This window comes from Micropterus salmoides, unplaced genomic scaffold (assembly GCF_014851395.1).
Source record: "Micropterus salmoides isolate LMB-PRFRI ecotype aquatic unplaced genomic scaffold, ASM1485139v1 Ms_hic_scaffold_6, whole genome shotgun sequence".
NCBI lineage: Eukaryota > Metazoa > Chordata > Actinopteri > Centrarchiformes > Centrarchidae > Micropterus > Micropterus salmoides.
Genome location: NW_024044348.1, coordinates 17329929 through 17906644, shown reverse-complemented (window position 1 = coordinate 17906644; position 576716 = coordinate 17329929). Strand labels below are relative to the sequence as shown.

Genomic DNA, 576716 nt, shown 5'->3' with positions numbered 1-576716 from the left:
CCCTTTCTGCTGTTGATGTGATTCACTGCCTGCAGGTACCACTGGTTGAGAGAGCATGGGCTGGTTTCTCTTAGCTAGTGCCTGATTTTACAAGATTTTGCCAAATTTTAAGGTCCATGGCAACCAAAGCTAAACAGTTAGACTACAAACAGTCATCTTTTCTTTTAGCTTGATTGTAACAATTTGCTGGTTCACTTAATTGTCTCTCCGCTGCGGCCTATTTGGCCAGTGTGTGTGTTTGTGGAGACAACACAGAGAGCAGGGCACAGGCTGCAGTGTGATAATAAATACTACAGTCTTTAGCCTTGTTGCCCTTTTAATACAGGGTTTTGGTACTCATCCTAAATAAGGTTTTCTTATTCATAACATTTCCTCCAGAATTTTGTAAGATTATGAGATTTATGCAGACTAAAGAGGAAGATGTAGGCAGAAGAACTAACTTTGGCTAACAGTTGGCATTGTTAGTTTGAGTGTGTGTGTGTGTGTGTGTGTGTTTGTGTGTGTGTGTGTTAGTTAGAGTGTGAGGGGGGGTTTTCTAGTGTGTTAGTGTGTGTAGTGAGGTAGTGAGTGGCCTTGGTATACCCATTTTTCTAACCCTCCTGCTGCTTTATGAGTCATGAGATGACTCCTCTCCCTCCTGGTATGCTGTCACTTATGTCATTACTTAGGCTTAAGATGTATTCACCAAGCCAGCTCATTAGCTGCCGCATTTGTTTGATGAACAGCATGATATTAGCATTTAGATATGCAGAGAGCCTCACCTGCTGCTGTCATTGTTGGGCTGTGCAGACAAATTCACATCTGGTAAATTTCTTTTCTCACCAGTGAGAGGTTGCTGCTATTCAAATAAACCATGTCTATAGATACAGAGGTACATGTATTTCCATACGAAATGCAGCATGCTGTTGCTATTCAAGCATGACGAATGTGGATTGGGCTGAATCTTGAATCACTTTGGAGTACCAGCCTCTGGGCTGTTATTTCTATAGCCAGACATGTTTGTTGAGTGACAGCACAGATGATTGTTCATCATCTCTGTGATAAAGCTGATGGAGAACAAGTAGATGCCTGTTTTATCTACAGTGTGAGAATGTTCAGGAAGGAACTGCAGAAGAGGGGACCACGCAGATAAAAAAAAATAAAAGTTGCAAGAACAAATGGAAGAGAGAGAGAGAAAGAGAAAAAAATAAGTAGTGTTAGTAGTAGTTCTATACTTTTCACTTAAACAATTGTGGCAGATATTGGTTAGAGGTATTTTCAGAATACTTGATCCTTAGAGATGATGATTCTCTGATTGTTTTGATTGTGTTCCAGTCAAGCTTAGTTTCATTTAAATAGTTTTGAAAGTTGCAAACACATTGAATTAATCCACCTGAATGCTACAGGTGGTTGTTGCAAGTTGCACTTGTTTTTTAATTTGTTTTAAGAGCAATGGCAATCACTTTTCATTTGATGCAAATGCATTAGCAGTAACCTTCTGACTGGAGGAGGGGTGGTAAGGTCGTCTGAGGAGACAGCCAGTCAGGCGGAGACTGATGTGTGGACATTCATCCATGCTGCTTTGCTGTTGTGTGCTGGTGAAGGTTGAGATAAAAAAGGTACCACAGAACCACAGTAACACATCAAAGACCAGACTCAGCAGGTGCCTTTATATCTGACCCAAACCTTCCTCTTTGTCTGTGGTGTTGTTAAGTAGGCACACTTTTATTTTAAATGTACTGCTATATACACAAAAGTGCAATAGCACGTAGTTTGCAAACACTTTAAACAAATAAGGTTTACCAGCAGTATTCCCTTTACACACTAGCAATGAAATATTTTTCGTAAATCTCAACTTAAACACTAATGTAATCAAATTAAACATAAAACCAAAGTTATTAGACACTGCCAGGGCATTACCTTTTATCTAGCTTGTTAAAACAAGTTACCAGAGCCACATCATGATCATAATATCATAACAGGCACCTTCTGAGCAACCGTTTAAATAAGTCTGTATTCTTGTATTGTTTTTTTTTTTGAAAAGGTGTCAGCAGAAACATTTTTCTTTTATCAGGGAGCAGCATAAACAGTCTATGTTCAGTAGGAAGTGTCCCTGTTAGAGTGACGTGAAGTGGTCCCCTCACGCACATGCACGCCCGCTACCGAAGTTGAATTTAACTTTTGTATGCGACGCGGAGCACAAATCATTGGAAGAGAGACTGATCCTCGCTGAGTTTCCAGAATCTATTACTGTTTACTAAATAGGTCATCAACAGGAGGGAATTCGCATGGCAGAGCCGCAAAACTAGATGACGGCCTATTATGTAAAATTATGTAGCCTATAATTTTAACTTAAGTTAAATAGGCTAGAGCTGTGTAGTGCACAGAAGCTGTTGCCATGGTTACTATCCATAGAGTGCCTGCCATTTACTTGCGGAGCGCTGTCTCCCTTTCTGATCACCGGAGCAAAGAGCAACCTCATGAGGCCAAGCCACTACGTTGTGATTTTAAGAATGTTCCAAAGACCGACATCTTCCCCAATACAGCGTGCAGTGTGTCCACTTCGCTATGGCATTTGATTGCTTGTCTTGCTTTGTTTATCTACTTCTCCCACACGCGGCATCCAGCGTAGTCTGCCGAAGCCTCCCTCCACTGCTTGTTTGGGTGGGTGATTTGCAGGCTGATCAACATCTCACTCCTCCTGTGACCCATTGTTTGACTGTATGTGTATTCAGAGCCAGTGAGCAACGGACTTTCAAAATAATAATAATAAAAACTGCGTTAACATGCGATAAAATAATTTTCAGTGTTAATTAATTAATGCGTTAGCGCGATGATGACGCGTTAACGTGTCCAGCCCTAATAATAATGAACCACATTAGCACCATCAACAAGCAGCTAATAAGGATGAGCCCTCTCTAGTATTTGTGTGCCCATTCTGGTCTTTGCTGGTCTATGGATACAAGGTCAAATGTAGATGATTACAAGTAGGACTGGGTGAAATGGCCAAAAATGTTTTCACAATAAAAACATTTCATATCATTCAATATCGATAATTATCACGATAAATGTCAAATCATGATTTGGTTGGTTGGTTAATTATGTGGTTAAACTTTTCTTTATGATCAGAACATGGCAAACAAATCTGAGGTAGAACATTCAAAACAATTATGATGAAATCTTTTTTAACAAATATGATTAGTAAATCTTTTTTCAGTCTCTTTTCCTCAACAAAATAAATATGTTAGTAGAAAGATTTATTGACGATATATTGAACATTTGTTATATTGTTATTGAGGAAAATTATATTGAGATAATTTTAATTATTGTTTTATTGCCCAGCCCTAATGACAGTACATCAGCATATTTGTAGGGTATTATGTCTACAAAATATATGATAGCATCTGATAGTATAGTATCTGAGGGTGAAATTAAAACTACGAAAATACTAAGTTTACAGTATACTGTCAAAAAGTGTTCATCTATTCCATCTATTCTATTCCATCCTTAACTTATTTAATTAATTGATGGGAAACACAAAATTATTTTATTTTGTTGTTGTTGCTATGTTGTTGTTAATGAGTTATTTTCATATATGATGTTTTCCCAGAATGCACTGCAATTTTTGCAAAGTTTGTGTCTAGGTGGCTGTGGTAATTGTTTTAATGATTGTCTTGTCAAAATCCAGTAAATACTGGACACTTGAGTATGTTGGACATGTAAACATTCAATGTGCACAGTGGATCAGTGCTTTGAAACCCTGATGAAATACCTGGGATTTGCTGACTTGTGGGTACGGAGGGATACATTTATTGTATTTGGTTTGTTGTTGTTTAATACTGAAGAGTTTATTTTAAATGTTGCATTTATTTCTTTACACACAAATATCAATACCCAATAATATATAGCAAAATGCAAACTCCTAATAAGACGTCAGTCGCTGATATAATCCTGGCTGTTATCTGTTGTCCTTTGTGCATGCTAATGTGCTCAATAACAGGAAAGACATCCAGAGCGGTATATTGGAGAACTGTGAGCTTTTACAAATGGCTTTCAGTTTTCTGAGAGATAAACAGCTAATGATGAATATAAAGTCAGTAGACAATAAATATGGTGGTGTCGCATCTTAAATGCAGCACTGCAGACTTAAAAGATACACTCCCTTATAGAGATGACACACCCACACAGGGTCAAAACAGTGCTGAATAATGCTTACATCAGTGAGAAGGTGGAAGTGAAGGAAAGTCAGTCAATCTTCTGTTTTATTGTTGTGGGGTCAACCTGGTATTTACGTTTTATATCAGGGATGTGGTCTTTTAGAGCTTACTCTAAATAGCAGAGCATACCAAATGCCACCTGTTTTGTTGTCCTTCGCAACATAAACACACTTAATTCACACTAAATAAGTTACATTTTGAGGAGCTTAAAAGCGACATAGATGTTGATGTTACAATGTTTTTGTAATTTAGGGAACATTTTATGAATACTTTACTAATTACATCTCTTAATGTTACGTTTAACAACCAAACAAAAGTATGCATTTTCTGTGTCCCTAGACACATAAAGAGACAACACTGAACATCTTGTACACTGCACTAAACTAATTAGCGAAGCACTGCATCAAAGACTTTCTCGTAACTTCTGATTTCGGTTCAGGAGGCATTTCAAAGGTCAGAAGTGAGGTTCCACGCCTCAGCAATAAGCTCAAAAACATTCTGTTGATTTGGTCCTACATGCTGAAAGTTGAGCCGTCAGTGCTGACCTCTCAGATTCGGGTGAGTTGAGGCTAGCTGGAGAATTATAATGAGAGAATTAATAGAGGTGGGTTTGAACTGAATAGATAATGAATTTCAAAATAACAACATGATTTCTCGTGTCAGTGTTCACGGTACTACGTTATCATTACCCTGCCTTGATGTTATGGAAAATATTATGCACCATCTTCTTTGATAAAGCTTGAGTAGGATCACTGGAATTATGCGTATGTTTGATGTGTTTCCTCTGAACACTGACTGCTAAACAGCAGAGAGTAAAGCTGCAGGTCAGGACATCCATATTGGCCTGCTTGTAGCCAGTGGCTTGTTTATCTCTTCTGTGCCTTAGAGCCCTCTCATTTCATCTGTTCCATCTTTAGGTGCCTTCGGTCAGAAAAGAGAGCTTAGTTATTGCTCTGCGAGAGGAGGTCATGACAACATGCCAGGGAGCAACCTTGTAAAATGTTGACGGGGTGTAAAATGCCAGGGAACAGCTTATGCAAGGTTTTAAAGTGAACAGGGTACTGTAAGCCTTTGCCTGTCATGGCAGAGGAGGGAGGGAGGATGGGAATCAATGTGGATAGATTTCCTGCTGGAACTGTGCATAGAAGTGGGTTGTGCATCTTTCAGCTTCTGTATTTGACCATTGTGCACACATGTATGTATAGTATTGAGGTCTGTGGACTATTCTCATTAACATGCCTTCTCTGTATCAGGTTCATAAAAAAACAAAAACATTTTAAGATGTGAATTCATCATCGTATCACATCAAATTTCCCCCTGAGACTGTCTTACATGTTTTAAAACATTACAACATATAAACACTAGAAAGGCACTCAGGAAGCGCAGACCTCCACCAAGGCCAATAGTCCAGTCTTTTATGAAATGCAAATCTGCAAGTGCACCCACTATTTGGATATATTTCCAAAACTATTAGAAATACGGTATGAAATATAGAAGTACCTGAAGACTCAAAATCTCAGCACTGCATCTATTAAGTGCTTCTAAGATGCAAATATTATAACACACACATAATATAACATACATTAACATGTATATGTACAAATATCAATTGCTTTGACTGAAATAAAATCATGAAAATGGCAGCTTCTTATCAAATACAGAAAAACTGTGCAATGTGGTTGTAACAACAACAACAACACATGCGGACAAAGCAGGTGGAAATATGTGTTTTCTGCTGTTTCAGATTTTTTACTGGAGTTGTTGGAGTGAAATGTTGTCTTCACTTCACCTGGTTCAGTGTGTCCACTGTGGCTTCTCTGCTCTGCTGTCCGCTCTGGCTAATCCAAACTTGAGCAAAGTCAGGCCTCTTTGCTTGTGTTGTCATGAAGGGGGGAAATAGCTATAGAGACCAAAACTGTTTCTGTACCACGATATAAATATGTTCATTTCTGCTGCAAAGTTGGGCATTTTAACATGGAGGTTTGTGGGGATTGACTCGCTCAAGTGGCCATTTACTGAACTGTATTTGGCACTTTCAAGTTGGCTTCATTTTTCAGCCCCGGGGGTTGCCGCTTGGTTCTTGGCCCATGCTACACCCTTCCACCAAGTTTCATGAAAATTGGGCCAGCAGTTTTTCCATAATCCAGCCGACCGGCCCCCAAAACATAACTTTCTTAGCAAAAGTAAAAATCTGCTTTGAATAAGATTTTTTGTCTGATACAATATCGGTTTTCAAAATTACTTAAATTATTCAAAAATCCATGATCTATATGCAAATGTGTTCGACACAAGATGTCTCCTACTTCACTGAAAAGTCCATTATCAGTGTGTGTCTGTGTCTGTGTCTGTGTCTGTGTCTGTGTCCGTGTGTGTCTGTGTGTGACCTGCAGGTTTCAAGTTTCCATATCACACTCACAGAGAGAAGGAGCAAAGTGTCAAACTGAAATTTGGACATATTCACAACTTCTCTGCCACAGCATGAACAATCAATGTCAGCAACAGACGGAGGGTCTGTCGTTTTTCTGATTCATTCAGTCTGATTATTTTTTCCGCTGACAGCAGAGAAACACTACATGGAAGTATACAGTCGGGAGAAGCAGCAGAAGTTTTTTTTTTTACTTCTTTACTTTTTTTTACTGCTGATACACAGAGTGTGGATTTTCAGTTTTGATGCTCATGCAGCAATAAATATGAGAGGACACTAAACTAGATGCACATTTACACTCAGCATCATTCCTAATCATCTGTCCTGCATTGCTTGCGCAATGGGCAATATGGGACGCTGTTGGCAGAAATCAAAAGTACTAGAACTGTGTCGTCATTTAAACTAATACTTTTTTTTGTTAGTGTGACCCTGTTGGATAGTTTTTAGAATATTTGGTATGTTTGATAACCTACATGGTGTTGTAGGTAGTACTTTTTAGTGCTAAGGACAAATAAATTTTTTTTACATGGTTTGTAACTACTTTTTGATTTGGGCCTTTGCAAAAACAAATGATGCCCTTTTTAATTGCAGATAATTGTGCTATTATTAAACCTATTATCATCATCTTTTAAGAGTTCTTGTGTGGGACAATTTTCATTTTTGTAATGTGTCATGAGGCTGAAATAGGTACTGGGGGTGTCTCATAATCTGTCCATGGACCCACAAATTGCTCAGTTTTCTCTGTAAAATATCTATTTGTATTCAGTCACATGCTCATGTGCACTCTGGCTCGCCTGTCTATTTTATGGGTTGAATGCTTACAGCCAATACTGGGATTAGTCAGGAATGATCTATGGCATTGGCATGGAAATGAAAGAAAGCAGAAACAAAGGCACAGTACTAGCAGTTACTAATGAAAAAATGTGATTTATGTATCTAGATTTAAGCTAATACAGAAACTGTGAAACAAATGTGCCGTGCGTGCTAAGATAACATGGTGCAGCTGGGAATGAGGCTACACAAGAGCCCAAGATCGCTAGATTGCAGCTGACTTGAGTATCTCCTTTTTATAAATGTTTTTTTCCTTTGGGTTGGTCGTAAATGTGATCTGCTGAGTGTTTTGTCTGAAACACTGTAGGCTACAGCTGCAGTGTGCTGCAGTGTGAGTTGGTCCTGTGGGACCAATACAAGCCTCAGGGCTGTATGCAAGTACACTCTGTGTTATGTATTTTTCACCTTGTGGGGACAAAAATCTGTTCACACCATCTGAAAACAAAAATTTGGTCCCCACAATAACTATTTGTTAATTTAAGGACTAAGACTTAAGTGTTTTAAGGTTAGAGTTATGCTTAGAATAAGTTTAGGGTAAGTGTTGGAGTCAAGCATGTAGTCATGGTTTAAGTTGGTGTAAGACTTCACGGAGTTGTGGAAAGTCAAAGCAATGTCCTCGCAAGTACAATACAAATGTGTGTGTGTGTGTTGCCATTGAAAATTAATTGAATGTGTTTTTAGTTTTTGAGAACAAATGGCTGATGAAGCGGCCACTTAAAAATTTCTCTGTTCCATTCTATAGCTGCTTTTATCTTTATACTATGCTCAGGCGTTGGTTGTCTTATCTCCTATCTACCAAACTTCAGATTCCTCTGGGAACTGAGTCAGCAAGTGTTGATCACTTGCAATTTAAAACCATTTTGCTCTTCTTTTGATTCCCCCTCTCCAACATTTGGCCAGACAAACCAATACAGCTCTGCTGACCGCCCAACAGCATACACATTGTATTCAGTCCTTTTTTTTTTTAAAGAACAGCTGTTCAGGAATTATTGCACACTAGCCAAGTGGAAATGTCTTGGTATGATTTTCTGTCATTTAGGAATTATGGCAAATTAACTATTCTGTTATTTGGCACAAAGCTGCCACTGTTGCTGTCTTCACAACATCTTATACTTGCCTAGTTTTTTAACCCCATCTGACCCGATCACTTCACTCACCAAAACCCTCGCTGGTTGTTGTAGATGATCAGACCGCCACATAAAAGGTGTAAGGCTACTGGTGTGTTTCCTGGTTAACTGAACTGCTGAGTGGGGACAGCAACTTGAGGCTGTCACAAGGGGACTGTGAGGGTGAGTTGTGACATGTGGCCTTGCCTTAGTGGCAGATGGTGAAGCCCTGTTTGGGAGAGTACAGCTGAGCTAATGTTGCTGAGCGACTGGGTTTGCTGTAACTGCTGCCCTGAAATCTTGTTACTGACCAGCCAGTCTACAGTCATGTAGAAAAGTTCCTGTTACTTGAAAATAATAATAATAAAAAAACAGAAGTTTGCTGTTTTGGTATTGGTTACTGTTGTTTGGATTAGGTTAATTTGTTTGTTTTTATTTGTTTTGTATGTTTGACCTTATAATTACAAATTACTGTGTATATATTCAGTACATAATGTTCAAGTATTGCAATGATATCTTCTTTCTAAACTATTACTAGACATTAAGAATTACCATAGCCAATCCTACTTTAAATTTCAACATCATTTCACTTCGCTTAACATTCCTTTATTTATTTGTATTATAATAATAATATGATTTCTGTGCAGAAATGAGTGTCAGTGTGGATCTCTGTCAGGAACGTTTGTACAGGATTTAGACAACCTACTTTTATCCCCAGCATGATGCAATTGAAAAACTTGTGTAATAAATTTGGTACCTTATTTCAGAGTCGAATGGCAGCTGCCCACAGTGTCACTTTATTTTTTTAGTTGAAGCCAATTCGAAAGTGCCTTTTTTTGTGTCCTCTTACCACTATGACCCTACAATTGCATTTTTCATCATCAGCCCCTCTTACTTTCTGCACATCCAGACAGGAGAAAGAGCTTAAAGCTCAATCTTCATGCTGAACAGTGTGTCTTTCTTGTGGGTTTTCAGTTTGATGCTCAGTTTGACGCATTCTCTCCTTTTGTGTTTTAGGTCATCGCCTGGAGCAAACAGTAGGGCTGCTCTGCCTACCTACAGACACCAGTAAGTCAGCTTTACTGTGCCTTGGCAGCTCATTACAATGTAATAGTATACTGAAGTGTGTGGGAGGAATTCTTAGAGTGTCGCATGAAAAGTTGTCAAGTTATCCCAAATTGTGGAGACAGTTTAGACTTGGCAAATGTGCACACGAATAATGATAGAGTGACCACTGTTCGAAGTTGTGTGTTTCTGTGTTGTGTGTTTCTGTGTATCAGCACACTCTTGGGGTGGGACTTGAATCGACAGACATTGCAACCTCTGGGCCCTAGGGAGCTCCTTAACTTGCCTGGCTCTCCACTGAGTGATGCCCTCCTAAACAAACAGAGAAGGGAGAAGCCAAGCAGAGGCAATAAGGACTAAAAGGATCTAAAACAGTATGGATTGAGATGGTTGAGCAATTTTGTTGTGTTGAGTTTTTTTTTTTTTTTTAAATAAGGTGACAAGGTGACTTTTCGTAGTGTTTAAGGCTGCATTAAAGCTTGCATCTTAAGTATATCCAACTGTATGGTGGAGCACTGAAAAAACAGAAGTCCTCTACTGTTACATTAATGCTGATTAGCTTGTGAGCTTATACCAGTCCATGTTAAGCAAGAAAAAAAAACGCGGTTCCAGACAAGACAACTCACACGCTTCACACTGTTAGTGTTTTTACGCATCAGAGACAAAACCCATTAATTGATATCCGTAGCTGGTACAGTTTTAATGTTTTGCAATGGCTGATTGAAAAACAGTTAGCTACAAAAAAAACTTTCATAACAGTTAAGTAATATTTTATATTACATAGTTGCAGCTGCTTACTATGTATGTATTTTTTGTGTGGCTATTGAATTTAGTGGCTGTTCTAGCTAAGCAGAATGGGCCTGATTAGATATCATACAATATTACTAATGATAGTTAAAATGATCTGTGCAAATAATAAAAAAGTACAGCCACATTATTGATGTGTACTTTTTTAGTCAAAATTTTGTGATAGGTCTATGTCCACGTCACCCAGCTCTTCGTAGGCACAAGTACAGGGTGAGACGTCAGGAACAAAATAGAGAGAGAGGAGATGGAGAGGAAGCAGGCAGCTTGTGTGCTGATGGAGGAGGGAGAGCATCATGGGAGCATCCAACTGAAGACATATTGTAGAGGGGTGGGAGGAAAAGGATGCAAAAACAACAGTTGAGCAATCCAAAGTGTTGTGAGCCTCTCAACACTGCCGCCCCTCATCATTTATTAATATTCTGCTAGAATATTCATCCACCCCGATACAGAGAGAGATAAATTAATAGAGCCCTGTATCATCCTGACACTTGACAGTGTATCACAGCTTTTGTTATTGGAGTCACTTGAATATCAACCATCATCAACCGGCTCCCTCCATCCCTTCCACTTGCGTGCTTATTTCATGTTTACTTTTGATTTTGACCCCATCCCTTTCTGTAAAGGGATTAAAGAGAGATAGGGCAGGGCTGTTTGTTCTGGGTTTTTGACTATGAGCCGTGACGTGGTCTGAAAGGAGCTGTGACTCCAGAACCAGATCACTGACACCAGCCTCACAAGCACACTCACACTTGAGTAGGTCCGTAATCAGCCTTAAAATAGGTCTCCATCCATCTGCATGCCACTGATATGGGAAATCCATGGCTGTTAGGTTAAGTTTTGGGGATGGCTGCATTTGGAATTTGAGTCATCCAGTGCAGTGGTGTGTGCTCAGTCTGCCAGCTCCTATGCTTCACTTATTCTGGTGAAATCCTTTGAAGATGAAGGGAAGGACAAAGAATCTGGCATTCCTGTAATTTATTTATAAATCATCAAAAGCAAGAGCGGCGCCATTAATGTGTACACTGGTTCTGCGATACCACACTGAATGTACTGATAACTAACCTCTAAGTCATGGTGGAATTCGATGCCACGCTATGAAGTCGGCCACATCTGTCATCACATATGCTGTTAACTGTGCGAGGAATCATCTGTACTTTCCCTCTCTTCTTCTTTCTTCTGCTTTTCTTAGGGATTGCAATTATCTGGAAACTTCAAAGAATCCACACTCAGTATTTTGTGTATATGCACTGTATGTATGTGGGCCCGTGTCTGCGTCATAACAGAGCATGAAAACTGTTCTGCTTATTAACCTTTTGTCAAATTTTGCTGCCCTGATGTGGGAATTTTGACTCACAAAAGTGTTTTCACAAATGGCTTCTTATTTAATTTAAAATTACTTTTAAATTGCTGCTGAATTACCAATTTTCTAGAAATGTCTGGTTGCCATCGTGCATTTCCAACGAGAATAGGTTGCCCAAATCATTGTAAAAATCACACTAGAAAAATAATGTATTGTAACACAATAAACTGTGTGGTTTAAGTTCTAGTATTTCCTACAAAATGGTTTGAGTTGTAGCTTAATAAAAATGTATGTTATCCTAAAAATAAACACGTGTCAAAAGCATGAGTTAAACTAATTTATAGAGAATTCACCAATCTAGATATATCTAATCAACAATTGGTAATAAATGGAGGAAGTGGATTATTTTTGCAGTAATAAGAAGGGTTACCTAATGTACCAAGTCAAACCTCATCATTTCAACCCGAACCGAAGACTTTCTGTGAAAACGTAAAACCTATGAGGGGAAAATATGAATTGAAGTAAGTATGTTTATATAGGGCCTTTCAAGAGCAGGGGTCACTAAGTAACCACAATAAAAAACAAAACAAATAAAGACAGAGCACCAGACATGGAATATAGACATCAAGCTAAAAACATACAAAGAATAAGATTTAATAAGACATTAAAACTAAACAAAAGAAAGTCAATAAAATATGACTATTTGGTATCTTCAATAAGGACGGGGTGCAGTATTTGCCAAGATAAAACCATAAAATGTACATTAATGTGGACAGTGGCAGTGAGGTTGGATCTAATGTATTAACAAAGCAGAGTTCGTTTTCAGATATTAGCTAACAAAGGAATAATAATCTGCTCCCTTCCAATGTCAGAACAGACATTAACTAGAGACAAACTGCATAAGTGAACGATCAAATTACTTCAGCAATGCAATTATATGCTTACAAGTCCTTATAATGGTGCGATTATAATGTCACCACTTCATTCACTTCTGTAGGTCAGTAAGAGAAGGTCAGACTGCAGGGTCAAATACAGAATACTGAATCAGGACCTCTGATGGTTCAGTGTCAAGATCAGAGAAACCTCAGTAGGTGAACCTCCAGGCTTTTTATTCACAAGGCCACTACACTGCCTGTTAATACTACAGGGACTAAATGGGGGAAAGGTCCATGGTTTAGTTTTAGAGCGAGTAGAGAGACCAGATACAGAGTGATATGATGTAAGGGGATTCAAATGAGAGATGCAATAATCCAGATTTTTCTCGTCGTGGGATCAGTGCTGCTGTTGGGCCTGTTTGGTTAGCCAGCCAGGCCTGCTGAGCCCTGTCAGACCTTCTCTGTCCTTGCTGTCTCTTATGATCCCTGGCACATCCCAAGGGACAGTGAAATTAGTACTCAGCACGTAACAGCGAAATGACTGAGGCAATGTATCTACAAGCTGTCATCTTTGGCATTGATTTATTTCTCCTCAGATCTGACCTTTCATCAGATAAATACACATGACAGTTTTCTGAATGAGCCATTTCTACATACTGGTGGAACATAAACATCATCAGTGAAAACATAATCCTACACTTACGCTGAAAGTCAAAACGCACTTGCTTTTTTTTAGATAACATTTAGGATAAAACTATATCTTTACTGCAGTCATAGTACACGGCAATTTTTGTGTCGCATCAATAAAATGTCCTTTCGACTCAAGTCAGTTTTGTGTATATAGACAGGGATTTGCTGTCTGTACAACATAAATCACCCTCTGTCTTTAGACCCTCGGTACCAATAAGGAAAAAACGTTGTGCTCTCTTATACATTTAAGCAAAACAAGGCTGCTTTAACAGGAAAACATGGTAGAAACCATAGGAAGAGCAACAAAAGAGGGCTCCAGGGCATAATGAGAGATGCAAAGTAGATGAAAGAATATTATCTCCAACCGTACTAAGTGTCAACAGTTTTGGTTTGCACTTAGTTTAATTACTCATGAGCTTTTGCTGCATATTGTCTCATCTATTTCATAAACTTGAGAGCACAAAAGCATTAATGCCTCATTGCTACAGCCAAGAAGCCATCAAAATCTGCAGGCAAATGGGCGGTGCGTTTTTGTGCATTTAGGCTTCGTAACTGTTAAACTTTCTAAATTTTTATCCCCTGAAGTCACTTAGTGGTTTTCCTTAATGTTGTGTGGTACTGCAGATTTCTGGGTTTTTTCTGGGATCTCTGTTTCTTTAATCTGTATAGTCTGCAGTCTACTTTTACATAAGTTGTTTTATATTTTCTGCCCTATTTTTATTGAAGATCCTGCTTATATTTATTTGCCAGTAGTTTTATATTTCAGTCCGCTTTGGTTTATGCATTTGCTGATTTAATGTTTTTATTTATTATATACATTTTTACAATACATTACAATACAACTATCACTGTAGACCAGTAACTTCAGTGAAACATACGATTCATTAATTGTTTTAATTGTGTAATATTGGTCTATATTAATTTGCACATACAACAAAATTCAGTTTTCTGGCATGTGCAGCATTGCTACAGCATTTATTTCAGCTCTGACTCCTTTTTCTTTCCCACCAAACATTTATCACACCTGCAGTTCTCAATGTAGCCTTTCCTCTCTTTTTCACTCCTAAAATCCTGTGCATTCCTTATACATAAGGAGAACAAGACTAGACAGAATGCTGTTCTGTTCTACATAAAAATTTAATTGCTGGAAATGTTGTATGGAGATGGCAAGAGTTGGATGTCAGTATGAATTACAAAAGATTCTTTGCAACAACAAAAATGGCAGACCATGCCCTCCCACTGGATATTACTAAACCCATATGGTGTATATCACTGCCTACCAGTGATATATTTGGTATATTTGACAATATATTTATTTTAACAATTATTACATTAAGCTAAATGTAACTGACAGATTAATCAATAGTCAAAGTACAGGTTATTTGCACCCAGAGCTGCAACAATTAGTCGATTGATCAATTAGGTGATCAGCAGCTATTTTGATAATCGATCATTTAGTTCACTTTTCAACCAAAAGTGCGAAACAATTTTTGGTTCCAGTTTTTCATTTGTGAGGATTTTCTACTTTTTTCTGTTTTAGGTGAACTTAAACTGAATTTCTTTAGGTTTTGGACTCTATGTTAGACAAAACAAGACATTTGAAGACTTCTACATTTTACACTACAATTCTACACAATCTACAATTTACAATTTATCACTATTTTCACTATTTTCAGACATTTTATAGATATTAAAGAATTAATCAGATAAAATAAATGGCAGACTAATCTAAAATAAAAATAATCTTTAGCCCTAGATGCAACCCTGGACAGCATCTTACATACTTGCACCTGTCATAAAGATTGAAAACCATTTTCGCCCCAATAGCAGTCTATCAACATTAATACAACCTCAGCTCAATTTTATTTTGTTCCCTTTCTTTTGTTTTAGTTTGACTTATATTCACAATACAATCCCAAATACTAATCATCATCATATTTGATCTGAATGTGAGTCTTGATAAGTAATCATATATTCAAATGAAAGTCTTCTTAACTGCTTACTTGATCTTGATTTGTTATCCAGTTTGTTATCTTTTGACTCATTGGGGATTTACACTGTGATAGAAAAGAAAGAGATCAGGTATACTCTTGGATGCCTGCTGTCAAATAGGTTGAGATCCCAACGCTCTTGCTATCAGGTCGCAAAGAAGAAAACTGGAGCCTTTCTCCCTTTAGTAACAACAGTGAGTGAGAAAAGGGAAGTGCAACATCCTTCCATCTGCAAAACACAGAGCTTAACAATGATATAAGCAATATATTGAATAATGATTAAAAGAAAGAGATTTGGTATTAAACATAATATGATCAGGATATCTCATTGATATTGAAGATTAATAAATTGAATTGATCTTCCGATTGTAAAATACAATCTATACAAAATAAAAAAAAAATACAAAGCTATGTGACAGTAGTCACGTAGACAGAAAGAGGGTGGTGGCTGATTTGACAAAGAAACTCAGCTACGGAGTAGGATATATAAAGAGGAGTCAGAGAGAGATCGGGGTTATTCCTCAGCAGATCTCAAGAGGCATCGGACTCGGAGCAAGACCATCACCGCACCGGACCAAGAGCCCAAGACAAGAGATGGGGATTTGAACAGCAAACAACTAGAGAACACTTCAGAGATTCTTCAGGGGACTTCAAGAGATCGAGCCACAGAGGGTAACCACAACGACCAAACCAACTGAAGAATCATTGGACTCTGAAGATTTTCTCTCACTCATGATGCAATGAAGACTGAAGACTTTTGAAGACAATTTGAGGGCTTCGGACAAAGCCTCAAGTTTCCACCAGGGTCATCAGCCCAGCAGCGGAGGAAGGATTTCACCGGCCGGGACAGCTCCTTCCCGTCCCTTTCTCTCCAAAAAGAAGACATCAAAAAATACTCAAGCTCAGCTATCACAATCAGCTTTTGAATTTTAGAGATTTTATCAGTTTACTCAAGTTTTAATCAGTTTAAGTGCCCTTGCCCTTGCTTAATTTTGCAATAAAATATATAATCACTGCATTTAAAGTACAAGTAGTAGACATTGAACTTATTTCTTCACTAAGGTAGTAATTCATTAGGTAAAGTGTGTTTAACATCTTTAAGGTTCTTATAGGTTGCTCTAGCCAACGAAATTAACTTATCCTTGGGGCCTATTTTCCTGGCCACTAAACACAATCCTAGCAACTATACCAAGTGCACTGATCAATGAGAAGAGAGCTGTCGTTAACGGGCGTGGCTGGGGTGGTATTTGGCTCTAGGGCTATTCAGTCAGGTGCCATTTCAGAGTAAGCAGGGTAGGCGTTCGGAAGAAGACAGTGAGAAGCTAGGCGAATCTCTTCGACACCAGCTTAAACAGTCCTCAGTTATACCTAATAGGGTAATACCCATAGCCCTAGAGGATCGGACCCTTTACGACGGAGAGCTGGTCCAGTACCTCCTGAACAGGGGTAACTCGGGATCTAACACTGCATAGTGTTGCCTTGGCATTCACTATTTTGAAGCAGTGCACACAGAACAGACACAATGTAATGACGCCAAATCTCAACAGATACATGTTCTCCCACTTTGTCTAGGTATAACGCTGAGCCGGAGTCAGCCTCATTGCCAAACCCAGGCACTGACTGCGTTCCTGCTTGGCACAGTTTCCACTGAGCAATGTGATTTCCCCAAAGAAATCTAGGTTTAGCGATCCGCAATCTTAAAATAGCTTTGAATCATACATTATTACATAGCAGGCCTTCCTCCTCTCTCAAACTGCACTTGCTGCTGTGATTATTGTCTCCTTGTTTTCTCCAACCTTCAACATCTGAAAAGATTCCCCAATCTCATTAGCATAGCTTTATAGTTGATATGAAGAGACACAGAGATGGCTTTTCTGTCTCTCAAAAGTAAATGCACTTAAAAAGAAAAAAATCCATTGTAGATTATACAAAACAAATGAATAGCTATTCTCACGTTTTTTGACGTTTGAATGTGTGAAAGAACAGTTGCTGGGGAATACGGAAAACATACAGCGCTGCTTTTGGGACATAAGGGAATGTATTATGTGTTTGTGTGAGAGTGGAGTGGTGGGCAGATTTCAATCTTCCAGCCTGACTCAGTGTGTTTCCCTTGGGTTCAGTAAAGCATAAAGCATGCTGGGAGGTGTGACACCTCCTCCTGAACCTGCCACTGCTTCAGGAGGATTGATGTGACAATTTCTCACACAAACACACACGCACACACCACACTCAGATGCAAGTCAGATTCAACAAACTAGAGCCACGGTGTCAACTGTTAGCACACACTCTCATACAGGTCCAGAAACACATATACACCCACACATTCGTACACACACAGATGTCAGTGCAACATGGGACTGGACTGATAATCAAAATCCAGCCTCTTTGTGTCTCTCTGTCTTTTGTTCTTGTCAGGAGCGGCGCTGGTCCTCTGTGTGACCGAGCAGGCGCTGTCTGCATGATTAATCCTCAGCCGGTCAGCTGGCCAGCAGTGATACTGAAACCAAACAAAAACTCACACAGAGCTTAGCAGCGTGCACGCTCTCATGGTCCGTTTCAGGATGTGCAGAGGCGTGCAGGTTGGGCTCAAAAATCGCATCACTGCAAAGCAAAGAAGAGAACATTCTGCCATGTTGTTTTTTTCAGGGGCAAACATTGACACATGGGAAACCTGAGCACCAGGCATGCTTTGTTTTCCATTTACAGCTAATTGCAGTCAACACTTTGGTGGGTTGTTTTCAAAGCATTTCCAGAAGGAAATACATGTATCCTGAGCATGTCTGTATAGATGTGGAAAAAGGCAGGCTAGGGCTGATGGTGTGAGCACTACAGTGTGTGTGTGTGTTTGTGTATTTGCTGTGTGTATTCACGTAAGTGATGTGAAACCTGATGAATATTTTCCACTAGTTTTCCCCGAGGGGTTGTGTGATTGACCGAACCTAGAAGTTATTTCATGTGCCTGCCACCAAACCGCATTAGCGGGCCCGACCGTTTCCGCTCAGCCTGTCTGTCTCTCAACAAGATAAGGGGATATTTTCCAGTCCAGTATTGCTTGCTCTGTTCTGTGCTGTCACTGAATACAATGACCATCACCACATTCAATGAATATTATTAGCATTTTTCTAAGGATTCTGTCAATATGGAAGACAGCTCTGTGGGAGTAGAAGTGCTTGCTGTTTTTCCTGCAGTCTGTTATCTGAGCTGAGTTTTGGAGAATAAAGTTGATACTGCCGTGTAGTGACCAGTCTAAATACAATTATGAGGCAGCTGTTGAACGTCCACTGTCACCAGTCATTAACAAGAAGTCACTTGGCTCAGCAGTTTTGAGCTGCTGCCGTCGTTTCAGTTTAAAAGCACCTGACAGAGGTAAAGAGAGTGAAGGCCACTGAGAAATAACTGCTGTTGATTAAAAGTTGACAAGGAATGAGGATTATAGGCCGAAGGAGAGGGTTGTTTGTGGAGAGGGGTCAATAAGAAGCAATGTGAAAGACCTCTAACTGAGGGATCATATGGACCATTGTGTCAGCCAGGGAGCAATTCTCACCTTCATCTCTCCAGACTTTAAGTGACAATTCAGGAGGAATGACAGGTCAGTGTTGCAAACCAGTTGGTTAGTATTATTTTCCATTCTGCTTCAAGCTTTGCAAAGGATGATATTTGCAACTGGTCAGCGTTAGCCGGCAAGCTAACGTTATCTAACTTGAACCAACTAAAACACAAAATCACAATATATTTCATGTGATTTGCAGTAATGTTAGTTTACCTGTCCAATAGGATGAAAGCCAACTCTGGGTCGTTTTTTATATCCAAAACAAAACGGAGGCCTTTCGAAGTTAGATGTTTTTGCCCTACCTTGATCTCATCGTCTCGCTTTGCCTGCTGTGGTGTTGTTGTTCAGAATTAGTAGGCAGGAGGCTCGGATCATGCATGAACGAAACAGCCTATGTAAACCAATGGATTTTGCAGAAAATTTGACCAGATTTCTTCACATAGGAAGCAGCATAGTGGCTGTACCAAGCAACCGAGAAAGCAGGCGAATGGTTTATTTTTTTATGTGAGTTACAACCCGTTCACAATGTGGGAACATAAAAATTTGATTATTTGCCTTAAAAAACTAAATATAGCGCCTTTACGAAAAAAAATTAAATCCAAAATGATGATATTGTATTGTATATTGAGTATTTTAACAGTTTCAAAATTTGCCCCAAGGGTGATAATGTATGTAAAATGTGTATTTCATATATTTACACATTTCTAGAAGAACATCCCCACTGACTGGACTGTGACAAAACTTGACTATTGACTGACTGCCATGTTCAAATTGACACAGATTGTTCCAAATGATTTGCTACAGTTACAAGAAGGGCTAGGTTAAAATATACTAGCAGTGTTTCCCCCAGGATGCAGATGTAGCAGCAGAGGTGAAGTGAACTTTTTTTTTGTGTGCTTGCAAAGCACAGCAATTTGGTGGGGGGGTTTGGGGTTTTTCCACCAAGAACATTTAATGTTTTCCAATAAAACAATATCCCATTTCACATTTCTCATTTTGGACCATTGTTATTACCAAATCTCTGTACAAAAAGTTGGAAACGCTAGAGCAGTAGTTGGCAATAGGTGGCCCATAATATCTGTCCAGCGGCCAGATTGCTTTGATAGCAGAAAAATAATAAATTTATAACAGCTGGTGCTGAATTAGATCTCAGTCATGACAGCTACAGTTATGCAAACAATCACTTCCTCTTAAGAGATTGCGCCTCTAAAATAAAAGCGTGAGAACATCTTTTGCAGCAAAGCTTTATGTCGAGTTTATTAAGAGCTTTTACTTTGAAGAGTTCTGAAAGACACTCAAAAGTCTCTGGCTTGCTTGACACACCTCTGAAAAAGCCAGTAAAGTCAGTAAACGTGTGATTGGATTCCTCTGAATTTCCTCAGGGAAATGAAAATAAGTATCCATAGGTTTATGAATGTGGATCAAACGCCGGAACGCACACACACTGCAGCACATGCTTTATGTGAGCATGTGCAAAAGTGTCCTTTTATTCAATTTGTTTAACAAGGGAGAAAAAAATACCCGCAGTAAATTGGAATTGACCTTGCAACCCACCTAACGGGAGTCCCGCACAGTACTGACTGAGCTAAACTTGCACATGAGCTGAAAATGTTTGGCTTTGTGCTGGCCCGCCATATAACGGCTTGAAAAAAAATTAGGCCCGATGCCAGACTTATTTGCCGACCCATGCGCTAGAGCATTTTATGAATAAACAACACCCAAAAAGCTTGACTAAACTTGCTAAAGAAGGCTACTGGGGAGGAATTACAATCATTAGATCTGGGAAAAGTCATTTAGTTAGGTTTGATGCTCTCCACAATGATTTTATATTCATGACGCAGCACCCAAACCTCCCTATCTAAGCCTTATAATGGCAGGGTCACATTGGTAGGATTAGTCATGTTTGCCTTTTGTGTCTTAATTTACCTATTCTACAGCTTTTGACATTTACCTGTAGGAATTAATTTATTCACTCCCTTCTGTGTAATTACCAAGCATTTTATTCGTATATAAAAATCCAAAAAAACATCTCCTGATTAGCTTAAAAGGTGACTAGTTTGCATCCCTAATTTGCTTTACTAACCTCAGCTCCTCCATGGCCACCACCGTCCTTTCTTCTCCCAACCAACCAGTTTTTCAGACTCATCTGAAAACAGAAATATAATTTAACTAGAAGGATTTACAGTTTGTGTACAGGACATAGTCATTACTACCTACTTGTCCATTAGGAAAAGGTTAGACTAAACTACTGTCAGATAATTAATGTTACTCCCTTTAAATGTAGCTAATGTAACATAGCATCCAAAAGACATACTGTTAGCTTTCCTGCTCAGCTTCCAGACCGCAGTCTGAAGCACATGGGAGATGTTTGCTAGCACTAACCGTCTTCACTTTTCCAGCAGTTTGGAAACATCAGACTTTTATTAACGGACACACTGTAACCTACACTGTACTTTACTGCCAGACTGGCAACTTATTGCTAATCTTTGTCTCTCGCTCACTTTCACCATCACTTTCTACCGCTCAGTCTCCTTCACTCAACCCTTTTTATGTACAGTGTATGGCTCATAGTATGAGTTTTTCCACTAAGGTATAATGAACCTACGCTGTTTAGTCACAAATTACTAATGATAGTACAGTAAGTATAAAAACTCCATAAATGTTTATTATATAAATTACCAATGAGAAAGGTTTATAAAAAAATGTCAGTATCACTTCTCATTTCCTGAGATTTATGAACCCCCTCCTGTTTCTTTCAGGACTTGGACAAAAAAAAATCAAATAAAAACAACTTATGGACCTTTTTTTGTCCTGCATATTCTCACTCCACATTTCATCAGCAGACAGAACAAACAACCACAGGTTTTAATTAGCAGCATCTCCATAATATTTATTATCTCCCTCTTTTTTTTATTTGGCTATCGGATTAATACCCATTTATTTTGTTGTCAGATTTCAGCCTGGTTCGGAGAGAGTGGTGTGGAAGGATTTCTCATTAAATCCCAAACAAAAATGTTTTCCCTACTGCTAACATGTGTGCAGTGGTGGGAGTCCCAACAATGAATGGGTATTAGTGTGACGATGAGCCTGATGCCCCCCCCCCCCCCCCCCAAGTTCATAATTTTATATATTAAAATAACTCAAGTCACTTTTTAAGTGTCTAGCTCTCTCTCGCTCATTCCCTCTCATCAGTAACCAAACCCAGTTGACAGCTTCAATTAAACCCTGTGAAATCGCCTCAGTATCTATCTCCCTCTGGGGCTATTTAGCTGTGTTTAGCTCCCTGCAAGCTGGGCTTGTCGCCAGGCAAACGTTAGAGACTGTTTCATGTTCCTTCTTATAATGTAGGCCAACCTAGCCCCATGTGCCACCTGGCCAGCCTCAGAGCACACAGACTGAAGTATGTGTTCACACTGTCTGTCATAGTCTGCTCTCAGTTCCCCTCGGCCCCTTTCTCCAGCCCCTGCTCGCTTCTCCCAGGCCATGCACTTTCCTGCAACTCTCCAGACCTGCCATCCTCTAGCTGTCCACCGGGTGTCCTTGGACTTTCCCTTCTTTCCTCATCACCTGACTGCCCCACCCATCCACACATCTGTTCCTATTTCTTATCAGCCCTTCATTGACCTGAGCTCCCCCACTCACCTTCCCACCTGCACCTAATTTCAGAATCACTCTCCAGGACATTTGCCGTGTTCCAGACCAGTCGGAACTGGGAAATTTCCAAGTTGAAATGTCCTACTTCCGACCTCAAAGCATTTCAGTTGCATGTACATGACGCCAAATATAAACAATAAACATGGCTGACCGTGAAGAATGTTTCTTTGGCAAATTTATGCACAGTTAAACCCTCAGCAGTGCACGTTGTGTTAATTAAAATGATGGCCATTTTATTAAAAACAAGTGAATATACGTTACTCGTTAACTGTTTATCCGTTTAGCTACATCATGTGGTAATCCTCAGAAGTCAGCAAAAGTTGTAGGCTATATTTTCAAATGTTTTCACATTTCTGGGCATTTTTTAACATTTTCTGGATAAATTTTGGGTAGAGAAGAGAACTTTCAGAGATCGTATACTGTAATCAGCTACCTAATAACATTGAGAGAATATTTCTACATCAATTTACATGCAGAACAAGTTTTACTACTTGATACTAGTATGTATTATTTTAATTTAATACTTTACTTTGCCTTTTAGTTTATGGTTTACCATTTACAATGTGTGCTTTCATGGGAGCTGCCATTGTTGTGTGACGTCATTCGGCTGCTACTCGTGAAGTCGGGGTACATATTTTTTCTCTGAGTTCACAAGTAGGAAATCTGACTTCAAGTGGCATTCCAGGGTACTTTTTGTAGTTGGAGGTTGGAAACTTCTGAGTTGTGAGTTGCCTGGAACGCAGCAATAGCCTACACAAATTCACATCCTTTGTTCCTGGCCAGATTATTACGTCATATTACTGACTTAGTTGCCTTTTTCTTGCCTTTTGGACCATACCTGTTTATTGGACGCTTTATTCTTGGCTGTTCCTTTTTGGATTTGTTTGCCTGTTTGGACTGCTTTCTCTTGTTTTGACCTGTGCCTGGTTCACCATCTTGTAAGCCTTTGTACCTCATTGTGCGAATAAAATCACTGAACTGTATCAGCTGTGCCTCAGGCGTCTGCATTTGGGTCCCATCCCGTGTGTTCTTGTTACCCTGCTAGTACCAGCTGTGACAAAGTCAGTTAACCTTGGTGATAAGTTTGCTCTGGTTGCATTTAGTGGTCACATGCAGCATGTGTACAAAAAAGAAAGAAGGTAAAATGTGTATTGTTCTCCTGCTGGTAAATATTAGAATACTTTATTTAGCTGATAAGTTAACATTTATGTTGACTCAAAGGCCAACTGATCAAAAACATTGCATCTCTTTGCATCTTGTTTAAAGTTGAAGTTGAAGACATACCACAGTCTATACTTAATGTGAGGACAAAATAACATCAACCAGATAAAACAAAGCATACCATTTTCTAGTTTTCTCAGTTTAAAGAATTTTACTAAAGAATATGAAACAAGATTAAGATTTTTGAGCTCGGCTGGCGCACCAGTGGCGCACTTGGATTCAGGGTTAGTTCAGAAAGACTACAATGTCATGCATATAGGCTGTGACATCATGTCTAAACACATTTGTTATTTTCATCCCCTTTAAACACAGCACTCATGACCCACTGACAGTTTGGGGTTCCTGTAGTTTAACTTTTTGTCTGGGACATGCAGCATTTTCAATATGAATACAGCCGACATATCCCACTGAGAGCAGATGATTAAAATAAATTCACGTTTTTGAACATGTTGAAGGTCCAATGTGAATGTTTCTGTGCATAATAGTGCACAATTATTTGTCATTACAGTGAGGCATACAACAACCGTCTGCAGTTAAATTACACTGTAGTGCAGTAAATACAATGAAAGCATTAGAATTTAAAATGTGGTCTAGTTTTTTACCTTTAAAGTTTATCATGCAAATATTGACAATCTGGGAACAAGAGTTTCCTGTTTACTCTTCATATTGCGACATGAATGTGGTCCTGGTAATAATTCACAAAAAATTTGTTTGTGGGAAGACCCATCATTAATTTAACCCCAACAGTCTCTATCACATCATGTTGGTCATCACAGCCACACGTCTACCTGTACAGTAATTTAAAAAAACCCATAAAACTGTAAAGTTTAACCTGCGGATATGCCACGTGTAATTGTGTCCAATTAGAGACTACAGATGGGACAGATAGTTGCTGCCCTCAGATGGCTTTGAAGAGAGTCACCGGAATAATAAGCTACTAACTGTTTTAATGATCACTCATTAATTTTTATTCAGTCTGGCTGGAATTAATATCATAATCGGTATAAAACTTTTTGTTTGTGATTCTATGTCAGCTGGTTGAATAACAGAATAAGGGCGGATTCACTAGCCTCGTTTAGTCCATTTGAACCAAACTCTGGAGCGTTTACCATGTTGGTACGGTTCATTTGGTGTGAACGCCAGACTGTTACTCTGGTGCGGATCAAACAGCCACTCTCTGGTCCAAGGGGTGGTCTCATACTGCTATCAAGTGAACTCTGGAGCGGGTAATTTTTGGTGTGAACACCATTTGAACCAATAATAGGAAGCATACTTTTGTGTGTGTCATTTCAGTGGTTAAAAATGTTTCTCTTCCTGTTTTGGTGTATTTGCTACCAAAATGTAGACTAGTAGGGGAAATATCTGCACGCACAACAATATGAGATGCCTCCTGAATATTTGGGCTGAAGAGAACGTTTCTCAGTTACTAGAGAAAGTGCATAAGAACACTGAGGTCGTAGAACAGATTCCAGAAAGTTAAAAAAACTGCATCAACAGATAATTAAGCACTGTAGTAGGCTATGCTTTTGTTTACAGTTTCTGGACCATTTGAGTTTTTGCCTTTGTGAATGCAAAGTGGACCAGTTGGTTTGATTCAGGACCTTTATGTTTCTTTCCCCTCTTTTTGGGGGAAGGTCTCCCCCAGTCTTGTCTACTGTTTACCATTTTGCACAACTTTGAATCTGTATGGGGGCTTGCTGCTTGTGTTCCTGAAGCTAAAAAAATGTGGTCCTTTGATGCTGGGCCACCCAAAAAGAAAAATGTCCATCTGGCAGATTAATTCAGCCTTCATTTGCTGTGAGTGGGCACATTTAGCCTACTCATCGCAGATGATGACAAATGTATTGCTGTTATCTTTCCAGAACTGTAGAAAATGGCTGTATTTGCACAGTAGCATTGTTTCAATAATGTGCACATGCATGTGTGTGTTGTTCTGTGAAAGGGGTTGTTTGATGATTGGCTGAGACAGTCCTCCTCTGAGAGACTGCGCTGGAAAAAAACAAAGAGTTGCCATGGTAACAGTCAAGGGTGAAGGAGGAGGGTGTGTCTGTGGTGTGCTTCAAGTGGCGAGATGGACATTGGCAGGCAGAAAGGCAGGGGAGCAAGGGATACCGTTCTGTGGTCCTGTGCCATTCCTGCTGCTCACCAAGTCTCTGCTTTCCTTCGATTCCTGTCTCCCGCTTGCTCTCTTGTTGTCGTCCTGGAGTGAGTGGGAGGCTGTAACGAGAACAAACGCTGAATGTCAATGAGACAGCTAAGAGGAAACTCATTTTCTCGCTCTGTCTCTCTCTGATAGTGCCTTATTCTTTATTTACAAGCAGCACAGTGAGGTTATTGCACAGTGCGCCAACACATGTTTAATGATGTGGAAGTGTTGGGAGGGTGATTTAATGGTATACAGTTAAATGTTTGCGAGATCACATGATCAGAGCTGACCCTAATAACGATGATGGATGGCAGCTGCGTGAAGGGCAACAGATTGTTTCATGGATCAAGAAATTAAAAGTTTGACAAACTTAGGGCCAGATTTACTAAAGGTTTGCATGAGTAAAAACATGTGCAAACTTGATATCACCAGCAAATAAAAATACGTAAGCTGATCTACTAACGGTGTGCACGGAGAATGACGTCTTTCTAAAGTGCAAGATAGCACCTGTTGTTCATTTAGTACTTTTGCCTTAATGAATATGCAATTTGGGGCGTTTCAATTATATTGTGCAAAGTAATGGGAGGTAACATGCAAATACATTTATTTACTACACGCAATGTGATCTAAGCCTAAACGCGATTTCATGTGAGTGCAACAGCATCTGTATTCAATATGTTTGAAAGGAAGGTCGGCAAGTGTTGCGCAGAGATGACCGCTGTTATCGTTGCAAGGAGACACAGCCGTAATGAAAGAAGACGTAGAGAAATTAGATAATATTAGATAATATTATTCTATATCCAATATATAGAAATAAAATTATTTTATTTATTCATTTACCTGACACTTTGTGAAGTACTGCACTATAAGGTCTAGTATAATAACTAACTATAAGGGCAAAAGACACTTTTTAGGGAGGAGTTTGATGGCCACAGGCAGGAATTACTTCCTGTGGTGCTCTGTGGTGCATTTTGTGGGGATGAGTCTTGCACTGAAAGTGCTCCAGCACCTTTGACCTGGATACCTTGTCCAAGATGACATGTAGCTTGGACAGGATCCTCCTATCTGATACCAATGACAGAGAGTCCAGCTCCATACCCACAACTTCACTGGCCTTGCGGATCAGTTTGTTGAGTCTGTTAGCGGTGGTACTCTAGGAAGCTGGTATACTGCAGTTATGATTCTACTTGTCGAAGAAAAGGTAGGATGGCCACAGTGGTTAATAAGTGATCCTCAGTTAAAAGGGCCGAGTCTTGCTTCTTTACCTCTTTGGCCTTATCTAGTGCCCCTTGGATATGTTGTCAGTTACTCATTTCTAGGGCTGCAACTAATGGTTATTTTCACAGTTGATTTGTCTGTTTATTCACTTCTCAATTAATTGATTAGTTGTTTGGTCAATAAAATGTCAAGTTTGTTTAAGTTAAACAAAACAAATACCACAAATACACATAGAACGTAAACTATCAAACAAGAATGAATCAGATATACCGGTAACATGCCCTGCAGCGAACACGAAGTGCAACAGTTTGCTGAGTCATTCGCTGTCCCTCAGGTTGTGACACAGGGACACATACTTCGCGGCAAGGTTTGCCGTTTGTCCTTCTCCTAGGATTATTCTTAATTCATTGTTATCTTGAAGTTTTTTAAAATCTGGTATTAATAGATGGAATTTCGCAAAATATTGCTCAATTATGCTTCTATATATATCACAAATACATCCCTGGGACATCTGGAACACACATGTATTTATGTGGGCATTTGTGTGCAAATTTAGTGTGTGTGTGTGTGTGTGTCTGTGAGAAGAGAGAGCACCAAGCAGAAAGCACACTTCAATTGAAACAGTAATTTCATCTGTGCTGAGAGCAGGTAGACAGGTCTCCATCTTTTATAGAAATGAAATAAAGAAAATTATTTTTCTCCATTGTTATCACTTTCTCTCTGGAAACTCTCAGTGAACTCCTCCATATTCCATCCCTTGTCTGCTTATAAATTGGGCATGTTTCATCTTTTCCTTTCATTGTGAAAAATGAGCCGCAATCAGTGGTAAGATTTAACCCCAAAGACACAGATTGACAATTAATTATGTAATCATTTAAACAACAATATGTGAACATGAAGACACACAAATATAGCAGAATATATTTAATGTTAAATAGTTTGTTTTTAATGTGTTTTATTTTCAAGTGTATCTAGAATTTTGCATGTAGTTTGTACTTATTTGGTTTGAAAATATTTGCAATCAAGGATGCAAAATACTGACATGATTTGGCCCTTGATTCTATCAAAGCAGCAAGCAGCATAATCACTTGGCCTTCGGTCAGTCTACAAAGATACAAAAAGTGTAAAATACTGTAATTAGCTCTATAGACTAAGGACTTAAACATTGTAGTGGTTCAACTTATTTATGATACGCTTCTTAAGTCTACCACAGCACAATTAAAAATATAGCCGTGAGCGGCAATTGTTAAAAATGCATCATTTGACAGTTTCACAAGAGAAGAAGAAGACGCAGATGACTTAAGAGATTAAAGTGATGAAAGAATTTGGACTTTGAGATAATTGCGGAAATGCAAACTTGATTTTTACAGCATCACCTTGAGATCAGAGAGTGTCATTATATGACCACTGGGTGACTTGTTCAACCCACCTGCAACATTTTGTGTTTCAAAGTTTTAAAGTTTGAGCTGCAAAAAGACTTTTATGCAGTGAAAAAGAAGTCTGACTTGGTCACCTGGGGATTTGAATCCTGGAACTTCAGATCTTTAGAGTTGGTGACTTACTCACTGAGCCATTGTTAACAGGCTGTTTCCTCACACCTTCTCACAAAATGAGGTAGTGACGTTACTGACGTCACATGTGCCAGACCTTGTTTTGTCAGGTTAAACTTAACGCTTACAACAGTCAAGATGTTGGTGAGAAAAATCACAGATCATTCTGCCCATTTTTGGTGTGTTGTCTATTATTTTGGAGGCATTGTAACCAAAACTGAGCAAAAAAGAAAATGTTGTGCACACTGTACAAGTTAAAGCAAGATACTGAATATCACTGCAGACTCACTGTTTGACCGATCTAAAAATGTTTTGAAACACTCGGCCATCGGCCATCTAGAGAACGACCATATCAATTTTGGTAGTTGACTTGTGACTTGACAGACTTGTGGAGATATAGATGTTAATTGAATTAGCATATTCTGAAAAATATAGAGTGACTGACTTCTGAATTGACCATAGGTTGCAGTGAGGCAAACATTTGTCACATATCAGTGGATGTGCTGAAAACATTTCAACTCTCTAGGACGGGTGATTTTCGTAGATTTGGAAAGTTTGGAATGAGAAATGTCTAGAAATACATTTCTTGTAAAAAGTCACGCCCACTCTGAGCAATCATTAACAAATTTAATGCTTCAACTGAGTAGTGACCCTAGATCGTACAAATCAACAAATTTGCAAGTGTAGTGCCCCCTATCGGAAGAATATCCCAGGACTGCTCAGCGAAGCTTGGACCGAAGTTTGGTTACAATAGCTTAAGCCAGTTTTGATTTACGGGCATTTATGTAAAATTGTACATGAAGACATCCATCCATCCATCGTCAACCGCTTATTCTGCGTACAGGGTCGCGGAGGGCTGGAGCCAATCCCAGCTGACATCGGACGAAAGGCGGGGTACTACATGAAGAATGCATGAAAATTTTTAGCGGACATTTTTAGCAGAGAAAAAGAAAGAAAGATTGGGTTACAATTTAAAGAAAACATTAAAAGATGTGTTTACAAAAAAACTGTTAAACCTTATTTAACTTTTTTAAGACAACTGTTTGTTTAGGACTGGATGTTACATTCTTGGTAACAGGTATTATCTGTCTAGATCTGGGACAAAAAAGATTTTTTTTTTAAAGACACAAAGGGATGTGGGCGAGACAATATCAAAGTTATGATGCAGCAAAACTGAGGTGTTCTGCAGAATACACAGATAGTTATGCATAAAGATCATTAGAATCAATACAGAAAAGTGTTTACCACTGTGTTTACTGCTGCCTGATGCTTAGAGGATGCATCAGTGTTGAAATGAACCTGGAATAAGAGAGAACATGATGCTCCACTTCTCCAACAAGCCACTGCCATCACTCTCACTCCTATGTTTTAGGTTTGCAAAACAGTGGTGAAGGTAGAGTGGGGCTAAATGGTGGAAATTAATATCATAATTTTGATAACTTTTCTGATATTAATCTATCACAATATGCAAATGTAAGCAAGAAATTTGTCAATAATCAAATTGATTTTTATTGCTGATAACTCTGTTCCACTGTTTTGCATTACATCAGACAAAACTCTTTGTACGTGTAAAATAGTAACTTAAACAGGAACTTAACAGCTCATAAAAATCTTGTTTCATCCAGTGATTTAACCTACCTGGCACCTATTTCTAGGAAAAATGCCTAAAATAACATATCCAAAATAAATCAGTAATATCTTCTCAACCATTAGGCCTAGATGCATAATTCTGGTCTCCTTTGAAAGGTCAGAAGCTAAGGAATGTAAATCCATTGTAGATTAACATATTTATTTTACCATTACAGACTACATGGATATGAAATACAGAAAAAATATAATATTTTCATCCTCGCCTGGTAAAAAAAGCTTTATTATGATGCAATAAACCATCAAAACCATCCTAAGGTAGATTATAATGCACCTGAATATCTTCTCATACACATAGATAGACATATACAACTGTAACTGTAAATTTGGTGAAAAGAAACTGATATACAACAGTTATTACACAATCTTTCAAAAATATACCAGGCGAATGTCCATGTTTTGGCCATATTTACTGTTTATATTTTCACTTTTATTGGTAGTTATCTTCAAAACATTATTTCTGTCCATACAACCACGTTCCAAATAACATAAAGCTTCCAAAACATTGAAATATTAAAGACTGCAGCCGACCTCACCAAGATGGCGGCCCGCCAGACGATCTCTGTGGACACAAACGCCGCAGTTTTTGGACGGAAAACAGCTAGAACAGCGAAAATCGATTACGTACCCGGTACCGGGTCAGTCCGTTCCCATTGCGTTAACATCACGCCTCGCTGCAGTGATGTAGGAGTGTACATCAGTGTATGGCAGTACTTAATGACATCAGTAATTGTGGGTATGGTCAAAGGTGCAGAGTAGTAAAATGCTTTGTGATCAGGGGTTTAGTTACCTTTTAAATAATTTTCTTAGTTAGTAATTTGTGCGAACTACAGAATTCACATTTAATTATTGTCCAGCCCTGGAAGAAAACACTGTTTAGCTGGAAAACAATAAAAAGTTGGGGTGTGAGAGATTGGTCATTGCTGTGTCATGTTTCCACCTCTTCACGTACCTGAATGTTAGAGACCTCTCTTACTTTCCCACACCCTAGGAGGACTTGTTCATTCATATGCTAATGAAATCAATAGATATTCTTATTGTTGTCTTATTGCATTCAAAGAATACTTGTAACTGTTTAGCTGATCATCTTCTTTTCATAGTTCTTTCACACTCTGCAGGGAAGCAAAGCTCATCTGTTCCGTCTTGCCTCTTCCCTGTTGAAGCCTGACTGTCTAATTCGCTGGTGTGAACAGAGGTCATAACTTAGAATTCAAGGCAGAGAGACATTAGTATTCCCATGGTTCACACTGACCGAGCCATCTGCTGCTTTCATACTGCTTCTCTCGCCCTCTGTCTTCTCCTCAGCCCTGCTTTTAGGAGCACACACACACACACACACACACACACACACACACACACACACACATACACACACTTTTAATACATGTGTCTGCAAAACAAGGGGAGTGTCTGAGGGTGATTCAAAGCTTTATCTTACTGTAGATAAAGTAGTAAGTCTGCATTTTGTGGTCGACATGAATAGGCCTGTCGTGTAGCAGCTCTGTGCAAGTGGTCCCCAGCTGCAGCTCAACAACAGACAACTGGGATATTGCAGGCCGGCGGGCTGGAATGCTGCTGGTAGTAATAATGCTGGAGTGTGTACGTTGTGTGCTTGTCAGGCCTTTTTTTCATAGTGATAAAGGTAACCGCTTGAATCAGTGCCTACATTTCAGCGCACTTATGTGGGAGACCGATACTTTTCTTGTGTGTGTGTGTGCGCAGGTGGGATATAGAAATAAGTGTACAGTGATGGAGGCGGCTGGATCCCGATTTCTTTTTGCACCAATCATCGATTCATTTTCTTTAGCCACTCCATTTCTATTCAGGTTCCCATGGGGCTGAAGCATATCCCTGCATACATTAAACAGAAGGCAGGGAAAACAACCTGTCCAGGAGAGACTAAATCGTTTACAAAATCTTTTAAACAGGTGCAGCTATGGGCAATTTAGAGATCTTGTAGGAGGAAGCCAGAACAATATAAGAACATACCAACTTCACAACGGACTTATTTTGACACGTTAGAGTTGTGAAAGAAGAAGCATCCTGGTGGCCTAGGGTTGTTGAACATGTGACACGTTGTCTCTAGTTTGAGTCTAACCGAGGTTGTGCCAGCTATCAAAAACACTTAAATATCTTTAAGAAAAGATTTGTGAAACAAGAACAAACAAGTTATGCAGCTTGTCAATAGCACATGGTGGATGGAGAAGAAGGAAGAATAATATAAACAATATCAATTAGTGATGACAAAGGCCAACTGTGTTGTTTCACGTCACCTAACAATGCTTAACACCACAAAGTCTTCAGCCGAGAGCTAGCTGACCGCGGATATTCACATGGATTATGGCCTACAAGAAAATAGCTGGTCAGTAGTCTGAATTTAACTCCAGGTAAGCCAGCATGAATCCAATTCATCTCAGAACATATTTCGTATACGTCAGAAAAAATAATTGCAAATGGCACTGTAAAGTTTTTGCCTTGACTTTGTGACTTTGTGGTATTTTAAGTGAAAAAAAATCCAGAGAAACTGCACTGCATTAGGGGACTTCAGAGAATTTGTGAGGAAGGTCCCCCTCGTCGACTGCCTCCTATAATTCATCAGCAGCAGCCGCCACTGTCTTAAGCTGACTGGAGCCACCTGTGCTGCCACACATGGCCCAACAGTCTTTCTCAAGCTCGGGTCATCTACCAGAGGCCTGGGAGTTTGAGGGTTCTGCGCAGAATCTTAGCTGTTGCAAGGACTGCACTCTTTTGGACAGAAACCTCAGATATTATACCTGGAATCTTCTGGAGCCGCTAACCTAGTTTAGGGGTCACAGCCACTGGGGCCACTTTGGCCTTCACTTTCCACATCTATCTATTTCCTTCAGCCCCTGATACTTATCAAACTTCTCATGCTCCTTCTTTCTGATGTTACTGTCAGCTGGGATTCCCACAATCGATCCCAAAATAAATAAATAAATATATATCTTCCCTTTAATCAATAAGTCCCTAAACTAGGTAGAGAAATATGTTTGTTGGCCATGAAACAAAGGAAACTGACAAGTGTCCATGAGCAAAGCAGCGAGCTTCCAGTCAGTTGTTAAAGGTCTTCAGCACCTGTGAATGTACAAGGCAGCTGTATGTGTGTAAACCTTCACCTGCTATAGCTGCTATAAAACATATTCCCCTGATCTACTTGCCAAGTAAAATTAAGAATGCTTTGTTAAGCAGAATGCAGCACTTAATTACAATTCTGCGTGTTGTGTTTTGCCAAGTGACAAATAGGTTTTGGGCCCAAACGCATGACACTAAAACGGTAGTGGACAGCCATCCAACGAAGGTTGAGGTCAAGAACAACTGGACTTGGTTGAAGATACTAGAAAACGTTTCGTCCCTCATCCAAGGGACTTCTTCAGTTCTGACTGACTTGTGGGGAAACTCAGCTATTTAACCTCTGGGATGGTTCGTGTGATGGACGACCGTCACTACAGTTGAGTATGCGTTGCGGTCAAGTTGCATGTTTGGTACCCGTAGACCCGGGTTCAAATCCTGATTACTGTTCTTGCCTTTCCGTCACATATGGTGTCAGAAGTGGGATGGCTTGCTGTGAAATTGTTGGAGGCGTACCCAGTGTGTGATGCGTACGAAGGACCCCCAGGGTTGGTGGACCCTTGTGTGTGTGTGAGGGACCCCAGAGAAGCACTAGTGGGTGGGGTCACCCTGAGATGGGAGAACTACAATTGGCAGGAGTTGTGATGGACGCCTGTATGCGTGAAGCGCAATGGGGCGTCGAAGGGGAAGGCAGTGTGACGGAGCACCGTCACTACGGTTGAGTATGCGCTGTGACTGTATTGCCAACAAGCCTGGCTCTTTGGCGTCGCGGTCAAGTTGCATGTTTTGGTACCCTGTAGACCCAGGTTCAAATCCAGGTGGGGTTACTGCTTTTGCCTTTCCGTCACAGTTAGCTAGGATTGTCGATACTGCTGGTTCGTTGGTGCTTCTGGCTGTGGTAACGACAGTCGTCATGGTCGTTAGAGCCACCTGTGGCCAAGTCTGATCGTTGGCATCTTCACCTGAGGCCAAGAGGAAATGCTAGTTTCGTGGACAATGTCCAAGGAAATCTCAGAAAGCGGTTTCCAACTAAAGTAATTTCCCAACAAGGCAAGGGCAAAAAACTCCAAAGTCATGAGACAAAAGAAAAGCAATTATCCAAGGGCAGGTGAGAATCAAAATCTAAACTTCTCATGGAACAAACACAGAGATATAGATTGGCAGGCAGATTTTTAACATTTAGCAACATGAACTAACAATCCAACAAGAACAAAGGGAACAAACAAACTTATACAGAGAAACAGAGGGGTCAGTTATTGAACATAGACCACATGAGTGCAGGTGCAAACAGTTAATCACAGGACATGAAGCAAAAGTCACATGAGAAACACCAGGAGGGATAACTACTAAATAAAACAGGAACTCACAAGACTTTAACAATTACACTTGACAACAAATTGACAACAATTTAATGACAAATGTAGTGGAGCTCATGTAGACATGTATTAGTATTTTGGAGAGGATGGTTGTGCTCATACATTTAGAGTGGGAGTTGTGAATTGGCAGACAACAAATAGATAAACAGTAAATAAATGTGAAATATACCTGGGAAAAATACGGCAACCGTCAGGCAACACCACACAAGAAAAAGAGGTCTTGTGGATCTACAAAGCCAACAAAGAGGAGGTCAAAGGGTATCAGTCCCCTGTGGATGCAGTTACCCATAGTTACCAGTCCTTACCATCAGCTCTAGGGAATTGGACAAGGCAGGGTTTGATCTCTACAGGAGGATGCTGGTATATACTGTGGAGGAAGAAGGGGGTGGAGTCAGGGGAGGTGCATGCTGTGTAGCAGCTGGTGGGGGGAAGGGAGGAGCAAAGAGAGATGGGAGGGAAGGAAGGAAGGAGGGAGAATACCATGCCGTTGTTACAGCAGAACCCAGTGTTATTGTATACCACACCCCAGCTCAGGACCTCAGGTAAGAGATAAAATCAATGCAATGTTTCCTATGTTATGTTAACAAGCTGAAGGTATTGTTAAATCATTCGCAGTGAAAACCTTTTCATGAACCGTTTTACATCATGAACAGAAAAGCTTCATTAGATGTACATGTTGCTATTTTTCATCCAGTGTACAGACCATGTGTGTCCATTTATCTGTGTGTGCATTTACAAAGACTGCATGATCAGTAACCTCCATGGAAATGCTCTTATTTATTTATACAATGCCTGTGCTATACAGCAGCAAGTGAGCAAATCAGCCCAGAACATGTGAGGGTCTAAGTTTGCATTGGGGCTGGGCAATAAAACAATAATGATAAATATCGCCATATAATTTTGTTTGTTTGATTTAATTCATTTGAATCACAAACAAATTAGTACTTAATTCTATTAAGATATTTATTTTATCGTAATTGTTTTCAATATTCTACCTCAGATATGTAAAGTGATCCACTGTTTGGCAAGTGGTTGTCATGTTCTGGCCATAAAGAATAGTTTAAAATCACAATTAACCATCTGGTTTCTTCAACTTTCACTCAGGAGCAAAAATCTGCCTTTAAACTTGAAAGAAATAATGATTTGACATTTATCTTGATAATTATCGATATTGAATTATAAAATTATTATAAAATTTATATAATTATAAAAACAGCTTTTTCTACGCGCTTCCCTAGACAATCGTTCATAAATAAATTAAAAAATATTGTTCTGTTTGTGCTACATTATTATGCAAGTGCTCTTATTAATAAATGTATTCTTTGATTTTGAAACCATAGCCTTAGGGCTGGTGAGTGGGCGGTGGGTTGTTGTGTCCTTATCAATGTTGAGGCTAAACCTACGCCCTTGAGTACATGTGCTTTGTGTGCACATGTAATCTTGGTCCCATGACATGGCTACCTGTGGAACAACCAACTGTGTGCATGTGTGTCTGCTCCTCTCTCTATTTGTGCGTTTGTGTTTGAGAGGGGATGTGTTTGTGCCGGGTTGTGCAGAGCTAATTAACCAGTGTAATCACTGGTGGTGGAAAATGTAATTACGGTGAAGGAAAATAGGGGAAACAGCAACAATACCCCTCTGAGGGCAGTTGTTCATGGCAACTGGATGGCAACTAAATGGATGACAGGGCACAGAGGGCGAGCTTGACAGAAAGAAAAATACAGAACACAAACTCACATGCATACTTGTTAAAATGCAGTACAACTAATAGTAATGTGCTCTGGCTATAATCCTGTTTGTGTGTGTTGATGCTGGTTTACATGTCAGTAGATTCATTCATGATTGATAGGATACCTTATTCTTGTTTGGGTATCTTTTTTTAAAAATTACATCCATTTTTGTATTGTATTTAGTATGTTTAATACATTATAGCTATTGGTTCCTCACACAGTTGCACAGCCTGCTCTCGGTTGATCTGAATGTTAATGAAACCAATGCTAGAATACCTTATTGTCGATCTACCTAGGCTATGTGGTTGTAGAAAGACTGGCCATGCTTTCGACAGTATAGTTGATGTTTGATGGTAAAATTAAGTGTTTGTTTCCAAGAGTTTCATCACAGTAATCACAACACATTCAAGGAAAGCATGTAGAGTAGCAGCTTCATTATGGTTGGTTAGAGGTTATTATTTTACATGGGAACAAAACATATACATTTACATTTTAGCACATGCTATCCGGCGACTTGCTCACCACAGCAAGAAACATTTCGCTGTCTTCTCACCTGCACTACTTAAGGTTGACCGTTGTCAGCCAGCAAGCTACTGAAGGATCAATACAAATCTCAGCAAACATCTGCAAGCCCAGTAGTATCACGGCACGTGTGCAGCACCTATATGGAGATGACCTTGATTTAACTATTGATTCTTTCTCTGGCAGTGTCCCATTAGATTTATGTGAAGGCAGTATGCTTAGAAAGGCCCTGCTCTTTGTGTCTATTGTTCTGAAGCTGAGCCTGAGTGATATATCGAGCCCACTCACTGCAAAAGTTGTGCGAAGTAAGCACAATAGTGTTGCACTGAATGTGGATAAAGTAAACCAGACTGTTGAGCTCAATTACAGGTAATAGATTGATAGATGCAATAGATTGGTTTGTCAGGCACTGAAAATATGTTGCACCTGTATGCAAAGTGCAGAAAAATAATGAGAGAGATAAATGGAGGACTGTTTTTGTAAGGATGTGCTATATATGTATGTGTGTTTGCTATAGGGAATATATTGTGTACAGAAACCCGCAGTTGCACAAACCTTGAAAACCTTACCAGCTTTAGCTTTAAATGTTTTATTTTTATTAAATTCTATTGTTGTACTTGCACGGGTGAATTCACAGTTGTATTTGATGTTACTCTTGTGTCCATCTGTCTCCTAGGCTCAGACTAATAACAATGCATGGCCTGTAAGCAGCCGATCATGGCTCATAGGAAGAGGCCGGGGACCAGCGGAGGAAACAGTATGGCTGCTCCAGGCCCCGCCTCCTGCCCCACCCCTCATCCTACAGAGTCATGTGATCTGAAGGCCCTCCCTCCTCAGCAACGCCCAGTCCGCTACCCCAAGGAGTCACGTGATCCGAAACCCCTCCCTCGTTCCTGTAAGCCCCAATATTCTTCCCCAAAGTCTCAAGACGTGAGTCGCCACCGTCCAGAAGTGGACGTAAATACAAAGGTTGAAGTGAAGCGGTACAACAACCAAGCAGATGCACAAGTGGGGGATCAGCGGCCAGCAACACCCTCCACGCCAGAACATGAACATGACAAAGAGGACTTCCACGCTGGAGCTGACAGCCTGGATGATGACTCAAGCTCTGACTACATTAACAACACCTCAGATGACGAGGAAGACTATGATGACGGTGAGTATGATGATAACCATGTGGATAGTCAATATTTGATTATTGTCACGGATTGAGATTTTATACTTGCCCCTCCATTATCCAATCTTCCATTATAAATCCGTCATTTATTCAGAACTCTTCAATAATTAGTTTGATAAAATCTTAAAGAGGAGAAAAAGAGTACACTTAAGGAGTAATTACTCCTGGTGTTGCCACTGCTGCTTGAAAATCTTTGGTTTTTTTGTGAATTTGAGCAAGGGTGCATTTTCCACATTGAAATAAACGTTGAAACCTTGTATCCCAGTGTTAAGTAGCTATCTGCAATTGAGGCGTGAGTGAGATAAATTGATAGTGACAAATGTCAAGATTCTTTACAAATGTGGAACCAGTTTTAAATGGGAACTTATTATTGATAAGCACAATACAAGTTCCACATAGAGATTTTAAATAATTGAACTGCCAGTGGTAATAATACAAATATCAATAAAAATAATAATATAATAAAAGTAAAAATAATGATAGCAATGATATTGATAATAATAACAGGACTAATAATAACTGTAGCAGCGGGTGTCTAGCAGGTAATTCATTGCTTATTGTCATTTTAATAAAGAAGCCTGAGGTAATAAGATCCATATCTGTTTGTGTTCATAAATCCCTGCAGGGCTGGCAGAGGAGGATGAAGGTGTGACGTACTACATCCGCTACTGCCCAGAGGACGACAGCTACCTGGAAGGTATGGACTGCAGCAGCCAGGGGGACTGCAACCATAGCCACAGCCAGGGGGACTGCACCAGCACCATGCAGCCGGGCGGAGCCCACACTGACGAATGCCAGGAGGCTGTGGAAGGGTGGGCCGAGGAGGGAGAGGTTGAGGGGGAGGTGAGAGAGGAAGAATGGGTGGAAGATGAGGGGGGGGAGGGGGCAGTGAGGGGAGAAGAGTGGAGAGAAGAGGAGGAGGAGGTGAGGGAAGAGTGGAGAGAGGGAGATGAGGCAGCGAGGGAGGAGTGGCGAGAGGAGAATCAGGTCAGGCAGGAGCAGTGGGCGGGGCGAGAGAGGCACAGGGTGGAGGAGTGGGCTGATGGAGAGGGGGAGGTTCGCTGTGAGGTGGTGGAGCAAGATCCGGATGAACAGATATACAATGGAAGACCGGAACCCATCCTGGACCATCACCATCAGCATCATCTTCACCACCAACCCCCCCTGCAAGACACCCTGCACACCGGTGAGGAAGAGGAGGAAGCGGAAAGCGAGGAGTACTGTCCTAATGAGGAAGAAGATGAGGAGGGTGATGAGGAGGAGAGTCATGGGAGGGCCTACACTGGAGACTACTATGCCCCAGAGGACAATGGGAACTCAGTGCGAGTCTCTCCGTATCGTAGCCGTAAGGTGCTGGTTGTAGAGGGGGAGACGGGGGAGGAGGCGGAGGAGGACATTGACCAAATTGTTGCGGAGATCAAGATGAGTATGAGCATGGGGAGTCTAAGCAGTGGCACTGACCAAAGCCCAGAAGAGCTGGCGCAGGACCCACCAAGTGATTACCCTCACCCCAAGCCTGACACAGCCCCCTACCCACCAGCTCACCATCGCCACGACAGCAGGCCCAAGTCGCTGAACCTGCCCTCCATGCACCACAACAACCCTGACCTCCAGAGGGGCATCAAGGCACATCCACGCTCTCCTGAAGACAGACAGAGATGGACACAGGAGCAGGTGAGCTGTTTTTGAGAGGTTACAGCTGTGAACCTTGCTATGTCGCCGGTCTAGGGGAAACCGTGACGTAACATGAAGTGTGACTCCCCACTCTTCCCAGTCTCAAGAAAGGCCAGCTGCACAGTATAACTTAACATTCAAAATAGCAGTTTATCTCAGAGCTGAGCTGAGCATTGCCCAAAACAACAAATAGAAGTACCCTTATCAAACCCTAAACCCTTGCCTGACAAGCCTGGCAAGTCCCTAACTTAAGCTCTTAAACCGAAAGTTAAAAACGGCTTCTCATTTCAAGCAAACTGCTAATGTATTACAGTGTACTTTTTACAACAAATAATTTTCAAATAAGCAGAATTGTATTTATTTATTTTATTTAACCTTTATTTAACCAGGAAGTCCCTTGAGATTGAAATCTCTTTTCCGAGGGAGACCTGGATTTACATGTTAACATGAGTCTTAACAAAGTTACAAACACAAAAACAAAATATACTCAAATGTGCCAATTCCAGGTCAGAATACTTGACTTATTGTTGGAAGTGGCAGAAGTGTGGGCGAGCCCTTCAAATGGACCAATCACAGGGCACCTACTGCTTCTCATCACCCTTACACACATGCACACTCACATAGCAAAAGGGGGAGGAGAGAGAGATCTGTTGCATAAAAAAAACATCAAACCAAATATGACCCAGGGTCATAACAACATTGTTATTTTTCCACTGTGTCTGCATTTACAGCACCAACTTACACTGTCAGCATCCCTGTTGAATTTTTTTCAACATAACACAATTAGACTAAATGATTTGGTAAAATATCTAATTTAGATTAGTAGATTGTTGCTCTCCCTTTCTAAAAAAAGGCAAAACTTAAAATTAATAAGCCTTTTTCAAAGCATAATCTGGTCAAGTGTACTGGATATTCATGCTATTTTAATGCTCAGTGGCAGAGGCTCTTGCCACCGTATGGGATTGAAAGTGCTTTGTGGTGAGGTGCTAGAAATGAGTTACAGGTTGACATGTTGCTCATCGCCATCCAGGGAATAGCTGGAGTCTTTCCCTTCCCCCATCTTACCTTGAGATGTCCCTCTCCTCATCTCTCTTCCTCTGTACAGACACATCAATAGACTCAAACACATCATGCAGAGCTCCCCCATATTTTATAAGTCAGGTTGTAAAAGGAAAACAGATAGAATCTCCTGTGGGAAGCATGCTGACACACACCTGCTCCACAGTGTGCACATGTGCTTGTACATTCACTGTGAAGCTCATTTGTAGCCCAGAACTGGGTCAGACAGTGTAACTAGATTAAATTGGAAGAATGTACAGTACCCTGCAGATCTAGATGACTCCCAGACTCACTGAGTTTCGGCCGTTTCATCCTTTGCTATCGAATGAAATGTTCTCTGTTCTGTACACTTCAGCACGACTTTTGAATGAACCAGGACAACTAGCTTTGTGAGATTGATTGAAGATTATGAGGGAGATCATCTATAAGGTACAAGGTTGTTTATTAGTCATTATACAGCACAAGGCTGCATAACCACATGAAATTTGTAGTTCCTTCATGCTACAAACACAACACATAATTAAGTGTAGGTCTAAAATATGGTAACATATAAAATAAAACAATATATACAGTTATTTATATACATATATCGAATAACGCCCCTTAACTGTGATATAATAAGCGTATACCACGGCCTGTCTCTTGCTTAAATATACATACACGTATACACCCCAACATTCTACAGTGCATTTTTTGAATTTGCAGCTGAGGTGAATGTAAACAGCAGCAACCAGAATATGATATGAAAGTTTAATTTTCACAATAAACAGTCTGACAGAGTGAGTCCATCTTGACTGCGTTTGTACACCAAGCAAAATCCACCTCCTCTCATCTTGCCGGAGTCTTGTGCTGACAACTCGGAACATGGACCACCTGCAGAGTGCTTGATCTGGGATGAGGTCTATGTAACAAAGTGGGCACAACAGTCTCTTCCGTGGTCAATAGAAGTCCCATTTTGTCCAAACCGGCTCTTTAGGAGCAGAATTAAGCCCAAGCCAGGCCAGCATGGCTTCTCTCCTGGCTCTCTTCCCTCTCCTCTGAGCGATCACCGCACCTGCCGTGGCACCTGGTTCGGTTGTTTGGGCCGGGTGGATCGTGGTATTTATGTCAGAGATAATGCATGTTGTGGCAATAAAGCAGGGGGGAAAAAGATCATAAAACTAAAGTATAGTGAAGTTTGAAGGAGCAACTGGCTGCTGCTTCTACAAGCCCTGTCGGTTGCCATAGCAACATTCTGTTGGTGTGATGTATTTGAGGAAGGCAAAGTATATAAGTATTGTAACCTTATTTTAAGGATATGGCATGGCTTATGGCATGTTAATATTATCACAGGCGAGACAATTGTTGAGTGCTTTTGCAGACAAGTTCAGCCAAATTGTTTTCCTTTTTACTGACTTTGAGTTTGTTTTGGTTGTAATGAAAACGTCATTCTACCATAAATTAATCCAGCTCATTTCTAGGGCTTTCCTCAGTGACATAAAGTGTTGGTCCACTAAAAGTAACCATTTTGATATTTATAGTGTATGCAATTCTAGTTTAATTTCACCAGTTTCTTAAACAGGTTCACTTTGTCCATCAATGTTAAAAGTCTATATGTATGTAGCATTAGAATAGCCTCTATTAAAAATTTCTTCCATGAACCAAAAAGTCTGTTATAAACCACTGACAATCTGGTAAAAGCCTGAGTGTACCCTTAATTATGATTCTGATATGTTTTGCCTAAAAAGCTAAACATGTATATCCATCAGATAGACATATGTACATAAACACCATACCTGCTAACATTTAGGTTTCAAAATACAAGAGTTTTGTAATCGTTAATTTAGCTGGCCTGACTGCGTGTGTGCGGAAAGCCGCTGCACACACTCCCCTTGGATCGGGTTGTGGGTTGCCAGATTGCGGTGACAGAGGGGTTGAAATTGTATGTAGTGTGTGGATTGTGTTGTTTCATGGACGATCTGACAACTTGGGTGGCAATTTGCTGTGCATATTATAGGAGTTTCCCTATAATATGCAATAAAATGGGAGGGTGCCGGGAGACGGCCTTGAAATGCAGGAGAAACTCGGGAAAAACGAGTGTTGGCTGATAAATACGGATATGTTTAACTATAATAAAAGATTACTCCTTGAAATCTAATGCTTATCATTTGCAATATTTTTCAGTTTTTTATTTGTATTTTGTTATGTATTTAAGTTAGATAATCTGTGGAGTATTCACAGCATGATGAAAATAATGTAATGCTGTGGTTCTCAGTATTGCCCAGTAGTAACCAGCTGCTGTGTTGGATGGGTCTGGTGGCTCCAGTGTTGCCTTAGTAAATATATGGACATGTAGCAAAAGTAGTGCAATATCAGACTCTCAATGACCAAAACAATCCTGCTAAATCTGTCCTGTTGTGTACACGTTGGCAGAAGGTGGTCATATGAATGTTGATTATGCTAATATCTTATAACTGATGTGTGTTTATTTATTGACAATGAAGTTCTATATTTGGAGCCTCTTTATGATTTTGTTATTACAGGTGAAGGCTCGTACACGGTTGGACTGGATTCACTTGGGATTCTTTACATGAATTTAGCTTCGTATAACATCACAGTTTAGCTTGCCATCCCACCAAACAGCAACGTGGATCTCATTAATTTCATGGTTGTTTTGCACAAGTGAGTTGGGCAGCATGATGAATACTGATCAGGACTTTACGTTTAGCTCTCTTTTTGCAAACGGGGCCACTAATGTCACGTTTGTGGTAATTAATTTCAGTCCCAGACACACAACAGCATTGGCTGTTTTTCTGAATTTCACTTCTTCACTGCCACACCAAGGAGGGAGAGGTTTTATTGCCATGATCATTTAATTTCACGATTGAATGTTAATGAGCAGTCGTGGACTATAAGATGAATATCCAGGGGAATTAATGTAATACTCCCTCTGTGTGATTATATACTGGGTGTATACCGTAAATGTCCATATATGTGATTGGAGATGAGACAAAAGAAAGAGCTAGAGGGAGGACAAAGAGAACTTAACCATGTGGCAGTTTACAGCGGTGTGAACCCAGACTGCTTGTGTTCTTCACTCTTAATATGTTTTTGTTTAGATTTATTTGTAGATTTCCTTGTTATTATTAGTCCAAGTGGCTTATGTGGTGGGAGACACAGACACAAACACACTAACACACATACATTATTTATGGGAAATTTATATTAATATTAATTACAGAAACAGAAATCATATGTTTTCCATGTGTTTGACTTAGCTTATACAATCGCACCTGTTCTTCTGTGTTGAACTGCCAGGTGAGCAATGGTGCAGAGCAACCTAGAAAACAGCAACGCTCCGACCTGAACGTTCCCCTGGAGAACAACAATGTACCAGAGGTAAGATGTTGCAGTGTTTCCTTCATCATCCTTTAGATCTGTTGCAAGGTCAATTTCCCTTTAGACAGAGGATTTTGTTGTTTGTGTCTGTGCCTGTGTGCGCACGTGTGTGTGTGTTTTGTGTGTCTGAGCAAATTAGTAATTGTGTAATTACAACCACCGCTCATGTCCTCTGCTTATGCTGTGATAGCATCCTGGTAATTGAGCAGCTTGTGCACTTGCGGTTTTATGAGAGACGTTTTTCACTGAGGTGTCTGCACTGGATACTTCATGTACGGGCTCCAACCACACCTCCCTGTCCTTGAGCAGAGTAAACCTTCTAAATGTGTAGGGAGCAGGTTAGAGGATCCAATGGATCGAGAGGGATGAGTGTGAGTCAAATTAATCGCTTCAAAATCCTCAGCTATCTCTGTGGCCATGCTCCATCACCTCCCTTTACATCCTCTCTCCCACCTCCCACAGCAATGTGAATGTGTGAAGTGGGTGAGTAACGCTTTTCACTGTCTCCACACCCGCTTTTGCCGTGCCCTTGAGCAAGGCACATACAGTATGTCCAGTTTCTGCAGCAGGAGTAATACCAAGGTTTGAATGCATGTAATTGTGTGAATGTAAGGAAGGGCATTGCTGAAAAAAAAAATAGAAATGTCTGAGTAATTATGATGCCTATTCTAAGTAAAAGCACCAAAGGGAATTTCTCCACAAGCATCAAGAGTGCCAGATTATTTGTTTTTTATGGGGTGCCTGCCTTGTGTGTAGTTGACCTTTAACATGTTTAGTCTTCCTTTTGTTCATACGTAACTACATTGTGTAACGTCAAAGGCTGTAAATGACACAAAATAGCCTTGGTGAGGGGGTATGTTGTTTTGTTTCCATAGAAAAGTCATGAAAACAAAACAGTTATTGTAGTAGCAGGGCGACTTCTTAAACCGCTTTCCTAACGTCTCATGTAAAATGACAGTGTCAGCAAGTCACTCATACTGTTCACACAGGATCTTTTTGTCACGGCAGTTTGTGAAAATCAACTACCAGCGAAATAGCAGAAGGGCATCATATCTCGCGTGATAGGATGGTCAGCTTGCATGTTTGTAGAAGGTCAAGAGACAAATCTGAATCACTGTTTTTCAAACATGGACATGAAATGTGACATCTTAGCCGAGTGTAACACCTGACAACATTCACAAACAGTTCACAAATGTTTTGTTTGGTTTATTTGAGACTGGAGAGAAATGCTTAAGTGATCGTTAACCTATTCATTCATTGTCTTCCAGCCAACAAAGAAGGTTGCATCATTCCCCAGCTTTGTCGATGGTAAGTTAATCTGTCTGCACACCTGTTTGGTGATGAAATCAAAATAATGGAATTGCATGGAACCATTCCAAGTGTTACTTTGCCTTCAGTCTGTCATATCACAGGCCTGGTATAACTCATCCAGTGCTCTTTCACTGCCTCTGGGCAGATGCTTGGCTTAATAATATGTGAGGGGCTTAGCTGCCTGGCTACTCCTTTAGATGATGACTGCGCATTGTGCCCCTGAGTGGGTGTCTGAGAGTCCACATCTACATATCACAGACGCAGATTAATCTTGGTCCAGCCTCCCACCAGCACTGCGCCTCCATCAGCTCACAGCCAGTGGCCATCTCAATGTTCACTTGCAACCAGCCTGTTATCACCATCTCTTCATCTCCAGAGCAACTGTGTTTGGCTCTGTTTTAGACGCAGCACGTTGACTGCCGTGATTAGAACACTCTCTCCACCACACACCCAACCCTTTTCCTCTGTCCTTCCCCATGTCTCCCCGTTAATAACCACCATATCTACTTCTCCCTGGCCCAGTCCCAGGACCGTGCGAACCAGAAGATCTGATTGATGGAATTATCTTTGCTGCTAACTACCTGGGCTCCACTCAGCTGCTGTCTGAGAGGAACCCCTCCAAGAACATCCGCATGATGCAGGCGCAGGAGGCTGTCAGCAGGGTCAAGGTACTCAAAAACACACCCAGCCACACTGACTCACACATGCAAACACGCACATTGTGTTTATTTTTTGGCCTGAAGATATTCATATCCATACTTCTACTCAGTCAGCGCGCTGTGTTTTTTGTTGTTGTTGTTTTCATCATTTAAACAAGGATGCTTTGCCCTTTTTGACCAAAACGTCCCAGGAACTAGTTTTAATGAACTTTACCTGCATTTTTTACCAGAAGTACCAGAAACTAAATTTACTTTCTGGGCAGTAGGTTGGTTCCTCTGTAAAAAGAGTCCCTGCTCCTGGGGTAGTTCTTTCTGATGGTTCAGGGACTATCTGGGTGGTTTTAAGGAGTTGTAGCAGCCTTGAGGTTTGTGTTTAACCCATCTCTGATACAGTAAAGTACAAAAAACTCTACCCCAGTAGTTCCTGAGTCATTGGAACACACTACCACCAGAGTTGGGACATTTCAAGGGCCAGAAAATACATTTAGATTGTAGTTCCTGAGTACCTAGAAAGATTCCTTGTTTCCTTGGGAGGTTTGTGCAGTGGGAAACAGCTATTTGAAAGCCTATTCCCCTCTAACTTATTCCAGGCTCATAGTGTTGCGAAGATGTGTTTGATCACACCCCAGGAGACAGCATCCGATCAGTGCGGATGGTTTGCTGTCCCACTCTGAAAGAGAATTTTATATGACGGCAGTTCTCTCTCTTCTCCCCAGAGGTGCCAGCATAATGTTACATTGGTCTTGTTGTTATTTAAGCTGCATTGGTAACACTGTGTCGAAATACACAGAAGCCCCTCAGAAAATAAGTCCAGCGGCTTGACATGGCTAATACGGCATGTTTGATTGCATTTGTCATACAGTATTGGAATTTATTTCTCACATTACTGTACATATCTGGAAGGGAAAATGCATGCAATTTTACAAGCTCAGGCGACAAAGTTAAACTTACAATATACAGTATTAATACAGTATTTTGTATAAATGTATTATCATTTGTACTTAATGGTTATGACAAGTTAAGCCTGGTCCATTTTGCTCCTGATGAAATGTACATGGACTTCAGTGCTGTTTGCATCTATAGCAACATTGTAGTCATATATTAGACATGAGTGGTCTTTTAGGGCATCTAAAGAACTTGGCCAGATTGGGCCGCGGGGCATGTATTTGACACAGCTGGCCGGATAATGGGACTGCTGGCATGTGAACCTTATATTTCTCTTGTTGACACTCGCTCCCTGCTGTTCACTAATGTTGTTGTGATGATGATGATATTCCAGTGCAGTTTCCGAGAAATGCTGTGGGTGGTACCAGTGCAGCATAGCGGAGTTCGACTTGTTCTAGTTTTGATTGCTCTCTTCATCACTGCCACTGTGGCCAAAGTGCGTGACTTTCAGCTTTTGTACGTTTGTCACATTTCCAAATTGTGGACTCAGGGTCCTTATTCCAGGTGACTTGTGTGATCAAAGCAAAGACTGTTTCGTGACATGCTGACAAAAAGCAGCACTGAAATTTTTTGCTGCGCAGTTGCTACCCAGACACCAGTCTCTTTTATCTACCTCTCATGTGAACACAAGCTTGGCTGATTTTCTAAATATTAAATGACCTCCAATGTAATAGTCTACTTTTAGAAAGTTACATGCTGTAATGAGACTGAGATGGATACATAAGCATGTAGTTGTCCAGTGGGATACGACAGGAATTAAGAGTAGAGAAAGAGAGGCAGAGAAACGTATTGTAGTGGATGTGTATTCACACAAACATGCACACATATTGCATACTAAAATAATTACCAATGTGCTCTCTTTCTCCCTACTCATTCGCTCTATCAAATTCCCACTTTAAAAACATTTGAAATATTAAGTCAAGTTTCATGATCAGGTTCCAGGTAACAGCAAACATCAGAATGGCGCGAAAAAGTAAATAGCAGCTGTTTTTTTGCATTGTCTCTATGTTAGCCACATTCTGCAGGTTCCTCAAGTCTTGGTAAGTAAATAAACATATAGTTTGGACCTTTAATTCAGTGACAGACATACAAGATTCAGGCCTTTAATAGCCCTACCACTCAGCCCTATCCTTTAATTTTACATGCTTTAGTGTAGTGTAATCTGTCCCACCTCTACTTAGCATTGAGAGTCAGTGGTCCTCATGCAGACACAAAAATGAGTCTAAATGTATATCAAATTGTGGCTGGCGGTGAGTGGAAATGGCTTCTGTTGCCTGCAAGTGTTTATATAACTATGCAAAAAAGTGTAAATGTAAAACCTTTTAGAATATGATGGTTTAATGGGCAATAGTCTAGATCAGTACAATACCAGAATTGTGCTACAGACACCAAAACAATAATTTTATTCCATATTTTGAGAAATATAAACGATGTTTGACGTAAAATTTTAGTCAAACTTTGTCAAATGTTAAATGTTGTCACGCACATTTCCTGATGAAATATAGTCTTAAAACTGGCAACATTATTAAATCAAATATCTGGTCAAAGAATAGGTAAACAAAACTCTCTGTCATGCACAATCACCTTCCCTGCAAAATGTCTTGCAGGGATGAAACCAGCTATCACACCTTTACTGCTTTCCCTGCTTGGAACAGGTCCATTATGTCCTTGATTTGTCCCTCGTGGACAAATGAGTAGCTGTACAGCAAACGACATTTAACCTTTGACATTAGAATGGACACTGCCGACTGCGCTCAAACTCAACCACGTGTGCTGTAATGTGCTGCCATACTTTTTAATCTTTGCTCCAGATCAAGCTGAACAAGCTCACATTTAGCGTATACAAGCACAGGAACGCACTAGACCCTGAATTACTGAACTGAGCAATAAAGAAGTATGCCAGGTAAATTGTAGCAAGGTGTATAGGTTATTTATGCAGATCTTTTTGGCATGATGTTCACTCTGTTTGATGTAATATTTATGCAGCTTCACCCCCCGACTCACTCTTTGGTGCTGTCTATCTCCTCCCTGCTCTGCTCCTCCTCAGCAGAGCAGTAGATGTTGCTGAAAGCCTCAGATGTCTGTTTTGCGTGAGAGCTGATGACGGAGGAGAAAACTTTAAAAAACGAAAACCCGAAAGAGACTCTCCCCTTTGGGCTGTTTTCCATGCTCTTTATTTGTTTATTTATTTATTTTAAACTATTACTGCCTGAGCGGTTACAGTTCTGCGCTGTGGCTCGGGCAAACATCCAGCCTCACACTCAGAATGTAATAAGGGTCAAGATCATTTCCTCTGGTCGATGGCAGATGGAGAGAGGGACTGTGGCTCAGCTTGAACTTCACACAGAAGGGTTGATTTTGAAAGATTGCAAAGTACTCCAAAATATTATCAGTTTAGTACTTAACAACTGTAGGTCCCACACCAAGGCCAGAATAACTAATGAACTAATGAAACACATTACAGCCATGATCTAAGCTGTTTTAATTCCCAACATAGTGACTTTTTTAATGCAGCCCAGAGAACAAACCCCAAGTGCACAGTTTAAATCCTTGCCAGGGCCTTTGTCCCCTCCCCTGCCTCTGTAAGTGCTGATTGTTTTCCAGCATGTCTTGTAATAGCGTTTAGACTGTGACATCTACATGTGAGGTAGTAGGAGTGTCCATTCGTAGTTTTTACTTGATGTCACATTCCAATGAAACTCTCCCTTGGAGGGCAAAAAAGACGTTATTTTCAGGAAAATAACGTCTTTTGTGATACACTTTTACTTTGAGTTGCTGGAAATGCTGGATTGTTGTTGCACTTTCAGATGCACTAATCGAGGAGAAGACAAGCCTTGGCTGTAAGTGAGGGATTCCCCGCAGTCGAGCGTCAGCAGGGACCTGGTGGTTTTTAATAGTAGAAATGCAGCAGCGGATGCTGTAACGTTATATGGATCGGATATGCCCAACACTTGCAGTTCGTGTTCATATCTTTCTTTTTGAGTTGAATGTTGATCCAAATAAAATTTGACTGCTTTTACGGTATCTCTATGGGGGAGTGTGAGCCGCTATGTTGGTCTGTTGTTTAGCCCTCAAGGTCACCGCGCATGTCAAGTGACTGAAAACTATGAATACACACAACCTGATGTATAGACTTTGTTGTCTTTATCATCTGTCTTTCTGTTGATAAATGTAAGAAGAAATTAACAACATCCAAAAAAACCCTAACCCTTACTGAGCAGGAACGGTTTCAGTTCACATCAGCGTGCTTTTGATTTGCTGTGTTTAAAGAGAAAAAGCAATTATTACCCTCTCTAATTGCTGTTTTGATTTGTATCTGATAACCAACACGGCTGTACAAAACGCTATCTCCACAAACACACACACACTTTTCTCTGTCTCCTGTCTGTCACTCTCTCTCAGCACACCTGCCGTTTGGTTTGGGGCTTTACTGTCTTACCTTCTTTTATTTACCTTCTTTATTTCCTCCTCCTCTTCCTCCTGTTTTTTGTGCTCCCGTATCCGCTGACCTTGTCCCGTCCCAACGCCTGCCTGCCTGCCCGCCTGCCAGAGGGTACAGAAGGCTGCCAAAATCAAGAAAAAGGCGGTGTGTAATAAACAGAGCAAAAGGAAGACCCTTTGGCCACTTTCCCTCCACTCTCACCTTTTGGTTTTCATTTCGTTCGTGCCTGTCTGTTTCTGTGTATCCTCTCCCATCTGTGTCACATTTGTCGTGTTCATTAATTTAGGTTTTCCAGAACTAAGACAAAATGTCTAGTTGATACATCATAAAATGTTTTTGTACAAGGACCTTTAGTTAGTTAGTTATAGTTGAAGATGTGTTTTAAGGATCAATGCTGAAGCCACATTTAATAACAGCACACTGACATGAATTTAAATGCAATCCCTGTGACCACAAGGTAACAGAAACATGTCAGCAGGACAGTTTGGGTGGAAGCTCCAGGCTGTGTTATGTATTGGGTTTCTTTTCATACCGTGCCATTGTTACTGAGTGTTAACCTGTGCAGTACAACACTGTGTACTTGTTTCATGAGATCGTAAATATATGTTTAGGAGTGTAATGACATGTAAGTACAAGACATATTTAGGTATTTAAATATGTAAAATAACCACCCAAGCTTTAGTATATTAGTTGTGTCTGCCGTATAATTGATTCCTACTTTTTCACTGTCTGAGCGCCAGAAACATTTTTAAGTGACACATGTGCTATTAATAATGCTCCAAAGTCAAATTAAGTTTCTTACCTTTAACAGAAGAATCAGAAGCTTTGGAGGATTTTTGTAGTTTAGTGATGGAGGACTTTGAGCCAGTAAAAATGTCTAACAACCCGTTTGCACAGTTTCCTCTCCTTATGAATATACCAAGATAACTCGCAAATGACAGGAGAAAATGGAAATTAAAATGTCTAGTTTAGGTTTTGCTGACAACGAAAGCACAGTATACTGAACATAATAACCTTTTTGCTCAGGGCCAAAGGAATACAGCTTCATTGTAGCAAGAGAGAGAGAACAGCGGGAAACATCACTTCACCCAACGCCCATAGCTCATGTCATCAGCTGCAACTCTAATTTGTGTTACTAGTATTTTTTCATATTTTGTACTTAAATTGGGAGATTGTAATTCTGCGCATGCCTAATTTTTGTGTGATTAACAGTTTTCATCAGCGGAAGCAGAAAAAAATTATCACTGGAATTCTCAGTTCACATCTTGCTTATTTGCCCTGATGATCCTGAGATACAGTGGACAGAAGGACTGTCTGTAAACAACCTCAGCTATGGCTGCATGTATTTAGGCTTAATGTTATGAGTAACCAAGGAGAGCTTAAAAGAAAATGATTTGCTTTTATATTATTTGCTTAATCTAATCTTTAACTTTTTATAACTTGACATCACAGTTTAGCTTTAATCAAATATTTCAGGTGCAACATACCATTTTGCACTACATCAACCATACAGGCAGAGGTTCGCCATAGAAGAGGCCGTTACTCATTTCCCCTGTAACAACAGCCTCCGCAGACCATCATGCATTAAATCCACAAGACAAGTTGGATTTTCAAACGAGAGCATAGCTGCAATCATACATGCTCACCAGTGTTCACAAATTAGCGAGCTTTGCCCATATGCTGAGCTGATTGAAAACGACACTGCTTTTCTTTGGGGACAGGCACAAGGCATGAAAATGAAAATAGACAAGGGAAAGGAGTTACACCCCCAAAAGAATTATTCTTACACCTCATCATATTTGGTAAGTTTCCGAGCATCTTCAGACACTTGCTAGGGATAAAAATGAAAAGTACTACTGAATGTTACAAGCCAAAGCCTCAAAAAAATGGGACCATTTCTTACATTAAATATTAAATTACAGCTAGATGTGTTTTATTCATATTTTCAGCACTATTGCCTTATCTCAAAATGCATCAGGCAATTTTAATTAAGCAAAATCAAATACAATTTTATTAGTCTGCAGTACACAGCGATTAGAGGGGAAATCTGTGCAGGCTTGTTCTGTGCCGAAGCTGCGTTGCTCTCACTGGCAGAACCGCCAGCTGGTAAGGGTTTAGTGTTGAGCCGTTTCTTGTTTCCGTGCCAGCTTGCCGTGCTCGTGCCAGGACAGTTGATGTAAAGTAACACAACTGCCAAACCCTTTCTTTTCCTGCCTTCTCCACCTCACCTTTAGACTCAACAACCTGTCCATCTAACAAGCATTTCCCTTGCCGGGCCCTAAACTATTCATGCATGCAGTTTGGTTGTCTAAACTAATGCCTTCCTACATATAACACAGACACCATTCAGAGCAGTTGTAAATAACTGTTTACCATGAACAGTCAATTTCGACACAAAGATCTTGAGCAATAAAAAGTCAAAGGAGACACTCTGACCAGCTCTTCTGTTTCTTTTTTTTTTTATTGCGCTGCAGAGTGCAGATGGGGATGCTCAAACCCTCACTGAGGTTGATCTGTTCATCTCCACCCAGAGGATCAAAGTCCTGAACGCAGACTCACAGGTGAGTACCAGCAACTACCAACATGCGTCATGTTTCTTTCCGAAGTGTCTTTTCTCATCCGTGAAAATTAAAAGCTGTTTAACCTGACAGGACCTCGGCCATTCACTGAGTTATACAGGGCTACACATCAGGGGAGTGTTGTTGTGTCAGAGCTGACATAACGGCAGCTTAACCGTTGACTTATACTGCTTCTTATGAAACCCTGCCAATGATTGTTATTTATTTATTTAATCTCATGATTTATTTAATGTCAGAATTCTCTTTAACTGAGGATAATTATAAACTCGGCAAAGGCGGAGAGAGCATGTACATTGCAAGCTGTTTGAATTTAGCACAATCTGCACTCTCTGGTTTCAGTATAAGAATGTTTCTTTATAGTTGTACATTTGTATAGATATCCAAAAAATGACTACATATGTTCTCAATTAGTCCTTTGTTAAAAGGCTATCGAAGCATGGACTGTATGGTGTTTACTGCAATTTTTTTACACACAGTAAAAAAAATCCAAAAATCATATTCAAATTTGACTTTATTGAAGTTTTTCTGAATGAAAAATCACATTTATCTGTCAGTTGTTTTCTGTCAAAGCTTCTCTCCACTCCTGCAGCTTTGTCAAAGTTTTCTTGCCTTTTAGCTTTACAACACGCAGCTGTGCAGGAGCAGCAGTACAAGTCTTCACAGGAGGAGGTGCAGTCCCTGATACAAGCAGAAATGCTTCTGAGAGCTTTGCAGTTCTTGGGATCATAAATAGAGCTTTGTGCTCACAGTAACACGTTAAAAGTATATGTGGTAGATGATTCATTTGCAGTATTTCACTTTGAGCTGCTGTCTGGCCATCTGAGCAGAGTGTCAGAATGTATATGTGTGTGTGTGTGTGGGCAGCCTCCTGGCAGAACCTAAACGACGTGCTGCAATGCAGTAGCTTTCTTGCTCCCTTTTCCATCTAGTTGCCACTGGCCTGGCACTCTTGAGAGAGAGAGATTCTGAGTAAAACGCCTTCGTTTTGCAATTAAGAAGCTTGCATGGGGTTTCTGACATTGATTCATAATAAGAACATCTCCAAAGGTGGGCTGGAACAACAACACTAATTAGGAAAATGGAATAAAACCACCAGACACAGTTAATGAAGGGAAGTTAACTAAACTGAAATGAAATTTAGCATAGTATCATAAAACATGAACAAATACAAGTTCTTGTCTGCAAAGCCACAGATTCAAAGGCCACCTCGTCTCTAAATTGCAGAGACCATAGCTGTGTTCAGAAACAATACCTCATAAAATCTACATTATGACACAAGACAATTATTTGGCTGAGTGAACAAACATGATTACACAGTTTTAATCACTTTGTTTCATCAACACAAACACTCCGATATCCAAACCAAAGTTTTTAACGCACCTGTTCATTATTTTCGAATGAACACATACTCAAGATCTAATTTATCGCGGAGTTATTGGGCTATAATCAGATTATACACTAGCTTTGAGTTCAGTCAAAAGCAGGCCTGCATGTTTTGTATCCACTGTACTTTCATCTCCCTCTCCGCTCTAAAAAGAAGCATGCAGTTTGGCAAAGGAAGGAAACAAATATGTTGCACAATGGTACTTTAATTCTCCAAAATTACTGATCAAAAGGTGTCAGACACTGGGTGATTACCAGCAGCAGTTACAGAACATTTCTCAAAACTATGGTAGTATCAGAGGAACATTTACACGGCATTAAAGTCAACATTTACAATAATAAACCCAGTCATCTCCATTAACTGGAAATCAGTGAATGAAGACCTGCGTTGATGACATCACCAGCTTTTTGGAAGTTTGTCCGGAGACACTGAATCATTAAATGTCTCTGGGTTCATATTTATTTTTTGTTTCAGATATTAGGTCCAGGAGGATTTTTATTTGATTTCAGGGCTCACAACTGTGAATCAAAAAAATGTCTTCATATCCCATGTAAAATGAACATGGGTGCTATCATACAGTTACAGGGGTCGTTCTATGGAGCAGCATTATATCCAAACGACACCATCATCACAGTCTGTTCCTCTACCGTTCATCTTATAAATCCACAAATTGACACTTGTGCTTAGCTGCAGCGTGCTAAAAAAAAACATAGGGTTGACGTTTAAAGGTTGATTTTGCCTTTGACGTATGTGATTTTGGCTGATATGCCTACAGGAGACGATGATGGACAACGCACTCCGTACTATATCCTACATTGCCGATATTGGGAACATTGTGGTCCTGATGGCAAGACGCCGGATGCCACGCACAGCCTCACAGGACTGTATTGAAACTACGCCCGGGGCACCCGAGGCAAAGAAGCAGTACAAGATGATATGCCATGTCTTTGAGTCTGAAGATGTAAGTGCTTCGTGTGTTTTCAAGTTCACAAACCTGCTGTGTCTGTTAATGTGTCTATAGAGAGTCACGTTGTTGTTCTGTTATTATGTAAAATCATATAGTAGATGAATCCTCCAACATCTAAAGATAACATAAAGAGAGATGATACTTGTTTTTGCTTTGTGTTACTTAATTGTCGCCCTTGCCTCAGCTATAACATATATTAATGCTTTTCTTCCATTTGTCTCCAAGACACAGTTCTATTTGTTTATCCAGAATTTTTTTTATTATTATCACATTAGAGGTGACAGAGTGGATTTCCACCCCTGTCCCTTCCCACTCTCACAAAAACACGCCTGTGCCATCCCATCCCCTTCCCAATTAAAACAAATCAGAAAATAGCATTTATTCATATTAGAACTGCATATTTATATATTAAAACTGATCTATGATTTCCGTCTCGCCTGCCCCTGTGATGATTAGCAAAATTGACTCCCATCCCACGGGAATCCCACAGAAATCCCGTGACCCCACAGGATTTACAAAGAAATGTCAGCCTCTACTCCACATTGTCACAAATGTTGAATTCAAAAAACATGTTGTTGTGCGACCTTTAATAACCGATTAAAGCAACTCACTGACATGAAATTATGTAGATTGGCTGGGCATTTTATATTTATTTTTCAACAAAGAGAGCTGCTGCTCGTCTTGTTGAAGCAGATTCAGCAAGACTTGGCAACGTGAACAATGTGGAGGATGAGGAGCCAGCAACTCAGTGTCTGTTGCCAGTCAGTATAAAGGACTGGAGTCCAATCTGTCCTGTCTTCATCTAATCTTGCTGCCAGGTTTTAAAAGGCCGGCCAGAGTTATAATAGAATCATCCAGCCGCTCATCCATCAACTTATAAACTGTTTCTGTTATTGTGGCTGCACTGGCTGGATGCAGTGTTAGCCTATTTTTGCCTCTACTTATTTTTTGTTTTGCAAAATAAATTCAGTCTAATGATTTTGAGAGGTTTGGCCATTTATGTCTGCAAATACTGCAAGAAATTTATATGCAAATATCAAAATTAATTAAGTAGGAAAAAATTATAAATACGGCTGACAAAATTACATGTAATGTACCCTCTCTTAATTTTTTTTTACACATGACTCATGTTGTACTAATTTCACTTTTCCCAACTTTTCCCTTCCTCTGTGGCAAATGTCTTTTGGGTCAACATGGAGGCTGCATCAAAGAAGTGGCCCCCAGTTTCTTTTGTCCTGTGTAGCCCTACTAGATGAGCTCAAGTGCCCCTTCATCACCTGTCATGTTGTAAAAGTGTTTATTTTAACTGATTTTAAACTGACTGGATACTGTTAATTATATATAAGTGAATATTGTCAGCTGCACGTGACAACCATTTTTACTTCCATTTTACCAATCTTCGTTTGAATGTCTGCTCGCTTGTTAACTAGTGTGTGCATTCTCACTCACAGCATGTGGTGTTCAGGCGTGTCCTGTGCAGTCAGCCTGTTGTAGCTGATAGCTTATTGGTTATTGTGCCAAAAGATATATTAAAGTTCAACCTTGTTTTTTTTCCAATGTACTCCCTGCCAAATGTCATATACGGCTGACTTTTGATAAGCTGAAATTGTATATCATTCCATCACTCTAGTAAAGACAGAGAATTAACTTGGTGTAGATTTTTATTGTCTGCCCATTGTCTTCATTAACCTTCATTCCTTCTCATTGAAACTTGAGCATGAAAATAAATGTGTGTTTTTCTATTCTCCTCTCACAACAGGAACAAGTTGCTTATGATAGTGAAAATCAATTTATATTGGGCCTTAACATATTCTTGGCACTCAGTGCCACGATTGTTTGTTGCCCCCCCCCACTGTATTGTTATTGTTATACGACTCAGTGAAGATTAGCTTCTGTCGATCTAACAAAACAAGATCACAAACACATTTGTGATTCCTGCTTTTTTCTGCCTGCAGGCGCAGCTTATCGCTCAGTCCATCGGCCAGGCATTCAGCGTAGCTTACCAGGAGTTCCTGAGAGCCAATGGCATTAACCCCGAAGACCTGAGCCAGAAGGAGTACAGTGACATCATCAACACCCAGGAGATGTACAATGATGACCTCATTCACTTTTCCAACTCTGAAAACTGCAAAGAGGTTGGTGTATATAAATTGTGTAAGATCTGCAAGATTCTTTCTTACAAGTTGACAATACACACTGTGAGACATAACATGTGTAGCACAAATCACGCTCATGCTGCAGGGCCATTGCAGAAACTCACAGTGTACATATACAGGAGCGGTTAACTAATTAGACCGATTAAGGGGCAGATGGTACAGTAAAATCTACTCGGAGCATGTTATCTCTAGCTCCTTTTCTTTTTGCTGTAGCATCTTCTCTTTAGCTAACACTCAAGCATTACTGGAGGCTGTTTTGGAGAATTAGAAGCCGTGAAACAGTTTCTGCTATATGAGCAGTGAGGCTGCATGGGCACCACCACACAGCTGCTAATTCAGAGGCACATGGGTAATTTTTAGTGATGGGGAAACTGGGCTGTCTTGAAGCACTACAGCTTGCTAACCAACTGTGTTGAGAATAAGTTAATTTCTCAAGGCTTCATGTGTACGCGAGTCGCACCTGCTGGTCGAAAGAGCAGGAAAATGGATTCTGCATTAAGGCAGAGTTGAGATGTGCACAATTCTTGGATCTGTAAAGGACTGTGAATTTTAAATGCTGATGTAATGAATTATTAAAAGAAATCACAAGTAATGGTTTAGTATTTATGTATAACATAAATATAAATATAAATATACTGATCTAGACATTTTCCCCATGTGAGACAATCAGGGAAAAATAAACAAGACTGACAAGGTTACTAAGAAAATGTCCCTCTGATAGCAGTATTGCCGTAATGCAGTTCTGCTCATTGATTTGCAATATTGCCTCCAATAGTCTAATGCAACCACAGATAATAAAGGGATAGATACCTCAATATAAACAGTATGGCACAGACTGTGTATATCGTGATATTTCCCAGCCCTACCCTCTGAGCTCCAGGGCTGCTGTTGAACCATAGACTTCTGCTCTCATCCAAGGAAGGTAGCAAGAAAACGGTACAGAAAAGGAAATCCTACCATTTTAAGTGGAAACGCATTCTCCATGTGTTGCTGAATCAATTGCTCCTTAGATCAACTGCAGCAATTTTTTGTGGGAAAATGAGACTGAAGCTTGCTAATGCAAACACATTTTTTGACACAGTAGCATTAATGTTAGCGTATTTGCAGTATTATCGGCTTAAACCAATCATTGTGCTCCAGTCATATTGTTTGAATTCTGGTATTATGGTCAGTACATGAAGCTCCTCCTCCTCCACAGCTGCAGCTGGAGAAGAGTAAAGGGGAGATCCTGGGTGTGGTGATTGTGGAGTCCGGCTGGGGCTCCATTCTGCCCACAGTTATCTTAGCCAACATGATGAATGGCGGGCCGGCGGCTCGCTCTGGCAAGCTCAGCATCGGAGACCAGATCATGTCCATCAACAACACCAGCCTAGTGGGGCTGCCACTCGCCACCTGTCAGGGAATCATTAAGGTACAGAGACACTGAGGATGTACATACGAGTGTGGCTGAAAGAGGCTGCGATATAAATAGTAATTAAACATTAAACCACGTAAATTTTGTGAAGCTTGTTATGTTTGTGTGTTTCTCTGTGTTAAAGGGCTTGAAGAACCAGGTTCAGGTGAAAATGAACATCGTCAGTTGCCCTCCTGTTACCACCGTCCTCATCAAGAGACCAGATCTGAAGTATCAGCTGGGCTTCAGTGTCCAGAATGGCATTGTAAGTTTAAGTCTGCCTTCTTTTAACAAGGAGCATACTGGTTAGTTTGATATTAGTAATATCAGTGAATAATATCAATACAAATTTGTGGTATTTTCTTTTCATGTCACTTTCTACTTCTACTCCTCTACATTTCAGAGGGAAATATTGCACTTTTTACTTACTACTACATTTATCCAACAGCTTTAGTTACAATATATGAATATGTGAATTTACAGCTGATATGATTTTTCAATTAGCCGTTTTTCATGCAAAAAGATTTTCTGCTTTTCTTTTTAATTATTTTAATTTATTACTGTAAGTTGAACAAAACAAGCACTGCGATGGTGTCACTATGGGCTTTGAGTAATCTGGAAGGCATTTCTCACCATTTTCAGAATTTTCACAAACCAAACGATCAATCTGTTAATGGAGGAAATAATCATCAGTTTAGTAGCAGTTCAGAATGAGCTTCAACTCAACCAGCTACAGCAGTAAATTCCTGCTTTTACATTAATGCATGAGTAATAATAATCTAACGAATTAACAATCTCAAGGACCAATACTTTTAACTACATTTAAGTAGTATTTTTACAGTATGGTATTATTACTTTTACTGAGTAATATCACTTATTACAAGTAATATATCACTGAGTAATATTAACAGAATGTCATTTTTCAAAACATTACCATTTACTGCTTTTTTAATGGACAAAATGTTAACTCTTTTGTTTGGTATATTTTGTATCTGTATCGTACAGCATGTATATGTTTCACATTGCTGTCTCTGTTTAGATTTATGTGCTCATTTTATTTTCTCTGTATTGGATACACTGAAGAAAAACTGTCATTTGCAGTGTCGTGATAAATTGCTGTTTTGCCTTGAATGATATTTATACACCGAATACAATCCCTTCTCCAAAAGTCCCATTAACTTTAGCAAGGATGTAATGTGCAGTTTAAACTATTTCTCATGGCCTTACAGCTCCAATTTCAGATGTCATCACCCTATCACTGCAGACATTTTACCCTTCTAGTGGCATGCATTTAATTCATTCACATTTTGTTTTGTGTGTGTTGTGCCCGTCAGATATGCAGTCTGATGCGTGGAGGCATTGCTGAGCGAGGTGGCGTCCGTGTGGGTCACAGGATCATAGAGATCAATGGGCAGAGTGTGGTGGCCACAGCACATGAGAAGATTGTCCAGGCCCTCTCGAACTCTGTTGGCGAGGTTAAACTCATGCACACACACAGGACAGTAACATACAAATGTACACATTTGCAAATATTTAGAATTATTATCACTATTTACTTATAATGGTAAGGGAATTACAAAGTATAGAAATGTAATATTATTTAATATATATGGCTGTAGAGACAACACATTTTTAACAGAAATCCTACATTACAAACTGGGGCTTTGAGTTTGAAAGACTTTAGCTTTTAACATGCAGAGGAAGACTAACAAAAGATACAGTTTAGTACATAAACATGAAAATACTACTAATGTTGGGCCTTTTAATTGAGATTGTTCTGTTTCTGTCTTTCTCTCGCTGGCAGATTCACATGAAGACCATGCCGGCAGCCATGTTCAGACTCCTAACAGGACAGGAGACACCTATGTACATATAAACAATGGCCACAGGACGAGCTGTCAGCTGTGATTGGTTATCGTACGGGGCAAACCAAGCTGACCAGAGAAGGGGGTGTGGGGGATCGCGTCTCCCTGTCGATTCATTTCTCTTAGTTTTTTTTTCCTTTGAGCTGATTACTTCAGTTCTTTATTATCTCTCGTTTGTCTGTGCTTAACATGCAAGGGCCATTTTAATGACATGAGATGTTTTTTTTCATCTGATCAGCTGAAGAGACTGTGTGTGTGTGTGTGTGTGAGTGTGTGTGTGTGCTGTTTGTTATTTATTTGTCCTGTCTGTGCTTTTGTGTTACTTCAGTGAGATTACGTGGACTGACTTTGCGAATGCATCACAATTTATTTTTTTATATTCATGTAATGCAATATGATACTTCTGCTATACTCCTTGTATAGTTTCATTTTCTTCTCCGTTTATTTATTTCTCATGTAAATACATATTTTGCTAATATTGCGACTGAAGGCAATGGGGAGGGAGGGGCCACAGCTGCATTGTAAATATTTATTGAATCTTGCTGTTGAATTGAAAGCAGTTTGTGATGATGGCAAAGACACAATTAAATGCCAGACATCAAAGTAGTTGCCAGTGAAAAGGGGAATGACTTAAGTGTTTGAAATGTTGGGTTTAATATGCTAAGTTGATATAATGTACATGTGAATCAAACCGATGCTTGCAGCAGGGGTTTATGGGAAAAATGCCATATCCTTTTCATTTTCTTCATTATACGGCAATACACAAGTTCAACCTCTGAATGGCAAGAAAAATCTTTTCTAAAATCTCATGTACAAACACTCACACACATTTAAATAACACACAACTGATTAAAACTATTAACATGCATCAATTATGCTTTTGATATCAAAGTCACATGTATGAAAAGTTAAGTTTTCGTGTGCTACTCTATTGTATGTTCATCTTTAGTGTTTCAGACTGAAACTCATGCATACTATGAGTGGATTGTGAATGTAACTGTGTTGTGCGAGATGTCCCATTGCCATAAGCGGTATTAGAATGTCTGTACATAAAGAGAAACTTGTCTAGTATTGTGCCCATGTTAAAAAAACAAAACACGCAGGTTTAGTCACTGCAGCCATCTTCCCACCTGTTTGTTGGCTTTCAGTCTTGCGAGGGAAAGAGAGAACTGTGAATCACACCACTGTGACAGATACAAGCCTTACCACCGAGTAATGGTTTTACAATGCATTGTAGTAACTTTTAACCATATGAACATTATCTGTGTGCATGCCTCGTAAAGTAGTATCATGTCATTGTGGCAAGGTAATAAAATCTGAGCTAAACCTGGCTGGTTTTGTTGGACTGGATCAAACTGATAGTTGAATTTGCTGTATCAAAGTGTAGCCTGCTTATTGACGAGTAGTTTACTTTGGAAGCCCATTGCCGCCAGGAAAAGAAATTAGACACAAAGTTGGATGTGATAAGATAAAAACATAATGTTCATTTAGTAAGTGTCCATTTTGACTTATTTAGTCAAACTTGACTTGTGATTGTAAGAGTATATTACTGTCTCACAGTTTTGAGTTAGTACCTTGAAATCTCACGATCTTGAGCAAGTGACGTTTTTGACTTTGCCACATCATATTGCCTTAGTAAGTCTTCTACAATTTTAAAAACTTTCTGAAGGTCATCCACACCTCCCGAAAGTATTTCATTTTTCAAAAAAAACATGTTGCCTTTTTTGTGTGAAGTTTAAAGGACAGTGGCACTCCAGAATCGCAGTCTGATTGTTGTCTGTCTGTGCGTGTTCATTGATTTCTTATATACTAACTGCAAAAACACTACACCATGACAACTACTATATTGTATACATAGTGTATACTATTAGTATGAAGTGTGGAATTGGGACAGACAGTATCTGCGTCCAATTTCCACACTACATGGAACTGGAAAAGTAGAGAAATTAAGTACACTCAAACAAAGATGTCAGTAAACAACACTTTTTGAGTCTTCGTAATATCCCCCAATCCCCACAGCTGCAAAATAAATCAACTGATTATTAATTGCAGTTGAAAGAGTAAAGTATGTTGAGTTCTTGTATACTAACTGCAAAGCAGTATACTTTAAAGATTCATACATAGTATCTACAGTATTGTGTACTGTTAGTATGTAGTATATGACAATGACACTGCCATACGTTTCCACTTTTAATCTCTAGTTCCCCCTAATGCCTGCAATTATGTAGTACAGGTTGTGTGAAAATCAAATATAAAAAATGAAATACCTAAGATTTTGTTATTTTAATTTTATTATTTAAGGATTTTCTTTTACTAAAGTAGCTGTATGCAAAATTATCATAAATTTAAATACGTATACATAAAATTGCAAATTATATACAATAAAAAAACAATTAAAATGTTGTTTATAAAACAAAGAGCATCATAAAATAATTACTCGTACCACCTGATTTTAATTACATCTCTGACCTGTAGGTAATAGTGGTCACAGTGCTGTTATTATTATTACTAATAGTGTCTCTTTGAACTATCAATGTTATCTTTCTTAGGTTTGGATGTCATTCTGAGTCGCTCTCAGTCAACCCGGTTTATGTCACTGCATCCGGTCAGATCAGGGCTTCTGGTCATTCTCGTCACACTTTAACATGACCTTTACCCCAACACCCTGACGTGTGGTCTCAAAGGCCTGGACTGCCTGCTCCAGAGGGAAGCGGTGAGTCACGAGGGGCTTCACGTTCACTTTACCCGACGCCACCATGGCTATGGCCATCGGCCACCTGCAACACAGCAATATAAAAATTTGACTCTAGAGTTCTGTCTCTGTGGTACCTAATAATTACTTAATCATTTATAATGTGATTTATACTGTCTGTAAGATAAACTCACAAAGGGAACAGCCTCCAAATGTGCTTTAAACATCTGCTTATAGAACAAGAAGGGAAATCCATGGATAATTTCTTACGTATTGCAGTAGCGGAAAACCCCTCTGATGTCCACTTCTCTCACAGCGGCATTGATCAGAGGAACAGTGGCCATCTCAGAACCAAGACCCACCAGGACCACCACACCCCCTGAACGTGTTGCCTGACGGGGAAAAATATCAACTTTTATAATTATTTTATCAGCAGATACTGAAACTCACAGTGTACTGAGTATTATTTAAATGACAAGCAGAAGTGGAGAAAGTATTCACATTCAGCACTGTAAACTTATTCCATAACATGTAAAAGTCCTGCATTCAAATGTATGAAAATATTACTGGCAAAATGTACTTATTATTAATACTAAGTAATTAATAAGTATTAAAAACTAAAAGTACTCAACGTGGAAAAATTGCCACTTTTAAGTGTTACATCATTATATATTCGAATATTATTACAGATGTATTTACAACGTAGGTAGCATTTTAGTGCAAATTTTAACCATTTTATATACTGTTTCTATATTTGGTAGTTTAATCTATATCAATATAAGTCTTTACTGAGAGTAGTCACATACATAGATGGAAGTTTGAATGCTGCTCTCAACACCGGTGCATTCAATAGTGATGTGAGGCTGAGCGCCCAGCATGTCCTCTACACTCTTGGCCAGCTGCTGGGATCCATCTCCTCTCTTCACTGTCAGCTGGAAGTCTGCACCCAACTCTCTGGCCATTGTGAGACGCTCTGGGGACAGATCTGAACACGGAAAAGGTGGATTAGACAAAAGAAACACATCCTCAACAGAAAATGCTACTAGAATCCAGTATGTTGTGTCATTTCAGTTAAGATGGATGTTTATAAACCGAGTGTGTTACCAGTGATGACGACCTTTGAGGCTCCCATTGCCTTGGCCACGAGCAAACAGACCAATCCAATAGGTCCTGTGGAAAGAGAAGAAATAAATAAGATGGCTACCATAGACGCTGTGTTAAACATCTGACAAACTAACACTATATATGTCACATACACTAATCAATGACCAGGCATTGTAAATATGTTTTGAAGCTTGAGAAAAGTCATTATCATACTATGTGCTGAACCTATCCTGTTTATTTTTACCTTCATAGGAAACAAGCAACTATTTCACCAGGTATTGCTTAACACAAGTGTCTTAATATATGAATAAGGAGTTTTTTACAAGGTGCATTAAGGTTCAGCAGTTTTTCAGTTCTGTTGAGTCAGTATTATCCTTTGACTACACTGAGTGTTAAATTAGATCTCTTACTTTCAAGGGCATGTTACATCAATACAGTACAATCACCTATAAGTCTTTTTCCCTCAAAAGTTGGTGACTTGATTTATTGTGTAATCATTTATAATAGTTACCTGCACCACAGATGAGGACGTTGCTGCCTAGGGTTACGCCGGCTCTGCGACAGGCGTGGATTCCCACAGACAGAGGTTCAATTAGTGCTCCCTCCTCGAATGTCACATTATCAGGTAGCCTGGAGAGTTGAAAAAAGACAGAGAGAGAGAGAGAGAGTAGAGAAGAAGAAAGACAGAAAAGGATACATGCAAGAGAGTCAGTTGGCAGTCAGAGATCAAGCAGTTGTTAGGTAATCTGGTGCAAAGCCATGCAACCCTGGAAGAACTTTACTTGTAACAGAAGTTGGCACTATGCTTGTAGTATCTGCACAGATTTCCATCGTCGGGGGGTGTGGCACAGAAGAATATGGTAGGAGACAAGTTATATCGTCCGTTTTTGAAGAACTCGTCCATCTCACGGGGCACACCAGGCTCAATGGCCACTCTGTCACCTGAAAAATACAAAATGACGCTTACAGCATTGTCCAGGTAACTCTATCACAGTGTGAACGTGATTTTAATACAATAAAAATGTGAGGACTGAGACCTTGCATCAAAATGATGTATAGTGTATGACATTAGGGTGCAATGAATACATATATTTAAACGCATTGATGGCACTGCAGGTACAGCTTATAAAATAACCAGAGTTAATATAACCTTTTTGAATTACAAATATTCCTTATAACAGAATGGCAGATTTCTGCAGCGCACGCTGCATGAGGCACTGCCTTTGATGTTTCATAACTCTGAGCAACATACAGTATCCACCACTTACCCACTTGAAGGTCCTTGACTGCTGAGCCGACCTTCAACACCCGCCCTGAAGCCTCGTGTCCCAACACCATTGGCTTCGTGACGACATAGTCCCCAATTCGGCCGTGCTGCCAAAAGTGAACATCTGATCCACAGATTCCAACTGAGTGCATCTGGAGCAAAACCTCTGGGCACAAAATGTGACACAGTGTGGCAGTCCAGTACTGATTAATAAGAGGGTCTGCACCGAGTGATCTTGTTGCAAAACGACAATACAGCTCAACTCCAGACTTCTGATAATCTGAGGAATGATTTCCTACATCTTAATATGTTTAATGTGTTCAGCAATTTAAAATGGATGGATAAAATTAAACGAAATGACATGTCATTTCAAAAATGTTTGACAGCAGTGTATGATAGGTTGGCTTGCAAGTCACACACGTTAATCAGACAAGTGCTAAAATGTACTTCTGACCTAAGCCATAAATGCAGTGTTCACTGACATATTCATAAAGGAAAATTAATGGAGCTGAAATAAGAAGCCAGACAGTAGCTTTGTAACTGAGAAACATATTGCTCACAGTTAACGTTAATTGGATTAATGCACGGGATTAAATTCGGTTAAGCTAACTTACTATAACTGTACACAACGTGCACAGCATTTTCACCATATTCTAAATATTTGGAAATGTTTGATGAAGTGGATAGTACATCGCTGAATGTCATACCATTAGGTCCTGGTTCAGGGACAGGCCGCTTTTCCTGTAACAAATTGACAATATGCAAAAGAAATGTATCCAAGTTGCAGTCAGTTTAATTTATAGATTGCAACTAATCATCGCATGGAAACGGTAAATTACAAGTTTGTGGTCGGTGTCCTACCAGTCTGAGGTCTCCCTGGGAGTGCAGTACCACGGACAGATTTTGCTGCGCCATGGCAAATACAACAGTGAGCTGACAGCACGGTAAAGATGAACCAGACAAATACAAAGTCTGAGTCCAAACAGAAGTCTATCAAACGGTTTTGTACCTCGGTCAAAGTGTAGGGAGCTGCAAGCTACACCTTCCTGATTGCGGGGCATGTACCAAAACAAAGCATGTGATTGGTCTAAGATCAGCGGCACAGTCCACTTTGAAGGGGTGACCACGACCACGCAAAGACATTCAACTGCACTCATGAGATTACATTTAACCATACAACAGCTGTACATTGCTTTCTAACGTCTGTACACTATATTATTATTGGATAAAATGTTTTATTGAGCCTGTATTATCGATATGCCGTGACATAATCAGCAAGACACCCTTTAACTTACGTCATACTGCGCTCAATCCGTAGAGATGGTCCAATTGAAAACAGGCTCTGCATATTAAGCGGGAGCACCGTTTGGTTTGTTTTTAGTTGTTAGGAATAGTGCATATACGTTTAATGAGTTGAAATTGAATAAAGTGCCAGACATGTTTTTGTATGAAATTTACAGCATTGTGATTAGTCATGTGATTAAAATAAATCATTTCTCAAGATATGGCATCTATATATTTCTGCAATTGTCAAGCTTTCCCTTTTGTATGTCTCACATGTTTCATGTTACCTATCATCTGCAACTGGTACAGATTTGAGATGGGAAATCAGTAAGACATGAATAACATCTCTGACCTGGATACACCTCATTAGTAGTGCACTAAACGAAAAGACTGAGAGGTTGAGTTTTTTGTGCAGCCTGCATACTTGCATGCAATTGTTAGTATAAAACTGCCAACTGGTGATTCAAAGCTAATTAAACAAAAATCTGTCAACCCCATGACGTTGATTAATAAACAGCGTGCAGGACATTGCATCTGGGAAAGTACTGTTTAGAAAGGTATGACTACAGACTAAATCAATAGATTACACGTGTTTAATTCCTGTGGCACCTCTAAAGTCTATCCTCACTCCATTGTAATACCATAAAAGATTCAGTACTGCACACACTGTAAGACAGATTCCATACCAATGATGTAATTACAAATGTGGACCCATTTGTACCCATTACCTTTTTCAGAGAAGGTTAATTTCATTGGGCAATATGAAAATGTAGGGACTATGTTAGCGGGATAAAACAATTAGTGGAAAATACAGTACATACACGAGTACAGGTAGGCAATGCAAACATAATAAACTAACACCATAACTTATTTGCCAGTAAATTATCTACAGCTTGTGACAGTGAATAGCACAACTGCTTCTTGTTCCTCTTTAAGATGCTTTTCTCTTATTGCATGTTGGCTTTTGTGTGCGGCAAGCAGCAGTGGGCTTTACAGTTGGAGCATTGGAAACAACCGAGGTGGAAATCACACAGATCGCCTGAATATTTCTGCAGGTTGTCCATGCTGACGTAACCTGTAGTGAATAAGTCAGAAAAACGTAGTGTAACATTAACAAACTCAACTTTACAGAAGAATCTTCTACCTACAGATGTTGAAGATTGTCTCGTAATCTAAATATGGATTGCACCAGATACAATACAATTCAATACAGGTCAATTGTCTATTATTATCCTATTAGATACAAGTACAGACATTTTCTCAAAGAACAAACAGTAAATGATGATAAATGTTCACCTGTAAGCATGTTGCTAACTGGGTAATCTTGCAAATGACCACATAGAGGGGCTTCACTTTCTGACGAGTCTGAGTGAAATGCTTCAGAACTGCCAAAACCATAATAGGGACTAAATTAGTTTACAGGTCAATTTACAATTTATTGAATTCCAATTCAAAATATTTATAGTGGAAAGTACTTAACGTACTCGCTTCTGCTGACTTCACTGTACTCATCTTCTGTCTGGCACCTGAAACTCTTACAGGAACCCTGTAAAACAGAAGCAATTAAGGTGATTACAGTAATTTACATAATCTGCCTTTGTGCTAATGTTGTATATTACATATACTGTCTATATAGACACACTCTCTCTCTCTTTAATTATTTTTAACTAATGTGAAGTGTCTTTAGGTACCATGAAAAGTGCTCTATAAATAAAATGCATTATTGTTATTATTACATAACAATGTATTAATGTTATTATTACACTTACCTGTGCTAGTGATTGCTCCTCTTCACACTCCCAAATCAACCTCCCAACCATGTTTCTGACCTCTTAAATGATAATCAGAGGAACATCGTATGAGTTATAATTCCTACAGCTGGTTTTCTTTTAAATTAATCAATCATTAGTGTGGATCCCAATGTTTTTTGACTTGACCCATCAAAGTGAAGCAATGACTGTTGCAATGTGGCAATATTGTTATTACACATTCTTGCCAATAAAGCTAATTTGAATTGAATTGAATTGACTGTTATTAACCCTTTATCGTAAGCTGATTATGTCTGTGAGTCCAACCAAAGAGTGACTGATCCCTCTGAATACTTTTTAGAGGCCTGAAGTGGTAAAAATATTCCGTATGTAACAGTGTTTTCATTATTATTTCCTGTTTAGTTAATCATATTGCAACCCAACAGAGTTACCTCAGGACCTCAAGGTTGGGAACCACTGATTTAAAATGCTTTACAACAAATCAATAAGTATACAGTAGTCCTCACCGTCCTGTACTGAGGCTGGAGGCAGCACATAATGACCAATGCACACAGACTTCACACTCTGGCGCTTCTCACAGGCGGACAGAAACAAGCTGTGAAACACTGCCACCTTGTTCCAAAGGTAATCTTTGCTCTCAAATATCCTGAAAAACAGAATTAAGTCTCATCTTAAGAGAATGACTTACAAATGATCTGCTAGATGATAAATGTGCAGCTCACCTGAGAGTATCAGCACATGTAGCATCCTTACTGAAAAGGTAATCGGCTGTTCTCCAACCAGCAATGGTTCCACTTTCCGATACTAAAAGCAAAACATGATCAAAAAGCTCAAACTTCCAAAACCGGGTGTGTGTAAGTTAACTTAATGTCACAAATGCCAATGTAGGTCCAACTATGTTAACTTACAGGTCTAGATTTGTGGTAGTAAAGTTAACTTAAATATTCTCCTTTTAAAAATAATTAAAGTATTTCTTTGACATTAGTTATAAAACTTTAACCAAAACATAACGTGAGGTGCAGCATCTCTGTAAGATTGAGTCAATAACGTTATTTCATGAGCACACTAGCTAACGTCACTAATTTAGCTAAATTCAGATACAGTTAACAACATTTAGCAGGCGATTCATTAATGTATGAAGCTGGTAATAGTTTTAACATTACTTACTCCAAAAATTGTGACATGCCTGTGGGACACTGCTTGAAAACCAGGCAGACTTATTCCCAAACATAGCTATGATCCTCGTTAGCTCTTTAGCCTAGCTAGCTTAAACCGTTTCAACTGGTAATATGGCACTGACTGCAACTCGAGCTGTTAAACTGGCAGCTTCAGCCGGAGCTAACGTTTTCCTCTGCTGCTCTGCCGTTTGGCGCTTTCACTGCTGCATTTACATGCTGTCGAAAACTGTCAGAATTGTTGGTATAATCTAAATCATGAAACTTTAAAGAAACGTGTTTGCTTTGCTAATTATCCAAACACAGGTCTGAGTAATGTTAGTTCCGCTAGTCAGGTAACGTTAGCCCAGTTAGCTAACACTGGTGGTGATGAAGTTTAGTCTCTGTTTATCCTTGGCCGTTTTTTAAAAAAGTCTGGGTCAAAGCTGTGGGTATGCATCCGGCTAAACTGTCTTATTACCACATCTGACATTATGAGTGAAAATATTTATTGTTCAATATGTTTCTTCAATTTGGCCTTCTCAGACATGTCCCCTGTGGATGGAGAAGGGCAAAGCATGGATCTCACGGACAACAAAAAGCACAACATTGTGAGCAACCATGCTCCTGAACTCTGACACACAGAGTTTCTGAATGCCCTGGGTGTCTACCATAGGTTTCTACTGATGTAAGATATGTTTTCTTCTCAAACAAGAAAATCTATGTGTTGACATTGATGATTAAGGTACTAAGGGTGTTCATCAGGGTTCCATTGAGGGCCCTATTGTGTTCAATATTTATAGAGATATTGAGATATATATACACAAAGACAAACGTGAACACCACAGATATTATGTCATTTAATGTTTTGATGATGTTGGAGATCACAGTCTAACACGTTGGTCCAAAATCTCCTATAGGAAAGCCATTTATTCTTCCCACATGACCCGTGTGAAAGCATCTGCATTTGTTATGTTTCTCCACTTAGTTATTGAGGTTTTTACTTTTGTCATCTACTTGAATTATGACTGGCAACAGTGCAATACTACATTTCACCACCAGATGGTAATATTTTGTAACATACAGTGGATCACCAAGTCGCGGGCCATTGTATATGGCATTAAGAATATATGTAAAGTAAAATCATTGTATTGTTTTATGACTTTAGTTTTTTTTATTTCATTAGCGCAGCTGCTATTGAATAACTGTTTCTTCAGGAAGTGTATTGCCATATCTTCTAAATGCAACAACTGTCGGAAAGCAGAGCTATGTTGACAGTAATATTGAGCTAGTGACTGAGTACTTAGGACTGAATAACTGTGCAGGTTTCAGTTGATGGAATTGCACAAGGAGGTTGCAGTGGTGGCATGCCCCAGCTTTGAATTTATCCACACCTGGTGAAGAGAACTGGATTATTTCCCAATATTAGGAAGAAATATTACAATCTGGTACTGTTTTTATATGTAACGTTCAGCAACCAGAATTGTTTGCTGAAGGTAAATCTAGCCTCTTGCAGATAAAAAAGATGATACAACATTTCATTTCAGCTGTTGTGTCGTCAAATCTCACTGGTTCAATCTGTGTACTGGCTGGTAAATATACTCACATATTGGACAGCAGTTGGCAGTATGTAGACATGTTCTATCACATTCTCGGTGGGGTTGTCAGCAGGTCAGGTGCTCATTGCTATCCCACAGACACACACAGGAACCGTTGACTCCTGTTTACGAAGCCCTGTAATGGCATGTGTTTTATTACAGTGGCACCCTATTAAGGAAGATGTTGCTGTACAGCAGTATTGCTGGTATAACTGATGGGCTATGCTTGTGAAACCAGAGATCCTATCACCCTGCCACTAAAGGGGATGGTATAGGTTGTATCTCAGGCTATTATAGGTTTTATTAATTGCTTGGAAAACCACTGAGCATACCTACTGCCTGTCCATGGGCAGACGCTCAGTTCTGTGTAATTTCTGTTGGTGTGATGGGGGTGACATGCAGACACAAAAGGCAGAGACTCCACGTAGATTACTGCATGCATGGATGTAAGCATATATTGTCATTCCTCCCTATAGTGGCTGGTTGAGGGGGTTCAAAGCAGGGATTTCTCTGTTGCCATGACAACAGTGAAGCCACACCCTGTTTCTTAATCCCAACCCCCCCCCCCCCGAACATGCTCTGGACACAGCTTCTCAGTTGTGAGGATTTGATGTTTTTCTCTGTTTCATATCATCTAAAAATCAAGCAATATGAAGATGGCATATGGATTTTTAATCATCATATTAATCTGTAATAATGAAAATAATTGTTTGTTGCAATTCTTGTTTTTTTGTTTTTGTTTAAACCATATTGTGCCAGACAGATTTTACTTTAACAAGAGAGTATTAATATACTCCTTTGTCTGTTTTGTGTGTGTGTGTGTGGGGGGGGGGGGGCAATAAACAGCTGACATAGTAAGACAACTAAGAGAAAAATGAAAACAAGAAACAGTCACTCAAAATAAATAAGCAACACAGCACAGCCATGAAAGCTGGAATGATAAAAAATTTAATTTAAATAAGTAACTGAAAGAAAAGCATCAGGAATAATTCTACCAGGGACAACCTAACCTGTTTGTTGCAATTCTAATTAGCTTACAATTTTTCTCAGTCGCTTTAGTACATTTCTCAGATCAGAATTGAAATTCTCAAAACTACTTGTTCAACCTCCACATCCTCTCGTCTTTGCGTGGTCGTGGTCACTTATCTTAAAAAAAATTCCTCATTCTTTTGAACAAACTGCAAATGCTTTGATACATTGATGCGAATTATTATGTACAATTGTCTGCTGTTTCCTACATTATCAAGTGCTTATGTCATGCTAATCGAAATGTATTATACCGGTTCTCTGTTTAATAGTCTTACACCACAAAACATCTAGGAATAAGTTCAGTGCACAAGTCACTACATGGAAAATGGCTGAATACGTTGTCAAAATCAAAGTTAAATAAAGGCAAACTTTATTATCATTCTTCGCACAGCATGGTGCATAAACAAAATAAGAATAGACAACAACAAATCACAACATACATCCCTCAGACCATTCACCTGACACACAACACACACAATACCATACACAGTGATCAAAATATATAATAAATGCCAATAGAAGTGTATGTGTGTGCATGTATATACAGAGACAGACCGAGATAGATCGTCTATATCTATCTGTTGAAATTGATGTGCCATATTGAAAAAAGTGCATCCTTCTCATCAAAATGTTAGCCATAGTTTACATCAGAAAACACTTACACAGTACACTGTTATATTAATAACATGACTAAACATTTGTAAACAATGATAAAAGGACTTGTCATTCTGATGGCATTGACATGTTCACTGACATAAAGATTTGCTTTTGAGCGATAGACTAAGGATTTTGAGCAAGTTACGGGCTTTTTAGGGATGATTTGAGAAATGTACCAAAGCAAGTGAGAAAAACTGTAAACAACTAATCCATTCATTGATTAGTAGAGCCTCAGAAAAAAATTCGACCAATGCCGCTTTGCTTTGGTCCTCATAATGAGATAATAACTAAAATGCCTTTGGGTTGTGGACTGTTGGTTTGGACAAGACAAATTATGTGAAGATGTCATCTTAAATTTTATGAAACTGTTATGGCATTTTATTCAGTAAACCATTTTTAAAAATCGTCAGATTTCAATAAAGAAAATAATTGTTAAGCTGCAGCCCAAATTGAATGTTCATGTAGTGCATTCATGCCCCAACAGTTAGATTTCCTCTTTTCTTTGACTCTGGCCTTTTGTTTGTTCTCTGATGTCCCGGAATAACTCGCATAATCTGAATTATGTAAAAAATACAGTATTTGTCCTCTTCTTCCCCTTTGTTTGCTGTTGTGCTGATTTTGTCCTTTCAGCTTCCCTCCTGCTGGACAGAGTGAATGGCCTGTGGTGGCAGAGCTGGCAGCCCCGGGGCTCATCCCTCTCCCCTCTGTCGCTTATGATATTGTTCCATTGTGTGGTAGCCTATATTATTGTATTGCCATTGTTGTTGTATTATTGCAGCTGGTCGTAGTGTGTTTGGTATTTTTTTTAGATTTAGATTCATCTGACAGTTATTTTCTGCATTAACTGAATGATTGTTTGGTCTTTAAAATATCAGAAAATCGTGAAAAATGCCACACATCACATTTTCCCAGGGCTCAAAGTAGCATTTTTATATTATTAGTTTGTCCAAACAACAATCCATAAATTCACATTTGAGTGCCTGAAACCAGTAAAGTTTAGGCATTTTTGCTTAAGAATGGCTTAAATGATTAGTTAACTAATGTTACTGTTACTAATCCATTAATCGACTAATCGTTTCAGCTCTGAGTTGTAACAGTACAGTGTGAAAACTATAATGTCATTACTGAGTAAGAGGTAGTGTGCGACCGATTTATTCAACTTTTGTTTGGCTGCATTCACAGGGAAATTCAAGCACTTACACAGACACATTCATGTAATCTTTAATGAAATGTGTAAATATGGGCAGCATAATAAAACATTACACAGATAAAATAGCACAAAAACAGAAACAAACATTTTAAAGTGATTTGTCAAGCATGTGAGGACAGTGGAGACATTTGTGTTGTGGAGGTCTGGGAGCTCTGGACATTATTTTATAGTCCAGAGCTCCCAGACAAGATCAATAACAACTCTTTATGAATTGCTGCTGGCTTTGAATGTTATAAATGTGCTGCCTCCAGACATCACCAGTCAGCATTCTCATGCAGTAGTTTTTCAGTGAGATGGAGCAGTAAACCTTACTGGAGTTTATTACTAAAGAGTTATAGAAGAAGTGGTTTGCCAATCTGTCAATTTAACTTGCATTTACTTTAGTTCAGTGTTAAATGAGCAGTCTATTATCTCCCCATCGCTCTCTTTCTCTGTCTCCCTATCAAGTCTCTTTCTCTCCAGCTGAACCAACAACATCAAAGGAGTGTGCTTCAAATCGCAGGTGTTGAAGGATTAAGGCCACCGCAGGATGGGTTTTTATTCTCAGCCTCATCTTTGATGTAGTGTCTCTTTCCCTCACTTGTGTCTCTAACCTGTAACATGGAATTGTAACCCAGAGTGTCCACTGCTAAACTGAAAATATGGAGTGTCAGACAGCTCCGTTAAGTGGGTAAATATCAAAGAGGCTGCACACAGGGACAAGTAAATATGTCCTAAAGTGATTAATGTCAGAAGTTTCACAAATGAGGACAGCATAGCGTGGTAACTTGCTTTATCGTCTCTGCATGAATTAGGTCATTGTGGACAATATTGTAAACTGGTGAGCCGGAGTGCTTTATGTTATTGATTTTTAGCCATGCTAGTGGTGTGGCTCTATGGATGGCAATGTCAGTCTGTGTGTTGGTTAGTCACTTTGGCCCAGACTGAAATATCTTAATAACTGTTGGATGGATTGCCATCATATGTTGTACAAACATCCACGGTGCCCAGAGGAAGATTTGGTGATGCCTTAAGTTTCTCTGCAGCTCCACCTGTATGTTGATATTTGTGGTGTTGAGTAATATGTCTCGACAACAACTGCATGGATTGTAAAAATATTTGGTACAGACATCCATTCCTCCCTCATGATGAATTGAAACCACCTTAACTTTTAATGTTGCACCATCATCAACTCAAAACTCCCTTTATCATTCCCATCAACCTCAGCTGTTCTTTGCTTTTAGTAGTAATTAGCAAATGTTAGCATGCTAACACGGTAATCAAAGATATTGAAAATGGTAAATGTAATACCTGCTCGTCATCATGTTAGCATTGTCATGGTGAGACTCCTCTTATATGATTTTTGCGCCAATGTGATGAAGTACTTTGATTTGGCAGGTATTTAAATTGCTGGATTTGCCAAAAAAGAAGCATTGCTGTTTGATTATTTTACCCATACACTGTTTCTCTATTGATTTTATCCAAAATTGTTCACAATGTCCTGTAGAGTGGGTATGGGTAACCTCAGTATCTGACTCTGTAGTGACGTAATCACAACATTATCAGCTATTTTTTAGCTTGTCACAGTTGTGTTGTATAGCCAGGTTTTTGCTGTTTTGAATACATACAACCAAATTAGCCAGCTATAACACATAATGTGATCATTAACATAATGCTGCTGTGTAGGAAGGTAGCTGCTGCATAGTGTTAGCTACATAGAGGTGTTTTGTGTTTTCTCTGTCTGTCGGAGCTGCAGAGAAAGTGTGATAGGAATCGCAAATTACACTATGCACACCACACTTGAAACTGCTTTCAAATTCAAACTTTTTCCTCCAGAGCCATGTAGAGAGAGAGTTGCATCATCTCCGTTCAAATTCAATTCAAGTGGTGTTATTGGCGTGTCTGCATACATTATAATGTGGCAGAATCATATAATGCAATCATAACAAACAAAATAAACTCCCCCCCCCCCCCCCCCCACTGAAACCAATCATTACTTGTTGACTACTGGTGTGCCAGCGCAATGATTGACAGATTAATCAATAATGAAAATATTCATTAGTTGCAGTCCTAACTCTTATACAGGGAAATTTACCTGGCGATGATAGGCTTAATCAGGAATCATATGGATCTTAGTGGAAGGAATCTCTACAAGTGAAAGTCTACATGCCATTTTGGCAAAACTATACACACTAATCCAATCCTAACCTACTTAGTCCCATATAGAGTTAAAAACCAAATTTTATGTGAAAATGTCTAAAACTTCCACAGGCAAATATGTTTTCACAGCCATGTGAACTCACACATGTATCTCAGTGAAAGTGAAGCAGAGGAGACAAGGAAACTTTTCCAGAGTGACCGCTCCGGTGCTAGCTGTGGGCTCTATGCTGACCTTTAACCCTGGTTGGGTCACTGGGGTGTGTTGGTGTGCAGAGAAGGGACAGGAGGGTACATTGCTCCCCAGACCGTTAAGAAGCTATGTAGGCAACAGCTGAGCAGCGCCTGACATTAGGATGAGAGGAAACGTCGCCGGCTCCACAGGCTTACCTTTAGGGGAACAGACTCACTCTGAGGCAAGCATATACTGTACACTCATACATGCATCACATTCATGAGCACATGCACGCACGTGTTTATACATTCGCAAGGCTGCACAGAGGAATTGGTTAGGCAACACACAGAGTGAAAGATGTATTTGAACAGAGGACACCTGCGAGACAGAAACTGCCAACAGAATCAAAGTTTTGACTGACTGTAGCTAAGTTTGTGTCTCACCAAGGACTGTCGTGCTGCTATGCCAGACCATGTGTGAATGTTATTTGCCCTCTTAGTTGCTTGGGTCCACGATGAGTCATCTTTTGGAGTTTGGAGGATGGCATCACAAGATATGGCTTAGTGGCGCCCTGGGGTTAACACCCCGCTGAGCACCAGCCATCTAGATTAATGACCTGACTTCCCTTACTTCTTTCACTTTGATCATCTTCTCTAACTGTCTTCAACTTTACCTTTTGACTTTGTGAACCTACATTTTATCCAGTGTTCTATGTTTTGTCCCGGTGGACAGCAGTTAAATGCATTTCCTTCCCCATAAAACATTTGCAAAACTTTTTTTTTTACATTTAGACACCTGCATTGTTTATGTGCTACTAGAGGTCAAAAACTCCACATGGTACTTTTAAGTAGAGGTAGCAATGCCAGAATGGAAAAGTACTTACACTTACAAGTGAAAGTCATAATTCAAAAACTTAAACTCTTTCAATTTTACACATAAAGGTCTCTCTATTTGTCTTAAGGAGTATTAGTTTGGAGCATGACCCATACAACTCTTGTGAGTCCTCCAACTATAATGAAGTGCAATACTAGTACCGTCCATTAAGTATTATCAACAAAATGTGCTTAATGTGTAAAAGTAAAAGTACCCGTGGCAGTTTTATATTGTAGATATTATAATATTTCATTGTTAATACTAATTTAAGGTAGGTAATTTAAACAATTTTACATATTTCTAGGTTGTTTGAACAATAATCATCATATTTTGTATGGACATTTAAAAATGTTTAATCTGCACAGTAAAGAGGAACAAATATAAAATTAAAATTAATTTTCTTCTGAAATGGATTGGAGTTAAAGTATAAAGCAGCATACTTCAGTTAAAGTGGAAATTCTCAAGCAAAGTGCAAGTACCTTGTACATATATATTTAAATAAATGTACTTTTGGGAAGTGTCCAAATCACCATTCTTTTACATCATTATCAGGCACTCTGGTTTCTATGATGGACATCACCCATAATTGCATCTGTTGGGATATTACCATGAGAACTATTACTAATGATTAATAGCCACTTAAATGTTTGAAAAGTCTTCTTTTTATGTTAACAAAGTTTATGTACAACATCACTAAAACAGAAACTGACAGGAGTGTCAGGAGTTCCCATATATCACGAAATGATGTAAACAGAGAACAGTTGTGAACAACTTGAGAATATTATTGGTCGTCTGGCTTCTTTGTCTCTGAGATGCTGTGATCCAGAGACGCGTTCCTTCTTGTTTTACCAGCACAGGATGCCCCTGTCTAAACACAGGCCCCGTCCTTTTCTTATAACACTCACTCACACAACTTGTGTTTTGGCAGTGTCTCTCAAACTTACAACTCTGTTTTCTGTAACCTGCTGTCACTGAAAAAAGGAACACATAGTCTAGACTCTACAGTATTAGGCCTCTACCATGTAATTTAATTAAACTGCCTTTCTTGGACTGTTCATGGGAAACAAGTAGGAGTAAACAAGGTCATTTACAATAATAGAAAAGCACTGAAAGTGTTATGTAAAGGGTTAAAGGAAGGAATAAAAGGAATGCCTGAAGCTTACATTAAAAGAAGTTCATATTAATAGTTTTGCTCTGGTTTGTTTAAAGTTGCTTATTTTATGAGTTTTCTCTTGCTTGCCAAGGCCAAATAGCAGGAAGGCTGAGGCTATCATTATTGTGGCAAATTCTAAACTGTTGAGACTACTCTGCCAGCTTGTGTTACTGTTGTAGATCTCCCCTAAGAGGCAACGAGAGCAGGGGACAAGCTGACTGGATTTTTTTTAAAGAGGAGCAGCATTTGGTTAAAATGTTTCTGACTGTTGCTCTGCATGCCTCCGTAGGGCAGGAACATACAGCTTGAGTCACTCGATAGTCAAAATCGCTGACTGAAATGGCCCGCTAATTTACCTGGGGTCATTTATGATTTCATCATCCTCTGTCACTCCAGAACTTAGAACTTTCTGCCTATGACCTCAGTGATGATAAAGAAGCTGGTACCCTCTAGGAAGGACAACTCTTTGTTTTATTTTATGCTTTTACCAGCAATTAAGAGTATGACTTCCACTGACAGTTATTTACAATGTGGATTCATCTCTGGATTATTTAAATTTTTTATTAAAGTAATAGTTTGACATTTTGGGAAATACACTCATTTGCTCTCTTGCCGAGAGTTAGATGAAAAGATACACACTCATATGCAGTATGTATGGTCAATATGAAGCTGAATACAGCCAGCAGCCAAATAGCAGAGTTTAGCATTAAGCCTGGATACAGGGGAGCAGCAGTCCTAATGGCACTGTGAGGTTGGCAACAAGTGGAGACTCCTGGAAGTCACAGAGATATAATGTGTTAATTCATGAGAGGGTCTGGAGGCAGATTTTGTTGTGTTTGGACAGAGCTATGCTAGCCTTTTACTGCTGTTTCCAGTCTTTACGCTAAGCTAAGATAATTGTGCCCATTTCCCAAATTGTCGAACTATTTCTTTAATCCATGCTTATCACAATTTCCTAGAGAACAAGTCGACTTTTTTGAATTGCTTTTTTCTTTGACTACTAGTGAAAAATCCAAAATAGTCAATTTCCAGTGCCATGAAACATAAAAAAGCAGCAAATCACTCCGTTTGAGAAGCTGGAACCAGCTAATGGTTTTGCATGGTAAATGACTCAAATTATTAATCTATTATCATAATTGTTGGCAATGTTGTCTGTAGACTGACTTATTAATAGACTAATTTCAGTACTAATTGAGGTTGAGGAGTGATTTAAATCTAATTTGGCTTCTTTGCTAGTTGTGGTAAAGTGGATCAGTAGTGTGTTCAGAATTTGCTACTCTAGTCTACATGTGTTTGATGGATTTAGAGAGCACTTACAAAGCTGTTTCCCAAGACATCTTATGGGAGATATTGCAGAGTATTTAATTTGTTACGTATCATACACTATGTTTGCTTTCTTAGCATGAAGTCAAACACAACCATGACAGGCAGAGGAGTCTTGACAAGAGGCCTCAGTTGATATCTGGAGATAAGTGGCATTGTGGTGGCGTCCCTGCTAGTTGTGGATGATGTTGTTCTGCCTGTACAGAGCTGGCTTTACTGTAATCTCCAATATGTTGTGGGGTTGTTTGCAGCTCAGTATGATGCAGTCAGGATGAGAAATGTCCCCTCCAAGACTGAGGTCGTGGTCCCCATGTAGCAACTACCTTGAATAGAGACTTCCAGGTATCTCAGGTTGCCTCGTCATGTCCATCTCTGATTTCACACGCTATCTCTCACTTCCATTACCTAATTGGGTCATTTTAGTCCACCAAAAATGTTTACTAGAACCAGTCTATCAAAATAATCTGCTTACCTTTTAAGGTTTTACCTTATAGATGAAAGCACATGAAAGAACAATTTTGTAGCTGCGGAATATTTTACTGGGTATAATGCATCAAGGAAAAAGAAAGAAAGTTCTGTTAAACTGGATTACTTCTCTGACAATTACTAATTCATATAATTATGATTATTTCATGTCTGACTCAACTTGACATATTGATTAATTATGATTTAGCACAGCGCCAACTACTTATAACAACGTCATTATGTGGAAGGATTGAAAATCTGCAGGAGGATAGCCATGTCAGACTAAGAAAGAAAAAGCATTACTGTACTACCTAGATTAAAATCCAATCTGTGGCCAGTTTGGAAACCACATAAAATGTCTCTTACGTGCGTGAACCCTGCATATGTTTTCACAGATCCATTCACACCAGCACAAGGGCAAGCATTTTTTATTTCACACCCAGGCTGAGGGCTCTATTGCGTTGCAGTTGTTGGTTCAGGTTACCTCTGCCTCTGGCAGGAAGTATGCCTGCTGTGACCTTGACCGTGGCCCTGCAGATCTGCTCAGTGCAGCAAAATCTCTCTCTCTCTCTCTCTCTCTCTCTCTCACACACACATATGTACTCCACCTATTCACCCACCCCTATATACACTTTGTCATTTTGTTTTTGATATTTTAGCATATTATAGCACTTTTTCAGCATTGCCATGCAGTTCTGACCGCCTGTACAAGTTTTCTGCATGTATTTAATGTACGCTACTGTTTATGTTAGATCAGACCCCAAAGTGGTGCCCAGTTATCACACAGTCCAACTAAAATATGGAAAAATAAAAAATTATGTTATGCATGTTCGAACCAGAATCAAATGTTGTCAAATAGTAAATAGTTTGGAGAAATTAGAACAAATATTGTTTCTGTATCTGTATTATGTGGCTTGAAGTGTCTCCCAGCCACAGCTAAATGTTATGCATTTAGTTCTCACAATACAAAGAAAAGAAAACAGAAATGAACTGGATGTGCTGTATAGATGAAAAGGTAAAAAAATCTTGTTACTGACATGACCAAAGGATTTCTGTGTAATAGGTGTAGGAATACATGTTTCTTACATTTAGAGCACAATGTGGTTTCCAAACACTCCATATGCATCAATAATACCCCAGTTCCAAGTTGTCAGTGTGAGAGCCTTGTTAGTATACGTTGGTATGCGTGTTGTCACCAGGGGTAATACAACACAGCTCAAATGTTATGGTACTGCAGTTAGGTTTGTGTTAAGGGATACTTTCCATTAGTACCATTGTCCCAGGAAGAGAGTGAGGCATATTAAGACGACACCAACAGGGCATCAAGTCAGGATCACTTCCCGTGCATATCAATCGTGAACCATCCAGTCCAAATACACATAGAAACTCAGTGTGACCCCACTGCACAAATAAATCACAAAAGGGTGTAATGAAATTGTAAGTATAAAATTAGTAGACCAGAACTGAATAGGCCACAGGTTTTTCCATTCCTTTTATGTAAAATCTACATTCATGTATACACACCATTTGGACCACCACTTATGAATTCATTGCTACAAAGCCTTAAAGAAAAGGTCAGTTTCTCCATTTCACACATTTCTTTTATTATTGCTATTCAATCTGGTATCCAATCTGGTATGCGTGTTGTCTCGTTGCACGTCATGGCCCGAGAAGACTGCTCTTGGAGGAGTGTGTTGCTCTCTGAAGCATGTCAGCCATGTGTATTGTAGAGTGGGGTTTAAAGTTGTAAAAAATGCATCACACAGTCCAGCCATAGCAATAAAAGGCAAAGGACTTTATGATGCTCTCACATACAGTAAAGACACACAGGCGCTAAGGCATGCGCACTCCTGTCAAGTGGACTTTCACAGGACTGTCTGATCTCTCCCAATCTCGTGTTTCATTTATCACGCGCAAGCTGACTGGCTTTGCTGTGCTTTGGTTTTCCTGTCCACTCTGTTCACTGGTTGCCGAACCGCAGACCATCATCACTTGAGAATATCAACCACTACTTGTGTATGTTGTTTCAACCTTGGGTTTTTGCATCTAAAGGCAAATACAAGTTACATACGCAGCAGTGTTTGCCCAGTTATTTTGCTTTACACATCTGTTTTTTTATAGGGTTTAAACAAGGGTTGTTACAAGAGGGCACAGGGCATATGCAGTTCAGAAACAAAATAACCCTTACACATTTATTTTGTAGATGATATAGCAAATCACTGACCAGAAGAGACAAATATTATGAACTGTGGCCTACAGAGATCAAAGTGTCACATTATTATTCATGCCTTCACTCCATTTCAAAGCCAACATCCCCTCAGTAAATGATTACCGCACAAATTGAGCCACTCAGATTTTCCTATACTATATACTTTTTATACAATAAATGGTTACATGAATGTATGGGCATAAACAGATGGTGTAATATTCTATTCTCACTCTTTACTGAGATTGCTGTGATAAGATGCAAAGTGACAGCCTACAACACACACACGTATGGCCGCATGGCAGCACCTGAAGCACTGCACTATATACAAAAACACAGCCGACTACATGCATGATTAGTAGGGAGAAAAATAACATTCACGCATCGCTCATGTTGAGGATTTAAGTTAACTAATTTATAACTGTGCGCTAAAGAAAAGACCAAGGTAATCACAAAGTGGATAGACAATGAAAATAAAATTCTAAGTCAAACTGTTTGTCCATTTTAAACTTGTTTTAAAATATCTACCTATGCTCTGTCTGAGGACTGTGGTTGTACTGAGCAGCTCCCAGGTGTGTATGTGTGCAACTGTGGGAATGCCAAGCAGGGCATCACTTAAAAAAGCAAGTATGCTCTGTCAACCTTCACTAAGTAACAAAAATCATCGATTCTAAAATCTCTTTTGCCAAGTCATTCAGCGTGTTTTATACCCCTGGAGTGTAATTTGAAGGTTGAGCCGAGCGGCTTAACTTGTTCATTACTTATTCTATATTCCTTGTTTTTTTCCCTATACCTATTCTGTTCAAGAGCAGCATAGAAGCTAAACTTAACGTGCAGCCAGTTCTCTTTCTTTCTGTTCAAAGAAACACACATATAAACACGCTCACAAACCTTTTTTTTTAACATTTTACCAGCCACTGTTTCGTCTGTGGGACACTAACACTATGTAGAATATAAATAGACTTATCTTAAAGGAATAGTTTAACATTTTAGGAAATACCCATATTCGCTTTCTTGTTGAGAGTGAGTTACAGAGGTCAAGAAGATTGTTATTACCACAGCCAGAAGTTGTTCACCTTAGCTTGGCATAAACACTGGAAACCGGGAAACACGTAGCATGCCTCTGCACAAAGGTAACAAAATCTGCCCTCTAAAGCTCTCTAACTAATACGCCATATCATGGTTGTTTTATGGGATGCTATGTGCTGGACTATTTCTCGCCAGGGAGCAGTGACTTCCTGGAGACCTTTGCTGGTTGCCTGGTAACCTCACGATACCAACAAGACTGCATTTCCCTATGTTTAAAACAGTCTGGTAGTCCAACAATGTAATAAATCCTTAAAATCGTTGTGGTCAAATCCATCGCAAGGTCCTCCGTATAAAATAAACCTATGTGTCTTCATTTATCTGGACCACCTCCAACAGAGGGGTGGGTGTTAAAGTGTGAATTTCTGTTTTGGTGGATTAGGTGACACCATGTGATGACTCCTTGTCACATCAAGTGTTTTTACATAATATAGTATATGGTATTTTTTATAGAAATTCAAAACAAGTTTTAAGCTTATAAGCAGCATGTTTTGTCACCATGTGATCGGCAGCTGTGCATTCATTTCCGGTGTAACATGTAAAAAAATACCCAACCTTTGGATGGCAGACTAAGATAAGATAAGATAGACTATTGATCCCACACTGGGGAAATTCGCTTGTCACAGCAGCTCCAGATTAGGGCTGGGCTATATGACCAAAAGTGTTATCACCATAAAAAATTGCATATCAGTCGATATCTATACTAACCATAAGAAATGTCAAATCATTATTTCTTTTTAATTGTGTTTTAAACAGTTCTTTATGGTCAGAACATGACTAACACTTGCCAAACGGTAGATCATTTCACCAATCTTAGGTAGAACATAAATAATTACAATAATACAATCTTTTTTCAACAAATATGGATGAGTAAGTAAAATCTTTTTTCAGTGCTTTTTTCTCAACAAAATAAATATCATAATAGAAACAAATAAGTGCTGATGCGTTTGTGATTCAAATGCATTAAATCGAACATTCATTGATCTGACTCAGTTTTCAAGGGGTCGGCAAATAAGTCTGGCATCGGGCCAAATTTTTCCAAACATTTATCTGGCGGGCCAGAAGTTAAACCAATTGAAAGCATGCGCACGTTTGGCTCAGTTGGTACCGTGCGGGACTCTCGATGGGCCAGTTGTGAGATCTTATTGTGCATACTTTTTTCTCCCTTGTTAAACAAATTTAATAAAAGGACAGTTTTTTGTACATGCTCACATAAAGCATGTGCTGCAGTATGTGTGCACGTCATGTGTAAACCTACAGATGCTTATTTTCATTTACCTGAGAAAATTCAGGGGAATCCAATCACATGTTTACTGACTGACGATTTATATTGTTATCGAGGAAAATTACATCGTGAAAATTATCGTTATCGTTTTATCGGCCATATATAAGACAAAGATAGAGAAAAAAAACACAATAAATTAAAATAGAAAAGTGTTCATCCTAGTTACACATGTAACAACATAGTAGACCACTCAATACTTTGTATTGTAGTGTGGTAAACAGTCTATACTGCTGCAGTGTGTTACCTGTAAACAGTGCTTTTAAACAGGAGGGAGAGCCGCTCCCTCCACCAGGCTCTTGGTGCCTCTGTTCATCACTTACCTCAGCAAATCTGACGCTACAGCGGGACATTTAGGAGAGAAAGTCTCCACTTGGCAGTCTGTTAATAAAGGTGACAGTGGGAGGGTAGAAGGTTGCCAGTGTCAAACCCTGCTGACTGGAAGCATCGAAGCTTCACTTTAATGTCAAGTAATACTGTTATACACACACTGATATAAGGAGTCACACACAAAGTTACCATGAAAATTTGGTTTTCACTGAAACTGTCAGGCAGAATATCTGTTTACATGTATATCCCTCTTCATGTGCAGCCGTCCTTGTTTTCCTTCCCTACACCCCCAACATCCCTGAAGCTGAACCATAAATCACTGTCGGAGCAGCAACAGCAGCCATTTAGTATCCAGGGCTCCTGGCGTTCATTCCCAGTCTATCCTGTTTATCTTGCACTCAACCTCCAACACCTCACCACCTCTACCATGCTCTACCCTAAAGCAGTGTCATGCTGAGTTTGTTTTTTTTGTTTTTTCTAAGTCTGTTTTCGTCTGTTACTTAGCAACAGATGGAGGGGCTTTGGGGCTAACATGGCCACCACAGTAAATTGTTTTTTAGACCCTGACGAGACAGACCCAGTTGTTTTTCTATAGGCGGAAAGCGATTTACGCACTGCTCGTCTGTCATGGGGGTTTCGCACTATAAACGCTTGGAGTTTTTTTTTATTTAAATTTATTTACCACTGTCCAAACTAGTCAGATTTGTGAGTTCACTTCACAGCAAAATTGCGATTAGGTAAAGGACAGGTAATTTGGTGGTTGCTGAGAAAGAAGCAAGCTACTCTTCTAGGTTTCAACAAAAAAGGTGCCTCACGTTTTGCAGGTTTCTCTGTCTGATTGTGGCCTTATCCAGGTTTATACCCTCCTCTCTGTAGCTTTGACCTAAGATAGAGCCCAGGCAGACACTCAGAAGTAGACTCAAAAACAGTATAGCATGCGCATGTGTTTTCACTTCAGTCGTGTCCCTTGCATTTCACACGCAATTTTTAAACAACTGCAGGCACACTCACTTCAACAACTGTTTCATTTACATTTTGCATTACCCTTGGTTGGATTCATATGCTGTATGCATCCTCTGCAGCTTCACACATGTGACAGGTGGGTTTTTATCTGGCAGATGCTGCTGTTCGTTGCTGCTCTTTTCCACAATACGGACATTGCAGTGTGGAACTGTAGTTCACTTTTGCCATTCTGGCATTTGCAATTTGTCTTTGCATTTTCCCATATCCCTCATATAAACCAGAGACAGGTGCTGCAAATTAGCTTTAGCTAGACCTCCTACATACATTATGTCTGTTGCTTTCTTCATTTTAATCTGTATTGTCTTTGTTAAATAAACAAATAAAATAAAGAAAAATAACCATAAGTGCTATAATAACCTCTGTATTACAGTACAGTATTATACCACTACAGCATTATACCATTATTAGATGGTCTTGCATCGCAGATCGGTTTGGAAGTGGACCCAGTGCCATCTTAGATCTAATTTTAGCTCACCATTTACAATCCAAATTATAAAAGGATGTTCTCCATAGTGACATTCTGCCACTGCATATATTATTTAATTCAGCGTCCCATTTTAGCAACGCTTTCTTGTACTTGTAATAATTTTGCGCCTTCCTAGTTAGTCTAAATTAAAGGGAAGCTTGATGTAAAGAAGCACATTTAACCTCATAGGCATATTATAAACGCTACCATTTGTTTCATTACATTATAATGTTTTGTACATTACTTCAATGTGAGTTTTGATTTCACTGGGAGGAACAGCTATTTAATGGTAAGAGACAAATCCTATCAAGTGATTTCAGTTGACTTGAGAATCCTACATTCAAATTAATAATCGTATTTGAGCCCATAGATTTTTCCCACATGATGCAAATCAAGACCAGAAAGTAGGGCTGCAACCTGTTAAAATATTGTTAAAATCCGATGTATCATTCCTTGATTCCGAAACTGTAATCCATGCATGCATTCATATTTATATATTTCTACATTTATTTAACTGTACATTTGTCTATGTGTAGCACCTTATCACCAAAGCAAATTCATCATTATACGTGTAAAATACTACTTGGCAATAAAGAATAAAGCTCTTTCTGATTCTGATTCTGTATCTTCCAGGCTTGATTATTGTAATGTCCTTTTCTCCGATCTTCCTTGTTGTGCTGCTAGAAGCCTTCAACTTGTTCACAATGCTGCAGCTAGGATCTTGACAAGAAAAAAAATAGATCAACTCCCATTCTGTCCGCTCTTCACTGGCACTGATAGTGGAAGCTAGAGCCGATTTTAAGGTCTATGCATGGACTTGGACACCACCTTATTTATATGAGCTAATTATCCCATATGCACCGCCATGCCCTCTTCGCTCTCAATGTGGGTCTCCTGTACATACCTTCTGTTAACCAAAATCTGTTGGTTTGAGAGTATTTGCCTACCACCCCTTATCTCTGGAACGGCCTTCCACTACATCTAGTAGCACGCTTAGTAGAAATCTTTCAATCAAGACTGAAGACTTTTCACTCCATTACAGTCGTAGAACTCATCACCTGATAATCAATCAATCGTTTGTTATATAAAACAGTGAAAAATGTCCATCATGATTCCCTAAGGTGAAAGTATTTTTCCCTAAGGCTTCGAATTTCCAAAACCCATAGATTTTCTTCACATTTGAGAACATCTACACATGTGCGAAGCTTGAACCATCAAGTTGCTTGGAATTCATGGTTGAAAATTGACTCAAACAGTTCATTGATTATCAGAACAGCTGCCAATTAATTGTTTGAGCTCTATATGAAAGTGAAAAGCTCTTTTTCTCATACCTGTTCAACTCACATCACTTTGCTTTTGACTATGGCAGTGTATCATGTATCAGGGCCACCTTAGCACGGCCCAAAGCCAGTGTTGCCGTGGTGATGCAGGTCTGGCAGCGAGATATTAAAGCTCTGCAGTGAAGTGTTGAGTTACAGGGTGCATACAGCATCCACGTTGCACTGAGATAGAGAGCTGTAGCCTTCAGACTGTTCAGGATGGGTATGATAACTATACAAGAAGTAAGCGATAACAGGTGGACACACTGACTAATGTCCATGATAACACACTCAAAGTTGTAATCTGTATGTGTGTTATTGTATGCTCAGCAGATGTTACTCATGCTGTGCGTGCTTGTTGATTATTTGTATGCCACGTGCATGAAAGAGAGGCAGAGAAAGAGTGAGACAGGAGAACAGTCCAAGGCTACAGATTTAATCTGGCTGCTGTGGTCATGTGATTAATCGTGGCCAGGGGCCAGGGGATAGTGTAATTTACGGTGTGTGTGTGGTTGGGGGATCAACACATTTGGATGGTTGCTGCTCCTGAGGGAAATCTCACTCTCAAACCAATCCAGTGCTCTTCTCCATCTCTCCCTAAACAACTGTAAGATCAAAACTGTGACAGCTGGGTTTTGGGCAAGTTAGCCGTTTATATCTGTGACTGTAAATATGATGAAATAGACTCCTGGTGCAAGTTTAAAGATGCACACACATAGACATTTTCTTGTGGCCATCAAGCGAATGACAAATAACTGAACCATAAAGCAATTCTTAATGTTTGAGGCTAGCAAAATTAGCAAATGCTACATACTGAGCACTTTAACAGTAATAGTATGTTATGTTAGAGACAAGGAGGACCTATTTTGAGTGTGTGGGCTGATGGAGTCCATTTGCAAGTCAGTATCACCAAGTACCAGTAAATCATATTTATTAGCAGAGATTAAAGGGAATATTGTCGGTCTGCTGAGTGCTGTGCGTCATTCACAGTCTCCACTGTCCTGGCTAAAGACCATATCACTGCTGTGATGACCTCACCATCCTTAGTCTCCTTCAGGCCACTGGTGTGCCTCTGCGCGTGTGTGTGTTTACTTAATCCTCTTTCCAACTCCAAAAACTGTAAACATCAGAGGAGTCGGAGGAAAGTAGAGGTGGACTGTGCTGAGGTTTATTTTGGTGAATTTTCTGTTGTTTTCATAGCTGCCAATATCAAGCAGTGCTGATAACAGCAGTTTCCCCACTGACCTTCCCCACCAGCTGCTCACCAGCTTGCCTCATCCAGCAGGAGTTACCTGCCTTTGCACTGGCTGTCTGACTTCTCTCCTTGGCAATTTTATTGTGGTGTTATTCATTCCTGATAGAGTTTATATCTAGATTTACTTTTTCTGGTGCATGGGCCATCTCAAGTGGACTATGGTTTATACACTGCAGTTCTCCCTTCCTTCATTCTGTTTATTAGTCTGAGCAAATATGTAAACACAGTGACAGTGATGTGCAGTCTCACCTCATGGTGCAGTTTCATTGTAAAAAATGTGGGATGCTCTCCAGCGTCACTGCCAACTTCTTTAAAGGTTGATGGTCCTGCCCAAGGGGTTTATACAGAGGGAGTCTGTGAACAGTTTTTATGGTTACATCACACTCCTCATAATCACTCCACAGTCCTAAAAAAACACTGTTTTGCCTCTTTGACAGACGCCATGCAGCACACGGGGTGTCACTGTTAGATCTTGTGCACGCGGACTCCTCTGATGCCCCCCTCGTCCTTGAGGACTCACTAAAGACTCGGGTTTACTAGGCCTTTAAATTTGACACCGAATCAATCACTGAATTGATCTTCAGAGACTCTGAGAACTATAAGCCCCCAAAGGTTGAGTAAAAATGACCTGGGCCTTGCATTACTCTCTGGCTTGGCCTTAAGAGATGAAAAAGAATAAAACACATGTTATCATAGAGACTGGAAACCAATAGAAAAACTTAATTACCTTAAAAATCACAAAGTATACATAATATTGTTATCTCATTATTGAAAGCTACTATAGCAACCATTTGATGTATTTATACTTTGCATTTATTATTATAAAATAAGCAAGATAAATTAATTGGATTGTTTTTAATGTTACTTCTGCCCTTTTGGAGTGATTTCTTAATTGGCTTTACTTGGCTCAGTTTCATTGAGCTGCCAATAAGATCAAACTGACTTGCCTCCTTGTTCAGTCAAACCTGCACAGCGGGACTGTGTGGCTACTTAAGGAGATTGAGATTTAAGCAACAAGGTCAGTAGTTATATGAAATGAAAACAAGTCTGTTGTTCTTACATAAGAAAATATAAAACTTAACTTATCCCAAAGGAAACGTTTGTGCCAAGATGCTTGATACACATAGTGAAATAAATATTACCGTGGCTCCTACCAACATAGATATTTGAGAGGTCAAGCAAATGTAGATAGTCGTTTTTTACATGTAACAAACATTTTTTAAGGATCTGTTACATTGTATTTTTAAATAAATGTGGCTAAATGGGCAGCACATTGTACATTGTGGACAAACTATGAAACGGAGACTCAACCTCAAACTTAGCTGCTCGGCCAATTTATCGATCTAGTTTTGCCACATCACACAAATATACTAAATATATACATATACACTGTAAGATAAAATAGACACACATTTTAAAATATAATAAATTCATAGTAGAAGTAGAAAAAAAAAATCAAATAAAGGTGCAAATGATGGTGCAACATTAGTAAAGGATGATTTTCAGTGTTCCAGATTACAAGCAGTGAATGAGCCTTACAGAAATGCCCATATGTGCATCACATTTTACAAATTAAAACTCTTAAATATATACAGGATAAATTGAAAATTAAAAAAAAGAAAGTTTCCTTTTGCACATTTTGCCTGCCATGATTTGACATTTTTAAGTTTGTGTAAACCTCAAAACTGGTATTGAATTGCTGTTGTTTACTGCAGCCTAAACTATTTAAGCCTGCCCCATCGTCTCTGAACTCCAGTTTTTATCAAGCTAAGTGTTTTCTAATAACCCAAACCCTGGTGTTTTTATTGTTTCCTCATGGACCAAGCCTGAGAAAATGATAACCAAGACATCCTCCAGTTTTACAACACTGAGATATTACTCAGCAGTAGTAGGTTCCCCCCTCTTAAGCCATTACATCGCCGTCTTTCTCTCTCTCTGTCCTCCTCCTCCTCCTCCCCCTCCTCTGTCACTCCCCCTGCTCTCTCCCTCTCTCTCGTTGGACACACGCGCGCTCTCTTTCCTACCTCGCAGACGTTTGGGTGCCACCGCCGCTGCATCCTGTCTCTGACTCTGTTTGTCCCTTTCTCTCGACTCTTTTACTCCACAGAGACAAACCGGGGTAAAAGCAAACAAACAAACAAACAGAAAAGGAAGAAAGAGAGAAAAAAAAGTGGCCGCTACGGGGCGAACCACCACAATGACCCGGTCCTGACTAAAATTGAATGGATTAGCCAATCTATTCTGAGCTCTAATGAGATTAGAGACATGGGTCGCGGCGGCGTGGTACCTTTCGTTGAGCTCCTCGGGGAACATTTTCACTGTCAGCAGTCCTCCAGACGTGGAAATGGCGTTTTTGATACTAAGGATGCCGCGGGTGCCAGGGGACAATAACAGACATTTGAATGCACGCTCACCTGTGCCGCTTTTGTGGCGCGCGGATTCCTAGAAGTCGAAGTAGTAGTGGAAGTAGTAGTAGTGGTAGCAGCAGCAGTAGCGGCAGTAGTAAAGGAGGACAAAATGAAGTACCAGAAATATATCACGGTGATGCAGATGGCCATGGGAGTGACAGCCTCCAACAAAGACTGCCTTCCCACTAAGAGACAGCTGTGGTGAGTAGAGAGAAGGAGGCGGAGGTGCGCGTGAGGATGAGTATGTGCGTGTGTTGATGCGTGCGTGCGTGAAAAGAGTGGCAAAGGTATAGTGTGTCTTCATGTGGAGAAAAAAATAGCTTTAAAATGCTTTACCTTGTTGGCATGAAAAGCTGGCCCCCTTTCCCCTTCTCCTGTGTCTCGTGTGAAGTTGAAGCCGAGCAGCTGTTGACGGAAGTCGGCTGCCTCCATCTCCCTTCGCCTTCAACAACTGGTTCAGATTCACGACGGTGACATCCGCACACAGCAGGCGTTTAGCCAGGGAAGAAGAGGCTTGCACAGGAGCTCGGTGCTGTGTGCGTGCTGTGCCTCTGTGTTTCGCTTGGCGAACTGTTTGTTATGATCTGCCGGCGAGGGTGAGTTTCACATGCAAGCGGTCGGGGGAGCGGACAATACAGAGCAGGTGTATTCACAACAACAGCATAAAACAATGCTGAGCGCCGTCCGATACAGTCCGCACCTGCACGCACTGCTTGTTCTCCTTCCCCAAGCCTTTTAACGATCATTCATTTGAAGCTTCCGTGTGTAATTTTGGTGTTTAGAATTTTCTCACCAGGTCTCTGTTCTCAAATCTATTTTTTGATCTGATGTAGTAAAAACAATGTCTCGTGATGTCTCATTTATTCAGTATGCTGCCTCCATTTAGTTCACCATGTGTAGGAGTGATGCTAAGTAGTCAAGATCATTGGCAGCTTGTGTGTTTTTATTTGAATGTTTCCACTTAATTTATTTCTTATCAAAGTTTGTTAGTATTTGCCGATCTGTACATTTTCCACCATGCACCCAGCTGAGCCACCAACCTTACCTGCTTTATAGGAGTCACCTATACTTTTTAGATTTATCTGTTTGTTATCATCAATTTCTCTTTTTGATTGGTTGTACTGCATTGTTGGGCTGGAACCAAGGATTATTTTCACTATCAGTTAAACTGTTGATTATTTTTAATTATCATTTGATGTGTAAATTTTCAGAAAATAGTGAAAAATTAGGTTTAAGGTGCTGACCATGAAGCGCAATGTCCCCAGTTAGAGTCTTGTCATCTCACTACTGTTGACTGTCTAATGAAGCATATAATATGACCCAAAATACTTCCAATACTAGCCGTCACAAGGTCCCAGAATCCAAGGTGTCACCTTCAAAATGTTTGCTTTGTCCAACTAACAGACTAAAATCCAAAGATGTCTCTTTACTAAATAATGGATTTGTTGATAGAAAATAAATCTGCAACCATTAATCATTTAAGTCGCCTTTCAAGCAAAAATGCTCAACATTCTCTAGTTCCAGTTTTTCCAATGTAAAGATTTGCTTTTCTTTCTCTTTTGTGATATTAAACTGAATATTTGAGGGGGTTTGGACTGTTGGTCAGACAAGACAAGACAATTAAAGACGTCACGTTGGGCTTCATGTGATGGACATGGTGATGTTCACTATTTTCTGCCCTTTTATAGAACAAACAACCAGTCGCTTTATCAAGATATAATCCTCAGACTAATCAATAATGAAAAGAATCGTTAGTTGCAGCCCCTGCAATGATAGTAGGCTGTTACACCAGATCTCCTGTGTTATGATTACACTATAGGTCATAGGTAAACTGTAAATCTGTTGCTTTTTTTTTGCTCATTGATATTGTAAGGCTCATTAATTAAAAAAACAGGAAAATCAAAAACCATTACACAGCAGAGTAGACTAATCATAGGCTCTCATTATTCGCACATTGGGAACATTCAGTTCTTCTTCTTCTGTAATCCACATAGATAACATTGAGCATGGGGTATAATCCTTCCAGATTGGCATTACTTTACAGTGAGAAGACAAACACTGGTTTATTGTAATGGTCGTTCATCCTATATATAGGAACACATGGCTTTATAACTGGCGTGCACAGTCGTCTGGAGTAACACACCTGACTGGATCAGAAGGCACCACACAGGGGAAAAGGATAGGTTTTTCTCCTCTTAGCTCGTGACTGCCCCGTCAAATATGTGTTGCAAAGGACATGGTGGTGACTGGGTTTTGACACTTCTCCCTTAAGAGAGGCGCGGCTGTATGTCTGGGGCCATCACTTCATGGTGGGGGAAGGGGCACGGCCATTAAAACAGGATTACTGTATTGCCTCCGACAGCCACTTTAACGAAGGGAAGCTGAGCCAGCGTGTGCCTGCAGTGTGTGTTTCATGAAGTCACCCCATGCATTCAATGGGATGCCATGTTTGTCTTTATTCAGTGTGAAGTCAGAGGTTAGAATCAGTAGCCTTGCGTGCGCACAAGTAACTCAGTTACTGTGAATACCTAGATTGAGGTAACACTCAATAATGTAAGGCATAATTTTAAATTGGACGACTTACCTAATAACCAAGTTTACATGAGTTTTTTTATAGTCACGTTTATATCCAGATGTGTGGTAAGCTAATGGTGGTAGGAATATAACAGATAACTGCTGGAGGAGCTACTTATTATAGCTCTATCTATTCATCCACCCGTCAGTCCATCTCTTTTTATAGCCGCCTATAGTTGGCCTTATTTAGTTGTAGTTTAGTTTTTTAGCTCAGCCCAGGAAAACAGTTTTCCCCCAACATTGCTATACATGCAGTATTATTCAAGCGCACTGTGTTGCATCCGGTTCACTCTTTTGACCTATGTGGCACAGAATAAAAACTTCAAAAGAAACCCTGCTGAGCAGTTTGTAACTTTATACATGACAAGATGACAGTGTTATTCAAGAGAGTATAAAAATAAGTGCTCTAGTGTCCTAAATTCAATATCAAATGTGGCTTGTTCTCAAAAGCTGTTGAATTGAATTGGGTGCAAATGAAACAAGTTGGGAGCAAATGTCAATATACTTTCTGCAGTTGGAGGTCCTTCCATCCACGCCATAAGGTTGAGTTGAGAGCCGTGGTTGAGGGGATGATGCAGAAAAAATGCTGATGGTGAAATCCAAGACACGGCACAAGGTTTTGGTTGTGATAAGAGTTACAGTAAAAAAATGCAGACGTGAGATGATTTAGAACTGACTCAGGCGCAGTTCCTTAAACCAAACAAGAAGACATAATGGAGACATTACTTTTTTTCTAAGAGCAGGTGAACAGTTAAATGTGGGGGTGGTTGTGCGCCAAATGGTTTTATGATCTTCCGAAACACTCGACCCCCTTGATTAAAAATCTACTCCCCTCCATCCATCATGTTTCACTTGATCACAAAATTAATCACTTGGTATCATTTATTTTACTAAATGAGAATGTTTATGTGTATTGCATTTTATATATGGACAATGATGCAGCCCAATAATAATTAGTTGGCTCTGTACATGATCATGATTACCACCTCTTCGATAATCTAAGCTCAGTAAAGCCAAAAGGTGTCAAGTACATATTCTGAACAGGTGATTTTATGATGTAATTACTCAGTACATGTACTTTACGGGTACTCCTGTCGACCATCTGCAGCAACTTTACAGCGTTTACAGAAAACTGCATTTACCATATGCATTGCTTTAATGTTGCTGAGGCAAAAAGAATGGCATTTGAATAATGTGAAAAACAACAACAATCTTGGTAGATTCATGTGTATGTAGAGAGCTCATTGAAATGGTGGCTTTTTTACATACCGGGAATTTAATAATCTCATTGTCATAATTGCTCCATCTTGCAAAGGGCAGAATCAAATTGTATAGAGGATATTCAACCTTTATTGATTATAAAACATTTGTTGTTCCTAAAACTTGACTTTACAGACAAAACAAATGTCCATGAATGTGTGTGGTTGATGGTGTTCTTCTGGTAACACTCCCTGAATTCTTGCTTCTTCACAGAATATTTTGTTTGTACGCCCCCTGGTGTTTTGGAGAATACTGCAATGGATAGCATGTTGAGCATAAACGCCTCTGTGCACGCACCATGTTGCCTCGCACAAGCATAATCAGTGCCTCCTTAGTACATAATTCAGGACCTATTCAGTTTGAAAAATCAACGGCCAGTCGGGATACTCCTACACTCGACCGACCGGTGGTGTAACTTCATCTTTCAGTCAGGGACAGACATTTGTATTTAGAGGGGTGGCCCAGCTTTGCTGTGGTCCAGCCAAGTCTCACTGACTAGTGTGGTTTTTTGCTTATCACACATCTGCTACAATGTCTGTGAGAAGTCACCAATTTGTTTTGTTTCAGGTGTACTTAACCAAACATTGTTAATCGAGTTATGCTTGATCCGATTACAACCTTAATATCCGATTACTCTGTTAATTTGTTTAGCTGTAATAATCAGCGTATTGTCTTATTCCTCTTGTAGTTTAATTGTTTAAAGTGTTGTCCAGTATTAATAACATGGAGTTAATGCGCTAACTATAAATCATCACATCAAAAAAACGAAAACGTCATTGAGGAACAACAGTACAGGACCTACAGTACACGACACTCATTATACAAAACACACAGCGGTCTATAATAATCACCGCATTGTAATTAGTTTGAGATGATCCATAAATAATAATTAGCCTGATGACGTGTGTTAAAACTGGTCGTAGCTCTTCCTAATATGTGGGTGTATTGTCCTGTTTTGTGTGCCAGATGTCTACTCTGCAGCTCCGCCTGGTGTTTTCAGTCCACCTGTTTAATGATGCATAAAGTCAGCGTCCCTTCTTCTCCCCAACACACACACACACACACACACACACACATGCACACGCACACATGCAGCAGCCTCTCTGCCCTCTGATTTGCCTGTCCACACGTCCTCCCTCCCAGCTCTTCAGAGGAGCACACACATTCAACTATTCGTGTCCTACCCCCTCTACTCTTCCAGTCCACTCATGGAGGCCATGATGCGTAAGCTCACACAAACTGACAATGCCGCGCATTAGTTACCTCAGCAGGAGCCCAAGTCCAGGGTGGGCCTGTCATGATAATCAGTACTTTTCTGAAAAACATGCAGAAATACTTGTTTTTTTTTCTCCATCACTCTCAGTATCGGTCTCCCTAAAGTCAAAAAAAGCCTTTTTGTATTAAAGTTATGAAGTCTGATCTTAAAAACACTAGTCATGACTTCATGGCGGTCGTGTAGCACACTACTTTTACTCTCCACAAAGCTATATAGAGTATATGCGAAGGTGCACACATGTATTTTTTGTGTGTGCGTTTCTATTCAGAGTTTCTGTCCATTAGGAACTCGCATGTTCTTACTTTGGCAGAACGGTTGTAATCTCCTCTCAGATGGTTTATGCCACTAAAGGGAACAGATTACACAGGGTTTATTGACTCGTGGCTCACCCCCTTACCCCCACCCGCTCTCCGGGCATCCTGTGGGTGTGTGTTTACGTGTTTGTTGGTGTGGGTGTGTGTCAGTGTAGATTTGTGAGTGTCTGTGCCAGTGTGAGAGTCATACTTGCCAACCCTCCTGATTTTCCCACGAGACTCCCATTTTTCATTGCCCTCTCCCGGTTTCCTCCCGGGGTCAGAAATCTCCCATATTTCTCCCCAGTTATGACAAATGTTCACACCTCTTTGTCCTGTTCACTGCCACAACCTGTATTTCTCACAGTTTTTTTCTTTACAGCCTTTTATCTTTGTTGTTGCCGTTTGCTACACATTTTTTGGCATGTTTACCGCGAACAGCATCATCATCTGTTCATGCTATATCAATATAGCATAGAAGCTATTGGTTATGACATATGTTAATAGTTCTGAAACCTTTAGTTCTTGTAGAGGTATGTTGTTGTTGTCGTCATATTTATCGGGTGGGTGGTGACAGGGCAGTGGATAAGACACATGCCTTTGGTGTGAGAACCTGGGTTTGAATCCACTATGAGACACCATTGTGTCTCTGAGCGAGACACTTAACCCCTAGTTGCTCCAGAGGCGTGTAACCTCTGACATATATAGCAATTGTAAGTCGCCTTGAATAAAAGCGTCAGCTAACTGAATAAATGTAATGGGTCTGTGTGAGCTTTGTTTGACATTTTGCTAATTACATATATCCAGTACTATGTGTTCTGTTCAGTGTTGCTATTATTTACTGAGAATCCAAAATGCTCCCACACGGGATCAAAATGATATATGAGGGTATTTTTGATCTGCTCTGGATTCTCATTGTTTTTTACCTTAGAGGGGCTAGCAGTGGTTGGGCAGACAGAATCTAAAGGCAACAACAGAAAGGTTGCTGGTGATGTGAAGGGTTGTGCATGTGAACTTTGTGGGATGTTTGAATCATTTATCACCATTGATAAACCAACAGCACTTGGAAAAAACCCACGAGGAATCGCGACTCGCATGACCTGTTCATGGCAGGCGAGCAGAACAGAGAGAAAATGGTCAACATTATGTAAAGTGTACGGTGTATGTTACAGTGACTAATGAATAGAGACTGCAGCTCTGCAGCTTCGCAAGATTAAAGCAGAGCTACCGTGTGTAACAACCCCCCCTGAAATACATACATGATTTGACCATCAGTCAACTATACGGAATGCTTAAAAAATTCTGATTTGACTATGTAAATTCTTAGTTGGGTACACCCCTTAGATGTCTTTTAGTCAGGCTTGCTTATTAGATTCAGATCAGGTTTATTGCTAAGTAAGTTTGCACATACAAGGAAATTCTACTCTTCAAAGTCTGATATCGAAATAAAGCGTAAGTTTGGCATTGCTGCCAAAAAGAAGTTTTGTATTTGCACCAGTAATGAATTATTTGAAATAATATTAAGTCATGTTTGTTTAATACAGTGCGTACCAAATTAAAATGTGTATTTTTAATCTGTAGCTTCCTGTAACGTCTTGAGGCAAATGTACTGTTCAAGATGTTCTTGTTCTTTCTAAATCGTAGTGAAGTGCTATACTAGTGATAATACAACTTTGACTCTTCAGCTGCATCCTCCTTGAGTCTGGCTGCAGTTCTTACAGAGAGCAGGTCTGGATTCTGGTAATGGGGAGCCTAACTAAGGGTCTGGTAATGGCTGCTCAAAGAGCCTGTTGGCGTCAGTGATGGTAACAGAGGCCTATCAGAGACTCATCGTCTCTAGTCAGAGTCAGATGCGGAGCAGCAATGACTTTTAGAATCTGTGAGTCACACGTTCTCGGCCTCTGGTGACTCTCGACTGTCACGATGGCTCACAGGGTGCTGACAAGATGGAATCCATCACTGCCGTCCCTCAGATAGAGAAGGACACAGCAGAGGGGGATCCACTTTTATCTGACAGAGATCCCAATTTATTATTTTATTTCCCTGTGCCTGGCAGTTTTATATCTGTCTGTCGGCATTGAGATTTTCTAATGTTACAGGAGGCATTTCATTTTTCTTAATATGATTTAACATTATACTGTAGTGAAGTAGAGTGTCTGGAAAGAAAGAGAAAGAGGTTGTCAGTGAAATAGGCTGCTATGTGTCTAAAGCACCCTTAGTGATGATCCTTTTTTATCATGGTCTTTAAGCATCACATTAACTACAAATCACAAATTATTGCTGATCATTATTTAGTGTTTAATGACTTTAGATAGATTTTTATCTTCCATTAGATTGATGAGTTAGTTGCCACAAGCATTGCTATGTCATTGGAAAGTCAAACCCAAACAATAATGAGGAAACATGGATGTTTTGAACAAGATTTGGTAGTTTCTTGGATTGAAAATGTTGCAGCTTGTTTCCTCAAGTACTCTGGTGTACCAGCAAGGGAGAGTTTCCTGTGACCACGTTTTTTTGTTTTTCTGTTTGCAGCCACATTATAGGATGAGAGTAACGACATAACAAAATTAAGCGGACCACTGTTATGGATTAACTATAGTAGCTCAGTGAAAATCAAGCATAACCCTTTAGTATTCTTAGTATTCTTATAATTTGTATTGACCTGAAATACCTTATAGCCTAATTATGCAACATCATCAGTATTGTCTTTTTACCATCCCACTCTGAATTTCACAAACATGGCTGCTGCTTTTACTCTTGTTTTTTTGTAATGATAAACTGGTCTGTATTTCCATTGGAGAATGTTTTACAATGACCATAATGACCTCAGAGGGCTCCCACTTCTGATTAGAGCAAGCTGTGAAGCCAAGTGGGTACACTAGTGTTTGACCTCTATAATCCAGTTTTGTTATCACATCTTATTTGCATTGACACCCAGGTCAAAGCTATATGCTTAGTCTCCACAGTATAGCTTAAGTGTCCATTTTCAAGAAATAGATGGAGCCACACTAACAGCTATTAGTACTACTGACACCTCTTCCTGTGTTTGTTTAAGCTTCTTTCAGGACTTTCCCCTTCTTGTAGCGGGCAGTTATCTGTAAAAATCAAAGGTTGCAAAAGCAAAGCAAAATGTATAAAACATACTTATGGTTGGTGGGATGATGTATGCAATAGATAGGGCAGCATCTCAGGCTACGTTTGCTTTAGCCCAACTTGTCTTCACAGCAAATCTCTGCTCACACATTGAGTTTCCATGTGCCTTAAAGCTGAGTTTGTGTTTGTATTTATTGATGTGTGTTATGCACATGGGAGCAGCCTTGCTTTTTGAAACCAGCATTTGATCTGCCTGTCACCCTCCTCTCCACAGGGGTCAGACAGCACTCGGACATGAGCGTCGCGTCCCGCCTGGTTTGATACATGTCTATATGCCTAATCTGGTCTGTCCATCTGTCTGGCCCGTCTGGCCTAATCAGAGTCTTGATCTCACCACAGATTTTCTGTCTGCACAGGTGGCTTTCAAAGGGCTTACAGACTACAACTACTAAATAATAAGCTTTGTTATGTTTCCTTGTTTTCTTTTCTTTCTCCTTGGATGTTGTCAAGGATGTTTTTAGCCAGCCAACATATATGTGTCATGCACCTCTTGTCACCCCTTGTCCCCTGAAGTAGGAGGGGGGCCGTGAGCAGAATGATGCATGTTCATCGGCTGCCATCACTTCCAGCTGAACAGTCGGGCATTACGAAGCAGTGAGGACGACCTCTGAGCCATAAGCTGACAATGTCCCTCTGTCCTTTGTCCCTTTGCGTTACGGTCTTAGTCCTTTTGTCTTTCGGCCCTGTGCTCCTTCATGCTTTGTTCACCTGTCTCCTTGAGTTTCAGCTTTTTTTTGTCTTTTTTCTCCAACTTTTGTTTTTCCCACCTGCCCTGGTTGGTGAGTGAGTTTATATGGTAAAAGTAAAGGTGGTGTAAGTAAAACCAATGACTAACATGCCGGCCGGGTAAAAGCTTCTTTGAAAAGGTCTGAGGATATAAAAGGAAAGAGGAAGAATCAGCGGAGCTATTTTGGATGCACCACTGTCGCCCGATGAACTGGAAGATATGAACAAAGGCAAATCACAGGATCAAAGGGCATCCATCAGAACTCTGTTTAAAATTTTGGTCAGAGCATTGTCCATTGTTATTCATATACATGATATAAAAGCAGTTGAAGGGAAATCGTAGTAGGGCATTCTTGTCTAGTTAAAACCACCTGGGCAGAGGAGGACAGGAAATCTGTGGTGGGATCACTATTTCTGTAGTCCTCACAGAATGGAACCAATTGTTCTGCAATGTCCTCTCCATCTGAAGATATGTCATAACACACTACCTCAGAGTGGTAGCCCCCCAACCCTTAGTCCATCCCCTGTTATCACCCGTTGAAGAGAATAGTTCAACTGTCTACAAACAAAGTATTTTACTGGTTTAAATATAAAAATGCATTCCCCGGCTTTCTCGGTTGCTATTGACTGATTTCTTTGTAAAGGATGTGGGTTGATGCACACACTTCAATGCCTTCTCCACCTCAGTGCCAACAGTGCAACATTAGCTAATGTTAGCTCAGAAATGGAGTCTGCTAACCTCAACAAATGGCCGGCACCCACCATAACACAAAGTCCAAAGTCAGAGCTTTATTACAAAGCATATGAAATATGTTGTGATATTGTGGTTTCATGGCTAATGTTAGATTAAGTGGACGTATTGCTTGACAGCTAACATAAAATACTGTCTTGAGTGGATAACGTCAGCTAATTAATCCAGATTCCCGGAGCTGATCTGGCAGACATGGCTGCGTGTCGGCCATAAGACTTTCTGAAAAGTACACTTATAACCATTGAATATAAATTTTAATCATACATATAGTAATACAAATGAAATAAATAAAGTAAATATTATATATATTTGATATAATATTTTTTAAATCTCTGATCATCATCATATATTCTTTGTGTTCTTAAGATGCTTTCAGGCAGCTAGCGTCAGTGTTCTGTATGAGACAGGTGCCTCAGAAGCCTAACTTTCTAGTGAAGGCATCTTCTAAGAACATTGGTTTCAGGGCAGCACTCATGGCAACGTGTGATGTCAGCACGGCGTCTTGTTTCTCTTCTGGCTGTCAGTCACTAGCCTTAGTGTCAGCTAGGTATTGAAAAGGCAAATGGCTAACAGATGCCTCAGAAATCATACCAAACAAACTTGGTAGGTTACAGTCACAGGCTAAAAAGTACTAAAAACTTACATTTGTAGACGAATTTGGCTTGTTTGTCTGCCATCTTGTCAATTTTTTGTGAGTTACCGCAGGCACACAGATCATCGAGTCATCATTAACGATGCCTTCAAAACTGACTGTTTGAAGGCATCGTATGAGACAGGATGATTGATGACATCTTCTGAGACAGCATTTTTACCCACTTCAAACACAGCCAATATCAGTTTAATGGCTTGCTCTAGAGCTTTAAATCATATCACACGATCTTCATCAGCAGATGGAGCTCAGTTGTCATGGAATAGTAGAGGTTCATATTATTTATACTTCATGGACTTCTTGTCCATATTGGCTCAAAAGCGGAGCTTGAGACAGTTTGACTACAGGGTCCATTAAGTAGCTGTTGTGGAGGTTTTGATCATATCACATTTTTGATCATATCACATCATCTTTTGAACCTCAGCTTTTATGTCCACAGAAAAAAAGTGGAAATTTAAAAATCTACACTTCAGTGACAATTGGGCAAACTCCAACTGCTGATGAAATTCATGTGACATGAGAACAGCTAAGAAATTGACTCTGTGTTAGACTGTTTTATCAACTGTTGTTTCCAAGGTCAAAGATTAACTTATATAATCCTCTTATAGTGTGATGTTAGTCTGGAATGATGCAACCTTTTTAAATTAATGAATTAATTATTTTTTGATAAATGTATTCATTTTATCGATTGTAATTTAATCACGTCTTTACATCTAACCAAATTATAATTGAAGAACATACAGTACTGTTCTGCCTTACATATATCAATTGATGAATCAACTAAAGGTGGTTTGTTTTTTTACAGTTAGGCAATAACATTTACAAATTGCTGGGATTCTGCGATGAGGTAATATGTAAAGCTTTGCCAGTAGCCTCTTAAATCCAGGGCAGGAGGGAGATACTCTATTTTGGGCTGAAGTCTCATGGAATATTCATAAACTTCACTTCTCACTGCAGTCACTGCCTGATGTGTCTTGTTATTCCTTTATTTTTGTGCTGTAAGATGTCGACATTGTCTGTTGCTTGCGCTGAAGGGGTCACTTTGGGTGTGCACTGTGAGTGCACTCTAGCATGTTTGTGAGCTTCTCCATATTTCCCTAGAGGCAGTGAAAAGTGAAACTAACTTATGTCTGCACAGACAGCCATACTGTATCTAATCCACTGGCTTGCGTGGCTCAATATATCTTACTAAAATCCTGCAGCATCACATAAGATAAATCATTCATAGGCCAGCAGCAAGTGAGCAGTCATACTTCTCCACTGCTCCTTCTGGTGTTCTGTGTACTTTTAATATTAAAATATTAACCATACTTTCAGTCAACAAAATGTTTCAGTCTTTCTATTTTCATACATGGCTCTAGTTATTTTGCAAGTCTGTGTTGTATTAGGTAAAATAAAAGAGGACAAAAGCACAGAAAAAAGAAAAATTACCATCTGAACAAGTCTTTTCTTTAAATGACATGAAAATAGAACTATAGGCATCTTCCAAAGGTAAATAGACTTTTTCATTCACATTCACTTTTTTCTTTTAAGGTTTATTTTAATCAGTCAACTCCTTGTTTTGATCTTGATGTAGTGATCCACATTGCTTAAAAAAATGTCACCTGATTGTGGAAGTGTGTATAAAATCCTTGAGCCAAATACTCCATGTATCTTTGTTTCTCTGTGTATGTATTAGTATAGGATTAGCAGTGAGGAGGCGACAGCACAGGTTGTAAACTGCCCTCCTTAACTCACACAGATACAATCCATGTCAGCACTCCTCATTCTTAGAAACCCACAGAGCTTCATAAGCCGCTGCTGGATATATGAATGGAATCCCCTTGTAAAAGCAACACTGGGATTACAGTGACAGGGCCCGGGCGCCTCCTCTGTGTTTGTGTTCCGGCTGTTGGTAAATATGCACATGAGTGGGCTTTGTACACAGGTCACAACAGAGGACAGGGATTGAAAGGCACTATTATATTTTAGGACTCTCTGTAGCTGAGGGTCTGTACCTGTATTTGTACTTACAAGATGGTAAAGATTTTTTGTCCACATGGGGTGGTGGTGGCGCAATGGATAAGTTGCCTACCTTTGGTGTGAGAGACCCAGGTTCAACTCCCTACTGTGACCCATGCACCAATGTGTCCCTGCGCAAGACGCTTAACCCCCAGTTGCTCGGCGTGCGATCTCTGTCATATATAGCAATTGTAAGGCAGTTTGGATAAATGTGCTGTACATTATTTATTTCTCAATATATGTATATTTTCAGAAGTATGGTGTCCAGAAAACAAAAACTTGCATTGTTGGTCTGTCATCCCATCACTTTGGTTGTGACTGAAATATTTCAGCAACTAGAGACATCCATGATCCCCAGTTGATGAATACCAATGACTTTGATGATCCTCGGACTTTTCCTTTTTCAGTGCGTCACAATTAAAATGTCACCAAAATGAACAAATGATGATGATTTAGGTTTTGGAAATATGAGTTCTGCATTTGGGTAGAAGCCACTCTGATGTCAGTCATGCCATAATGGCAAGTGTTAGAGTGGACACATTTGTTGTCATTTCACTGCTAACTTGGCAGAGTGTGGTTTTATTGACTTTACCTGCTGAGGTGATCTGCACTCGTTAAGTTGCCGTGTTGCTGTTGCTTGTTGTGAAAACAGAGGGAAAAAATCGCCCTTGAAGCAAATCAAATAAAAATGCCTAATGTCAATAGATCAGAATTTTGCCTTGTATATGTGTTACATTCAGTGATGTGTTAAAATGATGTGCATATTGATTCGCCTATAATTGCGCTCTAAAAAGTAGTTTCATGAAATGAAAAGATAAACTATCTTTCACCAGATCAAGACCTGTAAATGTGTGCTCCATGCCCAGAGAGACTGACAGGTTGTCAGTAGGTTTATCTTTTTTTCCTGAAGATTGTCTTGTGTCATCAACTCCAACACCGTCTAATGCTTTTGTACAAGCTTTTGAACTGACCGATGGACTTGTCATCATGATATACCTCAAAAGTACAAAAATAGTCGTCTTCTCTTTCAAAGGATTCATGCTATTCTGCCAAGCGCCATCACTTCAGCTGTAGCTGGTTACACTGAGTCAGTCGTAGAAGAGCTTTTAGCTCTTTAAGGCGTGAGGTTGGATATTGTCAGAGTTAAAGTGAGTGGAAATTTCCCCTGGCAATTCACCTGAAGTTACCTTGGAAATCCCCTCCCCCTGCAGCCATGCATGCTAGCAGCAAAGCAGCTTCATTGTAGCTTAATAATAGAACACGAATGGATGCTCCATACCTAGTCTCCATCTGCAGGCTACCCGCTGACATTCAGCCCAATTATTCACACTTGCTTGAAATCCACTACAGCCAACAGGAGAAGATGTCCTTTAAAAAGTAATCAAGTAAGCAAGAGGGAAGTTATGTCACTCAGGCATCTTTATGTTTTCCCTCAGATATGGAGCAGTGCCTTCTAGCAGTGCGTGCAGTGCTGATTGCTCTTCAAAGAAAACGTGATCATTGGGAATCATGTGGTATTTAATTTAACTTGTTGAGCCCACAAGCCATACAACATCAGAAACATTCGAGAGTTTAAGACATACCAGAAGTCTCAGATATATTTGCACTCTCAATTAAAGCTGTCATTACTGTGAAACTGAAACTGTGAATGGTGTAAACGCTGCATTCGGTTACTCACCACACAGAATAAAGCTTAAAATGAAATGCAACAGGTGCATTCAGGTGACATACATTTGCCTGAACTTAAATCTGCATTCACTTTTTCAAAAAAATCTTAACGGAAACTAGATCTGCAACTATTAATTCTCTACAAGCTTCTTGAATGTAAATATTTTCTGATTTCTTTACTCCTCTGTGGCAGTAAACTGAATATCCTTGGGTTGTGGACCAAACAAGACATTTGAAGACGTCATCTTGAGTTTTGGGAAACACTGATAGAAATTATTCACCATTTTCTGACATTATATAGACCAAAGAACTAATTGATGAATCGAGAAAATGACAGATTAATCGACAATGAAAGTAATTATTAGTTGCAGCCCCAGTGGAGACATATCACCTTATTAATTATTTATGGCAAACATAGTTGCAAACCTACCTATGAACACATCCAGCAGATACAGAGCAACAGTAGCATCCTTCTGAAGTCAGTTTCTGACCATGTGGCCTTTTAACTCAGTTTTGGTCTCTACCAGCTCCTCAGAGATATATCTGGCTCTTTAGCTGCTAATTACTCCACTCTGTCCACCGGCTAGTTGGTAACTGTGTCTGTCTGCCGTTTGGAACTTGTACATAGGGCTGGCTGTTGCAGTAAAGTAATTTATTGTGGCTGAGCGGCCCCATGTGTGGTAATATCACCATTTTTGTTTTGTTTTTGTAAATTACTTCATTTATGATTTTGTAAATTGCTTTATTTATGATAAATGAAGTACTCTGGTGCAACAATGCCTTGTAAGTTAATCTGTGGATCTCACCTCACTGCCCAGCGTTGCCACTAACTGCAGCTTTATGGTCTGAGCAAGCTGGGCACTAGTCAAAGTTTAACAACGTTGCCAAGCAAATTAATTCCTGCAGTTTGACCATTTCTTTATCACATGTAGTGATGTTGTTACCTTCAGGGCATGTCTATCAAATACATTTACAAACAACAGCAACACACACACACACCGATGCAGGACAGAATAGGCAACATAACAACTAACAATTGAGTTGTAGTAAAAGTTCCACAAAAAGCTACATGAAAAAAACAGTTACAGCCAGGCATCCATCCTACTACGCTTGTTATTTTGTTGGCTACAGATGAGGCTTAACGTTCACACAGTTTCTCTTGACTGTCCCTCAATATTACAACATTAGTTGAACATCGTCGAGCGTGCTAGCCACATTAGCTGCGGAATATACTAACACCAAGTTAGCTAACCCACAAAATAACATAAATCAAAGCAAAACAAGTTTGTTGTCAAGTTGGCTCACGGACAGCCCATGATGATCCATCCTTGCGCTTAAACTGTAAATCATGTACAGTATTATTCTGCCTGCATCATTTTTAATTTCGTCTTTGTTTCTTTTTCCTTTGCTGTTCCAGGGTGACCCCGCAAGATGGAGATACATCCCCCCCAGGTGACCCCGGTTGTTCAGATGGGCTTACAGGTGCTACAGGTGGCGCTGGTGCTATGGCAATGCCTGCCACCTCCACCCTCTCGTTGCCCATGAGCCAAGGTAAACCTTCTCTACGTCGCATCAAAGGCCGCATTCACCGCAGCAAGAGCCTGGACAGCATCGATCTACTCGACTCCAGTGTAAGGCTCACTCACAATTTGATCACACCAACTTAACATACACACACAAGAGAGGAACTGAGGGCAAGATACTTAAGCAACAGTTATTTTCATTATAGATTAATGTGCTGACTATCTTATTGATCATTTTAGTGCTGGGCAACGATTAAAATTTTTAATCGCGATTAATGGCATGATTTTCTTGCGATTAATCTTGCAAAATTGAATAATGAATTCTAAATTAGTGTATTGCATGCTTTTGATTTAAATGTACTGCTATATACACAAAAGTGCAATAAAATGTGGTTTGCAAACACTTTAAACAAATAAGGTGCTTTTTACCAGCAGTATTCCCTTTACACAATAGCAATAAAATATTTCTTGTTAATATCAACTTAAACATTATTGTAATCAAATCAAATATTAAAACAAAGCTACTTGCCACTGCCAGGGAATTACCTTTTATCTAGCTTGTTAAAACAAGTTACCATCAGAGTCCAGTTTTCTTGGGATTTTTTCTGAGCTAGTATTAGCAGAAACATTTTTCTTTTATCAGGAGCAGCAGAAACAGTCTATGTTCAGTAGCAAGTTTCCCTGTTACAGTGAGGTGAGGGGGTCGAGCACAAGGTGTACTGGGTGCGTTCCCGTGAAACTGTTGCGGTTGTGCTCGCCTCACGCACACGCCCGCCTGCTGCCGAAGTTGAATTGTCTTGAACTTTTTGTACACGATGCGCAGCATCATTGGAAGAGAGACTGATCCTCACTGTTTGTGAGTTTCCAGATTCTAAATAGTTATCAGGACATCAACAGGAGGGAATTCACATGGCAGAGCATCCCCGCAAAACTAAATGCAGGCCTATCAGGTAAAATTAGCCTATGTATAATTTTATTTTAAGTTAAAAAGGTTATGGCTGTGTAGTGCACAGAAGCCGTTGCCGTGGTTACTTTCCATAGAGCGCTTGCCGTTCACTCGCGGAGCACTGTCTCCCTTTCTGTTCACCTGAGAGAACCTGCCGAAGCCTCTCTCCACTGCTTGTTTGGGAGGGTTATTTGCAGGCTGATCAACATCCCACCTCTCCTGTGACCCATGGTTTGACAGTAGGCCTATGTGTATTCAGAGCCAGTGAGCAACAGACTTTCAAAATAATAATAAAACAAAAAAATGCATTAACGTGCGATTAAAAAATTGCCGGCGTTAATTAATGCGTTAACGTGATAATAACAAGTTAACGTGCCCAGCCTATTAAATACCTATTAAATGTCCAAACATAATGAAGATAAACATTTCCCACACTCCAAGGTGATTTCTTTAAACGTCTTGTTTTAGTCAATCAACAGTCCAAAACTATGAGAGGTTCAGTTCACTATCATGTATGACAAAGAAAAGCATCACATCCTCAAAATCTGAGAAGCTGGAACCAGCAAATATTTGGCATTTGTGCTTAATAAATTACTATGATTTAATTATCAAAAACTTTTCTAATTTATGTGCCTTCTCAAGATAGAAACATAGAGATGATTTTTGGACCCACGCGTTTAAAATAATAACAATGAGGAATTTAACCACTGCTGTGTACAGCACTGAGGTAGTTGATGATATTTTAGCAATAATATTTTATAGTCCTGCATTAAATCTAAGCTGTGATTACATTTACTAAATTACAATTACTGTGATTTCAAGGGAGTATAATGTCAGAGATGTCCAAACACATTATTTTTTGCTAATGTTTCATTCAGATTTAACATTTACACAAGCTACAGCACTAACTAATACCCACGCTAGCACACACATACACATGCACGCTCGCACGCACACACACACACATGCAATATTTCTTTGATTTTCAGATAAGGACAGTTTAACACGTTCCGTATGCCTCTCTCTATGACTGGTTTATTCTCATGAAAAGTATTAATCTGATAAATGATTGGGTAAGCTGCTTGGACCTAAAAACCCTTACTAACTGTGGGATTGTCCATTGAGCTGAGAACTGCGTTTGGCCCACTCTCTCCACCGGTCAACTCATGTGTGCTTGTGTGCGTACCTGCGTGTTTGAGTGTGTGTGTGTGTGTGTGTGTGTGTGAGTGTGTGTGTGTGGTGTGTGTGTGTGTGTGTATGTGTGTGTTTATGAGTGTTGTGGCTTTTGGGAACGCAACCAACGGTTTATGATGTAAAAGCATGCCAACTTGCTACTAATGCATGCTTGGTAAGGCTGTTTTTTTGTGGCATGGGACCACAGTGAACACACAGATACAGCTAAATCTCTCTCCTGCACAGCGCTCCTGAATATCTGCCCCCTACGACTTTCTTTATGTCTTGACCCTCTGTAGATGTCTCCTTTAATAAATGTTCACAGTGTGATGTTTCCTCATCTGCCTCCATCCTTCCTCTCCATATTGACAATCTGCACTGTGTGTGTGTGTGTGCATGCTCATAGGGTGTATAGCTGCCTGTTGAGTCTGTGTAAGGGGTGATGATTCTTCCCCTCTACAGCAGCCGGCCTGTCGTGAATGGCTCACACAAGTGAATTCATTGCTGATGTGAAGGAGGGTTGAAGGTGGGCAGAAGAAGTCACAGGGTGGGGGTGACACTCGGGGACGTGCTCAGAGATGACACAGCACAGCTTCGCCAACCTCAATGATGCAACACACACACACACACATAAACACACACACACACACACACACATACACACACACATACACACACACACACATACACAAAAATACTTGTTTCTTTGACCGAGTTTGTCAGTTTGATTGACTGCTGGCATGCAGTTTCCTGTCAGATTCTAATTTTGAGACAGAGGCGAAAATATCTCAGATTTTTTAAAGCAACCTTCAGTGCTCTGCTGCATAATACTTGGCAGTGATCCGTCTGGCCTAAATCAGAGTTGTTGTTTTCTTTTCCCACCTTTGCAGACATGACTTAAGTAAGAGCAGAGGTTGGCTGTGCTGGAGCTGTAGCAGCATATGGTGAATGAAATTTAGATGTGACTTTGCTGTTCTGTCATAAACAAAAACGAGATGCAGTCGCGGTGCACTTTGGACTGAGTGGGAGAAGCGTTGTCCAACTATAGTAGCCCTGTTACTGGGGTAAAAAATAGGGGTGAACGATTTGATCTTTTTTTATTGCCACTATTGTGATATTAGTTGTTTTTATTTATTAGGCCAGTAGTTGTGGTCTATACGCCATAGTATTAAAGACCCTCAAAATATATATTCTCATTCACTTTTTTCTGTAAATGATGAGGTGTGTTTTTCCAACGGTTATAATTATAGCCGGAGAAATAAACAGCTAAACTTTCACCTCCTACAACTACTCATGACACTGTTGAGTATGTAACACACTGTCTTTTTATTTGCATTTTCAACATAAATCGAATCAACTGTTTAGCCATTAGTTAAAAACAATTACGTGATTTTTCTCATTTGACTTGTACAAGCTCTCTGTATTTGTGGTCTCCTCTGGAGGAAGCCTTACTTTTTTTAATCTGTCAGCAAACGAATCCCACACAGATGTGAATACTGTAGAAAGCATTTTGGGAATCAGTGTAGACATGCTTGAGTCGGAGAAATAGTCAGAGTCATAGTAATGCTTCACAGTTTCATCTTTAAAAATCTTCAAACATAGCCTCAAGAGAACCTGTGAATCTCTTCTGAAGTAAACCCTCATTCTTACAATCTTTTAATTCTCTCTCTCTCTCTCTCTCTCTCTCTCTCTCTCTCTCTCTCTCTCTCTCTACATCATAATATAACAACAGTACTGCTGTCGGTGAATCTCAAAGCATGTACAACATGTTTTATCTAGTCCTGGGCAACGATTAAAATTTTTAATCATGATTAATTGCATGATTTTCTGCAGTTAATCGTGATTAATTGCATTGTTATGCGCAATATTGAATGATGAATTCTAAAGTAGTGTATTACACACTTTTAATTTAAATGTACTGCTATATACACAAAGGTGCAATAACATGTGGTTTGCAAACACTTTAAACATATATGGTGCTTTTTACCAGCAGTATTCCCTTGTAGCAATAAAATATTTCTTGTTAATATCAACTTAAACATTAATGTAATCAAATCAAATATAATACTAAAGCTATTTGCCACTGCCAGGGCATTACTTTTTATCTAGCTTGTTAAAACAAGTTACCATCCAGTCCAGAGCCACGATCACAACATCATAACAGGCACCTTCTGAGCAGCAGGTTAACATATATTAATCTGTTTTCTTGTTTGTTTGTTTCTGAACAGGTGTCAGCAGAAACATGTTTCTTTTATCAGGGAGCAGCATAAACAGTATATGTTCAGTAGCAAGTGTCCCTGTTAGAGTGAAGGTAAAGTGGTTGTCTCACGCACACGCCCGTCCGCTGCCGAAGCTGAATTGTCTTTTTTTAGCCTACACGACACGCTGCACAAATCATTGGAATAGAGACTGATCCTTGCTGTTTTTGAGTTTCCAGAATCAATTACTGTTTTACTAAATAGGTCATCAACAGGAGGGAATTTGCATGGCAGAGCCGCAAAACTAGATGAAGGCCTATCAGGTAAAGTTACGTATCCTATAATTTTTATTTAAGTTAAATAGGCTACAGCTGTTTAGCGCACAGAAGCCGTTACCATGGTTACTATCCATAGAGCGCCTGCCCTTTACTCACAGAGCGCTGTCTCCTGTTCACCTGGAGGACCAAAGAGCAACCCTGCGGGGCCAAGCGATTTTAAGAACGTTCCTAAGACCGACATCTTCCCCAATACTAAACAGCATGCAGTGTGTAGCTATCCACTTCGCTGTGGCATTTAAGTGTTCACTTGTCTTGCTTTTGTTTATCTACTTCTCCCACATCAGCTGCTTGCTTGGGTGGGTGATTTGCAGGCTGATCAACATCCCACCCCTCCTGACCCATGGTTTGACTGTATGTGTATTCAGTGCCAGCGAGCAACAGACTTTCAAAATAATAATAAGTAAAACTGCGTTAACGTGAGATAAAATAATTGTCGGCGTTAATTAATTAATGCGTTAACGTGCCCAGCCCTAGTTTTATCCTATACAATTTTCAGCTGAGGTTAAAGTTTGCACTCTCAGACATTTATTCTAAATTACGCCTCCTCTTTTCCATCAAGAATATTGAAGATACAGACTAAAAAAAACCCTCAGTAGCCATTTCATCTTACTGAGCTCTCACTCCCATGCAACAGAATCGGATGCTCGGAGCATGTTACACAAATACATTAGCTTCTGTTCTCTTGCTCTGCTGTGGACTATCACAAGATGTCCACGAGTGTAAGTCTGAAGCATGAATAATAGATGGAAGAAATGATCTACTTCATAATGCAGTGCTTTCTTTCTTTCACTTGCAGCTATTTTTGTGTGATTAAAAAAACAACAAGGCGAGTGCGTGAATCTGAGTAGCCTGTGGTTAAACTGGGTGAACTCACCTGGGATTTTAGCTATTATTTATTCAATACAGACCGATGGCTCCTCTATTTGTCTTCTAATGCAAAGTAGCTGCCACTGTGTTGTGGAGCAAAGGATTGATTCCTTACAACAATATCAATAGGTAGATGTATGTGTGTGTGTGAGAGAGTATGCATGTGTGTTACTGTGAAGTGGGAAGTGTGACCTGATAGAGTCCTTGAGCTGAAAGTACACACTGTTTTAGTGAGATCTATGTGGCACAGCTCTGTGTCTGATCTGGTTTTATTCCCAGTAGGTATATTGCTGCACTGTGGCCTTAATTTGCCACGGAGTCTGTCCAAATAAGACGATGCAAATACAGAAAAAGGTGAGTGAGTGTTAGGGTTAGTTAATGAGAAAAGGCCTTATTTTTTGTTTGACCACCATGAATTTTCTGAATTTATCCTATGGGGTTTGAAAGGATGTCATAATCCTGGGTACATAGGATTTATCACCTTATGGAAGACCCAGGACCATTAAAAGTAAATACTACAGCCTAAATGTTTACATTTTGTTTAAGATCTGTTTTTGAAGTTCTTCATTAATTATTCATTTAACTCTCATTACATGCTAAATGTCAGTCAAAAATCATTTTTACATTGTAAATATCAACATCCCTTTTCTCTTCCCGTAAAACGTAAAAATAGCTTCCGTCACTCATCTTGAACTCAATGGCAGATACATACAGTTAGTCAATCAAAAGACCTTTAGCAAGCAGAGCAATGTAATGGGAGGTGTGTGTTTGGATTTCAGCTGGCAAAAACTTTGTTTATATTTCCAAAGGATGTGGTCGAAGTCTAATTTATTCATTTCAATTTCGTCCCCCTGCCAATCTAACAAGGCTGAGGGAGGTGTGTGTGGAGGCCAAAAGCCCTCCCGCTACAGCTTTGTATTGCCCTATATTCACCAATTCACGCCCACTTTTGAGATATCCAATGCAATGGTATCACAATGTTACACAACTTCATTGTAGTTGTAAAATGTTATGTATGGGTTGTTTATAATATAAAACAACAAAAATACTTGTAGCTTGTCAGGAAATGTAAACATAGGTCTTTTAAAGCATTTTAGCAAGCAGCTAATGCTGTTGTTTTCCTGGTGAGCCCAGTTTCTTTTTTTAACTCTTCAGGCATTACTGCATTCAGAAACTAAAGTACTGAATCTGAATCAATGCCAGAACTTACAGGCCCAGCTCAGTCAGGTCATTTAAGCGTTTGGCATACTTCCCATATTAGTGCTGTACAGTGTACATTGAAGTTACCTGTCATTTTCAAAGCAGTTTGAGAGTGAATTTTAGCATCTTTATCTGAATGTATTCCTCTTTTCTTCTGTTTTTTTTTTTGCAATTATTCTATATATTTTATACGTACTTGTTGACACCTTGCATGTCACAACCATAGTGTGTCAGCACCATAATTAATGTAATGCAAGATTTGTATCATATTTTCTCTTATAAATTCTTAATTTAAGTAGATTATAGAGGTCACAAGCAACTAATGATAAACAAGATGGCTCCTGTGATGAGCACATGTGTTTTGAGGGGAAATATGGTATTTTGTCAACTCCGAAATGCATTTCAGGCCATAATGGCTAGTGAGAAGCTATTAGTGGAAGAATGAAAGAGACGGAACAGGGAGTATCAAAAAAGAAGGTGAAAAAAATTGAAGAAACGTCAACTTGATGGCAACAGATGTCTCTCTAAAATCCCAATTTATGCCTCTGTGTCAGTAGTACCTTCACACACATACAGCTCACCCATGCCATAGGCACTGATGCACCCCCATACCTATGGAGGACTGATCCTGACAAATTCAGAAATAAATAAATAATAAATGAATAAGCATCCGATTAAATGCACAAATTATAAAGTAGATAAATAAATAAATGTAGGCAGTAATTCGATTATACAAGGAGACATAAATGTATATATCTCTTTTAATTAGATTCTTTATTTAGTCACCTTTGTAATAATTAACTTATTATTTATTGTCCGTTATAATCTTCAACTTTATTTATTAATTACTTCTTTTTAAAATTTATTTATTTATGTGTATTTTAATATTTTTGTATTTTTATTTTTCCTTTGCTTTTCTACCCTATTTATTTCCACAATGGTTATATATTTCTGCCTCCTCTTTTTACATTTCTCTATGCATTTCTGCCTCATTATGCAAATGATTGATCATTCAAAATAATTTTTTTGATATTTCTGTGTTTCTGATGGTGTTGACAAAAATCTAGTTCTGATCCTGCAAACATGTAATTTATGACAAAAAGTAAAAACTGGGAGGTTGTTCCAAAACATGGTTATATAGCCAAAACCTCATTTAACAAAGATGTATACATAGTTTTTTTAAATAATCAATTTTTTTTTTTTTTTAATCAAAACCTGTTTTGTCCCTGATCTCAACAATCACAAACTTGAATATACCATGTAGCATGTTTAAGGACTGTATTAACATCATGCTGTAACCACAACTGCAGAATGTTGATAATCTACACATGTCATCTCACACGTGCAGGCATAGTGATACACTGATGTGAGTATGCACAATAGAAAGACCTTGTATAAACATAAGTCTGTAGTGTGTACGATACAACACGTTACATGTTATTCCCAACACATCTGTGTGTGTGTGTGTGTGTGTGTGCATGTACACCTGGAGATCTAGGAAAAAATTTTACCAAAATTTTATGTGTTTTCAATTTTATGTGTTTATGTTTTTTGTTTTCTCAGCTGGATGTCCTGCTAGTTTTTGGATTCAGAATAAAAAGCCTAATCTATACTATTAAACTGTTATTGTAAGCACTGAGGTTTCTACTGGTATGTCCACTGAAAGTGAATTAGTGATGATGCTCTGTATTCATTTGAATGAAATTACGCACAGAAACTTTATGTTTGATTAAACAAAGGAGAAAAATAGGGGTAGTCAGGACCAAAAGTAGGGCTCAACCTAGGACATTGTGGAACTTTTTTTTTCCTTTTAATTGACCAGCAGGTGTCTTTTTAATTGTTTCTGTTCATGAAACCTTCAAAATACCAAATGTGGTCTTCTGTGACAGTCTGTTTCAGAAAAACAACTTGATGTTATTTCAAAGCTGAGCAGCATGTGCTGCACCTGCAGTATTTACACACCTAGCTAAAAAACTTTTTTGAGTGTGGTGTTATCATCCAGCAGACATTGCCTGTGGGCACTGAACATAGAGAGGTCAGATCCGGATGGCAAATACTCAAACACCGACTGACAGAGAGTGGAAAAGAGAGATTACAAAACAGAGTGATGAATGTGAGGGAGGAGTGGAGGTTATGACATGGATGGGCCATATGAGAGATGAGAGAATGGTTTGACGGCAGGGTGCAGGATGTTCCGATTAGATGAATATATTTTCCCTGGATAGACAGGAGGCTCCGTAGACACCTTATAACTCATTCTCTTCATCTCTTGTTCTCAAGGCACAACAGGACAAAATTGCAATTCACTTACAAATCGTTTATCTTACCTGAGTTGAAACAGGCCACTGAAAATTGTCTGCAACCTTTGTGGTTACGTACATGTAGTGGTTATTTCTGAGCAATATATTAAATCCACAGTAGTATTTAGCTTTCTGATTATCATATACATCATCAGTATGGGAAATTAACATCAGACGTCAGCCAAAAGCTGCTGACTTTGTAAATTTGTCCACCAGCTACTTTGGAGAATAACACGGCTTTCATATATGCAGTATATAGAAAATCTTGTAATGTAACTCATAGCATGGATGTTGAAGATGTTTGCCTATTCGATGCCATTTAAGCCATGTTATCTTATTAGATAGTGAGTATATTCTTGTGTCTGTGTGTGTGTGTGTGTGAGGTTGAACTTTTAAAGCAGTCGACTGCAGGATGTTTTTACTGTTCTGTGCTGACACACACACACACACGTTAAGTCAGCAGGCAACATCTGACTGAGACCACAACTCTGCTTTGTCTTTACCTGCCTCTAGGGGAAGCACTGATACATGTATTAATGACAGTGATACAGAAGACAGTCATGTTGTTCTGATATATATGTATGTTTTCAGTAGTGGTTTAATAATCATGTCACTTCCAGGGCTGAAAAAAGAGCTGTTAGTGGGAATGATGTGTGTCACGGTGTGAGTGTGTGTGTGATAGGATTAGGGGGTTGCTTATATGGATGTAGAATATAATATAATGGAGCCATTTTTTGTTTTCTCAGCGTGATAAATCATAAGAATATGCTACATGTACAGAAATACTGTTACTATACTGGGAGGGGCATGCATTCCCTATGTATGTGAAGCAGTATTAAAATGAAATAGAAACATACAAACAAATAAATAGAGAAATTCCGCTGCTACCACCTTTTTTATGACAAAAAATTGGGAGATTAATTACTGTGTATAATTGAGTTTCTTGTTACTTTCAGTTACGGTTTTGCTGCAAAACAAAATGTCATGTCAGATTTTACCCACTACTGCTACAACTGCGGATGCTGCTACCACTATTTCTACTACTACTATCAGTTGAAAGTGACCAAGTAACTTGGACAAGTTACTCAAGTATCGTGCAGTTTATGAAGGTCTTTACTTGAGTGTTTCCATTTCATAGTACTTTATATTTCTTCTCTGCTACTTACTACTATCTGACAGCTATAGTTACTTTGTTTATTAAGATTTTACAGTCAAAACATGCTGTATAATCAGTTCATAAGATACGATGCATTGTTACAGACAAAACTACCCAACAGTACATGCAGTAAAGCAGTTGAAAGTAGCTTCACTGCTATAATATTAATGCATCAGTAAAAACTATGTAGTAATATAATATATTTATGTAAAACAGCAGCCATTCTGCTGTAGAGTGATACTTAATGTACAATGTTAATAGTTTTGCATTGTGATATATTTTTACTTGAATAAAATATATTAATATTTATTCCACCACTTAATACTACTATTACTACTATTAATACTAATATTACTATTACTATAATAAATGATGATGATGATAATAGCAAAAGTAATGAATTAAAAAAGCCTAGCATAAAAGTATAGGAATAGCAAGGTAAAAACTAGGGTTTACATTCATCTGTGTAATTTTCATTTGTCATTTTATGTTTCTGTGTACTTTTTCCAGCTTGTGATCAACTTTGCTGACTTCGGGTTCATACCTGCTATCTGGGACCACCAATGAAACCTCTCGATAATTGCATCCATCATTAACCAGCAGCAAATTTATAGGCTATAGTTTTCAGCTTCCATATTGCTTTGATTCTGATCGTAGTGATTCATTAGCAGTTTAAAGAGACGGGTCCCTTTGCATAATGACATGCTCCCTGCTCCTCATGTTACCCCATCCCGCGGCACCATGATTCTGTAATGTCAGGCAGGAAGGGCAGGCAGGATCAATGTTGGTTCTATAGATAGATAAAGCAATGATCTATGAGATCCACAGCAGCAGTAAGTGAGAAGGCAGGGTTGTATGGAACAGTTCACATGATTAAATTAAATTAATCAATCACTCTTGGTTTATAGGGGGTGTGTACATGCCGTGTGTGTGAGAGTGTGTGAGAGAGAGAGAAAGAGAGAGAGATTTTAGCTGAAGGGAGTTCTGGCCACATACATTGCAGGAAGTGTGTCTTCATATTAGTATGTCCGGCTTCTGTCCTCTGTGTGATATTGATTGGTCGCATTAGGGAGTCTGCAGGTCAGCAATTCTCAAACGGGGACAGAAGAAGAGCAGGATGGACGAGGGCAACGTGGACGCATGGAGGAATTGCTTTAGGTCTAGGATGAGAAAAGGAGTGACGGGAACAACAAGGGGAAATGGAAGGAAAGAATTAAAATTAAAAGAACAGAAAGATGGGAAGATTGAAGAAGAGTAGCAGTATTGGTGTTGTTTTGCTCACATGGCCACAAGCTCAGTTCCACCCCATCCCTGCCCGATAGTATTGATTTAATGTACTACAACTGGTTAAAGATGACCTGTTCTCGCCTTCATTCTTTCTTTTTACAGTGGTTCTTTACAGTATATTAATAAAAAATGTTTCTCACCGCCACGTAGGTAACTATCAATACTGAATAAATAACATAAACTCAGCCTGCGATGTTTACTTAAGGGAGCAGTGGAATTAATTTTATTGATCGAATCAGACCAGCCTTGCAGTGGCACATAATGGAGCCCTGTGCTGCTTTCCCATGAGATACTAATGCTATGCTTCTGTTCAGCTCACTATTCAAGATGCTAGTGCCAGTTAAGCTATGTCATAGTAACGAGTAATTCTCATATTAGTAGTGATTTTCAACCTTAGGGACAGACGGTTTGTCCTCAGTGACCTTGAGAAGTTCTGGTGTTTTTTGATGTAATTTTGCTTTCACATCCATCCCTGTTTTGGTCCCTGTTCCATTTCCAGCACAGGTCTCAGTGCTGAAATGTTTTGCTCTGAATAATTGATGACACTTAAAAGCAATTACACATTGTAGTCTACATTTCGGCTAAAGGGCACCGTAATCCTTTGTTGGCTGCAGTTTGTGCACCGTGACGGAAAACCTGTTGTGTCAGTTGCGAACACACAGTCGTTGGCTCACTCATAAGATGTGTTGGATTATGAAAAGAGAAGATCAGGTTAATTTATGACTTGAGCATTCATCTTGTACCACGTGACAGGCAGCAGCAGCCTCTCTAATGAGATGGGATGGATTCCAGCAGCTCAGATTTTAGGCCCTCTCCTCTGTTTCCATGGCAACACAATTACTTTGCCCTGGTGATGGAAGTCGGGCCAATAATGCACATTAGTTCAAGTAATGTGAATGGGTGTGTTTTTTTAAGTTAGAGGGGCACAGAGGGAAAACAGGTTGTAATGTGTGGTTATGTCAGAGGGTTTTTATTTTTTATTTTAGTGAATCTGTCGGTAAAACTTATTTTCATTGTGGCTCAGAGAGCTTCTTCCAATGATTCTTATATTTAATATTTACCATCAGTTTTTTAGCCACTATATAATTGCCACGTTAGTATTAAGCTACTGTATATCGTTACCTTCAGGTCATGTCTAAGTAAATTAATACAGCAGCAACACACACACACGCACACACCGGTGAGGATCACAGAACCGAACGATGCTAACGCTAGCTGAGCTGCAGTATAATGTTTCACAAAACAGGAAAAAACTGTTAACACCATCCAACTTACTACTTTCCTTGTTTAGCTAGCTTCAAATAAGGCTATACGTTCACACAGTTAAAAAAAAAAAATTATTACATTAGTCCAACATTGCCACAGCCTGTGGGAGCCACATTAGCTGTGCAACATAACAGCAAGTTCAGCAGATAACCTACAAAATAAACAGTAACACAACATAAAACATGTTGAAACTTCCAGCTTTCAAGTTTTAAGTAGGGTCATGGACAGCTGGTATCGATCTATCATTGAGAACGTTACTAGGCTTGCGTTAACAAAGCAGACCAAGTTAAATGCACGCAGACGCTGCCATCAAAAATAAACTTTATTGGGGACCAATGCAGCGATTTGTGCTGGTTCTTTCACATGGTGTCAGTTTGTCTGGGGCCAAGTAAATGTTCGTTTAGTTAGACCAAGCAGTCTCCTTCAGGTATGTGAAGCCAACAGTATAGTGGCAACATTTCTTTCAAAGGTATTTGTCTTCAGTAGCTCAGGAAGCAGCATTCCAACTTGAGTGTTCATCTAAGATTTGTTTTATTAATGAATTAATAATGATGAATTAAAGTGCTGTTTGATGGCCTTAGGTATCCTTGCGGAAAAAAGGATATAAAAACACGCTCTTTTGCCACTGATAACTTTGACTTATATTGCCTCTCACACATGAACTGGTTGCATGTCACACAACTTAACAGAGATCCTAAATCTCTGAATCAAAGAAAGAGGTAAAAAACAAACAAAACATAACAAACAAGGGGGGAAAATGTAATATGAGCAAAACATGTATGAGTGAAAAAAACTATTAAAAAAACCCTGTGCACATGTATAAACATTTTGTAGTACTTTACCGAGTTGACAGCATGTTGAAAAGATCTTATGTGTCATTTTGGGTAGATTATAAATCTCAAAATATGACCAATTTTAAACAGATTATTTCTTCCTACTCATCTGATGACATATCAGACTCATGAGTGACATATCAGACTACAGTGTCACCTGTGTGTACGTTGCCCTCTTTCAACAATGTCAGTCTTCTCCATGCTGAACAGAAAGATGTCTCTCTCACCGTTCCCTCCATGCAGGCACCTCCAGGGGCTCTCATTTCACTTTTGACTTTTATTTTCCCTCTCAACTAAATTGACCACCAGAAATGTGAAACTTTGTAAAGTGAGACGCCCCCGGGGAAGTCATGATGCCAACCTGCAACCTGGTGTCTGTCTGCAGAGAGGAGAGCAAGTTAAAAAACTGAGGGGAAAAAAATTAGGAAATGGGTTAATCAGAGCCGACGGGTGCATGGAGATATGTGTGTGTGTGTGTGTGTGTGTGTGTGTGTGTGTGTGTGTGTGTCTTTCGGTCTGTCTGTCACTGCATGTGTGTGTCTGTGTCTGTCTTTGTGTGTGTGTGCCTCAGGAGGACTGCTTACTCGGGGACAGGGGGCTCTCAGGATGGATTTGTCAGAAGCCAGGGGCTGTGCTGTGCACCATTAGGATCAAGGTTGCTATTTCAGGATGCTACCTGCTGAGGAATGTACTCCACTCACAGTTTTGATGGCCCCTCCGCCCAAGTCCATTAAACAAGGCAGATATGGCCTGTTCTGCTGCTGAGTTACTAGGATGGAACCTATTTTCAAGAAACTGACCAGTTATTTTAGTTCAGATATGTATACATTTATGACAGCAATAGCCCTATATTTCCATTTTTTATGTATGAATGAAGTTTTTCAATCAGTGATCTGACGGGTCACAGATTCGTCCCAAAGACTGTATCAGAATCAGTTTTAATGGACAAGCATGTTTACACATACAAGGAATTTGAGTTGGGTCTGCTGTCAATGTACACAAACATAAACACACCATAAACAAAAACAACTCTCATAGACAGGAAGACAACACATAATAGTGAAGTGCAAAAGCATAGTGCAAAGGATGCTGGACTAAATATTTTTTTGCAGGCGTTATTATGTGTCAACTGAGATGTCTGTCGTTAGGTATGACCTTGTGTCTGTACTGGAGGTGGGGCACTGAAAACAGAACAGGGAGTGAAGCTGCATTCTCCTGTGCCAATGCTAATCGTGAGATTATAGAAAATAAACTATAATCATCATTTCACTGGGGACTTCCAAAGACTTAAGGTTCCTAGACTTTATTTTAGTGTGTGTATGTGTGTGTGTGTGTGTGTGTGTGTGTGTGTGTGTGTGTTTCTGGAAAATGAGTCAGCATTCTTTGCTTACACAGCACAGGGACTTAAAGTGAACTCTGGGGGCCTTTGGGGTTAATTGTCATCTAGTATGTAAATTAGCTGCAGATTTATGATACACGGGTTAAAGCAGGCATGAAACAAATTGAATCATTGCTTTGTTATGGTAATTCACATTTTTACTTAAAAGAGATGAATGCATTTGTCCTAAATGCATACATTACATTGATTTTTTTTTAAATTGAATAAATACATTAAAAGGACAATTACTCAAGTATAATTTATGGCAATGCTTTTAAGTCACCCTATTTAGTGTCTATAAGCATTATAAAAACATTTAATAACTTGTTCATAACACATTATAATGTAGTTAGAAGCAGATATAAAGACGTTTTTGGTGTTTATCAATGTACAATATATATCAGCAATTAAACTTTTCCTGTGAAGACATATTTTTTTATTATTACAACTGTGTTTAACTATATTTTCATTTTTGATCTATTTATACACCAGCCTTTTCTTATGATTGCTCACAGGAAGATAAATCATAGTTGACAAATACATTAATAAACACTTATATCTGCTTACAACTAGTGTGTTGTAAACCATGTCTTTAATGTGTATATACCGCTCACACATGTAATAGGGACTTAAGGTAAAGTGTTATGATATAGAAATAGCTACATATCATGTAATTTTGTATACAGAAGTGGCATAGTTGATCAGACTGATACAAGTACGCGTCCAAAGACAAACAATATACACAATTATAATGTGATGAGTTTGGAGAGTTTTAATTAATATAAAAAATACTGTTTTTGATCATTTACACTCAGAACACCTGTGCTGTGTTCCTAGAACATTAAAAACCACTGCAAGGCACTCTCTTTGGAAAGATGTAACATAAAGGTACATATTGTGCTTTTTAACATTTTAATTGTTGTATTCACATTCATCTTATGAGTCTTAAAAGGAACCCCGGGCCTTGGAGAAACTTATCTGCCAGCTCTGTTCCTTGTGTTTATAACTACTATATATGGGGATGCAACACAAGGACTACAGTATTTTACTCTTTCTCTAACACTATTGTGCAGTACACCTGTGTTGTCACTAATGGTGCTTGTGCTACAGTTAAAGGACTGGAAGAGCACCAAAGCACCTCACCTGTCGACCTCTCTGAAAAAGAGGTCAATGAAGGCTTTTATCCTGCAGAGGGCAGAGTTTCATCACTAACCATCTTAACGCTGCTGGCGAGGGGACCGCTGACCTTCTCAACAGTGGTCTCCATTTTAACTGTCTGGATGGGAGAGGATGCTTTTTCACTTCAGAATAAGTGGATATATTTTATATGATATACATCTGTCTTTACACCTTATTTATGTCTTGCATATGTTTGAAACCCTTTCCAATCAGATGTGTGCGAACTGATGTTCACATGTGGACAGAGACAAGAGAGTGGATGGTAAAAAAAACAAAAAGGATCAGAAGCTCATGCAGACCTTTTTGTCTAATTGACACCTATAAATTATGACACCTTTTGATGGACCTTTTAACTGGCCCTTAATGTAATTAAAGTGTGCGGTGGCTCAAGAGATGAAGTGGGTCGTCCACTAATCCTTGAACAGGACACACCCCAATGATCAGGCATTGTGTGGTAGCTCGCTGCATTGTGGAAAAAAACGCTTTTTAAATGCAGCATTATTTCTATCTCTGAATTCAAATAAGTAACCACAACGATTTCATTTGTGAGCTAAATATGTAGAGTTACACTTGACAGATCTTCCGTAAATGCCTGTTGTACTGTTGTGGCTCCATCTGTGACTTCATGGGCAACGCCAGGAAATTTAATCAACTGAAATTGACATTCCAGAAAGGCCCACTGGGGATCTCATGGCCAAGCAGAGTGGCAGATCTGTGTAGCATCAGAGAGAGAGAGCAAGAGGAATAGGGAGAGATATTCATCTGCACTTAAGTTTTGTTGGTCAAATATTTACCATTATAACAATTATAACATCATATCTACTGTGTCCACTGGCTTATGGGAAGTAGTTAAAAGTTTTTAGCGTTAAAATAAACAATTCTGAATGGAGTTGTCAGAGTCAATTATCTGCATTGCCCCTTGAAATCAAAGTGTAAGAGATGTTTGTGCAGGGAGCAGCACAAGAAGACTGCCTGGACAATAAGTACAAAATGTTCTGATATCTTGTTCTCGTTCTTGTTGATGAAACAATAAAAAGGGAGATTTGAACTCCCTAGCGCATTTGCTCATATTTATGAGGTGGTGGCTGACTCTTAGCTGGAGATATTTCATTAAAAACAAGAGAGGGGGCAGAGGGGAGAGCAGCGGGGGATGACTGATCAGTCAGGTGATAGGGATTTTGTCATCCATGGGTCAGCGCCTTTTCTTAGAGCCTGCCAGAAAGCTCTAAGACTGACGAAAACAATGCTCTACTCCTTTCTATACTGTTTTTATCATGCTATCTTTATTAACCTGGCAGTTCAGTCAAGCTGCAAAGAATGAAGTGTTTTATGTATTTTTTTCAGAATCCTCACCTCACTTTCACCAATGACCACTGGAGAGGAGTCCTGTTCACTGAGGAATCCTCAGACAATATATATTTCTGGCTTGTTTTCAGCGGAAGATCCCTGAGAGCCTCAGTGACGTTGCCAGCAGATTAACTGTCCTCATATCCCTGCATCCCTAGTTATTTCTCCTGCTTGTTTTCTTTTAATAAAGCTGGCTGGCCTCCTCAGTCCTGAAGCAGGCTGGCAGACAGACAGGCAGACAAGGAGCCAAGCACGTGGGCAACAATAACAGGTAGAGGCGGTGCGGTGGGAGACAAACTGGGCAGAGAGGGTGACGTGTTGACTGGGTGCTGGAAAAGGTCGAAGGAGAGGTCACAGCACTGCAAACCCCGCTGTGTGGTGGAGTCCGCGCGAACGTGACAACTCTGTGACGTTGTCACTTTTGATTTTCTCTTCGCTGTGTGAGGAGCTGCATTCGTGTCAGTAAGACTGGCAGCCAGTCAAACATTGATGCATGCGAGCACACATACAGACACACTGGGAGTCACTGGCTTTGTCAGGAGCAAAACTGGTCGGAAGTGGAAACCTGCTTTTTACTTCCTCAACACCAAAAAAAAACGTTTAAAAATTAAAGGATAAAACCAATATGAACACTTTTAGACCATGACATTTTTTTAATCCAATAATTGTCAGAGGTTTGTGAAGAATAGCCCACCTGGTTGAAGCCGTTTAAATTAACGTGCCCAACGTTGTTCATTTGATTCTCAAGGGAGGTGGCTGGGTGTATTGGTGACACCCCTCCTGCCCCACCAAGCTCCACCTCTCTGTAACAGCAACTCAGTCATCATACGTGCTGATTATTTATCCCTAATGGTGACCCATAAATACAGCAGCAACCAGTGGAGGGAATTGATTTCCAGAAGCATGTAGGAGATTTATGCTCTGAATCGGACTCTGCTGCAGTGCCGTTTATCACTCTTTCTGATATATTTTGCCCTTCAACTTTTTTTCCAGCTCATCACATTGCCTCTGACTGTAATGCCCAGAACGGTGTGTTCCCAATTTTATATTTTTTTGTTTACGATTATAACATTTTCCAAATGTCTTTCTTTTTCCCTTTGATCTTCTCGTGGTTTATCTTCTCATTTTATTCGCCTATGTTCTCTGCTCACCTGGCATGTAGCAGCTTTATTTTTCTCCTCCTAACCCTCTTTCTCACACACTCATACCTTTAAGTTGTGGGGAAATTGACCAGCCTCTGACTCTCTGGAATTTGCTCATTTTGCTGATTTTCTGTTTGAGCGGCTTAGGCTTCAGATCAGAGTAGTCTTAGAGTTGGGGCAGAGCTTCACACTTCAGGTTAGGCAGCTAGGATTGTGGTAATAGTACTATATATCATTTGAAATATCAAATTTGACAGAAAAGGCATTCCTAAACTCTATATTGATAAATTGCTAAGTTAAGTAAAACATTCTCATAGAATCTTTTTTCTCTGTCTTCCTGGTTCTTTGACATTTTATTTCTGGTACACTAAGCTGTACATTGATCTGATTGTGTCTAATTTGCATGTTCAAAAGATCACATAAATTCATGTAATCCATCCCTTTGATTCACTTAGTTAATCCAACTACACAGCTACATATGGATTGGCTTGCAGCCGATTTGCACATTGTATGACAGATGTTCTCCCTGCTTATGTGTGTGTGTGCGCGCCTGTTTGCGTACATATGTGCTGGTCCATCCTGCTGTGGGCATCCAGGTGCTTCAAGCACCAGGAGCCATAACAGACCTCAGATTATTAATGTTGTTCATTTCCTCTCGTCTGTTTGCCTCCAGTCGCCTGGCTGCTCGGCTCTGAAGTCCAACATTCCACACACTCCACTGGAATTAAGGGAGAGGCCTGCGGCAAGGCAGGGAACGAGCTCAGGAATGTCTCTGTTATCACAGGGTGGAGGGAGGAAGGGAACAGGAGGTCAGGCCATAGGCCCGCACGTTGTTAGTTTGACTTTAGTCAGGACTGCTGGAGTAGTAGGGCTTTCCATCGTCAAATATTTGATCGCTACACAACTCTGCTCGTAGGCTCATATTACCACAGAGGTGTGTGCCTCTGGCCCAATCAGAACACATAGGAATCTAATTTTAGAGCTGCTGCTTTTTAAATCAATATCTCTACTCCTATCAGTGGCAGTGTCATGTAGATTATCTCACGGCCTTCACAGATGTCACACCAGGTTGGCTCTGCTCTCAGTCCACGGTGTGAGGATCACCCCGAGTTCACTCACACAGGCACACTGCTCGTGCGTGCGGAGGGACTTATACACGGGCAAAAACATCCCTCTGGGTTAACCGTAGCTGGAGTCAGACCGTGTGCAGGCATATGCACGCATGTGTGGTGAGTGAACGTGAGAGACGGTTTGATAATGTATGATGAGCACAGAGCTATTTTTTATTTTTTTTTTGGAAGGTTATTGTTAAGCAGAGTGGTTTTACTTTTGCCGACTTGATATATTACTTGTTGGTGTTTGATGTTTAATTCATGCTGATCATGTCTAAATGTTTGGTCTTCTGGAGAAAGATGAAAGGAGAGGTTTTTTGAAGGGACACCAAGGGGTATTTCTTTTTTGTGGATTATTATCTGCTCTGAACAAGCCATTCTCTATGGTTTAAACTGTGCAAAATAACTTTAATTCAGTTTGTTAATGTTAAGTTTGTAGTTTGTGTCTGTGTTGTGGGTTTCGGTAAAAGCTTATTAACACTAATAAATCTAGCAAAAGCTGAGACAAAAATTCCAGGCTGGTGAGATAAAACCAAAATAGTTTCTAAATGGCTGATGAAAAGTATGCAAAGAAATTTTTTTAAGGGAATTTATGGGAGTAATTTAAAAACAAATTTAAACCGCTGGCAGCGAGGAGGCTTCAGCACTTTGTTGACTCAATGGCTGGTTAGCAAAGTTGATTCACAACAAGGAGATCCTGGGTTCAAACATCTTTCTGTGTTCCACATTTGAATGGGTTTCTTGTAGATGCTTTAGATTACTTCCACCCCAAGACATATATGTTAAGTATTATACTATATCATACAGTTGCCCTACTGGTCTCTGAACTGTGGGTTTTCAGTAGTCCTAAATAGGATGTGTCGGATGCAGAAGACACATTTCCCCAGGGGAATAAAAAAGTATAAAGCATATTGTTATCAGTATACTTAAACTGAAAATGATAAAAATAAAAACGTTTAATGTATGTTGGACTTTTAACACTGGAATATTAAGATGATTTTTCTTTGTAACAGAAGAAAAATGCATCACTTAGAATAAATACATTGCATAATGGGCAGTTTTTCTCACAGGCGGTAAGTCCTATAAAGCCTCTATATAATAATGCCTTCAGCTCGGTGGGTTCGGAAAAAAGGGATTTCAGTGTGAGATCCGTTTAATCTTGCCCATGCATAATGTTGTGTAGTCTGTATATAAATAGTATATAAAAGGGGATTATTTTCATCGTTCTACTATTCCCATTGTAGATTTGAGACAAAGCTCACTATTGTAATACGTCAAGTATTTTTAAGACACCTGAATATTATCTGCAGTAATGCTTGTCTTCAAAGTGGATTACTATATATTGTGCTGAGTGTGGCAGAATTTATGACAAAACAATAAAGTGTAGGTGAAGATTAATGAGTCAAGTTACATAAAACTGTAACAATAGCTACTGTACTAAAGATTCTCCAAATAAACATTGTTGATATATTTTTCCATCCAGGGCTAGCTGCTGTGATTCAGATACATTCTGGTGTACAATGCTGTTGTCCTGCAGAGTCCTAGTGTGTCATACAGTCTGACCTTCCCGCGAGACTGCTGCTCTGGCACATTACACACTGACTAACATTATGACAACAGAACTAATCACAGCCTTGTAGCTGTGGTCTACATAATGTTCCCTTTGTTACACTCTGTAATTAAAGATATGCATGTTCCATTAGTTGCACAAAGGGGATGGACAGCAGCGACTCCATACTCTTATTTATGTCTCTTACATTTTATAACTTATTATTTGCTTTTGCCTAAGAAAAAGAAATATCAAAGCCATCTTAAAATCACAAATGAAAGGGCAGCATGTATGTTCATATAGCTTAAATATTGTTTAAGTTTTTAGAACAGGTTAACTTTTGATATTGTCAAAGAATAATAAATAAATATACTTTAGTTTATTTTATTGGTGTCAAAAATATGTCTTTAACTCATAGGTGAAGATTCTCCAGCATCACAGTCAAAGGGAATGAAGAAGTACTAAGTTAAAGGCAACTGGACAGAACTAACAGTAACTTAACTTAAATGTTGGTTTTCTGATGAATTACTCTCAGTTGAAACATGAAAATCCAAAAATTATATGTTTTCACCTGAAAACTATATTTTTCATACATTTATCCCTGCGTTAGCAGCTGTTTGCCAGCTGGTGTGTGTACTCAACTGCAGTAAACCTCTGGTTTTTAACATTACATTACATACTTATCTGAAAAAGCCAGGCTCCTTCAACTTTTCGCTGTTTGGTTGACTTTGGTGTGTATAAAAGCTATAATATACATGATAGCAGAATTTAACTGCCTTGATCATTAGTAGAACAGCAGTGTAATATATTTCCACTCTGTGCTCCCTGGTGTTGTTGTCCCAGCAGTGTTGCTTCCATATGATGTTTACTGTACATGTCACATGGTTAGGCCAGTGGCACTAGTTCAACTGAGGGGGCCCCAGGTGATACAAGAGCTGTAGGCAAACAGAGGCAGATAACATCTCTACACAATGCTCTGTTCGTGGTGCAGCAAAGGCAAACCACATATAATAACCACTCTGCATTGGGTCCTATTTTCCTTTATTATGCATTTAACTAATAAAATACAAGGACAAGAGAGAGGCAGATTACATATAACTAACATTACAACTGAATCTGAATCAGTAGGAGTACATCTTTCTAGTCCTTAAAGGTACAGTGTTTAAGATATGGCCAGACATTTAGTTTAAAGTTTTCAAAACATTATCAACAGAATGTGAAGTGAACAGTTAAGACGTTAAATCAAAGACGTGCATGTATTTTGTTGCAGAGATATCTACTGAAGTTAGCATGCTTACCAGCTAGCCCCGGCCCGTCGTATAGTCCAATAGTATAGCTCAGGCCTCCTCCCGTAGTTTCAGCTGGGAGATGTGTGTGGGCGTTTACCAGCTCTATTGGCTTTTTTAGTTTAATAAATAAAATAAACTCACAAAATGTCAAGAAAGGAAATATTCCTACACCTGCTGAGCCTGGTTGCCTGGCTACGGTTCTGGTGCCCATTCCAGACTCTGTTAGTTAGCTGCTTGGCTAACTGAGCTAGCTAATGGCGGATAGCAGCAGTTGACCTGATATGTGATACGCTGCCTATTATTTCTATGTATGAGTTCGACAAGTGAGAGAAGTCTCAATTCTTTCACTTTGTACCTTTAAGTTTTAGAAATTTTTAAATACCCATGCCAACGTAATCACTGAAACAGATTTTATTTTGGTTTGATACCATCCACACTGTTGTTTGCTAAAGATAAGCACAGAGTTAGTGTGCTCTAGGGGGAAGCCCACTGTGCATGTGAAGAATCGCTCAACATCACATCAGTACTCACCCTTATTGTGACTTCTATTTCTACAGTAACTAGCAAATCTAACCAACAGCGATGGAAACGAAATAATGGGTTAAAAGCAAGTAATTTGGATATAGTTATTAGAGTTACAGTAGACCAATGAATCTGCTGGGCATAGGATTTTGACCTATGTTAGCTTATTGCTGTTATATTGGTATATACGTAACAAGAAGTAACAAGAAACTGCAGTACAGGAATGCCAGACATATATATTTGAGGTACTTTAGAAACTCCATTCATCATCATGACATAGTTTCTCCAACAGAGAGCACCGACAAGATTATGTAAAATGTCCTGCTCATTAGATACAGAAAACAAAAAGCTTTTTATCAAAATTGTTTGCTCATGTTATATGTTTATGTAAACAAAAATACAAATAAAAAAATATATAGGCTGCTGTATTGTTAATCAATTTTTTAAAATGTCAAATATTGATATTGGTATTGTTCACTATTCTTCATGCTATGATAGTTGTACACTTAAAGTAGTTATAATCCAAATTGAAATAATGGATTGCTATTGATTAGCATTGTTTTATTTAATTTTAAATGTGCTGTCAGTAATGGATTGTATTGTATTGTATTGTGTGTCACTGTAAATTGTGCTATTTTTGTCACTTTGATGGCCTTCTGTATTTCATATAACAATTTGTTGGCATAATTTCTTTGGTGGAATTGATTAGTTAATTAATCAGTTAGTCGATCAACAAAAAATTAATTTGCAGCTATTTTTATAATTGATTAATCATTTAGTCAATTTTCAACTGGCTCTGGTCCTAGCTTCTCAATTGCGAGGATTTGCTTACACTGTTGGTCAGACAAAACAGCATTTGAAGACAAGTAACGTTGGGCTTTAGGAAATTGTAATTGTGAAGATTTATTTTGCATTTTGGGAGATTTTAGAGACCAAACGATTAATCAATTAATGGAGTAAATATCAGCAGATTAATTGATAAAAAAAAAAGTAAGTTGCAGCCCAAATACGTTTGCACATATATTTTGCTCAGTATTCCCCCATTTTTAACCCCCTTGGTGGCAGTTTACAGCAAGCAAATCTACAATGTTTACAATCCATACCATTAGCTTGGATTGTCCTGCCTCTGTGTATCCTCATTTACCCCTGTGTCCCTATCAACTTTAAAATCAAACCCACACCCCTCTCTCTGCATCTCTCTGTCCGGCATGCAGGAAAGGTCTGGATGTGCACATATAGTCTCTCCTCACGTATTAGCTCACAGGAACTGTCTATATGCTGTCGAATAGGGCACTGTAAATCCCTGCCCACCACCCAGCTCAGTCCTGACCCAGCTCAGGCCCCACAGTGCCCACCCCAAGAGAGGTGGCTTAGGCTGGCTTTTAGGTCTGCTCTCTTTCTGCTGAGTTCATCAGGCTGGTCCTTTGAGCAGGGAGCCAGCCCGCTGCCTTGTGGCCCTTTCTTTCTTTTCAGGCGACAAATGTGCTAAAACAGCACTCTGTAATCACTTGGCATTAGGGGCCGTTGTGTTGGGCATTAGTGGTTAGAATTGACCAGTGGGACGTTATAAAAATGAGTCTGACAAGAGAACACCAAAGCTGATGAGTCTGGATCCTGGCACTGGACGGCCAGAGGATTAGTCAGCTAACACACTGGCTGGGGCTTCTGCAGGGTCGGGTCCCATCGCATCTCATCACCACCAGGCTTGAAGCGGCCCCTGTGGCTGCCGCGTCTCCATCCGCCTCTCTGGCTGGCTGGCCGGCTCTGGCTCCCATCCTCCACCACTTCTCCTTCTTCCATTCTACCAAAAATGCAACTTCATCTCCTCTTGGAGGGTTGTGTTTTTGTAGGAGGAACATTTGATGTCATAGACTTAAGACAGGGTGGTATTGGTAGTTGCATTGCAGGGGCCCGATTCCGTGGAGTTGTCAGATGTTTCTTATTTGTAACAGACAGGGAGATGAGATAATGTGAGTTGACTTGCCTTGATTTATTACAGGCTATTTTAGTTATTACAAGTAACAATGCTTATCAGACACACACTATATATTTTCAACACGTCGAACACAAGTCCAGCTGCAAAGACTTTCTATCTACTGAAACTCACACTGAAATTATGTGGTTTGATAAGGCGACTGATTAAATGGCAAATTGACCACTCCAGATCTTATTTTCTCTATCTGCTATGACATATTAAGCATTGCAAAAACTCAGTTGACTATAGAGGGAGTACAAAGCCTCATTTCATTTATTGACCCGTCTCTTAGATGTTGTCTGACAATAAGTACAACAATTAGCACACACCAGTTAAGCACTGTTTTGCTTTGGTAGTTAATATGATCGATTTTTACAGAATTCCAGCTGCGTTTGTCTGACAAGCACTTTTTAGCCTGAACTGTTCAGACTCTCCTGGGGTGCAGAGTGTCTGTGTTTCCCTGGAGGCTCCTCCTGTTTCTGCTCCTTTGCCGAGTGAGAGCAGCTTCATGCTGTTGGAATTTAGCAGTAACAGTCAGTACCATTGGAAAAGTCACTGACGGGGGGTGGGTGAAATGCATGTCCTTTATTCAGGCTAACGCCAAGTTCACTGGAAACAATCCCTTTAATTTTGTGATACAATATACTGTAGTTTAGCTCATTCCTGCTTTCTATTCTCCTCTCCTCTCTTTGCAGACCTCTTTCATCTTCTTTCCTTTCATACCCCGCCTTTCCTTTCTGCTCTCCTTTTCTGTCTTCTTATCAACTCCTACATTTTAAATTACTCTAGTCTCGCTTTTTCTTCCCCCAAACTGGCATTTCTTTTTTCCTTTCCTTTCCTTTCTTCCTCCTGTAATCCCTTTACCCCTCATTCCTCTTCCCCTCCCCTGCTCTCCTCACTTTGCCTCTGCTCTCCTTTCCTGCCCTCTTCTTTCCTCTCCCTGTTTTTTTCATCCACTCTAATCTTCCTCTGTTCTTTTATCGCCTCCTTCATATCCCTTCATCATTTTCACCGTGCTGTGGAAGATGTAGACTGCTGACCTCTGTTCTGTTATTATTTTTGCTATTCAGATTTTTAAATCAACTCCTTTGGGTTTCTTAGACCTGCCCATGAACACATGAGTCTGCAAAATATTAAAATATATTTAATAATGAGGAGGCAATTCTATATATTGAGGTCTCAGATGATTTTATGTTCAAAACTGTGCACACACACACGGGGAACATGGAATCTTATTATTCTACCTGTAGAAAGTCAATTTGTTTTTAGTTATCCTAGCCAGAATTCCACACTTTACTACCAAGAGAAAGGACTATTTCCAGTATGTTAGAACTCTGCATCTTACAACAGACAATACCAGAACAAAATGCACTCAAATGTGTTTGTTCCTTTTTGGATATACTGTAGCTTTGATTTGTAATGGGGACAGAAAATACTTGAAATACTGTTTGTCTTTATTATCATGCAAGGAGATTGACAAATATATCTTGTCTTGAATTGATGTTTTCAGCATTTGTTTATTTGTGTATTCTATGTTTAATGGAATACAATGAACAAGCACTCCACCCACAGTTGTGCCAGTTGGTCAATATGAATAAAAATGCAAACTAAGTTTTAAAATCCATTTGTGATGCAGCCTGTGAGAGAAAACAGTCTTATTCCTTGCTGTCATAACATGTAAAACTCACTGCAGCCTCTGTCTCTGTCTCTCTCTCTCTCTCTCTCTCTCTCTCTCTCGGTCGCTCGCTCTTTCTCTGTCTCCCTCGTCCTCTTGCACACCAGGTGCCAAATATTGTGTGAGCATTGTAGTTCTCTCCGAGCCATCACTTTACCAGCAATGTTTCCATGTCTGAAAAGGGCTTATCATTGCATCTGTAGTTGCATTGACACCACTGCTAAACCATGCAGAAAAAATAGCTCAGTTCAATTCAGTTTTATTTATTTAGTGCCAAATCACAACAGACATTATCTCAGGCCACTTGTCATAAAGAGCAGGTCCAGATCATACTCTATGTGGGTTGTTGTCACTGTAGTGTTTCCACTGGAAACTGTGGAGCTCACATGACGTAGCCTTATAGGAAAAACATTTTAATTGAAGTTTTGCTAAAGCTCAGTATTCACTGCCAGTCTATTTTTGACGGAAGCCGCATCAAGCAGCACAGAGCAGATGAACCAGGCAGAAAGTCAGACACAGAATGGCATAGAGAATCTGGTCGATTTTCAAAATAAAACACCCTATGCAGAATCCCGATCGTACATCAACAATAAACACAGTTAAAAGAGACAAAAAAGAAACATTGTGGCCCAGTTAACCATAGCAGAAGCACAAAAATCAAGGACAACTGAACAAATAAGCTAAATCTGAACAAGTCAGCAAAATCAGACGGGCAAAATGCTCTTATTCTGAAATTCTCCATCTGGATCTGTATTATGTATGTGTTATGCTGCGGAGAGCGGGACGGGACGGGCTCACAGAGAGCTGTTATCTCTAGTTGAAGCACACAAAATGACAAATTAACAACATGTTAGCAACGTGTAGGCTAAACTATCCGCTGCTGAAACACTTCAGTGTGAGTTGATGCTAATCACGTTCTTTCAAATCGCAATTTCAATTTGAAAATGATTAATCTTCAGCCCTACATTGTAGTGAGGACACATCTGAGGTCTCTGAAAATGGAGATGGGCGTAAACCTCACAAACATGAAAAGGACTACATAGAAGCAGCAAGAATATTTTCTTTGGCTTTTGGTAATCATCTGTTTGTTTATCAAACTAACCAATCTCACAATACAGTATAGGTTTTGTCATTGATTTATCTTTATGTTTTGCTATATGTACAAGTTTAAAATTGTACACTAGTGTGTTTTTATCAATGTTTTTATCTATGGTAACACACTTTTATATAATAGTATGTTTATCATTGATGTTTTATTGAAATGCAAAATTAAATAATTAAAGAGGAAAAAATAACTGTTTGGGGTTGTCACAGGTGCAAAAAAAGTACACTTGACCACACCAAGTATGGGATGCGGATGCAGGTGAAACAGACTGGAAACTTTCAATCAGGGAGGGGAATGAATCACTGCTTTTCAGAATAGTGTTTGTTTGTTAACTAAACAAAATTTATAGAACAAGATATATATTTTTCTCTGTTGGACAGTGGACTTTTAAAACCCAAAGTGAAAACATCAGTGGAACTGAAAACTGGTTGAGGGCGTTGAGTTTTAGGTTGAGATATCTGGCTGCGCTGCTGGACAGCTGCAAAATAAATCTTCACTTTGACAGAAGTTAATTGTGTTCCAAGTGTGTGGCAGCCTGAAATCAGCAGTCGTTGCCTGTATTAGACTTGTAAATCTTTACTCTTCCTTGAAAATCAATTACATGCCACTTACAGCATGTGTCAAATGGCATTTTAGTGCCTGCTGCTTGCTGTCGACACTGTAACTTGAGCTGCAGCTGCTGGACTTACCGAGACATAATTCTGTCTCTCAATTTAAGTGGGGCAGCTTTGGAGCGCTTGCGTCCATTGCCCATTCATTAAACTGTACATTCACACCATGCTTTGCCATTCACACATGTCTTTGGCTCAGACACAGACGTATTAGCACTTGCACATGCACAAAATTGATGCCCTTTAGAAAATAAGCGTGTCTATAATACCTTCCCTGGTTTAATTTGACTGCTTTGCCATACAGTACAGTTAGAAAGTATTAGGAGAGCGATATGTTTAACTCAGTACATTGAATTTAAATTGAACAGTAAAGGTAAAGAGGTGAGTTTTAACCTTAGGAGTGTACACATTTAGCTGCCCTTTTTAGACATACTGTGGTTTCCCTAAATATATATAAAGACAAAGGAACCTAGGAGTATTCATGGCCATGAAACATAAAGGTCATAAAACCAACTGCGCATGTGTTTAGTTGCTGAAGACTGAAAACAAAATGTCTCTGAAACACACTGGAGGTGAAGAAGAGGTGAAGATGCAGCTTCACTAGAGGCCTGAAAGAGGGTCACCAGAGAAGTTACCATGTGTCTGCTGATGCCTACTCTAGCCAGCCATTGACTGCAAAGGATTTGCAACCGACTGTTAAATATGATGGCTTTGTTTAAGTTAATTTGTTGTGTTAATTGTAACATATTGACCCTAAAATTGATGGAGCTTGGCCGTGTTTAATAAGTGCTCAAGTTCCTCCTGTTCATCTGATGTGGACCCCTGAAAGCTGTGAGTCAGGACTTTAACCCCATTGTCGTTGTTTCGTTTCAAATCCTCTGGGCTGAAACAATGAAAAACATCTCACCGCCCTAATACTTTCTGACTGCACATTATTTCTATTTATGTCTACAACTATGGATTACAGAGTGAGGTTGTGATTCATGGTGATTTGGAAGATAAGCTTTAAGGTTTCATCAGCACACTTGTATAGATTGTGATTCTGCACTGTTATTTTATAGTCCCAGGGGGATATTTACTATAAGTGCTGCCAGACAGTTTAACTGCTGCTTTTATTACACCCTCTCTTACTCTGTCTGAGGTTACACATAAACCTGTGAGAAGTAACAGTGCAGTATAATTGCTGTGTATTTCTATGTGGCTGGCTAATATGTGACTGATAAATGTGTCTGCCACCAGTGTCAGTGTTTCTGGCCACCAGTGTCAGTGTTTCTGGCACTGGTGTCAGTGTTGTTTTGTTTTTGTAAGTTGTACCTGGTGAGGCCTTAAGGCTATATTTTCTGTGTGAGATGTTGCAGTACCTCTGTGCAGTGTCTCCTAAGCTTAAAGAATAGCTTACATGCAAATGCACTCACAAATGTAACAGTACAATATGAACATGGGCTACGTGAATACTGCAAGAACTCTTGACTGGTCTGCTTATGGTACTTTTGCAGCAGCAAATGGAACTACGACATTGACAGATTACATGGACTGATTAAGCAAGGTACAAGAACAAATTGTGACCTATTATTTTTGTGACCAAGTTGATTCTCATTGAACTGGAGCTCAGGTAAACACCATCCACCTTCACTGGACAGTTTGTACAAACTGTTTCAAAGTTTCCCTGACACATCATATCAGTCAAAACAGTAGCTGTAGCTCCAAAGCAGTAGCTGTATCTCAGGTGGTTTTAGGGCATGTTTGTTATCAGTAGCAAATGTCTTGGCTCTTTTTTTTTTCAAGCACACATACCGTACATGTATGTTAAGTGATAACATGTGCATCATATAGCTACACTTGCCATTTTTGTTATCGAGAATCCGGTGCGGTCCTTGATCTTTTATTTGTCTTTTTTATTCTCTCAGCTGTGTGTGTGTGAAACTACCAAACAATTGTCAAATACCTCATAGTGTAACATATAATTTTTGACTTTTGAATGCGATCATGATCATCTGATAATGTCAGAACACATGTATGGTCAGGCTGCTGTCAGTTTGCACAGATCTTTTTCCCTTTTTTGCACCTCACAGCTTGCAGACTTGTTTTCCTTTAAGTTCATGTCTACTTATTCTCACTTTTACCACAATAGCTGAACTGCTTACATGTGCAGTAAGGTGACTCAGGTTGAAAAGTCCTGTAGCATGTCAGCAAAATATTACCTTGGTGTAATTGGATGATAAAAATCACATTTAAGTGCAGCACGTTATTTAACACATCTCTGTGACAACAACAGACCCCCCCCCCCCCCTTTTTCATACAACTGAAAATTCCTAATTTATTTATGTTAAGGCAATTTACTGAAGTGTGTTTTTTGTAATGATTATTGTTTGTTTTTGTATTTCTGTTTTTTTGCAAGGTTCTTGGATTCTGTTATCTTAGAAAGTAGACCATTTATCATAGTGATAAAAGAGTGTGATATGAAACTATGGAGAACAGTCTGTAATTTTTCTCTCTGTGTGTGGTAATTTGGAGGACACATAGGCCTAGAACAGACACATTGTTCTATATTTATCTTTATAAACAAATATATGGAGGCAAATAACAAAATGCTGCTTAAAGTTACATTTGGATTGTATGCTGCGCCATCACAACAGTGAAGGGAAAAGGTTGAATTGTTTCTAATGAACTATTTACTGGAAACCCCCCCCCCACACACACACACAAACTTGAACCGAGTGCTTTGTGGATTGCACCTTGGGATTTGCAATATTTTTAATTTATAGTCTCATTCTGTAGCAAACAATGGGGTCGTCACTTGAGCGGAAGGCATGGTGTAATGGCAGTTTTCCCTCACCAGGCTTCAATGGTTTTTAATAGATGTGGGTCTCACACTACACCGAAAAAAGAGATTCATTACACAATAAGATACATTCAGTAATAAGGTTGAAATCATCACATATGTAGGAAAATGGTGGGATTTGAATTAGACCTGCGATGGAGCTCTGAAACTTGGGCTTTTTCCTGCTTAAGCTACTCGAGATACCGCTGAGAAGCAGAGTGGAGTTCAACCAGGTTCACTGCAGAAAAGTCTCTTTTCTCTGGCTGTGAAAAAAAAGCCTCAGCAATCATTGTCTGTTAAGAAGAGAGAGAGCAAGGGAGAAGCAGAGAAAAAGGAAACCGAGAGTTTTTTTAAATTTTTGGTTGGTTGATCACAGGCTGCCTCTTGGAGTAAATGTCTTCAGAAGATCAAAAGTAGCCTGGTTCACTCTCAGTGACTGAAGACCCACCATGGTAAATTTAGTACTCCGAAAGCTTTTTTCTTCATCACGAGGACTCAGTGGAACTAAGTGTTACTCCAAATAACAGCGCTTCAGACTATTCTTACACAAGCTCATTTTTCTTCTGTGATTGTGAACGAATTAAGGAAGAACAAAACTGACAACAGGATTGTCAACTCCAATAATAAGAGACTATTTTTAACTATGTGGACTTCTTTAAGTGCCATTCTTGGAGTGCTCCCCAGAGCTATATTTATTTTTTGATATACTTGAAATGAATTGCAGCTGCTTTGTGATAGCAAAATATCCAGTGCCATTTATGTTTATATTTTTCATGTCATGAAAGCATGTAAAAAAGTGTGTTTCTGTGAAACATGTTGATAGAAAAAAAGAATAAGGTGGGAATAGTTGATTTGGTAATTAGTTAGTAGCTCTTGTTAGCCATTGTCCAGACGAAAAATTTCACAGCAACTGTTCCATGAAATTTTGTAGAGACATTCACGGTCCCCTGAGGATCAATCCCACTAACTGTGGTGATCCTCTGACTTCTCCTTTAGTGCCACCGTGAGGTTCACATGTGGGGTTTTGAGTGAAATGTCTCACAACTATTTACCCAAGTGCCATGACATTTGGTATGGACGCTCATGTCCTCAGGATGAATTGTGATGATCTCCTGAAATTTCTTCTAGTGCCATCATTAGGTCAGAATTGTAATTTGTCCAGTTATTTAATTAGTGTTTAATGCTACTTAGCAAATGTTAGAATGCTAAAATGCTAAACTTAGATAGCGTACATAATAAACATTATGCCGGCTTAGCATTAGCATGTTAACATTGTAATTGTGAGCATACTAGCATGCTTCTGTTAGCGATTAGCTCAAAGCGCTTCAGCTTCAGCTTACGTACATGCAGCTAGCATGGCTGTAGTAGTCTTGTTTTTTTCTGAATCTCTTTTTTAATCCATCTTGCTACATTTCTTGGTTTAGGAAGAAACTGCTCATTAGCTCACCTATACAGTGCCAGAGGAAACTGGTGTGCTTACTGTGTGATGTTGGAGGGTGTGATCGATGAATAGCTTTTGCTATGACTGTATATGAAAGAGAAGGACTGCATGACTAAATAGTTAACAGGTTCAGTGGAAGACTTGGAGAATGGAGATTTATGTGTACACCCCTCACCCTGTTGACCATGTGTACGTCTTGTGAAATCCCTCTCTGATGAAAAGCAGCAGTCAGTGAAGTCCCCACAAAAGCCTGAACAATATTGACCTGGAAGGTAGGGGGTTTATTTGAGAGATGCCTGCTAATCCTGTCATATGACACTAATCTGGCCACAAACAGTTGGCCTCTTAAGCAGTGATGTGACATTTGGATACTGATAATTAGCAGGTTACACTTCAACTCTTAAATTGTGGCTTTTACTGAACAGATTAATATTCTGTGAATGAAATCCAGGTGAAAAATGATATTTAAAATATAAGGCTGCCAATATTCTATGTATTTTCTCCTTATATGATGAGGTAGTAAAAGAGAAATTGAATAATGCCAGACTTATTTATTAAACTGGTCATTTCTTTTCAAAAAAATATGTACAGAAATCATTGTTTGCCAAAGTTTGCATTTAAAAAAAATATAATACCTGCAGACGATCGGCTTTCCAGTGGTTTACAATAATGTGACATTGATAGAGATCCTCAGTTGGTCACATGTCTCCAGAAGGTTTTTATTAGTATGTAGAAACAAAGGGCCTTTACTGGACCTGCAGGACAGCCCTAAGTCAACATCGCATAGGAGGGATTAGCCGGCCTCTCACATACACCTAACTCAGGACAGATGAACGCGGGGAAACATCATCTGCTTAAGAACTTGCATCACCAATGCAAAACAAAGGGTTCAGGAGGTTCATTATTCATCGTCATGTAATTGTGTGTTTGCTTATGCGAATGCCTCTTTGCACATCAATAGCCGGCGTTACATTTTCAGGATGTGCACATTATGCTGTTTCACTCTACATTAGCCTTTTCGCTGCAGGAGAAGCTGGGTTGAGTGAACCTTGTGATGCGCTCCAAACAAATGTGGGCCTGCATGTTCGCCTTTGTTTTCCATGTGCTTGCTCTTCCATGAGCGCACCTGAGCTTTGAAGCTGCCCATCGCCGGAAAGAGCAGTGCTTGTCTATATGTGTGTGTGTGTTTTCTGAAAGAGAGAGAAAAAGAGGGGGAGATGGGAGCAAGGATGCAAGCACAAAGGACAAAGATAGCTTTGATCACACTGGAGTGTCACTAATGTCTTGCTTCTCTCTGTCAGAACATCTGAGGTACCATCACAGGTGTGGATGAGGGCGAGAGGCAAGCAGCAGAGGAAACGCTTCTGTTTAGTGTTAGTTTTAAAGGTGATTAGGTGATTTTCTAGCTAAGGATTGGTGATTTTGATTGCAAATTTTTTTTATTGACACCTGAGTGATCATGTTAAACATCCTGCTGTCCGCACTGATCGATCCTGACAGGCGTTTGAGGAGCTTCAGACGGAGCGAGCGACTTACATCAATACTAGTATGTATCATGCTCTGGGCATGTTTAACATTGTGTCTGTTTTGTATATGCATGAAAAAAAAGGATTTTGGTGAAACCTTGTGGTGAAAACTGTATGTTCCAGTCAATATCTTTGTTAGACATATATTAGAAACGAATATGTGTTTTCCTGAAGTATGGCTGCAGGTTTTAGAGTTGTTCGTCTGTCTTGATCCTCCTCTCGGCGTGACCTGGCCTTTCTGGAGGTCATCCTCTGCTTGCAACCCTCAAGGCGTGTCTGCTACTCCTGACTGGCTGTATCATAGCCTTGTAGGATTATGTCTGGTGGGAATTAACCCCTTAGACCACCTACGCTGCCGCCAAGCCCTCCTCCACACACACACACACACACACACACACACACACACACACACAGGAAGTAATCATTAGAGGAGCTACATTGAGGGAATGTGATTGCTCAGTTTGTTTGGAAAAGATAGGGTGTGTCTCTGGGTTGTTATGCTCACAATCACATCTGCTGTAACAGTGGATGCTGAAAACTTTATATAAAATGCCAAACTGCTTCATCATTTTGTGTTTCTCCTGTGGCCCACTTTGATATTGCGTAGCCTATATTGTTTGCGGGAAACAGAAGTAAACTGAAACAATGCAAGCTGAGATTGTTGCATCCTGTGGGTGGGGTCTGGTTTAGGAAGTCCTAGGAACTTAACTGAATGGCTTTTGCGGTTTCCTGTGAGGTGACTTATCAACCACAAGCACTCCAATTTCTATGTGCTGAGAAATGTTTTCAAATAAGCACTTAGTGTTTATTTTATTGACTCATTTTGTAATCTTCCAGATGCACCATCCCAAAACTACCGACACAAACAGTGATAAGGGAAATTGTTTCAGTCATTTCCTGTGCAACAAACTTTTATTTTTTTAATATATTCTTTGGTTTTTCTCAAAGGGGCAGCCATCGTGTGGCCTATTTTACCCCGATTTTCGCTTACACTGAATACGGGCTGTGATTTCTCACCCCAAACTTGATGTTTTAAAGGCTGCTGTAGTTCTTGTGTAACGTACTAACACAACATTCACCATCGTCTCACAGTGAAAGTGAGCATTCAGCATCAGGAGGGACAGCGGCGTCGCTTCTCCTCATTGTATTCCGGACTCTTTATCTCACGGGATAACAGGGGTGGGTTCTTTTTCATCCGCGATGCCATAAGATATAAAACAGGAATTAAACAAAATGATGAAGTGATAATATATAGTGGCATGTATCTCAACAAAAAGGTGTTACGTTGGGAGACTTTTCTGGTTAAATGGACAATGGCCCCGTTTTTTCCAGAGTGTAGCACCCCTCCTTGCATGTAATGGTCTGTACCGCACAGACACGACACGGCCGTTGCTCACAGAGCGGAGAGTAGGGAGAGGTTTACTCAGCCTGCCATTGCAGTACACTGTCCGAGTGATGCCTACTCTTCCCAACTTTTCATCCAGAGGTTAGCAGCGAAACACCCAAGCAAGGTGGTCTCATTTGCTTTTTTTTTTCAGTTCGAGTTTCTTCCATGACTCGATACCTGACTGGACTATCGTTAGCGTTTCAGGCAACGAAGATAAGATAATGAACTTTGGACTTTGCCGTCGTCCTGGATAGAATAAAATAACAACGTAGCCCGGCGTGGCGGCAGCTGGGCGAAAATTCAACTGGAAGGAAAATAGCGCACCCACCCAAGTCATTATCAAAACAAAGACACCGACTACTTTTAACCTGCCACGTTTGAAGCGGACTAGCTGTGTAAAATGTCCTCCAAAGCTTCAAATAAGGTGGGTAACCTGGCCGGATAAAATTGAAGCGTTTGTTCCTATCCTAACACTTCCTAAGGCTATGCTGCTGGCTTATGCTATGTGGATGAAACACTAAAGGCTAACATTGGCTAAGTTAGGAAAAGTGGATAAATGTGTTGTAGCTGTGTAACTTTGTAGACTATTGGTGGTAGTAGTAATATTGTATGCTTAATGGTGTTTGGGGGTGTGTTTGTGTCTGTGTTTTGCTTAGGACTTATTCTGAAATCTACATCTTGTGGCATAACGTTAGCCTACAACCTGCCACGCTGTTTTTAATGTGCTAGGGTCAACAAAAATGTTTTCTACTGGCCGTTACTGTTAGCAAAACTGCGCTGATAAGGCACTCAGCTATGTTCATAGCTACCTGTTGATACCTAGTCCCAGTCGTAATAGTTTATAATGACAGTGGCAGGAAGTCATCATGGATCTAAAAACTAACTTGAGCCCCTGAAGCAGAACTTCTTTCTGTCTTTTCTTATGTGTCTGAGATCCCAGAATATAACAGATCTCAAGCTGCATTTGATAAGGTTTGTCCTATGAAGGCACAATTTGAAAATAATTTTGTTTTAGGTTATGTTATAGGTTGTGCTTTATGAAAGAACTCATGAAACTATCTTAATTGTTAGTAAGGTCAGGGAGAAGGGGCTAGCTGTTACCCAATGTGATCTTATATCTCCATAAACAATCTAGTAAGTAAAGGAACTAACTCAAATAAAACTTAAAAAACATTTATAAGTTTTGGGCAGCCCTTCATTCACTTTTCAAGTCCCAGTTGAGGTCCCCGAAACCCATTTTGGAGAAGCACTCGCTTAATCCAGAGATGGGCGAAGATACAGCAAAATGTATGTTGTTACAAAATACCCCTCAAATAAACATATCAAAATGAAACACAAAACGCTGGTGCCGGAAAATGTTTCAAGATAAAACACATTTGTAACATTGCACTGAATTTGTACAAAATTGTAGAACATTCAGACTTCTATGATGTACACAAGGCTGTTGAGAGTTTGACCCCTACAGGAAGGAAGGCCACTAAGTTGAATGCTATTGTATCTAAGCAAAACTGTAAAAACATCAACAACTACAAAAATATTGAAAATAGTCTTATACAGTATGTTGGAACTTGCTCTCTGTCCAATTCAAAAACATGGCTGTTGACATTCAACCACTACAATTAGTAGCCTATTTAGTTTCCTTTAACACCAACAAACTTTTCAGATATTTCTGGAGTTACCCCCTCCTGTGCAGATGGAGTATTATTCCTGCAAATGAGAACAGTGTCTCAAACAGAGCGGAAGAGGGGAGTGTTGTTTTGGCCTGGTCTTGTTTTTTCAATCATGGAGAAACTATTTTGAAAATTCAAAATGACTCCACTCACACCTGAGTACACACAACGTATCTTGTCACAACTTACAAAGGTATTTGACAGGGCTGAGAAAATTCTAATTACAGCATACTTGAAAGTAATTCAATACGTAGTAGAAGTAACAGAAATACTGCCCATCTCTGTCTTGATATGTTATTTTCACCTGCAGCACCATACCTGGCATACCTGGCATGATATCTAGTTTAAAAAAAAATATATATATATATATGCCTACATTTAGTAATAGAAAAGAGGAGTGTTAAATAGACTATAAGTGGGTTCTCAATCCTCAAATTAGACCTAAGCATTTTTACACTGTGTATTATTTTGTTCTTTTCTCTAGGTGGATAAAAAATTCAAAAAATCACTTTGACAAGTGAGGCATGTGCTATGTTTGTCCAATAGAGGCGGTGATATTCAGGTTTGGTCGGTTATTCCAGTTAGACGAAACCAGATCCGTCATGTCAGCTGGCAACGTTATGATGACCTTGGTCACACCTACTAGACTTACTACTGTAGTATCCTTGCAGTTGATAAAGAGCCAAACATGTTTCATGCGCTTGTTAGTAATTCCAGTGCTTCCTCTTTAATGTTGCATTAGTCTCTATTGTTTTGGTGTGTGTTAAATTATTATTTTTTTTTACAATAGGCAGGACTTTTGGACATTGTTGTTTTGAAGTAAAAGTGAAACTGTCAGAACTGGATGACAGTGTTGTGAATTCATTTCCCTGGAGCAACATTGATTTCAGTAATGCCCTGCGATAACACGAGCAACAACGGTCAGAACTTGAACAGTAAGTCTGACATAGAAGTGTTGAAAGCTATCTGGATCTTGATGTAAACATTTGTTTATCAAGCAGTGAGTTAGCATGGTCACTCTTCTTACTAATTCAGACTACATTTCCTGTTGCTGCTTCAGAATGAAAGCTTTCCTACACTGTTTGGGTATAATTTTGAACAAGCAGCAAGAAGTGTAAGGTAGTAAAGGTTCAGTGTGTAAGGAGTATCTATTGACAGAAATGCAATTTAATAAACATAACTATGTTTTTCAGTGGCGTGTGAATACCTTACGTAATTAACAATTGTGGTTTTATTACCTTAGAATGAGCCATTTCTATCTACATACCACGGGTCCCATTACATGGAAGTCGCTATGTTGCGCTGCCATGTTTCTATAGTAGCTTAAACGGACAAACTGCTTTACAGACGCGTTTCGTTACCACGTTGAAAACATACGAAGAAGAAGTAATGGTAGTAGTCGTCTGGTTTATTAGAAGTAAGAAGAGAAGTGAATTTGGACAAATGGAGAACCACACATATTATTTAGCACAAGAGCCGACAGAGCGTGTCAGTCACCGTAGCTTCTCCTACGTGCTTGCAAAAGAAGAGGTTCAATTTGCAACCCTTACCACTAGATGCAACTAAAACTTACACACTGAATCTTTTAATAGTTAATTAACACTTGACACTACATGTGGAGGTAAAAACAGGGAATGTAGGTGTGGAAGAAGTCTTGATGCCTGATTGCGGATGTGCTGTAGTAGCAACTTACAAATTTTATGATAAGGGAAAACTCAGTTCAGTTTTAGTCATGTTGTTCAGTTGATGAGTTGATGTCTCTTTCATAGAATGCAATATTTTGTGGTGATATGAAGGCTACATGTCAGTCAGCCAACTTTTCAAACACATACATTTTTTGTAAAGGTGGAAAACAGAACTACCGTCTTCTTTACAAGCTAACCTCTGTTCTGCTAGACTATAAGCTCAATGTATATTTTCATAGAGGATTACTTGCATAAATTTTGTGAATAGCAGAAACATGATGCAGGGGTCCACACTGTTAGGGCTGGGCAATAATTCAATGTATTTATTGTCTGCCAGTGTGATCATAATGTAATTATACAGATTTATTGTGTCATTTTCCAAAATGTTGCAGAAATTCATGTTAATAAAAACTAGCAAAGAAAGAAATTACTACTATTTTAAGAAGATATATCAGTGAGCGTTTTGTTAGGATTCAACAACTACAGCACCCATGAGGTTTTCATGGGGATTTCCATACATAAACAAAAACTGAAATATCTCAATATTGGAAGAACGTCCTGTAGGTTGTATCATTCCAACTTACCCAACTGTAAAATCTTACTATTCCTAGACCTACTGACCTACCTCTGTTCAGAGGTCACTGCACTTATTAGCTAATAGTGCAAAGACAGTTAACACATTAGGCATCCAAAGCTGCTCCTAGTGAGACAGACTGGCCATTACTAACTGCATTATGTGGTAATAAATTCCATCATCCATTGTCAAGAATAATCTGTGAAACAAGTATGACTTGCCTGCTACCGTGTTAGCCTTCTCTGCGGTTCATCGTTCACCATCCATATTAACTCCCACCTGATGTTGTGATTAGCTGCAATAACACCAGTATTAGTCACACAACACGTAAAGCTACAGTTAATGATTAACTGTAATAAAATGTTGTAGTGCTGTCTTTCAAGAAAAGAGTAATATATGTGGGTGTGCTGACTTCATGTCTCATGGGTCAGTAATGTTATTATTGCACAATAGTGTGTACTCAGTGTGTCATTAGGTTAGTGTGATGTTTCAGTAAGTATTTCATTTTCACTCACTTGTGACAACAGTGTGTCGAAAGCCGCAAGTGTGAACAGAAAATGAACACATTGTCTATCCTAATCTAAGTGAAGTTGAATCCGCCTTTCGGTTTGTCATGCTAGACCGACACTACAAAATAACAGTTTATGTTAATTACTGTTTAGCGGAGGATGCGTTTCTCTGAAGACAGAACGGGAAAGATCTTTCTGTTTGGTGCCAAAGTTCCTGCTCTGGCACCAAGGAGAGAGGAAAGCACAGTATTTTCAAAGTGGGGCGTAAATGAGCGTGGTTTCCAGACCTGTGAATCACAGCCCATATTTAAAATGTTGTTAAGCCATTCAATAAGGTTTTGATATCACTGTCATGAATGGCGTTTTCCTCAGTTCAAGAAACTACAAAGCTGTGCTAGAGATAGTTTAAAAGACAGAGAAGACTGTCTGGCTATGCTGCATGGCTAACATTTAATGATAGGATGACACATGAGCAGTGGAATAACAAAATACATTTTAATTTAATGTTTGTTGGGTCATCATTTAAATATGAATTTGTTCGATCGCTTTATACATTATGTTTTAAATGAATCAAACATTTAACTGAGACTTTTCACTACAGTAAATGTTGGCCTCATTCTTTGTCTGGCCTTCAGCCAGCCCTGCTTACTTTTGTGGATGCAACACAAAAAAGAAACGTAATTTAGAGCATCAGCAGTCCCTCTAGTCTTAAGCCTTGTGTTATGAGAAGACTGAAGGCTGAAATAAATGGAAAATGCATTTGGATGAAGGAGGCTGTATTAATTAGAGTTTCACAGCGGGCCAAGAACAGCCTCTATTTTGCTTTGATGATTACACATCTCCATTTACATCAATGAAGGAGGGAAATGTAATTAGAGGATCAAGTGCTAGGGAGAGGAAAGGAGCCCTGGTGGTGTTCTTGTTCTCTGTCCTAGACTTCCTGTCATTTTTAGAGAATCAGGGCTGATGTGTCAAGTGAGTATGAAAAAGCTAATGTCTGTCGTCTGTGACAAGGAGTTGTGCCATCAGATTATCTAATCTTCTGTTGATAAACTTCCCAAAGTGCTTCACATGCCTATATTTTAACCCCTTCAACTTCAGTTCATCAGTGTGAAAAAATCCCCCAAAATATCATAACAGTGCCTCAAACAGGGGGCAGACAGCTGATCAGTGCACATGTATCTGGGGGTGTATGGGGTGGTGATGGAGCAGTGGATAAGACGCATGCCTTTGGTGTGAGAGACCCGGGTTCGAATCCACTGTGAGACACTATTGAGTCCATGAGCAAGATACTTAATCCCTAGTTGCTCCAGAGGTGTGCGACCGCTGACATATATAGCAATTGTAAGTCGCTTTGGACAAAAGCGTCAGCTAAATGTAATGTAGCATGTATCTATTTATACTACATTGGATATCTGCATATATGGGCACATTTGTCATTTTACACAGAAATGTCACAGGAAACACTCCTGGGCATACTCAAGGTCATTTTTTGAGAACAGCACATGGCAGAAGACATTGCAGACAGCAGCTACTGCCCAGCATTATGAAGAAGAATGAGCCAAAAACCATAATTATTGCAGCTTCAGTATAGAGAATATGAGATGCAAAACACGCCTATATTACACACAGTGCACACGCACTGTCACTTATTCCTGCTCTGACTAACAGGTGTGTCTTTGATTATAGGCCCCTTGATTCAAATTCCTCCCAGACATTCAGGAGAGCAACAGTGTAGGCTGTCTCTGTGTATAAGATGAGAGGGCTGCCAATAGCCCATATTGAAGATGGCAGCCGTAGGCCTGTTGGTTCAGCTGGACTTAATTTTTTTGGCTAGTTTGTCCACGGCTGTGACCTATCTGGATCTGAAGTATGTGTTCATGTCATTTATTTTGCCAAAACCAAATGCTTACACGTAGGTCCATGGGACATGGGAGACTTAAGCTTAATTTAAGTACAACTATGCCCACATGCCCAGATTCACTATATTGGATTGCTAAAGTGAGGAGTCCTATTTTCATTGTCACCCATTTTTGAAAAAGAGAAGACTCCTTATGATTTAAGTATCACCTTCTGATAGAGTCTAGATTAAAAAAAACATTGAGAGAAAGCAGCTGTTTGTTGTTTCAATGCCAGGGGTCTCTGGAGTGCAGCAGTTATCAAGGACACCTGACCTGCTTATCCTTTCATCCCTGGAGGGAAATCCATGGCAGATACTCACAGCAGGAGGCAGGTGGGAAGCAGAGAGAGAGAAAGAAGGAAAACAGAAAATACCTTCTGAGGGAGGAGCTGATCTGGGGAGGGGTTATTGGAGGGGTGAAATGGAGACAGGAAGGAGTGGGAGGGAGGGAGAGATGCACTGGCTATAATCTGAGTCACATGGCAGATCTTAAAAAGGCTCATTCTCTTCTATAAGCACTGCATAATAAATAAATAAATATATATATATAAAATCATATTTTACATTATAGCTAATATGCTTTATATAATGTTTATATAATTATAATATATAATGCTTTGGAGACGTTATTAGTATTTTGTATAAGCTTTCAATCATCTCTATAGATAGATAGATAGATATATGAGATAGTTAGATATAGATGATTGACAGCTATCTGCATCAACATGAACCCTGCCTACAATTTATTGTATGAACACACTATTTTGGCTATCATTACACTCTGGCTGTGATTTTCTGGAACATGGGTGTGGTTCTTGGTTCACCAAAATCAGTTTCTAATAACAAAAAGAAACACACTAAGTGGGCTGTGTAGTCAGATCGTCATCCTCATCAATCATCTTTAATGGTTGCCAGACAGATTTGGAAATTTGGTTCATCCAAATGTTTTTGAAACTGGGTGGCCTGAATCACTTATTTCAAGTTGATGTTTCTAGACTTGAATCTATCAGTGAAAACTGAGCTTGCCAGATGTGGGGTGGCTGCGTGAAGCTAGAACAGCAGGGTGTTGGCAGGCAGAACCAAAAACAGAAGACACTGAGCAGTGGTCTGCCCAGGTGGTCCATAGTAGAGACTGACACATGAGTGGGTTTTCACTTCTGTCCTGTCCCAATCCTGGAAGAATGACTCCCATCTCTCCTGAAAAACATGTCAGCCTCCACTCCATAGCACCTTTTCTTTTGCTGTAATCTGATATTATATAACAGAGCTCCCAAAGGAACCAGACTGTGATTAAGCCGTCATTATAGGTTTTACTTACACTTTTGTTTGCAGAAATGTGGGCTGCTGGAATAAACGCATCCACCACCTTTAAGTCACCTGCTGATGTTCTTGGATTGGATGGATGGAAATGTAATGACAGTGCTCATGTAACCCTGAGTATTGGTTAGCCCCTTGTTCCTTTATCAAACAGCCAGTCTAGCAAAGATAGGACACTCCAAGCCAGCCCTGCATCCTCTCTGGCAGGGCATGGCAGGTCTCTGCAGGGATTTATCATTCCCACAGCAGACACAGGGGATTTGACACAGGGTGTTTTTTGTGTGTGTGTGTGAGAGAGAGACTGACAGAGAGAGAGCAAGAGAGAGATAGTGAGAGAGGGAGGGGAAGCAGGGAGGGACAAGGGAGAGTGCATGTGGCAGCCGTGGCTCAGCTGGTTAGGGAAGAGAGAAAGAGGCTGGAACAGATTCATCCCAAGGCTTGTTGCCCTACATGCCTTTACTTACACAGATGCACATGCACTGCATACAGTATTCATTTGCTTATCTTTAGCAGGGTTGAGAGTCTAGCACTGTCTTTTTTTTTTGTCCGGGAAACCGAGTCCTCAGCCTGTGGGAGACATTGTCTGCTACTTTAGATGATATAAGGCATAATCATTGCCAAGGGAATTTACTTCTTTTAATTCATACACAATCATCAGGTCTGATATTAGAAATGTTTTTCCTGCTAAATATAAATATATATAAATCTTACTCAAACCTGCATATCAGTTGATTGTGTTTTTCTATGAAGAGCTGTGCCCGTCCTTGTCTCCTGTTCTTTTAATCTAACAGTGCTCTTTCTATTTAGCTTTCGCTACATTTGTGTCTCTGTTTCTCTATGTGTAAAGTGTAGATTAAAACAGTGTAAAAAAGGTAAGTCATTACATCAACCTGTAGGATGGAAACGTGAGGGTTTTTATGTACCAAGAACTGTCAATATCTTAACAAATCTGAAACCTGCATTTTTCTGCTTTGCCCGTTGGTTTGCTTAAGCCGGTAGAGTTGAAACATTTTCTGCAATCCATTAAAGTTTAAGAACTATAATCCAGTTTGCAGATACCTTTTTATAAATGTGCCGCACTGCACCTTGATAAATAAATCCTAAATATAGGATTGATGTGCGTTCAACTACGTTTCCGTATCAAGAAACAGATTAACATGATCACCTGAGACAGAAAATTATATAAAAGACAAAACGGAGTAACACACACGCAGTGATTTTATTATAGGATAATGTTACCTAATGGAAAAAGTAAAGAACATTTGTCATTTTGTTGCTCTTTTTCACACAGTCTTGGAATATGTCAACAGTGATTCAGTAAATAAAGGTAACATAAAGCACTGGTTCCCAAAGTGGGTGCCTTGACGGCAAGCCGTGGGTGATGATTTATCTTATCATTGTTAATTTGTTTAATAACATTTCACCTCATATAAAAAGTCAACTACATTTACTTTACCGGCGTCAATAAAGGATAACTTTACCACTGCGATCCATCCATAGTTTACGGGAACTTGGTCAAGTTAGCCGCCACTTAGATTTTGATGCGCGTCTATCGGTGCCATTACGGTACACGAGCTTGGAGCGGTCAAAAAAGACGAGAGTTGCATATCAGTAACCCTTTCTCATATTTTATGTAACATCTTAACGTACAGATTTTGTCTGCTTGTGGAAGACAGACATCCATATTATAGTCCCTGCAACCTTTTGTTTTGTTTGTCGTCAGTAAGCTCATTTTAATTTTGGAAAAAATGCAATAACAAAATAGCATATTTAACTGTATTCATTGCTTATATTAAGTTAGAGATTTATCTGTAAATCTGCAGAGCTCTTTGCTTTTGTTCGCCTGTGTTATTTAACTTTATATTGATATAACAATATTCAATGTAATTTTTAAATTACTTTTAAATCCTCTTCTCTTATCTGACGTCTAGATTAGGGAAGTTAAAACACAAAATAAACAAACAGCAGCTAGTAGTTCTGTTTAATGGTATACCAGCGAGGGCTATTGAGTCACATTGTTTCGTGTCCACTTAGCAGACACTTCCCACCTCTGAAGTGTTGCTGCTGTGACTCCAATAACCTTTCACTTCACAGATATCAACAATGGTATAAAACACATCACAGGGATGACAGGAAAGCTTTCATGCTGTTTGTATTATCTAAATACAGATCTGTTTAGCTGTCAGTCCTATTTAAATTACTATATGTGGGCCTACTTGAAAACTGCAACTGTAGTCATAAACAAAACTCTTGATTTGGTATCTGCAGATACTCATAAGTAAAGGACTTAGACATTTTGGATGTGTTTCCCTCATCTTAGCCTGCTGTGGCCAGCTGTCTGAAAACAGCTTAATGATGTTCACTCACTCACTGTATGTACACTACTGAAAAACAAGATGATAAGGCTTCATTATAGATTTGCAGCCATCGTTCTCTGCACATTGTAACTAGTTTATTAGGTACATCAGGGGGCATGAGCTTCCTCTCTGGTAAGGGTGCTGTTTTTTTTAAAGTCATTTATGTATTATCTTTCTGTGCTTGTGCATCTCGTTAAAGAATGCATGCACCCCCCCTCCCTGTCTCTCATATCTTGGGGGAATGGTAATTTTGCTGCCAGTTACGTGCTGGGAAAATGGCTGCTCCAACAGTAACTCATTAATTCACTATAGATTCTGCCCCACAACATGCCTATTGTAGCAAAGTCCTCAGAAGTTTTGGGAATGCCATTGAGTGGGCTTGGCCTCTTGTTTTATGGTGCCATGTAACTCTGCAGACTATGAGTTGTGGTTCAGAGTTGCGTAGTTTGAAAATATGTTGTGCAACTTGAAATTTGAAAGGAATTTCGTTTTTACTTCTGTGTCAAATATTCCAGCTGCCTTCTCCAAGCTTATGTTTCAGCATTCAAAAGCTGCTCTTATTACCATAATCATGTACAGTCTTTGATGTTACATAGTGGCAGACGAGACTCTCTACATTTGTCCTTTCTGGTAGTAGCTAATTTCGGTCATCCTGTGTGTACTGTGGAAATGTTGGCAGGCTGAAAGACCTCTTGCTCAATCACCCCTTTTTTTGTGTGTGTGTGTGTGTGTGTGTGTGTGTGTGTGTGCGCGCGCCTGCTTACCCGTTTGGTACAGTGAGTCTCATTACTGTCAAACTGAGCCTTACTGTAAATTATTTGGTTTTAGTGATTTTATAGTTAAACACCAAGAAAAAACAACAATTTGGAGCCAACCATGGATGCCACATAATCAGGATCAAGGGCTACACAGGTGTGGAAGTATTGTTTTGATTGTTAAATCTAATTTTGGGACAAAATTAACTAAATGTGATTGTGAAATGTGATTAAAAACATCTCATTTCATATATATAGTTATAATTGACATAGATTCCGGACTTCTGTTCAAGACTGTGGGTTAATTGCTTGGTTAAACTTCTGGTGAGATGTCAGTAGTTGTTATAGCTAATCAGTTGAATTATACGGGATTCAATAACGACTATATTTAGGGGCGTAAGAGATTCATGATGTTGGTAATTCAATAAGTTAACTTAATAAAACTTATCTCGTGACAAAATGTATCACAACACATCGTGACATATGGCTTGTGTTAATCGTAGGCAGACATAATTATCATTAGCGGACCATGAATCTTTTTAGCTCGCATTCACAGTCTGACACTTGTCACTGAAACATTCACTTAATACTTTAAACACTCTTATACTGATAATAAAGTGTCACCGACTATATACATAGTCACTTTATGTGGTGTTTTCTGACTTTCAGTGTGTGCTCATTGTCAGTTAGACAAAATGAAACAGAGGGAGACTGAAGCAGAAAGATCCAGAGTGTGAGGCGAGGAAAGGGTGAGGGACACCGTTTGGAATGAGAAATGGACATGGTGAGAGAGTTGGGCCTTGTCTCCTTATCTGCACAGTGTTTGTGTGTGTGTGTGTGTGTGTGTGTGTGTGTGTGTGTGTGTGTGTGTTATGGGAGCAGTAGGGTGGGAATACTGATAGTTGCGTGCACAGTGATTGGCTGAATCCAACGGTTCCAGTGCTGGATGTGGTTATCGTTCTCAATGCCTTGGTTTACAGTTTGTTACCACAGGCACAAAAACAAAGTTCAAGTGTAGTGTGTTGTGAAAACACAAGTGTATCACCTATTAGGCCATTTACCCCTGGCATTAAAATGTGTTTTTGGTGATTGCTTGACCTCATGATAATACAGCTTTAAATGCACCCAAGACACACTGAGGACGGATTGTGATCTGATCGGCCAAATCACCTCCGGAGGTGGTCAGAGGCACATTGTGACCACAGTGAACGCGAGCGTAAATGCAGATTTGTTGTCTTCTGTGTTCTGCAAATAAAATCAGAAGTTTGACAGAGCATGCAGGCAGTGTGTCAACACACTTACAGAGAGGTGTTTGTTGAATGTGCTCATGTTTTTGGTGAACTGAAAACTGCCCCTATCCATTAGTGAACGTGAATTCATACGCTTTTGAGTTAAAAGTCAATACAAACTACACTTCACTTTCACTTTGTCTCCGAGCTATTACATCGGAGCTCTTTTGAACAGAGAGGAAAACATGGGTGTATAATCCAAAAGAAATCAGTGGACGCGTTCAAAGGAGAGCAGGATGTGACGTTCAGTTATTTGAGCTAGACAGAGTGATCTGATCTCAATCAGATCTCAATGTGGACACTGGAGACACACATTAATACCAGGTGTTTGTAATCAGGTTAAAATCATACCCAGATAGCCAGGTGTAAATGGCCCATTTGTGTCCTCCTTGTAGCTTTCATATCAGCCCACAGATGTACTGATACCAATAAACGAACAAAAGTGTGATAAGCCAATTAATGCTGATAACAGTGGCCATTAGCTATATCCCACGACTTTCTATTCAACCAAATGTTACCCCTTTTTTAGGATCTTGAATTTGATTTAATTATTATTGGAAGGAGGATAATAATTATAGTTTCACAAGATGACAGATCACAGTAAGTAGACCAATGCTCTTGCTTTAGATAGGTTATTGGACGCCAGTTTTCCAGCCTTTGACCTTTTCCCCCTCCACCTGCACACCCCAAAATGGAAGAAAAAGAAAACTGTTCCTTTTAACAAATCATCTTCCAGCCCTTAAATACAAATATCACTGTAGAGAGGGGACCCTCTATTCCCAACAGTTAGAACCGCTGTCTTGAGAGTTTATTTGAAACTTTAAAGATTGAGAGAAATCCATAGGGTGAACTAAACTAACCTGGAAGGATTGTGGAAAGTCAGAATCCCACCAGAAGTTACTACTCTCCTCTCTGACCTCAACACTGCCTGTCTCTCTAGGCAGAGAACAATTTGTGTGGTTGAGCTCAGATGACTTTGCTGCGGGATAAGCTGCACATGAGATACTAGCCTAGCTCTGTGTCTGGGTCAGTGGACAGCAGTGAACAGCCCGCTGCACATCAGCTCTGTGGAGCTGCACTGTGGTCAGTGAAAATAATCAGAGCCTGCCCTGCACCTGACCCAGAGGCTTCAGTGAAGCCCTTAGTTTATTCAAGTGGAAATGCATAATCTTTATGAAATTAACCTTTAATTTTACAATATATCAGAAGTTAGTACAATATATATGTGTGTGTATATATAAAAATCAGCAGGCTCCTGAGTCAACCATTTTCAAAACGCAAGTCAACAAACCACACGGGGTGCCACGATTTTCATTCTAAACCGAAAATCTATCGAAATGATTCAATCATTTTTATTTTAACCTTCTCTACCCCTTGCACGTGACAAAGACAACACAGTTTAGCTAACTAGTAGCCTGCAGATGCTTTTTTTTCAAGACGCCAATGGCCACTGCCAGAGTCATACACAACGGAGAAACAACAGAACTGGAAAATCCTGCTACCTTGAACTCACCGCTGTCGCAACATTTTGCCTTCCCCGTGAGTTATGTCAAGGACGAACACGTCGTTGACAGAAAAAGTAGGCTGTGCTACACGCGGGTGCCATATGCCACCTCAGGCAACACAACAAATATGGCAGGACATCTTCAAAGGCATCGTGAACAAATATTAATAAATTTTACTGGAAAAAGAACCTCACGGACAAAGTCAGCTCTTCCATCCTTCTAAACCTGGTGGAAACTGGTGAAAACTTCTGCCTTCTCTTCTTTTTATTTTTTTTGTTTAACAGTTTGTTCCCAGTTGACTCGTAAAAGAAATTATTGTTATTGCGTTTTAAAATAAGTTCTTTAAATTTGACCACATGGCATTTGTGTGTTATGTTCCAAAAATCTTGTACTTGATATTTACAAATCAACACTCTGTGGTCTAATAATTGCTTAGCTGTCAGTGCTGAAAAGAAAATGTTCAGATCAAATCACATCACGGATTTGGAGAATTGTGAGACCCCTAACACTGTGTACAGTGTGGATTTTTATGAACGACTAACCATAATACATGAAGTAGTTTTTGCTAATTAATCTCCTTATGAAAAACTGCCATGAACCAGGAATGCACTGATCCTTTTTCTTTTCCAGTTATAGCTTTTTTTACATCTCACTCTGTGGAACTGATTTTGATCAGTAATTCCTCAATGGATGCTTTGTTTGTATTAATTGATTGATTGAGCTAGTTTTATGCATGGACATTAACTTCCTAACAAAATTTAAATGGCGTATGTACTAATCTTACCCAGTGGGACGACGTATTTGCACTTTGTGGACCAGCTATCAACTTGTCTCGCAAGAGTCTCTGTGCTTCAGGGGTAACTTTTGGTTTTTGGTTTGTGTGTGGGACAGTGAAACCTCACACCAGGTTTTGAATCTTTTGCACTAGTTTGACACTTCACAAAGTTCTTGGGGTGGCGATTAAAGCAAGTTAATTGCAACACAATCACAGTAAATACCTGGAGTTGTCAGTGGCAGATTTTAAAACCACAATTTCATCCTACTGTCTCTGGAAGTATATTCTCTCCACAAAGTGACAGAATCACATGTGGTTACAGGTTTGACTAAACCCAGACAGATTTATCATCCACTAGCTGACAGGCAGCTACAACAGGCAGACAAAGGTATGTGTAAAACCCATGCGGTAAGAAACATGAGTATTCTCAGTTATCCATCCATCCATCCATTTTTCTATCTATTTCACTCTTGTCTGCTTTCATGAAACAGTAGCAGTAGACTTCAGCAGGAAGCATGGCTCAGATTAACGTTTTAATCCAAAAGCCTGGATTATAGGTTTTGTATTTTATTCCTACTCTCACTATTCTAGCAGTGACTCTGTTTTCAGTCAGAGGGGTGTGTGCGTGTGTGTCCTGCACGATGTGTTGAGGAGAGTCCTGATGGGGGAGTTTTCAGGGAGCTGTGTGACAGCACAGAGCTGCTCTTTGAGACTAATTAACTCAAGCATATTTGATCATGTCAGCACAACAGCACATCATTGCTGACTGAGGCTCTGCATCATCATCCTCATCATCATCATCTGCCTATTGGCTACTTGCCCTCATCTGCACACCCATGTGTCTCTCCTCCCATCACAGTCACAACCTGCCCTAAAAATGGCCACTACCTAATTCATCCGTTTGGTACTGAAGGTGACAGGCAGATATTTTGTTGAGTTTGTTATAGGGCTGGGCGATGTGGCCAAAATCTTCACTGTTGTTATAATTAAGAAATGTTTTAAAAATAACCACACTGGAATGTACTGCACATTGGATTATTTTCTTCTTTTTTACACAATAATTTACACATTAATCTGAAAGACAGAATGTAAAGGTTTACATTCTGTGGGGTTACATGTGCGGGTGTGTCTCTAATTATGTGTTGTTTGAGGAAGAGTAGTAAGAGGGGGGAGAGACTTTTAACATGGATACAAATACCCCAGTGACTGAGAGGGTTGCTGTTTCAAGGTGGTGGGTTCAGAGTTGCCAGTCTAAATGTTGATCCTAAAATGTTAGCCAAAACTGTTTTACCCTCTCCTTTTTTCTCCTCTTTGTCTTGCATCTATCCAGGATTTGCAGTGTTATGACCTCTCTGCCTGACACCAGAACGACATGATAATTCTATTTGTGTGCAATATAGGGCTGAATTCCTTCATTTACTCCAGGTTGTACATGTGCTAAGAAGGTAAAAAAAAGGAACAACAGTGTGGCCTTGGTGCATTTGAATTGAAACCGATGAATCGACCACATGCCCTCTGCAGTAAGATTTTCTTTAGGTTGCAGCACATAAGATGGGGTGAGCTAAAACTAGGAGGAATTTTCAATAGTGCCCAAAGGGATTTCTCTGGAAGCCGAAGTTATTTCCTGCAAACAGGAAATAGTGTTTTCCTGTGGGTGCTGTGGCTGCTCTTACTTACATCCTCCCCGAGGCTATCAGAGAAGAGCAGGCACACTGACCTAAAGCTTTGTCAGGATTTTACCTCACACTTGTCGTCATCTCTAGACGCTGCTGCTAGCCCATTACTCAGTATTTCTCTGTATACCGCCGAAAAATGATGTGACGGATGTGAATAAAGGATTGTTCTCTCTCAGTAGCACAAATGGCAGTCCTCGCCTATTAGTTCTTTATTCTTTACTTGTCCCACACTTTTGTCCTGTGTGTTTTTGACAAAAACTGCATCATTTTCTTTTTGATACGCCCACCGTGTGAAGCATTCCTGTGGTTCAGATGAAGCGAATTTAAATGAAGGGAGGAGGTGAGTAATGGATTCCTGGACAACAGTTTCATTGGTGAAGCACTGATAAAGACTTGTTTTCTGCTTCTTCTAAACCTCCTCTCAGCTCATGATATTACTCATAAGATGACCTCAGTGTCACCTGCTGCTTTGTCAATTTCCCTAGTTTAATTGTATTAGAAAACAAAACAAAAGTTAGTTAGGTGGTGTATTTTGCTGCACATGCCTCTGTGCTTAACTATTATTGTGTACTCACGCCTCCAACCTGGGTATGTGACACAGGTCCACATGTTTGTGGGTGTTTCTGGCTGAATGCTTCTATTTTCCAAAAGTTCAGGGATGCTCATCAGCTGACTTTTCATTTGGTTGCAGAATGGATGGGCTTACTGTACACAGTACACTGTAAGAAGATCCTGGTTGTGTGTACTTATGTAGAGTCTATGTAAATGTGAATGTGTTTGACTATAGAGACAGAGAGGCATGTGTTGAAGACTTGCATGCTTGACCTGACCCTATTTATCATAGCTTTCTGCAGCAGGTTATTATTGTCCATTTCATCACTCATTTTTCCAGTCAGTTCATCAGTATGGCACAAAGAACTGGATTAGTCTCTGCCTTTGAAGAGCCTGAACGTTATCATCTGTACTGGACTGTGTGTTTTGGTGGGCCAGGCAGGGCCAAGCCAGGCTGGATGTAGCTTGAACAAAGAGGCCCTGTAGTGTTAGATCATGGCGTGTGTGTGTGTGTGTGTGTGTGTGTGTGAGTTGGTGGCTGCTCTTTGTTTCCCAGCCCTGGGCCTTGCTGGCCAGAGCTCAAGCCTGACTAATATGGATGTATAAATACACTAGGCTGCCGTCAGTTTGTGCAACATCAAGCGCACCATTGTTTCACACAACTCTGATTTCAGAGATAAACCTCATCCTTTGTTCCTCATCAGTATTTTTATTTAAAATTTTTTATTCCAGAAAATGAGACACACTTGTGTTTATGTATGTTTTGGGCCCACATGTTATGTGATCTTTGCTTTTGCATGATCTAAAATGTTCCTGTAACAAAATACACGAGATAACCAAATTACCGTTTGACACTGAGCTACAGCTGGTGAGATCTTTTCCACAGAAAATTCCTGTTTTTGGATTTTTGTTTTATGAAAGATGAGACGACATTATCCTCCGTCATCCACCACAGCTCTTTTTAATTAGGGATTCAAGCAGTGAAGCTGCTAGAGCCCTATTGGTTTTCTTCTTTCTTCTTTTTCTCCGCTAAAAGTGTTAGGGCAGCAAAAACTGCTGTATGAAAGACGGACGGTTTTGCCAATCGACCTGAAACTTTGGCAGGATCATCCACGGATGTCGCTGAGTGAGTTATCAAAAGAATTTTGATACGTCAATCTCTTTTTTTTCTTAATGTACAATTCTACATAAATGTCTGTAAGTCTAAATTGGCTTAAAGTGGCTATATGTAAGTTTTTGATTTTAATAAATCAAATTTCCATTGCCTTATTGTCAATGGCCTCAAAACTCACTTAGAAATGAAGCACACGCCCATTTTCTCCATTGCTTGCATCAGCCACTATTCTGCTTTTAATGTGCGGTCTCCGGTTCGGATTCAGCTCCCGAGCCTCTCTCGTACTACAGCGACAACACGGCAGCTAACGACATACAGTCCTATGTTAGGCTATGTTAGCTCGGACCCGCTGCTGTTTGCTTTGTAATGTTCAGTTTAGATTTATTGCCTTTTACCGATACTCAAGTACACCGCTTCTCCACCCCTCAGTCGCTGTATCTAACATGACCCACATAATATACAACACAGAAGAAGAGCCATCCACTGACACTACAGTAAATTTACTTGCTGCGGTCTTATTATTATAAAGTGTGACACAGTCACGTTATAATATTCAGCCCAGCTCACTACCCGTTTCATTATCATCCAATACATTTAGCTGTGCTCACACTGCTGAGCCACCTGTGAAAGAAACACAGATGATAATAAAGATAGTTACTGAAAGCAGCAGGCGAGCTAATGATGTAGCACGTCGGCTAAATGCAGTAAATTCATACAAAATTCGGTTTGTATGATCTAGGGTCACTACTCAGTTGATGCATAAAATTTGGTGGGCAGGGCTTATTACAACAAATGTAAATTTCTAGACATTTCTCATTTCAAACTTCAAAAAAATCTAAGAAAATCAACCGTATGTCCTAGAGAGCTGAAATGGTTTCAGCACATCCACTGATATGTGACAAATGTTTGCCTCACTGCAACCTATGGTCAATTCAAAAGTCAGTCACTCTATATTTTTCAGAATATATTAATTCAGTTAACATCTATATCTCCACAAGTCTTTTTTCATACGCTACCAAAATCAACACCGACATTCTCTAGATGGCCGATATCAAGTGTTTCAAAGGGTTTTTAGATTGGTCAAACGGTGAGTCTGCGGTGATATTCACTATCTTGCTATAACTTGTACAGTATGCACAACATATTCTTTTTTTTCTCAGTTTTGAATACAATGTCACCAAAATAATTGACAGGGTTCAAATCCCCAGGTGCCCAAGTCTGACAATGGCGGTGTTCAGATGATTGTGAGTCTAAAGCTGATGATACACAGGGCAACTTTTTGAGCAATGTGGTTGGGCATTCTTGCTAATGGCAAGTCCAACTATGTTTTGAACGGATAGCGGCGGGGCAGGGTGGCTGGCGGAGTGGTGGGGGAAGGGATTTACGGTCGTAATGTTTACTCATTACCATTGACGGCAATGTTGCCCTGCACGATTGCTCTAAAAGTTGCTCTGTGTATCATCAGCTTAAGTTCTCTGTCTTATTTGGATCCCGTGACACTTTCTTCTTTTTCTCTGCTAAAAAGTGTTTGTGCAGCTTAAACTTTAAAACTTGGAAACACAAAATGTTGCAGGTGGGTTGAACATGTCACCCAAGGTACATATGACACCAGGGCTCGACAATAACGGTGGCCGATGGCCCAGGGCCAGTAAAATGTAACGTCAGGACAGTTGAACTAGCAAAAACATTAGAATAAAAAAAAAAAAAAAAAAAAAACTCAACATCCTAAAGTTGTTTTGCAGCTCTTGGCGCGCACTGATGTCCAATCCAGAGTTGCAGTTGCGTGACGAGAGGTTGTCAAATGTTATTTCTCTAATCTCAATCATGCGGCAACCTCTGGGTCAAAAGTGAAACTATGCACACGGAACTTATAGCTGCATCCAGCAGGGGGCGAGTTCCATTAGAAATAATGGTAAAACGTTGCTACTTCTCAGCTGATTTATTACCTCAGTAAACACTTTATAGTCTCAGTCGCTAGTTTCAAGTCTTCTTCAACACAGCCTGATGTTCATTTATTATATTATGGTCCTATTTATGGGAAAATAGACGATAATGCAGCGTATGCTTTTGGACGGGACTACCTTGTGATTGACAGGTTGCTACCATGGCAACCTGTTCATCAGGATAGAGGCCACTCGTGTCTGCTGCTCTGTGTACATTTTTCATAAATGGCTGTCAGCAGGAGAGAGAGCACGTCATGTTTGAGTCTGTTAGTATGTTTTGTTTTAAAAGTAAATTGTTTTGTTAACCTTTTTTTATTTTTCTCTTGTTCTCTGTTACTGTCTGCCTTCTACCCTGATTATACCTCACACTCAATCAGCCAGCCTGTTAATCATCACTACACATTGCAGTGATTAATTACTATAATAATCTCATCTGAGAGATATTCTAAGCAGCCCATGAAACAGACAGGTTGTCTTGTTTTAACCATCTTGGCTGTCACCAGTTTACCAGTGTTCATCAGTAGAGGATCTGCTTTTATGGATAAAAATAGCCTGCGTGAATTAATAGCCAATAACCAAACTATCTCTCAAACTGTCTTGGTTGTAATGTATATCTGTCAAGGGCAGCTCACAAGTTGAAGATAACTACACATATTCCTTTGCACCATTGAAAATGCTTGTGATATCGTTATGATCCATTTAATTTATTAAAACCAAATCAAGCAACAGAGTGAGTTTAAATACATTCTTTTCAGCCCAATTAATATGATTTGCGACTGCAATATGCAGTATATTTGACATAAAATCTCTGTTTATCTAATACAGTGCCCACTCAGACGTTAAATAGAAATATAATTAAGGCCAGGATATTAATCTGTAAGTCTCCTGTCACTCTTATGACTTATACCTAACCCATGTCCTCTTACTTGATGTGTACGCCCTTATAGCTCATATGCTATATGCTGTAAGCCCTCCGTTGCAAAGATTATGGTCAGTGTTTGGGTGTGTGGGCGTGGGAGTGTAGGACTTGGTTGGGGTTGTTTTTTTTTTTGTTGTTGTTGTTGTTGTTTTTTTGTTTTAGAGGGTTTAGCTTTGGTGGAGTATGTTTTACAGAAAGTCCTTTTCATTGTCTTATCTTGCTTTTAGGTTTATATCTATTTTAATGGATAGCATTAATTTGTGCATGTTTGAGACCTGAAGAGCCTTGCTATCTTCTTCTTCCTCTACCTGCATATCTGCGAAACCCACAGTTCAAGGACAAGATCACCTGCCTGCCTGACCACCCTGTCACATGACCACAGCATGCTGTTGTTTCTCATGGTGTCTGCCTCGACTGTTGGGTGAATGAATGGATGAACGGATGAATGAATATATCACAAAACACTTTAGAGGAATGGATGTGTTTGGGAATGTTGGGGGGAGCCGTGGTTAAATGGGTCAGGTCCCTTCACACAATAGTGGCATTACTGTGGGAGTGGTGCGGGGGTGGGGGTGGGGGGGGTACTGAGGGTGAACACCCAAGCCTTCTGCGCCAATTATGGACATAAATAACATCCAGACAGAGCTGCCATGGAAATTAGGGTCAAATGGTTAACTGTGTATTCAAGAGGTTCAGGCCAACTGAACTGAACAGAGGAAAAGACTGGACCCCAAACCCAGATTAGATCTACAGTAAGTGTGGCGTAGGATAGTACCTACAGGGCAACCTGAAGTCACACTGCAATGATCCCGCAATCCAGCCACATTGCTCCACAAAATCTGAAATAGCTTGTTTTCATTATTGATTACTCTGTCTTATCAATCAGTAGTTTTTTTTATATATATAAAGTGTCAGAAAATAGTGAAAAAAGGCAGACTACTAGTTCCCAGAGACCAAGATGATGTATTGCTCAGTTTGTTCTGTTAATAGTCCAAAACCATTTCATTTGAAAAGACGGAACCAGCAAATGTTTTACTTGGAAAATGACTCCAATTCATAAATTATTCAGAACAGTTGTCTCTCTCAATCACTCTGTCATTTTAAACGTTTCTTGTTAACTTCTTGTTTAAATAAAATAGGTTATTTTTGTTCTGTTAAGACAAAGTATCTAGGAAATCTGTATTCCCTTCTTTGTGTTCAGTTGCGTCATTTTCCCCAACAGTCCTACAGTATTGTGTGTCTGCATGTCAACAAACACCAGACACTCTAATCAGCTGGCTCTTGGTGTGTGTCCTCATCCCATGCAGTTGGCAGCATTGCACTGTGAACCTCTATAGTTAGGTTAAAGGGAAGGTGATGACAGTAATGATCATGATGATGTTGAAGATGATGGGTGAGCTGGTTTGGGGATTAGGTGATGATGAAGGGGTGAGCGAGTGAGATTATCACAATGATAGGGTGGACATGTGGCATGGTGTGTTATTTTAAAAAGCTGATTATAGAAGTTGTAGTAAATGAGCACCCTGCCACGTGTGGTCTTTTCCTTCCCCTGCCTCATTGGACTGTGCTCAGCAGACAGCTGTACTGTCAATCCTGCAGGCAGGACAGCAGCATTGCTTTATCAGATGGAGGGAAGCAGTGTAAAGCTGTAAAAAAACAAAACAAACAAACACTGCTTTGACACACACACAGTATCTGTTTGACCAAATGGAACTAACATTATCACATTCTTATAGTTTCATATTGGGGGCTTTCTGCCGTTTTCTGTACTTTATGTGGAGTAAACAGGAATGATGAATCAAAGTGAAACACTGACAGACTGGAAGACACGTAAATGAAAATAAATAATAATAAAAGAGACAGCCTAAACTAAAAGGTGAATAATTCATAAAGAGAAACCTGTGTGATGTAACTGAATTAGAGAATGAGTGAAAGCAAAAGATGCTTGCCTAGCATCAGTTTAATCCGGCGTGGCAGTTAAGAGGAGCAGCTTAAATACCTTCTTTGCTTCAGCTCTTTCAGATGACCCAGCCAGGAATAATATAGGAATGTTCACTAAGTCTCCTGAATATCAGTCAGTCTCTGCTGGCTGCTTACTCATGCTGCTGTCTTTCATAATCTTTTCACATGTAGACTTTTAGGTCTCCAGGACTTAGTCATGCAAATAAGCAGTCAAGTGTACCTTGCTGGTAGCCAAACAACAACTCTGTTTACTGAAACTGAACAGGATATGGAAACACTAGGTGTACATGTAGTTTTTAGACTGTCAGTCTTATCTAAAGCTAAATATAAACTTTGTTTTTTGTATGTAGAAGTTTGAGTCAGTGACATTATGGACGTCTTGCACCCTGGTAAAATGTGACCTTGTTGAGTTTGTGCTCTACTTTTTTTATAGGAAAAGAAAGATTTCATAATAAAAACATGTTTGAATACATACATATGATAAAAAGTCCTATATTGTGAAGTCGATTATTGTCTTTAGATCTAATTGGTGTTCTAACCTGTTTTTAAAAAAACTGATGTAACTGAAGTATGCCATTTTACATACAGTTTATATGTAAAGTCATATGATGTATTTTGATATGCACTTATGGTGTTCACTTTTTCTTTATACTCTCAGAGAAGTGTTGAGTAACTTAGGGGAGGGTTTGCATAGGACTCTGTACAATACTCTGTACCCCTTGTGAAAAATAAAAGACATCAGAGCAGTGAATATAATGTCCCATACAACACCACCATTGACTACTGCCTAAAAATTACCATAGAGTAAAAACTAAAAAGGGTACAAGAAGTATAAGAAGGGAAAATAACAAGCTTTACAAATATTTTTTGTAAGATTATTGAAATAGATTGCATTTTGATATATGTATGCACCTAATTATTGGCCTCAAAATAATGATCCTCTCCTTCTTGTGCTGCAGAGTGCAGCTATGGAGGAAACTGTCATATGGGAACAGCACACAGTGACCCTTCACAGGGTAAGTGTTTACAACTCTTTAATCCCTTCTTTCCTTTCTTGTCTTTTTTTCCTTTTCCTCTCTGCCTGCCTCTGGCACCTAATCCTGCAGTATGTCTTGCGTGTTCTTCACTTTTTACGTTCTGTCCTCTGCCAGTCCATTTCTTTTTGCTCTGTGTACTGAGAGGGCCAGCTGTAGGAGCAGGATGTGCGGTACTGAAACAATAGTCAGGGAACCCAGATGGCAGGAAACTAGGCTAAGGAAGACAGAAATCAGCATCCACTTCCTTACTGCTTCATTTCACTTCCTTCCCGTTGGCAACATACTCTTCTCCTTAACACAACTCCAGGGAAAGGGGGGGATGATTCCATGTGCTTTTTGTCCCGTGTAAAGTCACATGTAATTATGATAGATTACCTCCTAACCTAAGTAGCTACGGTTGGTGCAAATAAGTCATTACCCCCTCTGGCACAGTCAGTATCGTCTCTAGTTAGTTGATGCTGTTGTGTCGTGGGATTTTGTCGAGCACCTGTCTAGACCGGCCTGCTTGGTGTAATCTAATTAGTAGGGGCTTTATTGAGGCTGACAGAGCGACCCACTGTGGCCTGCGGCACCCATGCCTTGCAGCTGTCTTGTGTTGTTGTGGTTGTAAGATTAGCCATTTACATCCCATGGCTTGCTCCCTTGGTGCAGGCTTTTGCATAAAAACGTAGAAATTCTCCATGAAACCCTCTTGGAAAATTTGCAAAATAACGTGCAAATGCATAGCTTTGTTCTCGTCTCCAGTAAATGTCCCAGTGTTTTACTCTTTCACTGCACATAACACAGTGCATTATTTTTCTTAAATCAATTTCACTGATAATTAGCCAACAGAAAGCCTATTAGCCTGTTTTTATTTGCAACAAATCCTGGGGAAAGTCTAATGCATCTACCATTTATTCCATATCAGTGAGTGTAGTGTGTACTTCTGTGTGTGTAGGCCGCAGGCTTTGGATTTGGCATTGCCATCTCAGGTGGGCGAGACAACCCTCATTTCCAGAGTGGGGAGACGTCCATTGTGATATCCGATGTGCTGAAAGGAGGTCCTGCCGAGGGACTGCTACAGTAAGCGTTTTATTATTAATGCGGACTTATTTGCTGTATGGTAAGATTTACACACAAAAGGGTTGTAGAAGCACTGAAAAAAGTAGTAAGTAAGTATTTATATATCTTAAGTATAAGATATTTCCCCTGTTCTACTTTATTCTATATAACAATCTACCATCTTGGTATGAATTGTGTAGATTCACATGGATCTCTGCAGCTATTTTTTTTTTTATTATTGTTTCAGAGAAAATGATCGAGTGGTGATGGTCAATGCCGTCTCTATGGACAACGTGGAGCATGCCTATGCTGTGCAGCAGCTCCGAAAGAGTGGCAAAAATGCAAAGATCGTAAGTTTCGTTTTTACCAAAGCTGTTTGAATCCCAGAAAACCATGATGTAAGAAAGCCTGATTTCATTATTGGGAGTCCACTCATTTCAAATTGCTGTTTGACAAAATGTTTTGCGCGACATTAGTGATATGGCCATCTTTACCTTGCTCGAGAGGGAGACCATAATAATTGCCTCTGTAACTCTCAAAACTTCTTGTCTATTTCTAGACTATTCGTCGGAAAAGGAAAGTGCAGATCCCTGTTTCTCGGCCAGGCGACAGGGAGACGATGTCGGAGCACGAGGAAGAGGACAGTGAAGAGGATGATGGCTATGAGCACCACAGTGGTGGCCAAAGTGCCTATGAAGGAGCCAGAGGAGGCACGGGCACTGGCAGGCGTCACGACCGTGAGCGCAGCAGCAGCGGCAGGCGGGATCACAGTGCCTCGAGGGAGAGGAGTGTGTCACCGCGCTCTGATCGCCGATCACAGACATCCTCTGCTCCATCCAGGCCTTCCAAGGTCACCCTTGTCAAGTCCCGCAAAAATGAAGGTGGGCAACACAATGTCCAAGCACTTGAAAAATTTGACTATGCATATTGTATTATATAAAACTCAAAAAGGATTAAAGAAATACTAAACGGATGATTAAAAAGATATGTGTACATGTAAACGGACATTCAATCAGAACTTAAATGAATGTGCCCTGTTAATATTACTTTGTTATGCTTATCAACTCTGAAAGTAGAATATGGACTGCGGTTGGCCAGCCACATCTTTGTGAAGGACATCTCCCCCGAGAGCCTCGCTGCCAGAGATGGAAACATCCAGGAGGGAGATGTTGTTCTTAAGGTGAGAGCAAAGAGAGATGTGTTTGCATGAATGAGCCTATGGGTAAGACAGGGTTTTTATAATTTCATTAAAGAAAGGAAGTATCAGGTATGAATTTAGCTAGTCTGCTGTGGCAATGTGTCAACAGCAGGAATAGACATTCCATCATTCCTTTGAATTTTGGTCCACTCTCTGAGTAGGGAAAAATTCTCCTTCACAGTAAAGAGATGCATTCAAAATACAATTTTGTGTATCAATTAGAATGAGGGAAGGCAGAGACTTTTTCTAGGTGAATGTGAGTGCAGGACAAATACCAATTGAAACAAATACTTGAATAAAGATAATGACAGTCCGCGTCTCTTACTACATCAACATCTTAAACTTAAAAAGCATTGTATGCCTAATTATATGAAATGTTAATACACTTGTTTATAGCCTCCTCTACTTCTCCTTGTTTAAGACATAATTCTTGATAATGTGAGGGAGAACTAGGCCATTCACTATTCATCTTCACCTTGTGGTGGTCCCATACTTTTCAAAAGCACAATGTGGGCTCTACAAGAACATTTGTGCAGTGAAAATAACTTGTTCTTGTGCCGACCCGCTCCTCTTTCACTGGCAGATCAATGGCACAGTTACAGAGAACCTATCACTGATAGATGCCAAGAAGCTGATTGAGAGGTCAAAGGGCAAGTTGAAGATGGTGGTGCAGAGAGATGAGCGAGCCACGCTGCTCAACATTCCTGACCTTGATGACAGCGTCCCATCTGCCAATAACTCCGACAGAGACGGTGAGACAACAGACATGTAGCATTGCCTTGTTGTGTGTGTGTGTTTAGAAGAAGAAGTGAGACGAATAATTTTAATCATAGTTTAAAGAAAATGTTTCTTGTTAACTCTAACTCTCCAAACGTTTACTCTGATTACGTCAATGATTAAATGCTAATGCATTTTTAATTTGAATTTCAGACATTTCAGAAATACATTCACTGACATCAGACCATTCCAACCGATCCCATGGGCGAGGTAGTAGATCTCGTTCTCCTGACAGGTCCGAACCATCGGACCATCTCCGTCACTCACCTCGGCAGATGAGCAATGGCAGGTAAGTTAAGTACACATGCACGCACTTCTGACTGCAAATCTGGTGATGGGACACAGCTGTCACACCCGCCACAATCATAAATCTATACACCCACCACTCCAACTTCATACATCATGTTCGCAACCACAGTTTAGTGTGTGCTGACTAAGTACCTTGCACCGCTAATGCATAAATCAATAGATAAAGACATCACATGCATGAAACATCACATTCCCTCTGGAGCCATCACTGAGTTCCAATAATGCCGTGCTCTGGGAGGGATTGATCCATCTCCTTGTGGACTAAGGTCTTGTCTTGAAAGTATACTAGATCTTTTAACCATTTTCTGTACAGAGAATCAGCTTCAGACTATATAAGATTGCCTCACCGTTATAGTCACTTTCTTCAATCATGCGAAGCTAGGTTTATTTAATATTTAACACAATTCTTTCTCATGTTGCCATTACTCATGTAAGAGGCCTAAACATCAGTACTTGAAATAGGTTCTATATTTTATGATGCATATACTCTGTACACATTATGTACTATTCTTTCAAGTCATTTTAATGTCCATACTGTCTCTTTGTCCTCATCTTTTCTTACTGCCAGTTGGAGCTTCCAGTAAGTTGTCTTTCTAGTAGTTTAGAGGACGCATAGCTTCTTGTAGCTGATAAACACATAGATGAGAAAAGAGAGCTAGAGGAAGACATGAAAGTGAAACCATAGTTTCTGTCAGTCATTGTGGAGCTTGGGCATTGTAAGATTATTAGGCAAGAACAAGATACTGAGCTTGACTGAATAACTTCCAGACTTGAGTCCAGTTGATAAAACAGGACTGGGGAGTGAAACAGGCTTTTGGGAACACGCCCATGCTAAATCTTTCAGTGCCTGCAATAAGAAAAGACAGATACAGTATGTTGCTGATTTCTGCTCTCAGTAGAAGGTTCTGTTTGATACTGTGAAGTGGGAGCAGGTATTGAGTCAAGGGCCCGAATCCATGCTGCTTTCAAGCACTTGGATTGTACTGGCAGTCTCGTATAAACAGACCTCCATTTTATCATGTAGTCAGATGGCTGTGATATTGATGAGATGGAGGTCTCTCTCTGTGAGATTTGGGTGCCAAACCTGTTATTTATGATAAACTCTCCTCCAAAGGACAAAATGCAAAACTCACAAAAACTTTTTGGCCTTTTTACTATTAAAAATTATTTTTACTCTTAGTATTACTTACATTGCTTGTTTTACGTGGACTACACACTTAAAACAACTGTTCTCACTTAGTTCAGTATGCTGCTGCTAGTTTAGCTTTCTGGCTTACTAGTTGCTCATCAGTCATGACTAGATTAACCTCCAGTGCTGCCATTTCATTAGATGGTACATTGTGTCAGACTGTGGAGTAACTATACTTGTTTCAATGCAGGATGAGGGCAGGTTCACTGTTGCACAGATTACTTCCAATGTAAGTGAATGCATCCCTCCGATCACAGGCCAGTATGTGTTTGTTTTGAGCATTTCTCACTTGTACTTTCTCTGACCCCCTCTTTTATCTCTTACGTCTATATGACTGGTTGATCTGGTAAGCACATGAATTGTCAAAAGGAGTTGCACCTGCTTCTCATGTGGTTGTGGTTTGAGAAGTAACTGAGGCAATAACATCCTGACTGTCACTAGGCTGTGATGTAAGGGAATTCACGATCTCCCAGTTTAGGGGGGGAAAGGGGAATTTGACATACTTCCCACAGTGCTTTGCCCCAAGCCAGATGGTTTATTTAACCTGATTGGCTGTGGGGTGTAGAGGCATTCTTCTGCCGAGGGCACAACGATGTTCCATGTTTTTGAATACAACAGATCATCCTCTCAGTGAGCATGAGTATACTTTGTGCATAGACAAAAGGCTCCAAGTGTCGTTTTTTTAAGGAATTGAACTCAAAATCCTCTTAATAAGTGTCATGGTTCAGCTTACAGACAGCTTTGTGTGAGTAATTCATTATTGTTTTTAAAATGTTTTAGTTTTTGTGAATGATATGAATAATTATTTGATTCTTAGTTTACAAGAGTGAAATTGCTGCAGTTGGACCTTTTTTGTTTGTTTTGCAAAGAGATGTTTATAATTTCATATCAATCTCGAGCTTCAAAATATTTAAAGAACAAAACTGATGAGATATACTAGAGACTGTTATGCAATGTAGACATTCAGTACCATATTTTGCATTGTTTGTTGATGTTCTGTGCAGCCACATCTCTCCTTCTTCTTCACTTTTTCGGTCTCACGCAGTTGCTTTCCCTTCCCTGTACCCCTACTGTAAGAATGTGTAAGCCAGCTGATTGAACAAAGGCTTCTGTCAAATGGTGTTTCTCAATGCGAAGCCTTTTTTTAGCACCATTCTGCATCAAGGAACAGCAGATTTAGGCCACAACACTCTCTCACTCCTCTTTCTGTCCCTTGCTGTTTGTCTCTCTTTTTGCAGACTCTCTCTCACTCCCTTTCTCATTCATCCATTGCACACACAGACGTACATTCTTGCACTCTCTCTTTCTCTCCCCCTCTTTCCCATTACAATTGTGTTATTTATCCTCAGGCTGCAGCTCTCATTTACCCTTCTCCACAACAAACTCCCATACAGGTCTCTCTGATGTTAATTCTGCTGCACAGTTTCTTGTATGTAAAACTGAATTGTAATGAGAGCTGCTGGACAAATTCAGGGCCTAGAAAAGAGTGATTAGGTTTAACGGCTACACAACTGAGTTACACATTCAGTCAATGTGTACTAATGTACATACTGCATTTTTATTGTGTGAATATGGGTGACTATACAATACTATGTATTTCCCCTACACTATATTTTCATCCTGTATGAGTAAAAATGAGAGGCTGAGCATGGGAGAAGTTGCCTAGTCTGAACTGGTGGCACAGCCTGCACCTTCACATTCTGCTACAAAAGCTTCTGAATTCAGCTCAAGTACTGTGCCAGCAGGCAGTCATGTGACCACATTGGAATTCAACCATTGTTTCAAGCTGCAGAGTCCTTTCTTCTCTGTTAGACTTAGCCTACTATACTCTCACTCTCACTCTCTCACACACTCACACACACACACACACACACACACACACACACACACTCAGTTTTCCCTTGTTTGTTTTATCCAGGTTAAACAGGAACTTGGACTGAAAAGTATCCTAACTCAAGAGTTTATGTTGGGAGACTTGGTCTGATTTTTCTTTCTCTGCCTGTGTGCTTTTATTGGAAAGGTTACTGAATGGTCAGGGAAATGAGAGTTTACATTAGTCTTCAAGAAAACTTTAATTTGGAAATTAAAACATTTATAAACCCTGTCTGCTGCTCCGATTGAAATGAATATCAGTTCCTGTTTAGGAATGTGGTTTGCCATTGTCATACTGCATAGACCACACAATAAAAACAACAAAAAGAAAGAAAAAAACAACTTTAACACATCCTTCTATTAATAGCTTATTGTCTTCTCATCCAGTATTCTGACAATGTGCCCTCATCGCATAATTCATGGTCCCTGCTGTTTCCTTTTGGGTTCATTTTAGCATCTGTATCTTTCTGGGGTTATCAGCACAGGACCAAACTATGTAAACACTTACAGAACACGTGAGGTCATTCTTACACACACTGAAATCAGTGAAGATGTCAGAGTCATTTAAGGAATACATTCGGTTTTGAAACTGTCTTTGTTTCTAGCATTCATGGTGCACACATACTGAATTGCCATATGTTATTTTTGTTTGGTTATTGCAGCCATCGAAGTCGAGATGACGATCGCATATCCAAACCAGGGGCCATATCCACACCAGTGAAAAGCTCTGATGATGGCGTGTTGTCACTGGCCAGCGATCAGGCCAGCTTCAGAGATGACAAACTGTTACCTCCGCTGCCAGGTACAGAAACCTCTGCTCCTCAGCGCTAGGGATTAGTGTAGGATCTCGTGTTTGTCTCAGCTCCTTTTGTATTTCTCCATCTCGTTGTCATTATTACAGTACAGTTCCAATTAGGTCTAATCGCAAAGAGACGTTCACTAAGACTTAGTCTGCACACTGCTGTAGTTTAATCAAGTTTCCTATAGAGCTGTGTCGAAAGACAAATTAATATTAAGACAGCGAGTTATTCTACTTTCTGTGTTTTGTATTTTTGGCAGAACCAAAGCCAGTTTATGCACAGCCTGGTCAGCCTGACGTGGACTTGCCAGTCAGCCCCTCTGATGCCCCTGTACCCAGCGCCGCTCATGATGAAAGCATTCTCAGGTAAATGTCCAAGATGCTCTCATCCAAAGCACCTTGCAGTATAATTGCATATGTTATTCACTTTGATAATATGAGTGAGTGAAAATTGTCATACCTTCCATTTATTTAAAATTTAGTTAATATTATGACAGAGATTCTGGTGAGCTTTTGTTTTGCCTTTTTCTGTTACACCACATTCTGCTTGCTTGGATAACTGGCTGTGTTTTGTGTCTCTTAAAGTTATTGTTTTTAAGTCCATTGTTTGCTGACCTTTTTGCTCCGTAATACCCGTCTAACTGTTTACCTCTGCAGGCCAAGTATGAAGCTGGTCAAGTTCAAGAAGGGAGAGAGTGTCGGACTGCGGTTAGCAGGAGGGAACGACGTGGGAATTTTTGTGGCAGGAGTTTTGGAGGACAGTCCTGCAGCTAAGGAGGGGCTTGAGGAGGGAGACCAGCTTCTCAGGGTACGCTATCGTCCATCACTTAAACAACATGGCTTTAGTTACCTATTGTTTGTTGTTGTTTTTTAAACTGTGTGAAATGTAGTTTTTTAAATAGTGGTGAGGGATTAAGAGAAATTTGCTGGAAATGTTCTGTGCTCACCAGTTTTTAAGATGTGTACATGATACATATTTCACAGGGGGGGGGGGGGAGTGTGGCAGACAGGAGTTCAGTGGTTTCAAAGGAAAAAACATTAGTCATTGCTTTGTGTTCAAAATAATTCTACCCAAAGTCTGGCTAAAAACTGAACTGAGTAGATCTAAGTTCGTTTTAACAGCTGAAGTGAACTATTTATAACATTCTGCAAAAACTGTCCTCTTCTCCAGCTGAGGTCCTTTCATTGCACTGTCAGTCAATGCGTTCCAAGAAAAAAAAAAAAACTCCTCAGGCAACACTGTCATTTATCAAATATGCCAGCCTTGGTTGTAAAAAAATGGACAGTGGTAGGGGAGAGAAATCTACTGCACAAAAAACACAGGTTTTACAGTAACCAGGGGTGTGTAAATGTATTCTATGTATTCTCTTATTACCTTGTTGATTGTGTGCGCATGGAACGTAGTGCATCTCTTTCTCCTCTGTCACAGTGCCTTGTCCTGGTATTATGCAGCTTGTAAGATTATTCTAAGGTATTGTTTTCTGTCACAGTTTGTTCTAGTGAGACTTGGGGAGAGAAAAGTCCATCTCACAAGTGTGAAGGTGGGAAGAACACCTGGTGTTATTGTCAAAATAGATGAGCAGTTGCTTCCCACACTAACTTAGATAATCGGTGGTGAAACTATGTGATCCCGTAGCCACAATAGTTTTATTTCTGTGTAAAGAGATCTTGGGAATACAGTACAATGTTTCTGTCAGTCTGTGAGTCATTCTGGCCTCTGCCTCGCCTCAAAACACCCCTTGTTTCCAGTGTGAAGTCACAATGGAGGTCGTTCTTGCACTCTAACCTCTGAACAGTTGACTCTCTGTTCCACTGGATACTAGAGTAACATTGTTGATGGGATGATGGAAACCCTCTTGATGTCAGTGTTGGATCCATTCTGACGTGTTTATACAGCAACCAAGGATTGCACCTGCTATGTTTAAGGCTGCAACTGCAAAGCTGTGTAGAAGAGGCTGAATACTTAGCCACATTGTTTTTTCCCCTCTGACATTAACATTTATAGACTACATTTATCTGATAAACAAAGCCATCTATTACCTTATATCTGTTTTGAACTGAATGTACTATGTCTTCGGTACCTCCCACTCCACAGCGTAGATCTCTTTTTGTGTCTGTGTGTGTTCTCTGCACTGTACAAACACATCGTAGAGACTTCCAGGACATTGTTTTCCATCTTTGGATGGTTTCCCTTTGGTCTTGGTGTGCTAGTGGAGATAAAGACGTCAAGCCCTCCTGTTTCTGGGAAGGATAAAGGTGTCTTTCTGAGGTTCAGTGATTCCGTCCATATGTTTCTGGTTCCCCTGCTGCACCTCTAGCAGAGTCAATAAACAGCAGTTATTGTGTTTGGGACAGCAGCGGGAGACTAGGAGGAGGCTGCTCAGTTGTAGTGGGAGTACATCGCCCTGTTTTCTCTTTGCTCATGTTCCTTTTATTCTGTGAGAAATAAATGAGTCATAATGGGGTTTTATTTTTTAGTTAAAAAATAAATAAAATTGTTGTTGAAAGTTGAAAAACGGGAGCGAAGTAAGCTTTAATACTGTAGCAATTCTTTAAACATTTAACAATGAGGATTTAAAACACATTAGGATCAAGTTGGCCTTCAATAATATGAGATTAAGAGTTTATAATTAAATTTTCTGTTCTGTATGATAGTTACTATTCATTTAATTGGACTGTAAATTGATGTCTGTTCTGCATCTCTGTAGGTGAACAATGTGGACTTTACTAACATCATCCGGGAGGAGGCTGTGCTGTTTCTGCTGGATCTCCCAAAAGGAGAAGAAGTTAATATTCTGGCTCAGAAGAAGAAGGATGGTGAGTGATGACAGTATATTTACTGTGGCGGTAGCATAAACGCATCAGTAATCAAGAACGGCACATTTAAAAGGTTGTTGTCATCATCTCTTGTTGTTTTCTGTTTTTTCTTTAGTGTATCGGAGGATAGTGGAATCGGACGTGGGTGACTCCTTCTACATCCGTACACATTTTGAATATGAAAAAGAGTCACCGTATGGGCTGAGCTTCAACAAGGGCGAGGTGTTTCGCGTAGTAGACACGCTCTACAACGGCAAATTAGGCTCCTGGCTCGCTATCCGTATTGGCAAGAACCATCAAGAAGTGGAAAGGGGCATCATCCCCAACAAGAACAGGTAAAAGAAGTTTCAGGTCACACCTTTAATACCTGTACCACTTGATCTGCCACTTTATGAATGGGCAAGGGAGGAGGCAAATGAATAGAAGCATTGTGATTGATCTAGGAGCAGCAAGAAAATATTTGAGAGCTGATTATTTCCATCACTTACTTGTGCAGTCTACTATATTTAACACATTTATCATGATTTCTACTAATTGTTTCTGTAAATTTGAAGAAAAAGCTTATAAAAAAAGTTATAGAATAAGTTGTTATAGTCTGTTTTTAAACTGTAAGTTTTTAAAGTATGGCATATTTAGGTTTGTGAGGCCTATGTGTCTGAGGATATGTAATATAGATCATGATGTGGCCAACAGCATCGTTTTATCTAGGCCTCAACAGCCTCTGGCAGTGTTTACACAGAGATTCCTCACTGTCCTGCTGACAGAAAAGGCATAGCTTCCCACACGCTGCATGCGTTTTTGTCACAATCAGTAAGCATTGTGAAATACATCTGAGCTTCTCTGCCAAGTTCTAACTCCACCCTGGATATTCTTTAAAAACATAAAACCCTAAAATCACACTGAGAATTCATTAGTATTTTGTAGGTACATATTTATGTATATCGGAGCATCACTAAAATGTGTATATCAAAGTAATCTGTGTCGTTATCTTGGGGAGAATAACTTGAAAGAAATGCATTTGCAGATATCAAAATGCTGACTGTTATTTTGCTAGTATGCAGTATTTTATCAATTATGTCTTATTAATGCTCTTTATAATAGGAATATTGAGCTATACATTAGATTGGACTAGCCCCCAAGACAATCTTTTCAATTAGCCTTAAAATAAAATGGGTTTTAAGCCATCAGCAGCATTTGTTCAGTCAGTAATGGCAAGCTCTATAATTAGTCTGTCAAGGATTTACAACTCAGTATAGTACCAGTCTATTGCCATGACTTTTCTTCAAAGAATAGTAAGCTGGATGCTATATACATGAACTATCTAAAAGTGGCCTTGATTGCAGTTTTGACCTGACAGCTGACCTTTCTCCTACTCTTCTGTGTCCAGAGCTGAACAGTTATCCAGTGTGCAGTACACCCTCCCCAAAACACCTGGGGGCGACAGAGCGGACTTCTGGAGATTTCGAGGATTGCGAAGCTCCAAGAGGAATTTGCGGAAGAGCAGGGAGGACCTGTCAGCCCAGCCAGTTCAGACAAAGTTCCCTGCCTATGAAAGGGTGGTGCTGAGGGAAGGTAAGCGTTCATAGGGGATGGCAGTAACAACAATCAACTGGAGACTCCATATATCTTAATACTTTTATTGTAGGCAAGAATTTACGAAGTAGTGGACAGATTTCAACCATTTAGCTAAAAGAAACACAAGGCCCTTCACAGCACTTGGGAGTTCCAGCTAACTAAAATTATTTTGTACATTCACAAAGTTTATAGTGTCATATAAACCTTCAACTCACATCATTACAGACAAAAGTACAGCTTAGATATTTAGATTTTTACCTGTTATCTAATTTGGTTGTGTGAAACTACATTTAAATTTTTTGGATGTAGAGGTTGTATTATGCTTTTTGTGCATGTAACAGGTTTGCAAAGTGAAAAAGCCCAAAGTCCACACCAAAAGGAGTTCCCATCTCCCACAGAAAACTCTGCTCTGAACTGCCTGAAAACAGCTCAATTGTAGTCTGGCAGTTTCCCTTTCATCCCTGTGACGACACAAGGATGAAAGCAAAATGCGCGTCATATAATGCGCGCAAGTGGCTAGTTCGACACTCGCCAAACAACACCTGTGGAAAAACACTGAGCTGCTGCACACACACCTCCTCTCCCTTCCAAACACTAGCTATCCTCCAGGCAGTCAATGAACATAAAGTTGTTACTGTGATGTAGAGACAGAACTCAGTTCTCAAAACTTTATTGATGAAACATACATTTGTTACAGATTAATAACTCACCACTCTGAAACTCTTGCTCCAGTCCATGTTGCTAAGCTGGTAAGGGGAACATATACAGCTGAACTGAAGCCGTGTTTACCGGTTTCTCACTGACCCGAAGCTACTCTGCTTCTGATTGGCTAGTAGTCCTTAACTAGGAACTGCGCATGTGCAACTCCCAACAAAGATCATTTTGAGACAAGATGTATCACTCCATAGCTAAAACGAAGCCTTCAACACACAGGGTGAAAAGAGGAGCTGCAGCAATGTGCAGTATGACAAAAAATATGGTGTTTTTTGAAAATGTAACCATGTAAACCTGTTCTGGTACAACCCCTAAATAGGATTTTGAACCTGAAAATGAGCATAATCTCCATGACATGGTCTTGTTTTTGTACAGCTGGTTTCCTGAGGCCCGTGGTTATCTTTGGGCCAATAGCAGACGTGGGCAGAGAGAAACTGGCCAGGGAGGAGCCAGACATTTTTGAACTAGCAAGTAAGTAATAAAGTCGTCTCCCTCTGTTCATGTTTTCTGTAGTGTCCACTGTGTGTCTTGCATTGATAGGAGACCAGACTGTTAATTTACTCAAGACACATCGCTAAAGCTGTGGGTTGTTTAACTTATTCACAGTAGCATTCAAGTATCTGATAGATGATGACCTTACTGTTGAGTCAGTACCTCTATTGTGTTAGATTCTTTCTGCTGCTTAACACCAGAACACTACTACAGCTGGTTTTTTTTAGTAGTCATTTAGTCAAGTTATGTCCGTTGTTTCCTGTGTTTGTTTGTAGCTTCTCTCTTCCTTTCACTCTTCTACACTCCAAGCAGATATGCACACTCCTTTTTATTTCAGACCTCATCCACTGCCTCTTATTGGAATTGCTAGCTTCTATAATATGTGGTTTTTATTTCAACACTCAGTATTGAATTCCAATTACTTTAAGTGCACAAACACACATGCTAGCGCAACCACACACATATTCAGCACACACCCACATAAAAAGTGATTCCATTCCTTGATGTTTATTTGTGTAACTCCAGTGATGTTTGTGTGACTGTATTTTCTTTTCAGAAACACAGCAACATCAAGGAGGGGAAAGTACGTCACTTAGTGCATCAACTTCTGTTTGTTTTACTTGATTCAGTGAATGGCAGATAATCTATAAACTGGTGTTTCTTGGCTAGCTGACCTATATATGTTTAAACAATGTGTATAGGGGAATAGCACTTGATTTAGGTATTCACATTTGTCACTACAATTGGAGATACTTGTTTTAGTATATATTAGCATGATACACAGTCTTGGAAAATGAATCACCAAACACAGGAAAAATGCAATATCATACTTGCGCACGGTTAGTTTTAAAATGACTTATTTTAGTGTAATTGGAAAGAAAATACCCATGATATTGTATTTGACTCACTGACTAAAATTGCACTTGACTCTAGCAAACAAAATAGCATAATTATCAATTATATTTATTTAAGAGTTTAAAAAGCTCTGCTGCATTCGTATGAATCGCATTTTGCACATCCAAACCAGTTCAGGAAGATGTCTTCATAGATTGGATTTATCTGTCATTGAAATTTGATTGGAAAATGCTGTTGAGAATGTATTTTTCTTTTCCACTTTACATGTTTTTGCCCAAATTTAAGTCTCTAAGGAACTGTGTGTCATTGTGATATTGCATGGTGCATAATGGAAGAGATTAGCGAATTATGATTAATGTACAGTATCCTTAAATCATAGTTAACTTTAGTGGTATTCCCCTCTTAATGCCAGGTTGCATCATGTTAAAAAGACAAACAGCAAGACAGCATGTGAAGCTGGGCAGTTAATATGCCATGAAAATTGACTTGCTTTTTAACAAAATCATAAGGAAATGATACAATTATACAGGATATACTGGGAGTTCAAAACGTTTGACACCAATTTTTATGCTTTTTGCACTAATTGTTGCCTATAAAATACCACATGCTAACAATGATTGGCAGCAAATCAAAATGGCATTAACTGGCCAACTGAAGGCTTTGCCCAGAAAAAATGCCCACAATACCATCCATAATAATACACAGCACATAGTACTTATGAAATAAGATTACTTAACCATCGAAGCAGTCTATTTATGTCTTATATTGTATCCTAAAATAAATTTCACTATACTGTGTGTATTCAGAGACATTATCCGTATAGGAATGCAGCAAATTGTCACCAGATATTTAGGTAGCAGGTGTTTTAAGTGTATCAGTATGAAATTTGATCAAAATCGCTCATTTAATGGCTTACAGTTCGGGCTACAATTAAACCATGAACAAAATGTTTTTGGGTAGTTTTGAGAAGTATTTGCAGATAATAGATCCTATTAGAAGGTTAGAAATTAAGCCTCGCCCTGTCATGTGTTTAAGTCATTACTATACTAAACATCCTGTTGAGATGATTGCCCTCTCCTGAACCTTGTGTGTCTAGGCAGGAAACCATTGCTTATCTTTATATAAATCATAAACCCCTCTACACATCCTTGCTTAAATCCTTGAGGCTTACAATGGCACTGTATTCACATTAATCCCAAATGACCCTCATGCTCTTGTATGTGCATATTTCATGTCGGTGTTTCTCACATAACGCATTTCTTGCACCATAATTATAGATGCACGCACACATGAATTATACACCAAATTTAATTTCCCTAAACCTACCCAAAATAGACTATTGCATGACTTGGCTGCTGTCCTCATTTTTGTTTTTAGTCACTAGCTATTTTTCTTTTATAAACGTACACTTGTCCTCTCCTGTACGGAGATTATTCTTCTGTATTTAAAAGCTCTATTTATGGGAGTCGACAACTGCACACTACGAGTGTGTCTAATTGGGGCACAGCCTGTGTTTATTGTTGTTTGTCTTTTGTGTTGATATGGTGTAGTAACTCTGTCCATTTGTCTGCCGTAGAGAGTGAACCCAGGGATGCAGGAACTGACCAGAAAAGCTCGGGCATCATCCGCCTGCACACCATTAAACAGATCATTGACCGGGTGAGAAGAGCTAGATATGCACAGACCATTAAAGATAAAGGCAAATGGTAGAAATAGACACATCTTTTAACAGATTTGTTACGGTAATGAAAATATGGCAGATAGCCACAATGATGTGTACAGCTCACTGCTGCCCTCTGGTGTACTGCACTCTAATGATGTTAGTTGCCCGAACCTCAGCAAAGTGGTGGAAACTAATTGAGACCGATGAGCTGACCTCTTACAAGGCTTCAAAATCTGCCACACAATATGTGAAAAATCATGTTGGCCATATGCTCAGTCTGTCAACAGAGGTGAAACTACCTAGGACCTTATTGAAATAAACACATTAACAACACATTTATGTTTTTATTTGTGTTTTGTGTATGAAGGACAAGCATGCAGTGCTGGACATCACCCCTAATGCAGTGGACCGTCTGAACTATGCTCAGTGGTATCCAATTGTGGTGTTTCTCAACCCAGACACCAAGCAGGGCGTGAAGAACATGAGGACCCGTCTCTGCCCTGAGTCTAGGAAGAGCGCCAGGAAGCTCTATGACCGAGCGCTTAAATTAAGGAAGAGCAACCACCACCTCTTCACCAGTGAGTCCATCGGGAGGGAGAGAGAGAGAGAGAGAGAGAGAGAGGGTTAGATGGGGATTTCAAACTAAGGGGGGTGGAAGACATTTTACAGAGGGCAAAGACACATTTCAAAGGCGGTTGACACTTGAGTGACGCGGTGGGGGCTGTGGCTACACGGCACTTGTGCTGGCCCTGTTCTGTCAGACTTCTTACAAAAGCTTGTTCAGCACAGAAGAGCACCGTCGGGTCCCTTTCTCAGCATGCATTCTTCCCGTCAAGGGATATGGTGTTACCATGCTTTAGGAGCATCTGCTGGTGATAAACATGTTTAGAGAGCATTTTGCTTGGCTCACATTCAGCCTTTGCACACACACAAATTCTTGATTAAAATCTTCTGTCCAAACAGTTATTACACCACAAACTGCATCTGCGTACTACGCCTTTATCCACTGGTTTTCATTTGAGAGGTTTTCTCAAAATCAAGCCACATAATGATGTTCTGCTATAATTGATGTTTATAAAACTGGGAAACAATAAATTTGGAATATTTACTAAAATGCACAAGGCAAGAGATTGTTAGTATCACTTCCCTGTGTGTTGTGAATGGTTTGCACATTTTATTCAAAAACGGTTACTTATGAAGAAGAAGAAGAAGAAGAAGAAATTTGCACTTTAGCAGCATAGTCAACAATCTTTGGTTCCCAAGTAAGAAAATTGCTTGAGCAACTTAAAAATTATCCTTTCACAGACATGATGCCAATCATGTAAAAGTGGCAGAGCATTTGTGAGTTAGAGTTCATGTCTAAAATGAACTTTTATTTATGATGCTATGGTTTTACTTAATTGCTAATTAAGTAAATGTTCATACTTATTTCATTGTAGAGATGTTTTTTATTCTCTTCTGCTCTTCTCTCTTTGTGTATTCAGCAACCATTAACTTGAACAACATGAATGATGGTTGGTTTGGAGCGCTGAAAGAGATAATCCAGCAGCAGCAGAACCAGCTGGTGTGGGTTTCAGAGGGCAAAGTAAGACCCCCCCCGTCTCACACACACACACACACACAGACAGACAGACAGACATTTCTTACTCCCTCTCTCCCTTTACCTTTTGTTTTCCAGGCTGATGGGACAGCTGAGGATGACCTTGACATCCACGACGACCGACTGTCCTACCTGTCGGCACCAGGTAGTGAGTATTCCATGTACAGCACCGACAGCCGCCACACCTCCGACTACGAGGACACGGACACAGAGGGTGGAGCCTACACCGACCAGGAGCTGGATGAAACACTGAATGACGATGTGGGTCCACCCACGGAGCCTGCCATCACCCGCTCCTCTGAGCCTGTCCGTGAGGACCCACCGGTCATCCAGGAGCCCCCTGGCTACGCTGGTTACCAGCACACAGTGCAGCCGGACCCCCTGAACCGCATCGACCCAGCTGGATTCAAGGCACCAGTGCCGCAGCAGGTAGCGTTTCTGAGAGCTGCACGTCTTCCCTGTTGTCTGGAGGACGTGGTGTGCGTTAGAAGGGTTTTCTGGAAGCGCTATTGAAGGCACTTTTTTATTTTTACAGTTACAAAACTACTGTTACAAAACAATATCAGTGGGAAAGTGAAACCCATTGTGGTCAGGTATTTATCGCAACATATAAATATTATATATAACATATATATATATATATATATACATATATCTCTATATTTATTATATTATTTATTTCTATGTTTGTTGATTGATGTTTGTGATATTGTGTTTTTTATTTTTGAAAAGGAGAAGAACTTGAAGTTTTACTGTTACTCTTGTACTCTGTATTACCACAAGCTGTCTTATTGGTGTGACTGTTGCTGATGTCACTGGGAGAAGAAACTTATGTCTAAGTGTCTGTACCAGTAATCACCTATGTGCACTTCCTACCTTTGTTTTACCTATGACTGGGACTGTGACAATACGAAACTAGAAAGTATTATGTGCATGTTGGAAATGCCAGTGTTAACCCAGTGTACCTGTGAAATGTATTAATCAAAACCCGATTGGCCGTTGTGATATCCAAATCTTAACGTTTGTCGTCTCATGATGTGTTAATGAACATAAAAGGGGGAAAAAGGAGAAACTACTGTATTGTAACTGCAGCATTAAAATCAGTTAGTATTCTCTAACAATGAAAACTTGTCCTGCTGCTAATTCCTAACTCTCACATGCCATTGGTTGATCTACAGCTATTGTTAAATGCGGAGGCGGGTGATTGGTTATTTGAATCAGTGTAAGATGTAGGCACAAATGAGGAGCAGACCGTTTAGAGGGGCTGTGAAGGTAGTAGCACTTGTTAGTACTGCACCATAGTGTGTCAGCGCGTGTTATTAAACATTTCTGAACCACTTCACAGAAAGCAGAGGCCGCTGCCGTCCCTAGCATCCCCCAGCAGCCTGAGCCCCTGGCTGAGACATTGCCCCCTGCTGTCGACGTTACTGTAAAAACTGTAGGGGGTCTGAGCCCTGACGAGGCTCCTGGAGCTCCCCACAGCCAGCCAAGCCCCAACCCAGAGGCTGGCTCACTTAGGAGGCCCACCCCTGAGCTAGCCCCTCAGAGCTTCTCACCAGAACCTCTACAGTCTGGAACGGCCAGTACAGAACCAAAGGTATCCATCTGACCGTCACTGGACGCGCCGTGACCTGGGCCAGCTCAGCCCAGTCTGACCTGGCTGACCTCCTGTGCTGCTGCTGCCTGTCTACCTACCTACTTCCTGCTGCTACGCTCTCTCTCTCTCTCTCTCTCTCTCTCTGTCTCCTTCTGCCCTGCATGTCTGCTGACCACAGTGCTGCCCAGAAGAGACTGTGTGTGTGTGTGTGTGTGTGCGAGAGGGTGTGTGCATGTGCTGGAGTGCGAGCAAATGCTGGTAAACAACAGTGGGCTTTGGAGATGATGGCTGCACTGACACGCCTACATGTAGGGGAGCAATGGAAATCCTGCAGCTCTCACTGTTGCTTATCTCTTACCTCTTTGCATGGCTGCAACATGTTTCTCTGTTAACTACCAGAAGCAGATGTATTTGTGCTGTATTTATCATTGCTGATTGAATGGATATCATTTCTTTGTAAAAGTAGCCATTAATTTTCCAACCATTTTATGAATGTTTGTCTTCTGTTTGAATTGTAGCTATGACCAAGTAGCGAAGACCACCTAAACAGAAATGTTCTTTATATTTGGATGGATAATTAATGGTTACTTCTCAAATATCAGGATTTTAGATTTTTTTTTTTTTTTTTGTACAATGGGTATGTGCTTGTAATGTTAAATAATTATTGTGGAAGTTTCCTTCAAAATTTCACCAAGACAGTGGGTGACATTTTCCCTTGTGAATGCAGTAGTGTACACGTAATGTGTCAAGAAACCCCAAGTTATTAGTCAAATTATTGATAGACCCTCTGTAAGTAATTTACATTACATTTCTATATACCATTTTCAAATTTTGTCAGCTTGGACAGGAAAAATGCATCCCATTGTTTTGTTGTATTTTTTTATTTTATAACTTTGTTATTCTTTGTAATTCATTCAAGTGTTTAATTTGGGTACATTGTGGTGTTTTAAAGCTGCAATGAATGTTTGGCTGTGCTGCGATTTCTGTTTAATCTAAAGTGTCATCTGACCAGTAACTCTTCCCTCTCAGTTTCTCTATTTCAGGTCTGTCCCTTCTTGTTTCCTCTACTGCAATTAATTTCACGGACTTGTTTTAATATTCTCCTTTTCTCGTGCTATAACTGATTTTTGTATGTCCAGTTTTTCATATTACATATTTTATGTCCGTGTGTTAGTGGATCCTGTTCAGTTGTTAACCTTACCCTGTGTTTCTTATTTGTTTGGTAGATGTATCAGAATGATCCATACAGCACAGACAACAACACAGGGAGAATCAGTCACACCATGAAGCCTGTGACTTACAACCCTCAGCAGGGTTATCACCCTGACCAGCCATACAGAGATTACGACCACCCACCAAGTCGGTATGATGTCAGCAGCAGTGGAGTCAGCAGCGGAGGTGGTTACCCAGAACCAAAGTACCGGAACTATGACTCTAACCCACCCTACGAGAACAGTGTGCCTCACTATGACCAACAAACGTGGAATCCCTACAAGCAGCCCCTCTCTACTGCCAACTCCCAGGGCTACGATCCCCGTTTGCCATACGGTGACGGCCCTGACTCCCAGTACACCCCTCCTCTCCGCCACGACGGGCATCCATCTCAGCAGGGATTCGACGGACGGCCTCGCTACGGTAAACCGACGGGTCCAGGGCCTGTTCGCTATGATGATCCCCCACCTCCTGCTCCGCCTGACCTGCACTACAACCAGGATTCTCACCTGAGCACTTATCCCTCAGCTGCCCGCTCGCCAGAACCCCCTGCCCAGCGACCTGCCTTTAACCAGGGGCCAACGCCACCGCAAAAGAGCTACAAACCTCAGCAGTATGATCCCATTCCTGTGAACTCTGAAACCAGCCCCACACCACCTTTCAAAGCAGAGGCCCCCTCACCGTCCCCTGCAGACCCTCCGAAACCCACCCCTGCCAGAGATGAGAAACCGGAGGATGACCCCGCCATGCGGCCGCAGTCAGTCCTGACTAGGGTCAAAATGTTTGAGAACAAACGCTCTGTGTCAATGGATAGAGCCAGAGATGCAGGAGATTCATCTGGGAACAGGGTAAACTGTTGGCAGATATATTACATAAGGCAGCTTGAGTAGTTACAGTTGTTACTAGTCTACTTAACTTGTACATTTTCTTTTCAACATATTGAGAAATTAACACATTAGAAGTGAACATCCTACTGATGGGGTTAATTGTTTTTGCTACTACAGGCAGCCGATTTACCCTTGAAAGCAGGTGGAGTAATCCCTAAAGCAAATTCTCTGAGTAACCTGGATCAAGAGAAGACCTTTAGGTAAGCCAATGCTGCTGTTATTGTGTTTCCACTCACCCTGATTCTTCAGAGTAATTTTGCACTGATATTGTTTAAGTAGTCACTTTAATTTTGATGCACAACCGCTTCATTTTGGCCATTTTTCATTGTATTTTCCTGCTCTGTTCTCACCTGTCTTTTCCTTGCATTTAACCTGTTATTTTATCACACCAACCCAGAGCCCCAGGGCCTCAGAAGCCTCAGCCCCAGGTAGCTGATGACATCGTGCGCTCCAACCATTACGATCCTGATGAGGACGAGGACTACTACCGGAAACAGCTGTCTTACTTTGATAAGCTCCAGACTGGTCCCAACAAACCCCAGCCACAAGTACAAACAACCCACAACTACCCCAGGTGATGCCCATTCACATCCACACTCCCAAGAAATTCTGAATATAATGTTTTTATGAAACATCTTTGACTTATTTCACTTAGATGATATAGTTTAAAGGTATTAATGTGTCTTTCAACTTTCCTTCCAACTATCTTTAACATCCTTACGGCTTTTATGTTTGTCTTGGTTATTTCTTCTGGGAATCTCAATTGATGGTTTTGGTCTTGTGATATAGGACGGAGTCAGTCGAGAAACCAAGTCCAGTGGAGAAAAAATATGAACCAGTTCCCCAGGTGACACCTCCTCTGCAACCAGCCACACTGCCCAAACCTGCACCTGAAGGTAAAATCCACTGTTTTCTATCAAAGGAAAGGGAGAAACTAGTCCTTTATACGATCTACGCTGTAATCACATGCATGATGCATCTGTGTACTGAGAGACACTGACTGCTTTGAATGTCAAAATGTCGGAAATTACTGGAGAGCTTTTTGGCTGACCCTTATGGCTCTTCCACAGCCAAGCCTCCTGCCCGAGAGGACACTGTCCAGACCAACTTCCTGCCTCACAAGAGTTTCCCTGAGAAGTCTCCAGTTAATGGCACTAGTGAACAGCCTCCAAAAACAGTCACTAGCACCGGGGCTCCGCCAGTATCCAGCTACAACCGCTACACACCCAAACCCTACACCACGTCTGCCAAGCCTTTTGCGCGCATGTTCGACAGTCCTAAATTCAACCACAACCTTCTGCCCAATGACAAGCCTGAGATTGCTCCAAAGGTAAGTTGAATTCCAATTAATGATGCTATTGATGTAACTGTAGTCAAAAACATAAGCAAGCAAGGTAATCTAGTTTTGAAAAAAGTAAAATTTTAAATGCAATTTATTATTTCATACTGTACTTTTTCTCTTTCTATTTTTTATTTTTTGTATCTTTTATTTTTTTATACAATTTACCAGTATTTCCCTACACTTAGGTCAAAACTCTTCTGGAACTGTAATTTTGTCACATGTTGCAATTCCATTTTTCAAAGAGCGAATTGATCTAAAATAACTTTTCAGATCAATTGTAATGGGCCTGTAGAATAAGGATGTCCATTTCTTGATTTGAAAATCCAGATTAACTCAAATACACACAACACATTTTAGGTTAAATTAGTAAATTAGTTTGGTTCTCACTGAGAAGCTATTTATCCTATTGTTGGCTGTTGGTGGTGATTGTATCAGTATTTCTAGCTGCATGCTCTTCAGCTAAGTTGCACTGTTGCTGTGTTTAATAATGGCTCATAAAATTATAATTAAACGGCAATCAAACACATTTGTCATAGCCGTCCAGTCGTGCTGTCCAATTACGGAAAGTTAATCCACACCTTCCAACCAGTCAGAACTGAGAATTTTCAGTCACCATACGTTAGCGCCATACCACATACAGTAACGTATATATAACACTGTACCCTCTTGTGTTTGGAGCAGGGCCGGAGCTCCAGCCCAGTGAAGCCGCAGATACCCCCCACAGCCCCAGAACACAGACCATGACAGTGGTTTGGACACTTTCACGCGCACTGTGGACCACCGCACCAAACACCAGCACAACAACATCAACGCTGTGCCCAAAGCCATCCCTGTGAGGTAATAATGCAGCTCTGTCACCTGACGCAGGCTGACTAGAGAAGAATAGAGGTCTAAGGTATTCTGTTGAAAATGAGTGTGACAGTAAAGGTATCTGTCTCCCAGCCCCAGTGCCCTGGATGATGATGAGGATGAAGATGAGGGCCACACAGTGGTAGCAACAGCTCGAGGTATCTTCAATTCTAACGGTGGTGTCCTGAGCTCCATTGAGACAGGTGTCAGCATAATTATCCCACAGGGTGCCATCCCTGACGGTGTGGAGCAGGAGATCTATTTCAAGGTCTGCAGAGACAACAGCATCTTGCCACCACTTGACAAGGAGAAAGGTAACTTATCAAAGATGGAGTGAGGAAGAAGCCATGGGGTTTTCTTTTGTTTATATTCTTATGAAGTCAATTCACATGGTCTGTCATTTTTGTTTGTAGTTTAAGGTGCATGTCATGTTTTGGGGAGATATGCTGGAGCTAAAGTGCTGATTAACAATAATACTAACATATTGACCATGGAAGAAAGGACCAGCAGATGTCCCTGCCGATAAAATATGCTTTGCTTAAAGCATCTATAATTGATTTTATGACAAGAATATATCAAATGACAACCAATGTGACACTGTGAAATGGGTCTCTCAAATGTTTACGCAGCTTTATAGCAAGTTTCAGGTCATTGTTTAGCTGCCCGGCCTGCAGCTTTGCTGTTTTAATTCACTCGCACTGCTCTCATAGCATCGTTTTTGGCCGCAGAGGGCAGCTGTTTTCAGTGGGGAAAAAGCTCTAAAACCAGCAGAAGAGCTAAAGAGACAGATATTTCCCTCCATAAATCGTTCCAAGAGAGTTAATATTGCTACATAATGTTGCTCTGTAACTGCTGGATGTGTAAATGAGCAGCTCTGTTTGCTAATTAGTTTGCCATATCAACTTAAAAGGTGGCAATATAAGGGGTGGGGGAAAAAATCGATACAGCATAGTATCGTGATATTTGCCATGGCAATACTGTATCGATACACGGATGCCAAGTATCGATGTTTTTATTATATAAATTGCAGATGGGAGTTTTAACTTTCTGGTACTAGAATAATAAAATCTATTGCTTTTTTAGTCCACTAGAAAACTTAACAGGACCATATAGAGGACTGAAAAACTGATATGAACAAACAGAGAAATGTATCTTTTTAGATAAACAGATGTTGACAAAGTTTGACTTTAGGGACCTAGTTAGAAGTTGGAAAAAGGTAATAAATTGCAATATATCTCAATATATTTAAGATCGCATTAAAATCAAATCGCAACATAAATATCGTGATAATATCGTATCGTGGGGCCTCTGGTGATTCCCACCCCTTGGCAATATGTCAGTATGGTGTTCACAACTTGTTTCTGCTGCCCCCAAGTGACAAAAATCTTTATTTTATTTATTTATTTGTTGGTCGGTCGGGTAAAATGTTACAGTGTATGAAAATCCTCATCAGTCTACTCACTACTTGTTTCTTAAATATTTGTTTTTTTATGTAGAACCAGAATACCATAAAAACCTTCACACATCTCACTAGTCACAAAAATTGCTGTCACATTTTGGGTTGTGGATGTCTAACTAGTCTGGAAAAGCATGAGAGACTTGTTAATGTTAATCAAATGATCTAAAATAAAGAGATTCTTGTTTTTCCCCTAACAAACCTTTACTATGTGTACTATGAGGGAATTAGACTTTAAAAGGCTCAAATTCTTCATCTAAAATATTAAACATCTGCTGTAGATATCCGATGCGAGAGATGTTAATTATGTTGTGTTGTTACTTTATCACAGACAGAGCCTATGAATGGCTGCCATGTGGGCTCGATACACCACCTGGTTCTTACACTTTGACAAGCTGAATTTTTTAATTAAACTAAAGTCTGCATTAGTTTAATCCAGCTGTCCTCTGCAAGCTGTATTATAGGCAGCATAGAAATTTCAGACATGCAAAGTGCTTCATTGTCGTATCTTGCTGACATTGACAGATGAGACCACGAGGGATCCCCGCACCACCCAATCATATCAGCTTTTGGCAAACAAACAAAATTACGTTACAACAATCTCAAATTATAGACAATAATTATAGATAACCCGTATCCAAAGTGCCATACTGTCAAATGAATCTTTACATTTCTAGCATGGATGCCTTCCCCAAGCCTTCCAGCACTGTAGGGGAAAAATTACATTTGAGACCTGCTTGTGTGTGTTTATTTTGATCACCCTGCATTGCGTTTATAACCACGTTCTGTGTTTGTGTTTGCAGGAGAGACTCTGCTCAGCCCTCTGGTGATGTGTGGACCTCACGGCCTCAAGTTTTGAAGCCTGTGGAGCTACGCTTACCTCACTGTGCGTCTATGACCCCTGATGGTTGGTCTTTTGCTCTAAAATCCTCCGACTCCTCGTCGGGTACGCTGGGCTCTCTCTGTTCTTCTGGGGTCATTTGGGCTGGCTGTGTGACAATTTGAGGGTTGTGGGTCTCTGCTGAATCAGTTTTTACCCCTAGTTTTGGCTCTCAAATCAATTGCGAAAAAACTTGAACAAGATATTTTGGATACTCTGAGAATCAATCTAGGGGGAAAATCTGTCTTTTTCATAATTATGGTTTCATTTTCATCATTTATGCTGGTTAACGCACCCACTCAATCTCTCATTCACTGTATCACTGGTTTTCTTTTTTTATTTCATGTTCAGATCAGAATCTCTCCTCATTGTGTTAGGTGCTGAAATTGCAGTTTTCTCTCTTTGTTTTCACCTTTTAGTCACCTTAACAAGTTTCTCTGATTTCATTTCACATTCATGCACTAGACGCTTGGCTGTACAGCAATTTAATTTCATCAGGTAGAATTATAGTGCATGCTGCTCTGCTCAGAGTGATTTTTCTCACATGGCCACCCGAATCCTGACCTGAAGAACAGCTTTTATAGATCTTCCATAAATTGGGACACTGTCATAACTAGTAATGCTCGTCATTATGCTGCAAAAAAGTAAAAACTGACTGAAATCTTGTTACCATGTTAAAATATACCTCAATAATTTTAGTTTCTGTCTTCCTTAGTGTTCTTTCAAGATAGCTTCCAGGTGGCAAGAATTCATTAGTTTTTCAGACTGGCCTAGTTTGTTTACTAAAAGGAGTCTGGTTGTGAAATTGGATCTGGGAAGTAGAAGTACGCTAATAGATAAACCAATCACAGTTCTCGGTGCCTGCAAGGGATTATTCAGACACTTCATCAATAATGCAGTAGAAGAGATTTAAGCAGTTAACCACCTAATTAAGAAGTTCCCATAAATATCCAAGTAAAACCGCAAAGCAGAATCTGTATTTATATTGAGCACTGAAATTGATCAGCACCGTATTTTGGACAGAAATGAGATAAAGAGAGAATTCTGCACAAATCATGTTTAATGGAATTCAAAACCAAGACAAACTTCTTTTTGTAGGCCATTTTAATCTATCGTTTAATTGAGCAAACAAGATAACATTAGAGAAATAACCAATTCTCATATAGAAGTTAAAGTCAGTTTTTTTTAAAAAGTGAAGTAATTTCCCCTTTCCCTGTTTCCCTTAATACTGCCCTTCTCACACCCTGTCTTCAAAAACAGTGGTCAATTTGGCAGTGGTTGGGATTAGCTGTTAATTAGCCTCATTTTAAGGATGAGACTTGGAGGGCTGAATGTGATGTCAGCTCACTCCTTTGTGCTGCTGAATTGTGGGAGGATTATCAGCCTGCGTCGTAATCCTCTTATTGTAAAGCAAGGCCACTCTCTGGCCTCCTCCTGTCCCCTCTGTGGGTTTCTTGTCACTTTGCTTCCCTGCTTCTCCTTTTTCCTCCTATACAGCTGTCTGCCTGTCTTCCATCTACTCCGTGTTATTCTGTAAATGACTGTGTTACCTGTTAGGCTGAGTTCAAAGCCACTGTGATACTTCAACTCCGAAACTGACTTTTGTTAATGTGCTTGATTTGAAAATCACACAAAGCTACTGACATTGTAGACAGTGACGTCAAATTACACAGCATCTCATCTAGGGCTGCAGCTAACGATGATTTTAGTATTCGAAGCTTCTATAGATTATTTCAACAATTCATTGATGTGTCGTTTAAGAAGTACTGTGCACGTTTATATGTGATAGATATTTATTGGTCCTTTCGGAAATTCATCGTGTGTCATACAGCTACAATCAAACCAACAACCAGACAGCTGCTTTACAAACACAAACATCCCCCGAGTGCTATACAAGTTATACTAAAGGCTTGTGCAGACTACACGACTTTCAGCGTTGGTCGATGGCCGTGCCGTTCACACTACACAACTTGCCGTCATGTGACGGGAGTCCTGAAGTCGTTGTGGCGTTCACACTACGTGACTGATCGGTGACAGGGGGTCACACACTACACGAGCTGAATGCAGCTCTGTCACCCGACGCAGGTCTGCGAACCACGTTTTGTCTAGAAAACGCGTGAAACGGGAAATGAGCGATCCTGCACACGAAACAGCTGTTGTTTGTTATTATAAAGATACCAATTATAAAGACAAAGAATATGGGTGAAGGGATGGATTAGCACACGCAGGTAGCAGGGATTGTCTGAGCTACAGAGAGCACTGCAGGTGAGTTAAAAGGTGCAGCTCCCTGACACCCAGTTAACTCATGACTGTGAGGTTACAACTCACGGCCCAAAAAGGAGAAGAACAAACGCATGTGTACATTTTCAGCTGAGGACTGCGGCTTACTTTGGCTTCAACTCAACAATCAATCATGATTTCAGTCAAATGCTAAAGTTGCTGTTATCTTGTCTATGGTCCGCTGGCAGAACACCGGTGCTTTCTGATCAGGCGTCAAGTTTTGTTTTATGGTGGACGGACGGTAACATTACAGAGTTGTTGTTTTCTTTAACTTTCTTCTTCGTCTCTCGCTATTTTCTCTCTCTTCCTCCACTTTGCAAACAGCGGTATCATAATCACGTTGTGTTCACAGCGTAAGCGCGATGTGCGACAGTAATAAATGTCCGTGCGAAACAGTGTGGTGTATAGTTATATGGATTAAACGAAGCATTTTTGACCACCGCTGGAGCTATAAAGAGAGAGAGATTTGTTTAGTTTGTATCTCGTGCTCACACTAGGATGCCCAAGAACGCAGGTAATGCGATGCACAGTACTCTGATATAAACGGCGCAGGTTTTATTGGAACTGTTGAGATTCGGATTTTAAAAACGGCTCAAAAGTCCTGCAGTTTGTCCGACTTCAGCACGAGGTCCATTTAGTGGATATTTTCAGCACATTTTCACTACTCTTGGCATTCAGCAACAGATTATCTACCAATGAAGTGCACAACATTTGGCTCAAAAGCTCCAGGGGAGGGGAGTGCGTGCTAAAAAAATATTAACAAAGACGGAATTGTTATGATGTTGTTCCCCTGAATAATTTCTGAAATATTCGACAATGACAAGTGAAAATATGCTTTGACTTCCCATTTACCACTCTGACAAACTTGCCGTGCAACCTGGAACTGGAAGAAAAAATCCCACCTATTCTGGTAAGGTGCTGGCCTACAGGCAGACATCAAAGAAAGGAAGGGAAACCCACACAGAAACTCAGAGGATCACTGCTTTATTTATGATAAAAATAGTGTGTGTGTGTGTGTGTGTGTGTGTGTGTGTGTGTGTGTGTGTGTGTGTGTGTGTGTGTGTGGGAAAACTTTGAAGGCTAGGTTGTTTTGCTCTTATTTCGAGCCAGCATCAGCGGCTAGCTCAAGAAAAGGCCCGACGAGTGGCCAGCCCACATGATGTTTGTGGAAGAGGTTTCTGTTTGTCCAAAAAGCAAACAAGTCTGGAGGTGGTTGGCTTGACAGTTCTCAGCAAAAGAAAAGTGGGCAGATAGGTGTACACTCCCCCTCAATCCAACTCAGTCAAGTCAACAAGCCACGCTGCTGTGGGAGAGCACTTGATACACCTCGGCCTCTAAGTTGGACTGCATTTATTTGGTGCTTTTAGCGCTCTGCACACTCACTCACCGATGACAATCAACTACTATCTGGAGCAATTTGGGTTCAGTGTCTGGATCAGGACACTTCAGCCAAGGTTCGGTTCAGAAGATTGTCACATGTTTCTCATCTCACCCAGATTTTAGCACCAGATTGAGAGTTTAAAGATTGACAGTCGATGTCAGTATTTATACTGCCACACGTATAGTTAGTCTGTTCTACATTGATGGACCTCTGCCGAGCTGGCCATGCTTACTCTGACTGATTACTGGAACTTTCCTCTTGGCACAGACCTGTGTGTTTATCATTGCAATTACACTCAGACCTCACAGTGACTGAGGTTTCATTTGCAGTCAACAAGAAGCTCAGGACGTTCAATAAAACTATGAAATTGCTTTTACTAGTCTCCTGTTTTACTGTGCTTGAATATAGGCCACAAAGTCACGTGATATTACTTAACGTGGCTCCCGGACAATAGATGTAATCAAGTTCCCCATTTTAAAATGAGACAAGTTTGCAGATGAAGCGTGCTTATGAAAAACATGACAGCTTGAATGTTACATTTTTTTTTAAAAAGCAGCTGTTATTCCTCACTCTCCCCTCCATCTGTCTGTCTGCAGGTGACCCAAAAAGCTGGCAGAACAAGTCTCTCCCCGGGGACCCCAACTACCTGGTGGGAGCCAACTGTGTTTCTGTGCTCATTGACCACTTTTAAGGACGGACCAGCAGGTGTGAGATTACTGAATGTGAGACCATGTGGGGATAAAATGAAGAGGATGCGCGCGCGCACACACACACACACACACAACACATACAGTACACTCACGCGCACACATGCTGACAAGATGCACTCCAAACATTCTTACACACCACATAATGGAGTATGAAGAAGACCCAGTCAGTGCTGTTTACTGCACCCACGGATGAAGGCGAGACACCGATGATCGTTACAAGCTGTTCTTTGAACTCTTTCCCAATTTGAAGTTTTGATGTGAAATAAAAACCGTAATGCATGCCCCGTGCCACTGAGGATTGACACTATATATAAGGCAATTTTTAAATGTAATTTTTACATGAATATTGATGGATGGATGGTTTTAGAGGCAGCATACGTACTTTAAAAAATCTGTGTCGGTATATTTTATGCTATATATGCGTACAGGATATATGGTAGTATAGAGAAGATTTGCTAAAATTGTACTTTAAACTATAAATTCTACTACCAATCAACATCTTGTTATTTTTCAATTCAGGTGACGCAATACAAGTATGTAATCTCCACATTTTCCACATTGAGGGGATTTTAATGAAGGTTTGAGACAGATGCGAGGGAAGATTAAACCTTGCGATGGTGACATTTGCTAGTATCTGTTGAAGGAGTTGGCAAAACACGAGCTGGATATGAATCCAGGCAGCACACTTTTAGAGGCGCTCTTCCTTCACTTCTTCCTTGAATTCTTCCTTTTCCTACAGTAATATCTCGTAGCTTGATTTCTTACCACGTCTCTCCTTCCAGCCTGAGGGAGATCTATGCATGTTCTTTACTCAGGTCCAGTAGCCTCCTCAGTTCTTTCCTCACATCTATTTCTCTCACTCTCTCTCTCTCTTCTCTTCTTCTCTTTTTCTCTCTGTGCACTCTTGCACTCACACACAAATAAGCAGTGATGCCTTATCTGCAGATTATTCACTTTTCATGAAGAAAAAAAATAAGTTATGATAAATTATGGTATAATGTCATTTGTTTTGCCATTTTTTTGTGAACCCTCTGTATAAAAAATGAACTTGGGTTTAGCACACAGTAACAGTGGATGAAGGATAACAAAGGTATGCTCTTCTTTTATCTGCTATGCATTACTTACAGAAGAAGAAAAAAAACAACAGAAAAGAAGTGGCTGTAAATAAAGCTAGCATATTGCCTTGTCTCTTTTGTTTGTAAATGAACTTTTTGTATGTCTTTCTTTTTTGTATAAAACTTAGAGAAAACATGTTTAAAAAAGTGGAAGAAAATGAACGTGGTTATCTTTGTATTCTGGATATACCCTCAAGCCTTGGAAATTGTAACCTAACAATAATACATCACACCTTTTCTACCAATATATTCACACCATGTTATGGGCACAAAAAAGATCTTTTTATGGCTATTTAAGGATCAGGAATGTGCTTGGTCTAAAATATATTGAAAAACATGTTCTTTTAAAAGGGTGTGCTCTCAAAGTGTCCCCCTCACTGACTTGTGATACTGGATGCTGTATTGTGTGCCCTTAAATGTATTTTTGTACTAATAGACAATATATTATGTATGGCACACCAGTACCATTTTATTTTTAGATATAACACGGCTTTAATTGGATATTAGCTCTTCACGTGTGGCTGACTTTTTTTTTTTTTCTCTTCAACACAATTTTAAGTATACCACTGTATTAATAAAATCATTTTTAAAATAAAGAGTGTGTGTCTGTAAGGAAGTTTTTTTTCCTACAAAGTGAACCTAAGTTTGTGTTTTTAATAATCTGGCTGTGATTGTTGCCTTCTTTCCTTTTAACATCTGCTGATCACCTTTGACTTTCTGTATATTGTAGGACTGCAGTTAACCATTTTCATGATCACTTAATGTGACATTTATTTTTGTATTTTTTAACCAATAAAATATCAGGAAATAGGCACTTTGAAGGTGGATCTGGCAAGTCCCGATGAGCATGTTTCACTGTTTTGTCTGACCGACAGTCCAAAGCTCACAGATGTTCAGTCTATCACACAAGACAAAGAAAAATAGCAAATTTCCACCTATTTGGGTTTTTTTGTTTGTTTTTTTAAATTACTCAGTTCAACTCAAATCAAAATGATAAATTTTGTTTAATCAATTATCTGGTTATTTGTTTTAACTCTACATCTTTGTTTGGCTGTATGTCATAGCTGAGGTTTCACAGCTAGATGGCACAGGTGAGCTCTGAATGAGTGCTGAGCAAGGTCAGAAATACAAAAGTCCTTCAGCTGTAGTTTCAATGTCTCAGGATACTGTTCTCAACAGAGGAGTCATAATATTTTTAGTGTATTAGTTGTTATATATAGCCTACTGACAACTTTAATGTGGTAAAAAAAAAACAGAAAAGGAGCTAAATACACTGCTCAAAAAAATAAAGGGAACACTAACACATCCTAGATCTGAATGAATGAAATAATCTCATTAAATACTCCTTTCTTTACATAGTTGAATGTGCTGACAACAAAATCACGAAAATCAATGGAAATCAACCCATGGAGGTCTGGATTTGGAGTCACACTCAAAATCAAAGTGGAAAACCACACTACAGGCCGATCCAACTTTGATGTAATGTCCTTAAAACAAGTCAAAATGAGGCTCAGTAGTGTGTGTGGCCTCCACGTGCCTGTATGACCTCCCTACAATGCCTGGGCATGCTCCTGATGAGGTGGCGGATGGTCTCCTGAGGGATCTCCTCCCACACCTGGACTAAAGCATCCGCCAACTCCCGGACAGTCTGTGGTGCAACGTGGCGTTGGTGGATGGAGCGAGACATGATGTCCCAGATGTGCTCAATTGGATTCAGGTCTGGGGAACGGGCGGGCCAGTCCATAGCATCAATGCCTTCCTCTTGCAGGAACTGCTGACACGCTCCAGCCACATGAGGTCTAGCATTGTCTTGCATTAGGAGGAAGCCAGGGCCAACCCCACCAGCATATGGTCTCACAAGGGGTCTGAGGATCTCATCTCAGTACCTAATGGCAGTCAGGCTACCTCTGGCGAGCACATGGAGGGCTGTGCAGCCCCCCAAAGAAATGCCACCCCACACCATTACTGACCCACCGCCAAACCGGTCATGCTGGAGGATGTTGCAGGCGGCAGAACGTTCTCCACGGCGTCTCCAGACTCTGTCACGCTTTCATCTGTGAAGAGCACAGGGCGCCAGCGGCGAATTTGCCAATCTTGGTGTTCTCTGGCAAATGCCAAACGTCCTGCACGGTGTTGGGCTGTAAACACGTCTGGCCCTCATACCACCCTCATGGAGTCTGTTTCTGACCGTTTGAGCAGACGCATGCACATTTGTGGCCTGCTGGAGGTCATTTTGCAGGGCTCTGGCAGTGCTCCTCCTGCTCCTCCTTGCACAAAGGCAGAGGTAGCGGTCCTGCTGCTGGGTTGTTGCCCTCCTACGGCCTCCTCCACGTCTCCTGATGTACTGGCCTGTCTCCTGGTAGCGCCTCCATGCTCTGGACACTACGCTGACAGACACAGCAAACCTTCTTGCCACAGCTCGCATTGATGTGCCATCCTGGATGAGCTGCACTACCTGAGCCACTTGTGTGGGTTGTAGACTCCGTCTCATGCTACCACTAGAGTGAAAGCACCGCCAGCATTCAAAAGTGACCAAAACATCAGCAAGGAAGCAAAGGAACTGAGAAGTGGTCTGTGGTCACCACCTGCAGAACCACTCCTTTATTGGGGGTGTCTTTCTAATTGCCTATAATTTCCAACAGCATGTGAAATTGATTGTCAATCAGTGTTGCTTCCTAAGTGGACAGTTTGATTTCACAGGAGTGTGTTTGACTTGGAGTTACATTGTGTTGTTTAAGTGTTCCCTTTATTTTTTTGAGCAGTGTATGTAAAGAATGAAGGGCACTTTAAATGTCTCTTACATAACATCAGGACCTTAAGGTTCTGCTTTTACACAGTATTCCTTTAAAAAGTATGTTTTCATAAAATGTATTTAGAAAACCACCAAGTCGCCTCCTATTTTGGAAAAAAAAAGAAACATTTGCACATCCACAGGATGTAGTTCCAGGGGGGCCCAAGTGGTCCCAGAACAGGTTCACATGTGATTAAAAAGAGGGGAAGAAAATCTGTTACAGGTATTTCTTCTGACCTTTCTCTTTTTTACTGGTTTCCTCTTCACTCTGCTTTTTATTGTGTAATACCGGATACTGTCACCTGTAACTCAAAGGCAGAAACTTCCCATAGTCTGTTAAACTGCTCACAACTCATGTCCAGAACCTGTGGGGGGGTCAAGTGGACAATGACTCTTTAATGGGTCAACAACGGGAACCACTGACCACTGGGCCAGACAAACCCAAACCTGTCAGGATAATTTCGGGGTTCTTATTATTATAATGTGCAGCCAGTCTCATTTCTTGGGGCACTTCAGGCAAAATCCTAACCAGGTGTGTCCCTTAAATTTACTACCTGCCAGGAACTGTTACCTACAAGCCTACATAATGCAGGACTGATGCTACAGAGCCAATGTTCAAGGACAGAGGATGGTGCCCTGATGCTGCGTCACTTTTAACCACTTTGTTTTATAAAAGGTAAACCCAGCTGAGCTTAAAATTTCCTATATTGACTGACCCATGAATCCTAATTACATGCTGAAATGTAAGAAGGCTCAGACTGTAGCCTCTTCATGTAGCACAAAATACGTCAGAAATGTGAGGTTTTTCCTATTAAAAAAACGAACATAATTCCTTGACAGGCTACTATAGGCTACTTCCGATGATCAGATACCACGTTTTACAGCAGCTTTAACAAAACATGCGCAGGTTTTTGTGGATGTTGCCTGAAAGCAGAGAGCCCACCTCCCCTTTCCTTCACTATCGTAGTAAAACAGACCGCCATGTAGCCTAGAGACGCGCGGAGTGGCACATCTCCAATACGCAGTGTGCATCTCCTGTCCTGGCGGTGAGATGTGCTGTCGCCTGTGAAAAGAAAAGCACGGCTGCTGCCTCACACGGACCGACCAAACGCTGTGGAGATTCATTCAGCGGGATTTCAGACATTTAGACGTTTCATCTTCAAGGAGTGCAGGCTCACCTTTTTTTTTCTTATCAAGGCTTCAATCTCTGGCTTCTGAGTTGTTGGAGAGGCTGCAGACGGGCGAGCAAGACAGCATGACAATGCTGCAAGGCTGGTTGACAGCAGGATGCTGCGTTTTTTTTGTTTTGTCCTTTTTGCGTTTTGACTTTTGAGGAATGGGATTATTTGCCATGAGCAGTGGCCGACAACTCCAGCGGTTTATTTTGTAGATTTTCGACTTGAAAATATACCTACTTTCTGTGTGTGTGTGTGTGTGTGTGTGTGTGTGTTTGTGTGTGTTATGGTAAACATCTGGTGCCTCGTCCAGTGCGCTCTTTTCTCACCTTTCTCCTCGCACCCACCGCAGCGCATTTCTAATTGGAGCGACTCTGAGCATCTTAATTGATAGAATCCACATCGGACACTGACCTCGAGTTACGCCGTTTACCAGCGCGCTGCAGACTGAGACACATCGCCTCTGCTGTTTGTGGATGTTATTGCCCTTTACTGGTGCTGCTGTATTAGTTGTTCGTCCGGTCGGTCGTACCCTTCAGTGACAATGCCGGTGAACGCGCTGCCCCGCGGCGGCAGCAGCGGCATCGGCGGCCCAGGGTCCCTGAGCCCGGCGTCGCTGTCCCGCAGCCTGTCCCGGCTAAGGGAGTACCGGACCCGGACGAGGATCATGCTGGCTCTGGGGGTCTCTCAGATGGTCCTGGGGAGTCTCATCCTGGCCGTCAGCTTCGCGGCTCTGGCTCTCACCACATCACCCAGAGTCCGGCACTCCTGTCCCTTCTGGGCAGGTTTCTCTGTGAGTACAACATGCAAGAAACAATGCTGCTTGGATTTGGTGGCATGAATCGAGCACGGTGCAAGTTTTCATCTCCTAAAGAAAAAGAAAAATGCATAGCCAAATCCTAAAAGCATGGTATTAGTGAGGCACCCAAAGCATTGTAATGTGATGGGAATATTATTTATATTTAGCATCCATACAATAGACTATAAACATGTGTCACCTGTCACTACATTGGTCTCATGGTCAGTTTTCTGCACAGGAGACCAAAAATGTTGATACATTCTCTGTAGACTCAAAATATGGAATATTTCAACCTGATTTTGTAAATTTTGGATTTCAAAGAGGTCCATTTCCCCCCCAATTTTGGAGGACAGAGCCAATGTTAGGTAGTTAGTTATCAGAATGCAGAACCTGATATTCAGTGACACCACACACACACACACACACACACACACACACACACACACACACACACACACACACACTGGCAGGTACACAGATAGAGTGAAGGAGAAGGATATTTAAATACTACACAGTGCTACCACTTCAGTGTACAGTGGGATATCATCACTTAGATGTTGTGTTTTTCTTCACGTGAAATTTTCATGGTGGTTTCTGTAAATATTTATGAATGCACACTTCCCCGATTTCCTGCCAGAGACCCGGAGCAGGACTGTGGTCCATTAATTATAGAGGCAGCGGGGCAGAGTGCAGGGGTTGGGGGGGGGTCTGTGGCTCAAAGGCCATCTGTGTGTGTTTGTGTGCGCTCGAGAGAGGACATGTGTTGTGTGTGTGTGTGTGTGTGGGTGTGTGGGAGTGTATTGTTACAGGAGAGTAGTAAATAACCACAGGGGTCAGAGAGCAAAGGTCAGTGCACATTCTTGATCAGCGCCTCGAGCTGATTGGACAAACAGGCCTGTCAGCCTCTTGTGTTGCATCTTACCTTCAGAAATCTTTGCGCAACGAAACCTGATGCATCTTTGTGCCCTGACACACAGATTCAGGAAAAAACATCAACTGTGTACAATTTGTTCGTTTGTCTACAATAATAAAAAAAACACCAAATAATAAAGCTGCAAGGTTAAATTACGTAACATTACAGTGCCAACAAAAAGCAAACCCCACCACCAAAGAAGTTTCCCTTCCTAAAACACAGCACAAGTTTTTATTATAATCATCCATCTAGATGAAATGCATTAGAGACAAAGGATATTTTACTGAAAAGAGTTTATATTTTCCTATAATGAGCAAAAAATGAAATGGACTCCATCTTCAGTCTCACCTAAATCATATAACAAAGGCTTTTATCTTCAGCGACAACATTAACCTGTCTGCTTCTATAGCTAATGGCACCAAAGTGAACACAGAGATTGTTCACTTTGGTGCCACTTTTCAGCATATACTTTATATGTATATATACATATACATATAAAGTAAGGCAATGGTAAGACAAGGTTTAGGGGTAAATTCTGCTGGTGAGCAGAGGTTTAGCACTGTAACTTAGGTGCCAAAACCCCAGATAATGTGATTAAAACCAGCTCTCCATCAGGAGACTCGGGTGATGGAAGTGTTTTGCCCACAAGCCATCAGACGGTGGAAGTCACTCTTTGAAAAGTTGAGAGCTCTACAGTGCAGAAAATACTGTAAACTATGTTTAAAATCTTCACAGAATTAACAATCAAGGCTTTTATGTAAAACATGTGGGCTGGAAAAAGATATTTTTCAGCACTCCGACCCTTTGATTCAAGTTTTAAACACCAATGTTTTATAGCAGCATCTGGGGTTATTGGAAAGAACCAAGGAGCTGATTTGATTAGAAAAATGTGTCGTTCTCTATCTAGAACTCTGTTTGTGTAGATAAGACAACGTCTCAATTAGGTTAGGATGGGATAGTTTTTGTGGCTCTGTGCTGTGATTTAGTCTAATGAGACGAGTGCATTTGGACACAAAAGCTTGCATTGTATTGCTTTAAGACTCAGTAGAGCTAATCTATTCCTAATTTTAGAGAAGGAAAGTGTTCTCTCTCTCTGGCTCCGGGAGTGTGTAAGCAATTAATAGTCCTCATGGTGGTGGGCCAAATGTGTGGAAATGTGCAAGGAGGCTGTTATCCCACATATCTGTGACAAATGCTTTATTGCAGTTTACCCCTGTTCAAGTTGAGATCTTATTTGTGTTAAAGTGTTAACATGATATCCTGCAGACAAGTGTCCCTGAACCGATAACTCCCAGCTTCTTGACAACATGATTCCTTGAGCATGTAACTTTTGTTGGCATTGAACTCTGAAGCCCTTATGTGGAGCTTCATGCTGTGTTGGTGAACTGAGCTAATGAGGAATGTAACAGAAAAAAATCCTCCACCTCTCTGCACTGGTGTGTTCGTGTGTGGGGTTATGTATGTGTGTGTGTGTGTGTGTGTGTGTGTATGTGTGTATACTCTGTCTGTGACTACTGTGGGACATCATTAAGGATCTCTGTGTGATGACTGGTATTGTGGGATTTCATCTCGGTCACAGCGAGAGAAGGCGTAATCTTTACTTCCTGCACAGAGCAATCACTGTTGAGCCCACACACACACATACACATGCTCAGAAGCATACACACAAATGTGTCCCGCTCTCAGTTTTTTCTGCTTTGATATTCAGATTTGTGCGTTTGACAGAATACTATTACACACACACACAATGGTTTGGCCAACAGAGACTAATCCTACAAATATCTTGCTCTTTCTCGCACCCAACACATGGCTTGAAATTATCCCTCACCCCTGCTGTAACTTTTTGGCCTTGCAGACAAATGACCGGCCGCAGTCACTTCCTGGATATGTCATTTTGGTTACAAAAGATGACGCAAAGCTAAAAGCGGTGAGCCGTGCAGACTCGGAGGCTGCACAAAGCCTGACAGGCACTGCAGCCGCCCCTACTCTGCTCGGTCCATTGCCAGATTACCAGCAGGTTTACCTGTTGGCGGTGAGTCACGCCGGGCTTTTGGTCGATAAATTAGGCAATGCGGCCAAGTGAGCCAAAAGGCCTCAGCAGCTGTCAGCAGATGACATGCAGAACAAATTAACGTTCACCTCGCATGCCCACGAATTAAAGCTCAGAAGTGGCAAATACAACATGAACAAAATGGTTCTCATTTCCTGTCACAGAGACAGTTCAGACAAAATATGTGAATTTGTCAGAGGGACCTATTGCATTCATCATTTACCAACTCATATTAGCATTTGATGCTTTCCATCTCTCTTTCTCTGGATCCCCTTGACATTTCATCTTCTCTCCTCCCAGTGCTCCAGAGAAGGATTTACCTCTCTTTTTTTGCTCTCCCCCACTCACCTGGTCGTGTGGTAGAAGATGAATGTGGATTCAGCGTCTCTGAAAGTAACACTCCACCATCTCAAATCTAAATACAGTACCACAGCAAAGTTGGCTTAAGACGGTATTCTTGGTGTCTGTTGTGAGGTTGCATTTGAGCACCGACCGTCAGCAAATTCTGCACTAATCTGCCCGAGTGTGTGTGTTTCAATAGCAGGCGCCAAAGTGTTTTGTGGGGGGTGTTGTGTTGTGTTGTGTTGTGTTGTGTTGTGTTGTGTTGTGTCGTGCCGTGTTGTGTTGTAGGCGGGGGTGTCAAATTGGGAGGCTCACAATGTCTTTGTGTGTTTTGTGTGTGCATGCGTGTGTGTGTGGAAGGACTTTGTAAGTCTGAAATGCTATCTTATCTCAGTTTAACATGATATTTAGGATTTTTGGTGTTACAGAAGCATGTTTTCTAACTACATTCAGGAAAAAAGACCTATTTCATCTTAGCATAGGAATTTAGCTATTACACAAGCGTCCTGACTGAAGTATTTCCTGAGTTAGAAATCCTGAGTTAGCTTAGCATAGACCCTGTTCTACTTTCAAAATAACTGCAGCAATGGCAGCGCCACTCTTGTTAGGTCTGTATGCCAATTACAGTAAGGATCGGGAAAAACACAAACACCAAAATCTTATAATTGTTAAGCCAAAACCGTCCATTATGTAACGGCATCACGGGTTTGCCCCGTGGTTGTAAGATCTTATGATATGATGACCATCCAGATACAAACAGTGTGATAAAGACATTATTCTGGGACTCGACACGATGCTCCACTGGGCTGTTTGTTGTAATAATTGAAAGGCTACTCCAACCTGTTGATGGCGCTTTAAATTTCCTGCGTATTTGTATACCGACTGCCAATGATTCAGTTTGTATTTAATCAACATTCTACATCCTTTCAAATCTTAGCTGAGCCAGTAAGTTGGAAGAAAACTTACCAAAAAGGTGGAGTTTCTTCTCCTCCACCGACATCAGACTCATTGCTAAAACTGAAGCTATTTTGTCTTCTTCAGTTGTCAGTTCTTATTAGTTTTTGTTTTTCTATTGCTATTATGTGTTTCCACATTGGTGACTCGCTGGTGGGTTTTGACAAACTCTCTCTTGTTTTAAGTAACACCACTTTTTATTATAAGTGTTTACCTCACCTCATTTAGTGGTCTATGGTTACTCACTCTGATGTATATAAGGATCGGTGTCTGTTCTTTTTGTTGAAAACTCAATAAATAAATCGTATTTAAAAAAAACTGAAGTCAGACAGCCTTTGTTACACAGGTAGTCTCGTGTTCTGAACAGATACAGGAATGACAAGACGAGTGCAGACTGAAGCACCAAGTTTAGTTAGGATTTCTTAAGTTTGGGTACAAAGTCTGAAATAGGATAGGACACAGCCACGAGATTAGGAATTGCTTCTGTAATAGAAAGATAGAATTTTTCCTATCTTCCTATTACAGATAAGAAAGATAGGACAAACATTTTTCTATAATGAGGCCTCGGGTTTCTTTGGCATTTGTCTGTCTTGAAGCTTGACTCTAAATACACCAGCGTAATCAGATTTTCTTATCAAGTGTGTGCGTTTTTCATTGTTTTGAGACTGCAAAGCAGATCAACAGTTGGCCTCTGTAAGTGAAGTACCACTAGGCCGCTTATGGGAAATAATTTTAGAGGAATCTGGAAATTTGGGGCATATTTAATCTTGTTGTTTGCCATATTGCATGTTTGCATATGCGCCTTTTTTCTCGAGTGGTCTTAGCGAGGATTAGAGAGCAGCAGTTCTGGTAGTAGACAAAGACAAAGAGACTGTTTAGTTGTTGGGTTCTGCTGTTTCTGCTTTTCTGCAGCAAGGGAGTGTGAATCATCATTAATTAACTGGCTTATTAGGCTTAGGTAGTATCCTGGCAACAGTTCTTAAGACACAAGCACACACAGACACGTGGACGCATATAAGCTCGCACTTCAAAGTGTGGTCTGCAGATCGTCATCATTGGAGATGAACAGACTTTCTATGTGTTGAATATGAATGAAGTAAATATAGGTGTGTTTGTTGTCAGGAATACTCAGGCATTCATCATAAAAAATGCTTTGCTTTTGGTGTCAGTCATGACTCATAACATAAGTGAACAGAGAAGAGAAAATCTTTTTTCCTTTCTCTGCTTTCAAAGTGAATATCGATACTTCCAAACCAGTATCAAGCATGTGTGAGGCTTTTTAGCTTTTAATTTTGGGATGATTTTACACTAATAAATGTGTATGAAACTAATAATGTAATGGAGCGCATGGATAGCGAGCAATTGTGAATGGCTGTATTATTGAGTTTAGATACACATTCATTACATTCATTTTTATTTCAACAAAGTGATTTGAGTCGCTTTGGTGTCACTCGTGGAGCTTTGTTATTTTTAGTTTTTCTTTGCTCGTCTTTAGAGTTTGTGTTCTGCTTAGCAATCGGGAACAGTTTACTGTCTTTTTGTGTGTTTTGAGGCAGAGAGCTGGGTAAAAAAAAACATTTTGAAAAGAGAATAAATAGAATGAACAGTGGCGCGGTGGTTAGCACTGTTGCCTCATAGCAAGAAAGTCCCGGCCTTTCTGTATGGAGTTTGCATGTTCTCCCCGTGTCTGTGTGGGTTGTCTCCGGGTGCTCCGGCTTCCTCCCACCATCCAAAGACATGCAGGCTAGGTTGATTGGTTACCCTAAATTGTCCTTAGGTGTGAGTGGTTGTTTGTCTATTTGTGGCCCTGCGATGGACTGGCGACCTGTCCAGGGTGTACCCCGCCTTGCGCCTGATGTCAGCTGGGATTGGCTCCTGTACGTAGGTGCTGCATTTTTTTTTTCAGCACACGTTGACTAAATCATATGCTGCATAATCAAAACAAATTCACGATTTCTTGTGTACAGCATGTGTGTAAAAAAGCTACTACATTTATAATTCAGCACGGTTTTATATCAGAATTCATGATGGAGTCAGATTCAGACCTGTATGAAATATTCATTAGGGTGCAGAAAACTGTTAAAGGATCATTTCCCCCCAAATTGTCACTTCCTGTACCTCTGGCGATTTCTAGCCATGCAGATAGTTTGGGTTTTATTTGCCCAGCAAATCCTGCGTAAGGAAAAACTGAAAGCATTCACAGGCTGTAGAACAATCTCAGAGGAAATCCTCTTCTAACGTGACACCGGGTGATGAAGAAAGCTTTGTCATTGTTAAGCCACAACTGTACATTATGTAATGGCACCACGAGTTTACCCAGCAGCCGTAAGATCTTATGATTTGATGACCATCCAGATGCAAAGAGTGTGACAAAGACATTATTCTGGGACTCGACACGATGCTCCACTGGGCTGTTTGTTGTTTTGTGATGCATCCTAATTTATTCCCAGCTGCCAATAGGGGACGTGGCTCCATCGGACGCTTTATTCATCTTGTCAGTTTAGATTAATTGGAGGGTGTGGTCAGCACATGCTCTTAGACCAGAGCACTCACGAATGGACTGGCCTGTTTTTAATCTCATATTGATCAACTAATTAGATGGATTCCATCAATCATCAGACTGGCGTTCACTGTCATTTTTACTTGACCTGTTGGCGGTCCTGCTGTGACCTCACCACAGTGTTTAAAGCGGGCATGCGGTCTGATGATGTCATGTAGTTTTAGCGCTCAGTCCATCCCGAGGTGTCACCGATCAGTTGTAATTCACTTCCCTGCTGCACCTTTTCCGTTATAAGTAAGTAGCCACTCAGCTTGCTGTTACTCATTACTCTGAGGACCCTCCAGTACATCCTGCCCCCGCTCCAGTTCTACCAGTGTGCTCCGTAATGGTGGAGAGAAAAATTTGTCCTTGCTACTACTTCAACACTGTAGTAGTGCACATTGTTCGAGAGAGGCTCTAATATTTCAAGTTGTCAACTTCACTTAATTCCCTGTCTCGCTGCTCTCTGCTGTTACACGCTGGAGACACATCCAGACATTCTGCCTCATCTCGTTCCTCCTTCCACCGATATTTTTGGGTTGATTTTGAGGGCGATCTGAGGTTATTTTGTGTGCGGCAGGTTAAAAGATCCCCATTGTTACGTGCTGTTTCCTCTTTTGTCACCTCGCTTTGCTACAATGAAGCAAAAAATCAAACCTAGCTGAAAAACGGGAATTGCACCACACTTGATTGACAAAGCAGCCATCGGTGAAATGCAAAGGAAAAAAGACAAATGTGGGGTTGTATTTTTGTGGAAGATCTGAAAATATTAATTGTGTCCACTGCTGTCTTGTGTTGTGTTCTTTGTGGAGACTAAATAAAGGGAGTTTTTCTTCAAATAAAAAAAGACTCTTTCTTTGCAACATTTTGTACAATCAGTGCCTTATTGACTCTAGTGATGTGTAAAAAAAAACTACTGTCTCCTTCAGTTCAGTGAGACCTGCAGTGACGCAGCGGGGGGCTCTGGGGGAAGAGGATAACCAAAATTTTTGTTTTTGAACTTGAACTTTGAACTTTGCTAAACCTTTTCCTGCAACAAAATCCATCGTAGTGCAGGTGCACATTCCTCTTAGATTCCTATGTAATTTGAACAATGTAGTTTTATCTTGTGACGTTTGAGACTGAGGACGACATTAGAGCTGACACTTTTCTTTATCAAATTATTTCTGAATAATCTGCTGATCGTTTCCTTGATTCACCAACACAGAGCAGCACTGATTTTGGAAAATGAACAATACTTGCATAGATTTCGGATTTGGAGAGATGGAGTGGATGTGAAAGAACATTTAACCGGTTAATTGAACTTTTTGTAGAAAAAAACATATTTGTCACAAATTCTTATTGCAAGCAGAGTGTCTTAAAATGTGTCTGGAGGGGATCTTTAAATACCACAGGATGATCCAACACGTATCTGTGCTCGCACATGTGTGCACACACTTTACATCTCTGCTTACCTGCCCCTTTGTATTCACAGACACTTTCATGCGTGCACACACACTTGAAATGCTCGCACATCAAACACAAACAGCATCCATTATGCATCATTCTGATCTTTGAAGAGTGACGCCGGTTGATGTGTGATGAAAGCTGTAGGTTTTTTCTGTTTTTCTGGACGTTTTCAGACCTGAACTGACCCTACAAACACATTTGGGTGAAGAGAGAGAGAGAGAGAGAGAGACGGGGTCATGTGTGAAATTTGTTCTACGTTTTGAATGCATGATATATCTCTCTCATATATCCTCCCTTTCTTTCCTCTGCCTGCACTTGTTGAGGAGTTGAAGAGTGCCCGTGTGTTGGTCTGACCAGCGGTCCGGTACGTGTGTGACAGAATGCTTGATGCTGCACTTCTTTACAAACAGCCTCGACCCGGCCGCCAGGAGATCTGCCTGCAGACTGTTGAATAGAAAAGGCCAACAGGGTTGAACTGAGCTCAGGGAGGGGAACCAGAACAGAGGAAACAGGAGACTACCAATAGAGACAAATATCTGCCATGAGATTTAGTTGTTCTGTTGTTGGTTTATAAGATAGAGAGTGTTTTGCATTGAGCAACAAACCTCAGAGGTGCAACACCTGTGTTTACATGTATTCTGCTGTTGTGTTCATGTCAAATCCGACATGAAAGAGAAGCTTTATGGAGCAGACTTGTCACTTATTTGGACTGAATGGAGAGGTTTAATTTCCAGTGAAGTGACAGACATCCCCTTCCTCCTCTTGGCTTTGACCTGAGCAAAGATGTTTTTATAATAAAATAAAGAGCTTTTCAGTGGCATGCTACAACAGGCCATCGTCAAAATGAAGGTCTGAAATCAGCGCTCACAGACAGACAGACAGACATACAGGTGGAGCTTTGTTGATGTATTTGACTTCTATCCTATACCTGCCACTGAGCTGTATCTTCTTCCTGGTTTAACAAAGCTGACTGTCGTCCCTCCCTGCTGCTTTCTATAGCTGATCAATGGGAAAGCCTGCTGACTGGAGCCTCCCTTTGTTCTATGATTAGCAACTGTGTTGTGTTGGATGGTGCTTTTATGTGTGTACACATGTGGGAGGGCAAGTCAGGAGGATGTGGGCTTGTGTGTATTTGTCTATATGGAGCTGGAGTAGACATAAAGGTTGGTCGTATACCTTTATCTGTGTGAATGCAAACCAGTGAGACATATAGACAGCTGAGCAACAAGGTGGTTATTTGTGTTTAGTGAGATACAAATCAGGCTACAGGCTGCAGATACACCTCTGTAACAGGAAGCAGGGGAAGAAGAGAGAACATGTAACAACATTTCTTTCACATTTCTTTCTTTTATCTTACCCTCCGGTTTGTCTCCCACTCTCTCAGAAAGTAGCTGACCACTGTGCTGAAAGCTGAGGTTAATCAGGCGGTAAGAAAGATAAATCAAGAGCCTAAGGACAAATCAGAGAGGCGTTTTAGCTCTTACATGAACACTGTTTGCTTTTTCAACATTACAAGGATGTAACTTTTAGTCTGAGCCCAGAATAGAAAACATTCTGAAATGGAGAGATAAACTGAAAGTGGAACTTCTGGGTTTTATTCCAAAAGGAAGAAAACTTCATTGACATTTGTTTAAACATAAATCATTGAGAAAAACAGCCCCACGGAATAACCTTGCACAACAATGTGTCACTGTCTAGACAGGGATGGTGAATTTATTTTCAGAATAGGATGAAATATTATTCATTTCAGTTTTAAAGGCCTTCAAAAAGACAAATTTCTATCAAGCTCAAAACTGTTAAACGTCACCCTTTTAACAGACTCTGAGCGGCTGTAGCTGAGAGAATGGAGTTGTTAATCTTCCTACATAGTTGTAACAATAGCAGGACAGGCAGAGACAAATGGCGTAGCTGGTTTTAGACAGCAGAGATTACAGCTGGAATCAAAAGGTTGAAAAGAGAGCGTTGGTGGATATTATGGATAAGGGAGAAAAAAAGCACACTTTGTGAGAGCAGGCCTTTTCTGTTACCATCCATTGTGGCCATATGGAACAGGTAAAAACACTTAATCATTGACATCAGACACCATGTCATACAACCTAGACTATAAAAACTTCTGGAGTACTCGTCACTTTTTCAGAAAGTTTGATTAAAAAAAAACCTTAATGACACATTTTCATTGAATTAGAGAAGCTGCTGGAACAGCCGCTAGCCTGGAGGCTACGTTAAGACTGCTGCCCTCTATGTCATCTCAAATACAATGAGTATCCCACAGTCATAGAAAAATAATCCAATTTCTAGGTGGAAATGGGTAACAAGGATGAAGTCCGTCTGTTTCGATAAAAAGCCTTGAGGATAAATTCTCCAGGTCGGAGGTCAAACCTTTAACAGAAGCTCATGGTGTACAAAAGGTCACCAGATCAGAGGGAGACATCAGTTGTAGGAAACACACACACACACACAGAAACATAATCATTCAATGTCAAGCAGTGATCAGATTTGTCACCAATAATGCAGTCGCCATTGTCTCCTGCGGAGTCCAGCAGCATAATCTTAAAGTCATTTTTCATTGATAATAGCCTGCATGATGCATTTCCTTGTGGCAGCAGGGAGGCAGGCCACACAGCTCATCTCTGGACGTTGTCCAAGGACTTTGCGTGTATATGCATGTCCATCCATGCGTGTATATGAGACAGAAGAAAGACGATGGAGAAGAAGAGAACAAAGCGCAGGACTGATTGCTCTGACAGTCTAATATGTCTGCCTTTTAGAGGAGCCTTCAGTGAGAGTTTAACAAGAGCAAAAGCCTCCAGAAAAGATAGGAAGGGATCTTATTCCCTCACCACAGCTGAGAGTCATCTGTAAAAACATGCTTCTTAGGCTCTCTCTGCGCTCTTTCTGTGCACCTCGGTTGTAGATTTTCATTATAATCGTTACATAATCAGCAGTGATTGCATTACTGTCTCTTCAGATTAAGAAAATGTATCTCTATCCCCTTACTGGGTGCTGTTCCTAGCAACGTATATATATTGTCTTTGTTGTGTTGAACTTGAATGACATTGCAGATTTTTGGGGAGAGACAAATCAGTTTTTCCTCACTGATTCTTGCTTTAAGGGAACAGCACTAAACGTTTATTTATTTCAAACTGTCCCGGGGCTGGAGTGGATTCTGGGAGTTCTCTCTGAATTCACAAGTTGATTTTTCTTTCTTTCTCTCTTTTTTGGTTTTTGCTGTGTGAGTTTTAAAAAATATGCTTTAAAAGAAAAAAGAGGAAGGGATTTATGCAAAATTGAAAGGAGTAGAAAGAAAGAGGGGCATTGCTGCTGATTTCGATACAGCGCTGCAGGGAATGATGGGGAATCTGTGGGTGTTTGCTCAGCACTAAGGAGGCCAGCCACCCCCCTCCCCCCTGGGCCATCAGCTCCTCCCTCACATTGGTATTTCAGCTCCCTCCTCTTCCTCTCCAGCTCTGAGTGTTTCTTTTGGCATCGCTTCAGCTTGGTTAGCATACCTCATCCCCCCACCCAGCCTCTCATAATCGACACTCTTTTTGATCCGACTCGCTGCCTGTTTCTGTCCCTGGAGGTTACATCTCTGTAGGATCCGTGTTTCAGCTGTGGCTCTAGGAGTGGGAGTGCCTCTGGGACTCATACTTTTAGATTTCAGGTACATGCACATGAAACCTGAAATGTGTTTTTATTTCCTCTCTGACAACAATTAGTGGGCAAAATGAAGGATCCATTTCAGCCTAAATCAATATATAACAGTCTGGTGCTCATTTTATTTAATTTCTCTTCTCAACATGTACATTTATGTATGATTTTCTTATACAAATAGCTGTACTTGTGCTACTTTCTGCCTGCTGTGATTCATCTTTATATTCTATTTTGTTGAAAGCAGAACGGGATCAATACCCCCCCCCCCCACACACACACACACACACTGCAGCCCACTGCAGCCCACTGCATGAAAACTGTGTGTGTATGTGTGTGTGTGTTTGAGCTGAAAAGTTACGCCAATCAATAAACTAATTAGCAAGTATTTTGATAATCAGTTAATCATGTCAAACAACACTGCCAATGTTCTCTAGTTCCCTCTCCTCCATTGTGATGATTTGCTGCTTTTCTCTGTTTCATTGTAAACTGTAAACTGTAAACAGTTTGTCTGACCAACAAGCAATTTGAAGACGCCATCTTGAATTTTAGGAATTGTGATGCTCACTATTATATCGTTGTCAGAAAGGAAGTTGTGCACGTGAAATCTAGCCTGCAGGATATTAAGATATTTCAGTAGGCTTCATGGAAACCTCTGACAATAAAACAACAAAGAGGCTGAAACGTTTACAGTCCCTGAAGATAGAGATCACCTAACAGCATTTTTAGTTGACAATCAGCAGCCGAATGGAGACAGAGAGAAAGGTAACTAGAAAATCACCTGTTGCATTATGACGCTGTGGACCATCAGCTCCATACAAATCATTTCATGATCCCTCAACACAGGAAAACCACAACACACTAGTCCCCCAAGAAAATAAAGCTTTTGATCCGTGGTGGAAATACAAGCATCTTGATAGGATGATAAGTTCTGTGAAAATTGAAGCAGTATTGCTTTTCAATGTCGACTTTGATGAGGAACTCGTCATGGTTGGTTACTATGGCAGCCAGAGACAGTTACTATGGCTTGTTGCCAGTCCACATCATTTGAGTTAGGTGAGGGAAGTGGGGTGGGGAGGTGGAGGTGTGTCTCTGTCTCTTTCTCTCTCTTGCCTGCTGAAATGAGCTTTAAGGGGTAAGAAGAAGCAAGTGTAAGAAAGAGAGAGAGCTTGTAGCACATGAAGATCATGGTGTCAAGAGGCTTGTCATGGGTGAAATGACGGAAAATGTAGTGACGAACAAATGACAGAAATGTGAGAGAGAGAACAGGAAATATGAAAGCGTAGCAACAACAAAGGGTTCAGAGGAGAGTGACTTCTATTAGCGGAACGAGGTCGGCGTGTGAAATGTTTACAGCTGTGGCTCTGCGGAGTAATGAGTCTGGTCATGTCGCATGCCTCTGTATCCCTCTCATTAGCTGCCACCGGAGGACAAAAACAGTGTTTTGCCAACACTAGTTTATACTTGTTTGTTGCACTGAGCAACAGTTCAGCAACAGAAATCTGATCACAGCTCACAGGCTTCTCCTGCACATTCTGCAGATCCTGGACAGCTGTTAGGCAGGACAGGATAATAAGTGTGAGGCCATGTCTGTATTCCGTACCATCTCTGGAGCTGCTCTTTTTTTCTATGACTCACTCTGTTTCTCAGTTTCCCTGCCTTGTATCTTGTTTCTGTCTGCTCATGTTCCTCCTGTTTTGTACCATTTGGGAGGGACTTGTTGGTTGCCCCAGCAACATTTTGGAGAAGTAAGATAGGATTTACATTCACATTGGATGATTCTGCAGCGCATGATTTACATCATAAGTCATTGTTGAGTGCCAATGCAGGAAGTAGTGATGCCACTGTAAGTGGTGAATAACAAGGGGGCTGAATAGGCTGTATATTGCAGATGAAGCAAGGAAGCAAAATGTTTCACTGCTGGCATCATCCTGACAACCTGCTCCTTTTAATATGCATTCTGGCCACATCCATCGCAAATATTCCTCAATTAAACTGTAACTGATTTTTAAGTGGAGAGGAGCAAACGTGTGTTAATGTGCATGATGAAGAGTGTAAGGAGTGTTGACAGGACTCGCATTATTACCATGCTCTCCTCACAGTGTGTGTCTGGCTCTCGCACTCCCTGCTGTGTCACTTTCCAAGGTCAGCAGATGTTCGCATCCACAAACAAAAGCATTTTTTCCCAGTAACTCTCTGTTTCTCTTGAGCAGCAACATTTGACATTTGCTCTCTAGTGAACAACAAGGCTCCCTCTTCCTTCTGCTCAGCCTCAGTCTGAGGAGTGTAAATGAGGAGCAGTAGGTTTTAAACACGACTGCTCAGTAGATCGATTCTTCTCATGCGGCATCATTGACTGTGTGTGTTTCATCCAAGGCTGCGCTGTGGTTTCAGTAGAACCTCCTCCGTTTTAATCAAATTCAGCACTGAGGAGTTGCTCCCACATGATTTAAGTCTGTTGTTTATGTTAGAGAATGAAATATCAAGGTGAAGAATATTTGAGCAGCGCATTCTGAAAATGAATGTGGGGTTATTGTGATTAACACTGGATTTTGGAGAGGCTGGAAGCTCTGAATTTGTAAGAAACAATCATCTTCTTATCATGAATAAAGGTAAACAAAAAACTGAAGAAAATACTATAAATTATAAAAAAGAAACATTCCCCTCTGGCATTGTCAACTTTCATCTCTATAAACTGCACATTATAGGACATTTTGGAAAATACACTTATTTGCTTACTGGCAGAGTAAAATGTGAAGATGAAGATGTTATATGGTATTGCACATAATTACAAAACTGTCGCAGCCAAAGTACTGATCAAATTCAAAATTCCGCATTCAGCCAAGTACAGTCAAATACCCAGATGTGTTCTTGCCCCGCCCGTTTTACTGAGCCTGCATCGGTGGTGACTTGTGTGGACTTTGGATAGCCAGATAACCCAGAATGCATTTCGCCACCAAAAAGCAGAAATGTCAGACGCGAAAACTCACAACTGAAACTTATAATACTGCTGTTCTTGTGTCACATATGGTAGTTTTAAGAGTTTTGTATGCGGGAATATGGTTGGTGAACTCGGTATTGCTTTAGAGGTACTTGTAGGTGGATCTTCCCACATTTCCAGTCTTTGTGCTAAGCTAAGGAGCACAAAGGTATTCTGTGTATTGTGTGAAGCTACAGCCAGCAGCCAGTTAAGCTAACTGGCTGCTGGCTGTAGCTTTATATTGAATGAACAGATATGACAGCGGCATCAGTCTTCTCATCTAACTCTCATCCAAGAAGTGAATAAGCAAATTTCCTAAAATGTCAAACTATTCCTCTGAGGCTTGAACTGTACATATTTGGATTGCTCGGCTTATCTGAATTTCACAGACGGTTTGAAGCTGCAAAGTTTTCTCATCTCTGCAGAGTGGCAGCTGCACTGACATCTGACAAGGTCACACCCACTGCTGTGGTGGAGGTGTTCACCATTTGGATTACAGGGATAATCCCTTTATTATTTGACAATATGTTACCTGAGTCTGGTCTGACCTCTACAGTGATGTGATTGTGCGATCAGGGTCCATTTGTGACCAGTGTGTGTGTGCGTGTGTGTGTGTGTGTGTGTGTGTGTGTGTGTACGTGTGCTTGTGTATATGCTATTACCCACACAGAGATGATGGTTTTGCCTTTTCTCCGTATTTGAGTTATTGCCTAAACTAAGACACGGCTATCTGATCTTTGCCTGTGATTTGATCAATAGACAAAATTACCGCAGCGTCCCAAAAGGCCAGTATTGTTGTGTGGTAATGGAAATGCACTGCCACATGAGCAATGCTTTCTCCCAAAGTAATCCACATTGATTTGTGGAGCCACTTTGATAAATTGAGGGGTTTTAGGTTTCGTGTTGGTCTATTGCACAGTGCTTGGTTCCTTCTGTGAGTTGGTGTTTGAATTGATGCCTATGGATCAGTCTACAGTACAAAGCCCTTTAGGGTTGATGAAAAAGGACCTAAACTATAAAAACTTATATTTGAATCTTTTTCAGTTTTTATATTGTAAAAGTTGTGACCACCTTAACAAGAGAGGACGTTCCCACTTAGGGAACACTTGCCCGTTATTTTCATATGCTCCTTATTAGTGGGTGTGTGAAAATAACTATTAATATTTATGAAAGTATGGGGGCTCATTTGTGCATTCATTTGTTACAGAGAATGACAGTTGGCAACATGCAGCTCATAATTCAAAGCAGCAGGAGTACAAAAAAAATGTCAGTGATTCAGTGGGAGCTCCTGTAGGTGGGATGCATTTTATCATCAGCGTAGCTGCGGCCAACTGCTTTTTCTTTCCATTAGCAGGAATGTGTAAACAGAGATGAAGAGATTAAAATACTCTCGAATGCAGAGTATGCATGTGAGTCAGCTGACATTTACCTTATGCGTTCAGTAATTCTTTATTCAGGTGTTTTGCAGACAACATTGTGGCGGGGACAGAATTTAATTGGGGCAGATATGCCCTTGAAAGTTAATCGCACAGCCGTGAAATTAAAAAAGAGGGGGCAAACAAAGCATAACTGCGCAGAGCCAGCAGTGGAATAAAATGCTGAGTCAACACAAGACAACCGCACTGCAATACCAACAAACAAAACAACTAATCTAATGAATGAACTAACTGGGACAGAGAGAGAGAGGGGAAAACAATACTCCTTTTCCATCAGGAGTAGCTGTAAATAGTGCCGATTAGATTCCAGCCTGCAAATGACTTACTCATTACTTATTTTGTACATACATGGTACAAATCAAATAATTACTGAGTATTTACCAGGGAGGGAAGAGAGGAAGGACAATGAATGCTCACGTGCAAGACACTACTTAGACTACTACCTACAGAGGCAAGAGAAAAACACATTATATCAGACATAAACTTAACAAATGAATCAAACAGTAATAAGGCATCTTTGGTCTTTCATTGTGCATCTTGATGTGACAGGACACAGGGCTTGCAGGTCCTTCTTTGACGTCAGTTTTGATCCTGTAATAATATTACTCTACTTTTACTGTTGCCCCCTTATTCCATAATGTGCCATCATATTTGTCTTGTGTACCCAATAAGTATTTTGTTGATACCCTGTTTATAATGAATAATTACACTTTAATTTGCAGGAGTATTTCAAAAGTTTTAACAGGAAAACAAATGTGAACAGTACAAATGGAGAGTTTGCCAATTTTTTTTGTCCCTTTTTTCCTACATCTCTATAAAAACTGACCCTGAGAAGAAACCATAAATCACGTTGCTTTGAATTGTATTATGCTTTCAGGGCGTTCTCAAAGCAGTATGATGTTGAGATGAGATTTTTTAAGGAATATATTTCTTTGTAAAACTGCGACCTTTACCGAAGGGTACAATAGTTATTCCACTTATTCTCAGGGGACATTTCAGATAATGATCTTCCCTCACTCTCTCTCTCTCGCATGCATTCAAACGCAAGCTCATACCCATACATTAAATATGGATATGGATTAAATATAGAAATAATTAAGAGGCAGTTATCTCACATGAAGTCACAGAATGCAGCGCTGAGGTTACACCGTGCATTTACTTCTCTGGTTTCAGCCACACTCTCTGTTTCATTTCTAATTTTTCTTTCATTGTGTAACGCTGCATAATCACATATAAAGTGTAATTAGTGTTCCTGTGTGATTATTGCTCTTGGCCGCACTGGTTATCTTCAGCGAGTTGGGAGTCAGCAGTGCTCATTTGTTTATGCTTTCCTTGATGAAATGATGAATGTGCTGTGTGGACAACTGCAGTCACATGACGCCAAGTGTGTTCATTAGTGTGATGCATGCTTTTCTTGGGTCGTACAATTATTCTGGTAATGAGCCGGGGAAACATCTCACAAGCCCCTCATTTGGCTGTTAAAATGCTGGGAAAGGTTAGATTAGCTTCTGTTTTGTGTCGATTCTTGTTAACAAAAAATAATTTTTGTTGGATTTTTCATGGAAAGCATGCAGGATTAGCTCAGTGCAGACTCGGTACAGTGCGGGGTTCTTGCCCTTTTTAAAATGAGCAAACTAAATTGGGTTCAATTAGATGACGGTAATTCCACATTAAGATCTGGAAGCTTAAGATCATCACAATTTGTGGTTTGGAATTTCCCACTGGAGGATAAAACCAGAAACCAGAAACCCAACACCCTCCCAAATCCTCCGTAACCTTTCAATAACAGAGTCAAATCATGTTGTGAGTTCTCTCTGTAGATATACTGTATATAGGTGTTCGTTTTTTATGTTATTATATGCGAGAAGTGAAAATTGATTTGAAAGCTGTTGCTAATGGACTAGTTGATGTGGCATTGTTCCTTTGAACATATTATGGGGGTTTTCAGTACATTTGGAATCATAAAAACAGAAATAAATTAGTTGCATGATTAGTTGCTATCTCACTATTTTAGGATTTGATTTTTCTATGCATAAACAATAATGCTGCTATTGACATATCATGTTACATTTCGGATTGATACAGCCAAAAAAGTTCAATTGTGGGCTGAACAACTGAACAATGAACTGAAACACTCTATAAAGCTCATCAACTAATTTGTTTTCTCAGTCGACTCGTACTGTGATTCTGTCTGCTAACATTTTTTTATTTTTTGGATACTTAAGTACAGCTGTTGAATATTAGGCAAGAAGGAGAGGCAGAAGCCAAGCCCACACAACATGATCATGTATGCATAGAGCCTCCTCTATGCACCACCCAGGCATAAAAACATTTTGACGATTTTTCTTTCTGGTGTTTTCATTCAGGTTTTGTTAAATATGTACATTTTAAAAGGACAACCATTGCACAAACACACGGCTTCTGGCTTTGGAGCTTTGAAGAGAGCATGAGCGAGACATGGTAGCTGTCCATTTATGCTCCAATGAACAGCAGACCAGTTTGAGAGGTTTCTACGGATGGTTTTCATGCTTTAACTGACATGAATTTAAGCTTACCACAGCTGCTATCGTCAGTAAAGGTGGAAACCATAGTTTTCACCAAGTTTTTACATCCACCTTTTGAGCCCACAGGGGGTGAGTGTTTGAAACTCAAAAGACTGGAGAGCTTTAAATCACTTTGTTTGCTTTATTCCTAGATAGCAGCGAAGAGAAGATTGTACAGTCCTTGTGGGTGCTTTCGCCTGTCTCTTTCACTCTCTTCAAACATCATGTAAGGTCGTATCATGTGAGCTGCTCTCACCCCGGGCCACAGCGCCCGGCTGATATGTAACTGAGAACATTACCTAGTGGCAGGCTGGCATGGAGTCTGTGCAGGGAGACAGGTCTTCACCATAAAATTGCTCTTTTATAAAGAAGAAAAAACAAAAAACAACAGCATATAAAAAGTAGCATACGTAGAATGACTCAAGCTGGTTAGATGAAGGTTAGAGGTTAGATGCTGATGGTGACAACTGAAGATTGTATTCTTACTTTGCCCAGAGTTTATAGTTTATTTTCCTGTAATGTAGTGTAACCAACACGCCTACACATGTGTGCTCATAAAGGCTTGGTTAACTGATTAAAGCACAGTCACAGTGGCAGTAAAGCCTGCAGCTTTAATCATGAAACCAACGGATGCTACCGGTTCAGTCCAATCACTGTTTAGATGTGTTTACTTTGTAGTGGGAATATTTCACGCAGAAAATAGATTCATCTGAAACCCACCAGCCATCTTTGAAGTATCACCCAAATTAATTTCTTTTAAGGCATTGCTGGTGACACTTAGACAGTAAACCTTGTTCAGTAAGGTTGAAATAAGTCCTCTCTGTTTGCAGGGAGATTTACCATATTGTGTGTGTGTGTGTGGTTGAGAAATTAGAAGGCACTGAATGAAGCTTGTGGCCATAATCATTCACAGAGGCCTTTCTCAGCCTTAATTGCTTCTTGACTTGAAAGTGTTGCTCAGTCGCCTCCCTGTGAAGGACAGTGTTGGTGTTTTCTTCCTTAGTTTGTTGTAATGACTTGCAGAACGTTGTGGCTGTGGACACATCGAGCTTTTCCCACCAGCACTGAGAATAGGACTTAAGTGCCTGATGAGACGGCCTCGTTAGGGGATAAAGAATTCGTTATTCTTGATTTATTGTTATCTTGAAATTCTCTGAAGTCTGGATCTTTCTCTCTCCCGCACACATATTGATGCTACAGTGTGTAAGTGGTGGCTGTCGCAGTTTGTGTGGCCGTGGTGTGTCAGGTCAATTCCAACAGCAACTGTCAGAACAACTTGACTTCAAGAAAAAAAAAGAAAACAAGAAAGAAAGAGAAGTTCCTCCATAATATAAGCCTAATATTTGCGCACGTAAAACATTTTTATGCGACCCTTTGAGAGATATTTTTAGTAGCTGCCAGCCTGTTAAAATAGCGGGAGTCCAAATGTGTCACTGTCTCATAACTGGCACTCAAAGTGAAGTATAGATTACAATCCTCTCACTGCATGCTCAATGCATTGACCATCAGGAGGGGAAAAGGTGCTGTCATCTGTCCATCATTCAAAGGTATTTTGCAATAACTTGTGTCTCTGTGTACATTTGTTGTGTATCTTTGAGTTGATTTTCTCTGCTGTCAGGATTTAATAACTGAACGTAACACAGATTCTGTCATGCGTTTGCATGCAGTAGGGTCGCACAATGTAAACATATCTGGATAATTGAAAGAAAAGCATCTATGTTTTTTTTTCATACACCATGTTGCAGCATCACAGAAGCTCTTGTGAAATGAGAAATGGCAGTCCATGTACAACTGTGTGTGTGTGTGTGTGTGTGTGTGTGTGTGTGTGCTCATGTGTGACAACCTGTGTGCAACATACAGAGTCTGATGTTGATCTAAATCAGGAAGAGAAGTCATTGAGCAGCCTCTCCTCTCCTCGTTTGTCTCTATTTCTTTCTCTCAGCTCACTCAAAACCAATCAGACCTTCTGTGTTCTCACCATGCACAGAAACAGGTCAAAGGTTTTCTCCGCTGACCAGTCGCTCCTTTCTCGCTTCAGTGACTTTGTCTGAAATGAGCATTTTGCTGGTGGAACACTTGGACTGACCAAGCGACAAAAAGCTCACATCAGAAATGAATGCCATGGACATATGCATAGACAAGCGGCTCTAGTGGTGAGGGCTGCGAATTGGAACAAATACTACTACTAAGTACTTTATAAGAAATATATTAATTCATAATTAATGGCAATTGTAAATCTAACTTTGTACCTTTTCTCTTACCTTTTTGTACATTTGTTGTGTGTCCTCAATTTGATTTTCTCTGCTGTGAGGATTTAATAACCGAACGTAACACAGAGTCATGCGTTTGCATGCAGTAGGGTCGCACAGTGTAAACATATCTGGATAACTGAAAGAAAGCCTTGATGGTTTTTTTGTATTTCATATTCCATTTGTACTACTGACATTTGTTTTCCTGGTAACATGCTGCAAATTAGTGTAATTGTGTAATTATTCATTATATACAGGGTATCAACAAAATACTACAAATATGATGGCACATTATGGAATAAGGGGGTAAGAGTAAAAGTAGAGTAATATTAAATGGAAAGGGAAAGGGAAAGGTAAATGGCTGCACCACATCACGCTGAAAACTACAACGTAGCTATTCCCTCCGGTGTGTTATTGTTTAGTTGTGATGCTGACTGATTCACATTCAGACGGATGTTCCTGTACTGATTCATGGATTCAGCAGAGGTACTAGATAACTAGAGAGAGTGAAACGAGAGGAGCAAAGGGTGGCTGAGATGCCACGCCCCCAGGCAACAGCAGCAGCAGCCAACCTGCTGTTGTTCCACTGTTCCCATGGCAACGGCGGCGAGGTGCTGCTGAGCTGCAAAGCGAAGTGATGATATACGCGTTGGGGGAGGGGTTAGGAAGGGGGAGCAGGTGGTGGGTGGAGAGAGAAGGCAATACTGTAGAAAGCGGATGTTGGGAAAGAGAAAGGGGGATCTGGAGGAGGACCACTTCTGCTGCTGCTGCTGCTGCTGCTGCTGCTGCTGCTGTTGAAACAGCGGGAACACAAGGAGGCCAAGTGCACACTTCTGTTAGCTTTGTCAGCGTGAGCTTCAGTTAGACAGGCTGCAGTAAAGAGACTCTGTGGAGACACAGAAGCATCAAACACCTCATGATCCCTACAGTGCAGTTCACATGCTCCCTCTGTGTTCATACATAGACACACACATTATACATAGTAGGCTGCACACACTCATAGGCTCATTATGTGTGGCTCATATGGCCAGCTAAGGTTACTTGAAGGTTACTTGAAGCCAAATTGTCACACAAGCATTAGGAGATCAGCTCCCCTGATGCTACAGCTCACCTTCATTTGTCTTTTGTTTGGGCACATCTACACACACACACACACACACACACACACAAACACACACGCATCCTTGTACTTCTGTAGTTGTGAGGACCCTCAATGACATAATGCATTCCCTGGACACTTACCCTAACTTAACCATCACAGCTAAAATGCCGACCCTAACCCTTACCCTAATGCTAACCTAAACCTAATCCTACCCTAATCCTTAAAACCAAGTCTTAACCTTTAAACAGCTCTTTGAAGTTGTGAGGGCCAGCCAAAATGTCTTAAATAATTACACACTTTTTTTATGCTACTCTAATTGAATCTAAGCAGCAGTGCAGGATTCAGCAGGGAGAGCACTAACACAAATCCCTCAAGTGCTACATAGAGTAGAACCCAACAGATACATTTCAGAGAGATGCGAGATACACAAAATGCATAAGGCAAGTGATAGCGATTACCAAGTAATATGGTACGGTGCCAGATTAGAGCAGGAGGTGGACCAAATTACTAAGTTATAACAATTCATCCAAAGGGGAATGCGAATGTTGGTATCATATTTCCTAGCGATCTATCCTATAATTGTTGAGACATTGCACTCAACAGTTAAAGTTTTAAGGATTTATTTTCTGCAGCAGACCATTAATATTTGTACAAACTTTCATGGCAGTCCATCAAAAATAGCTGTTGAGCTATTTCAGACTGGACCAAAGTGTTGGATCAACAGACCAACTGACACAGTTTTCTTAAAATAACCTTCATGAACGTAATCGGTGATTATCAGAGTCAGCTGTTGTACACAGCATTCAACAAACATTAATGTTGTCGATGCTTCAATTTAGGAAAGAAATTTGAAGGACTGACTGGAGGTAAATTATAAGAACAATACTGTAAACTCACATTTAGACAAGTCCTAGACGACGGCTCCCTTATTAACATCCATTTATCTGCAGCTCTTCATTCCTTTTATTAAAGACCAGGATGCTGGGCATCCCCGGACATATTCTGCTCAGCCTTATTCTGCAGATTTACACATGCCTGCACTTACAGACAGAAACACACACACGCACACACACAAAGCTATGTGCGCACTTTCTTCCATGTTTTCTGTGTGAGATTACTCTATGCTGAGAGACTGCAGAGCAGGAGGAGTGCAAAGAGAAATGATTTGACTCTGTAGAAAAGACTTCTTCTCTTGACCAACATGAAGCAATAAGGGCTGTTTCACTTGAAAAGGAACAGCAGGGGAGGGATTGACTGAGAGGGCACTGTGTGCATTATGTGTGTGGATCTCTGTGTGTGTCGGAGAGGTTTGTTTATTTTGGCTCCAGAGTTTACCATCTAATGCCAGGGTTTCTACAGTGTATGAGTATGTACGATATCTGTCAAAGTGTGTGTGTGTGTGTGTGTGTGTGTGCTGATTTTGTGGGGATTCTTGAGCCTGTATGAACCAGCGAGGGTCCCTGCTCCTCTCAGTGCAGCAGCTGATGCGAAATCATTATGGATCCTGGCAAATGGCCAGTACGTGGTTACCACGGCAACCGCACTGGCTCCATCCATCTTGGCAATGGTGATGTTTGAGAAACGGCCTGCTTTCTAAACCCTCGCTCTCAGTAATGGCTTCTTTGATTGGCGCCATGCATAAATGAATAAGAATAAGGTCAAGACTGTGATTTAGGTAGAATCCATAGCAGTTTCAGAGCTCAAATATTTTATCTAAACAGTAGCGTGGAGTCATAAACACTTCCACTGTCATCTGGTTAATTATGGAAGTCCTCACTGTGGATGTTAGGATTAAGAGGTTTTTTTATTCACCTTCATGGAAATTGATTTTTTTTATTTGATTTTTAGAGGAAACAACACTAAATCGGAAAATAAAAATGCTTTTGAATAAAACATTTTAGCACATAAACAATAACAGTAGAAAACTGATTTATTATTATTGTCAACAGTCCTTCACCTTCACTGATTTTCCATATTGTAATATGGTTTTTGGATCTATTTTGCCTTTGTCTGGAAGAGGAATCCATTCTCTGTGCTCTTATTGAGGTTTCTCCATTTTTTTTTCACCTTTAAAGGTACAATGTATAATTCCGGCCACATGCTCCGAAGAATTAGGGGTCAGCAATTCACATCCCGGATTAGTGGGTGTCTCTGAAGTTAAGGACCATCGCCTTGTGGGATGATCTGCAGGGCTGGGCTTCTCTCCTGCCTGTATCAGAGATGGGGACTTGAGTTTGAGACTCGGACTCAAGTCACAGTTAAGTCACACAGAGTGACTTCAGACTTGACTTGAGACTCGAGGTGCGGGACTCGTGAACAATGTTTATTTTTAGGATACATCTGTTATTCCCCTCCCTGTGTTACCTGTAACCTACCTATCTAACACAACTTATCTGCTGCACGCGGCCACACGTAAGAGAGGACAAAAAAACACTGGCAGCTGCTGTGCCATTCATCATGAACTTTGGCTTTAAAACTTCATACAACAAGACCCAAACAAAGAAGCACTAAATGCAAAATGGGTTAGTAACCTTAGGTTAGTAAACATGTTTAGCTCAGCATTGGCCAATTAATGTTCGCTTTCTTCTTGCTTTACGACCTACGGGAGGTTAACTCTGACTTCTGTTCGTTATGAAAAGATGAATGAGCGTTTGTTTGCTTGCCAAACTTGTGGTAGTCGATTAACGTAATCATTGCTGCCATCATGTTAATTAACACTGTGTCACAGGTTGAGTTGGTTGGGTGTGTTTGTATGTGGTTTCCCAGTTTCATTGTAATTTCATTCTGCCCTAGTGTTCTGGTCTTGATTTACTGTCTGTATTCCTACCTTTTGTTTGTTTTGTTAGTAAGGTGGTCATGCGATGTGTTATGAGATCCTCCCCTGTATGTTTCTGTTAACTTTACTTCCTGTTTTAGTTTGTAGTTTAGTCTGCTCCTAGTTTGTGTTGTCATGTTTTACTTCCTGTGCTTGTCTCTGATTGCTTTAGCGGATTCACCTTTGTGTAATTATGTTCTCCCCTCCTGTTGTATTTAAGTGGTTTGCCCCTTCACTCTGGGCCAGTTAATTGTTGTTTTTGTGTGTTTGAAACCAGTGTTTTCCCATGCCAGTGTTTCTCGAGTGTTTCTTGGGCCTCCTGTGTCTTGTGGATTAACTTTGGATTTACTTTCTGTTGGACTTCTTGGATATTCACCTGTTGTGTTTTTGGGAATGCTCATATCACCTGTAAGTTACACCGTGTTGCAATAAACCTCACTATCACTACCTGTTCCACCTCCGTGTCTGCATTTTGGGTCCAAAACCTCTGTTCCCTCCATTCTGCCGGCAGCTGAATGTAACACGCTGGCTGCAAACAGGTTACAGGTTTATTGTTGATCATGTAACGTTACAGTTTTATTTAGTTGTAAAGTTACACTGGTTTGAGAGTCTGGGGGGGGTGTTGACTTACAGTAGTTAATAAGCTGTCATTGATTGCAATGCACATTACACGTTGTGCTCTGTAAGTAAAAACCAGGTTACAATTACAGAATTCCTTAGAGGTATGCAGTGTTAAGCAGCCTGGATTGAACGCAGCAGGTGATACAACATTCATTATAACCACGAGGGACTTGAGACTTGGACTCGAGCTAAGAGACTTGTGAGTATCTCTGGTGTGTATCTGCTCCTTTGTCGCTCTGTTTAGACACAACTGACAAATACAAGGAATAAGTACTATAGGTACTTTTAAAAAGACAATAAGAAACAAAGAGATACTGTTTCTTTTTCCTTTGGGCAGCTTTACTTCTTTGTCCTCATGTTGGACTGAGGGCAGACTGGACGCTACAGTGACTAAGATAGCGAGCTGGTTAGCACGCTAACTTCAGTTGATATCTCTGCAACACAATACATAGACATCTTTGACATAGTGTCAAAAACATTACTTTGTCACATTTTGTTGATAATGTTAGTCATTTTTTAATGTTTAAAACTAAGATTCCAGACATATCTTTCACATTGTACTTATATAGAGGGCTTTGTATGCTGTACAGATTTTAAAGCCGTTTGACAAAAACTTGTGATGTTGGCCTATATAAAAATAAATTGACTTGACACAGTGGTTAGGTCTCAGTATGAAAACACTTGATTTTATCTGCATAAACACAGTGACCAAAAATTTGAAACTATATAATGAATTCTATTCTAATATTATATTATATTCTAATATTTTGTTAAAGTCATTTACACACAGCATGTAAAGATGAAGTCATACAAACACGTTATAGTATAATAGCAAATAAATAAAACACAAACATCTACTACCAGCACAGGATTGTCTTTAACTAAAATAGGAATACTGGAATTAATTATGAAGTAAATCCTCTGTCTTACTTTCATTAGTCATCACATCTGTCCTTACAGCAGCTGGAAAGCTATTAATTATGTTAACTCACTGTTTTCATTTCCTTTCTTGCAGTAAACCATATGGATGCTATATTGTCATACATATTTTAGCTGGCAAGCTGAATCAAGTATCTATATGTCATTTGTGTATATTGAGTAGGGAATAACAAACCTTTACATATGAGCAGCTAGTCACTGTGTGTGCAAAATTCAGTAGTTTAATACATGAGAAAACAGAAAAGGGAACATAGACAGACAATGTAATAGAAAAACTAAGTTTTCATTCATTTTCATCAGTTTTAGGCAAATACCGGTAAGTCTGCAATTTGGACACTACTACTACTGCTAATAGGTAAACTGTATGTTTACCCAAACAGTGACAAAGTATATTTAAAGAGGAAAAAATCATTTCTGTAGTACTAATTTTTGAAGACAATCCCAAACTAATCACTTTTTCCTTGTCATAAATTTCCAAATGTGATTGAAAACTATATTTTGAGACAACAAATAGAAAAACATACTTGAACTTCTGTCATTTTTTTTCGTTAGCAGCAAGGTCCATCAGATAATCTTTATAAATAGATATTTGATTGGCATTGGTTGCATACAACAGTCAATCGAGTATCGTATGACAAATATTTACATTTATTCATTTAGCTGACGCTTTTATCCAAAGCGACTTACAATTGCTATACATGTCAGAGGTCGCACGCCTCTGGAGCAACGAGGGGTTAAGTGTCTTGCTCAGGGACACAATGGTGGATGTCTCACAGTGGGAATCAAACATCAAATAAGCTAAGACCAGATAAAAACTCAGCTGCTTGTAACTCCAATTTCATTCATTCATTAAAAATTTCTGGGTAAGTACAAAGATTGAACAAGACATTTGCTTTACAGCTCCGCTCTCTTTACCACCACTTCTCAATGGGTGGTCAATCTCACCTGTTAATAATACCCCAAGATACCTAAAGCTCTTACCTAAATCCTCAACCTGGTCATGACACACTATATGTGATAACGATTAAATTGGGACTGCCCCGATTAAAGATTATCCTAGTTAACTAGTATTCGTCAGTTCAAGGCATTTTATAACATCAATTTAATTATTTACAAATGTATATTTTGGTGCATCAGAAAATGATTTGAGTTCCAGGGCTGAGAAAGAATGTTATTAGTAATACAAAATGGAAATAATGAGCCTTGGAAGAGGTCACATTATGCTCACGTATTTCATTGTCCTCTCACGGTTTCCTCCCGGGGTCCCATTTCTCCCAAATTATGACAAATTTTCACAACTTTCTGTCATTACTGTTTCTGCCCCACAACTCACTCCCTCTCTCTCTCGCCACTGTGTCCGCACGGACAAGCAACATGTACATAACTCGGAAGAGAGCTTGCGTGGTGGATTTCAAGTGGAAGAAAGGAATTTGAGCAGATGATAGTGAGGTAGAGAGGAAAGAGAGCCACATGTTTAATTATGGCTTTTGTGGAGCTTTTTTATTCACCACGGCTCCGTCTACAGCAGAACTGTGAAAACAGCAGCTCTAGAGTGACGCAAAGTTGCATCACTTCCAATCTGAGTGTTCACACTGAAGTTGCATTTCAAAAGATCAGATCTGTAATGGATTTGGACCACATATGAAAGTGGCCCAAATCCAAAATGGAAAAGATCAGATTCCATGTGACTTGGGCTGTTCACACTGTTATGAAAAGATCAGATCTGAGCTACATATGAGCAAAAAATTCAGATTGTGTTTACCTTGGCCTGCAGTCTGAATGAAGCCATAGTGATGCAGATAGGTTTTGGAAATAAAGGCTGGACTACAATTGAGCTGTTTTCAGTCAGTTCAGGAGCAGTGTTTTCTGTGGGAGACTCCCTTTGGGCTGGACTTTGGGCTTTTTCACTTAGCAAACCTATTACATGCACAAAAAAAGATATATACAGGAAAGGGAAAAAGCCAAAAGGCATAAAATGACCTCTTTAAAATATAACTTTTACATCGATTTTAAGAAGCGCACAAACTTCACAAGAACAAATACTCTGACTTATCAACACAATGGGTACTGTATAACACAACTTACAAATTAACTTGCTACAAACTGGCTCCTTATCTGTTGATACTTTTGTCCTAGCAAGGTACAGCTCCCAAATGGAGGTTGTTGGGGTTTTTGTCTGCATCAAACTGAGGACTGCAGTTTATAAGAGTATTAGGGGGCAACCTAGATTAAATACACAATTTTTTTTGTATGAGTTTCCGTAACAAATATCAAAACACTTTTCCATGTAGTTGCTTTTTCTTCCATAATAAAATGCAGGCTTTGCTGCACTGAAGTTGTGAAGCAGGTTCAGAATGTGTGCATGTGTGGCTGGAATTTGCTGCGGCAGCTACACAGACTTATCGTTTACTGGGTTTCTCCCATCCAGGGATCCAGCAGGCCTCACACGCCTTCTCTGTCATGAGGCAGTTTGACTTCAATCTTTTCAAACTGGCTTTGCAATAACTCACTGATCTGTTAAAAGGGAATTTTAAGCTGTTGTATTTTAAAATGTTTGCTTTGTGGTGGGCCTCAAATGACATGTCACCTCTGCAAGTCAGTGTGTGTGTGTGTAAGTGTTAGTTGTCTCTGTCAGAGTATCAGAGTAATGCATTCTTTCATGGCGATGACACTGGCTCCTCTAATCCAGTCCTGTGAGAAGCCAAAGCCTCGCTTTTATCTCTTCGTTCCATTTACACTTGTCAGTATTCTGTGTGTGTGTGTGTGTGTGTGTGTGTGTGTGTGTGTGTGTGTGTGTGTGTGTGTCCTTGTGAATCTGCATGTTAGTGTTTTGTGTGGTGTGTGTGTGTGTGTGTCTATCAGAGACACACAGATAAAACCCCTCATAATTTCACATTAGCCCAGAAAAGTTCCACTTTTTTGGAATTAATTCAGTTTTTTATGCTCCTTTATTAAATCATCTGTCATTTTTAGTTTTCATTTTTGTTTCCCACCAGTGTCACTTAAGCGGATATGCTTAATGATCCGAACATCCTGCCCTGCTAACTGCTATCAAAGATTAGATGTCTTTAAATGTTATCCAACTCTAAAATTAAGACTTGTTCCTGAACAAATTTCTCATGGTGACTCCTTTTTTCTTGAGTCTTTGACTGTTCTGCTAGGAAATATTTACATAATTAGTTCAAGGTTGCCTAAAAATATACTTCATTTCCTCCAGATTTGTTTATTGCTATTCCAGTTTTTCATGTTTCATGAGTCATACCTCATCTAGAATGCAAATCAACTAATACTACATGTAGAGAGTGTTTCATCTCAGTTCCGACTTGTTTACACTAACCAGATTTCAGCATCATTTAATCTCAAAAACGGTACTGCAACAACACATCTCACAGCGACCGACTAAAGGCTGTTATTGACGAAAAGTTGTTCTGTGGCCCAGACTCAAAACTATTTCTTGAAGTACCTTATTCAATCAGGTCAGCGCATCTTTAAAAAAATCCTTCTTGTACAGACTTTTAATTTAAGAATTTGTTGCCCTGCTACTCCTGTTTCTGTTGGTTTGTTTTGTTGTGTAATTGGTCTGTATTAGAATGTCAGGAAATAATGCTAACATATTGAAAGATGCTTCAGCACTTTTTCACTAAGTTAGTGGGTGTGTGCTACCCAGGTTTCAGTGACTAATGCTGCTAAGTATTGCATGCTAATCCTGTTCTGGGAGCAGCCAAGGGGAAAAGCCTCCAGTGACTGACAACTAGCAACAAAGGCATCACATGGTTCCTGCTCTCACATCATTTCTCCCCTCAAAACCCGCACACACGTGCACAAACACACACACACACACACACACACACATTCTCTAATAGCTAAGTAAGTGTGTGTGTGTGTGTGTGTGTGTTGTATGTGTGTTTGTTTGATTGCACTCTTGATATCTACAACAATATGACATAGCTGAAGGAGAGGTGCACTTGGTGTGTCTGGAGATAACTGTCTTATGGGAAGTATAATAATTATATAAACTCAAGCATGTCTGCATGCACATTTGCACATTGTTACCTGCCTTTCTGAACATGCTATGAAGTGAATATTGTAAACACCAAATATGAGAATAATAATAACATAAACTAATTAGCAACAAACTTTAAGGGAGTAAGATAATTCATATTGTGAATCAGTCTGCGACATGTCATGTCCAACGACTACACATCACTCCTTTTCAATCCTCTGGGAATATCTGCCCACGCAACTCCTAAATTCCTAAAAGCAATAACATGAGCTGAGCTATCTCAATTTGCATAATTATGGAAATCTCAGATGAGACTGAAATTGTTGGATACATATCCAGGAAACGATACGAGCTCAATTCAACCTTGATTGTGCAGTGCATTTTGCTCTCTGCTGCCAGGAACAACGCACGCACGCACACACGCACGCACGCGCACTCATAATCGTGACACAACATCTCTGGACTCCTTGTCGCAGTGCCTGACACCAGTATGGAGGGTGAAAGTCACCTGCAGTAACACAGCAGTAACCCAAGCCTCTATCTCCTGCTGCCCGATGCAGTTATACCAGTAATGAACAGAGCAGCCACAGTAGAGACATTATTAGAACAGATGGTGCATAGAGACAGTCAGATGTCCACTGGATGTGGCTGTGGCTCTTTCTGTTTGTGCGTCTTCGTCTCGGTTCCAGTGTCTTCTGGAGACGTTTCAAAAGCACGTTGTATTCAAGCTGCCTGTTCTTAAGCAGCCACATTTCTACTTTGTGGCTGTTTATTTATTTATTTATTTTACTTGTTTGAATTAATGGCTCTGCATGCATCTTCATTTTGTCTCTATATTTCTGCTCTAGCCAGCCAAATACATACAAAGGGTAAGGCAGGTCCTGAAAAGTCAGCAGAATTTGAAGAACAAGATCCAAGCCATCAACACATAAGCCCTACCAGTCATCAGATACCCTACTGGTATAATAAACTGGCCAAGGGAGGAGATAGAGGCCACTGACATCAAGATAAGAAAGCTCCTCACAATGCATGGAGGGTTTCACCCCAAATCCAGCACACTGTGACTGTACACTAAGTGGACCAGGATGAAACAACAAAGATCCAGGAGTACATCAGGAATATGCCCCCCAAAGATGAAGGGCTAAGTGAATACCTCTGACAGCAGAAACCCAAGGAGAAGGACAAGGAGGAGGAAGAACATTCATGGAGAGAAAAGCCTCTGCACAGCATGAACCACCAACAGATTGAAGAAGTGGCTACCAGTGACTGGAATCGAGTAAGCACAGAAGGCGGCATAAACACAGGCACTCAGCACAAGATCAATAGAGGCTGTGGTCTACCACACCAGGCAGGACCCCAGGTGCAGACTGTGCAACGAGGCCCCTGAGACAGTACAGCACATAACAGCAGGGTGTAAGATGCATGCAGGATGTGTGTACATGGAACGCCATAACCAGGTAGCTGGCATAATGTACAGGAACATCTGCCATGAGTATGGGCTGGAAGTCCCAAGGTCAAAATGGAAGACACCTCCTAAGGTAATTGAGAATGACTGAGCTAAGATCCTGTGGGACTTCAAGATCCAGACTGACAAACTGGTGATGGCTAACCAACCAGACATTGTGTTGATCGCCAAACAGCAGAAGAAGGCAATAGTGACAGCAACTTCAAGAATAAGGAACACGAAAAGCTTGAAAAATACCAAGGGCTGAAAGAGGAGCTGGAAAAGCTGTGGAGAGTAAAAGCAACAGTGGTGCCAATGGTAATCGGAGCAACCCCCAAACTGGGAAAGTGGCTCCAGAAGATTCACAACATCTGAAGTCTCTGTCCAGAAGACTGCAGTCCTAGGAACAGCTAAGATACTGCGCAGGACCCTCAAACTCCCAGGCCTCTGGTAGAGGACCCGAGCTTGAGGATGACACATACCAGAGATCTAAAACGTATTTTAGAATAAAAACAGCATTCGACCAAAGCAGAATGTGGTCGATTTGTCAGACTCTAATCTAAAATCAGGAACACAGGATTTAATTTTATAGGCAAATACACTAAATGTGTGTAATTAAATGGTTAGCCTGTAGTTATTTTATCTATTAATTATCATTAAATCACATTAAAAAAGACCAAAACAGTAAATGTATAATATTTGTAAGTCCTGTCTGTATAGACAAAGTCTTCTGCAGCGGACATCCCATGCATCCATGCTAAGCACATTGTTATCCAAAAATATTTTAGAAGACACACTGTTGCATTGACATGTTCCAGAGGAGGGAAAATAAAACAGTTTGCTGAGACGAAGTGTTTTAAAATTTGAATAATGATGGAGCAATACTTGCTAGTTGGACACATTTATTGCGTATAAAGCACCAGACTCATCCTTTAATCCAGAGATCTATTTATCTGGCGCGTGTGTGTGTGTATGTGTGTGTGTGTGTGTGTGTGTTTGTTCAAATGAAATATTGACATCCCATTTGCCAGGTCCTGTGGGTATCAAGGTGAATGAAGAAGTGGAAGATTGACTAGAGAGTGGAACAAGATGGAGAGGGAAATAGAAATGAGAAGGCTGGATAGAGAGTGGTGAAAGTTAGTGTGTAAGTGCAGAAATATACTGTGACTGTGTGGGTGCAGCGAAGGAGCAAGAAATACATAGATGGAGAGTGATACAGGGAGAAATTGGAAAGGAACTTGAAGATAGAGAGTAGAGATCAAGAAAGTCAGTGAAGAGAAGGAAGGAGGAGAGTAAGGAGGGAAAATAGGGAGAGTGTGTTGGTGTTTAATGGAGGGTGAAGAATGGTGAAAGGCAGGGAGAGACCATGGTGGAATAGAGCGCTGGAGGCTATGAGTACCCTTTGTTCGCACACATTTTGATGAAACGCAAATTCACACCTACAGTATCAGGCTCTGTACAAATGCAGCACCACACCCAGAGTCAAGTGTGCTTCAAAAAACCTATAGGTCCTTTTTTTTCAAATCTAAATTTAGTTAAGTCAGACATCCCATATAAAGAAATCAATTGCTGTTTAGAGTGACATCTTTACAAAAGACAGATGGTTTGCAGTCGTGTTACTTGGATTTAAATCAGACGGACAGATAAGTAACAAGATGGGAGTAATAAATATTAGAGGGGACTGCAGACATCGCAACAAGATGGGTCCAGGTAGCAGCTTGAATTGTTTCATTCCAACCAAAGCATCACGCTGCAGGGTAACTGTTTTCAGGTAGATGGTGCACAAAATCTAAAAGCAAATCAGTGCTAATGGGAACAACCTGAAGCACCAATAAGTCCTAGGAGACAGTCTGATGAAGTCAGAACGGTAGTAACACAAGATTGCATGTTCTCCAAGATAAACAACACAATAAATTCTTCGTAACTGCCCTCTGCAATGACATCAGCAGGACAGCATCTTTTGTCTGTGCCTTCTAAAACTGTTTCAAATCACTTCAATTCAATCACATCGCATTGTGTATTTATACAGTGTACTGTGTCCTGTTCAGAAGCACAGGACTCATTTCTACTGGCAGAATGCGTTTTTTATTATTTATTCATTATTTGTATCTGCATTTATTGATTTTATCATTGTGAATTCATTATTGAATAACCCAGAATATGATCATAGTGAAATTTTTAACATTGGAAATGATTTATTATTCTAAATGGTTCATGGGAAATGATGTAACTCATATCAAAACTGAGGCTTAGGAATGGTCAGCCTCACATGTGACTGACTGGAAATGACAATGAATAATGTCTTGCTGACAGACAGACTCTCCGACTCGCTCTGACTTTAATTGTCTCCATAACAAAAGTTAATAGGGGAAATAACAGATCATAAAAGAAAAATTTTTCTAATTACTGAAGGAAGATGTTTGCAGTCCTTTTGTTGTTCAGACCTACAATGAACACTGATTTTTAACTAGATGGTGAATCAGAAAACAAATCAAATATAAAACTTTGGAGTGACACACTTCAGTTTAGTTATTCTGTTATCTGTCTTCCCATCAGTATGAAACTTTAGTGATGTCATGATGTATCAGGTCAGTCCAACCAGCTGCAGCGTCCAATCAATAACTGATATCCAATAAGGGGGTGTGTTGGCCTGTAAAACACATCCGTGAAGGCTGCTCTTATTGTATCCTCAGTCATGGCCCCTCTTCGATCCGCGCTCATCGGAGCACAAATAAGAGCTTTGGGGCGGCCTGCAACACGGTGGACCAGAACAATTTCGGTTTAAGCGAGGATTGGGGAAATGTCAAATAAGAGAACTACCTTAAGTCCTTTACTTTGCAGCTTACAACTAATGTGAGATACACTCCTCTGAGGTAGGCCTGGGCGATATGGCCAAAAAGTCATATCCCCATACTGTTAGGCAGAATTCCGGTATAAAATATATATCGGTATTTTCTGCTAAGTTTAGTGGGCATGTTTTTACTACCGTATTATTACCGTTTTAATTATACTTCATTCTCTATCTTTAGTATCACTCACTTAATGAATTCACCTCCTTCAGTTCTCTTCACACTCACAGACCTAACGTGCCTCACCCGCAAACACGTCAGTGTTCCCCGCTTCTTATGTCCTTTTTCCAATAGGCTACCAGTACCAGCTCAACTTGCCTAGACTCTACTTGACTCGGTTTGGCCATCCTCAATTTTCCATTGCAGATAGTACCCAGAGATAACACCACTCGATGTAGCTGGTCGTCATAGCGACGCCACACACAACTGCTGCGACATAATGTTCAATGCGACACACACACCAGCGACCCACACACAGCTGTCTCTTGATTTAACTTAAAACGTTTCAACATTACTCAGAATGTAAAGACAGATAAGTCGGAGGTGATACAAAAAAACTGCTTGTTAGCAGGTTCAAGTACAACTTTTACACAATGGAAAAAAGGGAGGTAGAGTTGAGGCAGTCGAGCTGGTACCATGCAGTGGAAAAGGGGCTTTACCGTCTCTCTCTCTCTGACTTTCTCCATCAGTAGTAGGCTAGGCTGTATAAAGACACTGAAAAAAAAACAGAACTTCCTCCAGTGATTCCCTTCACAGCAGCAGCTGAGCTGCATGTTGAGGAGGCGTGTTGATGACGTAGCCTATCAAAACAAAACCAACATGGTAGCTAATGAATAACATCTGACTGGTGTGTTAACTGTCGCTTTACCTGGTCCGCTCCTGTAACATAATCACCATGTTTCTCTGATAAAAGCTACAATGGGTCGCCTAACCTGGGCGGCCTGCCGAAGTAAAGTGTATGTGTGGGAAACACTGAATAAACCGTGTCTTTCTTTTCACAAGCCAGGTCTTTAATAGTGTTGGCCAGCACAACCATCTTGTTAGAGACTTCGTGAGTAGAGGGCTGCGTGCAGCTGCAGACGCAAAGGGAGGGGCGGGGCTGCGTGGTGAGGGAGAGAGAGGAGCAAACGCTGGCAGGACTTTAAGGAAACATTAATTAATTCAACATCTAACTATATCGGTATAAACGGTACTGTCTAATTTCATATCTCTTGAAATTATATTGGTATACTTCATTATACCAATATACCGCCCAGCCCTACTCTGAGGGACTTGTTTTATTTACTGATGGTTCTGATAATATTCGTGACCGTTTTAATTAAGTCTGTGTGTGCGTGTGTGTGTGTGTGTGAGGAAGAGACAGATGCTTGCTTTGTGTGACTGCATTCTCTTGTTGTGATGTTGCATAAATGTAAATTGTTTTGAGGGCTCTCTTGATAAAGATCTCAAGGAGACTTCCTAAATTTCTGTAACCAACTAACCATTAGGGAAGGAATTCCTCAAATCATCCTGTTGTCCACTCAAGTAGCAGTATAAGATGTTACGTGTATCTGTCAAATTACATCAAGGAGAACAAACAAAAAAATACAGAATGTCCTTGAAGTCAAAACGGGCCTACTTTCACCAGCCTTCCTATTTCATTTCTGTGCAGTATCCAGTATGTGGGAATCAGGCTGTGTATGGAGTGAATCACACAAAAGCTGGGAATATAAGAATGACTTTTAAAATCCGAAACAAAAAGATGTGGCATCGCACTTATGTACTCTACAGTCCTAAAAAAGTTCACTTTGTTCAACTTCCTATGGCCATCCCAAACTACAGGATTAGGTTGTTCATTTGTTCCCAGCAAAAGGGAAAGAATCTGTGGAAGAGTGAGCTTGTGAATACATGATGAACAGTTGACAAAGAAATCCACATCCACACTGAAACACGGGTGACAAATCTGATTGCAGATGGGCACAGCATTGCCAAACAAGAGCTACAACTCCCACCTAATCTATGTATTACTCAACCTGTCATGTGGAAGACGGTCTTTCCAATCAGAGCGTATTTGCCAGAGAAACCAAAGAAGACGTGAATCCCATATTGAAAGTCTGTGTTTGTGTATCAGAGGACAAGTGACATAAGGACTTGAAATAGATGCATTATTAACTGCTGCTGTGATTTTTGTGTTGTGTCTGTAAATAATATTAATATTAGTTTTGGTGTATTACAACTTCAATCTCATTTTCATAGTTTTGGCCATAATTTTAATTAGTATTGATATCATTGATAATTGGTATTGATACCACTGCACTCGCCAAAGTAAATACAGAGATCTGGGATCATGGCAACACTGCTGCAGAAAAGTCTGATGGAGCAAGAAGTGGTTCTAAAGTGGTTAGACAATGATACAAGCTCCAAAAAAAGACAACAGATCATCCAGACCACTTAATTTGGAGAGAAAACCGAACAGGTTATTATCCGTCATTGCACAAAAAAAAACTTTATATATGCGCAACAACAGAAAGTACAGAAGTTTGGTCTGTAAACTGTGTAGTGAAGTCAGAACGGTAGGAATAAAAGATGTTGCATTTTCTATCCAAGATAAACAATACAATACTTTCTTTGGAACTGTCCTTTCAACGACACAAGTGTTTTCTGATCTGAAGTACATTTATAACAGAGAATTAGGTGATAATTTTACTATATGCCTTTGTTTACTCTTCCAAACAAACAGACCTACGTTGTCAATGTTAAACGCTAAAAATGGACAAAGGCATGTGGGAAATAGAAATAGTCAACCTAGAACAGGGGCACATGGGTCATTAAATACATAGTTGTCCAAGTGCCAAGAACCACACACTGTAACAAATCATCGTCAACATCTATATCATTATCACAAAATATTTAAAATATATGTATGATGATATGACTGCTCATTTTTCTTGCACCATCAAACTTCTTTTTAGTGAGTTAACCTCACCAGCAATTATCTTGGTGATTCCAAATAAGCCCAAGAAACTAGACTTTTAATTATTCAAACAATGTAGACAAAAGTACTGGGACACCCCTGCTCCGATACTTTTGGGATGGGCTGTTTTTTCATGGTGTGATCTTTGTTAAGAGAACTCTGAATGCTACAGCATGCAATTTTAGACAGTAGTTCTTCCAACAGTTTGTGTTTGGCCTTTTCCTCTTTCAACATGCCAATGGCCCCTTGCACAAAGCCAGCTCCATAAAGCTCCCAGTTTGGTGTGGAGGAACTTGATAGGCCCGCACAGAGCCCTCACCTCAACCCTATCCAGGACCTTTGGGATAAACTCAAACAGAGATTGAGAGTCGGGCCCTCTCATCCAACATCAGTGTCTGACCTTGCCAATGCTCTTCTGGATGAATGGGAAACAGTTTCCACAAACAAACTCCAAAATCCTGTAGAAAGCCTTGCCAGAAGAGCAGAAGCTGGTATAGCTGCAAAGGGGGGATCAACTCCATATTAATGCCTATGTATTTATAATGGGATGTCATTAAAGTAATGTGTAGGTGTCCCCGTACTTTTGTACATATAGTGTATGTCTCCATCTTTGTTTCACCAGACTTGTCAGTATCATTCACCTCTTACAACATCTGTTTCCTCACGCAGGTGCTGCTCTCTGGACTCATCGGAGTGGTGTCATGGAAGAGGCCGCTCTCTCTTGTGGTAAGTGTCCTCTGAACACCCACACTCAGCTGCTAATCTGGCAACTCTGAACAAAGCAGTAATACCCAAGAGAGAGTCGTTTATTGTCCTGAAGGGACTGAGGGAGATGTGACGACATATGAGACACATATTAAAACAGATGCTTTGTTTCTTTCCTGTTAGGATCGCCATGTGCAGATTAGCATACACACAACATGAGAATACTAACCATGGCAAAGCACAAGGCATCATTAACTACTGTGTATGATTACCTGAGATGAATACATACAGTATTCAAGCTGTCATTTTAGCTTATTAACACAATGTGACAGTGTGTGTGTCCAAACCTTGTTACCACTGAAAATATAAACTGTCTTTGGTATGCAGTTTGAACTTTGGGGCATGTTCAGGTTGTGTTAAAATCCCAGGATCACAGCTCCTCATGGTGTTCTGGAAACTACAGTCAGTAAGAAGTCTTAGCTGTTTTCATTTTTTTCATTCTGGATAGAAACCTTTGTGCAGCCATGTACACTTTGAACTCAGATGATATTGGCGAGTGGAATTTTTCTTATTGGAAAGATAAATGTTTGAAAGCCTTTGGTGTGTTTTAAGTAGATCTTAGAAGACTACAGCAGAAAAAACGAGGTGGGCACTGCTTCTGACACATGTTTTGGAGTAATTGTATAAAAATTCTCATTGGTCGTGAAAATGATTACTTTATCTGAAGCAATCTGGGTAATTCAGAATAGGATAGATTTAGCTCACTATTTGCATTCGACTTGGATACCTGATAGGATGTTACATTACTTTTTTCTTTTCTTTATTTGCATTTATCATGTGTGAGAACAACAAGCAAAAAAATTGGCACTGATTTGTATGCAATCACTTTCCATTCATAAATCTTCAATGTGATACTAAATTCTCCTTATTATATGATTTCTCTGATGTTTCTCTTCTACCAGCTGACAGAATTTCCTTCCTGCTTTAGTTAAGTTTTCTTTTTGTTCTCTTTTCAAGTGTAATTTCAAGTTGAATGAATACACGCCTGGGGGCCCATATTTATCAGACCTTTATGAATTACACTGAAGAACCCTCTAAAGAGCCAACTTAGGAGTAAAAATGATTTTTGATAAGTGTGAGCGATAAGACAAATTTATTAAGCTACAAGAGAAAGAGTGACCTTTAAATGCAACTGTCACATCACATGATTAACCGCATGCATGCTCTTAGCAAGAACAGCCATTAGAGGCACGAATATAACCCTTAATATAAAATTCTTACGTTTTACCTTATTGACGTTACTCTGAAAAATTAATAATATAATTTTATAACATATAGTAGGCTAAACATTTTTTTGTAAAAATAGGCAATCTTTTTTGCTTAGAAATGTTGCTGTTGCTATAAATATATACACCAGTAATAAGTATTATTAAGTACCAAATTGACAAATTATACAGTGAATTGCATTGCATTTAAAGTGACCTGTTGCTTTACATCTGAGTGGTGAAATGTTTCTCTCCTTCCGAAGACGTCCAGGGAGTCATTTGTCTGCCATAATAGCGTCGTGTGACTGTCATGTAGTGAATTTTGTTGCCCACCCCCCATACTTGCATGAGTATATATGCATAAGATGAGGATCTCTGTCCTCAAAAGTAGAGATCAGGACTGGGGTACAGCACAAATAAGCCCCTGCCCAATTCCATTTCATGCACTCTTAATGCCATAAATAATCCCATCTCATTTCTGCTGCTTTACCGGATCATGATGTACCCCTCCCCTCTTACTGCACACCACTTGCCCCTCTTTAGTTTAATCACCTGGCTTCCCTCTTACACATATCTGCATCCTCTACTTTCACATTTCTATTCCCCACCCCTTCCTTTCTTTGCCTTTGTTAGACCTGTGTTAGACCAAAGAAAAAGATGTGAATCATTTCAGCTTTTGGAGATCAACGGAAATATCCCATCATTGAGGTTTGAGTAGAAATTGGTCACACGTTGTGCACTGTAAAAGAGTTAAATCCTCTTACCTCTCTTTCCTTAAAAGGCATGACTAATTTACTGGAATAGTCTGTGCGTGTGAGGCTCTAAAAGTTCATATCTGGTGTGATTTTTGTGACTGTAGCCTGTAATGCTTAGTTCTGACAGTGAAGCTTTTCCATTTCTGGCCCCGACCCAGTGCTGACTGGCAGGTGACTAATACACCGGCTGGACGCTTTCAATCTTGGCAACACTGCATCAACCCATCTGCCAACTGTGGGTGGCCACGCTCTGCATCGTGATTCGTAATAACTGGAGTTTCTCCAAACCGTTTAAGTATGTGTATTAAAGACTTGGTATTCTTAGCTGACTTATTCAAGATCAGTCTCATCTTTGATAAAACAAGGTCCAAGGGGGTAATATTATGATCTGGGGAGGATTAATCTGCAACTGTTTTAATAGTTTAAGTCCTTCATCAAGCAAATAACTCAAATATTTGATGCTCAGTTTCTAAAGTGTGTGAATGGGTTGCTTTTATATTATATCGAGTTGCTTTTATATTATATCGAACAAATTGATAGTCTTTTATATAATTTAAAGGAATTTTTTGCTTTCTTGCAGAGAGTTAGATGAGAGGACTGATACCACACTCATATCTCTCCATTAAATATGGCTGGAGCCAGCAGCTGGTTAGCTTAGCTTAGCACAAAGTCTGGAAACAGAGGGGAAACAGCTCTGTCCAAAAGTGACAAAATCTGCATACCACCAGCACCACTAAAGTTCACTAATTACAGTAACTTGTTATGTCTCATTTGTTTAATCTATACCAAAACTGAAGTGTAAAAACAACACATTGCAGAGATTATATGCTGGACTATTCCTCACTTATAGTGACAACAAAACTCAGTCTTTATGCTTAACTAAGCTATTCTGCTGCTGTTCAATGCCAGAGTGGAAAAACAAGTTTATATAATATATATAGGGGTAGGCAGAATTTCATATTTCCTTGTAAACTCCACAACAAAGATATATTGATAGATTGTGCTCAGGAGAATGAGAAAACACACTGTGTCAATATTTGAAGGAAAACATGTACAAACATTGTTGTTCTCTATACAGTCAAGTCTGCTGCATTAATACCAAGGCAGATTTACTCAATATCACTTTGAGGCCAGAGGAAGACAAGACTACCTGCAGTCTTCTGGTGTTTGTGACTGTGATGGATTATATGTTTAGAGAGAGAAAGAAAGACGGAGAGAGAGAGAGTTAGAGGGCAGTAAATCCTTGTTTGTCCTGAAATGAAACAAGATGATCATAGTCTGTAGTATTTGTCTCAGGAAGCCTCAACTGTTGTTGCTTTTTTGTTGTTATTAGTTTGTTTAAAGTGTAAGTTTCTATAGTAAACATAATATGTACCTCTACATTCTTCTCACAAGACTCAGGTTGTGTGCAAAGTCAGTAACCACAATGGTTTTGGTGAGTTTTATTTTGTTTCTGTCAAGTTTGAATGAAGTGTGATTTACGATGAGCTAACATTTAGCTTGGTGAAATAGAGAAACTTCAAGGTGTATGGTCCTATTTTTCAGTTTGATAAGGAAAATAAGTGTGTTTCCTTTCTTGACATTTTTTAGTTTAGTTTATTTTGTTTATTTATTAGACTAAAAAAGCAAAGAGAGCTTGGTTAACGTAGCAAACTTTCTGCTCGCACACATGTCCCAGCTGAAACTACGGGGGGAGGCTACATATGAGTTATATATGAGCTAAACTATTGGTCGCTTTTCAAGGTACAAAGTGGCATTACAAAATAGGATAGGCCAGGGCTAGCTTGTTGGCATGCTAACTTCAGTGGATATCTCTGTAACACAACATATATATGTCATTGACATAACGTCAGAACTGTTACTACTTCACATTCTGTTGATAATGTTAGTTAATTTTTTGAATTTTTAAAAATAAAATTCCAAATCCATATCCAACACGCTGTACCTTTAAGAGTCTAAAGTGAGTTATAGATAAGATTTTATGATCAGTCTGGCTTTTCAGTACTGACCTGAAACTCCTCTGTACTGAAACGTGGTATGGAGAGATTTAAATAATGGAGAGGTGGGCAGGCATGAGGTGAAACGGTCACCTCACTTGTGAGGTGTCAGGCAGAGAGAGCGTCTTACATGTGCAGCCACTTTACATTCATCTTTCGACAGGGATGTGACTATGAGTTTGTGTCCTTTAGTGACAGAGAACGGGGCTGGAGCAGAGCTGCAACTGTTGAACTTATTCTAAGTAAGACAGTGTTTTTAATCAAGCTATTCAAATGGCCATTGGCCAATAGAAATACAGTAAATTCCTGTTTATGAAATGTAGAGCAATGAATGACTTAACATGCTGTTGCTTCTCTTTCTGTTATATTTCTACCGTGGTTTACTCATCACGCAATTGTAGGAAAAACATGTTTCAAGCTGCACGTTTTAGCCAGGCTAGCAGTTAGTCAGTCCACCACTTTGGTCCAGATTGAAATTTGGAACAGATATTCTAGTGCCTTGTCATTGTGAGCATGTTAGCATGCTGGAGTTAGAGGTTGACAAGCAAACAGACCGTCATATGGATGTGTTACCAAGGCTGTGAAAAATCAAACACTGTTATCTTTTGATATAAGGTGCACACATGTCTAAAATTCCTTTAGTATGCGGCTAAAACTGAAATGCTCCAAAACCTAATAAAATACACTGACAAAAAAACAAAACAAAACTGAAAAACTCTAAGACTAACTTCCATTCTAAATAGTCAGACATTGAACTTGTTTGGAATAAATCTATAACCTGGTGTGTTTCATTTTACATTGAATAATAAAATGTATTCAAGTTCATGGCTGCTCTTGCCTTCCAGTATAATGCATTAATTACCACAGTTACAATGCCAGCGAGTGCTCGACAGTGTATGCCCGGGAAAAAGTAAAGCTGCTTCTCTGCTGGGAAAATCTCTTTTTCAGTGCTGGCCCCTTTTTTTTTATTGTTTTCAATGGAAATGAGACGCTGCCGTACGTTCCCAAGAGTGCTTCAAGCTAAGCATGTTTTCAGCTCTCATAACACCTTGAGAATACTATAATTATTGCAAACAATAGCCATGACCAGCACTTCTGAAAACTGACAGCTAAAACAGTGGCTACCAGTAGTCTGTATGTTGCATCTCCACCAAGACAGTCACCTCGGTGTGGCGTGACTCTCCGATGCATCTGTTAACCTTTTGAGTGACAGGTTGGACCCAGAGCATGTTTCTGGCCTGATCCGACGGATGTGCTCATCCCTCTGCTGCTTGCTGGTACAGGCCTGGGCCACTAAAAACAATCATTCATGTTTGATCTGTAAAGATTAGAGGCTGTCATCATGTTCTGTAAACCCCATATTTCTTACGCTATTCATCAATGTTTCTGCAGTTACTACCTACTGGACACATAAACATGCACAAGCTGTACAGAAAGGCCTGTAGCTGCCATTGAAGACTAAAAGATCAAATTCTCTTTTTTCTGAATTTTAGTGCTTCACATTCTACTTTTAAAACAGTTGATATTTTACACTCTACGCTGATTTCAGTATATCTTAGAATAAATGTGACTACTTTTAAGCCAATAAAACATCAGTCAATCACTATTAAAACAGCATTTAAACCTTTATGTACATAAGCACTTATGCATATTTAATCACTACATAGGAGCAAAAACATATGTTATCAATCCCTTTCTGCCAGTCTAATAACAATCCAATGTTCTGTTAAAACACAGAAAAAATGTATTTCCTCTAAGAATGCATACCAAAGGGTATTTTGCAGCTAGGAAATCTGTTGCCACCCTTACACTGCTGCAGCGTTTGTCAGGTAACAGCTCGTAGTCACCAAGGCAACCCTGAGGCAAAGAGTTATGCACGCTGGCTAACAGTTTTGAGGCTTCCCAAAATAGTGCCTGAATCTTCCAGTGGTACTCACAGCCTGAGAAAGGAACATGGGGAGATGTGATGGAGTGATCAGCCCTTTTTATGACAAACAAAAGGATTTTTTTAACAGGTTACTTTAGCGTAAACCAGGGCTGGATTGTAACTAAGTACAATTTTACTACATCTGCTATTTTACAGCAGATGTAAAATAGCTTTTTGGCTAATTCGCCACATTATACATTTATTTATGTATTATTAGTATCCCTGTTCAACAAGCCTGAAATAAATGAATTTGCTCAAGTACTGCATAACTTTGAGGTACTTGTACTTTACTTGAGTAAAGTAAAGTGTCTTTTCATGACACTTTATACGTGTACTTAAAGGAAGGAGGAAAATATTGTATTTTATATTGCAATATGCATATTTCTGACAGATTTAGCTACTATTTACAAGTTAGATTTTTACAAACATCATATGATGAGCTTATAAAATGAGATGCTTCCTTATAGATTAAACTACCCAACAGTATTTACACGTAGAGCTGAAACGATGAATCAACTGACAGACAATTAAATGTCAGCTATTTTGATAATCGTCAAAAGTCAATTGGACTTAAAAATAGGTGGCTTCTGACGCTGAGCCTGTTGCCTGTTGTTTTCCTGTCTTCCCGGCACCCATTTGTATCAGTTCATTTTTATACCTTTATTGCATGTTGCGTCCTTCTATTTCTTCCCATGTTACCTGTAATTTGTCCAAAACAGGCAAAAATACAGAAAACAAATCTGTAATGCAATACTTTTGATTATGACGTTTATAGATTTCCTAATAACACAACATGTGAATGCAGTACGCCTTCAGCTTCAGCTTCCTTGAACACATCAGGGTATATGCAATAAGTTGATGTGCCAATATATGTTCAACCAACTGCCTGGTGTTTTATGTTGTGCAAAAAAGACATAAACAAACTGATTGTATTAAAGATTTGGGAGTAAGGATAAAATACTAAAGTCATTTAGTATTAAAGTTTTATCCTTATAAAACGACTGGGGTACTTTAACTAATTCTGAAGTAAATGCAGGAAGCTGTGGATAAATATTATGCATGTAATTAAATTGATCTTAGATTGACTACAGAAAGAATGTGTGTGATTTATAGCGCCATTTCAGTGATGTGTGGCTGGCTGAAGATTTCCTGGGGACAGTCCAGGACACTTCTGTTCACAGCACTCCACACTGCTTGGTCAAGAGGTTAGCAGCTTCCCCCCTTTTTTAACAATAAAGACACCCTTACACATGCAAACCCATTCTCCCCACATCTCCCGATATCTAGCTAATGATGCACACAAATCACAGTGCATACACATCATGACCGTAGACTTTCCATTACGATCACGTAGGGCCAGCAGGACATCGGTGAAAGGGTTTATGAGGTGCTCTCTGTGACAGCCTGGGACCCTGACAGGCCATAAATATTGCTGTAGCTAATGAAAGAGGGAGGAAGAGAAAGAGAGAAAGAAAGATGGCAGACTGGCTGATTGTGACGAGGAAACAGACATCTCTACGCTGGTGGAATAAAGATTTATAGTCATACACCACAACACCAAAAAATCTAAATGACACAGTTTAAGGGTGCCATTTTTATCATTTAGTTAATGAAATGATTAAAAGGGTGTGCATCAGACCAGTATAGGCGGAGACAGTGATCTGTCCAACCCGGTTTTGTCTTCCAATAGTCGAGCATTTTTCATACAGAACTAAATGGACAAATTAATCCTCTAATTAGGGGTAAAATTAGCCCATTAGCTGCCTCTGTTCCTGTCTCTGTGGCCAGCAGGGATTGGTTTGTGTGTTTTTTCTGAGCCTGCCTAAGCTATAAGTGGTCTAACTTATTGCTTTGGGCGCCTGTTTTTTGGCCCCAGACAGACAATGTTGGACTCCTCCTTAATCCTAAATCATTTTGATGTTCTTCCCCCTTTTCTGTTGGCTGTTTCCATGAAAGCACACAGTCAATTGCATCTTTGGTGACTTCTGGAAATCTCATTGAAGCAAAATTACAACTGTGGGACATGGTGCTTGGTGTTAACAGATAGGCACAAGGTACAAGATGTCAGGGAATATTTTAAACATTTCTCTTGCTTAGATGTATAAACAAGATGTTCTCTGGTGTATATGCCCACCACTATTATGCCCTCTGAGGGTAGTATTAAATCTTTAATTCATGAATAGCTAATAAGAACCAAAAGCACAATGATGAGAAACTACAGCTTTAAGTCTGCAGCGGTTTGGTTGTCTTTTGATCATAACAGTCCCACAGCAGATTATTTATAGTGGTGTTGCTCATAGTATGGTGTAAATATAAATGCAGAGGCGTATGATGTGATTATACAGCTGTGCATGTGTGACAATGAGCGTGTAGCTGTCCTTTCTTCAGTTGTAGAAGTGTAAACATCACGGAAAGATGATCATCAGCTTTATATTTTTTCTAAAATGTTTCTCTGAAACTAAGACAATAAGCCTCATGTCAACACAGTAAACTACAGAAACAGCACCATCTGGTTCAACCATTCTCCCATTCATTTTACTTTACCTGCTGTCTTTAACAAAACAGCTGCTACCTCAAACTATAATTTGGAAGTGAAAGATAGTTAAACAATTTAAATAAAGGTCAAGGGCACCGCATTTTTCATTAATGAGGACTTTACTGTATATACTGTAGCTTAGAAACCATAATAGGACAGGCCTATTATGCTTTTAGCATTTCCAGGACTAAAAACCCAAGAGAAAAAATGTAAGGATGGATTAAATACTGTTTCTAATGTAAGCTACATGTTTGGCTAACTAGCTTGCTACCTACAGTAGTAAACAGTTTGGAAAACCAGAGAGGACACTGGGCATACTCACTGCAAACAGTCAGCCCTGTTGACTGAACTGCTGCCAGATCTGTGTGACTATCCACAGGGAGAGGTTCCACTCTTCCTGGTGGAGGATCCCACACCGGCCAGGGACTCGTCTGTGAAAACCTGGACGTAATGATGAAAGGACCCCATCCTTGGGGAGGAGGTCGTGTGAGTGCAAGAACAACATGTCCCTCTGCCAGTGCGGGAATGTGGAGCTAGCGCTATTTGAATCAGCTTGGGTGCAGCGGGAGCTGTGCTAACCAGCGCTGCAGGTTTCTCATGTGACTGTATATAGGTGAAGCCGCATCATGCACACTACCGGGCAGGCTGCTGACATCATCATGAGACATGACGGTGCAGGCCCACTGCTCACAACCAATTATAAACTCATTTCCGCCCTGTATGCTTTTCATGCACTGCCAGCTTGGTCACATCGCCAAGTATCCCAGGATCCTTTGCACAGTGGATTAGGTTCATCTCATGGGTTCCTAACACACACAAACTCACAGGGAAATTCACATATTTATTGTATAGAGAAGAAGAAAAGTATGAAAATACTTGTTCCTTGCCTATTGTTACACTAGTTGTTCGAAAATATAACCCTCTCAAATTTTCAAATGCCACATTGACAGCATATAATAATAAAACCATAGCTGATGAGAAATTCACAGCAGTCATACAAACCACAAACACTCAAAATGATGCTGGTACTCTTTCAGCCATTGTTAAGGAGCACAAATAGGCTCCACTCTCCTCTCCCTCCTGTCACACTGGTGCCAATCTCTTTCTTTAGCAAACGGTCAGAACTGTGTGTGACATTGCAGTGATTGTGTTTTGGGAAAATAGAGGCATTAGCGGCAGGGTCCACCAGTTTATTTTTCACAGTTGACTGAACAACTAGTGCTCTGTGGTCACTTGTCAGGGACTCGAGACGTAATTGTGGTTTGCGCACAATCATGTCAGCCATATTTCACAGCTGAGTGAGTTGATACTGCGGCATGACTGCCACTACTTTACAGCCCTGGCAGGTCTGGCTTATATCTGCTGGAGGCTCACCCAGTACTTGATGGCTGGGCACTTTTGATGTCAAGAGGAAGCACATGAATGAAATGAGGGCTGGGACAGTATATTATACAACTATGTATCGCTATAAAAAACATTTACCATTGGAGTGCATATCACAATAACTGTCTTAAATCACAAAAACCTGCAATGTTCATGAGCATGAGCCTCTTTCTTTGCTAGTAGTAGGCTACACGCATCAGAAATGGCAAGAGTAAAATATTTAACATCAAAACAGCAGATACCAATTACTGCTACTGTAATGGCTTCTGTGATAGACATGATACTTTAGAAACTGTAGAAATATATCATAAAGTGTTAGTTCACACAGAGCCAAGCATACATTAGCTGAGTGACACCAGCTGCTTCAATCATGCTTCACAATAAGTGGCTCATTTATCTGCTATCAGCTGAGTGTAACATCCAATCATGTTCACACACGTGTCCCTCTAAACACCCCAACCTCCTCATTTTGTCACTCCATATTACTTCATCTCATTAACAACCCTGATTTAAAAGTACACATAAATTCACCTTGTACCTTGTATGTGCGCAAGTTTTTGGCATCACTGATTTATAACTAAGGTTCGATGTTTTAAGGATATGTATTAAAAGGGGATTTAAGTAGGAATATTCACTGCTGCTCGGATTCTTTGAGAGCTCCCCCAAAGAGCAGACTCTTAAACTGCTAAATCTTACTGTTAAATTGCTATACATTTCTTGTTCTGAGTGTATGTACGCTAAATAAAATTTTATGACACTTATGTAGTGTATCTCCTAACTCAATTATTGGATGAAGTACCTACAGAAATATTTATATATACTGTGGTGATTGTAGCAAAGACAACTATACTATGATTTTTTTATGCTGCCACATTCCTATAAAACACAGTTGGAATTGTTTTCTCTTTTAGGTTGAGAAGGTTAAATGGTGAGGTGAAGACCGGAGAGTAGCGGCGTTTACTGTGTTAATTGAAGTGTTTTTACATGTCCGTGCTCATAAATGTGTGCATGCATGGGTCATGCCTGAATGTCTGCACGACTTCTTGTGAATGTATGGATGGCTTAGACAGTGTTCGAGAGCACCAGGCTACATTAAACTGCAGTTCCGGCAGGCCAGACTGAGAGGAACATTTAGTTTCAGAGTAAACAGAAATAAAGGAACATACTACACTACGTACCTACTGTTACTCCAGGACAGCAGCACACTATGATTAGCAACATCAATCTTCACTGCCTCTTGATCATTGACAGGAAAAAATGAAAGCTGAAAGTCCTGAGTATAAATACATATTAGAGCTAAAATTTGTTTTGAATTTGAATTGCCTGTTCATGATGAATAAAGAAGAGATCCCATGAGTCCAACAAACCTACAAACAATCCTGGAGCTGCTGATTCCTTTGACAAGTTAGGGTGTACAGCGATATCAGAGCAAGTCATTAACATCCCCTGTAATAAGAGATGCAATATACATCATACATCAACATTTCTGATCCGCTAAAACATTAAATGCTTGTGTATGGTTAACTGCATGCTCTCTAGCACAGCCAGTGTCAACTGAAAACACGTGAATATTGATGCTTTAGAGGGGTGTGTTTACCAATTCAAGATTACCAATTTACCAGTTTCTGACATATACTAATGTTTTTGAAAATGTCCATAAATTTTTAATTTTCCTTTTTTTATTTCTATCAATGTTACGTACATTACACAAAATGGAACTTGGCAGCATCTGTTTTTGGTGTCTACAGTGTCCTCGTCTTCCCATGTCAACTATGAGGGCAAATCCTCACCCCAAAGACAAACAAGAAGGAAATGTCAGATTGTCTGAATTGACAAAAGGAAATGACAAAAGCAGAAACATACTTCAGCTTATCCAAATTATGATGCATTTTTCTGATAGTGAAGCAGAACAGAAGAAGGAACAGGCTCTACTCATTTCCTTTAGATTTATTCTCTTGAAATCCTTGAGGGTGCAGACAGCATGGGCAAGTCCATAGAATTTACGTATTAGGCGAGCACACATTTTGTTCATCTATTTGCCCAAAAGGTCTAAGTGCTGCCATTCTGTGTAAATAGGAGCTGTGAAGAGACTATGTTGTTGCTCCGGGCTCTTGGTTTTTATTACAACTGTAAGCGCACATTTAGTCCACATATATGCAATGTGTGCAGATGCAGTACAGACAGAAACCAGCACTCAAAAACACAAGCCATGATGCACACATGCATTCACATTTACAGACACATGAAGAAGAACTCAGGTGTAGTGACACACACAATTTCAGATCGACCTCTGTGTTTGCATATTGTGTGTGTGTGTGTGTGTGTGTGTATGTTTGCACATCTTCTATCTTCCTCTTGGCCTGTTATTCTCTGACTTGACCCAGATGGAGAGGTTTTTGTGGGGGATATCGCCTTCTGCCAACTGAGATGGGCCCCGCAGGGCCACCTGTCAGAAGCTGCTAAAGAAAAACAGAGAGACAGGAAGTGTGTGTATCAGACAGACAAAGTGCATACGTGTGCGAATCTGTTAGCTGAGTAAGAGTAAGAGTAGAAGGAGATATTTTGCGGTGGAGAAGCAGTGTTCAAAGAACAACTCAGCTGGAAGTGTTGCGAACAAAACCACTCAAAAATAGCTTTGGGAGAGATAACTCCCATTCACATGTTCTCTGTAGAACTTCTTTTCTGTTCTTTTGAATTATTTTACAGATCTGCCAGAGGACCTGGAGGAAGAGGAACCCCGAAAATTGGAAATCTTAAACTTGAGAATGTGCACACATATAGGGGGAAATTCAGTCTATGCAAGGTTTAATAACTAGGCTACTCATTGATAACCCAGCACACCTGTAGATAGATGCTTGCTTTTTTCATTTGAAGTACACAGTTCAACTGAAACATAAACATGAGAAAGTAGCTATCCTTTTTTTTTTGGAACAAATAGAGAAAATTGGCAAATTTAACATCAATGTATGCAAGTTTCCATCTACTAGAAATATTAGGTGTTGGTCGGTTGCTGAAGAAGAGGTTGCAACGAGATGATGTAATTTAAAAAGCACCAGTTAGGCTACACCTGAAATGGTGGAAAGCAATGGAGAAAACAAAGTGGAATATGGCATGTTGTTTCATGTATTATTTGAGGAAGGTTGCAGTCTCCTCCACGCAGATATGATGTTTTCACTGGCTGTCATTTTTTGCCCTCTTCAGGGCCGTGTCCACCAAAGCGTTTTTTTTTTGTCCAGCGTCTTTTTTCAATTCATTCCAATGGGAGCGCCGTGTTTTTCCAAGCTGGTAAAAAGGCCAGGAGCGTGATGAGGCGCTGGGCGTCTTTTCCGCGCTAGGCGCTAAATAAGTTGAAAAATATTCAACTTTGGGAAAAACGCTGCGCTCGTCACTGTCACTTTTTACCCAGCCGTCCAATCACGGTGCAGGAGGGGCGGGACAAACACCACACCGAGCATATCCGATCTTGAACGAAACGATGTTCCTACTTGCCGAGGTCTGTCCTCGCCCGCAAAATCTCATGAATCCACGTACGGAGAGTCGTGCGCTCATGTTTCAGCCTTCTCTTCATGCAGAGCAAAGGCCAGAACAAGCAGGCCTACATACTTTGTGGTGACATTTTTACATTCAGTAAAATTAAGTAGGCTATCCTACTTGCAGCACATTACCTCCACAGACATTATGTATCATAGCAACCACAGCCTCTCAAAAAAAACACTGTGCCTTCAAAACGCACCCTAGCGCTCCCAGCTAGGCGTTTTCAGAAGAGCAGGTGGCGTTTTCAGCTGGTAAAAAACGCTTTGGTGGACATGGGCCCTAAGTGGACATTCCAGTGTCATGTGCGTCATGTACGTTATGATTTATTTGCTAAGTCTATTGCACTTTCACTGAGTTCCTTGCATTTTGCTTTTATCGATACACCAACCTTTTCACCTTAGCCAAGCATAAAAACTATTTAGCGCTTTTTTTCTGGAAATTTTGCAAATTGAAAATGCGCATAAAAACAGGTGGATGTAAACACGCCTCCTGTCTGGCTGTTTTGCTGCTTAATTTCACCTCAGGTTAGCCCATTAGGACTTGTGTGTTTCCCATTTTGGACAGATGTGGCAGAAGACCGTAGCAAATTAAACATAATGTTACTGGGAACTTTTTTGAGGTTTCATAGGTTTCTTGTTCAATATGGGTTATTAATATGGTTTGTTTGTATAGAAAAAAATCCAACCATTTTTACATCCAGCAGACACAGACCAACATTAGGATTCAGTTGGAGCCAACTGTCTACTCTTTATATAGCACCTGAGAATTTCGGCATCTTAAGCTTGCTACATGCTTGACCTCTTTTACACCCACTTGTTAGCTTTGTCTGTCGGTCTTTTGGTGTGGGGCAATTAGCGTAGTAGGTTTGTTGGAGTTTTCTGTTAGAAACAGCAGCATTCAGGGGTTGATGAGAGCTGCTGAGGGGCAAACATACAATAAATGTGCAGGCCATAAAACCAAAACAATGAGCTAAAAGAGGCTAAAAAGGGTTGCAGAGTTGAATGAGTATGTAATTTTACATACCCCTTTACATTCAACCGTCTTTTAATTCAATGTTAATATCAAAAATAGATGCAGGTTTAAATTTACTGATGGAATAGCAGTTGTGATTCAAACTATGAATACAGTACATTTAAGTCTAGATTTAATTAGTTATGGTGTTTATAATTAGCTTTTCAGAGTTAGATCTAGATTCAAGTTAAATCTGCCTGCCTGCCTACTAGTCCTCATTTCAGTATTTATTCACATGAATTTATAACTTTGATATTTTAATCATTACCAAACAGAAAACTGAAATATAGCATATTTCAATATACTGCTGTTTAACCAGCACTAACTCTCAGAGATACTGTAGTAAAGACCTCACACTCCCTCCACATAAAGCTCCTATTTCACTCAAGTTTCACCAGCACGCTCACCCACAACTATTTGATTGGGCGTTTCCATTTATCCCTGCTCCTGTCACATTTTAAATGGTTTAGGAAAAATAAAGAGTAACATAGAAGGAGGAGATTTATACCATGAGATAGTGGCACTGCTGTGATGTGGCTGTAGGCACAGGGACAAAGGCAGAGACAGAAGCTTTGGTTTTGTTTTGATCAATTTTCTTTGGTGCTTGGCCATAAAAAGATATTTTCTCGTTGCTAAGCAACATCCTTTTGCATCTTTCCAGCATCTTTTGTTAATTCTTACCATTCATTTTGTCTCAGTGTGGATGTTTATCTAACTCTTACTGTGTGTTTCTTGTAACAAAAATGTTAGAATAAGAGGCTCATCTACTCACCAGTGGTCATAACAGGTACACTTGTCTGCAGGCAAATAATTAATCTAGATTGTTTCTTTGTTGCAATGAAAGCTGTTTTGTCTGAGAGTGTCATAGTGAATATGGTTAATTAAGTGTAAAAAAGCACTCAAGTAGACAGGTACAATTACTAATCTGTGATTATAAGCTCTTAGTGTTTCCCATCCAATCACAATGCAGGATCAACAGTCAGTGTTGTATAATTAACCATAAACAGCAGCTGTTAATGTGAGCTGCGTTAATCTGGAGCACAGAACTGTAGTGTCTTGCTCAGGGACCCTTAAGCAGGGTGGATGTCTGCCAACATGGAGGCTTTACCCCGTGTGCTCTTGTTGAAGAGAGGCCTCTCTAAAGCCACCTCGCTGCCAGCCTGAAGACTGTGTTATTTCTTTATACACCAGGCAAGCTGAAAGAGACAAGGGTGTGTGTGTGTGTTTGCTTCAGGAGTGTTTTCCCTCTGGTCACAGTTTGCCTGTCACCTCTGGTCAGTTTGCATTAGCACTGCCACTCTGTCTCCCACTGCTCCTCAGATCACCTCCTCACATACTGTGTAGCTGCCAAGAAGGCATTCAAATGAGAGAAAGAGTCAGAGCGTCTTTGTTCTGATAACCAACTCCACTCTTAACAGCTGAGGATGATTAAAGAAACTTCTTTGGAGCAGTGATTCCTGCCCAGGGGAGCTCGCTCACACCCCTGAGTAGTTTAACTGTAGTGTGTGAACTGCCAGCTAAGTGGCTCGACCTCAGGCAACGTGGTGCTACTGATTGTAAGACTTTGCTGAATCATTACAATACATGTGTAATTTCATGTTTTGATCACTGCCCCTGTGCTCTGAGCATAACACTCAGATGATGCTGGATTGCTGCGTGAATTTCATAGAACTCTGTTTCCCCGTTTCCTTAACCAGTGAAACGGGAAACCAGTGGTTCTCAAAGTGGGGCCCTTGTGGTGGTTCCAGGGGGTCATCAGCAAAATGGGTTTCATACACTTTCTGTAATAAAACATATACCACTCTAAACCAATCAAACAGTCTTTCACCCCTCAAAGACCTGTAGGCCTCCAAGACTGAGGTAACCCCTACCACAGACACAACCAGCTTCAGACATTCCCTTGAACCCCCACCCCTTTACACTGTCAATATTTTGCATATCACTGCACAAATATATTCTTACATATTCTTTATATTTTTTTATCTCTTGTCCATTTTTTACTTTATAGAAAATTCTTTAACCTACTTGGCAATAAAACAATTTCTGATTCTAAGAGCAAAATTTCTATCAGATGGGGGACCCTGGGACAAAAATCTTATCAAACGGCGGTCCGTGTGTCAGTTTAGGAGTCCTTGACGCAAAAAACTATGAGAGCCACTGTTGTCACTAAACCTAACTTATTTGTTTTTGTGCCTAAACCTATTCAGACCTTAACTGTTGTGTTGTCACATCATGTCAGGGTTCGTGTGGTGAGGCAGGTTGGAGGACCCAAATGCAGGACTCACGGCTGGCAGGTTCAGTTCAAAAAAGGTTTATTAAACCAAAAGCGAGCACACTTACAGGCAGTGGGAGTCCAATGGAGAATCCACAAGGGCATGAGGGAAACACAAATCCAAAATACTGGCAGACAAAGTTACAGGCAGCTAGCCTAAAAACCACAACAACAGCCAACACATCTACATGCAACAAAACACTGCAATGACCAGACAAAGACTAAACAGAAACACCAGGTATATATACACACGGACTAACGAGCTGGGAGGAGACACACAGGTGAGGGACATGAGGCTGATGAGACACAGGCAGGCAGAGAGATAACTGGGGGAACAGATGGAACACTTGACAGGCATACATGGGGCAAGATAACAACCAACAGAAGAACACAGACCAGGAGTAAACACTTAAGACATGAACTAATGTACAGGACTAAGAACTAAGACACGACAAGACAGATACTAAATAACTTAAAGATGCAGATGAATAATAATAATAAAGGCTACACAGAGACTAAAGCAGAATGATCAAAATCAGATTAATTAATTAAACTGGCAGAGAACATAAACTGACATCTAGCAAACAGACAGAACTCAAGCATGATGATACGGAAACTAATACACAAGACTGGAACAGAACTGAGATCAGGAAAATACCAAAACACCACTAAACACCAGCTGACAGATAATAACCAGATAAACAATAACATAGACTACATAACAGAAAAAAAGACTGAAATAACAAAACTAACTTTCCTCTGAATTTTCTCGAGAGGCAAGAGGATGATGTCTTTTCTTAGCTAAAAAGCCTGAGTATTTGGAGGTGTGTAAATGATATCTGCAAATGGCAATAGAAAACCTGCACATTAATTTTCCTGTGACATACAGATAGAGAATGCTATTTATGCCCAGTGATTGTAACCTATTCACAAATCCAATTATGATATAATCACACAGATACTGTAGATTGATTTCATTGGAATTTCAAGCTTTCAAGCTCCATGTTTTGTGTTTATTTTATTGGCAATCAAAGTCAGGCTGTTGAAATTAATTTCATTCTACTCATGCAATGACATTAAAGGAACTGAATTGAATAGGAATAAAAGGAAACAATGTGAGATTTGGTTTGCTTCACGCCATGAAAAAAACTGATGATCCACTCTGCCATTTTCTCAAATAGACTAAAAGATGTCTCCCTTGAGGCAATTTGGGAAGCTTTTTGTCTCCTATTTTCTGGGGATTCCTCACCCTAGCATTGATATTACATTGTCTCCATCAGCATATTAAAGCACACACCTACAGCAACCATCTTTGATTATTTATTTCCTGCTTCCACATGCCCTTATTATGTGTAAAATGACAGGAAGTGACAGGTGAGGGTTCGGACAAAGGGATGAGCAGAGTGTGAGAGAAAGCCTGGCAGAGTGAAAGAGCACGGTTGGCTGGGTGAACAGGAACCTTTCGTCTCGAAATAATGCCTGATGAATGATGTCCTCCCCTAAGACCCCGAGAAGCAGGAAGTGTGCCTTCATATTAATTAGAATATGAATTAGATAGAAACCCTTATCTGATGGCTCATAGGAGCGAGAGCAGCATGATCCAGGCAGCGGCAGCAATAGTCACGGCTCAGGTCACATTGCTCTCATACAGTCATTATGAACACTTTCAGCCTAAAATAAAAAGCAAAGCAGTTGTTGGATGTCATTTAATAGCTCTGTTTTGTGGTTCAATGTACTTTTTAAAACATAAGAATTTATATATACATCATATTTACGGGGAAAGACACATAAACACAATTGAAAAACCTTGCCTATACGATCTGTATCTCAGTATGATACTGCTTGCCTACAAATGACTATAAATAAACTATTTCAGTTTTATTGGAAAACATTCACAACAGTTTCTGAAATACAGCTAGGCTCAAGGGGTCTCTGACCTTTTAATTAATATTTAGCAATACTAGAAAGTTTATTTTCATGTTGAAATGTTGAAAGTAGAGGAGCTGCACAAGAAATGCCACCCAAAAATAGCAGGCGGCTATTGTATATCTTACTAGTTACTATTGCCATAATACCGGCTCCAACAGTAATTAATAATACTTGCTCTGATTGATATTAATACATTTGACAGCCCTTCTTTCTAGTCTATATAACTAAGCAAGACTACCATGCTAGCGGCTCCGTGAAGCTGTATTTTAGCACAGAGGTGTTTTACATTAATTTTAGAAATGTCAGCTTGCTAACATGCTAACAGACAAGACGGTTTTGACGTGCTGATGTTAAGCAGTTAAGCAGTGCTAATAGCTTCAAGCACAAAGTACAGCTGAGGCTGATGGGGATGCCAATAGATTTTAAACCACAGTATTGGACAAATTAAAATGTTGAAATGATGCTGGTGCTAGAGGAAAAGCTGAAGGATCATTTGAGTTATTACAATTCATCCTTAGAGGGACAGGAATCTGTGGACCAAATTTTATGGCTATCCATCCAATAGTTGAGGGATCACTCAAAACCACAAACGTCACCCTGCTTGTGACGTTAGAGGAAAAGACAGGAGATCACCAGAGTCAGTGGACATCAAGGAACCATGAATGTCTGTTCATGCCAATCCATCCATTAATTATTATGATATTTCAGTTTGGTCCAAAGTGGAAGAACAACCGACCATCCACAGATGCTATATAGATAAGAAAAAAAACTGACAGAACTTCCCGTGGAAAACAGATATTTGATGTGAACTTCTTTGAAATACTACACACAGTACAGGACCCCCTGACTGTGATAAGGTACACTGAAGACTGGCCCAAATCCTAGTAGTAGCCCATAACAGGTTGCTATCATTTTTTAAATGGTGTCAGAGGAAGCACAATGTATATGTATGTATTTTTTTCTTCCTGTGCTTTGAATGCTGGCCAGACCGGGGCGACGCCTGGTGCGCAAGGCATTTGTTAATGTACTGTGGAGGATGGGAACTCTGGTGATGAACACAACATGCTAGGGAGAAAGAGGCGCTTAGATATATGGCCCCATTTCAATTACAATGAGGCGGACAAAAAAACAGAGTGCCTAATTATATCGGACAGCAAGCAATGAGGTCATAAGATTTTTGGAAAAAACACTACAAACTTGAAGCGGCATATCAAGGCTAACCACTCGGGAATTGAGGTAAGTTAATGTCTCCTTTGCAATAAAAATTAGAACAAAGCTAACATTCAAATTTTACAAAACATTTTATCTCTATGTGAGATGAGTGAAATAAAGCTTAAAATGATAAATATCTCTATTTTGGTTAGAGCAGATTGACCAAAATGCTAATCAAAAATATATTAATGAGTTAGAAAAGACTAAAATGATGGTTAATGACTAAAAGTAGACTAAAATACTTTTGATTTTCTTTTGACTAAAATCAGACAAAATCAGAAAATACTCAGATTTTAGTCAATTAAAACTTGACTAAAAAAATAATAAAGTGGACTTAATCTGACAAAAACTAACAAGGATATTTGACACAGGATTAAGACCAATATTAAATTTTAAAATTAACACTATTTCCAGCCGAACTTTTGTGTGGTGTGAGAGTCTGCTGGGACCAGGTTCATTATAGGCCTGTCTCATTACAGCAGCCCTCCCACCACCAAGAGCCTGGGGAGGAACAGAGAAGACAGAGCCTCCCTGTTTTAGCTATTTAGAGGTCAGTGGTTGATTAAAATGTTGAGAAGTGGGGGTTAATCAGCTACTGACCCTCAGGGTGATACTGTCTTTTATGGTCTGTTTTAATCAATAAGTGTGAGCTGATGAACTCCTCTACCTCCTCATGTAGAGCCCCTGCTTCCCTTATACGCCCAAGTGCTGTCTGTCTGATTACCTATTATCTCTCCTCTCCTCTTGTGGATGTCTGAAGGTAGAGGGCTATACTTAAATTGTGAATACACATTATTAAAAAAGGCAAAAGGTTAAATTCAAAAAAGCACTTCGATATATAAAATGTAGTTCAGCACACTGGATGTAGGTTTCACGTCTCATCTGCCAATAAAAGGTGTTGGGCTGCAACTTCCACATGATGTCTCTAACCACAGGAACTAATCCATCACAGCCTGTAGAGATGCAGCCCGACATGCTGTCAACAAGACTACACATCAACGCCTACAAAGTCAAGAGGCAAGGTGGGTTTTTTTAACTCTCACTGTCCACAACTAAAAAAATAGAAATATCTGGTGTTCTTTCCTGACCACGTTGAACAATTAGATGAAACCAGAAAAAAAAATCAAAACATCTGTACGGCCGTATAGTGTCTGTACGACACAGGTTGAAACATCACTTCGTTGTGCTAATAATACATTACACATACATTACATTTTCTTACTGTGACAGAAACTACATCAACTTATAGACATAAGATGCTCTTAAAATGCCTCTTCCTTGTGAGTTAAATCTTCATCCTTTTGCTCTGTAAATGCCTCACAGAACGTAAAATAAGCAAATTAGTATGCTGTGTTCAGCTGTTTTTTGGGTGAATTTGGTTTTCTGCTCATTGTACTTGCTGGTAAAAACTTTTTTTTTGTGAGGTCAGAGTTATGGTTTCTGCAAAATGCATGTGTGTCCGCATATCCCCAAACATGAATGAGGGTTTAAAAGTGATGTGTGCTCCTGTGATGGAGCTATTCCCCAGCAAGATTAGGGGTCTATGGAAGTCGTTACATCTGGTTTAGTGTGACATCCCCTGGGCTCTGCAGCTGAGAGTTAGTATCAACACCTCCACTGTTTATTTGGACCGGGACCGAGCTCAGGGTCACTCAACTTCGATCAAAACTAATCCTGGTGATGTGGTCTCAACACACACACACACACACAAATACAGAAATATACACCAGGGCACTCGGTAGGAGGAGGAAGCGAAGAGCTAGACAATTAACCTCAGTTAGCATTGAGAACCAATGAGAACCAGCTGTTGCAGCCTTGGATTTGCTTTCTCTCATGTGTTTATCAAGTCAGTGGGAGGGACACATTGTTATCTTTACTGATTGTGACTTAACCCCCAGGTTGTGTGTATTTTAACTTATTTTTTTCCTTTTCTTTTCTTTTCTTTTTTTTTTTTTTTTTTACAATACTTTAAGTTGCAGAGCAATTTACCAGACATGGACATTCCTAATTTAAGTATATGACATAGTTTCCGAAATCAAAATTCAGCAGTGATCTCTTATTGTTCTTAAAGTGCTTTTTATTCACAGATGTTTCTGAGCTCTGCAGCCGCCTCTGAATCAGAGATCTGCGCCTGGCAGCTCAGGAATAATTGAAAATAAACAGCCTTGTGTCGCATTGCTGCTGCAGACTAAATACTAATTTGTGCTGCAGTCAAAGGAGGCTAACAGTGTTGCAAAGTCTCCCTTTACACAATTCCCCTCTGAACAAAACTGCAATCTTTAGTTACTTTGCCCTGAGGCACCTCCAAAGGGTTAAACCCCAGCTGTACGTCATAATGTCTTTTCAAAATTGCTCATTTGAATGTTGTTGTATCCCATAGTGCCGCCACTGTTTACTACTTGGGAACTCTACAATATGAGCCAATATCTCACTGTCAAGCCACATTAGCCTAACCTACTGCTGGTTATAAAGGGGCAGTGTTGAGCAGACTTTTGTTTCTGCTAATCACTTATTCAGCCACAGTGGTCTGAACCTGTCTGACACCAGGTTTGGCAGAGAAAAATCTAAATGTGTTTGACAATGATATAAAACAGGGAAAACAAAATGAAGTGGTTATTAAAATGGTTGCCAATTAATTTTCTATTGATAGACTTATGAAGAAATTGAACTCTAGAGTTCAACACCTTGCATGTTAAAAATGCACCGTATGCACTCGTGAAGCTGTGCAGTTTGTGAGAAATAGATGTACTACAACATGCAATGGTTTGCACTTTTGATGCATCTTTGCTAAGCTTTGATTGGAATTTCATAATTTGCCACGAAGCAAAAGCAGATGCAGATTCTATGGAACTAACACGCATGAAGGTTATTATGCACAAGGTAATTTGTATTTTGTGTGTTTGAGTGTGTTTGAGTATGTGATCAACATAAGATTCCACTAACAATATTCTGTATATTATGACTGAATTAATGGCCACATCTGCCACATTGTGTTTGTCTGCAATTGAATGCATTGATAGATGTCATTGGAACCTTTTCTCCACATATGCTATTATTATTATTTCCACAAGAATGCTGGCCGACAAAATTGAACTTGCACCTTGCATGTTGTCAGATGATGCCTCCAGCGTCAGTATTTAATAACTTGAACAGCTCGTAATGCACATAGCCTAACCTAACCTAACCTAACCAATATTCACCTGTATGTGGATACACATAAAATGTTTATCTTAATAAGTATTAACCTACTATACATATGTGCTATATATTCCTAATAAAATATTAATACATTTCAGCTTAAGATATGAAATATGATATATGAGCAACCACTTTGTTCTGTTCTTATTTCCATTAAACAGCTTTGTATTTCTCATTAGCTGGCTTATAATGAAACAATGAAAGACTATTACTGTTTGCTGCTGCATCAGTCCCCACAGAGATGCTTATCTTATCTCTGATTCATGCTTCTTCAAATAAACAGAGGCGTTGAATGAGCTGGGGGGGTTGTTGTTGTTGGTGTCGTCACAGACAAATGGGGAGAGCTCTAGAATTGAAAGACGAGGTGTGTATGAATTACAGGCATGCAAGCATCTATATTCACCGGAGACCAGTGATGTGTTTGTTTAGACACATTTGTTGGATTTGAACTGTAAATGCTGATGTTTAGAGATTGTGTGCATAATTGAATTTACAGTATTTTAGAGAGATTTTCCAAATCTATTGAAACTCCACTCACTTTAAAGGAGGTTCAACATTCTGGGCTTTTTTGGCGGACAGTTATATTAGAAGAAGTAGAGCCGCGATTTACTGTCGGGCGGCGCGACGTGAAGGCAACGCGAAGGAATTAGCGTGAGTTGAATATTTTTAACTCAAGCGAGAAATTCGCATGACGCTGAGTCGCGATAGCCCATCAACGTTGAGATTGTCCTTACGTCACCGACAGCTTCAGAGCGTTGTGTGGAGAGGACCAGGCAGAGCGGGGGATTGAAAATCTGCTGGCCGGCTGAGAGCTGCTAAACGTGGGGTAGAGGAGCAGGGAGCAGCGCTCCAGTTTTGGGCAAATAAACACCCGTGGTCGGACTGGATTATGCTCTGACAACTACGCCGTTTGCTGGAGGGAGGAGCTCGGAGTAAACTGCTTTTATTAAATTAGCTTTTTACTTTAGTTTTTGGGAATACAACGTTGATTTATCTTCACTCAAGCTTCTCAGCAGCTAGATTCCGTGCACATCCGGTTCTAGTGTTGTTAGCGTTTGGCACTTCATATTTATATAAAAACCAGACAAAACTGGACATTGCTGGGAGAAAGGAAAGCAAGGAGGTTGAACTACCTGGTGGGTTCAGAAAACATGTATGTAAATTTTTTCCAGCGATTGTTGTACTTTACTGTGACCAAGTTAGCATAGCATAACCCTGATCGATCCACACTCCATTCAGAAAACAAACATTTTAGAAGTTGTTGTCATGCTGTCTTGCTGACAGACCTGACAAAGCATGAATTCATATGCTTAACAAATCTGCATCATATTGTAGTTATTTCGGCATCAATTTGATCCATTGCTATTTAATCACAGCAAAAATGTTTACTTTGGGTTCATACAGCTGTAGTAATGGCGAGTTGTTTGTTCGCGTTTTCGCGTTGTGCGTGCAGTGTTGCCAGATCCAGCTGATGAATTCCAGCCCAAAACCTGTTCAAAAACCGCCAAAACGCACACAAAAGATATATAGTTATCAGTATTTATTTCAGTATTTTAACTTCCACGTTTCCTTTCCTACATTTTTACATACATATTTTACTAGAATAAATAAACACCGATGTGGTGTGACCAAAGCATACATAAACCGTTTTAGGTGCATTAGCGCCACCTGCTGGACTGGAGTGTTGCCCTCTTTTTGAATAAATGGCGCCATCAAAACTACGGTGAAATGACAATATCCTCCACGCACTCGTTTGTAAGGCGGCTCTTGTATTTTTGCAAGTCGATTTTATTTCATCCAATGACATGACACGCTTTAACTTCATTCAGGAGATTTTGGGTAACTGCATAACTCTGTGTGTGTGTGTGTGTGTGTGTGTGTGTGTGTAACCATAGCAACAAAACGATAAAGGAACGCGATCTGTCAGACAAGTGTTTTTACCTTTACATGCAGAACAGGCTGCTGAAGAAAACAGCTGAACATCTTAAGGCATATTTGTGGAGCTATGTACAGTCTGCTGAGCTGTCTAGTACAACGCGAGTAACATGACTTTGAAATGGGCATTGCTGTCTATGATAACGATTATTGATTGGATGGAATACATACACTATTAGGTTTTGTTTCAAATTACCTATAAAATGCTACTGTTAAAAACCGCCAAACTGATCCCAAACCAGTCCAAATTTTGTCCACCCGCCCAAACTAATTTTGACCGCACAATCAAAATTAAAATAGACCAACTGGGCAGGAACCCGCCCAATCAGGCAACAATGTGTGTGTGAACATTCCAGTGATAAAACCCCCGCGAGGAGAGCGTTGCCTGGATTAAATTCGTGTTTGGTTTGAATGCCGCATAAGGCTACAGCTAGCAGCTAGTTAGCTTACATTAGCAGCATAGATGTGAAATAGGCAGAAAAAGCTAGACTGGTTCTTTCCAAATAAAACATTATAGCAAACTTTATAGCTCACTAAATGAAATTGCTTAATCTGTATAAAATCCCAATTCTTTAAGGTGTTCTGTGAAGCTTTCTTACAAACAAAGTTTGTGAAGGTCTAACAAATGTGGTCCTTAGTATTTTAAATCCTGCATCGTTTACATCCATGTTCACTACTTTACAAGTCTTACCGTCACTGGTGGATCAGTGGAATTATGTGAAACCATTGGCAAGAATGTCTATCGGGTCCCCATGTGCTTGTGCACATGCAAATGTGTCCTCATGCATGGGAACAAGAAAATCAAGGACCCACTCAAAAAAAAAAAACAGATTGCCCCATAGCACTACAAATGGTCAAAAAGCTCCCCAGAGCACCTTCAACAGTATGCCCCTGTAGATGCAGCCTACCTAACTGCACCTCTCCAGTGCACACAAGAACAAAACTGTCTGATTTTTTCATTACATAAACGGTCTATCCAAAACATCATCCATTTTCTCTGCAGCTTGAAGAACTGCTGTGGCTGGATGATGAATAGGAAGGGGCAAAGCTAAAGCCAAATTATTTTCACCTCAATGACAGTTATGGAGAACTGCAGTGATACACCTGAACCTTGGGTCTTATATTGTAATCTATATGTGTGTGTCATGGCGATGAATGGTGATTGTATTGTGGTGTATTGTCCTCCGCAGTGAGTGCTAAACGATGTGATGATGACATGCAGCGTAAATCTGCCTCGGCTATTACAGCGACCGAGTGGCTCGTGCTTTGCTTTTTGTGTGCATGTGTGTGCGTGTTTTCCTCTTTGGTGTGCAGAGGGCAGCGCAGCAGTAATTAATGACTAGCTACTAAATGGTGCTATGTGATCCTACATGGTAATGAGAAGGTATTGGTGCGGGGCCAGGCGTGACGATCAGCTCAGCAGAGAGAAAGCATGGCGGACGCACAGGTGACAACCTAAACAGGCCTAAAGAGGACTGTTTGGACATGAGAAAGATTTTATTGTTCTATAAAAACAAAATTTAGTCAGCGTGTGTGAATCAGCAGGGTAGTGGTGGCATCATCTTTGGTTGTACGCTTTGTTTTATACTTGTAGATTACAATACAGGGTAATTGGAAGATCTGACACAGATGTATAGAAGAATTGTGCAAATGCAAACACAAAATGAAATATCCTTTTAAAGCAGCATGATGTCATGGCAGTACACACTACAGCAGTCACTGGAGCTTTAATAAAGAGAAATTGTTTTCTCCTCAGTTTGAATTGCAACTGGTTATTGTTTGAGACGCAGCATTGTGTCCAACTGGCTCCGCTGGCAACGAGGCGAACCCGGAGTGGTTTCATTAAAATACAATTTATGGCCTGTGTGTCAAGGAAGGAGCTTTTACTGTCACTGTTTTGTGCATTACAATATACTCATCGTGATAGTTCTTGTCATGGCATCATTCGAGTTAAATGCTCCTACACTCTCAAGTGAACTAATGAAGATGCTTTCTGCTGGTTGTTCACTTCTGAAAATGTTACCTATTACTGTCACATGTTGTAATCAATCGTATATAAGCCAGTCCAGATGTTAAAAAGTCTGTCTCTCTCTGGCTCTGGATATTCCTCTGCAAACTGGTTTTCACATTGAAGAGCACTCAGATTTGCTTGTTGTATGCCAAAACTCATCACTATGAATGAAACGAAACACTGTTCATTCACTTGAATAGGCTCATCACTGTGAGGTATTTCAACCGTAACAGGCAGATCTCATCAGCCTGGCTGAGAAACATCACCCCTATGCACATAGACACTTCCAAACTTTATGTCAGTGTCCAGAAAATCAGTCATATCTGTTGCTTACAGCTCTAATTGAAAATGAAATTAATGTTCTGTCCAGGTGACGTTTTACAGTATTGTTGGCAATATACTGTGTATGTGTAGCTATATCTTTTGCAATTTTGCCGTCAGTCAGCATTTGGTCCAGTGTTTTATAGTTTAGCTAAAGCTGTAAGCTTGACATTTATGTGCTTTATGTATATACTAAGACATATATTGAATGTTGGTGATTTTGCAAGAAAGCAAAGAGAAAGAAAGACACAGATTACCTAACTTACTTTCTTAAGTAGCCTCAGGGTTGGAAAAATCTTCTTGTTCCAAACTGTCTGACAATGTCATACATAATTGCTATCTTTAGAAAATTTGAGATCTACTATATCATTTTAAGTAATGGGGGTTTTAAAAATTGTATTGTGGTTCAAGATGCCATTCATCATTAGTCCCTGGGTGCACATGCCAAATAAAGTCTTTAGTCTTTTTTGTTTTGCATTTTGGGGTTTATGGTACATTAATAGGCCTACATTAAAGTTTCTCTAGGTGAGGGGCCCACTGCTCAGAAACACTGAAGGCACATGAATATGTTGATGCAAATCTAGATGGTTCATGAATATATATTTAAGATATTGAGTAAATTCCCTTGTTTGAGGGATATTTATTTATTTTATAATGCTGTGTATACCAAAAAGTCTGTCATGGCCAAATTTCGTCATGTGACCTGCAGTTTTGACTGTCACCATCGTAAAAAACGACTGCGCAGCTGAGCGCTCGTACTGGTGGCTTGATTGCATTCTCATGCAGCGGATCAACCAGAGAACCAGACAGCTGATATCACATTCAAATGAAATGCTAATTAATCAGATCTACACATCATCACCACCAGTGCACCATGGGACTACAGAGTCTTATTCTGTCTGTCTCGCTGTCTGTCTTCACTTCTTCTCTGTCACTGTCTGTTAATGACAGTCTCGTTCCTTTTGATTTTCATTTGTTGTCTGTGTTTTCCTTCACTCTTTTCCCTTCTTCTGAATTTTCTCGTTGCCATCAAAAGAGGTGCTCCTCAAGCTCGCCCATCAGCCTCGCAATCTTTCAATTTTCTGTCATGATGAAAAGCACTTAAACTTATCGCTCCATCTGTTTATTACATGCCACCTCCAGTCCTTCCATTCTCCACCCCCTTGTCCATCTCTCCTCCTCTCCATCTGTGTATGTGTGTTCTCAACAACCTTTATATCCTTCAAACTTCACCTGCTAGTGCCCTTTATGTCATCACTGTTTTTTTTGTAAATGCAAGCCTTGAAAATAGGCTGTTATCATGATTTTTAATTAAAGTGATAAATTATGAGCTTCTGAGCCTCAAAACTAAAAGTCAGTTCTTGTGCCTGGTTTGAAATTCCCTGGACAGAGAGAACTTGTTGTCTGTTGTCAATTGCAAAACCCTTTCCGTTACACATGACCTATAATTTAATGTACCAGATATGGTAGCCATAATTCTGCGAAGGGGATTGATCCATGGGGCTGTCAGTGAGGATATAAAAAGAAGCCTTTGCCTGAGGAAAAGGAGGCCGAGGGGATACTTGGTGTGAAAGTACATTAGAACTAAACTGCCAGCTCTATCAGCTTGGAGCATAGACAAACATTAGCTCTGTTGAGACCGGTGTTAGTCTGTGTGTGTAGCTGCTGTTCAGATTCATCATCAATAATGTTGCTGTGATGTGTTTGTGATTTCTCTCACCTTCAGACTCTGGAGGTCTGAGGAGAAACAGGTCATTGACTCCTCTTGATATCAGTGCTAACATCCTATTTGGTGATGCGTTGAAATCACTGATTAATTAGCAAAGTACCATGTGCCTCTGGTAGTACAGCTGCTTTCAAACACAATATCAGAAAGATGTTGGATCTCTGTTAATAAGCAGCAATATTTTGATAAAATGTTTTCCTTTTTCTCCATCTTTGTCACAGATCACATTCTTCATGCTGCTGTCAGCAGTGTGTGTGATGCTCAACCTGGCGGGCTCCATCCTTTCCTGCCAGAACGCTCAGCTGGTCAACTCTCTGGAAGACTGTCAGCTGGTGAGACCAACTGGACCTTAACCCATGCACTCTCCAGCTTTATACTCGTTTCACTCAAGTCATTTCATCTGACTGTCAGTTTTTGAGGCTGGAAAACTTTTCCTGTATTTCTCTGACAATAATAGAAATTATACAGTGCAGTTGGCCTCCATACCTTTTACACATACGTTGTGCAATATGTGTCAAAAATCACACCCCTACTTCTCAGTACTAACTCGGCACACAGACAAACATACATTGATGGAATTAGTACAACGTACTTATTCAAGTGATATCGGTATCTCAAACTTGACTTTCCATGGTGAAGATTTCCCTAAATGTGATAAAATAAACCCTTCAAAATAAGCAAAAACACCAACAAAACCTTTTTTATATATGTTTTATGTTACTAAGGCTCAGAGGGCTCCATCAACATGCTTCTTATATTCCTGACCCTCATCTATATCTATTCATATTTGTATATTTGTTGGATGTTGGTCGTCCAGGGCTGTTTCTGTGTGGAGTTTGCATGTTCTTCCCGTGTCTGCGTAGGCTCTCTCCGGGTGCACCAGCTTCCTCCCACCATCCAAAGACATGCAGGCTAGGGTAATTGGTGACTCTAAATTGCCTTTAGGTGTGAGTGGTTGTTGGTCTATGTGTTGGCCCTGCGAAGGACTGGTGACCTGTCCAGAGTGCCGCCTCTCACCCAAAGTCAGCTGGGATTGGCTCCAGCCCCCCTGTGACCCTGTACACAGGATAAGTGGTTGACTTGAGTGAGTGAGTCAGTGTGGACATACAACAACAAAAATCTCCTATATATTGTGTAAAGACATTCTAAAATAGGTACCACTGACATGCCAATTGATGGCGTTTCTGACTGAAATAACAACATATAGCATGCATCATATCACTGACACGTCAACATTAACACATGTAGTGACTCTGCCTGTAAATAAAGGTGAAAACAGCCCAAGGTTTAAAGGGTTTATGGCTGGAATGTGTCATATCACACCAGAAGCTGTAAAATGCCATGTTGAAGTACAAGAATTTTGCTGTTGCAGTGTTGCAGTTGGTATCTGGTAACTGTGAAACCAGTAACTCTAAAGTCAGTGAGTAAAAGGCATGTGTTCACTGTTGGCTGCATGTGAGTCCACATTTAAATTCATCACTGTTGGCACATTTCAGGCTCACAGGCAGTACTTCTGTTCTGACCAGGCTGCGTAGAACTGAGTCAACAAGTCAGATTAACTATTTGTCAGTTAGTGACTAATGGCTTGCGATTATCACGTCCATCTTGAAGATAGCTAACTTACAGATAAACATCTTTGAAAGAGTGCTCCAGGGATTTTGTATTGCTCTGCCGTAAAGTTAGGAGACTAAAAGGCTGTTTAAAAGAATTAAATTTTTCAATTCAGAGCAGGTCTAGACCATACTCTGTGATGTTATTTACAGAAGCCCAACAATTCCCACCAAGAGCAAGCACTAGGCGACAGAGGCAAGGAAAAACTTCCTTTTAAGAGGCAGAAACCTCGAGCAGAACCATAGCTCAGGGCAGGCGGCCATCTGCCTCGACCGGTTGAGAGAGAGAGAGAGAGAGAGAGAGAGAGAGAGAGAGAGAGAGAGGGGACAAGAGGGGAACAGAGAGAAAGAGAGAGAGGGATGGAAGGAGAGAGAGAGAGGGGAGGGAGGCAGCCTACACAATATACACACAGAGGTACAGACAGTAAAGGTGATGTTGCTATAGACTAAATGAAAAATGGTACAGATATTTAAAGTAGTGTTGATGATCAATGATTATAATAACAATAATAACAATAGGACTAGTAACAATAGTTGTTGTAGCAGAGGGTGTCGAGCAGGAACACGGGGGCAGCAGGTGACCCGCAACCACAGATCCAGACTCTACAGCTCCAGAGCCAGAAACACCTGCAGGAAGTGATAGGAGAGAGAGGAGAGGGACGAGAAAGCACAAGACTACCGGAAAGGGGAGAAGTTGAGTTAGTAACATGCAATAATGGGATGAGGTTGTATACAGAGGGAGAGAAAGTAGAGGAGAGAGGAGCTCAGTGCATCATGGGAAGTCCCCCGGCAGTGTAGGCCTATAGCAGCATAACTAAGGGATGGTTCAGGACTCACCTGAGCCAGCCCTAACTATAAGCTTTATCAAAGAGGAAAGTCTTAAGCCTACTCTTAAATGTGGAGATGGTGTCTGCCTCCTGAACCCAAACTGGAACCTGGTTCCACAGGAGAGGAGCTTGATAGCTGAACGCTCTGGCTCCCATTCTACTTTTGGAGACTCTAGGAACCACAAGTAACCCTGCATTCTGGGAGCGCAGTGCTCTGGTGGGGTAGTAAGGTACTATGAGCTCTTTATGATAAGATGGTGCCTGACCATTAAGAGCTTTGTAGGTAAGAAGAATGATTTTAAATTCTATTCTGGATTTTACTGAATCAATGCAGAGAAGCTAAGACAGGAGAAATGTGATCTCTTTTCCTGGTTCCTGTCAGAACACGTGCTGCAGCATTCTGGATCAGCTGAAAAGTCTTAATAGACTTTTTCGAGCAGCCTGATAATAAAGAATTGCAGTAATCCAGCCTAGCAGTAACAAATGCATGGACTAGTTTTTCTGCATAATTTTTAGACAGGATATTTCTGATTTTCGCAATATTCCGTAGGTGAAAAAAGGTGGTCCTTGAAATTTGCTTAATGTGAGACTTAAACGACATGTCCTGATCAAAGATAACTCCAAGATTCCTCACGGTGGTGCTGGAGGCCAGGGCGATGCCATCAAGGGAAACTATATCTTTAGATAATGCGTCACGGAGTGCTTGGGCCCCAGAACAATAACTTCAGTTTTATCTGAGTTTAACATTAGAAATTACAGGTCATCCAGGTTTTAACATCCTGAAGGCACATTTGAAGTTTAGCTAACTGATGAGTTTCATCTGGCTTGATTGGTAGATATAACTGAGTATCATCTGCATAACAATGAAAGTTTATGGAATATTTCCTGATAATATTGCCTAAAGGAAGCATATATAAAGTGAACAGGATTGGTCCGAGGACAGATCCTTGAGGAACTCCATCGTTAACATGTACAAACTGAAATCGGTCTGATAAATAAGACTTAAACCAGCTTAGAGCGGTTCCTTTAATGCCAATGAAATGTTTCTGTAATAGGATCTGATGGTCAATGGTATCAAATGCAGCACTAAGATCTAGTAAAACCAGTACAGAGACAAGTCCTTTGTCTGATGCAATAAGGAGGTCATTAGTAATTTTCACCAGTGCTGTCTCTGTGCTATGATGAACTCTAAATCCTGACTGAAAATCCTCAAATAAACTATTGCTCTGTAGAAAGTCACACAGCTGTTTAGAAATTGCTTTCTCCAGGACCTTAGAGAGAAATGGAAGGTTAGGTGATTGAACATTTCTGTAACTTTCTGAAACCATCAATCTGAAGTTAATGCCAACTTTACGCAGCAATTGGCCAGGTGTGCCGAGGTGAGAAAGTATGCCTGGTGTGAACTTCTCTATCAAGCTCTTTATTAATTACTTACACAGTTCTTTACATTTCCTTCACTTCCACTTGTACAACCGAGTGCAACGCTATGGATGCTAATTGAGGAATGTGCTTGAAACTGTACTCTAGTACTGTTAGTTCCTATTCTCCCAAATTTCTGGATCCTTCACTTCCCATAATGCAGCCAATAGTGTATTTTTGTCAGACCGTCCTTTTTCTTGTAAATGCCCCTGTATATCGAACTCCCTAACTCCAACACAGTCGAGATGACATCACTAGAGACGTGATAGAGGTCCCGCAGAGCCACAAAAAACATTATACAACTGTTTTTTACCATCTGAGAAGAACTCACCTGTGTGAAATTGGTGGAATTCACCATTAATTGGAGCTTTGTACCTTAAAAATGGTTTTTCATAAGTGGTTTCCACCAGAGAAATACATGCTCTCTGCAGCCTGGTGTGTGAACAGCGTTGTTAACACAATGGACAACAGGAGAATCTAGCACTCTTCAAGTAAGGGTATTAAGCTTTTTTCTCCTTGAAGCTGGTGATCAGGAGTAGTTGGACACAGAACACTCATATTCACATTTTAATGAGACGCTAAGCTGATGTTTTAAGCTGAAGAAGACCCTTGTGATTCATTCGGCACCCAACCCACTAACCCGACCACTTCGACATTAGAAGCAGCTTTTCTCCTCACACAAGTGGGACCATCTGAGTAGACTAACTTCACTGCTTTATGCAGGTCCCCAGAGACCTTCCCCCAATTGTGACTGAAACGTTAATGCTCCTCATCTCCTCTTCCCAATGTAATTAACCCATACTTGTTGGGTTCATGTCCTGCTTTCTCTCAATCTGGGACACATAGCAGAGGTATGCTCTACCTCCATCTGTCCCTGGGTAGCTCCTCATATCTCACAGTCTCTCCTCTTTTGTTGTACACTTTTGATCGGCCATGTGCTGCTGCCTTTCTCAATCACAGCATACTATTATATTCTGCATCTCATGTGGATTTAGTCTCTTTAATCTTTTTGACTGTTCTTACAGTGTCTCCTAAAATATAGTTCATGTTCATAAGTAAATGTATCCTCCACCACATTAAGTTTAAGGACAATACATCAGAACACCAAGCTCAGGTCTGATCTGTGCGTCTGTCTGTGTGTGTGTCGTTATGCGTGTCTGTGTATGTGTGTGGGTTGTTGTGTACGTGGCGTGCATGCATGAGTGTGGATGTGTGTTCTCTCCTCCTCCCCCCCAGCTCAAGTTTGACAGCGATGGAGTGTGCGTATGCTGTGAGCTACAGCAGCAGAGTTCAAGCTGCAACAACCTGGGAGAGACGCTGAAACTGAATCCACTGAGGGACTGCAATACCATACGCCTACGTCTCAAGGTGGGTGGAAGCCAGCATGGTTTTGTATTGTGCTGCTGGTGAGAGCTATGATGTTTATAATATTTTTACAACCTATACACTTATATGTATATAAGTTACTCTGTGGTAAATTGGATTCATTTGTCAAATCCAGTCTTTAGGACTGTTAATACTGTTTGTTGCAACCGATGCAACTGTACTAAAAAGACAATGTACCATATGTACTGATGATAATAATACTACTACTAGTACTACTACTACTAGTACTACTACTACTAGTACTACTACTAATAATAATAATGATATTTATAGAGCACTTTTTTAAACAATAAGCACAATGTTTTTTTCAAAGTGTGCTTTCCTGGCAATCGGTCCACTATTTTTTGATAGATTTTAGTCTGAACCATTTAAAGAAAACAGCTGTATCCTCTTACTTTTCACGTTGTGCCAATATTTTATTGCGGTACAAAATCTTCTGTTGCCCTTGTCAAGAATGGTTGATGTTGACTAATGCAGCCATGTTTCATGCTGCCATCATGGCTGGCTTTAACCACACTTGCCATTGATGTGGCCAGATTGAGCAACAACTCCAGAAAATCTGTATTAATCAAACAACAAATCTGAATCTTATTTGCAAAAATTACATTTCATTCTTTATTTACTCATTTACTGTTTTTGCAATAAGAATTAAAAGTTCAAATGTGTCGAAAACTGAAGTTTAAAGCTACTTGATTGTTACCTGCAAGACCTTTCAAGACTTATTTCAAGACTTATCCTATTTTAAGCCATGCCGGCATGGCTGTAGGGATGACAGTTTTAGTCAGTTGTTCAGCCCACCACTTTGGTCCAGACTGGACCAAATATACAACAAGGTTGCCATGACATTTTGCAAAGATATTACTGTCTTGTAAGGCAAACTTGCTTTTCAGTGAAAAGGTCAAATGTAAACAGCAGCAACAAGATGATAAAATGGTTTCATCTAAGTGTGACATTTGGTAAACAGTGTCCATCTTGACTGTGTTTAAGCACCAAGCATCATCGATGGAAACACAGTCCACTTCCTTTCATCTTGCTGGAGTCTTGCCCTGACTCGGTACTCGGTACACGGACCACCTGCCGAGTGCTTGATCCAGGATGTTAATGGGGCAGGTCTCTGTAAAGATGTGGGCACACGGTCTCTGATTTACTGTTGCTTGACCACCATGAGTCCCACTTTGTCCAGAAAGGATCTTTAGGAGCAGCTTTAAGTCAAAGCTGGGCCAAAATGGCTTCTATCCCAGCTCTTTTTCCTCTCCTCTAAGCTATCACCTCACCCGCCATGGTAGGAAGTAAGTAAGTATTTCGGCAATAAAGCCAGAAAAACAAAAGTTTAGCGAAGTTTAAAGGAGCTACCTGCTGCTGCTTCTAATTGAGGTGCCTCCTGCAAAACACAACATTGCCTTTAGCCTCAGCTGTACTTGCAAATGTTGGTATACTAACAGGGTAACATAAGATTGTTAACACAGTAAACATTAAACCTGTTTAATATCAGCATGTTAGAAGTGTCACTGTGTGCATGTTAGCATGCTGCCTTTAGCTTTTAGCTCAAAGCACTGATGTGCTTAAGTACAGCCTCACAGAGCCACTAACATGGCTAGCATTGTTACTTCTCTGATCAGAATGACACCATTAAGTTGAATAACAGTCTGTAGTCGATCCAAAATAATTGTCTTTAAATTGCTAAAATCGTCAAGTCTGAACTGAGGCTCCAGATTTCCACTCTCATTGTATAACATATCCCGTGTGAGAACAGTCAAATACAAAAACAGTGTAAGTGTTCAGTCTCAGATTAATTGGGCAAGAAGTGGAGAATGGCAATAGCATTTGTCTTTCCCCACGAGGCAGACCTCTTAGTATGCAGTGTGGATCTACCCTGAGCTGGCTGGAGTTTGCGAGTGCGTGATCTCAGCAGATTATCTTGACTCAGAGTGTCTGCAGGAATGATATACAGTATATGCCACTGTGCCTTTATTGGATAACGACAATCATATCCATTCATTTTATGTCCCTGATTGATTATAAAACATTGATAACCAAATAAAAGACTTCATGGGATGAGGCATGCTTTTGAAAAGAGGAAAGATCAAGCACATTTGTCATTTTGATCATAGCTCATTAAAAGAGATATGGGAATTGGTGCTGTAAACCTTTATTAAGGGCCAAAGTAGTCAGATTTGTTGAGTTATGTGTAAGAGGAAGCTGTCATGACAGAGTCCCCAGAGTCCTCGGCCATTTCAGATGGCTGTTAGGCTGTCGCTGATCATAATGAAGTCATGATGCAGCTGCCATATAGTTCCTCCATCACTAAAAAGCACAGCATATGGGGAGAACTACAGTATCACAGCAGGTAGACTAAGTATTGGACCACTTTAATCTTCTTATTCACTCATTTCGCAGCAGTAGCTCTTTTCTGTTTAAAGGTTTTCTTTTCAAAGAAACAATCAGCACTGTTCATGTTGCTACTGATGTGTGCCATTCACTCTTTGCATAAACAGTACATTTTCATCCCATTTTTTCTTTTCATTGCACTGCCTGGGGCCACAAATTATCAGTGGGAGGTAGAATTTAGATAATTTGCGATTTCCTGTACGGGGGTGGATGTGTAACCTTGCTGTGTAACTCACTAACCGGATTGGCTTAAGGCAAGGTATCTTCTAGAGGTTAAATATCTGATGAGCAGGCATGTTAAACAGTTTCTGTAGAGGCATTATTACATTTCTTTGCCTGCTAGGATTTATTATGTCATCATGTCCATTGTGGTCACAAGAGAAATCACAGAAATGGACTGTAAATGAACTCAGAGGAAGCCGTCATAAATATTTCTTGACTTACTAGATGCTTGCAGTTTGACTTTGGGATCTCCAACTCCGGTGTTTGAGAATTGTTTGAAAAAACTACAGCTTCAGCTTTATCTCAGGAAAGCCTCTTCAAAAACAAAGTTGCACAGCAGGATAGATAAATGATCGACAGTGAACATATTTCAGTCAGCAAACTTGCATCAAATGTATTTAACATGTGAATACAGTGAATGTACAGAGTTGATGTTGGCCCTGGTCTCATCACAATCTGCAGGGATACACAACTGCCTTGCTATTAGTTAAACAGTGCCTATAATTTGTGTGGTGTGTTTGGTACCGTTTGCTGTTGTCTCAAACCAGCAACTCTTCAGCTGATTGATTTTTGTTGAATTGTTGTGAAAAAGCTGTTTTACTCGTCATTCAACCTCAAGAATGTGAGAATTCCTCCATTCATTGCATTTTGTACACATTGTTGTCCTGTGCCTCGTCATCTTTCACAAGTAAGGCCACAGACAAGCACACATCTGTCCACAGCAAAGCAAGACCATATTCTCAATTTGTATTCTGAGCCAATGATGGAACATTTAATCACAATGAAAGACGTGAAAATGTCTGCAAGATTCTTTGATCTACAGAAACAGACTACTGACCTTTTTGGTCGGGTTTTTGGTTTATTGACATTCTAATGTTTTTGTAAAATGCCACACATCTTACTTTGTCAGGGATAGAATCATAAAACCCAGGATTTATTTCCATCTTTGTGTCTGGTGTTTTTGGTTAGCATTTGTTACTGTATTTTCTCTCATGCAGGCACAAAACAGAAGCAGCCAGTTGATGATACAGCCAGCTGTAGTTCAAACATAAGACGTGAGATTATGTGAGGATCATCAATCTGTCTTTGTTGGCACTAGCTCTGAGGTCAGATGGTGTGTCAGGTCCTATAACATGGATTAAACTGTGTACCTATGTCAAAGAGGATGGGTGTCAACTTTTTAGGGAGTCTTAGCCTTCCATTATGGCTTTCAAGCAGAAATCCAGAAGGAACATTGGTTGTTGTTCATCTAGCAGGACAGACAGAGCGTGATCCACCTGGATTGCAGAGCAGGGTGCTGCCCTTTGCTACTCGGAGCCTGTCACAATTTAGGGAAGTAGACAGAGCATCTAGTGGAGGCATGTGTGTAGTTTGTTCCTGGTCAAGAACTTAACAGTTGAGAGGCAATTAATTAAGCCCTCTGTAAGGCCCAGAGTAATATACAGTCTGCCACTATGAGGTTGTTGTCAGACGAGTCTGTCTGACATAAATGTTGATCAACTTTCAAAGCACAATATGGAATTTTAGTTTTTTCAATTTGTTTCTACTTTTAAAGCAGAACATTTTCCATTCAGTTCACTGTGGTATAAGAATCGACTTGCAGAGGCCTGAGACTTAGTGAGGTAATTCATTACAGTGAACCCCATAACCACTTTTACTGAACATTATGACTCTTCTATTGTGATCAAAGTTATGTTATAATTGACCCCTCGCTAAGCCAGGCCCCCCTTAGTTACTGTTGCTAAGTCGGACAAACTGTCGGACCTGTTGGACTTTATTGCGGCGCTGCCACTGTCTGTTACTGCACTCCTGGAGAAATATTGTCTAATTTTTGGAAAAAACAATCTCAGAAAGCAGACAGTTTTGCAGTTGAATTGTGCATTTGAAGGTTGTATTCAGGCCATCAAACTGATGTGAAAAAACAAAGATAGAAGCTAAAGCCTACTGATCACAGATGAACTTAAAATTGAACCACTGAAATAACTTATCTGAGAACAATGATATTAAGGATCAACAGTGTTCCTGTACAGCTGGGTAGGTCCCTATTCACTATGACAATTATTAAAAAGCAGAACAGTAGGGCTTTATAACATTACATTCAGTAGTAAGTTAGCTAGCGTTAGCTAACTAACATTACATTAGGAACAATCCACAGCCAACATTTTTCTGGATTTGTTTTAGGTTTTGCAAAGAGATTAAATTGTACTTCTTCTTTCAACCTCTCTGGGTAGCTACTGTAATGATTACAAGTGCCCCAGCAACAGCATTTGACCATATCTTGGAAAAAATACGGCAAAATAAAGATAGAAAACAACTCTTTTTGCATTAGAGTCAATGGAGCGCAGCCGTGAAAGTGTCGGACCTCAGTTAGAATGAGTCCAATACTGCACTGTGATTGGCCAGCTGTGTATTCAGGGTGTGGCTTAGCGAAGGGTCAATTGTCTGGTAAAGATTGATTTGTCTGCCCTACATTACCACATTACCATGTTTACTGTGATGGATTGCTTTTCTTGAGCAGGTTGTGGCATGCCTCTTCTTCAGATATCTTGCCTTTACTAAACTACTGTAATTCTCACCATGCTAAAAGCAGTTTAAAATGTCAGACAGACTTGTGCTCCTTCCTCAAGAAGTCCAGACTTTCCTCCTACACAAAACATGTTCCAAGCTTGTTAGCTTCCAATACAAACATGTATTAGTTTAGTTTATAATTGGCACTGCACAACTTCAACTTCACTGGTTCCAGCTCATCTCCGCTTTAACTTCCATCTCGCACAGACTTGATCTTTGGCAGCTAGTTACTGGATAACAAACATGTTTGAAAAACAGTTGCAGGGCTGGTAACTCCGAACACCCCAAATGCCAACGTTCATTTTATATCATAATCTTCAAAAGAATGTAAGTGACTAATGGGATCTGGTTCTGCAAAACATCACTGCTTGCCATAAACACCTAGCCTGAACCTCCTTTAAAAAAATCAAGGTATCTGCATCCTGACAAGAATCCACCTGGCAGATCTCTGTTGGGGAAATGTATGTCCTCTCTGCAGATTCTCAGAAGCCTAATACAAGTGGGGTTTTTGAATGTCAGTCGGAATTATTTGCCTCCTGAATCTGATGAATAATCTGAGCGACGGGCTGGAAAACACTTTGTGTAGTAACTGGGGAGCTTCATTCATGAAAGTCTCTCTGGTTATTGTCTCTAAGGAATTATATTATATTCATAAATTAGGGGTTGTACCCTTGTGGGTGTACAGTATGTTTGTGGTGTTGCAGATGTATGAGCTGGAGAATTTCTAAGTTGATTCAATTTACTTACTCTTGTTTTGACGTAAGATATTTAAAGGAAAACTTCCACAGTCAAATTCTCTGCCACACATTCACCCCAGATCCTGCCTTCTCTCCTCCTCCTCCTACCTCTCACCTTTTGACAGTCGTACACTGTGTGTGATAAGAGTCCTGATAATAGTATTATCATAGTGACTGCATAAGTGAATTTATTGTGACAGATAAAGAAGAACAACATATATTTTGTGACTGTATTCAAACACCTAAAAGGGCTTACAAAAACACACGCACACACACACACACACACACACACACACACACACACATATATATATTTATACATATGATATATATATTTTTTCATTTTGAAGCAGCAATACAAGCTGCTACCATCCCATCTCTCTCAACATGCTCTATGTTCTAGACACCTGCTATTCCCAGAGCTAATTTCCAGGCAGGTGGTATTACTGTTCCTCTGCTCATCTTGGAGAAATTAACTCATGTTGTACAGTTATTATAGGTTAATGTGTTAGGACATACAAAACTCAAAATGGTTTCAAAATGGGGCCACTTAAAGATGGTTATTTTCTACCTTTTTAGAAGAGTAGCACAAGCAGCAGCATAACGGACTGCAGTCATACATCTTTTCTCTGATTCATGGTGCTAGGCTGGTATTTCTCCAGCATGAGCATTTCTTTTTGCTGACAGATTCAGTACTGGTTTGTCCCCTTGCAGTTCACTGCATTGGCAGAGTGTGAATGTATAAATGCTCGTGCTTAACCTTGGATGTTTATGAGGTTGTTTTCCCTATTACTGAATTTGTTTGCTAGGCTTGCATGTAAGCAGACATCATATTGCTTTTCATCAGCATTCAGTGCAATGCAAACTCTTCTTAGTGCTGTGTGGTTACTAAACCATTTTTAGAAGTGTTCTCTCACTGCAGTGCCACCCTGCAATGCTTTTCTAAACTTGGTTATGTTACTGGCGATGTCAGCGCTGTTTGTGCCACCTTTCTGTATTTTCTCCAGTTGTTCCACATTCACCTTTTTTTCCTCGTATTACTCATCTTTATGTTTATAATGTTAACTGTCTTCTCTTCCTCTCTCCTCTTTTCACCTTCTCTCCTAAACCTTTGTCAATTCTCTTATTTTTCACACTCTTCCTCCTTCCTCTTCTTTTGTTCCCCGTTCCTCTAACAGTCTCTTCCTCCCCCCCCCTGTCCTTTAGGAGCTGCTGTTCAGCGTATGTGCCCTTAACGTCATCTCCACCATTGTGTGTGCTCTAGCCACTGCCATGTGCTGTATGCAGATGGTCTCAACTGATGTGCTGCAGATGGTGAGTGTGAAGGAAGGAGGACGAGAACAATAACTGACTTTCTGTTCTTTTCAGTGACCACAGTGCAGTTAAAAGAAAAATCCCTTTTTTTGTCTGAAGACCATTATCATCAGGTTAGATAAACACATGCAGCTATGGAAGAGGATGTGCCCAGCCTTAATCTGTTTTACAGTAAGATAGTGGAAAGTAAAATTGAGTTTTTGGTTGAATCATCCTGCTTGGTAATGTAAACACACACAGTGACAGTCAATTGCCACAGGACCTCTCTCAGTGAGTTGCTGCATCTCAAAAATATGTTGGATTTGAAGAGAACAGCTTAACATCTCACTGGATTTTTTTCCTCAAAGGTACAACGTCCTCAGTATGACCCTCTTTTGTCATTTTATGTGGAACAATGAATTAAGCATGAAATGCTTTCATTCATGAGGGAAATTAGCATGGCGTATTCAAACACCAACAACAGTGATTTCATGCCTCTAAACACATCGACGACTGGAAAGGTAGAGAAACACTACTTGATACTTGATAGCTTTGCAGTAATATCTGATGCAAGAACCTTTTACACATTTTATGAACTACGCTGTCAATTTTGTGCGTGCTGAAAACAGTCTGGATATTAAAGCTGGTGCTATGCGCTGGACGTGAAGCTTGCTTTGATAAGCTTTGATAACACGTCGAAGTGGCAGGAAATCAGCAGTGAATTTAGTATATAGTAGGTGCTAAAATAAAGTTGAACTCAGAGTCCAGACATTAAATTAATTTAATCTCCATTTGAGTCACAAGGCAACAAAATCCATGTGTAAAGCAGACAAACTTTTGTGAAATCTGTGATTTTTGAGTCAACTGGAAACGTTGACCTACTGGAAACGTGACCTACTGAAAATAATTATATCTCATCACCATTATTGAAATTATTATTATTATTTATAATCCTGATATTCATTTACTCTGTTATGTTCTGTTCTTATTTAAAGCTGCTTTAATCAATATTTCTATATTAACAATGGGTTGTTTGACAACGTGTGTATATGCACATATGTGAAAGGGGTTGTTTGTGTGATGAACCCACAGAGTATTATCACCCAACTGCAATTCCTCTCAGCTCTTTTTAGTTTCTTTGCAACTTTTAGCTTCTTGTTTTGGTTTTCCAACCCACAACTTTTCTGTTTTGGTTCACCCTCATTAGTGTCGTCTCTGTTTTCAGTGAAGAGTCTCTCATAAACCCACTATATGCTGGTGAACATAATGGAGCATTTAGTAGCTAAAAGAGACAGATATTTCCCTCAGGAGTTGGTACAGACCAAAACAGAGCTAGAAAGAGATTGAATATTTGACTCTGACGTTAATGATAATTTTACTCCATGTCTACAGGCTGTGTAATTGTTTGCTCAACTTTACAAGGTGCTTATATGTCAATGGTAACTACGTAGATGAATACTTGTTTGATCCCTGGGACATGACCATAGGAAAAAAGTCACATATATAAATGAGTAATATCCTTTTTTAAGAAGATAAAAATAAATTTACCCGAAGCTGTTTCAACCATACACCAATTAAAAATGGGACTGAAACCTCCTTCTCAAGTTGACATAAGGACTTAATTAACAGTGGTCCCTGCTTCAGTGCCCTATTTTCAGATTATCAAAACTATGGACACGTCATTCTCAGAGCATCTTACTGTCTAGACCTGTGACGGGTGAGATTTACTTAATGATTAATTAATAATAATGATAAATTTTTACATAAATGTATGAAAACAGAAAATATTTAATATAATATATGTAAATATTTTATTTGATAAAAAGCAGACATGCACACCACACAGAAAGAAGTCAAGTTTATTTATATGGCACCGTTCATCCAGAAGGCAATTCAAATGCTTTACATAAGGAAAGACAATAAGAAAAGATATAAAAGAAATGTAATATAAATAATATAAAACGACATAATAAAAAGTTACTCATGAATAGGTTTTTAGGAGTAAAACAAAATAAAATAGAAGATAACGATAAGCTAAAATAGAAAAAGACAAATCAAGCCGTAGAAAATAAAAGGGAAAAAGCACAGTGTCTTATCTCTAACAGTCTCGCAGAGTTTGTAAGAGTGGCCTCGTTTCCCATTTACCACAAGAGGTGTTAACCTTTTATGTAGCTCAGTAAATTTAGTCAAGTCAATAGCAGTGGCAGCCTGGAGATTAAAACAGCAGACTGACTGTGTGTGTGACTGGAAAGCTGTCCCACTTAGAAATGTCTGAGTGAGGAAAGTAAATGAGCAGTGCTTTCAGAGCTGCTGTTGAGGTGCCACTGAGCAAAGCACTAGACTTGCAGCTGCTGCAGTAAAGCTTGTTCAGTGACCAACAGCACGTGGATGTGAATACATGTAAATGCAGTGGAGAGGTGCTGTGAAAAGACACATTTGCTTATCCACATCTCCCTGGATAAATTATTGTCTGAATAAACAACAAAGTACCATGTGTAATAAAGACCTGATAATGGATGTTTTTATGCTGTGTTTCAGTTTATGCCGCACAGAGCGAGAGCCCTAAATGCTGACTGCATGACCCCCCATGGAACCATCCTCCACCAAACACTGGACTTTGATGAGTTTATTCCTCCCATTCCCCCACCACCATACTACCCCCCAGAGTACACCTGCACCCCCTCAATGGATGGACAGAGGTGAGAGGCAAAATACTACCCATCAGCATCACATTTTGTTCTCTGTACTAAAACAAAGTGCTCAGTGCTCCCCAAACTGTGGTACCAGTGTATCTATACTTTATGGGAATACACAATAAAATAGTAATTTGCTAACAAATATAGTCCAAAGTCCAAGATAGTGTAATTATGCACAATAGTCTACTTAGAAATCCACCCCCCTTTATAGATGTATAACTGCCTTGTAGTCCCAAATACTTTGGCAATCCCCCAACTCTAAATTCATCCATAAATTCGGTTCTTGTTACAGTACAACACAAAACAATACAATTCAGCTATATTGTTCACCATGGTGGAAAAGAACACATTAATGATATTTGTGACATCAAATCTTTGTGTACAGACAAACAACAATCACTGATCAGTTATATTCAAAGTTCAGTGCAATCCACACATGTAATAATGTTTGTTATATTAAGTGAAACAAAAACTGCAGATTAATTACAGTGAGTAAATTGGTAAATTACTGATTGTAGTGGGAAATGTGTAAATATTTTTCTTTTGCCAAAGGCAACATAACGCATCTCCCAGAGGGCAGCTACTCAAATTGGGTATCAAGTCAGCGGCGCTGCATGTTCTCCTTAGGAATACATGGGCACTGTTCCTGGGATTTTACTTTTATTCACATAGATTTGTGGAACCTATAGAAAAGTCGTATTGATATAGAGACCTATCTCAAAATGCCAATAGGCACTGAAAGTAGGATTCTGCTGGTTTCAAAAAGATATCAGTTGTTCAGGATGTTGTACATGGCTCAGTGCCCCCTCCTTGAATTGCATTAATATCTGCAAGAGGAATGAGTGGGAAGTGAGCACTTGCTTTTATTAAAGTTTCCAGTTTTACATAATAGCAGACATATTTAAGAATCTTCAGGATTCATTTTTTGCCTATAACTATTTCCTGTAACTACCTACCTCCCTCTCCACAGAGACCTGAAACAAATCAGATATTGGAGGTCCCTATGAAATATTGATCATAGGGTTGGTCGGTCAAGCAGAGGAAAGTTTTTGGAGAGACTACCCTAAACACCTAGAATCTCCTGTGAGATGGTGAATATACAGATGCCAAAAGCAATGACAAATCCAAATCCATCATATAAAGCAGCAATGGTGTTTGTTTACCATCTGGCTGTGACCATCACTTGTAATATTATCATCCATGGTCAGATCAGAGCATCTCCCTCCGTTAAGCAGCTGCGACATCAGTGATTCTCAGCTGTTGTGACCAATGGGCTGTCCCCTCCCTCATCACTCCCTCTACTTTCTCTGTCTTGCCAGAGAGAGAGAGTGCTGTTGATGTAGCCATTTGGCAGGAAGCCACATCTGTTTGTCAATTTGCCATAAATATCAACAAGGCAGAAGAAGCATTTATGGTGTCCCTGCCCAGGGCCAGGGATGTGTCATGACATCATCATGCATCGGATGATTGGTGGAAACTCTCAGGTTGTATTTCATGCTCTGGCACTTTAGAGGAGAATGGGGTTGTAATTAAAAGATATGGCTGCGTGCATGGCTGCTTATTCCTGATTGGCACCATATTAATCAGTGGTGGTGCACACGGAATATTACACTACCTGTATATATCGTCTGGATTGGAGTGTCGGGGACAAGAGGATATTTTTTTCATCCTTTCTATCTTAATGTTTTAATGGACAATATTGCCTACTGTATTTTTGATATTTTTGAGATAAAATGGATATGTGTGACTGACTTAATGTACTCTCCACTCTTTGGATCTTTGGTTGTTCGAAGTACGATTTGGATTTTTAGGTTTTGTTGTTTATTGTTTGGTTGAAACTGTTCTGTTATGCCCCTGACAGAGGCCTGCACTTGGACTTCCCCCATTCTCCCTTCAGTGCCATCTATGGGGTACCCATCAACAGCCCAGGGACACTGTACCCAACTGACCTGCCTCCTCCGTATGAGTCTATAGTGGGGCAGACCCCTGCCAGCCAGGTGAGAAGTATCTGCCCGCTCATCCCTTAAAACAACACTGTCTCAAGAGGCAACTGGGCCTGGGACATGACATTAATTTCTCTGTTTTTAAAGAGAGCAAACCAATCCACAAGTCAGTTAACTTCTTTAACTTACATATACACATATGTATATATGTATAAGCTACATATATTTTACATATGTGCAGTAGTGAGAGTCAACAGCCATGCTAGCAGCTCTGTGAGACTGTACTGTGGCACATCAATACTTTGATATCATAGACCATTTATTTTACTCAAAAACTCAATGCGAAATGGCATTGCTACTGTGTTCATCTTATGACTGCATTTTTGTAGATGTTGCCTGTCAAGTATTTAAGGAAAAAATCACAGCCAGTGTATAGTCTGCTGTTCCAGACTTACTGAGGCGGTGTCCCTTGACTGTCATGTTGAACTGTCTGATCAGAGCTTTTTCAGCTACATCTCATTGTTCATAGCTAAAAATAACTTTATAATGTGGAAGCACATCCTTTTATCTTCCATTATATTCTCAGCATCATTTAACACCTTAGGCTTTTAATCCCTTGTTGCCATTTTACGTGCTAAAGCCGTAGCTCTCTCCACACCCATTTTTAATAGTGTACTTCAAATAGGAATCTGCAGTAGGTTTTCTCACCTGCAATAGATTAGCAGTGGTTGCTGTAAATAACTAATGGAAACAGGCAGTGACAGATTGATTGTGTGAGAGAACAGTCAGATGGCAGAAGAAACTCAACTGATGATTTCAAGCTTAAGACCCCGCATGATGTGAAGTTGTTTGAATGTATGTATGTCATATTGTACCTTTAAAGCATATGAGTGAATCTAGTTAAAATTCTTATTCAACTCTACATTATACAGTAGTTTTCTCCACTGGTACACCTACCTTCTTAGCTGAGACATTTCTGTTCAGTGTGTTATGGTCTTACAGAGCCCTCTACAGACTAAACTGTGTTGTTGAGTGTTAGGTGCCACACAGCTGCTTTTATGCTACTTTTTATTCAAACAGGGCTGTGATATTTTCCTCTTTACAGGTTACCACCAGCATAGAGCAACAAGCCACTGAATCCAGTCTGTGTGAGAGAAACACTACTGCAGGACTCAGCACTCAGGGTAAAGACAGCTGGATCAGTGAACACTGCAGAGGATTGTCGAATGTTTTTGTCTACTAGTAGTCATGCTGATGATATTTTCTCCCATTTTTTCAGCCTCGGTGGACAGTGCGTCACTGATGGTGTCCGAGGTGGCTGATCAGGACCAGACATGCTCCTCAGAGGACTTGTGCTCCCTGGAGGTCCAGGGCTCTGACTCCTCTCCCTATGGCATGCTCCACACTGCCCCCATTGATGGAAGCTGCACCAGCCTGGAACTTTGTACACGCCATCGTGGCCTGCCTAACACTGACGCTCGCCCCAGTGATACAGGATACAGTGAGTCCTCACACACCCAGGAGTCTCTGGAACGCTCTCCGGACTGGTCCTCAGAAAACTACAGCAACATGGACCAGGAGGATTCCACGGACAACACACATCCATGTGAAGAACTCAGGGCTGCAATGCACATATGTGACGAGCTTGCATCAGCCAAACATTTACCAGAGGAGCCGCCTAAAGCATCAACTCACTCCCTCATTAAAGCACGAATGATGAGCCGGAAGCTCACTCTCCCCGTCACTCTCCCTCCGCCACCTCAGCCTTGCTCCCCCACCTCTGTGGCCTCCTCTGGTGGAACTTCAGGCATCAGCCCCTTGGCTCCTTCTCCTTCCCCTTCCCCTCCTAGCAGGCCACGCGGCCCCAGGCTGTGCTTCAGTGTTTGGTCATCCTCCTCCACATCACAGCCCCCCTCTACCTCAGCCCAAAGTGGCTACTCACCCTCAGAGAGGCCTCGGGTGTTTCGAGCAGCCAGGAGGTACCGCAAACTGGCACGCATTGTCCGTTCCACCAGTGACCCTATCTCCTGCTCATCTACGACAGCAAGTGAGTGTGGCAAAAATGTTACACAAGACTTACACTGCTGCACTACATCTAAGCATCACTAGAGTGATCAGCCTTTTAGAGCTTAAACAATTAGTCAGCTGATGCATCATTATTGAGTCATTTTTCAAGCAAAAAGGTCCAAACATTGTTTGGTTCCAGATTCTTTGGAATCATAAGGTTTCTGACTTGGTTTGAATCTGATTTAATCTGACAAGACAAATTTGTGCTACTTTCTGACATTTTATAGACTAAACAACTAATCAATTAAACAAGGAAAAAAATCGGCTGATCCATTGATAATAAGATTAATCATTGGTGGCAGCCCTACAGCCTTCCATTGTCAATAAGCAGAATAAGTGGATCACTCACTAGCAACCACTAAGTAAGTTTCTTGTCTCCCTCTGCAGGAGAAAATGTGAGCTGCACTTCTGCAAATAACCCTGCTGCTGAAGATTCAACTCATACATCACCAGAGCAAGGTAACTGTGAATTCATGTAATGGTGGGACATCTGCTGCTTAACAGCATTCACATCCCATTTTGTAAGGCAATCAGACTTGAAAGAAAAACTGTGAATCTAACTTAATTGAAACAAATACACAGTCACTGTCCGGTAAAAAACATTTAAAATGTTTAGATAAACTGAAACATTAAGTATTCTGTAATGGTTTCAGAAAATTTTAAAAAAGCCATTTTAACTAAGCTGATAATAACAATGTGTTTCATCGTGATGTATATGATTTCATGTGTTTTGACAGTTCTTCTTCATCTTATCTTCAGAGCCAACAGGCGTTTCAACAGATGCTGTTGGAGCAAAACCCAGTCACATATGTGTCAGGAAGCAGCAAAAGGAGGGCAGGAAAGTTGATATCCACCTTAAACCACGAGCCATGCACACACACTCCTCCCACGAACGCCCACACTCCCTCGCTGACCTGAAGATGTACAAAGACACCAAAATACTGGTGGCCAAGTTCCTGGAACATTCGAGCTGCAGTCTGCCTCCTGAAGTCCAGCAGGTTGTCAACAACATCAAGTGTGTCATCAAATCGGATGAGAAACACATGGAGGAGGCCATTTTTAGTGCCAATGTCATAGATCAGGTAAAATACGTACGTTAGCCAACTGCATGTTAACATGCATATTACACAATTATTAGATAACGCTCAACCAAAACTTGCTCCAGTATTAGATGAATTGAGGTGGTCTGGGTGTCGATGAAGTGGAATGAACCTTTGGATAATGAGTATAACCTTCACAGTATAGCTAGCTCCATTTATGGCAAGTAAGTTGGCCTTGCTTTGTAATGGATACAGCAAAATTACAATAGCAGTGGAAAAGGTTGTCAATGATATGTTATTCTTTTTGAGAGCTGCACTTATGCAGGTCTTTTCTACCTTAATGAATAAAGTACTTTACAAATTGCCCCTCGCTCACACTCACACATGATGGGTGCTGGCCCTGCCAATTTTGAGCAACTTGAGGTTCAGTGTCTAGCACAAGGACATTAGGAGAGGTGGAAACCGCCAACCCTGCCATTAGTGGGCAACCAGCTCTACTTCCTGAGTCACAGCTGCCACTGTGCACTTTGACATATTATAAAATGCAGTTTAAAGGTGGGGTATGCAATTCTGGAGAAATCCAATACCATGACAAATATGATATAGAGCAAACAACAACACAGCAAGTATTGTCAAATCATGGCTGCAACAGCTAAAATATTGTTGCTTGTTCCAAGCCACTTTGTTTTTTTCCCATTTACAGAGCCAGGGCTGAGTACAAACTCCTGATTTTCATACAGCATGCACAGAAAGGACAGGCAGCGGACCGTGAGGAGATAGTCGCTTAATTTGACAAAAAGACGTGTATTGAATTAGAATCACATATCCCACCTTTAATTCATTAATTAGAATTTTACATATAAATGTTGCTGACCTTTGTTAGGGAGTTGTATTGATTCAATAAGTGTATTTCAGCTCAGTTCAATAACTATTTAATAACATCGAGCAACGTGTCTCTCTCTTTCATTCCTGGGTATGTGTTGCACAGGTGATGACCCAGCGCACCATTGGCAGTTCCAGGAAGCATGGCCATGAGGATCTTCACCTTCAGAGCTGCGGTGCTTTGAGTTCATCCCCTTCCATGCGCCGTCCAAAACACCTCCCACAGATAACCAGCGCCTCCACCAACCCACTGGACTCCCCCTCCTCTGAACAAAGCCTTGAGTGCAAAGAAACCATTCTCTGACCACTCTCCCAACAAGGACTTGGATCAAAACTCTGGGGGCATTTCAGGGTGCTGGTGTTGCAGCCATGCTGTGCTGTGCAGCAGATGTCTATTATTAATGAAAGATCATTTATCTTCACAGTGTAACTGCAGCACAGGCATACTGACATGGTCTCATGCCGAATCTCTCAGTGCCCTGTGAGGCCGTGCCAAGTCATCAGCAGAAATGGTAGCAAACTCACACTGAGCCTGCCAGTGTCTGTAGTGGCTTCTTTCTCATCAGAAAAACAAAAGGATGTTTCTCCCTCAGGGGATCTTTTCTACAGAGTTTCATCTCTTAAAAAAGAAACAAATACACAGCTGGTACGTTTGGATCTGGAACTGAAAAACTGTATTATCAGTAATCCTCTTGTCATAAGAAATGGAAAGAAATATGTTTGTATTAAACTGTAAACTGACCGGGCATTACTAGCCATTGTTTGCAGACTTTGTGGAACTGTTACTGATAGGGTGGTGAATATTTTGTGGTGCCGCTGGTTAAAGAACATCACAGATGTGGATTATTTAACTTACCTCATTGTGTTACAATTCTTATCAGTGTTACAATAAAGTATGAGTTTATATCTTGTGGTTTGTGTTCTTTTTTTCCCATTGAATGTGTCGGGATCATGTGCAGGCATTAGCATTTTAAACATCTGGTCACCTCAACCAAGTCTGGCAAAAATAATAGAAACACTGGAAAATGATAGCCTTGCAATAAATACCAATCTGTTGAAGCTATTAATATTTGCATTTGATTTGTGTTAATGATGTTATAGTTGGTATTGTTCAAATAAATACGCAGTGATATTTCTTTTAGTCAAGGTTAGTAGGAGTCTACTGTCTCCTTGCAGAATTACCTACATTTGTAATGCTTGTGACTGACTGCAATTCTTTCAGCAGTTAGACCAAAGTTAAAAAGGCAGAGTGAGTAATTTTAAGTGAATTATCTTATGGTGAATATTAATTTGAACTATATGTGAGTTGTAACAGATGTTTGGAAACATTTCAGTTTCAAAGCAACTTAAAGAATTGGAAAGGATCAAGGCAGTCCTTACTGGATTTACTTGGTGCATACATAGGTTGACCTACCTATGATTTTCTGGTTACTCACTGCACAAAACCCCTCCAGACTGCTGACAAATAATAATTATTTAGGAAATGAATCAGCAATCATACAGCTAGTAATCTTTAACTGTACATGACATGAGATTACATGGAGATAGGCTTATGGTTAGAATTAGTTTGTGGCCCCAAAAGTTGTTTCCTAGTGTAGCTTTTTTTTTTTTTACACACATTTTATCTTCAGTCATTGGCAAACAAAAAATAAGTGTTTGAGTGAACACACCGGCCTTTCTTCAGGTTTCTGAATAAACCTGTTAATGAGAAGAGGTTTTAATGGACTGAATATATTTATTAGAAAAACTGTCGTACTAATACATTTGTAGGATTTTGTTTTTAAGACTGATCTGCAACACTTTAATATCCAAAATATGAACTAATAATTAAATCTGAAATCCTTATTTCATTATAACTGTAAAGTGTTGTTCCATTCAGCCGCGCGCTTCCGGCATTTGTGCACTACTCGCAGTATTGCAGTATCCAAATCGTTCATCATACGTGTAGACCTTAAAAGTCTACAGCCCACAAAGTGCTTACAGGCGCCAACCAACACTACAAGCAATTCCAGCAACAGATGAGCCACGCTTTCTTTATGCGACTAAGCGCTCAATTTATTTTGAAATGTATCTGCGCTCAAGCGGAAGTCACGCTGACTGATTACAGCCAGCTTCACGCGGCGCAGACATTATGTTTGGTAGGCAGCGATTCGTGGACATTGTGATACAAAGCCTGTGTCCGTAGTGTTTGTTACGATTCGGTTAGTTATATTACCAGGATCTGTTCCGTGCTCCGCAAGAAGAGACGATACTTGTTCTGGCAGTAGCTAATTGTGTCCTCGCGCTTACCGTTGCTAGCTAAGCGTGAAGTGGTTAGCCGTAAATAGGAGCTAACGTTAACGTCAATTCGGATTTGAAAATCATCACTGTTCTTGTCTGACGGTGGTTATGTGATTAAAGGAGCTCTAAACGCCCGTATATGCAGTCCTACATGGCCTACCAGAGAACCATGAAAAAGAAATAGCTGAAGGCGAGCGTCATATAGCTGGCTGTATGATTTGTATTTGCTCTGCTCAGTGCCACGGTTCCGTATAGCTGTCCACGTCTAGTCTCGCTGCTGTGTTTAACGTTGCCAGCTGAGCTAGGCCACGTCCCAGCGGGCGTATTTCATCTAACCGACTGACATTGGACGAGTAGAAGAGAAGATGCACCGTGTGCGGAAGGAGAGAAAAGACCAGTAGAAATGTAGAAACGTCTTGAACATTCATGATTTTCTTTGCAGTGTTTGTATTTCTGAACGGTTGTCGCACATACGCGGCATGTCACGTAGACGGATGTGTTGTACAGCGGGAGGATACTCTCACTGAGCTCTGGAGGTTGCGGTAAACAACCTGAAATAACGTTACACTTTTTTTTTTGAAATGGTTGGGTTTGGTGCAAACCGACGGGGAGGCCGCCTCCCGTCCTTCATCCTCATCTTTTTGATGGTGATCATCGCCATACTGTCTTTCAACTACTGGACAGTGTCCAACAAGCACGGCCGCTTGCTGGATGAGCTGGCGGAGGCACAGACGCAGGTGAAGCGCACGGACGCAGCGCGGAGCCGGCTGGAGAAGCGGAACTCGGAGCTGATGGTGCAGGTGGACACGCACAGGAAGCAGATCGACCAGAAGGATGGAGACTACAGCGTCCTGGAGGGCAAGCTGCAGGCCCGAGAGGCGCTCATCAAAAAGTGCACTGATGAAAAGGTATAGCAGCAATATCTGGTTCTGTATTTACTGAAAATCTGTCCAATTAAAGTTTTCACAGATTATGTAGTTTGATCACGATATCTACATAATGTGTCTGTAATTTCCTTACTCTATACCAGACAGAGGAAGATGTATTGGAAGCTTGCACAGCTCATGATGGAGGGAGACAGGGTTTCAGCTCATTTTTATCTGCTTTAAAGAGGAAAGGTGTTAGAGTCATTGTGAAGAGGGCAGTAGTTTATCTTGAGTAGTCTGTGTTACCAAGGGGCAGATAATAGATGCAACTTGTCCAAGGCAAGGAGCTCATTCATCCACATACAGTTTCATCCACCTCAACCGCTTTGACCTTTCTGCACCACCAATGTAGTGTTTTTCTAAATCAAAGCTCATGTCCCTGTATACTTTTGAAGAAATAAGGGTAATGGTGTTTCACTGTACCCGTGCAACTAAGCCACTTGTGGATGACTATCGTTTAGATAATGGATGTCTGTGTGTATTGGTTAAGGCTTCATGCTTTACACTACAGATGTACCTACTTTTAGCTGTATGTGCTGATGGTTGAACCCCTTGTCTAAATTATGAGCTGAGCTGATGGGAGTCCACATTAATTCCTCACAATACTGATGTATAGTTGACAAAAATGAGCCAGTTTGCTCGATTGTTTTGCTCTTCACAAACCCACAAAGCCCTACATTACTCCTACCTATCTCTCTATACTTAATAGGTTTAAATTCAAGACATCAATTCATTATTGCATTCACAAAGAACAACAAATGGAAGTAAACTTTATAGTGCATTTTAGATGTTTTATTGTTTCATTTCATTGGGACCTTTGTACTTGTTTGTGGAGCTTAATGTATTCACTGAGTGGCCTGTCCTTGCTCCACAAGGCTCTCGTCTCTGAAAATCGGTGTGCCATGGGAGACGTTTAGACAACGGGGGGGGGGTTCTTTTTTGTTGTCATTTGTTGCTTGTCTTTATCCCATGTGGGATGAACTTAACTGGGACACATAATTTTCATTAGAAGTAGAAGATGACTTTTTTCCTGTCTACAATGTCACTGGCAGCTATTTTCTCACCTATTTTTGAATTGGTAAACATACCACTACCCACTGATGATTACTGACTTGTACACTTCAGAAACAGTATATTTGCAAGATAATCTGCAGGAATATCAGGAGGAAGGTTGTTAGTTGCAATTCATTTGCTGATGAGCTGTCCTTGACCAAAACACATCTCACTTCCTCCCAGCTGCTTGAGTGGAGTTACTTAGTAACCAATAAGAGAGCACTGCTTGTAATGGGCCATGCATACATACATAATGGGTATACATGCTTAGTGGATAAGGTTTGTATAAAGAAATCATAGATGGATAAATCAACAAGAGTCACTCGTCAGCCTAATGGGGACATTTTTTAAATGATTTTCCTATTCTGAAACTTTTCTCCCGCTGACCATCCACACACTGTGTTTATGAGCCAAATCCCAGAGTCTGTGTCCAAATCAAATCATAGCAAAAAAATGGCCCTGTAACAGTTAGCTTTCTGTTTAGTCGCCTGCTGTGCTGGCTCTGTCTAATCTCCTACAAATTGACATGTTTTACGGACTATTGTATGTTTTTATTCCAAATGTGCATGCTTCATTTTTGATATCTAAATCCCTGTTGGCAGCTTTAATTGTTTGACACAGAAAACCATCTTTGTATAAGAGATCTAAAAAGCCAGAGCGTGGATGTTTTTCTTGTCGTTGAGGCGAGTACAGATGGAAGCGTGTGGAATTAAGAGGATTCAAAGCGCTATAGTTTCCGTAATCAACGTCAAGGTATATCAGTTGTTCCACTCCTTTCTTTTGTCAACAGCCCAACCCTGTTTCAACAGAGCAGGACATGGAACATGCAGTGAAAGGCCTGCAATGCAGAGAAAATACAGTTGAGCCTTAACTGTAGCTGTGTACCCATTAGTTGCAAGAATGAATCATGCAAGCTTATAGTTCTTCTGTAAGCAGTCTGGCCGTGTTGTTGTTTATACAGCCAATTTTAGCAGGTTGGGGAGGCCATTAACCACTTGGACAGAGTGACAGGATGAAGCTTTGGTCTTGACAACAGTTGACAGTGTATTTCCTGTCAACTCTTTTCCTGCCGCCCTCTGTGTCAGTCATTTATTACTGATTCAAAACAGCATAATCCAGAGAAGCCTCAAAAACTCCTCCTGCGGCATAATTCACTTCACCACTGTCCATTCATGTGCTCAGTGACAAAGAGTCATTGTTATGCCACAATATGGTTAAATGTGCTTTCTTTTCTGTGGTATTTTTCTCCCTTGAACCCCCACCAGACATTGTGTCTGTCTTCATTAGTATTAAACCTACAGGGATTGGGTGTTTGGCACTGTAAAGATTATGGTCCAAGTCCAAGGTCCAAGTTTCCTTCTTAACTTGCTTGCTCCTGTCCTCCCTTCAAGAGTGTCTACATACAACTGTGAGTTTTATTAAAACTCAAAATAAAGAGCAGCCCACAGTTTCAGTTAATAATATTGCATCAGTGCATGCTGCAGGTACAGATTTAAGTTTCACATCAGCCCTGGTTATTACAGAGCTGTTCTATTGGATTGCATTACAGTGTTCAGGGATTTCTACTTTCCTGCTCACTCAGTGTTAGTAAAGTGCCTAAGAAAAGTGAGTGAGATGCTTCATTTTCCCATTAGCAGTATAAATCCTATGACATTATTTCTCAGCTTGAGATCAGCAACCATGCATTGAGTTATCTGTCTAGCACCTCATACTGGTTTTGCAAGAACTGTCTCGTGGCAGTAACTAACTCAAATGTCACACTGGGTGCCATCTGTTTGTGCTGTGAAGCCTTGTTACACAGAAAAACAAGACAAACCTGTTCATGCTGATTTTCCTGGTGCTAACTGTGCAACTGTATAGTAATTGGATAACCTTTTGCATAGTTTAGGCTTATGATTTAGCAGGGCAACTCTTAATAAACTTTTCTTGAACCAGTTCTACGTTTATAGGAGTCAAAATGTATGTAGCTCTCCCTCAGCTGATAAGATTCCTGAAACTGTTTTTTTCCCTTTGTCTTCTGTACAGGTGAAGCTACTAGGTGATGTCACAGCCCAAATGACAGAAATCCAGAGGCTTAAAGGTAGGACTTAATCCATGTCTTGCCAGCAGAGGGCTCACTCTCTCAATTCAATTCAAATTTTCTTTATTGGTATGAATGTTAATAGAACAGTATTGCCAAAGTTTCAAGGAAAATACAAAAGAACAAATCAATTCATAGTTAAATTAATAAAAAATATATAACAGTAAACACCTATGTGTTAAAAATATCTCAATAGATGTGTAATTATTGAAAGTCTCCTCATGAAGTGTTGGTGTTCCTTGAACAGACACTAAATCTTCAAAATATTGTGTGTATGTGTGTTTCTGCAAACAGAGCAGCTAAAGGATCTCAAGCAGGAGTTCATGAAACAGGAAGAGCAGCTGAGAGAAGTAAAGAAAAATAGCACCACCTTGGAAAGAAAACTGGAGTATGAGAGGTATGTTAAATCTTCACAACTTCCTGTCAGCCTTAATGACTGCATTTTTTCCCTCATTTTAGAGGAACCGTGACATGATCAAAATGTGAATTTTTGCTTCTAAAATTATCCATTATTATGACAGTTATTGTTTTTTCACGTAATTAGTCACTAGTCATATGATACAAGCTAATTGATTGTCTTAATTTCCTATTCTCTCTTGCCTCTCTATAAGGCTGATATAACCTCATTGATATTTCACTCATATTGGGTGTTATAGGGCTTCTAGAATAGATTTATACATAACTCAGTTTTGCCAAAAAAAAGTTTTGCCTCTTTGCCCAAATCAGTTTCATAGTATGGTTAGAAGGAATCCTAGATTATGCGGGTGAAATTTATGAGAAATATGTGTTAACTAGTTTACAGTGTGGACGTCAAATTGCACAACTAAAAGAAGAGTATGAAGAAACGAAAAAGACCTTGGAGGAAGAAGCATCGAAGCTAAGACAGGTTAGTATTGATAAAATCCTGAATCCTGATTACTTTTATTCAGCACTGTAGCATTTATTCATTACACTTGGATTTTTAATACAGATGTACAGATAGTAGCAGCCAAACTCCAGAAATTCCCCTCTGTGTCTCTTCCTGTTAAAGCATCACCATTCATTAAGCAGTTTCTTCTTTTTGTTTTCTCATATACTCCTTTTTTCTGATTCACCGTTTATAATTCTTCAGAGTATGATGGACGGCCAAAAGAATGTAGTGGCAGGTAGACATGCAGAGGGAGCGCCTGGTGTGAGGATGGTTGGAGAGCGCCATACGGTGGCCACTCATGGGCACGACAGTCCAGATTTAAAAGGTACGGTGGGTGTGACTTTCTATAACCAAAGCTTATACTGTCTTGACTGTTCTTCCTTTTGTTGCTATGCACACGCTAAGAAAATGCCCATGCACCTCATATAAACCTTGCAGAAATGTAACTGATGTGTAATTACACTCTGTTAGTTTCCTGTGCATGTTATTCCTGTTTATGTAAATGTGTAACAGGGAACTCGGCAAACTATTTTAATGTCCACCAATCCACCACCTAAGACACATTCCTTCTGCTCTGTTACAGAAGAGATGGGGAAGCCTGGCAGTGACGCTGGCATGCCTGGTATAGAAGACAGTGAGGTGGGAAAAATCGATGATGTGCAATTTGGTAAGCAGAGGACCTCAACTTTCAAGAATTTCTTTTTAGGTTTTTTATGGGCAGAGCAAGATCAAGTAAAACAATAATAGTGTATAGGCCAATTAGGTTTTAAATATGGACTCAAATACATTTGTTGCCTTATGATTTTAAACCTGCAACTCGTTGAGAGGACTATAAAAAGCCAAGGCTGTGAGAATTAAACTACAAACATGTCAGTTTACCAGTTAAAAAACTGTAAAGTTGAAACAGAAACTGGATAAAAATAACTAACCAATGGACTACAGATGGGACTCTCAATCCTACTGTACATAGCGCTGTGGCAAGGTCAGGAAATGCCACCATATATGTATTATATATATATATATATATATAACTAAATGTGATGTCAAAAAAATCCCCTGCTTTTCTGGAGTTGTGGCTCCAAATGCCTTCTGTATTTCTGTCCTTGCGGCAAATGAAAAGAAATCCACCAAAGTTATCATACTGTCCGAGCTTTCTCACTTTGCCACTCCATTTATCTACAGCCTTGAAGAAACCAGCCATCACTCAGAAGCATGATGATGTCCCTGATGGGGTTGTGGGAGCTGGTGCTGGACCCGGAGTCGGGGCAGCGGATGGCCCTGGGGGCCAGGGCCTGTCTCTGGACCAGCCCAGGCTCCAGCAGGACAGAGTGGAGGGCCGAGCAGCAGTGGTTGCACCCCCGGGCATCATCAAACAGGCAGACAGACCGGTAGTGTTTGAAGAAGACAACAAGGCAGGTATCAAGGCAGACGAACTGGGAGAGCAGCAAAGACAACTTCAAGGTATAGAATGCACAGTATCCATATAATTTGTATTAATGATTATTGTCTGTCTTTTGAACCTATAGGCATGTGATAATTAGTTATCAGGCTATTTGTTTTCAATGACGTTTCTTTTACTGAATCTATTGCCACTTTACTGTGGTATAACAAAGTTGTTATACCACAAAACAATTTTGGGCCTTTTGATGTGTGATTTTGGACAAACATACAGCAGAACCTAAGTCTTTTTGTTATTGCCAGCTCCTGATAATGTCAAGGTTGACAACGAACACGTGAAGGGGATTCCTCTGCCACCCAACCCAGCCCAGGTGCCCAACCCCATCCAGCCTCACCACGCCAAAGACCAAGTTGCAGCAGAGCCAGTACACCACCGCCAAAGTGAGTTCCAAACCCGGCACTAAAGGTGTTGTTTTTTTTATTAATAACCTGTTGATTGACTTTGAAGGGGTGGGTGAAAATATAACATGAAAAAGAAGTATACTTACAGTTGTTCTTGTTAACTTCGTCTTTGTGCTTAGCTGCTGCCTCGCAGCTGTCTGTAATGTGTGTCAACACAGAGTAAAACACAATTTGGTGTTATGCCATCGGTATGAATTTTGCCCATTGCTACCTGGTTACACCCCTACTTCTACATTTTCATGAAAGTTAGAATTTCTAACTGAGTATCTGTTGGAAAGTCATGTCTGAATATGGGTAGGAGCACTGTCAGGGAGCAGAGACAGGGCTCGGTCGCAGAGGGCAGGAGACAAATGACACACACCTGGCTCTCAGATGATCCTTTCCTGCTGCCTGGCTTCTGCTCTGCTGGTGTTTCTCCCTCCTCCTCCTCTGTTTTGTTCTATTCTGTCATCTCCCTTCACATCCACGTCACCCTCTTACAACACTGACTGTATTCAGTGCATGTCTTCATTTGTTTTTCTTCTAATCTTCTGCCTCTGATCTCTTTATACTTGCATCCTATTATGGCAAATTAACACCCGACACCCACCAGATGTCTCATTTCTGGAAGTGTCTGTTGCTCACCAGACACTAGCAGCCCAAAGACACTGCCTGACTCAGTGCATCTCAAGTCCCCACCCAGTCCTGTCGTGATCATTACTGCCATCTCAAATCTTTAGGAGGCTAGACAGGAACGGAGTTGAGGAGTTTAATGACCAGTTTTTCTGATTAGCAATTTCAGAAACCTCAGATCAAGTCATTTTGACTTTTACACAATTTGTGCTTGTTTAATTGAAATGTCTCTAGTTTGGCCACCTGTAACAATAAAAATGTATGTTTAATGTTAAAAGCAAGTAAGACATTGAAAAATATTGTCGAAATTTATAAGATTGGAAAATGTCACTGTTACACTGTGACTTGTTCATATCAACAGTACCCAGTAAATAAGTCAACTTCTTGCTTTTAGTTTAAACTTCCTGTATTTGAACACATGTCAACTACTAGTTTATTATAGAATATAGAACAAGTTCAATCCTGCCTCTGTATCTGAAACTGCATTGAATGGAGGTGTTTGTGATTAGTACACGTTAATAAAGGGGGACAACATGTTAGAATGAAACACGATACTTCCTGTGTCTATGGCTTTAACAGTTACCCTCGAGTTTAATCAAGACTTTTCACAGTACCCACAAAAACACGAAACACTGTACAGATGATTAAAAACTCAATTAGCACTCAATGCTTTCCAGACTCTCCCCCATTATAAGGGAACCCCATTTGTTTCAACTCAGCTCTCTGCTTTAACAATGTCTGTCTTCTAATTAGCATCTGCCACCATCCCTTCACCTCATCTTCCTTATCTTTTGTCATCCTCTTCATGCGATCACCTATTCCTTCATGCATTCATTATGCAGTATTTCACCCATTCCGCCCTCTCTCCCTACAACTGCCTTCGCTTCCCTCCCTTCCTGATGAGGCCCTTCTCTGCCTCCTGCAGGCCGGTTCTTTGATGAGAACGAGTCCCCAGTAGATCCGCAACACGGCTCTAAGCTAGCGGACTACAATGGGGATGATGGGAACGTGGGTGAGTATGAGGCCGACAAGCAGGCCGAGCTGGCCTACAATGAGGAAGAGGATGGTGATGGTGGGGAGGAAGACGTCCAAGGTGAGCCAGGCTGGGGGACTGGATTGCCTGTCCAGATGTGTATCCACCATTCCCTACCTTGCTCCTTCCCTCCACCCCTGTCCTGCTGCTCCCCCCCCTCCCCTGCATTTGTCCTGACAGTTAAGAGTAGCTCACAGTACCCTGAGTTTGGTCCTTGAAGACATCCTAAACTACCGATATTTAAGAATGATGACACAAACGTCTTCAGGGTCAAAGCAGGACTGCTATGTATGCAGTTCAGGATGAGTAACTCAATTGTGTCAGGCATTTTTTTCCTGTATAGACACAGTAACAATCTTAGCAAAAAACTTGACCCAGGAACTTACGGTTCTGTGAGAGTAATTCAATTGCCATCTAGTATTTTCGCTCCTGCCTGTGCTTCTTTTTAGCTATACCACCTGTCTGTGCCCACCAAACATCTGACCCACATCTAGACCAGTAGATAAATATAGCTCACTGTGTTTGTGAATGTGTCTGTGTTCTCCTTGAAATATTGAAATGCATGCCCACATTCTTTTCTTTGTTATTGTTTCCTACCATGAATTTCTGATTTGTGAATGTTAGTATTTATACTGTGTTTGGAGAATACTAGTTTTGTTTTCATCCGTCTCGAAAAAAGTTTTGTCATGTTAAGAGTTTGGCTGTGATTTGTCATTTATGTGTTAAACGGTTTGTATACAATCTCTGATTTCCATTAAAAATCTCGGGTGTCTTTGTTATTTTAACGATCAACATGGAAGCTAATGAAATGCTAGATAGATGAAGGAAGTGTTTTTTGCCAAAATTTGATGGAAATTTCTTCTACAGTAACACATTGTTGTTAAATCAGGGGAACGGGTTGCGAGTCCTACACTGTTCACACAAGATGGTCATAAGCATCCTCAAACACCGTTAAAGCAGAAAGTCGGCACTTTAATCTTGAATCATTATTTCATTTCAAATCCAGTGTGCTGAAGTATTTCCCAAACAATGAAAAACATAAATTCTCATACTTCATTACTGCACTGTGTGTTATTTTTATGGATGTACACAGATCAGAATAAAAGTATTGATGTAATTGGACTGATAGCGAGGACATTAAGACAGTTAAGATCATTCATATGTGATAAAAATGTTTTTTTTAATGTTATAATGGAGTATGGTTAACTTAATTCAGTGTATTGTTTATTACTTTATCTCTAATGTGTTGCATTCTTTTCCCCACAGATGATGATGATCGAGACATGCAGGGAGACCGGGCTGTGGATTATGGGAAGAGACATCAAGCCATTGACATTCTTTGAAAGGGAACTCAGCCTAACTCATTAAAAATAATCAGACCTTCCTCTACAACCAAGTCTTTCTTAACAAAATAGTTTGAACATCAATATGTTTAAGAATTTTTAGAGTACATTCTCCAATGTCATGGACTACTTTGGAAAAAAAACTGACATTGCAACTAATGAATTAATTCTGAATAACGTAAAATAATACAAAGGAAAAAAATCATGGCATTTTCCTGTGCTGCTGTTGATTTGCTGATGGGCATAAGTTATGGCAGTAGAGATGTTCCTTGACTGTTGAGTTTTGTTATTTGATAACTGCCTCAGTTCATAATGAAGTGGTCTAAAGGAGCCCTCTTGACTCACATCTGAACTTCAAGGTTGAACCATGTTTTGTTTTTGCTACTTTTCTTTTCAGGTTGGTTGCTTGATATAAACAATCTCTTCACCAGAGATGTTTATCAATGGGACTAATTCGGCATTCAGCCTTTCTAACATAATTTTGGGACTCTTACATGGAAGACTTACATTTTTTTAATTTACAGGAGGGGAATGCATCACAAATGCCAAGGACTTTGCTTATGGCCTATTAAATCATTTAATTTTCTTTGTGACAGACACTCAAATGTGCTTCTCATTCTCTTTTTTTAAATGATGCCATTGCATGCATTTGAACCTTTTTTTATTAATAATCCAACTGAGCAAAATACTGATGCTTAAGCAATACTTAGTGATTTTAGGATCCACAGTTTGCAAAGCTTAACAAAGTACATATGGAAGTGACTGACTGTACACATGCTTCCATTAATGAGGTCTCTTGTACATAATGTAGATGAACTGTTACCATTTGTACTGAGGAAACCTAATTCCTCATCTTTAGGGAAATCCGTGAACATGAAATCAGTTCTGTTTGTGCAGCCAGGAAAATTGATTTCTCATGGAAAGGCACATTGAATGTAATTTAATTTTATTAAAGGTGATGCTTCATGTCATTTTCAGTTGTCAGAGTGCTTAAGAGTCTTATGTAGATGTAGAAGTGATCATTGTCCTCAGTAGTGAGTGGATTACACGGGTGATGCAGCTTTTAATGTTAAGAAGTCTGTCAAGCGCCTATATGCCTTCAATTCATAATTGTAACATCTAAGTATATAACGTTACAGCCAGATATTCATAAGTGTCCGATCAATTGTTTGAATATTCCGTCATTTACTACTTGCTTGTAAAAGAAGAACCACAAAGACGTGCAGTCCTCCCTTTATGAAAGCCGTGAGGGGAGAAAAAGGAAAGTGGTAGTCTTCGCTGCAGACTGGCTAGTGTTTTTGAGAGGTAAGGGGGTGTGTCTGTGTCCCATACGGGTATCTGCCTTCGAGAGACTGAGCAGAGGCGGGAAATGGCGCCTGGTATCACAACGATGTGTCATTTCGGAGACGGCCCTTGGGTAGATATACAGTGAAAGTCTGCTCTGATCACGAAAACAACCACCGGCTCTGTTGTGATGGTTAATCGGCCTTGAGTCGTTATCTCCAGATACTGCGGATCACCATAAAGTAAGTCGATAACGTAAACCAACCGTGTCCGTGCTTTGTGTAATTTGGCTTGGGGTTTATGTAATGTTTGGCTAACGACAGGATAAATATTCCCTTCCCTGCCTATGCACATCTGTTAGCCCGAAGCAGTTTTTCAAGAAAGCTATGTAGGGTTAACGCTAAGCTAGCTGTGCTAACATCAATAGCTACGGGAAACTAAAACACGGCCTACCACGGACCTGACTTAGACGTCTTAACCTTTGCCAATTTAGGTTCCTTGTAGTCTTTGCAACTAATCCATTCAAAAAATGCTCGCTAGAATAATAATCATACAAATTGTAACTGTTAATATCTCGTTTGAACAATGAACAGCTAACCTTAACTAACGTTTTTAGCTTGCATTGAAGCTAACGTCCAAATTGGCATTCCCCAACAGAACTTCGCTAGCGTTAGGTGTAACGTTACATTAGCCAACACCGTCTTTTCCATTTAATATCCTTCCAATGGGTGTTGAGCTGGACGTGTGCATGTAACGTTACCGTACCATTGGTTATTGAAATTCTATCAACTGCATTGTTGTTGGTGAAAGATAACGTTGACTGGATTTAAACGTAATTTAAACAACGTTATCGTGGTAACATTAGCTAACCTAGCTGTTTTGATTAACGATGTCTGAGTTTCACTGTCTAACACCGCAAATGTTAACAAGGTACACAATTAGAGGAGACAATCGAATCAAACCACTCAGCAACTGCCATGCATGTTACTTAGTACTTTAGTTAATAATTTAACATTATTTCGCTCAACTTCCGATGCCGCAATGGCTTGCTAACGGTAAGTTAGCCTGTTTGGGCTTGCCTTGTTGAAATGCTAACGTTAACTTACCTGGAACCTGCCTTGAAAGCCGATTTGTATTGACGTTATCAGTGTAACGTGTAAAACCTGAGAGTGACCAAACAAACTGTACTTAGTTAAGCTGTGTTGCACACCTTCGTAACCCCTGACGCGTTAGGTTAACGGACGGTCTCTTGTAGTTCGTTTAGGTCGCCTTAGCTCAATAGAGTTAGCGGCAGAGCTTGGTAGTCGTGTTTTATTAAACGTTAGTGCAACTTTTACAAACGTTGATTTTGGGCTTCAGATGTGTCGTCTGCCTATATTGTATTTGTTTCAGTTATATTTGCTTTAGCGACTTCTTAAGCCAGTTAGCTAACCTTAGCTTCAGAGTATGTGTTTTGCAGTGGACTGGCTGGCGGAAGGGCCTCCACTGTGTTGTCCATGGCTAGCGTTTACTAGCCCGCTCATACAGTCTCAGTGGCATGCATGTTCTTATTTCCCGCTCACTTGCTCGTACATAGCTATGTGCTGGATCCTTGGTTAATAGCGATTGCCTTGAAATATTTAAGTTTACGAGCTATGGTGGTGTTGCCATGCGAGCCATGGCGAGGTTTGGTCATACAGTAAATGTAACAGGCACTTGATATTTATGTTTATTTTGGCAACAATAGGGAAACCTGATGTGTTTATACCAACACATGCAAAGCATAAGAGCAGATAACAACAGAAAGACTAAGAGGAAGCATAAGAGGAATAATGTATCATCTCCAGGAACAACACATGAAAAAATTCCATATATGATAGACTTTAGTCAATCACATCACAGGGGAAATCTCATCTCAGATTCAGGAAGAATGCCAATTTGCAGCATCTGTCAGTTTTTCTCATGAGGTTTCAGGAAAATGTATTCTCTCAGGAAGCCAAATAGTAACCGCTTGAACTGTTGGTGCATCAGTTTCAAAAACTGTGTGACAAGCCATTGAGTATACACACACATGCCTTGCATTACCAAAGACAGTAGTTGTCATAGGGAGACTTTAATATTGGAAACCTGTGAGATTTTAGGATTTGCTCAACAACACTTGATACTGCGGCTTGAAATATTTTTTGAATATTGGCACACCTGACCATCTCAACAAGAAATAAACACTCGGCCAAAATATTTACTTCAAGGCTTTTGAAGTTTTCCTGCTCTTTGGTCCATCCACTGTTTTTGCTAAAGAAAATTCTGTCTCAAAAAAGGAGTATATCATTGTGGTGCTAGATATTATTTCCTGTATTACATCATATAATTGAAAGGAAGTAGAGTTTTAGTAGGTAAGAGGCAAGTTATTATAAACTGTACAATGTAACTTGGGCAAGATAATATAACTGTTGTAGTTCAGATAACATTAATTTATGTATTAAGAAGTGAGTGCCAGTATTGTATGTATGTTGGGGTGTAAAATAATTTACAGAATCTCAAACACAACAAGAGAGGTCCTCTTCTACAGTAGTAGTACAGTGGCCCAAGGTTGCACTCAAGATCAGCATCTTTGTAGTGGCGGTGGTGCAGTGGTAGAAAAAATATCCTGTATACTTTGTTGTATTATTATGATGGACATGAGTGTTAGCTTTCCATAGAGGCACTGGCATTTATTCTGTTAATCTAATCTCTGAAAAACGCAGCCAAAGAAAGACATTTTCACATAGATGTTAAAGCCCAGTGGCTTTTCATAGACGTTCCAGTGTAGCCGACGTTCTTCGGTAGCACCCCCAAATTTAAAAATGTTTTGATGTGAGTGATAAGTTGGATGCTATAATAAAATCAGGGAGTAATTCCTTCTCATACTAGTACACTGGCATTCATGCAAGTTCACTGTCTAGATCTGCTAATTTATTTCATACTCTGAGCTGTCACAACTTTCCCGGCTCAACCTACTTCTCCTGCCTGCCTGCCTGCGACTTTAATGTTATGATGTACTCTGATGCTGTTGGTGTTTTTGTGTGCGCATGCAACAATATGTACACGTCCTGGTGTGTTCATGAATACACCACTGTGTAAAAGTAAAGCAGATGTAGTAAAGGGATTTACAGTACGAGATGCACAGTAGGGATTGAGTGGTTGCTATTACGTGTTTAGGGTTACTGACAGGTTGGGGATATTGTCGGACACATTTTCAGCCAGCTGCTGTTACGTAAGCGCAAGGGGCTGGCATGCTTGACAATTCGTGTTCACTGTGAATAGTTTTTAAGTTTTTCCCGTGCATACTTGTGAACAACGCAACCAATTAAATCCCTCAACTCTCAAGATTAAGGAGTGTATTTCCTTCAGATAAGTTTCAGTTCAGATTGTGTACATTTAAAAAATCTTTGACCACGTCTACAGTTTTTTCAGTTACAGTATTTTGTTGTCTCGACCTAATCATCATTCTTGTATGTACACAGCTAATATAAGGGAGTGTTTGAGTGTGTGCGTGTATAGTAAGATCCTCGGTAATAGTTTATTTTGTGTGTGGTTTTTTATTTTTTTTATACTGTACGAATGGAAGTAAAGCCAGCTGTGGCTGCCGTGATGTAAGTGAAATGGGATCTTGAATGCATCCAGATGTTGGTAGAAAATGCGCCAGTATTACCCCATTACAGATGGATACACCCACTGACTTATCCATTTTGAAAGTTAAAACAGTTGAGACCGCTAGAACAACCTGTGTGTCCACCTTAACAGTTGGGTATTTGCTTAAATGGGTTTCTGACTGTACATTTTGATTTTCTGTGTCTCTTTCTGTATCTGCTGTCTTTCCCCATGTCTGACTTTTTTAACCAGCCTTACATGTGACTGCTAAAAACAATGAGGCTGAGAATGCGTAAGGCGTCTCAGCAGCCCAACCCCAGTCTGGCGAGCCGCCCATCCCGTACCAAGAGGAGGCATTCAGAAGTAGAAGAGGACACTCCTACTAGTGGAGGGAGGGGCTTGTTCTCGACCATCAAGAAGTTCATCAGAGGAAATGCTGTTAAGGTAACTACTTCTATAATCACATCAAATGACCCAGGTTTTTAATTGAGTTTAATTCAAACGCGAGCGTAGCGCCCCTTCTTGGAGCATTGAAATATTGTAGCTGAGGTTTCCCGCCTCCTCTCAGTGTATTTGGTTTAACTGTGTCGCCTGAGCTTTTTGGCACTTCTCTATTTTTCAGACTGTATTTAGCACTGTGCTCTACAGGTCGCTGAGTTAAATACAGTGTTTCTTGGTGCACAGTGTCATGTTTCCCGTGAACCGTTTGGTGGAATGCAGCAGCTTGTCTGAGGACTGGGCTCTAATTTTAGCTCCTTGCTCACAGAGTTGGTGTGCAGGGACAGGATGTAGAAACAAGTGGAAAAGTCAACTTGGCTAAAGAAGCTTTTCCTATGGAAAGACATGGGTTTTATTTTTGATGTTTTTACACGATGATTATCACTTTGTGGTTCCTGCATTTCCTCATTAAATCTTAATGTAAGACTTGTAGCTACTTCAGTTTTTTCTGCCTACCTGTATTTTTTATTTTTATTTTTTTGATGTCTTATGGTCTCTATATACTATATGATAACAGTGATCTGGTAGGTTCATTGACTGTCACAGCATGCACGATAGGTATAGTAGTATGGGTTTGCAATCTGTGACAAAGTGTGTGATATCTATTTTGAGGCAGTTCAGATCGTGCGAGGGATGTCTGGTGAATCGTAGTGCCATGAAGTAGAGAAGGAAAAAAAAAACACCACTCATGTTTTGAAAATACAGAAGGAAAAACAACAAGCCATATCATTAAACTTTTTTTTTTTTTTTTTTTTTTTGCTCACACTTACACTTCAATTCAAAATACAGCATAAAAGTTGTCAGTCGGCATGTTCTGCGTTATTTCATGCCGTGTTCCGATTGGTAGATTTGATATAGGTCAAAGCAGAAGATACATATCTCTGTCTCTTTCAGAATTCTGTCTTTGGTCACTAAAGTTTTCATTTGGCTATTTGTGAATGTGTCTCACAGTGTGATCTAGGACCACCATTTTGGATTGACACGGATTTCACTACGTTTCTTTCACAGTTGTCTTACTTTCATCAGAGACAGACCAAAATTTAGAGTTTATAGGCTCTTAGTAGTTTAAAAAAAACACTTTGACTTTTTTTATTAAATAACTTTTTCACTGCATGACGTCTGGTCTCCTTAAGGTGCAGCAGGAGAGCCCAGCCAAGAAGACGCGCCTCCACTGTGATGTGGACAACAACCTGATCACCTCCACCACCCCGAACACCAACACCCCCCGCAAGACTATCAGCAGGGTTGGCAGGAGAGGCTCCCTAAATGGACGTGAGTGGCACATGAAAAAGACTAATCACTAGTCTTTTATTTTTTTTTTCTTCTCCTAAAACTGTTACTTCACCCCTCCAGAGGCCACCAATCATGACAGGAGTAAAGAGAAGCCGAACGGCAGTCTGGAGGAGACGACGGCTGTTGAGGTGGCCACCAGCCCTCCCAGAACCACCCTTCTTGGGACCATCTTCTCCCCTGTTTTCAACTTCTTCTCACCAGCTAAAAATGGTAAGCTGAAGCAACCTGTTTGATTCATGGCTAACACCGTAGACAGAGACTGTGTATTATGTGTAGGGCTGTCGCAGTGAAGTAATTTCCCCCGCTGCAATATGTTGGGGCTCAACAGTGCGGTATTATTGCATTTTTCATCAATGAAGTAATTTGGTGCCATATAGCTGAGTAAGAGTGTCTGTGGATCTCACCCATCTCACCTCACTGCACAGCGAGCCGCTAACATCAGCTTTATGGTCGGAGTAAACTGGCTGCTGGGTGTTAGTCAGCAACATTGGCAAGCAAACTCATTTTTGTAGTTTGACAGTGTCTCTTTCATATGTAACATTAGCTATATTGTTACCTTAAGGGCATGTCTATCAAGTAAATTTACATACCGCAGCAACCCACAACCCAATTTACTCATTTAACACGCACTGAAGTGTAAAGTATGAACATTGCCATCCTTCACATCAGGCTTGACCAATAGTGCGGTATTTCAATTGTGCGGTTATCGTGACAGCCCCAACTGTGTAAAATTTGGTGGACTGAATTTGTGAGTCACCCATATTGGCCTGCAGTACATGTAAAGCTCCACCACTAAGTTTCTTTTTTACACATTCATACTTCTATTCTGATGTTGCACCACTGTATTAAATAGTATGCAGTGCTTTTTTTCTTGTATCATGGTGTACAGTTCTGTGCAAAAGTCTTAGGCTGGTTTTGAAAATAGACATGTTAATAGATTATAGTTATTAATTACGAAATGCACCCCGAGTGAACAGAAGAAAAAATGAAAATCAAATCCGTATTTGGTGGGACAACCATTTGTCCTCAAAATAGCATCACTTCTTCTAGGTAAACTTGCACGTAGTTTTTGAAGGACCTCGGCAGGTAGGTTGGCCCAGACATCTTGGAGAACTACCCACAGTCCATCAGGGCCCTGTGGGGGCCATACCATCACTTGCATGACTCCTTTTTCTTCTTTACGCTGAAGATAATTCTAAAAGACTCTCTATTTGGGGTCATTGTCATGCTGCAGAATAAATTTGGGGCCAATCAGATGTCTCCCTGATTGTGTTGCATGATGGATAAGTATCTGGCTGTACTTCTCAGCATTGAGAAATCCATTTATTCTGACCAAATCCCCAACTTCGTTTGCAGAAAAGCAGCCCCAAACTTGCAAGGAACCTCTACCATGCTTCCCTGTTGCCTGCAGACACTCATTTTTTTTATCGTTCTCCAGACCTTCAGCGAACAGACTGCCTTCTGCTGCAGCCCAATATTTCAAATTTTCACTACTCAGTCCAAGCACCAGCTGCCATTTTTCTCCACCCCAGTTCCCGTGTTTTCATCCATAGTTGTTCTGAGCTGATAGCACTGGTGGACATCTTCCACTTGCGAAGTGATGTAAGCATGATGTTTCAACCTACATATTGAATTTATAATCAGTAGAAACTGTTAGCTTAAATTGTTCAATCATACACGTGACGTTATGCCTACAAAAACCTAACTTTGTGCAAGTGTACCTAGAAGATTTGATGCTGTTTTGAAGGCAAAGCGTGGTCACACCAAATATTGATTTGGTTTTTCTTCTGTTCACTCACTTACTGTATGTCTTTAGGGTACGTTATGTCAGGATGGTGTGACACAGCTGAAATGTCTTTTTTTTTTGTATTTGTTTTTTAGCTTCTTCTGGTTCAGACTCTCCAGACCAGGCGTTGGAGGCTGAGGAGATAGTCAAGCAGCTGGACATAGAGCAGGCTGTGGAGATGCCCACAAGCACAGCCACATCCACACAGGAGCTGTGTGCCACCACTAACTTCTACTCTAGTGTATCACAGCTGCCACCTCTGCGACCTCCCCACATCCCCGAGGGGTCTCCCACAGCGGTGGAGGGAGAGCTCGTTGCTGATGCTGACCTTCCGCCCCTCACAGGTAGATACTGCAGCTAAGATCTCACGGATCTGAAACCATGTTTTATTTCATTTTAAGGTAATAATAAAGTAAATGACAACTGTTGGCTCATCATATCTTGCTATTTCGTTCCTGTTTCTCATGTTGTTCTTATTGTGGTCCAAGCTCCAGGCTCCAGTCCAGATATGGCATATGTGGACTCACCTCCCACCGCAGTACCACCAGAGGCATCCTATGAGGAAGACTGGGAAGTCTTTGACCCGTGAGTACAGGGCTGCAGTCATATAAAGCTTAGTCCTATAACCAGATCCCATTTAACAGAAGTTACAATAAAACCAGAGTGCCAATATTTGTAAAGCACGGATTTGTGGGATAGCTTGACCAAGACACTGTGCTGTGAGGTAGGGTGAGGCAAAAGTTGAAAGTTAGGTTACTTCCTGCAAATAGGGGCATTTTTGGTAGCAGGGTTATTTCGACCAGATCAAAACTAAAATCCTCCAAACTTAACACCCTGACATAAGACAATGCCAGCAGCAGAACAAAGTGTGACCTACCTGTTAATGTTTCCAGTTTGACAAAATAAACAGAGCATTTTTCAATGACAGCAGACTATTAATTGCTAACGATGAGTCGGGGTACATTTTTAAAAACGTTTCTCACATCAACAATGACCAGCACATTGTTAATTTATAACTGATAAACTCTACTGTAAAGCCCTGTGTCCGTATTCTTAGCATGTTCAGTACTTTGGTACAGAATCCAAGCTATTATTGTTTTTATTGAGTAAAAAAACATTTTGGTAATCTGGCTTGGGACACTCTTAAATAATAGCTGACAAAATAGTTGTAGTCCTCAGACTGGTCTCTTGTGCCTGTGTGAACTTCTTATGTACTGATTTTCAAATCCAGATGTCCTGATATCCTGAATTTTCAATTCAATTTTATTTATATAGCGCCAAATCACAACAACCGTTATCTCACAGCGCTTTTCATAAAAGAGCAGGTCTAGACCATACTCTGTGATGTTATTTGCAGAAGCCCAACAATTCCCACCAAGAGCAAGCACTAGGCGACAGAGGCAAGGAAAAACTTCCTTTTAAGAGGCAGAAACCTCGAGCAGAACCATGGCTCAGGGTGGGCGGCCATCTGCCTCGACCGGTTGGGGGTGAAGGAGAGAGAGAGGCAGGACAAGAGGGGAATAGAGAGAAAGAGAGAGAGGGATGGAAGGAGAGAGGGGAGGGAGGCAGCCTACACAATATACACACAGAGGTACAGACCGTAAAGGTGATGTTGCTGTAGACTGAATGAATAATGGTACAGATATTTAAAGTAGTGTTGATGATCAATGATTATAATAACAATAATAACAATAGGACTAGTAACAATAGTTGTTGTAGCAGAGGGTGTCGAGCAGGAACACGGGGGCAGCAGGTGACCCGCAACCACAGATCCAGACTCTACAGCTCCAGAGCCAGAAACACCTGCAGGAAGTGATAGGAGGAGAGAGGAGAGGGACGAGAAAGCACAAGACTACCGGAAAGGGGAGAAGTTGAGTTAGTAACATGCAATAATGGGATGAGGTTGTATACAGAGGGAGAGAAAGTAGAGGAGAGAGGAGCTCAGTGCATCATGGGAAGTCCCCCGGCAGTGTAGGCCTATAGCAGCATAACTAAGGGATGGTTCAGGACTCACCTGAGCCAGCCCTAACTATAAGCTTTATCAAAGAGGAAAGTCTTAAGCCTGCTCTTAAATGTGGAGATGGTGTCTGCCTCCTGAACCCAAACTGGAACCTGGTTCCACAGGAGAGGAGCTTGATAGCTGAACGCTCTGGCTCCCATTCTACTTTTGGAGACTCTAGGAACCACAAGTAACCCTGCATTCTGGGAGCGCAGTGCTCTGGTGGGGTAGTAAGGTACTATGAGCTCTTTATGATAAGATGGTGCCTGACCATTAAGAGCTTTGTAGGTAAGAAGAATGATTTTAAATTCTATTCTGGATTTTACTTGGAATTAATGCAGAGAAGCTAAGACAGGAGAAATGTGGTCTCTTTTCCTGGTTCCTGTCAGAACACGTGCTGCAGCATTCTGGATCAGCTGAAAAGTCTTAATAGACTTTTTCGAGCAGCCTGATAATAAAGAATTGCAGTAATCCAGCCTAGCAGTAACAAATGCATGGACTAGTTTTTCTGCATAATTTTTAGACAGGATATTTCTGATTTTCGCAATATTCCGTAGGTGAAAAAAGGCGGTCCTTGAAATTTGCTTAATGTGAGACTTAAACGACATGTCCTGATCAAAGATAACTCCAAGATTCCTCACGGTGGTGCTGGAGGCCAGGGCGATGCCATCAAGGGAAACTATATCTTTAGATAATGCGTCACGGAAGTGCTTGGGCCCCAGAACAATAACTTCAGTTTTATCTGAGTTTAACATTAGAAAATTACAGGTCATCCAGGTTTTAACATCCTGAAGGCACATTTGAAGTTTAGCTAACTGATGAGTTTCATCTGGCTTGATTGGTAGATATAACTGAGTATCATCTGCATAACAATGGTTTATGGAATATTTCCTGATAATATTGCCTAAAGGAAGCATATATAAAGTGAACAGGATTGGTCCGAGGACAGATCCTTGTGGAACTCCATGACTAACTTTGGCGTGCATGGAGGACTCATCGTTAACATGTACAAACTGAAATCGATCTGATAAATAGGACTTAAACCAGCTTAGAGCGGTTCCTTTAATGCCAATGAAATGTTCCAGTCTCTGTAATAGGATCTGATGGTCAATGGTATCAAATGCAGCACTAAGATCTAGTAAAACCAGTACAGAGACAAGTCCTTTGTCTGATGCAATGAGGAGGTCATTAGTAATTTTCACCAGTGCTGTCTCTGTGCTATGATGAGCTCTAAATCCTGACTGAAAATCCTCAAAAAACTATTGCTCTGTAGAAAGTCACACAGCTGTTTAGCAACTGCTTTCTCCAGGACCTTAGAGAGAAACGGAAGGTTAGATATAGGTCTATAGTTGGCTAAAACATCTGGATCAAGTTTGGGCTTTTTCAGAAGAGTTTAATTACAGCTACTTTAAAGTACTGTGAATAGAGTGAGTGTGAATACGACTGATCTGTATGCGACAGTTGGAGTTTATATTGATGTTTTTAATGGACTGTATGTGTGATGTTTTTGATTTAAAGGTATTTCTTCATCAAGCACGTCCCTCCACTGACAGAAGAGCAGCTCACCCGTAAGCCAGCCTTGCCACTGAAGACACGCAGCACGCCTGAATTCTCTCTGGTCCTAGACCTGGTTAGTTACAGTTTACACCAACACATTCTTTATCCGTAGGCCTGTGTTTTGATGATGTTTTGAAAGAGTCATAAGTTTTGAGAAGTATTTTCTGTGTTCTTTAGGATGAAACGTTGGTCCACTGCAGTCTAAATGAACTGGAGGATGCGGCACTTACCTTCCCAGTCCTCTTTCAAGATGTCATTTACCAGGTAAGTGTTCTCTCTCAGGAATGTTTCCCCATATTTATTAGCTCAGGTGTTCTTAACCTTTCTGGCAGTCCGACCTTTTTTGAGGTTGAAAATACTTCGCCTTGCGTTTTTGAAGGAGCGCTCTGAGCGAAGGCAGAAAAGTGTCATCCTAAAATAAGACTTGAACTGACCGTCATTAAGACGAAGCCCCTGGTAAGTACCTGGTACTGCCAGCAGAGTCTCCTCTTTCCGAGGGTCTCATGTGCCCACACGTATCTCCCTTTCCCTGTCTCCTGCGTGTTTACCTCTCACACTCAAACAGTGCCAGAGCAGGCGCCCTCAGTTTGGCAGATGTTGAACAACAAGACACAGAACTGTGAGTTGTGATCAAGTTTCTGCTAATATGACAGTTATTACTTAGGAGCAAACCAAAGATTACAGATCAGTGGCGCTATAATCTTTGATTAGACTGACAGGACAGCTGATTCGGTGGTTGCCTAGCAACATAAAAAAACATAGTGCTTTGCTCTTTTCCAAATTCAACCGAGAAAGACATTGCTGTGCGCCTCGCGTTTTCGAACCTGCAAAGCGCTTTCTGTCTGATCAGGCTTATTCTTCTTTGGCATTTTTATAGTGGTTGGCATTACCGCCACCTACTGGATTAAACGGTAAAATATTTACAGTGTCCACACAAAGTGATTCCATTCGCAACTATAGTCCATCTAGTTATTTTTAAGTTATTGTTTTTCTATTTTTGTGTCTATATAGTAGCATTCTCGCAACCCCCATGGGACCAGTTCATGAGCCCCTGGACCCCCAGATTAAGAACCACTGTATTAGATGATGCCACTAGAGGGGGATAAAATCCCATTTGTAAAAATCCTTCCTTTGAGTAAAGTGTGCTTGAAAAATAGACTAACATATCTCATAAGTGGAACTATCCTATTCAACAAACGACATACTAAAATGAAGACAATTTTGTTAAGTCATATGTTATAGCACTTGATGACCTGCAGTGAACATTGTTTGTGTTGATCATAAATATTTGCTTACCAATGTTTTGTTGTCATGCGCAGGTGTATGTGCGTCTAAGGCCGTTCTTTAGAGAGTTTTTGGAACGCATGTCTCAAATCTATGAGGTAAATGTGACCTGGTTACACCTGTTAATTAATCCTAATTGCATCTGATCTGAACAAAAACTGACCTTTTTATTTTCTCCTTTTCATTTTTTAGATCATCCTTTTTACAGCCTCTAAAAAGGTGTATGCAGACAAACTGCTCAACATCTTGGATCCTAAAAAGCAGCTAGTGAGGTACGCTGTGTTTTGTATTTGTCGGTTATAATAGCACAGCGAACCTCAAAAGCTGATGCAAGCCTGAATGAAAGCTGTGTTCAGCATCAGTGTTGCATGTGCTGCTGTCAGTGGTGTTGTTTTTTTCTGAATTATTGATTGCTTTGATCTTGTCACTGATTTTTATTTATTTTTTTTCCTCCCCTTCTTTCCTTTCATTCCCTACTGTAACTGTAGACACAGATTGTTTCGTGAGCATTGTGTCTGTGTCCAGGGAAACTACATCAAGGACCTCAACATCTTAGGCAGAGATCTGTCAAAGACCATCATCATCGACAATTCACCACAAGCCTTCGCATATCAGGTGAACACCTAAACAGAGCAAAACACTGGAGGTTTTCTGTTATCTGGTTATCAACAGGCATAGTCAGCCAAAGGGAAACAAACTTTAGGAAATTAAAAACGGAATAAAATTACTTTTAATGTTCCTATTCAGGGTTTTTGCCCTAGAAATGTAGATTTTATCCACAGGATGAGGTAGACCTCTTTTTTTTGTTTTTTTAAAACCAACTCTTGTCTGATCTTTCATTGATGCAAACAACATGGAGTTTCTACACAAATACAGCTGGTCTCAACAAACCTTAAACTGACTTCAACTCAAGTGTTGATTATCAAACTAACTTCAGCAAATTTTTCGCTCCACTTCTCACTCTTCGTAATACGTAAAATTTTTTCCCGACAGTGCCATCTGCTGCTCTGAATAATTACCACAAAGCAAACATAGGATGTGGCCGATGAATCAGTGTAACTTGCTGCGCCGAATCACACAGATACTGACACACATTTCAACGTGTGATCAATTCTTTAAACATATCGCCTCACTCATTAATATCTAATGAGTGAGGCGATCAGCAATTGTTGTGTGATAAAGCTCGTTGGTTTGTAGAAAAAAAGTATATTGATTTCTTTCAACATCAGTGGAGGCGATCATTTGGAGTAGAGTCACAAGACTCATGTGATCGTGATTTATGTTTTTTGTCCCCACAGTTGTCCAATGGAATTCCCATAGAGAGCTGGTTCATGGACAAGAATGACAATGAGTTGCTGAAACTGGTGCCCTTCCTGGAGAAGTTGGTTGAGATGGTAAGATGTCCTGTCGCTCAATAGCTATTATAGAAGCTACAACAAACTGTATTATTAAACTATTTCGGTAAATGTAAACTAATATGTTCCTCTAATCTCCTGTCATGGTTCTTCTGCTCGTCAGAATGAGGATGTGCGGCCGCACGTTCGGGAGAGGTTCCGGCTTCACGACATGTTGCCCCCTGATTGAACTTGACCACAGTCTGTCAGAACGGGACAGCATGAAAAGACTGAAAACAACATGCGTGTAAAAAGCTCCTCTTTGGATTACAAACTACAACATTGCCATTACTCTTAAAATTTTAGCCTTTTTTCCCCCCTTATTTTTTGGGTTCATTTTTTGTTTTTAAATTCAGTTGCTTTTTAAAAAACAAAAAAACAACAAGGAAAACATTTTTAAAGATCTGGGTGAAATTTTCTAAATGTATAGATGAAATTACACACACTATGAACAAGCCCAGGTAAACTCCTCTTTTTGACTGACTCTCCAGCTGTGGAGCCGGAAATCTCCTCCACGCTAAATTCTGAAGTCTTGGTGCTGGGTTAGTGGAAACGAAAATGCCACCTGGTAAAGAGGAACTCCGCCCTGACTGAGTCCCTGAAACCAAACCAACCCCTGGTGCTCACGCTGTTGACACTGATGAATAACAACACTCTGTGGCTACAGATCATTTTCAACAGGAACGACTGGCCTGTAAATCAGTCTGTGCATGTGTGTATGTTTACTCACACGCGCGCACACACACACACACACGCACACACGCGCGCACACACACACACACACACACTGATTTGGTGTGTTAGGCAAACCTAAACTCTGTAGCCTTTAAAATCATATGCATTCCTTGTAGCTGAGTCAAGTTTCTATTGTTGGTTGCAGTTTTTTTCTGGTAAAACTGGTGTTTCATTGTTTAAAAAAAAAAGAAAAAAAGATAGCATTTCAAAATGTTTTACTTCTGTTTGTAAAATATGATATTTTAAAAGGGGTTATGTAAGTTTTATTGTAAGCCTTTTTCCTATTAATGTAGGAGAACATGGGTGCTTATTAATGAAGACAGTCCACTGCATAGTCAAATGAAATGGAATTACTCCAAGACTTCAAGTATCGTAGTTTTCATTCTAACAAATAGAGGTTTAAAAAGCAATGTGTTGGCTTCACTGTGGACACATGACTCCTTTAATTAAATGTTAGAATTAAGAATCTTCTTACCTGTAAATCTGACACATTGTAAAGGTTTGAGGGCATTCATTTTCAAATGTGTCAACGTTAACCATTCTTTAATAATAGTATCTGATTTGTCTATAATCAGTATTGTCTTTTGCTCCTAATCAAGTATTCTGGCTAAATCAGAGTTTTGTTTCCTTTAGTTGTAATGTGTAATTTGATGGCTATATCAGTAGCATTATGACTAATGTAGCACATCTCTGCCAGTGTGTCATGAAGTCTACCCATGGTAGAAATCTATGGCCAGACCCTGTACCAGCCATATCTGGCACCAGCAACATACTGTTGTAACAGTCAGCTTCACTGACTGCTCCTCTACCTGTTTAATACTTTTTACTTTGTACTTTTAAGCTTTTGTTTATTTTTTTCATTTTACGTTTAGCGCAGTTTAAAGCATTGTGTTTAAGAATGGTAACTATATGAATGTGTATCTGCCCCGATTTCAGCCTGGACACTCAAGCCAAACTGACACTCATCTCCTCTGTTGTTTCAACTTGATAGCGAGACAAACGGTGGTGGGCACAAATGTAGATGTTGTGTTGGCATCCTTTACTAGCCTAAACCTGGGAGGTAAAGACAGGAAGCTCAAATGCCTGTCTTCTGTCATCGCCCCAAACCCTCAAGAGTTTAACTTGAATCTCTGTGACAATTTGGCATGCAATGTTGAACTTTTTTTCACTTTCCGTTCTGTTTGAATCAAAGTGCATTTTATGTTAAAGCAAATGTGAGCGTTTGGATTTGTCTGGGTTGCCTGTACAGTGCCATAAATAAGATTCCTCACATCGCATATCCCCCCCTCCCACCCCCAAAATGCTTAGATGGAAAGAGACAATCAGACCTCAAAGCTCTGCAGATACTGACACCCACCCCTTCCCTTATTTTTTTCTTTTTTTCAGTGTGCCGTATATGTTGTGTACTGTGATCCCCTTCCCCTACGAGTAAATGCCAGGTGAATATCCTGCTGTGCCCTGCCCAAACAATCCCTGCTGCTCACTTAACGCAGGTTCTGTTCAGAGATGGTTTCCATATGTTCAGCGCCTGCCTGACTTTGCCCCCCGCCGCCCCGAAGTTTTCCAGAAATTTGTTTGTATTCAAGTAAAGTTATTACAGGGCACAATATTTACTCAGACGTTATGTTGTGGGTACACATGTCCAGACTATGAATGTAAATTGTACACGGGGTGAAGTCTTGACTGTCTTTCCAGATTCCTTGTTGTGTTCCCTCCTCATCAACACGAACAGATAGATGAGAAGCAGAGGAGGCAAGAACAATGTGCATGGAAGAGGAAACCTGTCTTGAGGTCCCACTATGGTAGCCCCTCCCTTACCCCTATGACCTCTCACCATCCTGACTGCCAGCTTTACTATGCTAGCCTCACCTTGAGTGTGTGATGTGGCCCAGGTGTGCTCGTCTGCTCAGTGGGCTGTGTGATGATGTATAATTATCAGCCATGGCTTGTTCCTGAAGGATGGGTGGGAGGCATTTGATACTCTTCATCCAGCTCATTTTATGTGCATTACCAGTTTATTGTACACTTCAGTGTTGTACAATACATGCAGCTTCATGTTTTAAAAAAAATCCTTAAAGTAAGGAAAATCTTTTGTATTTTTGATTTCAAAAGGCATGTCATATCTACTTTTTAAATGTATTAATGAAGATTTAACTTTACTTCAGATGGAGTGTTTTTTTTTTTCTTACAAATATCTATGTTTAGTTTAGCGCAATGTTACTGAACTGTTAAAACTTAGCATGTAGAGAATACAGCTTGCTTTGTGGGGAAAGTCCTGAATTAAATTTTAATCATGGCACTTTTTCTGCAGAAATGAGCAGTCGTGTTAATGATTTTCTTTTTTCAATATCCGTTAAGCCATTTTACTTGCAAGAATTGCTATTTGTGCTGAAGATGTATTTAAAAATGTTTTAAGACATCTTTGTTAGCCATCAGGCTATATGCTATTGTAAAGTGTATATACAGTTACATTGAATTTCTGAAACAAAGTTTTAAAGTTAAAAACCTCTTGCATGCCCTTTGTTTTTATTTCTCTAAACTGTCTGAGATTATGTGGGACAATTCATAGGAAAAAAGGAATTTATGAGTGAAAAGATAGCTGTATCGCTGAATATATTTCCCTGTCTTTAGGTACAGTAATAGGAACAGACTAAACTAAGTAATTTCACCTGGGTTTGTGCTGTATAATTTTAGAGTGAATTGCAGAATAACAGTAGCCTTTTCATGTTGATCCCTTCCCAGATGCTTGTGGAAGAATGGTTTACTATTAAAATGTTACATTAATAATGATTAATTGAACTTTTTAAAACAAGATTTTAAATACACAGCTAATGGATTGTATTTTAATGGGTTCTCTGTGGTTTAAAGATTTTTTTTAAGGAAGAACAGTTTGCTAGATAACATACCCAACCCTGAATTTATAAATTAGAAGGACGTAAATGTTATTTGTAAAAACTCCATTTAAAACCCTTAAACAATGTTGGGAAAACAATTAAACATTTGTTTATTTGTGGAAAACAATTAAAATTACATTCCTATATTATAATCAATAACTTAAATTTGCCAAGTTTAAGGGGAAACTGATTTAATGTTTGCTGTTTTAAGGGGTTATTGCTTAAAGAGTTGCTCTTTGCCAATCTAAATGAACCACCTTACAGCAGCATCAGGCTGGATGTGGGAGTTGTAAGTTGTGTACCAGAGTACTTGCAGCAGATGTCATGTAAATCCGCCAGTAGTCAGTCTGGTGTCTTCTGACTCCTCTGACAGGACTCGGGTTTCAGAAGCAGGAGTTAATCAGCACACTGCGTTAATAATTCAGCACAAACCGCGGGGCTTGTTGCAGAAATCCCTTTTGCGTTTCACAGCCCTCATTTCGCACCTACTTTTTTTTCCTTTACCGGTGTCCTTAATTACGCTCCTTTCAGACCAGGTGTAGAGTTGCAGGTAGACAGAGATGAGGAGCCTGCAGCCTCTGAGCAGAGTGGCATGTAAGAGGGAGCATCACCTCGGCCTGCTGTTTGAAGGATGAGCGACAGCTTGCTAAAGGCGTTTTGATACTCTGTTCAGTTAGCAAATATGAAGCCTGTTCTCAGTCCGGGTCTTCTACCTCAGCTTCAGAATATCTCGACTAAATCAACAGGATAAAACATTTGGATTTAAAAAATCATTATCTGGAATACTTGCATTTGATTGTGGACACAATGTGGTCGACACCGGCTGCTTGCATGGTATGCATCCTATTTGGTAAGTACGTTTTCACAAGATTTCAGAAAGCTTCTAAATTTAAAACCACCAAGCATCCATTGTCTAAAAAACCCCAATGTAGTTTCCATTGAGGTGGCATTATCATGCAATTAATATCTGATAAGTAAAGCTAAACCGTAAATAAAGCATAGTTAACTTGATTATGAGAAAGAAGTGCTTGTTGTAAGACTTATAAAGGCTTACACTTAATAGTCTATAGCCAATATACAGCGAAGTTAAAAAAATTGTCAGATTCTATACAATACAGATAAAATATTTTGTTTTCTTACTAACTGTATTAAATAAGTAAAATTAATTTCAATTTGTCATATCTGCAAAAGATGTTTCAAACCTCAATAGGAATTATCTGCTTAAACAAAGGTGATAAATGTCACATAGTATGTGTTGTGTGTATGTAGTGTGACTTTTCACAGTAGCAATGAGTAGATCCACACAATTACTAGTTACTGTGGGCCAACAAAAAATCTTTTTTTTCTTAATATCTACAGGGATCATATGTGATGTCAAGCAAGGGTATTCTCACGCCAAATTAATACAAAGAAAGACTGATCAAACACCTGAGGAGGCCAACAAGTTAGAGGAAAACATCCAGAAAGTTATTAATCAAATCCACTCTTTGTCCGGTGACAATAAAAATACACGCAGTGTCTCACCCACAGTAGAGGGTTTTGACTTAAATGCATATTACAGTGCTCTGACTAACTTGTACGCTGTCTCCAAACCACTGCTGAGAGACAGATTCATAGATGACCTTCCCAAAACTTTAGTCTGTATTCTCTCTGGGAGACAGGACTGTGGACTGGAGGCAGAACTAACAAAGGCCGTGTCTCTGGAGTTGGGAAAGCCACTACTGATGTTTGTGTCGTCTCTGAGGTCCCAGACATGCGCTCCACTGAATAGTGATGGCGAGTCAAACGGCTTCCTGAGGGCGTACCTCAGAATGGCGGAATCAACGACAGCAGTGTTAAATGCTTTTCAGCAGACATTTATAAATATACTGTCGAGTCTCCCTCTTTCTGAGAATTTGATAAGTGCTGTGAGCGACCTTGTGGATGCAGCTATGACATATGTCTCCAAGTTCATGGCAACGTTACTCCAAGTACCAATGGACTACATCAAAATAGCTTTACAGTTTGGAATTAGAATACCCTCATTGAATGGAAAAGAGACCTGTGAGGAAGGTAATACATTATTTTTATATAATATATAAAAGTATAAACATTTTAGTAGTGCCATGTCATTTTCTAAACTGCACTGTATAATATACAATATAGAAATGATTTATGCTAATTATGATGTTTTCCCACTTGGTTTGCAGGAGATCTCAAGCAGCTCATTATGTGGTAAGTCATTAGTGAAACTCGCATTAACTCCTTTTCTACGTTAAAGCGACCCTGTGCAGCTTTTGACCACCAGTGGTGCTATTCAGCAATGTTTTTAAGAGGGGTTCCAGGTTGGAAGTATTGTGCATAGGGTGCATACACATTCCTGCTGCTGCTTACCATAGACAATAGGTGCGTTTGACTTTGTGCAGCGCTGACGTAACGTGAGGCATGCTGGACTTAACATAAGGCATGCTGGTGTCTGACTTTGACAGACTCTGACAGGTGCCAGTTGCTTTTCTCTGGCTGCACAAAGTTGAACCCACCTTTTTCCTGAGAGTCGTTGTACTAAGCTCACAGTAAGCTAATGTAGGAAAAATGTGTCCGGTTTGATGGCAGTTTTTTTAACCCACCCCTGCAGTCGCCTGCAGCTCACATTGGACCAGTGGTCGGCAATAGGCGGCCCGCGGGCCGCCAGCAATAATATCTGGCCCGCAGCCAGATTGCTTTGATAGCAGAAAATAAAAAAGAAATAAATTGATAGCGGCTGGTGCTGAAATAGATCTCACTCATGACAGCTACAGTTACTCACACAATCAATTCCTTTTATGTGATTGTGCCTCCAAAATAAAAGCACGAGAAATGTTTGTGCAGCAATGCTATATGACAAGTTTATTGAGAGCTTTTACTTTGAAGAGTTCTGAACGACAATCAAAAGATACTCTGGATTGCTTGACACAACGCTGGGAAGCACACAAACTGCACCACATGCTTTATTGTGAGCATGTGCAAAAGTGTCCTCATTATAATCAATTTGTTTAACAAGGGAGAAAAAATTACCTGCAATAAGTTAGAACCAATCTTACGACCTTCCAATTAGGAGTCCCGTACAGTACCAACTAGCCAAACTTGCACACAAGCAAACAAGGATTTGAAATAATTTGACTTTGTTCTGGCCCGCCATGTAACGGCTTGAAAAAATTTGCTCCGATGCCAGACCGCTGCGTTAGACTATCAGTCAGCGAAAGACATCTCGAGTGCACCTAACGTTACATGACTCACAGTTGGAGAGCTACTGTTTGGATCAGCATGAAACAATTGGTTGAATAATCAGTACAATTAACAAACATGTTAGAAAATATCTGGTTCTTTGATTAAAAAGTCAAAAGCACAAGCCTGTGTTTTGTTTACCCCTGAAAGGAACATTTTGAATTCACTAGTGCACTAATTCCTCTTTCTTCAAAGCAACAGTGGCTATAGTATTTAGAGCCATTCACCGAATTGATGACAAAACATCAGTTCAGAAACGAATTTGAAATAATTAAAACAGGTGGCCACAACGTGAACTTATAATACATCTTCAGCTTGAGTCCCGTATTTCTATGTTGAGTAAGATTAATGATTAAATAATTTCTCGTTTGAAGAAAAAATACAGCTCCACTGATCAACAGTTGGTGGCAGTGACATCAAAGAATCATAGCAACCTGCCAAGTGAAGAAGAAAACTACAAGTTAGCAAACACATACGTGAGTGTTTTGAGTACTCAAAATAAAAAAGACAGCTTTCTCTTAATGTTTTATGAGAAAGGAAATAAATTCAATATGTTTGTTAGACCTCAATGTCGCACACAATGTGTTTTAGTGAGAAACACAGAATGTAAACCTAACTTTTGTGTGTTTACAATAAAACCACACAGGACACCTTTAATTAACATCTCCCTCCATGTCTCAGAGAAGCAAAATGCAGCCGGAGTAGTTCTCAAAAAATCTGGATGCATTTTAGTACATATTGAGGTGTTCTTGAAAGAAGATGTAATATTATGATTAATGATTAAATGCCTGATTTGTTTAGGGGAATAAACCACAATGTGAGCTGGTCCTTCGGTACCTCCATCATTGACATCCTCCTGGATATCTTCCTGGCTCCAGAACAGCCTCTGTGCACATATCCAGGGCCAAACTGCCAGAATCCTCCCAGCATCCCCTTCCAACGCAGCGTCTCAGAGGCAAAAGACTACACTGATGACAACCCCGACATCCCGCTAAAGTGTGACCGTCACAATCTGGCTAGGCTCAATGACACGCTGTGTGCTGACGTCCTCACGGCTTCAAGAGTGGCATCCTCTACATCTGTGCTCACCTTTTGCCAGGCGCTAAGCTCCCTCAGTCCTAACCAGATAGAGCAGGTGTGGAGCAACATGTGTTACGCCATTCAAGTACTGGTGTCTCCACTCCTCAGCAGATCATCTGACTGCAGTTTTGGGGACATACAGCCTTCCCCTGCTGTCACCCCTCACTCTGCACCTGCTCGAGTAGCCAGAGAAGCCTCCAACCTCAAACAGCTCGCCTGTAACTACAGCAGCTGGATAGATAACAAGGTGGTAGATGCTGTCCTCGTGTCACTGTGCAGTGATAATGAACGTCAGGAGTTTGTGAAGCAGGTGTGTAACAATACTTTGTTGATGAGGAAGCTGCTCTCAGATCCAATGAACAGCTGGCTGTATGGATACTGTGCCAACTCCTCTGCAAACACTGGGTACATGGTGAGTCAATTCTGCGTCTATGAGAAGTGGATCGACCAGTTCTCAGTCCCGGTGGACCCCTCCTTGCTGGAGTTCTGTATGAGCCTGGACAGTCCCAGACTGACCACACTCATCTGTGAGAACACCGGATTCTTCATGCTTTTATTCTCCAACCCTGAAAATGGGCGGTTCATGCCTAACTGCACAAACTTGCCCCCTTCACCACCATTCCCTGACATGGATTCTTTAATGTTAGATTCTTGCCGTTACTCAGAGTGGCATGATGCGATGCAGATTACCATCGACATTTTGTCACAGTGCATCCGCTTCGATTACAGCGGTTTTACTAAAGAGGTTTGCACCAACAAAACCTTTCTAAATAGCCTGCTGCTTAATAAAGCAAATGCCTGGCTTGAGAATCACTGCAGCGCTTCTCTTAGCCTCCTACCCCCTGAGCCGACCCAGCCTTCCAACATAGCAGGCTGGTGTGACTACTACACTTGGGGAGAACGGTATGTGGACGATTCAGTGGTCGGCCTCTGTTGGGAGCATGATCAGCTTGCTTTTCAGAAGAATGTCTGCTGCAAAGCGTCGGTGTTTGAGAAGCTTTTACAAAACCCTCAGAACAAATGGCTAACATCAGCCTGCACAGACCTTGAGGAAATAGCGGTGTTACCACAGGTGGGTATTTTACCTGGATGACATTAATCTCTACATCCAATTAATAAAAATGTGTATTCTTATGTTGTATTCACAATCATCTGTAGGTGTGCAAGTACTCTGAGTGGACTCGTCCCATCATCGTGGACATGACTGAGCTAGCTCTCTGCTCTGAGATCGACCCACTTAACTTCACCTCCAAAGTCTGTGCCAATGATACAGTCCTCCAGAACCTGTTGGCCAATCAGGACAACACCTGGTTAATAACACACTGTTCCACCCATTCAAAGCCAGGACTATCTCCTGGTGGAGATGGGGGAAATGGAAAAGGCCTGACTGGATTCAACCCCGCAGAGCTGTGCCAGTACGCCAGCTGGAGCATATCTCTTCCAGATGCAGCAGTCCTGACTTTCTGCTGGGAGCACGACCAGACCAATTTTGTCTCCTCAATCTGCCCTAACGCTGGTCTTCTCTTTTTGCTGTCCCGGGAGCTGTCTAGTGTGTGGGTGGGCCGCATGTGTAATACCTACACCAACTACTCCACTGCCGCCCACAACAACAGCACTGCTGCAGAGCCTAATTTCTGCCTGGCCCGAAACCTGGTGAGGCGGCTCAACTGGACCTGCTCAGCTGACCTCAACACAGCCTGCCAGCCCGGGGCCAGCCAGAATATGGCCATGCAGATGTTGATTCGCTGCTGGGTGGAGAGTCTAAGGTCCAGAATGGAGGATCTGCTGACTCCGCCTGTGGCCACAGTGTTGGATCAGGCAGTCAGCAACATTGTGGTGATCCTATTGGCCCTGGAAGAAGTCCAGAACACCTCGCTGCATGTCACTGAGAACATACGACTGAGTGTGTTAACATCTGTAGTTCACTATCTCGAGAGGGAAAACAACTTTGACAAAAAGAGAGTCTTACTGCAGTGCTTTGGGGTAGGTAGTTTGATTATGCAGTAATTGTATGAAAAGAAGTATTCACATCCTTTAATCTCACTAAAAGTTAAAGCGCTGCATTGAAAATGTCACTGAAGTATTATTAGCAAAAACAAGGGGCAGCTAATTTAAAATACTTAATAATACTGTTAGGTAGTTTAACAGTGCATTATAGTGTGTTTGTTTTGTATATTAATTTTTGAAGTAAACATTAACTATGTGTAGCCAACAAATAAATATAGTGGAGAAAAAGTACATAATTTTCCTCTTTAAGAATTATAATGTAGCATGAAATGGAAATATTCAAGTAAAGTACAAGTACTTCAAACTTTTACTTGAGTACTGCAGTTGAGTAAATGTACCTTGATACATTCCACCACTGCTTGTTACATTTTAATTATTATGCTGTATGAATTAACAGGAATCTCTTGGTCCAAAAGGACTAAGACAGTATAATTTAGCACTTTCTTGGAACTGTATTCTGTAGGTTAATCAGGGCATAGTCTTTTCTTCATATAGGCTCACTCAGTTTCTGTGTACAACAGATCATTGACTATACAGTTTATCTAATTATTCCTCTGCATCAGTTATTATTAGCCTCACTGTATAGCTGCTGACCTCCAGTGTACAGCCAGCTGAAAGCTGGTGTACGGTTACACTCCTGTTATCACCTGAGTGAAATCTCTGCTGGCTCACAATTACAATAATGCATCAAAGCAGACTCCCAGATTATGTGTTTCCAATAATCCCTATGTTAGTAGTGTCACAACCCTGTGTATATGTGTGTGTTTCCCTTCTGTAGAGAGTCTTAACCAGCTTGATGCAGACAGCAAGAGATGGGACCAGTGATGAATTCTTCGTCATTAAGGTGATTTATGCCACACCTTAAATATTAATGTAAGCTTTGTTCCAGACTGAAATATCTCAGCAACTGTTGGATGTATTTTCATGAAATTTTGTACAGACATTCATGATCCGCAGAGGATGAATCCTAATGACAATGCTGATCCTTTGGCTATTCCTCCAGTGCCAGCTGTAGACCAAAGTTGTCACTTATCCTGTGAAATATTTCACCATCTACAAGATGTATCGGTTCAACATTTGGAAAGACATTCATGGTCCCCTGAAAATGTTTCCCACTAATTTTGGTGATCCCCCGAAATTTTTCTCTGGCCCCACCATGAGGTTGACATTTGAGGTTTTGAGTGTCATTTCTCAGCAGCTTTTGGATGGATTGCCATGAAATTTAGTACACTCGTTCATGCCCCCTCTTGCATCATTTATGTCTTTATTGTCTGTTTTTCCTGTTTAGTTGGACTCATTTCCTCATGTGTTTATGTGTCCAGGAGTATTTCACTATACCACTGAGCAACCTGGATTCAGTGCTCAGTGCAGCTCACATTACCACCGTCAGGATGATACTTCAGTACTTTAGCAGAAACAAGGATAAGCTGCAGGTGAAAAGGAAACGATTACACATCCATGTGAAATCTGCAACATTTAGACATCAAACAACATTAAACATTTTATTTTTTTCCTGTTTCTTCCTGGTATTCTTAGCTCCCTGTTTCACCCCTATAACGTCTGTTTAGTCTTAGTTGATTACACAGTACATGGTATCACATTCTTGCTGACACAGAATTGGTGTTTGCTTCTGTTTGCCAGTTGCCCTATAAGTACCTGTCCTCCATGGTGTCAGTGCTGTTCCAGACCCACCTGGTAAAAGATGGTAGTCTCTTCCCTGAGCTGGCTCCCCTGCTGGCTGCAGCCAGCCCAGCTGACATCCAAGCTTTGCCCTCACTGCAGAACAACATCAATGTGTAAGTGATGGTGTCAGCTAGTCATTTCAAATAATAATTCATATTTAGCATGATGTTATTAGCAGAGGAACATGTTTTTCTGGACATTTGTTGTTTTTCTGTTGCTGGAGTTTTAGTCTCCAAGATTGGCTCCCCTCTCCATGCATGTTGCCAGTAGGTGAAGTTGTGCTAGAATCCCCAACAAATCACTTGTCAAATAGAGTACTTTATTAAACCAAGCAAGAAATCTTGTAATTAAGAAAACGTGTTTAGATGTGCTATCGAACCTCAGGCAGGTCAGTCACTAGTGTAAACCTCTAGACTAAACCTGTTCCTTAGTTCCCGGTAACATGTCTCTGCATTTTTAAATAGACACTTCTGGTAGGATGAATGCACAATGTCACCTTTCTAAGGTCACATCCACAATCTTATAAATAAGGCAACTTGGGATGAAATTGAATGGAAATGTTCACATTCTGAAGGTTCAGCCAGATGCCTGTGAAAGGCTTAGACTCTCTCAGCAGCAGAAGAGATCCTACTTACTATTATTTATGTGTCAAACAAAGAGTTTTTCTCTGTTAAAAATGCTAAGAGTGTGTAGTGAACAATTTGATTTGTTTCAATTGTGCACAATCATGCAATCTCACTTTTCTACATCCATTGTGCTTATATCCAAACACAGCACTGGTGTCAGGCTTCTGCGAGAAGTGATGTGTCATTGTGCACAGAGGTGCCAGGAACATGCATTATACATAGAAAGTAAAGGAAACTACTTCACTGACTAGATTTCAATCTTGAAAGGGCTTATAATGTGTCTGTAGGTCTCTGCTGTTGATTCAACAAGAATGTGTCATGTAATGTAGAACTTAACAGCATGAAAGTGTATTTCAGATTGACTCAGGTATGACTTGGGTATGTAACTACAGCTGTCTGGAAAGCAGTGCAGATACACCCCCATCGTAGTTCTGTGGCAGTCATTAATATATGCTTATTACAGAGTACAATTCAAGTCAAACTTAATATTATCTTATGGAAAACAAACAGAACAAAACACACATCAAAGTATCACAGTCATAATAGACAGACATAAACATCACTACAACCTGTACCCAGGTGAGCAAGTGAGATTACAATGACATCTAAGATTGGAAATCGTTCAAGTGTGCAAATCAATGTTCTTGAAATGCTACGTAAACACTGAACTTTTGGTTTCTTTTTACAGTAGACATTAATGAGTCTATTGTTAAATGATACCACTAATGAAATCTATATGGTGAATATGTAGCTGGAGCCAGCATGCAATTAGCTTAGCTTAGCATTAAGACTGGAAATAGCGGAAAACAGTTAGCCAGGCTCTACTTATACTTAAGCTTTCATATAGATTAAACAAAATAGATATAACATGTTTATTGGACTTTGGAGATGCTGTTAGGCAGACTTTGTAACCTTTGGACAGAGTCATGCTTACTGTTTCCCCTGCAGTCTTTATGCTAAGCAAAGCTTATTGCTTTCTGGCTGTAGATTCCCACTTAACGAAGAGACTCTTCTCACTGAACTCTCAGCAAGAAAGCAAATAATAAGCATATTTCCCTAAATGTTAAACAATTCCTTATTTAAATGGTACGTTTTCCACCACCTTCCACTATGTTTAAATTGCTTAAATGCAATATTTAAAAACAAGCCACGTAAAATATTCAGTAAAACTGTTACAAAGCAGCAGTTGCCGTATATCACACACGATTAAACAAAACTTCATTTATAAAACAAAATTTCTTCAAGGAGGGAGACCATTAACAGCCACTTGGGGTTCATGACTCTGGACCAGCGGCTGGCATTTGGCTTGTGGTACAGCAAAGTTATGCCACCCTCCAACATCACCAGAGGTCAACAATCACTCATCAGGGACACTGGAAACCTGATCGCCTACCTGCCCTTCCACAACTTTCAGCACCTCTCTCCTACTCAGGTAACAACCTTCTGAGCTCTGACACCTGACTGTGAAACCAGAGAAGCCAGGACTCAGTTCGCTTAGCCCCAGGGCATAGCAGAGCTCGTCATGACATACTGATCAAAAGAAAGCACAGACCACCTCTTCTTCTTTTTCTGTCACCACCAATGTGTGTCATATACTTATAGATAATGTTCAAGTAAAGGCAGGAAGACATGAATTAAGAATGATCTAAAGGTAAAGGGGTTACTGACCTTTCAGGAATCAACTGAATTTAAAAGGTTTTAAAGGAATAGTTTTCTTCGCTTTCTTAGCCATAGTAGATGAGAAAACATATACCACTCTCATGTCTGTCTGGAAAATATGATAATGGTAATGAAGCTATGTTAGTGCCAAACCCCAGTTTTTACACTTTTGTTTTTTTACCGTTAAGAAATACAATATATAACACCTTAACTATTGAACTTTAGAGGTGCTCATAGACAGATTTTGCTACCTTACAAGCCAGACTAGCTGTTTCCCCCTGTTTCCAATCTTTGCACTAAGCTAAGCAAACCAAACCAAACCAGCTAGCTTAATATTTTACATTCAGATATGAGAGTGTATAACAATGTAATTATTTAGTTTTCTGCTGTGTTGTTGCCACATTCAATTAATAAACACTTTGTTGAACGTTTTGAAAATGTTTTAATGTCGAATATTCAGACAAAAAAGCTACTACTTAATTTCTGTCTATATGTTTATCCACAGCTGTTGAATGGGTTGGATGTGTTGCAGAGAAACACCCTCACTTCTCTAAAGCAGGAATTCATCGCTTACAGCCTAGTCGGCACCTACAGGAACCTGACAGCTCAGGATTTTATCAGGTTGGGAATGACTGAATCTGTCCACGTAAACTGTTTTACATTACACATTATTAACTACATTATTAACTATCACTTCATTAGGCTGTTTAACCTCAGATAAAACCTGGAAAAACACATGTAGTTTGATGGTTTGATAGATTTTGCAGGATTTTTTCAGGTACATTTTTATCATTGTTAGTATATAAGATCGTTTGTATGTTGCTTCCATATCCTTCATTTGAATAAAGTGACACCTACTTTTTAACCTTGTACCACTTACGATCTGCCTGCTGGACTGTAGCACAGGGTTGAAACCTCAGGGACTGCTATTAAGTTACATGAAAATTAACATATAATACATACTATTTATATTGATAAATTAATGATTTTACAAAACAAACTGCATACAACTGAAACCTTAAAAAGATGGGCAGTAGTGTTAAAGGGTCAGTGGTAAAATAGATTTTCTTAAAGGGTAAATTACCTTAAGGGAAATTAAGTAGCTAATGATTTTGTTTCAGTAGGGAAATAATTCCAAACAAAAAACATAATATATAAAAAAAAGTCAGACAGTAAATTTTCTTTAAATTGAAACAAATAGATATTTAGTCCAGGAGTCTTTTGCTTGTGTGGACTTAACAATAAGACATATTACAGATAAATCATGGTCATTTATGCTATGGGGAATACAGTTATTGAATCTTAATGCCGGACCTCTACAGACGTGACCCCATAAATGCTAGGCAGACTGAATGATGAACTTTATTTAGTGATTTCTTTTGCAAAATATATTTTTAACTTTTTGAAATGAAACCTCTCATCTGCTTCCTGGTGGGTGTTATTAAAATAGTGTTTGTCATTTTAGGCTTGGTAAAATCTCATGCCTGGCAGACCCAGAGGACCTTTTTTTGTACAAAGGCACGGAGGCCTTCAGTGTCATCCGGGACATTATTATAAACTGCACACGGGAGGGAGTCAGTCTGCCCAGCTATCTGGTAAGAAAACAGAAAAGTTAATATGTGGTTTCTTTATTGTTTTTCATATGTGTTTTTTTTGTTTAACAGTTTGATTGGTGGAGTGTTTATAATAGATGTGCTTTCTCTCTGTCTCTTGTTCTGAACTGTATGTCCAGATTTCCAGTTTGTTACTGAACAGTACAGAATTCAAGGTCCCTTCCTCGCTCAGTTCTGATCGACTGGCAGACCTCTCCCACTTCCTGCCCTTGCTGGGTGTGCCTTTCCTGCAGGGTCTCACACCGTCGCAGCTCCTCGCTGCCTTCCCTGCTCTCAACTCAGTTTCATTCAGCCCTGCACAGGTAGAGGAGCGTACTCAACCTGTAATGTACAGTGAAGATATAGGGTGCATCCTCTATAACTCGATTTCTGTTGCCATTTAACTTCTTTTGTGCAAAATAAATGTCAGGTTTCAGTGAGTGGTGGTCAGGTTAGTCCCTTTCACTGCACCAGCCCCTATTTGTAATACATGATTGAGTTTCCTGGCAGCTGGTGGGGCTTGTAGGCTTAAGGAACAGATGACAGGCGGTCAATCTTCAGCACCCTGACCCCTGAGGTGAGATGGTTCCTGAGGCAAAGAACTGAGCTTTACTTCAGCCTTCAGCCATCAACTGAACTGAAGCCTTTGACTTTTACATCAGCCTCGCAGCTGTTGTCTCGCTTTGATATGTCACAAGGAGTCTTGAGGGGACTGATCTCTTCAAACCTACAGATAGTTTGGTAGGTCCATCATGACAAAGATGTTGTGTGAACAAGCTCTGTTCAAGCCCATCAGAACTTTATTTTATATTCTAGTAAATGGTGAAGTAATTGTGAAGACAGCATCTTGGATTTGAATGTTTCACCCAGTATAAATATTATACAGCGCTGTAGGAAGTAGGTACACAATATGTGACACACCAGTCAATTAAAAGTTAAAAAAATACCACTTTATAATCCATTTGCTGTCATTCTGTATGTTTTTCAGGCTTCCATAATTGTAGGAAAGCTGTCTTCAAGTAACACCGTGAGTTATTTTGTAAACACATAACACACATGTGAATTTAGTAGAGAGATGTTCTCTGGATTTTTGCGTCCCGACCCTCACACCTTCCTCCCCTCTGCCTAGTTGACTGCTCCAGGCCAGCTGCAGGAGCTCGGCTCCCTCATTGTGGGAGTGAAGACGGAGAACTTGTTGACCCTCACCTCTGACATACTGCTGTCATCCCTGCCTGCCATGGCCCAACACACACCAGGCCTCAGCCCACTACAAGCCAATGCTGTCTCCACTAAACTATGGGTAGAACACACACACATGCTAACAGCAGGGAGACGATATGCAGTACTGTGCAAACGTTTTAGGTGTAGTAAAAATGCAAAAAATATACATGTTAATAGATTACATTTATCAATTAATAAAATTTAAGGTGTATTCAATTTGGCTTTGTTACTGAGTCAAAGAAAGAAATTGAAGATAATTGGAACAATAAATGTATAATAAATGCAGATACATTATAATAATATTAAGAACACTTTTTACTGTTGGTATTGGGTACTGTATATAATGCACTATAAAGAATAAAGATTTTGACTTTATCTTGGTAGAATAAATTTTTGATCACTAAGCTTTCAAAGACTTTCAGAGTTTTTTTGAGTTTTTTTGAGCTGCAACACTCTTCCTTGTGGTATCTTTCCTGACCAGGGCTTCCCAGAAGTGGTAGGTTGGCTGGATAATGTTGCGGCTTTGCTCAATTGCACATCCCTGCTCAGCGTCCTGCCCAGAACTCGTCAGCTTGTGAACAACATCACCACTGCATCCACAAAACCCTGGAACACGCAGCAGGTATCGCACAGCCCATCTTGCATCAGCACACTTTGTAGAAGCCATTATATTCAAACCTTTTTCCTCTGGACCTCTTAAAAAATGTGGAGACCCCAACACAGGGTGCATATGCTGAGTGATCAACAGTTAAGCCAAAGAGTCATTTTGACGTTGTGTTTGATCAAATGCTATAGAAGGTTAAAGAGCTAAAAGGTATTTACTATTTAACAAGGAAAAAAATAAATAGTTTGAGTAAATTTCAAAAATATACGTCCTGTAAAAATGCCAAATGAATGTGTGTCAAATTGAACAGTTGCATAGCATTAATGGTCAAATATTGAAATTGTATTAATGTAAGCAAAACAAGACACAAAAACAGAGACTAAATTAAAATGAAATTCATACAAATGTTTCCAGTGGCAGAATAGGCCATCGAGTCTTTAGTCCGTTCACAAACACTTGCCTACAGTATTTCAATATCTGAAATCCTCTTGACCAGTGACTTTTACTTTGTGTTATGATCTCTTTGTGCTTCCTCTAATTAAATATGCTTCCTCTATTTGTCATTAGAGGGTGTGTATGCCGGTATCTTGATTACTTGCTAAATTATTAAGAGGAGAAGCAAAAGCAAAGACGTCATCATCACTGACACTGTGAATGGACTTGCTGGTGAATGCAAACAACACAGAACAATCATCGTATCAGATTGCCCTTTTCTCTGATCATGAAAACCAGGAGAGAAAGCAGACTAGAACCTGCATAAACCAGCATTTTACTACCACATAAAACAACTTCATTTTCATCGTTTTCTTCCTCAGGCTAAAGCAATTTTTGAAGAGGTGCTTCATATTAAACCAAACCTAATCAAGTTAGATTTTCTGTAAGTATAATTAACTTCTGTGATAAATGTGTATACACTTTCAGTGCTCACTCCTTGTCTCCTTGTCTCCTAAATGTTTGAATACTATTGGCAGCAGATGCTCAAATGTTCTCACTCTCTTTTTAATTGTGTTGGTTGGTTCTTTGTAGCTGTATTTTACAGCTTTACAGTATATGTAACAGTCATGTGTATCTCTTGACACTCGCCTCTTTATGCAATCAGGAGTCTGGGAACAGTGGGTCAAGGTGTGAGCTGCAAGGTCTTACAGGAACGTTTTCGGGCTGATTCCTCACCTTCCTCTGTGAGAAAAATCCTGGCCTTCCTCAGGCAGCAGCCCGGTCCTCTTCACACCTCACTGGTAAGCTTAACCTGTTCGATTGATGCCATTCTTCTATATATTTGCATGTGGTGTCCTTATTTCTATATGACCTTTTGTCATGTGTCTTTGTTCTTCTGGACAGAAAAGGTGTGTGATCGAGGAGCTGTATCGGTTTGAGTTCTTCTCTGAATTGCTTAAAGATCTCGGAGCTGAGATTGCCCTGTCCCTGCCGTAAGTCAGAAGTTGGCATTAATCACTTCACTATTTACTATGTGTTTTCCCATATTTAAAATGATGTGGATATGAATTGTATGTCAGAAACCGTCAGTGAAAAATCACTGCATGTACTTTTTTTGCATGAAAGATATGAGAAACGTGTGTACATACCATGTTTGATATTAAAAAAGAAAGAGTACCGCCCAGAAATAGTTGAGTGGTAACATCCACTCTGGAGCGACATATTCCCAGAGGTAGAAGAAGTACTCAGACTACTTCATTACTGCATGCTGCATAGCTTGTGAATTTCCCCTTGGGGATCAATACAATTTTATCTTAATCTGTAATATTACTTTGTAATTTGTAATTCTGAATCTGCAAAGTAGCTAGTAAATAAAGTTATCAAATAAATGTAGATGATGTAAATGTAAAGGGCACAATATTTGTCTCTGAAATGTAGAGAGTAGAAGAGTAGTAGTATATAGTAGCAGTAAATGTAAATACTTCCAAATTGTAGTACTTGAGTAAATGTACTTAGTACTTAATTTTCACCACTGCATAGTCCTTTATTGACCCAGAAAAATGAAAGTGAAAGAAAGATGTTCTCTCCTTTTGAAAATAAATATGTAATAGTCAGATGTGGCTAACATTCATTAACTCATTGTCCAGTTCATGACTTGACCAAACATATTCATAAGAGGTTTTAACACCAGTTTCTGAATAATGATTTAAACACACATTGACTATATAATTTAAAGTATTCATTATTTTTTCCCTGTGTGTTTGTGTGGGTGCTTGCAGGGTGAGCACCATCAAGGCGTTTCCCCCTGCTTTGATGGACACTCTAAGGAAGATTATTATTCAGGACCCTCATCACTTTCTCTTGCTGTCTAGAACAAAACAGGAGCTGCTGGTGGACAAAATTGTGCAGAGGATGGTCAGTTAGAGCCATAGTGTGCTGCCATACAAAAGTTAGAGGGCAAAGAAACTAGATGAAGATGGAAAGCCAAGCTTTTGAGTTTAAAAACAGAAAATTTTGTTCAGCAGTGCAGAGTTTTAGTTGTTTGTTGTTTGTCATATTTGCTGTGTGTTCAGTTTTTTGTGGACTGTTTTTTCTGCAGGGCATGTACACAGGGGTGTTCACTGAAGAGGAGTTTCGTTCACTGGGCATTATGGCGTCGTTTGTGGTGGATGAGGTTTTCATCCAGCTGGACCGCAGCTTCTTTATTGAAAATCTGGATTTCCTCAGGGGCCTCTGCTATAGCAGAAGCAAGATGGACATTGTGGCTCGTATCCTGCAAGAACCTTCAGCCTTCGGGTAATGTTATCACCTTCAAAAGGGGCGGTTTTAATGCTTTATTGAACAATTAACAAACAATATTTATAGTATAGTAGGCAGTATAGTAGGCAGTATAACCGTGACATTACATATCCTTGGCATGTGTCTTATTAGTAAAAGGAAAACAATAAATATTCAATCAGAATACAAATATCTAACAAGAAAATTTTAATTGAATAGATAAATAAAAAGAAGTAATACAAAATGTTAAGGCTAAAGTTAAAACAACATGAAAACATTCCTGTAATTTCACACATACAGTTGTTCATTCGCAGCTTTTACATTTGTACACCCTGAATTTGTAAAAAAAACAAACATTAAAAGTGGGTGGGTTATTTTGTGAATTTGTATTTATATATACTATATTATTATATATCTGATCAGCACATTTCTCATCATGGCAAACAAGTACATATAAAAAATAAGCCTCAAAATGATGTGCATTTTAGAGTTTATCCAGTTTGTAGGATTTCCTCAACCTATAGGCTGAGACTTGTAAGTTTAGAGACAAGAGGGAAAACGTGAAAATTATGTAGAAGTGGTTTCATCTAACAAAGGCTCTTTGCATACCAGCTATTCACACGGCAGGAAACTGTGGAAAGATGATAAAGTGTTCTTATGTTTCCTCACAGCCCAGTCAAGAACTGGAACCAGACAACACTCAGTCAGGTGGACTGGTTTCTCTTCTTCCTGCCTGACGACAAACTGCAGGAGATTTCCCTGGTGAGTTTAACTGTGATTTAATTCATTTGGTATTACATCTTATTTGCTCCTGAGACTGAACAGATTGAGGAAAGTTTAAAGCTCGTTCCTGCAACAGATTCATTTGATGTCCAGAAATCTATAGAGAGTCGTTGGGATTGTTACTTGATCCCATGGCAGGTTAGGCCAACAAAGGCTGTAAATAAATCCCTCAGGTGTCAGATCTCCTGTTGGTGTCAGGATCAGGTGGTAAAATTCCTGTTTTCTGTAAACCACCAGTGTGTGTCTTGTGTCTCTACATGTGCATGATGTGTGCTGCTGTTTGTGTTCCCACAGGCGCTGATGACTGTGGGGCGTATAGAAAAGCTGTTCATGAGCTGGCGTCGGTGGGAACGTGGGGATGTGGGGATGCACTGTTCAGACGAGTACGAGAGGAGGAGGTTTTCTGAAAAGCAGCAGTTTGTTCTTCAGTTCTTCTTGGGCTTCCTCAAAATAAATCCTGGGTCACGTGAGCATCACTTTAGTTCCTAAACTCTCTGACATAACTCTAAATGTACTATCTAATGAAATAGTTTTACATTTGGGGGAATACACCTATCCTGCTCTCCTTGTGTGTGTGCTACACAATTTAGCAGTAGCCTAACTCCACTTGAAATAATGCGCAAGTCAGGATCTAGCGTCCAATCTCCTTTTAATTACTACACATTTCTTCATGGAGTAAACTGAAATACAAATGAAATAGCTACAATTAACTTAGCATCATTAGCACCATATGAACGCACTCCAACACACACCCATTAGCATTAACATACAACAACCAAAATCTTCATCTATAGCAAAATTAGCTCAAAACTACATAAAGTGTCCATACTACAATAAAATTAAGGGCAGAACAACACCATATGTCAGCTTCTACAACCAAGGCAGTTATATGAGAGCCTTTAACATAAAATTTTTTTTGGTTGTAATTAAAGTACAGGAAATTAACAGAAAAAGTAAAACAAATATATGTTTTACTTATTACAGAAGTTGTTGATGGTATTGCATATATTCATGTCAACACCATCTCCTGATCAGATATTTGTGTCTATGTCCTTTGCCAGCGACTCCTATGGTTCCTACCTGTGAGATTCTGCATACAACAGCTCCGTCCGCCTGGACCTCTAACAGTCTGACAAGCATGTCTTCATCGGCCTTCTCAAACTGTCTGGAGCTGATAGGTCATGACCCATTCCTTGTGTCCTACCAACGCAGCCAGGTGCTCAGAAAAGTCAAACAGGTGAGATTCATTTTGTAATCTTCTTAGCAATGTCTCAGATGTGTTTAATTCAAGGCTGTACAGGGTAGTTTTCCCCACTCAGCCCAGGACTTAATTCTGTGTCTGCTCTGTCTCGTGGGTCCCTCTGATGTGTGTGCATGCAGATATATGGCCCCGTCTCATCCTTCTCCCAGTCTGTGATCTCTCAGCTGGGTGGAATAGCGATAGAGCTGTCACTAGAGGAGCTGAGCAGCCTCAGACTGACTGAGAGAAGTAGCATCGCAGCTATGGGTTCTGTCAGTGCATGGAACAGCAGACAGGTAGGTGCCCACACCAACTACTTTGACTTTTTAAAAAAAAACATTATTTCTTTTACCCTATAAAAAATATTATGCTTTAAAAATGACCACTGATAATTCTTCAGTCTGATTAACAGACAGATGTCAATTAATTTCCAGTAGTCGGACAGCACAGCTGGATACCTCTGATGCAGGTGTTTGTTGGCCAATCTAAATGAACGCACCAGTATTAAACTCTAGGCTTATAGCTGATTTTAAACATGTTTGATATAAACAAAAATCATATAAGAAAACTAGACAACTCCACGCTACAGCCTTCCACTAAGTTTCATGAAAATCGGGACAGTTGTGTTTCTGTAATCCTGCTGACAGACAAACAAACATACGGCACCAAAACATAACATCCTTGGTGGAGGTAACAAATCACTGATGCTTTTAATTTGATTAAATATGGCAGTTTTTCAGAAAGTGGCCATGATATAAGTGGGATTATAATACCCAACAGAAAAGAACCACCTCATGCAAAGAAAAGGTTGGATGCAAACCTCTCTTTCTAATTATTTACATCAAAGAGTAGACTAAGTATTAGAAACACCTTTAACTATAACCCAATACAATTCAACAGGACAACAAAGCAAAGCATTCAAAATGACCATAAAGTTGAGTCAACTCCTCACTAAAAACACAAATTCACTATAACCTTCAGGGAAGTGGGACTTTTTGCAGGCCTGCTGTATCAGACTGCATTAGTTTTAGCTACAGTAATAAACTAAGTGTGTGTTCAAAGAGCATGACTGGATCATAATTCTTATTTTCATCCCAGATGGCTGCACTGTTTACCACTGTACTAAACTCCACCAAGCAGAGTCCAAGCCAGCTCGACTCCAGCACACTGGTGGCAATGGGACACTTTGTGTGCGGAGCTAAAACCACAGAGATGAATTCCTTTAATGCTGTAGAGTTCGGGTGAGCAGATAAAAACACATTTACAATTGTTACAGCCTTCTTTTTGAGCCCTGATGTTTGACACTTGAATGATTCTGCTGCCGACATTATTCAGCCATAGTAATATCCCCACCCTCCTACTTTTCTTGTGTTATGTCTCTCCCTGGTGGCTGCAGTAAGGCGGTGCTCTGGCTGGGTCGGCTGAGGCTGTCCTGCTCAGAGGAGCAGCTGCTGGCTCTGGTTAAACTGCTGACCAACGGCCTTGCCTTTGGACCCATAAGTTCATGGGGAACTGATGTCTTCATTGAGATTGGAGTTCTGGCAGGTATTGTGTATTCACTTAGCAATGTTCATACCTATATTCACCAATAAATGTTAGAGTGTCAGTTCTCAGTAGAGTCAACTGGACATCTGGCTCAATATCTGTCTGGTACAAATATCTTATTTGTGTTGCTCAGTCAAATGCTATGTGGTCCCCTAATTTAAAGCCACCTTGTTTTTTATTATTTGTTTTCATGATATCTTCTAAATGTATTCTTTCATTCTTATTGCTGGATTGCAGTTTTTTTTATTTACTTAGGCGATATATTAAGTTTCTTCACTTTCCTTGATACATTTTACACTTTTTACAGCTGGTCTCCCAGACATTGCTATGTCTGCTTTGGTGAAAGAGCAAATCGAAGGAATCACACCTCTGGCTATCTCAATGATACCACCTGATAAATTTGCTGTAAGTGGACATCCCATTAAAACAATTTCACATTTTTCAGAGGCTCATATCATGTGGATTTTAGAGCTAATTATTACATTATTTCACAGAAGTCCAAACTATCTTAATCGGTGCTCATGTCATTGCATTCACCTTGACAGCTCTTTATCTTGTCTTACCTCTGCTCTTCGCTCTGTCTGTTGTGTAACATCCTTAAGGTGGTGTTTGACCAGAGACAGATCAGCATGTTCTCCTATGAGCAGGCCGCAGCAATAACTGAGGTGCAGGTCTCTGCTCTGTCAGAAGTTCAGAGGACAGCTCTGGCTATGGTGCTCACACCGTGGGAGAACAAGCCTGTAGACTTCAAAGGTGAACCACTGAAATCTTTGAAACTCTTATTGTCTACTGATAATTGTAAAGAGGATCATTTTCATAAGCTTACTTTTTCTTGTTCAGTTTCAGAGCTCTAACCAAAGTTGTGTCCCAGTTCCACACTAATACTACACTGTAGTATGTTACATACTGATATTCATTACATAGTGGATTTGAAGTTAGCACTCCAACTATGCCTTTAGAACACTGTAAATAAACTTTTACTAAGAAACTTTTTTTTACCAAGAAACACCAAGTTTGACCAAGTTTTTTAAAAAAAGTAACACTTTTGTTTATCTTTTTTGCTTTCTTGTCTGAGATCATCCTGGAGCTTTCTCACCATCATCAGCATTTGTTTCATTTTATTCCAGCTTTAAGTAGCTCTTCTACTGTAGGCTATGTCGATTGTGCATCAGTGGCTTGGTGAAGTCTTTCTGTTGATTTCTGCACTTTATTCTAGGTGTACTACTAGCAGTTACCAGAAGTCAGATATTATCAAATCCCACACAAAGGGACCTTCATTTTTATTTAATTGTGAATGCATTGTATACAACAAACCCTGGTTAGAGTAGTATGTAGTGTGGAATTGGGACACATTACAGGACTCAAATGGGGCATTTATATATGTTTTAATGTTCTCACAATTGTATATATATCCGTTTGACAGACTTGAATGAATGAATCCTACATAAAAAATAAACAGAAACAGGTTCACTGAGAGTTCTTCTGTTTATTTGCATTGTTGTCATAATTGCTCTGAAAGAGAAATGTACCACTAACAGAAGAATATCACAACTGAACAACTTGAGAAAGTGTAATGGATGCTCTTAAATGTGTTTTACAGTGTTTTTGTAATTATATACAATGATGGATAACCCACAGGGATCGTGTTTTGCATGGCTCTAGTTGTTTTGCTTTGTTTTCACTGTGTTCCTATAGGGAGGTCACTGGGGCTGGCACTGAGCCACAGTCCTCTATGTCTCATGCTGGGACTGCTGATGCTGCTGATCCTCCTGCCCTGCCCTGACCTGATCTGCCCCGGCACATGACCCCACTCACCTCTGCTGGATCAGGAGACACCTTCTCACCCACATACCCAAGATTATCTCATTTATTCGTGCAATACTTCACCTCTTTGAAATAAGCAGCACGTATTTCAATATACTGTGTTTTATTAGATTGTAATTTATTTTGTGAAACTATCACTTTGACATATCAACATTCAGCACTGATGGAACCAAATTAATAGTTTAATTTTAAAAAAGCAGAGGGGGGAAAAAAAAAACACATTTTCACAGTATAAACTGTTTATCCACCAAGTCTAACCAACACCAACATAATAATTATCATTATTGTTGGTATTGGTGGTAATTTTTTTCATAAACCTATATGAACCCCTCCTGTCTCAATGTGTCCTTCTCAGGGATGTGACGCCATACCCGGAAAAGTGGCCCAAACATTTAAAAGATTTAAATATAGTTATTATACAGTTATTACGAGCAAATACGTTCTGTTTCAAACCTAAACATTTATATATTTTTGTGAAATTATATATATAATATTTTTGTCAGAGTAAGAGCTGTAATGTTTGCTACATTTATATATCTATTGTGAGTTATTTTGATTAGATAACAGGTACATAAAGCTCAGTAAGACCTGATTGTATTATTATTGATCAACTTCATTCTGTTTGTGCTGTGAGTTTTGTATTGTTGTGCACACACTCTGATGTGATGATATAGTCCTAAATTATTAAATTGAACCAGTCTGCCTCTTATTGACTCTTTTTTTTATTTAGCACAGTGGAATTGTTCAAAATGACATTCTCACATCTGCAGCAAAAGTTTGTGTTAAGTATAATGTTTATATATATATGTAGACATACAGCTCCCAACAAGAAGAAGAAGACATAGAAGAAAATAAAAATATAGTGGACTATATTAATTAAAGTCATTAACAAACTATGTGTATATATATTTATTTTGCCAAGTTTTGTAAGGTAACATAATGAAATAGTCAACATGAGATCGTAAGTCAAGGTTCTGACTTTTTAAGTAAAAATTACAATTTTGACTTACTATAACGATTTGACTTGACTCCTATTTTTGTCATAAGATTGTAAAAGAGGATTTTACTGCTGTAGTTGGTTGAGGTGGAGCTAATTTTGAACTACATTGTGTATGACCGCAACTAATGATTATTTTCATTATGGATAAATCTGCTGATCATTTTCTCCATTAATCATTTGATTTACTGCTTTGTAGAAATTCGGGAAAACAGTGAATGTTGTCCAGAGCCCAAAGTGATGCCTTCGCAGTGCTTTTTTTGTCCAATAAATAGTACAAAATTCAAAATAATGTAAGTTTAATTGGAAGGAAAGGCAGCAAATACTCACATGTGAAGCTGGAACCACAATGTTTTTGCGTGAAAGATTACTTTTAATGTTTATCAAAAGTTGCCAATTAATTTTCTATCAATCGAATAATTGACTAATCGTTAATCGTTACAGCAGTACTTAACAATATACATTTTTGAAGTAAGTAGTAACTAAAGCTGTCAAATAAGTGTAGTGAAGTGAAATGAAAGTGGCATGAACAGAAAAGACTCAAAGTATCTCAAGTGTACAGTACTTGAGGAGCTAAATGTATGCTATTAAATTCGACCACTGGTTGTCACATTATCCAAACCACGCGCCACACGATCCTCCTTATATTCACTATTTAATTAAATAAAAAATCCCCGGGATGCCATTTCAGTGTCATGTTGCTTGAAGTAACGATGGTCGCGAAGTAATGCAATTAGCTAAGCTCACAGACAGAGTGACGTCCAGAAGGTGGGAGCTGCTTCTGAACGTGGCCAACGGGCTGCAGCACTGACTTCACTGCGAGCCTGTCAAACACAACCAACACAGCCAACATGGCGGACTGGGGTAAGAAACTAAGTTGGGAAGGATAGCTATCTGTACATCATACGCTTCCCACAGTCTCCGTTAAACGAGCTCAACACTGTTGTGTTTTTGTGAAACCCGCTCGTTAGATGTGGATTGGCCTTACGAATTTCATGTTGTCGTTTTTACAGACGCTGAAACCTTCGAGCCGGAGGAGCCGATTAAAAAGGCGGCAGCGATGGACAAATGGGAAGGCGAAGACGAAGAGGAAGATGTTAAGGTAAATTAACATGGCAAACAATCGTAGAATAGGAGATAGGTTCTAGGACAGCCGCTGTCAGGTTAACGATAATCGAGCTGTTAGCTGGCCCGGTTATTGTCGAGCTAACTGTCGGTTGAAGCATTGTCGCCCCAGCTGTAGCGCCATGCTTCGGTGCGGTTTCAGGCTGCCTGTCAATCCTAATGTCCGTGTTAGCTGGAAGCTAACTTACTGCTAACTCATGTGGCTCCATCGGGCAGCCTGTACTAACTCCACATTATCTACCGCTATGCTAACGTTACTACTCGGCTTTCAATGTCGTATCGTTACCTCAGTACATGTCAGCGTGTCAATCGACGGTTGTGGCTTCAACTTAGTTTTCGGACACTAATGTTTGTTTTTATATGAAACCTGACAACTGGAGATGCCATTCTTGCATAGCGGGGCTAAATTTGGATAACGTAGCGTTATCTCGCTTGAAGCTAACATCTTACCGGCTAACTCGCTAACTTTAGCTCCCTTATCAGCTTGCGACTGAAAATGAGCTTACATGTTGGGTAACGTCGACGATACCGCCGTTTACGTTAACCGAATTGGTCTGGAGTTCATGTCCAAAGTTGTGTGCATTAACGTTAAATGATTAACGTAACAGGAGATTAGCATTTGTGTCGTGTCCTGAATTCTGTCTGCCGAAGTTACGTTTAACACGAGACAACGTTAGCTTGCTAACCAACTTTAGCCACAATCAGATGAAATCATCATCTGGGTTGATGACTCAACCAAGACCTAGGCCTAGAACTTTCTGACTTTACAACAGGCTTGTAGTTGGAACCCGGTGCTCCGTTAATAATGCATTACAGGTTGTTTTTTTGCCTGAATGTTGACGTGGTGGCTGTCCAGAAACACCAGATATTGTACCCCGGGAAAATGCTGGTAAAGGCCTCTTCAATTGTTCCGTTTTCTGTCATATGGTGCCCAAACTAAAGGAACTGATGATTTCATGTTTGTGACAAACCAGGGACTAACACAATGAATTACAAGCCAAAAATAAATTAATGTGTAATCCAAAGTGGAATGTATCAAGCTATTTTTGTATTTACAGTGTATGCTCAAATACAAAAGTCTCCCTGTCAAAGAAAATGTGTGTATCATTTGTGTAAAGTTGAGTTAGTTATTACATTTACAGTTTGTCTTACAGTGTCTTACAATTTTCCAGACTTTTAGTTATTGAATGATGGTAATAGATCGGATTTAAATTATGATTGTGGGTATTGTTGGAGTGTAGTACATCACTGACTACTTGGTAGACCTTGAATTTCATGTTTGATATTGGTTTGTGGATTGGTAATCATATCAACACTAGGGGACACATTTCTTATGGCAGTGTCAAGTAGGTCTGGTCATCTCAATATTAATTTCCAATAGCAATATATATCACAATGCAAGATGTATGCAAAGTTGCACATAAAATGATCAAACTAATTTTGGAAGTTTTTCTCTGATTCATTCATTTGACAACAAAAAATTGTAGAACAATTATATCAAAGCAACATAATATGTTCTCACTGAAATTTGAAAAATTAGGATATCTGAATTATTCCCTGTCCCCAGTTTCAAGGTTGTATTTGTCTAGATGGACTTTAAGTCATCCAGTAGTGTGTGTGTGTGTGTGTGTGTGTGTGTGTGTGTGTGTGTGTGTGTGTGTGTGTTTTTTTTTTTTTTTTTCAACTTCAATTGCCTAGATGCCTATGGATACCTGATGTGTAGTTGCATTAATTTAGGCTGTAAACCTGTGTGAACTCTTCATCATTTAAATCATGACAGATTTATAATTGAAATCGTGGAATTTTTAGGACATTGTGTGCGTGTTTATGGGTATTTTTTAGAGCCCGGGTACCGATTTTAAAATCCGATATTGCAATATGGCATATTTTTATATGGTTAACAACTGTTAATATGGCATAACACTTAAATATAAGCTATGTCGTGTGTGTAGCATGAAGGAACTACAAATTTAGTTTCGTTATGCAGCCTTGTGCTGTATAATGACTAATAAACTACCTTGATACCTTGACATTTGTCTCAATTAGTGTTTTTTGTTTTTTTCACCTTTTGCCTGCGTAATAAGATAACTATCCCACTGTTTTTAATCACAGGACAATTGGGATGATGAGGATGAAGATGAGGAGAAAAAAACAGAGATGACAAAAACAGGTATGTATTACATTGCCACCTGTTTGACAAGAACCTAATACATTATTTTGTATATTAATCAGTGGCTAAGTTGTCTGCTTTTTCTGCCAGTTAACATGTTTTATTATTTATTTTTTCCTTCAGAGACAAAGGTCTCTGAAAAGAAAAAGCTGAGTGAGAAGATAAAAGAGAAAGAAAACCGGTTAAAGAAAAAACTGCAGGAGCAGAGGGTGAAACAGTTGGCGGATCAAGTGAGATTTGTTTATTTTTACAGTTTTCTATATAATACACAAACTGTTGCCTTTTTGTCATCTCCAATGCTTTAATTTTGACTTTTTGGCACCTGTTATTACAGAAAGAGGAGCTCACTCCTGAAGAACAACTTGCAGAGAAGCTAAGAGTGAAGAAGTTACAGGAAGCTGCAGACTTGGAGCTTGCAAAAGATGCTTTTGGTAAGCCAGAATCTCATTTCAGATTTAAAAATAATAATTTTTTTGAAAACTTCTTGTCCATTTTTTAAAAGCAAACATTCTGTAGTCTTCCACAAGAGACATAACTTCCCCTTTTGTATAAATGAAACTGCACTTTATGTAATTTATATTCATTTAATTCTTGGCTTGATTGCTCCCTTGGTTTCTTTGACTTTTCACAGACCCTGTTGTTCATACTGTGTAGATACAATTTACTGCAGCTCATTATTCATTCAAACCAAATCCTCTTTCTAACTGGATTGGGTTACTGTAACATAAGCATTTCTGAACCTTCACCAATCTTTTCCTAGCCACTAAAAGCAGCAGCATTGTTTTGTATCATTGAAATAGGGTGTGTCTAATAACTGTATAATGTATCTTTATACTATAGAAAATGTATAGAAAAACTCAAAAAGAAATACTCAGTTTTTCGTTTTGAGAAATATTAAATACTATACTATAAATTGTTCTTAAAACAAGAGTTTCAACATGTTGTGAGGGGTGGGCATAAATGAAGTGTACTGTATATGGTCTACATCCTGACTGATACTGGAGTTTTGGGACAGATACCTGATAATGAGATTTAAGAATTTAAAAAATCTGATAATGAAATCTGCTGATAGTACATTTCTAAAAAGAAATCCATAACAAAAAGAAACAAACTTGACATGGATCTTGCATATTCGTTTTTGTTAAGAATTGTGACCAAGATTCATACTGAGTTGGACATTTTACAACTTGTCACTGTTCTCTGGTGGACAAACTATATAATGGTGACATTATTTCTGAATGACCACAAACCTAGTTTGGCATATCAGCGTCTTCAAATCAGCCCAGCTTGAAAACCTTGAGCTAAATTGTTGCAAGACTAAAATTGGAAACCTAGAAAAAACGCTAACAAGATAAAATGTTAGAATAAAAATGGGATGTTAGGAGTAGTAGAATAAAACCAGCAACAGATTAAAATGGAGGAAGACAACATTACAAATAAGTCAGAAGGCGAAACCCAGGTCACCTTGGTTTTTATGCATGATTGAGTTGTTGTGAGGATGGCCTAAGTGACCTGGAAGCAGAATATGGTGTTAGCAGATCAGTAATGTATTATGGAACTAATCTATTTATGGCTTAAAAAGCAAATAGTATTTCACTGTAACCAGTGCAGGTGAGCCAGAACAGGAGTGATGTGTTGTCTTATCTTTGTTCCAGTTAAGTGTAGCAGCTGTATTTTGAGGCAGCCGCTAGTCTAATATAAGAGTAGGGTGTTGCTGACTTTGTATTTCCTTATAAGAGACATAAAACTGACTTTATTTTTTTTCTCCAGGTGTTAGCAGCACTTCAAACAGTGTCACTGGGATTGACGCCATGTGTCCATCTTCCAAAGAAGACTTTACAGAGTTTGAAAAATTGCTGAAAGAAAAAATATCCCAGTTTGAAAAATCTGTGCATTATTCAAGTTTCTTGGATTCATTGTTTCGGGAACTCTGTATTTCATGTAAGCCCCGCATCTATTGTCATTTTTACTAAACAATATTGATTATTACGCTCATTCACTTTACCAATAGCTTAAATTTCTTTGACTGGTAACTATTTTTTGTCTCCTTCTTATAGTGGAAGTAGATGACTTGAAGAAAGTCAGCAATTCCCTGTCAGTCCTACTTAGTGAAAAACAGAAACAAGAAAAAGTGAGTGCCTGCATGTTTGTATTTTCTTATAAATTCTGAGCTGTGAGTAATATTCAGAAGGGGGTGCTGTTCACCTTGCCCAGTTACCCAGTGAGGGCTCATAATAGAAATCAAGTGCGGCATGCTCAGTCTGGTAGTGTATTCATAATTGTGGTTTCTATACTGAATCAAAATCAACGGTCTTATGTTTTTTAATTCAAATGTAACATGCCTGTTTACTGGCTGGTTTTGCCGTAAATGTATTGTCATATATATTGTATGGCATTTAATGTGACTTTCGTTTGCCTTTAATAGCAAAACAAAGGAAAGAAGAAGAAGAAAGGAGTTGTACCTGGAGGCGGTTTGAAAGCACAGCTGAGAGATGACCTTGACTATGCAGAGTTTGATGGTGGCTACGCCCAAGACTATGAGGACTTCATGTGACACTGGCTACATCACCACTGCCCTTTTCCCCTCTCAACCCTCAGAAATGCAGCTGTACCTTCTCATGCTGTCCAGTGCCATCCTGGAAAATCTGAACTATGTGTTGCCCCCTTCATTTTGCTTCAATGACCAGAGGGACTATACCAGGGAGCATCCAGCTTCACCAGCTCTTTATGTTCATACATATGGAATTGCCTTTTCTGTCTCATTCAGCCTCGATTCTCTCACATACACACAAATAATCATGTAGTATCTGTGACCCAGCTTCAATGGAGAACACATTGTAACTGCTGTTGTCTGAGCTTTGCAGGGCACATTTTTTATTAAGTGTTGCTCCTTTTTAAAAATGGCAGATACAGTATTGCAGTTATAAGTGCAGTGACATAGAAACACAAGGTTCTATGCAAATTCTTTAACCAGAATGTCATGTATATATTATAGGTCTCACTTACCTGTGGATGGTTCTCTTACAGGAAAGTATATAGTATCTATAACTTTGGTTGCCAAATTCAGAACAATTATTCAATACATTATTCATCTTTATCTCTGGAAGGGTTGCATTGTGGATGATTTGAGACTGACGCAACATGTAAGTAGTAATTTTACAGAAAGCACATGACATTCACTGTACGGTAAAAGGGATAGACAAGTATAATAAATGTGACTTTAAAACCTCACAGCCATTCTCTTGATACATCTCTGGAATATCCTTGAAAATATGGAGCAAAGAGTGCGTGTAGGTATTTTTTGTGCATGACATAATTGTAATTTACTAATTTGATTTCTACTAACGCAGAAAAAGTATAGATCAGGCAAGTGGATTAACTTTGCTACGACTGGTCTCCTAAATCATTGCTTCTGCAGGCTTGTATCAAGTGTGATGAGGAGCGAGGGCTTATGGGCTTCACCCCACCATGTCTTCATATGGCCTACAGTTAGTTGAAAGGGGTGTATTTCTCCTTTTTTCTTTTCTAGCAGTTGACCAGTTTCAATGTTACATGGACAATTGGATACATAGAATGTTGAGATACAGCATCTGCAGTGTTTTTTAAGCATCTAATTTAATAAATCGCTGGTCAAAAGGATATGTTGTGTTTTTTAATTATTGAAAGAAACTTTAATGTAGTAGCATAACACCCAGGTCACTGATTATTAAAGCATGTGTAATAAATACTCTATTTACAGTTTCAAGTAATGATTTACCACAGTACAGCTGAAAATATAAAGTGAGACAGAAATCAATGCAAATATTCCTTTAGGAAAAAGTGGCAAGAAATAGGCCTAGCTTTGTTTAGTTACATATTCAGTTAATTTGGAAAAAGAAAAGTCCCTACAAAATGTTTGTATCAAAATATAAGGTTAACGTTATCCACTCCCATCTCCATTGCTCCATTGCAGGTGTTGATTTGGTCACCTTAAGTGGTGTTTAGCTTGTGGCTGCACGTCTTCCTGTAGGATTTCTGGCACTACGTCTACGACTGCTGCGGGGTGCGTTGGCCCTCTGCCGGCGTTTGTTCTGTCTGCCTTCTCTCACCACACTTGTTATTATCTGACCTTGAGGACTTTGTACTGCCTGAAAGGCACTCTGACGTGTCGCGTCATGATCTCCGCAGGTGAACGTCAGCGCTACGCCCTCATTGCTCTTCATGACTCGAGATGTACCATCAGAAGTGCCATCAAAGCAGCGTCCAAGTGCAATCTCTTTAGCTGTGCGAGGATCCTGGTCTGTCACCGTATAAATTCCATAGTTATGGCCCAGAGGGTCAAGAGGTGCTAGCATGGTGAACTCATTGGTGTCATTGTTGACTGCTAAGGGCAGGTGGTTGACCAGATACTCCTGAAGTATTTGGTTGACATGATCTCTCTTACAGCTTCCTTGAGGAATTACCTTCACCAGGGTACGATCCACACGGTCATGATCATACAGCATCCCACTGCACTTGAACTCCAGGCACACAGCTGAAAGAGTTGCCTGGTCCATGTCACGGATGCTGCGAGTGTCTCTGAGACCGTACAGTTGGCCTGCTGTTTTCGGGTGGGTGCCACCCATGTTTCGAGACCGCACATTGATCTCATGTGGGCTGTTGATTTTGACTTTGATATAGCAGGCCCGGTATTCCATAGGCTTAGGCCACCAGCTCAGGTAGTCTTGTGTCCAGCTCATTGGGTCATCTTCATTGAACGGCACTGTGTTGTAATCGTAGCGGTCTCCTTCTACTCTTGAAAGCGGAAGTGTGCTGCACTGAATGGGGCCTCCTCACATTCTTTCAAGTTCTCAAATGCGTACACTGGTCCGTTGCCTTCCTCAGCTGTGTTGGGGCTTGGTTTTGCCACACTGATGCTGAATGCTGTCTTCTTCACTCTGGAGTCTTCATGGTCAGACCGCCTGTAGTTCATTTTACCCAGGAATGGCTGGGGTACTCCAATGAGGTTGGGATTGAGTTTGGGAGCAGAAGGGACAGCCTCCAGCTCCTCTCCTCCGAGATTGGCCATGACATAGGCAGAGTAGGCATCCGCTTTTTGTTCATCACAGAAGGCAGGAAGACAGGCACCGCTGGGGCCGGTAACGGCACTATCAAAGCGGCCCCAGGCACGTGGGTTAGACGAGAAGCCAGATGTGGGCTCCATGTTTATGAGACTCACTACAACTCCCTCCACTTGCTCACTGGGCATGAAGCGCTCACTGCGAAAGGCCCTCACTTTCACATAACACCTGCGGTTCTCTGGGACGTCCAGGTTAAAAAGGCGTCTCTCTCTGATCTCCATGTTACCAATCAGAAAGGTTCTCTCCTCCCTTTTGCCTCTTCTTTTCTTCTCTATCTGCAGACTTCCTTCTTCCTCCCATAGGCCAGTTTCAGGGTTCAGCGACCACAGCTTCATGGTACTGAGGTGCTCAGACATCTTCACCTGGGCAGAATCCAGAAACACCTTCACTTCACCTGCATTCAGGGGCTCATTGTTTTCCTCACCCCTAAAGTCAACTGAGAACATCCCGTAGGTTCTCAGCGGCAGGGTATCACCTTCCTCTCCTACAAAGTTTAGATCACTTTGAGCTGCTGCAGCTGTGGAGACGTCTCTGGGGTCGAGGAACGTTAAGCTAGCATTTACGTTACCAGTGAAGACTTCCCCTTTTTCTGTATAGAAAGAATTGGGAGGGATCTGGATTTGAACCATTGCCTCCTGGCCCTCTACCTCCCCCAGCTCCAGAGTGTTGATTTCTGTAGAGCTGATGGTCACAGGAGCTTTCTTTCTTAGAAGTTTGATCTCATGGTAAACAGCCCCTCCCTTGGTGTTAAATGGGAGTACCTTTGTGGTGTTGACAAATTTCTGCATGTTGTCCACAAAAGTCAGAACAAGCCTCTCTGTGTCTGGAGGCACCTGGATGGAGAATGTACCCTTGTAGCCTGTGCGGCTGATTCTGACTCCATTCATAAAGATATGGCCAAACCTCATTGGTTCACCATTGTCTGCTGCAATGGCCCTACCGTGCACAATTGCCTTGGTGTCCACACATTTCTGGCAGCCACACTCAGTCACCACCATAGCTGGCAGTTGGTAGTCCTGGCATGTGAGCTGCCTCTTCTCCATCTTTTGCACACCACAACAATAAGCCAAATTGTCTTTGCACCTGATGACATTGTCCAGCTGTCCTGCACATGTACTTGAGGGACACTTGCCCACGTCGTAGTAGAAGGAGTCTGTGCTGTTTTGATAGCAGTCAAGTGGAAGATGGATGAGGTGGGATTCAGGCTTGGGATTACATGAAAGCTCATCTCTACCTGTGCAGGAAAATGTTGATGTAGTTTAATGATACTGCCATGTTACAGAGGTAAAATAGAGTAAATAGCCTATTGAAATAACTACTGCTCAAAGTCTGTTGATTCACATTCCTGTGTAATTAATGTGTGCATCAATTTATTGAGAACACACCTAAGATTTTGAGTGTAGCAGGTTTGGTCTTAATAGCCCCAGATGGACCACTTGCTCTGCAGTGGTACTCCCCAGTGTGCTCAGGACGCAGATGCTTTAGGACCAAGGTGCTCTCAGACTGCTTCTCCAGGAGACTGTTGTTATGAAACCTATTCGTTCCCACAGAAGAAAAGAGAAGCAAAGTCATTGAATATACCATATTATTCAAACATTGGATGTATCTATGTGACTTGTGGATTATAATTTCAATATTACATCCTAAATCCTACCATTGGTACTTGTCAGGTGGTGGAGTTCCTGCCACTTTGCAGCAGAAGGCAGCAGTTTGTCCCTCTCTCCTGACCTTGCTCTCAGGGTTGCTCAGCACACGAAGTTTCTCTGGCAAATCACAATTGTATATAAAACAACAGATTACGTATTAGCTTCCTTGCAAGCTTATCAAACTTGCCAGTAATATGCATCTCAAAGTGAACTTTTTGTTTATTAAGGTAATGTGAATTGCAATTATTATTTTGGTGTAAATCCACAGACATCCACTTTACCAGTTCTTTTTAGCTGGACACTGAGGACAGAGATACGTTCAGCACTGTGGGGCACAACAACGCTGTGGGTGATGTGACCCTGCAGGCTGACTGTCAGGGTGGTGTTGCCATCAGGGCAGATACCAGGAATGCGGAAATGTCCATTGTGATCGGTAAGGGTAAGGAGTTTGCCAGAGCGAAGGATGGTAGACCCTTCAGCAGTGAGACCCCCGGCACCACGAACAGAACCCAGCAGGATGTGTTCTTCGCACATGCATGCATCACACTCTGCATTTACCTTCCCCATCACACACTGCAGGGAGCAATCTAAACAGGAGAGTTAAACAAGGTCAGCCATTTTCTAAATACTGAGTCTCTCACCGCTGATGAGCTAAGTCATGACCTGACTGAGTGAAAAGAGAATTGCAGTGTGTCTGACCAAACCAGGGTTAGCTCACCTGATTTCAGGCACTCCGGTCCATTGCATCCTCTCCTTTCCGCTTTAGACCCACTGCAAGGCCTAGATTGAGATTGGCAGTTTCTGGAGCGCACTTGGACCCCGACCTGACCACAAAGGGCAGGGCATGGGCTCCAGTCTGACCATGGACCCCAGGTAGCCTGAATGTTCACATTGTTATCTGTTGGAGAAGAGAGTGCAAGTCAAATAATCACCTGAATAGATTAAACATCAAAGCGGTCTCTTATTAGCATGTGTATCACCAGCAAACTCAAAACTTATGGTATTGTGGAGTTGCTTTTACATTGAGACCACCTTTGGGTGACTAAATTAATATTAAAGGTGTTACAAGACTGAACCTTTGGGACAGAGGAAGCGGACTGCGTAGTTGGAGCAGTTGCGTTCATGACCCTGCTCCTCATTGAGGCACCAGAAGCCCACAGTGGGGTCTGCATGGATCTTCTCCCCAGTTTCACGGGCTGGGACCCAATCAGTGGTTCTGGCTTCGATTGCCCGGGGAGTCTCGCACACTCGGGCACGGTAGTAGAAGCGAATGGCATCCAGCTGCTCATAGTCTCCACGGCCTCCGGGGTGATCAACATTGAACCATGTTGTCCAGTCATAGTTGTCTGGACACAGAGTACAGAAGCAGACATGGCCTGAACACAATTTCTTACCAAAATACTAACACGTGTAGTCTAACATGTGTTGGAAATGTGATTCAAACTACCAGGAAAAAGGACTTTTGTGACTACCGGTACATATTCGGTTTAAAATTTTGGAATGAAAGTTACCATCAGAGTGGTACACAGCAGGGCCGGGCTCTTGGTTGTTTCTTCTCCATGATCCTGCAAGAGACAAATTGAATCGTGTGACTCATGTATTGGCTGTATCTGTACCAACTACTACATTAACAAGTAGTTGTCACTACTTCAAAGTAAGTATATTTAACTCAAACATGAAATCAAACCTTTAAATATCTAAAATAATGTTAATCTTGACTACATTGTTTCTGAGAGTGTGAAAACCTTTAAGTAGTAAAAATGTGTGTCTGTAAAATCTGCTAGTTCTGTTGTATCTGTCTAACATACTTTCTGTCTCTAAAAAAAAAAAAAAACTGAGAAAACATAGACATGGTCACAGAAAAATACAATAGGGGATACCACTGATTTAGAAAACATGACTACCCACAAACAGCCAAGTTTAGTTTGACTTTGTATCTGCAAAAAGGAACATACTTTCATCCGCATCAGCCCATGTTTGTAGGAATTCAACTAAATCAAACATTTTCTTTTGACTGTACCATAGTAATGTTGGGATTTCAGTATGGATTGCAGTGAAGTATGTCTGTTTTCAAAAACCTTCCTCTCTCATTATTCACTTTTTATGTGTGCACCAGTAACAGACTGGATCTTCGTGAGTGACCCACCTAGAGCTGTAACAACAGTGGCTGCAGTGATTCCCAGGATGAGAATAAGAGGCCTCACCGACATTCTCACAGCCGCTACGTCAGACCTTTGAACTTATGTGCGTTTCACACCAGGAACTCCAAAGAAGATGGAGAAGAAGGAGTCCAGCAGCAAAGCCTCACTAGTGAGTGAAAATGAACATAAAATCAATGTTTGTAACAAAAAACATACCTTACATACCTGGAGATATGTGTCAATGAGACAGCTATGTTAAAAAAAAGATACTGATACTTAAATGAAATTTTAATATTGCACTTTTCACAGGCAGCTATACCAATTTAAACCCTGCTACCGCTGAATGACCAAAGCTAAGCAGGTTTGGGCTACCTGGATGGGAGACCTTCTGGGAAAACTAAGTTGCTGCTAGAAGACGTGTTGGTGAGCCAGTAGAGGGTAGTCTTCCCTCTGGTCCTAATAATAAGATCCTAGTGCAGCGATAGTGACCTGTGCTGTAGGAGCTGCCGTTGTTCGGATGAGACATTAAACCAAGGTACTGACTCACTGTGGTCATTAAAGATCCCATGGAACTTGTCGCAAAGAATAGAGGATTCCCCGGTGTCATAGCAAAATTCCCAACCTGGCTTTCTTCATCTGGCCATCTAATCATCCCCGTAGCAATTGGCTCAATGTTTTCCTCCCTCTCTGCCTCAAGCTGATGTGTGGTGAGCGTTCTGGCGCTAAATGGCTGCTGTGCATCACCCAGGAGGGTGCTACACATTGGTGGTGGTTGAGGAGAGGCCCCCCCACTTCATTGAGAAGCGCTTTGAGTTTCAATGATAAAGCGCTATATAAATGTAATGCATTATTATTATTATTAAAAGTGAATAAAACAAAAGTTCAAATCTAGAACAAAAATGTTTCCATAAGGATAGATCCATCCTCCCTGTCTTTCAGGGTGAAAAAACATAGCCGAACAGAGCTCCCACTCAGATTACACATCTGTGTTAGCCATCACCATTTGTCACTGGAACTTTCAAATATTTCTGCATCCACTGACAAAACACTGGCAACACAATCCAAACTCCCACACACACACACACACACACACAATGTTTGCATTTGAAAGCTTGAAGTAAAAAAAATCACAAAAAGGATATTGATAACATAATTATTAATATACATTATTAAAGACTGGGCCGGATAGGTTAAATGCAATATACCAGGGTGTAATTACAATAAAAGCATGAGCAGAAATTCAAGTGACAACAGTAATCTCAAGTAAAGACTAATGCATTGTAAATGATAATTCAAAGTACAGAGATAAAATTACCTCTTCACTTGCTGTAACTTACTAAATTCAAATGACTAGAGATTAGATTGTGATATTTCTCTGTCTATATAATTTAAAGTACATTGTTAGCAGATTGATGTTGATGCATGAACGTATTTAATGATCTGTTTCTTTCTTACCTTCTTGTTGAATTCACTATCCTGGTTCTGAGCTCCTTGCTTCAGATTGTTGTACAAGAATGTCTTTACTCTTTCCCTCTTTTTCCTCTCACATTTCTCTCCACCTCTGTTCTTCGCTCTGGTTCAACTCACTCCTTCACTGTCTCCTTTATACCTCTCAGTCTCTAGCACCCTCCCTACTCTCTCGGCAGTGTGCCACAGTACCTTTTGATTACACCATTTTCCCTATAATTCATCACTTTCATTGTACAACCATAATGGTTATTAGATAGTGCTACACGTGAAAGAAGGACATTCAGGGGGTCTGAGTAACAAATGCCGGTGTTAATATATCGACCAGTGCATGTCCAAGATCAATGCTGATTGAGTCAAACTGGGCATTTGTCCTCTCCTCTGCTCTCAGTCTGTACTTTGCACACAACATGCAGAATGTAAAGCGGTTAAAGGCGATCCAGCATAAGATTCTAATATCGTCTAATGGCCTTGTTATGCTCATTCAATTTAAAGAAAAATCTAAGCACATATCAGGATTGAAAAACAGTCACATTGATTCTTGATTAATTTGTCTTGCTGTAATGTCACAGGAAAGATTAGGTATGTTAATTAAATGTAATGTAATGTTGACATTTGTGCCATCAAATCATGACTTCTAGTCCTTCTTTAAATACTTGTTTTAAAGATGATCTCAAATAACTAGAACTTGAGTTAAAAGTTCCTTTTGTTAAATGTAAAGAGGAATTTGTGTCCTGAGTTTTAAATAGCATTCTTCTCATGGTTATCTTGAAGGCGTCTATGTATCTACACTTGGCTTTGATTAGAGCCCATTCTTAATGAACGCACTCACACAAATGAAATTTCTGATTTGTGCTACCAACTTGTGCTTCAGTGGGAACAGAGAGACAAAAAATCTAATGCTGAGTCCAACTGCGTGAGATTGTTATTTTTAACGATTCAGGATGAATACATGAAAAATTGAGACATTATAAACAAGTGGAACCTTGTGGGATAGTAAAGTTAGTGTTACTATCTACTATTTTTCACCAAGTTAAAGCAGGTCTTAGTAAACCTTCACAAGCGGGTGAAGCTAATGTTATTATCTCAGAGCTTCAAACAAACAAACATATCGCTAATTGCAAACATAGCTGCAATGTCATGTTATATTAGGTCAAATGATAATTATCAGTATGTGCCAAACCCCTGGATAGTGTTGCTGCATGTTTGTCTTTTAAACTCACCATAGTTTGCAATTAGGTTTAAAAAAAAAAAGATCCACAATCATCTGGAGTGTTTTGGGATTTGGGGGTTGTGGTGGACGCTGTAACATAATTCCTTAATAATTGTTTTACATTGCATGATTTTGTCTACTGGGTGTATACTCTAGAGAAAGAGACAGGGAGAGCCTGGGAGAGGATGTGGAACAGCAGATTCTCAAAATACACTTGTGTCAGTCATGTCTGTTAGAGATCCTGTAAAGTTGTCAGTACCAGTTTTTCCACATGACATTTATTAGCTGACCTCATCGTGTCAATTACTAGGCAAAGAACACCCAGCAGCGGAAGAATATAATGTGGTCCTGCACCTCACTCTTTCCAGGCTCTTTTAGTTCCCAGGTGAAAGGGTAAATGACTGGTGTCAGTGGCAAAATGAAGTCAACTACTTGGTACATAAAGTACTTTGTGCTTGTAGTGCAAGGATATTACTTAACACAGGACATGAAAACAGGTTTCTTCTCTGAGGAAAAACAAATCTGTTCAACAACCACAGCCTTACTTCATGTTTACCTTCCAGCAATTACTGTTTCCTCAGCATGAGGTGGTTTGGTCTGATATGAGGAAATACGTGTAATTGTGGCAAAAGAAGGTTAGTTAATGCTCCAAGGGAAATGACTGGTGGTGAAGCCATATGCAGCCCCAATGCGTTCCCACAGTCATTTTCTTTTCAGTATAGGAGAAGAAGAACTTGTGGAAAAGCACTTATACTTATGCTGCTGTATTTATATTGCATGCTTCTCTGGAAGCCATGTGAGTACAAATGTTTTCATTTACATGGTCAAGTAAGTTTGGTAGACTTTGGTCCTGATGTTTCAATTAAAACAAAACTAATTGCGCAGCAGTGTTTACCATCCTCCTCAGTAAAGCAGATTTAAATTCTACTTCAAGTGAATTCATAAATATTGATAATATTAAAATAGATCATACATTTGCCAAAAACATGTATCCACTGGCCAAAACTGTCTGGTTCTTTTCGTGGACAGAAGCTTTCTGCAGCAGTGTATTTTTCTAACATTTACAATGAGTTGTTTAGTGAGGACAACGTTATGGTACTTCTTTAGTTCCTCAAAGGACTTCATGTCTTTGTAAACAAGGAGGACAGAGGCGGTGGGTGATGATGTGAGAATAGGAAAGTGAGATAATGGACACACAGCCCGTGTCGTCAGTGGGTAACAGGTGAAGACACAGCCTGCTTTCTAACAAACAGTCTACAACTGGATTCCAGACAGGTAAAATCATTTTGGGCAAAGTCAGTGGAATCACATCAAATACAGCGGGCAATTTATATGAATAGATTTTTATTAGTTTTCCTTTTTTGGCACACTTTAAACAAGCTGCACTTTGTCATGCAGAAGGTGTAGGTTGTCTGTCATCAGGGAGGTATTCACGCAACATCTGCCATCAGCGGTAAATACTAGTTTACTTAACAGTACACATTTGATAGGACAAATGGATTTGGCTTTGTTTTTAGGTACATTTGCCATACAATCACCAATTTACAATATGTAGGTGATTAATATGAGAAAAATCAAAATATACCATAACATAGCACTCTCATTGAGTGTAATTATAATGTACACATTCCTGTAATGTGTCAAGGATACCTGCCAATCACGTTAACGAGGGAGGCGAGCTGTGCTCTTTAATGATAATAAATATGTAGGTGAATGTACTGGTGTCTCCCGATGGCTCCACACCCTTATTATGTGACCTCAGAGCAAAAACAAAAAATAAAAAACAACACCCTGACCTGACACACCATCAATTTCTAAGCTGGAGTTGATCCAAGAGAGAGGCTTTAAGCAGAAACAGAGGTAGTTTAGAAACAAACAATGCTGAACTACAACCACAACGAGATGTGGTTCCACTAACTTGTAAGGGAGGGACATTTTCTGCAGAAGTTTTAGGGTTTTTGTCTTTAACCTGTCATGACTCTTGGGGATCGTTATTCAAATTCATGATACAAGCAACATTAAATTGAACTTTTTATCCTATACAGATTATCGTTTTTAGCTTAATAAATAGACATTGTTGAAGAGGTGACACTGGTTTTTAAAACAAACAATACTGGTTGTATAATTGTTTCGACCTTATAGTCATTCAACCAGTGGTGAAAAGTAACTATATACATTTACTCAAGTACCGTATTTAAGTACAATTTTGAGATTCTCATACTTTACTTCAGTATTTGCATGTTAATCTACTTTATACTTCTACTCAACTACAGTTCAGAGGCAAATTTTGTACTTTTTACTCCACTACATTTATTTGATAATTTAATTGATTTCAGAATCAGATTACTAATATAAAATATTATCAACAAATAAATGATAACAACAATCTCTCTGTGTTAGGATGTATAGCTTTTGAGGTTTTTCTCATTGGGCTCTCTATGATTCAAACCCTTTTCAGCCTCAATGAGAAAATGTCTCCCGGTAATAGAAGTTTCTCCATTTTCATGGAGATGTCATTCTTGTACACTGAAAACTAAATATCTTGGCAATTTCCTTGATTCTGAATGACTTACCTAAAGGAAGTAGGGTGGGCTCTCTCCCTCTGTGTGATGCCGGGCCCCTAATGACAGTACCAGAAGTTGCTCTGCATGCTTTCACTGGTAGAGTCATTAAAGAGCCCAACACCAACCCCCCAGTTCTCTCTGCCTAACCTCTGTCTCCCCTCTGTCCTGGTCTGCTCTGGAGAAATATTTCATGAAGCTCAGTATCTGTCTCAGCTACAAGAGTCTTCTCTCTTTAACCTGCAGTTGCAAAAAGAGATGTCCTTTGTATTTCAACTCCACAGCTCTACAGGCTGAAGGATTGATTCACATTTGTTCAAGTCTGTTTTAAAACAATTTACATGCCCATTTCTACATTGAAAAGAGTTTTTAGTTGCACAAAATCCTCTTGTTATGTATTAAAACACTTAGTCTTAGCCTAGTAGGAAACTCCCCCTTTGTGTTCTTCTTTTCATACTCAAAAGACTCAAAATGTACCCATTTAATTTGGTTAACTCTGACTACTGAAGCCTCATATTAATTTAAACTAAATGTTGGAATATAATTTTGCAAAGAATAAGGACTTTGATCTCACATCTCTTACTTTAAAGTTGCATTAGGACGGGATCACTTAACCACTAGGAAGGAAAGGTGGAATGATTACAGCAACTAAATAGTCTTTCACTGTAAATCAATACATTTTTGTTAAATGAATGAACTTGTACATTAACTTATATAATATTTTCACTTGACAACAGAATGTTGTGTTTTCTTAGACTTCTTATTTTAAGCATAGTGTCGAACTTGTATTATCACACCAAAGTAACACTTATGTTGTAGAACATTGCCTTCCAAATAAGTTTGGTTGGGAATGAAACATCTAATTACTCAGACACAGACACTAAGTTGTGTCTGTGTCTCAATGGAGGAAATGTTATTGAAGATTAAAGATTGGGCACTTCGTGTCTGGGACAGAGGTGCTTATTTGAAGCATGACCACAGAGGAAGTCTGCAACACAAACAGGCTAAAGGTTCACACACTGTTCTTTGACATCTGGTGATCAAAATGTTTCAGGTTAAACACTGTATTTTATTGGCTTTATGGTAGAACAACTGTACATAAACATGTTCACCTGAAGGCTGTAGGAATTTAAATGTTTTCACCTGAGATGCCTGTGAAAGCCTTCTGAAAAAATGTAAAATACATGTTACACAGCTTAGTACTAGTGACCTTTAGTGCATTACAACTAATTTTAGGTGGACAACAAGTCTCTCGCAGATGTAATACATCACTTTAAGTCTCTTCTTACTTGGCGTATATCATCACCCTGCCAGGCGAAATGATTGCCAACAGCCACAGGTAATGTTCAGTGTTATGTATTAAATGTATCTAAATATGTAAAAAACAAAAATAAGGATATTATAAACTATGCAACAGAGAGAGAATGGCGAGAGTGAATAAAAACAGTTAGGTTGTATCCGGACAGCTGAAACTCGCTATAAAGCTCCGTAAAGCCAAGGGGGCAGATTCAGCTGATGATTCTCTGTAGGTTCATCACTACGAGACCCCCTTAAACATCGTCAAAATGTTTTCACTTTGTAATTTAATACATTGTTAATATAAAAATATTGGTTATAGCTGCTCTAACTATGTTCAAGACGTTCAAGACAGATTCATTTGGTCACGATGTATCTGAGAGAGGCCAGAAGTTACTTGTGCAGGACACTTGGATGATAAACCACAGTTGTGACCCCACGATTGGTCCCACTATTGACATACTGATGGTAGTGTTTTAGGAAGAGGAAAGCAGATTTACTTTACAAAAAAAACCAAACATCACTGCTTATCTAACATATTTCTGATTATCAACTTAATGATTCTCAGCACGGTGTAAACCAAACCCAATCTTCATTACCAAACACGACCAAAGTGCAAACCTATGTACATTTACATGACTGTAAAGATACTGTACGTTAACCCGGATACAACCAAAAGGAGAAGACATGTGTTTTTCTGCTGACACATTATGGAGAGCACTTGTAAAGGTTATAGCACCTCCTTCATGTTTTCTGGCCAGTAAAGCATGAAGACATGCAGAATTAAGGGCTAGATTAGAAACATGTGGGGCTGACCTGGAAGACGGATGATGAGTGTTCAACAAGGTCATCCATTTTCCTCCTGGACTGTGGTTTTGGAGACCTCGGGAGAACCCAGTACTAAAGGTCTGATATAGATATTGCACTCTTTAAGAAATGCCTTAAATCACATCTCAGTTCAGGTCTACAACACAAATCTGAGTGTAAATGTCATGTTAGTCCATTTTAGAATTGTAAGCTGAAAACAGATTGTTAAACACGTTTCACAAATCCTACTTTCCCCAACAGCCACTGCTGCTCTACAAATACAAGGTACGAGGTACAAGATAAATGTAATTGTCATATTACAACAGGTTTGAATATACACTCCTTGGCCACTTTATTAGGTACGCCTTTTCAATTGCTTGTTAAAACAAGTAGCTAATCAGCCAATTACATGACAGCAACTTAGTGCATTCAGGAATGTAGATGTGGTCAAGACAACTGAAGTTCAAACCGAGCATCAGAATGGGGAAGAAAGGAGATTTAAGTGACTTTGAACGTGGCATGGTTGTTGGTGCCAGACGGGCTGGTCTGAGTATTTCAGAAACTGCTGATCTACTAGGATTTTCATGCCCAACCATCTCTAGGGTTTACAGAGAGTGGTCTGAAAAAGAGAAAATACCCAGTGAGCGACAGTTGTGTTGACGAAAATGCCTTGTTGATATCAGAGGTCAGAGGAGAATGGGTAGACTGGTTTGAGATGACAGAAAGGCAACAGCAACTCATATACCCACTCATTACAACCAAGGTAAGCAGAATACCATCTCTGAAGGCACAGCACAGTGAACCTTGAAGCAGATGGGCTATAGCAGCAGAAGACCACAGCGGTGGCCACTCCTGTCAGCTAAGAACAGGAAACTGAGGCTACAGTTAGCACAGAGTTACCAAAGTTGGTCAACAGAAGATTGGAATATATACTGTGTGTGTGTATATGTGTATATATATATATATATATATATATGTGTGTGTGTATATATATATATATATATATATATATATATATATATATATATATATATAAGAGAATGCACTAACATCCAGATCATGAAGGAGAACATTTATGTGAAGATAATAATTTAACCATGCTTTCTGTCCCAAGATAAAAGACAGGAAGACAGGAAACTCAACAGCTGGAAGAAATGCAACAGATCTTGAGTTTTCATGAGGTGCAAGTCATTTAAAACAGGAGAAGAGGGGGAGATGTATTGCCCAATGAACTATTCCCCAATCAGATGACTCACTCACAGGTAGCAAGCTCTTTTGAGATCCAGGCAAGAAAGACAAGATAAAGCTCTCTACAGATGCTTTGAGAAAAACCTGACTCACAAAAATCTGTGCATGACCAATCTGTAGAGCTTTATGTCCATCTCAGTTACTGTACCTTTGTCTTAAAATTGACACCTCTTTTTTGATATATACACACGTGTAAGCAGTAAGCCTTTTCTCTATTCTGTGCTGCTCTACAAGAAAGATTCACCTTTGGCTGCATCCCATTGGTCTTGTTGGCTCTGACCGGATGTTCTCTACAGGAAGAGGAACAGAAAAACAATCATAGGAAAAACGGATCTCTTTCAGTGTGGAAGACATATAATTTTTGTCTGGTTTGTTGGCAGTAATAATTTTAGCCACATTGCGCATGGTGACAATGTCGGTCTGTTGGAGAGTCCACCACTTTGATCCACACTTTATAAGTACTGGATAGATTGCCATGAAAGCTTCCCACAGAGATTCATAGTGCTCAGAAAAGAATCTTAATCGTTTCTGGTGATCCTTTTTCATGTAGTGCCACCAACAGGTAAATTTTTCTGATTTGCAGCCTTTAATTGTGCAAACACTCTTCATCCAACTATACTAAATTTACTTCCATTTTGTGACAAGTTTCAATACAAGGCAACCAATGTCAATGTCCAACATTGGTGTTGAAACAAAATGTTTTCTGACATGACTTGCAGTACCTGTTCTACATGTATGAGCTCATTGTCCAGCTACAGTATTAACTGACACATCAGAGAGAGAAGAATAATGAACACAGGAGTCACAGAGCTGATCATCATGGCTTGAAAGAACAATAATTATACTCTACAGGATTTCAGAGTTGCGTGATGAGGAAAAATGTTGCAGGTTGTTAAAGAGAGAAAAAACAGTTTGTTCATGTTTCAGCCAAGAACAACAGGGGACACAGCCAGTTGGAGCCAGAGCTGTGTAAGTACAAAGTTATCCTGCTTCTTTAGTGTACTTTGGCCATTTTTCCAATCGAACTTACCCGTCACAATGTTCTTGAAAGTGGAAACAGTAATGTCATAACACAATACAAAAATACTGCTTAGATCACAAATTATTTTTTGGATTACAGCAAGAAACATGTTTAGAAAGTTTAATACTGTATCAAACAGCTGGTGCAAAATATCTTAATATCACAATCAATAAAGTAGATGCCTTACATCAATCTCTATAAATGTTGGAGTTCTGTCTCCTGAAGGTAATTCAAAGTAATGATATTGCATAAAAAAGACTTCGGAAGATGCTCATATAATATAATAATACAACATTATTGATCACAGGAAGCTATTCTTTCATTTCTGTATTGCATTATAAAAGCATCCTACACAACCAAACCTCACTGATGAAATACCAAATAATAAGTTCCCAGTGCCACAATGCATGACATCACTGTCTAGGAGCTCCTACCCTTATCACAATCACTACTTAATAAAGTAGCCACAGTGGAAAACTGATATTCCCCGTTGGACTGTGATGATGATTCACTCTCACAACACAAACAAGAACTCAATCTGAGGTTCTTGAGTTTCCCCAAAAGTAGCTTGAAATGTTTCAGATCTGGTAATGGTTAAGTATGGTGCTCAGCTTTCATCTGTGCAAGTGAGGACATATTTCTCTCAGATAAAAACAGTTATGTCACACAATTTTCTGCTAGTAATTACTGCTTGAAACCTGCTTTAAATTAGGGTCTATACGATTGGCTTGCTGATCTGCGTGAGCATACATCAAAGATTATCTAAGTGTTACATACTGTAGCACAGCACTAATCTCCAATGTAAAACATCAGGCTGCAGAGATGAAGTCTATTGTTACGTCATCTTTGGATCAACATCTGTTTGCAATCTGAGCAACGGCCCTGGCTACTGGACTGAGATGGTGTGCGTTTTTTTAAATTCAGAAACATTTAATACTACCAGTTGTAGTACTGCATTTGTGTTTGGCATGCTGGAGAAATGACATGAGAGGATGTGGCGTCATTCTTATCTTCGTTTTCCCAGCTCTTTTATAATGTCAACTATCCTCCACGTCCCTGAGCCAAAGGATTTTTTTTTCTGTTTTTCATTTTTAAAAGAATGTTTAAACAGACTCACTAATGTTTAGATAACTATCAATGTGTAACTCTCTGTGTAGTAGAAATTAATTAATTAATTCATCTCTTTGCTTATAATTTGAACAGTCCATACTTCATTCAAAAGTTCAAGACCTTTCTGTGAAGAGCCAAACACTAAAAGTTTTCCTTTGTAGCCAGGAAACGCTGTGGCTGGGAAAGCCATCAGGCCCAAATGCTCATCGCACACAAACGCAAACACATGCACATCCGAGTCTTTTTCTGTCTTTCTGCAATGTCAGTTAGTATGTACAGTATGAACAACAAATATTTAAAATATTCATTAACAATGAGAATTAGCTATGGTCACGCCTTTAATCAGTTTGTGTACTTACTTTTATCATTTGGCAGACGCTTTTATCCAAAGCAACTTACATCTGATGAACGACATACAAGCATCAACAAAGGAGCAAACACACCACCAGAACTACAACTGACGATCCATACTAGTAAGAGCACTAATAAATACTAGTAAGAGCTAATAGCAGATATCGCACCAATGGGGTAAATACTTGGGAAAAAAGTAAGAGTTAATAAAAAGTGCAATCAATACAGGATAATTGTAAGGGGATAGAAGAAGAAGAGCACAGGAAGTGCATGTTAGATGTTAGGAGTTAGTGTTCTTGGAACTAGTGTTCTTGGAAGAGATGAGTTTTCAAGAGCTTCTTGAAGTCTGATGGCATTGTGGTAGCTCGTTCCACTATAGTGGTGTCACAGATGAGAACAGCTGGGACTGAGATTGCTTTGTGTGTAGGGATGGCAGAGCCATGCGGCATTTGTTGGCGGAGCGTACCAGAAGGCCATGGTTATCTCTTGCCTGTGTTCAGACAGCTTCTTTGCCACAGAAAGCCAAATCATTTAGAATAATTCTCTCTCTCTTGCTGTTTGTCCTCCCTTTTCTGTCTTTATGAAGGTTGTAATGTACAGCACATGTTCTGTGAATTTACAAGATGTTTGCATAAAACTAATGTAATTCCATGTTTGGTCAAAGTTCAAACTCCAGCTTCTATCGAGGGCACAAATGGCGCTGCTGCTCTCTAGTGGTGGCCAGGTTTTGATCTCCATGCACCAAAAAGATCTGTAAAATGGATCGAAGTCAAACCACAACTGTTAAGTTGTTTCCACTGTCAGGTTGTAATTATTTGCTTATCAATTACTTGTCTTCCACACTTGTTACTACAAGTGAATGGAGAGAAGCAATGCTGGTGACCTCATCAAAGAAAAGAGAAACAATGTGGCATTCTTGATTTTTTGATTTTGAAAAACGGGCAACATTTTGGACACATAAATTAGACACAGTATCAGCCCCATGAAGAGCCTAATATCATGTGTTTTTTAAATTCAGTGTGATATGTCTACATTTCATTTCATGAAATTGGTTTACTTTGATTTAGTATGAAATGTACCAAAGGAACTCATCACAATATTACAACACCAGCACAAATCTGTCGAGGTTGAGCAGCTTCTTCATGTGTTGACCTCAACAACTGACACTTTATGCAGTAGGAAAAGTGAATCCACTCAATCAGTGTCTTCTTTAGATACTGTTAAACATATATGCCCCCCAGGAAATAGTGTTTCTGCAAATTCCAGTCAAATAATTCAAAATTGGAACGTCAAACTCTTTCATTTCCCCAGTACGCTGATTTTGTACGCTGATTTTCCCCAGTACGCTGATTTTTGCCCCAAACCATAAGATCCCGCTGATCAAACAGCACCTTGGCTCTCTGGGCCCTTCTGTCAAATCCAGCCTCAGAAACCTGGGGGTTGTGTTTGACCAGGCCATGTCCCTGGAGACACACTCAAAACAGCTCGTTCGAAATTGATTTTATCACCTTAGGAACAATTCGCAAAATGTTGTCAAAGAAGGATCTGGAAATGATAATTCACGCTTTCATATCGACAAGACTCGACTACTGCAACACTGTTTTTACCTGTCTGAATAAGTCTGCTTTGAAGAAATTGCAAATTGTTCAAAATTTTGCTGATAGACTTTTAACAGGTGCCCCTCGAAGTTCTCATATTACACCAGTCGTATTGGACCTCCATTGGCTCCCTGTAAAATTCAGGATTGATTTTAAGATTTTAGTGCTGACTTACAGAGCCTTAAATGGTCAGGCCCCACATTACATCCTGGACCGTTTCAAGCACCCTGTTTACACCTGACCGCACTCTTCGGTCCTCTGGCCAGAACCTACTTACAGTCCCTAATATGTCATTTCAGTCTGTCGCTCCCCGACTGTGGAACGCTCTGCCCCTGTCCATGCGTCTGGCAGACACTGTTGTCTCTTTTAAAAAGGATCTGAAAACATGTCTATTCAAGAAGGCTTTTGGTTGATGGGTCTTCACTAGTGTCATTTTAATTTTCTATATATTTATATACATTTTATACGGTTTGTTTTTATTTACTCTTTTGTACAGCACTTTGTGATTTTATCTGAGAAAAGCGCTTTATAAATAAACTTTACTTACTTACTTACTTACTTACAGTAGATGTCACTGTTTAGCAGCAGATTTCCACCAGCGCCAGTCACACCCACACCTCCTAAATGACAAATGAGAGTTCGTATGAGATCCATCAGTCAAAAAAACTCTCCCAGCAGATATGAAAACAAAAGGTGGTACTGAATGAATCCACACAGCCAGCTGGTCTGTTAAGAGACACTGAACCAAGATGGCTTTTTTAATGGTTAGCACAGACAACTTCAAAGGTCAAAACGGGCATAATCTCTGTTGTTTTGTTGTTGTTTGTTTCTTTAAACGTTAATAAAAACAATTTTACTCTGTCATCTTGTGGAATTAATCATTCTTTTCTAAAATTGCTGCAATAATCAGTATATGCAGCTCTGTGAGATAAGAAACGACTGGGAACAGACACTCCCAAGTGTAAACACATGTAGACTGTTTATCCCCGTAGGTGTGTGTGAAAGCAAACATGATTGTATTTTCTTCTGCATGTGTCCTTCTCCAGGTGTGAATTTGCCATCCAGTTCTGGGTAATAGATGTAATTAACTGGTCACTGTAGCGCAGAGTCTTTATATACCATAACTAATAGTCATGCTCGAGAAAATCAGAGGCTAATGGGCCATTCTCCTCCCAGCAGGAACACTTAATGTCTCATCTTGCTTTTCCTAATTACCCAATTAAAGCTTATGTGGCAGATTTGTTTTTCGTCATTGTCTTCTGCTTTAGCTTGATGGTGTGAGGTCCTGTCAGCAGTCATATCCTGCAATGTTTATTGCACAGAGATGAGAACAGAGAGAAGGAGTACCAAAATGTACAAACCAGATGTCAACATGTAGGGACAGTAAAGTTTTTTCTACATCGTTGGTGACAATAAGTCAAACCACCACATACTAATAATTGTGCATAGTGTACAGCTGGACAGCTAAACAATGAGCTGAAATGCTCTATGCAGCTCCGGAAATGTGAGCAGAGCTGCAGATTCAGGTGATAATTCTCTGTAGGTTCATCACTACAAGTGACCTCTTTTACATTGTCACATTGTCATTGATACATTGTTATTAATAAAACGTCCATTATAGCTGCTGTAATGTTCTTATGTTCTGTAAGTGCTGCACCAACTGGGTGGAAATGATGAAATAGTCGAACTTGATTCAAATTCAACGGTATCTTTCACATACGTCTGAAAACCTCTGCTACAACCAACAAGTTGTCCAAATAAAATGACAAAATAAATTCTTTATTCATGCCCTCTAGAACAACACGTCCCTAATGGCAGCGTCTGGTCTTTGCCATCCAGAACTGTTTCAAATGACTGTTGAAAAATAAATCTCTCTTTTATGACGTGACAACGATATAATTAAGGTTTGTTGAGGTTAAGGCACGAAAATTACTAGGAAAGGATCATGTTTTCAGTAAGTAAGTTGAATCCCTAGTTAACTCTCTAAGAAATAATTAAACACAGTACAATACTACAGATTACAATATTCGGTATAAAGGGTGACGTGTTAAGTATGAAACCTCAGTATATCCTTCTTCACATGTCCTCTTTGAGCTGAAATAACTAAATGGAAAGTGAAGCATGACTGAGAAAGTAAATGGAAAAAAAAATTGTTTGGTGAAATAGGAAGTATATCTGTGGTGAAGCACGGCTTGTGAAGCATCTGAGGGACTGAGGAGATCCCACATGTTGTTGTGGGTTTCTTGTCTGTGTAGTGAAGTGTGGTGCCTGTCTGTCAGTGATAATAGATGAGCTGGGATTTGCAGGACAGGAGCTGATCCGCAGGAGGCCGGAGGTGTTCAGGGATTAGGTAGACTGGACGGGTGCACAGGTGTAGCGGTGAGAGGAGGAGAGGAGCAGCTGGCAGACAGACGTTCACGGTCAAGTGATCAGAGGCTGTAATAATGACGAAGTTCTCTATGTCAGTTAGATCATTTCAGGCCTTAATTTCTGTGTGGCACTCTTTCAAACAACAGTGCAAACAGGTCTATGGTAGATGAAAGAGAAGTGGGTGTTAATCTGAATGTAAAGATGGAAAATAAAGGAAAATCCTACACGAAGTGTTGCTTAAACCAGAACAGCTTCAGTGCTCCTTGTCATCAGGCTCCACAAGACTGTGAATCTCTGCTGGAGGGATTAACACCATTTCCTGAAGTGTGAAACCATTCATTTGTCAAACCCTCGTGCCCTGTATGGAAGCACCTTATATTCTTATGTTTCTCTACTCAGTTATCTACTCATGTTAAAAACACGTTGCTAGATTTCCTTAATTATCTAAAGTGGAATTAGTTTGGAGTAAGTCCTTCAGAAATGCATCAAGTAAGGCATATGCTCATTCATATTGACGTCACGTTTCATACATTTGAATTTACACACCTACACATATTGTAGGTGTGATAGTGTGTGTGAATCGTTGTCTGTCTCTTTGTGCCTGTGACTGACTGGCGAGCTGTCCAGGGTATACCCCACGTTCGCCCAATGTCAGCTGGGATCGCCTCCCTTTCGTGACCCTCTAAAGGCCAAGCGGGTACAGCTATTGGATGGACCTGGAAGGTGTACATCCATCCTATTTGGCCAATGTTTGCAATGTTGCAAAATTAAGTGTTTAGACTGATTTTTTGTTTTAGATCTTTCACAGACATACTACAACCACAACATTTATCTTCTTTGTTCCAAAAAATATGTTTTGATAACAGTGGTGATGGGTTATGATTGTTTACCATGTTGGTCCAAAATCTCCTGTAAGTGTTCAACTGAGTTGAGATCTGGTGACTTTGAAGGACACACATGATTCACATCATTTTTATACTTGTGCCATAAGTGAAAACATCAGCATTTGTTATGTCGCTCTTCTCATTTATTCAGGACTTTACTAAATGGGCCAGTTTCTACTTGCCGGTTTGAAACTCTCTTGTCTGATTGTCTGTCTGTCTGTCTTTCTATCCTCCCTGTGGGCCGTTAGCTATGCTGCGTCTGTCACAGTCCCAGCAGTGTGTTGCAGACACAGAGGAGAAAGAAGAGAAGCCATCTGGACTGGGTCACACTGTAGCAGCGACCACACGGGACGCAGACAGAACTCCTCTCCAAACCATAATAACCGTTCGGGTGGGAAGAAATAAGAACAACGGCTATGGGAACATTTCCCCTCTCTACTTACAGTGGCACTCTTTCTTTCTGAACACCCCCTCCCCACACCTCTCCCTGGATCTCACTCTTTCTTCACACCTCTTGAGATAGCTCTGCTTACATGAGTTGATAAATCCTTTTTTGTGTTCCCCCGTTTATTCACTCTTTGTCTTTGCACTACTGGCTTTGCTTCATTCAAGAGAAAAGCAGTGTATCTGCAGAGAGCGAACATTTGGGAAAGAGCCTTTTGTTGCTGATTTGAAAGAGCAGCTTCCAGTCTGACAATTGGCAGCATACCGATAGGGGACAAACAGCGGCCTGTACAAGTCCCTAGCAGATACCCATGCTGTAACACTCATCACCCCCCCCAACACACACACACACAGACAGACACACACACTGGGAGCGATCAACTTTGCTCCTGCTTAGTTTAAGTGTGTGTCAGCGAGGACAACAAAGCCCCACCACTGGTGACACAAAACCTACAATTCACCTTTTATTTAAACATGCATTTCCATAATACTGGAACAGTTGCTAGTACAATAAAGTACACTTCTCTTTCCTCTCCAGCATTGTGAAGGTGTCTGCCTGCTATGAATGCCGTGTTGTGTTTTGTGTCTGACACACTTGACCTGTATTTTTATTTTTTTTTGGTTCAGCATCCCTCCTGCCCCTCTTTAGAGCTCGGAGAAATTCCCCACAGTGGATGGGCTCCCCAGTGAACACCTCTCTGTGTCTCTTCTTTCCCTCTGTGCGTAAGATAATGAACTCTCCTAAGGGAGCGGGTGACCTTCTTTTATACACTTTACATCTATCTTCGCTATGCGTCATAGAGAGGCAGAGTGGAGTAGAGATAAAGGATGAAGTGCAGACTGGCAGTAATATTATAGAGGCAGAGACTGAAGCCCTTGGACTGCGCTGCCCGGCACTCATCTTCTGCAATGGACGAGGTTAGACACAAGTGGCCCCATCTCCAGCAGATGAAGAAGGAAAATGTCTTTCTTCTGGCCTGCCTGGTCCAGCATTGATCCATCTTGGATAGAGCGGGAGTCTATTATCTTGGAGATTACTTTCAAAGCTTTTCATTTTGACACTGTGCCTGTGGATCTGCCAGGCACTGTAAGGACTGATTGAGTGCCCTGCAGCCACAAGTCTGTCCTGAATACAGCGTGGACATCGGCCTCAACCAACTACAACCTCTAATTCTCAGTTGTTTTCATCTCTCTGACCTCCATTTTCTCCTCTTTTTTTATCTCCTTCGCAGAAGCTCCTCCGTCCCCATGTTCACCCCCGCACACTGCCACTGCCCTTTAGCCTCTTAGTCTCTCATTTTTTCTGTCTGAACTCTCTTTCCACTGAAGCAGATCCCCGTTTCATGAGATAAATTTGTCTTTTTGAGTAGAGGTCAAGCTCAAATCCCTGCCTGACAAGCTGTTTGTAGAAAGATAAACAAGAGCAAATGCTGCATTAATGTTTCAGTAGGTCTATAAATTGTGCATTGTTTAAAGTTATATCTTGGATGGCTGATGAACTTGAACTGTACTACGTTCATAGATTGCCATCACAGTTGTACACAGCTTATTGTAATTTTTTGTGGTTGGTTGAATTTGACTGGCTTGTACAAACAACTGAAAAATATTTGGTTTTAATCAGTAATACCAGGGCCAGAATCATTAGTGTCAATATATTCCTGATTAAAAGTGTCCAATGTACTCTCGGCTAGGCTAGAATTTGACCTAGTGATTTGGGTTACTTTTAGTACTTTACTCTGTGTGTCTAAAGCTGATGATACACAGAGCAACTTTTAGAGCAATCGTGCAGGGCAACGTTGTCGTCAATGGTAATGAGTAAAGATTACTACCGTAATCCCCTTCCCCCACCACTCCGCCACCCGCCCCGCACCACCACTATCCGTTCAAAACATAGTCAGACTTGCCCTGTGTATCATCAGCTTAAGTGTATGTGTGTTCCTGTGCATATTTGTACATGTTATTGTATGAATTTTAATGTAAATCCCTTACAATGAAATGTGCCATATAAATAACATTGCCTCCTTTCATAAATTAACCGTTCACTCATATTATTTCCCACCTCAAAGTCACCTTGTTCCAAGGAAGGTCTTTGACTATCAACCACCAGCGTCAACAGACACAATTGTTCTTCTTCACATTGGTCGGTATGTCTTTTCTCCATCACTTTCTTTCTTTTACTGTCTTCACTCCCCCTTCTTGCATTTCCTTTTCTTTTGTTCCTTGTCTTTCCCTTCCTTCCTTCTTTCCACTTTTTTAATTTTCTTTCCTTTCTTTTCCTTTACTTCCATGTCTTCCCTTTCATTTCCTCCCTTGTTCTTACTTTCTTTTCTTTGTCTTTTATTTCCTTTCTTCAATTTTCTATTTTTGGCCTTCTTCTCCCTTTCTACCTTTCCTTGTCTTTCCTTTTGTTCCCTGTCTTTTCTTCATTCTCTCTCCTCCAATCTGTTCGCCCCAGTTATCCAGGCCATCTGTCCATCCATCAGCAGGGCACCTCAGATGGATCCTCCTCTCAGGCAGAACATTAGAGTATTCCTCCCGGCTGTGTAGCTGGATAAATCGGTCCATCATCACAGGTGCATGTGTCAGGCAAGTACCATGATTACTTGGATCATCACTGACCTGTCATTACAGACAGTTTGGAAATTGAGAACATAATTAATCTGTATGGCTCCTTCGCTATTGTTTTGTTGGTTTTTAATTTTTCTCATTGATTTTAAGTGGGTTTTGCAACTCAGCAGTCAACGGCCAAAACTAGTTTGGTCAATTCCTGTTCTTATCTGGTCTGGGTCAATTGATTCTACGACAAGGTTATAGTCCCTCGACTGTACTGATCAATTAATCATCATGGATTTCCAATTGTCAGAGACCACAGTTTGTAAGATCCTCCTTTATTACCTTAGAGACTGATAGAATGACCTTTGCTGGCCTTGAAGAAACAACCGGGAATAAAGATTTTGTGAGGCTATGCACACACTCAGAAAGGGCTATTTAATATGGGAGAATTGGAGAAAAATGGGAGAAAAAAAAATTGTATCAGTTTTATAGCTCAGAAATAATCTTGTTTTAAAAAGAATGAGACTGTAAATTGACAATGATAGCCGTTTTTATCAAGATCCTAAGTGAATTTGATGAGACTAAAAAATGATGAGTGAATGATGGGCTGTGACAGTGACAGTGTAATTGGTCCCAGGCACACCATTAAAGCAGCATACATTAAAGAATATCCCTGGCACCTCATTAAAAGAGAGTGCAATGTTTGTGTTTCATATTCGGAGAAGTCATATTAAATTCTCCAATGCCATTATTTGATAAATGACACTTGGGGGGCTGAGCGTCTCATAAAATATACCAGATTCTGTACAGTGCTTGATGACGAGGCTCCTCCTCTTCTTTGATTAGTGTCTGAGTGGTTCAGATGAAGGGCAGAAGGTGAATTGATCCGAGCGGTGTCCTGTTCATAGGCAGCAGCTCAACCGTTTGATGGTAGTCAGGAGGGGACAGCTAGTCCATCGGAAGGGATGCATGAGCCTAAATGACATTGTTTTGAGGTGGGGGAGGGGAGGGATGGAGCGAGAGAAGAGGGAGAACAGATCTGTTGCTCAGTCATGCTGTGACCTTCAGCAGCCCTTCGACAGACAATAATAACCTGACTGCCACGCTCCACTCTGCTCCTCCAATGTTGTGCGCTTTCCTCACCTCTCCTGTTCACACAAGCACTATTCATTTTCAATTACAATTGTAAGCATGTGAGAGTGAAGTGCACAACTAAATCCCAGTTTCTCCATTTGGAGGCCTTGTATGGCAACCCTGTCTCCTAGAAACTACATTTACATACTATCAATTTGAAACAGCAAATGCATTTTGGGAAACATAATGCCACCTGAATTACATAATTACTCTAAAACATAATTAGGAAATATTTTTAAAGGAAAGGTTTGAAATCGATTCCACTCACATGCCTGTACTGTAAACATGAAGCTAAGTCGGTTAGCTTAGCATAAGGACTAGAAATGCGGAGACAGCTAGCCTGTCAAACACGAACAAAATCCACCTTCCAGCACCGCTAAAGCTCACTAAATAAATTATATCTTGTTTGTTCTGTACAAAAACCAATGTGTAAAAACAACACATTATTTTGTTACAGGAGGTAAATGGAGTCCCCACTGTTTTCATCTCTTCTACTCATCCACTCATAGCAGCTGATGCATGGTTAGTGTTTATTGTTGTTATGCATAAACACTTAAAGCACTTAGTTTAGATAAAAATGAAAAAGCTTGTGGTCTTCATTAAATATTTGTAAATTCAACAATGACTTGAAGCAGAAGAAAGTAAACATGTCCGGTACATGTTTACTTTCTTAACATTCACCCAAAACAGCCATCTTTCACCAACCTTGGCCAAAGTGTAATTTGTTGTCTAACCCATGTCCTCATACTTAAACAACAGAATAGTTAATTTGCTAATGACTCCCAAAACAACACATACTGGTATGACAGTTGTGACATATATGATCATTGGAGAATACCAGTGACAAGCGTAGAAGATTTTCTGTCATGTGACTTACAAAGCAATGGCAGTCTGATTAGGTTTAGGCACCCAAACTATTTGGTTAGGCTTAGGAAAAAAATCACATTTTGGGCTAAAACAAGTATGTTACATATGTAGGTTAAATTATGTAAGTAAGTCATGTGACTTTACTAAAGTTAAAATAAATCCACATTGACTTTTGGTTTCATATAGGACCCGAACAGTGGTCTCCTGGGTGATGGTCCTAGGGTTTAATAATAATTATAATTCTATGACCACTAGAGGACAAGACCTAACAATAAATGTAAATATGGGTCTTAATAAGCTGCTTGCACAGACGACAGACGAAAAACATTGCCACTGAACATCAGCCTGGAAGCATTTATGTTTCTTTCAAAACGTATCAGGCAAAACAAATAATTTGTGTATAAATGTAATTACCAGGAGACGTTATGTAGATTCTTCGCTGTCGGTGATGGAGGTGTCAAGGATGGAGGATGGTCTCCGAGAACAGTGGAGCTGTCTGCACACGCACACACACTTGGTTCATTCCTCAGGCATATTTAAAAAAAATCCCAGCCTGACTGTGACACATTACAGACTAATTGAAGACTTGGTAATTATGAATGCTCATACATACTAAACAACAGCAGACAATCCCTGGATGTGTCTCCAGCTGTGTAATCTCTATTCAAAACCTGAGAGAAAAACCAGAATAGGAAGAGTACCCCATTCAGCTTTATTGCCATGTGCTTGACAGTCATTATCTCTCCAGAAACTTCATGCGGCACATCGGCTATTGAAATGCTAATTTTTAAAACACTACAGGGGTGGGCAAACATCAGCACATTTCTCATATTAAAGCTGGAAGGCTGGAGGACTGTGTGATATGGTGGGAACTGTCCTCAGCCCAGACAAACAGTGATGTGATCTAAAACAGTGGGCAACAAATCCACATCTAGGACATTCGACTGCATGCGACAATCCTCTTTTTTTAATCAAAACTGTCCACGTATTTCCATAAGTGCATTTGATGACAGGGAGAGAGGGGGCAGAGACATGAGAAGCAGCAGAAAATTAAGTGGAGGGGGAGGAAGGGAGAGCAAACATTGAGATGATGAGGTCAACAGAAGTAAGACAGCGTGTGCGATTTAAGGGAGCGGACACACAGTCCTCCAGAGATAAATTAATAAAATATATCTAAAATATGTGGCACAGTGCTTTTAACACACTGCATAGAACACAATTGCCAGCACAGTTTGCTGTGACATTATTTGTACTCACATGACTTAAATCATTCAACATTTTGGATGGAAAGTTAAAATGCTTTGGACATTTGAATGTGGATGGACCTGCTGCTCTTTGTTCGCCGTTGTAGCAGCGTGTGCAATTATGCACACTGAAAATTAACAAGAATAATTGAACAGAGGAAGCTTTGAATTGTCCTGCCTTTCCATTTCCATATGAACAGTGCTGCTGATGTTATGCATAATGGATTATTCAAGGTGTGTGTACATTATAGGTGTTATCATAATCATGGTGGAGGACCTTCAGTGTGATTGTAACTGATGTGAGTGGAGGGACCATTGCTCTTTGTAGCACACCTCAACGTATTCATAGGCTCATTATTAAAAATCTTCCACTTTTCTGATTGCACACAAACACGGACATGTACTGTATGCTTAATTGCATTTGTGCATACATGTTTGTTTATGCCTTCATTAAATTGCTCACAGCAGCTGACTTTTTCAGTGCAACAGAGGAACTGAGAAGGTTTCTTGTGTGATTTTATTGCCATACCCATGTGTGTGACTGAGAGAGGGAGAGGAGGTGAATATGGATATATGGAATACACTATACTGTATACACTCATATTGACCTTAATGTCCCTCACAGTGAGATAGAGAGCAGGGGGTACAGGAGGGGACCATTTCTAAGGGACAAACAACAGAAAAAGGACAAACTGGAGAAGAACTACAATACAACAAGTTTAGAGAGCTTCATGTTTACATCCTGCTTCTGTCCTTCTGAAATGCAAAGATGATTCACAGCCACATGTAACTCTATAAAGTATGAATGTGATTTTTTTTTGGTTTTTACAATGGAGTTGTGGGATGAACTATTTCAGTCACCTGTAGTTCTGGAAGAATAGCCTCATTAATTTTTCCCAGAGGCAATTTTGCGACTCACAGCTGGAGCTGTTCTCATCAGTGTGAAAGATTAACAACTGCGTTAGAAAAGATCTGGTTCTTTGATAAAAAGACAAAGGCCAATCGTGGCTGCTGCCTGAGGCAATAATAAGTGCCAGTACTCCCCTTATTCACATGTTGGTGTGTGTATGTATTGGCCAGTATCAGCAAACCATTAAGTATTGCATTCTGAATGTCTACAGTGAATGAAGATACTAGGAGATATTACTGATGTTCGCAACATACATTTATTTAACCATGGGAATAACCATTTCAATTGTTACAGAAAAAAATATTCAAACTATTAAAAATGATTGTAAGGTTAATGTTACATAACTTAGACTAGCACACAGTGCTCCCACTACAACCTTGAACAGTTTTCTCCATTTGTCGGAGGCAGAATAAGTAGACCTCTACAGATCTATCTGTCTTTTCCAAGCGGCAGTTTATAAACACCATTGCCCATTGGCAAACAAATAAATAGTTGTGTTTCACTCTCACTTTTGTCAGGCTGGTAAGCATACAGACCAAAAAATGTGCTGCTCTGCTAGGTTAGCAAGACAGACAGACCAGAGGGAGCTAGCATATTAACTTAACATTTGGCTACTGGTATTTGCTTAGATCAAACTTGGAGAGGAGAGAACACAAGTTTACTTGATTGCTGTTTCCACAATTCACTTTCATGGTGTCTTTTTATAGCTGCTGAATTTACATCAAATGCAATAAGCAGAATCATATAACACAGTGATAAATCCTAGGCTAAATTTAAATATCTTCATGATACTGAAATTTTAGCCACTCCACCACAAGAAAACCACTGCTGTGTGCGCACCAAACCAATGTTACAGTAGTGCTCTAAACCACATTAGCACCAAATCAATAACTACACAGGGTCGGTTCATGGTGTATCTCTGAAGACTCATCTACAGGCTACAGGTATAAGGGTTAAGTCAGCGGATGCAGCTTCTGCAGGGAATGTCGACAAATCCTCAGATATTGATTGGATCTTGATTGGAGCATCTGGACACATACGTCTGAACTGAGCCCCTCAAAGCACAGGTGAGACGCTGTACACTGCGAGCAGAAGAGGAAGCTGGAGGGGTATTAACTGTTGTGACAAAGACATATGCAATGTTAAGTGAAAAGCGAGTGTCTCACTGACAGCCTTATTGCTACTTGGTTTACTGTACACAGCAATATGCAGGACTGGATGACTGATTGCTCTCCGAGGGTTTATGTTTTGTTGCAATTGGTCCCTGTGCGTGTGTGTGTGTGTGTGTGTGTGTGTGTGTGTGTGCTGTCCATCTAGTCAGTGAGATGCAGGTCTGTTTTGTATTGACATAGTAAAGAAACTGCACCCTCAACAGCAATACTCAGCAAGACAGTCAATCAGAGACCCGGATGCTCCCTTCCTCTGGGGTTCAGTACACACACACAAGCATAAAAACACATGCATGCACACATATACACCCCAGTGAAGGATCACATTTCTACTGCATGGATGATACCGTTGCATGCCACAACACCAAACTGCCAAAGATGGAGAACATTATATACATAGGGCTTGTTAAATATAAAATAGGTGATATTGTTTGGGTCCCACAGAGCCCATTGCTTAATGTGTAAAATGATAATATGTATGTATGTATAAATGATAATAATTGCAATTTGAATTACATTTCATAATCAAATGCATCAAATGAGAATGTGAAAACAATTCTGCTGCAGCTCCACCCGGCTTTATGGAGCTTTATAGTGAGTTTCAGCTCATTGTTTTGCTGTCCAACTCACAACTTTCCTGTTCTAATTCTCTCTTACATTAGCATTGTGTATGGCCAAAGCAGGCAACTATTTTCAGTAATAAAACTCTAAAATCACCAAATGATAGACAGTCAGACAGAAACAGTTAGCAACTAACTAGTGAATAGTGTAGCGTTTAGCACCTAAGATGGTGGAGACCAAAAACAGAACTGAATATAGTGAATATTGGACTTCTACTCATTAGGTGCAAACAAACACCACTCCAAATTAATTCTACTGTTGCCTCGTAACTGCTGGATATGTAAATAAGCAAATGTTTGCTAACAAGTTTGTCAAATAAACTGATAACTTTTTTTCTGCCACCCCCAATTGACATTAAAAACCCAAACAATCTGAACTTGCACATTAATGAAAGTGAGCATAAAGCACTGTTGTTACACCAAATATGGAAATATTGTTTTATATGTTATATACATGAACAAATTTCTCTTTTGTTTACCAAAATGTAATTCACAGACAAAGACATGGACAATATCTTATCCTACATAGTGACATTGATTATGTTTGGAATCAATTAGATCCCAGAGACCTCTAAAGCCCCAATAACAAAAACTTATAGATTTATTTGGGGTAGTGCTGCATAAAAAGTGCAGTCAACTCCAACTGCAAATAAAGTCAGTCAATGTCTAACCACACTTTACAGCTTTGGTTTCTGAAAACCCAAACAGAATTAATGCATCTGAAACAAGTCATCAGTTCAAAATCACGTTTATATGCAAATCTCTTAAGATTAGGAAAAGTCATGTAAGTATAATGTTAAGTATGTTTTACTGTGTGCTCCAAGAGGGCCAGGACCCCAAACAGAACATTACGGTTACACTGATTGTGCATTGCTGTTTTGGGTTATTCTGAAAGGTCCCTAAACTGCCACATGGCAACCAGCAGGCTTTAATGTTGTGAATGCTTATAGCTAAAAGGGTTATTTTTGAGAAAATGGAAATCTGCCTCCCCCTTTGTTTTAAGAAGATAAGTACTCCTCATCTGACACATACTGTACATTTCTTAAGATCTGAGGTCCCTTTACTAATTATATCAGAAAGCAAACTGACTCATTAGCAAATTTGTTCATTATGTGCCCCCCTTGCTAAGTGTGACTTAATGCGCAGCTTGTCTGAACTACACTCACTTATAACCCTGGATTGTGACAGTGTGTGGACATTTCCAGCCAGTGTGGACATTTTCATTGTGGGAGCTATGGACATTTCAGTAACAGTATTTTTTAGTTTTTTTAAGCGGGCATCATCTGGTACACTTGAGGTGAACTCAATCATCATCTGTAGTGACTACATCTGACCATCAGGTGGCAATGCTTTTCCACATGTGTTTCCACATTTTGTGTGTGTGTGTTTCGTCATCCATACATTCCCAAGCATGCAGAGCAATAGCATTGTGCCTATAGGCTGAGACAACAAAGACAAGGCCATTGTAAAGGCTCTCTGTAATGGCTGCAGTGATGGGACAAAGGCTAGCTAGTCGGATGCAATGATTTATAATAACATGGAGCCCGAAAATGAATTTCTGACAAAAATGCAGTTTTAAATTTGTTAAATTTTGTATAAAAATGATCATTAAGCATATAGTATATATGCCAATAACAGTATGTGTTATTTTTGCATTCGCTGCCCTCTTAATAGCATTATGTACTGTGATTCAGTTAGCATTACACTCTTTATACTAATAGATCCCTCTAGTGAGCTCACTGGTATTTTATGGTCACCTATTGATCTTACGATTAGCGGCCAAGCAAGGTCCACCCACTTCATGTCCAGTTGAGAGTAATGGTTATTGAGTGAGCTGTCAATGGTGAAGACGGACATTGACCATGAAGAACATAGTGGTGGTGGTGTTGGGCGGCCTGGGGTGTTGGGGTAGCAGCAGCAGCCACCCTGACCTTAAACTCCCCTCCACACCAGACCACTAATTTGATAAGACAAACCAGCAACCACAATGACCTCTACCTGTGACCCCACCATACACCCATCCACCCATCTCTCTACCCTAACCTGACTGTTTAGCCCATGGAGCTTGGAAATGGGTCCTGTGTTTCAGCACAAAAGTAGGTTCATCCATTAGGCCGACTATCCTTCATCCTGTGGGTGATGATGCAATTTGAGAGCAATGCAATCATTCCACTTGATCCAATCTAGGAGAACAACGGGATTAAAGTGGACCCTTAGGCCGGCCTTCATTTTTATATGCTTCTGTTGTCAATAACACAAGCTCAGAAGCTCTATATTGGTATGTTTATGGTCCTAAAGCTTCAATCAAAGACCTTGTATACATTAAAAATACTTGCCTATTGTTGCTTTCAGGGCTGAGCCTTGATCCAAGAGGATTAAAATAGGAGCTCTGATACTGTTCATACTTCAGTGGTAGATACTAAACAAATGGATGTGAAATATATAAATTTAAAGTTGTGTGGGATATGTCCATTTGCTGAACTGCATTTAATTTGCATACCGGATTTCAGTTTAAACTATGACATACAGGTCAAACAATCAAAATCTAACAAATCTAATAAATGTGGTCGTTGTTTGATACAAGATTAAGGATCTATATGTAGCATGCTTGTTTCAAAGGATTTGGAAAAAGGCAGATGAAGCTGTGGAAATGAATTCTCCTGAGACTCCTGAGAGGAAGAGAAGGCTGGAGATTAAGGGAGAGTAACTTTGAGAGGATTATAGTGGCCGCAGATGTTTGGAGGAATAATATCCGAGCAGTGAAAATAAGTGACAACATATTAAGCCAATGGACAAAAAATAAGCAACCACTGGGTTTTTCAGATTGTATCACCACAAGCTAATACCTCCATAAACTGTTGGTGCACATCCAAACAATTAATCTTACTACAATGCAACTGCAACTTCAAGGTGAACCAGAGACAACAGAATTCAAATGTGACACACTCCTGACAACAACAAAAGTATTGATAAAGGAATAGACGTTAGCGCGTTAAAAAACTTTTTGGGCCACTTAGGGGCAGCACAACAAGCTGTAAACGCAACCTTGACATATTATCAACTTTATCATGCAGCAGAGATGGGGACTCGGGTTTGAGATTCGGACTCAAGTCGCACTTATGTCGCACACACAGTGACATCAGACTTGACTTGAGACTCGTCCTCAAAATACTTCAGACTTGACTTGGACTTGAGGTGTGGGACTTGTGAACAGTGTTTATTTTTTAATGTCTGATGAGCTTGCTGCTATTCCTCTCCCTGCATTACCTAAACTGCCTACCTAACTCAACATATCTGCTGCACGCAGCAGACACACGTGACAACAAACACCGGCAGCTGCTGTGCCATTCATCATAAACTTTGGCTTTAAAACTTCATACAAGACCCAAACAAAGAAGCGTTGGACGCAAAATAAGTTAGTTACCTGTAGTCAGTAAACATGTTTAGCTCGGCATTGGTGATCTAACGTTAGCTTGCTTCTTGCTTTAGCTACGATCTACGGGAGGTTAACTCCGACTGTTATTCATTATGAAAAGATGAATGAGTGTGCTGTGTGCTGAGTTTGTGATAGTCGATTAATGTAATCATTTATGTCCCGCTGGCTGCCATCACGTTAATTATTAAATGGTGGCTGCAAACAGGTTACAGTTATTGTTGATTGTGTAACGCTACAGTTTTATTTAGTTGTCAATGTCACACTGGTTTGAGAGTCTGGGGGGGGGGGGGGGGGGTTGACTTATAGTAGTTTATAAGCTGTTATTAATTTGCACATTACATGGTTGTGCTCTGTCAATAAAAAAAAGTTTATAGTTACAGAATTCCTTATAGCTATGCAGTGTTAAGCAACCTGGATTGAGTGCAGCGTGTAATACAACACTCACTATAACCATGAGTGACTTCTGACTTAACTTGGACTCTTGCATCTCTGTCATGCAGCAGTTTAATATTGTTGCTGGTCAAGTTGGTGCTAATTTTACTTACTTAAATAACTATATAAGTAAAAACATAATCTAAGCTCAGTGGTCCACATATTTAAACAGATCGTATGGTCCTCATTCTCGTTTGAATTGCTACTGGAAGGTAGTAAGTAGATCTTTGACCCTAGGTTATATGTAGATGGAATATTAAATCTTCCACATAAAATACTGCTGAACTGCCTGGAAAAAGCATGATTATAGTCCAGCCTTTATTTCCATAATCTGCATCACTATCACACACAAGCACGGCCACATAAACACTGGTGGAGAAACACACGGAGCTGCAGCACACACAGTGACAAGACGTCAGACCATTTTATCTCAGCTCATTGTTTTGTTTTTCTGGCCCTAAACCTTTCTGTTTACTACACTTGTACCACTCTCATAGCGTTGATTTTAGTATAAAAACCTGACATACACTACCTGCTAGCAACCAACAGCAGACATACACAGTTAGCAACTAGCTATTGAACACAGTGAAGCATTTAGCAGCTAAGGTTCAGACCAAATCAGAGCTAAAAAAGAGTGAATATTTGGACTTACATTCATCAGGTGGTCAGAAACACGACTCCAAATGAATGGAATGAATGTTAACATAACATATAAACATAACACAGCCAGGGAGGATTTAAACCACTCCCTGACTATGTTCAGTCACCTCTGGCCACAGTTAATGCATTTCCTGAATAACACGTCACAGCCTTCTCCACCAACCCAACCAGAAACTTCCTTTTCAACTGCCCAGGGGACAGCTGGGCAAACACTGACCCGTATCTGCCCCTTTCCCCATGACCCTTTAAGCTGACCTCACCCCCACCAGCTCTCCATTTAGGCCCCCCTACTCCCTCCATTGGCCCCTTAGTTCCAGTGGTCCACCTCGCCAGCCAAGCAACTGGACCTGAAGCCCACCCAGGTCTGCGGTCCCTCAGTGGGAGCCACGTGTGAGACTCAGGAATTCACAACACTTAAGAGTTTGGGCAAATACAGATGGTCGGTCCACACAAGGAGCAAGGTCAGCATCTTTAGAAAGGACCAGCTAACCAGACACTGCTGACAGTTTTATTTCTTTCTTTTCTTTCTACATGGAAATAGCTCGATATGTAAACTTTTAGTCCTTTGTTTTCTTGTTAGTGCTGTTTTCTGCAGTGGCCTGATGAAGGATGGATGAAGCTTAACTGAACTTAGGCTTCCTCACTTTGTGATGCGTTTTTCTCTTTCTCCACCTCATTCTCTCGTTTCAAACACACACACACACACACACACACACACCAACAGCAGCCTTCGCCTGATTTATTCCCCAGTGAGTGCACTCTTTAACCCTTCTAGGGCTCAGGCAGCCAGGCTTATATAATCTGCAGAAAAAAATGGATCTCTCATGCTTACAAAACTTCTCGGGTTACGTATGTAACCCTTGTTCCCCGAGAAGGGGAATGAGACACTGCGTCGGTGACGACACTATGGGAACGCCTCTGGGCGTGGCAGGGCTGAACATGAATGAAACTACTCCAATCCTATTGGCGTTGCTAGAATGGTAGTGTCGGCATAACTGGAGGCGTATATAAGCACGCCGGCACACAGGACACATTAGCCCTTTTCTATGAAGCAAGGCACTCCAGGCGGGGTGAGGTGTGGCGGACCGACGCAGTGTCTCGTTCCCCTTCTCGGGGAACAAGGGTTACATACGTAACCCAAGATGTTCCCCTTCGAGGGAACTCGAACTGCGTCGATGACGACACTATGGGAACGAGAATATCCACTTAGGCCGCACCGAAACCCCGCCTGCCCCCAGCGTGCAGAACCTGACGGCACGACTAGGAGGAGAGCGCACAGGTGCCGGGTGCAGAAGGAAGGTCCAGACTGTAACACCGGATGAAAGTGTGAGGAGTGGCCCAGCCAGCTGCCTCACACAAATCCTGGAGCGAAGCCCCTACGAGGAGGGCCCTAGAGGCCGCCATGCCTCGAGTAGAGTGCGCCCTTACGGCCATAGGTGAAGGTAACCCGCGCACCTGATAGGCCAGGGAAATAGTCTGAATAATCCAGTTGCTGATGGTGTGTTTAGAAGCGGGGAGCCCAGCCTTGGGGGACCCGAAACACACCAGCAACTGTTCTGCTTTCCTCCACCGGGAGGACCTCAGAGTGTAAATACTCAGTGCTCTGACCAGGCAGAGCAGAAACGGGGCTACCAGCAGTAGACTGACACCGTCCTGACGGACCTGCTCCAGAACCCCCTGGAGCAGAGCGACTGGGGGAAGGCATACAGGCGCAGCCTTGGCCACGTCTGCACCATGGCATCCAGCCCTAGCGGGGCTGGGGGTGAGAGGGAGAACCACAGGGGACAGTGCGTAGTCTCTCGAGACGCAAACAAGTCCACGTCTATGGGGCCGAACCTTTCGCATAATAACTCCACCACCTGGGGGTGGAGTCTCCATTCCCCGGGCCTCAGCCCTTGTCTTGACAGCAGGTCTGCTCCCTGATTCTGGGTCCCAGGGACGTATGTCGCTCTGAGGGACAGCAGTCTCTGCCGGGACCACAGGAGGATCTGATGTGCCAGTTTGCATAACGGGCGTGAACGCAGACTCCCCTGGTGATTCAAATAGGCCACCACCGCCGTGTTGTCGGTCATGACAAGGACGTGGCAACCGCGGAGAGTGGGCAAAAAACTCCTCAGAACTCTGAAAACCGCCAACATTTCCAGGCAATTTATGTGCCAAGAGAAATGATGCTTCTGCCAGGAGCCTCTCGCAAAGCGGCCGTCCATGACCGCACCCCACCCCGTGAGTGAGGCGTCTGTCGAAATAATTGTCTGGCGACATGATGCTCCCAACACGGGACACTGGGACAGGAACCAAGGCTTCCTCCATACTGACAGGGAACGAAGGCACCTGCTCGTAACCCGTATCAGACAGAACGGATTTCCCCTCGGGGAGAATTCCTTGGATTTTAACCACCACTGCAGGGCTCTCATGTGACCATGAGACCCAACACCCTCTGAAAGTGTTTCACAGTGATGGTGCGGCCTAGCTTCACTCTGGTCACCGAGGACAAAATGGACCCGACGCGTGCAGGCGACAGGTGGGCCCGCATCGTCGTCGAGTCCCACACCACCCCTAGGAACGTAGTCCGTTGGGTGGGCGTCAGCATGCTCTTCGCGTTGAGCCGCAGCCCCAAACTCTGAAGGTGGGCGAGAACGACATCTCGATGCCGAACCGCTAATTCACAAGACTGAGCCAAGTTGAGCCAGTCCTCGATGTAATTTAATATGCGGATGCCCTGGAGCCTCAGCGGGGCCAGAGCTGCAGCCATGCATTTGGTGAACGTGCGAGGAGAGAGTGCTAGGCCGAACGGAAGAACCCGATACTGGTACGCCACGCCCCCGAAGGCGAACCTCAGGAACTTCCATCTCCGGATGGAGATGTGGAAATATGCGTCTCGTAGATCTATCGTGACAAACCAATCCTCGGATTGGATGTGACTGATGATGGCGGGGATGGTGAGCATCCTGAACCTGAATCTCCTCAGAGATTGGTTCAGGGACCACAGCGCCTGTTGCCTGACCCGCCACAAGGGAGGGGACCTCGGTCAGCCTCTCGGGGGGCTGTGAGCGAGAGCACCGCCTCGCTTCCCGGTTGTTGATGGGGGCTTACGGGAAGCGACGCTTCGCTTCTGGCTCCGGCGGTAGGAGCTAGACGAGGGCTGAGCTCGTCTCTCTTCAGCCGTCTCCCTGCGTTTCAGCGTGCTGAAACCTGCTGATGACACCTCGGGCGGGAGAAGCCGAGAAACGGACTCCTGAACGGGGAAGACAGGAGGCGGAGTCAGCAGACGAGGAACGGGAAAAAACCTCGGCAGTCCCGATGCCCTCGGAGATGTAGCCGCACAGGACCTCAGCACCTTCAGGGGCAGGGCCTCGCAATGGCCGCAAGCAGCCCCCTCGAGAGCTGCCTGGGCATGCGGCATCCCCAGACAGGAAAACACAGGGCATGAGTCTCCCCAGCTGGGATGTAGCGCGGGCATGGAAAAACACACCGCCTGAATCGTTCAACAGCCATCTCTCTGTTTGCCATCTGACTTTCTTCCAGGTAAGAGCTTCTTCGGTTTTTGCTGTAGCTTTGGTCTGCAAACATGCCAGAGTGCCTGCTGAATAGAAAAAGGCTAATGTGTCCTGTGTGTGCTTATATACGCCTCCAGTTATGCCGTCACACGCTACCGTTCTAGCAACGGCAATAGGATTGGAGTAGTTTCATTCATGTTCAGCCCTGCCACGCCCAGAGGCGTTCCCATAGTGTCGTCACCGACGCAGTTCGAGTTCCCTCGAAGGGGAGCAAAAAAACCTCCTCACTTCAGGAGCTGAAATAATCTGAGCTGTCTTTCAGCATTATTGTACAGTGCTTGATGTACTTGGAAGAACATGTATTAGGTAATGGCCAAACAGGTAATTATGAAAACCCTCTAGAAAACGCAATCGGCCAAGTGTGTTGGTGCAACCTGATGGAGAATAGAAGCTCACAGTGCTCTGGCTTGGTTTCTAAGTGTTATTTCTAAGGTTTCTTAGTTTTATTTACAACATTATATGTTCATATTTATATCAGAATAGGCTGTATATTAACTTTTTGGGAGAAAAATCTGACATTGAGCACCCCATGTTGTCAAAATGGTATGATCCTCGTTTCATAAGGGCTCTGCAAAGATCTGACTGAGATTGGGAGTCAAATCAGGCTCCTCCTATCGAATCACAGACTCTTCGACTATTGGGGGTCACCCCTAAATGGTACAAAGCCAATGTGGGACGGTTTGTTTCTAAAACCAGTAATGATGCAAAGAAGGGAAAGCCAGCTAGATTTCAGTGGATATGACCTTGTTTGCTTCATAAAGTTTAATCTAGATTTATTGTCATTTTACCGATACTCAGGAGAACAGCTTCACAGCTTCTTTGCCGGTTTCAGTCGCTGTAACTTAAGTGACCCACATACAGTACATTATTCAATAATGCAAAAAAATGGTGCATGAGCACACGCTTGGGAATGTAATGGTTGCAATCTAAAACTGCACCACTAGAGGCCACTGAAAACTACACATGACTCCTTTAAACCAAAAAAATGTATTTTGACAAATCAAGTAATTTTTATTTATCACAAACATGCCTCAAAGGGCTTTACAACCTGAACAGAAAGGTTGATGGAAAACTCTTGTGCCTTGCCTTGACTACACATAAAGACTTTTCTATGTTTGTCTGAACTGCTTTTCTCTGAACGAAAGGCAATTACTTTGAACGCTTTCTCAATTTTCTACTATATTTATCACCAAATGACATTGTCCTTTCCAGGAATCTTTCCAATAGGTTGAGTTAAATGTCTTTCTAGGACGTTATTAGGAAACTGTGCATCCATAAAATAAAGTGCTTTTATTGTTTAATCCATTTAACCACAAATCTTTCAAACAGAGAAGTGGTGCAATTTGACCACATAATTTTGATTTCAGAAACACAAGCTAACCAAAGCCTTTTCACACAATCAAAACATAGAACAAGAAGAAGAACAAAAAAATACGGTACAACCACCCACCCCACAATGATACATAATAACAATACCTTTTTTGCATCAAGACTAATTTGATTATGGCTGAAGTTGATATAATCAATTTAGTGGGCAAACATCCAACTATAGAGTAAAAACAAATTAATCTGGATTCAATTTAGTTAACTTTGGCTAATAGATAAATCTACATTAGTTTGTCAACTTAATTTTCATCTAAATCTATCATGTAATGTTCAATATCACTTTAATTCCTGTCTTGTGAGAACTTTCTCTTCTGTTGCCACAATCAGCATGATAACAAAGCTGATCTGATGCCAGATGGTGCTCTTTGAAAACACAGGTTTCCATCTTAGCAGCAGAAAATATATTTTCATCCTCAGCTCACCTATCTCCATCCTCCCAGTTGATGCCGGGAAATAGATTCCTGCTCCCAACACAGCAACTAACAGAGTCATTCGGTGTCCCCGGTGTATGGCCACGCCCTGGGGTCTAATTAATACAACACACTGTGCATCCATATGGCTTTGTGTGATTAAACAGATAGAGAGAGGAGGGGAGAAAAAACAAGAAAAAGACAGTACAGGATGTGGTGGGGGTGCAGACGGGGGTCAACTCGTCCATGTTTCCTTCATTGATGGATAAGAAAAGATTGCTGCATTAGCTGTTTCTCTCTGCACGCAGCAACTGTACTTTGTTCAGGGCAATGAAACAGGAAGCCGACCTTGGCACAGAGCAGCGTGATTAAACCTTGAAAAATCAATACGTAAAATGTTTGAGTCAATCAAAGAAACAATATCATCTTTTTTTCATGTCAGATACAAGTGTTGGAACAAAGCCCTGACCCTCTTGTTGGAAAAAAGCCCTGTTTGCAGACCACAATCCCCGAGTGGGTTTCGTCCTGAGAATGGATTAGAGGTAGTTGAAGTCTTAGGCTAATTGACAGGGACAGGCCTGGGGCAATGAGCAGCAGCATACATAGTAGACCAAGAGAACAAGAAACAGCAGCGAAGAAGAGAGAATTGGTGAAAGAACAGTGTTGGAAATGACCAACTATGTTTTTAGTGGTGACCAGAAGTCTGCCTCCCATCCTTTCCTTTCTGTCTCAAGTCAAGTTACACAAATCTCACATTTCCTCACTTACTAATGTTATTTAGCCAATGGTATGTAGCCATCTTACACATAAGATTTCTGCTCAAAGCACTGAAAAGTTTAAAAAGCATTTAAACATGACTAAGGGCGTACTCACACTAGGTCCAGTTGCCTTGTACCGTGGCCGAGCACGATTCCCCTCCCCACTCCCCCGCTGGCCTGCTCTCACACTGCGCCAACGATCCGAGCCGGAGAATGGTTAAGCGTACCATGCCCGGGCACAGCACGGAGCGATCACACTGGTCAAACAAACCGGACTTTGGGGGTTAAACATGCTCAGGCATGGTACGGAAGAGTCTACAGCCATGCTAGAATCTCTGTGGCAATGACTATGCTAACATGCTGATGTTAAGCAGGTATAATATTTATGTTTATAGTTAATTAAACCTGGGTAGGCAATTTATTTCAGAAGTATTTTTGTTACATTCATTGAAATCTTTACATCTCTACAACAATCAATAAATCAAATGCTCTGACACAAAAATTTTGACCTGATGATGGAGCTAGAGTAAAAATTATGGGATCGCGAAAGTTATTACAATTCATCCTCTGGGGAACATGAATATCTGAATTTCATGGCAATCCATCGACTATTTCACAAAAAAACAACTGGTCAACAGACTGACAGAACGACTAAAAATTCAGCAGCAATGGGTCTCTCCAGTGTTGCTGTTGCTCTGGATAAACCACACTGTTTCACTGTTGACAGAGTGTTCAGGTGTTCAGTGTTTTAGAGCCATTTCTGCACACTTTCCATCACAATTCATGGTGTTGTAATGTTAAAAATGATGGCAGGGGAAATCCAAGTGATGCGTTCAATCCTGCAAGTACTATGTGTGAGTAAACAAAAACAAAATTCTATTTGCCTCAGCATAAATCTCAGCTTAATATATTTGCATGCACCTGCATGGCTAGATACTGCAAGAGGTGAAAAATTTTTGTTATTTTTGTAATTTGAACTTCAAAGCAGCATACACCATCTCTCCCTCCCTTTTTGGTTTTACATCCTCAGCCTCTAGCATCCTTCGTGCATCCTGTTCTCCACATATCCATCCCTTGCTCCCTTTGTTCCACTCTCCACCTTTCTTTGTCCTATTCCGCACAACACTGCCGTCGCACGCACGGGGATGTGATATCTCTGCTGCTCCCCCTCCCCCACATTCTACCCTCCTCCCCACCTTTTCTTTCTTGAGGGTACTTGGGTGCGTTGTACGTTTTAACCAGTGAATAGTCACTCAAACACTGAGGGTGCGTGTTTGTGTGATAAATGAAGAGAAGCTTGAGGGATGGGGGGGTTTTGTCATAGATGGTGACTGCATATCTCTGCGTATGAGCCCTTCACTCACTGCCATTGCAAAGGCCACCCAATTTATCTCTCAAATACATTTAAATGTGTTATAAGGGCAGTTATACAGCCTGCATGGTTAGCTCCTGCAGAATGATTCCCCCGGCACACATCCCAATCACATCAGCCCTCCTTTTCTCAGAAACAGTCACTCCATTAATGCTTTCAGTGCCACGTCTCCTGTGGCCTCAGCATGTTAATGCCCACATTCTCCATCAGTCACCCTCCACCACTTGACACTCCATCTTAAACTGGAACCACAGGCAACAGCACAGGGAAGGGAGAGGTGGCAGAAATTATATTGTGCTTTTCAAACCACCCTTGTCTTCTCACAAACACACCCATTGGAACACAGCATGTGAATACTTTGCAACAGGTTAGAGCTTAGCTTAGTCACAAGCTACTTTACGTACTGAGCAATTGATAACATATGGACTGGATTATAATAGAGCTTTTATCCAAAGCGCTTAAAAATTTGCTTCTCATTTACACCGATTGTAGCAAGCTACAATGGAATGTACTGGTCTAACCATGAGGAGCAACTGGGGTTTAGTTTCTTGTTCAAGGACAGATAACATGGACAAGAGGAGCCAAGGATCAAACCACCAACCCTGCGATTAGTGGATGACACGCTCTACCTTTTTGTTGTGTCATGTTATGGATTATGTTATATATCCACAAATATGAAATAGTAAAAAAACAAATGAACTTTAATTCAGTATCCTAATGTTTGAACATACTGCAAAGATGAGTATGTATTGCATGTGTTGGCATATAAAGAATAGTGCTGGGAAACGATTAAAATTTTTAATCGCAATTAATTGCATTGTTATGTGCAAAATTGAATAATGAATTCTCAAGTAGTGTATTGCGCACTTTTAATTTAAATGTACTGCTATATACACAAAAGTGCAATAACATGTGATTTGCAAACACTTTGAACAAATAAGGTGCTTTTTACCAGCAGTATTCCCTTTACACAGTAGCAATAAAATATTTCTTGTAAATCTCAACTTAAACCTTAATGTAATCAAATATAATACCAAAGCTATTTGCCACTGCCAGGGCATTACCTTTTATCTAGCTTGTCAAAACAAGTTAGAGTCCAGAGCCACGATCACAACATCATAACAGGCATCTTCATAACATCCTATAACATAACATATATAAATCTGTTTTCTTGTTGTTTTTTTTTCTGAACAGTTATCAGCAGAAACATTTATCTTTTATCGGGGAGCAGCATATACAGTCTATGTTCAGTAGCAAGTGTCCCTGTCAGAGTTAGGTGAAGGGGGGTGGCTACACAATATACACACAAAGAGGTACAGACAGTAAAGGTGATGTTGCTATAGATTAAATGAAAAATAGATATTTATAGTAGTGTTAATGATAACAATCGTAATGTTAATGATTATAATAACAATAATAACAATAGGACTAGTAACAATAGTCGTTGCAGTAGAGGGCGCTGAGCAGGAACACGGGGGCAGCAGGTGTACCGCAGCCACAGATCCAGACTCCACAGCTCCAGAGCCAGAAAACCTGCAGGAAGTGATAGGAGGAGAGAGGAGAGGGACGAGAAAGCACAAGACTACCGGAAAGGGGACTTTCTGGCAAGTGACTACGTGGCGAATTTAAGAACGTTCCAAAGACCGACATCTTCCCCAATACAGCGTGCAGTGTGTCCACTTCGCTATGGCATTTGATTGCTTGTTTTGCTTTTGTTTATCTACTTCTCCCACACGCTGCATCCAGCGTAGTCTGCCGAAGCCTCCCTCCACTGCTTGTTTGGGTGGGTGATTTGCAGGCTGATCAACATCTCACCCCTCCTGTGACCTATTGTTTGACTGTATGTGTATTCAGAGCCAGTGAGCATCGGACTTAATTAATTAATGCGTTAACGTGATAATAACGTGTTAATGTTCCCTGCCCTAATAAAGAAGTATTTCAAGTTGAAGGAATTGGCAGGGAAATGTGTTTAAATGTGCTTCACTCTGACGGTTTCTCTGTTTTTCTTATTTTGTACCCCTAAAGGAATCAGTAAATGAACTGAATACATTTCTAAAGTCATCTTATAAACTTAAGTTGCTGTGTAGTTGCTAAAAGGCATTGTTTAATTGCCATTATAATAATGTTGTGTAATCATTACATTACATATTTAAGTATCCTTTCAAACCACTGAGACTCACACACACACACACACACACACGGAGGATACCATTTAAAAAAGAAACAGGAGCTGACATAGCAGTACGGATTATTTGCGATGTGAGAGGAGGGATGTCACCTGGGAAGTGTGTTACGGCTGAGAAATCTGGAAACAGTAAAAGAAGAAGAGGGAAAAAACAGGGAACATCAGAGGTAGGTGGGTATGAAAGTTGGCTGGTGTGACCTCTGACATCCCTCTCTCTTGGCTGCTCCCTTTGAGCCGCTAAAAGGCGTGTGGTGTGAGAAGCCAGAAGACAGCTGCAGCCCCCCTTCTCCTCCTCTGGGCTCTCTCTGGGAAACTGAGGTCCCCTCTCACTTTAAATGCTGTGGGGTCAGAAAGAGCCGGGGCCCAGTTGAGGTGGTCCAGCCAGGGATAAAGTTTCACTGCTTTACATGGCCAGTCTGGACTGTTTTGTGTGTATGTGTGTGTGTGTGTGAGAGGGAAAGCTGCTTGTGGAAAACTACTCTCTATTAAAACCACAAATAAACTTGCTGTAATGATCGCAAACACCCTCCCTCTGCCACTACACTCTTCCACACAATGTACACCTCGCATTACTTGCAAATATTTACACATCACAGTATGTGCATATACCGATATATACGCAGCAACTGTAGCTGCTGTAAGGAATGGTGAGAAAACTTTCAACATGCAGCACTGAAATCTGTCGTGAATAACACAGTAAACCCGGTAATGGATTATGAGAAGCTCACCTTTTTATCTGATGTTCACACCTAAAAGAACTTAAAGCCTTTTTAGGAAACAGCTTCTGCATTCACACCTAAACAGAAACACAGTCTTGAACATATACTGACAGACACAAGTCAGCTTTGCAGTCCAGCCATAGGTCAGCATTAGAGAAAGGATGTCTTGAAAATTGCATGAGATGCTAAGGAACTGAGAATTTTCATAGCTTAGGGGAAAAAACAGGGAAACTACACAACTGTAAGTGCAATAGGTCTAAGTTTAAGTAAGAAATCAGTAGGTCAACTGTTATGGATGATTTACATGGATAGTTTGGATAATTTAACCAAGATCCAGAGCAAACTTTCAACCTCAACTTTGATGCCAACATGGATGAACTATCCTTTAACTGCACAGAAAAATGGAAATTTCAGTTCACTCCATCTGCTGAGGGATACAGCGTGATATAATACAAAGCCCCAGAACAGCTACTAAATGGACCTTGTAGTGAGATTGCTTTGTCAAATAATTTTACCATTGTCTCTTTACCATGTCCTCTTCCCAATAGGTTTGTCCAACCTGGAGATTTGTCTGAAACTATCTTCTTCCTTGGCCCATGCTACACCCTTCTACCAAGTTTCATGAAGATCGTGCCAGTAATTACAAATTATTGGCATAGAAGACATAACCTCCTTAGGTTATAATAAAGTGGAACCCTAAAGAGAGAGAGAAATCCAGAGAGAGAGAGAAGGAAAAAGAGTTGCTTGATCATATTGGACTCTCCCTTTGTCATGTATTGGGATTCACAGTGATTAGAAGTCCAGCACCAACCTTTATCGACCATGAGGTATGAGCCTCATGCTCAATACCTTTTGTCTGGCTGGCAGGCCATGAGTTAATGTGCTGAACAGTAGAACAGGATGGTAAAGTGGGGAGGGAGAGGAGAAGCCTGCATCAGATTGATCTGCTGCATATCAGCGGACCGCAGGAAGCAAGCAAGCAAACACACATCTGTTCTGTAAATTACACTTCATCCACCAAGCTCTAGTCAGGTACACAGACACACAGACAGTCGTATTTCCATCACTTCAGAGGACATTACATTGACTTACAATTATTTCCTGTAGACCTACCCTAACCATAACTACTACTTACCTGACCTTAACACTTACCCTAACCTTAAGCCAAGTCTTCACCTAAAATTTAATGGGGACTTGTGTTTAGTCCCAAGAAGGAAGGCGAGTCCCCTCAGTGTAAACAGATTTATGTCCCCACAACATGAATAACACATGCTGTCACACACACACACACACACACACACACATAAAGACAGTCACTGGATTTAATTATTACTATATCTAGTTTATTATCACTGCTATTGTTTTCCTTCAGTTTTGCACAATGAACCCTAAAACAATACAAACCACTAAAAATGGTCTATTTTTCCTTTTTACACACATACATACACGCATACAGTACATACTGTATATGTGAATATGTATACAGATTTATAATTGCAACAACTTGGTCCAGAGAGTGTAGAAACATAACTTTGAGGAAACATACAGGAGTGATCCCTGACAATGCTCTGAGAACGCTTATTAAATCATCTCATACTGACCTGAATTAAACAGTGGGAGAAACAGTGACGGCAGAGAGAGAGGCAGTGACCTCAGCAGACAAACATACAACAAGACAGACAGATGTGTGATCATGGGCTGACTTTACAGATGTGTGCTCCATTTGTTCAATCCAAATGGTGGATCAATTAATCAAACACAGCTAACAATCCAAATGAGGCCAATTTTGTGCCAGTAAACAAGTAGTTTACTCCACTGGTAACGCATGTGGTTTTTGGTTTTAAGTTGGCACCATATTTGAACCCTGTAAGATAAAATAGAAGAAAAAAAATAGAACTGCATAGATTAAATAGAAGATTTAGTCGTTTAAATGAACTATAATGCCAGTAAAAGCAACTCTACTGGCGTGAAAGTAAAATGGCAGAAAGCCTTTCCCTTCTCTTGCCAAACACATCAGAACTCAACTGTTGTGCTTGTGAGGTCAAGTCTTGTGTGCATAATGAAAATTATTGTCCTGCTCATTTCATCAGCTTCACCAGGACTTGCAGCTAGTATCTATAATCTTTTTTTGTTATATATTGCTAATGCATTGATCCGTAGAGAATGGCAAACGCCTTATTTTCCTTGGTGGGGGGCTGTTTGACTGTAAAAATAAAAACTGAGTCTACTGAGCCTACAATGTTTTTCACTCCATCTTTGTATTTTCACGTGTCAGAATTAAAAGTTTAAAGGCCCTGAATACATATTGAGGGATGCAAACTCATCAGGGGTGAAAAAGGTGACAAAGAAGCGAAACTGGGGTTTGGTCAATTAAACGACAGTGAGTAGATGTGATGTTTATAAATTGATTTCACAAGTTAGATTCTGTTGTTTTTAGTGAGCCTGTCCTTTACCCTCTTCTCAGGTGACACAATTAGGCTCCTGTAACAAGTGTTTAACTACATCGTAAGTAGGCTAACGTAAGACAAAATCAAATTGTTTAATTACATTGTGGTTATGACAGTATTAGATTTGCTAATAGTATCTTAGCATAAAGAAATTGGAACCATCAGGGGCTGAGGTTAACATTAAGTTGGCACACAAGTTGGCTGAGAAGCTCAACAAAATCGTAATGTTAGTAATGTTAAACAAGTGGTCCTAGAGCCCTACTGTCAGTAACATAAGTAGAAAACCCAAGTACCTTAGCTAACGTTAGACCCAGTGGAACAACGTGGCGTTGTGATGGCTAGTGTTAGTACTAAACAACTCAGCAGAATCAGGCTAATTAATAGTCCCAAGCTTGACATATCATCAGCCAAAAAGTGACCTCCCAGAGGTGGTCCTCTTCAGTCTCTTTTTTTCCTTACAACCACCTCTTTCAAACTCCTTGCATCTACACAAACTATCGCACAAATTAATTATTTTGGATTCCAAACGGTGATTGAAAGGTGACAAGTTTGCATCCCTGATATTTCTCAGCTTCCTAAAATGAATAACAGGGGTCCTATCCACCTCCCCCAAGTACATAAAACCTGCACATAATAACTAATTATTCCAGCATCCTTTGTACTATGCTCCATCACAGTGTATAAATTTATGCATGTATGTGTACCTGTATATCACATCCACCTCCGACATGTACATAATAATAACAATTATTATAATAATTTACTCCTGCATCCTCTGCTCATTGCACTATTGTCTCAATCTGTCTATATTATTTTTGTTTCTGTTTATAGTGTGTATATATTGTGTTCTCTATACTGTAGCCTGTGATTTTATTTTATAATTGTATTATTATATGACTAAGCACATCGTGTGCAATATCCAACCCTGAGTCAAATTCCTGGCAAATAAAGCTGATTCTGATTCTACATGAACGCTGAAGTTTTGGTGATCTCACATAAAACATTTCTGCATTTGTGTTTCACTTTTCCCTCTCCTCATTTAAAGTAGGCTCAGTTGGAAAAAGTGATGTCCATGCACCAATTAGCAAATCCTGATCTGATGATGATTGTTGGGTTGTTTGGTTATTTTGCCAGATAGCTGTCAATAGAGTATGTCCTGATGAAGCAGATTAGTGGCGTTTTTGAGTCCCCCCCCCTGAACTTTAACTTTGATTGTGTCTTATATACTCATATATATTTTAGGTTTGAGAAATATTTGAGCTCCGAAACCAAGTTTTCAAGGGCATTAAACCCAATAATGGAGTTTAAACGTCAGTCTTAAATTTTGCAGTTGCAGATGAAATAAATAACATTTCTACACAACCTTGTACAAATCCAGCTTTTCTAATCACCTCTACTGAAGGTAGTGACGAGGTGTGGAAACTTTCAATTAGCTTGGCCAATGTTTTTGTCAAACAAAGTTAAACTAATCTTGCAAATATGTAAAATTCAAACCAGCAACACTGAGCAGGAGAGGGTAAAATATTCTTACGCCTTCATGGTTTGATATGGAAACACTATATCGGCATAATTTTCCCTTTAATTACTAAATGCTCTTCTTCCTGCCGTGTTGCAGAACTGAAGCTTGACTGTGAATCATAAACATAAATGCAAAGCAAATCTGCTATGTAGTGCTCTATACAGGAAGATTTTGCAATGAGTGTTTCTGTAAGCATGCTTAAACAATGATGTTTTACTGAGAAGCTGATTGACTTTCAGGTTTGACACTTACGTCACAGGACAAGTGTTGAGGGTCAGTCACCTGCAGAGTAAAGTCCACTGCTCAGATAAAGGTGGCCAAATGAAGGATGACTAAACGGCTTTAGATCGCGCTGACAACATCAGAACAGACATTCTCCTCAAGCAAAGATGGTTTGTGAAGGAAAATAAAGAGAACATGTCACTTTAAAGGTAACAGAACCTCAGGAGGTGATCATCAGGCATCAGCAAGGGCAAGACAGATGTACAGTAGATCTTTTTCAACGGAAAAGGTCACTCAACCTATTTTCATCAATACAAACCATCAAAACAGATTGACTGACAATGTGAGACAGGACCATCGATAGCACCATACTGAGATCACAACATTATTCTGCCATTAATCAGCTAAATATCACAGTGTTACCATCACAAGTCCAATAATGATTACTTACACTTTGTTTCTCATGCAGATCTACTCTGGGCTTTTTCTCTGCCTACTATCTTTAAACACATTGGATTCAATCTGCTTTCTTGACAGAGGTATATAAAATATAATACTGATTTCAAACATTAAAGTACAATTACATAAAATCACCATTTGACCAAACTCAGCATTATTTGACATGTACAGTCATCGGGGTCTCAGAGCAGAAAACCATAGAGATAAATCCATTGGAAATGTAATCAATTCACAATCATATCGCATGGTCATTTGGTGCCACAATAATCAATGCCAAGTAAAGTAAAGGATATTTCAAGAAGAGGCGAGTTGCATTAGGTGTTGGATTTCAGGTTAACATCCTCATCACAATGATCAGCCATTGAGTTATAGCATGTACTCACATCCATAATAGACATTATACAGTAGAAAAGTCTAGCCAGTTTAAGCTTTTCTTGTCCTGACTTGATCTGGTTACCTGTGTTCAGTTAATGCATAATAAAAAAAAACTGCACAGACAGATATATGGTCTGTAAGTTAGAACCATACTGACACCATAATATCAATGTAAAACAAAATCTGCACATGCCCAGTTCAGGATGTCTTCTTTATGAGAACCTGAGTGTAAGTATGAATGAAGTACAGCTGCAACTAATGAATATTTTAATTACCGATTAATATTATTTTCTTAGTCTACTAAATGTAGTGAAAAATCAGAACTTTTGTCACAATTTCCTGCAGCTCAACCTACCTTATTTAAAACTTGTGTTTTGTCTGAACCACGGTCTAACCCCCCCCAAACTATTCACCTTACTAACACCCGTGATAAAGAAAGCAGCAAATTCTCGCAGTTTAGAAGCTTGAACTAGTTCTTTTTTGGCAGTTTTGTTTGATAAATTATTTATCAATTATCAAAATAGTTTTTGATCTATTTATATCTATTATTGATTCATTCACTTAATTGTTTTAGCTCCATAATGAACATTAACCATATTCAATAATCTTAAGAGTAATACTTCACTGAGAACAACAAAAATCTAAATTCTCCTTGTGAATGTAAATTCCCTGCTTTCAATTTTCAATTTTATTCAATGCCAATTCACAACAGAAGTTATCTCATTGCATTTTTAATACAGAGCAGGTCGTACTATTAGTATTAATGAATTTGTCACATGTTGTTTTTCCACAGAAGTTGTAACCTCGTGTTAATGTTTATTTACTTAAAAGGCCAACAAAGAAGGCATCCTTTAGAGAAAATCTTAACTGGGCATAAAGCAGAATTTCAAGAGGAAAATCATGTCCAGAAGGCCAAGCGTGCCCTGCTGATAGACATATAACAAGCAGATCAGAGAGTCCCTGAGAAACACTCTCCCTGTCCAATGGTCAGGATTCTTGAAAGATGAAAAAAAGAGACTGGCTAAATGACAGGAGAAGAGTTTGGTGATATAGCACTTCTGCAAAATACACAAGACAAAGGCCCCTTTTCTCACTAACTGTCAGCACAGGAATCATCTGCTCCCTTCAGCTGATGGAGTTACTGCACTACTCAATCATGAAGACCAGCTTTGAGGGCTCCATTAAATCACATAAGTTCTAACATTATACGGCAATACGACAACCTGACCTATCAAAGTCTAATCACGTAAACGCGATCGTCACTGCACCACATTCCCCCGTGAATCAAGTTAAACAGTATGGCACTAAAACCTGTCATATCCACGGGTGAGGTGTGGGCAATTTCCTGCAGGAAGAGATTAACCCTAAATTACACCGAGGGACAGAGGAAGGAAGGAAGGAAAGAAGGAAGGAAGGAAGGAAAAAAAACACACCACTTGTTTCCCCACTTGTTACTCATGACAACAGAAGTAAAAACACTGATTAAGGCTGCAGCAGCCCTGGAGAGAAAATATCACATTGGTAGTTAAATATACAAGCAGCACTTATTTTGACAAGTAGCATTATTGTTTTTTAAACACTTGTAACATGATAGTAACACCAAAGTGTACAATTAAATACAAGAAATGGAAGCAAGGAGAAAATCTGCAAACAAATAAGCATGAACAAATACATTTTTAAAAGGCATAACATTACAGTACATAAGATGATCAGCAACATGGAAACTGTGTATAATGCATGTTTTCAGAACACACAAAGATGGAAGGTGATTCTCTGCTGTGGGGACAGGTACAACTCTCGTGTGGAATGTAATAGATGATCAGAAGATATGATATACTGTATATAGAGCCAAAATATTGTTTGCAATTTGCATAAGCAAAATGGTAAAAACTGAAAAAACCTCCTGTTATTGTCTTGAGAGTGTTCATGCATTAACGTTAGCCCAAGACGCTAGCCTCAGCCATTTTTAAATAGCTCCAATAAACTTGCTTTAGCTCAATTGCAATCAAAATGACCTTTCCATCTGACCCACTGCATGCCCTGTTGCCTGTCAGTAAACTAGACAACTGTTCTTTGCTAACGTAAATTTGGGAAAGCTAGCGGGCATGCTGGACATGCGCTTTGCATGCTGAACAAATTACACCAAACTGTCTGAGAGTTAATGTAAGGAAGGACCCCCACCCCCAGGTAAAGAACTACTGATATAGGTAAAGGTGTTTGCTGTCTTACTGTGACATTACTCAACGTTACTCAAGTGAGGCAGCAGAACAAACAGAACAAGGTCAACTCTACAATGCTGCAATGTCAGTGACACTTGGAATTACAACTAGTAGGCTGACATGAACTGTTTCACTCGGCTGCTCAGAAAAACAACCTGAACAGTACATCACATGAATGCAGTAAAGTTAAGGTAATGAGTCACGCTCAAGTTTAGAAGCCAAAAAAGTAAATCAGTAAACCAATTGTGTGGATTTGCATGTGTGTGTCTTAGAGTTGTAAGTGCCATCCACTATACTTTTGACAGTTTATTTCACTAATTCACAGATACATTTTCCATGGAGGATATAACATTAAACAACAGTCAGAGAAAATTCAGTTAAAAGCTTGTGATATCACAAAAAAAATTCTGATGATACATTCACATCCACTAGGAACTAAGCATGAACTTGAACTTTTTTAATAATTAGTGCACGAGATAAAGGTCCTAAAAAGTTCACCCTCCATTTGTGTGTTTGTGTACTGTATGTGTCCTTTTCTGTCTACTTTTTTCTCTCCAGCATGTGTCAACAACTGCAATATATATACATTTATAAATGTGTGTAATCCTCTACTCCAATGTTTACTTAATTAAGACCTGAGAGAAAGGCCAAAAACAGGGTTGAGGTAGGTAACCATAATGCATTAGAATCCTGTACAGTATTTGACGACACAGCGCAGAGAGCCGGATAAAGCTGGATAAAGCCGACCATCTATCTCCCTTACCCATTTCTCTGTCTGTGGTCGTTAGTTAAAACTGTTCCTGAAGCACTTTAACTAGTCAGTTTTGACAGGAGGGAGAAGGCTGAGCAGCAACTGTGGTTTTGGGAAGAGAATCAAGCATGGTCAGCCACTGTCCTGTCTCCTGGGCACCAGAAGTCTAAAAGGCTACTGTTTTGTTTAAAAAGGAGGCAGATAATGTGACATGACAATAAAATCACAAAGAACACTACAGCAACAGATATCCAGAATGACATTAGAAATACACTGCTGCCAATTTTAATCAAAGGAAAAGGAACATTTTGGGAAATGTGCTTATTTGCTTTCTGCCGAAAAGATTGATACCTCTCTAAAACCTGTCCGTTAAATATGTCTGAGTAGGAGACTCTAGGAAGTTACTGCTCCCACTCAGAAAACAGTCAGGCACGTTATTATTATATTACTGTTGAGGTGCTCCCTGTTTCCAGTCTTTCTGCTAAGTTGAGCTAACCATCTGCTGGCTGAAGCTTCGTATGCGGGTGGTATTGATGGTCTTATCTAACTTTCCCCCAATAAAGCGTATTTCTCAACATGTCAAATGAGTCCTTTAAGTATGAAGCTAGAGATGGGATAAAATTAGCTTAGCTTAGCATAAAGAGGGAGAAGCAGCTAGCCTGGCTCTATCCAAAGTAAAAAGAATCTGCCTATCAGAACCTCTCAAGCTCATTTATTAACACAGTACATGTAGTTTGTTGAATCTGTACTCATACAGTAATGTAAATACGACAATCTGTGATTTTAAGGGAAATGATGTGATGTACTGGACATGCTAAGCTCGGCTATATATCATCTAACTGTCAGCAAGACAGCCAATAAGCGTATTTCCAACAATGTAACACTATTGTTTTAAGTCATTACAGAGATTTGTGCTTAATTTTCTTCCTGTCTTATATACATCATATTCGTATGTGAATATTCAGTAAATCAATTGAACGTATCTGCACACACTCACACTCACAGCTTTCAACCATAATGCTAATTTTAGACAGATATGATGCCTGTAGATTATAGTATTTTGCCTCTAGTCCAATTGAACATTATGTATCACATTTTCTTCAGCAGTAAATTGTCCTCAGCAATCAGCAATGCAGTGTATCTCTAACAGTCTTTTCATTCAACTGAAACAGCTACTTTAAAAAAAAAATGTTTTATGATCTTTTGAATGAATTAGGAAAAAGAAGCTTATAATGGAACAGCATAATTCATACATAGGTAACCAAAGTTGGTTCCTAACATACTGTAATTCATCAACAACAGTGTTATCAGTCTGTCAACTTGCATGAGGTACTGACATTGCATCTACACACACCATATTCATCAACAGAGGGAAGCCAGGACTCCACAGAGGGGGGAAACAAGGGTTTTTCATTATGTAGTAAACAAACAAACAACAACAACAACAACAACAACAGCGACAACATTAACATTGTTATCTTGAGGTAGAACATTAACTTCAGCTTTTGGAAGTGCTTTATGTTGGATTCTCGCTTTTTTCATTTTTCTTCGACAAGCAGGAGAAGAGAGACGACTCTTGACATCTGAGGTAGCGCGGCACCTGATTTTGTAATTTTCAAACCAATCAGTTTCTCCGCATGTAAAGTAATTGTGAGCACAGGGAAAGGCAAAGTCCCTAAAAGCTTCCCTGCAACACATTCATTCCGGCTGAGGTAGGTTTTTGTTGAATCGTAAGGTTCACATGACCAAGTCTAGCGCCTGTATGAAGGCAGAGAACTCATAAAAAATGTTGATATCACTGAAACAAAGTCCTGAGACAGAATATATCGAATCCCTGGACGAAGGCTGAGGTCTTCTGTGAGCGAGAAGGTGGAATCATTGGTAGGTGAGAGCAGGCAGCAGGAGTCTTTGACATCCACAGAAAAGTAGAGATAAGACCAATAACTTATAACCACTTATGACATATAGGTCATAAAGATATATACGTATAGATATATTTATAAACTTAAAAATAAAATCATCATTGTATAACAAGGACATTCTGGGGCTTCTATTCTGTGTGCTGCCCAACACCAGAAAGTTAACAAGAGAGACCAAATTGTACAAACAAACATGTAACTGGCCTTCCTAGCTAGAAACAGCCGTCCATCAGAAGAGACCTCTCCCAAACCCCAGGCAAAAATCACTCAGATACACAGTCCTAGATCATCTAGAACTTTAGTTACCTTTAAGTTACCAATAAAAAAAAATATATTTGCACAAAAAAACAAACTACTTCGAAAGGAAACACTTGTCAACCTGAGTGAGAGAAGAGTCTAAGTGGACACTGTGGACAGTGTCGTGTGAATTGGCCTTCATACATGATTAGCCTTGGTCCTGCCGACTCGGTCCTGCTGCAGGAGGCTCCTGGAACTGTGTTTCTAGCTCCACCGCAAACTCATCCAGCGGTATTGTAGACAGCTGGGTGTCGTTCAGCACGTAGGAGTTGGACTGAAAACACATGCAAACAATAGTAATTAAATACAGTTTGACAGAGAGTACATTTAATTAATTTATTGGGCATGTTAACCTAAAATGACAGCAGAGATAGCCAGGAAACATGGGATGACATCCAAAAAAGGTCCCTAGTCACTTATCTGCAGCTACATGGCAGGTTCCCCAATCCCCAGGCCACCAGGATACCCTGCCTCTTTTCTATGATAGGAGAAATTTTAGTGCAATTGGGGATATTGTTTATTATCTGAATTCCCTTAATGCTTTACCTCAGTGTAATTTTTAGTGCTTTTACCACAATGTAATATATCCACTATAAAAAAGCATATGCCAAGGTGGCCATTAAAAGCTTACATGTTCACAGACTGAAGAAAGTATTTTCTCCTGTTTTACTGTGTTGTATTGTTTCTAGTGTATTGTTCTGTTGGGAATGGTTGTCTTTCTATTGATTTGCTCTTTGTTAGAGGAATAATGAGTAAAATAAATTAATAATGGTGACTGCTGGAAGCTGCAGTCATTCTTAACCAGAGACACAAAGCTTTAGGGTATATTTTGGAAAGAAAGAAAGATGAATAAATCATGGACTGCTGTCTTTTTGCTTAAAAAATGACAAGGATTTCTTTACAAATGTCAACACTTAAAGCCTGATAATTCAGCATCTCATTCATACTGCTGAACTGCTTTTTCTGATGGAATAAATAGTCTGTGGATCTGTTTTTGGAAATAATGAGCATTTTAAATGTGGACTTACTACATTTTATTACAACTTGGGTTTATATAATTTATTATGATTTTATTTATAACATTTCACTCACCAGTGTAACTTCTGACAACTTCTGATATCAGAATGTAACAACATTGCTAAAAATAGGCTGAAAAGGGCAAAAAACGAGGTGAGAACTTCACATTTTAAACAAGCCAACAGTTTTTTCCAGATCAGCTGCTACTTTATCTGGAGGTACAAATAAACGTTTTCCCTCCCCTGACAGAACTGATGGCCAGAGCGACCGCATGTGCCCAGTTGTAATAAACCATATTTCTCCATTAAAATATCTTTAGCCATGTTGTGTTTTTGTAAAAACAATGTCAGATTTCACAATGAATTGATTAAAAAAGGCTTTCATTTCTCACTATCAGACTCACCATGCATGTGTTGGGTGTTGATGCATTGGGTTGGGTGAATAGTCTCTCGAGCTCGTTGCTGTCAACCACTTTCTTCCCTGCTGCGCTGCCATTGACTTCCATCTCTCTCCTGGCAGCCCCGTTAAGCCCAGAGGCCCCCTGGGAAGAGGAAGAGGATTCCAGCACTGCGCTATGCCGTGCCTGGGGGGTGGCCTGAACTGTCTTGCACATCATTAACCTGGGGATTACATGAACACACACACACACACACACACAACACATATCAGCTGCATGTACAAGATAGACCGACACTAACCCTCAACAGCAATTATTGGTAAGTTGTTACTGCCGCCAAGGAGGTTTCGGTGACATTTGTTTATTTGTTTGTCTGTCAACAGGATTTCTGAAAAACCACTGGCCTGATCATGAAACTTGGTGGAATAGTATAGCATGGGCTGAGGATGAACCCATTCCATTTTGGAGTGGCTCCGAATCACAGGGCAGAAACACAAATTCTTTTTCTTTTATGTTAACAATGTGAGATAGGTCACTTGTACAACATAACATCCACCTCAAACACCGTAGAAACAAACGCAGAAGGTGTGTGAGAAATAAGCAATCAGGGATGTGATTTTTCCAGATTGATCCAGAATATTCTGACCTGTGTCAAGTCCATAATAAAGGCAGAGCTGAGATGATGAGGCTTCAGCTGAAGACAACCATATTTCCACATATTGTACTTCTAATAGTTTTTTAAATACATACGTATCATGGAAAACTGGACTATTGGCCTTGGTGGAGGTCTGTGCTCTCCGAGTGCCGTTCTAGTATCCAATGGTTCCATTTATTAGGGATTTACACGCCATGTCTCTACTGACCTGCCGCGGTAGCTGAAGACAAGGAAGAGCACACAGAAGATGATGCAGGTGACTCCGATGTGAATGCCGATTATGATGCCTGTAGAGGATGTTTTGCTCTGGTCATCTTTCACACAGTCGCATGGACCGTCCAACACTGGGGAGAAACAGTACACCTCACAGTCAAACCACCAGTTTGTATAAACAGGGCTGTGTCAGGGAGGTGTGCGTGTGTGTCTGAGAGTAAAGGACACATGTGACTCAGCGAGACGCATTAAATGTAGATGTGCTGGGGTGATGTGGGACAGTGTGTAGCTACAGTATGTGTAGCTGGGTTTGGTTGTGTCAGATATTCACCAGATTTCTCCACTGCCTCCCGAAGTGAAACAATTCGCACGGTGGAATTGCCATCTCCGTGTTGGTTGTATGCAAGCAGCTTTATCTCATAAACCAGTGCAGGATCTGGACAAAAAGAAAAGACAGAAAGAGATATTCAGATAATGAATGAAGCACATGCTTAAAACAGTATTTATTAAGCATCTCAGAGGAGACTGTCACTCTTGTCTGGATAAATGTGCGTGTCACACAATTGTGACACATATTTAGTCCCTTTGTGACATATTTAGTCACTTTTTTAGATCTAGGAAAAAATAATTATTTTATAATAATAATAATTTTAATCTATAAAAGTAAACCTGTTTCTGCTGATAGTTATGAGAGAAGTCATTTTCTTTGCTGAAAGAGTAGGGAGCATCATGAATAACACCTAACACCTAACAGTCCTTCTCTGTTTATATTTCATTACAATTCCATGGAGGAAGTCTGAGATCTGTGTTAATGGTCCTAGATCACAGTATCAAATGAAGATTACAGTGATGATTAGGATTGTAGAAACAAGTCAGTTAAAAAAACAAAGATGTTTGCTATGACAAAGTCCTAAGAAACTACATGTCCTACCCAGCTGAGTGATGATGTACTGGGTGTAGTTGCGAGGGAAAATAATGGGACCAGTGAAGAGTGGTGTGTGGGCTCTTCTGTAATATAGTCTGAAGCCTTGATGTTGGCCCATCTTAGAGGAAGGCTCCCACGTTGCTTGTATAACACTGCTGTTCACCACCTTGGTGTAGAGGGAAGGAGGCGCTGGAACTGCAACACAATACAGACTGTCAGCATGTCAACAACATGAGAGTAGCAGCACCAGTTAGCGATAGAACTTTATTTTTTTATCTGCAGAGTGTGAATTTTGAAACCTCATTTGCAGTAACATGTACAGTAAAAACATCATTGATCATCATCAAAATGTTTTCTCTTTTTTAGAGTTTCACAATTGAAAATAGCTGACATCACGATTTAAAAGGAATGTAACTATGATGGTTATTTAGATTTCCAGGTAACACATTTAATGTGACAATCGAATCACATATCTGCTTTATATCAAAATATTTGTAATCTGTTTCGAAACTAGCCTGATATGAGGTAAATATAGATCAAGGGAGACTTAACCTAATCAAATAACATCACAATCCAAAACAAGCCTAAATTTATTAAAGTAATAAAGACAGGGTATAGATCTAAGGTTATCCACCTTATACCGGCATTCTGCAGTTTATAAGCTCAAAATCTTGCATGCTTTCACTCTCAACAAGGACAACAAACATGCAGCTTAATGCATGTTCTTTTAATAATAAACTATATGCTTTGTGTTTGTGTGTGTATGTGTGCTCTGCTTCCAACTCACCCTCCCCACGAGTGCTCTCGGTGGTACTGTCCGATGGTTTGCTGGCCCCGTGGGATGTGTAGGCCTTGACGTAGAAGGTGTAACTGGTGGAGGGCTCCAGGTCCCTGATGATCTGCTGCAGCGTCACCTTGCTGACGGCCTCCTGATATTCCTTCTCCGGTGAGTCTGAAGGAGTAAGGAAGAGGAGGAGATGGAGTAACAGAAAGAGGAGAAAAGAGTGAAAGGCGTAAAGAGGAAGAAGATGGGAGGAGGAAGAAGGCATTAAAGTGATGGAAACTAAGATCAAAAGGAAACAATAAAAACCATCTGTGTTTGTCGTAATTTTATGGTTATTGCCCATTTCACTGGTTTTGTCAGAGCAGCTATGTTAAGTTATTAAGTAACAGCCAATCTAGTTTGGCCCTGGGAGCCTGAATAACAATGGTTAGGTGAATTGTAGGGGTGGAGTGAGGAGATGGAGGGGGTTAAAAGGGGAGTTATAAAGGATGTATAAAAGCATTTTATTGCTTTTAATCCAGAGACAACCAACCATAACCACTATCTACTTCCAGCCCTCAACCCATTGGGCCATGTCATCTTGGAACGGTAATTACTGCAGATGCTATTGGTTGGCCCCTGGGGCCCTTAATTATCCATCCGATGGAACTACTGAGGAGAACGGCAGCTGACGCTATAAAACTCTCACCACACACAGAAAAACATATACTTGCCCAAAGCAAAGTAAGCAAACAGACTGCATGTGCGTAAACAAGAATGCACATGTATGTATGAAGACTAAGAACAGCTTATTTACAATAAATACAGTGAATCCAAATTGCTCCCTCATTTGCAGTATTTTGTAGTTATGTGACTAAATTTACATATTTCAGTAATGTGAAGTTTTTAGATATTTCAATAAAAGGTCTTTTGGCTTCTCTGTAGGACTTAATAACATGGCAGAGATAATTCATTCTGAAGTGATCACAAACGTTTTATTTTGTCTATCTTCTGCCTCTCCTCTCCTCACCTATGTTTTATTTTAGCGAGTAATCTATTGCGTATAACTATTTGGATCTTCAGTGTAGCCCCACCTGAGGTCTTGCGGATGTGGAGCACATAACCGATTATGTCCTGAGTGTTCTGATCGGGCTCCCTCCAGGACACCAGGATGGTGGTGGGTGAGAGGGCCTCGGCCTGTACATGGGTGGGCACACCAGGCAGTCCATCAGCCCAGAGCACCGTGAGGCGGGCACTGGCCTGTGTGGAGCCGGCGCTGTTCTCAGCGATACACTGGTAGATAGCCTCATCATCCTGGCTTATACCATATATGGTCAGCGTGCTGTGAGAGGAGGATGAGAGAAGAGGTGGAAAAAGATGTTTAGTTTATCTGATAAGAGTTAATTGTGTAGGACTGTATATTATAGTGTTGAATAGTTGTTAATTAAAGAAATTAATTAAATTTTTCACTTTAGTAAAAGTATTTGCAGTAACAAGTATTAGTAAACAGTACTCATTGTGTAACAGTATGAACACTTTTACCTGCCTCTGTTACTAGTAACACCTGCACCTTGCATTTAAGCAGTTGAAAATCATTTCTTATGTGATTCTCTGCCTTAACTTGTAAGAGGTATTTTAACATATAACATATGGTTGCACAATAACAGAAAATGTGAAAGAACAGAACGCTTTTTGAATCGGCATCTGGATCCATATCTGTCACAAAAAACACACAATAGACAACTGGTGGTTGGCTGATAGTGGCCTTTGGAGGTTATCTATAAAAGAATCAAAATAATTTCCTACATATAACACATGAGGTATGACCATTTAAATTCATCATGTTGCTGTAGCAGAAATGCAATCTAACCATGTGGAATTGCTCATAGTGTTCAAGAGTTATGGCAGGTTATGTCAAATAAGCCATGCTCACAAGAATATGTCTAGGAAGTAAAAAAGTGAAAAGTTTTCAGACTCATCCAAATGTATTTTGGTGAACATTAGTAGAAATGTAAAGGCAGTAAAGGAAAAATCATGATGAAAAATATGCTAAACAGGGGAAATCTGCAGGCAGAAATAGCCTTTACCGATAGATTTGTATTAAATTCATGAAAACAAAACTATGCTTCATGTTTTTAGGAGTTATGAGGCTTTATTTGCTTTATATGTGAAAGCATGGTGACATTATTCTCATTAAAAATAAACTAAAGTTTCTGAAACATTCTTATGACAAACAACACCAAAAACACTTCTCCATCTATGGAAGTAACGACTATATCTACTGCTAGTAGAGTGGGAGAGTGCCTAGTCTCTCACAAGTAAAGTACCTGAACTTCAATAAAAGCACTTTCTGTACATACAGCAAAGAAGATGAATGTGACAGTATGTCAAGAGCACAAGGTACTGAGTTTAGCTGTGTGTGTGTGTTTGAGTGAGTGACAGATATTTGGGTCATATATCACATGCTACAGGCAGCAGCAGTATGTAAAGTAGATCCACACTCATGCAAGGCTCATACTTTCAAATATTCTACTGGAACTAAATCAGTGATACCTTTCTTCTATTCATGCACTCATTTGTACTCACATACCTATACACGCACGCACACACGCACACACAACAAGACATACAAAGTAAACCATTTTTCTCAATGCCTTCACCACTACTCTCTTTCTTCCAACCATCGCTCCTTTCTTCTTCTTCCCTCCAATCTGCACTGTTTTCATTGTGTATGCATGTACAGTTTTTGCATGCATGTTGAGTAGGTGTTATTAGGCGAGACAACATAATACACTGCTCTCATTGCGTTTGTCCTAAGGCAAAAGGAAAAATAAAACATTTAACATACTATGGAAACGAGGGCCTGTGGCGCTGAACTATTCTCATGCCATTTTCAATCCAAGGCCATTTCTGCTATATTTATGGTGTATGTGCAGGAGAAAAGTGAGAACACGCAAATAATAAACACCATGGGAGTACGGAAGGGTTTGAGTTGAAGCTTTTTCCATTTTGTCTATTTCAAGATGGTGTAGCCCTTCGGTCATGACATTTTAAGAGATCAGAAGCATCTTTTTCAAATAAAGGGAAGAAAACATTCTGGCTTCTACTTCTCATGATACTTTAAGTTGAAACAGTAGAATTGAATGAGCCAGGAGTTCAACCTATCCTGTAGCTTCTTGCTAATCTGTCACATGCGGTTTGTAAGAGTCCGTCAGATTTAACAGACTGTCATCTTTCTTTGACGGAGGGGTCGGATCCTCAGTTCATTAAATCAAAATTTATTAAGAAATGGCAGGACGGTCCCATGAGGAAAAACATGCAATTTACTGAACTAACAACGTTTCAGCCCTGTGCGGTATAACAAGATCTGTCACTGGCCACCTTCTGGACCTGTCAAAATGGAAATGAGAAAAGTGGCATTTCAGCTCTTGACAGACAGTGCTGACCTCACACCAGCCTCAGCAAGGTTTGTAAGGATGGATTTGTAAGGACAGGGGAGTGCTCCTCAGCAGGCAGGATAGAGGAGTGAATCATTCCATTTCCTTTTCAAAATTGATGTGCTGGGATACAATTGCAGTACGCCTCTAATCTGGGTCAGAATAGGGTGCGAGGTGGAAGAGTTTTTATTCTCTCCGATCTGTCAGGTGGATTCAATCTGGATAATTATCAGGTCAAAGAGACCTTCTGTGTTTCACCCTCTCTGAGCCAATCTCACCTCTGAACCCTGAGGTGGCAGCAGTCGCCAGCCCCCAGCTCGCTACTTAACCATCACATTTCTGACAGCCTTTCATATCAGCGATGGATGGAGTGTTTGCACACAGGCTGCCAGAGCAGACGCCAAACAGACGCAGCAAAAAGGCCCCAAGGGACGTACTGCCCGATGCCACCGGGGGCCTGGATGGGCCCCCTAAGCATGTGAGGGGAATGCGGAGACATTTCACAAGACCTTGATTGTTTCCAAAGGTACAGTAGCGTCCAACCGCATGTATGCTCACTCACATACACATGCATGAACACACTCACACATGTACATACCTCGCCACATACACGTGGACTGATGAAATTCCACACCTGCTGTCAAAACATCCAGGATGAAAGCATTAGTGGTTTCAACATTTTAGAGTATCAGAATAAATGAATGAGCAAGTGTTTTGGCCTAAATATTGAGATGAATAGTGTTTTATTCGTTTTGGCTATGACTTGATTAATCTCTAAGATTTTCATAAATGTTTGTTTTTGTGTGTTACACTCAACTAATGAAGCAAGAGCTGACTTTTATTGTAGTCACATGAAATGCAAGGCGTTTGTCTGCCAGCTTAGCACACCTCCAATGTCTCAGTGAGGTAACTCCTTTCACTGAGCCCTGATGTTCGCAGACTCATGCCGTGTTCAGCATTAAATAAGATCACGGTTGCTCACAGAATGATAGAAAATGGCAAACTATTGTCAACAATAGTTTGTTTTGCTTCACCCAGAATTCTGTGACCGGCAATATTAAACTGCACTTAGATCTACCACCAGTAACCACAGGTGTCACCAAATCAACCAGGACTGAAATCTTAAGGATTACAACTTTAAAGTTGTAGTCGGCAAGATTCTGTGTTTTGGTTTCACTTCAGCATAATTTTTGGTGCTAACCAGATTTATGGACACCTTGTACAAATATGTCTGTGAAGATTCTCAGTCATCCAGGTCATAGTTATCCAACGAAGGTTAAAGTCAGAACTGAAGAAGTCCCTTGGATGAGGGACGAAACGTCTTCCAGTATCTTCAACCAAGTCCAGTTGCCCTTGACTTTAACCTTCGTTGGATAACTTGTACAAATAGTTTGGCAAATGCGGACCTCTCTTTAATGTTTTTTTGAAGACACTTTTGAATAGATAGTTTGGTCTGATGTTTTAGAATAGATTGATCTATATTAATATGCAACAGCAGAGCAGGGCCACCATAGATCCATATAATGTGTGAGGGGGGAAAAAAGAAGAGAAGAAGCGATTTGGGAGGTATGTGGCCTGAATTTGGACTACTTGTTTGTCTTACATGAGGACCAAAGCAAAGCTGTCATGTCCTGACAGGTTGACACCATCATTTACTCATCAGTTCAAGGTCATTTCACAGATTGATAGATAAGGCTGTGGGCCAGAGAAGTGGCTCACATGGGGGCCTTGGGTCTGTTGTTTGGCTGCTGAGGCTGTGTTTATTCTCCGTTGTCTCTGAGCAGCACCCCATCAAAAGCCAGCGTGGCCATTCTGGATCCAGCAAGAGGGAAAGGGGGAAAAAAACAGGGACAAAGAGAGAACAGGAGGAAGAGGTGGGGAAGGGGGAGGGGAGGAGCGATGAGCTGTCTGTGGCCTGAGAGGAGGGAAGGGCCCAGGGATATGACTGATTACAGGCAGGGTCAGAGTTCAAGACCAATGCCCAGGCCCCAGCTCTCTGTAATGGGGGCAGTAAGGAGAATGTGGGGCACAGAGAGGGGCTGCAAACAAGAAAGGCAGGTCTTGGTGAAAGAAAGCAGGGAAAAAAGAGCGGAAAAGAAAAAAAAAACCTTTGAAGAGAGTCTGCAACGAAATGTCCAGATTTGTGTGGTAGCCTGTTCCTTCAGATGTTGGCCATTAATTATAAAACACCTCAGCGGTCACACACACTTGAAACATGTTCTTTTTTTAGGATCTTAAGTTTTCTAAATTATTTACAGAAAGAGTAAATTAGAAAAATGGGATCTTTCACTCATTTGCCACAAGTGAGAATGTTCGGCATCATCAACGGCATTATCACTTTTAAAACAAAACAGGCTGGCTTTCTACCTCAGGATAATTATTCTGTCTGATGTGAGATCACACCTTGTGCATGTTGGATGATTTCAAGTCCTTACATTAGCAACAACTAATAAGAACAACTAAATTGATGGTGCATTACATCCACATAATTAAACAAACAAGACAACAAAATCATAAATATATATATATATAATAGCCACAATAGCATGTTTTACAGGAGCCTGGTCAGCAAAAATTGGGGTAACAATAATGTGTAACGGCAGCAATGTCTCTTTACAGAAGCAGCCAATCGGCTCTTCTCTGATACCACAGCTTACAGTATTTCACATAGCTTTGTCTTCTTCGTGTGTGTTTTGTGTGTATAGTGTACATGCGGATGAAGAGTAAAGGGGCAACACGTTGAAACACATGAAATTTCATGTTTGATTATGCGGGCGCACAAAATGAATGATGACATGCACCACGGGACAATTTGTGTACATACGGGCTCTCTTGCATTTTGATTAATGTGTGTACATGCGTGCGTGTGAATGAAATGTACAATCAATTCCCCTTCCTTCGTTTGTCCGATTTGCTTTTGAAGGTCAGCATCATAAGAGACGCCTTAGGGGAGAAACCTCTGCGTGTATCTATTTACCCAAACACACACACACATATGCATAAATATTGATATATATATATATATATATATATATATATATATATATATATATATATATAAATAAAAAAATGTATGTGAACAGAATAACTTTGCTGCCCAGAGCTGTTGAATATCATTTGCATATCATTACTTTTGTTTTGGCTCCATATTTCTGAAGGTAAATTGTGCCCCGGACCCTTCCTTTTCCTTTCAGGATGTCCACTACACTAGAAAACACACCACGTGACTTCAGGCCTCAGGTAAAACTCACCTTACTGTAAATATTCAACTAAAATTGAAGAGGTGGCTATAGCTCGGTGGGAAAGCCTCTAATCATAGAGGTTAGTGGTCCTACTATCGGCTTCTCCAACATATGTACGTATAAATGTAAGTAATGTAATGGGTAATTTGACAAATGTGTCAGCTATGTCAATATAATCTAATGTAACTAACCATCTTAAATGTAATTCCACCAGATTATGATTTCTATCAGCAGAACGAGGAAATTTTATTATTGAGACAATCGGCAAAATGTTTAATGTTAACATATTCAATTTGTAACACCTGATCCTGGCAACTAAAGCATGATATTATGGTTAAGTTTAAGCAATGCAAAGAGTTTGGTTCTGCTTTAGTAAAGATTATGGGTTTGGTTCAGTATTGATAACATAAACGCATCCCGTGAAGACACAAATTCTGGTCTCGAGTTTCCAATCCACGTGTTATGTACAATTTTGACAATAACTTTAAATTTTTTAAGCTAATATTTAAAATGATACAGTTATTAGCTTTGCAAATGTAAACATTTTCACTGTTTTTCAAGATTAAAGTAAATATATTTTGGTTTTGTACTGTTGGTTGGACAAAATATGTCAACTTGGGCTTTTGGAATTTGTGATGTACATTTTATTCTATTTTCTAACGTTTCGACTAAACAATTAACTGATTTATCAAAAAATCAGTTTATCAACTGTCATCAATGATGAAAAGAATTTTTAGCTGCAACCCTACTTGTGAGTGAACGCATTCAGGCAACAGATACATTTACTCCAAAATGTACCTGGCAAAGCAAATTAGATGCATATAAAACATACAGTATCTTGGTTAATACTAAGGCTGCTTTCACACTCAGATGATCTGTAATATCATACTAGAGACTGTGATAAAAAACAAGACCGTAATATGTTCTCTCTTCTCACAGTTCAGCTACACAGTGCAAACTCTTAAGATGCACATGAAGCTGCACTGTTCTTTAAATGGCTGACTGCATTTCCTGGTCAACTAGCTGAGTTTATGAGCTAATTAGCTAATGGTAGGTCTCAAACTGAGGCCTGCTTCTTTAACCAATTACAGAGCGGGCTTTGAGATGCATGAGATCCATATTACAGCAGGTCTATAGCATGCGCTAATAATGGCAAGGTTAAACCCTGCTCTGATGCTCTGACTACCCGCTCTATTTTTCTCTCTCTCTCCTCATTTATTTTTCCTGCCGACTCATCGTTCTCTTTTGACCACCCATTAATTTGTCTTTTTTCTGTATCTCAGTCTGGCCTCTCATTTATTTCTTCATTCTCATCTTTCCTCCTCTGTTAGTCCGGCACGCCATCTCTCTGACTAATACGGACTGGTGGAGGCAAGTGGGAGTGGAGCAGTGTATGTGAGCGATGGAGGTGTCTACTACCTTCACTCACTGCTACGGAGTGCAAGTATTGATTTTCTGGTAGCATATGTAACATATCACTTCATATTTCTCTCCTCTGAATTCTAACAACATACACGGATGGTTGGCTGCCAGGGTCAACTGGAAAACTGGAACTTTCCGTGCACAGTAATGCATAATAGAATTTATTCAAAAACACATTTGCGGGATGGATAGAGTATAGCAGTTTGTGATCACACACCCTGCAAACAGTATTAGCAACACGCTGGACACTTATGTGTTATCCTTTTTAAGTAATGCCTTGAAATCAGGTGCAGGAAAACTGTAGAAACTTGATCATGTTCAGCCATCAGTCTGTAAATCTCACATGCAGTTTATCATGCTCTTAAATAGCAAATAAAACCCAGAGCAGAAAAGCGGGTCCAATGTGGAATTAATCCACAATAATCCATAACATTAAAAGAAACTGTACTGTAACACATTAAAACAGTCACTGCAACATGTGTGAGGTGCTGAGAATGGTAACAGAGTTGGTTGCTGGGTCCTCTTCCTCATGACATTCCTAGGGACCGCCATGGGAAAGCATCCAACATCCAGTCAATATGCTACTCACATACAAAGGCACAAATAAATTGAGGCTCATGTCTTGGCAGGCATGAATTCCAGCAGCTGCCGTTTTAAAAGCAACAGAAACCCTGAGAAACTGAACATTTGATGATGCCAATAATCCAATCAAGGCAGCAGTGATTAATACTGACACCCATATTACACATGTGAGCTGGGGCCAACTTTGTAAGCATACAGTCAGTGTCATGAAGGTATAGTGAGAGAAATTTGGGTTGTTAATGTTAATGAGCACATAAATTAAAAGCTAAAAAGACAAATGTATTGCTGGCAGCCCAAAAGTTACTTTTATCAACGGCTTACAAATTATCCATAAACAACTTATCATTTATTAATCATTAATAAAGCAATTGACCCTTCGCTAAGCCCCGCCCCCCTTAGTAACTGTTGCTAAGTCCGACAAACTGTCTATTGCTACACTGCCCGGAAAAATATAGTCAAATTTGTTGGAAAAAGCGATCTCAGAAAGAAGCAGACAGTTTTGCAGTTGCATTATACATTTGAAGGTTGTATTCAGGCTGTCAGACTGACTCAAACTGACGAGAAAAATGAAAGATAGAAGCTAAAACCTACTGATCACACAGTACAAGTGAAACACCGCATCCCCCGACGATTGAGACAAAAGACAACGATATGAACGATCAACAGTGTTCCTGTACAGCTGGGTAGGCCTATATTCATTATTACAATCATTAAAAAGCAGAACAGTAGGGCTTTATTACGTTAAATGCAGTAGGAAGTTAGCTAGCGTTACCTAACTAACATTACATTGGGAACAATCCACAGCTGACATTTTTCTGGATTTGTTTTAGGTTATGGAAAGAGAATAAATCGTACTTCTCCTTTCAGCCTGTCTGGGTAGCGACTATAACTATTACAAGATTCCCCAGGAACAGCGTTTGACCAGATCTTAGAAAAATACAGCCCATAAAAGCTAGAAAACGACTCTTTCTGCATTACAGTCAATGAAGCGCAGCCATGAAAATGTGGGACCCCAGTTAGAGCGAGTCCTATACTGCGCTGTGATTGGCCAGCTGCGTATTCGAGACGTGGCTTAGCTAAGGGTCAATTAGTTAGACCGCAAAAAGCCAAAGCCTTTACATTGTCCTCATCCTTATAATTCTGTGGGTATTCCAGTATATATAAATACCTTTCTGGATATCAGGGGGAATTTTCTTTTTTCTATAGGCCTACCTGTTGTTTTTCTTGAGTTTGACGTGTCCCCTGGGCTCCAGAATCTGCCCATTCTTCAGCCAGGTGAGCTGGGGCTCAGGCTCGCCTTGTGCTTGGCAGGTGAAGACGGCGGTGGTGCCGACGGGCCGAGCGATAGACTGCGGCGGTTGAACAAACTCTGCTGGAGCTGAAAGAGGAGGGAAAATGAGAATCACATAAGTTTTCCTGGTTCCCAATACCAAAATGACTGATTTGAGCAGGATCAAGAGTTGCAAAATCTTAAACTACAAAATGAGATTGATAAATAGACAAGAGAGAAAAAGCAAGAGAGTGAGAATGAGAGAAGAAAAATATGAGAGCCTGCAGGGTTTCCAAGTAGCTGCCATTTATTAATAAGAAGCAGTGTACTGTATTATAGCTGTTTTGTATAAACACTGTTGCATAATTCAGGGTCAATTAGCAGGATTATAAGAGACACCAGATCAATGCTGTTGGAAATAAATAAAGAGAGAGAGAGCAGGAAAGTGGAAGGAAGAGAGCAAGACAATAGGAGTCCTGCTCAACAACACACTTGGAACTACTTGCCACCAATGTGCTTTACTACTTACTGACTTTAAATCACAGAATAATTACAGTTACATCCGCTGGGGTTTAAATTCCTGAGTTGGTGTTTTTATTTGAGATGACACACATTGAGTTATTATATCAGCTTCTCTGCACTTATTATTGTCCCAGCGGTTAACAGTGATTTGATAATCTGAATTATTTACGCCCATATTAACTCAGAATTTTTTTTTATGGTAATTATAATATCTCATAGTCATCACTAGAGGGTAGGAAGCTGGCACACTAAGCATGTCAAATTGCCTGTTGAATAAAAGCTCCACTGTCCTGCCTTCCTTTGGTCCTAATCATTTAACCCATCATTACCCAGTGGGACAGTGCAACTGTAGTCAAATTGTAAAATTACAGTTTTAGCATGCTGGTTGGGGAAAAAATCAATTAAATTGTCCTGTTGTTTAACACAGAGAGAAACCTGGATCAGTGTGGTGATTCTTAACCAGTGACTCTTGGTCATAAAAAACCTAAAACAATGATTGGGTGTTTCTTTTTTTGGCATCTCTTTAATTCATACAATGTTTATAGTATAACATTCAATATTTGTTATTGGCAGTTAATCCTATGAAACGACAACAAACCACAATGCAAGTAGATGGGCCTCTAAACTGCAAGATAGGTCTAAGAAAGTTTTGATCGCAAACTGTGTCAGACTGTATGTTATCAATTTTGAGGCTTGTCAGATGATGTAGCGCTAAGATGTATACCGGAAAAGCTGAACATTTGGTGAACTATAGAGTATTTACAGCTTCAGTGTATATGGGATTGAATTGAAACAAACTGCAGTGTCCATGATTATCGTAATTAAGGACCAAGTCACTAAAAATTGTTTTTGGACCACAATGGAGCTATATGGCACAGAAGAATAAGTTATATCAAAATTTGGCTTCACAGACAACAGTTATTTGTCAGATCAAGTTACTGTTGGTTCTTTTCAATGTATTTGTTGACAAGAAGAAAATTGAATTTAATATTGAATATCTCCACTGATACTTGATACTTCTGATACTTTACATTGTGTCGAATTTATTATTTCCTTCTGTTTCAGTTGTTTTTATGCCACTGGTCTGTCCTCCCTCTTGTTCCCACCCTTTTTCAATGTACGCATTTCCATTCTCCCACTGGGACCCTTAGGCACTTGCATGGAGGCTGCTGACAGCGTACAGTGTAGGATGGTCCTTTCATTTGTCTTTCCCTCCTCAATTCGCACTTTCTCTCTCTCTGTTCTTCTTGACTTAAAGGTGAAGGTCAGAGGGAGCTCTGGAAGATATTGATTTGCACCTGTATGGGTGTGGGTTAGACCAGATTAGCACCATCCATCCATCTTGCTCTTGTTTTTCCCTTTTGGCTCTCACACTTTAACTCCTCCTTCGGTCTTTGTTTCTGTTACCTCTATTTTTGTACACTAAAGGAGCCAAAATGAATCTAATTGATTTGTTATATTAGAATTAATTTTTAGATGAGTCAGGATAAGTGGTTGACGATGAATGGATGGATGGATGTTAGATGAGTGACGGTTTTCCGTCAAGTACTCTTGTCTGCATTCATTTGGAGATAGAGGTTCTGACCGCTCACATTCAGATGTGTGAAGTGGCTTATTTACTCTACACTAGACATATTCTTCAAGGACAAGCGGTAAAAAAGATTTTTTCTTATAATGAAATAGGCTATCTGATTTATTTGAAGTTAACAGTACACCTCTATTTCCACAAATCAATAACAAAAATCAAAAGACATTAATACATAATTAACATCCATGGCTTTTCTTCTTTGTTCTTGCTAAGGTAGGAGCTTATCTCAGTCTTGACAGGCAGCTAAAATGAAATATTGATCAGGATCAATACCATCTGATGTGTCCATCTGATCAATATGTGAGCAAGGCAGATGCTGGATGTTTCCTGCTTGGTGACAATTAATGCACAAGGCCACCCATGCCTTGTCTCATCTCACTGGTCAATACCATCCATCTCTCTAACCCACCATCAAGCACTTTAAAAGTACTGGTGTAGAATTCCAATATCTAGTGACTACTGAACTGTCACCAGCAATAATATTGATCCAAAACTCAAAATATAATCACTGTTGTCCCGTCAGTGTCTATGTATTTGGTACACGTATGGTTACCAATGTGTTTTTATGTTTTGAATGATTATGTCCTCGCCTCTCATATGCCTCACAGTGGTTTGGTCCACTGCCTACCCTTTTCAGACCCTCAGCGACTTTATTTCTAAAAAGCAGCTAACGACAAATCTAGTGCGTTACTCTAGACATCAGGAGGAAAGTGAGAAATATACAAAAGTCTATTATATTGTAGGCTAATGTGCATAACACAATGCGCATGCAGGTAGGATTAAGAGTGAATATTGAGTCAATATTATTATTATATTGAGTCAAGCAAAGAGGCTTATTAGCTTATAATTTAGAAAGTTATAACTGACGGGTGAGATATTTCTTCACAATAACTTAAGCCTATATAGCTGTTAAAGTGCCAGAAAGTTGCCTCTTTTCTTAGCTTATAGGAATGCAAGCAGTTCATAGGCCTTTAGTAGCTAGTATAATATCACCAAACAAAACAGAGTAATAAAATATTGAAAAAGGACTTTCAGAGCAACATGTTAGGCAGGGAGACTGTATAGATGTCCACCCTCAGAATTCACCAGCTTTACCTTTTCACCAACTCCTACCTAATCTTTTAAAATGGCATATCCCTTTTTATCCAGAACTCACCTTGGACCACCAGACGTCCCTGAGCAGTCCTACGAACACGGGTCCCTGGTTTGTTAGCAGCGCACACATAGACCCCTGAATGCTGCACACGAACATCTGAGATCATCAGGTTCCCCGTGCCGAGTACCTGGATTCCCTCCACACCGATGGGGCGGCCGTCTACTCAGGGGAAAGAAAGAGAGACAGTGAGCAGTTGTGAAAGAGGGGAAATAATTGATATAGGACATCAAAGAAAGACCAGGTATGCACATGTACAGTATGCCTTCATGTCAGGGTAAACGGATGTGCGAGTACTACAGTACAGAGTGGTTTAATTAAATGTGTTGCCAATTTACAACCACGCGTTGACGGAGGCAGTGCTATTTCTGGGCCTCCAGAACTCAAGGATGAAGCTTTCACAGTGAAGTGTGTGATTCTCAGAACTGTAATGTCTTGTGACAAAACCTGCCAGTCCAGTAGACACAAGGATAACAAAGAGAGGAAGGTCACTGAGTTTGTTGTGTGCGTGGCATTCAGGATGCAATTCGTTGTCTGCATTGGCAGCTTTTGATGGATGTCAGAGTGACATCCTAAGCCCCAATCAAACAGAGCGCAGTTTTTGCAGTGAGAGGTGTCTTTTTCCAGTTGTATTCTATAGGCAGTAAGCGTTTTGCTTGTTGCTAATGGGCCCTTGGCACCTCGCGTTTAAGAAATGTGCTTCACACATTTTTGAAGCTGTGAACACTCAGTGACGAAAAACACCCGACATCATTTGCTTTTTTCCCCCCATTGTCCAATCGGATCAGTGTGTGAGTTTAATTCAAAGCAAATTCACGTTTAGTCTAAGGTGATTTGGTGGTGGCCTTTAAAAAAATGCAGAGCTTCAACAAAAAAGGTGTTTTGTTTGGGTCCTACCAAGTGTGTTTCTATTTTAAAAAGAATCATCAGGTGTCTTAATGTTTTACTGTGAATTATTTGAAGTGCAGCTTTTCAAATGGATGCTCAGTTAATTAAAGCTATCAGACTTGAACAGGAACTTTTTTCTTTATGCCTTTGACTGCTAAAGATTTGCTTCAACAGTAGATGTTCCAGCCTCCAGTGGGTGACCAGAAACTCTAACTGTTACTTCTAATCTCCTATCTCCCTACACAATCCTTAACTGCCTCCTCTCTGCTCACGCTGTACTTACATGATAAGCTCACACTTTCTTGTGCTCCCTCTCTGCAGTCTCAACCCCAACAATGACTACATTCTGCTTCTGATATTAGCTTTGGGGCAAAGGGGGTAATTTAATCCTATCTCTCTATGACTTCCACCTGCAGCCTATAAGCCTGTATGGTCCAGATTTGATGTGCTACAAGGCTAGTCAGGGAGGCAGGGAGATAGGCAACACACTGGACACATGGAGAAGCAGGAGCTCCAGACAGAAACACAAACCATATCGTCACTGGTCGGCAGTGTATTTTTAGGTGTACTTTCATATTTTAGTGCTAATACAGTTATAATACAGTTTTAATCTTTAATAACAACTTGTACTACTGCATGTATCAAAATGACTCTTAAAACACAGCAATATAAAACAAAAATATATAGAAATAAAGGGATTAACAGTGAGACAGGAAATTAAATCTGTCAAATAAACGAGAATATAGTCAAGCACTAAAATCAGTGTTAAGCTGCTGTGAATAGAGGAGTTTCAGATGCCCTTTAATTAGATATGTTCACTTGTCCTGTATGGCAAAATGCAATTATCACTGCAAACACACAGCCCCTTTTAGATTTTTCTAAGCAGAGGATTAAAGAAATTATAATTTCTAACCAGATGATAAGAACAACCGTGTTTGAAGACCTCTCTCACAGCTTTCTGGGTGATGTCTTCATTTCAGAAAACCCTCAGAGGATTATTGAAGTCAGTTCAAAACTTAACTGGCAGTCAGTGCACTGATGCCAAACAGTGATATGAGCTCCACAGTCTTTGTAAGATATCTTGCAGCTTCATTTAGACAAGATGTAATCTTGTGGTGATGGATTATGAAGAGGACAATATTTGTAATTAATCACGGCAAATTATTGAGATGAAATAAATCACTCCAACGTGCTTTCCAGTGCTTTTTCTCTGCCACTGTGATGTGTTTTATTGCTACTTCTGAATTTTTCCATTATCACTAAATAACTCACTGGACTGAGAAGTAACAGTCCAGTGGGCTTTTGTCTTAACAAAGGCAGTTCTTTTCTTGCCCTTTTCTACTATATTTCTTTCTCTCGCTTTCCCTCCATCGGTTTCTCTCTGTCAGGCACTAATTAACTTAGTGTCAGAAAAGAAAGAGCACAAGCTAGCAGGTTGTGGTGCTGCTCAATGAATAGCTGCAAACAAACACTGGCATTAAGGAGTGACTGATGTGAAACTATCAGATTCATTATGCAGCTTATTCCAGCCTCCCCGCCGTAATCTAATACACACAAAGCCCATCGTGTTAGCATTTCATTCTAGCGACATTGTGTAAGGCAATACCTTCAATCTGATTATGCCCAACTGCTTGGGAGGGGTAGCAATTTATATTTGGAACAGAAAATCAGATTGGATAATAGGTAGAGAAAACATATACCGGATTGAAAAATCAGACATGACAGACTTTGAGTGATAGTCAAGAAAAATTGCACATGGAGGGAGGAAACTCATCTGTCTCAGCACCTAATAGCAATTACTCAGAGGCTCTCCAGTGCTTCGAGGGAGGTTCAACTTTACAAGGAGGTGAAGCATGCATTTATCAACACAGAGTCCAACATAATGTTTAGCCCTAAGGCCTAATGTTGAATCCCATTGCTTCATGTTTATACAATAGATGCTCTACTGTATCAAATGTATTCTGTGTACATTACACACTTCAGGACAGTTCAAAGCTGTGCTGCAAAGAACATACAAACCCATGAGAACGCAAAGCACATATGACCCACACGAAATACTCAGATTCCACATGCATGAATGCACGCAGAGATTGTGCTTCGGCTCACTGACACATAATTCATCAAACACAAAAAATTAAAAAATTAATCAAAAAAAATCAGACTACATATATGCACATTCTGGGGCCTTTTCTTTGATCTGATCAGGAATTTTTCTCACCTAGTCTGCTCCAAGACACGATGGGCCGAGGGTATCCGGTAGCAACACACTCCAAGATGGCGGTCTGGTGAATAGTGAGGGTGAGGTTTTCTGGACCGACCAGGATCATAGGCTCTTTGTAAACAGATGACTGGGAGCCTGGAAAACAAGGGGAGAGGGGAGCACAAGATAGGAATGAGCATGATGGATGGAATCCTTTAATTGGGTTTCTCTAGAGTGCTTAGCTCGATATGTTGTATCTCCTAGATCAGGCAGAGGAACAATAGGTTTGGAAAACAAGAGGAGAATGCAGTGCTTATATTCGAGCAGTGATGGGAAAAACAAAAGACCGCAGGTGTGTACCCTCGGTTCCATGTGACAAAAGACTGCTCATAGTATGTAGACATGACATTCGTTAAATATAACAACCTGAAACAGTGAGGAGTGCCTCAGTGCTGTGTTTCACTCCTGCGCTGTTGTGGGCCACACAGCAGAACTTTCCACTGTCCTCCTCACGCACTCCTGTAATCTGCAGAACACCTGTAGGCAGAAGAGTGTACCTACGAGAGAGAAAAAAAGCCAGAAGGAAACAAATACGATGAGACCTGGTAAATGACCTATAAAGGTCTGCTGTCTCTAATTAGTGTCAGGCCGTGATGTGGTTTGGTCCAACCTATCGTCCTTGGTGTCCACAGCGCGGCTGTCTTTTTCCCAGCTGATGACAGGCTCTGGCAGACCATGGATCTGGCACTGGAATCTAGCCACACCAGACTCCTCAGCATGCACCGACTCGGGTTGGACATGGAAGTCTGCCATGGCTGTAGAGGGATGGAGAGAGGGATATTAGTTCGTAACATCACAACACATCTACAGAGCAACAAGCTTGGCTGCCTACATACATATTTATAGGCCAAGTATGGAGAATTCTCCTGACAAGTTCACGTTGTCCTTCGCCATCGAACCATTATGTCTGCTGGTAAAACGCTTCACAACAACACTGTGTGATGTGCCAATGTCACGTGCACACATTCATTAACACATATTATAGAGAAAATTCAAGATAAGGGACAATGACTCACAGGGGGTGAATACTGACTGACTGATAAAACAAAGATTGAGATCAATGTAGAACTGCTGTATTTAGAACACAAGGATTAGCTTATATAGTAGTGTTCAAAACAATGTGCACACTGCTCTCTTTACTAACAGATAAATTAGTTATGCAGTGGTTAGCACTGTCGCCTCACAGCAAGAAGGTCATGGGTTCAAACCCCGGTTGCCCCGGCCTTTCTGTGTGGAGTTTGCATGTTCTCCCCGTGTCTGCGTGGGTTCTCTCCGGGTGCTTTGGCTTCCTCTCACCATCCAAAGATAGGTGGAGAAGAAGGTGACTCTAAATTGTCCTTAGGCATGAGTGTGAGTGGTTGTTTGTCTATGTGTGGCCCTGTGATGGACTGGCGACCTGTCCAGGGTGTACCCCGCCTTTCGCCCGATGTCAGCTGGCCCCCCGCGACCCTGTACATGGGATAAGCGGTTGACGATGGATGGATGGAGGATGATGAAGATGAGAAGGTACAATACTACCAGCTGTAAAGTTTTTTCTCTTTTTTCCCTCTTCTCACTCTTTTCTAAACAAATCAATACACCCCGTGGTTCAGAAAGAAAGCTAGTGTGTCCACATGCAGGATATATATGGAGACTGAAACTATACCGACACCCATGACCACTAAGAAAAGTAATGCTTTGGCTAACCTGTACACACTAAAGGACTGTTAGATGCTCACTGTTGTGGCATTCCTCAAAGGAAATGTTGAGAAATTACAATAAGATTTTGAATTTTGCATATTTTTGCACAATATGCTAATGTCATGTCAATGCCATGTCCGGTGTTGAGACTTATGTGATGACTACTCTCTAGTGACTAGTGTCATTTAAGAGAGTTACCTTGTGATGGAAGTCAAATGGAAGAGATGTAGAGTATATTTCAGTATAGCTTCTTCTTTCATTAGTCAGGAATATCTGATTAATGTTACTTCAATCCAAATGCTGCATAAGTGTAGTTCCAAATCTTACAGTTATTTCCTAGAAAACTGTCTAAAAACCTTCCCTGCAAATGCCATCATGAAGAAACACATTCAAGTTATAGGAGTATATCTGCCATTCCTGCTAAAAGAGAAGACATAACACGTGTACAACTCTCCAAGCCACAATCAAAGACAACACAGACACACACACATTGCCACATAGCAAAACCAGTATCAATATCCCTACACAGAGCCTCATTCAGCTGCACTTCACATATCTACTCCCTGCAGAACAAAGGCGGCATTGGAGGTGGAGCCAGAGACAAACTCAATTAGAGAGAGGCCCTCTTCTTCTACAGTTCTCCCAACTTCTTCAACACAAGTGTACTCATTTAAATGTCAACCATAATTAACTTGGATGTAGGAGGACTTATCTGAACACTGTTAGCATAACAAAAGGGATGGACCCCTTATTATTTCATAACCTCCTGCTCGTCCCAACCTGTAGCCTGAATAAATTCATTACTCACAGGATGAGCAAGTAGTAAGCAGCACTTCTTCTGATTCTCCTGTTAGTTTCCCCCCCTTTTTTTATTCTGCTCTGCAGACAGTGAGTTTAAATTATTTACTGACTTGCATTGAATCTAGTCTACTGACATGTCGGTCATGTTTATTTTATACTTGTGAAGGTTTGATATAGAGACATAGTACAGTTTAAAAAGTCTGTATTCAAATAAAAGTAAACCATTGTTTTTAATGGGCAAGAGATGGAGGGAAAGACAGAGGGAGTGATATACTTCACAGAGACAGTACTTTACAACAGTGTAGCTGCATCAGTGGTCTAACGCTGTCATTATTCAATTTCCAAGCTTAATGAGAAGTGTGGCATTCTCCAACACGACTTGACCTTAGATCTCTGAATAGATGTATGGAGCTCTGATGAAAATGAAACATGCTAATTTAGTATTCATCCAGTACTCTTTCTAAGCTATCTCTGTGAGAAGAGATAGGACATTTACTCTCCATTATGTTATCTGGAGTTAAAAAATTCCTAGAGAATCTGACTGTTACTCACCCTGACAGATTTCTCTTTCACAAATGTTTTATTTTGCCTCTCTACTATAAGGCAACACTTTAACAGCTGTATATCTTACTGGGGCAATTCAGCTTAAGTGCCTATCTCAAAGGCCCAACTGCAATTTTTCCACCTGGGACTCACAACCCTCTAGTCATAAAATGTTTTAGGCCAAGCATTGATGACTTAAAAGTCACAAAGAACAACAGTAATATTTTATCACCTAGCCACTGTTATAATACATATACAGCTCTTTACATGTTTTTTAGATGATAACTATTCCCATTTACTACAGTGAAAAGCAAGCCCTTAAACATTCTTCACTTTCATTTCAATTTAATAATGTAAAACACTGACAATCATTGCAAACTCATCAGAAGTATCAAATAATTGTATTCTTCAAATGACACAATATTGGCCAATTAGAACATTTGCAGAGGTTCTCACTTCTTTTCAAGAATGAGTGTCAACAAAAGCAATCAGCAGTACTTTCTGTCTTGGCCTGCCTTAATGCGGAGCCCGGAGCAGACACTGCCAGAGCATAGCATTGAATTAAAGGCCTGCAGGCACTGCCACTGCTGATGTAGAATGGTTAGATGTAGTGGAACAGCTAGGGAACCTTCATAACACAATCCACATAAAACAAGGAGCTCAGAGTGACAAACATGATTATCAAGCTCGCTGTCTTGGAAAACAGTCTCAAATTAAGACACACACATGCTCACATACTGGTCCATGTGTAATGGGGACACTGGGGACATGGAGAAAGAAACTAAATTGCACTTGAATGCTGAAGAACAAAGGAGTTAAAATGGAGGACCTGTGCCTGTAGGAGCTTTCCTGTGCATCTCTGCCAAGTAGTCATGGTGTCCACTGATCTGGCTGTTCTGTGAGTATCCGCTGACATAACCCCCCTAACGGGCCCCACCCTTGGCCCTCATGCATAAAACATGGTTTCTGTATGAGGCCTACACCCCTGCGACTATCAGCACACTCGTCGAATCAGACGCAGTCAGAAAAATAGGGTTACATACACAGATAAACACATACAGAAGCAGAGAAACTGGTTAACAGTCTGGATGTAAAGGAAAACAGACACTCGTAATCTGCATTGTGCATTTACCTGTTTATTAGGTTGCAGAGTCAATCCAAAGGGATATAGCTCAGCTACAACACACACATAAACAAATACAAAGAACTGCTTCAACAGATACACACAACTATATCGAATGTCCTTGACGTTTTAGGATAAGACACAGACAAGGCAATGAGACACTCATCCCAACACCCAGCCCCAGCAGACATGTTCCTCTATTGTTTTTTCACTCTTCCTTTGCTAAGTGTTGATGGACACTCACACATGATTAAAGACTGTCCACTGCCAGCATGACACCGTGGGCTGAAATGGAGCAGGCCTAATTACTGCAATAAGGGGAGAGAATGTTGGGGTGCATACTAAAAAGAAATCTGTACACAATTGCACGGGGGGGGGGTTGCTCCTTGAACATATGTTTGACGGTTCCTCGGTGACAACCACAAAAGAAGAATGAGTGAGGGGGTGATATGAGGGAAGGTCACAGACAGGAAATGTGAAGCCTGGTGATTTCGGCGGGTAGCTGAGCTGTAAATCAGGTCTTGTCAAAACTCTGGTCACTTACAAAAGACAAGTGAGTGGGCTCTACTCCGCTGTGGTTTTTCACAATTTACAACCAAATACAATTGTTCCAAAATAAGTCAGAACCAGGCAGAACTTAACATGAAAATCTGTTTTAAAAGTCAATAGACACACAAAGTATGAAATATGTAGCCAAGTGCACAATTACTGATTATTGGGTTTGAGGGCCAATGACAAGCTAAAAGGCCAGTATTCGAATTTCCCTATTCTTCAATTCCACACTACTGGTCATGTGTAACAGATATTTAGGCCAGTGGATTTTCAGCCTTTTCCATATCAGAAACTCAGATCTATCTAATGAAGAAATGTAGATTAAATGGTGATTATTTGAATGACCCCTAGGCGATAATAATGTTTTTGCTTAATGGCTCCAAAGTAATGATCCATTTCCTTATTGCTCAGTTAAACACACACACGCACACACGAACACACACACACACACACACATACACACACACACACTCAACAGAGAATAATTAACAAGGTGATTAAAAGCCCAAACAGTTTTTTCTGTGGCAACTCTCACTGCAGTGACAAAATCAGCCAATCTGATGAGACATTTCCATGTTTTTTTCACAGGCATGTAGTCTGATGTTTCATTCATTGATATGACAGAGGTAATGATGCCAGTAGAGACACAGACATCCTACAGCACCATTCAAACCTGCAGCTATGGTGTAAAGCTTCAGTAAACCCCCATGTTATAATGTCATTGCCCTCCCTCATATCTTCCCTCGCCTCTGGCACTCCACACCGCACCCCACTAAACCGTACATTTCAACCGTTTGCTCGGCTCTTCATCGCACCCCTCGCCCCACCCCCATGAGTCCTCTCAAGCCTGTGACATCATTAAGCACATGTTGTTCAAGCAGTGGGGATGACTGCTGTACCCACCCCACCCCCACTTTGGTAAACCAGTAAAATAGAGTTGAGGCCCATAAATAATGGAGAAGGTGTACGGTGCCAATCCAGCGTGGAGAGTCCACTCTTCAACAGCCTTTAAATAGACATCCCTGAAATAGTAGGCCCTCTGCTGGGACCTTGGAGATGGCATGTTAATGTAGATGTGATATTTTGTTGGCTCCATGCCCCACTTGCGCCCCCTCCACCACAACTCTGTACCCAAGCCTGGGCACTCCTGTGATCAACCTGCTGGTTGGTAGTGCGTGATGCTTATCACCTACAAAAGGAAGGCCTGCATGTGATTTGGCTATACCCTGTCTTCCTCTGACACACTCATTCCCCTCCTTTAATACTTGATCAACACCTTCTGTTCTCCATACCTGCACAAGCAAAAGCATCCGCAGAGCAGCACATTTTCCAGGAGGTAGATGTACAGATGGCTCAGGAGGCAGATGTACAGATGTATATGAGGACAGTAAGGCTCAGAAACCAAACCTACTGATCATTTATATTAAAAGCTCTACAGCCAATATGCCTGTAATATGGCTTATACAGCAAGACCTAACAAGCATGCTTTCTTGTTATTTTTTCTTATATCAGTACAACTTTCTATTTTACTTATTATTTTAAATAATGATAAGAAGTAAATCTCCTGTCAAAACCATCTATTTTTGTTGTATCTGGCATAGGATTAGTAATGCTGCTTGCTCCGAGGAACAGATTGTCTATCAGTATCAGAAATCGGTTTATTGTATTGCCAAATAGGTTTTCAGTCACAAGGAATTTGCTTTGGTATATTTCATGCATAACAGTCACAATAAACATGCTAAGAGAAAAGAAAAACACATACTGCAAAAGTCAGATTTGGATTAAACTAACAAAGGAATTCTTCAGCCTTTGGTTTTTCCAAGCTTCTAAGAAAGCAAAAACTTTAAAGGAAGGATAGATTATTAGACAAATTAAATTTTGTCCTAATGATGGCGCTAGATGAAATGTCAGGCGAGAGTTATTACAAATGATCCTGGCTAAAAACTGCGAGGATGTTGAGAAGAATCGGACAGCATAGCATGAGTCACAATCAAACACCAAGTTTTGACCTTTTATTTGTTGCAACAAATGGCATATCAGAACACACAGAGCAGCTAAATGCCAACCAAAGAATACATTTTATCCACTTCATTTACAGACCTAGTTTTTATTTTCAGGTCTTTCTTATAATCACAGCTGAACATTTACTTTAGTAAATGTGTCCTGTAACATTACAAAATTGTTTGACTGGAATTTAATTGCCTTTTCTGCTCATGTTGCAAGCTTGTGTGCATTCAGTTTTTCAGTGGTGTGATTGTCCTTGTCTTGATTGATCAATACTGTGGAGCTTGTGGGCGCTAGGTTAAATATAGTAAGAGCAGCTGGTGGCTGCTAATAAAGCTCCATCTAGTAGGTGGAGGTAGCAGCAATGCTACAACAGTTATCAATCAAAAAAATTCACTTCTTCTTTGTTAAACCTTATCAGATTAATGAAAGAAAACAATACGCCTTGTGACCATAAAAATACGAACCCCTGCACATTGTAATGCAATCCAACATTACAGTTCTGAAATAAATACCACCTTTATAAAGATAAGTAATCATAGACGTGCTCGCATTCAAGACAGTTTAAACATCTACAGTACCTTGACAACTGAGCAAACTCAATCTGCTGATGGTGATGCAGCGATGAAGTCAAAAGCGCCAGAACAAGCAAGTGTGTTGAATTTGTTTTGCCAACCATGTTTGTAATATTGAAACCGTATTCTAATTTTGGGGTCTATGGTTACATTATGTTGTGCTGAATACTGAAGTACGGGTTCCAGCTTCTCTATGCTGGTTTTCTTAGTTTTCTATCATCGGGCAAAACATCTGATTATTGATTATGTCAACTTGGGCTTTTGGGAAATTGTGATTAGTGTGTTTAGTATTTGTAGTACTAGACAGTATTTTTAGGCAACGTTGGGGAAACCAGCAAGAGACAGCTAGATTTTGGAAGTATCTGAAAAAATCCCACACCCTCATCATGAGGGTCAAATATTTCACTCCCCTACATAAATATGGTCAAGCAATTTTGTTTTTATTTATTATTTCATCTGGTCAGCATTAATTACATATCACAGTATAATAGTATATAATATCGCTACTGTAAATCTCTCGGTGGCTCAATAACAGTATAGGTTTGAATATATTCATTATAATATATTGCTAAACAAACACTGAAACAGACCAGTTAGATAGTATTAAGGTCTAAAGGTTAGAAAATTGTTGCACAAAGAGAGTATGATGGGAATGGCACATTGCTCAGTGTCTAGTTGTCCCCCCGCCCCTCCTCTCCTCTCTCCACCCCAGGGACAAAGTCTGGTCCTCCCCAGGTGCCCTGCTCTGTGCCTGTGCCTCTGTCACACTCCTGCGCCATCTCAAGCCTCCACCATACACCACACCCCACCAGCCCCCTGGCCTCTGCTCCTCCCGCTCCAGCACCCCCAGCCCCTCCACTCTTGCCCTGCCCCAGTAGCCCCAAATCTCCACACTAAGCCTCCTACAGTCACTTCAGCATGCAGACCCTAATTAAAGAGAGACCCATTAAAACACAACAGATGCTGAAAATTAAGGGATTATTTAAATGATTCCCAGTCGCAGCTTGGGTAAGATTAGAGGCAAGTGAAAGAGAAGAGAGAGAGGGTGAGGGATCTGGTGGAGGACAAAAGAGAAAGGGGGGTTAAAATAACAGACAAACCAGTGCTATCAAAAGTAGCATTTGGTTTGAAAATTAACTGCCAGAGTTTCTCCTTGTTGGTGTCAACCTTGTTGATATTGTTTCCTTTTTTAAATTAAAATCAAGTGTTTAATAAGTGTTTGTGCTTTTTGAGACTCACGCAACAAAGAAGGGATTTGATGTGTGAGAACAAAAAGAGCGGGCCTTTTGTATCATTTAAGGACTAACTGGGTGTACGACTGCATAGGCCCTACTCATTAAACAACTTCAAACACTCTCTGATGATGAAGGACAGAGACCCGACTGGCCAGTGGAAGACGAGGACAGAGGACAGGTGTGAGCTGTCATGAGAGTTCTTTTTTTATCCTCATTTGTCTGTCTAGCTATTACCTAAATGTAACTTATTAGGTTTTTAAAAAAGTACCTCTCTTAAAACAACATGCAGGCTTAATTGTCCCCAGGTACTCTTGCTCTGATTTAAAAAAACAACAACAAAAAAATCAGACATATGGAGCAATAAAGAGGATTTGAAGACACAGACAGCTCAAATAGTGAGTATTCTCTGCAATTACTGCAGACGGGAACCCTCTACTTGAAAGAATTTGATCTCCTCTTAACTTGCTCCCTCCTTTGCTTCTCCCTCTGCCAAACTACCACCGTATTAAGGACATTGCATGTGGGATAGCTCCAGAGAGTTCCAGCAACTTTTCAAGCATATGTTTCACCAGCCTTTTGCCAAGAAAACATCTTTTCAGAAAAAGTAGTAAAAGAAATACACCAATAACTGAACCCAGAATATCAAAAGTTAACCTGTAAGTAGGTCGGGATCTTTTGATTTCCTACCTTTCCTCTTCTCTTTAACTTGCTAGGTCTTCTTGTCTCTTGAGCACTTCCGGAAGCAAAACGCTTTCCTTAAGGGTATGCGCTCAAGCTTCACCCACTTTACTTGCACTCATACAAGTTCTTAGCACGCACCGTCACCAAGAAAAGACAGGTCAAGAGAAGTCATTGACCTCTCCTCTTTGTGATGTTTTTCACATTTTTTGTCAATTCTGAAATCGTGCTTTTATAAAAGTTTAGTCAAGAGCAAAAAAGATTCAGTCACACCTGATTTTGGCTGGTAAGAGGCTGTCTTCACAGTGCCATTCTCTAATTGCCCAGAGGCCACATACCTAATTAATATTGCCAATACCTCAGCATGCAACTGCCTGCTTTAGAATTCAAGTGAGATGCCTCTCCCATCATTCTACCAGTATATTTGAGCTCATATCCACATGAATTATGTGCTGTCTTTTATTCAGCTCATTCACTGTATGCTCTCTGCACAAAAGCCCAACTCTACCACTGCTTTATCTCTGTCTTGACTTGACGTTTCTTACTGTAGGAGGGTTTGAAATATTTTAAAACGTTTAAAGACATCTGGGGTAAAATAACATTTATATTCAAATGTAAATGCTATTAAACCCTTCTTTGGCTCGTCTCCGCCTCTTGTTTTGTGAAGCCAGAAATAAGCGAGGCCCGCAGACAGCAGTGGCTCTGAATAACAACCTGGATGGACATTTGGCATCACAATTCTCCTCAGTCCAACACTCATTACTTCCCCCTCATTAGAGGACAACTGTAGGGAGGCCACTCTGAGGAGGATGAATCTCTCCCGAAAAGTATTTCTTTTGTGCTGCTGTTTCTTGATCATATATTGCTGGTGGAAAGAAAGTCTAGAGAAATTTCTCTGATGAATATACCTCGATGTGTGTGTGTGTGTGTGTGTGTGTGTGTGTCAGTGTTCCTTTCTGAGAGTGTCACATGCAGTGTTAACTATGCATCTGACAGTGATTTTGAGGGGGGCTGGTCTGAACCAGGGGTAGATGGATGACCCCACATCTGGCACTCCCACGGGACATCTGAAAGACGCAGGGCGGGACCGACCCATGCGCTCCACTGAATCTCACAGCACCCTGAAAACTGGGCTCCCCAAATGGCTGAAATGGCTTTGTAATTCTCACCACTTCTTCACTCCATCCCGCACACACACACACACACACACACGCCAAGTGAAGCCTCTGGTAGTTGCAAGCGGGGGGTCCACTGTGCCTCAGCTGTGCAGTTCCCACTGGGTATTTATCTATGTCTCAGTGTCCCTTTTGGTTTCCAAATCCTCACATCAGTTTCCAAAAATGCAATCCTGTCAAAAGTTCACACATACAAATCCATCAACAGAATGACAACTGCAAGTCGTCCATTTAAAGAGGTCATATTATGCTTTTTGGCCTTTTACCTTTCCTTTATTCTGGTATATATCTTTTTTGTGCATGTAATAGGTTTGAAGAACGAAAAAGCCCAAAGTCTACCCAAGTTACAAGGTTGTTTATTAGTCATTATACAACACAAGGCTGCATAACGAAGCAAAATCTTTAGTTCCTTCATGCTACATACACAATATATAAAGTGTAGGCCTATATTAAAATATGGTAACACATAAAATAAAATAAAACAATATATACAGTCATTTATATACATATATACATACACGTATACACCCCAAACATTCCACAGAGCATTTTTTGAATTTGCATCTGGGGTGAATCTAAACAGCAGCAACCAGATGATAATATGAAAGTTTCATTTTCACAATAAACAGTCTGACGTTTGGGAAACGTTTGGGAGTCCATCTTGACTGCGTTTGTGCACCAAGCATCATCGATGTAAAACACAGAGTCCACTTCCTCTCATCTTGCCGGAGTCTTGTGCTGACAGCTCAGAACATGGAAACACCTGCCATGTTCTTCATCCGGGGTATTGATGGGACAGGTCTCTGTGACGATGTGGGCACAACAGTCTCTGAATTCCATTGCTTGGTCAACCTGAGTCCCATTTTGTCCAAACCGGCTCTTTAGGAGCAGAATTAAGTCCAAGCCAGGCCAGCATGGCTCCTCTCCTGGCTCTCTTTCCTCTCCTCTGAGCAATCACTGCACCCGCCGTGGCACCTGGTCCGGTTGTTTGGGCCGGGTGGATCGTGGTCTGCTGCTCTTTAATCCAAAAACCCCCATCTTCATCTTCCAATAACTGTATTTATGTCAAAGGTAACGCATGTTGTGACAATAAAGCAGGGGAAAACAGATAAAAAACAAAAGTGTAGCAAAGTTAGAAGGAGCTACCGGCTGTCAGTGCTGCCTTTTGCCATGGCAACACCCACATGGCAAAGGAAGTCACCGTCTCCCACAGAAAACACTACTCCTGAACTGCCTGAAATCCAGCCTTTACATCCGTAACCTATCTGCGTCACTATGTAACGTGTCATAATGCCCGCTTAGCAGCTAGTGTGGTAAGCCCTCAAAACACTGGTGGAGAAACACACTGAGCTGCAGCTCACACACAGTGTCAAGACGTCCACCCGCTGCTTTTCCTCACCCCCATCCTTCCTACACGTTAGATACCAGTAACACAGTTAAAACGTTAAGTATGAAAGATAAATTTGTTACAAATGAATAACTTACCACTCTGAAACACTTTCCTCTAGTCTAGGTTGAAAAGCAGGTTCCGGGTGTTCTCTCTGTGTATCAGGCAGCTTTGTTTTGGATCACACTACCTTGTCAGGATCCACCCTACTCTGCCACTGTTTGCTAGTAGTCCTTTACCTAGGTACTGTGCATGTGCAACTCCCAAGATCAAATAGAAGTGAGAAGCCTCACTTGGTAGCTAAAAAGGAGTGATGAACGCACAGGGTTTTTGAAATTGAAACCATGTAAACCTAAATCAAATTTAAACCTGAAAATGAGCATAAAATTACCTTTTTAATATAAATCGCATAGGGTTAAGCAATGTTTTGTTTTCAATTTATGTATATCTGAATAGATACTAAATCAGTTTCTCATGTCTGTGCTTCTTCTGCAAAACTAGTGCGATATTCACACGTTGAATCCCAGTTAAGTCTCAGTTCTTACCAATTTTGGCACTTTCACTCGACACATTGTCTAAACTGGTTTTAGTTTCTAAACCAACCACTCGCTTCCTTAGCCCCCATCAGCTAAACTTTTTAATGATCTCTGCATATTTCTGGGACCTTCAATGCTGAATATTGTTAATGTGTCACTTATGACTGACACTGTCCCCACTAGCTTTAAGACTACTGTGGTTAAATGCTCTACTTAAAGGTTCAGTGTGTAATATTTAGGAGGATCTATTGACAGAAATGCAATATAATATCCATAACTATGTTTTCAGCGGCATATAAAGACCTTTTTTTTATTAGGGCTGGGTATCGTTGAAAGATTTTCGATATCGAGATATTGATACCTCGACTTCGATACCGGTTCCTGAACGATACTTTTTTTGATACCAATTTTATTCTCAACAAACTGAGAACTATTGATGTTTTTATAAAGTAACTTAATTATCACTATTATTCCTTGCTCCTTGTTTCTGTGACGACAGTCGTTACAGTCGTTAAGACTACCTGTGGCCAAGACTGAACGACCATCGTTGGTATCTTCACCTGAGGCCAATAGGTTACGTTTGTTGAGTTTCCTGGGAAGTGATGAAAGGACAGCATTGTAAGTGGGGGATAAGTGGTGGCGTAGATCCCCTCCTCTGTTCAATGACGGCTTCTCAACCCTGGTGTAGATGGCTTCCTTGACACCTCTTTCAAACCATCCATCTTCTCTGTCTAAAACAGACTTCTTCTTCTCTGTCTTCTACAGACAGAAGCATGGCTGTGCCATGGGCTCACCGGTATCGATTGTGGCAAACATCTACATGGAAGAAGTGGAGAATAAAGCCCTCAACTCCTTCAGAGGAATAGCACCGAGCCACTGGTACAGATATGTGGACGACACCTGGGTCAAAATTAAAAGCCAGGAAGTGCAAGCCTTCACAGAACACATCAACTCTGTGGACAGTAACATCAAGTTCACACGAGAGGATGTTCACAACAACAGTTTGGCCTTCCTGGACTGCGCTGTACACATTGAAGAGGACAGGAGCCTGCAGATTGGTGTTTACAGAAAACCCACACACACAGACCAATACCTACTGTTCGATTCCCACCACCCACTGGAGCACAAGCTAGGGGTCATGAGAACACACTGCACCACAGAGCGGAAAACATACCAACAAGCGCCCAAGCCAGAGAGAAGGAACAGAACCACCTGAAGGGGGCACTTACAGCCTGTGGATACCCTAAATGGACCTTTGTGAAAACAGCCACAAGATCCAAGAAGAACAAAACTACAGGGGAGGAGGAAAAGAAGGTCAAACGCAGCAACATTGTGATTCCATACGTGTCTGGAGTATCAGAGAAACTCAGGAGGATTTTCAACAAACATAACATCCCTGTGTTTTTTAAACCCAAGAACACACTAAGACAGATGCTGGTACACCCCAAAGACCGCACACCCAAACACAAGAAAAGCAATCTAGTGTATGCGGTCCAATGCAGTGAGGAATGCACAGACCTGTATATTGGGGAGACTAAACAACCACTACACAAACGCATGGCTCAACACAGAAGGGCCAACTCCTCAGGTCAAGACTCTGCAGTCTACTTACATCTGAAGAACAGAGGACACTCGTTTGAGGACCACCAGGTGCACATTTTAGACAGAGAAGATGGATGGTTTGAAAGAGGTGTCAAGGAAGCCATCTACACCAGGGTTGAGAAGCCGTCATTGAACAGGGGACGGGGTCTACGCCACCACTTATCCCCCACTTACAATGCTGTCCTTTCATCACTTCCCAGGAAACTCAACAAACGTAACCTATTGGCCTCAGGTGAAGATACCAACGATGGTCGTTCAGTCTTGGCCACAGGTAGTCTTAACGACTGTAACGACTGTCGTCACAGCAACCAGGAACACTAACGAACCAGCGGTATCGATGACCCGGGCCAACGACCCCACTGAGGTTAAATAGCTGTCAGTCAGAACTGAAGAAGTCCTTTGGATGAGGGACGAAACGTCTTCCAGTATCTTCAACCAAGTCCAGTTGCCCTTGATTTTAACCTGGATATCATTAAGTTAGTTTTTTTTGTTTTTAATTTTAATAATTGTTCCTTTTAAAAAACATTCATTGCAATAGGCCTGAGAGAAAGAGAGAGAAATCTCTCATCTCATCTCATGGAAACAACGTTCTGCCAATACATATCAAAGTTGCTCCTCACTAGAGGAAGAGGTAGCCAGGCAACAACTATCACAATAGAAAGAAAACTCAATCGTGCGATGGTATTGAGGCAATTCAGTCAGTGCCTAAAAAGTATTGAACTCGATACCCAGCCCTAGTTTTTATTACCTTAGAATGAGCCATTTCTATCTACATACACCGCGAGACGTCGCCATGTAGCGCTGCCATGTTGCTCCGCCATGATTCTACAGTAGCTCAAATGGACAAATGGCGTGACAGAGCATGTTTCACCACTACACTGATTACGTACGAATAAACAAAATAGAAACCGTAGTTTCTCCTTTTTGTGATTGGGCTATATAAATACACACATTGTGCATAAAACCTGAATTAACCAAAATACTTGACACAATAATTGGCCTTAAGAAGTAGGAGAAATCACCACCTCACCACCTGCCATATATTTTTTTTTTACCACAGATAAGACAAGTTTATCTGTGGAGGATCAGAACGTGTAGAAAGAGAAATACTCCATGTTCCAAACATTTATGTAACAAACCGTAAAGGAGAAGTACTGTGGTCATAAAGTCACATTATGCTCACAGGTTACCCATTAAAAAGCTTAAGCTGGAGTGTTTGTGTGTGCAGGGTGCTGATGGAATCAGGCTCATTCATTTCTGAGAAATGATCCGTGTTACTTGGATACCAGCCCTGGGACATGCTGTCACTTTTACACACAGCTTAAAACACGTGGACACACTTATTCACACATGATGACTTACACGTAGCTAAAGTGGACAGACATGCATGCACTCACTGACATGTACAAAAATGAGTTTCTCTCTCTCCCTCCCTCGTGTGCACGCACACTTGCAGACGCACACACAATCACACAATCGCTCACATCCCTCCCTGCTCCGTCAGCTCAACTGACAGCAGTAATGAGTTTCTTCTCTGCATAAGCCAACTGGCACCCACTCAAGGGAATTTTTCAGGCTGAATTGCGGCCATTAATCACAATCCCGGGCAACACAGTGCCATCACGTGTGTGGCACACAGAGATGCGTTCGTAATGGAGGCAATGGGACTTCAACATAGCAAAGGAGGAGCATGCAATTGTGATAAAGACAGAGGCAGTGGACTGATGAGGAAGGAATAAAAAAGACCACAAAAAATGCATTAGCCCTTAATAAAGAAAATGTTTGGTTTGGTAAATCATCTCCTTCTTGTTGAGGGGATATCTGGGCATTGTCTGGGCTAAATGGAGGATAAAGATAGGAAGCATCAAAAGCCCAGATGCTCTATTCTGTAAATATGAGCTCAATTACTGCGAGGAGAGATGCTGTAACATCAATCATGACCAACAAGATAGGTGGGACAACCACTGCATGCCTTTAGGAACTCATAGTAACAACTAGGGATGGGTACCGTAACCCAGTATTAAACGGGGGCAGAGGCTCAATTATTGAATACCGTAGTATCTATAAGCTCCATGTTCTTTTATCTTTAACTTTTTGGTGTGATTTATTACTATGCCTTTCCTATTCTGTCTGTGTCGGGGCTGAGCTCCTCCACACACACACACACACACACACACACACACACACACACACACATCAACGTCAGATGACGACAACTGCGCTCGTAATGAATAAAACCTTCACGAGTATAAAGCCAGTACTTTATCAATACACCTGTTCAACAAGCATAAACGTTTTAAACCTATAGAAAGCGATATTAAAATTTTCTCTGTCCACAATCTCTTGTGTTTTACTCAAACACAACCCACTAGGGCGGCTAACAGTGAATTGTTACAAATCAGCTAATATGAAAACGGTCTGTTTAGCTTTGTTCGCCACTTAACATCTTAAAATTTGGCAAATATGTGTAAACTTCTCTCTCTACCAACACTACCTGGAGGCAGTGAATCTTATTGGCCGCAGAAAGAGGAGAAAGATGACAGGAGGAAGGACTGATATTGTCTGAGTTCTTCATTTTTTCTAAACTTTACTTCAATTTATTTTACTGACATTTTAGATTTGTCTTCTTTGAGATATTATTGAGTTAATATAGCGACTCTGCTGTTGTAAACTTTACTGTTGCTGCTCTAGAAACATTTAGTTAGATTTAAAATATTAAATTCTAATCATGTTCTGAATTTATTCTTTTAAAAAAAAAATATATTAAAAAGCATAAAAAGCAATTATTTAGGAATTTAAAAAAAACGATAGGCTAACGGAGCATTTAAGATAATGGCAAAGAAAGAAGAAGCCATTAATGTATGGAGAATTGCCATCGCCTTGTTTTGTGACGTCCAGATATTGTCACAATCCCATCCTCTTGTTGAGACAGCTGGTCACAAGTCTGTGCCTCCTATTCTTTCCTTTTTGCTGTCTTTTCTCTCCCTCTTCCCCTCCATTCAGGCTGCCAGCTGACTGCGGTCACCAGGGATATTATTGCCCCCCACTCCAAACTGCCTAATCCCGATGAATTCATGCTAATATGCAGTTAGTAACCCCAAGCTCTTTTTGTACACACATGTGCAACCACTCCACCACACCCACTGCTAGTTCACACCAATTGACGATGAAAAATAACCATACAAGAAGAGGAGCATAACAGGAGGAAAGGCAAGTGCAGGCCCTGTCATAAACACTTAGTGTTCCAAGACAGTGGATGAGAAAGCCCTTTGTCTCTGCCTCTACCTATGGTGTGTGCAAACAAAGACTGTGCAGATACTGTATTTGGTAAAATGGCATCTGTGTTCCATCAGATAATGAAATACTATTTTTCTGGTTTTGAGTAAACAAAGAGCCATTGTGCATTTACATAAATTGAGAGAAATATTATTTTCTATGGAAAAAAAAATCCCAAGTCCAAGGGTAGGTCTTATGAACAATAGAATAAAATATAGGCTTTGTCTTTGTAGTTATTACTTACTGTAAATCAAACTCCTGTAATTTATTCAGGCTTCTAAACTGGTTTATTATTAATTAATTTATTATTATTAATTATGGTATCAATCAGCTCAAAGCATACATTTTTGGTTACTTTTTATTTTTATTTTTTTATGTGATAGTTTGCATATACCACCTTAAGACAACTCTAATTGTCAATTAATCTGCTGTAGCAGTAGAAGATCCTAAAGTGCTCAAAACTCCAGCAACACTTGTAGTATATACAGTAGAACAAGTTTATTGTTAGACCTTGTGGCTTTGACCCTGATGAAGGCCACAAGCTGAAACCTAACAATAACATTGTTCTACTGTATATACTACAAGTGTTGCTGGAGTTTTGACCTATTTAGAAGTTCCTTCATTCTCCATGCACATTAGAAGTTGGGCCTCAAACCCCAATTCTGCTTCTTAGGTAGCAAATCCTTACACTGGAACCAGGAAATGTTTGCCAATGACTATTTTTACCATAAAATATTGTGATATGTTCTGTAAGTGTTTCCCCAGCTGTGAGTCAACTTGTGTATATCAACATAATGTTTCTGAGCAGTTCCTCATTCACACACTAATGGGTCTGTACTCTGCTATTAGATATGATGTAAAATAATGTCTCTCGTCTTGCCTATTCCCTGCAGTGGCTGGGAGGAGCACTACTATAAGCTGTCAGACATAAGCACATGTCACTAGCTCTTCCAACCTGCCATCAGCCAGCTAACCCTCTAAAACTGCCTTCCCGCTCACAAATAATGCTTATGCTGGCAAACAGAGAGGGCTATTACACTTCATCATGTTTCATCTTCTCACTCTGTGGCAATGAAAGTGTGTGCCTTACGTCTTACTAACAGATGACATGTAATCACTTCTATAAAGGAAAAAAAAAAACATATACATTCATAAATATGATTAGATGATTAGACTGCAGTTGGATGGATGATACAAATTCTTTATATGGTTATAAAATAAACATGCGTCATCCTCTGAGCAGCTACTGAAAGAAGGCCAGTTGAAACATCTCTTAGGATGGATCTTAAAATTGCTACTACATCATCACATGGAGGTGGGAATTAAATCAAATGTTGTCTTTTCAGAGAGAGGGAAAGGTCTCAGTCTGCATTGAGGGAAGGCACATTGAACATTAGTCTCCGTGTTTTTACTAGCAGCAGGTCCAAGCATGTACAGTCACTGGCCATGAGCATGTGGCAGAGTGTGCACATATACATGTCAGTGCATTTATTTGATGTTAAGTGTAGGTAATGTGCATGTTACAGTGAGAAATTGAGTGTGGGGTCGGGGGAGCAGTTTTCCGGCATATTCTAACAGCAGAGGTGTGCTTCTTTAAGCTAGGCAAGCCTGCTGCTGTTGTTTGCATCCTGGTGCCTACTGAAAGTTGCCCTTGAAAAAAAGCTGCCGGGGTCAGGAGGTCACGGCACAGCATCGGAATGGAATGTTCCTTCCTGGTTCAAGGTCCAGCCTCCAGAGCCAGAGGGGCCCAGAGATCATTTGAGCCAAGCTTTACTGATGGCGGCTTTGCTGTGGCTCACTTGCTCTGCCACTTTAATCACTCAAATGAATGCTGCTAAGTCACCTATATCATGATTAAATTAATTTTACTGTTAAAGAAATCTCTTGGCATATGCTAGCAAATAAAGTGATTAGAGAAATATATGTTGAAACATGTGGTATCATATAGTACGAGCTTTCATATCAATCCTCACCATATTTCAGGCTGCAATCAATTTTATTATCGTTATTATTGTTTTCTTGATTAATCAATTACCTGTTTGCTCTATAAAATATCAGAAAACTGTGACAAATTACTGATTACAATTTTCTAAAGCCCAAGATGACCTAAAAGCAATCAGTTCATTGTAACATAAGACAAGTTGAGCAGCTGGAATAAGGGATTGTTTAGAAATGTTGCTTGGATCAATTATCAAAATAACTGAGCCATTTCAGTGCAGGTTTTCATCATAATCTATGGTGGCTGAAAAATATCTGGTTGTTCTTTCAATATTGTAAAGCAATGTTTTTTTTTTGTTCATAAAAGTCTATATATAATGATGTTAAACATTTACAACACTGAATGTTATAATAATTTATAATAAAACATGAATATATAAGCCTTTTGAAATGTACATTTAGTAAATCATTAGATTCCCTAAAGGGATACTAACAAAGTTAAACTACAGATATTGCAAACAGGTTGTCAGGAGGAAACTGGCCAGAAATCTTTCATCCTTTGCCATCAGCTACCTCTTCTAATTGGTTCCTCAGGAATTCATTTTATCCCTGGTGACTCCACACACGCTGGAGCCTGATGGGCTTTTAACCCCAAACACTTCAGGAGCTCCATCCCTATGTGACAACTACTGAGAAAGATAGTAAAGATAGTTTTTGTTCAAGTTGAGTTCAAGTTTATACAGTAAATCCCTAAATCCAAAATTAGATTTTTGAATGTTGATTACAGTGCACAAAGCTAAACTCATTCAATCATTTCCTTTCACAATTTCTTGCAGTATCATACTCGTTCTCCAACAACAACAATAAATCTGCATTGTTTACACCTTGTATATTGATAGCTAGCAAGCTAGTCATTGATATTTCCACATATGATAGTGTGCTAAGCTGGCAACTCTGCTTTAAGGACAGGACTTAACCAATGTTATATGCGGTCACTGGACCCAGTAAATGTTGGTCAAATAATATCATTAATGCACCCTAATCATTATAACTGTCATCTGTCAACTGTCAACATCTATTAAGCACGTCTGAAAATAGGTAATAGAGGTTAAAAAAAAACATTGTTATATGGTACCAACTTTTAATGACAGAAACTAACTGTTAAGCTTTCATGGAAAAACAGAATCACATGACAGAGACAAATTTCTGAGTGAGTGAAAATGTGCTTATTTTGCTCTTGTTCTTCCAGGCTGCTGCGTTGCTTGTTTGGGAAAGGGCAGGCTTTGAGCTGTGATGCTGTGGCAGGTTTGGGCCACCTTATTTCACTGCCAAATCCAAGGTCACTGCCACTGCCCGGGGACATCATACAAGGGGTTGGGTCCCCATTGGGGAATGAGCAGGAGGCTGAGCGCTGGAGGAGGGGAAACGTAATGGGAGGGGAATTAAAAAAAGGGGAGGGGTATTCTGCCCTAGTGCACACAAAAAGGTCACAGTTTCCCAGATAAACCCCCCTCTGCATCGTCCAGCCCCTCATGACCTATGACTCCTCTATTTCTGAGTCAATGCTAAAACAGAGGGAGAAGAAGGGGGAGAGAGGGTGCAAGGGGAAACACACCCACCCAGAGTCAGCAGTGACAAAAGGGGGCCTCAACTACAGCTAGCTGAGTCGGTCAGGAGAACAAACGCTCAGGCCACCGTCACAAAGCAGAGTCACCAGAGGCTGCACATCTCCCCAGCCTCTGCCTGTTCCCAGCCACTCCAGTGCCCTGCATTTCACAACTAACAATAGGTGCTGCTCCACTCCGTGAGGTACCTCAGCACACACAAACACACACACACACAGGACAGAGAATGGAGAGGTGGCTGAGGCCCAAAGGAGAGCTGCTGCCTGCCCATCACTGACTGGCCTTTGTCTCAGACGCTTCTGCTTATTGGCCACCACAGAGAGATTTCCTGATCCCTGCTCAAACAAAATGGAAAACTGGACTGAGGGGCCCTGTGTGAACAACTGAGAGGACGACAGCGTTATAAGATAACACTAATATGATTACTATTCTCAGTACTACTAACTGGCTCTACCTCTGGTCTATTGTTCTTATTACACATTTTCACCCATGCAAAACAAAATGTCTGCCAAAGGAGAAGATAGGGAGTTTTGGTGTTTTTTATTGGTGGATGGTCCAGACCCTGTAAAGGCTTTAACTGCGCAATCTGGCTATAAAGGCTCTGTTAAGTGTAGTGAAGCGCGGTGACGGGGCAGTAGCGAGAGCTAGCTAAGCCTCCAGTGAAGCTTGGAATCATAGGAACAACAACATACACTCTCAGTACACACCCACATATCCATGTGCTTCCATCCTTAGAAGGACCCTCTATTGACAAAATTGATTCCCTGTTGCCTAACCTAAACCACATCCTCATTTTGTTCTTAACACTACATGACAGTCCAAACCCTAAAATAGAACTTGAAGAAGCGTCTCTTCCAACGGGCCAGGTGACCTAAATATTACGAAAGACACACAAATGCTAGATTGAAAACAAAGGATTCAACACTAACACGTTTGGTACGGATACAAATCTTGGAGAGGAGATCATAAATGCTTTGTCCAAATCAAAACAAGTCAATGCAAGATTGCTGTGTACAGACTGTAAAGCCAGACTCCAGCTTTTGGAGCCTGGGTGTGTTTTCAACCTTTGGCCCGACCTCTGCTCTCTCTCCTTTCACCTTTCACCTCTATTACAGAGGAATTCCTCCCTTGAGCCTTAAAAGTAGGCAGAAGGAATTTTAGGCCCCCTTTTCATTTGTTTGTTTGAGAATAGCTAGGGTGGTCCACAGACATCCGGAGATGAACACAGACTTCATTTGTTTGCCCAACTGACACATCCATTGACAGACACAGACCAACACACACACACCACAAACAAGGGTGAAATCCAAGCACTGAACTTGAATTTCAACTAAGGCCTAAGATGATCCGTGAGTTGAAGAGGTAAGAGCTAGATGTTTTGTTTTTCTTTCAATGTATCACACTGTCAAAAACACATATGCCACTGAGTTTAAATATAACGACTTGTTGGCATTGTTAGAATCTACCCAGTGACAAGCTGTTTCTGTATAGCATTCATTTTCTAAAAAAAAAAAATTATTCCAGTCCAACCGAGTAGAACGTTTAGTCAATACTGCTTTGTATGACAAAGAAATAAAAATACATTATCTGAATGGGCATTTTCTGGATGATCGGCTACAGTGTGCACAGCTGATGAGAGCAGCTGCTAGAAAAGTTGGCGCAGAGGCGAGCATCCTGTAATGGCAAGGCCAAAGTTTGCTAATGCAATTGAAGTTGTTCTGAACAGGAAATTAATATACCTGCTAAATATATAAAAACCACAATTCAAAGAAACCATAAAATGTTAAACTTTAATTAATTAAACCAATTAAAAAATGACTTTTTCAATGACTCATCAGATACAAATGATAGAAGGATCACCACTTTGTGCTCTAACCTGCATTTTTCTTCTCACATGCCACTGATAAGCTACACCAGATGTATAAATATTTAATTTCTATATGTCAGCACATTTTAAAAAGTTGTTTGTATTGCTAAAAAAAATACTTTATGCAACTTATATTGCGTTACACTTTTAAAGAAGGAAACAGGGTAACACTCTATGAAGGTCATCGCTATAATGACTTATGCATATATTTATAACATGATATAATGCTTCCATAAGACATTATAACAATTGTTATAATCACTTACAAACATGCATTAGGGGCTATAGCAAAGTTTACAAGTCATTATGACCTTTTGATTTAATGTTTTATAACTAATAGCAATACCAGTTTATACCACTGTGCACCAAGAATCTCCAACCATGTTCCATAGTACCTTATAACCACCGACTCAGCCTCGTTATGAATACACTTTAGTCACAATTTAGAATTAGTGATATAAAATGGAATAATAGCTTGTGGTAATGTTTAATGTTATATAGCATGTCTTGGTTTGTTTTAAGTAAAGTGTTAAAATGTCCATTCTTGTATAATATATTACAGGTGGACATAATACCATATGAACTAATTATAAGAACTTATAACACGAAAAATGACACACATTTTGCGCAGGAAAAGAGCTTTTATTTATTTATGTTATTTAATCGTGAGGTCCCAAGAGATTCTCATCCTAACTACCCAAACAGTGTTCCCATTCAATTACTTGAAAATGTTATTTAAAAGGTTTTGTTGCCATGTCTCCAATGATGTCTCCAATTGTCCACTGCATCTGTTAGGGCCTGTCCATAGCCTCACCATTCATCTGTGACAACATCTGAGCCTCTTCTTACATGTTATATGGTCGGAAACAGGTCTTCTCTTGAGTGATCTTTTCACCACCCTGAGACTGAGTTTTCTTGATGCAATTAAGTTGTGTTATTATGCTAAACTGCAAAATGTTCAAAATTCATACTGATTGTTCATAAAGTGAAAAAACATAAATAAAAGTTTTTTTCCTGCGCAAAATGTGTGTCACTTTACTTAAAGCAAACAAATACGTTATACATAAGTTATTATAATTAGTTCACATGGTATTATGTCCACCTGTAATATATTATACTGGGATGGACATTATAATACTTTACTAAAAAAAACCAAGACATGCTATATAACATTAAACATTATAAGCTATTATTCCATTTTATATCACTGATTCTAAATTGTGACTAAAGTGTATTCATAACGAGGCAGAATTGATGGTTATAAGGTACTATGGAACATGGTTGGAGATTCTTGGTGCACAGTGGTATAACTGGTATTGCTATTAGTTATAAAACATTAAATGAATAGGTCATAATGACTTATGAACTTTGCTATAGCCCCTAATGCATGTTTGTAAGTGATTATAACAATTGTTATAATGTCTTATGGACGCATTATATCGTATTATAAATATATGCATAAGTCATTGTAGCAATGACCTTCATAGAGTGTTACCGGTAACAGTATGTCAGGAGTAGCGGGAAGACATTGATCATTATTTTCCGATCATTTCTAACAATTATTTTCATTTTAACCCAAAATAACATAGCGTTGACTAGATTGGTGTGGTACTTCCTGCATGGACTTAAACTGGATCCACTCCTACACGTGAGACAGAAATCTTTCCATCTCTAGATATTTCAGTATAATTCCCAAGTATCATGCAATGTGGGGTCCCTGAGTGTTAAATTTTGGGTTCCTTACTGTTCCCTCTATACAGTTTATACAGTACATAGGTTTCCAATGATATTGAGACAAACTACAGTACATGCCAACAGAAAAGGTAAAAGGAATAAGCAACATGCTTGTTTGAGCAGTTCAGTATTTGCTACATCCAGAAATTTTACCACTCTTCAGTATCTGCTTCTCTTGTTTAGTTGGTCGATTTGCCAAGTGATGTTGTTTACACAGGCAGATATTTTTAGAGCTTAAGAGTGCCCGTTCTGCTCCACACAGTAGCTCCCCTCTAACAGAAGACTGTTATAGCTCTCCACACATGTGTGTGTGCAGTGTGCAGTGTGCATGGCTGAAGTCCTGTCAGCATAGCTCAAGACTGAAGCACACTAGTAACCATTGTGCTCTTGATTTTGTTGTATTAGCTGCTCATTCCTGACATTTGGAGATAAAGGAGATTAAATAAATGTAAGCAAGTTAGGGTGAATTTCTTTCTTGTTATCAATCATTCAGTATTATCAATAGTGTAATCAGATATAAACAATAGTTAATGCATTTAATAAAGTGACTAAAATGTCTAAATTGGTTTGAAAATGTAACTAAAACCAAATTTTACATTGCATCTTATTGTTCCCCACCAGGTAAAGACATACGGTAAACTAAGACAGTAAGGCATACTATGGGAGCCCTTAGTGAATTTCCACTGCTCAAAGTCAATGATGTGTCATCTTCAGAAATAATAGGGATTTGCTCTGCCCCTTCCCCACAGAAGAGTTGGACAAGCTTAAGCATTTGGCAATGCAAATATCCAGAGATGGCATCAGGGACATTCAGTATTGCTGTTTATTCAGATCCCTGACAAAAAAAATAAAAATCCCGTAGAGGACAAACAGGATCTTTATAGTCATAGGAGACAGAGAGACAAAGACAACGAGATGGTTTACCCTTGCCTTTGCTTGTATATAACCATGCAGAGTATAGGAAAAGGACCCGCTTTGTACCAGTTCTGAAAAGTTGATCACTACTCCAAAACACATAATAAATACTCTATTTCATTGTTGCCAATTCTAAATCAACTCAAATTGAGCATGCATAATCAGGCAATGAGATCTGAGCATTTAATCTGCAGGTGTACAGTAACAAACCGGCTTCTGGTGTAATTACACAGCAGAGGTCAGAGCTCTCATCCCTTCAGTACTCTCATCAGTAGAGAAAAAAAGGAGAAGAAAAAAGCCCTTTCTTCCTGGCAGACGGATAGAGGGTTACTGACCACACAGCAGCCCACATACCTGCCCAAAACAAAGAACAGGGCAGACATAGGCCATGTACGTATGGTTTACTACTCTGTGATGTTTGTAAGACCGGAATATCAATGAGAGGAAGGCTGTCAGATGAAGTTACTTAAGCTCCAGTGTCAAACATACAGTAGATTCTTTGCATGAACTAATCTTTAATTTTGCAAGGATCAAAGAAAACACTATGATGACTTGTGTTTAAATGTCAAAACAAGCTTTTATGTCATTTTTTTTGGCTTATATGACAGAGAGATGACTTGCTTCGCGGCAAGTGAGCAGAGAGGTGCAAGGCTAGGAGGGGGGACTGATCGAGGGCGGGGTTTGGCTGGCAGACAAAGGGAGCTACAAGGAGATGTAGGGATGGCTCTTCAGCATTCACTCAGGCAGGAGGCCATGAAAGAGGGGGGGCATGGAGGTCTGAGGGTGATGGAGAGCCACCGTCGACCCTCCAAACACACGCGCATGCACACGTACACACACTCGTGTAAAGTAACATGAGCTCCCCATAAATCACTCTCACTAAGCGCTGTCTGAGTAGCTGCTAGTAGCAAGCCATTCACACAGCTTTTACATTTAGCATGTTGCAACCTCTCCTGTCCTGCCACAGCTGTATATTTAGTTTCTTTCGGACTCTGCCTGCTCGACATCACAGGTGTTTACATTTCCACCCCAGAAAGGAGTTAAATTTACACGAATGAGAGGGATGGGTATAAACTGAGACACTTTTACAGGCATCCTCTGTCTTCTCCTGTTTCGTCCTTAACAGCCCCCTGGGTTCCTCTTTTTCATTAAAGTCTCATTCAGAAGCCTACCATTATAATGGCAGTACAATTCACCATGACGATCTCAGAATCAAACAAGGTGGAAATTATCATCCAGCAGCCAAGGGCTCTTTGTCTATACTGAAGTAGTCCATAAAATAAATGCAAGCATAATACAATTATTATACTTGCATTTATTGCATTTTTTGTTTTACAATTTGTGTTTTCACTCTCCTTATGTTTGCACTGACTGTGCTGTCTTTTCTCAGCACACTTCATATTGTATAGTGTTTGCAAATCTTTTCGAATGGTCCCTGAGGTCAATTGCAGTCTCCCAATATGAATTGGACTGGGGGGAAAAATTATTTTCTAACAAAGCTTCAACTCTTTCCAATTAATTCCAGACAAACAGACAAAAGCAAGTCATTTCAATTGATCGTAAAAGCTATTTTGTAACAGGGGGGCTTTTGTGGTGTGTTGCCTGGTGACGTGGGTGTGCTGTGGGGGAGGGGCAGGAGCCCTGGCTGGGTCCACTGTACCAGGCTTGTCATTCATCCAAATGATGAAAAGCTTCCTGAACGTAAGCTAATGAGGAGGTCCTAGAGAAATTGAGGAAAGAGAGAGAGAGAGAGCCGGATGGAGAGAAACCGACCATCAAAGAGATAACATTTAGGAGGAAAAAAAGAGTTTCCTAGACCGACTGCCGATTTAGAGGGGCAACGGGGAGTCCGTCCTACACCAGCCCCCGACAGTGTGCTCACACAAATGGTTGTCAAGCAAATAAAAAGTGAAATTTATGGAGGGAGGTAGTGTGGAGGGTAAGATGGAGGCTTTATCCACTGGGAGGGCCCATAAAGAGGCTTCAGTAATCACACCACCCATTGCATCACAGTGGTACAAGTCAGAGCTCTGTTGTAAGAGGGACTATAACACAGCAAATTACCTCAAAAACACAGAGAGAACATCAACATTAACAAACACTAGGAACAGAAAAAGAAAGTATTTTTGCCCAGTGCAGAACTCTGGTGGGCCAGGAGAGGCTGGAATGGACCAGTGATTGTCCAAACCTCTGCAGAATATACTTCACCTCAAAGATTAAGCTCTTTTAAGACCTCATTTTGAAGACCTAAAATTTAACAGCTTGACTAATTGATGCTTTATCAACCGGGGAGTGCTTTCTACTGAACCGACACCTGCATGAACCTGGAGGCTGAGGTGCAAGAAGCTGGAGGATAGTTAAAATTATTCTGAATGTAAAAGCCTCTTTAATCTGATTCTAAAATAATTTGGGCACATTTATAGACTACAAAACAATGAAAAACAGTGTTCACAATGAAATACCAACATTACTGTTATTGCAAAGTGGGCTATGATGGCTAACATGGGAACATTGTTCAGTCAAAAGTAATTATCTTGTGAGTCCCTTTGAAGGGTCTCTGGAGAATTATTTCACAGGGATGGCTTTTTGCTGCCTTGATAGAAGTGAGACTCTATCAAGGAGGGCCATCATTATAGCAGAGCCTTTACTCATTTAGTGCCTTGCCAAAAGACTGCTCAACATAACCCCAAAAGGTCAGAGGTCAAGGTTCAGAATGTGACTTTTAGTAATCCGTCAGTTCCTTCCTAATCAATACAAGTCAAAAGGAAAAGCTGGAAAAGGTCAGAAGAGTGGCTAAAACATAATATTTCCTCCATGAACTTGATGTGTGCTCCAGGTCAGGTTCATTCACATCACATTGCATATTCAGTCTTTCAGAAACAGACGAGTGACTGAGTATTGCATACTTCATTTTTCATGCTCACACATTTTTGAACCTTTGAATTAAAAAAATGAATTTGCTAAATATTACAAAGATTAATTTGTGAGGCACAATTTGACATCACAGTGCAACACATTAACATGATGATTAACACTGTCATCATTTGCAACCATTACGAGAAATGTCAGTGGTTGGTAGAACAGATTAGTGAGGGACAGTGTTGCATGGTTTGTGTTTGGCTACATAAGGAGAGGACTGGATTGCTGGATGACTCCACTGCATCACAACTGTAACGCTGTACTTTACAGATCACCACTTTTATCATTACTATGACATACTCTCACTGCACTGCTCTATTCTCGCTGAAATATTCAGCAGTTTCCCCACACTAATGGAGAAACACATTAAATAGATAACTTTGAGGTCAGTGTTTACTTGCATTTCTGAGTGTACACCATCTTATGATTGCACCTCTATGGTCTACTGATCTAGCAGACAATCAAAATGATTCTACCAAGTCTAGTGAGCAATAATAACTAATAATAACTTTCATCAGTTATTGAAGGTATAAATAATGTACTATACATTGCTGCAGTACCAATCATCAGGATAATTCTATCGTTTTCTCTGCACCCTGTTCAGTGTGTTCATACACCTATAGATTTTCATTTTTCTTACAACTATGTCAAGGTAATTATGTGAAATAAAACAAAAATAGGGGGACCGTATTGATGACTTTCCCCTGATGCAGAAAAGGAAATGTGCTACAAAGGCAGCTACAGTCTGACCTTTGAAGAGAAAGACCCTTTGGGGAGGTAATAAAAGGTTGCATGTGTTTGACAGTGCCAGCCAGTGAGCTAAAGTGACTTTTCCCTTCGGTCAGTGAGACATCCATGCTAACCTCCCTATCCCACTGAGTGGAAAAGCTGTATTGGCCACAACAGCACAGCAGTATGCTGTCTACACACAGCCCGGGAATCAACAGGCTTCAGCAAACCTTTGTTCATCTCTGTGTTACAGAATTTATATAACAGAGCATTCAAAAAGTCTTAACTCAGCACAGTGTGGAACAGTACAGTATCACTAAGCTACTGCTGCTGCTGCTACTGCAACATCTCAGCGTGTTCACAGAGGAATGTGAACATCCTTAATGCCTTTAAAAGTAAGTTGAGACACGCACTGTATGTGTGTGAGAGAAAAGAGAAGAGGGATGTATAGAGAGTCAAATTGTCTTACAATGATATGATAAAAATGTTGTAAATGAACCACAGCAACAATGCTGAACTTAATGAACTAAAGCAACTTCAAATAAGAGATTTAGTGGTCAAACCAGAGAAAATTAATCTTGATGCCTCTACCAGTGAGTGGGCGGCCGGGTTGCTTCGAGCTTATTGCACTCTTACAAAGCAGCTTGAGCGCTTGTTAATGCTAAACTCAAAGGCTTTCATTTCTAAGCAGCACTGTAGATGAACATCAGAAAGTTCATAGCACTCAAACAATGATATTAAAATATTTAAATGATTCCACTGCTGCATATATTAAGTACATTTCCAGTGTAACAATACCCCGATGACTGGGACTGAAATGTGATTACTTACGGCGATATTTCAATTACATTGTTTACATTTGTAGGAAACACAGATCACAACTTAATCAAACTTAAGTGGCTCTGGTTGCATATCTGCATCGCTCAATCATTATTTATTATTCTGGCACTTGGCATCATGACAACACAATTAAGCCCAGACAAACTATTGAGTTGGTATCAAGATAATACGATCATTTAAGATGATAAAACCAGATAACAACTAAGGATAACTTAGGATAACAACTGAAAACAACAATATCAAAACCGAAGCCAATTACAGGTTGGCTTCCAGATTGCACGCCACCATGTTGGTTGTAAGATGAGATGATCGATACCACTCTCATGTGTGTACGTTGAATATAAAATTGCAGCCAGCAGCTGGTTAACTTATCTTTGCAAGACTGGAAACAGCTAGTCTGGCTCTGCACAAAGGTAACTCAGTCTGCCTACCAGCATGCTCACTAATTAACATGAATTATCTCGTTTGTTTAATCTGTACAAAAAGTATACAACATTATATTTTGGTTTTACCGGGGGTTATGTGTCCGATTATTTCTTGGCTGGTCACAGTGACTTCCTGAACGCGTTGTCACTGTGGTTGCCAAACAACCAGCAGAGACTCCAGGCGTATTTTGTTACCTTTGGACAGAACCAGGCTAGCTGTTTCCCCCTACTTCCATTCTTGGAAAAGGCAACATTTTTATCAGTGCTTGACTATGCAGATGTAATTTACATACATGCTGCTGCCCATACCCTCACGCTCTTGATCACAGTTCTTGTAAGATTTATTACAAGTGACAGTTTTAGAACCCATCATTGTATCCTCTATGAGAAGGTAGGGTGGCCATCACTTACCACTTGAAGGGAACACCACTGTCTTTTTTATGGACAAAGCCCATCCTTAATAAGCTATCATTTGATTTATCATCACTTTTAAGACTTAGTAATATGGGATACTGTACTCGTTCCACAATGCATTACCTTGGATTAATGAATATGAAATGGAGAAAAACTGCTTCACCTTTTACACTCCTCATAGGAGGAATAAGCTGTCTGTTGAGAGATGTTTTATATAATGAATGCTGTTTTTTTGTTTTTTTGTTTGTTTTTTACAATATACTTGTTTTATGGTCCTTTTCTTTGTGTTTTTAATTGATAAGTCAATTGTCTTGTGTTTGCATTGTATTTATTTTTGTGTAAAATGTTTTTTAATTATGTATTTGTAGGGTATGCACTGTGAATGACAGCTTTCCCAAATGGCTTTTCCTTGATAAATATTTAAAGGCTATCTATACTTTATGCTACAGTAGGCTAACAGGTTGTCTTCTCATCTACTTTAACTCTTGACAAAGAAGCTTATTTTTCCCAGTGAATGCATGTCATCACACTAATTATATAGAATGCCTTACAAGTGCATCGCTCTAAGACAGAAGAAGAGACTTACTTGCTGCCTGAATACGGGCCTTGCGGCTCACCACCAGCCCAAAATAATTCTGGGCCATGCACTCGTAGTCGCCCTCGTCAGATGAGCCATCAGATTTGGTCTTCTGGAAGTGACCAATGAGGAGGGAGCCATTGATGAAGGTGGTGTGATGCTGATCCTGAGTTAAAAGCATGCCGTTGTGTCTCCACTGTGTCGTAATTGGGGGAATTCCGTCCACCTGGCAGTGGAGCATGAGGGGCTGCTCCTGTACAGCAATGATGTCACTGGGCTCCAGTGTGAAGGACAGCTCCGCTTCGCTCATCACACCTGGAAACACAGGCACACACACAAATATATAAAATATTTATATAAAGTTCAGCGTCAAAGTTGATTCTTGACCTTGTAAACACTAACTAGATTTTTCATCTCATAGTTTTCCTCAGCAGATGGAGTTTGCACAGTTGTCACAGTCAAAAGATTTAATGTTTAAGATGCCCGCCATGAACCGCAACATCCCAGTTCCAGTCTGGCTGGGGACTTGTTGCCCAACTCCCTGTCTCACCCTCATTTCCTGTCATCTCTCTACACTGTTACCACCATCCAATAAATGCTCCTCTTCCCAAAATAGCTACATAAAGATAACTATACAAATTTATAAATCTGTCTCCAATTATATAATACAGCATGCGCTAGCTCTCCTGAGACATCTCACATGATCTCATTCCAAACAGTTGAGTAAAGCATTTCTCTATATCAAATTATGCTCCTTTGTCAAAAAACACATTGCACAAGCATAGGAGATTGCAAACACACTCTGTAACTATATCACACTTTGTCTCTAAAACCAGAGAGGGAACCATGAGCCCAGTGCATTCAAACGTTATAGTTGATGCTATATTAACCATGCTTGTGTCACCCACAGTTCCTCTAAATGTCAACACAAAGACAGAAAATGCACAGTCACCCTTAGTTTAAAGTTTAGACCACAGGATTTTTATTGCAGGATCTGAGGTTGAGTGCAGGTACTGTATATATGGGGACAAAAGCTCACAAATGTATGCAGGGGCCATAAAATGGAGTGCTTTAAAAGCAATGAGTAAAATCTTCAAAACAATTCAAAAAACAACTGGAGGCAAACAAAAAGAAGCTAAAATAGGGTTTATGAGATCTCTCTATTTGTTCTCCTTAAGACTCCAGGTATAGTGTGCTGTGTTGAAGAGGTGACTGGGCTTTGCCTTCATGCAGCTAGGGAGTTAAAATAATACATTTTACAAATGCTGTTTACATTTTTTTTTTATTTTGCTTGCACTGATTATTTGACTTATAACATTTTGTTAATTTAATTTATCCTATTATCTGACTAGTTATTGAAGCTGTTCTCATCCATTTATTCCTTTTCCATACCTACTTATTACTATCCAGAGTCATGAGTGACTGCAACAGGCCTAAATGATCATTTTCAGATCAACCTTCACACCTAAACAGGAAGAATGCTCCTTGTGTCATATTGCTGACAGTAGCTCGTTGGGCCTTACAGCTCATGAATAAAAAGCTTTGACTGAGCTACCTCCAGGCTACAGTCACAAGGGAATTCATAGGCTATGGATTAAATGCACACAGAGCATGTATACTCTTGTACAGTATAAACACACAACATGGCCTTGTACCAGCTAACCTTTTGCAGACATTTTGTCACTGTGATAACTGCTTTTTAACCACACAACACAAAATGATACTCTGATTAAAAGTGCAAGGCCAGTTATATATGTTTGTAGTGATGCTTTATGTTTTATAATGGGGTGAAGAGATCAGACTTTTGTATTTGCGGTTTCTGGGGGGAAAGAGGGGGGAATGGGAGAATAATAAATAAAGGATGTAAACAGCCTGACCTGACTTGGTACTATAAAAGAGGAGCTTAGCAGGCTCTCTTGGTATCATGTTTCAGCTGCTGATGGACTAAGCACTACCAGTCTCTGCCTCAGGCCCTGGAATCTGGTGGAAGGGGGGCTAAGGGAGGGCAGGGGAGGGGGGTGGCAAAGCACAAGGGTCAAAACAGAGAACCTCCGGCTTCATCCCTCAAATTCCAGTCCAATAATACTTCTTCTTAGGTGCAGACAAGGAATTCATTGACATACTCCTCCATGAAGATCACATGTGAAGTATAATGCAAAGAAGCATTTCCTCTTCCTCTCTTCATGCTCTGCAGCCTTTCTTTATGTGTCCCCCTCCTCCTTTTTTCACTCAACAAGAACTGTAAGGAAATGGCCATGGGACCAGAGAGACATCAGTGTTACCACTGGTGAAAAACAAGGGGGTGGTGGTGGTGGTGGAGAAATATTTAACCCTTAGCTGGCCCGGGTTAGCTGGATCCCGCTGCCTGGGCTGCTGGTCTCCAAAATGATGCTACCCACAGAGTTCCATCTCCTTTGGTCCAAGCCCGATCTCATGTTTTCACACAGGAAGCAGCCAGCAGAGAAAAAAATAGCATACAAAGAGCCTGCAGCCACACATCCAGTCAGTCACACTTCACGCTTTGATCAAAACATGGATCATTCTCAGAGTAATGTTTGAGGATGTAAAACATATGAAAGTGTTATACTCAACCTTCCTCTGTGTAGATTGATATGAGATTGATGAAATATATTGGAGGCTTTTTATTTCAGCTTTAAGATGTCAAATTACATTGGTCAGTGTTATCAAGTCTAGCAGCAAACAGGATAATCACAGTTCAGTGTTCACTGTGTTACAACGCCATTGATTTGGAGTTGATTAAACAGCTTCATTGATGTTGTATATACTTCCTTGTGACTTCAATTAATCAGAGTTTCTTCCACTAGCAAAACAATGTGAAGGTTCTTGGGATTTCCTTATGAATAAGGCATGTTGCTAGAGTGGCTAGTGCTAGTGACTGGCTGGTGCAATCCTGAGCTCTGGGTGGGTGGAAGGTTACAAACAACGGTGAGAAAAAGTTCAGAGAAAATCAATTTAAAGACAACACTGAATCATAGCACAGGTCCAAATGAGATAAAGCAGATAAGAGGTGAAGAGAAACAAGGGAAAGCCGAATTTTCCACTTTTGGTGGATTACTTTAAGGTTATCTGTGAAGGCTGAGCATCCAGACGGTGTGCAGAAAGGAGGCCACAGCTGCATGAACGCGTTGACAGACATGAATCTATGCATGGATTTTCATGGTTAGATAAGGAGACAGACTGGCAGACACATACACATACACACACACACACACACACACACACACCCTAATGCACTTTCCATGCAAAGTAAAGAGACACTAGCATGTAGGATTACTGGGTGAGACCAGAGAAGTGTTGGCTAAGTGTGGCTCATGCTCTGGCTTACTATTGACAGATAAGTGTGGCTGGCTGGCACAAGGTTTACTGCTGCAACAGTAAAGTGAGGATCATACACCAGCTCTGGCCAGACAGATGTAGTTAGCAGACACAAGCACTCACTAATATAGCTAAGTGAGCTCAGGCATGCACACACTATAGGATTTTCCCAGGCAGCAGCGTGAGCAACACAACAATTTGGCATCATATCATATGATAGGAAATTAGGATAGAAAAAAATACTTTGGAATTTATGAGATTTAGTATAAGCATTAGTATCCTATTTATTCTATAATGCATTTAATGTGACCTTGTTAACAGAAAGGCCCAGAGTTACAGATTTAGAGTAGTTTTCATTGCCAAATCACTTGTTTTCTCTCTTAGCATCCATCTGTTGCAGCTTATTGGCAATCCATTCTTATTCACCACCAACATATTTTTTCCTAAATCACCAGTCAATTTTGCTGTGACAGAGTGCTGCAGCATCGTGTTAGGTTTGTTTGAAATGTGGAATAATGTTTTGCACACAGGACAACAACTGTGAATTTATCCTCTATTTGTTTCACTGCACTGTGGCATTTCCACTTTAAAGAAAATGATGCATGGCACTTATATCCCACTTTAGTGGTGAGTATTAAATAGGAATGGACTTACAAAGATATTCAGTGTCCCTTTAAAGGTGTCTTCGAGCATGCATAGCACAAGTCATGTATTTGCATTGAGATCACGGACGGATGAAACACCAGAAAGTCACTGGTGTAAATTAACTACTAAAAACTTTACATAGTGTCTGGCTATAAAAGCAATATTTATTCTATTTCCAGGGGGGAGACTACGCATGCAGCATTGATATTTATATTCCCTTCTATAGGCTTCTACTTGATCAATTATTAATCAATATTTTTCTTTTCTAGCCACCGCAATACTCATGAGAATGTAGTTTCAAGTGTCCTGGTATCCACCCGTTATAATTACAGCAGCTGAGGGATGATTACAAAGAAATGGCAGCAATACAGTTTTAAAATGCCGCACAAGAATGCTGAGAAATAGTCCATGTGTTGGCATGATAGATGTTGACCAGCTGTTGCACATTTCACCTCTCTCATCCATTTTCTCCTCAGTACTGTCCAATCTTCCCTCACAGAAGTATTCACCTGTAGTATTGTTCTATGACCCTCAAAGTGATAAATCGAATGCATTCTGGTGCCTTTAGATTTAAACAAATGAGTTTATGAGATACTTTAGTCAGCAGGAACGTAAAAACTTATGAAGTAAAGTGAAAGTTTTCAGGACTTTCTCCTAGATACTACTGATTTAAAACATTCATCCTGTCCTTTATGTGAAACTTGAAAGACATAATCTAACTCAGCTCAAAGCAAACAATTACCCTTTGAGAAGCTAACGTTGGATCGTGAAAGCTTCTGAATGACCTATTGCGTTCTACCTCAGAGTTTGAGCTCTTCAGGCCTTAATAAATCGAATGCAGATATTCATCTTACTGCTTCCTTCACTCTTATCAACTCTGCATAAAATGTCATAAAAAGGCGCCTTCATCTAAACTGAATCTAATCTCTGAGGCAGCACTTGAAAGAGCTTAATTTCTTTAATACGATGGATAGATTGGAACTACATCCATCACAGAGCTGTGTTTCTGACGTTTTTGTTCCCAGTACTCTGAATGAACATGTTATGAGCCTCTGTGTACTAGCCTTTATAGTTCCAGTGGGGGCCTTTGTGGGTCCCTGTGTGGTATGCTTTGCAAATACTCAATTCTCTCTCCTGCCTTTGAATTAAGAGGCCTCACATAGAGAGAGAAACTGTCTATCATAGTATACAAAGGGCCAAAAAAAGAAAATTTGAAAAGGAGGAGTGGGACAGTCTTGACATTTAATCTGTACAAATATTCTCCCCAGCAGGCAATACCCACAGCCTTTTAATCTATCCTCAGAGCAATAACCAGTGTCACTTCACCCAGCCAAAGGGTGCTGTAAGGACGGGCCAGTCAAGAACTCCATCTACTTCAGAGGTCCCCTAATATGAAATGAAACTAATCTAGCATGCCAAAAGTTAGCTTGTGGAGGTAAACAGTGCAACTACAATGTGTGGTTTAATAAAGTTTCACAAAGCATTTGGTCCTAATTCTCCACTTAGTGCTGAATTTGTAATATTGTTGTGTCATATTCTAATATATTCTAAGTATCTAAATATATTCTAATTCCTGTTTATCATTTGTGTTTTTGCTACAGTTTTACAGAATGTGATTCTTAATCTTTATTAAATATGCAAGAAAAAGTATGCCTTGAGTTTATTTGAGGACTTCACACTGTTAGCTATCAGCTTTGGAAAAAAACGTGCAACTCATTGCAAGGACAGGATAGAGACCATGTGAATAGGTTCTAACTCTGCCGCCCTATACTATTACTGAGGCCTGACTATAAGGCAGTAATGAGGAGAAAACCATTTCTGATAACAGACAGGAACAGTAAGTGTTCCACACAATTAACAGCTATAGTAACACAAGAATGTGACTTTCTCATTGCACCGATTGGGCACCTTTCAGCAGGACATTCTTTACACTCTACTGATAGTGTTATCAAAATAAATATGAAAGCAATCCAGCAATTCTCCTAACTGCATTGCACGTGGCTACTGTGTTTTATTATGGTGCCACCTGGAAATCCAAGACCTCAAAAGCCATCTAGATTTGAACATGTTGTGCATGTTCTGAAGAATGTACAAAATATAAGTTTAAACATATGGGTCCACATGTTGCTCAGTACTTTCCACACTGGCATTTACTACCGAAATAACGGACACCGGAGAGGGGCCAAGTTCAAGGTTAGTGGTCAACAGCGCACTTATTGCAGCTTGCAGCATGCACCATGCTCCGGAGAGCAGCAGACTAACAGTGGTTGCCCTCTACAAAGCTCTACAAAGCTAACACACACCATGCAGCACTACTCGCTACTGCGGTAATAAGATAATGCCACTTACCGATTAAAGCATTCAGGAGTATTCCCAAAAAGCACGGAACAAGGCGGCGGCGCCTTGTGGATGCCATTTAAACACTTATGCACAAAATATTCCTGCACTCTCAGAAAGCGACGTGAGGTGAATAGACTGGGGTAAAAAACAACAACAACACACACACATATACAGATATCCAGTTACTACATGTTCCGAACTACAGTGCTAGTTTGGTGGCTCGCTGGGGTTGAACAAGCTTTCGCCATTTTAACCATCTATCAGGAATCTGTCAGCATCCCGCTCTCTCTCTCCTCCTCACTGACTCTGCTGTATCCCAAAGACAACCCCTTTCTCTCTCTCTCTGTCTCACACACACACACACACACACACACACACACACGCTGAATCTGCTCTCGGAACAAAGAGCCGACTGCTGATTGCTTTGCTCCCAACGCATGAGAAACCTGCAAAAAATGCATGATTTCTGCATGTCAATACAACAGCACGCCTATTACTAGACTCCTTCTACAGATAATCTAGGCATAGTAATTATAATACTACTAACAGTAGCAATAATCGTACCCATAATAATAAATAAAAGTGATATCAATACCATCGAGACCATAATATCATAACTATGATGTAATAATATGCTGATGTACAATACTCCCTAGGCTATAATTTAGGATACCGGACTATATGACAAGTAAAAACAAAATCTTTCTTCTGTTATTGGCTGCACATAGAAAAAATACATGATAAAGCAAATGACAAAAAGAAACAGCCATGTTAAATCATTTTGTCCCCACATGGCTATAAGAGTTTGTTTTTTAAAAACAGGCTCAGTGTCATAAGAGCAATAAAAACAACATTATTTCATTATGATGAAGTGGATGTGTTTTATTTAAAGCTGCCGGTTCATCATTTGATAACCTGATATCGTAAATAAACAAGGAGTACCTCAATTACAACAAAGCAGTGGAGCTTTAGCTTTAGTCTAAGCTACTCGAGCTCCCCCTAGTGGACAAAACATGCAGTTCGGATCTCAATTTAAAACCAACAAAACAACTGTTCTACTATTACAGAGGCTAATGGTCAGTCCAATATTTACGTGTGGTAAACTAATCTAATATCCTAATGGATGGAATCCAGTGCATGTGGTATCACAAATGAAAAACAAACTGGTGCTTGACTGACAACATACATTGCATTTATACAATAATAGCCTACCAAAAATGCGCCCATATGTCGCACATATGTAGATAAAATATGTAAAGAAACCAAATATAAAATCAAAGAGGAATAAACGGTAAATACACAGTTTATGCACAGCAACCATAAAATCATGTCTTTAAGGACTGGAGTACCCCCAAAACAAAGGCAGTCTTATAAACATTTTAGGCATGTGACATCATCAGCCTAACTGATGCAATCAGTTGAGACACTTGGTATTTATCTCCTGCTATTTTCTGACAACTTTACCAGCTCTGGGTGATAGTTTGAAAAAGCTTGCAACCCCAAATGTGCCTCTGTCCTCTGATATGTTCTAAATATCAGTTAGTTAATCTCTTGGTTTGTGAAAAATATGGTATTATATGTAGTGGTACTTTAATTTAATTTTAATTGTTGAGTATAAGTGAACATCCTAAGATAAATAAACACGTCAAACCTCCAACACTCAGTTACAACAAGGCTGTGCTTGTTTAGCTGTACTCGAGCTCCCCCTAGAGGGATAAACATGTAGGCTACTTCAGGTCTGGAAAAACAGGTGAAATCCATAGACTGTATATTAAAAGAAAAAACTCAACACACGTATTTTACAGTATCCAGTCTTTTATGTGAGGTAATTTAAATGTACTAGGGTTAATATAAGGGTGCCTTGCCATAATTTAAGGGCTCTTCTATCCTTCTGTAAATTTTACTGTCCTGTTTTCTTTGTCTTTGTTTTTAGATTTTAACAGTATTTAAAAAGCTTAGAGCGCTCTTTTGATTCTACCATCTCACACGACGATCCTCAGTTAACAGGGCCGAGTAGTCCCTGTTTTCTCCGCTGTTAACTTGTTGACAGGGCCCGCGGTCAACCACTTGTACCAGAGTTTGTAGCGTGGACAATCTGGATTTACAGTGAAGACTGTATCTAACGAAGGGTTAGAGTCTCCATGTGTTATAGGGTTAGAGTCCCTAAGTAACTTGTTGACAGGGTCACGCTGTCAGCCACTTTTACCAGACTTTGTAGCGTGGACAATCTGGATTTACAGTGACAACTGTATCTAAACAAGGGTTAGAGTCCCTATGTGTTATAGGGTTAGAGTCCCTTAGAGTCCCGTAACTAAAGTGGGGATAGAGTGGGAGATGGGGAATCAAAGGAGTATATATTTTATTTTCTATTTAACTTCTATTAAACTTCTTTATATTTCCCTGTTGCTTTTGTTTTATGTAAAGCACTTTGAATTACCTTGTTGTTGAAATGTGCTATACAAATGAAACTTGCCTTGCCTTCTTCCCCCCAATGCACCTGTGTGATAATGTCAGACGGGCATCACTTCATCAAGCACCAGGGCCGCATCCAATTTTGGGGGAAGAATTCCCCTTTTAAATTAGGAGAAACAGGAAAATGCCAAAATGCTGTGTAGCAGGTTGTAAAACAAATCTTATTGGAGGCATATGATAGCTACCTGAATATTCAATGACATGTAGTAAATAGCTAAAAGGCTATTAGCCTCTAACACCTTAGCTGGTGATTCAATTAGATGCCTGGATAAGCTACATCTGTTCCAATATCTACACCAGAGGTTGTTCCTTTGCTTGAGAAATCCTTTCCCATGACACCCCCCCCAACTCAAATTAGCTAGCTAATGTGCCAACGTTAGTTTTTAGTATGTAACTTTAGCATGTTAGTTGGTGTTCAGTTGAGTAATTTTAGTTTATATGGCCAAAATAACAACATTTACCCGGATGGTTTTACATTGTTTTACAACAACTACTGTTACATTTTCAAAACAGCTAAAGTTAGTATCACAAGTGTTATGACCGCTACAAACTGTTAGCGTGCTAGCATGCTAACGCTAGTACAGCTAGCAGTACGACCGGCCCATAATTTTTAGAAGTGAATCATGCCGTGAACTGAAATGTTTGGGGGTTTTACCTCTTTAACGAAATGTCAGGGGACCACAAACCCAGCCAACCCACTTGGGCCATGCTGTTAAGATGTCTCACTCTGGATCAAAGTGTTTGACCAGAACAAAGTAGGACTTTGAATTAAGTCAAGGATCAGACAAACTAAATTTTAATCAACGCACCACTGACATCCATAAACGTTGTCAACAGAGACTCTGCCATCTGAAAACTTAAAGCACTCTCTCTGTTGCCCCCTGTCACCTGCTACTACTGTACAAGAGCATACTCCAACCCATTCTCCTCCACTGTTCCCTCTGTTTCTTTATTATGTTAACTGCCATCAATAGGAACAAAGTAATTTACATCACATCAAAAATGATTGGCCTTCCCATCCCCAACCTATCAGTTCTCAACGTTAAAGCCACCAAACGCAAAGCACATACTATGGCACATGACCCCAAGTCACCCTCTCAACCCCTTCTTCACACTGCTTCCATCAGGTCGCAGATACAGGTCCCTGGCCTGGAAACGGGTCCCCTACACCAAAAGTTGTGTGCCCCCTGCAGTAGCACTGAGGCTAGAATGTGGATGGGAGATTGTACATGTTTTTAGCAACAGTCTTCACTGGTTTATTATTCAGGGAGTCTTGGATTTGTGGCCAGGGCCTCCATTAAGTCATAAAGAGAGCTTCAGCATCATCTGAAAACAGCAGCTGGGATTTTAGTTGAAGACAGTTTACACCAGTAAGGCCATGATTAATCTGCTGAGTGGAACATTTGAAACCAGACAGGCCAGCCATCCCATTAACCTCTGGTAATTGGTACAGTGTGTATAAGTTGCTGAGCTAGTCGCTTCGGTCCCTAAGATGTTATGAGAGAGATTATGCTGATGATGATAATGGTGATTTTTAAAAGGATATTTTGAAATGTTTCAAGCTAAATATAACTGTTTAGTTGCAGTGTAGTGGACATAGAATGGATATCAACACAAAACCATATTGACTCCAGTACAATAATCCTGACATGATTTTGAAGCTTATAGGTCCTTCATTCTAATGGCTGTCAGACTCTCTACACAGCAATGAAATAGTTAGTCAACACCGCACACATTCACTTTTTCTTCCTGTACTTTTCAATTACACATTCATATATTATTTCTTATTCACACTGTTATTACCTGTACTGTCTATCCATATCCCTTTGCCAGGTTGTGAAAAAGCTCTTGTTGATGAGTCATTAATAAATCCTCATCAGTTTTCACTTTCTAATAATCCCTCATGTCAGCAGATATAAACATTAACAAAGGCTAATAAACCATTCTGCAGTTATGTCAACTGCATTCAAGTATGCTCTTTTCCAGAATCCAATGGTCTATTTGAGGGTCTATTTCATTTGTATATTGTCCTATTTTTTTTTTTTTATCATTGTTTGTTCTTATTTACTTGGTTTTGCCTGTGTTAATTTGTTTTTACTTACTGCTTCTTACTGGTTGTATTGCTGTTGTGTGTTACTCTTTTTAAATGACGTTTCTTTTAATCTTTGATATTATCTTCTTTAAAAGAAAAAAAAAATAATTCGGTTTTTGCCATGCTGCAGACCACATTTCCCATGTATGACAATATATACTTAAGTGAAGTGAAATATTGTTCTTAATAATAGGTTGTAAAAAATAAAAAATGTTACTCGTTTATTAAATATTTAGAAAACTATTAGTTGAAACCTCGTTTTAGTCACAAAAAACATTTTAAAAACTATTATCAGTATCCTACATGTGTGCAATATTGGAAATGGCCACAAGATGTCCCCATCGCATTAAGACTTCAGTCTACAGTCAGCTGTAGGGTTCATACCATAGACTGTAGATAAAAAGGTTCATACAGGTAACCTGCTACACTCAGTGTGTCTTGCTGCTGTTACAGCCTACACAACTGACTGACTCACCACATCAACAAGACTCACAGACCTGTAGCCCACATAGCCTACTTAACACACGCACCATCAAAACACGTGCACAAACCATTTTGCCGACGAAAAAAAACCCTATGACACTCCCCTTTATGTGTGCCTGGTCTTCTCGGGTAGCGCAAGGAGCCCGGCAGGGTATAGTTTCAGTGAGGGTCGGTTATAATGTAAATATGATCCATTTTCCCTCGTTCAGTTTGAATCGGACTCATTGATTTGATTTTGTGTTATCAGCCGATTCTCGGATGGTGGTCTTCATCTACGCGACTGGACCACAGCGGCATCCCCACTTTCCCGAGAGGGTGAAGCCTTTTTAATAACACCGCCAGCCGCTATGAGACGAATTACAGGAAAGGCGAAGGAAGAAACTTTGATCGAGCTGCGGGGCGCAACGGATTCACAGACTGGAGGTAATTCATTAAATGCTCACTCATTAACGTTTTTAAGCGTCTGGGGGTCATGAGGAGGTTTGTGTCATGTGACAAAGTGTAATATTTGTCATGAAGGCTGTCTGCTTGTAGTAGCTATGCTACTCTGGCAAAGAAGCACACTACTTAAATTAGAGCCTACAGACAAGCATTATAGCAAACCATGAAAATGTAATAAAGCATCGTCAGTGTAAACTAACAATTCAGCATCCTTTCATTCATCATTTTAGTGCATAGCAAAGTATGTCAGTGTAAAAAATGAGGGTCACTCTGTTACATATAATTTATATGTAGGCTATACTAAATAACTATTTTAGTATAGGTTAAAAATATATTATTTACATCTGTAAGTACCATGGTAGCCTACTTGGTGTTAATGTCATCATACATGAGCAGAAAGTGGGATAGTTTGGGGAGGATTTGGATTAATTAGAGTTTCAGTCACAGGTCAGCGTTGTCAAACCCTCCATTTTAAGAAAACAACTTTTCCACATGCATACAAGTCTGTTCTATCTGGGGTGTGTGTGTGTGTGTGTGTGTGTGTGTGTGTGTGTGTTCTTTTGCAGCATGTTTGCAGTGATCTCAGGAGGCAAACAGATCAAAACAGACATGCTGGGTGAATGTCCCTTTACAATGTGTGACTGTGGGATCAGTGAGGTCACACTGACAGGTATTTCCCTAACTAAGGCAGATTTTCGGTAGATTTTAATCTGAGATCTGGGTTAATTACAGCCACACCTATCAGACACCATCATTGTACTTCTTAGTACATACTGTAGCAGAGTATCCCAGCCCAAGAAGCATCTTCATCTGTTTTTTTCAGTGTAAATTAAGGACAAAATGACCAGAAGCGAAGCATGTGAGTAAACAAATACATTTGTCCTCCTTTCTGCTATCGGTCAAGCTTAGTATGTGTGTCCACACATCTAATGGGATTGCCTCCTCTGAAATGGTCAGGCTTTGCTGACTCATTGCTCAACAACAAACCACCTACAGTCTGTGATTTCAAACAGCGTGTTCACCAGAATCTATCTGGTGGTTAACAGTCTGGACAGTTTACCCATTCGTAAATATGTTTTCAGACGTTAGTGTGATGGAATATAATTGCTTTGCCAGCATTTGTTGATTCTATGTACAGAAATCATCTAGCGCTCCAGGAAATAAGTAAACATTAATAGTTTCCACCATGAAGCACAATATGTCACAATAGTGGAGGGCTGTGGTTGTTTAAATCCTGCGTTATGTCTCCCATACAGATGACATCGCTGTAGTCTTATGCAACATAGCTGCCAAACATAGGAAAATGCAGAGAACTTCTCCTTACAGTCGACCAACAGTATATGCTGCAAGACAGTCCAGTGTAGTAAACAGTTTTTTTTTCATAGCCAGAACAGGGACATAATTGCGTTCTCCCTAACAAGGCAAAATTACACCTGCAGTTAAATGGAAAGTAAATTGAGTGTGGACAAACGTTTTTGAGGTGACTGACTGATTACTCTGCCGTAATGGGAGCCTCACTTAAAAGCTCTAATTAACAATGCATGAATCCAAAAAAAACAAGTTTTTACCCCTTAATGAAGCTGATTAGTCTGATCTACAGTAAAAAAAAAATAATGGCTCTGAAGTGTCTTACTAACACTGGCTATTTGCTAACACGCTGATCGGATGTCCCAACAGTTGTCACTGTTTACATAATCCATGTCTCACTTTTCTCAGGGACTAAAATTCTTCATTTGAATTGGTCTTATCCTCTTATTGACATTTTAAACTCCATATCCAAATAAATGTGCACTCATATCATTTTCAAAATTACAGTAGCTGAAGTCCAGTAACTGTCAGGAGACATTATGTTTTCCAACAGAAACTTACAGTTTGGGAGTCCAACTGTATCTTAAGAGTAACCCCCAAAAGATGCGTGGCATGTATTGACTGACCCTATCTTTTGATCCCTGCTTGTCCCCTGCATTGGACGGGTCTGGTGCTTTTGTGACAGAGAGTAGTACTGCATTTCAGTATACAGTGTGTCCGGAAAGTATTCATAGCGCTTCACTTTTTCCACATTTTGTTATGTTACATCCTTATTCCAAAAATGCATGAAATTCATTATTTTCCAAAAATTTTCCAAATAATACCCCATAACGTCAATGTGAAAGACGTTTGTTTGAAAAAAAAAACAAGTATTCACAGACGCTCAAAATTGATCTCAGGTGCATCCTGTTTTCACTGATCATCTATGAGATGTTTCTACAACCAGATTGGAGTCCACATGTGGTAAATTCAGTTGATTGGACTTGATTTGGAAAGGTACACAACTGTCTATATAAGGTTCCACAGTTTCATGTCTGGAGGAAACCAGGTAAACCATCCCTAAAGTGAAGCATGGTGGTGGCAACATCATGCTGTGAGAATGTTTTTCAGCAAAAGGAAGTGGGACGCTACTCAGGATCGAGGGAAACATGAATGCAGGAATGTACAGAGACATCCTTGATGAAAACCTGGTCAAGAGCGCTCTGGACAATAGACTCCAACAGGTCAATAACCCTAAGCACAGAGCCAAGATAACAAAGGAGTGTCTACAGGACAACTCTGTGAATGTCCTTAAGTGGCCCAGCCAGAGCCCAGACTTGAACCCAAATGAACATCTCTGGAGAGATCTGAAAATGGCTGTGTACCGACGCTCCCCATCCAACCTGATGGCGCTTGATAGGTCCTGCAAAGAAGAATGGGATAAACTGCCCAAAAATAAGTGTGCCAAACTTGCATCAAACTCAAAAAGACATGAGGCTGTAATTAGTGCCAAAGATGTTTCAGCAAAGTATTGAGCAAAGGCTGTGAATATGTATGTGTGCTTTTTTTATTTTTGATAAATTTGCAAAGATTTCAAACAAATGTTTCATGTTTTCATTATGGGGTATTGTTTGTAGAATTTTTAGGAAAATAATGAATTTCTTTGCATGAAGGCTGTAACATAACAAAATGTTGAAAAAGTGAAGTGCTGTGAATACTTTCTGGATGCACTGTAGATGCATCAAAGAATGAGAGAAGAAGAATGAGAGAGAATGAGAGAGAAGAATGAGATTTGCATTTTTGCATTTGTTTTTTTTAAAGATTCCTGGTCTTAATGGACGATGACTGATAAGTCCAAATGCCTTGTTGTAGGCATCATCATGATGTAATATTTTAAGTGCCCCATCGACCCTTTATAACAATTGATAAAATATGTAGTTGCATCACAATTATGTTTGTGATCTGAAGATATTGATTCTATCATGTCTGCTATAGGGACGTAATATAAGGAATGTCAAGCTTGATTTTTTTTAAAATCAGCTTTGAGGTTACAGACTATTGCAATTATATTCCTCTTTACTCTTGATGATTTTTTGTGGATTACTATAAATGTGATGAAAGTTCTGATATCACTTAAAGAAAACTTTCTAGAAATGCAGTTAAGTATGTGAGTTATTTTGAAAAGGTCTTTTGATATTATAATATGACGCCATTGTGTCAGTTTTAATAAAATCTATAGTTACTGTACGTATCTTATAATAACAAACAACCTCTAGCTCACCGGTATCATAACCCTACAATATGTTTACCTAATAGCTGAATGAAATGACTGTGTTCTTGACAACACTGCATCACTGGAAGATCATTAAGGGAGACAGCAAATAAAGATAACGTATTCCCCGGCATTCATGTTGAATCACAGTGTGTTGAGTGAACAAAATGAAATTTTGATCAGACATTTGTAAATTCCACAGTCTTTATTGTGTTTATCAGGGAGTTGGCAATAAAGACACGTGCCTGTTTATCTAGGGTGAGCTGTAGGTTAATAGACTGTTCTCGTTCTGCAAAGGCTTTGTTCAGGCTCTTATCAGGGCAAACCTTCAGTCCCACCTAAAAGAGGAAACAGAAAGAAGAGCGGTCTGTCCTCACCTTGGTAGACGTGTTTGGAGTGTTTTACCTCGTTCGCAGCTGCCCAAACAAAGACTTATAGACAGATGATTTGTAGACTGACCTCCTACTACTGGATGAACACCAGATTCGCTGTGACATTATATAGCAGAGCCCGACCGATATGGGATTTTAAAATCCGATATTCTTTTTCCTCATTCTTTTCAGAAACATTTGTTATGTGAAGTTATGAGACCTCACTAAGATAACAAGACATAACAGTTTAAAATAAACTTTTTTATTGTTATAAATAGTACTTTGAACAAAAGTAAAGCTGATTATGTCATCTGATTGCTGTGTTATGTCCTTCCAAATGGCCTTCCAAACGTGTTGCCAGCAGGGGAGTTGCAGAATGCCCTCGCCGCTCCTTGAAGCTCCCCTTTGCCCGTCGTGCCCCGGTCACCGGGGTCGACACTTATCGCTTCTGCTTTGAGTGCCTCAGCAGGGACCACGCCGGAGATGGCATCCGCCAACCGTCGCCGTGTGTTGACTGATGTTGCCGAGCCCCTCCCCTCCGTCTCATGTCCAAGCCACTGTGTTAATACGTTGTGTGCTGCTTGTGACAATGTTGTGAATGTACCAAATGTTTTGATTAAACAACCTACATTCCTCAAAGAGCTAATTCCTCCCCACCAACACCTTCCCAGCAAAGTGTTGTGCTGAACACGCCACATCAACACGGCGCGTCCACCGACGCTAAGCTAACGCACACTCCGCTTCTGCGGCATGACGGCCAAAAACGAGCCGCTCTTGCCGCAGAAACGGCACAATGCAGCTATCTGATCCTAGCCTGCATTCCCAGCGCGCTTACGTGAACCCGCTCGGGCGCTGCTAGCTCACCGGCAGTGTTTTCGTGCCACACAGACATACACGCTACGCTGTATGTACATCGCAGCCTAGCCCGCTATTGCCGGAGAGATGCTGCCACTAGCCACGTCTCTCCCGTCATAGCGAGGCAGAGAAGATCGCTCGTTGCCTCTGCGAGCGGCTCGCTGCGCCGTTTGTCCGCAGAGGGGACACAATCTCTCCCACAGTGGCCAACAGCTGTGGAGAGGAGAGCTCCCCGGCTCGTCACTGTTCCTCACGACAGTACCAGTGGGACCTGCCACTGGTACTAGAGGCTCTGAGGTCAAACCCCTACGAGCCCCTGGAACAGTCCTCCTTGAAGATGCTATCTCTCAAGACAGCCTTGTTACTGGCTCTCACCTCTGCCAAGAGGGTGAGTGAGCTGTGCGCCCTGTCGGTTCATCCTAGCTGCATGCTGCTTTGTGGTGACCACAGTGCAGCAGTGTTAAGACCGAACCCCTCAGGACAGTTCAGGTGTTTGGTTCTGGCTGGATCAGATCCCTCTTGGTCATGCCAAACCCCGAGCGGTCTAGTGACCTTTTTGAGGGGTGGCCCACTGCCCCATCGCTTAGGATGGAGGCAGCTTAGGGCCTGTGGCTGGTGACCTGTGGCCGATCGTGTCCGTGAGGTGAGCTGTGGCTTGGGCGGACAGTCATCGGGCTCCACCCACTGTACCCATAGAGTCCAGTAGAGGGCAGAGCCTGTGTGAGATAGAACGAAGGTTACGATATGGTAACCCTAGTTCTATTAGCACAGGCGGAGCCCTCTACGATGGAGCCCTGCCGCTCCATCGCCGTCTGCTGAAGGGGTGGTTGGATGCTAAGCAGTGAGGACACCGCTATTTATACGGTACGCACGTACAGTAGCGACGTCCAATTGGTCGGCTACTTACAGTATGCAAAATTTCAGTGGGCGAGTACGTGCGCGTGATAGGAGGAGAGGTAGTACCCAGAGAGTCCAGTAGAGGGCTCCGCCTGTGCTAATAGAACTAGGGTTACCATATCGTAACCGTCGTTATTAATACTGATTTAGGATCTGATCAGGACACCAATTTATCAGTCGGGCTGTATTATATTCAATTGGTTTATAAACACAGCTGGTTGTTGATGTCATCTTCTTTCAGTAAATCTTTTTAATTGTGACTCATTAGGACACTTGGCATCTATCAGGGACAGTCATGCTACAATTCTTATCAAATGACTCCCCTGTAAGGTGCTCCTAATGACTAATTACTCATATTTTAAGGGATTTGCTTCCATTTAAGGTGATGGCACTGCTTCAGCCCTGCTGATGAAGTCATCTTCCAGTCAGAGGTGAAAGAGAGCCAAAGAGTTGCTATGGAAACAGGCCTCGTAATTGTATTACCACCTTTAAGGGAGGCATGATACTAGAAAAGACATGGAAACATGGGAAGCAACTGGGATTACTCTGAACAAACATTGTATATTTTGTGTTGCCAGAGGAAGTTTCAGACTTATTTTGGGGAGATTAAAATACAATATTCCAGCCTAAGTTTAGAACTGCATATGCCATGAAAACAAACATCTCATTAAATAGTAATTAATGTAGAATAGCTGTGCCAGTAGGACATGATGCAAAAAAGTAAAATTTGTCACATAGTCGCTAAATAAAAGTTGCCTAATCTGATTATAAGGCAATAATACAGAAACAAGTATACTTTTACCCTTCTGTAATCAAAAGCAAACAACCAGGCCACAACTTTCTATGTCCTTATCTGTGCTGAACAGTACTCTTTTCTTCAAATATGCCTTCTTCTACAGACAAAGATAAGAGATATCAAACATGGTATTTTAAGTCTGTTAGGTTGTGTCTTATGAAGATATTACATTATCCTTCTCTAGCCTGAACATGACCTCTTGTTTGAGAGTTTGTGGTATTTTTACCAGGAAAGCTCCCCTCTGGGACGGCAGCATCCTAATGATAAGAAATTAATATTCTACACGATAAAACAAGCCTGACGCAAACACAAAAACACAACTCACACTTCAAGCACACTACCAACTAAAAGGACTACTTTCTATTGATGATTCTTAGTGGTTATATGTGCCATTAGTTCATATTGTTTGGTATTATAATATTAATATAATATAATTATTATAATATTTTTACAAACGAATCTCACTGCAAGGTGTGTTTAGTAGCTGTTTTGGAGCTGTCCGTTATATTACATGATCCTCACCAGCAGGTAGAGTATGCCAAGTTGTAAGTTTCTTTCAAGACAATATGGACGTGTAGGAAAAAAAAGAAAATTTGAACAGGTACATGAAAACTGAGTAAACTCGATTTGCTAATGTGATAAGATAGAAAGCTCCAGAACAGTTTTGAACTCTTAGCAGACATTTCACAATGTACAATGTGTGTGTTGTGCCTCATGTTTTTGTATGTTGTATATATTTAGCTGACTCGAAATGTGGGAAGAGAGATAGAGAGGATGTCTCGGCGTGGAACTTGGCCCAGTTCGAGCTCAGGATGTAGTGGTTTCACTGTATGATGGTGTGCGGCACGCCTGCAGGACTCGTTTCAATCACATGTTTTGGTTGGCATTTAATATTTCAGTCCAGTGCTTTACCATTTTCCATACCATATGTGAAAGCCTGCCACATTTGCCTAATGCACCCTATTAATCAAGACAGGCACTCGACTCTGATACGGTATAGTGGATGACTTTCAGTGTGACCTGTTACATTTAGACCAGAGTACTAATTTATAACATCAATATTTCATATCTACTATAGTCCTCTCTTGCCTAGAAGGAAATTGTAGGGCAATCTGTGAAATTTTTGTATAAAAATTTTAAATCAAGTAAAAAAAATGCTGTTTGAGAGGTCTAGCTGATTACCAACATCGTGGAGCTACAGAAGTGGTGTTACTGGTGCTTTTTTCTGAAAATAGACACCCACACAGGCTGCTTGAGTCATAGAGAAAAACAATTTGGTTTGTTATTGAATCAAATGTACAATACCCATCATTTTTAGGTTATTACCACTGCTTGCTTAGGTGCTGTGTGCTACAGAAAGAAGCCCTTGTCTAATTGCCACAAATGATGAAATGCTCTGCTGAGCTTTGAAGTTGTTTGTTTTCTCTGCATTGGTTCATCTAAGTAGACTCTGACCCTTTAATGGATTCTGCAGTCAATCTGAGCATCTCCACACTTTGTAAGCATGTATATTCTCCTCCTGACCTACATTTCAACACTAACACTAACTATCTGTGTCTATCTGTCTGTCTGTCCTTTAAAGATGGTCCCGCAGTGTTGACTGCATTCAGGATAAACCTGCATTCAGGTATGGGCAGATCAGAGGCTTTATGTGACGCCTATCTGTCTGTCCTCTCATCATCGTCCTCTGCTGTTTCTCTTTTCATCCACTTGCTCTCTCATCTTGTCAAACTCTCCTCAATAATGGACCATATTTCTGGTTCTGTTCTGTTACTTCTACACTGCTTTCCGGTTAGCCTGCCAATCAGACACAGATGTCTGTGTGTCAGCCTGCTGTTTCAGCTTTCTCATCTGCAGAGCCTGGCTTCTGGTAGTTAAGTGTGTTGTGTCCTGTGTTCATGGCTGGAGTGATGCATTCACTCATACTCTAGTGAGGCATGTGCACATGGTAATGTGTCCATTAGGGCTGGGTGATTTGACAATGTATAGTGTGAAGAGATTTAAAATAGTTATATGTCAGTATTGGATTTTTATAGGTTTTAGTACCCTGATTTAAAAGATATTTAATTTTCTGGATTTGCAAAAATCCTGTCTGGTTATTTTATCCATAAGCATAACTTCCTAAAAAAAGAACTATATCATGATATATGCCAATATCACCATATAAGTTTACATAAACCATTACCATTAGATAACTTTATATATCACCCACTCCTAGTGTCAATCATAAATGTGCACACAGGTGTACAGTGGTGAAAGAAATATTTTACTTAAATAAAAGTATTATCAAGGCCACACAATAAAAATACACCATTACAAGTAAAAGTCCATCATTAATGATTTTAAGTAGTAGTAAAAATATATTAGCAGAAAAATGTACTTTATAGTTCAAGTATCAAAAGTACTTATTAGGTGACAGAATGGCCTCTGTCAGAGTGCTTTATAAGCTTATTACTTACGCATTAAGATGTAGTTTAATCTATAACTGCATTATACTTGTATATGTAAACTGGTCATTTTTGTAGATGGACAATTTTCAATTACAATTTCCTCTGAAATGTAGTAAGATAGAAGTATAGTGAAGGATAAAGTTAAATACAAGTACTTAAGTACAATGCTTGAGTAAATTACTTTCACTAAATTCCACTACTTCCGGTGCACATGTGCTTTTAGCCTTTTAAGTGTCAGAATAAGGGGGCAAGTTCATGTTAACTTGTTGTTACTGAAAAATATGCACTGTGTATTGTACTTGTGTGTGGGGGGGTACGTGGATGCGTGGGTGGCTTAGATGTCCTCTCACATCCCATTGTCAGACAAATACTAGACCCTGGATGTCAGTTCAGATTGAGAGATGCAGGTTCCCTTTCATAACATTTGTTTTGATGACTCACTTTGGGATACACTGAAGGGGGCCGCTCTCCTGCCAGTTGCACATACTGGTACGTAAAATGAAACTGTGGAGCGCTAAATGTGCATTTCATCTGGGGGCTACAAATATTCCAGTGGTGCAGAAATAAGAGGTGGATTTTCTGCCTCTTATTTCTGCCAGAGGCGATCACCGTCATAGGAAATGGAAACCTCATCAGGTTGTAGCAAATTAAATTTTGGCTTGATTTGGCTGGGGAATACTGGATTTGTTTGCGTCAAGAGAGAATGCACAGCCTCTGCTGTTTTTCATCTCTCTGCATGATCAGCACATTGGCACAAGTGGCCTCCTATTCTGATAAACTGTTGGCCTGTTCTGTAGATTTTCTCCGCTGAGTCCTTTAATTGTTCAGAGTGAGGAATAATTGTCTGACCCTAAATTTGACTCCTCACTGGCCTTTAATGCTTTGACTAGTGGAGATGAAGTAGCAATTGTGGACCTGTTGCCTTAGAAATATTCCTCTATGGCCCTGAAGACTATGGCAATATCGCTGGGTATCCTGCAACAGGTTCCTAACTTTAAGAGAAGATTTGAGGAGAAGTGGGGTAAGACACAATAAATGCTTTGCCACTGCTGGTGAGAGGGTTTTGCTTTTCTGTTTTTTTTTTTACAGAACCTTAGCAACTATTTATGCCTGCAGGGATGATTTTAAGGGAACACTGTGGGCCAGCATTGTCTTTTCTGGTTTAGATAAGATCATGCTTATTTTATGAAGAAAGCATGGCTGTTATTGCCTGTTTCCATGCCTATTTCTACTTGGATATGCTAGTTGTTCTGAAGGCCCTGAAAAGTAAATTCTTTCAACCAAGAATTGAAAGAGATCGTCTTATGTTCAAATATGAAGCTTATGGCCTTCCAACTTGCACTACTCCGTTCTGCAGAACAGCAGTTTTTGAATATGCATGTGTTTTGCATGTGTAAGGCATTTAGAAAAAGGGACCAGTTAACTGTGTCCTTGGCTGAGCCTCAAAGGTGCAGAGGTTCTTGCTGCCTTGGATAGTTTTGCTATTAAAGTATATGCTACTCATAGAATCTGGGCTTTGACATTATCTTATGGATTTCTGTTGCTGTCATATCAGGGAGCAATGCTCAGAAGCAGCTGGCCATTTGGGACACTCATTCCCTCTTAGGTAGTGGTAAAAAGTGTCACTTTTATTTAGAGCCCACTAGAGGTTACTGGCATATTTTTAAATACCAATAAATAGACAGCTGCTGAAGTGTAATTGGGTTGCTTGGGTGAAAAGTGAGTTAGAAAACATGAGCATGAGTGCATGAGCACTTTACTTTTAAAACAAGTTGTAATGTAGTTAATTTGCTCCCTTAAAAAGACATGGTGACCAAGGTAATTTTGCATGAATGAATAAATGTGTGATTTAAATATACACTAGTCATTTTTAACGAATGAACGTTGATGCCCATTTGTGCCAGTCTGTGTCTGTACTGTAGTCTAATGTGGCTGCTCAGTTCTCAGCTACTCTGCATCTGTGACAGTGTAACACACTGCTGACCGTTTGCTTCTGTTTGTTCAAGCCAGGCTCTGATAACTGGCTGTGCACAGTTGGAGTAAGGCCAAAAAAAGTGAGACAAAAAGGAAAGAAAATGATAAATGAAAAATTCAGCTGTGCAGTCAACGATGCTTCCCACGAGCTAAATGGAAAAATCATACCGTGTCATTTGCCCTTTGTACTCAGGGGTTCCTGTGGTCTAACTGATATGGCATACTTTCATTCCTTCCTAGTGAGTCTCCAGGCGTGTTATTGAGCTTCCACATGGAGACATCATAGTCCCTCTCTCATTGGCCCACACTGTCTGTTTAATCATTGTGTCTAATCAGAGGTGGCTGCCTGTGTGGAAGCTGAAGGAGGCTGGAGATCTTTGTGTCCTTTGTGTGCTGACCTTGTTTCATTTAGGTGGAGGTAAGACTTCTGGTACAGCAGAGACACCGGCCCCCTTGCTCCTCCCCCTGTCTGATGTCTACGTGCTCATTTGAGCCTCCCCCACAGGAAGTGCCGCTTTCCCACCATTCAGGAATAAAAGGGGAGCAGGAAGCCAGCAGAGCAGTGCTACATGAGCACATTCCCTCTGCCAGAGTCTGCCACGCAGCGAGCGGGAGGCAATGCTGGAATGTTGTGTGTCATTGTATTCAAGATGGAGAGGAGTGTGTGTGTGTGTGTTTGTGTGTGTTGCTGCCTTTGTATTTCTCATTTCTCTCTCATCTCCTATAAAGGCTTACCATTACGGCCAGAGTCTATTTCTGCTGATGTTGCCAAGAGACTGTAGGGTTTTTATTGGGCTCTTATTAAATTGAGTTTTTCTGAGATGCACGAGTGGCCATAACGGTTATTGGCTGGCTGATAACTCTTAAAGGGAAAGTTTGGTTTTAAATGAACCTTATTCTTATCATGCATACCACATATCCTGCTTGGACATGTTTTCCCACTTTGGGCGCGGGTACATATAAAAAGGAACATGAAACAGATGATTGAAAAGTAGACTTTTAAGAAAGTGTCTTGCATAAAAGTTGAAACTGTATAAATACATGTAATTTAGTTTGACCAGCCATCAGTCTCTGGTATTAACCAATGATGCTACTGACCGTACACTGACTGAGTTAATCTTTAGACTACACTAACATGACCCATCAACACACCTTCAAAGTGCAGGAAAAGACGTATGTATCCATTGATACCATTCAATGTAAATTTAACCAAAACACCTGAACTATCCCTTTATTAAACACTTGCAAGACAAGGCTTATATAAATAATGTACATAGACACTTTTTTTTCAAACTCACTAAAACTTAAATCTTTCAGTTGTTAGAGCGTTTTTAAAATGCACTGCCTGATCTGTAGTAACAATCACAGTTACATTATAATCTGTTGCTGTACACAGATATTGTATAATGACTAACATATCAACAATGATTGCACTAGTTGTCTGTTGACACAATAATTAGGTATGGAAGACTACATTTTGTGAACAGTTTTAATCAACTTAATCCTTTTAGGTGTGAGATGTTACCACCTGTCCAGGGACAGCAGATGTGAAATAGCCTTTTGGCTAATTCTAGCACATTATACATTTATATGTTTTACTAGTATGGATTGTGCCTGTTCAATAAACCTGAAATAAATTTTTACTGCACTCAACTGGATGAAACTTATTTACGTTTCTACACAAATTTCAACTTTAAATACATCCTGTAAATTCAACCTGCATATATTTGTTGTATTTTCTGTTTTTTTCTGAACTGCATAAGGCATTATTTTAATTAAAATTTTTCATATTTCTTCTGCAGATGAAAACAGTGGAAATGGCGTTCCATTATCTGAAAGAGCGACACTGCCAGGACATACAGAAGTAAGTTCCCATGTGTCTTTGGGTGCTTCAACATACTCACAAATTGTTAAAGGAAGAAGTTTGACATTTTGGGGGAATTAGCGTATTCACTTTCTTGCCAAGAGTTGGATTGGAAGGTTGATCACACTTTTATGTCTATACGGTACATATGTAGCAACACCAGCTTAGCATAAAGACTGGAAACGGGGGGTAACGGCTAGTCTGATTCTACCTAAAGGTAAAGAAATCTGCACACTAACCCCTAAAGCTCACTAATTAACACGTTAGATCTCATTTGTTTTATCCGCACAAAAAGACAAGTGTAAAAAAAACTTTCATCAACAAAAGGTTGAATTAATGTACATTGTGCATTTTGATATAAACAATAAGTGAAAAAGAAATTAAATGAAAATTCTTTAAATTGTTACATGGTTAAATAATATTTTGTATTTTGATTTGATCTGTTATAATTCAAAATCAACTGTCTAATATAAGATTTTCAGCAATAGTTAATGGAGATGGATTTTGTTATATTTCCAAATCCTTTGTTATTTGCTTTATAGCCACAAGATTGTTGATATTAGTGTTTATGTCTGTGTAATTTTGTTGGCTTACATGGCTGACCTTCTGTTGAATCACAGCTCTGATTGCTGAGTCACAAGACCTCTGCTCAAAAAGCTCCTCATTTCTCGAGACAGAAATAAACTGCTCAAACAGGAGTCTGTTTTCAGTCTGTTGGCTTTTCAGTGAAATAGTGAAATAGCCAACCAGCAGATGGTTTTTCCATCTTAATTCATAACACTGATTATAATTTGTTCCTGTGATGCGTCACTCTAGTGCTCAGTGCTAATCTATCAAATAGTTTTTATGCTCTCATTAGGTCAGAACATGATGGAATAACACTAATGAGCAGCGTCCACGCCCGTTACAATAAAGTCAGTTAGTGGATGTGAGTTCCTGGTAAACAAGCTGGGTGGGGTTCTACTAGTACTGAACCAACACATATTGGGTTCATGGTTAACCCTTTATAGTATAGCTCTTATAGAGCCTCCTACAAATACAATAGACAGACATTGTACTTGTATCTTTTACCTATTTTCCTTAAACAAAATGTATGGCAATGTAAAGCAGTACAACAATTAGAAATTGATGGAATTGGGCAAATCTTCTTGAATTAGACAAATGTTTCTCTCAGGCCAAAATAAAACATGTAGACTGAAGGTTTACACCAGTATTTCAAATTCCAAAGTGGTTAAAGGTTGTGCAATACACTTTAATTTATTGATCTATATAAAGACACATACTGCAAATTGTAGAAAATGATTACAATCAATTGATTTTTCATTAAATTTTTATCTCCATCTTCAATGATATCCATTTTCATAATTTTAGTGGTGTTTCCAATAGTAGAGACTGATAATAGCTGATGTCTTAGGTAAGGAGTTTACTGCTGTGAACAACAAAGGGTGGAGTCACAAGACCTCTGCTCAAAAAGCTCCTCATTTCTCGAGACAGAAATAAACTGCTCAAACAGGAGTCTGTTTTCAGTCTGTTGGCTTTTCAGTGAAATAGTGAAATAGCCAACCAAGATAATAAATGTTAGTGGTATCAATAAAACAGATTTCAACATCAAACAATGTCAAAGAATTTGAGGTTTAGGCGTTAAGACAATGACTGAAATACAGACATCAATATAGAACATGTAGAGCACATTTCTCCTCCACCATCAACTATTTTTGTATAATGATATGTTGTGATTGTACAGTGTTCAGAATTTCTTGTTTCGTGTGGTTTTTTTCTACCGTCATCATGGCCTCCTTCTAAACTTTTCTCCCAACAATCTGAACAATCAGTAGCCTACAGTAATCTAAATTACATGTATTATTCAGGGACACGGTGTGCTTTTCTATATATATGTAATACTGTACTTTATATGTATAGTACAGTGTTAAAGTCTGAGGCCCTTGTCTTCAAGACTCTGACAGTTTCATTTCTTGCTCAGTCAGTCTCTGTTGTCTGTTTTCTTTCACTTCCCACTCTGTGAGAAAGCTAAAGGTGTTATTTTGTGCCTGTTTTTTCTCCTTCAGACAGACAAGTTAAAACCAAACAAAGAAACTGTGTTCTTCAGGGACGGAGTTCGAAGAATAGACTTTGTGTTGTCTTATGTAGATGACAAAGATGGAGAAAAGAAACAGGTAAGCATAACAGAGAAGTCACAAGTTGCAGTTAGTTGACCATTCAGCATTTTACAGTGCAGTCAGTGACTAACTGTAATATGGTTCACATCATTACACAATTTATGGCCATAACAGGAATACATGGAACTACAAGCGGAAGTGCGATTCAGATTGTATATTTTCTGCTGAGGCATAACATTGTGACCTGAAACAATTGTTGTATGAACAACTTTGAAATTATTTTGTTGTGAGCAAAAAGTAGGAACTTAGTAGGAGCACAAAGTGTCTGTCACATGAAAATATGTGATTGTCAGTCACATGCCGTTAGGATTGGAGGTGACTGAAGAAAGAAGAAAGCATAGTTTCATTAAACTCAGCCAGTTATATTACTTCTTCTTTTGTCTATTTAGATTCTCACTATTACAGTCAAATGCATTTGTCAAATATTGTCATTCGTTTGAGTTTTAATGCAACTATAATCAATATTTTTATAGTAACTATGCATCAAAGGGGTCACTTGTGATGAACCTACAGAGACTTATCGCCTGAATCTGCAGCTTCCCTCGGTTTCACAGAGCTTTATAACGAGTCTCAGCTCATAGTTTTGCTTCCCACCTCCGACTTCACAGCTTTAATTCACTGTCTAGGCTCTTATAGTGTCATTTTCGTCCACAGCAGGCAGCTGTTTTCAGTTACTAAAAAGTCTAAAACCCTACTGTACACTACATGCTCAGCACCAAATGGCAGACAGACACGGTTAGTGGCTCGCTGGTGTACATACTACATAGAGGAACATTTAGCAGCTAAAGAGCCAAATATTTCCCTCAGAAGGTGGTGAATTTAATATTAGACTTACATTCACGATGTGGCCAAAAACACGACTCCAAATTAATGATTGTCTTTCTCCATAACAGCTGAATATGTAAATAAGCAGCTGATTGCTGACATTCACTAAGCACTAAGAAGTCACATATTCATACATTTTATTTACTCAATTTTCCCATGATAACAAGTTAATTTTACATTCCGAATGAATTATTAATTATTATTATTATTATTAATTATTATCAATTAATCATTATCGCAGACAAAAATTAAGTTTCATTACCTCGAGATCTCAAGAAAACCATTATCTCGGGAAAACAACATTTATTTCAAGATATGACATAAATATCCATAAATATATTCCATCCATCCGTCGTCAACCGCTTATCCTGCGTACAGGGTCGCGGGGGACTGGGGCCATCTATAAATATATTGAGAAATCAAATTAAATTAACTAGTTATCATGGGAAAACGGAGTAAATAAAAAGTATGATTTTATGACCTCTTCTTCCGTACTAACAAGTTTACCATACCAACTTAAGAAGTGATAACATGTCAAATGTTGTGTTCACGACTTCTGCTGCACCCAAGTGGCCAAAAAACCCCAGCTTTTTAACATGAAATGTATTGTTGTTGAGATTTATTTGTAGATTAACTTCCTACTGTGTTCATTGGGATCATGAGCATAATAATACATGTAATACATATTTAATTAATGTCTAGGCAAAAAAACGTATCAGATCAGATCGGATCAGACTCTGTATCCGTGGATACGCAATATTACTGATGTACTGATGTACTGATCAAGAAACACTTGATCAGTACATCTCTAATTCTTAGTGACTGTTAATAGAGTTACTGTCTTGCTAACCGTTTACTATTTATATTTTTGTGGACTTTATGTTTATTAGAATAATTGTTGTGTACTCCTTACGCTCATTCATGGGTGATATTTTGTTTCTTCCTAGTATCAATCACTGTGTAACGCTTTGACAGTTAGCTAGTCTATACTTTTGTGAATCCAGTTTCCTTGTTACTGTTCTAATTAATTTGTTACACAACCTTTGGTCTAGCTTTTTTTAACTTGTGTTTGTGGCTCAGAGGTAGAGCGGTGGTTTCCCCTGGCTGCATGTTGAAGTGTCTATGGGCAAGACACTGAAACCAAAATTGCTCCTGGTGGATGTAGCTTTAATTGGAAGTTAGTTTAGCTCTCTGCATAGTTGTGCACCTACACACATAGTGCTCGTGATCACACTGTGCTCATAGGTTGAAAGTTTTTGTTTGTTGTTTGAAAAGGCAGCCCTTTGTTACAGTGGACCAAAACGGTGGAATAGCTTGCCTTTAAACATCCGACATGCAGCTTCTGAAAATTGCTTTGAGAAACATCTTCAGAGTCAACTTTTCTAGCGTTCTAGCTGTAACCCGAAAAACAAAGAGTCAGAGCCAATAAATTTACAAATACCTTATCTTAAAACATTTGCATTGTTAATGTTCTTGAACATGGATGTGTGAAGGAGAAGACATGCTCGGACTATGGGAGTCTCTGTGGTTCTCATGTTTGTGTTTTGTGTGTTTATCCGCAGGAAAGGAGGAGGGAGTTTGAGGCCAATCTTGAGAAAGCAGGACTGGAGCTGGAGACAGAAGACAAAGCAGTAAGAAATTCAAACACAGACCAGCTGCACCACCTAGTGGACAGTTTGCCAAGGCACACCACATTCTGCAGAAAAAGTCTTAAAGGGATATTTTAGAAACATTATGTATCCCAGTTTTTGGAGGAAATTGTGTAAAGCTTCTTTACAAATAGTTACAGTATTGTGTCCTTACTTGTATCAGGACTCCAAAGACCAAAAGACATATTTCTTGAAGATTCATGCTCCGTGGGATGTACTGGCCACCTATGCTGATGTCTTAAAGATTAAAGTTCCCTTCAAGGAGAGTGATATCCCCCATGGTCAAGATGTCCCACTGGAGTGGCTGTCACATCCTTTCCGCCTGCCACAGGACATTGTGCACCCACAACGTGACTACTTTACCTACCCCTTCGACAAGACCAAGACAGACTTCTTCCTCATCAATGACAAGGATACTTTTTTTCCGCCTTCCACGAGAAACAGAATTGTGAGTATTTCTTATCTAAAATCACAATTCACTTGTTACATTGTAAGTATTGGGTCTAAGAAATTAGTATTTATGAATAATAAATCCTGCTACAACTTAACCAAGTTGAACTCTCACAATTTGTCTGGACAGACTGACCCTGAAAGACTTCCCCAAGATGTTTGCCTGTTTTAGGGTTTACTCTGCAGTGTTAGAAAGTGCTTGCACAACAATGAACAAAACGTAAAATGCATTTAGCTAAAATGTTCCTACAAATTCAAATCCCTTAATCTGTTGTTAAATCCCTTCGTTGTTGATAGGTGTTCTACATCCTGGCTCGTTGTCCGTACTACAAAGAAGGTCGGAAAGATAGAGAGAAGACGGGAATCAAGCGACTGCTCAGCAATGGGACATATACAACTGCCTTTCCACTGCATGATGTAAGACACATGGAAGACATAACATGAATATGCCGAGGTCAAACATGGCAAAGTACATCTACTCAAGTAAAAAAAAACTTTTAGATACTGGAACTTGCTGTGATACTTCAGTGCTTACATTTTGTGATACTTCATACCTAATTTACATTATTACAAAGGGATAGACCAGCTTGTATCTGTACTTTCTTGCAGGTAAAGATTCGACATGCAAGAATTACGATCTGACACATAGAGTATAAGTAACCCGATTCCATTAGAAGTAATGCTATCTGGACCACACACAACATTAAAATGCTATTTATCATATAATAATAATAATGATAATAACAATAACGCACATAAAAACAAATACATGATAAAAGCAAAAAAAACTTAAGAGATTAAAATACAAGTTTAAAGTATATATATATATATATATAATAGAATCAAATAAAATAAAGTAAAATCGGGAAAGGCTATCCTATAAAAGTATGTTTTAAGAAGGGACTTCAAAGAGTTCACTGATTCAGCCACCCTTTCCTCGGGCAGGCTGTTCGGGTCAAGCAAGTAAAAAGGATGTTGCAGTAATTCAGGTGTGATGAGATGAGAGGCGTGTAAAATGGTCTTAAATGTTGTCCTTAACAGTTAACATAGACTGTATTTTTGATATATTTCTAAGCTGGTAAAAACATGATTGCACAGGCTTTGTGGTTTGCTGCTCAAAACTTAAACTACTATCAAACCAGACACCAAGATTCTTTGCAACAGGCTGTGATTCACTAGGTAACCAGCAGTGTATATATACTGTATATACACACATTACCACATGGTAATTAAACACATTGTAGAATGAGTACATTTTACTGTTAACGGTACTTTTACTGCCACTACTATTACCACTAAAATTTATTTCCAATCATATTTGTTCCTAACTAACATTATATAAAACAAAAACACCCTACTTTCTTCTTTTTCACTTGTGATGAAACTGTTCTAAAGATGTTAATATTAATAAAGGGTTAAAGGAATAGACATTTTCAATAACACGCTTGTTGACTTTCTTGCCATGAACTTTTTCTTTAATTTCCAAAGATCTTTTGCTCAACAGCCCACGTTGCATTGTGTCTTTTCCTTTCAGTGTCGATACTGGAAAAAGGCCAGAAATGCTGAATGTGAGAGTGAGCGTTTCAACCTGTACAAGCACTGGGCCAGGTTTCTCTGCTTTTACAAAGAGCAACCTCTTAACCTCATCAGGTAAACAAGCAAAACCCGAAGGCTGTCAACTTTGGTTTGCACACAAGATTGAATATTTCTGAAAGTTCACTGCTGAATTAAAAGTGCGGTCTGATTCTGTGCTTGCAGGAAGTACTACGGGGAAAAGATTGGGATCTACTTCGCTTGGCTGGGCTTCTACACTGAGATGCTGTTCTTTGCAGCCATCATGGGCCTTATATGTTTCACCTATGGAGTGCTCAGTTATGATGACAACTTATCAAGGTTAGTACCACCAGAGGGCGTTGGGGAGCTGATATGAAGTCACATGGCCAAAAGTATATGGACTTCTGAGTATTACACTTATGTGTCATTGCTGACCACATAGTTCCAAATCCCTGTCTTTAATGTGCTGCTGTAACTGCCTGTACTTTTCTGGGAAGGCTTTCCACTAGACGTTGCAACCCAGTTGCAGAGATTTGCTCCCTTTCAGCCATAAGCACATCAGTGAGGTCAACCACTGATGTTGGGTGATAAATCCTGACTCACAGTCTGCATTTTAGTTAATCCCAAAGGTGTTGGATGGGGTTAAGGTCAGGGCCCTGTGCAAGCCAGAGAAGTTATTTCTAACCAAACTTAGGAAAACCTTAGAACCATTTCTTTATGGACATTGCTGTGTGCGTGGGGCATTGTTATGTTGAAACAGTGAAGATAATTAACTCTTAACTCTTTTTTAAAATGTTTCTCTTTTTTTCTCCTTTTAGCAAAGAAATATGTGACGCCAATATTGGAGGCAGTATTTTGATGTGCCCACTTTGTGACAAAAAGTGCCCTTTCTGGAAGCTCAACTCTACGTGTCTCTCATCCTGGGTAACAACATTAAACTTAATGCGTTATTTGGAGACCATTTTAAAACCAGCGATAACCTAAAATTAAATATTAGAAAGTGTTTCCACCTAAGTGTGTGAAATAAGCCATTTACTCAAATACCTGCAGTAAATTGTATCCTGCTGAGTCAGCAGTATGTCAACCCGTTTATGCCAAGCGTGTCTTCTGCTTCTCTGAGGAACTTATTCTTTTTCATGTTCTCTCTTCCAGCAATCCCATCTGTTTGATAATGAGGGAACAGTATTCTTTGCCATATTTATGGGGATTTGGGGTAAGTGTCAGTGGATGCTGATCTTAACAGTGTTTAACCTGTGCATGAGATCCAATTTAGTCCCCCTCTTGTGAGACAGATTTTCACAGTTAAAGCCTTTTCTCACTGTCATATCAACCTCCATCCATACTGCTTCAGCCCAAAACAACTTGCCAGCACAATTATGTTGTTATGTGCTAAGAAGATAGCTTGCCCAGCACACTGTAGCCTAACTGTGCCTAAAAGCTGGTGTCATGCACAGCAGTTTTCCAAGAAGTGGCAAAGCTGAAACACATTATATTCCTAAAACCCCACACAGACACTCTCTGTTTTTAGTCAGAGCAAAAGCCACAATGTGATTAAGGTCATAAAAGATCTGTCCATAACATTGTTGGACACACAAACACACCTGCACGAAGACATGCACAGCAAAAGCCTAAGTTCTCACTGTAGAACAAAATCTGTTTTTAAATTAGTGGGAGATGATTCCCAAACTAATATTTTGCAACCTTTTGTTTCCGTTTCCTTAACTCGATTTGGCAGTAACTCTGTTTTTGGAGTTCTGGAAACGGCGTCAAGCCCGGCTGGAGTACGAGTGGGACTTGGTGGACTTTGAAGAAGAACAGCAACAGCTTCAAATCCGGCCCGAGTTTGAGATCCGTTGCACTAACAGGAGGCTCAACAAGATCACTAAGGTGCCTCAGACGCTTCATTCAAACATGGAAAAAGAACATGACAAATACCATGTACTCTGTGGTTTGCAAATCATAATAACATGATACCTACTGTAAAAACAGTTAATAATAATAGTAACAACTAATCTTTCAGGAAATGGAACCATACCTCCCCGTCACCAGCAAGTGTGCTCGCTTCTGCCTCTCAGGAGCCACTGTTTTATTCTGGGTAACTAAATGTTTGACTCTTTTGTGTGTGTTTGTTATTGCTATTTACAATTATACACAGTGAGAAATATTCCATGTCTAGTCACATACTGTCAATGGCTTTACATGTGTATGTGCTCCCCACAGATTTCTCTGATAGTGGCCTGTATGATTGGAGTCATAGCATACAGGCTGGCTGTGTATGCTGCATTTGCAAGTATCATTAAAGACCCGCTGAGGAAGATCCAGCTGGTGGGCAGATTTATCACTCCACAGCTAGCGACTTCTGTCACTGCTTCCTGCATCAACTTTGTCATCATCATGATCCTCAACTTCTTTTATGAGAGGGTAGCCATCTGGATCACTGATATGGGTACGGAGATTTAATCTGGCATTTACTGAATCAGACAGAATAACTAAGAACCTAAACACAACTGACAGGCATGTACAATAGAGTTTCAGAATTTCATATCCAAAAAACATCGAACAGACACTATTAATGTTTTACTCTGAGATATTAGATACTGGTGTTGATTGTAAACTGAAAACATCTTTCCTGCAGAAATCCCAAAGACCCACCTAGAGTATGAGAACAGGTTGACCATGAAGATGTTCCTGTTCCAGTTTGTCAACTACTACTCCTCATGCTTCTATGTGGCCTTTTTCAAAGGCAAATTTGTGGGTTATCCCGGTAACTACTCATATATGTTTGGCAAATGGAGCAAATTGAGGAACGAGGAGGTGAGTTACAATAACAAATACTGACTAATATGTCTTTGTGTATACTGAGATGTATTTCTAACGTACAAACATTTCCCCCCATTTTTCCACAAGTGAGGACAGCTTCATTATCTGGTGCTGTCAAAGGGAAGGTAAATGAAATAAAAGTGTGTTATATAAACTAAAACCCTCTCACTGTCCTAGTGTGACCCTGGGGGCTGTCTGATTGAGCTGACCACACAGCTGGTGATCGTCATGGCAGGAAAACAACTCTGGGGCAACATTCAGGAAGCCCTGCTGCCGTGAGTCTGTCTCCGCCTACTCTCTCACCTCTTAATTATTCACCTCAGAAGAAGCCTCAACATTTTGCATTTTGACAGTTCCTAGTGCTTTATTAATTCTTTTTATAAGCTAAAAATGTTGTGTGCAGTATTTCATTATTGAGTGGGTGCAAGTACATTTAACTTCAGTAAATATATTTCCTACCATGCAGCCCCACATGAAAATGTCCTGATCCCTCCCACCCAAGCGCAATAACCTGTTTTGGGTGAATAAACACATACTGTTTAATAACAACATAGTGTTTCAGTGCAATAACCTATGTTGTGCAATAATTATGTTGCATATACATTCTAGAGTGGTATTTTTCTTATACTTTGTTAATCTTATTTTATCTTAAATGGAGATAATTCAGTTAAAGTTTTATTTTTACCTCAGAAAGTCAGACAATTAAATTCTTGCTCTGGCTCTCTACTTCAAAAACATGACCAGGAATTTTATAGAACAAGGAAGCGGTACGTAGATTTAGACCATGTCTGACTTCACCCATGATCATGGTCATGGGGAAGATGTAGAGGTATGATTGATTTTGAAGATTTTGTTTAGCCAAGATTGAAGAACATTAATATCGAAGCTGAATCCTGAGCTTTCAACACACAGAACAACTTCATCCAAGGCAGTGCTTGTAAAAAGCACCAAATTACAGTATATCAGGCACATAAATGACACGTTACAACCTTTTGGTGTGCTTATTGTTGTGTGTATTGTGTGTGTATTAACGACTTCAGGTGGAAAATCATGCACGTAAAACAAGCAGTGTTATAGAAGTGTTTATGTTTTATAGAAGAACTAGATACAGAATTAGAAATACTGAGTAGCTATTCCAAACTTTTGTGCAGACTTTTAAATAGCTCTCAGATATGTATCTTGTGTGCAACTGTTAATATTGTTGTCACTATGCTGATTGTGTCACTGTCACTTCTCTATGAAAATATCTTGTTGGCTTTGTGTAAATCCCAATGTCAGGTTTTAGCAGTTTGACGTTTTTTTCTTCTTCATGGGCTTCTTGATAGGTTGATGCGTAACTGGTGGAGTAGCAGAAAGCGACGGCACCATTCTGAGAACCAATACAGCCGCTGGGAGCAGGACCACGTCCTGCAGAACTTCAGCCAGCTGGGACTGTTCTATGAGTACCTGGAGATGGGTAAGCGAGATATTTCTCAATTTACAATACAGAATTAATATCTGGCTATGACTTAATGGCTTTATGGATTACAAATGACAGATTTTTACTAAGACCCTGTATTACATTTCATTTTTTCCACTCTTTTTCATCACTAACTCTCTCTGTCTACGTCATTTCAGTGGTCCAGTTTGGTTTCATCACTTTGTTTGTGGCCTCCTTCCCCCTGGCGCCACTCCTGGCTCTGTTCAACAACATCTTGGAGATCAGGGTGGACGCCTGGAAGTTCACCACCCAGTTCAGACGACCAGTGGCATCCAAGGCCCGAAACATCGGAGCGTGGCAGGAAATCCTCAACGCAGTGGCCATTTTGTCTGTTGTTACCAATGTGAGTGTTGTATGTGCAGTAGTGTAGGAGCATTTCAGTAACATTCAGCACGTTTTTGCCTAATCTGATCTTGTATTTTCATATATAATTAATGTTTTTGGATTATACATTTTTGCACTGTTTGTGAACAATGACTTGATGCAATAAAAAAATCTAATTCAGGATGATCATCAAACTAACCCTTTTTTATAGCAGATGCAAATATTTCATTGAAAGCTTTTTGTGCTTACTTTTGTTCCAGGCTTTCATAATGGCATTTACCTCAGATATGATCCCCCGTATGGTCTACCTCTATGTCTACGGGAAAGGCAGCATGAGTGGCTACATAAACAACAGCCTGTCAATATACAAAATATCACAGATGCAGATAGACAATGTACCAGAGGAACAAGACTACTCGTTTGATAACTCAACCACCACCTGCAGGTATTAGAGCTTAAAAAGCTTGTTATGCATCTGACTTTAGCTTATTTTTATGTTTTTGAGGAGCTTTAAAGCTGCACTTCTTTTATATAAACAACTGGTCAAGTGTCTATGGGTAATGTGACAGAGGTTGCTCTTAGTGACAATACCACAGAAAAATTATCACCAGACTCTGCAGTTCCTCTCAGTCCTATGGAGCATTTTAGCATCTTTCAGTTTTGGTTTTATAGCCACACTTCTGTTTTGATTAAGTCTTAACAGGCTGTACCCACTGAAGACTATGACAAACAAACAGACAGACAAGTTTAGCAACTAGCTGGTGAACATAGTAGAGCATTTAGCAGCTAAAGAGACAGATATTTCCTTCAAGAGTCAATGGAAATCAAGGACAGCGCTAAAACGAGGGTGAACATGACTTCAGAGAAATTATAGTGTCTTTCATGTTTTGTATGCCAGTGTGTTGGTCATTGTTGGGCAGAGTAGTACAACTGGTCATCTGAATGAATACCTTTTGTTTTAATTCAAGAATTATAATGCTAATATTAGTTGTTTGAACTATTTGAGCAGAGATGTTTTGGAGTTCTATAGCACTTACCAACGTGTACTAGTACCAACACTAGTACACGTTGATGCATTAATGAAACATTACTGATTGAGGATGTGTGTTTGTGTTTTGTACAGATACCGTGACTACCGTTACCCTCCAGGCCACGAGAGGGAGTACACTCACACCATGTGGTTCTGGCACATTCTGGCTGCCAAAATGGCCTTCATTATTATCATGGAAGTAAGACAATATAGATATTTTCCTGCACTTCTTACTCAAAGAATAAATGCTCAGAATGAATGTAGAAGCCTAATATATCTTTACCATAATCAACTATTCTTTCTTTGCAGCATGTGGTCTTTGTGGTGAAGTTTTTCGTGGCGTGGCTGATCCCGGATGTCCCGTCAGATGTGACAGCAAGGATTAAACGAGAACGCTACCTAATTCAAGAGTACCTGCATAACTACGAGGTGGAGAGGCTCAAACTCCAGCTGAGTGCCAGTTTCATCACAGAGCCACCGTCAGAAATCTCCTTGATGTCAGACAAGCACGAATTGTTGTCTGAGTGCCTGTAGCTTCTGCTTCACACCTCCAACCAGCCAAGCCAAGAATGGACAATGTCTGGGAGTTTTAACCTGCTAAACAAGAACATCTATATACAGTGCAAGGGCTTCTGTGTTTGGGATAAAAATGCTATTATGTTTTCTCTCTGAATGGACTCCTATATTAGGATTTGCCAAGAGGCATCAGAAAAAAAACCAATTTCACTTTTCTTAAAATCATCTTCTTGATTGAGTGAAACATTTCTGTGCCATAAAAAATGTTTTTGGAAAGTGTAGTGATGGAAAATAACAGCAAAGTGTAAAAAAGACTGCGGCTTGTACGGTTCCCCATGTAATGCCTTCAGACTCTCTGTTTGTCATGAGTGAAAAAAATATCTCTGTATTTGCTGATAGAGTTAAAGTTTGTGGTGTTGTAACATTAGGTGTAATTACCCTTTAAAGAGTTTGGTTATGATACAATCCATTTTTACTTTCTGCATGTGATTTCTAATACAAGATGAAGGACTGTTCAGACAAGAGGATGTGTCAGTTGCAAATGTTGTACAGCAATTGTGGTTAAGATAATTCACATAATTTAAGGTGTTTTACATCACACCGCCTTTATCTGCCATTTAACTATAAATATAAAAAACATCTAATATGAAACACATCTATATATTAACAAGTGAAGAGGCAGTGCTTATTCCTCAGACAACTTGACTGTGTTTCTTTTTAAATAATTTTTAATAAGTGGTAGCAACACAACCTTTAGTTCCACTGATCTATAGCTGGGCTATATAATTGTCTGTTTTGTTATGTGAGTCTATTATGTTTAGAGAAAAGCTCTTAAAAACTGCACGTGACAACCAAATACTTCCATTACACTGCAGTTATAATGTAACAATCAGAGGTGTGGTGTTAATCCATCCGATCCACCCTGAGTCAGTTAGTAATGTGGTGAGACAGCAGCAGCAGGCTCATGTCTGACAAATGTATTTCCAAATTGCTGCAGGACCAATAACAAGATTTTTATCAATGGAAATCAGATCTTCTGTTTTAATACAATCCCTTTGTAAGTTTAGACTGATCGTGTGTCAGCTTTCCTCCTTCTGTTACATATAGTTATTAAAATGCCTATGTTTTCAGATTGCAGATCATTGGTGTCTCCGTATACTGTAGGTATAAACAGTTGTAAACTTTATTTCTGAGATATACAGAAAGGACAAACACTTCTTGTACTCTGGTTGGGATATGTGTGTGAAGATTTCAGTGAAAAATATGACTCTAGCTGGTTACAAAGTGTTGCTGTAGATATAGAGAATGTTATCTAATTAATGTATTGAGCGGTGTCTGCTCTGTAGTAGTAGATTTATTTTATAATAATCTTTTTCAGATTTTCTTATACATTTTAATGCAACAACTGATTTCTTATTTTTTATTTATCATCTCATAAATGACCACCAAGCAGTGTTAGTTCAGACTGTTCAAGTACATTTTATGCTATAAATTACTACTTTGTCAAGGGACCAGCCAATTAAAAAACTGCGCATTCTCTGACAAAGATCTGTTTATATTCCTTTACAGTATATTAGTCATTTATTGGTTACAGTATAGCTTTTTTATCTTCTCAAGAGTAACTTTTAGATATTTCCGTGTTTATATTGAAGTCTCTTTGTAATTTAAACTGTAAATGATGCAGTTGTGATTTCAACTATCAGCAAATTATATTTTATATTTGTCAAAATCTAAGCCTGGCTTACTCTAATCTCAGGACTAAATGTCTTCTAATGTTTGTTGATCATCACCTGTTGATACAGAGAGCAGATGCATTCTGATGGTTAGAGCATGATCCTGCACCGTGCAGGTTGTATTTCCCAACAAACAAATGCCTTAAACATCTGTGTTTACTTTTTTATATGATTTTGTAATGAAAAAGTTTCCTATCTGAATTCAAAACCTGTTTCATATCATTTGTTGCTGCTACTAGTCACTGCAAAGTATTTGTTTTATCTGATTTGTACATCCGTTATGTTGTGTTAAGTTCATTGTAGCCCATTGTACAGAAATGCAGTAACACTATTAATATTCACAACAAATAAAGACATAACTAGTTTTTGTTATGAGTTTTATTTGCACTTAGCCATGCAAAAACACAAAATCAGATACCAAAACTCAAACACATGTGAGAGGGGAGGTCAAGACAAAAGCTTATATCTTCCCCCAACTTAAAGATCTCTTCGAAATGTGTGTTAAGACAAATTCTCTGAATAATAATTAGTGTCTAATTAGGTTTTTCCCACATAAAAGTTAAATAAACTATTCACAAAAAACTCTTGCTAGTTTGCCCTTATTGAAAAGTTTAGAATATATAAATATGTAAATATTGCTCATTTGAAACATTTATACTGGACACGAAACGCCACCTGCTTCAAGTCCATTCTCATTATTTACATTTGGTGTGCGTTGAAACTGGAGCAGGATTGGCTTTCAAACTATTTGTGGTGTCAAGTTAAGCGCAGAGAAACTTTCCTCTTTGAATGGGGGTGAGTTTAAGAAAACAAAAAAACTGCACTAATATATAAAAACATGATTTAGCTAAATACATATGTGTGCACTGAAAACAAATAACAATAAGACACAAAATGAACGCAAGAATTCTGCCCTAAGGTGCAGTGTTATGTGCGACCACCAGATGGTGCCCAATACCAACAAATGACAAGAAAGACACTGGTCGTTTTGCATCTTTGTCTTCTAATCGCACATCTAAATATATTGCCTTTAAAATATAAAACACATTATTATTATTATTATTTGTATTATTTGTATTATTTTACTAAATGTGGTCCGCAAATACTGGCCTATATGTATATCCTATATATCTTACTTCAAATCTCACAAAATGTAAAAAAAAACAATGCTTACAAAATTATGTTCATGCCTCTGTGGGAGGATGTGGATATCGAGGGAGGAATGGGGGTGAAAATATGGGAAACGCTTAAATTATTAAGGGAGGTTGTTGGGGGGAAATCCACTCCTCCCATTTGGTTTCCATAGCACCGCTCTCAAGAGAGCTGCAGCTCATACATAGGGCTGTATGCCTATTTAAAAAAAAAAATAAAGAAAATAAAAACTTTTTAAGCATCAAAATGCCAAACAAAAATATATAATCGAAAGAGAGCTGCATTATATCTAACATTATTTAGGCTGTGATATAAAGCGATCGATTGAGCTATAAAACACCCCTCTCCCCAGCCCTCCCCAAGTGTTTTATGAAATGACTTAAAACAGGCTCACATATGCGCATTTGCATGTGATGTTTTGGTATATTTTATATTTTTACTCTGGCCTTCATTTGTGCTGAGCAGCTGGCCAGATGTTGGACGCGGTGCAGCTGTCGCTGACCTTGGTGCTGAACACGACGTCAGATGAACCTGCGCTCACCACAGGAGACACGATCCAGCCTCACTCCCTCTTTGATTTATTGAAGCTACTCCAAACACCCACTTCTGCTTTCTAAACTTTGAGCTATTTTATTTTTCCATTCATCCTCTTTCCCTTTGTTCTTTTGCTTTTGTTGCGGACACGGGTCCACAATGCTCTACGACGCTGGCTCTCCGTTTCGCTCCTTTCTGTTTTCCTCGTGATGGCACTTGACGCGGCTACCGTACGCGAGGCAGGAGAGGAGCTGGTGGTGGATGAAAGCGCACAGCTCGCTTGATTCCCCTTCTTTACTCGAAGGTGTTTTCGCTTGAGCATTTTCAGTGTAAACATTAGACTCGTTCTTTTGGACCGTCGTCTCCCTGGACTCAGATTTATTATAACTTCGTTTGTTGTTTTCCTTTTAGTCGCTGCAGTCGGCCATCCTGCAACGTAACATGACGATTAAGCAGTAAGATAATATTGAGAAATAGGCCCACACATAGAAACTGGATATGGAGTCAGTGAAGACGAGAGCCACAGCGGGGGTGAAGGAATTTGCAGGGAAGGCCCTGGGTCAAATGCACAGGTAAGGACACGCATTTTCTCCCCATCTTAATTGGCGCGTGCCAATTTCCTCGGATTAAAGTGTAATCGTTTGCATGCTTGATTTTAGCAGTGTGGTGGTGTAGGTCACCGAACATTTGTTTTACAACTTACACAGATCTCCAGTCACGCCTCTGGAAGTGAGAAGAAAATTATGCAATCAAACGTGTGTGTGCGTGCGTGTATGTGTGCGTGTATGTGTGTGTGTGTGTGTGTGTGTGTGTGTGTGTGTGTGTGTGTGTGTGTACCTGGATGAAAGCCTGCACACTGTCAGTCCATCCTCATGCGGCCTGTACGTGGATCTCATTAGCAGACAGGTTATAGAGGACGTGCAGGCCACGCGTGAATTTTTTCGAGATTCATTTATAATTCATAACTCATTTCATAATACATTTAAAGGCAGTGACGCACAGATGATGCCAATCTGTGTCTCTTCATTTAAATCTATCAATTTGACTTTTTTAAGTGACAGGATGTCTATGGGGTTTCCTTAACACATCTTGCCAGTATCTGCATCTGCAACTGAATGAATAACAATGTAGACTCTCGGCCATATTTAGATTATTATTTATTACCTTATGAATTAATATTCCATGTCTTTAAAGTATTTTGGGTGCATTTCCTGTGGGTATACCCTTAAAATAGAAATCCAGTAAAAACTGAAGCAAATCTATTAATGAGCAGGGGACGTTCGGCTTCAATGAGGCTTTTCAGAAAAAAACTATACTACTACTTTATGAGGCGCAATCTATCTAAAAATCGGGCATTTCACTGCAAAGTTATGCTTCAGTTTGTATTTTATTTGATTATTTTCCGGTCATATGTAATTTGCCCCGTTATTTTTCATCCGTTTGACAAAGGCGTTTAAGTGTGTAGATTTTTATTTCGTTTTGCAGCCTGGATTTGGACAAACAAAGTGTGGCGAGTAAATGTAACTTTCCGGGGGAGGGGATAGGAATGCCCACAGACATGTGTCTGAAGGTTGGAGCCACTGCTCGTTGCCGTGAATGCTAATGAGTGTGGAAGTGAGCGGGCTGCTGCAATGCGGTACAGTCTGGGACATGTTCGCCTATTTTCAGCTACTTTGTATTTCCTTTTCATATAATTTTCTTAAATGCAAATACAGGTGAACGTATTTGGTTTTAATCCGTTGCTCATGTCTCTTAAATCATCTGATTTGAGCTTCATAGATTATGAAACTCCTTGACAGTGAGACAGACAAAAATCTTCTCCAGTAAGAGGCCTCACCACCCGTACAGCTGGTCGATTTTGGGTGCTTTTGTGAGAATTGCCTCTTGAATTTTTGTTGACTGAAAATACAAGAAATCTTAGATTTGCACACAAGCTTCCAAGTATTTAGTCCATAATGAAATAGCCTATTCAAAATGGAAATACAAACGGGCCTCCTTAGAAATATTTTTCATTACAGGGGGAATTTTAGATTTCTGTAGGGTGCTCATCTCATATGATCACATTTTATCCGAAGACACCTGCTAGACACTGTCCTCACCTGACTGTTGCAGGGTAATAGAGAGGAGACAGAAAACCGGGGAGGTGATCGAGCTGACGGAGGATGGACGGCCCCGGGAGGCCGCGGAGAAGAAAACCCCGCTGTGCGACTGTAAGTGCTTCGGTCTGCCCCGCCGCTACATCATCGCCATCCTGAGCGGCCTGGGCTTCTGCATCTCCTTCGGTATCCGGTGTAACCTGGGCGTGGCCATAGTGGGCATGGTCAACAACAGCACCATGCACCAGAACGGCAAGATCATCATCAAAGAGGTGTGGCGACAGCAGCGTGAGCTCCTGACGTAAAAAAAAAAAATACCCAACGCGGACTGCACGCATCCAGACACAAGACATGACCCTTATTATAGCAAGAAAAAGAAAGGGAGGAGTAGGAAGATTATTAATTCCTTCACACATGGGATACGTAGATAATATGTAAGGCCTGTCATATTAGGCCAGAAAATCACTAAGCCTGAATGGTCCCCAGTAGTCATAGCTGATGAGCTTTTTACAATGTAACAGGGTATTTGTGCATAAGAAATGTTTTAAAAGGCCTACGATATTTTAAAACATGCCCAAATCACAAATGCGCTATAGAAATGGACCTGTGTTCAGCTTGCGTTTAGAATTTAGTGTTTGGATGACATATGATGCAATTTTAAAAAGATCATACGCATCTCTGTATACAGACATGAGGATATATCCTGTTTGTGAAGACTAAATCATGTACAGATGTAACGGGTGACGCTTAACCTATTCTAAAGTATAAGATCTGCTACTTGCATAAAGGGCAAATTTGTGCAAAAATAAAAGTCGCATGCATCTTTCAGAATGTGTCTCAACATGTGAAATCAAAGTAGCCTCATTTATATTTAGGCAAAAAGGGCGCATAGGACCTGTAGCCGTTTAATGTTTTTGCGTTTAGGCCAAATGTTGGCCAAATAATTAATCTACATCCGACACACACAGCTATTTAGTTTCCGCACAGCTTCTCAGCAGTTTTTCCTTGACAGTGCAGGACATGAATGATTTTGGTGATTGGATCAATGTCATCTGATCGAAATAAACCGTTGCAGGGCTTTAGTAAAGAGGCCTGCCTTCAAGATCAATTCATTCAGAGAATAGGCTACATGTTTGTCGTTTGTTTCTTGAATGATAGCCTAAATAGGCTATATAGTAGCCTCCAACAGTGGTCATTCAACATCATTCCGTTTTCCATATTATCCACCAGAAAGCAAAGTTCAACTGGGATCCAGAAACGGTGGGAATGATTCACGGATCTTTTTTCTGGGGCTACATCGTGACACAAATCCCGGGAGGTTATATATCCTCCAGGCTGGCAGCAAACAGGTAGGCGGCACTCCCCGTGAAAGAGGCTACCATAAATAGCCTACAACACAACGACATTCATTTGGCTGAGAATCATTATGATTTTTTTGCCTATTAAACTAAATTACTCAACAGTTGGCGTGACCGGTTTCCTATCACTCTCATTCTGTATGTGTTTCCTGTCTTTGCTATTTTTAAAATACGTGGGAAACGAAAGTGAACACATGGGTACTGGAATATATTTCGGGGGGGGTGAAGAACACCGCCAAGTCAGACATAAAAATGCTGTCGTTCTTGTCTGAATTATGAATTGGATGAGCAGTTCACATTTAAAGGCTGAGTATCACTGGGCTACATAAAGGCAGCAGGCAGTCAGCTGCTCTGACTTGATGCAGAGCGGCGGGGAGGGCACCGGGCTGGCAGGCCTGCAGCTCCCGGTGTCAGGGCTTTCTGCCACCTGTTAATGAGCTCCCTGGGGGGACCCGGGTCTAATCTATCGCTCTCTCAGGGCGTGGAGACCAGACCCTGTCTTGTCGCCAAAGGCTTTAATTCTCATGAGCACTGCCAATTCGTCACTCATCACAATTAGGCTACGTTATATTACATACACTATAATATTAATACCACGCCGCATTTTTTTAGGGATTGAATGTTGATGTTTATCACTGCTGTAAATTGATAATTTAATCGTTACTGGTAGCCTATCACAACCATAAAGGCAAAATGCTTCCGCTTATAGCTCAACATTAGAGGCCTAAATCTTGAGCAGGCTATAATGAACGTTATAAATTATAAAAAGGCACAACAATTGCCAAATATTAGCCTAATATTATAAAAGAGTGCAAACAGGAGAGTCAGTTAAATAGCCTAGGCTGCAGCTTAATTTTAATGTAGCCTAGGTCTATCACCATTTAAAAACATGTTTAGGCCTATTTTCCTGCATCCTGCTACTCGCACTGTTGATTGACACGAGGATGTAATCGAATCAATTGGTCTCGTGCCCAACAGTAGTCTCAACCGGATTAGGGCTTGCCCCCCGCGTGCAGATGAGAGGGGCGGTAGAACGTGACATAAATGAGAAATAGCTCGGTGTTCATGGATGGCCCCGGCCCTCCCTGCTTCTGGCTGCACTTGCGCGCAGCTGCTCCTTCGCGGTTAAAAATAACCTACCTTTCTCCAACCTTTAAGGACGAAACAAAGAAGAAACATATAATGTCTTAATGATTCCTTGCAGCCTATGTTCAATCTGTAAGAATTGACACTGCATTAAGGTGTGAGATTCTAACAAGCAGTGACAGACAATTAGCAAGTTATAGCCTAATAGCCTATAAATGTTGTAAAAAAAAAAAAAATAAAGAAAGAAAAAAAAAGTGTGTTTGCTTCTATTTCTTCTACAAGCAGTGACAGACAATTAGCAAGTTATAGCCTAATAGCCTACAAATTTTGTAAAAAAAAAAAAAAAAAAGAAGAAGAAATAAATAAAAATAAAAAGTGTGTTTGCTTCTATTTCAATCTCATTGAAATAGAAGCAAGCAACGTCATTCATTCATAAAAAAACATATTTCTTGGACAGAGAAAATGGTTGCTAAGCGACACCCGGCCTACCTATCTACACTGATAATGGGGCGTCGCTGCTTGAAAAAAAATCATTATTTTTCTGACGTAGGAGGAGCGGGTGTGGCGAAGGGCCAATCAGAACGGAGGACACAAAAAAACGTAGGCTAAGAACCGCGTCGTGCGTGCAGTGATGATTAAACACAACAGGTTTTAAATGTGACAGATTCATGTTCTTTCCAAAAGGAGATAAAGACAAAGAGACTTTTAATGGCCTTTCATGTAAAGAGATTGTGTTTCATGGATATTTTTAGAAACGTGTAGCTAATTGAAAAAAATCCAAGACCAATAATATTTTATAACATTTTCCTCTGAATGAAAGTATATTTCATCTAATGTGATGTTTCAATGCACTGCTCCATGTCACAATGGCACAAAGCTGAAATATGTTAATGCCACACATTCAGTTCAGTTGAAATAATTATGAGTTGCTATATAAAAAGCTATTTTTAAAACACACCTTTATCACTTTCAGGGTATTTGGAGCAGCTATTGTTCTGACGTCGATTCTCAACATGTTCATTCCCTCAGCTGCCCGAGTACATTATGGGTGTGTCATCTTTGTCAGGATATTACAAGGGCTGGTGGAGGTAAGAGAATGTTAATGTCTAAAGGTCTATCACAACATTTTTAAATCTTTCTTTCTTTTTAATAAGAATTGCAGTGTGTGACGGATTTAGGCCTAATGTCTTCACAATTAACATATTCTCAATATTAATGGAACTAGAAGGTTACTGATGTGACTTTCTGTTATTATGACTATCAATAGCTGGATTTTTGCAATACTGCACTATACAAAGGGACTTCCTGCACATTCTACTCCACTAGAAAACAAAGAAAAGACTGTAACATGCACTGAATATTCAACCAGAGGAAATGTGAGACCAGCTGTATTGATCCAGTCCACTACAGTTGAGTGTTTGTGGGACATTCCAGCTTCCATTCCAGCTTCCTTTTGTTTTTTGCAGTCACATCTTGTATTCTTGTATCCTGCAGAAAAGTGCTGGTAGATTGAAAGATGAAAAGGAAAACACTGGCAAAAGCATATCAGTCACCAGGCTTGTGAAACATGGCACCCAGATGTCTACCTGCTGCACAGTTAATCTATGCATATTAAAATTAGTCTGTTACAGTACAAAATACAGAAAGCTGATACTACATTTCTCACATGTGCAAATAAAACTGGACATCATCTGTAAAAGTATGAGATCATTTCTAAGAACAAAGGGATGTCTGGCTGAAAAATTTTCATCATTTCAATGTTTTGGTGATAGATAATTCTTCCATCAGAAGTGCGTCTCTGTTGAAGGCTAGATTATAGTTTGTAGAGAATAAATAAAAACAGTCTAATATATTAATTGAAATAATTAATCTTTTAAAGACGGGTGACAATGCACTGATTTTGTAATGAAGTCTGTGCAGATTGCATTTTTCGTCACTGCAGTTTGTTCAAATTAGTGGCTGATGAACATTTAATAGCTGCAGGGCTGCTCTGCTGCATGAACAGCTCATCAGGTCCTCTTTGCTCACGGCACTGTGCAGTTTGCTCATGTTAATTACAAGGGTGAAAATGTTAATTCATATTAGTTATTATATGAAATGTCTGTCGGTTCATGATCACATCTAAAAGGGTAATCCCTCATAGATTGTTTGTCTACACTAAACTCATTATAATGCCTTTGTAATATTTGAGACCAGTATTTGCTGGAACAATACTGTGTTGGATGCATCAAATATGGGTGCAATCTAATTGATGCACCCATCTATAATTTGTTCATTGTACAAACCTATGTATTTATTTTAACACATTGGTAGGTTGGATTTAAATCATTGTGCTTGAGGGAACCAATCCCCTACTGGATTCTGGGATGCCAGAAATGGCAGACATGGGGTATCGACCACTCTCATTATATACATGAATATCCAAAACAAACTGTTCATATCGTATCATAAAGACTCAAAATCATAGGCTTAAGAACATGGACTTCCAGTCTGCAGCTATCTTTTTTATGCATGTTTCTTTACCGGGAATTAATGCAGACTGTTGCTGTGTGGTGTGTTTAGGGAGTGACCTACCCGGCCTGTCATGGCATCTGGAGTAAGTGGGCTCCTCCACTGGAAAGGAGTCGTTTGGCCACCATCTCGTTCTGTGGTAAATACCTATCTATCATTTTCTCTTATTGGCATTTATAATTTGGGTTCAGAATTGATGTGTTGCATATAACTGTGTTGAGCTCCCGAGCTTTGACCCCCTTATCTTGCTGTCTGTCAGGCTCTTATGCTGGTGCTGTGATAGCGATGCCTATGGCTGGGATCCTGGTTCAGTACTCAGGCTGGTCCTCAGTGTTTTATGTCTATGGTAAGACTGATCGATGAGGGCTTGCGTGTGATACATCTATGTGTGTCTGTATGAGTGGTAGCACAGGGGAATGGGACATGAGGAACAATTCTGCAGCGCTATGCAGAAAAAAAGTATGTAACTACAGTATGTGTCAAAAAATGTTTGGCTAAAGTGTTTTTAAGCTTGGTTTAAACCTAAAGGTTTTGACTCTCAGAATGTCCAGTGAAAGTCAAATGGATTCATCCAGGCACACTGTGTATTGATCCCCCCCCCCCCCCCACACACACACATGTTTTGGTGTGTCAATAAATAACCCCCAGTCTCTCTCTGTACTGAATCCTGTCTGGGTTTTATTCTCTCAGGCATTTTGTAAAGATCAGGCTGCCAGACACTATGTGTGTGTACTACTTACTGCTGAGGTCAAAATTAGCTACAGTACTTCATCTATAATTTTCTAAAGTTCTAACATGTGATCTGTCTGTCATATGCAGGATGTGTTGGCATCGTCTGGTATATGTTTTGGGTCCTTGTGTCTTACGAGAGCCCAGCTGAACATCCTACCATCTCTGATGAGGAACGCTGCTACATTGAGGAGAGCATTGGAGAGAGTGCGAAGCTAATGGGTCCTTCGGAGGTGAGGGCTTTATCAATCCTTGGTGTTGTAACTAGAAGTACCAACACTTTACTAAACTACAGTTTTATCAGCCATTTCCATCAACTTTTGTCTTTTGTCAGAGAGGCAATATCAAACAGGCAATGCATATTCATGTGTCATTTGTTTGTGATCATCTATCCCAGAAATTCAAGACCCCCTGGAAGAAGTTCTTCACCTCTATGCCTGTCTATGCAATCATCGTGGCCAACTTCTGCAGGAGCTGGACATTTTACCTGCTGCTGATTAGCCAGCCTGCATACTTTGAGGAAGTGTTTGGCTTTGAGATAAGTAAGGTGAGCTTAAAATACAAATCAGTGGACAAGTGTGATTCAATTCAAATCTATGGGGAAAGAACAGAGTACTGTTTTAGAGCCAGACATTGGGCCAAGCATGTGATACTTTTGCTCTTGGAATCAGTCATTAAAATAATGTGGTGGCCTGTGGTTCTTTCTCATAAACTGACATTGCAGCATCAGTTCACAAACGATACAAAACACTGTCAAAGTGACCGCTGCCACAAGACATTAATGGGTTTTGTTAAGGTAATTTTAAGTATTGAATACTTAAAATATTCTTCACTAAATAAGCAACAATAGAAGTTGAAGCTTGGAGAAAAAAACACATTAGTTAATAATTAAGACAATAACACTCAGACACTCTCTCTATTTACTGTATAGTACACAACACTTGCCTTTTCCTCTATTTTTTATCTAAGTGTGAAAAGTATGTAAAAGTAAGAATTCTCCCAATTAAAACAAAAAAAATGTGTCCATGGTGTGTACACTACTTTCGACTAACACTGCACTTGTTGGTTGTAACTCTAAATTAAGTATGTATTTCCTCAAGAGGCATAATACATTTATTGTGCTGCCATATCATGCTGCAGCTGATTTGATGTTTTTTCTGTATGTGGTTGTAGGTGGGCATGCTGTCTGCCCTGCCCCATTTGGTGATGACCATCATTGTGCCCATCGGCGGCCAGCTGGCCGACTACCTACGCAGCAGGAACATCATGACAACCACCACTGTCAGGAAAATCATGAACTGTGGAGGTGAGAAGTCTGAACCGAGGATGAAATATAATTTTCCACACCTCTCCCTCCACAGCGACCGGGTGTTACTTTTATGGTGTTAGATCCATTCTGCTCTTTTTTTTCAGTTGTCCTTCACCGCCAGAAGAGATGGTTCTGTTTATATTTTGTAAAAATCTATCTGTTCAATAAGTATACACAAGTTGACTCGCTGACTGTGACTGTGAATTGATTTCATTTCTGTCACTTATGTAATTGAGTGCAGACCATGTATCATGCTTAATTCAATTGGCACTGTAATGACCAACAGCCCGGGCTTTGTGTGTGTGTGTGTGTGACCTGCTGTCTGTCTCGGTTAGGATTTGGCATGGAAGCCACATTGCTGCTGGTGGTAGGATATTCCCACAGCAAAGGGGTGGCAATTTCTTTCCTGGTGCTGGCAGTGGGCTTCAGTGGATTTGCTATATCAGGTTAGTACAAATAAAACACACTTTGAGCTCAATCAGAATATAATTTAGGTACAATTCAAGATATGATATACTGTAATTAAAATGATGTCATCACTGTAATGTTGTGAGGCCTTGGTGCCTCATTTGAAGGGAATATGTGAATAGAATACCTTTCACATCAACAGCTGTTGGTGCTACTGTATTGTTTCTTGACACAATTTTCAAAATGAGCCATTCTATTGTAAAGAAAGTTTCATGAAATTGAAAGTATAGTTAGAGGAACTGTTCCATATTTTTGGGAATTAAGCTTATTTGCTTTCTTACTGAGCATTAGATGAGAAGATTGATACCACTCTCATACTTATATACTAAATATGAAGCAGCAGAAGAAGAAGGAGATGGTTAGTGTAGCTTAGTACAAAGACTGGAAATGGGGAAACAGCTAGCTCTTTCCAATGGTGTCAAAATTACCAGTATCTCTAAAGCTCACTAATTAACATGTGTCCTTTATTGAATTACTACAAAACCAAAGAGTAAAGCAACAAGTTGTGGTTTTACAGGTGGTTATGTGTCGAACTGTTTCTTGGTTGGGTGCAAGAAGACCTTTGGACCGTTGTACAGCGCCAGGCTAGCTATTTTCTCGAATCCCAGTCGTTAAGCTAAACTAAGCTAACTTTCTCCTGGATGTATCTTCATATTCACCCTGCAGATATTCTCATCTGAGAGAGAGCAAGCATATTATCTAGCTAATATAATATTACCATATTATCTAAAATATCAAACTATTTGTTTAATTTAGAGTTAATAGCAGCCCGTACTTCTAGTGTAAAATTGCACTAATACTCTGGCCGTTAATCTGAAAATGGGAGTTGCTTTTTATATAATTTCACTAAAGGGGTAATGAAGTTATGCTAGACCACTAGTTTGAGTTGTAGTGAACGAGTGCAACTACCAACTACTGTATATCTGTCTATATATAGTGAAGGCATGTTGTATTGTCTGGGTTAATGTACAAAGTAGTGTGTGTATAACCATTTCCTTTGATGATAAGATGAGATTGTTAGTTTATATGTTCTGTGTAGACCGGCAGCTAGTGTGGAGATTATAAGATATTATAATAAAAGTTGGCAATTACATACAATCTTGTCAACATCCCAATCAATTATATGGTTGCTGTTATTGGATATGATGTGACAGATGGATCCAGTACTGAATGTTATTTTTTTTTTTTTTTAATTGTATTTGCAACACCAAAATAACACCACCAGCGAGCTTAATCAATATAATCAACATAAGGACTTCCTTAAGACATCAGATTTCAGATATTATTTAACACTTTTTTCACTGGCTGGCAAAATGAATATTTCAGCTTTTTTCTGCAATTAATTCAACAAAGCTTTCCCGTTTATGCTTAGTTACAGAGGACGCAGAGGTCTGTGACTGTGTGCAAAATCAGTTTCTTGCCTGTTGTTCTTGAGGTTTCTCGTGGAGCGTTTAATAATTCAGCACTATTGCGGTCCCGGGGGATTTGCCAGGCAGGCAGTGTGAGGTAGCTCGCGAGGACACTGATTCATTCAGCCAGCCAGAGTGGGGGAGGAGGTGGATGTGGGGCGAGTAGCCGCCCATTTCTGAAGCAAGATGGTCACTATTTGTGCTGCTTTTATCCACAACAGAGTCCTGCTTCTGTTACTTCCTCCTGTTATTACTTGATACATAATGTCACAGTGTTTTCCTCAATTTGGCATTTGAATCTGGTTGCCCGACATTGTCAAAATTCTCAAAGGTAAAATTCATCAACAATAATACAATTTTACATTTTCTTTTTGTGCTTCATCAGGCTTTAATGTCAATCACCTGGACATCGCTCCACGCTATGCCAGTATCTTAATGGGCATCTCTAACGGTGTGGGTACTCTGTCTGGGATGGTGTGCCCACTGATTGTTGGTACGATGACAAAGAACAAGGTAAGGGCTTTGCTAATAAAGATCCTCTTGTTTCACGTGTGTCTTAAAGAAGACCTAAATAAGTTGGCAACCATTTATTTTCATAAGTGGTAGAGTAAACATGTATAAATGCTTTATATTCACATGAAAACATTTTTTTTTTACATTAATGCACTTGTCAACAACTATAACTCCTCCTGTGTATCATCCATAAGTGGAGGCTGAGTTATGAACAGGTGAATGACAATATAGCAAAACACAGTTATGCAATGTTAATATGTATGCAATGTAATACTATAGGAAAAGTTTTAATTGTTGGCAAATACTGTACATAAAAATGACCTTATAGCTAGATTAATTATTAGTAAGATGTTATACTTGTCATAGAGCACTGCCTCTTCTTGTAATCTCACATTGTATGTAGTAGTATATATATATATATATTCTGTATCAGCTTGTTCCAACTCTTTATTGAAGCTACATTATATGATATTCACGTTTGGTAAAATAGTCAATCCCAAGACTCATGTAACCCAATTTGAATAGTTTGTGGACAACAACACAGCCAGACCATACTTCTAAGTAGGATATGTTTATAATTGTATTTTAATTATTTTCACAGGATTTTCTGACAATAAGAAAATCTGTAAAACATCTGTAGTTGCCTTTAAGGTAAAAACAACTTTTAGTTTTTCTGCTGTTCTGTCCTTTTCAGACTCGAGAGGAGTGGCAGTATGTGTTCCTGATTGCCTCCATGGTGCATTATGGGGGTGTGATCTTCTATGGGATCTTTGCGTCGGGAGAAAAGCAGCCGTGGGCCGACCCGGAACTGACCAGCGAGGAGAAGTGTGGCTTCATAGATGAGGACGAGCTGGCAGAAGAGACGGGCGACATCACTCAAAGTTATGGTGCCTTTGGAGGTCCGGCTAAGTCGTACGGTGCAACCACACAGGTGAATGGAGGCTGGGCTACAGGCTGGGAGAAGACGGAGGAGTACGTCCAGGAAGAAGCACAGGGCGGAGGCTACGGATACAGGCAGGATGAGGGATACTCCTAGACCAAACATACATTCACCGACACGAGTAGACTTGTTTTTTTGAGTGTGCATCAGCTTAGTCAAGAAAAATATCAAATAACAAATGAGAAACAAGAAAAACTACAATCCATTGTTGTATTATTTGCACAAATTTTAAAAGTAAATCTAAAAAATTATTAATTAATGTAAAAGATTACTAAAATGTCTAAATATGTAAAGATATTTGATTGATAGAGGTGTAACACATATCAAATTGGCAGTCCGTAAATGTATTATTATGCATATCGATAATAGATATATTTATTTGGAGTGCAATTGTGCGTAAATGTGAACATTTTCATCCCATCAACCTAGGCTTCCTGACCACACTGAAGCCTGTAGGGTTACATAGAAGCTGCCCATCAGAACTGACCCCTTATTTATCAAATTAACTGTTACAATACAATGTCCTACAAGCCAGCCATTACAGTGTATAAATATGTCACTGCACAGCATTGTAAACAGAAACTAGACACTCTGATATAGATTGTACTGTATCTCTCCTGAATGCACTCAGAGTAGTGTGTCCTTTTAATGCACTTGATGATTTTTGTTTCCCTATCACCGGCTTCTGTGTGTGTAAAAGTCCTTCACAATGTAAGTGACCTAGTGTAAAGATTTGACGACGTGGCATAACGATTTGTGATGACTGTTTGGTTACACTTGCATAAAAGGTAAAAATGTTTGTCAAATGTTTGCTACGTGTGATCCATTTTGCAACTCGGTACCTCTGCAGTTGAGCGTTTCATTTGAACTATTAGCAACCTGTCACATCTCAGCAGTGTAGTGGAGGAGTAAAGCCATTCTCATTATCATACTACTATACAGCCGCTAAAAGTGTAGTTGTACCAGTGCATTGTTGAAAGATTTGTCTTAAATAAAACATGAGATATGACAGAGCTAAAAGAGTAAACATGTATGAGAGTTTATAGATTCAATTTAGTCATTGTTAGATCAAGAGATTAATGCCTTGTGAAGGGTTTGTGCAATGCAAAGACGAGTCAAAAGCAGTATGAGATATACTTTATTATATTTATTATTAATCAGATTTTATTGACAGGCACCAAACATCTGACTCTGATTCAAATGTTGCCAAATTCTGACTGGTGCATGGAATTACATAATATACATAAGATACAAAATCTTTTTGCAGCTGAGCCCCACGCACTTCAAATGCACACAAAAAGAAGAAATACAGCAATCTGTCATATAAAATACCAAACGTGTTTTGACTTAAACGTAAGTGTCCATGCAGGATCCCATTGTTTAAAGCGAGAAGCTGATTGAGAAAGACTCTTTTTTAAAATGAGTTTAAAATGTCAAATGACACTATAGAAGTTGAATTGAAGATTCCCAATCAAGTATTTGAGTGTTTACATTTATCTATACTTTGCATAAAGTTCACCAAAACAGGACATTTATATTTCCAATTATAGAGAAGACACAACAGGAGGGGCTATCACACATATGTGCAATTTGGACAAACTTGGACATTTCCATTGCAGAATGGAAGTGAGATATTTTGTTAATGTACCTGTGTCTTTATTTACGGGAGTCTGGTAATGAAATATGTTTTAGGCTCCTGAAAAGAATTTGTTTTGTTCTCATTCTGCACTTACTCTGACAAGGTTTGAAGAGGGCCAATTTTATTTAATTTGTCACGTGTGTGCACTTCACAATGTATATGTGTGTGGATGTGTATTTATGCATGGAAAGTGAATTTGTAGTATGTCCATTTTGGGGGGGTTTCCTTTTCTTTCAAACTTATTTGTCTGTGTCTCAGAAACTGTTACTGATGCTTCAATTTCTTTGCACAATCAACCAAAGCTGAAAAGCAGAGCTGGGTTTTAGCTGTAAGTCAAACATTTTTAAGGGAGTACAGAACCATCAGCAGCAAGGTTCCAGAGTAAGGACACCCCCAGTGTGCTGGTGGCACCAAAACATTACTCAGTGTACAAAGCAATAAGTCCATAGTAACAGTTCTGGTCAAATGTCATGAACAGTCATTATGTAACCGTTTTTATGCATTTGGGTAAAAGTTGTGTTTTTTTGTGATAACAAATGTAGAAAAAACACAATTGTAAAGAAAAAAACATAAATATGTGTATGAAAATATAGTAATAGAGTCCAACACAAACATCTTTGACAACAAGCAAGTGCAAGGAGTTTGTGACGGGGCTGCTCACCAGATGAGAATGATAAAACGAGCTCCGTCCTAGAGGCGGATGCTCTTCATGTTTCTGTTTTTGTTTTGGTGTGTTCCACATGGGACTGTGTGCTGTCCCACCCCCTTCTTTTTAGTTTGATTAATGTTCTTCATTCGGTGGCTGGACCCTTGTTGCCCTACTTAACCACATGTACCTCCTCCTTTCCCTGTATGAGCCTGATTTCACTGTCACAATATTCATTGACGTTAAGGATAAAACCTAAACAGGCGATTCTACATTTTCAAAAATGACAAATGTGCAACCTGAAGTAGTAAAACGTTTCCTGTTTTTGTGCCTCTGAAGTTACAGTGTGATTCTATGGCTTCTGTTGCTGTGTAAATTGAGAGGTTTGTTGATGTCTAAATGAAATAATCTATATCCTGTTTTGATAAAAAAAAAGCAAACAAAGCTGTGTGTCCTGAGTGTTTGTACTGATAACAAATGAAAACAAGTAATGAAACAAGAGAAACAGTGTTGAAGAATATCATACAGAAACTTACCATCACTACATTTTCCATGTTATATGCATATGTTTGCTAATAACACAAGTTTGTGTTAAACCTGCAATAACTCTTTTAACTCTTGTGCAGTGACACTGGTTCAAACCCCAGTTGCCTTGGTCTTTCTGTGTGGAATTTGCATGTTCTCCCCATGTCTGCATGGGTTCTCTCCTGGTGCTCCGGCTTCCTCCCACCGTCCAAAGACTAGGTTGATTGGTGATCCTAAATTGTCCTTAGGTGTGAGTGTGACTGGTTGTTTGTCTATGTGTGGCTCCAGCCCCCCACAACCCTGTACACAGGATAAGCGGTTGATGATGGATGGATGGATGGATGGATGGAGTCATGTTTCTGGTCATCTGATGCCTGTAGGTCCAACATACACTCTCATTTAATCTCTTCTGAGGGAAATATTTGATTCTGAAAATGCTTAGAACGTTGGACTTGATTATGTTTTGCATCTTTAAGGCTCCAAAGAAAATGACCACTCCACTAATTAAAAAAACAGCTAACACTCACCATTAAGAATAGTAGAGTGTATTTGCAATGGAGATAATAACTCTCTGAGTTATCTAATGACATTCTGCTATTTTATTTTAATTAAATTTAATTAAATGTTTGAATTAATTTAATTCAAACAAAATGGAAACTATTGATGGCACCTGAAGAAGACCGTTCACATGCTCACACAAAATTTATGGATGTTAATATTATTTAAAAAAACAGAAGGACTATTGCACACTGAAGAAAGAATAGCCAAAATGTCATTGCATTTTGTTCCCCTGTGCTAAATTTTGACAATGGAAACAGAATAAAATAGAAACTTCATAAATGATATTTGTTATGTAATGTGATTGGTTGTGTGTGTCGGGTAAATTCACAACATACAATATACGTTTTTCTGCAGAATATTTTTCACTGTTAACTAATCAAGACATTAATATAAACATAAATATTAGGTATACTTATTTTGAAAGCAATAAATAAAAATAAAATCAATAAAATTTAATTTACTTAAAAAAAACAACATAGGATCAGTGGGTAATACAGTCAGGGTTTTAGCAGAGTGAGTTTAAGCTGTTCTGCCAAGGCCACAGAAAGTGCACAGTTAATGGACGCCGTCCTTCCCCGTTGGTGAAATCAATAGGGTCAGTCCCCAGTGTTCGGCTGGACCTATTGACTGTTCTAACCTCTTAATGGAGATGGGAGGAAGGAGGAGCACTTACATAGCCATTTGGAGGTGTTATTGCGGATCTTACAGATGATGATCAGAGGAGATACAGTACAACAAAACAAAACAGTACACCTGAGCCGGTTCCTTTCAGTCTGTCTCATTAAGGTTACAGTCTTCTTTTAAAGAGAGACATGGCCTTTGTTAGGTCTTTAATGCCTGATTAGGGTTAGCTGGTGACTAAAACAAAAACATCTACTATGTCATGACACAAAGCAGTTCTGAATGACTTTAACCTAAAAATGATATCTAACCCCAATGTGCTCCTTCGTCAGGAAAACGTGCCATGTTTTAGATTTGGCAGCCATGTGTTGTTGATATCGGGGCTGACACAAAACAATAGACCTTTATTCTAGAAAATATCTTTGGGTCAGTGTTGCTTCAAGTAGGCCAGAATCCTTTTTAACTTTACATAGCTACTGTTGTCCTGGTTTTGAGCAATGATGAACTAGTAAAGCCCTCCTCCACTCAAAAATGTCTTCTGCTTATTGTTACTTCACTTTGATGTTCACTTGGCAGTAGGAGGAAAAGTTTCCCTGTGCTCACCTAAAACTGAGTTTGCTTTGAAATTCTATGTACTGTAGAGTATCTGCATGTCTGCTCATCTCTCTTTCCCGCGTAGTTTAACCTATATCATTTAGCATGGATTCTTGCATGGTGTAGAGCAGAATTAGTGAAGTAACATTCAGACCACATTCTCTCTCCTAACAACAGTGACGTCAAACAACTCTGCAGGAGCTCTGAAAAGCCCAAGGTGACACAGAGATCAGTGTTTGATGGATGCACAACGTCTGGATCAGGTGGCATTAACAACACGCTCCCTTTCCCTCTACCTTTGTCCATGTATTTATGTGTGTGTGTTATTGTGACCTGGCTCAGCTCATTGCTTTTGTTAATTTGACAGGCTCAATAAACATGTCACCAGCCACCGCTAAATGGTATTTTCTCACAGTCAACCAGCCAGAACCGTCACCCTCTCCTGGTGCAAGTGAGGGAGGTGACCCATAACCCTTTGTGACCATCAATCTGCCTATTGCACACAACTTGCCACTGCCTCTCCAAACCAAAAAAGGTTTTAAAAAAAGCAAGAAAGAAAAGCAAGTTAACATCAGCCTTGGTGTCTGTGTGTTGATGCAATACTTTGTGAAGAAACACATCATCCAGCATCTCTTTAAATGTTCTCTTGAGTTTTAATGTTGGCATTTGCATCACATATATAAATACAGCATGTGGGCGTGTGCGTTTGACAGCATGGATGCTAAATTGAGAGAATGCGTGCACATATGTTCAGCATCTCAAATGGCTGTTCAAATGTGGGTGGGGGGCAGGTGCTGTTACACCCTCAAGGGAGTTGAGGACAGGGCCGTGAGAGGAGTGGATGTGGATGCCAAAATCACTCTTTAATGACTTAGGGGGCTGTGCTCATGTTGTGCTCGGGCCCCTGAGAGCCTATGTCGCTCATAAATAAGCTCCTGATTTGCACAATGAGCCTCCAGCACCTCTGTGCAAGTCAGAGGATGATGAAAAAGTAAGTGTCTTTAGATAAGATATCAACTTGAGATCAAGCAGGACACGTGAAGATCGCTTTAGGTATGACTGATAAGTATTATTATCACAAACAAAGCATTGACTGCTGCATTGCCCAGTCTTTTTTTCCCCAAACCTCATGAATTATTCAAATATTTCTGAATCCCTCATTGGTAATTTTACGAGCTGCATCATTAAAAGTAACTGCAAACACAGAAACATCTTTGTTTTGGGGTTGAAAAAAAGTTTTAACTTTCTGCAGCCTCTCCTGCTTTCTGCAGTCACATAGAGCCACACGTGAGCTGTCCATGGTGCTCAATGAAGGATCACTGCGTAACAATACCACCGGCGTCTTCACTGAGCTGTACATAGATATGCAGGATGCAGATATAATACAGCATGGCATCGTAGTATTCCACACCTTAAATGATCCTGTTCTATACGTTGCACTTCTACCTGAATGCTGCTGGGTAACAAAGTCCCCCCCAACACATACACAGCAGGCTCTGGATCAGTGCTCATTGTTTTTTGCGAAACAGCAGCAGGATCCTCCTCCTGCACAAGTCAGGAAGCATGATTGGTTGCACATGCCAGCCTTCAGCACTATCACCACAGCTGGTATATATTTAGCTGCCCCCCCCCAATCTCCTTCTTCTCTCCTAATACGCAGCCTCCTACCACCTTGTCAAGAAGTGCGTCATAGGCTTGTCAAGGGGGAGCCTCTGGGGCGAGGCACTCTCCTTCATCGGGCCTCCTTCAAGATCACACACACACACAGACAGAGAGACATGCAAAGACGCTCAAAACAGGACAGTGTGACACAAGATTATGTGAGACATCTGCAGATATAAATGTGTACAGTCCATGCGCAAACTGACATAATAATCTTTCTTTCTCTTTTTCCACCTTCAGTGCTGGACCAGTCTCTAAATGAAGCAATTCTAAGAAAAAGTCAGAAAAAAATATATAATAGTTTTCCTTTCAAGAGGATGAATCACAAGCACGTGCGCACATTGTGACTTTGCTCTGTGAAAGGTGCTATATTAAATACGCTTTACTTACTACTTTTACTAATTTACTAATTTGATCATAGATTCCTCCATTATTAGTAAAGTAAAACATACATTTGATATCTTGGAGGGATGCAAGGAAGAAGGTTCCAAATGGAAGTTTGAAACTAATTTATTGTTTGTTGGCTTTATTTGAGTTTTTATACAAACAAAAGCGACTTTTGCTTTATTTTCTCTTCTGCAGTTTTCCTATTGTGTTTTGATTGTTAGATATTTGGAAAAGAGACAAAAATCAAAGTGCACAGTGCAGGTTGATGCTGAATAGACAATAAGAACATTAGGAACATGGGGCGTAAGGGGAGAGAGTCTCTTCTCTTAATTAATGCAGCTAAGGCACCTGGATTGTGTATATGTGTGCGTGTCTTTGGATGGACATGCGCACGTGTGTGCCAGTAATTCCATATTTAGCCTTGCCTCTTAATGCCCTATCACCAGATGGGAGCTAGCGGTAGATGTGTGTGGTTAGAAGGGGGGTATTTCCCAAAACCCAAGCATCAGGCCTCCTTTTGTCCTCTTGCCTGTCACCGATGGCTTCACAGTGGGGTGACACACACACTCTAAATCTCATTAAAAAGTGAGAGATGTGTGGGGGGAGTGGGGGGGCTTCATGTCTAATGGGATTGGAGGAAACATATAACAGAAAGAGGCAGTGCTACAGGAGCATATAAAATACAACAGCAATCATCATGACTTTGTTCGCCTTTTGTAATTGTGACATTGTTGACCAACTTTGAATTTATACTAATAAAAAATGGAAAACCAAACACTCCTACATAAACTCATTCTATAGAGGTACACCACACACACTCACAGACAAACACTTCCTTTGATGCTTTATTGATTTCATGCTTTCAACAATACTTGTCCACCTAATTTCATTAGTTACAGTGATGTGACACATCTGATAGAGAGGTCTCAAAGCAGAGGGATTACACAAGGACAAGGACGACACTATCATCGCCTGCCCTTTTGTTCTGCGTTTAGAGAGACGGCTCAGTACAATCTCATCACTGTTGGGGCTGACCACCGAATCAATTTCCTACAACTCGTGTTACATAATCACAACCCCCACAAAAACACTTGTTAAATAATCTTCATCTTAAAAAACACAGTCCTTTCATCATCTCGTATTAAACCATTTGTTGTAATTGCCAGTAAGAATGACACAACAGCAAGCCCATTTTTACACCCTGCAATTTACCCATTAGGGTTAGAAACTGCTTTGCAATTGCAGGCAATTACTCTCCATTCACAGCAGCAACCACACACTACAGCTCCTCAATTGAAAACAACTGCTGAATCCAAGTGGCCGTTCTCTTCACTCTTTGTTATCGACTTCCTGCAGCCATTTTTAATGAGAACTTAACAGCACTTATTTGCATTCATCTAATAGATTTTTCTTTTTTTGCATCGTTGCAGTGATAAAATATTGATGCACGGCGCCTTTAAGAGCTGAGCCTGCGACAGGCGACACCTTGGGACGAGTGTGTGGGAGAAAAGGGACAGACAATAAGCAAATAGGGTAACACACGGGAGAAGCTGCCTCTGACATTTGCTTTGGAAAGATGATAGGGAAAAAATGTGCAGCTTTATTTTTACATGAAAACAGAGAGCTAAAGCTACAACTCCCATTAGTTTTAAATCGTGGTGAAATTACACTAGTTTGGATTGTATTTTTATTGAGTGATTGATTTGCCAGAAAATAGTAAATCAGATTAACGTGTAAATGCTCCTCAGCCAGAGAAAAACATGATTGAAATCAGAAATATTTAACTGTGTTCTGCACTCTCTATTTGTCTAATTTTCTCCACATAAACAGAAATATTCTACTGTAAATATTTTAAAGAAATGCTAAAAAAAAAACTCCTATAGGACCCCACCTTACAACATCATTTGTTACTGACTATTAGAGATTAAACCAAATGGTGACAGTTCTGTTTAAATTTTAAAACACCTTCAAGATTGACACTATATCAATCATACGACTAGATAACGTCAGACTCAAGCAGGTGAAGTGAAGGCTGCAGAAAAGAGTCAGATGAAAAGGATAAGATAATGTCATGATCTTTCTTTCATCATATCAGCTTCCTTTGTTATGCTCTTTTCCTTTCGCTCTCTCTCCCTCCCTGGTGCTCTTCCTCACTCTGTCACTGCTGCATGGTGACTCAGACACTGCAGAGATGCTACATCTGAATGATAGGCTATATCAGATGAGTCACACACACCGATCGGACACTGTCCATCTCTGAAAAGTTTTTTTCTACACGAAGTAGTACAAAAACACTGCACAGACACACACTGGCTGGACATAATCTCTGAAAGACTCTAGCAGAATTGGCAATACAGACAGTGAGCTTCCGTGATTGACGTATCAAACGCGGCTTATGTTCAGACTCTGCTCTGTACCTACGCTCCTGACTACACAAACAAGCTGATTTTAGTGGTGTTCCCTTCACACTGCCCTGACCGCTACTGCACAATAAACGTGTACACACACAGCAAATCTGTCAATCAACTGCTCCACAGAGGGGCAAGGTTTTTCTTCATTCCCTCGCTCTCTCTGTCCATCTGTCAGTCTTTCTCCCTTCTGCTCAGTTCCTCAGCTTGGTATTTAAGTTTTAAACCACACACACACACACACACACACACACACACACACACACACACACTCACACACACTAAAGTTTTTGTTTCAGGGGCTTCAACAAGTCAGATTTCAGAGGGAAATATTCTACTTTTTTTCCTCCACTGCATTCATTTGACAGTTGTAGTTACTTTTCAGATTAAAACTTTACAAACATATGAGTTCATAAAATGATGCATTTTTATTGATTTAACTACCCATCAGTTTATAATGCAGCATTATTAAAGCCTAAGTCACCCGTTTAACTTTTACAGCAGTATATAAACATGGAATATATTGATTTTAACACACTATAATGTATTTGTCAACAACTATAACTCCTCTTGTTGGGGACTGGTGAAGTTGACAGTATAAAAAATGTCTTCATAGAGAATTCATATTTGTTGACAGATACTGTACATTAACAAAAACGGTATATATATATATATATATATATATATATATATATATATATATATATATTCATATCTAATACATGTTAGTATGTTATAAACCATTTATTAAATTTATATAGAGCTCAAAAATTCTACATTAGGAGACTTAAACTAAGGTATTACCCAGTAACAAAGTACTGCTTATATGTAATTGCAACAATACTAATTATCCAATAATATAACACTGACAGGAGGTATTCTGCATGATAAGTAATTTCACTTTTGATACTTTAAATGATAATCTCTGTATTTTTAAACCTGGGCTCTATTTTCACATATTTTGGTGTTAAAATAACAAGTAGCTACAAAAAGTACAAAAAAAATGTCACTCTTAAAAGAGGTAAGTCGTTGCAGGAAGGCAAGTCAGAGTTGGGGATTGTTGTGTTGGAGTAGCTTTAGGAAATAAAGTCTTGCTAGCAGATCCTCCACATAGACAACAAACTCCTCTCCCTCGTTTCTACCGGCATCTTGCAACAACTCACCTCTCACAAGATGTCAGAGCGAAAATGATCCTTCAGCGAGACTCGTTAAAAACTAAGGGGGTCACCGGGAGTCACTCATAGGGATCTTTTCCATTACGTTGCCAGACACCTTGTTTAACGGTCTGAGCCTGTCAGTGGTTACAAAAAGCATTTTTGTGGATGTAATTTTGATAGACACAATTGCCCAGAAGGAATACGTTGCAGCCACGGCAGCCAGTTTGTGGCTGCCTAAAGCCATCTACTGCACAGATTCCAAAACGTTTTGTACCTACTAGTCATTTCCACACCAAAATATTTGAAATGGGGTTTAAAAATACTGAAATGATCCTTTAAGTACATTTGGTTATCTACTTGAGTCAGATTTTCAATGCAGGACATTTATTTGCGGTATTTGGGATCGCTTCTTATGCTCCACTGATTTGAAACATCAAGGTCTGTTTACAGGTCTTGGTACTACTGAAATGTTTTATGAAGCCTTTTGTGGCTCCAGAGGGAGCTGCACAAAATCTGATGAATTTCCTCATGTGATGTCACTTCAGTGTCGCTTGGCACTGAAGACACCAAGGTTGAAAAAAAAAACTGTTGTTGGTGATTAAGAAAGAAGTGAGCTTACCAGACTTCTGTAGCCCGTTACCCATCTCTACTTGAGGCTAGTGGCTCAAGGCTACCTTAGCCGCTACTAGTATAACACAACTGAACCTCCAACCGAACTGTCAGGGACTGACCTACATTGTGGGTAATATAGGCTCCAGGTTTTGACAAGGAAGAAGAATGGATAGAATGAAAAAAAGAAACATCTCTGGTTCTGCTGCATCAATTTGTTCTAACTTTACAGTAGTGCAATGCTAGATCAGCAGAGTAAATGATCTCAATACTTTTTTCAAGTAAACCCAAAAATCCTTTCTGTTTCATAAATACAGGCACAGACTAAAGATGAAACAGAAAAAATACATCTTAAAGCATTAAGTTGAATGGTGAACAAATCTCTTGATGACATTCATATGAAAACCTTATACTTTGACCGGCTTTGAATCATCTTATCCGGAAAATTCTAATCCTAATCCAAAAAATTATTCCTGCATTTTGTTTATCCTTCCTCAGTGGTGAACAGTGTTTGTGTAATAGTGATGTTTGTGAAGTGTGTGCAGTTTTATGCATGTTTTATTGATTCATGTGTGTCTACATGTATTATCTGTGTATGTCCTTGCCTGTTTTTCTTCTTTTTTTCCCCCCCTGTGTCTTTTGTCCATGTTTCTAAAACTGACATGAGTTGCTATGGAGACTGGGATACTTGTGTAAAAAGGAAGTGGCAAAAGAGAGAAATGTGGTTGTCAGGAGACACTACAGGACCATGAGGTTGAGGCTGAAAGAGTGAGTACGTGTTTGTGTGTGTGTGTGTTTGTGTGTGTGTGTATGTACATTGATTGATTATTTATTTCTTCTTTTAAAAAAACAAGAAAACAGAAACATCTGAACTTATGATGTCACATTCACCCATCCACCCCACCCGCACATTATTTCAAATGAAAACAGTAACCAAAGATTCTGCTCATATATGGTGATAAACCTTTGTTCATCATCGCACAGGGAGTGAAGGTGTGATCCTTCATGTGTTGACAGGGGTTAAGCGACTGGCCAGTGATAATACAGCTGTTTCAGGCACTCCATCACTTGATAATTACATTACACTGGTACTCCATTGCTTCCACTTGCTCCTAGTAATCTTGTTAAAATGCCAGTGATTGGAATCACAGTGACAGAGAGACGAATGACAGCGAGGCAGCCGCCAGTGGAGCCAAGCCCTCTCCACATCTGACTGAATGTTTTAGAGTGCATTAAGCTTTTGTCAGGTAACCATGGAGCTGCATAGGCATACAGGTAATGAAATGCACTTTAAATGCAGGCCATCAAAGATTTGTCCATTTGCTGTTTGCAGTTTTAGGATGAAGGACCTACACAATGTTGGATTGATTTTCTGTCTTTCTTTCTTTTTAACTTAAAAGCAGACATAGAGTGGAATCACTGCACAATAGCTGCACCCCTCTCTATTAAATTAAAGATGGCTCCTCTTTTTTCCTTTTCAGACTAGCATTAAACGTTTGTGATCAAGTTACTATGCTGCCCTCTGGTGGTCATTTGGTAGAGCTCCATATAAACCATTTTGCTTTTATATGTTTTATATAGTGTATAGAAGTGCAAAAGTATGGAGAACATGAAATACATTTGTATTTTAGGTGTCTTTATTTCCACATTCCTGTTGTAGACTCGAAGGTAAAGTACAGTCATTTCCTGGCCTTGATTCCAGACTGGCTCCACATTTAGACGCTCAGGATGACAGGTAGTTTAATTAAAGTAAAGGTCTGCCCTGCAGCTACTGACCCCCTGGCCTGCCAGCCTGAGCCGAGGTAACCAGTATTCATTTGTCATGTGCACTGGCTGGCTGACTGGCTGACATATTATTTACTTGGCATTTATATGAACGCCTCACACCCTCACACCCACCGACAGGCTGTGACAGTGAAACAGGTTTAATGCTTTGTAGGAATAATGAGTGGTAATTAAGATGATGCAATTACATGGTTTAAATAACAATAACATGATGATGACACGCAGAGAGGAGTATTTCCTCACAATATATATTTTGCTGATGGTAGCACATTTTATGAGATACATTGAATTTCAAGGAACTCCCTTTGCTGCTATGCATGGTCAAAAGTACAAAGTATTGAGGGACTGTTGTTGTTGGTATTTACATATGAATACCAACAACCATTTATTTCAATGTTTGTATAAAAAAATGCACGTGATTTAAAAACCAATGCGGTTCCAGGAGATTTTTAGAAATCTTAAGTGCCATGTAAAAAACGTTTCCAGACGTCTAAATAGCCACCTGCATTTCTGATTTGTTCAGAGATTCAAATAGAAGTGATGTTTAAAGCTATGTTAGGCAACTTTGGAAAGACAGCTAGATTTCCAACCCAAAAATCCCATCCCTTCACTTCAGCCCTCCCTCCAAAGCCACTCCCCCAAAACACATTTTCATGCACAGTGAGTGCATGGGCAGAGCAGCCACAGATATACAGGCACAGATACCGGAAAAGTTGCTTCTTCTTCTTGTGTCAGAACATTTGATTTATTGATTGCTGTCAAGATGTGAAAATAATTTCAACAAATAACGTCTCTAAAATAAATGGCCTACCACATCTTTAAATAAATAGCGAATGAGTAAAGTGTAACGAAACGGCAATCCTGTCTGATTTTCAGTTGTAAAAACGTCTATTGTTTATTGTTGCACTTCCATGAAGTTCGGGGGCTCCAAAGAGACAAATTACAAAAAAAAAAAAGACATGGGTGAAAGTTGATGCAGCAAAAGGCTAGATATCTTGAATTTTAGAACATAGCAATATTAGCAATAGCATATTTTCATGACACCCTCTTTGCCAAGTAAATGCCCACATCTCTTAAACTTTGTAACATAAGCATTCTGTTATACATTTTTTGTCTCCAAGCCTATGCTTAAATAACCCTGGTGACAATTCCTCCACAGCCACACAAGACCTTATATAACTGTTTTTACCGGCTGTGAGTAACCTGATATTAATGTGAAAAATCGGTGGAATTCCACTTTAAATTTGAACCTAAAACAAGTATTTTTGAGTGAAAATGTGTGGAATTCACATGTGTAAAAATAAAAAGCCAGCTTTGCACTACACCTGAAGTAAATGTAAAGTCATCATGAAGGAATGTGTGTGAAAATCAACATGTGCCTTGACTTCACATTGTTCACATTTTTAAGAGACAACTAGGAAACTAAACAGAAAATGTATACAAGCACATATCCACCTAAAGAACCACACACAAAATATTCACTTATATGAACACAGCTCATTCAACCTCAAAATGAAATCTGCTTTAATCTGACAGAATGATAAAACACTTGTGAGTCTCTAATAAGTGTGTCCCCATCTGATGGGCCTCAGGTCCTCTTGACTCAGGGGACCAATTTGATTGGTACACAGCACATGGTGCCCTGTGTTGAATTAATGACCCCTCCCCACCACCACCACCACCATCACATTGGGGATAAGAGGGAGACGGATAAGGGTTTAGTTGTCTTGGCAACCTGAGATGCCATCTGTCATGTATGTGCTGATCCACATCATGTAGCTGAGACATTGTCTTAATTCAATCATATTCTCACTACCAGACAGACCTCCTGCTCACGTCACCATGTTTTTAACAAGAAGAGCAGAGTTATAAGATGGGTTTCTTATTACAACTGGGGCTGAATATATTGTGTTTAGCAACCCAGAAACTGTAGTTGAATCCTTAAACACAATTTTGACATTTTGGGAAATACACTTAGGTCTACTCACATTCTTGCGAGAAGAGTTTAATACGGAGATTGTTTCCACTCTAATGTCTGTTCAGTAAATGTCTACAGCCATCAGCCCACTGGTTCCTGAAGATGTGACTAATTAAAAGTGGGTTAGACACATTAAGTTTAATTTAAAAAAAGACTATATATAATAAAAACAGTTGGGCACTGTAGATTTAATGTTTCTCAAACAGGAATAAACACATTTATTCTGTATGTTTGACCAACTCAAGCTAAACTATAGTGCCCATCATAACATGGAAATATGTCACCTTGTGCAACGGTGAAGCTCACTAATGTGTTTTTAGTAGTTGTTGGACAACAATTGAGGTATTTGGCTCACAAGAACAGTTAGTACAAACACTTCATTGTTGGTTTTGGACTTTTGTGGAATTTGTTGAAAAAGTTGAAAAAAATATTATCACTTGTCCTTTAAGTTGTGCATTGTGAAAAGGACATGAATAAACCCATGTACCTGACTGTGTTGTCTGGCTTCCTTTTACAATCCAGGCTGCGTTCCAGATAATAAAGGAGCATTTATGAACTCTGTGGGTGCTTCTGAGTCATTTTAAATTGGTTTAACAGGTCTTTAAAACATAATCAGCATATTCGCTTTACCATACCTGCTTAAAGGCACATAACAGAGACAGGATGTGATTCATACTCAGTTTAGAACTCACTAATTCAGAAGCTTCTATAAAGCAACAATTCACTCAAATGGCTCATTGTGTAAATAAAGTGCAAATAAACAGGAGCGCAGCGGTGACGTGTACTGATAGAGGAAGAGGGGAGTGTCTTTGATAGACATAGTGACATGAGGGACTCGTCTCGTGGGAGAGGGCTGCAAATGAACCAGCAGCCACACCTGCGCGCCCCCTGCCCGATTGAATATTAGGGTTAGCTTGTGGCTGCCTTCACCACCTACCTGATTGATTGAGGCCCTGAAGCAGCTTTCTGCTACTATTAAAAAGAAAAAAACACCATATCTTTTGAGGAAGTGTAATTAACACCCACACCATCCTGGGAGCAGTAATCAAAAATATTAATGAGCAAGAAATACTAGAAGAGATATTAATTGTCAATACAGACAATGACCCATTTTATCTCAGTCCGATCTTGCAGTAAAATATATCTGAAAGTGTTCTGCCCTTTATTTCTACATTTTGGAATGAATGCTGCCTGTGAAACTACCTTAATGATCAATTAATCAACTTCTTTTGTTAAACAGGTAAGCAGAAACAGCCTGTTTATTGGGTATCATCGTATTATCGTAAAGAATGATTTGGCTTGCAATGTTGTCCTATTAGAGAGCACAGAGTCACTGGGTGAAGTTCAACTTCTTTACCCAGCTGAAAGAAAACTGTACCATAAGCAGTATAAATATGCATAAATCGGTAATCATCTGCTCTGCATATGCAACCAACTGTGCACTAATGGAATGATTAATTAAGATTATTACTAACAACTAGGAGGCTTGTGATGTAACAATTAGGTAATTTGCTGAAAACCACAGTATTTAAACATTTCTTAATTTGGCGCCACCCGGTGGTAACAATGACACCGTAACAGACAAAAATGCAAGCTACCACAGGGCGGCAGTAGCTCAGTCCATAAGGACTAGGCTGGAAATTGACAGGAAGGTCGCCGGTTCGAGTCCAACTCGAACCACCGATATGGAGTGTGGACTGGTAGCTGGAGAGCCTCCAGTTCATCTCATGGGCACTACCGAAGGGGCTGACCCTCAACAGCTCAGGATGCCACAAGTGGCAGCCCCCCCCTCATCTCTCCATGTGTTAAAAATTAACAACAGAGTGAAAACATTGAGTGGGATTAATAAAGTAGGATGTCAGGACTGACATCCTACTTTATTTTTGGCCGTGCTCCGTTTTCCATTGCAGATAGTACCCAGAGATAATACCCCTGGTCATCATAGCGCCACAACTGCCGCAACGTAATGTTCAATGCGACACACACACCAGCGATCCACACAGCTGTCTCTTTATTTAAGTTAAATGTTTCAACATGATTATAAAGAAAGATAAGAGGTATGAAAACCTTTCAGCTGTGTTTTCCTCTGCCATTGTTGCTGCAGTGGTCTGTGTGATGGTGGGAGCAGAGGGCTCTGTGAGCGGGCGGCTGGCCGGCCTCGCGAGCTCCTCCTACGGGTTGGTGCAGGCTTCCTCCACCGCCACTTGCGGAGCTCCTCAACTCCGAAAACTCTAAATTTTTATTCCGCCATCACTTTTCGTAAAATTGTCAATATTCGAAATCTACACAGTTGATTTTTCATCTCAAAACTTCTCAGAAGTGGATTTAGTGATGAAATTAAGTATGAAAATTGTAAAATATAAAACTTTCTGTTGCTGGCCTCTGTCTGGCGCTCGCAGTGATGACGCAGTGAATAGACGATTCTCTCTGACCAACCAGTAGTCTGCTGTGTTTTCACGTCACATTTTAGTATCGCCTCAGCTCATTTGGAACCTCGACAGAGGTGATATGAAAAAAAGTACCTGGTAGCAGGTACAGGTAAAATTTTTCCACAATGGAAAACAAATGCGAGTAGAGTTGAGGCAAGTCGAGCTGGGACCATGCAGTGGAAAAGGGGCAAAGGTGACGTTTAGCAGCCCCTTTGGAAGTCGAACCCATTTCTATCCAGCATGCTTATGTAGTCCAGCACGTCACATAGTAGCGCTGCACAGCGCCGCATAAAGTCAACGCACCTAAAGTCAATCGGCTATCTCTGATTGCTTTGTAAGCGCCTCCTGCTGGCCTTTCCATATAGCTCATGGAGGACCAGGGAGTCATTTTGGAGGGTCTGCTCTTTGCCTCAAGCATGTGTGCACATAGAGATGCTCTCCCTGCTATATGGCCTTCCAAGTAGGCATGTCGAAGGGCAGAGAGGCCCCAAAACACAGCAATACCACCTGCAAAAACAGCGTCTCAGATGAGGGAAAACAATGGCTCGAGCTCGGGATGCCTCTCGGCTTGTCTCTTTGGCTATCACGTCCCAAACACTGCAGCAGCATAGCTCCTTATAATACTAGCTTCCTGTAGCGCTCATAACTACGAGCGTTAGTCATCATCTGCTGAATGCTAACTTCGGCCCAAGTAGGTAGGGTAGGTGGTCAAAGGCGTTGGGGGTTCCTTATTGCTGCGCTCTGCCTTGGGCCTTCCATGTATGCACATGGATGGGTGGGGAGGTGCTCTCCATGCCTTATGGCTTTCCACGTAGACATGAAGAGGGGCGGTTGGTCGTTTTGGCGGTCTTTACATCTGCTTCCTGCCTTATGGCTTACCACGTAGGCACCTGGAAGGGCAGAGAGGTGTGCTCTACTTGCCTATGGATTTCCACGTATGCACGTGGAAGGGACTTTGGTTGTTTTGGTGTTTTTCTGCCTTGGGCTTTCCACATAGGCACGTGGAAGGGCAGAGAGGTTGGAAGCAACCTACGGCCCCCATGTTCCTGTATAGTAATAATAATAATAATAATAATAATCATAAATTTATTATTAGCACTACCATTACTAATATTTTACACAATATCTATAGGCAGGAGTAACAGAAATATATTTTTTAAATTGTTTGTAATTTACTTTAATTCTAAGCCCAAATTTTACCTTTCCAACCCAGACTTCAGTGAACCACCACTAAAACTGTAAAGTCAGATTATTGACAGCTGCTTTATGATATTGTATCAACTAGGCTAGTATCACCCAAATTCTTATCATGCTCCTCTTTTAATATTTTGTTGTTGTTGTTTTTACTTAATTGAACAACAACAAAAATATCAAACACAGCAGAGATTTCCAGGCAGAGTCAGACATGACAGTAACATAACAATGGAAAAAAGTATTAAACACAAACGAATAATTCAGTGTTTTGATGTAGGCTACTGCTTCGGGTTTATATGATGGACCGCTTCATTAGAACTGAGTTGCAATGGAATCTAAATGTACTTCCGGTTAGCTGTCCACATCAGCATTTACCGAAAAAACACAAATAAACTTTAACTTGGGCCATATTGGAATGGTTTTCCGTACTCATAGTTTGTTTATAAAATGTCGATAAAGTTTGTAAAACTTAAACTAAAATGTTGTTCTGTTCTTAATAGTCTATGGGGCAAATAAAACAAACCGCTGTGATTATTATTATTTTTTCAATCATGTTCTCAGGAGCATACCTTGTAAATTGACACCACAAACTTGCAGGCGTGTGCAGGAGAGTTTGTTGACGGCAGCCCCCCCTTGTTACACTGTTGTTTACGTGTGGAGAACCTGAGGGCGATGAACATCTGGTTATAAGTGATGTGTGTGCCTGTGTGAGAAGAAAAATACGGGCGAGAAGAGACTGTGGAAACCTATGAAAAAAGGATAGGCTACCTCTAGAAGAATCCCGCCGTAGGTAACTGATTGCGTTTCGTAAGTATATTTTGCATGATAAAATTAATTTTTCCATGAGTTAGGAATGTAGGTAATAATTGTCGTTGCTGTTGTTGGTTAGAACACGTTGTAAACGTGCCTCATTCATATTGATTATTTCACTGTTTCTACAAGTTTTTCAATTATGTTGATACTGCTTGAAAGCAGACCACTGACTTTACGTTTTGGTTATGTAAAATGTCATCTATTTTGTTCATGACAGGGATAACACAACAGCTAAATGATTTTTTAGAATTATCAAAAACGTTTTAGCAGTCATCGATGTGTGTTTTTCCATTATTTAACGCCACAACCATACAATTTAAATAACTCTGAATATGTTTTGTCTTCTTTCTTTTTTTGCATATGAAAAATATTCTATAGCCTGATATAACAGAACTAATGTAAGTCTATAAACAAAACAAAACAACAAACGTTGGTAATTTTTGTGTTTGAATGTGAGTTTTGAAAATGACATAAGCCACAATCACATAAGCACTCAGTAGACTATGTCAGTGCAGGAATGAATCCTCCAACATCTTTGTGGTGTCTGACCACAGGTAGCAAAAACTTTAGTCAGAACTCAATGAACAGACTGTTCTGAGATTATTATTGTTTATTTGATTTACCTCACACTAAAACAATCAATGGAAGAATATTTTTTTTAAATCTTGGTGCCAAAATGGTATTTTATTGTGTGTCACTGCAGCTGGAGGACAGTAAAGTCTTCACTGTTAGGGGTGTGTAAACAGCAGCAAGCGACAGACCTTTCCATCCTGTGTTGATATGAGGTTTATTTAGTCTAGAAGCAGCTGAAGGAAAGGTATGGGGTAAGAGCACAACTATAGCTGAAAGTTATACCTCAAATATGCAGTTGTATCCATTTATTTTCGGTCATTCATTCACTAGTTTTACATTACCTCTGTCAAGCTGTTACAATCCTACAACTGACTCCTAAAAAGCTGATGGAGAAAGCTACTGCTGACAGCAGTGCTGTTGCACATCCACTTGAAGTTATTAATCTTGATATTTTATGAATAGTTTCTGTCAAAAGTTGAAACAGAGAGTGGCTGCGGAACAGGCTTTGAAGGCAAAAGTAGAATGGAGACGCCTGCAGGTTACACAGTAAGAGCAAACTCAGAGCAAATACTGAAATTCATGAAACACATGTTTCTGACTGAAGAGATGATTCTTTCAGTGACAGATTTGCTGCTTCAACTTTTTTTCCAAAGTAAATATGAGGGCTGTCATGTCAAGAAACAGGATTTTGTTAACCAGTTGTGAAGTTATTTTGCTATCAGAAAGACGCTTTTGTTTAATTCTCTGGAGACAACAGTGTTAGAGCAGTGCTGAAGGCCACATGCAACCAAATTCTGAATCACCATGTCTCACTCTGTCTATCTTACATACATACAGTATTTTCAGGTATTTAAGCCAGTGCTATGGCAACTCAAGCTAGCCGTCGTTTTTCAGGTAGGCTGATGTGTAATTGTAGTTGTTTCCCTGCTAACAGCTGGTTACACTGAACATTTTGGAAGCATTAAAAGTTGTGCAAAGTAAATGAGGTGGGATAGACACATGCATGGGCCTGTGTGTGTATGTGGTATGTTTACAGACATGGACCTTCAGCTCTGCTGCAGTATAAAGGCCGCTAGTGTCTGAGAGAAAGGCCAGTAGGTGACCTTTGCCTTCCCTTCCCAGCAGAGCCATCCTGTAGCGGAGGTGTGAATATTGCACCTGGATGTTTTGCTAGAGACAGAGGCTCTCATGCCCTTCTGGTCAACCTGTAAACCAGCCTCAAACTTGGCATGCCGCCCCCTCCTCATATACCATGTCTCTGTCTTGCGTCTGCAAGATGTGTTTACAAAAGACCATTTTCACTACATCCAGTCAGAATTGTATGTCTACAATATGCTCACATTTATCTCCCTGAGCCTGAGCTCATGACAGTTCATTTATAGACATGTTCATCTTTGCATACACTTCACTGCCTACATCAACTACCTCTGTAATCATGTGCGAGGGTTTTGTCTTCATGTTTTTGCTAATGTAAGGCAATTTCATGAGAAACTGTCCTTGAACTTGTGATCTGCAACACTGAATGACAGGTAATGCAAGAAGGCGGTATATAACTATAAATGAGCTAAAAAAGCCAGCTGTTATGCTCCCTGTCTGGGTCCCAAACATCTGCCCTCCAGATGTGCTTTTACTTGACTATTCTACCGAACATCTTTGTTAGAGATAAAATTTTTGTTAGCCATGCTAGAGGCAGGGTTCTGGGGATGGAAAAGTTGCTCCGTCTCTAAATCGGTTGGTCTGTCATTCCGCCACTGAAAACTTTCGGATTGGATTACAATTACATTTTGTGCAGACATTCATGTTACACTCAGGAGGGATGGTAATAACTTTGATGAGCCCTTCACTTTCATCATCGGGTAAAAATGTTTTTAATTTGTCCAATGGGCCTACTTTGATTTATGACCAAATACCTGCAAAACTAATAATACTCATCACGCTCAGATGTGCATCGTATTTAATTGGTAAAATTTAGCATGCTTGCATGCAAAAGTAAAAATATGGTAAAGATGGTAAACAATCTTGCTTAACATCAGCATGTTGGCATTGTTGCTCACATTAGCATTTAGCTCAAAGCACAGTACAGCCTTACAGAGCTGTTATCACAGCTGTAGACTCTTAGGCTGCGTTCACGAAAAAATCTCTCTCATTCATTTGCATGAGGATAGCAACACAGAGGCCTCCGTCAACACAACGCAATGTTGTAAAAAATAGTGCTATAGTTTTATAAAACTCTGTGCAGTGTTTTGGCATCGGAGAAGCTTTAAAATTTACAGATCTGTTACTCAAAATGGATATCCCGGATTGCATTTCAGTGTCTCAGCAATACCTTCAACAACATGCCCTCACCAGCGCAGCTCTGTAGTTGCTTTGCTATACAATTAAACTTTGAAGTTAGTCATGTGGCACGGACTGAGCCTCTGTCTCTTCTGTATATTACCCAGCAGACCCAGTGACCCTCTGCATGTGTTGTTGTCTTAATTCCAGCTGATTAGCAGCGAGGATTACTGGCAGTCAGAGCATGTCTCTGCATGGGGCTGAGCTTTATGATGGAGGCTGCTCTGGGAACAGGACAAATGAGCCATGCAGCGGCACCAGGACATCTTATTAAACCAGCAGTCAGTTTAATCCCTTTGATTGATGATTGTGTGTATTATTTGGGTTGTGAGTGTAAAGCCTATACATGGAAGCCATTGTATAACATTAGTTTCAACCTGTAATGTTGTTTTTATACATGTGCATGACAGCTCTGTTACTCTTCAAAACCATTATGTTTTAATTATTTATTGCTTTCTTAAAGGATAAAGTCGCAATTTTTTGGGGGGATTATGGTACGTCACAATTCAGCAAGGCAACATGTCTGAAACAGAAAGAGGGAATTTTGCGCTAAAATTAATGTGACTTTAGAAAATACCCACTTGAAAACTCAGACTTTTATTTTTGCATGAAAAACAAACTTTTTGCATTTTGCCATCCTCTCTTGGAGGAAGGCATCACTTAAAGACAGTATGAACAGGAGGAATTATTACAGCAACTATAACTTTTTAACAAATGTGTTCCTATTCTTTAAGTAAAAGTGTTTTTTTTTACATTTGACATTTACATTACATTTTTACAGTATCAGAATAGTTACGAAAAATCAAGAATATTTAAAAAAGGTCTTTCATTACAGTGCATTGAGATTTAAAATATTACATTTTAGTTGTATTGTTATTTTAGTCCAATTAAATTTTTTACTTATTAGATTTCCCCCTGCTCCCGCTTGTACTAGCTGCTAGTGGTAGAGAGCACCCTGTGGTATACACATCAATAACACTTGTATGTTGTTTCACTTGTCATTTCGGTAACACTTTCTATGAAGGTCATCGCTATAATGACTTATGCATATATTTATAACACGATATAATGCGTCCATAGAACATTATATAATTTAAAGTTATATAGCATGTATTTGTTGGCTTGTAATAAGGTCTTATAATTAGTTCATATGGTATTATGTCCACCTGTAATATATTATACAGGGATAGATATTTTAACACTTTACTTAAAGCAAACAAAGACATGCTATATAACTTTAAACATTACTATAAGCTATTATCACTAATTGTAAATGGTGACTAAAGTGTATCCATAACGAGGCAGAGTCGGTGGTTATAATGTGTTATGGAACATGGTTGGAGATTCTTGCCGCACATTGATATAAACTGGTATTAATATTAGTTATAAAACATTAAATCAAAAGGTCATAATACGTTATGAGCTTCGCTATAGCGCCTAATGCATGTTTGTAAGTGATTATAACAACTGTTATAATGTCTTATGGACGCATTATATCGTGTTATAAATATATGCATAAGTCATTATAGTGATGACCTTCATAGAAAGTGTTACCGTTATTTCTAATCTTATGTGTCTTACTGTTGTATTTTGCAAAGGTATAGTGAAAGACAACCTGCCATACTGTCCCAATCATTGCAGAAGTTTGGTAGGTTCACCAGAGGACACCATTAGGAAACATATAGGTGGGTCAAGTTCAATTCTTGATTTGGTGCTTTAATTTAAAACTCAAATTGTGACAAAAACATCTGTAAATTAAACAATGAAGACAATGCTCATGAAAAATGTTTGAATGAAGCATGGTTGATATACCATATTCAAACAGGTTTTATAAGAGAAAAGACTTCAAGGATGAAGACTAACTAGCTGGTTTGGAAAATGTACATGAAGTGGTGCATTACCACTTCCCTGAGCATTTTTAAGTGCCCATCCAGGACAATCTCCCAGGGACAGTCCCGAATGAGGTTAAGAGTAATGTAAAATGTCAAAACGAAAATCTAACAACAGTACAAGAAAACATTTCTTATTTTGTCCACCAGGGTCAGTCAAAGACCGATCAGATCTTAAGCATGGACAGTGAAGTGGGAGCGATGAACATCAGCCTTGACAGTCCTCTGAGCCCGAGGCATCTGACCGGGTTGGGGATGAACTGTCTTATTGGCCCAAAGTACAGACACTCTGGGCCGGGCTTGGCCAGTCCTCAGGTGTACAACCAGTGGCTGCCTTACCGCCATGACGCCAGCCTGCTGCCCATGAAAGAAGACCTTGCCTTCTGGCTCAACACCCTCATGGGTGAGACAGTTTTCCTCAATTGATCCTCATGCCAAACTCATGTTAACTACACTGTCTGGAACTCAACTAGAGTAAAACGAGTGCCAGTTCAAGACGTTACTTGATTGTAAAAGTCTGTAAAACTAAACCCACAGATGTTTTGAATTAGTTACATTAAAATACAGAAACTCTTCACAGTTTCAGTTTGGAACTGGGGCTTTTATTTTGAAAAATAGGTGAAAGCGCTGCAGTCATATTAAACACAGAGGCAGATTAACCTACTTATTATCCCAAATCCTTGAAATGCCTCTCCACGAGGGGAATTGTGGCTGGGAAAGGGATGTTTCTTCCCACTTTACTGCATTGTAAGGGAAAACATAAAGGCTCTACACATGCCACAACCTGTTGGAGGGTGTCTGGAAAGTGACAATTCTCCAACAGGATGAGTTTCTGACTGATTAAATGTTTTTGAATGTGTTAGGATAGTTTTGTCTCAGTGTAAGACACATAACTTTTTGATGCATTTGAACTGAAAAATTTATTTCAATATTTGTATTGTTTAAATGGTCTGGTCTTTTTTTTGATTTTGTAAAGTACTTTGAGCTGCATTTAATCTATTAAATGTGTAATATAAATAATATACTATAATAACATTAATATAAAATAATTATCTGTGAAAGTTGAGGAAAATGTTGAGCCTCATTTAGTAACTATGACTTACTGCACATAATTCATTTTTTGTGGATCCTCAGGTGTGGACCTCACAGCAGACAGTCTGATGGAGAGGTTGGATAACGGCGTCCTGCTCTGTCAACTTGCACAGCTGCTCCAGGAGAAAATGATCCACAACACCATGTACACCAACAACAGCAAGGTACTGTAGCAACACAAAGTTATACAGGCATTCACACACACAAACATGCACAAAACACACAAAACCACATCCACACTGCAGTATAGGTGCTTGAAAGTTTGCTTGAACGTTTCTTACAGGAAATGTTTAAGTCTGAAGATGTCACATACAAAGCCCACAAAGTCTTAAACCAGCAAAACCAGATCACGTCTGAGGTTGGTGAAGTCAAAATCTGGTGGTGCATTCAGTCACTGGCCATGTCTGCTCATGTTTACTATTACAAAGCCAGCCTCACCTTGCACAAGATGATGTTCCTGATTTGTCCTCCATACACACAAACCATTTGGTACAAGGGGTGAGCCTCCTCTGTCTCCTCAACCTCACTGTATTCATATTTAAACATGCTGTATATGGCATGTGTATTGTTTATCATTATCATTATCATTAATACTCTTAAAACCTGACTAACATGTGAACCAATATTAATCCATATTTGTGTTATTGCAGAGAATATATTTCCACCATGTACTCACAACCTCTGTGTGCCTGTGTGTCTGTGCAAATATGTTTGTATATATGTGTGTGTGTGTGTGTGTGTGTGTGTGTGTTGAAAACAATCACAGCCCTTCATGAAAAGAGTGATCCACTGGCGAGCTGATGCAACTTCTGGATCATTTTTCGCCCGAGACAATACTGCAAACTTCCTCTACTGGTGCCGAAAGATTGGCGTTGATGAGGCTTACCTTTTTGAGTCAGAGGATTTGGGTGAGTTAAGACCGGAGATTGCGCCCTTACATTATGGAGTCAAGGAGCGTACATTGCTGCTAAATTATATTATTTCTGTTGTGATACTTTCTGATTAATTGGTATTATTGGTGTCTTACTAAAGTACTCTATTGTAAAAGAAATGAGTATTTTAGTGCAGGGAAATTTAATTTGGTTATGGGATAGGATTATTTTAAGGCTGGTGTTTAAAAAAAACAAAAAAAACCATTTTTGTTAATTGTTTGTTGCACAACTCAAAACACATTAGAATAAACCAGTCCGAAGCAAAAAGAAATGCAGAAAATGAAGATACCAAGATGAGTCACGATGATCATGCTGAATGTGACTGACTCAATATGATTATACATTTGTATGCTTTCAGTTTTATTTCCCACTTACACCTCCTGTATGTGTGATGCTCTGTGTGCCCGAGGAGAAGACAACTTGCAGTCAACATGCTAACATGATTCTGTCTCATTAATCATACTCTCTTCTCTATGCACTTCTTACTCGGGCATGTCTACGCAAGGCGGCAGATGCGTGAGAATGATAATGTGCAGGTTAATCCCCCCCCCCCCCCCCCCTCCCTGCAGGCAGACTAACCCACTTCACTTGACTAATTGAGTGACAGGGAGACTTACTGTACTTTGACAAGTTTCAGTTCACTGCCTCGGTGACGTGTAGGCACAGATGATTATTTTTTTTCTTTTCTCTCATCTCTTTTTCTTGCTGCAGCCATGTAATGGTGGATCTCAATTACAGGTGAATGAAAATAAAATCATTATTGATGCAACAGTCTTTCTGCTTTTTTGCTGTTTGTGTTTGTTTCAATCAGGAATGTTGTGGACTTTTAGAGATTGTGCGCCACACTAATTGGACATACTTTAAATCATGCTCAACCAATTGTCAGCTTAACAAATTAACTAACAAGGACCTTTTCTGGTCCAAATTGGGTTTTTAATGTGTAGACACTGGTCTAGAGGCAGGAGCGGTTGACTTGTTGATGGAGCTTTCATGCCCTCATGCCCTCAGCTGCACATCCAGAGCCCACAGAAATTCCTGCTCAGCTTCAAAGGTAGAGATGCACAATGGAGGCAGAGTACCTCCTGAAATGTGCCTTCTCTGTTCAGACTGCAGGTCCTGTTTTCTTTTGACACAGAGAGAGGTTTATCTCCGGAAACATCTTTCCTTTCAAATGACTGACTTTTTTCTCCACCCTCTCTGTTTATACTTTATTCATGTGCAAAGTCCTCCATAAACAACCGTGGGAGGTGTGCCTGTGCCTGATGGAGCTGGGACGGATTGCAGCCAGGTAACTAGAAAAACTGCCCCACCCACGTGATACAGCTCTTGTTAGTTCATCGCAATTGAATCACAGTGAGAAGAAAACTAATAGCTAACTATTTCAACTATTTATACATTACTTTCAAGTAACTATTTGAAGTATTTATTTATACATTTAGGTAACTGTTTCAATTTCTCTGCTTACTTGCTAACTTGATGAATGAGTTTTTCTAATTTCTGTTTTTTCAAATCAGTTGAGCTTCTCCACAGTCCTTCTGGGGTCCAGTGGTTGGGAATCACCATTCTCCACTGTGTGATGTAGCGCTGATGTATCGTCTTGATTGCTGCTATATTTTTATTAAACCTCTCTGTCAGGTATGGAGTGGAGCCTCCGGGGCTGGTGAAGTTGGAGAAAGAGATAGAGAGGGAGGAGGCGGGGTGCTTATCTCCACCATCCCGTCTGTACTTCTCCTTTTTTACTCCTACATCATTGTTTTCACCTTCACAATCATCCCTGCCCCCAGCCCCCTCTCCTTCCCCTCCTCCTCATCCTCCACCTGCGCCCCTCACTCCAAGCACAAACTGTCTGTCTGAAACCCTCGCTCCCTCCCTCATCTCTGATCTTCCATCAGCCACAACAAACCCAGTACCTACATGTTCATCCCCTCCTCAGTCCTACCGCTCAGCCTTTAACCCTTGTACAACCACAGCATCAACACAAACACCTTTGTTCTCTTCATCCTGCACCACTAACACATCTGCTTCCACTTCGCTGTCAGCACCCTCACCAGGCCAAACCCTGGTTTCCACTGCCAAAGTCTCCTCCACCACAATAAACAACCACACTCCCACAGCTACATCTCCCATCACCTTACCACCCGCAGCCCTGACTCCTCGTTCCTCTTGCAAATCCACAAGCCGGAGGAGCACAGGCACTAACAACATTTTGGATGATATTGTATGTATATATTTTATTTGAGTTTACAGATGATAAAGGTGTATACTGTATGTTTATACTTGATTTGCACTCTCTCTGTCTAACCTTTTCCAGGTGAGAAAGATTATCGAAAATCCCCCCTGCAGCTGTCCTACCAGGTTCCTTGTTGAGAAGCAACCTAAAGGCGGCTACCGTGTTGGGGAAAAAGTTCTGTACATACGAGTATGTACGCTCATGTTAACCCTTTCACCTAGGAGTGATGTTTACTAAATTGCAGGAAATACATTTTGACAGACAGAGTATGCCACTCCATCACATTTCATTCAACATAAATAAGAAAATCTTGTTAATGAACGTACTGTGTCTGCCAAGTCACAAAATATATGACGTATTTCATTCATTTGTTTCATTCGTAGTAACTAAAGCATGATTGAACTTTCTTATGATTATGTTTAGGCACTCGCAGCACTTGGATAAAGTTGGGAAATTGGGATAGTCTTACTTAAATATTGAAAAAGTCCAGACTTGAGGCACAAGACAGGACGTCTAACATTTACCAGAAGCACAATCCTTCTCTTACCTTAACCAAAATATATGTAAATTATATCTGCGAGCAGTGTTAGACGGACCTCACACCCTGACACGTGTCGGGGCATCACACCGCAGATGCCACAGCGCTGCCAATGTGGCTCTGAATTAGCTGCACGAAGGACTTTAATGTCCTTCCTCATACACGAAGGACTTTAACTTCCTTCCTCATACATTATGTCCCAGTGTGTCAAAGGTGGAACACATTGTGAATATTTCATCTAAACCATGTGATGAGTGTCACACAGAGCTTACTTTCTGTTGCCAGTAGGTGGCACTATGACTATTACTGATCACAGGCATGTAGATGTCTTCAGGGCGGGACTCTTGTGAAACATGTAAAGTTTGGTACAGATGTGAGCATGTACACTGAAGTTATACCAACTTCCTGTTTCATGGCGAATCATCAATTTTCGCACCACGCCACAGACACACTCTTCGAAGAAAACTCACAGACAGCACAACTTTTTATTGTTAAATTCTTTAGCTTGCATAGTAAAAGTTTATCTGATTAATTCTCCGTAAATCGGCCAAAAAAATTTACAAATGTATTTTCTAGAAGACATGGTTGGTTCACTCCCACCTACCCCAATAGTTGGATTATAATACTGCTGTTGTTGTTGTTATTAAGGTAGTGAAATAAATTAAATTAAAGCTACAGTTATGTAAAATTAGATACAGGATTGTGAAATGTCATGTGTAGAATTATAACTTGATAGTTTGATACCATAACTTGTAAATTATAAACCGAACCCAAAGAAGATGCGTCATAGATGCTACAACACATAACAAGATGTGAGGTGCGAAGGCCTTCAGGTCATTAATCAGCAGCTGAGTCAGAAACAAGTGCAGTGTGTGATTTGCAATCATTTGGGATGGAGACGTAGGTGCCTTTCACCCTCCTGGAGTCGTGCACCACCCTTGTGTGTCTGTACCATACAAAGGCTCGAGGAATGGCCTTCTGGGAGGCAGGGTTGCTTGGCAACCAACAGTCAGGATAAGACTGGGCTGACAATGATTTTATTCAGTACATAGACCCTCAGCAAATAGTTCAAACCTGAAGGAAAAACAAACATGTCTCTTTCAGCGTGATTTTGCGAAGATGACTGCGTGTGTGGTTCAGATGGCAGCCCACTCGGGAGTCCAAATCCACCAATGTGTGAAGGGCTTTGAATATAAGAAGAAGGTTTCACTTGACAATCTATATACATACAACAATCCATCCATACAAAGGGGAAAGCTTCATTTCTAGTGCACACTGTATAGAGTTTATTCTAATGTGTTATCCACATTAGAATTATCCATAAATCCACATAAATGAAATTTACATGCTGTAAATTTAAAAAAAGTATTCTTTTCGAAACCAATATCAATGGGAATATTTTAACAATTAAATGCCTGTGTGATTCATCAGACATGTTCTCACAGAGTACATCTTCACACAGTCACATAAAGGTGGATCACAGCTTGGTGACTAATTGGTCACAAGTTGAAAGCCATTTAATGCTTTGTTAATTGTATTGACTGAACATTCTCTAAACTGGTGATCAATGCTGTCAGCGTCAGTTTTCTGACAATAGAGTTAAAGCTACAGTTTGACTGGCAACATATTTTTACTGCCCATTTAGAAAACAATGCAACCCTTCAAGTCACAGACCACCTGTTGTCTCCACAGCAGACCTGTCAATAACGTGGGTGCACATGTTTGAACACCACATCAAAGAAAGGCAAGGAAGATGTGATAACAAAAGAGCGGCTGTGGCTCAGGAGGTAGAGTGGGTTGGCCGTTAGTCGGAAGGTCTGCGGTTCAATCCCTGGCTCCCCCTGGTTGCATGTTGAAGTGTCCTTGGGCAAGATACTGAACCCTGATTTTGTTAGGACAATGCAACCAAGAAAAGAGAAAAATCCCCTTTTATTTATCTTATATTTTGAATTATTTGTTTTTCTACACTTTTTGCACTGACTGTCTCTACACAGCCTTGCAGATACAATGTTTCACCATAACTCTGTGTGCTTGTGTCAGTTTCAAGCTATAATTACTAGTTTGTAGACACTCCTTGCATGGCTCCCTTCCCTTTTCTACGTGCCGCTGACAAGCAACCACACCTCAGCAGCAGCCCATCGACCATGACTCCATCCATTACCTTGAAGCTTACAGCTGACCACATGTGTGCGGGGAAACATGCCAGAATCCTCAATTACCATATACCATGATAACCCCTTTGCAGCTCCTAGGAGAGCGTGCTATTCAGTGTGTACACCCCTTTTAAAGAGCAGATACTATTGATTACCTAGACAAAGTCATTAGTGAGGGGTCTAATCAGACAGCTTGTTAATGAGCGGCTGAGCATGACCGCCCCTCCTCACATGTAACCCCCCCCCCACCCCCCATTCCCTCTAGAGGCTATTCAGTCACGCTGGCTCTGGAGTGCTCCGCCATTCTTTGTTGTTAAAAAAGAGGAAGGCTTTTCTTTCTTCTCTGCGCCCAATTAGGCTCTCCTTCAGCTTTGTGGCAGGGACACTGTCTGACTGTATCAATGGAAGGAAAGACATTCAAACCCCTCACAATATCATGCCACATCAATTCTTTGTTTATGATGCTATCCTACATAAGAGATAAACCTTAAAAGTAAAATGAAAAAGTCTTGTTTTGAAGAGCAAAATCTGGACAAAAATGAGGATGATGAAATAGTTAATTTCGGCTTCAGCTCAGTATTTCGGCAGACAACCTCTTCATCAACCTCCTTTCTCAACTGTCCTTGAGCAAGACATTGACTCCATAAAGCTCCAGGGCCTTTGTTCTGTCGGTGACCCTGACCTTTGACCATTGATGCAGGGCTGATATTAGTCTTAAAAGTTTTAAAGTTATTATACATTCATGGACCAACATGCCAATGTTGCCATCCCTAGGTTAATAAAACTAGCACGGTTAAAAGTTTTCTCCTCATCCTTTGAAAGAAGTCAAGGGAGTTTTATTTATATAGAACCAAAACCTTTAAACCTGTACAACATGCGACATCCTCTATCCTTAGACCCTCACTGAGATCAAGACATCTTTTGCAAGACATACCTGACTATAACATAGAAATAGAAATCAAATAAAAAATAAATAAAAAGAAATCGAACAACAATAAGACACACATGTGCCTTCATCAGCTCATATACTGTAATACCATTTGTTTTACTGTAAATTTTACAAGAGCCGACGTGGCTAAAGCCTGCCTCCTACTGGCAGCAGTTTTTCCCTGAGTACACTCATGCATCATTCAGCAGGAAAGGAGAGAGGGAATCAATGGAGCTGCCTGGGAGGACACAGGGGAATCCAGACGATAGTTTATGGGCTGCAGACGTAGCACACTTTGTACGGAGACCTGAAGGGGGGAGGGGGTAGTTGTAGTGACAGAAATAAAAGAGTCGGCCTGACAAAGAGGGCTTGTATTGAATATTACAGTATAGAAAGATGCTGACACTGGTTTAGAGTAGTTCTGATGTCTAATATAAGTACAATTTAGCTTTTAGAAAAATAAAATGTATCAAAAGACATTATGTCAGTTCATATTGTGACTTTATTTAATCAGGTAACAGAAACCTGAGTACAAGAAGTCTTTATAGTCAAACAACCACACAACCAGAATAAAAGAAACAACACCCACAAAGGCAGATAACAACAATCAAGTGACATGTAGGATTAATTAAAATTATGTAAGTAATAAAAAACATCAGATAAAAAGCTTTAAAAATAGAAAAGGCAAATTAATTTAAACAATACAGATATTACAACAGAGGGGATTAGTAGCTTGTATTAAAAAGGGAAAAAATGGGAGTAGATGCTGACTGGAAATCAACTTTGGAAAATGCATTTTTGAGAATGAAGTCAAGTCAGAATTACATTCCCTCCATGTCAGACAGGAAAGTGGTTTATTCAGCATGTCAGACTTGACCCCTGTCAACCAAAACAATTTAATCTGCAGGATGACAGCTGAGATGGACCAAGTCTGGGGTTTCCTAGCTGCCTGTGTCGTCTGGCTGCACGTGTGTCTGTTCTTGTACCATTGATTTTTCATCCCGTACACGTGACACACACCTCCCCGCACAAGACGAGTAGATCTGCTTGTATTATCACATTCTTAATGGCTCCATAATGAAGGGTTTATTGGCGATAAGGCAAGAGGGGGTGGGCCGGTGCTGACAGGACAACGGATGGATTTCCAAGGCCTCCTGGGAATGTTAATGTCTACTGGGAGTTGAGGGTCTATGCTGAACTCATCTCAGTTTTGTCCCCCAGGCTTTATATGGCTGTAGTTGCCATGGTAGCAGCTGCTTTTCAGCTATAAGGATGGCTGTCTGTGAAGGATGTGTTGATTCAGACCACTCTGACAGTAGTCATTTTATTTAAAATACTGTTTATTATGTGGTTTGTGTTGCAGATCCGTGTGGGTGCGCCTTTGTGCGTCACTGTGCGCATGTGCGTATCCATGTTCATATGTGGATTAATCCTGCAGTGTGCTCAGCTGGTGCCATGAGGTGTTGTTTCATTTGGTTTAATGAGATTTTGACAAAGCAATGCAAGGGCTCATTTGCCTTTCATAGCCAGAGCAACACATGTGCAAGAAGCTTGTAAATATTACATTGGTGTGTGTGTGTGTGTGTGTGTGTGGAGGGGGTTGCTGCTTTTTATATAATCGAGAATTCATAAACATCATGGCAATATATCAGCCAGGACATATTTGCACACTTTATTTCCCAGCATTCCCTCTTTGATTGTACTGTCTCGTGTTACCTTTGCAGATGCTGAATGAGCGTCATGTGATGGTGCGCGTAGGCGGAGGCTGGGAAACCTTTATAAGTTACCTGCAAAAACACGACCCCTGCAGAGGAGGAGGCCCGGTCAATAGATCTGAGGTCAGGTTCTGTAGGGACAAAGTGAAGCCACCCAGTTTGAACATCTCACCTGACAGCTACATGGTGGTTGGTGCCCATTATTGTGGCAAGAAGTAGACTTCAAACTCCTTTCTGCTGCTTCTGGCTCTGGGAAGCAGCGGAGAACATTTCACTTTAATCAGACCAAAATGTACAAAGCTAATGATTTAACATATAGTTCAAATCCTTTACCTCAATTTCAAAAGGAAATCCATCTCTCTAAAGGTTTTCTTACCTTATTGTTATCTATATGAATTATCAAACCTACTAGACAATTTGGAGTAATTGGCAACAAATTAATAAATCGAAAGATCGGCTCAGTCACTTATTTTTATTTGATAATAAACTTGATACCTTTAGCTTTTGGACTGTTGGTTGAATAAAACAAGCAATCTGAATAAATAACACTGGGCTGCGAGAAAGTATAACAGGAACTTATCACTATTTTAAAATAATAATAATAATAATAATCGTTAGTTGCAGCACTAGTTGTTATGTACTACTTTCATTTAATCATCAGCATCAAATATCCTTTCAGGCAAGATTTTGTTTAGTACTGTATGCAATAATCTTACTGGAGTTAAGTTATATTTGTTCTGTTTACTTAGGAAACATGCAGCTTTGTGTGTCATAATAATGTAGGTTGAATTTGTGTGTTTGAGCTTTTGTATTTTGTATTTGGAAGTTCCAGCAGCAGTTTATATAGTAGTCTTAAACATGACAGTATGGAATAATTGTTCTGTATTTTACTGGACAAAACCTGTTTTGCTTTCTGTATAAAATAAACTTGTTTCAAAAAAGTGATGCTGTTTTTAAGATAGAAAAGAGAGAAAATCTTTTTGTTTTCATAGTATATATCCATCCATCCATCCATCCATCCATCCATTCTCAACTGCTTATCCTGCATACAGGGTTGCGGGGATAGTATATATCATAATTTATAATTTATATATATTCTGCCATACACGATGAATGCAAAAAACACTTTTATATTTCTAGTTTCTTATTTACTTTTAAATTATAGGCCTGTTACAGAAATTTCATCACCTTAGCCTTAAAAAGGAAAAGACACAAACCATCAAGTCCTCCCTCTAGATGGCACCATGTCCTAAGTGACAAAAGGCCAAGTCTTGCCTCCATGCTTATTTGGAGGAGGATGCTGTCACTGCCGTTATAATTGTGTCTCACCTCTTGTGGACATTCATCTCTTAGTTGTTGAATGTTAGTTAATCTGTTTTTAGTTTTAACTTCATACCTCGTGCCCACAGATACAATCAGACAATACACATCGCTGTCACACCTACATTTTTCAAGATAAAAGTGCTTTAAAAAAGGAAGGACGATTCACAGATGACTCTGTGCGACTTTGGAGAGAAAAATTGCAGAAAGTCAGGCACATATACAAACAGTGAAAGTCCCAATGCATTAGTTATTACATATTTTATTTCAGTAAAATAAATTAATTAAAAATGGACACATTTTAATATATTGAAATAAACTAACTGTAATGAGCTCATGCAAGACTGTAATGTCTTTTTAGTCCCCACATAACATCTGCAGTGGATTGAACCAGTATAAATGACTTGTAGAAAATAATAGCTGTGCTACTGAAACAAGTGCCACTCTAAACTGTGGCATTTTCACAGGGCATCTCTCATTGCACAGAGTACATTTCTAAGTTCCTCATGAAACACAGGAAATTGCCACTTGAGAGGGATTTTACAACAATTTCAAATACATTTGTTACACTGTGCTGACCTCATTCGTTCTCTAGTACAATATTCCTAATGTTTTGTAAATTTTGCTACTGTGCGCTACTGTTGTTCTGTACTTAACTCAATCCAATCAATGACAAAATCTTAGTTTTAAAATACAGACATTGTTATGTGTGAGTGTTCTTGAAATTTACTATTTGAGTTATGGGGGTATAAATATGTGCTTTAAAATTTCTGCTTGTAATACCTTTTGTCAAAGTACTGCACATGTGCAGTGGTGGCACATTAGTATTGGAAAAGCCAGATTTTCCCACCTATTATACACAAAAAACTTGTATGAGTTGTGTGCAATTGTGCTTCAGTCCTAACAACACAATATACTTGCACCATGTACTTATACATTACAGTTTACTGCTTACAGTAATACTTACATTACTGCGTATGAGTTTGGGTGTGAACTTAAAACAATAAAACCAAAACACCAAATAGCATTGCATTCTGCGAGTTGTGGGACATCAGAGAATACACTGACAACCATAGATATGAATATTTATGGTATGTCCTGGTTTCTGGCATAAATATTTTCACAATAAGAGCCTAAACCAATTGACCCTAAGCACACAACATGGTATGAACCCAAACTCTTTGTAAAAGACACAACAGGGTGCTTATCACATGCTCTGATCATCTTTTGCTCCCATGTGTTGCCTTGCAAACATATAATGTATAACTCCACCTGCTCAGATGTCAGGTTCACAGACCTTTTTGAGACCCAGCAAAGTGCAAAGATTCAACAAGACACTGAAGATACAGTTTTCAATCATGCCTCAGTTAATTTCCTCGACTTCTGAAAAGTGGTAGCCTCATGAGGAGGTTAATTGTGATGGTGAAAGGACTGAACATCACACACAGTGTTGTCAATACACATTATAACACCTTTTTTTCTAAGAAAGTTAATTGACATAGATGATAGAATATCTCATGACTCATCTCCAGCAATCAACATTTATAAAAACTTCATCACACATGGCTGTAATATTCTCGTATCATGAATTTGTATTGAGCTTGAAAAATTCAAAATAAATTGGATCTAATGACTGAGGGAGAAAAAAAATGTATTTGTGTAACAGAAAACCGGCTGCTATGAGTTATTATCATCCTCAAGTGTCACCAAGAGAATTTCTTCCTCTTTTAAACAAACTAGTCCTACCTATTAACACCCTGTTTTCAAAACCTTTCTCATGGCCCTGTCCCATACTACATACAATGAGGTGTTTTATATTGTAAGTTAGTACACAACAGCTGCTCAAGGTGTGTACTAACCATCACTCCAACTGCTGATTTGAAATGTCAATTCCAATTTAAATGTATTTATTTTTGTTGCTTTTGAAAATGCAGCTGTTGTCCACTTAAAGAAAAAAAAATGTATCAGCTTTTATAATTGTTAGACAATACTTTCCATTAACACAAGACTTAAAAATCAAGCCATTTTAGTATGGGTCCTTGTGATTTTAAGTGTACTTCTCCATGAGTGGACACACCACTATTAAAACACAAAATGAGAATCCAGTGTGTATTTGGAATACAGCTTTTTCTAAATTACTATTTGTGCTTTTTCCGACTTTTTAAAAGTACAAAGAAAAATGTAATAATTCCCATGTTCTTATCGCATACTATATAAATATACAGTGTACCATTTTTTAAGTTTGTAAGTATTTTACTGGTGAAGAAATAATACAAGATGTGTTCTACACATTAATCAAACATAATCAAATGTGAATTTGGAATGCCAATGTCAATCTTAAACTCTGAAATCAAAAATGTTTAATGGAATTATTACTTCATTTTTACTTTATGTTTTTACTTTTTTGTTTTGTTATCCAAGATGCCACTGCACCAACATCCATATTTTTTAAAAACAGAGTGAACAGCTCGTCCATTTCCATTGTGCATTGCATTGTGGGACAATGATATCTATCACATAAATTACATTCCATATTCTGCCTGTTTCATTGTTTCAGCTGTTACTGACCCAGATTTTAGACTGGTGACATGGTGACACTTAGGCCCTCCACCAATGATTGATGTTACAATGTTACTGTACTTAATGCAGATGAGGATTTGGAACACAGCTTGTGCTTTCATTTTTAGTGGGATCACTGAAGTAGCTTTTTTTTCTTCTAAAATTGCTTGTATTCAGAGTATTACACAAAAAGGCTGACAAACATTAAGGGTAAACAATGGAGCAATCATATACTTCCTCCAGTTTGGTTCCTTGTTTTTGCTCATCAGGTTATGATTCAGCTATCAGCAAACAACCAGGTCGGAGCTGTCAGTTTGGTGCCACAAAATACCTTTATGTTGCTGAATCCAACAATGGATTCATGCTCCTACCACCACCCAGTAACTTTTTATCCTCTCCATGCTGTCAGCCATCATTACCTCTAAACAAACAGAAAACAAACATTCTTATTCAAAATCTACTATACACAAACAATGATCTGGATCTACATAGAGATGCATTTGTACATATAGAATCTTTACAGAAGCAAACGGTTTGCTTGTCAATGCAGATTTACTTCTGTGTAATTTATAGTACTGACCACTCTGCTAGATGCATTTTGTGCTCTGCAAAGGCTGCAGACATTGCCCCCCGGGCTCATGTTTGATATCAGTTAGTGTGCTACACTAAAGATAAGCAATGGGCAGTCAACGCCAGAATATTTTTTTGTTTTTTCATTACGAACTATAACACAGCACACATCACTCGACTGAAAGAGGAATGCTGACAGGATGCTCTGACCTGATGTTTGTGTGTTTGATCCTTTCGGAGGATTTCTCCCATGATTCATCTGGAGTAATTGAGCGTGTGTGGAAAGCATGTGCTGGCGTGCGTGTGTGTGCTGTGTGGGAGTGTATGTGGCTTTATGTATTCAAGAGAGCACCATTATAAGACAAATTCTCTTTAGAGAAAACAGTCACCTTAAGATCGCCATAAAGTCAGCATGTCGAACATCTGAACCAAAAAAATGGTCTTATTTGTGCTATGAGAGCCATGCCCCAGCCATACGTTACTGTAGGTGTTACTCTTGGTGTTCCTAGAGGTCCCTCAGGGATTTTCGAGATTAGGTGTGTGAAGTTTGTCGTTACTTTGCTCCTTCTCAGGCACACTGAACACTAAAGGGGTATGGCGATGTCGAGGGTGGTGTGGGATGGTGATCAGACAAAAACTGTTTCAGAGTTAAACATCACGGTTGGAAGGGTGTGGTTTGTGCGTTCGGTGGGTCGGTCCTTCACGACGCCTCTGTCACACGGTTCCATTCTCCTGCCTCGGCTTGTGGGTCGTTGTGCGAGCGGGTGTGCTCAGGGAGGGGGCCAAGGTGCAGAGAAAGCCAGCCAGCAATGTGAGACCTAGCCCCCCCCAGGCACAAAACATGGACCAGCCATAGCCATGGCTAATGTCCTCAGGTAGGCCGTACATGTAGCGGGGGTAGCGGGATAACTCAAAGTTGATTCCTGCCACACATGTGCACAAGGAGATGATGCAGCATGTTCCTGTGTGAACAGAAGAGACAAGCAGTGATTTAAAATGGGGCCAGTTGACTGTGCATCTTACTGCAGGGCAGGGATTGTGTTCCTGCAGGACATTCATCTACTAACTCATGTTAACCCAAAGATGCTTTCAGCTGCCACAAAGAAATGCAGAAATTGAATAAAATGCAATTTTGTCTGCATGTTTGTGTGGATGTGGCCATACATGCTCTCACAGTACCTCCCATGAGAAAGAGTAGCCCAGCTACATATTGCATGAGGTCATGCTGCTGGCAGCATCCCAGCACTCCGATGATCCAGCCAAAAAGAATGATGGAGACGGCCATGCCCACAAAGCCAGCCGTCATCCTTCTTAGATCTGCAAGCAGAGGTGAAAACGTCACCAAGTAAACTGTAACATAAAGATCCTGAACAGTGACACTGAAGACTATTGTTTAAACTGGTAAATACTCTGAAAGCTTAATGTAATTGACAAATTTAGTGTCACAGTATGCTTAAAAACTGATATTAAAACATTGCCTTCCTTTTCTTTGCCAGTGAATATAGGAAATAATCTTGCAGTGTGACACAGATGTTTTTCACCAACCAGGTAATTTGTATCACCTTAATTGTCTTGTTAATCTGAAAACATGTGATCCAACAACCCAATCAATCAACTTGATTTAAGCCATAAAAGACTTCAGGTGCCCCTGTCTTATACTTCTTTTAATTTGAATGCCAAAGAAGTAACTGAAAACCAATGAGGCTAACACTTTATTTAATGGGTTCATAATTCTCTATTTCCTTGGAAGTTTTCTGGAACTGTTAAGTGAAAACAGGAAAGGACATAGTACATCTTTGAAACAAAACCTGTAATTAAACCCAAGTAAATTTTCATTCCTTTTTTTTATTAGAAACATTATTCTCAATGTACGCTGAAATGTATGCTTATCTGGAGATACATTTAAGCTTTACCCCAACAAACTAAAATAGAGGATAAAATTGTAATTGATGACAATTAATTCACAACAGTAATCAGCAATATCTAGAATAACAGCTTAGATAATGTTTTGGTATAGCATGTTCAAAAGAGAACATATCATAGCAGATTCAGAACAACACAAAAATAGTAGAAAAACTTCAATCACTGCTAATGTAATCCATGGTCAAACAACTCTTTCACTTTTTTCTCTTTAAACAAAGATATCAAGTAAGAAATACAAGCTAATCCAAGTGTTTTAAGAAGCGATATAATAGAAGACTCTGATCTGTCCAACCAAATGTCCTCTGATCAGCCAGTCTAAAGCCAATGACTCACTAACAGAGATGACCTGATAACCTGTGGTCATAAGTCTAGACATGGGAGAGAAGGGCTCATAAAATCAGTGATATTTTCAGGAATTAGGGGGAGTATAATCTTTAAACCAATTCAGAAATGAACAGGCAACCAGTGCAAGATGCTAACATATATGATAAAATGCACTCTTGTGCTGCTTTAAGTTAATGACCTGGCTGCTGCAACTGTAGATGAAAGACTTATGAGATTCATAGAGGATTTAAGGGAATGACAGCACAGGAAGATAATGGCATTAATTTATTTCACTAGTAAGGCTAAAGAGACTATTTCATAAATGTCTTTGAAATGGTAAAAACGAGCAAATTTATTTATCATTTATTTTTATCAAAGATACCAAAATATCTTTGAATGCCCTTTGGTATATGTTTACAAATAATGTGACCTATGAGGCCCTTCAGGCATGCCAAATTTTCATATACAGTATATCAAATTGAGTCAACTAAAACCCCTGAATGCAAAGACAGCTTGTCTAGAGGATAACATTTTAAAGTTACTGAACAAGAAGACTTGAATGAACACGGACCATTATAAGATGCTAGATCATGGATTTTCTCAGTCTTTCCTGTTTATTGTTTTCTCTTTTTATTGCTCAAATAGTCTGTTAATTGAATACAGTAAAAACTGAAAGCAGAAAAATAAATGTAGATAAACACAAACGATGCAAAGAGCATATAACCAGCGACTAAACCAACAAGTCCAACCAACTCTATAAAGACCGACACTTTCAGACTTACGGAGTGCATGCCACTCATCCTGTCGTATGGTCTTTGTGATGTTGATGGGTAAATTTCGTGGTAGGATGGACGAAGAGTAGTGATACTTGACTGGGGTACATCTTTGAATTATTCCTGAAAAATGAGATGGAGACAATTTAAACTGGAGCACAAATACCTTCAAGTAGAGAGAGGTAACAAGGAAGACAATTCAGTAAAAATCTCATTCTGAACCACTGACCCACTTGTGGGATTATGAAATAATACACACACAGTAGAAAAGCTTGATATTTATTTTACACCCTCACCAAGTTTTAATTTACTGAGAAGGCCTCATTAACGTTGTGTTCCCAACCACTCCCACATTGTTATTAACAGGAGATTAGGAAACAATGTGGATTATGGATTATTCTACTGAAGGCTATATAAAGAAATTTAATTTCTACTATTTAAAGTCAATCTCTTCATATTGACTTGATTGTTGGTGCAATAAACTCCATGTAAAATAAGAATTCACAGTCCAGTATATTCAGAATTTGAAGACTTGGTGCACAACAAGCATGTAGTCCAGTCTACTTCTAAACGCATACACCAACTTTATATTTCAATTTGCCTCACTTAATCACTGAAGTAGTTTGCATTTAAGGGAAGAACATGATTTTACCTCACACAGGCTTCACCATCTACTGGACTGTGTGGGTAATAGATCTCTCCAAGAACATACACGTATTCGCCCACTGAAATTTAAATGTGCGTAGTGGGCCAATCGGGACATCGCTATTGAAAAATGCATGTCACAGTACATATAGAAGCATCCTCACTGACTCTGCATCCTTTCTTCTTCAGTTTTCTTTTTTCCAAGGACAGAGTCACAGCTTCAAGAAGCTTGCGGCAGACCCACATGTCTACTACCGGATGGAGGAGGAGGTCCCAGGGCCACTGTACCATTACTTCCACCTCTGGCAGCCCTAGCTGTGACTGCTGCTAGAGAACAATGAAAGCCTTTCATCGGTGTCCAGAGGTCAGTGCTGTTTGGGAATCCACCACCAGTTTCAGAATGCCATGATATTCCAAAGGTAATGACATTAGCAACAGAGCGTGTTGGGCTCACTCTGCCCCGGCCAATCCAAATGACTGCATAGTTCAGGGGAAGCATGTGTTACTGAGGACTGACAACTGTACCACAGTGACCTACATCAACAGGCAGGGTGGATGGTTATGGTCCTCAGAGCACCTATCTCTCTGAAAGCTCTCCACATCCCGGGTCTGGAGAACAGGGGTGCCCACCTCCTGTCAAGGGACGGGTCCCTGACAGACTAATGGAGGTTACACCCAGAGGTGGTGGAACAGATTTGGACTAGGTTTGGAAAGCGGAAGTGGACCTGTTGAGTGAGCTTGGACTGAGTGAGTGAGCTTTGTACCCTGTTGGTTCACCCCAGTTGCATGATGCTTTGTGGTAACTGCAGTGGTGCAACTCTGAAACTGAACCCCTCCTTTGTTCCCAAGAACATAAGGAGCTCATTCAGGTCAAGAACAATATATCTGGATACATTTTGTTCTCCACTCCATGCAGGGATCAGGGAGGCAAAATCCCATCTTCTATGTCCAGTATGTGCATTGGCATGGACCCCATCCAGTTCACTGATTAGCTGTTCATGTGCTGTAGAGATGGTGTGGACGGTAAAGCCCTGTCCAAGAAACACCAGGCTAGGTGGCTTTGTGAGCTCCATCTATAAGCAGGCAGGAGAAGACCCTCCCATTATGGTCTGTGCACACTCCGCATGCAGCGTGGAGGTGTCAACGGCCTTGTTAAGTGGGGCGTGTCTAGGATATACAGTATGTGTGGCAGCTTAGTCTATGCCCTGTTCATCCGGTTTTATCTCTTGCACATGCTGGACACCTTTTCAGGGTCTGTGGTCGTGGTATTGACTCAGGACTGGTGAAAAGGCAAATTGGTGGGACCACCCTGATGACCACCGAATATGTACACCAGTTTTCTCCCATAAACGTGGAAGACATGGTGGAGGAGATGGGTAGGGTGTCTATTGTATGATTTGATCCCCGCTAGGGTTAGGCCATGTTCTCACCCAGTTTAAGGCCCTGCTTATCTGGGTGGGTTGGGCCCCGCCGTGGCAATTTGCCTAGGACCAGTCATGTCACTAGGGCTGTCGACGTGTCATGGATGGGCTTTACAGTCATTGAGCTTCACCTACTGTATGCATAGAGTCCAGTAAAGGGCAGTCTGTGTGAGACAGAATGAAGGTCAAGATATTGTAACCCTTTTTAATTAGCACAACCTGAGCCCTCTGCCAATGGCCCCGGCCGCATCGTCAGCTGAAGAGGTTGTCAAATGTGAAGGCAGGGATTACGCTTCTATATATACTGTGACACTCGTGTATCGGTAGCGATGTCCCAGTTAGCTAGCAATGATCATTTCAGTGGCTGAATACGTGTTTGTGATTGGAGATTGCTATTACCCATAGAGTCCAGTAGAGTGCTCCGCCTGTGCTGATAGAAATAGTGTTACAATATCAAAAACAGGCTAGAACCATGACAGATTTCTTTGTTTTTCTAATGGGGGTTCATTAGTTTAATAATGTAATTCTACTACATTCCCATAACTTTTTTCAAAGCTTTTGTCAACTGTTACATGTTCAGACTCTTTTCTTTTGAAAATCAGGTTTGTGATCTTCTAGTCTTTGATCTGAATGTTTCTTTGTGGAGGCACCCATATCTACTATTAAAGAAAGAGGTTGATATATCAGGGTAGTATTTCAGTCCAAATACCTAATATCCAGGCGGACTGATGTGGTACGTATAGAAAAGCCAACATGTGATACTACATTGCAGCTAGCTACCTTGTTTAGGTATTTGTGGCATCTAAAACTTGTACTACACATGAAAGTTATGTGTGAAATGGAAATCACGCATTTACTCTTAACATGACATCAGGACTAATACGATTAAGGACTAATATTAGGGATTCAGCTTCAAGTACCAAGTTGCTTTGAATGCAAAACAAGCAGAGAGGAGCTAAACTTCACATTTCACTTTAAGGAAAGTTTCAACTTTTGTAATTCACAAGAAATTGTGTTTTTTAATTACTATAACTGACAAAATGTTGGCTACCTGGCAAAATTTTAAATGCCCTGCACACCTATGGTAGATCCACATGGGTATATATATAAAGTAATGTGTGAACATTTGCTGTATAGATCTGGAGCATGTGTTCAAAACTCTAAGGGTTAATTTAACACTATATCAGTGTGCACACTGATGGTATGTCCACACGAGCAGAATTTGTTTTACACAGAAATGATTATTTTTCCGATGTCTGACGTTTTTATCTGTGCATAAAGTTCACAATTAGCAGTACTTGAGAAAATGATTTTTGAATAACTGTTTTATGTATTTATTGTTTGCCTGTAAGTGCACTGAAATACTGTCATTTAAAGGTAGGAATCCAACAAAAATCTGCCTGACTGTTGACATCTGACCTGTAATGTATTAAACTTGGTCCCCCTGCTTTAATGACAATTAAGCTGCTTGACTTGCTATCTGTGGGCATGCACCATTACAGCTCTGAAACTAGATTTTTCAGAAATATTATCTGTTCAATTAGGTCCTTTTATGTGTGTTTTAAATGCCACTTTGATGTGCACCAGCTCGTGAAAAATGCAAATGTAACTTCTATGAAGTGAACATGGCAAGTGACAGAGGAAAGTTGGGACAAAAAGGAAAGCTGTATTTAGCCTTTTTCCCCACTTTGTCTTTCATTTGTACATGTGTTAGTCCTTATATAAAGCTGGCTCTTTAAACCAAGCGACCATTATATGTCATCTGTGAAAACAGTAATAATGTGTCTAGCTAAGATATCAACGCCAGTATTGGCCCTAAAAATCTTTAGCAATAAATTAATAGACATGACTTTTGGAATCATACAAGGCTAAGTAAAGTGATTAATATCATGTCTTCACTTACACTAGGTTACATGCAGTATTTACTTCCGTGGCTACTAAATTTAATAGCAAATATATTCCATTATACTTGAATTTAAGCCACATTATAATCTATACCTCTATTCTGGCAATTTGGAGCTCACAGTATGTTAAATAACCCAGAGGTACAGGAGCTAGTAGTAGCAAGCACTTTCAGTAGCAGTTAAAGTCATTGTAGTCATGTGACCACAATCATTTCTGAGTATTTATCAACATATAAAGTAGAAGGTGAGAAGATGATTTATCATTTCTGCATGTACAATTCAAAAGCACTATAACAAATGCTTGTAATACATGTTTTATATGTTTGCTGACACTATGTGTAAAAGACAGTCAAATGTATATTTTAGACTACAGGACTTAATTAACACCTTTCTGAGAAAAAGTCAACAAAAACAGTAAGAAAACAAGCTTCATAAAATGTGTGTTGCAGATGTATTGCCATAAAGTCTACCCTTATAGGACTTAGAGGTAAAGACAATAAAACAAAAACATAACTGTGTTGATTTTACACACATAAACTGTACACTGTTGTCGCTATATAATGACTTTTGAAAAGCAGAGCTGAAAGAGTTAATATAGATGATTTTTCTTCCAAATCTTGTATTAATAATTCTATAAAAATGTTTTTTTAATGCTACATTAATTGTAGATTTGCAGATTTCAATAATTAAACTTAACAAAAACAGTGCCATTATTCATTATTTCTAGGTAGATAAAATGGTTCGAGCTCAGGCACAGATGGATTTTGAAACAACATGGTGTAGTTGATAATTCTTTAGACACAATGCTTGGAAGATAACTTTCAATAAAGTGCCATTGGGGCTGTTTTGAGGTTTATGATGTATGAAGGCACATCTACTTCTGGTTTGACAGCTGTGATCACAACAACAACAACTTGTAGCACAGGTTTTCCTCACAGGGTGGTTCTCTTTGTGTATCTGCCCAGTATCAGGACCTTGGTCTTGACCAGGTTTAGCATCAATGCTTGAGGCCTGAAATATGGCTTCTCATTGCTGTTCATTCTGTTCAATGTACATTGTGTTTTCTCTGCTGTGGCCCAAATTTCAAACCAAATATATCAGTAATTCGTTTGCACTATGAAATCACGTTATTGTGACATTAACCTCCACACAGATGTTGTTTCCTATCTTACTTTGAAAATAAAAAGAGAAAACAGAGGAGCTACTGGGACCGGCCATTATCTCAGACAGGGACTAAAGAGGGGGTTCACTCAGCACCATGGACAGCGACATTAACAAATAAAGACAAGAGACATAGTCTTCGCTTCGAAAATACATCCTGTAGCCTATCTAGTTTTAACCGGGAACCGGGAAACGTAAAAATCAGAAGTTAATGTAAGAGGAGAGAGTCGGCCTCAGTGCAACCCTGTGTTTATATCAGGCTAGGTGTGAGCTCATCGCCGAGCATCACGGCCTATTGCACACAAGAAAAGCCAGGCGTCAGACTGCTCTCGTTTACCTTTGTAAATAAGGTCCTCGGTCTCCAGGTCGAAGCCCTCACGGTGACACTTCCTCCAAAGCCCGGAGATGGTGGAGTTAAACTGCCGACTGCAATGAGACTCCATGGCAGATGCCGCGGCCAGAAAGTGCCGCTTCGCCCTGATGAGAGCACCAGCATCTGGGCCGTTACCTTTCCTCTCCAGGCTCTTTGGAGGCATCTGGAGAGGGAGGTTATGGTTTGAAATGTATATGTACCCCGGGTCGTTTCGCTTGTTGGCATAGTTTTTACACCTCTCCCGATGTCTCCTCGCGTCGGTCTCGTACCAATAATCGGTGCAAATCGCCATAGCGAGCAGCCCCAGCGCACAGAGCGCCAAGAAGAGCCCTGTGCCTGTTAATATTTTCATAGCGGCCATCTTCCCCGCTCGATGGAGAGCCCAAACAGTCGCAAGAAGGTTCCTCCGTGGCCGTGGTGGTGGTGGTGGTACCGCGTGAAATGAATCACGACGGCACTCAAAGCCTCGCGCAGTCCTGCACTAGGAGCATGATGGTGCAAGGCCAGTGTTGTCTGGACTGGATGCTGCGGTCTATTGTTGTGGTACCCGGTGCATGCAATGTTGTTCCCACCATCTGTTATGGTACAGGAGGAGAGGGGATGGCTGGCGACCAACGCTGTGAGGAGGAGGCAGGGGCAGGGGTGTAGTTGCGCGCTCTCTCCTCCAGGTTGCTGCGGGATGGGGGAGGACAGGAATGTGCTGCTCTGTTGTGGGGGAGTGGTCATTTGTAATGCTCGAATGGTCACCGTTTTGGATTTGGTAAACACGTCAAACACAGATGCGATGGATGGAGAATTTAAGCAAATGCAATTAATCTTTTAAATCAATAATCATTAATTTTACTACCTAGGAGTTTTTGAACAACTGCAAAGTGTTTATTCTAATATTACTGGTGATTTTATTTTGAAATTCACGAGTCAGTCAATTAACCCAATGCATATAATAAGATGAGTTCCAGCTTAGACTACTACATATTTGTAAAATGTCAATATTTACATGTTTGCATATTAAATATAATTTTAGGAATTAATAAATTACTCCATGCAAGTGCCATGCAAACCTATGCCCTATTAAGTGACAGGTCGGCATTTAAACTCACAAGCAGATGGTTCTCACCACTACAAACATGAAGACAAACACACTCTACTACAACTAAAAAAAAAGGACAATGGTAAAGATAAAAGGACATCAAAACAGCAATAAATACACTTGAATACAACAGTTCCGGCTAAAGGCCTAATAAACCTCACAGATTCACAGATCTGTTGGATCTTCTATTTATTTTTATGGATTTGTAATGATTCCGTTTCTACATTGGTTAAGAGAAACCTATGTAGTAGGCAATATATGTATTTATAGTGTTGTATAGTCACTATATTCATTATAAAACTATGTCATGTGGTGTAGTATTATAATTATGTTTGTTATATCCTGAATTATAACATTGTAAACGTCGCACAACGTGCTTTAACAATACTGTACTAAACTATGATGATGTCAATAAATAGAATTCGAATTTAATTGATAATCAATGCCTACACTGACTAACAATGGAAGCCCAATTCTTACGTACACACAAATACACGCGTGCACCATTTCTTCCTTATTGCTAATGGATTCACAATTAAATCAGACTGGGCCACTGTAAATCTGTTATGAAGAATATTGGAGTTGATCCCTGATAGCACAGGACCATGTTACAGCGGAAAATACTGATATGGCCGATTGTTTTCATAACTTGTAAAGTCTGGCTCACATTGGAGACGTTCATAGTTTTGGTGCGCGACATCTTGCTCCGATGCTGCTTTTGTTAGCAATAAGCCAGTAAAGTACACTCTAAAAGTTAACTTCTCACTGCAAATGAACTGAAGGTTGATATTGCTTAACATTTACCACAAAAATACGAGGGGGCATCCTCAAGATCAATCAGATCTTTTCATTCAGACTCCAGGAATATAACACATGGACTGAAGAATGAAGTTAGGAGGACATAGCTGAGTATCAATGAAAGATTTGTCACTCGCGTTTGCACTATCTCCTGCTGAACGTCTTCCACCACAGCATACATAGTGGTTGTTTGTTGTCCTTCTGTGCTGTGACTGAGGAAGACTCCCACAGACAATGGGCTGCTCACAGGCCAATGACTAAGGAAGGCAACCCGCAGTGGAGTCGTTATGGCAACAGAAGCTTGCCAAACAGACTGGGTTGAAATTGGACAAGTGTGAACACACAATCAATACCCCCCTCCCTACACGCCCATATGACATTTTAGGCATAGGATATTTGCAGTAAAAATATGCTCATGGTGGACAGGTATTTGTGCACTGAGGTCAGTTCAACACACCGGGCTGCCTCAGCACCTTGACACAGGTCTACCAATCACTATCAGGATATCCTAATCCCACTGAGTTCATAATACTGCCTTTGTCCCAGTTCTTTATACTAATGGTCTGTTAAAATTGAAAATAAACAGCAGTCTTTTTTATATAGATATATATTTAATTATTCAGGGCTGCACACTTTCACTGAGGAGTGTATGAACAACATAGTGATGTTAATAATTCTGAATGGTTAACTGAGTTGAAATCTGTCCCCAGTCTCCCAAAATTATTGCCAACAAATAAAATTCAAATATATTAACAAACAGTACCAATCTTTTTTTAACACAAATATTTACTCAAGCGTTTCGTCAGAGCACCAACATGTGCTCAAAACAGTGCAGATTGTACTGTGTGGGGAAAATACAAACAGAAAAATAAAATAAAATAAAGTACTTTGGTGTAGACCTGATACTAGTGTAACAGACCATCCTGACTTCTTGGCACTTAGTTCTTAACAAAACAAAATGATTTAGTGGTGCACATCTGATAACGCTGTATGGCGCTTGTCTCATTTCCAATAAATATGCAGCAGCTACATCAGAAACAGAAGATGCACAACAGTAACAATAAGGTTGAATACATTTTAAAGAAGGTCCAATAATATCTCTTGTGTTGAGCAGGTACATCAGGTGCACCTGTGTAAATGTATGTGCAAAAAAAAAAAAACATGATTGTCTGATCCACAATTTAAGACAATTTGGTAACAGATATCCATACAATCTCTTTTAATTCCCTCGATATTTAACTCTGGTAGAATTTGTTTCCACACAAGTGTCCTGTCAGAAGATGGAGACGGTGTTGCTTTCATCCATCCATAAAGTGCCGATGTTTTGACAGATGTTTGTTTTTTAGTGTAATGATATCAAAGAGATGTAGTCTCTTTGTTGAATGAGAGGTACCAGACAAGAGAGGTTGGTGGAGAACAGGATTTCTCTCCTGTGCTGAGTATTAGTGTTTGGTAAAGTGAGGGGGTTCCCTCCATGTTCAGTCAACAACGGCAGAGAGCAGAGCCATTACAGCCACGCCACAGAAAATGAGCAGGATCTGCAGTAGGGAGTGCCTGGGGAAAAAATAAATAAATAACAATGGTTAGAGATTCAGACAGATTAAAGGACATTAAAGGTTCCATGTGTAACTTTCAGAAAACCCTTACTATTGGCACCTGTGGCTGTTAACTGAACAGTCAGCATCCTGTTGCTGCTGCTTGCATCCATTGACCTGAGCAACTATCATCTTGGGCATCGGCCAAAAGAAGGATGTGACATACACTAGACTGAACACTGAAATGAACAATGAACAATGAATGCTGGAAAATGAACTACCATTATATTTCAAATAACTTAATCTATAAAGATCCTGTATTTTATTTGAAACACTGGCTCCATGATACTGACTAGCTTGCCGTTTGCAAATCACCCCATCAGCCAATGCCACAAAACAACCAGACCCATGCCGCACAGCTAAGCCACAGCCAGCCAGCCAAACCCCAGCTTAGCTTAGGTTACAGTTAAGTTTGCTAGCCCCTGCCTTGCATCGCTCTTGGCTAGTTGAAAGCAATCGTAAGTTATGAGCCTATGACAAAATACACTTAAGACTTACCAAAGTCGGAAAAGGAAGCCCACAATGATTGGATTAAGTGCAGTGGAACTTGAAACGATCACTACCCACAGCATCTTCCAACCACCCAGCCAGACCAAAGCTTGGACCTAAGAGAGCGAGCTGGAGAGATGCGTCTACGGCCCACCTTTATTATGCATTCACATAGTATTTTGCAAGCAATAACGTTAGCTAGCAAGCAAAGGTTAGCAAGCCAGCTGCAATCCAGCCACTCTGAATGGATATGGCCACCCTGCAACGCCAGCAAATAAAGCAACCTTCAAACGACAAGCCAGCAAATCTACCAGCGAGATCAGCCCCCTGAAGTCTGGAGGAATTAGCTGCCAATATCCACTCAAGGCACTCATCCACGTTAGAAAGCAAGCTAACATTAGCCAGCTAAAACCACAATATATTTCACATTGTTTTAAGGATTGTTAGCTTTGTGGCCTTTGTGTTGGAGCCTTTGTTGCCAGCTGTTTGTTGACTTTAGTGGGCTCCATTTCTAAGCTGTTGTTAGCAAGTGTGATGTTCTGTAAATGCTGTAGGGGAGAAGGCACTCAGGAGTGTGCATAAACATCACATACTTTGCATTTTCCACAGAATCTATCCTAATACTTTACACAGAAATCAGGTCATAAGCTGTTACAGGAAGGTCTCATGTTTGAAGTTACGTTACAATCCTTTCACACATGGGCAATACAAAGCAATTAATACATGTAAATGGGTTCCCATTCTTGTATATAGAACCTTTAAAGAAATATGTCACCTGCCCACCACAAAACGTATTAAATATTTCACAAAAAATACAGAAAGTTTTGTTCTACAGTAAACAGCTGACTTTCATTGTCACTATGGTTCAACTATAACACCACCCAAGAAGTTAAAGGTACCCTATGGAGTTTTTGGCCACCAGTAGCGCTATGGAGCAATGTTTTTACTATGTTACAAAATTTGTAATGTCAACACACACCGGGATGCACATATGCACATGTGATCACACAGAGCACAGGTGGCGCAATGGTCAACAGCTGGTGGTGGTAACACGCCTAATAACAGAGCAATACACCAACATAAGCAGGAAAGAAGAAAACTGCAAGCTAATAAACATGGATGCACTGTAAACAATGCTGTATTGAAAATAATTTTTTTTTTATTGATCAGCTCAGCAAATGTTTTATGACAAAGGAAATGCATTCAACACGTTAGTAAGACCTCAAGGACACACACAATGTTTTAATGAGTAACACTAAATATAAACATGACTTATGTTTATTTATTTAAAAACTCAAGAGAACCATTTAGAGCATGAGTATTCAAAAACATCCAAAATACCTTAAACTGGAATCTTCTAGCAGGTCAGGCACCACATTCACCAAGGCTATGTAGAGGAAGCCTCCAGAAGTGAAAGGCAATATCCAGGAAGTGGCATTTTCTAGAAACAGAAGGAAAGATTTATGACGGATTCTGGCAACTTTAAAAGGGTCTCCAGTTTACAACAATGTGTTTGATTGAATGTATACTGAGAATTGATCCTATGTTACCTGTTCCTTTTGGTGACTGAGCGCACAGAGCAAAGCAAGCTCCCAAGACCCCGACCAGCGCTGTGGACAGCTGCATGCGAGCAGCACTCCACCGGTCAAACCCGGCCCTTAGAAGAATGGCAAAGTCTCCCACCTACAGGCAATGAGACAGCAGGGGAATGACTAAACACATTCAGTGGGTTTACAAGCACTGTCACTGTCTGAGTCTTCCTATGTACTGTTTGATATTTAAACGTGAAAGCTTCAAGTAGACCTTGAACTTCAGAAATGATATTGTACAGTTTAACCAAGAATTATGTAATCTCACCTCGTGGGGGATTTCATGGAGCAGGATGGCAAAGGTGGTGAGGAACCCAACCTGCAAGAAAAGTCTCATTACCATTACTCTGTAAAGAAACGTGCTCTGTAGTATCTAAGGGAAAATGTATATTGAATGCTAAGATGTATGTATTCAGCTTGCAGTGCACAGCGCAAATAGGGAAAATGTTCAAGTTAAAACTTTAAGAGCTGCTTAAAGAGCTGTTAGACTAGGTTTATACAGTCCTACATGAAGAGCATGTAGGACTGTTCTGTAAATCAGAATCGAGTTAGGAGCATAGTGATATGAACATGACATGTAGGTGCAAAGCTACTGCAGATCAGCATGTCACAATGTTAATGATGAGGTACTCTCCACACATTAGCCAACCTGAATCTCAAACCAGTTGTAGTTGGATGATTCCAAAAAAGTCAAAAAAGGCCATGAGGCATAATGTTGCTTAATGACATACCCCCCATCCCCGAAAAAATAATAATTGTTTTTCTTATCCGTGTTTAATCAACACTTAGTTGATAGATATCGCTTTCAGCATTTAACTGTGGCACAAATCACATTGTGACAAATGTGCATGAGAGTAAACAGAAAACACCGGTGAGATGTCGTGTATGTTTGTGACATCTAGGTAACTTCCTCTCTGGCACATTGATCCATAGTTCATGCTGCTAGCCTTATGTTTCTCCAGCTGGACTCTCTCCTTCCCACAGCCACAAATATACAGAAACCTACTGAAGCGACAACATTTCATGTTACTGCAGATTAAAACACATCTTTTTTAACAAGCCTGTAAGATAATATGACAAGTTTCGAACTGAAAAAAGGTTGTTGTACCCTGTAATGAATACCCACTGAGTGATCCACTTTTTTCCCTACACTTTTTGTAGTAATGCTGATACAACAACTCCACTGTTCTGCCAGTGAGCCTATGCACACTGCCAAACACTGTACTCACAAGGAAGGTGTTACATGTCCCAATACCCCAGATACATTTTTGTCCTTTGCTTTCACTAAGTGTTATAGCGCTCCTCTTTGGCCATTTTGTAGGTCTCCTGCTGAAAAATCAACCCTTTTAAGTACAAAAAAAACATTTACACACAATCAGACATCTCTTCTTATTACTCAGTTTTCCCAAACCATTTTCCCCCCTCCCCATACAATTAGATTTCGACAACATTATAAAATGAATAAATGTTGTGTTTTCTTGGTTGCTATCCAACAAGAAATAATAATTATGGGGTCAATCAATGATGACAATATCTGATACTTGAATACTTTGCTACTTAATTGTTCTACATGTCGTCCTGCCAGACAGAGTGGCAATTTATGCACTGTATTTATTAGCAATTATTGTCACTTCGTGATTGTCTGCTAATTTGGTCTGCAACCCCATGGAGCTATTTTACCTGCAATTATACTTTATGAAAACCAGGATTGCATGCATAAATGTACATGGTACATGTGAATGTAATGATATTCTCATGCAAGTAATTTGCTAAACTAGTGTGGTTAGACTGTTTCCAGACTGGCATAAAACAGAAGTATATTTTGAGTTATTATATGCATTCAAAAACTGAAATTCTAGAGGGCATCTTTATCCAAAAGAAAAACAAAGACAAAGCATCTCAGCCAGATAGAGCGAAGCAACTTCATAATCAAACATACTTAGATGCATATCACTCTAAATAAAGCACAGGATGAACAAATGTGGGAGTTCTCATTCATTGATGAAAACAAACATTTTTTTGTGTAAACCACATTTTAATGAGAAATATAGACATTCAAAGAAAATAGATTTTTAGTCTTTTTAGTGTTGTGGTTTATCATAGCTTCTTACCTTTTTGCTAACCAGGAAACTCCCTGCTACTGCCAGGCCATGGGTGAAGTTGTCGATGCAGTTGGCCAGTAGATTTAGGTATCCACTTGCCTTTGAGACACGAAACATAATGCCACTGTTACTTACTTTACCCATAATTAGTCAAAACTTAAACTGAAAGAAGCATGTACAACAGGGATGTTATTGTCCATCAGTCAAAACATTCTATTTTAAAAGACAGAATACTGGTTAAATTTATAGGTTGTAATTTTAATCACTAAATAGATCATGTGATGTCAGCTAAAGTTACACACAGCTTTGTAGTCTGACCCCATTAAAATAAGGGTGTAAATGATCCGTTCCTCTGAGGAAACCTAGAATCTGAGTCCAGCGTAAGAAAACAAAGAAACTCAAAAACACTGGAAAGCAGCTGCTGGTGATGCCCCATGACTTTCTGAGCCAATTTCGGTGTCGTCGTCACTGTAATAAACTGTTGAATTGTGTGGGGTGTAACCCGCCTCTGCCCTAATGTGTGCTGGGATAGACTGCAGACCCCTTTAACCTTGCCAAGGATAAGCAGATAAAGAAAATGGATTGGTGGATGGATATTTCATGACATTTTGGTCGAATATGTTTCTTTTTGTGGAAGCTTCGAATAATAACAGTTTTTTTCCAACCACTTATTTTACTTATTATACTTATTTTTCATGTTATTTATTGTGTTGTGTTTACAAAGATGATAATCTGCAATATCACTAATAACCCACCAATTTTTCTGATGGTGGCTGTTTTTTTGTGTGTGTTTTTATAGGAATCCCTATATGGCATGAATGTTTACAATGAAAAATACAGTACAAAGGACTTATTTGCACTTACACTACAATAATGTGTGTAAAGAAAGCAATGTGTCATGCTCCTCAGGTTGTGCTAAAAGACTAAGGTGAAAAATAAAGATAATAAACATATGTAAAAAGTGAAATTTACATACTGAATGTTACAAGTGCAAATATGCAATGTGCCAGGCACAAAAGATTTGCTGAAGACAAATAAAGGGTTTACAGCATATACAGCACAGTCTAACAACTAAGTTGCTGGTTATGACAAACTACATGAATCAGTTTGGAGGATTAAAGAAACAAACAAAAAAAAAACAACATACTTATAAATACAAACTTACATAAGTAACCCATATCAAGAGTTTACAGTATACAGTGGTATACAGTGGTGTCTCTTTAAAAAAATCTATTTTTTGTTAACTGGGAAATGTTTTGGTTGTCAGCATTACCTTGATTTTCTCTGATCTTTCCTGCAGACTCTGTTGCTTGGAGGATTTCCATGACTCTGCATGGTGCCCATTTCTGAGTGATACCACTGAATTTCTACTGAAAACTGTCTCAGACTGTGTCTGTGATGAAAAAAGGAAGAAAATCGAGGCAAAAATGAACAACTTGTCCCCACATGCACCATTATCCGATCCACTTTAAGTTTTTTTGTTTTTACAAATAATCTTTATTTTTACATTATCCGTCAGTGCCCACCATCAGTAACATGCCAATAACTTAAGGCTCCCTTAAGGAAACCACCTTGGCCACTATTAACACCAGTCTTGCTAAAAACAGTAAGTTTTAATAGTACAATAAACAGGCATTTTATTGTTGCTCCCACTGTGCGTCAAAGGGTTTCACCCACTGCCAGCAGAACAGCTGTTTAAAAAAAAAGCCCTTTTTATTTTTATAACTTTCCACATATGACACAAATGACCCCTAAATTCAAAACATGTTCATATTTTGAAAATAGAAGAGACCGATTCATCTCCAGTTACAGCCTCTGTTTTCCGAGAACAGCTAACTTCCTTGTTCCGTCATTCAGAAACCACTAACGTTGCCATTTAGACAAATTAAGTGAGAAGGAAATAGCCTGCTGTCTTCTGGTCACAGGTAAGGAAATGTTTGCTCCATGTCTAAGATTGAGGCATAAGGAAGTAATAAAGTTATGATTATTTTTCAGCGCTATCAATCTCCTCCTGCTGTAAAACCGTTTGTCACTTCAAAGCACACTGAGTTTTGTTTAATGAAGAATTTAAAATGATCCAAAATTTTTTAAAAAGTAATAAAATCTCTTCTTCGTATTTTATGTCCAGCTTTATGGCTGTTCACACAAAAACACCGACCCAAAAAGAAGTTCAGCTTGTCACTGTCCCTGCACCTTTGGTAAGATTAGCCTAAACACACATTATTTTAAAGATCACAATACATAACCTCCCTCTTTTTCTCTCACACGCCCCTGTCTATTGTTGCCTCTGTCTATAAATCGAGTGCTCTCCTGTGGACGCTGAAATGGCTAAAGCAGCTGCTTCACCCGGCACTATAAATAGACACTAGTGGAGGAGCTGAGCCGTGGATTCCAATCTTCTCCCTCACTGGCACAACAAAGCCAGAAGGGAGGATGAGACGGCCCTTTGCAAAACATACTGCAACCAGCCAATCATTGACTGCAAAGAAGCAATGTGTTGAAAAAGTTGTTTGTCAATCTTGCATTTATATTTCATGTTACTGTACACTATTTATAATATAATTTCTAAACAATAAATGTCACCTTTAATGCTGATAAGGATAAGCATCTCTCTAACTAAATAAAAATAATAAATAATAAAAACAGCTGTTTCAACCCAGTAGACACCATCTCTCCTGTGGTTTAATAAAATTCCATTTCATAATATTTGTACTAAGAGGATCCTAGTTTGACATTGTGAGAAATATGCTTATTTGCTTTTTTGCCCAGTTAGATGATATGATCGATACCGCTCCCATGTATGGTTAGCTTAGCATAAGACTGGAAATCAGGGGGAAACAGCTAGCCTAGCTGTGTCCAAAGGTAACACAATCCACCTACCAGTGCCTCTAAAGCTCACTAGTTAAAATGTTAATATTGTGTTTGTTAATCTGTACAAAAACATAAGTTTTAAAATGACACGTTTTGGGTTTATGGGGGGTTATGAGTTGGTCTACTCCTTTGCTGGCTGGCAAACTCACAGGGAGGACAACATGTAAAAGTTTCCCAAAATGTCCCAAAACTATTCCTTCCCTCCCTGTTAGAAGAGATCGCTGACATGCCGATCGTACGGTAGGTCATCTGATACTGCAGTCACCAAAAAACTGATACGACTGAAAGAAGTTTTCCGACAAAGCACTAACAGGAGTCTGAAACACAGGCACAAACATGTCTGTGTGCAGTAAAACTAGGCTTATTCCGATTCAGCGATTGGAATGCAACATACTATATACTTTTTAATATGAGTAAAATCATAATTCAGATTCAGTCCACAGATTCGCTCAGTACCTCCGCTTGCTCGCTCCCTCTCTCTCAAACACATTGAAACCGAGCCGTCTGTATAAAGCCCCTCTTCTTTGTGCACAATCTGAATCAAAACATGATCATGCGCTGGAGGAAAGATTGTTGCCGGCTTTTCCGCAATTCCTCAATCAATCCATAGTTGAATGGTCGGTATTATGAGCACCGCTCCACAAATGTGTCCAAAATTAAAGCATTCAAGTTAACTCTGAGAAGTTAGTCTATCTATGTTCTCGCTATGTTATCTAGCTATGTTAACATTAAAATACAGCTGGGTTGTCGAGGTTACCACGCTGCACATAGCTGCAAGGCAATATTGACTGCAGATCACCCAAGCCTAAGCAAGACTCCTATGTACAGCAGTGGGCAAATTCTTCTAAAAACATACTTACAGCAGAATTAAAATTCAGGTCTGAGTCAGAAGTGGGATCCTCCTGGCTGTCTTGGTCTGAGAACATCCTCTCCAGGAGCAGGAAGGACAACAGACCAAAGATTACCCACAGGCCCTGGGTCATGTAGTGGTCTTGTTTACTAGCTAGGATGGAAGCAGGGATTGTACATAAGACTGAGTGAGGAAATACACATATACATTTTGAAAGCAATGTAATGCACAATTAACAATTTAAGAACTACGATTTCCAAATTAGGTTAACTGGTCTTTGTTGTATGTGAAAAGGTCTTAAGCAGTCTACTGCAGTAATGCAGTTTATATTATTAACTTATCATTAGCCTATTTCAACTAGAACTATTTTATTCTGGTGTATGTTTACGAGGAAGGGAATGGGTTAAAGAAATAATAAATACTTCAAATACAAAGGTGGTGGTGTTTTTGGTGGGAAGGTGACCCACCTGAAGAGCCAGAGCGCGCCCAAGCCTCAGGAAGGAGGTGAAGGAATACATCACCAAGGAGACCACCAATAGCAAAGCTCAAGAGCTGCTTTAGCTTCTGGCATCCAGCTGAGAAAACACAAAGAAAAAGAGAATGGGGAAAAAGGTAGTTACTGTAGAGTGTGTTTAATAAAGGACAGCACACTTAATGTGATCTTCTTTCATTTTTACTTGGCATCAAAGGCACAATCAAGAATTTACAGTTCTACATTTCCTTCCCCTTTCCTGTTTTTGTCTCTGGCTTAGGTTACTATTATACACGGTGTTGATTCATGTGTTCCAGAGACATTTTTCATTCTTTGGGAGTTCCCTCAGTAATGACTTACCTCAGGTCAGGATTGCACTTGAAAACCCACGGCCTAAAATACATCAGGAATGCCACGTTCCTGTGGGTGGGGCCACTCAAGAAGCTGCAGGCTATACTGACCTATAGTAGCTTAGGCCTGGTTATTGAAGTGTTTCTGCTTGGGTTTTTTTAATTTGTGCATAAAACAGGTGGATTGAAACGCACTGTGTCTTTAAGCATTAGTTAAGGAACATCAAAAATGAACCAAGGTGACACTGTTAATATGGACCAGTTAAAATAAGATATATAAATCAGTACATATTACTGTCTGTTACTGTCTGTTGTAGCCACACTAGCAGCATGGTTCAGATGGCAATGTGGATCTGTCCACCACTTTAGTCCACACTAAAATAACATCACAGTCATGGACCGCAAAGGAAGAATCCTACAAACTTTGGTGGACGTCCCACTTTTCATCTAGTGCAACTAACAATATGTCAACATCTATCACAAGGATTGGCACAACAGACATGTAGAGTTCCCTGACAAGACACGTTACACCTGCTAAACATCAGCAAGTTAGTTTGAACATATTAGCATGTTACTGTGCCTCAGTACAGTCTCACAGAGCCACTGGCATGGCTGTAGACTCTTTTTTTGTTTCAAAGTACCTCTAGGGGTGCAAGACACAAGAACATTTAAATCCTACACTTTTGTGAAGCTGGATGACCTTTTAAATGACAGTCTGATATTCTTTCTATCCAGTAAAACACGTAGCTTGCTAGTGATTTAGCAAGAACAAAAATAATCTTTCTAAGGGAAGTTTTTCTGTAAGTTTTCTTCACTTACTGGACAGCCTGCTTTCAAAACTTTTTTTCTTATTTATACTATAAGGCATGTGCAGAAAAACATGCAAGGAGGTCAGGATGTCACCACTGAATATGTTCTGTTTACCATCTTAAACATTTAAACCAAGTATGTATAGCGGGGTCTAAGACTGGCTGATAAAGACCCAGTGTAAAGTGGAAATAAAGTGAGCCAAATTCAAGTGTGATGAAGACGTTTTGGAAACTGATGAAGACAAACACAGCATGGTTTAATGAGACTCGGCCAAGGAGCTACAGTGCCAGCATAAAATGTGTGAACACATGCAATGAGTGTTTAAATAAGGTTGTTGTTCATCCCTCAATACACGTATGAACAATCTATTGGATATTAGTTCAAATTAAGACAATATGCTTATATAAGTTAACCTAAAGTCACATTGTGTGTCATTTAAGCCACATGCAACACTTTCTACATACAGCCAGACAGTCTGTCTGTAATGAAACAAAATAAACAATCTCAACCTTGGGTTAACTTACAAATGGATAGCAGTGAATCATGATCAAGGCAGCTGCATCAGTGTGTTGACCAAGCAGGCAGAGAGGAGAGACAGTGAGCTGTACTGTTTAGGAGAGTTACTGGCTGTCACATTTGGCTTACTTTAGCTCAGCAATTGACCCTATCATGACCTGGGTAAAACCTGTTTCGTAGTACCCCTCAATTCCCTCACACCCAGCAGAACTACTTGTCACTCCCACTGGGGTTGTTTTCTCTCGTTAGGGAGTGTGAAGAGCTGAGGTTTACTACTGAGCCACTATAGAGCTCGTTCAATTATATATAGTGGTGAGAAGTGTGAGAATTTTGGAAGCCAGTGCCGACGGATGTCCTCTCTGTAATTCCTGCAACGCATAAAGTATGCGTTAATGAGGCAGATATACTTCCTTCTTTTACTGCAGACATTTGAACTCTGACCTCTTCTGCTTTCAACACTTCAGGCTATTGGCTAGTGTTTATAGCTGTTTTACATTTAGATGGTGCCATTTGTGTTCATGTTTATGGAGGACCGATCCTGACACATTCAGAGATAAATACAGAAATAAATAAATGCTCAATAAATAAATAAGCATCCAATTAAATACACAAAAAATAAAGTAAATAAATAAATGTAGGTAGTAATTAAATTATACAAGGAGACATAAATGTATATATTTTAATTAGTGTCTTACTTATTCACCTTTGTAATAATTACCTTATTTATTTATTGTCCGTTATAATCTTCAACTTTATTTATTAATTACTTATTTTTTAATGTATTTATTTATGTGTGTGTTTTAATATTTTTGTCTGTTTTATTCTTCCTTTGTATTTTTTTACCTTATTTGTTTTCACCCATGGTATTTATTTCTGCCTGTCCTTTTTACATTTCTGTTTGCATTTCTGCCTCATTATGCAAATGAGGAGGGGCTGTGTCTCAAGGGGTCAATTTCTGCCCATTGGTTGACCAGTCAGACGGGAGAGCTCTAGGCCTTCTCTGCCTGCAGACATCAACGAGCTGCTCTTCACACAGTCAGATGGCTTCCTTCAGTGCGCTGAGGTGTTTAGCAACTCTGTTTGAAGACACTACCAGCCATGTCTTCCTTCTCTTTTCATGTGGACACTCTGACCTACAGAGTTTTCAATTAGCGACTTATACGTACACAGAACTGCAGGAAAGTGAGCTGTTGTTTCCGAGAGCCACATCAGTTGGTCCGCAGATACATCTGGAGTGCACTCCTATTCGACTAATTACGGTAAATGCTCCCACACGGAGCAGCTCGTCACTCTGCTGTTTTCAGCTGCTGTTTCAACAAAAACGCCATTCAGGGTGAAAATTCAACCGTGGTGTTGTGTCGGGAGATGCAGTGACTTAACCAGCGGTGAGTATTATGAATAATACATGTAATCTGTTAGTTATATGAAGTTTGCCCAAAACAAGGAGCAAGCTCTAAAGGGACCGAGCTTTTGCTGTAGCAGCTCCTAAACTGTGGAATGATGTACCTCTGCACATTAGACAGGCATCTTCACTGTCTCTTTTTAAGTCTCTTCTTAAAACCCACCTATTTTCCTTGGTATTTGAATACTGAAGTTGACATTTCTTTTTTTGATTGTATTAATTTTACTGTTTTATTTTGTGGTTGTTATCGTTTGTACTTGTATTTTATGCATCGTATGAGCTATATATTTGGTGTCTTATTTATTTTTCTGTACAGCACTTTGTGTCCACTTTGCATGTTTAAAGTGGTCTATAAATAAAGTTTGATTGATTTTCAAAAAATGACCATTTACAGACAATCTTCCACAACCACACAGTTATGCTGATAGATCATTTCACTGACTTGCAAAATATTGCACATTACATAATTTTCTAGGCTGTGTTATAGGGGTGTGACGAGATCTCATGATCTCGCGATATTAAAATATGACGATATTTCCACTCAATTCTGCGCGAATCAACTCCGCCCATCTGATGCAACACTGGCGTACGCAGTGATATTAATGAAGTGGACCCCTTTTAGCGCTGTGAGTTGCAGACAGTTTGTGACCGAGCAGTAAGTAACTTGCAGAGTTTCCCAGATATAAACATCTAAAACTGAGGCACAAACTTGCTTTGTTTGGGACCATGATCTGCACTTCATCGGAAGTGCTGAAGTTAAAATTTGTGTGGATTTTTGTTTTCACTTGGTTTCAGTGTCCATCTCTTTGTCTCATCCAGTTCTGTATCTCTCAGACGGTGTGAAGGGGATACTATTATGTCAGCAGAGCAATATCGTAATGCACAACAGAGTATATGGCGGGTAGACTTTTAAAAAATATTATGAATTGTCATTAAATGATGACAGTCTTTTTTTCTCAACGTGTCAGAGAACACAGATAGGTGTGATAGATTCTGAATGTGCAGAAAGGTTTGAACATGAGCAGAAAACCTGCTGAAACACTGAAGCTATTGTAGTCCAGGAGTTTACAACTGAATTAAAATTAATTAATTTCATCTACAAACAAGAGACACAAAAGAGGAGGGAAGACTAAATCATGCTTGCATGTGTGCTGACTCAGCAGGGATGATATTCCATGAGAAAAGTTCAGCTACAGGAGAAAACACATATCTGAAAGCAACACAGAATGCCTCAGAATCTAACTGCATTATATTCTATCATATTTTTACTTTCTGAATTGTCACCTGAATCTTGAATTTTGTGTTTCCCTTTACATAAATAAAAACATTTCCACCATAAACTGATGCAGGAAAAAAAAAAATCACTGCAATGCAGAAAATTAAGTATTCAATGCTCAAATTTTTCATATAATTCGGTATTGAACATTCCCTAAAAACAGTGTTAAAATCTCATCTTGTCCTCATTAATTCAATATCATGTATTGTCTCGTCTCGTGAGCTATGTGTATCATCCCACCCCCATCATTACTTTATCATATGGGAAATATTGTGATAGTATGGTATTGTGAGTTGCCAAATTCACAGACATGCTTAGGTTACATATTATCATTTCTTACCTTCTGTTTTGAGGGCTGCTCCAGCTTCGATGGGAATAACAAGTAGGGGGAAAATCCCACTGAGGCCTACAGCAACAGATCCCACTAGGGACAAGATCCAAACATGAGCATGTTCGCTGGCTAAGAAGTCTGCTACTGCTCGGAGGCCTGGGAGGTCATCTGTCAGGCTCGGGCCTGGTCCTGCAGCCGCGGCTGTTGCATGAGCCATAGATGTTTGTGTCATCTTCTGGCTGCTCGATGCCCCCTTGGAGGAAAGCACCAGCAGGGTAACTGGGATAAACAGAGCAGCAACAGCCCAGCTGGGCTTCCTACCGCTTCCACCTTTCATCCGTCCCACGGTCCAAAAAGCACTTGCAGCCAATAATGCTGCAAGAGGAGCACACTTTCAGACAAACAGGCCTCTTCAGCACCTTTTCAACAAGGTAAGAAAGCATTAAATTAGGGCTGCAACTAACAAGTATTTTCTTTGCCGATTAATTATATTTGTGTGTCTAAAATCTTCAGTTTTTGTTCACACAAGACAAAGCAAGGCAGCAAATCCTCGCATTTTAAAAGCTGGAATTAATGAATGTTTTGCTTGCATTTTGCTTGAAAGAAATGACCTCTAACAATTAATACATTATTTATCAAGTTGCAAGTAAAAGTTCACTTAATTGACCAATCAATCGATTAATTGTTTCAACTCCACATTAATCACAGATTTCAATGGACATCATAGCCTTACTGTGGATTTTTGAGGCTGATAGCAATATTTAAGTGTTAAATCAAATCTGATAAACTATCAACTGATGTACATTTCTTTTTTGTACATAAAGACATGACAAGATTCCCTCAAAATTGTGATTTAGAATTGTGAATCATATCTTGGGCATTTCAGTACTGCAAATTTATTGTATACCAGATGCAAATTGTTGATACTCTGACCAGCAAAGCTACTGGTATGCTTAAGTCATATTAAAAGTTTAACGTTACTTGTGTCAGAAAAAGAAAACACCAGACTCCAGTGTTTGCTTTAATTTTGCATATGACTGAGGACATCTGGCCATGCCTCTGGTTCAGTGAAAAGTTATCGTTAACCTTACTGCCACTGATTATTCATCAGAATAACAATATTACAGTACAATAACAATAATACAGAAAGGCTGCAACACAATGTAACAGTGGTAACGTTAGGCTATTTGTTATGGCTTACAAGCATCTGAACATGCTGCTCATCATTTGGGAGCAGGACAGAGTCGATCAGATGAAGCGTCAAACAGTTGAGACGCGAAATGAAATAGAAAAACAAAACGCCACAATGCTAAACTGGCAAACGGTGCGGCAAATTCTAATTTCAGTGAAATCTGTGTCTTTCACGACAACGACACACTTAACTAGCTAACTCTTAAACCCGTGGATAAGGGTTAGCAATCTAACGTTAGCCGGAAAACATATTCAGAGCAGACGCTCACACAGCTTGCTAAAGACATTAGCTCCGAATCACTGCAAATCAACGCTAACGCTGCTAAAACTTGAGTAAGTTAGTGCTAACGTAACAGGCCGGTAAACCGCAGTAAATTGCTAACATCAAATTACAACAGGAATGCAACATTTTCCACGTAAATACCTTGTAGTTTCGGCAGTCTTTGCACCAGTGTGTCCCTGCCATCCAGGCCGACTTGATGAAGGAAGGCTTGCGCCGCTGACTTCCACCAGACTCCCAGCTGCCGGAGGCTGGAGCTGCAGCACCACAGAAGTAACTCTCGGGCGCCACGGCTTTCCCAAACAGCCACGTATCAGGATTTTGGAGGGGTGTAAACAGGAGAGGAGAGTCAGGACGTGGGTCCCGCCCCACCAAACTGTTCAGGAAGTAACTTTTCTTTGCCCCCCACATTAAGGAGCAGCCTCCAAGAGACACATCTAAGGATATGATATCCCTTTAAGCAAATCTACAATGCACATTATCTCCAAATAAAGTTCTTCATGTCCACATTTAGGCAAATTTCTTACACAAAGTCACAGCAAAAGATCAAGTAATTGATGTAATCGGGGGGTTTAAAAGAAAGTTTCAGGGGAATCAATTACTGTCTTTCTGGATCATGTTATCTTTGCGTTATTATTACACCCAAATGAGTTTTATCATAATATAGAGATTGCAAATGTATTAAACCACAAAAATATCCCTTTAAATCAGTCCTGGGAGCTGTGTGTGTAATGCACACCTTTAATATAAAATTCATAAATGTTTGTCCATTTATACTTGTACACATGTCTATGCTTGTAATTTGTAACAAAGTTACACGGACTCACCATTCACTCTAGTGTTTTGTAATTAAAAGCTAAATTTAATTTCATCTGAAAAGAGGACCACTGAGCAACGGTCCAGTTCCTGTTCTCCTTAG

The 576716-nt window shown here is 40.0% G+C and overlaps 16 protein-coding genes across 32 annotated transcripts in view; 10 read left to right on the top strand and 6 right to left on the bottom strand.

The window, feature by feature from the left end:
- The window catches only part of apba2b (amyloid beta (A4) precursor protein-binding, family A, member 2b), a 71885-nt gene extending 9576 nt beyond the window's left edge, over positions 1-62309 (top strand). For 2 of the 4 annotated variants that reach the window (XM_038701338.1, XM_038701339.1), the window contains exons 2-15: positions 9576-9626; positions 37667-38146; positions 38793-39841; positions 44198-44278; positions 45547-45586; positions 46112-46257; positions 50744-50779; positions 53110-53196; positions 55374-55559; positions 57521-57700; positions 58920-59132; positions 59260-59379; positions 60449-60589; positions 60919-62309. In XM_038701338.1, coding sequence (XP_038557266.1) covers positions 37687-38146; positions 38793-39841; positions 44198-44278; positions 45547-45586; positions 46112-46257; positions 50744-50779; positions 53110-53196; positions 55374-55559; positions 57521-57700; positions 58920-59132; positions 59260-59379; positions 60449-60589; positions 60919-60990 — 2811 coding nt within the window. In that variant the 5' untranslated portion in view covers positions 9576-9626; positions 37667-37686 and the 3' untranslated portion in view covers positions 60991-62309. Of the gene's footprint in view, positions 1-9575; positions 9627-35227; positions 35281-37666; positions 38147-38792; positions 39842-44197; positions 44279-45546; positions 45587-46111; positions 46258-50743; positions 50780-53109; positions 53197-55373; positions 55560-57520; positions 57701-58919; positions 59133-59259; positions 59380-60448; positions 60590-60918 lie in introns of those variants that run through there. The other 2 variants (XM_038701340.1, XM_038701341.1) reach the window with 2 other exon arrangements.
- A 943-nt stretch (positions 62310-63252) lies between these two features.
- Positions 63253-67064, bottom strand: sord (sorbitol dehydrogenase). Its single transcript, XM_038701342.1, has 9 exons — positions 66904-67064; positions 66750-66783; positions 66044-66208; positions 65558-65717; positions 65287-65405; positions 64776-64841; positions 64478-64656; positions 63942-64063; positions 63253-63756 (listed from the first exon to the last, which is right to left on the bottom strand). The coding sequence occupies exons 1-9, from the start codon at positions 66955-66957 to the stop codon at positions 63591-63593; spliced, it is 1065 nt and encodes a 354-aa protein (XP_038557270.1). The 5' UTR covers positions 66958-67064; the 3' UTR covers positions 63253-63590.
- Positions 67065-67905: 841 nt separating this feature from the next.
- Positions 67906-71692, bottom strand: terb2 (telomere repeat binding bouquet formation protein 2). Its single transcript, XM_038701343.1, has 7 exons — positions 70263-71692; positions 69818-69899; positions 69602-69741; positions 69096-69157; positions 68811-68872; positions 68623-68711; positions 67906-68401 (listed from the first exon to the last, which is right to left on the bottom strand). Exons 1-7 carry the CDS (start codon positions 70324-70326, stop codon positions 68274-68276), a joined length of 627 nt encoding a protein of 208 aa, XP_038557271.1. The 5' UTR covers positions 70327-71692; the 3' UTR covers positions 67906-68273.
- A 20619-nt stretch (positions 71693-92311) lies between these two features.
- On the top strand, positions 92312-198485 carry tjp1a (tight junction protein 1a). The gene is given in 33 exon segments (XM_038700548.1): positions 92312-92444; positions 108012-108225; positions 167202-167258; positions 168217-168341; positions 168568-168670; positions 168880-169201; positions 169397-169500; positions 170102-170270; positions 170449-170584; positions 174328-174467; positions 174725-174830; positions 175122-175272; positions 177173-177281; positions 177397-177616; positions 178669-178853; positions 179946-180041; positions 180619-180645; positions 182494-182576; positions 182948-183158; positions 184065-184165; positions 184259-184609; positions 185526-185777; positions 187004-187837; positions 187994-188076; positions 188274-188450; positions 188666-188772; positions 188947-189206; positions 189900-189932; positions 189934-190055; positions 190161-190381; positions 192327-192377; positions 192380-192469; positions 196661-198485. Coding segments are annotated over 33 exon segments (5427 nt in total). The 5' UTR covers positions 92312-92352; the 3' UTR covers positions 196756-198485.
- A 3197-nt stretch (positions 198486-201682) lies between these two features.
- Positions 201683-292187, top strand: fam189a1 (family with sequence similarity 189 member A1). Of its 2 annotated transcripts, none has more exons than XM_038702164.1 (12): positions 201683-202648; positions 241156-241212; positions 270425-270535; positions 275296-275427; positions 282567-282674; positions 285192-285352; positions 287211-287346; positions 288398-288476; positions 288572-289339; positions 289747-289818; positions 290119-290441; positions 291388-292187. In XM_038702164.1, the coding sequence occupies exons 1-12, from the start codon at positions 202400-202402 to the stop codon at positions 291583-291585; spliced, it is 2394 nt and encodes a 797-aa protein (XP_038558092.1). In that variant the 5' UTR covers positions 201683-202399; the 3' UTR covers positions 291586-292187. The 2 variants fall into 2 exon arrangements, with proteins under 2 accessions (XP_038558092.1, XP_038558091.1); XM_038702163.1 differs by having other exon boundaries at positions 275263-275427.
- A 1182-nt stretch (positions 292188-293369) lies between these two features.
- On the top strand, positions 293370-304349 carry golm2 (golgi membrane protein 2). 4 transcript variants are annotated; one of them, XM_038702294.1, is made up of 10 exons: positions 293370-294469; positions 297566-297620; positions 297915-298017; positions 298416-298506; positions 298732-298855; positions 299117-299197; positions 299713-299991; positions 300232-300369; positions 301928-302095; positions 303302-304349. In XM_038702294.1, the coding sequence occupies exons 1-10, from the start codon at positions 294143-294145 to the stop codon at positions 303376-303378; spliced, it is 1443 nt and encodes a 480-aa protein (XP_038558222.1). In that variant the 5' UTR covers positions 293370-294142; the 3' UTR covers positions 303379-304349. The 4 variants fall into 4 exon arrangements, with proteins under 4 accessions (XP_038558222.1, XP_038558221.1, XP_038558224.1 ...); XM_038702293.1 differs by having other exon boundaries at positions 293371-294469; positions 299114-299197; XM_038702296.1 differs by lacking the exon at positions 301928-302095 and having other exon boundaries at positions 293372-294469.
- A 369-nt stretch (positions 304350-304718) lies between these two features.
- On the top strand, positions 304719-321324 carry ctdspl2b (CTD (carboxy-terminal domain, RNA polymerase II, polypeptide A) small phosphatase like 2b). Of its 2 annotated transcripts, none has more exons than XM_038702297.1 (13): positions 304719-304904; positions 308524-308715; positions 309903-310041; positions 310123-310272; positions 311944-312192; positions 312337-312433; positions 315366-315477; positions 315582-315668; positions 316724-316786; positions 316881-316960; positions 317177-317303; positions 317987-318082; positions 318207-321324. In XM_038702297.1, the coding sequence occupies exons 2-13, from the start codon at positions 308548-308550 to the stop codon at positions 318270-318272; spliced, it is 1434 nt and encodes a 477-aa protein (XP_038558225.1). In that variant the 5' UTR covers positions 304719-304904; positions 308524-308547; the 3' UTR covers positions 318273-321324. The 2 variants fall into 2 exon arrangements, with proteins under 2 accessions (XP_038558225.1, XP_038558226.1); XM_038702298.1 differs by lacking the exon at positions 304719-304904 and adding an exon at positions 305699-305717.
- Positions 321325-325738: 4414 nt separating this feature from the next.
- Positions 325739-344239, top strand: strc1 (stereocilin 1). The gene is made up of 26 exons (XM_038701976.1): positions 325739-327106; positions 327193-328017; positions 328820-328885; positions 329364-329474; positions 329683-329837; positions 331596-331782; positions 332515-332630; positions 333475-333604; positions 333742-333924; positions 334590-334628; positions 334731-334901; positions 335304-335444; positions 336242-336303; positions 336526-336661; positions 336765-336853; positions 337640-337775; positions 337960-338156; positions 338810-338900; positions 339216-339387; positions 339983-340158; positions 340302-340457; positions 341260-341402; positions 341558-341706; positions 342014-342111; positions 342309-342459; positions 343402-344239. The coding sequence occupies exons 1-26, from the start codon at positions 325739-325741 to the stop codon at positions 343509-343511; spliced, it is 5358 nt and encodes a 1785-aa protein (XP_038557904.1). The 3' UTR covers positions 343512-344239.
- A 1005-nt stretch (positions 344240-345244) lies between these two features.
- Positions 345245-351053, top strand: eif3jb (eukaryotic translation initiation factor 3, subunit Jb). Its single transcript, XM_038701190.1, has 8 exons — positions 345245-345391; positions 345541-345629; positions 347765-347822; positions 347946-348052; positions 348157-348253; positions 349593-349763; positions 349880-349953; positions 350248-351053. The coding sequence occupies exons 1-8, from the start codon at positions 345379-345381 to the stop codon at positions 350374-350376; spliced, it is 738 nt and encodes a 245-aa protein (XP_038557118.1). The 5' UTR covers positions 345245-345378; the 3' UTR covers positions 350377-351053.
- A 505-nt stretch (positions 351054-351558) lies between these two features.
- Positions 351559-358361, bottom strand: LOC119890118 (cartilage intermediate layer protein, nucleotide pyrophosphohydrolase). Its single transcript, XM_038701188.1, is given in 10 exon segments — positions 351559-352599; positions 352602-354155; positions 354307-354455; positions 354576-354684; positions 354849-355154; positions 355286-355465; positions 355644-355913; positions 356079-356132; positions 356714-356874; positions 358164-358361. Coding segments are annotated over 9 exon segments (3483 nt in total). The 5' UTR covers positions 356778-356874; positions 358164-358361; the 3' UTR covers positions 351559-351802.
- A 42293-nt stretch (positions 358362-400654) lies between these two features.
- Positions 400655-464774, bottom strand: igdcc3 (immunoglobulin superfamily, DCC subclass, member 3). Its single transcript, XM_038702088.1, has 14 exons — positions 464513-464774; positions 458192-458497; positions 427643-427787; positions 427399-427529; positions 426991-427128; positions 423888-424046; positions 420564-420729; positions 411763-412010; positions 410693-410857; positions 409912-410100; positions 409312-409416; positions 408976-409111; positions 408119-408335; positions 400655-406972 (listed from the first exon to the last, which is right to left on the bottom strand). The coding sequence occupies exons 1-14, from the start codon at positions 464577-464579 to the stop codon at positions 406847-406849; spliced, it is 2298 nt and encodes a 765-aa protein (XP_038558016.1). The 5' UTR covers positions 464580-464774; the 3' UTR covers positions 400655-406846.
- Positions 464775-469590: 4816 nt separating this feature from the next.
- On the top strand, positions 469591-497682 carry ano5b (anoctamin 5b). 9 transcript variants are annotated; one of them, XM_038700929.1, is made up of 22 exons: positions 469591-469701; positions 469798-469973; positions 478052-478096; positions 482696-482757; positions 484824-484931; positions 487322-487390; positions 487572-487856; positions 488156-488275; positions 489393-489508; positions 489617-489751; positions 490231-490336; positions 490565-490625; positions 491148-491299; positions 491433-491507; positions 491633-491858; positions 492048-492226; positions 492410-492507; positions 493558-493688; positions 493850-494055; positions 494297-494481; positions 495160-495265; positions 495376-497682. In XM_038700929.1, exons 2-22 carry the CDS (start codon positions 469898-469900, stop codon positions 495598-495600), a joined length of 2766 nt encoding a protein of 921 aa, XP_038556857.1. In that variant the 5' UTR covers positions 469591-469701; positions 469798-469897; the 3' UTR covers positions 495601-497682. The 9 variants fall into 9 exon arrangements, with proteins under 9 accessions (XP_038556857.1, XP_038556851.1, XP_038556852.1 ...); XM_038700922.1 differs by having other exon boundaries at positions 469696-469712; XM_038700921.1 differs by lacking the exon at positions 469591-469701 and adding an exon at positions 469702-469718.
- Positions 497683-498843: 1161 nt separating this feature from the next.
- On the top strand, positions 498844-514308 carry slc17a6b (solute carrier family 17 member 6b). Its single transcript, XM_038700495.1, has 13 exons — positions 498844-499305; positions 499413-499573; positions 501114-501369; positions 502328-502446; positions 504515-504629; positions 506104-506191; positions 506312-506398; positions 506872-507014; positions 507179-507328; positions 507955-508087; positions 508426-508536; positions 510353-510480; positions 511175-514308. The coding sequence occupies exons 2-13, from the start codon at positions 499500-499502 to the stop codon at positions 511514-511516; spliced, it is 1746 nt and encodes a 581-aa protein (XP_038556423.1). The 5' UTR covers positions 498844-499305; positions 499413-499499; the 3' UTR covers positions 511517-514308.
- A 15964-nt stretch (positions 514309-530272) lies between these two features.
- Positions 530273-545722, top strand: LOC119889701 (growth arrest-specific protein 2-like). The gene is made up of 9 exons (XM_038700496.1): positions 530273-530422; positions 534934-535020; positions 535375-535627; positions 536359-536480; positions 537083-537224; positions 538473-538536; positions 538884-539466; positions 539560-539667; positions 544822-545722. Exons 3-9 carry the CDS (start codon positions 535405-535407, stop codon positions 545029-545031), a joined length of 1452 nt encoding a protein of 483 aa, XP_038556424.1. The 5' UTR covers positions 530273-530422; positions 534934-535020; positions 535375-535404; the 3' UTR covers positions 545032-545722.
- Positions 545723-546358: 636 nt separating this feature from the next.
- tmem276b (transmembrane protein 276b) lies at positions 546359-558442 on the bottom strand. The gene is made up of 4 exons (XM_038702291.1): positions 557750-558442; positions 552291-552404; positions 550441-550578; positions 546359-550223 (listed from the first exon to the last, which is right to left on the bottom strand). Exons 1-4 carry the CDS (start codon positions 558144-558146, stop codon positions 549976-549978), a joined length of 897 nt encoding a protein of 298 aa, XP_038558219.1. The 5' UTR covers positions 558147-558442; the 3' UTR covers positions 546359-549975.
- A 1822-nt stretch (positions 558443-560264) lies between these two features.
- On the bottom strand, positions 560265-576099 carry slc39a13 (solute carrier family 39 member 13). Its single transcript, XM_038701661.1, has 10 exons — positions 575942-576099; positions 574336-574701; positions 569637-569744; positions 569180-569322; positions 566722-566841; positions 565458-565547; positions 563615-563665; positions 563308-563440; positions 563099-563198; positions 560265-561227 (listed from the first exon to the last, which is right to left on the bottom strand). The coding sequence occupies exons 2-10, from the start codon at positions 574661-574663 to the stop codon at positions 561152-561154; spliced, it is 1149 nt and encodes a 382-aa protein (XP_038557589.1). The 5' UTR covers positions 574664-574701; positions 575942-576099; the 3' UTR covers positions 560265-561151.
- Positions 576100-576716: the final 617 nt, after the last annotated feature.

Coding starts and splice junctions, on each gene's coding strand:
- sord (XM_038701342.1), bottom strand. CDS start 66,957: ATGGCGCAGCAAAATCTGTCCGTGGTACTGCACTCCCAGGGAGACCTC. Junction 66,784..66,903: donor CCCAGGGAGACCTCAGACTG/GTAGGACACCGA, acceptor AATTTGTTACAG/GAAAAGCGGCCTGTCCCTGA. Junction 65,718..66,043: donor AGTCAAGGACCTTCAAGTGG/GTAAGTGGTGGA, acceptor TGTATTTTTCAG/GTGACAGAGTGGCCATTGAG.
- terb2 (XM_038701343.1), bottom strand. CDS start 70,326: ATGTTTGGGAATAAGTCTGCCTGGTTTTCAAGCAGTGTCCCACAGGCA. Junction 69,900..70,262: donor GGCATGTCACAATTTTTGGA/GTAAGTAATGTT, acceptor TTTTGCTTTTAG/TATCGGAAAGTGGAACCATT. Junction 69,158..69,601: donor TCCAGCCTCAGTACAGGACG/GTGAGGACTACT, acceptor TTATCATTTAAG/AGGTCAGAAACATGGTTGGG.
- fam189a1 (XM_038702163.1), top strand. CDS start 202,400: ATGCCGGTGAACGCGCTGCCCCGCGGCGGCAGCAGCGGCATCGGCGGC. Junction 241,213..270,424: donor AGAGGCCGCTCTCTCTTGTG/GTAAGTGTCCTC, acceptor TCTTTGTCACAG/ATCACATTCTTCATGCTGCT. Junction 287,347..288,397: donor GGCAGACCCCTGCCAGCCAG/GTGAGAAGTATC, acceptor TCCTCTTTACAG/GTTACCACCAGCATAGAGCA.
- golm2 (XM_038702293.1), top strand. CDS start 294,143: ATGGTTGGGTTTGGTGCAAACCGACGGGGAGGCCGCCTCCCGTCCTTC. Junction 297,621..297,914: donor AGAAATCCAGAGGCTTAAAG/GTAGGACTTAAT, acceptor TTCTGCAAACAG/AGCAGCTAAAGGATCTCAAG. Junction 302,096..303,301: donor TGGGGAGGAAGACGTCCAAG/GTGAGCCAGGCT, acceptor TTTTCCCCACAG/ATGATGATGATCGAGACATG.
- ctdspl2b (XM_038702297.1), top strand. CDS start 308,548: ATGAGGCTGAGAATGCGTAAGGCGTCTCAGCAGCCCAACCCCAGTCTG. Junction 310,042..310,122: donor GAGAGGCTCCCTAAATGGAC/GTGAGTGGCACA, acceptor TCACCCCTCCAG/AGGCCACCAATCATGACAGG. Junction 316,961..317,176: donor CCTAAAAAGCAGCTAGTGAG/GTACGCTGTGTT, acceptor CTGTAACTGTAG/ACACAGATTGTTTCGTGAGC.
- strc1 (XM_038701976.1), top strand. CDS start 325,739: ATGCCTGATTTGTTTAGGGGAATAAACCACAATGTGAGCTGGTCCTTC. Junction 333,605..333,741: donor TCAGTCTGCCCAGCTATCTG/GTAAGAAAACAG, acceptor CTGTATGTCCAG/ATTTCCAGTTTGTTACTGAA. Junction 338,157..338,809: donor CAAGAACCTTCAGCCTTCGG/GTAATGTTATCA, acceptor GTTTCCTCACAG/CCCAGTCAAGAACTGGAACC.
- eif3jb (XM_038701190.1), top strand. Junction 345,630..347,764: donor ACGAAGAGGAAGATGTTAAG/GTAAATTAACAT, acceptor TTTTAATCACAG/GACAATTGGGATGATGAGGA. Junction 348,254..349,592: donor GCTTGCAAAAGATGCTTTTG/GTAAGCCAGAAT, acceptor TTTTTTCTCCAG/GTGTTAGCAGCACTTCAAAC.
- igdcc3 (XM_038702088.1), bottom strand. CDS start 464,579: ATGGCATCCACAAGGCGCCGCCGCCTTGTTCCGTGCTTTTTGGGAATA. Junction 420,730..423,887: donor GGGACGTCTGGTGGTCCAAG/GTGAGTTCTGGA, acceptor CTCCTCTTTCAG/CTCCAGCAGAGTTTGTTCAA. Junction 409,417..409,911: donor GTACATCATCACTCAGCTGG/GTAGGACATGTA, acceptor CTTTTTGTCCAG/ATCCTGCACTGGTTTATGAG.
- ano5b (XM_038700929.1), top strand. CDS start 469,898: ATGAGACGAATTACAGGAAAGGCGAAGGAAGAAACTTTGATCGAGCTG. Junction 491,508..491,632: donor GAGCCACTGTTTTATTCTGG/GTAACTAAATGT, acceptor TGCTCCCCACAG/ATTTCTCTGATAGTGGCCTG. Junction 492,508..493,557: donor ATTCAGGAAGCCCTGCTGCC/GTGAGTCTGTCT, acceptor GCTTCTTGATAG/GTTGATGCGTAACTGGTGGA.
- slc17a6b (XM_038700495.1), top strand. CDS start 499,500: ATGGAGTCAGTGAAGACGAGAGCCACAGCGGGGGTGAAGGAATTTGCA. Junction 506,192..506,311: donor GGCCACCATCTCGTTCTGTG/GTAAATACCTAT, acceptor GCTGTCTGTCAG/GCTCTTATGCTGGTGCTGTG. Junction 507,329..507,954: donor TTGGCTTTGAGATAAGTAAG/GTGAGCTTAAAA, acceptor ATGTGGTTGTAG/GTGGGCATGCTGTCTGCCCT.
- LOC119889701 (XM_038700496.1), top strand. CDS start 535,405: ATGGACAGTGAAGTGGGAGCGATGAACATCAGCCTTGACAGTCCTCTG. Junction 535,628..536,358: donor CTGGCTCAACACCCTCATGG/GTGAGACAGTTT, acceptor GTGGATCCTCAG/GTGTGGACCTCACAGCAGAC. Junction 536,481..537,082: donor TGTACACCAACAACAGCAAG/GTACTGTAGCAA, acceptor AAACAATCACAG/CCCTTCATGAAAAGAGTGAT.
- tmem276b (XM_038702291.1), bottom strand. CDS start 558,146: ATGGCCGCTATGAAAATATTAACAGGCACAGGGCTCTTCTTGGCGCTC. Junction 552,405..557,749: donor CGAGGACCTTATTTACAAAG/GTAAACGAGAGC, acceptor CTCATTTTTCAG/GAATAATTCAAAGATGTACC. Junction 550,579..552,290: donor GGATGAGTGGCATGCACTCC/GTAAGTCTGAAA, acceptor CTCTGCTTGCAG/ATCTAAGAAGGATGACGGCT.
- slc39a13 (XM_038701661.1), bottom strand. CDS start 574,663: ATGAAAGGTGGAAGCGGTAGGAAGCCCAGCTGGGCTGTTGCTGCTCTG. Junction 566,842..569,179: donor ACCTGAATTTTAATTCTGCT/GTAAGTATGTTT, acceptor TTTTCATCACAG/ACACAGTCTGAGACAGTTTT. Junction 563,666..565,457: donor GTTTCCTGGTTAGCAAAAAG/GTAAGAAGCTAT, acceptor CTTTTCTTGCAG/GTTGGGTTCCTCACCACCTT.